At 43.4% G+C, this 576716-nt stretch overlaps 1 protein-coding gene across 4 annotated transcripts; it reads left to right on the top strand.

Moving 5' to 3' along the window:
* Nucleotides 1-168096: 168096 nt before the first annotated feature.
* CACNA1E (calcium voltage-gated channel subunit alpha1 E) lies at nt 168097-487582 on the top strand. Of its 4 annotated transcripts, XM_078078099.1 has the most exons (47): nt 168097-169742; nt 203754-203859; nt 204723-204862; nt 267645-267748; nt 268551-268703; nt 269887-270068; nt 341011-341114; nt 396042-396157; nt 400667-400720; nt 401346-401435; nt 402376-402585; nt 403327-403439; nt 405063-405175; nt 405527-405658; nt 406139-406211; nt 407508-407625; nt 409428-409495; nt 410232-410329; nt 414661-414717; nt 415843-416490; nt 416922-417232; nt 419419-419575; nt 420710-420839; nt 421548-421607; nt 422347-422453; nt 435440-435536; nt 437650-437810; nt 438358-438495; nt 439623-439824; nt 440632-440796; nt 441413-441523; nt 445286-445369; nt 446342-446467; nt 449458-449523; nt 453484-453575; nt 454160-454325; nt 458689-458816; nt 463920-464016; nt 466098-466203; nt 467062-467169; nt 467737-467837; nt 468102-468208; nt 471905-472013; nt 474934-475062; nt 476080-476260; nt 477470-477660; nt 479082-487582. In XM_078078099.1, exons 1-47 carry the CDS (start codon nt 169477-169479, stop codon nt 479625-479627), a joined length of 6921 nt encoding a protein of 2306 aa, XP_077934225.1. In that variant the 5' UTR covers nt 168097-169476; the 3' UTR covers nt 479628-487582. The 4 variants fall into 4 exon arrangements, with proteins under 4 accessions (XP_077934225.1, XP_077934222.1, XP_077934223.1 ...); XM_078078096.1 differs by lacking the exons at nt 168097-169742; nt 463920-464016 and adding an exon at nt 461918-462014 and having other exon boundaries at nt 203759-203859; XM_078078097.1 differs by lacking the exons at nt 168097-169742; nt 414661-414717 and having other exon boundaries at nt 203759-203859.
* The last annotated feature ends 89134 nt before the right edge of the window (nt 487583-576716 follow it).

The raw sequence follows: 576716 nt of genomic DNA, 5'->3' as shown, positions 1-576716 counted from the left end.
TTGCATTGCTGTTAGCCTGCCATTGAAGAATTGCAATTGAAAATTGAAGAATTTTAATTTTTGTTTTCACTGATCCTGAAACAATCTTCTATTTTTAGGGGTAGGAGGACCTTTGAGGGAGCTCTAGCAGATGTAATTATACTGCAGACCTCACCCCAAATCCTGTATATCAAAAAATGATTAAACCTCTAGTACAGTGATTCTTAAGCTTTGGGGTCATAGAATCCTTTGAAAATTTGATGAAGACTGTGGACTCAACCTGGTGAAATGCACATCCCAAATATTCATATAATATCAGGGGACCCCAGAAACTCATGAAGCACATCCTACTTGGAGCCTGGGTGGATCACCCCAGCATCATGAATCAGCCACAAGGGGACTGGGCAGAGCTCAGAGGACAGAGATGCCAGGTGGAGAGGCAGATCTGGGGCTTGCCCTCACTGCAGCTTCTGGTGTGCAGGACTCCTGCAGAGACGTTTCCTTCCTCAGCATGCAAACTTGCCCTCCCTGAGGATGTCTCCTGCACCTCACAGGGGCTCCCTTCTGCAACTGTGGACCCTGATGCTATCCAGAAGGCTGGCTGTGGATCAGCTTGGCCCATGGGAAGCGATCCATAGCGACACAGCAGAGGGAGGCCTAGAGGGTGGGTGATGTCATTTCTCAGCCCCCTCCAACATGAAGTCTGTAAAAAGTCTGTGGAAGGGGCTTCCCCCTGGGCCTCAGCCTTTGCTCCCATTACTTCCCTTCCTAAAATGCCCTGGTCTCTCCTCTCTGACCATCTTCCAGAGTCTCACCTCCTCTGGGAAGCATTTGGCGTCTCTCCCAGGTGCCTCCCTTCCATCACTGCTGTGGACCCCAGTATCATTATGGCCCTCCCATCCTCTGTGCCATGTGATCCCATACTCCTTGTGTTTTTTGGTTAACCTTTCAGCTGTAGGACTTGGCTGTGCAATGAGAGGGCAGATTCTCAAGGTCAGAGACTACACCTTCTGCCTGGCTACTTGGAGGCTCAGAGTGGGAAGTTTAAGAAGACACCAAATATGTTATTTAGGAGAGCAGCCAGGAGAAGCAATAGAGTTCCCGTGACCGCTGCAGGGGCTGTGAAGGGTGAGTCTGCTGGAGATGACTGTGTTTTTAAAACTCCTCTTTCCTCCCCTGGAAATGGCTCGATTTCTCTTCTCAAAGCAGTATGATTTCCCCAAAGAGTTGCTTGTACTTGTTGGGTCCAAACTCTCTCTCTTTATTTTCTCTTTTTCCTCTTCTCCTCCTCCTCCTTCTTCTTCTTTTTTTTTTTAATTGAGGTATGATTAGCATACAGTGTTATATTAGTTTCAAGTGTACAATATAGTGATTCAACAATTCCGTATAATACTCAGTGTTCATTACTGTAAGTGTATTCTCTTCTTTTGAAATTAGCTTTTTATTGTGGAAAATTTCAAACATATACTAAAGTAGAGAGAATAGTATAATGAACCCTCAAATACTCACCACCCAACTTCAATAATTATTGACTTCTGACCAGTTTTTTTTCACCTAAATCTCCCTACTTTGCCTCCCCACTGAGTTTTTTTGAAGCAAATATTTAGGTACCAGTCTCCAAAAGATAATGGACTAGAAAAATAACCATAATAGCATTATTACACTCCTTCAAAATAATAATAATTTCTTAGTATGTCCAGGTATCTAGTTGGTATTCGAATTTCCCCCATTGTATCTTATTATTTTTTATTTTTTAGCAGTTTGTTTGAATCAGAATTCAAATAAAGGCCACACATTATATTTGACTGAAATGTTTCTTGAGTCAGAATCTGTAGGTTTCTTCCCCTGCTTTGTTTTTGGCCTTAGGATTTGTTGGTTGATGAAACTTGGTTGTCTTTTTCTGTAGATTTTCCCATCCCCTGGATTTGGCTGGTTGCATCTCCATTGTGTTGTTGAATGTTTTTGTTCCCTGGATTTCCTATAAACTGGTACTTAGTTCCATCTGATTCAGATTTGATTTTCTATTGTTTTGTAAGTAGACTTCCTAGGAGTGGTGTGTACTTCCAACAGAGGCACCTAATGTCTGGTTGTTTCTCTTCTTATGACATTAGCAGCCACCGAGGATCGTTACCTAGATTAGGGTTGGCAAACTTTCTCTATGAAGGCCAGACAGTAAATCTTTTAGTTTGTGGGCCATGCGGTCTCTATCACGGGTTCTCAAAACTGCCACCATAGTGCAGTAGTACATGAATGGGCATGTATGAGTTCCAGTAAAACTTTATACACAGAAACAAGCAGGCCAGATACAGCCCAAGGTCCATGGTTTGCTGACCACTGTCTGGATTAGGGGCTTGCAAAATGTTGATATTCTGATCCTGTCATTCCTTGTTCATTTATTAGTTGGAGTAACTTATAAGGAAAGATTTTCTCTGCATTATTAGTCTCCCTCTGTTCTTTTTGACCCTTCTTTAATGAGGCTCCCTTTTGTCCCTACTCCACCAGAATTGTTCTAAGATCATCAGTGACCATCCTCTTGCTACAGCCAGTGGTTAATTTTCAGTTCTCATCTGGAGATACTTGACCTAACAGCAGTGTCTGACATAGCTGATTACTCTTTCTTTCTTGAAATGCTTCACTTGGCGTTCAGAATGTACATCTTCTCCCAGTGTTCTTTCCGTGTTACTGGTCATTCCTTTTCAGTGGCTTTGTTAATTTTTCCTCATCAGCCAACCTTGAGTGTTGGATACCCCTAGGCTCAGTCCTCAGATCTCTTCTTTATCTACAATCTCTTATCTAGGACACTGTCTGCAGATGGCTCTAAATATATAAACATATAGCTACATACATATGTATATTAAATATCATATTTAATAGGATATTAAATATATAGCTCTAGCCTGGCCTTCTCTCTGAACACTACATCCGGTTACCCATGAGACATTTCCACGTGGATGTCTAAAGAGGCATGCCAGACCTTACTTGTTCAACTATGAATTCTTGGCCTTCCTCATAAAACCCGTTCCTTCTTCAGTCTTCTCTGTCTCAATTAATGACTCCACCCTTCTAGTAGCTTCAGCCAAAAAATATGAGCATCTAGTCTGTCAGCAAATCCACTTGGCTCAATTGTCAAATATGTCCACTTCTCACCAAGCTATCAACCTGGTACAAGCTGTTGTTACCCCTCTCCAAGACTGTTGCAACATGCTACTACTAACTGAGGGTGGTCAGGTGCTCATGCTTCCCTACTTGGAGTAAATTCTCAACCTGGCAGCTCTAGGGACCTTTTGAAAACTATGTCAGAATATCTCATTCTTCTGCTCAAAACCTTCCAGTGGCTTCCCATCTCATTAAGAGTAGAAGCCCGAATCCTTAAAATGGTCTACAGAACGCAACAGGGTCTGAAAGCCACCACCACCTCTTAGCTCTTTGACCTGTACGTAACACTTCATATATATCTCTCTGCTCCAATCACATAAGCTCCTGATATGCTAGGCACACCCTTTGTCTCGGGCTCTGCATTTGCTGTTTCCTCTGCTTGGGATGCTCTTCTGCAGATATTAACGTGACCTTTTCCCCTTTCCTTAGAAACTAAGCTCTTAGAATCCTCTGGGTTGCTGGACTAGCTGTGGTTCCCAGAGCTTGGGGCTTATGTAGAGGTACCTCTTTGGATTCACAGCCAACCTTGGGGTGTTTTCTTCTAGGTCTTCACTCATGAATTCTGTTTCAATGTTTTATTCCAAGGCCTGGATCCTGGAGCTTACGCTAGCCCAGAAAAAGGCTGTGGCAGTCCCCTCTTAGGGACTTTCTGCCTTCTTTCTGTCTTCCGGGGATGATCGTGCCTTGGTTCCTCTCCATTCATCTATGCGAAAATCGTGTCTGTCATTTTGAATTTGAGTCCACACTGGACATATGGAGGCTTCTGGTCCCTGCTGGGGGGTATTTGGATGATGTCATGAAGCAGATATGTCTGCGAGGCTGATACCCTGGAGCCTTTCCCCAGCCAAGCTGCTCATAGCCCAGTCCTTGGCCCTCACCTTATAGCATCACAGACTCTGAACCAGATGGGCCATAGAGGTAACCTGGTTTTAACCCTCTGAATCTCTTCTGCAACATGTCTGATAAGTAGCTACCCAGACCACTCACTACTTTTAAAAATAGCCCATTCAATTTTCAGATAGGTCTAATCATTAGAAAACAATTTAGACCTTCAACCTAATTGAGTCTCCTGTTTACCTTCTTGAAGGATACTACCATAATGACTCTTTCAACACTTATTCCTAAAGCGAGGGCTTGAGTGAAGATAGAATCAGTTAAGATCCCATTTACTCAGTGGTGAGGCTCTTAAAGGCAGGAACCCATCCTATTGATCTCTGTATTCCCAGTACCTGGCATTGTGCCTGAATATAATAGGTACTCAATAAATATTTGTTAAAGATAATAGCGAGGAACCACTACTTATGGAGCACTTACAGTGTGGCAGGTACTATTCTAAGCCCTTTATGTTCCTCAGACCAACCCAACATAGTAGGTAGTGCAACTATTATCATTTTATGGTTGAGGAAATTGAGGTATATGAAGACTAAGTACCTTGACCAAGTATGTTAAGCTAAGGTGACAGAGCTGTGAACGGGAGGATTCAAACCCAGGAGAGCTGATGCTAGAATCCATGCTCTTTTTTGTATATTATCTAAGGTTTATTTCTTTATATTTTTACTGTGGTAAAATATATTATACCATAAGATTTATTGTGTTACCCATATTGAAATGTAAAGTTTAGTGGTATTCAGTACATTCACACTGTGGTGCAATCATAAAGTCTGCTAGAGCTTTTTCATCTTCCCAAACTGGAACCCCATTCCCATAAAACAATAACTCCCCCTTCTTCTCCCTCCCTAGCCCTGGCAACTGCCATTCTACTTTCTGTCTCTATCGATTTGACGACATGAGGTACCTCATACAGGTGAATTCATATAAGACTTGTTCTTTTGTGACTGGCTTATTTTACTTAGTATAATGTCTTCAAGGTTCATCCATATGGTAGCACGAGTCAGGATTTCCTTCCTTTTTAAGACTGAATAATATTGTATTGTATGTGTATTCCACATTTTGTTTATGCACTTATCCATTGTTGGACATTTGGATTGCTTCCCCCTTTCAGCTATCGTGAATGATACTGCTATGAATATGGATGTACAAATATCTGTTTGAGTCCCAGCTTCAGTTCTTTTGGGTATATACCCAGAAGTAGAATTGCTGAATTATATGGCAATTCTATGTTTAATTGTTTTGAGGAACTCTCATACTGTTTTCCACAGTGGCTGTGCCATTTTACATTCCCATTGCAATGTACAAGGGTTCCAAGTTCTCCACATCCTCACCTATTTATTTATTTGTTTGTTTGTTTATTGAGCATCCTATTGGGTATGAAATGGTATCTCATTATAGTTTTGATTTGCATTTCCCTAAGAGTGAATAGAGAATCTTCATGTGCTTATTGGTCATTTGCATATCTTCTTCGGATACCCAGCTTTTACATCAACATGGATGGGACTGGAGGAGATTATGCTAAGTGAAATAAGTCAAGCAGAGAAAGTCAATTATCATATGGTTTCACTTATTTGTGGAACATAAGGAATAGCATGGAGAAAATTAGGAGAAGGAAGGGAAAAATGAAGGGGGGGAAATCGGAGGGGGAAATGAACCATGAGAGACTATGGACTCCGAGAAACAAACTGAGGGTTTTATTTATTTATTTATTTATTTATTTATTTATTTTAAATTTTTTTTTTAAAGGTTTTATTTATTTATTTATTTATTTATTTTTAAAGATTTTATTTATTTATTTGAGAGAGAGAATGAGATAGAGAGAGCATGAGAGGGGGGAGGGTCAGAGGGAGAAGCAGACTCCCTGCTGAGCAGGGAGCCCGATGTGGGACTTGATCCCGGGACTCCAGGATCATGACCTGAGCCGAAGGCAGTCGCTTAACCAACTGAGCCACCCAGGCGCCCGGTTTTATTTATTTATTTGATAGAGAGAGTGAGAGAGCACAAGCAGGGGGAACAGTAGAGGGAGAGGGAGAAGCAGGCTCCCTGCCAAGCAGGGAGCCCGATGCGGGGCTCGATCCTAGGACCCTGGGATCATGACCTGAGCCGAAGGCAGATGCTTAACCATCTGAGCCACCCAGGCGCCCCCAAACTGAGGGTTTTAGAGGGGAGTGGGGTGGGGGGATGGGTTAGCCTGGTGATGGGTTTTAAGGAGGGCACGTACTGCATGGAGCACTGGGTGTTATACGCAAACAATGAATCATGGAACACTACATCAAAAACTAATGATGTATGGTGACTAACAACATAATAAAATAAAATAAAATAAAAATTTCCCCTAGTTACCTTGCTCCCCTCCTAGAAGATAAGCATTGTTACCATTTCTTGCGTATCCTTCCATTTCTAGATATATAAATAAAATTATAATATATAGAGTTTTCAAAACCAATAGTAACATACATAACTGTTCTGCACTTAGATATTTTTCTACTTAATAATTGATCTTGGATATCCTTCCAAATCAGGGCACTGAGATTTGCCTCAATCTTTTTAAAGGCTATATACATTCCATAATTTATTTAGCTGACCCCTGCTTAATGGACATATAATGTTTCTTTTTTTTGTAATATTTCACGATTTTTAAAAAATTTTTTTATTGTTATGTTACTCACCATACATTACATCATTCATTTTAGATGTAGTGTTCCATGATTCATTGTTTGTGCATAATACCCAGTGCTCCATGCAGAACGTGCCCTCTTTAATACCCATCACCAGGCTAACCCATCCTCCCACCCCCCTCCCCTCTAGAACCCTCAGTTTGTTTTTCAGAGTCCATCGTCTCTCATGGTTCGTCTCCTCCTCCGATTTCCCCCCCTTCATTCTTCCCCTCCTGCTATCTTCTTCCTCTTTTTTTTTTTCTTAACATATATTGCATTATTTGTTTCAGAGGTACAGATCTGAGATTCAACAGTCTTGCACAATTCACAGCGCTGTAATATTTCACTATTATATTAATGCTTCAATGAATAAACATATGAAGATGCCATTTGCACACATGCAAATATATGCAATAGAAAATTTCCTAAAAGTGGAATTGTGGAGCCAAAGAGTGAGTTTAAAATTTTGCAATATAGTTCCAATTACCTTCCATGGAAGTTGTACCAATTTATCAATATAGTGGTACAGTGCCCGTTTCCTCACATTTTTGCCAGCATAGTGTGGATTAAGCTTTTTGGTCATTGGTTATCTAAGAGATTAAAGTGGTATCTCCTAGTTTCAATTTCTCTTATTGTGAGATTCAACATTTCTTCAAATAAATTAAGAGTCATTGATATTTCCCTTTCTGTGAGTTAATTATTCATATCCTTTGTATATTTTTTCATTGATTTGTAGCAGTTCTTTATATATTAAGAAAATTAGTCCTGGGGTGCCTGGGTGGCTCAGTCGTTAAGTGTCTGCCTTTGGCTCGGGTCATGATCCCAGGGTCCTGGGATCGAGCCCCGCATCGGGCTCCCTGCTCGGCGGGAAGCCTGCTTCTCCCTCTCCCACTCCCCCTGCTTGTGTTCCCTCTCTCACTGTGTCTCTCTCTGTCAAATAAATAAATAAAATCTTAAAAAAAAAAAAAGAAAATTAGTCCTTTATCTCTAGTACAGATACGGAAAATATTTTCCTAATTTGTAATTTGCCTTTTGAAGTTATGTTTTTATGACAGTTTTTACATTTTTATGTAACTGAATGCATCAGTCTTTTTATTACTGTGTTTTGGTTTTGTATTTTGCTAACGAAACCCTTCACAACTACAAAAATTATACATTTTTTTACTTTTAGAATTTTTATGGTTTCATTTAGATCTTTGATTCATCAATAGTTCATTTTAGTATAAGAATTGAGGGAGGGATTCTATTTAATTTTTTTCCATATGTTTATAGAATTGTCTCAATGCTATTTATTCAATATTCAACTCTTCTAAAAATGATCTAAAATGCAATATTTCTCATAGGTTTTTGGGTCTCTTTCTGAATTTCTTATTCTTTTCTATTGATCCATTTGTCCAGTTATATGCTAGAATGCATGTTTTAATTAATGCAGTTTTATAATATGCCTTAATATGTTGTAGGGCTAGTTTTCTCTCATAACATTTCTTTTTCAGATTTTTTTAGGAAATTATTATTTATTTGTTGTCCCATATGAATTTTAGATTAAATTTATCTAGCTCTCCCCAAAATTTATTGGTAATTTTGTTGAGAATACATTCAGTTTATAAATCAACTTTAGGGAGAACTTACATCTTTGTGATGTTAAATTTTTTTTGATCCATGAACATGGTATGATTTTCCATTTGTCCAATTGTTCCATTTCTTGTGTCCTTAAAAAGTGTTTTAAATTAAACATTTCTTCATCATTTTGCATACTTATTATTAGATAATTCCTAGGGTTTTAATTTTGTTTTCCTTTGTTATCATAAGGGTCCGTATTCTTACCTACTCCAGGTCTCAGTGTGCTCTTAGGAACACAGTCACTAGAAGTTTCCCACCCTCCTGGCCTGGGGTGCTACAGTGTCTCTAAAGAAAATAATCCTCCCAAACATTGCTACTTATTCCAAACTTGGCCAATGAGTTATTATCTGTTTTACTTTCTGAGTAGTGGGTCTGTGTCAGGCTCATTATGATCATCTTCTGTTTTCCTCAAAAGCGTTTCATATATGTGATTTTATTTAATCCTCACAACAACCTTGAGATGTTAAGGTTTTTGAGGATATTTATTCATGTCCATTTTAAGGAGAAATTAATTTCTGCTTGGACAGAGTAAGAAGCCCACCTGAGACCTCAGAAGTAGAGATGGGCTGGGGCAGAACTCAGGCCAGGTTCTTATCATCACTGTCTTTTCCCCAGATCCCCACACTCTTATCCCATCTCCAGGAGGAGCCTTTCTGCCTCTTCTTCCAGGATTGCTCCCCATTCCAGTCCTTTTTCCCTGGAGTCCACAACTTGCTGCTCTGCATGTGTGCAGGGATGGGCCGAAGGCTGCTTGGAGCATAACCCACAGCCCAGCTGAGAGATACAGGGGTCTGGTGATGGCTTTTGCTGCTCTCTTGATGTTTATTGAGGCAGTAGTTGGGAAAGTTTGTCATTCCCAGAGGTTGCACTGGCAGGCTGGCAGCCTGAATTGTCTCATTCTGCTGCCTTAACTTCTCAGAATAATGAAACACTCCCACCTTCCTCTGTTCTTGTCTAGATGAGGATTAAAGGCAGCCTCACTTTTCCTCCTATTTCACAAGGGTTTGGCTTATGCTCTGAAGGAGGTTCAGTGTTCCCTTCCTCACAGAGAACCTTTCCCCAGGCTGTAGGATCAGCTAGACTGCAAGGTACTCTCCAGTACACCAGTGATCAGACCTGCAGGGGCAAGGGGGAAATCCTCAGCCTAGGGCACAGAGCAGAGTTTCAATCATTGTTAACCTCCTGCCTCCCTTCTTTTCTTTATTCTTCCCTCATTGTTCTCAAAAGTATTCATTGCTCTCTACTCTGCTTCCCTCCTCTAACTACCACTAGATTTGGTTATGCTGACATCTTTCCTGGAGCATTCATTCATTCATCGTTTATTCATTCATCCAAGAAGCTTTTATTGAACACTACTTTATGTCAGATACAGTTCTAGATGCAGAGGATACAACAGCCAATGAGACAGTATCCCCGAGCTCAGGGAGGTTGGAAGAGATAAACAATAAGCAACTAACCAGACATTTAGAGAAGATGGCTTTCCATAGCAAAGAGTACCATTAGGAAAATAAAACAAGGGGATGCGAGAGAAGAGAGCTTTGGGAGGTCTCTTCCAAATTAGATGGTTAAAGGAGTTGTCTGAAGAGTTGATATTTGACTCAAAACTTGAATGTCAAGAAGCCGGCTATTCCAAGATCTGCATTCAGGCAAAGGGAAGAGCAAGTGTAAAGGCCCTGAGGTAGAGGCGAGTGTAGTGTGTTCCAGCAATAGAAAGACTGATGAGGTGGGAGCACTGTGAGCAATGAGGAGAGAGATAGAAGAGGACATCAGAGAGGGAAGGCCTTATAAGCCATGATAAGGAATTTGGATTTTAAGTATGGCAGGAAGGTTTTGGAGATTTTTAAACAGAGGAGTGATGTGGTCTGATCCATGTTTTAAGACTATTCTGGCACCAAGAGACAGATATCAAACTGTTCATAGCAATATTATTCATATTAGCTGAAAAACTAGAAGCAATCCAATGGGTGAAGGGGAGTAGGAGGTACAGGCTTCCAGTTATGGAATGAATAAGCCACAGGAATAAAAGGTACAGCATAGGGAATATAGTCAGTGGTGTTGTAATAGCGTTGTATGGTGACAGATGGTAGTTACACTTGTGGGGAGCATGGAATAACACATAGAGTTGTTGAATCACTATGTTGTACACCTGAAACTAATATAACATTGTGTGTCAACTATACTTCAATTAAAAGAAAAACAGAAGCAGGGCACCCGGGTGGCTCAGTCAGTTGAGCATCCGACTCTTGGTTTTGGCTCAGGTCATGATCTCAGAGTTGTGAAATCAAGTCCCGAGGCAGGCTCCATGCTCACTGGGGAGTCTGCTTGAGTTTCTCTCCCTCTGCCCCGCCTCCCCCCCCCCACTCTCTCTCTCTCTCTCTCAAAATTAAGAAATAAATCTTAGGGCGCCCGGGTGGCTCAGTTGGTTAAGCGACTGCCTTCGGCTCAGGTCATGATCCTGGAGTCCTGGGATCAAGTCCCGCGTCGGGCTCCCTGCTCAGCGGGGGGTCTGCTTCTCCCTCTGACCCTCTTCCCTCTCGTGCTCTCTGTCTCTCATTCTCTCTCTCAAATAAATAAATAAAATCTTTAAAAAAAAAAAAAAGAAATAAATCTTAAAAAAACCTGAACCCCCAGCCCCCCCCAAAAAACCCCGGAAGAAATTCAAATGCCCATCAACAGTAGAATGGATAAATAATGGACTTCTGTAAAACAATAAAAATAAGCAAACTAGAGCTACCTATACAACGTGGATGAATCTCATAAATATAATGCTGAGTGAAAGAAGTCCCATACAAAATAATACATGTGGTATGATTCCATTTATATAGTGGTCAAACATTAGCCAAAATCCAAACTATAGCTTTTAGACATTCATTCTTAGGTAGTAAACTGTGAGGAAAGTCAAGGAAGTGATCACCTTAAAAGCCAGGATGGTGGTTGCCTTTGGCGGGGAAGGAGAAGCAGTGATAGGGAGAGAGGACAAGGAGGGCTTCAGGGGTAGAACCAGTAATGTTTTATTCCTTGACCTTGGGGATGATGACATGTATGTTTACTTTGTGATAAACCATTGAGTTATACATTTGTTTTTTGTACTGTTGTGCATGTGTGTTATATTTCACAATCAAAATGTGTAAAAACCTCCTTTGGCTGCCATGTGGCAAGTGGGTTGAGGGGAACAAAGGGTGGAGGGAGGACTGTCACCTAGGTGACTGCAGATGTCCAGGTGAGTGGTGAGGGGGCTGGGACTGTGCTGGTTTTCATTGATTGGGTTTGGGACGTGTTTTAGAGGTGAGGTCCACAGGGCTTGCCAATGGATTGGGTGCAGTTAGTGGTGGTGATGAGTGAAGCAGCAATCAGGATGCCTCCCGGGTGTTTGGCTTGAGTGTCTGCTATCATTTACTGAGAAAGAGAAGGCTTGGGAGGGGCAGGCTGGAAGCGGAGATAAAGAATTCTGCTTTGGTTCTATCAAGTTTGAGATGCTTATATGCATTTAAGTGGAGAAATCCAGTAGGCACCAGCTTCCTAACTGGCTAGTCAGCCTCCAGGTGTCTGGCCTCGTTGTATTCTTGACCCCATGGTTCAGGTGGTATATCCAAAAAGTAAATCTGGGATGACGCTTCTCCTTTCAAAATCCCCCCAGTGACTGTTGCTGAATGGGTAGAGAGGCCGAATTCCTCATTGTGGCCCCAAGCCTGTATCCGACTGGGTTCTGCCTCTCCAGCTTTGTCTCTCCCCGCTGCTCCTCTATCACCCCACTTGGGCCGTATAAAAGGATGGCATGCTTTTCCATGTGTTGTCCTCTTTATATCCAGCTTCATCTCACACCCTTCATCTGTCACCTAGGTGACTACGGACTTCCAGGTGAGCGATGAGGGGGCTGGGACTCATTCTTCAATATTTCTTTCTTTCTTTTTTTTTTTTTTTAAGATTTATTTATTTGACAGAGAGAGCGAGTGAGAGAGAGAGCACAAGCAGGGGGAGCGGCAGGCAGAGGGAGAGGGAGAAGCAGGCTCCCCGCTGAGCAAGGAGCCTGATGCGGGCGTCCATCCCAGGACCCTGAGATCATGACCTGAGCCGAAAGCAGACGCTTAACCAACTGAGCCACCCAGGTGCCCCTGGGGCTCATTCTTCAAGACTCACCCGGAATACCTGTTCCCCCCAGGAAGCCTTTCAGTGCTTGTTAGCCCCCAGGACTGAGTGAGATGCCCTCCTGTGTGCTCGCAACCCTCACTTCACCTAGCTCTTGTGTTAGCAGTCTTTCCACTACTCTGCAAGTATCCCTTCTTTTTCTTTTTTGTTCCACTACAAGCTGTTTGAGGGCAATGACTGGGTCCTGTTCACAATTGGGTCCCAAGCAGCTGCACCATACCTGCTAATACTAATAAATTAGTATTTAATGCATACCCTGCCCTGCATGCATTCCAGGCATGTGGTCTTTCTCTTCCACCAGTGAAACTTCCTTTTGGACTACCTCCACACCAAGGCACACTCCACGTTGCTACTTTCACAAGAGTTCCATCTGTGGCTAAGGACTGAGACTCCAAGGCAGACCTTTAGGGAAAGAACAGTGGGAGCTTGGTGCCATCCCCCAAAGTCTTCTGCGAGTGCAGATGCTTCCCTGCCTAAGGCTTTGGAAGGTCCCCAAGGAGGAGGCAAAAATGTTATTGGAGCAGCTGCAAAGAAGAGAGGGGAGAACAGAGCTCGTGCCCTCCCAGACAAAATGACTGAAACATTGCCTGGGGTCTAAGTGGTGGAAAATGCTGTTTGTCCTAGGGAGACATCTGGCAAGCCCAGTCGGATTACATTATGTGTATCTTCCCTGCTCAACACCCCCACTTCCATTTAGCTTGAATTCTACAGGAGCCATTAAGTAGAAGAGCCACACGAGAGTGTGTGGCCTTTTGTGGGCTGATGGTGGTCAGGTTTCTGGGCTTGCTGTTCAGGAACCTGAAGTCTTTTTTTTAAAGAACCTGCAGGTAGAGCCCTGGTTGCCTCTAGAGTTCACACTGGCCAGGTCAGCCTAGGGATTTAGCCGGGCGGTCATTCTTGCAGTTATACTACATCCCTCCTGTGCTACCTTCCATTGGTAGGTGGCCCAGGTACGATGAACTGAATTTTGTCCCTGTGAGAAAAAGGTAAGCCACCCCAGACCTAAGAGTGAAAGACAGTGGAGTGGGGCTGTCCCAGTGGCAGGGAGCCCCCTGCCTCAGCCTGGACCACACAGACGGCGGCACAGACTTCGGACTCAGCCGCTCAGGTCACCGTGCGCCGAGCCCTGGCGAAGCTGCCTTGCAGGGTGAGCGATCACCTGCCATGCTGATTGACGATGATTACCTTGCAGTGCTGCTGGCTCATTTTCTTGTAAAGCCTTTTCCCGAGAGCTCCACAGACTCTGGGATTGGAGTCTCACAGTCAGTGTGAGCCTTGGCAATGAAAATGCAGGCTGACATGAAATCGCTTCATTTCTCCTCATTGTTTGGCGTGGCCACACACTGAGGTGCTGGGTCCGGTGGCCGTGCCAGTGCAGTCATGGGCCTAAAATAAAAGCCCCACAGCCTGCTGGCTTCAGGGCCTCCCTTGGGCAAATGGCCACATGACTTAGGGCCACTGTTAGCATGTCGGCTCCTGGCCTGGGAGGAGACACAGATGAACACATTGGCAAGGAGGGGTTTATCAGCAGAGGGCCAGGCTCACCAAGGGCTGGAAGAGGCATTAGAGATGAGCTCTGTGATGTCCCCCTTTTACAATGAACAAACCGAGGCCAGGAAGGTCTGATGACTTGCGAGCTTAGATCTTCCTCCTAGCCAAGGGCCCTCTTGATACTTTCCAGGTCTGATGGAGGGAGGAGTGGGCTCCTGGGCCACTGAGTGGAGGAGGGGCTGCAGGCACCAAGGGCAAGCTTCACCTGCCCCACAGCTGTGTGAGGCTAGACTCCTCATCACCTCTTGCCCACACGGGACCAGGTGTTCCTGACATTTCACATGGGCAGTTGGACATGGAAAGCTAAGCCTGGGGCTTTGCCCTAACTAGGCAAGCTCTGGTAGGGTGTGTAATGGAGACCCCTGCATAGCTAAAGTGGGCAGCGGGACAGTAGGAGAGCTGGGAGGAGGGACACTGAAGGGCAGTGGGGCCATGAGCTCGCCCTCTCTGACCCCATCTGCTCCAGCCAGCAGCTGCCTCCTGTCCTCACCTCTCTTCCAGATCTGCTCTCTCAGAGCACCTGTGTAGCTCTTCCCTTTGGAATGCATTTACTCAGGTATCTCCGTAGTTCCGTCCTTCATTGCCTTTCAGATCTTTACTCAGAAGTAACTCTTTCTAGAAGAACTTCCTTGGTCATCTTTTCTAAAAATTTAGGCCAGTATATCTCCCTACTTTATTTTTCTTCCTTAACCCTTATCACCATCTAAAATGCCATTTGTTGTACTTCTAAAAAAGTCTTGGATATTGTCTGTATCCCCCTTAGAAGCCTCCCATTAGAAGCAGGTGATCGGAAGACAGGGATCTTGGTCTGATTTGTTGCTTACTGTCAGCGAAGATGCCGGGCAGCCCCCAGTGAGAGGGAGAGGGCCGCCATGGGGTCACCAACTGTGGCTGCTGTAGGGTGCTATTGTAGGTCCCCATTCTCCCTAATTAGTGCAAGTTACTCTAACCTTTCCTAAATCCCCGCTTACAGCTCTCTGGGCAGGGTTCCATTTTCCTCAAGATGCTTCCCCACAGGGAGTCGTCAGCCAGCCTGAGGTGTGGGTTAATACCTTTACCTTCTATTAGCTTTTAATAGAAGGCTCTTAGGACCACATTCCCTTTATGCAAAGGGAATTCCAGGCATCATGGCCAGGGACAGGGCCCACTTGACCCCAGGCCTCCAGGGGTTGCCTCTCATACTGGGAGGCAGTGCTTGTTGTCCCCACCTGCCACAGGACTGTTGTTTTCACCCTCATGGAAGACATTTTATGGAAGCAAACCCCAGGCAGTGCACTCTGAGGGCAGCCTTCCCTGTGCTTGGCATACAGAGTTCCTTATAGACTTGCTGAGAACAGAGCCAGGCACCCAAGAAATATTGGTTGACTGAATGTCCTGGGCTAATCAAGGAGGACCACAGCTCTTAATGGGAAAATCCCAGCATTGCTTTATTTGGAATAGGAAATTGCTTAGTTAGGAATAAGGAAATTTTTATTCTCCCAAATTCCTTTATTCAGATCCTTTCTCTTTGAGGAGTGGCCACCGCCTTCCTGCACATTCACCAGGGTCACAGAAATGAAGTCCCACAGACTTGTCTCAAAGGCTTATTTATTTAGACTCTAACCTGATTTCTCTTAGGACTGGTGTAATTACCTGTAAACCATGATTGTTCATGGAGCCAGAAAGTCCAAAGAATCTTCCCAAGCTGAAGAGACAGAAAGTGGGGAGTGAAACAATAAAATAAGAATGTATTTCACTCATACGAGGAAAAGGAAAATCCTAACAGATCTGTCCTAGTGATTTTACCTTGTTCTAGAACTCCTTTCAGGGTTGTGGTATCCTTAGGTTAGCAAACCTTTTTCTCCTTTTCCCCACCAACTGCCCAGTATTGCCCACTATTCATTAACCTGTTTCTTTGGTATGGAACCCTGGCAGTTCTGCCCCCTCCCTAGGATCTGCCCCTGCATTGTAACTTGCTTAACGGAGCACTACGTTCTAGGGTGTGGGCCAACTTCTTCTGTAAAGAGATGAACGTGATGCCAATAAAATGTATTTTTATTTTTTTTAAAGATTTTATTTATTTGTCTGAGAGAGAGAAAGAGAGAGAACGAGAGCACACAAGCAGGGGGAGGGAGAAGCAGGCTCCCTGCTGAGCAAGGAGCCCGATGTGGGACTCGATCCCAGGACCCTGGCATCATGACCTGAGCCGAAGTGATGCTAATAAAATGTAACAAGAATAAAGAAAAAAAATGTATTTGAAATTCTTCCCTTCCTTGTCTTTTCTTCATTCCTCCCTTCCCCGATAGTTGTTTGGTGTTTTGCCCATGAATCCACGTGTGGCTTGTTTTTGCATGGTAAGGCAGACAGGCTTCCTCTTCAAGAAGGCTCTCATCCACAAAGCTTCAGAGCCCTCCTTCCATCTCTGACCCCAAACTAAAGACTCATAGGTTCAGGGACAGTGGGTAAGAGGATCTGTACCTACTTCTGTACCTGTTTCTCCTCCATCCATGATTCTGGGTCTTCCAGCCTCAGGCCTTTATTCATTTTGCTTGTTTTAGTCTCTTGTGAGGCCAGTGGCAGTCTGAACTCAGTGACTGTGTCTGCTCTCCCTGGTGACAGAGTTGGTGACAGCACGTGGGCCTCAGCCTGTTGGGTGGGGCTGGGAGTGGTCCCTTCACCACAAAGGGCTTTCCCCCTTCCTGTGCTCTGTGGGGATTCTAGTCAGAAGTGCTTTGAGATGGTAAATATTTTGGCTTCTTATCAAGAAATAATACCCCTGCTGGACGCATAAAAGGCACTTTTCATAGTTTTAATTGTTGGCACTGCACAACAGCTTACCTCAGGGTGCCAGTCCAGCGGTAGCTGCTCCCCTTAACAGCCAGGAGCACAAAGGCAATCCTTGGGAGAGCCCATTAAGGGCTGGGCTGGGCCAGGATACAAGCGAGGCTCTGTGCCCTCACCTGCTCAAGTGATCTGCTCAAGGGCACGTGGGCACTGTTGAGATGGGCGGACTTTCTGCTGCAGCACTCCTTTGGATTGCCACCATCTGGTCACTGATACGGAAGTCCATGGAGGTCGGAGTATGGGAAGGAGATGGGCAGGGTCATCTTCTCCAGATGCGTCCTACCTGGTGACTTGTAGTTTCAAAGTGACCGGTTATAGCAATAGACTCAGTCCTGTGCCTTGAAGTCCTTTGTTTTGGGGGTGGGAGTATTAATGCCAGTTGTGTCCCAGCACTGAGCTGTCCTCTGAGGTATCCTCTGGGGTCTAGGCAGACAGGATGGCCTTTCAGTGGAGAGAAAGGGTCCTACTTGGGCACAGTTGGTCACCAGAGGAAAGAAAGGGTCATATATAATGTGGGGCTTCCAAGCCTGATGTCTGCCTGTTGTATGTGGGTTCCCCACATCTAGTTCACCCCTTCTCTCACAGTCAAAGGAAACATCTGTGATCCCAGGAACTGACTTAGAGGGCCAATATGGTTTGCTTAATGGCAGTTCTGCTTGTTATTGTCTTCCTGATGAGCCTTGATACAAGTCATGGGGCCGCAGATCTAATTAACCATTGCCACGCTCCTGGGAAGCTGCATGCGGTGGTGAGGGAATGTGTGTATGTGTCAGGTGGGCGTATGGTTGCCTCAGAGGTTTCCATGCCTTCTAGTGTTTACTGCACATTCTCTTTTGGGAAATGCAAGTCAGACTTCCAGGAAGAGGGCTGATTTTCCTCCTTCTCCTGTTACATGCCCCAGACTTTTAAGGCTACATGGTGCTTTCAGCGGCTCTGCTTGTCATTTGTGCACAGAGACATTGATGGCTACTTAAGACTTTACAAAGGACAGGGTAGTGAGCCCTTAGGGAGCAGTAGTGAACTATAACACCCTCATTTAACAGACAAGAGCCTGCAGTGAGTGAACAAGGCCATGTGGCACTGGTCCCAGAGCCAGGCAGGCAAGGGTGGGGAGCGGCTCAAAACCGGGACTCAGTCCAGAGGTCCCCATCCAGTGCTCTCCCCAGCAGTCATGCTGCTCCTCTTCATCTCCAGGGCAAGTCTAGAGAACTCAGAATATGGGCAGGGAGAGCAGGGCAGTTGTTGAACGAGCTGTCATGCAGTTCCTCAGACAGTGGTATCCTTGGGGTGCTTTGGGGGGACATGCAGGGAGAGCAGGGCTGTGGCAGGACTGGGCTGGCTATTGTTAGAAGGTACAGGGAGACATCACAATGTGGAATAAAGTTGGTCCTTGGTGGGGTACATGTCACTTGTTTGGGTGGAGGTGGAGGCACAGGTCTACTGTGGGGCTTGTCCAAGGCTGCAGAAGTCACCCAAACCTGGACTGGCCTTGAATCCCTGATTTCCAAGGAGCAGGCAGTGATGGTGCTCTCATTATGTGCTGGGCTGGGGTTGGGGAGGTGGGGTGGGGAGCTACTGAGAGGAATCTGCATGAAATTTGCAGTCTTGTTCAGAAGATGAGGGGAAAGAACCCTGCACCATGGAGACAGGATAAATTCAGGACTAAGCTTCAAGTGCTGGAGTTGTTCAGAGAAAGGAATGAAGGGTATTAAAAGGGAAGATGATGGAGAAGAGTGGTCTTGAACTAAGGCCTCAAGGGTGGATGAAATCAGAGAGGCAGTGAAGGTGTGAGGGTTGCTAGGTTGGGGAGCATCTCAAACAAAAGCATGTAGTTATGGAGTGACAATGAGTAGACAGGCTTGTGTAGAAAGGATTCATGTGTGTGTGCATGTACATGCTTGTGCATGCATGTCTGTGTATGCGCATGTGTATGGGGGTGTTCTGGATGAGGCTCCAAGAAGTGTGTGATGGAACACAGTTGGAAAAGGTATTATTCTGATATGAGGACATTTGAATTCTGGTCTCCACTCTTACTTACCAACAGCTGTGTGACCTCAAGCAAGTCACTTCCTTTTTTTTTAATTTAATTTTATTATGTTAGTCACCATACAATATGTCATTAGTTTTTGATGTAGTGATCCATGATTCATTGTTCCCTTTTTGTACCTCAGTTTCCTGGTGTATAGTTCTTTCCAGACCGTATCCAGCCCTAGCTTGTGAGAGAGACATTTTGAGTGTAGGCCCTCAACTTCCTGACTTTATCATCTCTGGATATTTCCCTGAGGTGACAGGTAGGGGACTGGGAGGAAGGGTGTCTTTTATGACTGTGCACCCTGGCCAGGAGCCTGCCTCGGAGGCACCAGTACTTACTGGGAGAAATTTAATGGACCTCTCAGGAGCCCATTGCTCTCAGACAAACCAGAGCCTGAATTAATGCTTTAATTATCCAGGCAGCCTTCCCGAAGGCCCTATTCTCCATTTTAATTTTGGAAAATTCATGTATGTGATATTCTTCTTCTCTTGATCTTTCATCAATCAGGCTGAAAACACTTCCTGGTTCCTGAGTGGAAGTGATCAACATTTCGTATCAGTGTCCAAAGGGGTATGATTATCTTGGTCTGACCTGGGTCCAAGAGCATCTGATGAGTGGGGGCATTGCAGCAAGAGTTTCTAGGTGGTAACCGTGCTTATCAAGTAGGGGTGAGTGTGTACACTGGCTCGGTGGTTGGACAGTTGTCTGGATTGGAGCAGGACAGAGGCTAACATGCAAATCAGGAAGTGGAGGCAGCCTTAAGAATTCTACAAATCCAGCAAGGGACGAGGGTAGGCTGCCAGTACAGAGAGCCTATGAGGTCAACCTTGGGCATGTAAATCCTTGGTCTTCCGATGGCCCCATTCTTTGGGGGATGAAGCTGCCGGGGTCTTTGCTGTTCCATCATAGTCCAGGCATGGCTGAAGTTATAGGAGACAAGTTGAAGGGGCAGGAGGAGTTGGGGGCTGATGGGCTTTGAAGGATGGTGGAGAGGGGGGAGGGGAAGTTGAGAAAGGCACAGTCAGAACAAACATGTAAACAAGTCATTGATCACATACACCTTTAGCCATTCAGACTGGGCTTCTGTCTTTACAGGGTCATGCCCCATGACTCAAACTTGCTAATGGTCGGATATGTCCTCCTTTGACTCATATATCCCCATTTTTTTTTTCCAGTTGAGGGAAAAACTAATTAATTTGACAAGTATTTATTAAGTGCCTACCATTTATTAGGCACAGTGTTGGTGCTGAGGATATAGGAGGGAACAAGACAAAGGCAATCCCTGAACTGTGGGAGGAAGGTAAACCCCAAATTAAAAAAATTAAAATAAAAAAAAAACCCCAAGTAATCAAGCAAATAAATAATGATAATTGATGGTAAATCCTGTGAAGAAAGCAAACAGGAAGCTGGCAGAGAAAACACAGGAGAACTCTTTTTGATGCTGTGTTAGGAAAGGATGCTCTAAGAGGTGACATTTAAGTTTAGATCTGAGGAAGGAGCCAGCCCCTTGAAGAGCAGGAGGAGCAGAATCCCAGCTAGAGTGAATGGCAGGGAGTATCGGAATAACTGAAGGAGGTATAGTGTGTCTGGATTCCTCACTCGTGAACAGTGATGAAATTAAGGCGGGGTGGGGGGTAGGTTGGTGGTTTATATAGGGGTGAGTGAAGCACGGAGTTTCAGCTTGGACAGCTCCCAGTGCTGAAGTCCCAAGGCCCACATGAAGGGCTCAGGGTCCATGGGTGTGTGTCAAGGAACATGGTGGGTACCCTGGACTCTTCAAGACTGAGGAATATGGATGCAAGTTCCTGGGATTTGCAGAAGTTTGGGGTTCTACTATGGAGAAAAAGTGATTTGGATGTTTTATCTGTTTTCTGTGGCAGCTGTAGCCAATTACCACACACTCGGTGGCTTAAAGCAACAGAAATTTAATCTCTTACGGTTTTGGAAGACATCGGAAATCAGTGTCACTGAGTCGAAATCAAGGTGTTGTCAGGGTTGAGCTCCCTCTGGAAGCTCTAGGGAAGAATCTATTCCTTACCTTTTCCAGCTTTGGTGGCTACTAATATTCCTTGGCTGGTGGCTGTAGTACCCCCATTTCTACTTTGGTGGTCACATTGCTTTCTTCTTCTGTGTCCAATATCCCCTTGTCTCTTTCTTATAAGGACACTTGTCATTGCAATGGGGCCTACCCAGATAATTCAGGATAATCTCCCCATCTCAAGATCCGTAATCACATCTGCAAAGTCCCTTTTGCCATATAAGGTAACGTCCACAGGTTCTGGGAATATTAGAGTTTGGACATATTTGGGGGTTGCTATTCAGCCTACCATAGATGTGCTTGTAAGAGAAGAGGGGAGAGAAGTGAGGCAGGATCCAAGCACCAGTGTCTGGATTAGATGATGCTTGGGGCTTGGTTGGAGCCCCAGTAAACACTGTTAAAAACACTTGAGTATATCTCTAGCTATGATATTTTAATTTTTCATTACATCTTAATCCTGTTATTCCCAGGAGAGGATTTGACCAGCAGGAAGGAGGGATGAGAAGTTTGGGCTGGCAGAAGCCCTGGGCCTTTCAGCTGCATCAACTCTTTGTGTTTTTAATAAAAAGCCTCCTGACACAGAGTAAAAGGGCACAGAGCAGTGGGAAATGATGGTGTCCAAGTGAGTGGGGTTAGAGGAGGGTGGCAGAGGGTGTAGGGACTTCCACTGACATTAACAGGGTCCTTTGCTGACTTCAGTTCTGAGTTACTTATGGTTGGATTTTAAGAATTTATGGACTTAAATAATTACATGAGGCAAGATTAAGTAAATAAGAGAATACTGTATTTCCTAGATCTGTCAAAGAAACATTAAGGTCTCCTACCTAGACAGTCTTTCCAGAAATATTGAATTTCTTTTTATTATTTCTGAAGTTAAACAAGAATAAATTTGAATAATTAATGCATTGGTCTCTCTTTTCACCACCTCCTCTGCCACTTGTTAGCATCTATATCATCTTAAGGTGCTGAGAGGAAAGAAATAGATCAAAGATGTGGCACGGCAATTTGCAGGCATCAGCTAAATCGCTTGCTTGGCTGTGGGAGGATGTGGTTGTTATGATTGGAGGGTGAGGGGTCCTTGGCTGTAAGCTCCTGGGGGACCACACTGACGTCTGCTCTCATTGATCTGTCTCAATATAGGTTGGTGAGCCCTTTAAAATAAGACTTTCTTTCTGATTGGGACGGGAAGTGGGGCTAAGTATGGGCTGTGGGAGATGAATCGATGGGTTGGTGCTATGCAGGATTGGTAGGCACTGCTCTGATCTGAGGGAGAGTGGGACAGGGTCTTGGATTGGCCCTCCATGCCCCTTTCAGAGTCGTCTCGGGGAGCTTCTGTCATGCTGTCTTGGCTTCAGGACAACTGCTGGTTATTAGTTGTGCCACTGCCTGCTCTGTCTAATGCAGGTGAGTGTCAGCTATACATGCTGGGAATTAATGAGATGGCCACTACTTGGCTTCTGATGAACTGATTACTTCCTCCACTAACCTAGAAGGGTGTGTGGGATAACATATCTCTGGGGTCCTGCAAGAGGCCCTCATATATATATCCCACAGGCATTTAATGGGAGTCTACTATGGGTCAGGCTCTGGGGATACCACATGGCATGGTATAGGCTTGGCCCTAAGTAGCTTTTGTCTAGTGGGAGAAACGGATAAGAACAGGCAATCATAGTAGAGTGGAATACAGGCTGCTGCAGGCCTGAGTGCAGGGTAATCTGAGAGCACAAAACCTGGTCTTGAGAATCAGGAGTGGCTTTCTGGAGGAAGTCATGCCTACTCTGAAGTCTGAAAGATAATTTGGCATTAGCCAAGTAAAAGGGAGAGGAGAACATTCCAGATAGACAGAACAACAACGAATAAGCTCTGGGGGGGGGGGGGGGAGAGAGAGAGAGAGAGAGAGAGAGATTGTGTTTAGGGAACTAGAAGAAGTTTGGCATGAATGTAATGGTGGGTGAGGGATGGAGGTCGGAAGAGATGGAGGTGAACCAAGCCTATGTTATTTGGATGGAACATCAGGGCAATGGGTCATGAATGGGTTTAAATGTGGGAGTGACATGATCAGATTTTCACTTACTATTATTTTAGAAAAGTCACTCTGGCTGTAATGTGGAGGATGATTTGGGGTGGGATTAGGATTCTTTAGTAGGGACTCCAGTTCAGGGGCTATCGTAGTCATCCAGACAACAAACATCAGTGGGATAGACTAAGGTCTAGGCAGTGGGGATGGAGAGAAGAGAAGATATTTGAAATATTAAAAGAGTAGAAGGAACAGGACTTGAAGGTTGTGGAGAGTGAGAGAAAAGGAGGAATAGAAGGTGACACCCAGGCTTCATTTTTGGGCAACAAAATGGTTTCCTTTGCTCAGATAGAAAACACAAGAGGTGCAGCAGACTTTCAGGAAAGATACTGAGATGCTTGTGGGATATTGCAGAGGAGAAGATGCTGGTCTCAACACATGAGACAGAGCAGGGCAGAAGATGCAAAATTGGATCCTCAGCACATAGATGGTAACTGAAACCAAGGGAAAGGTGAGAGCTTCCAGAAATAGCATTGAGTGAGGAGAGATGAGGTCCATCCATCATGCTCCAGTCACCTATTGTGGCATAACAAATGGCCTACAAACTTAGTAGCTTAAAACAACAAATGTTTTATTATATTTTACTGTTTTGTGGGTCATGAATTTGACTAGGGCTCAGCTGGGCACTTCTTCTGTTCTGTGTGGGGTTGACTCAGGTGACTGGTTGTATTTGGCTGGCAGATGGGCTGCTCTGGAGACTCCAAGAAGCTGTCACTCACACATCTGCCACCTTGGTGGAGATGGCTGGCAGTCCAGGCTCAGCTGAGACTCTGCAGCAAGACTGTCTCAGGGTGGCAGAACTTTCTCTGTGGGAGCTCAGGATTTCCAGATGGAGTATTCCAAGAGAGAGGAATTAGAAACTGTCAGTTTCTCAAGGCATAGGCTCAGAGACTGGCACTGTGTTTTTTCCAATGCATTCTATTGATCAAAAGCAGTCACAGAACCACCCACTGAGATTCAAGGGCTGGGGGTGGAGACTATGTCTTGATAGGCGGGGTGTCATATTTGTCGAATTTGTGACATCATACTGTGGAAGGAAGGCAATAGAAGGCTGTAAGAGGCAAGGCTATTCTTATTTATAGGCAAGAAATTAGAAGAGATTCTTTGACTATTAGTGGATATTTAATTGGTAGGTACCAATTCTGCTGTATTGGGTTGTCAAAAATGAAATATTACTGTATATATTTGATAAATAGCCACTTCCCTGACGTCCCGAGTGCTGTCTAACTGCCCCGGCTGACTTGGTTCTTCCCCTGCACATACAAATTGGAATTTTACTTTATTTTTTTATTATTTGCTTTTAATATTTATCTCCATATCAGACTAGATGAATAGGATGAATAAGGGCAGAGGACTTTTTTTTAAACCAGTGTCTATTGTAATAGTGCTTGTCGCATAGTAGGCACTCAGTCAATGCTTGCTCAATGAATAAATGAGTGAAACAAATATGTATCATCTACCATGTACCAGGCACATTCTGGGCATAGAGAGAAACAGATCATAAACAAAATAAATAGGGGAAATCTACAGTATATCAGATGTTGATGAGTGTGGAGAACACCCAGGTAGGAGTACAGGGAGCGCTAGGAAGGAGTTGCTATTTAAATTGGGCTCTCCCGGGAAGCCCTCAATGAGAAGGTAAATTCTGAGAGAAGATCTGAAGGAGTGAATGAACAAGCTTACACAGTGGGTTTGGGGCACTGGGAATCTACTCACCAAAATCCAGACCTTTCTCTCCAGCTTCCTGGGCCAGAAAGGTTACAAGTAGAGATCCCTCCCTGTGGTTTGGATTTTCTGTACGTCAGCCTGTTGTTTTAGAGGGCCACTGAGCTGCCCTTTATTGTTAGAGCTCACTGTGAAAGATGTGGCTGAAGCCACCCCAAGAGCAGGTTTTCATAGAGGGAGAAGGGAAGAGTTGGAAGGCGCTGGCTGCCTGCCGGGGTTCTGGGGAGGAGAGGCCAAATAGATAGGGTGAGGCCGGGGAGCTCAAGTTCCTTTGTGGAAAGAGGAAGAGGAAAGGGGGCGGGGAAGGAGGATTTGCTAATGAAGAAGAACCCAAAACAGAAAAACTGAAATGACCAACCTCAAGCCTGGTGAATGGTATTAACAAACAAGGTTCTGGATCTTACGAACTCTTGTGCGAGACTCCCAGGAAGTGTGTTCAGTTGTGTGAAGCAATAGAAGAGGACCAGGGTCTGACGGTGCCCTGCTCCATGAAGAGGGGGAAGAACCACAGGGGAAGAGATGCCCTTTACAAAGTTGAACATTCCCAGGGGAAAGAATCCAATGAGGTGGTTAAGCTGGACCGGGCCCTGACTGCCTGGGATCGAATCCTGACCCTGTCACACACCAGCTGGTGCCTAGGCAGGATTGTTCCCCTTTCCCTATCAGTTTCCTCATCTGAAAAATGTGGGAAAATAAATGAGGCCTACCTCACAGGGGGAAGGTGGGAGTTCCATGAAGCATGGTGTGGAGCGTTATTAGCCCTGGGCATCCCATGGATGAAGTGCTCATTTTACTGATGATTAGAAATAAGATCCAATTTAAAGGCCTCCTTTAAAGAGAGCTCTAGACCACAGTGCTTGTTTACAGATCGGTAACTGCTTGAGGGTTGCTGGAGGACAGAGGAGGTTACAGCTTAATTGACAGAAGGTGTTGCCGAGTATGGAAGCATCAGAGATGGGGGTGAAGCATCTCTGAGAGTCTGGGGCAAGCCCGCGGGGCATGGAGACCCACTTTATAAGACAATTTGCACACTCCTTTGTGATCCAAAATTTCATATAATGTATGCTGAGTTGTTTTAAGTGGCTTATTTTCCCCTTTTCCTTTTTTTGCAGTACCCCTCCTTTACCTTATGTTGGTACCAGCAGGGCATCTCCTCCCCATGGTCACAACTGGATGTACATCATTTTGTGCCCTTCCGTCTGTCATGCTGTCATCTAAAAATGTAGTGATGTACAGAGTGGTTATTGTCATTGTCTGATAAAAATGAGATCATTACATATACACTTGGTTGCATCCCGCTTTTCTGGTTTACTAATCCCTCCCACAATTATTGATGAGCTGAGGCACCTGTGCAGGCAGGTGGTCCTCAGCTACCTGGGCTGGGGGTGCCTATTACATAATCCCTACTGTGGTGAGAGCATACAGGCGTTTCTGGTGAGGTGTGGACTGATAAGCTGAGCTGACCCTACTGTGTTGTGGTTAAGATAATGCTTTTAGGACAGCCTGCCAGCCTGTGAGCCCCACAAAAACACATACCGGTAGGTGTGTTGAGAAGCTGGAGCTAGAGCTGGTATTAAATTAAGAATATGCAGATTATGACCTGCCACGTGAGAAGGCACAAGCCTCCCACCCAGGGTAGGCAGGTAACTCAGCATCCAAGGTCCCACCTGGGGGAAATGAAAACCCCCCACGGTTGTTTTGATTGAAGGTGCAGTTTCAGTACACCCACACAAAGGAAGTCATGTCACAAGATTTGTTACTTACAGATCCCAGAAACCAGGAGGTGGGGGGCTGCAATGAGCTGGGGACCAGGGCAGCCCTCCATCCGGGGTCAAGAGTGTGCAGAAGATAGAGAGCAGGTTAGCAAGCACCTGTTACTTATAAAGAGGTTGGGGTAGAAGTCACTAACTTTTCTCAGCTCTTAAGTGGTCATTTTAAAAGGTGCCCTGGGAAAAGCAAAGTGGGGACTTGGGGCAGGAATCCTAAGCTTGGGTCTTCGTCTAAATGCACGAACTCTGGGTGTGAGCAGGCTTGCCATGCTGTAAAATGCCAAGGCAGTGAGTCTTCTCACCTTTGCACCCCCAGGCCTGCACGCTGCCTGGTGCCAGTGGGAGCAGGCATATTAAAAATGCTTGGTTGGTCTTGGTTCATGGCCAACATGTAACATGTGACTTCCTTGACTCATGTGGGTGTGCTCCTGCGGACAGATATATTGGGAATGTCCTAGATGACTTGGAGGTGCTCTGGCAGTTACTTTCCTTAAACTGGAGGGAAGTGGAGCCTGAGGACACAGGGATGGAGAAGGGTAGTGGGACTCTCTCTATCCACCCTATTTGCTGGCTGCTGCTTTCCAATTGTGTGTGTATGTGTGTGTGTGTACATACAGGTGGGTTTCCAGGTTGATTGTGACATCATAGAAGGTGGCTCTTACATCATCTGTTTGCTTTCTTTCTAACCCATACCATCTCCTCTTCCCCCAGTTTAACACAGGACGTTGTGCCTAGTGCTTGGGACAAAAAGATGCATGAATAGACTTTTGGTCTGACTTGGTGCTTTAGTGGCTGGACCCACCCCAGCACTCTGCTCTCTGTAGAAGACATGCATGCCCTGACCTCTGCATTGTCGCCGCCGGGCCTTGCTGGGAGAAGAGACCTGTGATCTACAGGCCTCAGCCTTGGTTAGACCCCTCTGCCACCAGATTCAGAGCTAGAGCCACCTCCGAGGCTGTTCTTGGCTCCACTGCTGTGCTCTGTTCCTTCCCCGGGTGGGTTTCTGCTGCACCCTGGGGGGTTCCTCCTCCTGGGGCTTAAAGTGGGGGGAAGCTAGCTTCTCTACACCCTTGTCCCTTCCTCCTCCCCACTCCCAGGCCCTGGTAGGAGCCCTTATTCTTTGGCTCCAGGGACAAAATAACTGGTTGCCCAAATAGGTTCTAAATATAACCAGTGCAGCAAAGAAGCTCAGCTAGAGGGTATGGAAAAGTTGTACTTGGGTAACCGACTATTTATTTCTGATGATTTTACCAGCAATTGGACCTGCCCTCTCCCAGGCGTCCCCTTCGCCTCTGTTTTAGCAGCAAATGTAATTGTTTCTATTGAAGCTGTTCCCCTCCTCCCTTTCCACCTGCTGCTTCCTCGCCCACCCACTGTTTGAAAGTAGTCTTTACTCTTGTTCTTGTTCTTGGATGAACCCCAATAGCTCAGTGAGCAGAAAGATGGGCTGGGGCAAGTCTCTGGGAGCCCTGGCTGGTAGAGCTGGAGCCCACTCCTTTGTGGCTCACAGCCCCAAGGAACGGGCATGACTGCACAGTGTCATGCTCAGAAGTCCTCGGTCAGGCACTCTGGGGACTTTTAAACAACAAAACCACTATTTATTCCCATCTTTATATGAGAAAACTGAGCTACTACTAGCCTCTGTGGTGGGGACAAACTCCTGTTCTCCTTTCCCTATTTTTCTTTTTCTTGTTTTGAAAGAAAGGATGCTGCCAGGCACTGTGTGTGAGCTCAGTTAGAGTAGGCCAATGATGATAATTCATGGATAGGATTGCCTGGGCACTGTCCAAAGGAAATCTCCCCCTGCTCTACAGGGAAGTTCAGCCCTGCCTAACCCTGCCTAACCAATTTGAGGCAAATAGAAGAGTATCTGGTTTTTCCCTAGATTTCAAAGCTGTATGGATGAACCCCCAAACATCTGAATGACATTTGTTATCACGATGCTGTGGACGCCCAGCCCCTGAAGTAGCCTAGGGAGCCCACTGGGGAGCCCAGACCATCCCTGGAATCTTTGCCTCTTGGCCTTGTGAATGAGGGCAGCTGGGAGGTCACTTCTACTCCCTGAGGGGTATTTTTCTGCTGCTCATTCGTGGTGGGCAGAGGAAAGGAGGGTGGGCTACTGATGCTAGCCATGGAAGGGGGTGAGAGATACGCTGGTGGAGGGTTCTTTCTGTCACAAAGCAGGAAGTCTGGTCATCTGATGAGTGTAGGGCGTCGGAATAGAGAGGGCTAATGTGCCTTTCGAGAGAACAGGAGCGTGCTGGCTACAGAAACAGACTGGACTGTTGGAAGACTAGTTACGTGCAGCTTGCTGTCTGTGTGGAGGGTGCCATGTCTTCAGTGTGGTGTCCAGAGCAGTCTTACACTCCTCAGATTTTGAGGGGACCAGGTGGAATGGGTAAATTTTACCAACTACTTCTGTTCTGTGGTCAGGAGCTATTTCTGGAGACTTAGCTGACCAAACAAAACAACTCTGGTTTGTTTTGCCACAAGATGCAACAAGGGGTTTGTAATGATTTCTCTTCCTGTGTGTAAAGGGACTTTGTAAGAGTTTCTGGTGAAATCTTTTTTTTAAAGATTTTTTAAATTTATTTATTTGAGAGAGAGAATGAGAAAGAGAGAGAGAGCGCACATGAGAGGGGGGAGGGTCAGAGGGAGAAGCGGACTCCCTGCCGAGCAGGGAGCCTGATGCGGGACTCAAACCAGGGACTCAAACCAGGGACTCCAGGATCATGACCTAAGCCGAAGGCAGTCGCTTAACCAACTGAGCCAGCCAGGCGCCTTCTGGTGAAATCTTACTCAGTGTGTAATCTTACGAGAGTTTACAAGGTTGCAGGGGGATTTATTTTGGATAGTAGAAAGAGCTTTGTTATTGTAGGCTGGTGATCCAATGAACTAAGGAACATGAAGGCTTGTCCCTCCACCGAGATTTCTCAGAAAAGCCTGGACAGCTGCTCTTTTGCAATGGGTTGAATGTGAATATTCTGTTTTGCAGGAGGAGTGTTGGTGAGTGGGGAATCTGGCCATTGCAGAGCTGATTTATTCATCATGAACTATCATTTCACATCAATGTAAAGCAGACTTCTAGAAACTGTCCTCCCTCAGAAGTACACCCAGCACACTACGTAATGTCCTTGTAACATTTTCCCCCATATGTCTCTTCCTCAAATACCAGTCTAATGCATATGCCAGCAATGTTCCCCACTTGTAACATTCCTGATTTTATCATTTTATCAGAAACTCAGGAAAGCGGTTGTGGACCAACAGGAATTTGGGATGACTCTAGAGTATTTGTTTGGATGCAACTTCTGCCCATGCCCTGGAAAGCACCCTTTTAAAAGTCCTTTTTTTTTTTTTTTTTGCCTTTGTACAAAAATTTTTTCAAAATTAGTTCCACGGCCACTTGTATTAACCCAGCGTCCTGGGTTCAAGTAGAGGCTCAGCCACACGCTAACTGCCGGAATCCTTGATAAGTCCCTGACCTGTCTTGGCCTTGGTCCCTTATTTATATAGTAGAGGCTTGGCCTAATTAATTTACTCAGTAGGTATTTATGGAACACTGCCTATGGGTTGAAAAGCATGGGAGGCATAGTCAAATAAGATAAAGCTCTTTAGCTGGAGGGGCTCAGAGGGGCTTTGGACAGAAGACAGAGACAGTCATTGTAACAAATTACAATGCCAAGTGTGTAACATGCTAAGGGGCATAGATAAGAGATGGATTTATTTTGCCTGAGAGGGTCAGGAAACAACTCATTGAAAGAAGGGACATTTGTACTTGGCCTTGAAGAGGGAAGGCAGAAAGAACAGCATGAGCTAAGACACCAAGGTTCAAATGTGCACCAGGATGTGGGGAACAGCAAGCAGTCCAGGGTGGCTGAAGGGGAGGGGTCCTGGAGAGGAAGCTGGAAACCAGCTAAAATGGGTCCAATTGGCCATTCTAAGGAACACAGGCTTGCCCTCCCATGAAAGACCTTCTCATTCTGATATTCTGCAGATGTGTACATTTTTAAACCGTGAATATTATGTGATGTGAATTATAACTCTGTTTGGAAGATTGCAAAAAAAGAAAATCCCACTGTCTCTCTGGACGCACCACACAACTATTTCTTCTCTGAGGTCTTGCTGCCTCTCTAGGGCTCTACTGAGAAAGGGGGCAAGGACCCCCAGTGTTCGAGTTCCCCTAAACCTGTGAGGAGGGTGGTCCTAATGCCGTCTGGGGGTCGGGGGACAGGGTGCAGCATTCCCCTTTCTCAGAGGCTCACCACACCTCTCCACTCCTTGCTTCACCGCTGACGCTCCCCGCTCCCCAGTGGGACAGCCTCTGAGCTGTTTCTTCAGGTAGTCTCCTTGGTCTGTGGTCCAGGCACTGAATCCTCTCCACTCTTTCCTCCGGGCTGAGCTCTGAACACCACAAGCCGGGAACTGACTCTTTTCCTCCTCTGTGGTTCTTCTGGGCCATCCTCATGGAGGCTGTGCCCAAAGACTCTCGGCAGACCCAGAGCAGGAAGGGCAGAACCCTGGAGGGGGGTTTGGAAACTTGGGTTTGGGAATCTCAGAATATTATTCTATCACAGGCTGCCCAATCTTCTGCTTTGTGCAGGGAGCAGAGACGGTCTCGGCGGTGTCACGGGCCGGGAGGTTTGCCTGTGTGACTCCTTTTCCCAGGACCCCCTGGGAATATTGGAGGGCTGTCATTGGTTGTGAGGGGCTGAGCCCAGACAGAGGCAGCATGGAACCCTTTCCAGTACCCCTGAAAGCACCCTGCAGAGGTGGCTGTTTGCTGTCCTCCCCTGTTACCTGTACATGTGTCTTCCCCAGCTGCCCATCCCCTCCTGAAGGGGCAGAACGCGGTGCCCGCAGGTCAGCCTCTGACCAACCACTACTCCGTCATGTGTCTGAGGATGTCATGGGGAAGGGGACTCGGCTTGATCTCGAAACCCTCAGGATGGCTCTGCTACCCACAAACCGAGTGGCCTTGAGAAAATTGATGAGACTCCGTTTCCACATCTGTGAACTATTTATTTAATGCATTCAGCCTTCAGTCTGTGAATGAAGGATTATTAGAATTAATAAGTGCATGTATTTCCTCAGCACAGTGCCTGGCACAAGGCAAGAGCTCAGTAAATGGCTGGGACCATCCTGGATTTACATTACTAGATGTGTGATCTGGAGAGTGGCTTACCCTCTCTGAGCTTGTCTTCTCGTCTGTCAGGTGGGGCCACTGTGACTTCCTTCACAGGGTTTTTTGAAGACTGTTACATGCCAGCATCTGGCGTTCAGTACGTAGGTGTTAGATAAACCTTAATCTCCCTCTTTTCCATGTTTTCTCCAGCAGCTCTGGTCTTTCCTCATCAGAGACCACAAGGGGAAGTGCTTTGTCCCCATCATGACCTCACAACTCTGGTCCTGTTTGACTCTGACTCTCTTTTTTCCAGAGGCCCAGAGCCCCATGGATTTTCCCTTTGGGGGCAGAGATAGAAGAATGGGCTCATTTGTGGTCCTGTCTGCTGTGGCTGACAGCAAGACTACCTCATTCTGGGAACGAGCCTTGGCCTTTGTTGCTGTCCTGGATGTGGGTACACTCCTTATCTAGCCTTGGCTTTGTTGCTTAGCAGGTGTGTGGTCTAGGATGAGGCACGCCACCTCTCCAGATCTCAGTTTCCTTGTCTGTAGAATGGGGATAATGATCCTATTAGCCTTGCCCATCTTCCAGGATTGTTGTTACTGACACCTAATGGAATGATGAATGTGAAACGTATTTTGTAAAGTGCTGCACAGTTTTAAGGGATTATGATTCTGGACTCCCTGACTACCTAAAGTTCTACCAGCCCTCTTGAAACACAAATTATCTCCCAGAAGTGGTTCACCCAGAGGCCTTGTATTAATAGGAATGAGAGCAAAGCATGGGAATAAGATTTAGACATGCACATCAAGGAAGGGAAACTGGGGGGTGTGTTGGGGAGGAATGTGAAAGAGGAGACAGATGTTTTGTCTCTGGCTGACTGAGCTCCTCTGCTGGACCCCTTGCCCTGGGCCATCCTCAGGAATCCCAGTATGAGTTCACCGAAGAGGCTTGAGGGCAGACTGAAAGGGTATAAACAGCCCATCCTAGCTCTGACCTTGTGCCTCTTACAGGTCCCCACAGACCCCATGGGCACAGTCTCCTGGGGGACGCAGCTGCGTTTCCCAGACCAGGTATGTGGTGCAGGTGGTCGCCTGTCATTGCCTTCTCTGAGGCCCCTTGTTCCAGGTTGCTGGGCTACATACCTGAGACAAATGCGCGTGCATTTCAGGGTTCATTCGTAGGTCTTGAAGGGCATATTTTGTGCCTCGTCTGGCGTGGAAGGTTATAAAGAAGCCAAAAAGTCTGTCGCTGCTCTCAAGGTACTCACGATCTCATTAGGAAGATAAGAAGACATAGATACATGAAAACCATTAGCAAACCAAAACCCCAACCAACCCTTTGTGAATACTTGCCAAAATGCACCTGAGATGTCTATCGCTATGATTAATTCAGAGAGCGCAGCTGGAATGGCCAAGGGAGGAAGGAGAGAATCTGTGTTTGGCAATGATGGGAACTCAATTGTGACAGTGTCTTAGGTCACTTTCCTGGAAGCAGACCCTGAAAGAAAGACTGGTATGCAAGTGATTTGTTAAGACAGTGCTTCTAGGAGAAACCAGTAAGGGATCAGGGTGAGCAGGACAGGCAGGGCAGGGAAGACACCAAGCAAGGGTGACATTTCAGGTGATGTTCCAGCCTCAGCCTGCTTCCCTGGGGGAATTCTGGGTCTTGAATGACACGGCTGACTTTGTCCAACCTCTAGACAAGGCTTTTATAGTCCCACTTGTTGTCTGTAGCTGCTGCAGGGTGGGAGACACAGACCCCAGGTCCTTCTGGCTCTCTGCATAACAGTTGCAGGGCTCTCAATAAGGTCATGGGTGCCAGTGATCAGAAACAAGGCACACAGAATGGAGGCCGGTGCACAGAAGTGGTGAGAGAAATCCGGGACAGCTGCCAACAGTGCTCACTACAGATTGAGGGGTGGGGCCCAAGTACAGGGATCTTCCGTACCAGAGTCCTCTATTCACCTATAAGCCCTTCTCAATTCCTGACTAGGTGATTGGCACAAGGAAGGCAGAGATGAACCCCACGGTAGAGCTCAAGGGGATCGGAGGGGGCAGAGCCTAGAGGCTGGGCAGGCCAGGCATGCACTTTCCTTTGGGGCATTTGCACCGGCTTTTCCCCAGTGCCTGGAACATTCTCTCCCCATGGATGTGACTGGTGAACTCCCTCGCTTCCTTCAGGTTTTGTTCAGATTCCATCTCACTGAGGCCTGCCCTGCCCCTTCCCCTGAATCCTGCACCCCCACACTCCTAATCCCCTTTATCCTGCTCTGCATTTTCCTTTTGCTATAGCACATACCGGTTTCCAACATACTTTATAACCTACCTATTTATTACAACTTTTGTGAGTTGTCTCCTTAGGAAATGGGAGCTCCGTGTGGGCAGGGCTGACTGTTTTGCTCACCAATTCATCTTGAGTGGGCAAGTGGTGGCTGGCCCGAGGCCGGCATGCAGTACATGTTTGTAGAATGGATTACTTCGAGCCAGAGGTCAGCTGGAGGCTGCCAGGGAGGGAGCTAGATAGGATGGCACGGACCTCAAGGATATTTGGGGGATGAAGCAACAGGGATGAGTGGGGTCAACACAGGGGTTGAGAGGAAGGAGGGCACAGGAGGATGATGAAGATTTGGAAAAAGGGAAGCAGGATGATGTTGTGTCCCTACTGATGACAGAATTCTAGGTGGAGCAGCGTGTTGAAGACTACAACACGGTGAGGTTCCAGGGAGCAGATTTTCCCTGAGGGAGCAGTGGGGTATGGGAGGGGGAAGGATCTGTTCTCAGATCCATTTGGGCCTGAGTCTGAAGCCTGTGGTGGGGAAGGCCAGCAGGTGCCACAGTGGGAGCAGACGGAAGGCTTTTCCGGCTCTCCTGCCTGTGGCCTCCTTCCTGCCGACAAGGCTGCTAGGATATGACTGGTTCCCCAGGCCTTCCCTCTGCACAAAGACCTTGGCTTACGTCATCAGCCAAGCTTTGCCATTCCCACTGAGTGGCCCCGGGTGGGTTTCATTTGCTTCTGGCATGGTTGGGTAGCAGCACGGAGCTTGTACTTGGGTGAGGTAAAGCCATTTAATGGTGCTTGTGTGTGTGGAGGAAGGTGGGAACAGCCCTACTGTGATGGGGATCCCAGCCTGGAGAGCTACCTGGAGTTCAGAAGCACCCGGTAAATCTGAGCGGCTGGGGTAGGGCAGCTGCAGCCTGTTGGCCTAACCTGTTGTTGCGCTGAAGAGATGGTAAGGGAGGAGCAGGGTGGGGACAGGCACTTCTCCCTTCCTGTCCCAAACACTGGGCAGCACGGGGGAAGGGCATCTTGTAATTTGTAATGACTGGGGAGGCCTCCCAGAGCCTGCGAACTTGGAGTTCCTAATTTGTCCCTCCGCTTTCACATCCATAAGTTGGCAAGAGCTGCAGACAGGCTGTCAAAAGGAACCTGGGATGGGGGCCCTCAGAGGACAGGGCCCCCATTCCAGGGACCTCGTTGTCAGCTGACTATTCTCTCTGGGTGACTATTCCCATCTTACGCCGTCTGTTTCAGGGCCGGAGGAAAGGATTGACACACCTCACACACATGACATCCTCCCTTCCACACACACACACACACACACACACACACACACCCGTTTCTTACCACAAGGGTTCCCAGTGTAATCTAGTCATTTGCCTCTGCTTTCCCCATTTGTCCCTTTTTTCCTGGTCACCTGAGAGGTGAGCTGCCAGCCTGTCAAGACAAGTCCAAGCCTGCTGGGACGGCATGTGCAGGAGCTCCTGCAGGAGAGAGCATCCTGGCACGTGGGTGGGCTAAGTGGCAGACTGTAGATTCGAGGAGCAGCAATGTGAGCGCTGACCCTGCCACCCATTTGCTGTGTGATCCCAAACAATGTGCTTCCCTTCTCTGAACCTTAGACTTTTCTCCAAAAATGGAAGAGGAACCCTATGCCTTTATGGCAGTTAACTGAAGAGATGATAGACCATGATTAATAGTAGTAGCTACCATCCCTTGCAGTCCGTTTTGTACCAGGTGCTTACTTACATGATCTACAATCCTCACAACAGCCATCTGAGATACTTGTAGCTCAGTTTTATAAATGAAAGGACAATGTCTTGGAGGCTTGTATCCTTTAAAACTTGCTCCTCTTTCCATTATGTGATCCTGTGTCTGTATTGAAGGAGGTGTCCCCTTGCCTAACATTTCCTATTAGCTCCTTTTGGAGCTACCGCAGGGGTGGGCCCCAATTGGACCTTGGACACCCTGGCTTCCTGGGACAGCTCTGCATTTCCCGCTCCCCCATCCTGGGAGAGTTGCCATTCAAAAGAGTATTGTCCTAGCACCTTTTACATTTGGGGACCCTACTGCTCCTTAGGAGCAAGGCAGATTTTTAGCACAATTTAGAATTTGTCAAAGATCTTTGGCCTGGTACCTGACCCAAAGTGCTGCTTCAGAAGCTCTTTTTTGAATTGAATTGGCACCTTCTCATCTCTCCTTTAAAATTTTCTTTTTCCCATCTCGGGCATCAGGAATTACTTTCTTAGTTTGTCCCAGGGCCGCCTGGACATTCATTTTTATTGTGCACCACAATCTTGAAAAAAACAACAACAACAATCATTTAGGAACCTTGCCCCCACAAGGGGTATTGAATTCACAGTTGTGGAAAAAATTAATAAAAAAAAATAAAAACTTGAGGCTTTCTAGATGACCTTGATTTAGGTTAATAATTATGTTTATACTTTAGTTACAAGTGGAAATAACAGAGAGTAACTAGTAGACTACTTAAAAGATTATTTCATAAGGGATGAGTAAGATATGGTAAATTAGCTTCTATATTTTGATTATTTTCCAATGTAACATATATAATTTTGCTCCAGAACCATGAGAAATATGCCAGCTTATTTGTAATTTACTCTGCTTTCCTTGAAAATGATGCTTTATTTCTCATCCAGTGTTCAGAATAATCTTCCCAATCCTTTTGATAGATAGCCATGTGAAGTACTTGGCAAAGAGAAAATGCATCACAGATCTACCAGAATAACCGAAATGAAGATATTTATAACTAGGTGACAAATGAAAACTATCTCCACAGAGAACCTGTGGTACAAATTTTATTACTGAAAGGATCTCTAAAAAGTTATTAAAGACATCTGAATTAGAAATAATAAAAGCAGCTGAAAATCAAAATTAAGACTATCTGTGTGAATGAGGGAAAGGTGGTCTGTTATGTAGCAGAAACAACTCAGACATCCTTATGGAGCTTTAGTAAAGCTGCTTTTCAAAATTTACATCTGACATTTTCTCTCTTTTGTCTTGTGAGGACAGAGAAAAGCAGATGGGGGTGGAGGAGAGGACCAGTGAGGAGGATGGCAGCATTTTGCCCATACTCAGCATTAATACAAGTGGCATGGAACTAATTTTGAAAAAATTTTTGTAGAAAGAAAGCAAAAAAAAAAAAAGGGTTTTTAAAAATTTTCTATTTACACTGAATTCATTTCCAACTTTCCAAGGGGAGAAATGAAATATGTTAGAGGCAGTCAGTGTGAATGGGCACCGGTTTTGGAGTCAGATTGCTCAGTTCCACAGCCGTAGAATGGATCTCATAATACCCTCCTCGTGGATTCCTAAAGGAGCCAAGATCATGTGTGTAAGCACTCAGTGTACGGTAGGTTCATATTAAATTACCACCAGGATTTGTATTGATGCTGATTTATCACGATGATGACTCTGTGCTGAAAGAAACATAATCAAGGAGGGCCGAAGCACATGCTGCAGAAAAGGGTGGATTCCTTTGTCTAAATGACTCCGCTAGTTCAGGCTGGGACATTTCCTCACTTAATTATGCAGGACGACAATCGCAGCAGTGAATAGTTGCATGTCAACATTTCAGAGCTAGTTGACTCTAAGGTATTTCTAGCTTGGAAATTTCCACTAATTCAAGTCTTGCACAAAATGCAGTGTGGAGGTTGAAAACTGGAGAAATTACCTGGCTCGCTACCAAGTCTTTTTAATGGCAGACTTCTTGAGTCTCTGTTTCCTAGTCTTGACTGGGCCACGGGAGAAAGTGAATGCCTGTTGTGTCATAAACCTTGCTCTGACTATCAATCAAAGCCCCCCTCAGAGCAAAGGTAATTCTCCACACATTAACTGAGGTGTTCTGGGACACGCCACAATCACAGAACCTCCGCTCAAGTGAATTTCTCTGAAAGGCATCCTATAGTTCCAATACACAGGCCTCAAAGATGGGGACCTCATGCCTGGAGTCACTTTCTTAGCACTTGATGCTAGCATGAAACATGACACCCAAAAGAGCCAAGGAGTTTCAGGTCCCCAGGGCCAGGCTGGACCAGTCACAGTGCACTGGAACCCTGTGAAGACCCTGGTCCCTTCTGCAATGCCATCAAGAGGCCTGAGTGTCTCCTGAAACTCTTAACATCACTTGATTAGTAGAAACAGGCTTGGTAGGAAATTCAGCTCTGAATTGATTGCATTTTCTTAAAAAGATTTTATTTATTTATTTGAGACACACACACAAACAGAGCAAGAGAGTGAGAGCACAAGTTGGGAGGAGGGCAGAGGGAGAGGGAGAAGCTGACTCTCTGCTGAGCAGGGAGCCCGACACGAGGCTCGATCCCAGAACCCTGGGATCATGACCTGAGCCAAACGCAGACGCTTAACCAACTGAGCCACCCAGGTGGTCTTGAATTGATTCCATTTTTGCCCCTAAAAGCCTGAGGTAATCTAAAAGAAAGTTTTTTAGGTCAGTAGAGTCTAAAATAACTTTAAACAGCAAGCTTAAATTCCCCCTACTACCCAAGGAATTGGGGCTCAAAAATAAAAATGAATGTGGTTTTAAAAAAGAAAGGTATGTTTTTACATATCTGAGTTGTAAATATAATTTTTGTACCCTTAGGTATATCAAGTAATAAAGATAAAAAACATGAAAAGGTGACTAGAGTGAGGGGAAAATAATACAACGTAGTTAACACCAAACAAAAAGCCAGCACAGTGTGTACTATAAATGCCTTCACAGGTAAAAAGGGGACTTCAGATCTGGCTCCGAGGTCCTTTGCAGCCAGAATAAGAAGCACGGTTAGTCCCTGGTGTCACGTTTTCATAAGGTGAAAGAAAAATAGTTGCTCTGGAGAAGGTTTCCAGACGCCAAAGATGGAGAGACCGGAGGTGCTGAGTGATCGAATGGATGGATAACAATACAATGGGCATTGGTTATTTCATTCAACCAGTGTTTGTAGAATGTGCACGATATGCTTACCATGCCAGGTGCGGGGGATGAAACGATGAATGAAACTCAGGCCCTGCCCTCACAGAACTTACAGTCTGGTGGGGTTTCAGGTAGTTGTTTCCTGCAGGTTTGTCAGTGCAGACTGGGAGCATAGACCTGAAAAGCCATTCTGGCAAAAGAGGTTTTCTTAGGGGTCGTATTCATGTCAGTTGGTTTGTAGCTCATTTATAGTCTTGCCTGGTGTTTAAATTTTAGTAGGCATCTCTACAAAACTGAAAAGGAATTCACTCATTTGTCCCTTAAATATTTATTAGCCCTTAATTGTGCCAGCACCTAGGAGAGGCACTGAGAGCACAAAGATGAATATCAGATGTTAAGGCTTTGTAGAACCTCGGCTGACCATGAGAGTAACACACACAGGCAAGTAAATCAGAGTGCAACATGGTAGGTTTTATTATAGACGCATGAACTGAGATTTCCGGATATGTCTGAATCTTCCAGAGTCAAGGAAGGTCTACTGAGAGTAGAAACTTGAGCTGCTTCCTGAAGGACCAAGAACAACCACAAGAACAATAGCAAACACTTGGTACTTACTTTTTCAGGAACTGTTGTAAACACTTTCTGCATATGTGTTGAATTAACTCATTTTAATCCTCACAACAGCTCTGTGAAGTAGGTGCATTATGATCCCCATTTTAATTAATGAGGAAACTGAGGCACAAAGAAGCATCATGTCCTGGATCACCTTGCTGGTAAGTGATGTCAAACAATGGAGCCCCTCATCCTTCTTGCGTCCTCTGAGTGACCTCTCCTGAGACCCAGGTGAGGCTGGTTTTCCTGGTTGCATGCTCCAACAGCACTGTGTGATTTCTTTCTTAGAACTTTCCATGTTGTGTAATTACACACTTATCTGTGCAATTATTTGTTTAATGTCTACTTCTTCCCATAGACTGCAGTCTTCACTGGGGCAGAAACTGTGTGTGCATTTTCTTACTATTCAGTCACTAGGGCAAGAATTTGGCACACAGAGGGCACTCAGCAAATATTCTGGGCGCAGGTGGGAAAGGGCCTGAACTATAGGAAGAAAGTGTGGTAGAGACCTAGGTGGCAGAGAGGTGGGAGTGCGGTTTGGAGATGTTTGGTACAAACTTTCTACAAATCAGGTCATCTGTGTGGATACCTTTGTTGTTGTTATTGTTGCTATTTGCTTTAAAATAAACTTTGACTAGGATTGCCCACCCAGGTGGGTAAGCTGTTTACTTTTCAGAGGCAGAGACATGAAATAGGAAAGGAGGTTGGACAGTATCAAACTGCATTTTTTTTTTGGCAGCATTGGCCTACCAGATGCTTCCTGAGCCAGGTTAGGGGCACAGAACCTGCAAGGATGGGGTATTATATCCTAATTCTCTTTTCCTCCCTCAGTCTCTGGGAGACAGAGGTAGAGAAGACCTCATGGTGGGAGGTGGTTTGTGATGTGCCCTATTTGTTCCCTCCTTTCCCAACCTTTTGGGAAGGCCCATCAGAGCTTGGGGTGGACAAGGGTGGGGAGTGGCTCCCATCCCTGGTTTCTCTCTTGCTTGCTGCAGGGCTGGCAGGAATAGGCTGTTTCCCATCCTCTGACACCATGTCAATCTTCCTTTGCATCCTGAGCTTCCGCTGCCTCCCAGTTTCTATTTCCAGGGGAGCATGGCGGCTGAGTCTATATTTGGTGGGATGTTCTGCTTCTCTTTGGCACATTTGACTCAGTGAGGCTGTGTTAATTAGACAAGTTCAAGAGCCTGGAAACTGGCAACTGGCGTTCTGTAGCCTTTGCTACTTCTGTACCCCTGAGGCTGCCAGGATAATGTGGCTGTTTTGGGCTCAGTTCTTCCTGCCATTTGTATGATGAGGAGTTCATCTTCTCCCAGGAAGAACTGGCTAAGGAAAGAATTTACTGATGGTTCTTTGCCTTGAATATCCCCATTAGTCCTCTGACTCAAGTTAATTTGTTCATTGAGTAGATGTTTGTTGAGTGCCTACTAGGTGCATAGGTCTATGATTACAAGTACTAATAAAGAGGTAATAGGGGTCACATGAAAATCATGGACAGTTGTTAAGGGTGTTGAGAGGATATAGAGATTGAATATTTTGAAAGCGATCAGTATGGGCTTTATAAGAAGGTGGAGTTTGAGTTGGACTCTTAAGGGTGGGTAGGATTTTGATTGGGGGTGGACTTGGGTGGAGGGGGGCTATAAAATGGAATTCCAGGTGTAGATGATTATGTGAGCATAGGTGGGAAGAAAGATGTATTTGGTATCTGGCAAATGGATCCATATTATTGAAGGAAAGGCTTCATGTGGTAGTAGTGGTGGTAGGAAGATGAATTTAGAAATGAAGGTTGGGGCTTAACAGTGGGAGCACTTTGGGGTTACATGGGGAGTCACAGAAGGTTTTACAGCAGGGATGTAATAGATACAATTTGGATTTTAGGAGGCATCTTCCAAAAGAACTATCTCCTGGAGGATAACTTAAAGGGAGGAGAAACTGAAAACAAGGAGACCACTTCAGTTCAAGAAAAGGTTCCTCAAAAAGTTAAAAATAGAACTACGTTATAATCCAGCAATTGCACTACTAGGTATTTACTTAAAGGATAAAAAAAATACAGATTCGAAGGGGTACATACACCCTGATGTTTATAGCAGCATTAGCAACAATAACTAAATTATGGAAACAGCCAAATGTCCATCGACTGATGAATGGATAAAGAAGATGTGGTATATATACACAAGGGAATATTACTCAGCCATAAAAAATAATGAAATCTTACCATTTGCAATGACATGGATGGAGCTAGAGTGTATTGTGCTAAGTGAAATAAGTCAGTCAGAGAAAGACAAATACCATATGATTTCACTCGTGTGGAATTTAGGAAACAAAACAGATGAACATATGGGAAGGAAAAAAAAAAAAAGAGGGAAGCAAACCATAAGAGACTCTTGTCCCAGCTTACTGTCTTGAGAGTTTCAAGGCCACACTGCAGGGAAAGGGAAATCAAATAGATCCTGGAAGACCCCCTGAATTGAGACAAAGCTGAGAGTCTGGGAAACCAAGTCAGTTAAAGTTCTCAGGACAAAGTAACAGGAGAGAGCTGCACATAGAGAGAACTCCAGAGATTTGTAGAAGATCCTTTTTGAGTATTCAGCTGAGTACTTATGAGTGCGTGTGTGTGAGAAAACTACCCAAGGCTGGGTACAGAACCACCTGAAAGGATTAGAGGTAACAGCCCTTACACAGTCAGAAATAGTGCCTGTTCTCAATAGCCAGACTAGAAACCTCAAGGTTCAGGGGCATTAAGTGGAGTCCACAGCAGTGTTTTTTTTCAGGAACCGAGGGTTAATGAGCTCTAGATTAGATACTGTTCTGGTTCTGCCTAACAAATTTAAAGAACAGGACACAAAGGGATTAAACTAATTCCAAAGAACTGCATCCAGAACAAAGATGACAAATACTTGTGGGGAAAAAAATTTTAGCATCCAGTAAGGTAAAATTAACAGTGTCAGGTATTCAATCAAAAAATTATCAGCCATGCAAAGAAACAAAAAATATAACCTATAATGACATAGGCCAAGCAACTGAAATTGAGGCGGAATTGACCCAGATGTTAGAATTAGCATACAAAGGCCATTAAAAATAATTACAACTGTATTCCATATGTTCAAAAGTTAAGTAGAGACATGGGAGATATAAAAGTCTAGACCCAACTTTTAAAAATGAGAATTACAATGTGTGACTGGATGAGACTAATGGTAGGTAAGACTTTGCAGAAGGAAAGTTTGGTGAACTTAAAGTCATAGTAACAGAAAATATCCAAAAAGAAAAAAGAAAAGAAACACATGAATAAGGGAGAATTTTAAAAAAGAACAGAGTATTAGTAAGCTGTGAGGCAACTTCAAGTGGCTTAATATACATGTAATTGGAGTTTACAAAGGGAGGAGAGAGAGAAGAAAGGACAGAAAAAAATATTTGAAGAAATAATGGGTGAGATTTCTAAATTTGATGAAAACTATAAATTCGCAACTCCAAGAAGAGTCTTTCTCTGCTTCGCTTACCTGATGTTATCTCACATTTTTTTCAACTCTCACTTCTGTATTTCTTTGGGGGCATTTATCTCAGCTCAACATGTTATAATTATTTCAAACCTCGCCTGAGTTATTGTGTGTCTTTTACTTTTTTATACCGCATGCCCCTTACTGCATATAGCTTGTGCATATAGCACAGGCCTAGTGAAGGTTGTTGAATGGAACCCATTTAAGTTCAAAGATATGCTTCAGAAATAGTAGGTACACAGAAAAGTTAGAAGGGAGCCAAGATTCTCATGTGAATGTTCATTTTTTAAATCAAAGTTGGGATGGGTTAGTCCAGTGATGGGTATTAAGGAGGGCACGTACTGCATGGAGGACTGGGTGTTGTACGAAAACAATGAATCGTGGATCATTGCATTGAAAACTGGTGATGTATGGTGACTAACATAACATAATAAAATAAAATTTAAAAAAATAAATCAAAGTTTTCCTAACTGAGGGGCGCCTGGGTGGCTCAGTTGTTAAGCGTCTGCCTTCAGCTCAGGTCATGATCCCAGGGTCCTGGGATTGAGCCCCGCATCGGGCTCTCTGCTCAGCGGGAAGCCTGCTTCTCCCTCTCCCACTCCCCCTGCTTGTGTTCCCTCTCTCACTGTCTCTCTCTCTGTCAAATTAAATAAAATAAAAAAAAAAATGCACACATGCAGTTTTCCTAATTGAGATATAATTGATATAACATTGTATTAGTTTTAGATCTACAACATAATGATTTGATATATCTATTTAATACAAAATGATTACTACAGTAAGTATAGTTACCATCTATTACCACACAATTACAATTTTTTTTTTCTGGAGATGAGACTTTTTAAGATCTGTTCTTTTAACAACTTTCAAATAAACAATACACTATTGGTAACTGTAGTAACCATGCTATACATTATATTCCCAAGACTTATTTATCTTATAACTGGAAGTCTGTACTTTTACACCATCTTCATCCATTTCACACACTCCCCAACCCCCCTTCCCTGCAACCATGGATCTGTTCCCTGTATCTATGATTTCGTGTTTTTGTTTTTAGGGTCCACATATAAGTGAAATCATATAGTATTTGTCTTTCTCTGACTTATTTCACTTAGCTTAATGCCATCAAGTTCCATCTGTATTGTTGCAAATGGCAGGATATCTTTTTTTATTTTATTTTATTTATTTATTTATTTGACAGAGAGAGACAGAGTGAGAGAGGGAACACAAGCAAGGGGAGGGGAGAGGGAGAAGCAGGCTTCCCGCAGAGCGGGGAGCCCGATGCGGGGCTCGATCCCAGGACCCTAGGATCATGACCTGAGCCGAAGGCAGACGCTTAACGACTGAGCCACCCAGGTGCCCCCAGGATATCTTTTTTAATGGCTGAATAACATCCCATTATATATGTATCTGCATTTTCTTTTCTTTTTTACTGTAGTTGACAGACAATGTTAAATTAGTTTCAGGTGTACAACATAGTGATTTGACAAAATTATGCTATGCTCACCACAAATGTAGCTACCATCTATCACCATACAAAGCTATTATAATATTATTGACTATATTCCCTATGCTGTACCTTTTATCCCTGTGGACTTACTCATTCCATAACTGGAAGCCTGTACTTCCCACACCCCTTCACCCATTTTGCCCATCCCTTCACCCCCCTCCCCTCTGGTTACCATCAGTTTGTTCTCTGTATTTATGGGCCTATTTCTGCTTTTGTTTGTTTCTTTGTTTTGTTTTTTAGATTCTATATATAGGTGAAATCATATGATATTTGTCTTTCTTTGACTTATTTCACTTACCATAACTTCTCCAGGTCCATCCATTGTCACAAATGGCAAGATCTCTTTCTTCTTTATAGCTGAGTAATATTCCAATGTATATGTAGTATGTGTGTGTGTATACACACCACATCTTGATTCATTCATCTATTGATGGACATTGGGGTTGCTTCCAATCTTGGCTATTGTAAATAATGCTGCAATAAACATAGGGATGCATATATCTCTTCAAATTAGTGTTTTCATTTTCTCTGGGTAAATACCTAGTAGTGGAATTACTGGATCATATGGTATTCCTATTTCTAATTCTTGAGGAACCTCCATACTATTTCCCACAATGGCTGCACCAATTTGCATTCCTACCAATAGCACATGGAGGATTCCTTTTTCTCCACATTTTCACCAACACTTGTTATTTCTTGTCATTTGATGATAGCCATTCTAACTGGTGTGAGGTGATATCTCATTGTGGTTTTGATTTTCATTTCCCTGATGATTAGTGATGTTCAGCATCTTTTTGTGTGTTTGTTGGCCATTTGTATGTCTTTTTTGGAAAAACGTCTATTCAGATCCTCTGTCCATTTTTTAATCATATATATATATAAACCATCAATTTTTTTTATTGTTGATTTTTTTAAATTTTTTTATTGTTATGTTAATCCCCATACATTACATCATTAGTTTTAGATATAGTGTGCCATGATTCATTGTTTGTGCATAACACCCAGTGCTCCATGCAGAACGTGCCCTCCTCAATACCCATCCCCAGGCTAACCCATCCTCCCAACCCCCTCCGCTCTAGAACCCTCAGTTTGTTTTTCAGAGTCCATTGTGTCTCATGGTTCTTCTCACCCTCCGATTTCCCCCCCTTCATTCTTCCCCTCCTGTTACATTCTTCTTCTTTTTTCCTTCTTAACATATATTGCATTATTTGTTTCAGAGGTACAGATCTGAGATTCAACAGTCTTGCACTATTCACAGCGCTTACCAGAACACATACCCTCCCCAGTGTCCATCACCCAGTCACCCCATCCCTCCCACCCCACCCCCCACTCCAGCAACCCTCAGTTTGTTTCCTGAGATTAAGAATTCCTCATATCAGTGAGGTCATATGATACATGTGTTTCTCTGATTGACTTATTTCGCTCAGCATAATACCCTCCAGTTCCATCCACGTCGTTGCAAATGGCAAGATCTTATTCCTTTTGATGGCTGCATAATATTCCATTGTATATATATACCACATCTTCCTTATCCATTCATCTGTCGATGGACATCTTGGCTCTTTCCACAGTTTGGCTATTGTGGACATTGCTGCTATAAACATCGGGGTGCATGTAGCCTTTCGGGTCCCTACTTTTGTATCTTTGGGGTAAATACCCAGTAGTGCAATTGCTGGATCATATGGTAGCTCTATTTTCAACTTTTTGAGGAACCTCCATACTGTTTTCCAGAGTGGCTGCACCAGCTTGCATTCCCACCAACAGTGTAGGAGTAAACCATCAATTTTTTGATGGTTTTCCTCCCTGTGCAAAAGCTTTTTATTTTGGTGTATTTTTGCTTTTATTTCCCTTGCCTGAGAAGGCATATCTAGAAAAATGTTGCTAAGGCTAATGTCAACGAGATTACTGCCCATGTTTTTTTTCTAGGAGTTTTATGGTTTCATGTCTCACAATTAGGGCTTTAGTTCATTTTGAGTTTATTTTTGTGTATGGTGTGTAAAAATGGTCCAGTCTCATTCTTTTGCATGTAGCTCTTCAGTTTTTCCAGCACCATTTATTAAGGAGACTATCTTTTCCCCATTGTATATTCTTGCCTCTTTTGTCATAGATTGACCATATAAGCATGGATTTATTTCTGGGCTCTCTATTCTTTTTTTTTTTAAAGATTTTATTTATTCATTTGAGACACAGAGATACAGAGAGAGAGAGAGCATGAGCAGGGGGGGAGACAGAGGGAGAAGGAGAAGCAGGCTCCCTGCTGAGCCAGGAGCCCAACGTGGGGCTCGATCCCAGGACCCTGGAATCATGACCTGAGCCAAAGGCAGACGCTTAACCATCTGAGCCACCCAGGCGCCCTCTGGGCTCTCTATTCTGTCCCATTCATCTATGTGTTTATTTTTGCTAGTACCATACTTTTTTGATTACAAAAGCTTTGCAGTATATACTGAAATCTGGGATTGTGAAGCCTTAAGTTTTGTTCTTATTTCTCAAGATTGCTTTGACTATGGTCTTTTGTGGTTCCATAGAAATTTTAGGATTATTTTTTCTAGTTCTGTGAAAACTATTGTTTGTGTTTTGATAGGGAATGCATTGAATCTGTAGATTGCTTTGGATAGTATGGGCATTTTAACAATATTAATTACTCTGATCCATGGATATGGTATATATTTCCATTTGTTTATATCATCTTTAATGTCTTTCATCAGTATTTTATAGTTTTGAGAGTATGGGTCTTTCACCTCCTTGGTTAATCTTATTCCTGGGTATTTTATTCTTTTTGGTGCAATTTGAAGTGGAATTGCTTGCCTAATTTCTCTTTCTGCTACTTTGTTATTAGTATATGGAAAAGCAACAAATTTCTGTATCCTGCAACTTGGCTAAATTAATTTATTACTTCTAATAGCTTTTGTTTTTTGGTAGAGTCTTTAGGGTTTGTAGAATCATGCCATCTGTAAAATAGTGACAAATAGTGACAGTTTAACTTCTTCCTTTCCAATTTGGATTCCTTTTATTTCTTTTTCTTGTCAGATGGCTTCTATGTACTATGTATATAGGAGTTCTAGTACTATGTTGAATGAAAGTGGTGAGAATGGACATCCTTATCTTGTTCTTGCTCTTAGAGGAAAAGCTCTCAGTTTCTCACCACTGAGTTTGATGTTATCTGTGAATTTGTCATATATAGCCTTTATTATGTTGAAGTATGTTCCCTCCAAATCCACTTTGTTGAGAGTTCTTACCATGAACAGATGCTGAATTTTGTCAAATGCTTTTTCTGCATCTATTTATATGATCATAAGATTTTATCTTTCCTTTTATTAATGTGTATCATATTGATTGATTTGTGGGTATTGAATCATTCTTGCATCCCTGAAATAAATCCCACTTGATTGTGGTGAATGGTCCTTTTAAGTATTGTTAAATGTGCTTTGCTAATATTTTGTTGAAGATTTTTGCATCTATGTTCATCAGGGATATTGGCCTGTAGTTTTTCTTTTCTTTTTTTTATAGTGTTTTTGTCTGATTTTGAATTAGGGTAATGCTGGCCTCGTAGAATGATTTGGAAACTTTCCTTCCTCTTCTATTTCTTGGAATAGTTTGAAGAGAATAGATATTAACTCTTCTTTAAATGTTTGGTAGAATTTACCTATGAATCCCTCTGGTCCTAGACTATTGTTTGTTGGGAGTTTTTTGATTGCCAGTTCAATTTTATTACTAGTAATTTGTTTGTTCATATTTTCTATTTCTTTTGATTTGGTTTTGGAAAATTGTATATTTGTAGGATTTTATCCATTTCTTCTAGGTTGTCCAATTTGTTGGCATATACTTTTTCATAGTAGTTTCTTATAATCCTTTGTATTTCTGTAGTGTTGGTTATACCTCCTATTTCTGATTTTATTTATTTGGGTCCTGTCTCTTTTTTTCTTGATGAGTCTGGCTAAAGATTTATTAATTTTATCTTTTCAAAGAACCAGCTCTTGGTTTCATTGATCTTTTCTATTGTTTTTTTTAAATCTCCATTTCCTTTATTTCTGCTCTGATATTTATTATTTCTGTCCTTCAATTAACTTTGGGCTTTGTATGTTCTTTTTATACTTCCTTTAGGTGGAAGGTTAGATTGTTTATTTGAGATTTTTCTTGTTTCTTGAGGCAGTCCTGTATCATCACACATTTCTCTCTTAGAACTACTTTCACTGTGTCCCAAAGATTTTGGACTATGTTGTTTTCATTTTCATTTATTGTTATGTATTATTTGATTTCATTGACCCACTGGTTGCTTAGTAGCATGTTGTTTAGCTTTCACATGTTTGTGTTTTTTCCAGTTTTTTTCTTGCAATTAATTTCTTTTAAAAAAGATTTTATTTATTTATTTGACAGAGAGAGAGAGAGCGAGAGAGCGCTCACAAGCAGGGGTAGTAGGAGAGGGAGAAGCAGGCTTCCCGCTGAGCAGGGAGCCCGATGCGGGGTTTGATCCCAGGACCCGGGGATCATGACCTGAGATGAAGGCAGATGCTTAATCAACTGAGCTACCCAGATGCCCCACTTGTAATTAATTTCTAGTTTCATATCATTTAGTTGGAAAAACTGCATGATACGATTTCATTCTTCTTTAATTTACTGATACTTGTTTTGTGGCCTAACATATGATCTATCCTGGTGAATGTATCATGTGCACTTGAAAAAAATGTGCATTATGTTGTTTTGGGGTAGACTATTCTATATATGTTTTTGAAGTTCACCTTGTCTAATGTGATGTTCACAGAAACTGTTTTCTTATGGATTTTCTGCCTGAATGATGTGTGCATTGATATAAGTGAGTTAAAGTTTCCTACTATTACTGTAATACTGTCAATTTTTCTCTTTATGTCTGTTAATATTTGCTTTATGTGTTTAGGTGCTCCAGTGCTGGGTATATAGATATTTATAATTGTTATATCCCCTTGTTGTGTTGATCCCTTTATCATTATGTAGTGCTCTTCTTCATCTCTTGTTACAGTCTTTGTTTTAAAGTCTGTTTTGTCTAATATAAGTATTGCTACACCAGCATTTTTTCCATTTCCATTTGCATGAGCTATCTTTTTCCATCCCTTCATTTTCAGTCTGTATGTGTCTTCAGGTCTGAAGTGAGTCTCTGGTAGGCAGAATATAGATGGGTCCTGTTTTTTTTTTTTTTAAATCCATTCAGCCACCCTGTCTTTTGATTGGAGCATTTAGACCATTTATATTTAAAGTAATTATTGATATATATGCACTGATTGCCATTTTGTTAATTGTTTAATGATTTTTTTTTGTAGTTCTTCTCTTTTCCTTTCTTTTCCTCTCGCTCTCTTTCCTCATGATTGATGATTTTCCTTAATGTTATGCTTGATTTATTTCTTTTTATTTTTTGTGTATCTACTATAGGTATTTGGTTTGTGGTTACCATAAGGTTTATATATAACATCCTAAGTATATAGCATTCTGTATTAAGTTGATGATTTAAAGTTTGAACACATTATAAAAGAACTTATGTTCATATCTTCTGCCCATTTCTTGACTGGATTATTTGTTTTTTGGGTGTTGAGTTTGATAAGTTCTCTATAGATCTTGGTTACTAGCCCTTTATCTGATATGTCATTCGCAATATCTTCTCCCATTCCGTAGGTTGCCTTTTAGTTTGGTTGACTGTTTCCTTTGCTGTGCAGAAGCTTTTTATCTGAATGAACTGGAGGGTATTATGCTGAGTGAAATAAGTCAGTCAGAGAAAGACAATTATCATATGTTTTCACACATATGTGGAATATAAGAAACAAGACAGAGGACCATAGGGGAAGGGAGGGAAAACAGAATGGGAAGTCATCAGAGAGGGAGAAAAACCATGGGAGACTCTTAACTCTAGGAAACAAACTGAGGGTTGCTGGAGGGGAGGTGGGTGGGGGGATGGGGTAATTAGGTGTTGGGCATTAAGGAGGGCACGTGATGTGATGAGTACTGGGTGTTATACGCAACTGATAAATTATTGAACACTACATTTGAAACTAAAAAGTACTATAAGTTGGCTAATTGAATTTAAATTAAAAAAAAGAACTTACATTTTATGCCCCCATTATATATATATGTCATTGTATTTTATTTTATTTTATTTTTTCTTTTTAAGATTTTATTTACTTATTTGAGAGAGAGAATGAGAGAGAGAGAGCATGAGAGGGGGGAGGGTCAGAGGGAGAAGCAGACTCCCTGCCGAGCAGGGAGCCCGATGTGGGACTTGATCCTGGGACTCCAGGATCATGACCTGAGCTGAAGGCAGTCGCTTAACCAACTGAGCCACCCAGGCGCCCTGTCATTGTATTTTAAATCTTTTTATTTTGTGGGTCCCCTTAACTAATTTTTTGATATAACTGATTTTCATACTAGCTTTATAAGTAATTGCTCTATTACCTTAAGTGAATATTTGCTTTTACTCATGAAATTTTACCTTTCATAATTTTCTTCTAATTATAGCCTTTTCGTTACCACTTAAAGAAGTCTCCTTAACATTTCCTATAAGGCCAGTTTAGTGGTGATGAACTCCTTTAACTTTTGTTTGGGAAAAGCTTTATCTGTTCTTCAATTGACAATGACAACCTTGTCAGGAAGAGTATTCTTGGTTGTAGGTTTGTTCTTTTTAGCACTTTGAATATATCATGCTACTTTCTTCTGGCCTGCAAAGCTTCTGCTTAAAAAATCAGCTGATATGGGGACCTGGGTGGCTCAGTCGTTAAGCATCTGCCTTCGGCTCAGGTCATGATCTCAGGGTTCCGGGATCGAGCCCTGCATCAGGCTCCCTGCTCGGCGGGAAGCCTGCTTCTCCCTCTCCCACTCCCCCTGCTTGTGTTCCTGTTCTCCCCATCTCTCTCTGTCAAATAAATAAATAAAATATGTTAAAAAATCAGCTGATAGCCTTATGGGTTTTTTTTTTTGTAGTTTACTAGTTGCTTCTCTCTTGATGCTTTAAAAATTCTCTGTATCTTTAATCTTTGACATTTTAATTATTATGTGTTGTGGTGTGGACCTTCTTGGGTTCATATTGTTTGGATCTCTCTGTACTTCCTGAACCTGGATTTTTGTTTTTTTGCCCCTGGTTAGGGAGGTTTTCAGCTATTGTTTTTTCAGTTAATTTTTTTTTTTTTTTTTGCCACTTTCTCTTTTTCCTCTGGGAAACCTCTAATGCAAATGTTTGTTTGCTTGATGTTCAAGAGATCTATCCTCATTTTGTTTTATTCTTTTTTCTTTTTGCTGTTCAACTTGGATGCTTCTTATTACCCTGTCTTCCACATCACTGATCTGTTTCTGCATCCTCTAGTCTACTTGGAATCTCTTTAGTTTATTTTTCATTTCAGTTTTTGTATCCTTCAACTATGGTTATTTTTTTAATATATTTTTTATCTCTTTTTTGAAGTTCTCACTACATTCATCTACTCTTCTCACCAGTCCATTGAGCATCTTTATGACCATACTTTGAACTCTTTATCAGGTAGGTTGGTTATCTCCATTTCATTTAGTTTATTTTCTGAGGTTTTGCCTTCTTTCATTTGGAACATATTCTTCTGTCTTGTTTTTCTTGACTTTCTGTGTTTGTTTCTATTAATTAGACAGGACAGCTACTTCTCCCAAACTTAAAGAAATGGTCTTGTGTATGGTCAGCCCCTGTGTAGACTGTGTGTACCTGGTGACATTGGCTGACTGGCTCGAGTTGTGACTGGCATGGGTGGTGGGTCCTGGGGCACTCCATGCTGTGGTTGTCCTGGTAGGCTGGCTGGAGCTGAAGTGTGCTTGGGCCAGGGTGGTCCTGAGGCTCTCCTTGTACAGGGTGCCCTGACAGGGTAGCTGAAGCTGAAGTGGGTACAAGCTTAGTGTATTTTGTGTCACTCCATATGGGAGGTGCCCTGGTAAGGGCAGCTGGAGCTGAGATGGGGTGTGGTTTGAGGGGTCCTGGTACTCTGTACTGGGGGTGTCCTAGTTAGTTGTCTGGAGCTGAAGTGGTGTGGGCCTGGAGTGTTCTGGAATGCTTTGTGCTTCTGTCACTTTGGTGAGATGGCTGGAGCAGTAGGGAGCACTGACCAGGGGTTTCCTGCACTGGGGCTGCTGTGGTAGGGTAGCTTGGGTTGGTATGGGCTAGGGGCCTGGGGCTCACTGAGGTGGTAGGCTAGCTAGGGCACCTGGATCCTACTTCCATCCATGCTGTCATGGTAGAGGGGGAAAGTAAACCATGGCTCTTACCAGCTTCTCCAACTTGGAGAGAGTTCCAGCAGCTACCCCTACCACTAGGGCTCGTTCCTTTATATTCTAGTTGCCCTTTTATTTTACTTTTTGTATTTTTTCCAAATTTTTATGTATATTTCAGTTAACATACAGTGTAATATTAGTTTCAGGTATAGAATTTAGTGATTCATCACTTACATACAATACCCAGTGCTATCACAAGTACCCTCCTTAATACCTACCACCTATTTAACCCATCTCCCCACCCACCTCCCCTCGGTAATCCTCAGTTTGTTCTCTTAACTATAGTTAAGAGTCTGTTTCCTGATTTGCCTCTCTATTTTCTCCCCTCTATGTTCATCTGTTTTGTTTCTTAAATTCAAACCACAGCATTTTTTAAAATTTTATTATGTTATGTTAATCACCATACATTACATCATTAGTTTTTGATGTAGTGTTCCATGATTCATTGTTTGCATATAACACTCAGTGCTCCATTCAATATGTGCCCTCTTTAATACCCATCACCAGGCTAACCCATCCCCCCACCCCCCTCCTCTCTAGAACCCTCAGTTTGTTTCTCAGAGTCCATACTCTCTCATGGTTCGTCTCCCGCTCCGATTTTCCCCCCTTCATTTTACCCTTCCTACTATCTTCTTTTTTTTAACATATAATGTATTATTTGTTTCAGAGGTACAGGTCTGTGATTCAACAGTCTTACACAATTCACAGCGCTCACCATAGCACATACCCTCCCCAATGTCTATCACCCAGCCACCCCATCCCTCCCACCCCCTGCCACTCCAGCAACCCTCAGTTTGTTTCCTGAGATTAAGAATTCCTCCTATCAGTGAGATCATATGATACATGTCTTTCTCTGATTGAGTTATTTCGCTCAGCATAATACCCTCCAGTTCCATCCACGTCGTTGCAAATGGCAAGATCTCATTCCTTTTGATGGCTGCATAATATTCCATTGTATATATATACCACCTCTTCTTTATCCATTCATCTGTCAATGGACATCTTGGCTCTTTCCATAGTTTGGCTGTTGTGGACACTGCTGCTATAAACATTGAGATGCACGTACCCCTTCGGCTCCCTACATTTGTATCTTTGGGGTAAATACCCAGTAGTGCAGTTGCTGGGTCGTATGATATCTCTATTTTCAACTTTTTGAGAACCCTCCATACTGTTTTCCAGAGTGGCTGCATCAGCTTGCATTCCCACCAACAGTGTAGGAGGGCTCCCCTTTCTCCGCATCCCCACCAATATCTGTTGTTTCCTGACTTGTTAATTTTAGCCATTCTGACTGGTGTGAGGTGGTATAGCTCATTGAGGTTTTGATTTGGATTTCCCTGATGCTGAGTGATGTTGAGCACTTTTTCATGTGTCTGTTGGCCATTTGGATGTCTTCTTTGGAAAAACGTTCATGTCTTCTGCCCATTTCTTGATTGGATCATTTGTTCTTTGGGTGTTGAGTTTGATAAGTTCTTTATAGATTTTGGAACTAGCCCTTTATCTGATATATTTTTTGCAAATATCTTCTCCCATTCTGTCAGTTGTCTTTTGGTTTTGTTGACTGTTTCTTTTGCTGTGCAAAAGCTTTTTATCTTGATGAAGTCCCGATAGTTCATTTTTGCCCTTGCTTCCCTTGCCTTTGGTGATGTTTCTAGGAAGAAGTTGCTGTGGCTGAGGTTGAAGAGGTTGCTGCCTGTGTTCTCTTTTAGGATTTTGATGGACTCCTGTCTCACAGTTAGGTCTTTCAACCATTTTGAGTCTATTTTTGTGTGTGGTGTAAGGAAATGGTCCAGTTTCATTCTTCTGCATGTGGCTGTCCAATTTTCCCAACACCATTTGTTGAAGAGACTGTCTTTTTTCCACTGGACATTCTTTCCTGCTTTGTCGAAGATGAGTTGACCATAGAGTTGAGGGACCATTTCTGGGCTCTCTATTCTGTTCCATTGATCTATGTGTCTGTTTTTGTGCCAGTACCATAGTGTCTTGATGATTACAGCTTTGTAATAGGGCTTGAAGTCCGGAATTGTGATGCCACCAGATTTGCTTTTCTTTTTCAACATTCCTCTGGCTATTCAGGGTCTTTTCTGGTTTTATACAAATTTTAGGATTATTTGTTCCATTTCTTTGAAAAAAGTGGATGGTATTTTGATAGGGATTGCATTAAATGTGTAGATTGCTCTAGGTAGCATTGACATCTTCACAATATTTATTCTTCCAATCCATGAGCATGGAATGTTTTTCCATTTCTTTGTGTCTTCCTCAATTTCTTTCATGAGGATTTTACAGTTTTCTGAGTACAGATTCTTTGCCTCTTTGGTTAGATTTATTCCTAGGTATCTTATGGTTTTGGGTGCAATTGTAAATGGGATCGACTCCTTAATTTCTCTTTCTTCTGTCTTGTTGTTGCCGTATAAGAATGCCACTGATTTCTGTGCATTGATTTTATTTTACTGAATTCCTGTATGAGTTCTAGCAGTTTTGGGGTGGAGTCTTTTGGGTTTTCCACATAAAGTATCATATCATCTGCAAACAGTGAGAGTTTAACTTCTTCTTTGCTGATTCGGATGCCTTTTATTTCTTTTTGTTGTCTGATTGCTCTGGCTAGGACTTCTAGTACTATGTTGAATAGCAGTGGTGATAGTGGACATCCCTGCCGTGTTCCTGACCTTAGCGGGAAAGCTCTCAGTTTTTCCCCATTGAGAATGATATTCGCTGTGGGTTTTTCATAGATGGCTTTTATGATATTGAGGTATGTACCCTCTATCCCTATACTCTGAAGAGTTTTGATCAAGACAGGATGCTGTACTTTGTCAAATGCTTTTTCTGCATCTACTGAGAGGATCATATGGTTCTTGTTATTTCTTTTATTAATGTATTGTATCACATGGATTGATTTGTGGATGTTGAACCAACCTTGCAGCCCAGAAATAAATCCTACTTGATTGTGGTGAATAATCCTTTTAATGTACTGTTGGATCCTATTGGCTAGTATTTTGGTGAGAATTTTTGCATCCATGTTCATCAAGGATATTGGTCTGTAATTCTCCTTTTTGATGGGGTCTTTGTCTGGTTTTGGGATCAAGGTAATGGTGGCCTCATAAAATGAGTTTGGAAGTTTTCCTTCCATTTCTATTTTTTGGAACAGTTTCAGAAGAATAAGTATTAATTCTTCTTTAAATGTTTGGTAGAATTCCCCTGGGAAGCCATCTGGCCTTGGGCTCTTGTTTGTTGGGGATTTTTGATTACTGCTTCAATTTCTTTAGTGGTTATGGGTCTGTTCAGGTTTTCTATTTCTTCCTGGTTCACTTTTGATAGTTGATACATCTCTAGGTATGCATCCATTTCTTCCAGATTATCTAATTTGCTGGCATAGAGTTGCTCATAATATGTTCTTATAATTGTTTGTATTTCTTTGGTGTGGGTTGTGATCTCTCCTCTTTCATTCATGATTTTGTTGATTTGGGTCATTTCTCTTTTCTTTTTGATAAGTCTGGCCAGGGGTTTATCAATCTTACTAATTCTTTCAAAGAACCAGCTCCTAGTTTCGTTGATCTGTTCTACCATTCTTTTGGTTTCTATTTCATTGATTTCTGCTCTGATCTTTATTATTTCTCTTCTCCTGCTGGGTTTAGGCTTTATTTGCTGTTCTTTCTCCAGCTCCTTTAGGTGTAGGGTTAGCTTGTGTATTTGAGACCTTTCTTGTTTCTTGAGAAAGGCTTGTATTGCTCTATACTTTCCTCTTAGGACTGCCTTTGCTGCATCCCAAAGATTTTGAACAGTTGTGTTTTCATTTTCATTGGTTTCCATGAATTTTTAAAATTCTTCTTTAATTTCCTGGTTGACCCATTCATTCTTTAGTAGGATGCTCTTTAGCCTCCATGTATTTGAGTTCTTTCCGACTTTCCTCTTGTGATTGAGTTCTAGTTTCAAAGCATTGTGGTCTGAAAATATGCAGGGAATGATTCCAGTCTTTTGGTTCTGGTTGAGACCTGATTTGTGACCTAGGATGTGATCTATTCTGGAGAATGTTCCATGGGCACTTGAGAAGAATGTGTATTCTGTTGCTTTGGGATGGAATGTTCTGAATATGTCTGTGAAGTCCATTTGGTCCAGTGTGTCATTTAAAGTCTTTATTTCCTTGTTGATCTTTTGCTTAGATGATCTGTCCATTTCGGTGAGGGGGGTGTTAAAGTCCCCTACTATTATTGTATTGTTGTCATTGTGTTTCTTTGCTTTTGTTATCAATTGGCTTATATAATTGGCTGCTCCCATGTTAGGGGCATAGATATTTACAACTGTTAGATCTTCTTGTTGGATAGACCCTTTAAGTAGGATATAGTGTCCTTCCTCATCTCTTATTATAGTGTTTGGTTTAAAATCTAATTTGTCTGATATCAGGATTGCCACCCCAGCTTTCTTTTGGTGTCCATTAGCATGGTAAATGGTTTTCCACCCCCTCACTTTCAATCTGGGGGTGTCTTTGGGTCTAAAATGAGTCTCTTGCAGACAGCATATCAATGGGTCTTGTTTTTTTTATCCAATCTGATATCCTGTGTCTTTTGATTGGGGCATGTAGCCCATTTACATTCAGAGTAACTCCTGCGCCGCTCCTCCTGGGGGAGGAAGGGGAGTCTCCCCGGATCTGCTGCTTGTTGGGTCCCTGCTGGCAGAGCAGTGGCCCAACTGTGCCATGGATCACGGTCTATGGCAACCCCGAGCTGTGAGCCCGCTCCTCGGTTCCATCTCTGCAGCCGGCTTCCCTGCTCTGATATCTGGGAGCTCTGCTGCACTCAGGCACCCCCGGTCTTTCTGTGACCCTGAGGGTCCTGAGACCACAGTGTCCCAGAGAGGGTTCCAACCCCCACTTAGCCACTGGAGCGATGTCCCTCAGTGGAGCAGACTTCTAAAAGTTCAGATTTTGTGCTCCGCTGCTCTATCACTTGCCAGAAGCGGTTGATGGAGGCCCTCTCCCCCATGGTCTATCTTCCCGAATATTGCCACGGATTCACTTCTCTGCATGTCCTACCTTCCAGAAAGTGGTCGCTTTTCTGTTCAGAGAGTAACTGCTATTCTTTTCTTCGATCTCCTGTTGAGTTCGTAAGTGTTCAGAATGGTTTGATACCTATCTAGCTGAATTCCTGGGACCAGACGAAATTTAGGTCGCCTATTCCTCTGTCATCTTGCTCCTCCCCCACCAAACCACATCATTTTTTTCTGTGCCCCAGGCCAAGTGAATCTGCTCACAGTCTCTTAGTATTATCCCTCCCCACTGCCGTTTCCAGCTTTGAGGATGAAGGCTTCCTCTGTTTCCGTGTCTCTGTCTCTTTTGCCATTCTCTGTGTAGTCTATCCTTTGTTGTTCAGAAGCTCTTCAGTCAGCCCTCCATTCTTCTTCAAGAGAAACTATTCTATAAATATGTGTAGATTTGGCATGTCTATGGAATAGGTGAGTTCAGTGTTTACCTATGTCACCATCTTGGCTCAGAAGTCCATATTTTCTTTATTCATTCATCTGTTGATGGACACAGGTTATTTCCATGTCTTGGCTATTGTAAATAATCCTTCAGTGAACATGGAAGTGTAGATATCTTTTCAAGATAGTGATTTCATTTCTTTGAGATAAATACCCAGTGGAATTGCTGGGTCATATGGTAGTTCTATTTTTAATATTTTGAGGAACCTCCATACTGTTTTCCATGGTGCCTGTAGCAATTTACATTTCCACCAACATTGTACAAGGGTTCCCTTTTCTCCACATGCTTGCCAACACTTCTCATTTCTTGTCATCTTCCTAAGATAGCCATTTTAACAGGTGTGAGGTGATAGCTCATTGTGATTTTGATTTGCATTTCCCTAATGATTAGTGAGGTTGAGCACCTTTTCATGTACCTATTGGCCGTTTTGTGTATCTCCTTTGGAAAAATTCCTGTTTGGATCCTCTGCTCATTTTTTAATTAGTTTTTTTTTTTTTCCTTTTGAGTTGTAGGAGTTTTTTTGTATATTTTTGATATTGACCCCTCATCAGATATATGATTTACAAGTATTTTCTCCTATTCAGTAGGTTGCCTTTTCATTTTGTTGTTGGTTTTCTTTGCTGTGCAGAAGCTTTTTAGTGTGATGTAGTCCCACTTGTTTATTTTTGCCTTGTTGCCTCCCCTGTGAATGTTGATTATAGTATCTCTACACCAGGTATAAATGATGGAGTAGGGGTGGAGGTGGGGACAGAAAGGAAATAAGGGAATAAATGGAGCACCTGGGAGTGCTTAGAATTAGGAAAGTATGTCTGTGGCAAAGTGCCTTAGAGAACTACAACTCTGAGTATGAGCCTGACCACCATCTTAACTCTTCCTTGTTTAAAATTTAAAACAGCCTATGGGGAGATAGTCTCTTTTTAGGATCATCATTTTGATTTTATTACAGAGCTCTGTTGGGAAATTAATTTTTCATTTTAGGAACTTGCTAGAACATATCCATGGCAGAAACTGGTAAATACTCACTGGGCTCATTTCCTTTTCTTCCTGGGTGTATAGCTTGACTACATTTCTCTGTCTCCCTTCTCCTTTGCAGTTAGGTGTGGCTGTACAATAGAGCCCTGGCCAGTGGAATATTGGCAAAAGTGATGTCTGGCACCTCTAGACCTGGCCCATTAAACTTCCTATATCATCATCCAAGCTTTTTCTCTTCTTTGCCTGCTGCTGAATGCCTGAGATCCAGTCTAGAGGAGCACTATCCAATAGAACTTTAGTGATGATGAAATGTTCTAAACCTCTGCTGTCCAATATGGTAGCCATGTGCTCACTGAGCACTTCAAATATGGCTAGCAGGACTGGGGAACTGAATTTTTAATTTCATTTAATTTTAATTAATATAAATAACCACAAATGACCAGCAGCTACCATACTGGATAGCACAGCCTTCGGTAGAAGGAGTGTGGTCTCTGAGTGGCTGGATAGAGCAGAGTTCTTGGCCTACCTGTGCTGCATGGTAAAGTGCATGAGAAAGGGGTGCCTGGGTGGCTCAGCCGTTAAGCGTCTGCCTTCAGCTCGGGTCGTGATCCCAGGGTCCTGGGATCGAGCCTTGCATCGGGCTCCCTGCTCGGCGGGAAGCCTGCTTCTCCCTCTCCCACTCCCCCTGCTTGTGTTCCTTCTCTCACTGTGTCTCTGTCAAATAAATAAAATCTTAAAAAAAAAAAAAAGTGCATGAGAAATACATATTTACTGTGTTAAGACACTGAAATGTAATATCCGTTCCATAAAATGAGGGACACCTGCTGATTCACCTACACTAAAAAGTCATATGGCATGCATTTTCAGTTGGGCAACAATGTGGCTGGACAAACCCAATATTTAATATCAAACTCAATTATATAGTGTAATTCCTAAATAGACAATCTAATCTTCTTTTACCTCCCTTAAGCTCCCAGTTTTGCCCCCCACCCTATTTTCTTGGAGGGCAGTAGTGAACAAGAGGCCATGAGGCAAGTGCTACCCCCTTTTCCCACCTGGGGTAGAAGGACCTGCTTAGGGTTCTGGTTTCTTCTCTATCCTAGCTCACTGTGTAGGCTTGGGCAAGTCACATTGTTTCTCTTGTTATTGCCTTCATTACCTACACAATTGTGATTTCTGGATTTTTTTTTAATGCTTCTTTCATATATGTGCTCTATTCATGCATCCTCTGTTTCTTCTTCTTTGAAGGGCTGTCACTCCCAGTGCTTCTGGCCCAAGCCCCTCCCACTCCCTTCCAAGTTCTGTGCCTCTGACTTCATGCCTTCATGTCTTTCCTCTTTATCATTGATTATGCCCACACCTGTTAATACTGCTGCCTTATACCTCACTCACCTTCAGCCTCTCAAGGCTCATTTCCACCCCACCCTCTCTGCTGAGATGGCTTTTAGGAATATCACTATAAAACCCTTCTGTTCAGCTTCAAAAGGGTGGGGGCTCTGGGGACAGATGAGTATCCCCTGTCTGGGTGCTTAATCCTGTCACATGGCTTTTCTCTGCCCATTTATATATCCTAGACTTCTACCTCCTTCACTCCCAGGATGTCAGGAGAATTAAAAGTTTGTAAATTGCCTTGAATTCCTTGGGGATAACTAGCAAGTGTAAAGAATAAAAAATCATTTCATGTAAAGCTGTTGAAAAATAGGCAGTGAATTCATTCCTAGGCTCCCCCATTGGGCTATGATTATAAGTGCCTCAGATGAAATATCACATTTCAGTAGGACAGGTGATGGCTATGTTAGGCTGCTAATTGTAATAAAAAGCTTAATTTGCACTTCTATTTCTCATTCCAGTGGGTTGAGGAGAGGGGGTGGCAAAGATGGGGCTATTCAGAGAGTCTTTATAAGCTTGTCCTTGAGTTGGTGATGGGAAATGATTGTTCCAGCATTGTACAGTCAAAGCTTGACTGCTTGGTGCCATTAGTTTGCCAGCTATTCTGTTTCTCAATAACACCACCATTTCTCCTGTCTCCTAGGGCACACGCTTTGCATTCACTGTTTACTCACCTACTTCTTCCTTTTATTTTCCTTTTATCTCCATCTCCCTCCCTTCCTTTCTCCTTCTCTCCATCCCTCTCTCCTTTTCTCATACCCTCCCTTCCTCTTTTCTTCCCTTCCTTTCTTTTGCCATCATTCCTTAATAATTTTGATTGTCTATTATATTGAAGAGACTGGAGATAAGGTTGTAAGTGAGATAAATAAGTCCCCTGCCCTTGTGTAATTGCAAACTATGATGGTTGACAAACAGTGATACAAGGAATTCTAACAAAGATTTATTTATTTGTTCATTCAACAAATAATTAAAGAGAGCCTACAATGAGCCAGGCAGTATTCTACAGACCTGGGATACATCAGTGAACAATAAAGCACAGACTTCTCTGAGATTGCAAAGGAGGAGAGCTTGTCTTATTTAAAGGGTCCAGAGGGTCCCCAGAAAAGGGATGCTTTGATTGGCTCAGTAGGATGAGAAGAAATTAGGTCAGCCAAAAGGGTCAGGGGAAGTGGTTCAGCTACACTGCTGGAGGGAGCAGCTTGTGAGAAGGAAGGAACGAAGTTTACTCAGTGAAGCTGGTGCATATGGTGTGAAGGTCCATAGTAGCAAAAATGAGTCCTGAGAGCCAGACAGGAACCAATCCATAAGGGACATCTAAGGGCAGTGAGTTCAGAGTTCATTCAGGGCATTTAAAGACCACTGAAGGGGGGTAAGGACAATTTGGATCAGAACTGTCCAATAGAACTTTCTGTGATGGTGGAAATTCTGCTCTGGCCAATATGGTAGCAACTAGTCACAGTAACTATTGCACACTTGAAATGTGGACTATTGTGACTGAGGAACTGAGTTTTAAATTTTATTTTATTATTTTATTTAAGTTTAAATGGCTACATGTGGCTAGAAGCTACCTTATTGGACAGTGCATATCTGAATTGTCTCTTCAAATCATATCCAGAATTATAATCACATGTTTTCTGCACAGCACCCCAGTGTGGGCTTCTGCTCCTTTGAAGCCTTTCCCAACCATTGAGGCTTGTGGTACCAATTGAATCTCTGGCTAACTGGATAGCAACTTTCTACAAGTTTTTTTGCGTGTCCCCCTTCCTCCTCATTGACTCTTCACACTCTCAGAGTGAGGACTACGCTCAGATTTTGTTTTCATCCTATGGCAGGCCACGTAGCCTCTGTTCATTGAGTAATTTTTGTTTCAGGGTTGACTCCTGTTTTCCTTTGTGGGTTGATGATGGGTAGAAAGCTCAAGGATGCAGACACCAGCTTGGCCTGTGTGCTGCCGCAATAGGTCTGTGTGTTCAAACTTCTGAGGGCGTTTGGGGGGACATCTGCCCAAGAAGCCAACCTGCATGGCCTCTGGGAGCCCTGCCAGAATCTCTCATTTGTCTACCCCTTGAGCCCTTCAGTGCTGTGAATGAAGTGAGATAGAGGGATTCTCTGGTTCTTCATGGAAAGGGGAGATGTCACCTCATGGCACCTTGTTGTCACACAGAGGAACTCTTGGGTTGTTCCTCTGAAAGTCTTATGGTAACAGGAGCTTTCTTTCCATTTCTCTATTTTCCCTTGACAGTCAAGTCACTTTCCCACTGAGGTTTACAGCTTAAAACTGATTGGGAAAGGGTCTTATTTCCATGCTTATGTTTTCAGCTCAGCTTGAGGCATGACAGGAAATATTCTTATGCTCTCAATTAATTTGGGGATAATCAATGATCTGCCACTCTTCTCACTTCCCTCCATCATCAGAACCAAAATGTGTGAAGCTCCCATCTGAGTTCTTTCATGTGACTAGCCCAGGGCTGCCTCTCCTCTCTCTGGAAGTACAGATAGTGTTACCCCATTTTCAGAGTACACAGAAGACAAGAGACATGGTAATTTTAGTGATGAAATGGGGATTTTGCCCTGGTAGAGTCTTGGTTCTCACTGGGGGAATTTATTTTCATAAAATAACGATTGTCTCAAATATAATTTAGGCAGTGACCTTATATTTTCTTATACTTTCTCAGTGACCCCTTTGTTGTCACCTGCAGTGACAAGGGCCTCATTACCACATGAGACTGTCCTCCTGTCCTCAAGGCCCTTCTGACTATTGGAACATACTTTGCTGGGCTGAGCTAAAATCTGCCCATGGTAGCTTTCACTCCTGGATTCTAGCCTTTCCCAGCGGGCCTGATAAGCCCAGCCTCATCATCCCTCCTTCACATGAATACCCCTGGGTATTTGATGATAGGTCAGTCTTGCCCTTGTCCAGTAGATTCCCAGAGTTCCTTTATTGATTTCTTGGAGGATGTGGTATCAAGCCCCATTGTCATCTTGACTAAAGATCTTTAGTTTCTCCTCAGAGTGGAGCACCCAGAGAAAAGGAGATTACCTTTACCCAGAGATGTGGAGAATAAGTGTCCTGGGCAGAAATGGCGTGAAATCTTGTGCAAGTGTGTATCACAGGGAGGTCCAAAGTAGTGGTCCTGCCTGTATAGTGAGGAGGTCTTACTCTTTGTCCTGTGACCTTGGATAGACTCAGCTGTGGGAGGACATGCCTCTCATTTGCATCAACACTATCTGGCACAGTGTCTCATCCAGAGTGGGCACCTGGTGAATATTTGCTATTGGGCTGTGGGGGATGATATGAGTGCTGCTTCAGAGCAGAGGGCACCCAGGGAGAGAATGAAATGAGACGGGATGCATGTAGGACCTAAGAGGCACTTAAAGTGAGGACACAGAGCTTATGATTAATTCAAAAAATAAATGAAGAGGCATTGGAAGGACCTAAAGGAAGAGACTGAAGTGGCTGCAGCCACAAGAAAGATGATGTTAGAAGAGGCAGACTCTGTATTGGGATGGGAATGGTGAGAAGCAGAAGGCTTGTTTTCCATTTACCCAGGAGACTTTCCTTCTTGAGGCCTCCCCATCTACATAAATGATGGCTGTTCCTCACAATGGCTCCCCGAGACAGGGCTGGGCTGTCATGTTCATTGTTAAGATGAGCAAAGGGCCCAGGGGATTTCCTCACCTTCCCAAGGGAACAGGATCTGTGATGGACCCAGGGCACCTACTGTCACCTTGGGGAGTGGCTACAGTGAATTCAGTGATGGCGAGAAATGAGAAGTTAGGAAACTGGAGAAAGTTGAAAGAGCTTTTAAAAGAAAACATGCTGTTCATGGTGTTTGGCGATGTCACTTTGATTCAGTTCAGTAGATATTTGTTGAGTCTCTCTGTCTCCTTCCTCCTGAAAAGAATAGAGTCATGGGCTGGGCAGAGAAGGAGTATGGGCATGTAGGTCAGGGACAGCTGCCCATCAACAGGGAAGTGGGTTTAATTTATGAGGTAGGGAGGGACACCAAGGACTGTTAGCAAGGGCTCAAAGTGGGTACTGAAAGCCATACCCTTTTGTATAATAAGAGACTCGAACTTGGTGTCTGTGGCCTACAGGTGATTCTGTTATGCTACCAACTCAGTTCTGGACCCTGTGGCTCCATGTCTGAGAGCCCAAGTGCTGTGGAGGTCACAAAAAGGAACAAGAAATGGTGAGCCACATCAAATTAAAATCTAGCAGGGGGAGTAAGTCAGACGGACATATAGCTATATAATTATAAAATTATTCCACTATGCTATGATTACAAAGGAAGGATAAATTGTTTCCTACTGGAAGAGTTGCTGGAGGCTCCATGAAGCAGGAGACAATTTGACATGCTATTTGACCCCCAAACTGCCCCTGCCCTTACCTTCCCACCTCTATACTTGCCACCCAGTTGATCAAGCCAAAAAGCTAGAATAGTCATTACTGGTACTTCCCTTTTTCCTATCCCTAACATCCAATCTGTCACCAGTTTCCTTAGCATCTGTCTCCAGCATAGAGCTTGATTCTATTTCACTCTTTATTCATTGCCACCATTGAAGCTCTGGACACAACCACCTGTTGCTGGGACTATTGAAAGGACTTTCTACACATCTTTCTATCCTATCAACAGTTTTTGCAGCAGTCAGAGTAATCTTCCAAAAGGTAATTCAAGATCCTGCCACTCCTCTGCTCAAAAAACCTTTGTGGCTTCTTATATTAGTTAGTGAGACAACTCTAGGTATTTTTTCCCCCAGTTTGTGTTTTATTGACACCAGTGCTCCATCTTCAGGTCTCCCAGCTGTTTAAGTAGTGCCTCCCCCCACTCTTGCTGTGAAGGTCTTGAGCTTTTAATCTTGGCCATGGCTGCAAAAGCTGCTACCACCTGCTCCTTGGGAAAGAGGAACAACTTTAGGTATTTCAAACAAGTAGTATTAATACAAGATTTTGTTGCATAGATACAGAGGATGGGAGGCAACCAGAGCAGAAAACCACTTCTACCTCAAGGTTGGAGACACCCAATCCCCAGAACTCAGAAGCTGCTCAACCATGATGAGTCCACCTGGTGGGAGCTGTGACCTCAGAGGAAGGGGCTGCCTGGTGGGAAGCTGCAAAGACAAAGGAGATGCCACCATTGTCATAAAATGCCAACTAAAGCCAAGAAGGGAGAAATACTCTGGCCTCTCTCTTCTTCCTGTCTCCTAGTCTTCCATTGTCAAGGGAGCCTGGGAAATGCTGAAGTGTAGAAACAGATTGACAGCAAGTAGGCAAAGACTGGCATACTCCCAGCTCTCTGCTATTGCCTACGGGGCCTCACATGACCTGCTCCTGGCCACCTGTCCACTCTTGCTTTGTACTGACCTGCCTTCCTCCTAGCGGGCCTACTCTATCATTTCCCTTTCTGGTCCTCGAGTATTCCAGACTCTTCTTTCCCCACTTCTTTGGACAGTGCTCTCTCTCTGGAATAGGCATCCCTTGGCTACTTTCATGGCTGGCTCCTTCTTTGCATCCTTCAGTCTTAGCTCAAATGGCACCTTCCCAGGGGGCCTTCCCTGACCACCCCATCTAAAGTACCTCCCCTCACCTTACTGATGGCTACTCTATGATGTCACCTTGGCATTTCATTGTGGCACTTATCATAATCAAAACTTATTTATTGGTTGTTATTTATTATTTGTCTTTCCTCACTTCATTCAGGTCTCTGCTCAAATATCACCTCCCCAGAAAGGCCCTCTATGACCACCCAAGCTAAGGAATGCCCCTTTCCGATCATGTTCTATTTCATCACACAGCTTTGTTATTATTATTTTTATATAGGTAGTCATTACTTGGCAAACACACTACCCCACTCTCCCCCCACCCCACACACATACATTTTTCTTCCCCACTAGATTATAAACTCTATGAAAGCAGCTTGTTGACCTTGTTCATCTGAAAGGAAAGCTCCAAGAAGGCAGGGGCTTTATGTGTCCCATTCAGCTGAGTGAACTGTTGTGAACATCCCCAGCACTTAGAATGATGCCAGATATTGTACACACTTAGTGAATATCTGTGGCATGAATGAATAAATAGTGTTGAAGTTGGTAGAATCTCAAAAAGCAGTGATGGGAGAGAAGAAAGAAGATTCTCAAACAATGGAAAAACAGAAATGAAAGCAGAGATATTGGAAAGTGTGCATTCTGAGAAAGATGAGAACTTTGGTTTACTGAAATGTAAAGACCGTGATGGGTGTTAAGTAGGAGTTAAGTCAGGAGAGGCAGGTTGAGGCCAGATCATGGAAGACCTTAAAGGCCATGTTAATGAGTTTATTAAATTAGGTAATAGGGAGCTGTGGAAAGTTTTTGAGAAGGGTCGTGAAATATTCAGACTGTGCTTGAAAGATGCATTGAAAGTGTCTAAATATTTACTTTACTTTAACCCTGGTGACAATTTTGTGGCTATCCAAGAGTCATAGTTGATTTAGAAAGAGAGATGCCATTAGCAAAGACTAGTGAACTTAAAAGGAATTCTAGTTTGGTTAATTGGTTGAATCATTTATTCATCAAGGATTGGAGTACCTGGTAATAACCAGGTTCTGCTGTGTAAGGAAAGAGACATTTAAATGTAAAACAGGATATTAATGTAAAGTAAAAACAGGATCCCTTCCCTTGGGCTCACTGTCTAATAAGGGAGGTAAACCTGTAAACAGGTCATTACAAGGCAGTGTGATATGTGCTCACAGAACTCTGTGTACCAGGGACTGGGTCTTCCCGGGACTGTCAGGAAGGCTGCTTGCATCCCAGGCCAAGCTTGGAAGGTGAACGGCAATGGCAGGTGAACACACGGGTGAAGGGAAATGAAAACAGAGGGGCAGTATAGAGATCTGTTAGCTTCTTTTTAATCTCTCATGGCCTGGTGGAGGAACATTCATTCAGCCAAGGGATATTTTACAGAGAGAAGAGGAAAAGTCCAGGGTCTTCCCAGGAAAAAAAATTCTGCATTACATTACACTGAAGTTTTGAATTTTCCCACATGATTGAATGTTTTTGAAAACAAATTTTTAATGAATTCAGAATATTCAATCATATGAATTTACCATTTAAACTTTGTTGCACGGCTGGGATTCCAATTTTTCAATTATGAACAACAATGAGATTAAAATCTTTATTCATGAAACAAAACAAAACAGAGGGGCAATATAAAATGCAGAGGGTTACAAGAGCATGGCTGTCTGGAGAACAGGAAGCAGCAGCTCTATGGGCAGAGTTACTGGGTTTGGGAGGGTGGGCAGAGCACCATGGATTGGATGTGAGGAAATGTGAGAGGTCAGAAAGAGGGGAGGGGCCAGGTAATGAAGACCTTATTTCACCACTGTAAGGCAAGGAGTTTGAAGAAGAGGTCTGTTTCCTACCACTCCCTGACTTCTGCTTATAACAGAAATGCTGTCTTTGTGGCTCTGACACACCTAATTTACACTCATTAATGTTCATTTTTTTCTAAAAATATTTAATAAGTTTCTACTATATGCCATACACTGTTCTATGCATTGAAGATATATATGGTGGTGAATAAGGTAAACAGGCTGCCCTTTCGTAGTTTACAGTCTAGTGGGGAAGATACATACATCTATGTGTGTGTATGTACATACTGTGTAATATAGTATTTGTTGCCAAGTCATGATTAATTTTATGAAAACATTTATGTGTGTATATGTGTATACATTTTTCTTTGCCAAATTAATTATTAGTTCTAGGAAAAATAAAACTTGTCTAAGGACATAAAACACGATGAGAGGGAGTGTTTAGGTTATGGAAGGTCTTTCTGTTCTGTGGAAGTGACATATGAGAAAGATCTGAAGTGAGGAGCAAGCCATGTGAATATCATGGGGAAGAGTGTTTCAGGCAGGGAAACAGCACATGCAAAGGTCCTGAGGCGGGAGATGTTCCAGGAAGAGCAAGGAGGACAGTGCAGCTGGAGTACAATGAATAAAGGAAGAGGAATAGGAGTGCAGGAAGCAAGTAGGGACAAATCATGGTGGGCTTGCTGGTGACACACAAGGTTATAGATTTTATTCTAAATGTGATGAGAAGTCATTGGAAGCTTTTGAACAATGCATTGTAAAAAAATCATGCTAATTGTTTTTGAGTAATAGCCTCTAGTGGGGCAGGGGAGGAAGCCAAGAGATGAGTTAGGAGGCTGTTATGGTAGTGTAGGTAAGAAATGGTGGTGACTTGGTGCAGCTTAGTGGTGATGTTATTGGTGAAAAATGGTCAGATTCTAAATATATTTTGAAGATGGAGCCAGTAAGTTTGCTGATGGGTTGAAGGTGGGGTGTTAGGGAAAGAGAGAAGTCAAGGATCATTCCCAAGGTTTTTGACTTGAGTACCTGGGCAAATGAACAATGGTGCCATTTATTGAAACAAGAGACACTGATGGAAAAACAGATTTGTAAGAATGTACAGGGCAGGGAAGACAAAAGTTTTCATTTGGAGAAGCCTATGAGACACCCAGGTGGAGATGCTGTGTGGGCAGTTGGATGCACAAGTCAGGAGTTCAGGGACAAAGTCAAAGGTGGAGGTAGACATTTGGGAGTGTCCACATATAGGTGGCAGTTAAATGATGTCTCTGTTGTCCTGATCATCTTTCCAGGACCAGAGTCAGTGCTGCTCCTTCCATGAAGCCTTCCTGGACTGTTCCAGGCCTTTCCTTTGCCTTCCTGTTATTTCCTTTAAACTGAAGACTTTCGGGCACCTGCGTGGCTCAGTCGTTAAGCGTCTGCCTTCGGCTCAGGTCATGATCCCAGGGTCCTGGGATCGAGCCCCACATTGGGCTCCCTGCTTGGCGGGGAGCCTGCTTCTCCCTCTCCCACTCCCCCTGCTTCTGTTGCCTCTCTTGCTGTGTCTCTCTCTGTCAAATAAATAAATAAAATCTTAAAAAAAAAAAATAAACTGAAGACTTTCATTTGGGAAAACTGTGGCTTTGCCTCTGATTTAGATCTCTTGAGGCTTCACAGGGCCTTGACTGGGGTGCCTAGACTGAAATGTGCTCACCTTCTATGTCTACAGGCAGGTGGGCTGTGTTTCCCAAGGTTTTCTATGGTGAAGTTTGGGTCTATCAGGACCCTATTCTTGTCATTAGAGCCTAGACCTTCAAGGTCATCAACCCACATAAGGCTGATGTTTGGGTCTGTCAGACAGGACCCTGTTCTTGTCATTAGAGCCTAGACCCTCAGGGTCATCAACACATATCAAAATATCATCATGGAAACCAAAGGTAAAAGGACACATATTGTATGATTCTATTTATATGAAATATCCAAAATAGGCAAATCCATAGAGACAGAAAACAGATTAGTGGTTGCCAGGAGCTGGGTGAGGGGGATTGGCAAGAGACTGCTTAATGAGTAGAGTTTCCTTTGAAGTGATGAAAAAGTTCTGGAACTGGAGCGTGGTGATGGTTACACAGCATTGTGAATATGCTTAATGCTTTTGAATTGTGTACTTTAAAATGGTGAATTTTATGTATGTCTATTTTACCACAATGAAAAAAATACCAAAAATATGTCATTAGGGATGACAGTTTCCACAGACCTTCTCATTCTCTTCTCTTTGTGGCAGCTTCCTCACTTCCACTGGCTTCCTCTGCTTGGGGCAGGGATGGAGGCTCGGGGCTAGGCACTGGGGATAGGAGAGGTTGGATGTTTGTGGCTGGGGCCTGGTACTGACCTGCTTCAAAGGGCAATCTATTTGTAGGGAGAAGTGGAGGAAGGCAGGATAGGATTACAGAGCAGGGTCAAGTTATGCCTTCCAACCTGAGGTTTAGGATGCCTATGGGGGTGGGATAAGGGGTGGCCACAGGGAGGCTTGGCAAGCTGGCAGCTGTGATGGCAGTTCATTTGTAGACCACCAGTACACACCAGGGTAGCTACTGACACTCTTTCTTGCTGAGCCCTTGCTGCCAGAGACACCCAAGAAACTCTGGGGGACTTGTGTTGCTGGTTGTAAACTCTTTCCAGTCTGGAGAAGGAGCCCAGTAGGGGTTGGTTCAGAGAACTCTTTGAGAGAGGCTGGAAAAACCAAGACATTCCCAATGATCTGATTACCCATCCCCCTCTTGGGGTGACCACCCTTAGATTATCAGGTTTCTGTGGGCTGTGATTTGGGGTTTCCTAAGGACCCATTAGCTTGAAATTACCAGGTAAGATGTAAGATGTTTTTACTTTGGGGCATAGTGTTGCCTTTGGCAGACTCCTGAGCAGATGTGTTAACTTGAGAGGGGGAGCCTATTAGCTGCTGCACTAGCATGGATGAGTGAATTAGCCTATGGACAGTCATAGGGGGCACCAAGGAATTAAGATGAGGAGAGTGGTTATATTTTCAGAGATAGAGATGGAGGATGAAGATGGAAATCCAGAAAAGTCTGGGACATGTGGAGTCCTCAGTGAAAGTAAGCAAAAGGGAATTTGATGGCTTTTCATCTGGTCCTGGGCCACTTATTCCCAGCGTTATTATATTAGGACTCTGGGTATTTGCAGCCCCAGGTCTATAACGTGGGTGTGATTCTGGAAATAGGAGTTGTCTTAGTCTGCTTGGGCTGCCATGATAAAATGCCTTAGGCTGGGTGGCTTAAACAACATACATGTATTTCTCACAGTTCCGGAGACAGAAGCCTAAGGTGAAGGTGCTGGCAGAATTGGTGTCTGGTGAGAGCTCTCTTCCTGGCTTGCAAACAGCCACCTTCTTGCCATGGCCTCAAATGGCAGAGAGAGAGAGCTCTCTGGTGTCTCTTCTTAAAAGGGCACTAGTCCTATCAGACCAGCACTCCACTTTATGATCTCATCCTTTAAGATTACCTTAATCACCTCCTAATGGCCCTATCTCCAAATGTAGTCACATTGGGGGAATAGGGCTTCATCATATGAACTGGAAGGTGGTGAATAAAGCCTATGGCAGGAGTTATAACCACACAGCCCCAGGAATGTTCTCTGGCAGCATCCAGAGGTCTAGAGCTGAGACCCAGTGGCCTGGCTTCAGAAACCCACTCTATGGATTGTGAGTTGTATCCTGAGGTGTCCTTCGTGAGAACTAGCTAAGCTTAGGAATCACCATGTCGATGAAAACTGAGAAGACCCTGAACCTGGAGACCCGGCCTCTCAGGGGTTGAGTCACAGGTGAACCAAGCTCCCCTGGTATTCTGAAATACCTTGTAGGGGTTGGGACACATGTGGGGCTGGGGGCCAAGGCAGTTGGCCAGGGACCTGAGCTGTAACTGGAAAATAGAGTCTGATAAACTCTTGACTTATGGAGTATCTTCAGGGTCTGGTTGAATAGTATGTGCAAACTGGGTTTGACTCCTGAGTGGAACAGAAAGCTGCTGAAATTGTGTGTCAGAAAGTGCCATAGCCCAGGAATCTGGTCAATGATTCCAAGTGTGTGTTTGTGTGTGTGTGTGTGTGTGTGTGTGTGTGTAGTGGAGGGACAGATCTGGGCCAAGGGCTGGGTAAATTAAGGAGAGTCCCTTGTTGGCCTCTTGTTGACCCTGGGATGATATGCATAGAATATTATTTTTAAAAGAATTCTATTCAGGTCAGCACAGAGGGTGTTAAAGCACAGGCAGTTTGGTTCTTCCATAGTATAATCTCAGTGTCTTTTCATTTGGCATTAAAGACTTTTAGACTTTCCTCTGATCTTACTTCCCATGTTTCTCCACTGGAAATCTTTTTTCTGATACTTGACTAAACCTTACTAACTTCAACCTCCTTACCTTTGCATATAAGATTCCTTTTGGCCAAATCTTATTTTCCTATTCTTTCTATTCTTCAGGAACAGCTCAGTCCAGGTTGCCTGGGTGTCTCAGTTGGGCATCCAACTCAGGTCATCATGGTCTTGGGGTCATGAGATTGAACCTTGTGTATGTTGGCCATGGAGCCTGCTTGGGATTCTCTCTCTCTCTCCCCTCCCCACTCTCTTCTCTCTCTCAAAACAACAACAACAACAACACAACAAGTTGTGTTGCTCAGTCCTCACCTCCTCCATGAACCCCTCCTGGCTCCTCCAGCCCACAGGGATCTTTCTCTCTTTAGAAATCTTAAAAGGTTTAGAATTGCTTTCACTTCTTTGTTAAATCATAGCTTTTTCAAAGAGAGATATTTCAGAGATGTCACCACTATATGCAGGCACAGAGTGAATGACTGACCACATCTGGTGAATGGAAATTTATGCAATCCTAAAAATCAAGCAGTCAGTGTTTTAAAAAGAAGAAAAGGCTAGGCAGGTAGAAATGTGTGTCATCATGATTAGTGAGCCCCCCAAAGGGAATGCTTTAGGAATAAGAGCAATACAATCACTGGAAGCAAATATGAAATTGTGGCTCTTGGAGCAAAAGGAGGCTGCCCTTAATTAATGGGTAGCTGACAAAAAAAAAAAAAGACATTGGTGAGAGAGGCTGAGATGGGGAGCAGACTGAGAAAGCTTAGTGTGAAGATAATGTGTGATGGTGGCAATTGTGAAATGTCATGTTTAGCAATGGATAATAGATGACTGATGTCGTGGAAAGTGTAGGGCTGGTTCTTTAGAATGGTAAGGATGGGGTCTGTGAAATGATAAGGGAGTTAAATGTGGATAGCTATATTAGAAGATATGTCTGCTTCCCATCTAGATGTTGTCTCTGAGTATGAATGGATTTAGTCTGTGGAGTGCTAGAGCCTTCAACCACCACAGGTGGTGTTTACATGTTTCTCTTGCTTTCCTGCCGAAGTGTGGTGTATCTGTTAAATACAGGCTGTGGAGGTAGGCTGTTTTGGTTCAGATTCTGGCTCTACTGCTTACTAGATATGGTACCTTGGGAATGTCTTCATGCCTCAGTTTTTTTCATCTGTAACATGGGGTTAATAATAGTACCTTCCTTGTTGTTGTGAAGGTTAAATGAGGTGTAATGTATGGAAGCATTCAGGAATGTCTAGCATGTTGTAAGAGTCAATACAGTGTTAGTTATTATTACCATTGGTTGTCAGTGTCATCACTGATTTTATGCTGTCTTCAAGTCTTTAAGGATGGCACTGATGAAAGGCTAGTGCTCTTTTCTGGTGGAGGCAGTAAGAAATTATGGGCCACTATATACTCATCTGGACTCAAAGGCTTTGAAAGCCCTGATATTTCAAATATTTGGAAAAATGTTTGCAAGTCTCAAAAAGTGAATACCAAGAACCTCTTCCCATGTTTGTGGGCTTGAAGGACTGGAGCTGTTTGTGTGACTCCCAGTCACCATGTGTCACAGGTGGGACTGGTGCCTGCACCTGGGGATAGGATGAAAGGTAGAGATTAGCTGCTGGTCTTCGGATGGGACCCTTAAGGGATGCCATGAAGGTGTGAAGTGTTGGTTTCTCTGGGCCAAAGATAGTTGTTTCGGGTGACTTTTGATCTCTGACTAGTCCAAGGTGTGGGAGGTATTTGGTGAAAGAACGAGAAGAGTGGTAGGGGTATCCCCAGGGGCTTTAGTGCCAGCCAGACCTGGATTCACATCAGGGCTTGACTCCTCACCACTTGTGTGACTTTAGGAAGCTACTTAACTTCTTTGAGCCTTGGAACACAGGAGGAATACATAAGATAATGTATATAAAGTGTCTGGCACATAGTAAGATTGAGAAATGTTAATTCCCTTTCCCTCAGTTTCCTCATCTGTAAAATGTGGATAGTAAAAAAATTGTGGAACTTTCATAATAATAGTATAAATTCATTAATTCAACAATTTCTTTTAGTGTCATCTATATGTCAGGTACTGTCTTAAGGGCTTAGGGCTTATCAGTGAATAAAATAGACAAAGATACTTCCCTTTTGTAGTTTAAATTTTAGCAAGGGAAGATAGACAATACACTAACAAATGAATAAGGCTTCTAGTGTGTTTAAAGATGCTAAGTACTATGGAAAAAAGAGAAAATGAAAGTAGGATAAGGAGACTTGGGGTACCAGGGGTGGCAGCAGTGTGCAGTATTAAATAGGATGGCCAAGACATGCTTCATTGAGAAAGTGGTATTTGAGCAAAGACTTGGAAAATACAAGGAACTGAGTCATAATGATATTTAGGGGACGAGCATTCCATGCAGAAGAAAGAGCAGTACAAATGCCGTGGGAGTGTGCCTGGCATGTTCCAAGAACAGCATGGAGGTCAGTGTGGCTAAAACAGAATAAGGGGTGTAGAAGGAGACAAGGTCAGGGGAGTAAGAGGGGAGCCAGACCATGTAAGGCTTTGCTGGCCATTGGGAGGGCTTTGGCTTTTACTCTAAGTGAAATGAGGATATATCACAGGATGCCGAGTAGCGAAGAACAATGAGATCTGCCTATTTAAGGGAATCATATTGCACATTGGCTACTGTGTCCAAAACTGACTGCAGAAAGGCAAGGGTGGAAACAGGGAGACCAATTAGAAGGCTATTGCTGTGTCCAGTTGAGAGATGATGGTGGCTTGAACCAGGATGGTATCAGCGGTAGATGAGAAGCAACTGGATCTCATATTCTTGATGGTAGAGTCAGTAGGATTCCTTGATGATTGGATATGGGGTATAAGAGAAAGATAGGAATCAAGGATAATCTGAGCAACTAGGAGGATGCACCAATTGAGAAGAATATGGAACAGGTTTGGGTGGAGAAAATTAGGAGTTTACTTTTGATCATGTTGAATTGGAGCTGAATATTAAATATCCAAGTGTAAAAGTCATGTAGACAGTTGGTTACATGAGTCAGAAGCTTAGGAGAGGAGATCTGGACTGAGATATAAATTTGGTAATTGACAACATATAGTTGGTAATGATTAAAGCCATGAAACTGGATGAAGTCACCAAGGGAGTGAGTAGACATAGAAGAGCAGCAAGGGCCAGTTCTGGGCCTCAACTTAAAATAGTTGGGCAGAAGTATAAGAATCAACAAAGGAAGTTGAGGGGAAATGATCCATGAGGCAGAAGGAAAACCAAGAAAGAGTGGTTTAATGGAAGCTAAACTAAGAAAGTATTTCAAGGAGGAAGGAGTGATCAACTGTGTCAAATAATGTGACCGGTCAAGTATATTAGTAACATATTGTGTAACAAATCACTACAAAGCTTAATAGTTTAAAGTAACAAACACTATCTCACAAAATTTCTGAGGGTCAGGAATCTGCGAGTGGCTAAGGTGAGTGCCTCTGACTTAAGATCCCTTGCAATGTTGTGGTCAAACTGTCAGCTGGGGCTGCAGTCATCTCAAGTCTTGACTGGGACTGGAGAATCCTACTCCAAATTCTTGCAGTTTTTGGAAGTCCTCAGTTCCTCACTGGCTGTTGGTCAGATACCTCAATTCCTCACCATGTGGGCTTTTCCACAGGCTGTCTGTGTAGCCTCATGACATGGTAACAGCTTCTTCTCATGTGATCTGAGAGAAAGAGAGTGCAAGAGAGCACCTGAAAGGGTAGTCACAGTCTTCTATAACCTAATTTTGGAAGTGTTATACCATCAACTCTGGATATTCTTGGAAGGAGACTACAGGAGAGCATGAATACCAGGAGGTGGGGGGTAATCAACTTTTGGAAGTTGATTACCATGCCAAGTATAACAAGAAAAATTGATCATTGGATTTAGCAATATGGAGGTTATTGGTGACCTTAAGAAATGCTGTGAAGAGAAATATTTGATTAAAGTTGGTGTTAGAAATATTGGGATGAGGAGTACTGAGACAGTGAATATAGACGACTCTTTTGAAGAGTTTTCTGCAGATAGGAGCAAAGAAACGGGGTAATTGCTGGTGAGTGAAGTGTTTTTTTCTGAGATGAGGGAAATAACACTATGTTTATTTGTTGATGGAAATAGTCCAATAGAGAGTGAAAAATTGATGATATGTAAGAGAAAGAGAATTAGTGAAGCGCTATCCTTGAGTAGGAGAGATAAGAACTTGTGTTGAGAAGGAGGGGTTGACTTTAGATAGAGGCATGCTGGATTCATCTACAGTATTATTTGGGAAGATAAACTATGTGGTATGTGGGCAGATATGGTTATGGAAGTTTGTGGAATTATCTTCTGATTGCTCCATTTTTCTCAGTGAAGTGAGAATCAGTGCCATCAGTTGGGCTTGTTAGATGGTATATGTTTTTAAAAATCATGGCTTTGATACCTTTGGTAACTTCGATGAGGGTGAGTAACTATGGTCACAGTAAAGGCACCTCCCCCAAGATTCCTTTTGCTTTAAGTCAAAAGGTAGAACTTTTGTTCTCATAATTTGTCCAGATGGTGGGACATCTGCAGTTCATGGTACTCTTTGTAATATAACATGGAAACAACTATTACCCAAAATAAATAGTTTATTCCAAGACATTATAACCCCCCCCTACAAAACTACAGGTCAATATCCCTGATGAACATAGATGTAAAAATTCTCAACAAAATATTAACAAGCCAGATTCAACAATACATTAAAAGGATCATACACCATGATCAAGTGGGATTTATTCCAGGGCTGCAAGGATATCCATAAATCAATGTGATATACCACATTAACAAAATAAAGGATAAAAAGTCATATGATCCTATCAATATATGCAGAAAAAGCATTTGACAAAATTCAACAACCATTTATGATAAAAACTCTCAACAAGGTGGGTATAGAGGGAGTAAACCTCAACATGATGAAAGCCATATATGACAAATCCAGTTAGCATTATACTTAGTGGTGAAAAGCTGAAAACTTTTCTTCTAAAATTAGAAACAAGACAAGGATATCATCTCTTGCCACTTTTATGCAACATAGTATTAGAAGTCCTAGCCACAGCAATTAGGCAAGAAAAAGAAATAAAAGTCATTTAAATTGGAAAGGTAGAAGTAAAACTCAATATTTGCGGATGGCATGATACTATACATAAAAACCCCTAAAGCATGCACCCCAAACCTATGGGAACTAATAAATGAACTCAGTAAAGTTGCAGGATACAAAACCAATATACAGAAATCTGTTGCATACACTAATAGTGAACTATCAGAAAGATAAATTAAGAAAATAATCCTATTTATAACTGCATCAAAAAGAAAATACCTAGGAATAAATTTAACCAAGAAGGTGAAAAACCTGCACTCTGAACACTCTAAGACATTGATGAAAGAAACTGAAAGCAAAACAAATACATGGAAAGATATACTCTGCTCAGAGAGTGCAAGAATCAGTATTGTTAAAATGCCCATAATACCCCTCCCCAAATCTATAGATTCAGTGCATCTCTATGCAAATATCAATGACATTTTTCATAGAACTAGAACAAAGAATCCTAAGATGTGTCTGGAACTACAAAGACCCAGAATAGCCAAAGTAATCTTGAGAAAGAAGAACAGAGCTGGAGGTATCATGCTGTCAGACTTAAAACTCTACTACAAAACTATAGTAACCAAAGCAGTATGGTACTAGCACTAAAACAGATATAGATAAATGGGACAGAATAGAGAGCCCAGAATAAACCCACACTTATATGGCCAATTAGTCTACACGAAAGGAAGCAAAAATATACAACGGGAAAAAGACAGTGTCTTCAATAAATGGCTGGGAAACTGGACAGCTACATGCAAAAGAATGAAACTGGACCACTTTCTTACACCATATACAAAAATAAATTCAAAATAAATTAAAGATTTAATGGAAGACCCAAAACCATAAAATTCCTAGAAGAAAACATAGTAAGCTCTTTAACATTGGTCTTAGGGCTTTTTTTTTTTTTTTTGATCTGTCACCTCAAAAAGGACAAAAGCAAAAATAATTAAGTGGAACTACATCAAACCAAAAAAAAAACAAAACAAACAAACCCACAAAAACAAAAATAAAAACCCATTTGCACAGTGACAGAAACCATCAACAAAATGAGAAAACAGCCTACTGGATGGCAGAAGATACTTGCAAATGATATATCTGAGAGGGGTTAACATCCAAAATATATAAAGAACTCCTACAACTCAATATAAAAAAATCCAATAAAAAATGGGCAGAGCTGGGCTGCCTGGGTGGCTCAGTTGGTTAAGCGGCTGACTCTTGATTTTGGGTCAGGTCGTGATCTCAGGGTCCTGGGATTGAGCCCTGAGTCGGGCTCCATGCTCAGCTGGGTGTCTGCTTGAGGATTCTCTCTCTCTGCCCCTCCCCCTGCTCGCACTCTCTTTCAAATGAATAAATAAATTTTTATTAAAAAATGGGCAGAAGACCTGAAGAGACATTTTTCCAAAGAAGACAGAGATGGCCAACAGACACATGAAAAGATGTTCAACATAACTATTCATGAGGGAAATACAAATCAAAGCCACAATGAGCTATCACCTCAATCCTGTTACAATGGCTATTACCAAAAAGACAAGAAATAACAAGCACTGGAAAGGATGCAGAGAAAAGGGAACATTTGTGCACTGTTGGTAGGAACGTAAATTGGCACAGTCACTGTGGAAAACAATATGGAGGTTCCTTGAAAAATTAAAAGCAGCATTGCCATACAATCTAGTAAGTCCACTTCTAGGTATTTATATGAAGAAAACAGAAACACTAATTTGAAAAGACTTATGTACCCCTATGTTCATTGCAGCATTCTATTTACAACAGCCAAGATATGGTTGCAATTTAGGTGTCCATTAATAGATGAATGGCTAAAAATGATGCCACACACACACACACACACACACTCACACACAGGAATGTTACTCAGCCATAAAAAGCAAGAGTTCTTGTCATGTGTGGCAACATGGATGGACGGACATAGAAGGTAGTATACTAAGTAAAGTAAGTCAGACAGAGAAAGGCAAATACCATATGATTTCACTGACATATAGAATCTAAAAAAATAAAATAAATGAATGAACAAAACAAAAGAGAAATAGACTCATAGATAGAGCAAACTGATGGTTGCCAGAGGGGAGGGGAGTGGAGTAGAGTAATGGATGAACTAGGGAGAAAGGGGATCAAGAGGTACAATGTTCCAGTTATAAAATAAATAAGACATGGGGATGCAATATGTAGCAAAGGGAATATATTCAATAATACTGTAACAATTTTGTATGGTGACATATGATAACTAGACTTACTGTGTTAACCATTTCATAATGTATATAAATACCAAATATGTTGTATACCTGAAACTAATATAATATTGTATTTCAATTATTCTTCAATAAAAAACAATTTTTAAAAAGTTTGTGTTAAAACAAGTAAAATCACCTACCATATTCTCTTTTTTATTGTTATGTTAATCACAATACATTACATCATTAGTTTTTGATGTAGTGTTCCATGATTCATTGTTTGTGCATAACACACAGTGCTCCATGCAGAACGTGCCCTCTTTAATACCCATCACCAGGCTAACCCATCCTCCCACCCCCCCCCTCTAGAACCCTCAGTTTGTTTTTCAGAGTCCATCGTCTCTCATGGTTCGTCTCCCCCTCCGATTTCCCCCCCTTCATTTTACCCTTCCTACTATCTTCTTTTTTTTTTTTCTTAACATGTATTGCATTATTTGTTTCAGAGGTACAGATCTGTGATTCAACAGTCTTGCACAATTCACAGCACTCACCATAGCACATATCCTCCCCAATGTCTATCACCCAGTCACCCCATCCCTGCCACCACCCCCCCACTCCAGCAACCCTCAGTTTGTTTCCTGAGATTAAGAATTCCTCATATCAGTGAGGTCATATGATACACGTCTTTTTCTGATTGACTTATTTTGCTCAGCATAACACCCTTCAGTTCCATCCACGTCATTGCAAATGGCAAGATCTCATTCCTTTTGATGGCTGCATAATATTCCATTGTATATATATACCACATCTTCTTTATCCATTCACCTGTCAGTGGACATCTTGGCTCTTTCCACAGTTTGGCTATTGTGGACATTTCTGCTATAAACATCGGGGTGCATGTACCCCTTCAGATCCCTACATTTATATCTTTGGGGTAAATACCCAGTAGTGCAATTGCTGGATCGTATGGTAGCTCTATTTTCAACTTTTTGAGGAACCTCCATACTGTTTTCCAGAGTGGTTGTACCAGCTTGCATTCCCACCAACAGTTCACCTACCATATTCTTATACAGACAAGAGGTAACATCTCAAGAATTCAAGGAAAAAATTACAGGAGAGAAATCTTAATATTGAGAACAATATTTCCATTAATTTTTCTTCTGGGAATTGGGAGAAGACTGGGTGGTTTATTTCAGGAGTAGAACATACCTGCAAAAGGTGCCTGGTTTGAAAACCTCTGTAGTCAGCCTTGCAAATGAAAAGGCTGGGACTTTTAAGGTAGTTCAGAGCTCTGAAGATAGGCTTTCTGTCTCTGGATGAGGGAATCAAAGAGTTGACCAAACAGACTGCACAGGGAAAAGGACAGGGGTCTGTTGAGCTCTCAGAATGTTTCTGGAAGAGGTAGGAGCTTCAGCCCCACCTCAGTGCCTCCTATGCTTCCTTTCTACTCATTGGATCTCACTAGAATAAATAGCAGTTAAGACTCAGCCCTGGACCCCTAAGCTGCTCAGCCTCCTGCCTGGGCCAGGTGACCTAGTCTCCTCTTGAGCCCACTAGAAAGGCTCCAGAGAAGGAGGAGAGTGAGAGAAGCTTTTGAATGGCCCATATCAGTGATGCTTAGAATCCATTTTCAGGACCTGGCATCCCTTCCTCTGTCATCTTGTCCTTCCTACCTCCTGCCCAACTCCTCAGCCTGGGGACCTCCAGGTGCAGGCCTGACCATGGGGTCAGCCCTTGCCCCTCTTGTCCTGCAGGCAGTTCCCATGGGTACCATCCTGGTTCTCAAAAAGCCCTTTCCCCATTGGCTGAGACAAAGTCACCCTGGAGATCCTGGATATTCTCCTAGCAACCATGACAGAGCTGGTGGCCACCTCATTTTTGCAGAGACAGGTGCTCTGCTAACAAGAACAAATCAATTAGCCAGCCTGATGCTAGTGTGCTAATGTTGCCTTATAAATGGCACTTGGCTCGGGGGAGCTACCTCTTCCCCCTATGCCTCCTATCCCTGCTCTGGTGCTCAATTTTTCATTGTTGCTTCAACCCCAGGTTTCTGTGGGGCTGCACAGGCCACAGGGTTCCTGCAGAGGGCTGACTCTTGACCTCTCTTTATTCTGAAGTCAGTTGTAAAATGCTGCCATCTCAACACCTATGAAGACCACAGGCTCTGCCCAGATGCTTCAGCAGAGGGGAAGGGCAGCTTAATTCCCATTCCAGCTATTCTTTTCCTCCCTATTTCCTGAAAAACAGGAAAAAGACATGATGAAACTTTATTTTAGGTGATAATACTTTCCTCCTTAAAACGTGCTTTCTCACATTTACTTTATTTGATCCTCATAATAAATCTATTGGAGGCAAGGGCAGTTATCTCCATTTTACAGATGAAGGAACTGAGGCCCAGAGAGGGGGCTGGCTGGCTCACTGACATTAAGCTGGGAAACAACAAAGCTGGGGATGGCAGAAGGGGCAGAAGGGCCAGAGAGGACCATCTAAAGCAAAGGCGAACTGTGGAAGGAAGTCTTCTGGCGGCTGGAGCCGAGCAGTGTGGAGTGTGCTGTCCTTTGTTGGGCCTCCCTGAAGGAGACTGGGCTCCATGGAGCACTAACCCCTCTCTGCCTCCCCACACCCAACCTGGGTCACCTGTCACAGTCTCATTTTCAGGAAAGATGTTTGAGCAACATGGCTGGACCTACTCTTGTATTAGTTTCCAAGGACTTTTCGCGTTGTCAAGCAAAACCAAGCACCTCTTTGACCTCTGTAGCCCCATCGCTACAGATCAGCCTTTCAGCTTGATCAAAGGGCAAAAACAATGGAGAGACAACTAGAAACAGAACTCTATTCATTCCAGGTGGTCTTGCTGTGCAGAATGTCACCTCAGAAATTCTGTCTACACTGTGACGGCATGGATGTGAGGGAGCATCTCCTCTGCAGATTCTAGGTGAACCATGATCTTTCAGTGAGTCCCCTCAGGCCACCTCCCGAATCCCTTAAACATTCATCCTCATATCGTGCCCTTTCTGCCCTTCTTCTGAAGTTGTGGGAGTTGACTCTTCCCAAAATAACCCGAGTCAAAAAGTGCTGGCTTGCAGGAAAGTTACAATTAGCTTTTCACAGGGAAAAAAGCTCAAAGAGATTTTTTTTTTTTTTTTTTGAAGGAAGAGGTGGAGGAAGGAAAAGCCACTGGAAAAAGTCTGTGGTCTTCTGATTCAATTGAGAAAACACTGAATTATTTCAGTGCAGAGCTATTTTGGCAGGAGACACATTGATTTTTGTCTTCTCTTCATTGTTTTTATTGTTGATTACATCCTCTTTCTCAAGTGTCAGCAGTGGGCAGAGGCAAATGAATTACTTTTCCTCACAGTCCATTGATTTTTGTGTTGACACACATTGATTTCAGCTCAGAATAAGAACGCACATCCTAATAGGGTTATCTAAAGTTGGAATAGTTGCCTTGGGGGCTGTGGGATCCTTGTCAATGGAGGTGTTCAAACATAAGCTGAATGCCTGTGCACGGAATATTTAGAGCTGACTCAATCCATGACTGGGAGGAGAGCTTAGGTAATCTTAGGGTCCTCTATTTCATGTTCAACATTAAAACCTTGGATGACTTACTCGCTTTAGGTAGAGCCTGCACGTCACCCAGGGCAGTGTTTCCCACGTGGTGGTATGCTGGATGATTTTCATTGGTGAGAATTTACTATTAACAGGAAAAATGTAAAACAGTAAGATATCATTATAATGGTAAAAATCCAAAACATTGACTACACCAAATGCTGGCAAGAATTGGAGCAACAGGAACTTTCTTTCATTGCTGGTGGGAATGCAAAATGATAATAGCCACTTTGGAAGATAGTTTGGCAATTTCTTACAAAACTAAATATACTATTACGATGTGATCCAGCAATCAAGCTTGTTGTATTTACCCAAAGGAGCTGAAAACTTATGTCCATACAAAAGCCTGCACACAGAAGTTTCTAGCAGCTTTATTCATAAGTGCAAAAACTTGGAAGCAAGATGTTTTTCAGTAGGTGAATGGATAAACTGTGGTAATCAGACAATGGAATATTATTCAGTGCCAAAAAGAAATGAGCTATCAAGCCATGCAGAGACATGGAGGGATCTTAACTGCATATCACTAAGTGGAAGAAGTCAATCCAAAAAGGCTAAATACTGTATAATTCCAACTGTATGACACTCTGGAAAAGGCAAAACTCTGGGGACAGTAAAAAGATAAGTGGTTGCCAGGGGTTGTGGGGGTTAAGAAGGGATGGATGTATAGGCAGAATGCAGAGGATTTTTAAGGCAGTGAAAATACTCTGTATAGTACTGTGGTGGTTGATACATGTCATTATACATTTGTCCAAACCACAGAATGTAGGACACCGAGAGTGAACCCTTAAGTAAGCTCTAGACTGTAGGTGATGATGATGTGTCAATGCAGGTTCATCAGTTGTAACAAATGGACCACTCTGGTGGGGGATGGTGACAATGGGGGAAGGCTGTGTATGTGTGAGGACAGGAAGTATATGAGAACTCTGTGCCTTTTTTTTTTTTTAAAGATTTTATTATTTTTCAGAGAGTGAGTGTGCACAAGCAGGGAAACGGCAGGCAGAGGGAGAAGCAGGCCCCCCACTGAGCAGGGAGCCCAATGCGGGGCTCAATCCCAGGACCCTGGGATCATGCTCTGAGCCAAGGCAGATGCTTAACAGACTGAGCCACCCAGGCGTCCCTCTCTGTGCCTTTCTCTCAATTTTTCTTCGAATCTCAAACTGCTCTAAAAAATAAAGTCTTTTTAAAAAACTGAAAAAAATAGTAAAAATATAATTAGCATATCAGATCATGATTTTATATATATCATTGCCTAGGATGAAGCTAAGACAATCAATGCCATGGTAACCCACATTAAGACTGCACAGTTTACAGGTGGAGTCCTAAGACATGGCCTTGAATAGTTAAAATCTCCATTGCTGAATTTCAGCCCTAACTGTTCCAAAGAGTGAAGAGTTCAGATGATCCAGATAAATAATATGGAATCATATCTACCGTATTTCTATGCTATATCTCAGTGCTCTTTTTGGTGGTACATTATGAAGCAGATTTGAATTTGCACAGCCGCAAAACTCAGGTTATAAAAATGTAGCTATCCTTAGTTCCAGAAGCTTGTTTGATTTCTGAGTCCCTAGCTACATTAATGGAAAACAACTTGATTTTTACAAATTCATGTTTTTCCTTAGTTCTAGCCAGGGGTTTTCTAGTTAACTCATGATGTATCATTCTTTTTTAAAAAATTAAAAAAAAATTTAAGTAATCCACACCTAAGGTGGGGCTCAAACTCACAACCCCAAGATCAAGAGTTGCATGCTCTACCGACTGAGCCCACCAGGCACAGTTAACTAATATGTTGTCTCCTACCCCTTCTTTCTTGGAGCTTACATGGCCTGATATTGGGGCAGGGCATCAGGCTCAAATGTCACTTTCTCAATGAGGCCTCCCCTGACCATGCTGTTTAAATTACAACCCACGCCAACTCCCACCCTCTCTGCCAGGCCCATTCTTACATAATGTACATTCTTAGCTTAAATATCCTATCCTTCAAGCAACCTCCCCAACTCCCCAGGGCCCTTTGTAGACTCCCAAAGCACCTTATTCTTTATTCCCATTTGAGCACTTATCACAGTGGTCTGTCAGCATCTGTTTACTGATCTGTTTTTGGCCCTGATGCTAGTGCAATGCTTGGCATGTAATAGGTGCTCATCATAAGTGTGTTGAATAAATAAATGATTGGATGAATGAGTGAATGATTCAGTTCATTAAAAAAAATTAAAGACTGCTGAGAGGATTAGCTAGAAGGCTGGTAAAGCCTCCTGTATGGTGCTTGGTCCAAAAAGAGGTAATTTATAATTTATATGATAAGGAAGGTCTTCTTACCACAGAGCTTCCATATTGTCTAGAGTTCAAGTAGTCCCAGTGAAGAAGGCACTGATTTTATTTATTTATTTTTCCTTTTCCTTTTTTTTATTATGTTATGTTAATCACCATACATTACATCATTAGTTTTTGATGTAGTGTTCCATGATTCATTGTTTGCGTATAACACCCGGTGCTCTATTCAGTACGTGCCCTCTTTAATACCCATCACCAGGCTAACCCATCCCCCCACTCCCCTCTAGAACCCTCAGTTTTTGCTCAGAGTCCATAGTCTCTCATGGTTCATCTCCACCTCCGATATCCCCCCCTTCATTTTTCCTTTCCTACTATCTTCTTTTTTTTAACATATAATGTATTTGTTTCAGAGGTACAGATCTGTGATTCAACAGTCTTGCACAATTCACAGCGCTCACCATAGCACATACCCTCCCCAATGTCTATCACCCAGCCGCCCCATCCCTCCCACCCCCCACCACTCCAGCAACCCTCAGTTTGTTTCCTGAGATTAAGAATTCCTCCTATCAGTGAGATCATATGATACAGGTCTTTCTCTGATTGAGTTATTTCGCCCAGCATAATACCCTCCAGTTCCATCCATGTCGTTGAAAATGGCAATATTTCATTCCTTTTGATGGCTGCATAATATTCCACTGTATATATATACCACATCTTCTTTATCCATTCATCTGTCGATGGACATCTTCGCTCTTTCCACAGTTTGGCTATTGTGGACATTGCTGCCACAAACATCGGGGTGCATGTACCCCTTCGGATCCCTACATTTGTATCTTTGGGGTAAATACCCAGTAGGAAGGCACTGATTTTATATAGGAGAAGACTATATATGCATGGAGAAGGTAGCTGGATGGAAGGGGCGGTCCTATGTTTTCACGGTGTCAGGACTTTCTCGCACATGACTACAGAGGTCATCTTGCCTTGCCTCCTGTTATCACTGCCTGGCTGCCAAAGGACCCGCCCAGCTCCCTAGAGCACTGGCACCTTAGAACATGTTAATGTATTTAAGTGATTTTGATTTGATTTCTGAGAACCTGGTGCTAGGGGACCTCAGGGGTGGGGGGGCAAAAAGAGGTAGAAGAAAGGATGAACTACCTTGGAGCATGTGTGTGGTGACCACATGGTCCAGACTTTCTGGTGCTTCCCAATTTCATACAATTCTATTTTTTCCAACATAGGTCACTATATGAGACATTCCATGAATATAAAACTTTGCAAATCCAAAAAAAAAAAAAAAAGAAAAACAACCAACCTTTTTTCTGAGCGGTTTTAATTTTTGGATAAAATTTGCCATAATCGTGGGGAATTTTTTTGTAGGAGATCATGGTAAAGACAGGCAGGAATTTGGCCACAGCCAGAGGCAGTGTAAGGACTGCAGCAGCTGGATGGTGGAGGTGTAAGGCGGCAAGAGAGAGCCCAGGGACCAGGAAAGGTGGAAGGATCCCAAGACTCATTCTATTTCCTTCTTGTTTCATCTCAGAGCAGATCAGTTCCTTGATTCTTGTCAGGGGATGACATGATCTCAAGTGTCACTCTCTTTTTTCTGCACATCGGGGAAGTGCTGTGATCATCCCGTGTGGTGCTGCCTGGGGAGGCCTGGGACTATGTGCCAAGCCAGGATCATGCTCTGCCCCCACACAGTGCTGTGCTTGTGCAGAGAGTGCCACTGACCCAGGTTTTCATCTTCTACCCAGACCTGCATGAAGACACAAAGCCAAGCCTGTGAGGGGGGCTGGGTACAATCCATCACCAACATACAGGGCTTATTACTCCTTCAACATATATGTACATGCAGTCACTAAAACACGCAGATGCTCAAAAAAAAAAAAAAAATGAAAAGAAGAAACATGCAGATGGTCTTGTACCCAAGGAATAGGACCATTTGAGACCCCATCCACTTTCAAAATACTGCTTCCCAGAGAGGCATTGGTGAGGAATCAGATACTGAAGTCCAGAGTCAGTATTTACAAGCTAGGTGACTTTGGGTAACTTTCCGTTACTAAACAAGTGATAATATTTATCTTACAGGGTGGTTAATAAACATGAATTTCTGGTCCTGAATATGAGTTCAATAAGTGAAAATTATCCTTACCATTATTCTTGCCATAGTCCTAACCATTCTTAGAGCCCAGTGCGATGTGGTGGGTGACAGCATGGCATTTGGAGTTGGTCAGACATGGATCAGATGCACTACTACATAATGACAGTGTGACCTTGACATTGGGGATGTCTTGTAAGTCTCAGTTTTCTCATTTATAAAACTGAGTTAATAATAATAGTTGTTTCATAAGATTTTTTCAAGAATTATATGAATTCTTAAGATTTATTGCATGAAAGGCCCTTACTGCAAGTTCTAGCATAAAAAAATTCAATAAATATTAGCCATTATATTTAGTGATGATGTGATGGTGGTGGTAGTGCCTACTATGACCACTGAATCTTTTTATACTGTTATTTAATTGCAACAAGTCCTTTTCCATGTAATCCAATTGCAGTGTTTCCTTCTCTACCTAAAACTTACTGCTCACTCAATTGAATTTAGCTTTATTCCATTTGGGTTGAGTCATTTTCCCATTATACAAAGGATTCTTAGAATCCTGGTCTCAACAGTTTTATGCAAGACTGAAGTCCCAGTGTCCATGTATAAAAGATGAATTACAACCAAAAAACCTCTAGAGGAGTGTGAGGGGACTTTCCCCCTGCTGGGGCCAAAGCACATAAATGGTTTTGTGGGCTCTTGGAGTAGTATTGTGTGGAGGAGTGGGGGCTCCTGCAGTTAGTATGCTTTGGGGTGGAAGTAACAGAAAACATGACTTCAGCCATCAGGGGCTGTATTGCCTCATATTGCTAGTGGTGTAGAGGTGGGGAGGCTTCCAGGCTGGCTGAATCTGGTGGCTTTATCTCCACTGCCTGTGATTCTCTTGGTCCTGCTTTCCTTCATGTAGTGGCTTAGTCCTTAGGTTGGTGGTGAGGTGGTGCCAGAAGTTCCCCTATTTATATCTGTGCACGACAGCATCCAGAGGCAATTCCCGTAACCTTCCTTTAAAAGTTGGGAGAATTTTCTTAAAAGCCCCAGTAAGCTTTACCTCATTCTTTACTGGCCTTACATGGGTCATGTGCCCTCTTCTTAATTAACCACTGGCAGAAGGATGGGATTCTCCTGACTGGCTTAATCTAACTAGAATCCACCCAGGAGCAGGAGCCCATTGCCCAAACTGCCTAGATACTGCACAAGGATGGGGGATGGAAGGGGTAACCGTAATGCTTACTGTGAGTGTTCTTTTCAGCCTGTTGGAGGTATGCGGGCACTTTTGATTTGGTTGTAATTGTTGGTCTAATCTTACAAGTGCTCTGTGTCGTATTGCACAACTCCAGGGGGCGCCAGTCTGAGATGCACACCTGGGATCGCCAACATTGTACTCTGTGTGTATTTGTTGAGCAAAAAATCCTTCAGGTCATATTATCCCTGGAAATGCAAATTTTGTCCTCAATGAATTCTTTGGCTTGAATAAACAGGTTAATTATTATTAGCAATTATCTGGTGAAATACACAATAAATGACCAGAAAGAAAATGCATAAAAATGAACAGAGAGTACAGAGATGAGAGTGGGATGAAGGAAAGAGCCTAAAAGCTTTCAGAGACCAGATATGCTTTGGAGGCATCAGTGTGTCCTTCTTTCATTTCCAGTGGTGCCTGAGTGTCCAGCTCATAACCTCTCATCTTTCTACTTGGTGGCAGGCTACTTTGTAACTTCCATGTCTTTGATGACAGCTGAGAAAGTGGCTGGACAGAGGCTGGGCTCTGAGACAGATCTGACATCTGGACTTGACCCCCAGGAGGAGCCAGCACTGGCAGACAGATGGACGCCACCACTACAGAGGCTCATGGTTGGTTAAAATGCAAAGCCCTTAAGGGTTATAGGCTTGTCCTTCTTCCTGGGGACACATTGTGGAGGCCTTGAATGCCAGGCTCAGGGCTTTGCACTTGTTTCTCTATGTGGCACTTCAGACTAGCTCTCCCAGTGCGAACAGCGTTCCCTGCTTAGAGCTGCAGAGAGAGGGGCTGCTGAGCTGGTGCCTTTGAAAGCCTGCAGGGGTATTAGGACCCCGATCAGAGAGGAGATTCCATCTGGGTGCACCAACACTGCTGTCTCCCACCCATAACTTTACTGTGGCAGGAACTTACTTTTCTTTAAAACAGGGCTTCCAAGGAAAGCAATTCAAGTAATCTGGGTCTGCGTGGGTGGGAAGGATATTATCAGGCTCTAGTTGGAGATACCTGGTGTTCCTGGGATTGACACTTGAGAAGTGTTTTGATGGAAAAGAGGCTCTTGGAGAAGTTTTTGCAGCACTGTGGATTCTGTTGTCTGAGCCTGATGCTGCAGTGGTTTGGACCTTTTAGGGCATACCCGTGGTCTCCTAGATGTTTGCCCACCAGGCCTTCTTTGTCCCCAGTCAGGCAGCTGTGGCACCTTGACTCTGTTTCTGCAAGTCCAAGGGGTGGAGGCATTTGTTTTCTCTACAGTTGTAAATGTTACTGACTCCTGGAGGGTTTTCCTTCCAGAAACTCTCTGAGGAGTGGTACTCTGTTCTTCATTTTCTACTCCCTTTTGGGTCCTCAGAAAAAGTGCACCTTTCTTTTTATCTTTGTCTGTCTGTCTGTCTGTCTGTCTATGTCTAGGTACTTTAGGGAAGTAGAAGGAGGAACAGAAGTAACAAATTCCAGAAAAGTCACGAATGCTCAAGAAATCTCAAGATACTCTTGCAGAAGTAATTCTTGCTTTACATTAAAAAGTTACTGTGCTAAAATAACAACAACAACAACAACAAAAACTGACTCTTTCCATTACTAAACAAGTGATAATATTTATCTTACAGGGTGGTTAATAAACATGAATTTCTGGTCCTGAATATGAGTTCAATAAGTGAAAATTATCCTTACCATTATTCTTGCTTTACATTAAAAAGTTACTGTGCTAAAACAACAACAACAACAACAACAACAACAAAAACTGACTCTTTCCATTACTAAACAAGTGATAATATTTATCTTACAGGGTGGTTAATAAACACCTTGGACTCTTGTGATATCATCAAGAGTTTGCAGTGCCTTGTTGTGATATCATCAAGAGTTTGGACTCTTGTTGTGATATCATCAAGAGTTTGCTGTGCCTTTCTCAGTCCCCAACACATAGTAGGTGCTCAGTTAATGTTTGGTGAATGAATCTGTTGTCTTTTTCTGTGATGATTTCTGCACAGTCATGTATTAAGTCCTCTTCCCTTATTAAAGAGTTTTTCTTCCCTCCTTTAAGTCAGGCAGATTCTGTGGAGGTTTGAAGCAGCTTCTAAAGTGGAATAGTAAAGATGAATATTTAAGCAAATTGGAAAGTTACAAGTAAAGGCCCCTTAAAACCACTTCTATCCACTCAAGTGTAGTTGTAAGGATTTCTGCAGAAGGTAACTCTTAAAAGTACTAATTTACCACAGTAGCAAAATTATAGTATGGAAACTACAGAGCATCTTCTTTTCTCTCTGCATCCTGCCCCTGCCCTCTCTCTCCTCCTATGCATTCCTTCCTTTTATAAATATTTACTGAATGCCTATCAGGGCTGGGTGCTGGGGATATGGTGGTGAATAAAGCAAGTGTGGTTTCTGCCTTCATGTAGCTAAAAGGTTAGTGTGTGAGGACGTGTCATTAATCAGGGGACTGTAGAGACAGATATGTCTGTGATGTGAGTCTGCTCTGTAGTTGATCAGGACCCACCCCCATTTTACGTTTTTGAGGTCTTGCTTTCCAAATCATCAAGGTCCTTTGGTGAATTGATTGTTGTGTTTAGGGTTTCTCCTTTTTCTTTTACATAAATCTGTTTCTCTATCTCTGTATACCTTATGATGTGGCTAATTTTCAGCAATTCATTAATAGCCCATTAGATTGACCAATATTCAGTATATTTGATATATTTGTAAATATTTACCTTTGCATTTACTCTTGTGGTTATATCACAATACAAATAGTAATCGTGTAATGGAGATTGCTAGTGCTTATTAATATTGGTTTTCTCCTCTTCTTATTTGGCACACAGGTAGACTGTATTTTTGCTTTCCTTCAGTTAAACAGGGCCAGATCACAGAGTTCTGGCTAATGAAATATGGCATAAGTGGTACATAACACTTCTAGGTCTGGTCTCTAGACCTCTTGCAGGGTCCTCCAAGCTCCTTTTCTTTGTCTCCAGGCTGGAGACAAAAAGCCTAGTGGAGGACTCTGAGGCTCTGGGCTTAGGTGTTAGCTGCCTGTTTTTGTAAATAAAGTTTTATTGAAACACAGCCACACCCATTTGTTTATGTATTATCTACGGCGCTTTTACACTACAAAGACAGGGTTAAATAGTTGCCACTGAAACCTCATAGCCTGCAAAGCCTAAAATATTTACTATCTGGCCCTCAAGGGAAGAAATTTGCCATCCTAAGGGGCTGACAGAGTCACTGAATGAGACAACCCTGGGTCCCTGAGTGACTGTGTGGAGCAGAGCCTATCTTTCCCATCTTCCAGGCCAGTTTGTGTTATTAAATGGTGACATGAGAAAGAAATAAACCTTAACCATCTTAAGCCACAGGTATTTTGGGGTTGTTTACTAACATTACTTAGTTAAAAAAATGTAAGATATTTTACATAATAAAAATGGCAGCTAACATTTATTGGGCATTTTTATCAGGTACTGTCTTATATGCTTCTGTATTCACTTCTCACAACAGCCTTATGAAGTATCTACTCATAATGACCATTTTACAGATGAGGAGTGGAAGGGTATATAATTTGCCCATGGATTCAGTTGGTGAGAGGGAAGCTTGGATTCCTACCCAGGCAGCCTGGCTCTAGTGTGCAGACTTTAATCTCTACTCTTTTTTTCCATATTTATATGACTTAACAGTCTCCAGGTTCTTTCCCAGATGCTATCTTATTTGATTCCCACCACAGATTTCTATAGGACAGGTTGTATTATTATCCTCATTGTTCAGGTGAGGAAACTGACCTAGAGAAGAAAAGTATATTGCCAAAAATTACTTGACTAGCAAGTGGAAGAACTGTGCCCTGAACCCAGAGATTCTGACACCGGATCATGGGCTCTTTTGACTCCTCCTCAGGGACTCTGGCGGACTTAGTGATCACTCCATGTTTGAAGCAGAGTGTTTTCCTTGGGTCTTGGTTTACGTTCAAAATGCAGCAGCCTGTCAAGTTGCAGTTGGACATTAGCCCATCCTTGAACAGTCACCATAACAACATAGACATACGGAGAAGAATGTAGGACGGGCAAAAACTGATGTCAGTCTAGGGGAGGATAGAGTTTTGCAAAGAGTGGGGGTGGGTCAAGGAACTCCTCTGGGTATATAAATACAGACTGAAAATGGGTGAGAGGGACTCTGTCTTAGGGGCCTTTAATATCCTAATTCACCCAGGGCAATACCTCTTACCAACTTAGCACAACCTCTCATAACTCTATGGTGCTTTTAGGACAGTGTTTCTTAAGACATGATTGGGGAGGAGATGCCTATTAAAACTACAGATTCCTGAGTGCACTCAAGATCAATTGTATGAGAATCTCTGAAGGGAGGTCCCAGGAATCTGCATTTTGGAAAACCAGCAGTGTAGATGATTCTGATGTACACTTGTAAAGCTTTGAGAACCACAGCCTTCACAGGAAATGAAAATATTATCCAGCTTTTGTTCCTTCCTTGTGGTCGGGTAGCAAGCTGACTCAGAAAAGAAAGTCCTTGGATGAATATTTCTGCACCAGGAATGTCTCCTCTCTGAACAGGTGGGTGAGGACTCTGAGTAGGGTCGTTCTCTGCCTTCCCTTTTGCTGGACAGAAAACCCATGAACTCTATGAGTTCTCTTCTCTAGACTATCATTTTTAGAGAGGAACACAGTATGGCATCTCTGTTGTGTAGTATCATATTTTAAAAACTGTTTCCCTCTTATGATGTTTCATTTCCAACAGTTGGAGGATTGGGGCCCTTCTGCTCTCTTCTCGTGCAGGGCAGACAGAGGGAGCAGAGCCAGGAGAGTTTCAGGGCCACCACTCACATTTTAGTCCCATTTCTGCCCACCATCTCCCAGCCCATGCTACTTGGTGGTGTATGTAATGGAGACTCTCTCCTCCTTGCTGAACTCAGGACTTTCAGGGTATGAAGACAGTACACTCACAAGAGCATAAGCTTTGTTGGTATATCCATTGTTCAGAAGGTGACTGGAGGATGCCCATAATCTGGAGGAATGAGAAAGTGAGCAGTGAAGAAGTGGGAGTGGGATGGGCATGAGCCCAATGACAGAAGGATACATGTCCTTGGCACAATGGACTCCCCTGGTAGGCCTGGGAGGCACAGACAAGCCAATGGGATGCATGGGCCATTATTTCTGAAGCAATCAAAAATAGAAGAATAAAAGTTAAAACTCTTGATAGGATATAAAGGGAAGGATGGTGCAAATGACATAATATTCCTCCGTGGAGGAAGATCTCAGCTCCAACTCTAGAAGGGTAAGAGGAGTGAAGATTTCCTTACCGTGCTACTCCATGTGGACTGGGAAGCAAGGGAAGAGTTCTCAATGGGGCTGCTGGGTTTCAAATAAGTCATTTTTCCTCCTCAGGACCCCTGTAATTAAAAAATCCTATCCCCTGCCCGTTAGCCAAGCAGAGCAATAAAGAATAAGAAGAGAGGTGGATGGAAAGCAAGGGTTAGATGAATAAGTCAGATGCCCTTGGAGATTTCACTAGCTTATTCTTGGGCCAGTATCTCAGAGCTGCAAGGCCTGTTTTCCTTCAATTAGGGACTAGGAGTGGGGGCCACAGAACAACAACTTTGCCCTCAGGAAGCTTCTTTTTAATTTTATTATTTATTTATTATTTTTATTTTTTTTAAGGAAACTTCTCATTTGGCATGTCCACCCTCAATTCTGTTTTATGGGTCTCCATTTCCTCTTTTTGCCTGCTGCTGTGAACCTGCCCCCATGGACATAGACTGAGTAACAACGATGGAGTCCAAGAGATGTATTTGAAAGAGCAAAGTTCACAAAAGTTTATAAAGTTTTATCAGAACACAGTCACACACATTTGTTTGCATATTGTCTGATTGTTTTCATGCTATAACAACAGAATTTTAGTACTTGCAACAAAAATTACATGGCCTACAACATCTGAAATATTGATTATCGGGTCCTTTATAGAAGGATTTGCCAGCCCTTCTAGATCTAGAGCTCTCACACTGCATTTAAATGCTTAGCCTCGAAGGGACACACATCAGTCTACTCACAATGCATTGGCCAGAATGGTCACATGACCCCACTCAACCGCAGGAGGCCAGGAAGTGCATCCTACTATATGCCCAGAATGGGGATAACCACACTATTTGGCAAATAGTACTGATGACCACCACAACAACCTACTATGTGTTGACCTCAATACTGGGTGCTGGATATAGAAAGATAAGACAAAATCCCTGATCTCAAGGAATTCAAGGAATGCCAGAATTTGGGGGCTGGGCGGGAGGAAGGCTAACTATAGAGTAGATTCAAGTGTCCTTCCTTGGAACATGTAGACTCCATCTCATTTAAATTGCTTGAGATAGAAGATGTCCTCTCAGTTTGATGATAGCCAGACCTGGGAACTGGCCGGCTTGGCAGGCAGTGGGGGCGACAGATTCCCCTGATGAACATTTATATCAATAATAGAAGGGTTGTTTAACAGGAATTCTTAAAGGAAAGATGAGATAATTTCATGTTTTGATATTCGTAAAATTGATTCTGTTGAAGCAGAGCTCTGCAGTGCATATTATTGTGCTGTAATTTTGGCAAAGATGTGATTCAGATTGGCAAAGTGTCTGGGAAGGGGAAACCCAGTAAGGAGAGCGAGAGCGGGCTGGGCCAGGAAGCAGATGCCAGGAACCAGGTCCCGGTGGCCCGGTGAGAGCCGGGACGGTGGCCCAGGAGCCTTGGCCATGGAGGAACATGAGGGAGAGGAGGCTGCGGGTGGCAGAACCTGAGAGTGCTTGAGTTTCTGGTAGTGCTGAAGCCTGTGGGGGGAGTGGGAGCACCCCAAGGATGGGTGTGTGCATGTGTGTGGTGAGGGAGAGACATTTAAACGTCGTAGGAATGAAGGATAAATTTAAAATCCATCAAGCAGAGTTGAGACAGAATGACAACGTGAAGAGCATGAATCACTCTTTCTACGGACCCACCCAACTGTTTGCAGATTTTGAAATGTATTTTTCCCTTCATTTCTCCTCCCTACCAAGCTTATCCTGGACCCTTTACCTTCCTTCCCCTGCTCCTTGGACCCAAGCTTGGTGGCCAAGGGTCTAGACCAGGCCGGATGCTAGAAATAGGGGACGAATGAGGAGGATATTGAATAACCTACTCTCCAGGGAAGTCAGGCTCTCTTCATTGTTAACATCATCAGGCTTTATCACATATGCAGGAAGATCATCCTGGCTTTTTCTTGTCCACCTGTTATCTTAGTGTGATGCAGAGGGGGCTGGGAAGGGCGTCTATTTATTCTGCTTCATGTGGTAGAGACAGCGTGGTCAATATAGTGTGACAAACTGTGAGCTGGGATTTGAAACCCGAGCTGTGACTCTGAGTGGTAGTGTGACCCTGGGCAACTCTCTAGGTCTCTGCATCTCAGCTTCCTCACCTATAAAATGGTATGGCTATACCATGCAGATTCCTGCCCATTATAATATTATTTGTTTTTGTGACTTTCAGTTCAGACCAGGGGAGGCGGCAGTGGGGTCTGGAGGGTAGCATTCTGGGAAGATGCCTCCCTGGGGGTCTAGCACAGTCCCCTGTGCATAATGGGCACTCACTAAGCACTGGTTGAGTGATCTGGATGCCAGGGCTTCTCTGAGCATGTAGAGCATGTGGCACTGCTTAGTGCTGAGAGGGCGTGTGTGTGTGTGTGTGTGTGTGTGTGCATGAGTGCGCTCCACTTATGGTCACTAGGGGTGTGGTTTGGAATGTGGGTGGGGAGGAGGCCAGGGATTCAGGGGTTGGGCTCTTGGCTGGAAGGGAGACAGTAAGCAGATATCTCAAAAAGGTGGTATCTCAAAAAGGTAAGTTTGGGACTCCTGGGTGGCTCAGTCAGTTAAGCGTATGCCTTTGGCTCAGGTCATGATCCCAGGGTGCTGGGATTGAGTCCCACATTGGGCTTCTTGCTCGGCGGGGAGCCTGCTTCTCCCTTTGCCTGCCACTCCCCCTGCTTGTGCTCGCTCTCTCTCTCTCTGACAAATAAATAAAACCTTAAAAAAAAAAGTGGTAGGTTCAGGCCCTTTCATGTCAGAAGGTCTGTCCCCCAGACCTCAGACTTGCCATGGGAACTCTTCCGGATCCTTCAGTTCCCTAAATCCTCTCTGCACATGCTCTTTCTTTTGTCCATAATCCTCTCCCATTCCTCACATGGCAAGCTCTGTTTAAACCCAGCATAATGGTCATATCTTCCACAAAGCCCTTCCAGCCACCCCCAGATGGGCTCCGGTGCCCTACTATGAGCTCATACAGCAACTGGGCCTGCCTCAGTCATAGCACCTCATGTTGTGTGGTCAAAATGGATGTTTTTCCTGTTTTTCCCACGAGGAGGATGTGGACTAAATCCAGCTCACCTCAGTGTGCCCAGTGCCTGGCACAGTGCCTGGCACATGGTAAGCCCTCAGTCAGTGTTGACTGAATGAGTATGTCTTTCACATGCAAATCTGGACACATCCTCCTTGGCACAGAAAGGGAAAGTGAGGGTCAAGGATGCTAGCAGAGGCACCTGATTCCACACATGCTCCCCAGATCCTGAGCTGGATGCACGCATTAGGAAAGGAGGAAGGAACCTATATATGGGACCCAGTTCTCAAAGACAGGTCACCTGTGGCTGGTGCTGGGGAGAGAGTGTAAGGATCAGGGCAGCAGGTTGTGGGTGGGATTTCCCCAGAGGAGTTTGGACATTGGGGAATGGGTTAGAGAGATTCTTTCACCTTGAATGGAGAGAACAGGCAGCAAGCTATCTGAGGCTTGGGCCCAAAAAGACAGTCTATGGAGTTCTTCTCTTGGTGTAGCAGTACCCTGAGACATTTATCACATTGCATATAATTATTTCTTTAACCTCTGTCTTCTGCACTAGACTGTGAAGTTCATGGGGCAGAAATCAAGGCTACTTTGTTTAGCTCTGGATACTCAGCACTTGGCACCCAGCCTGGTCCACAGTGGATGCTCCTGAATTCAGCGATCATTTGCGGGGTCCCTACTGTGTGCCGGTTTTCTGGGCCAGGCCTGGGGGCGTAGCACTGGGTCAGCCGGAACCTTTGATGTCATTAACCTCTTTCTTTTCTCTATTTCCTTCATGTCCACCCCTCCCGCCTCCCGCCTTTCCCGTCTTACCCCTTTACCCCCCCCCCCGCCCCCCCGCAGAGCAATGTTCTGGGATGGTGCCCGAGATGCGTGGACCGAGCCCAGGCCGCAGGCTGCCCGAGCCTGCCCCCTGCCCCGCCGCGGGCGGGAGCCCTGAGCCCTGGGCCGCAGGCCGCCGCCGCCATGTCCTGGCCCTGCCTGAGGAGGAGGCATGGCGGCCCCAGCAGTGCTCCCTGCTCGAGGCCGATGCCTCGGACGAGGTGGGCATGCTGCAGGCCTCCCCGCGCGCAGCCGCCACCGGCTTCGACAACTTCTTCCCGGTGCAGGAGGGCGAGGGCCCGGGCTGGGAGGGCGGTGCGGCCCTGGAGGCTGGCTCCAGCCCCTTCCTCCCGGTGAGCCCCGAGGTGATGAAGCGGCGGCGCGGGGGCCTCATCGAGCAGCGCGACATCATCAAGGCCCACGAAGCGCACAAGATGCAGAGCACACCGCAGGCCCGTCGCAAGGAGTGGGAGTGAGTACGGGGAGGCGGGAGTGGGGACACGCGGGGGTGGGGGGAAGCCCAGTGCAGCAGCGGGGAGGATGGGGTGGGTGTGGGGAAGGGTCGGCCCCGGAAGTCGGGTGCGTTTTTCGCTGCTGCTGCTAAAGAGGGGTTTGACCCATCAAGTGAGGTCCCTGTGGTCAGCCGGCTGCGTGCAACCTCACTGAGGTCTACAACTGTCGGCTGGGGGCCATCAGACTTGCCCTCCAAAGCATGCCTAGTTTGCTAAGATCTGGAGAAAGAACTAGGGTCTGTTTCACACTCTGAGCTTCCCTGAAAAGAGGAGCTCTATAAAACGATGGAGAAGTCACCAAAACATGAATCATCAATCTCATCTTTTTTTCTGGAATTGTAGCTAAACTTACTCTTTCTAATGTCATCCTTGGGTGAATGATTACATTTTGAGGCAAGTGGTGGAAGAGATTGTGGCCCCCATGACTTTATCTCTGATCTTTTTGGGTAGAGCAAAAGGATTTATGTTCTGTCTTAGATTGCCTTTAACCCAATTCACGCCTCTTGAGAACTTGGGCTTTATTCCAAGGAGCCCTACATTAAAGGAAGTGTGTTTCATTTGATTCTCATTTGATACTCCAGGCTTATACCCCACCTAGGGGCTTTGTTTTGTCTTTTGGATGCCAATGTACATTCTGCAGGCTTACAGGTCTTGTGGTCTGTGTATCTTTAGCTCCTCTTCCTTAGATTGTTGAGTTGTTAGATGTTATTAAGTACAAAAAGACTAATAATAGATGATTTTTGATGGTGGTGGTCATGGTAGAATTTACTTATTTGGTTTCAGTGGACATTCTGGGTGGTGCAAAGAGGGGTAGATTAGCTGATATCTGGAGGTTTTTCCCTGTGGATGTCAGAATGTTTGCTGGTTCATCATTCATTCATTCAGTGGGCCCTGGGATTCAGAAAGGGGTCAGGTATCCAGCACTCAACCTCCTCCTATTGTTCACCTTCCAGTACTGTTAGTCTTTAAAACCCTGCATAGCTCTAAGAGCCAGGCAACATCCTAAGCACCCATATTAACTTATGTTAATCCTCACCATTATTGTACGGTAGGTACAGTTATTATCCATGGCACAGAGAAGTTAGGTGACTTTCCCAAAGTCACTCCAATAATAACTACGTTGTTACTGTGATTTGATGATTTGAACCCTGGCAATCTGGTTCTAGAATCCATGCTTTGAACCACAATGGCACAGTGACTTTCTTTCCAATTCCCACAGTACTTAACTTCTGCCTCAACCACCCATTGAGACACCATGACAAGAGCACTGGCTTGGAGGTTGAGAGATTTGGGTCTAATTCCCAGGGTGACCTAACTAGTGGTATGATGTTGAGTAAGTCACCCCATGGCTTCAAAAAATGAAGAGGAGAAAGTAGTTGGCTGTGTGAATATCATGCAGCTCTGATAGTTGATATTTCTTTGTATTTAGAAGTACTATATTTCTCTGCACCTCTGTCTTGTTTTCCTGAGAGGGTTCTGAACAACTTGAGGGCAGAGACTATCTTACACATTTTTCATGTCACTCAGTGCCTGTCCTATGGCCTAACTCAAGAATTCCTATAATACTCACTGAAAAACTAGCTTCACCATGGCTAGCAATGCAAGATAACTCTTATATCTTTCTCTAAGTTAAACTTTTGCTAGTTGGGGGATATAAAGGACTAGTAGCAGCCACCTATTTCGAGTCATGGTGGGGATGGTTGGGAGACTGTGCTTTCACCTGGGAAGGGCCATGAGGAGGTGAAACAGGGCAGACACATCAGTGGCTTGGGGGTGTGTCAACCTTCCCGAGTGGAGGAATTGAGAAGGAGGGGCCAGGGAAGTAGGAGGAAAGCCAGAGAGTGGGGTGTCTGGGTGACTCAGTTGGTTAAGTGTCTGCCTTCAGCTCAGGTCATGATCCCGGAGTCCTGGGATCGAGTCCTGTGTGGGGAGTCTGCTTCTCCCTCTGCCCCTGCCCCCACTCATGCTCTCTCTATCTCAAATAAATAAATAAAATCTTAAAAAAAAAAAAAGGAAAGCCGGAGAGTAAAGGGACAAAGAAGTGAAGAGAGGTGTCTGTTCAGAAGGAAGGAGTTATCTATGTAGGAGGTTGCTGAGAGGTAAATTAAAATGAGGCTGGAGACAGAATCACTGGTTTCAGCAATATGGAGGTGACCTTAATGGGAGCAGTTTCAGTAGGGTGATGGGGTCAGGGCCCAATTGAAATGGGTTGAAAAGAAAATGAGAGATGATAGAGACAGTGATGTTGCCCCACTCTCTGCCTCTTAACCCTCACAGCCTCATCACTGCAACCTGTATAAAGGTGTCCAGGGTTAATACCATCATGCCTTTTTTCTTTACCATCCCAAATCCATCCTCATATAGCTCTACGTGCCTTAATCTGACTTACTTCCTGCTCTTCACCAGCTCCCCAAACCCTAATATTGTACTGTCTGGAGCTCATGTTCCATCATGAGAAAAATTCTCTACATTCCCTCACCTTCTCTGGACATTCCCATCACTTCCTTGTTCTAACTGGTACCTGCCTCTCCCCCAAGAACATGGCTTGATTGGCAGCTGCCTCATGTGGTGGCTACCTTCCCTCCCACACATCCTCACAATCTTGAGCCTAGAGCCGGGGTAGCTGTCTACTTGCCCTCATTATTGCTTCCAGACCATGATTCCTCATGCCTGTTCTAAAATGCCAGCTTTGTAGCTCATGTCATCATGCAGTAGCACCTGCTACTCCTTGTTGTAGCCATCTACAGACTCCCAGGCCACTCCCCTTCATTCCAGAAAGATTCTAGCTCTTGGTTTATTGCCTGTCTCCCATGTCTCCTCTTGCCATCAGTCTTGGTGATTTCCATATCCACTTAAATGACCTTTCCTGGACCCTGGCCTCTTGGATCCTTAACCTCTTCTCCCTGATGATTTTGCCTCCATATTTGCTGCCAAGACCTCACTTCCATGGCCTTCCCAGACCTTGTAACTGAACTGCTCCATAATCTCAGTTCCAAACATCCTACCCTCTGACCACCAGCTCCTCTCTGTCCAGTTCACTCCCTCTAGTGCTCAATTCTTTAACCAAGATTCTTTAACCTCACTGACATCCACAAGACATCGATCGTATTACTTTCTTGCGGCTCCCCTCCTCAGTCATCTCTTCACTTCTCATCTTATCAAATTAAATTCCCTTGTGGGCACCAAAAGTACTTCCCAGAGCAAAATGGTGATGTCACTCTTGAGGTCTCCTCCTACTCTTTCAACCCTTTCTCCTGCCAGCTTTTCAGATAGAGCCAGTCATCAGCCAGGGGCAAGAATGTTGGATGCCTCCCAAGCTGGCTCTAGTCTACTTCATGCTCCATCATCCTTGTTTTCACCCTCACCTTCCTTGCCCCTCTGTTGCTCCATTATACTGGTCTAGCAGGACTCCAGCCCTGCTTAAATCCCACTTGCCACCTATTTGTCCCTTGCACTTGTGCAGCAGAACATTGCTGTGGAAAATCTCACAGCTAAGCTTACTGGTCTCACTGTAAATTCGTGACCCCCTCCCTCAAGTTGGCCCTCAGTCTTGCCCAGAAATCCTACGACTTTTCACGTTTCTATTCACCCTCATGCTCTTTTAGAGATTATTTCACATACTTTCCCCTTAATTCTCAAACCCCAACGTCTCCTGCCAGCCTATTCCTAGCTTATTGCCGCAATTGCCTTCCTACTTCACTGGGAAAAGAGCAGAAGTCAAAGAGGCTTGCAGGAGTTCCAACCACTGCATTAACCACCCACTGCACCTGGGCCCCTGTTCTAGGCTGTTCTTCCTGTTTCTGTGGACCGACTACTCATCATGCTCCATGTGGAGGTCTAGATGTAGAGCATGATGAGCCCTTTTGTCTACATTCTCTGTCTCCAGTTCCCTCTGGAACCCATTGAAATCAGGCCTTTGTGCCAGTCAAGCAGACGGCTCTGGCATGCTCACATCAGCCTCTATGCTGCTGAGTCCAGTGGGTGGTTCTCTGTGTCCATCTTCCCTGACCTGCTGGCAGCAGCCGTACCATTTGTCCACTATCACTCTCTCTTTCTTGGAACTCTTTTCTCACAAGGGCCTTTATGACTTTAGGTTTTCTTCCTACCTTGCCAGTCTTTCCTCCACCTCTTTTGCTTGTTTCCTCTTCCTTTTTCCAATCCCCAAATACTGGGGGGCCCAGGGATCCATCCTCTACTCTCTTGCCAACACTTACTTGCTGGTGACCTCACCCAGTCCCGGACCTTTAGTGACCATCACAGACTGGTGACTCTCAAATTTGTATCTCTGGCCAAGATCCCTTCCCTGGTTTTTAGATGTCACCCACTTAATCAGCACCTTTACTTGTACATCCATAGGTACCTCAAGCAAGATCTGTCCAACAGAAAAATACCAATTTTCCTCCAAATCTGCTTTTCCTGTGGTCTTCTCTTTCTCACTAAATGGAACCTATATTCATTCTTTCTTTTGCTGGGGCCAGAAGCATTGGAGTCATCCTGATTTCTCTCACACTGACACTCAATTCTTGCCAATCCCCGTCAGTTTTCCCTTTGAAATGTGTCAGATCATATTTGATCACTTCTGCCACTATCTCCCTAGTCTGAGTCACCTATGATTTTTATTTTTAATAGAGACTTAAGTGGTAGACACTTAATATGGTACTTACTAGTTACCCAGAACTCTTCTTTTTTTCCCTAAAGATTTATTTATTTATTTATTTGAGAGCGAGCTACAGAGAGAGTGTGTGTGCATGCAGGTGGGTGGGTGGGTAGGGACAGAGGGAGAAGGAGAGAGAATTTTAAGCTGACTCTGCACGGAGCGCGGAGCCTGACACGGGGCTCCACCTCATGACCCTCAGATCACGACCTGAGACAAAACCAAGAGTCAGATGCTTAACCAACTGTGCCATCCAGGCGCCCTTACCCAGCACTATTCTTAATACTTTAGCTCATTTAATCCTTGTAACAACTGAATAAGACCAGTACTATTATTATCCCCATATTTGCAGTTGAGGCACAGAGAGTTTGAGTAACTCGTCCAAGGGGATTACTGCAGCCACTCTTAACTAACTAGCCTCCCTGCTAGGGTCTTTTTCCCCCACCAAAGCTGATTCTTCTTTGCCTTTTTTTTCCCCTTAAGATCTACAAAGGCATTGGAGAGATAGTACATGGAGTTTCCATCAGAGAGTCTTCAGAAATTTATCACATCAGTCCTCTGCTCAAACCCTCTAGTGGCTCATGTCCCACAGAACAAAGTCCTTCACATGGTCTTTAAGGCCATACATGATCTCCTTCCTCCACCCCTTGGACCTCTCCCCCGGCCCCCCAGACATGCACAGGCATTTTTGGCTACATCCCTTAATCTCTTCCCCACTCATTCTGCTCCATCCACACTGGTCCCACGCTATTTCTTGAATATGCTCAGATTATTCCCACCTCAGGGAACTTTGCTTTTCTCTTCCCTCCACCTGGAATGCTCTTTCCCCACAGACTTGCATGACTCCCACTCACTTCATTTAGGTCTCTGCTCAGAGAGACCTTTCTCATCACCCTCTGTAGTATAGCATTCCCCTGTTGTCACTCTCTTTCTCTCTTTATTTTGCTTTTTTTTTTAATCACAGCCCTTCCTGTTATTATACACGCACTCAGGCACATAAAGAAAAACACGCACATACACACACACTATATATAGATATAGATAGCTATCTACATAGACATATAGATATCTGTCTCCCTCCACTGAAGTGTCAGCTTCTTGAATGGAGGGACTTTGTCTTATCTTGAGAGTATAGGACAATGCCTTGTATGTAGTTGGCTCACAATAAGTATTAGTTGAATGAATGATGAAGTAAATGCACTGAGGGGAATTGATACCCATTCTAGTCCACTAGCTTCCGGGGAAAGAGGTAGCTCAGTTCCCTGGGTTAGCTGTGTGGTTCTGCAGGTTGCTGACTGCCCAAGACCCTCCAGTTGAACAATCAGCAGAGGAAGTGGGGAGTCTGTTCTCTGCCCTCCTTCTGCTTAGGATCCTGTGTCTACTTAGTGCACCTTGGAGAGATGGAGCCTTCTCCTATCTCCAGCCTTCTAGCTTCTCCTGACTGACGTTCTATAGACAGGATCCTCCTGACACTAAGACAGGGGCAGCCTGGTCCTTTCTCAAGAATGGATTTGCTACAGTAGGAAGTCAGGTAGGGTTCTCTGCCTGGCAGCCCTGCCAGCTTCTTGCTCCTCCCTCAGCTGTAGCCCCTCCCAAGGCCCTGTCCACCGCCCACACAGCTGACAGCCTATGGCACACATACCAGATTTACAAATCCTGCCTTCTTGGCACTGACTCAGGGTTCTAGTGATGCACGGAGGCGGCTGGAAGCCAGCCTGGGAGGTTTCCAGAATTTTTTGCCTTTGGCTGCGTGAGCCAAATGTGGTAGGGGAAGGAGTTGAGAGGGTAGGAGGAGGCCTCAAGGAAAGGGTCTTTGTTTTCCTGTGGACAGAATATAGGGATTTGGATGAAACAGAATTTCTTGTGCAGAATTCCATTTTCCAAAGAACCTACTAAAAAAGGTTTCCACAGGCCATTGTGTAAGCGCTATGAGGACCTTTTGGGTAACACAAACTATTCCTCATGGACTGAGTTTTGTAGCTTTACAAAGGCATGAAACCATGTTTTACTCATATTTTAATAGAATTCCCTCTAGCTTACCAAATGTTTTCATGTATACTATCTCATCTGACCCTCACAAGGACCCTGTGGACTAGCTATTATTATTATTTTTTCTTAAGAGAGAGAATGAGAGAGTTGGGGGGTGGGGCAGAGGGAGAAGGAGAGAGAGAATCTTAAGCAGGCTTCACACCCACTGTGGAGTCTGGTAAGGAGTTTGATCTCACAACCCTGAGATCATGACCTGAACCAAAATCAAGAGTCAGACACTTTACTGACTGAGCCACCCAGGTGCTCCTGGACTAGCTGTTATTATTCCTAATTTACAGAGGAGAAAAATGAGCCCAAAAGTCAGAGGTGGTGCTAGGTCAAAAAACCCATGTTTTAATAATGACTGTTACCATTTATTGAGCACTGGCTATGTGCTAGGTGCTTTGCATGTATTATTTATTCTAATGAAAATCATAGGTACTATTATAAAGAGTAGAAACATTTCATATGTGACTATTATTGCATATGGATTTGGAAGAAAGGAAATTATGTATAACTTTAAAGTCTGCGTAGGTTGGTACAACATACTCTAAAAAGAGGGAGGCAGTATTTCCATAATCATAGTACTTATCACACTATATTCTAATTGCCTGTTTACATGTCCGTAGCCCCCACTAGACTGTATACAGAAGTCTGTCTGTTCCCCGTGGGTCTCCATCACTTGGCACAGTGTCCGGCACACAAGAGACACTTAATAGATATTTGCAAAATGAAAAAAAAAATTCATAATTTTATACCCCAGAAAGCTCAGGCTTGCCCAGTATCACATAGCTAGTGAGGATTCAACCCAGGCCCTCTGACTTCAATGCCTAGCTTGTTCCACCGAGGCCCTCTGCCCATATGAGCATCCACCTGCATTCATTACACAGTGGTAGACAAGTGACAGGAACCCAGTCATACTATTTAGGGTTGATTCTTGCCATGCTACTTGTAAACTATGGGACCTGGGGCAGGCTATAACTTCTCTGCATTTTTAGAGTGAATATGAATCACAATACCTTGCACGTCTGTTGTGAATTTGGACCATGTTTACTAGATCACATATGCTGGTGTGGGTCCTCAAAATGTTGATGAGCCTCGAGTTACTCCTGGATTCTACTCTGCCTACACGATCTCCCTGGGTAACCTCAACCAGGCCCACAGATCAGCAGATGATTCCCAAATTTGGTTCCTAAGAACCTTTGACTCTTGTAGCCAAATGGGAAGCTGGCATCTCCACATTGTGGTCTAACCAGCATCTAAAACTTAACATGGCTACAGCAAAACTCTTGATCCTCTCCTGACCCAACCCAGCCCCGCATCTCAGTAGGCAGCACCACATCGACCCTGTTGCTCAAGCCAAAGACTTCTATTGTCCTTTATTACTCCCTTTCCCATTTCTTCTGCTTCCAGTCAGTTGGCAAGCCCTGTCAACACATCTTCCAAACACGTTGCAAGTCTGAACACTTCTGCGTCCCTGGTGGTAACAATCTCTTCCAAGCCGTTGTCACTTGGCCTCCTAATTTCCATGGCCTCCTAATTGGCCTCTCTCCTTATGTCTTTGTTTTTCTGTATTCAGGAGTGTGGCTGTTCATATGACAGACAGGGGCGTTTAAAAAAGATGTAAACCAAATCATGCTTCTGTGATGTAACTTCCCTTTGCACTCAGAGTAAAATCTGAGCCCCTATCCCTGGTTTGTGAAGCCTTGAAGCACCTGGTCGTGGGTGGCTCATGACCTCATCCATACAACTGCTCCCTTGCTCCCTGCAGTCCTGCCCACTTTCAGGCCAGGCCGACGCCTGCTATGTTTCTGCCTGTCCCTCTGCCTAGAACGTTCTTTCTCCCAGATTTTTGAAAGGTTGGTCCATTATTGTCATTTAGACCTCAGCTTAAGTGATGCCTCCTCAGAGAGGTTAGTCGTCACCACATAGTCTAAAATAGACATCTGGTAAGTCTGACTCCCATCACCCTGGGCTGCTGACTGCCCCCACCCCCGCCCCCAAGAAGAGGAGAAGTGACACACTGCATGGTCCACTCCATAGCCTCAGTACCGGGAGCAATGCCTGACATCTAGGCTCTCAGTGACTGGTTGTCAGTGAATGAATGAATGAATGAATGCGCAAGGGATAGTTGGCGTGGCAATGATTCTGATCTGGATGGTTACTTAGCCTCTGACAACACCCGACATATTGTCGGGTCTAGTCAAGGGAGCTGGGGACACCAGGGGCTCTGGATCTAGACCAGGTCAGCCCCTGCGGTGGGAAGCCTCACAGGCTGAGAAAACCCAGGTTGGTTAGGTTGCAGTTTGTTGGGTCCTGTCTTCTCTCACACCTCTGATCACCCCTGAGTATTAAACCTCGTTTTCCTCCCTTGCTAAATTGTGGATGAGGACCGTCACCTTTCTGACATGCGATGAACACCTAGAACACTTAGCCCAGGGTTTGGTCGTTTTGCCCCCTCGTGTCTGATTCCTCACCTTCAGGAGCCCCCCGCTCGCTATCTACAGCAGGGCACGCAAGGCTCGCTGACGCCTGTTGGTGCAGAGGCTACAGCCAGGGCTGAGGTCAGCTGTGTCCATCAGCAGACCCCTCGGGCGATGAAATGAGGACCTGCACAGCGCCCAACATGGGGCCCAGAGTCGGCACAGCAGCCGCTCTTGCTGTGATTGGTATTATTCCTATTATGCCCACCACCATCACCGTCGTCTAGCCCAGTTGCGTCATTTACAGCTGAGGGGACGAGGGCCCCCAGGGCCGAGTGACTGCTGGTGCTGGCAATGAGCCATTCTGATGGCAGGGTCAGCGGGCTGCCGTGAGTGACCAGCTCCGGGGAACCGGCCCTGTGAGCCCCACCCGCTTCTTGCCTGTGTCCCACCCGCCCTGCTGACCAGGAGGGCCGGTACCACCACAGTCTCGGGTGTCCCACCAAAGTCTCACCAGCTTCCACGCCACACCCGAGGTCACAGACCAGTTCCTCCAGGAAACAAATGTCCCAACCTTGAAACTTTCCCCTTGGATTTTAAAAGCCGGTGGGCCAGTTTTTCTCTGAGCTCCTGAAAGGCAGCTAACCCCATGCAGATCTAGTTGCAGTGACTGGGACATCATTCCACATGCTGCCACTTGCTGGTAGAAGCAGGCAGCGCTTGGTTTACTGGGATGCTAGTGTCTATAGCAATGTCGTTGCCAGAAACGCGCACAGGCAGAGTTTGTTCAGTTAAATAGAAAGGCCGCGTTGACTGATCTGGTGTATTAATACAATTTAAATTTGTATGCTCTTAGGAGGCGCAGGAGTTCTTGAGGTCACCGCAGTCCCCACCGCTCCCCACTGCCTTAGGCGGGGCTAATTCACGTATCAGCCGTGGTCATCCTGGCCCCAAGGGCGCCTGAGTTCATAGCCCTGCCGAATCTCACCCCTGCGCTCAGAGATGAGGCATTTCAGGCTGGTCGGGTTGTAGTATAACAGACTTGCCGAACCAGAACATATGCCAATGGAATACAGAAATCACGAGATTTCAACACACTGTGCTTTCACTAGCCAACAACACGTTTGAAAACCACCAGCCAAGTAGGGACCTGTAGCATATGCCCTGCCTGTCTGGAATTCTGAGCAGAACAGGAAGCCACCGAGAAGCCAGAGAGCTGGGCTCCTCCTGGGAATTGACACAATTTGGGTGACTCCGTAGAGATTTAAGATGGGCCCTTTGGGGAAACGTCAACATATATCCTTGAATTTTTTTTTTTTTTTGGTCTGTCCTTCAGAGATTTGAAAATGAGTGTCTCTTTCTAGGTCCGGTCTCTAGTGACTTTCTTTTTCCTACATTTTTCCTCCTACAGTTCTCTCAACACTTCCTCTGGAGAACAGGCTATGGGGATATGCGGGGTGGTGAGCGGGAGTAGTGGGGTTCCTGTGCGGGTGGGCAGCCCCTCACTCAGTGCCTGGTGATGCCCACCTCTCAAACGGAACGAAAACATAGCTTTTCTGCTCCTTCACCAAAACCACTGGACGCCCTAAGAAAAAGCAGATCCTTTCACCTTCTCCAGAGTGTGGGGCCAGGAGCTCGGGCTTAGTGGGGGCAAATGTTCCTCCGCTGTTCTGGCTCCTCCCTTCCAGGCCAAGCCAGGAAGGAGGCGGCAAGGAAGAAGGGCTGTGACTCTGTAGCTCTCAGTCCCGATGGGCCCCAGGGGTCCATTTGATGCCTGTGTTTCTCTGTCCAGCCTCATCAGAGTCTTGTCCCTGTTTTTTGGGGGGGGGGGCAGGTGAGCCAGTCTCCCCTACGCTACCCCAAACTCGGCCACCTCCACTCTGCTGGCATGGGCCGTGCCTGAGTATCTTCAAAAGGAGACTCTTCAACCTCCTGCACTATCCAGATCTGAACACCTGAGTCACCCTTTGGAGGAAAATGGGAAAAACAATGCCCTCTAGTGCCAGCTGCACAATTTGTCACACTCCCTCGTTCTTGAGATACTTTTCCCTGTTTTATGATGCCCCCGAGTGGTCACTCCTGTGTACTGCAGCCACAGTCTCTTAATGGGAAGAGTCCCTGAACGCTGGGCCTGGCAGGGGCTGGAGCAGCCGGTGGGGGGGGGGGGGGGGGGGAAGGGGGGGTGGTCACCCATCACGTCGGAGGGAAGGACAAGGAAGCCTGAAGGCAGAAGGGCCTCGCAGAGCAGGGTGAGAACCCCAAGGACTCGGGTTTCAGTCCAGACCTACCCTCTCCCTCACCTTCCTGCACGGCCTTTCCATCCAAGCAGAGCTCACCTGGATGCATAGCCGCAGATGAGTCGAGGGTGTTTTTCTCTTGGATGTGATGGGATGGATGAAGACACTTGTAGAAAAGGAAATACTGAGGGCTGAAGAGTTGAAGTGTGATCATGCTCACATGCACGCGCACACGCACCCACACCCACACAATACTACAATATTCCAGGCACTGTGATAAGCAAGACGTTTAGAAACGTCATCTCACCTAATTTCACATTTATTTAATGTTCAGGTGAGAAAGCAGAGGCCCACAGAATGAAGTGCATCGCCCTGGGCCAAGTGCCGGTCTGTCTGACCTTTAGACACTGCTCTTTCCAGTGGCCACACCTGCTCTCCGTCTGAGGACTGCTGCATAGCCTGCTTCTACCCCACGGCCCCCTCTTCCTCCTCCCCTCTGCTCTTGGCCCCTCTCACCACCTCTCTCTTCCTCTTTCGCTCTCCAAAACCCAGAGTGAAGGAAGAATGGTAAACGCAGAGTCGGAGTCCTCTTGTGCTTCTCTTCCTTCCCTCCGCCTCTCACCTGGGAACCTCTGTGCAGACTCGCGCAGTGCACGCATCCCACCACCTCACCGCACTGCCCCTGTCAGAATGTAGCCCCGTTACCTCCTGATCTCAGGGATGGGACATTCACATCCCTTCCCAAATCTCTGAAGAAAACAGGGAGGAGTCAGGTAAATTCCCTCTCTGTTCTTGGAGTGGAGAAATAATACACAGAAAGGCTTCCTCGGGGACCATGCTCTTCAGGGCGGGGCAGTGCTGGCCTGACATCCCTGGTTTAGGGACACCAGCTTCTAGTCCATCTTCATCCCCCTCCCCCGGCATCTTAAACCGTCCCCAGCTGTCGTCCTCTCTCCTCATTCCTGTGCTTCAGCTGGGTAAAACTCGTCCCTCTCTTTCTGGGAAGAAAATGGAGTCAGAGTACACACGTAGGTCTGCATGTTGCATTTGTTATTTTGCTTTTTAAAAATTAACACTATATCATGGGCATCTTCCTTGGCAGTTTCTAGGAAGATGTCCATAAAGTCTCTGTAATGCTGCATAGTATTCCCTAGCACGGGAGTCTCTGGTCGCTTGGCAATTAGGAGCAGCGCTGCAGTGACCCTCTCTGTTGGTGCCTTTAGGATGTGCACTTTCCTTTCATCAGCAGAGAGGGCCAGAAGCTGGTCTGTGGAGGAGGTTTCCCACACTGCGCCCGTGCCCCTTGAGGACTGACGCTTCTCCCCAACACCCCTCCCCCTGTCTCAGCCTCAAATTGAAATGTGAACTTTTGCAGTCTGTGTTATCTCTCTGGCCCCACTGGAGAGGCCTCATGAATTAATAATAGGCCAGCAGGAAACAGAGAGATGGAGTCATTAATAGTCAGTGTGCCCAACCTCTCGTCGTTGCTAATTAGCACACCTACAGCTTTGGTTTTATCCAGAGCCAGAGCAATACTTTGGGGAGGCTTGTGGCTTGGCTTGTGGCATCCGGCGCAGAGGGGGCACCCTGGAACCTTCCTGGGTGGGGTGGGGGTGACCTTGCAAGAGGCTTGCTGAATTCAGAAGTTCCTTCAGGGAACCCTGTGTGCCTCCTGGTGGCGGGAGGGGACAGGCATGGGGGGTGGTTAGTGTCCAGGTGGTGCTGGCTGGTGGCTGCTGTTCTCGGGGCCCCTGTGGCAGGTTTGTGACTCTGGTTCTGCTAATGGTGAGTGACACTTGCTGAGCTGTGTTGGGTTTAGTTGTCTCACGGAGGAGCCCTGCCTCCAAACCATAGGCTCCTTCGAGGGAGAGGAAGCCCAGAAATATGCTTCGGCATAAATACTATTCTAAACCTCCAGCCCTGTCCTCTTTCACAGCACGTATACCCCCGGGTGGTCTAACCTTAAATCTGGCCCTGGCACAGTGCCAGGCTCTTACAGGGTTGCTTAGAGAATGTTTGTGTGAATGAAACTGCCACCAAGGAGCTGTGTGACCCTGGCCAAGGCCGTTCACCTCTCTGGCTGTTTGTAATGTGACTTAGGGGTAGCCCCCATTTGCTGTCTGAGGCAGTGTGGCCCCATGGTTCAGAGCACAAATTATAGGGCAGACTGCCTATTTTCAATCCTGGCTCTAGCACCTAGAAGCTGGGTGGCCTTGGGTAGGTCACTTCACCTCTCTGGGCTTCTGTCCCTTCATCCCTTTAAGGTAGAGCTAATTTCAGTTTGATACTGAGGTGAACTCCAATCTGATGAAAATAAGATTTGTTTGACAGATGGACTCCAGATGAAATGTTTTAGGCCACCTGGCCGGGACTTAGCCCTCTTCTTTCCCAATTCCCCCCAGTCCTCATCTTCCCAAGCAGGCCTCTGGCTGGGATGCAGGCCTGGTCTCTTCCTCTGCTTGGCCCTGCTTGCTGAGGGTCAGGCTCGGTCAGGCCCATCCTCTAGCTTTCCACTCCAGGACAGCTGCTCTCCCACTTCACTCTGGGACCTCTGCTTCCACGCTGCTGCTTGTTGTGGACTGGGTTCCAGGAGGTAGGCTCTGAGATGTGGATTAATGTGCAGGGGGCTTATGGGGGCAGCATCTTGGGATCCACACCTGGGAAAGGAAGGGAAGGATGCAGGACTAGGTGGAAAGAGAAGTCAGGCTGTGATGTGTCTCAACAAAGGCCTCAGGTGGCCTCATGGGGTGGGTGGGGGCTCTTACAGAGTTGCCCTGAGTTGGGGCAGAGAGGCCAGGCTTTTCTGTTCCCCCACTGAGCAGTTATTGGACGCAGACTGCCTCAGGAAGGTGCCATGACCTTGGTCCAGGTAGCCAGCTTTAGCTAAGGCAGTTCCTGAGGTGGGCCGACAGCCACGGGGGATTGGACCTGCAGTCCTACAGGGAGATGGGGGCATATCACAGCATCCACTGAGGTGCTTTAAGGGCTGCTGGCCTGGAAGCTTCTGCACCACATAGAGGAATGGCTTTGTGGCCCACCATGAGCAGAGGCACAGGGGCTGGCTGGAACCTTCCAGAACACCAGCCAGGCCCTGCTGTCCTGACAGCACTCTTCTGTTGTGAGCACATGCCTCTTTGCTCTGACCTCTCCTTACACCTGTGGGGATGGTTGGACTCTCTCAGTGGACTGTCCGACTCTTTTCTCGCTTTGCCAGCAATGCTCATCTGCCCCAGCATCCATGCTTGGCTGTGTGTCTCAGGCTCCTCTCAGATGTTTCTGGCAGCAGAGCTTTGTAGAAGCTGAAAGTCTCTGGAATTAGGTAGGCCTGGTGTGTTGCTCAATAGCCTCATGTGTCTCTTAATCTTTACGGGATTGAGGACAACAACATCTCAGGGTTGTTTTTGTCTGTGTATTTACCTTTACTGATGAGTCTCATATGTTTTTATTGTCTTGTGATGTGTTTAATATCATTTTCACTAGTGTTTATTAGGAGTCTTGGTCTTCGTTCATTTGGGCTGCTATAACAAAGTACCGCAAACTGGGTAGCTTACAAACAACAGAAATTTATTCCTCACAGTTCTGGAGGCTGGAAGTCTGAGATCAGGGTGCCGGCTTGGCTCTTCTGTTGCAGACGGCTGACTTCTTGCTGTGTCCTCCCAAGAGGGCAGATAGAGAGTGAGCTCTCTGGCCTCTTCTTATAAGGGCACCAAAACCATTCGTGGAGGCTCCACCCTCAAGACCTAATTACCTCCCAAAGGCTTCACCAAATACCGTCCTATTAGGATTAGGATTTCAACCTAGGAATTTCAGGGAAACACATTTAGTCTACTGCATTCTCTTTGTCCTGCTTCCCCCTCGCTGTGGCTGGGAAGCAGAACAGCTGTTTACACAGTGAGCTACCAGTGACCCCAGCTGCCTCCCTTCCCACTTGGCTTTAAAAAATATGGGGCTCTACATTCCAACTCTGAAAGATTCACATCAGGTCCTCCTGGTTGGAGTCTCAGCATTGATAGTTATATGTACATATGTATATGTTCTGATAAATAGACTTTTATAGTTCCTCAGGTGGTTCTAAGGTGCAGTCAGGGTTGAAAACCATTGATCGTTATCTGTGGCTACAGGGTGGGCAGGCACCTTTGCCCAGCCTTTGGCAGGAGTGAGTCCCACTGTTGTCTTTCCTGGGATACAGCGGATTGTCCGAGACTTACCTCCTGGTGACTTCCACAAATTCTTTCCTGGGACCAGGCTGTTCGTCTGGGTCTCTAGAAGGTAATTAGGACTTCTCTGAGAGGTTCTGGATTCTGTACCTATAAACCAAGGGGGCGGGGCTCACTAGATGATGACTTACATCCCTTAGACTGAGTCTTGGGCTTAATGGGGGTGCAGGAGTCTTACTGGATTTGAGTCCTGTTTGGATCCAGCAATTCTGAGTTAGTTGTCTGATCTTGGGTAAACTACTGAGCCTTCTTGAACTTCATTTTCCTCATCTGTAGGAAAATATGTGCCTTAGAGTAATAACATTACATTTCTAGAACACTGTGTAGTTGACAAAGCACGTTCACTCCTTCATGTGATTTGAGCGCATAATGACCTGGTGAGTTGTTATGGATAAAAGAAAAGGCTCAGGAAGATTAAATATCTTAGCCAAGATCACACAGCTAGAGGTAGGATTGAACCCACATTTTCATTTCCCTTACAACTATGCTGAGGATGGACCTTGCAATTCCATATGACTGTAAATAAGTAAAATCCAGATAGTTCAGGGACTAAGAGACTGTTACAAAGTCTACTTAACACTCTTCTTTCTGTAGGTTCAACAATTACTAGTTATCCCTGGAATTGTGGTGACCTCGTCAGGGTTATGGGCTCCTCCAGGTTCCCAGGAGATCTGTGGAACTCTCCTCACCCCGGAAACATACACTCGTAAATATACAAACATCACGAACAATTTTGCCCTTAATTCATTTTATTAATGTATTTTACATACATGAAATAGAAAAATGATACGCTAAAGAATGATGCTTCTCACTCAATTTTTTTACGTAGAAATAACATGCCCACTTGTTAAAAAAAATTAAATTGTGTAAGTAAAACAAAAGATATATTTAAGCTTTCAACAGAAGATTGTTGTCGTTTGCTTTGAATAAGGAGCAGAAATTGTGGAGTGATTTTGGATGTGACAGGGTATATATCATCTTTGCTCTCTAGCTGCTTTTGATGGTTTTGATGGTGAACAAATATTGACCCTGAAGCTCAGAGGTACGTAATCACATCATTTTGAAGACATCACGACTCTTAAAGTTTCCAAAAGGGGCTCCCCAAATAGGAATTCTTTTGAGAGGGCATTGACATGTTCCAAACCAGTGAGACACAGGGATTGACTGAGTGGCTAGAACTGAGAGTTTCAGATAGTTGTAAGTTGACGAAAACTGGCAGAGGTAATCCCTTTGTGACTTTCTTCCTGAATCTGACAGAAATAGCCTTGACCCTGGGTGCTTGATGTTACTTGACAGAAGCATCGCTTCCATTTTTTTTTCCCCTCTGCACCCAGCCACAAAGCAGCTCATTCGTTTCCAGGGCACGTGTCTTCAGGGGGGTGTCTGCGGCTGCATTTGTCCTCTCTTGTTTGGCAATCTGTAGGATTTCTCAGGACAAGGTTTTTGCCTTAGGGCACCTGAGATTTGGCAATGTTATGCTTTTTAAAGTAGAGTGTTCTCATAAAATCATTTCATAACCGTGTGATGGACATGTGTAAGATGTATTTGTGGCCTGCTGTTTTAGAAATTGAGTTTGACTTTTGAGTACAGTGACCTGAAGAACAAACTGGGGTCCTATTTTTCTCATTCCAGTATGTCTGCGGGAGGCGGGCTGGGGCTGGTGAGGCAGTTCTGTGATGTCATCAGGGTCTTTCCACCCAGCTGTCTTTAGTGTGGGCTTGTTGCCTCACGGTCCAAGCAGGAGATTTGTGTCCAGCACTGTGGGAAATATGAGAAGAAAGAAAAGGCAGGGCAAAAGGACACATGATATTGGAGTCAGCCCCTTCCTGAAGAACTTTCCCTGCAGCCTCTACCTAGTAACTTCTGATTATATCTCCTTGGTCTGATCTGTATCACATGACTTCCTTTAGGTGAAAAGGGGGATGGAAAGTGTAGTTTTATTAGTGGAGGACCTAGCTGTTCCTTATAGAATCAGGTTTCTTTTGGGAAGAAAGGAGTAAAAGGCTATTGGGTAGGCAATTCTCAGCTATAAGAACCTTGCGAAGCAAGAAACAGTGCACCATTGCCTCTTTATGTTTGGCAATAAAAGTAAAATCAAAACATATGTAAGCCTTGCCTTATTGTGATTTTCTAACTTAAGCTAGATCCGGTGTATACAAAGATTATGTCCGCAAACAAAATGGCAGGATCTAGTTTAATTTTTATCAGTGGAAAACTCTTCCAGACCTCATTCCATGGTGATGGTTTGGACTAGACTCTACATGATGGTCTATAGAACGTCCCACACCATGCTATATTTGCTTGGGTTGAAGCAATACATGAATGAAAGCATTTTGAGAATATTTTCACAGACAGTTTTCTAAGTAAAAGGAAGAACATTGGGGGAAAGAAAAGTCCTTAGCTGTTCCAAGTTTCCCAAACATCAGATGACAATAACCTCAGTTGTCTATAGAAATGAAGTACACCATTTCTATGTCCCCGGAATCAAACATGTGATATGTAGATTGGGTCAAAAGGCAAGAGGACTGGATTGGGTGGTAAGAACTGTGAGATTTGGTCTCACCTCTTTCACTAACTAGCTGTGTGGAGTTCATTAAATAGCTCTAGCCACTCACTCTCTGTAGCTTCAAGTTGGTCATCTTTATTTATTTATTTTTTATATCTTTTTTTTATTATGTTAATCACCATACATTACATGATTAGTTTTTGATGTAGTGTTCCATGATTCATTGTTTGCATATAACACGCAGTGCTCTATTCAGTACATGCCCTCTTTAATACCCATCACCAGGCTAACCCATCCCCCCATCCCCCTCCCCTCTAGAACCCTCAGTTTGTTTCTCACAGTCCATAGTCTCTCATGGTTCGTCTCCCCCTCCGATTTCCCTCTTCATTCTTCCCTTCCTGCTATCTTCTTCTTTTTTTTTTTTAACATATAATGTATTATATGTTTCAGAGGTACAGATCTGTGATTCAACAGTCTTGCACAATTCACAGCGCTCACCATAGCACATACCCTCCCCAGTAACTATCACCCAGCTACCCCATCCCTCCCACCCCCCACTGCTCCAGCAACCCTCAGTTTGTTTCCTGAGATTAAGAATTCCTCCTATCAGTGAGATCATATGGTACATGTCTTTCTCTGATTGACTTATTTCGCCCAGCATAATACCCTCCAGTTCCATCCGCATCATTGCAAATGGCAAGATTTCATTCCTTTTGATGGCTGCATAATATTCCATTGTATATATACACCACATCTTCTTTATCCATTCATCTGTTGATGGACATCTTGGCTCTTTCCACAGTTTGGCTATTGTGGACATTGCTGCTATAAACATCGGGGTGCACGTACCCCTTCGGATCCCTACATTTGTATCTTTGGGGTAAATACCCAGTAGTGCAATTGCTGGATCGTATGGTAGTTCTATTTTCAACTTTTTGAGGAACCTCCATACTGTTTTCCAGAGTGGTTGCACCAGCTTGCATTCCCACCAACAGTGTAGGAGGGTTCCCCTTTCTCCGCATCCCTGCCAACATCTGTCGTTTCCTGACTTGTTAATTTTAGCCATTCTGACTGGTGTGAGGTGGTATCTCATTGAGGTTTTGATTTGGATTTCCCTGATGCCGAGCGATGTTGAGCACTTTTTCATGTGTCTGTTGGCCATTTGGATGTCTTCTTTGGAAAAATGTCTGTTCATGTCTTCTGCCCATTTCTTGATTGGATCATTTGTTCTTTGGGCGTTGAGTTTGATAAGTTCTCTATAGATTTTGGATACTAGCCCTTTATCTGATATGTCATTTGCAAATATCTTCTCCCATTCTGTCGGTTGTCTTTTGGTTCTGTTGACTGTTTCTTTTGCACAGCGATTAGTTTTTTATCTTGATGAAGTCCCAATAGTTCATTTTTGCCCTTGCTTCCCTTGCCTTTGGCAGTGTTTCTAGGAAGAAGTTGCTGCAGCTGAGGTTGAAGAGGTTGCTGCCTGTGTTCTCCTTTAGGATTTTGATGGACTCCTGTCTCACATTGAGGTCTTTCAACCATTTGGAGTCTCTTTTTGTGTGTGGTGTAAGGAAATGGTCCAGTTTCATTCTTCTGCATGTGGCTGTCCCAATTTTCCCAACACCATTTGTTGAAGAGACTGTCTTTTTTCCATTGGACATTCTTTCCTGCTTTGTCGAAGATGAGTTGACCATAGAGTTGAGGGTCCATTTCTGGGCTCTCTATTCTGTTCCATTGATCTGTGTGTCTGTTTTTGTGCCAGTACCATAGTGTCTTGATGATGACAGCTTTGTAATAGAGCTTGAAGTCCGGAATTGTGATGCCGCCAGCTTTGCTTTTCTTTTTCAACATTCCTCTGGCTATTCGGGGTCTTTTCTGGTTCCATACAAATTTTAGGATTATTTTTCCATTTCTTTGAAAAAAGTGGATGGTATTTTGAAGGGGATTGCCTTGAATGTGTAGATTGCTCTAGGTAGCATTGACATCTTCACAATATTTGTTCTTCCAATCCATGAGCATGGAACGTTTTTCCATTTCTTTGTGTCTTCCTCAATTTCTTTCATGAGGATTTTATAGTTTTCTGACTACAGATCCTTTGCCTCTTTGGTTAGATTTATTCCTAGGTATCTTATGGTTTTGGGTGCATTTGTAAATGGGATCGACTCCTTAATTTCTCTTTCTTCTGTCTTGTTGTTGCCGTATAAGAATGCCACTGATTTCTGTGCATTGATTTTATTTTACTGAATTCCTGTATGAGTTCTAGCAGTTTTGGGGTGGAGTCTTTTGGGTTTTCCACATAAAGTTATCATATCATCTGCAAAGAGTGAGAGTTTGACTTCTTCTTTGCCGATTTGGATGCCTTTGATTTCTTTTTGTTGTCTGATTGCTGTGGCTAGGACTTCTAATACTATGTTGAATAGCAGTGGTGATAGTGGACATCCCTGCCACGTTCCTGACCTTAGGGGGAAAGCTCTCAGTTTTTCCCCATTAAGAATGATATTCGCTGTTGGCTTTTCATAGATGGCTTTTATGATATTGAGGTATGTACTCTCTATCCCTGTACTCTGAAGAGTTTTGATCAAGAAAGGATGCTGTACTTTGTCAAATGCTTTTTCTGCATCTACTGAGAGGATCATATGGTTCTTGCTCTTTCTTTTATTAATGTATTGTATCACATTGATTGATTTGCGGATGTTGAACCAACCTTGCAGCCCAGGGATAAATCCCACTTGATTGTGGTGAATAATCCCACTTGATTGTGGTGAATAATCCTTTTAATGTACTTGTTGTTCTTTTTTTTGAGGTGATTTTTTCTGTCTTCTCATTTTGTCCAGAGGAGAATAGATGAATGAGAGAACAAAATGCTAACAGAGTTATAACATCCCCAGAAAATATACACTAAACAAATCAGAAGAGATCTGAAACTGGGGGAAAAGAAAGGGAAAGAAAGAAAAAAGAAAAAAAAAAGATAAAAACAAACAAAAACAAAAACAAAAAAAGCAGAATGTGATCAAATATGAGCAGGCTGGTACATAGATCAATGCCACACACTAGATTTTGGGCATATTTTGGTCTGTTAGAAGAAACTGCCTCCCAAAATTTTAAAGAAAGAAAAACTTATATATGTACAAAAGTAAGGGTTAATACGATGAAGGGATGGAATATGAATGTAAAGATGAAAATTATAAAAGATTTTATAAAAGGAATTGATAAGAAGTTGGTTGAAAAAAAGAAAGAAGAGGATTTAAAAAAAGAGAGGGGAAAGAAGATGTGGTATATATATGCAATGGAATATTATGCAGCCATCAAAAGGAATAAGATCTTGCCATTTGCAACGACGTGGATGGAACTGGAGGGTATTATGCTGAGCGAAATAAGTCAAACAGAGAAAGACATGTATCATATGACCTCACTGATATGAGGAATTCTTAATCTCAGGAAACAAACTGAGGGTTGCTGGAGTGGGGGGTGGGGTGGGAGGGATGGGGTGACTGGGTGATGGACACTGGGGAGGGTATGTGTTCTGGTAAGCGCTGTGAATTGTGCAGGACTGTTGAATCTCAGATCTGTACCTCTGAAACAAATAATGCAATATATGTTAAGAAAGAAAAAAAGAAGAAGAATGTAGCAGGAGGGGAAGAATGAAGGGGGGGAAATCGGAGGGGGAGAAGAACCATGAGAGATGATGGACTCTGAAAAACAAACTGGGGGTTCTAGAGGGGAGGGGGTTGGGAGGATGGGTTAGCCTGGTGATGGGTATTGAGGAGGGCACGTTCTGCATGGAGCACTGGGTGTTATGCACAAACAATGAATCATGGAACACTATATCTAAAACTAATGATGTAATGTATGGGGATTAACATAACAATAAAAAAAATTAAAAAAATAAATAAAAAAATAAAAAAAGAGAGGGAGAGAATGTGAACAAGCAGGAGACTAGAACAAAGCCATGCACTAGAGATTTAGGGTATATTTTGGTCTGTTAGAAGAAACTATCCTAAAATTTTAAAGGGAGAACAACTTATATATATATACCAAAAATAAGGTTAACTACTATGAAGGGATAGAATATGACTCTAAAAATGAAGTATAAAAAAGATTTATTAAAAAAAGGGATTTGATAATATATTGGTTGAAAAAGGGAAAAAGAAAAATTAAAAGAAAAAGAAAAAGAAAAAAAAATTAAAAAAAATTAACTTTGAAAGACTAAAGAATCATGGGAAAAAAGCCATGAGTTCTTGTGCACTATTCCCCTAGCTCTGGAGTTCTGCCGTTCTCATTGATGGGTAAACTTGGTCTTGGGGGCCCCGCTCCTCAGTGAGCCCCCAAAGAAAAGCAGTCAGTCACTCCCGTCTCCCCGGTCTCTGGCTGCACTCCGTGCTCACCTGGCCTGTGACCGTGTGTTTCTATCTCTGGCACCCAAATCAGTGTGGAGTCTCCAAACTCAGCAGATCCCTGTGGTGCACTCCCGCGCCACTCCTCCCGGGGGAGGAAGGGGAGTCTCCCCGGATCTGCCACTTGTTGGGTCCCTGCTGGGGGAGCAGTGGCCCGACTGTGCCGCGGGTCTCAGTGTATGGCAACCCCGAGCTGAGAGCCCGCGCCTGGGCTCTGTCTCTGCAGCCGGCTTCCCCGCTCCGACACCTGGGAGCTCTGCCGCACTCAGGCACCCCCGGTCTTTCTGTGACCCCAAGGGTCCTGAGACCACACGTCCCAGCAAGGGTTCCACCCCCTGCTTAGCCACTGGAGCAATGTTCCCTCAGTGGAGCCGACTTCTAAAAGTTCTGATTTTGTGCTCCGCGGCTCTATCACTTGCCGGTATTGGCCGACAGAGGGCCCCTCCCCCGCCGTCTATCCTCCAGAATATCGCCTCAGATTCACTTCTCTGCAGGTCCTACCTTCCAGAAAGTGGTCGCTTTTCTGTTCAGAGAGTTGTTGCTATTCTTTTCTTCGATCTCCTGTTGAGTTCGTAGGTGTTCAGAATGGTTTGATCCCTATTTATCTGGATTCCTGGGACCAGAGGAAATTTAGGTCTCCTGCTCCTCCGCCATCTTGCTTCTCCCCCTCAAGTTGGTCATCTTTATTTTTTTATTTTTTTATAAGATTTTATTTATTTATTTGACAGAGAGAGAGAGAGACAGCTAGAGAGGGAACACAAGCAGGGGGAGTGGGAGAGGGAGAAGCAGGCTTCCTGCCGAGCAGGGAGCCCCATGCGGGGCTCGATCCCAGGACCCTGGGATCATGACCTGAGCCAAAGGCAGATGCTTAATGACTGAGCCACCCAGGCGCCCCAAGTTGGTCATCTTTAAATGAAAGGGCTCATCTAGATCATGTTCAGTTGAAATATTCTTTGAGCCACAAATGCAGGCCACCAGTGTAATTTTAAGATTTTTAGTAGCTATATTGAAAAAGTAAAAACAAACAGGTGAGGTTAATAATATATTTTATTAATCCAACCTTTCAAAAATATTGTCATTTCAGCATGTAGGCAATAAAAAATTGAGGTATTTTACATTTTTTTTCCTGCTAAGTTTTTGAAATTAGTGTATAGTCACCAATTGGTGGACTAGCCACATTTCAGATGCTCATAGTGCACGTGGCTGGTTACTGTTTTAGACTCGGCAGTGCTCTGAATGAGCACGTTTCTTTCAGTCTGACCCTTGGGGATTCCAAACTTGGGTACTCAAGTTTTGAGTATTCTTTCTATCCTAGAATATCCTTACTGTCCTTTCTGACTCAGTCTCTGAGTGTCACAGCTCTTTCTCCCAGATGGCCATCCTACCTATGATATTGTGATTTATACGAAAATATTCATTTGGTCATTTGGATGACCAAAATCTACTACTCATATATATTTGGTCTTTGTCTAGTTCCCAACTCACAGCTCCCAAAACCCTTGGAATTTCCTAAATGATGAGAGTGATAAAGGTGTCACATGTTATGTTAATGAAGTGACTTTTGGAAAGCACGGAAGGATGGGGGTTGTTTGGCAGGAGAACCAACCATATGATTAGAGGGTTGGAACTTTCAATCCCACCCCAACCTCCTCCTAGGAGAGGAGAGGGGCTGGAGATGAAATCAGTCATCAATGGCCAATGAGTTAATCAATTATGTCTATGTAATAGACACAAAAGGACAGTGTTGGGAAAGCTTCTGGTTTGGTGAACACTTGGAGATTGGGGAGACTTAGTGCTCCTGGAGAGGGCATAGAAACTTCCTGCCCTTTTCCCCATACCTTGCTCCATGCATCTCTTCCATCTGGCTGTTCCTGAATTATTTCCTTTTTATAATCATCCAGTAATCTAGTAGGTAATTTATTTCTCTGAGTCCTGTGAGGTGCTCTAGAAAATTCATTGAATCCAAGGAGGAGGTCCTGGGAACCTGTGATTTCTAACCAGGTTAGAAATACAGGTAACAACCTGGGTTTGCAGTTGGCAACTGAAGTGTGTCCCAGGGTGGCAGTCTTATAGGATTGAGCCCTTAGCCTATGGAATCTGACATATTCTCTGGGTTCATAATGTCAGAATTGAGTTGACACCCAGATACCAGCTTGGTATTGTTGGAATGGTGTCCAGGAACCTAGTAGACTACCCTGACATGAACTCACTTCCCTTCCCTTCCGGTGTTGCGGGGGAGGGGACCAACCCTTAAGTATAACGCATCTGTCATCTTTCTTCACCTTCACCTCTCTGTCCTGTGTTTGCCTCATTTATAACTACTTCCCTTGTTGCTTTTTCTCAGGTTAAATGTGCGTGGACTTTCCCAGCCCTGGAGAAACCCTTTTTGCAGCCTTCCAATCCTGCTTTATCTGGGCTGTTTAACATTCTCTGTATTTTGCTTTCTGTTGCCTTTGAAGTCTTCACCCACTTAAAAAAAATGCAATGATATAGATTTTTTTCTTTCTCATTACAAAAGACATGCTTATTGGAAACAATTGGAAAATAGGGAAAAGCATACAGAAGAATATAAAAATCGCTCAGAATCCAATCACCTCAGTCCAAACCCTGCTAACATTTGGTGTGTTTTCCCCTCCGGTCTTTTTGTAAGCATTATATATACATATACAAATGTGTTTTTAATTTCTTTGTTTTCTCAAAAATTGAGCTCTTACAGAACACGTAGTTTTCTATTCTGCTTCTTTTACTTTTTTATTATCTTGTGAACATTATAATGATATCATGAAATATTGTTTGAAAACCTGATTTGTAATGGCTAATGGTTGAAGTTCAGGGAGAGATTTGGGTGCTATTATGTTGCTCTTAAGCTAGGGACTTGGATAAATTTAGTTCCCACCCTGCTTTTTGCTCTTCCTCCCTGAAAAGCTCTTGACCAAGAGAACTACAAATATGAAGAGCAGGAGCCAACTGTGAAATAAGGAATGACTTTATTAATAGCTCAGTGAGCACCTGAAACCGGCACTTCCATGTTCCTGTGGTCATTGGTCTAAGTGAAGCTCAACCCCCATCCCTGGAATCTTAGATGATCTATCCAGTTGAGCCTGTGAAACTGACTTGGATTTGACTTCTGTGGCTCCATGTGGCTTTGGGCAGATTACTTAACCTCCCTGGGTATTTCCTCATCTGTAAAACAAGGATGACAAGAGTGCTCACTCCATAGAGTTTTGTACAGATGATGTGAGGTGAACATATCATGTGCTTCTCATGGTACCTGGTAGATGGTAAATGATCAACAAATGTTAGTTTTACCATTTCCCTATCATTGGACATTTATGTGGTTTAAACATTCTTCACTATTATAGACTAATCAATGTGTCAATATTCAACAAATAGGTATCAAGTACTTACTGTGTGCCAAGTATTTTTCTGAATTCTGGGAACTACATGGGATAGCCATGACAGGTGTCTGATCTTGTGGAGTTTAAATTTTAGTGGAGAGGCATGATAAATAAAGGAGGTAAGTTCAGGTAGTGACAGGGGCTGTACACGGTAATGGAGTGAACTAAGGGGTGGCAACTTCAGGTAGGATGGTCAGGGGGGCACCTTTCTGAGTAGGTGATCTGAATGACAAGGAGAGATTCTGGGAAAGGTCAAGTTGAAAAACTCTGAAGTGGGAGTGAACGTGGGGAATTCAAAGTTCAGGAATAGTTAATGAGCAAAGAGAGGGGATGGGAGGAGAGGTCAGGGGCCACCTTGTCATGGAGAGCTTTGGAGGACAGGGTAAGCAGGGTGGGCTTTATTGCAGTGTGAAGGACACCCACTGGAGCATTTCATGCACATTGAGTGGAGTGATGCACATTGAGTGCTGTGCTGGACCTGGCTCACGTGGGCTCCTGAGAGCCAGTTATGCCTATCTCTCCCCAACTAATTGTGTAGTGACATCACATGTTGATAATTCGAAATGGCCACAGTGAGAGTATTTACACCACAGAAATTTGTAGCAGATGCTGCAAGTCAGGGCTTTATCCTTCAGAGAGCCAGTTGTTTAACATTTACCAGCACACCACTGGAACAAGCTGATCTAGATTTTAAAAATACTTGAGCTGCTCTATGGAGAATGAATTACATGGAAGTGATACGGCAGTGAACATTCTGGAACATATTGTTTTGACTGCAGTTTTGGGTATTTCCTTAGGAGAAATTACTAGAAGTCAAATGACTGCATAAAATTATCTAATTGCTCCCTATTGGAAGTTTTCACCAATTTATATTTCCACCAGCCATGAGAGATAATTTTTCTGTAGCCTTATTAATACTGATCACTAGCAAGAAAAAAAAAGGGAAAAAAAAAGAAAAAACAAAATGTGTTAGATGAAAAATGGTATCCTGTTAGATTATTAATGATTAGATGTTTACTGATCGTTTGTATGTCTTCTTTATGGAATCATTTATCTATATCCTAAGCATCATTATAAAAAAATTGGTTATTTGTATTTTTCTTACTGATTTGTCAGAACTTTTTAAAAAAATTAATTTTAATTAATTAATTTAAAAATTTCAATTAGTCAACATATAGTACATCATTAGTTTTTGAATGTTCAATGACTGATTAGTTGGGTATAACACCCAGTGCTCATCACATCACGTGCCCTCCTTAATGCCCATCACTCTTTATGCATTAAAAGTAATAATTTTTGCCATTATGTTGCAAATATTTTCCTTAGTTTGCTATTTTAATTTTTTTAGTATCTAGAAGTTTTACATTTGTATGGACTAAGATCTATATTGTTTCTCCCAGTGCTTTCATATTTAAAAAATTTTCTCCATCTTGAGGTCAGAGGAATATTCATTTATGTTTTACTTATTTTTTTTTTTAATACATCTTTAATCCATCTGGAATTGATTTTGGTTTAAGATCTTAGGTAATAAATCAATTTCATTTTATTCTAAATGGTTTACCAAATTTTCCCAGCACTAGTTATTGAATACATATTTCTTTCTCCACTGATGTTTAATGTTACCTGTATCATCATCTACAATTTTGCATATAGTAAGGTCTGTTTTTGTCTATGCTTAGTTCTCTTGATCTATTTATTATTTCCTCATTATAATGCTGTTTTAATTTTTAGCTTTATATTAGAATATTTGATAAGGCAACATCCCCTTTAGTACACTTTAGAATCACTTTGCAACAATATAAAAGATTAGAATTTGGCTCAGAATTGCAACAGCCTTTTATTGGTTTAATTAAAAGGACATTTATAGAAAGGACATTTTGGAACTTGGCATTTATTGAAGGCTTCTCTTACCTTTTGCAGTCAAATGTTAGAATTTCCAATTTCCTCTCTTAAGCCAAATCCTGTTTCTACGCATCTTGTTAAGGGATTTTTTTTTTCCTAGATAAAGTTTTTATTGCTATTATGAGCAGGATACTTTTTTTCTGACATGTTATTGCTGGCACGTAGGCAAGTTATAATACTGTTTGTTTGTTTATGTATGTTGGACACTTACATTAGTGTCCCAGTGAAATCTAAACCGATAAACCACTGTCTGACTTGGCACCATCTATCCTCGAACTCCTGCTTCTTTGTTCTCTGTCCTCTGGGCTTTCTCTGACTTCCTCCAAGACCTTAAGCTCTTTGTTTTTACCACTTTGCATGGTCTGTTCCTCTTATCTCGGACTTCCCAGTCTCTTCTCTAGGCAGATAATTCCTTTTTATCCTTCAGGTCTGGGCTCCCATGTCCTCTCCTCCCAGAGGACTTTACTGATCACCCTGTCAGTCTGTCATTACTTATTTGCAAGAACCATGGCCATTTTATTTATTTATTTATTTATTCCAACTGCCCAGGACAGTATCTGTCAGCTGGTAGGCTCTCGTTATATGTTCTTGGAGTAAATAAATGCATCTGGCTACCTTTCTGAACTCTCAAATTAATGAATTCTCATAGAGTCAAAGGAGTTCTTTTACTTGGAATGTCCAAGATTGGCTTATTCCAGGTTCATGATATATCTGGAGTTGGGGTATGTGCAGTCCAAAGAGTGCTGTGATTGATGACAAAACATGATGCAATAAAACACAGCTAAACATCTGTTACCAGTGAACACACAAACAACTAAGAACTTGTGCTAACTGCACGATCAAGTGAGACTTCTCTGTATGCTCGCCAGTGGCATCTCTGACCAGCAGACCACCCCGTCCCCATGTGCCACGTGTGGCCTTGGCTCACCACGGCCTTCGCTTCTTGCGACGTGGCTGCTGGGTGTAGTCCCACTTCTGCCAGTTACATTTCTACATCCACTCTCAGTCTCAGCCCTTCATCTTCCTGTGCTCTCAGTGTCTCTCTCTCCACCAGATCACTTACACCTGTGTAAGGACATGCTATAGAATCTCACACAAAACAAAGCAACCCTCCCTTGACCTCATACCCTTCTTTATCCTTGGTCCTGTTTCTCTGCTCTTCTCTACAGCAGAACTTATTAAGAGTTGTCCATAGCTGTCCCCATTTTCTCATCTGCGGTTCCCTCCTCGAGCTACTCTGATAGGCTTGGGTTTGCTAAAAGTGCTCTTGGTAAGGTCCTGAGTGACATCCATGCTACTGCATTCTCATGTTCCTTCTCCCACTTTATTTTGTTATTTGGTACAGGTGACCACTCTCTCGTTCTTGAAACATTTGCTTCTCTGAGCTTTAGCGATAGCATGCTCTTCTATAGTTTCCCTCCTCTGTGGCTGTTCCTGGTAGTCTCTGTTGCTGGCTCTTCCTCTCTGCTATTACCCCTAACGTGGGTGTGCCCCAGGGCTGGGTTCTGGACTTCCCTTCTCTGCCCATACTCAGCCCTAGGAGCTCATTCATTCTTGTGGGTTTATGTAAATCTACCTGCGGATGACTTCCCCATTTGTAGATCCAGCCTTCTTCTCTCCTCTGAGCTCTAAAACCAACTGCCTTCTTGACACCTTAACTCAGGTGTCTAGTAGGCACCTTCACTTTAACATGTCCACATCAGAACTTTCGACTTATCCCGTCTTCCAATCTATTCTTCCCCTGTGTCTTTCCCGTTCCACAAATGATACCACCATCTATAGTATGGCTCCAGTCCCAGCTTGTGTTAAAGAGTTAAGGAAGGCGTTTGGTGGGAGTAACAGCTATGTTCCCCAGGGGTGCTGTTACCAGGACGTGTCCTTTTTCCGATCTGACTCTCCTCATTTTGTAGTAGATGTTTCAGAACGCAGTGTGTGCAGCCAGCTCTACCCACCCACCACTCCCACTTCCTTTCCCTTCTTAGGAGTTTTGGACTCATAATGGCTCTAGAAGCAGAGGCGTGAAGGCTGGAGTGGGCAACGGTATTCAGTCTACTCAAAAGTTATACCCATGCAAGAGAAGGTTGGCCTCCTGGTTTTCTGGGTAGTGCAACCCCTGGGTTCCTGTGGGTGATGGATGGGGCATTTATGGAGATTATTTCAGGCCAGTAGGTTTGTTCTGTTCCATTTCCATTCTCAGCTTTTTTTTTTAATGTTATTTGTTTTTGTCTTTTTTTTTTTTTCTTTATCATCATGTGTATTTTGGGGGGAATGGGGTAGTCTAAATCAAAGTCTGTCAGTCAGATGGTATTTTAAGCTAGAAATCCCCAGAGAAATGCAAATATAAACAATTATGAGAAACTTCTTTATACTCCTCAGAATGGCAAAATTCAGAAATTTGGATAATACCCATGTTGGCGCTGATGTGGGGAGATGGGAACTTTCATGTACTGCTGGTGAGGACCCAACTGCTACAATGATTCTGGAAAGTAATTTGGCAGAATCTAGTGAAATGAAACGTGGATGACCTACATTCTAGAAATTCCACTCAGGTATATATGTCCTAGAGAAATTCTTTGCATAGATCTGAAAGGAAGGCCACGCACAGAGATTTCATTATGGTATCACTTCTAATAGCAGGGAGTTAATGGCAACCTAAGCGCCCATTCCAAAGGGAATAGATAAGTAAAGCATGGTGGGAGCAGCTATGGGACATAGAGTGGCAAGAGTCTCCCTGCAGCAACATGGATAGGTTTTAAAGACATTGTTGAGTGAACAAAGACAGAAACCAAATGAAATTCATAACATAATATGACTTAGGAAAGTGAAAAACATCCCAACATCTTATGTTTTATAAAGATAAATGGATATTTAAGATTCTGTGTTACATGTGTCAGAGAGGGTGCCCATTGCTGGGGGAGGTGCTTGAAAGGGGTTATTAGGGATGAAGAGGCAAAAGCCCTGTTGCCCTCTGAGCCATTTCAGGAACAGGGCATAACCTGTCTAAAATCAAATATAGGAAGTTCAGATTTGAGATCTATGTCCCTCATGAATTTCAGAAAGGTAGATTTAGATATCCCAAATGTGGTATCTTTTCTTGAAGAACCATCTTTAAAACCCCAGGCCAGGACTAGTGTGAGTGGGCCATGCCTTTGCTAATGGCAGTGAGGGGTGCCCTTTTTCTCCTTTCTGCCCCCAAATTGCTCCAAGTTGCAGAAGGCATAAAACCACTCTGCGTACTGAGTTACCCTGTTGTCTAGAGATTGAGCACTTAAGGATAGAGACGGCACCCATTCACTTCGGTGTCGCAAACACCTGGCTACTCTTTGGCAGTGAATACGTTATCAGCACTGCTTACCACTTTTAAATGCATCCCTTCACTGGCAACTTTTCTAGTATATAGGCTTGCCTTGCAAGTGGCTTATCAAAGTATTTTTCCCACCCTCCACCCCATAAGGTAGGTCTCACACAAAGATACAGTGTGGTACTATCTGCCAAGGGCATAACATGTCATCTGGTCACAGGTTAAAAGCATAAAAATGGGCTTTCCTGAATGATGGCCAGGTCTATTCCCACAAGGAGACAACATCTTTTCCATGTAAGAAATACCTTTGTGGAATTCTGTTCAAGTTCCTTCAATCTCACAAATATATGTTGAATGCCTACTAAGTGCAAGGGAACAGAACTCGAGGGGGCCATTCCAGTGAGATGACCAGAACGCTCTAGACTGAGCAGTAAATAGATTGTGGTACATTGAGTACAATCCTTTATGCAATAGTACGAATAATAGGCAATAATAAGGCCTTACATTTATAGAATGTACCTTTCAAAAGTACTTGCATACCAATTATCTCAGCATGGTTTGGTGACCACAATCTCAGGCAGTACCTGTGACCAGGTAGATATTTTCTATGGAAAATGGTCTCCAGCATTGGGCATCCTACTTTTTTGGGTTGCGTGAGTGTGAGGGGGAGTCAATTGTTATGTGCTTCCATAGATGGAGATGAAGGAGCCAAGACTGAAAAACTAAAAAGTTTCCCATCCCTAGGAGTGAAACCTTACATCAGTGATTCCTAACCCTGCTTATTGATTCCTCAGGGGTGTCTTGAAATTTTTTAAAGGAAATTAATTGTAATTCACTTCAATTTTTAAAATACATATATATAACGCACAGCACAAAGGTTCCGGGCAGGGGTGGACCAAGGGAGGTGGACTTGAAGTTGTATGTATGCCAAAGAAACTGTCAATCAGCCAAAGAACAATAGGGAACTGAAACTCCCCCAAATTTGGGGGAGTGATTGGTCTGTGCTCACACCTGCAGGGTAGGCAGCAGCAAAAGGGGGTGGTGTTGGTGACTGAAAAAGTTGACATAACTTGGATGACTGCAGTGACTCCAAACTCCCAACAGAAGATGCCTTGCTCTTTCCAGAGTCTGGAAAAGCAGGCTTCCAGGCCCCAGGGAATATGTTAAATCCATGTTCTACAATGGGTGGGAGGGTCTCATTTTGCCATTATTATTTTTAATTGGCTAATTTAATGATTCAGTGCTTTTAACACTTGTTTGTCCATACCAAGAAAGTGCTGCTGGGTAGCTGCTTGGCTTAAGAACAAAGTGGCGTTGGTCATTCTCTTCCTTCCCTACCCAAGTTAGAAATGCGAGTTTGCTCTGTTGTGGCATCTGATTAATGCAGACATGTGGATCCCTGTGTGTGCTGGTGCGCAGAACTTAAAAGGCATCTTACTGGATGGGGAGGAACTCATAGACGACTGGGTCTTGAAAGAATGGATCAAGGGCTGCCCCTGCTTTTCTCCGTCTGTCTTGCTGGGTTCGCATGGGAAGTGGGATTTGTGGGCAGCCGCACGTGTTTGGGCTATATGTTCTTAGCTCAGTTCTGCACAGCCCTGTAGGAAAGGGGACAGAGAAGGAGGCTAGTGGTAGGGGAGCCACTGTTTTGGGAGCCTGAAACAGCCTGGGAGAGGATGAGGGAAGTAAGGCGGGGGAGAGTTAGGGAAGCCTTCATTCATTTCATCTGATAGCCCAGGAACAGAGGTTGCAATGTCTCCTCATCTGCAGGTAGTGCCATCAGCATATTCGCTGCATTTTGGAGCACACGTGGACCTTGGACTCTGGCATGTGCTGTAATTGGCTGTAAGAATAGCGGTGGTTCTCCCTGTTTCATATCCCTTGGCTTTCATATCCCTTGCCTCAGGAGATAGATCTAGAAAAATGATGCTGTAGCAATTACTGCTTGTGCTCTCTTCAAGGATTTTTATGGTTTCAGCTCTCACATTTAGGTCTGTCATCCATTTTGAGTTTATTTTTGTTATGGTGTAAGAAAGTGGTCCAGTTTCACTCTTTTGCATGTTGCTATCCAGTTTTCCCAATACCGTTTGTTGAAGAAACATTCTTTTTCCCATTGGATATGCTTTCCTGTTTTGTCGAAGATTAACTGACCATGTAATTGTGGGTTCACTTCTGGGTTTTCTATTCTGTTGCGTTGATCTATGTGTCTGTTTTTTGTGCCAGTATCATACTGTTTTGATTACTACAACTTTGTAATATAACTTGAAGTCTATAATTGTGATGCCTCCAGCTTTATTTTTTCTTTTTCAAGATTGCTTTGGCTATTCGGGGTCCTTTGTGGTTCTATACAAATTTTAGGATTGTTTGTTCTAGCTCTGTGAAAAATGCTGCTGGTATTTTGATAAGGATTGCATTAAATGTGTAGAGTGCTTTGGGTAGTAGAGACATTTTAGTGATATTTGTTTTTTCGGTCCATGAGCTTGAAATGTCTTTCCATTTCTTTGTGTCATCTTCAATTTCTTTCATCAGGGCTTTATAGTTTTCAGAGTACAGGCCTTTCACCTCCTTCCCATTGCCCCAGTCTTGACCTCACACTTCATGGCTGTCTCTTCCCTGGAATTCCACATTGACAGGAGAGAGATCAGAAAATTATGCAAAGTGAAATAAGTCAAGTAGCAAAAGACAATTATCATATGGTTTCACTTATATGTCGAACATAAGGAATAGCTTGGAGGACATTAGGAGAAGGAAGGGAAAAATGAAGGGTGGGAAATTGCAGGGGGAGATGAAGCATGAGATACTATGGACTCTGAGAAACAAACTGAGGGTTCCAGAGGGGAGGGGGGTGGGGGGATGGGTTAGCCCGGTGATGGGTATTAAGGAGGGCACATACTGCACGGAGCACTGGGTGTTATACGAAAACAATGAATTATGGAACACTACATCAAAAACTAATGATGTAATGTATGGTGACTAACATAACATAATAATAATAAAAAAAGAAAATGTGCTTTTCAAGCTATTGAAGTTGATTAAGAAAATGACTTAAACTATTTTGAGTCTTGGCACATTAAAACAAAGTCAGTTGCTGAGGCAAAGTACAAGGGGTGTTTGCTGCAGGTTTAAAAAGAGGCAGGTAGCCTTCGCAGCAGGCCCACCAGTCTTTTCAAGTCACTACACATTCATGAGGACAACAGGTGCTGAGACGGGTTGTCCCATGACAACTGTGTAAGGCCCGGATTCTTGTCCCTCTTTTGTTGATAAGAAACTGAGGCTTTGTGAGCAGCCAGAGCTCACTGCAGTGGTAAGTGGTGAAGATAGGATTTGACCCTAAGCCTGTCAAGCCCCAGAACCCGCCCTCTTTGCAGTGCTGCATAATGCTGACTGTGCACACGGTCTTGATATGACAGCTCTCCTCCTGCTCCTCCAAAATAGCTTGGAGCAGCCTTAGAACTCTGATGAATCTGCACAATCAGTCTGGCTTCAAAGCACACTGATGAGGAGTGGAGCTTTTTCTGAAGATTTTCTTGGCCAGATGAGGAAGACATTTTGCATTGTGCATGGTCTAGAAAAACTTTCCTGAATTTCTTGGATTCATTTTTAACATCTCTGTTCTCCCTAATGCTTTTCCCCCCGAGCTCCACTTTTAGGGTTGGGTCAACTGTTTTCTGTCCCTCTTTTCCTTTGACCCCTTGGTCCTCCCTCCATTGCTCCAAGCAGTTCATTGCCCACCCTGGCCGGGCATGCGCAGGCCAGCCAAGCAGAATGAATCTCTGCAGTCAGTTGCGCTGGCTTTGCTTTGATAGCAATCCAGTGAGCATCTGCAGTTATTTCAGCGAGTCCCCAAGAGGCTCATCAGAGTGTTCACCCCACAGAGCTGCCGTCCTCCGGTGGTAGGGACGACTATGCTGTTAAGAATATAGGATTTTCCTCCATGTTGTTTCACGTGGCGGAGCATGAAGGAGGAGAGGCAGCGCAAAGAGAAGGCTTACGTTCCAGGAAGGCCAGTAGGGAAAGAGAGGAGGACACTACTATGAGACATCGAAAGGTAGAATTCTAGGACTTGGCGATTATCTGGAAAGAGAGGGAAAGGGAAGAATTTTGACTACAGCAAAAGGGTAGAATGAGATGGAGAATTCTGGAAGAGAAACAGATTTGAGATGGGGTGGGAGGAAAATAGTTTAGGGAAAATACTCTATTTTGGAATGTAGGGCTTCCTTGCTATCAACTTGGGACACTGTCCTTGCTTTGTCCTTGTTTTGTCCTTGGATCATCAGCCCCAGTAGGGCGGGGTGGGTTAGGGGGGAGAGATGGGAATGGTTGGCTCAAGAACTCAGAAGTAATTCCATAGTTCCTGGCCATGAGTGCTCTGGGGACCATAGACTCTGCTTGGAGTCCCCTGGAACTGCTCCCACCTCTGGGGTTACCATCTTTTTTTTTTTTCTGGCTGTGGTTCCTCAGTCTTCTCTGTCAATTTGTACCCATTGGCTTTTGATCTTTTGGAAATTTCTTGCTGATAGCATTTTTGTTTTCCATTAATAGTTGTGGATGTATTCTTAAACAAAGCAAGATAATACAAACAAACTGCAGGGAAAGAAAAAGAGACACGTACTTGGACTATCCTCCAACTCTCCTACAGTTGTTTTCCTGGCTCAGTCCCTTCCTGACTTTGAATTCCTTGAGGGCAGGTAAAACAGCTTATTCATCCCTTTGTTCCCAAGCATGGACTGATTCTTTTTTTTACATGCACTGGGGCACTTAGTCTCTAAGGGATTCTATGTTTACTTCTTTTATAAACTTAAAAAAAAGAAGATAAAAATATAACACATCATCTCCAACTCAAGATTTGTTTTTTTCCCCCTGTATTTTCAATTCGACACTATTTCTGAGTGCCTCTTCTGTGTTTAGCACGAGTTTAATCCAATGTGAGGAGAATATGAATACTTCAGAAGACTTAAAGTCTTGAAGCAATTTCACCTGCTCTTGCCTCTAGATTTCAGGGCTGGAGAAGATGAAGGATGGGTGGTCAGGATGAAGGATGGCAGTGAGGATGAAGAGTGGCAGCAGATCTCTGGGTGGAGGAAGTTCTTTGTGGGACTGGGTGAGTTTTTCTCAGCCCACCCACGTGCCTGTTGCACACCTGCCCTGTGTACCCGAGGTGTGTGGTACAACAGTGGGTACACGAGACAGGGTCCCTGCCCTCCTGGAGCCAAAGGGATAGGCCTGACATACAGGTAGCCATGGAAAACATTGCAAACATTCCACATTAGAGAGTTAAAAATCATAGCATTTGACACATCTGGTCTCAGCCTCACCGTACTTGCTCAATTAGTTGTTTATGCAGCAAGGATCATTCAGGTTTCAAAAAGGGAGCCATCAGAGTAGGGAAGGCATCTCTGTATCTTTGCCTATGGCTCCTGAATTCCCACTGGCTCAAAGAGAACCCTCAGCCACCCCAAGTTTGTGAGGTGACTCCTGTCCCAGCCCACCACACTGAGCACCCCCTGGCATTCACGGAGGGAGAAGAATATAAGGAGGCATGCACCTTCTTTCTGTAAATAACTGTCACTGAGTCATCTCGGAGCCCACCTGGCAGTTTGTTCTCAAGGTAAAATAGTATCCTGTTTCCAGACTGACTTCTATGCTCACCAGCGGGGCTGACCTCAGAGTCTGGGACATGGGACAGTCTTAATTACCTTGCTAGACTGTGGTGTTCTTTGGGGGGGACTTCCAGGACTGGGAGAGACATGTAGCAAGGGCCAGTCTGGGGCCTTCCAGCCTCTGTGAGGTGACCACACAGGTGCCTCTGGCTTGGGAGCACAGCCTAGATCCTGCTTCTATCTGCAGTAGGGGAGGCAGTGAATCTTAGCCGAAGGGCCCAGGATTGCTTGATGCCAAGTATTGCATTCTGAGCACGTCAGAATACAGTGGGCCTCATGGATAAAGTTATTATAAATGATCTAATTAATACAGCAGACTGCTGTTTTATAACGGGGGCTGCAGGCTCCTGCCCGCGTGCGACGCTTAGAGTTACTGCCATCAGCTTCTTGTTCCTGGCGTTCGGGTGGCTCATGCACTATAGAGAGATGCAGGGGCATTTAATAAGATGATCAAATGCCGTGCTGAATTAATGTTTATAGCTTCTTGGCTTGGGCTCTCTAAATCTAGAGGTACTCAGGACTGAATAGGAAGAATTTATCTGGGTCCCCATGCTCTCTCTGCTCACCCTCGTTATTCTTTTGTAGCACATCCCTCGAAGACCTTGCATTCTGTCATTCAGTTGCAGAGCACATTCTAACACGGTGGGAGATACCATGACATTGTGCCATGTGTGTTACCAGGAAATATCTTCTGGTGGCTGGTGGGGCTGTGGCACCTACTGGATCATTCTTATTTCCAGGTACCTATGTGGCATCTAGTTTATTTCCTCTCTCCAAATCACACCATTCCTAAAGTGTTGTTCTTTGGAACTGCACCTGTTGGAGCCTTTCTTAATCCCAGAAGAATCTGGGCCATTGCATTTTAAGCTTGTGATGTTACCCTGCATTGAAGGGTGATTTGGGATGGCTCTTCTCCCAAGGCTGTCAAGTTCTTGCCAGATGTTGTGCTTTATTTCCTTAGTGGACACTGGGAGGAAGTGGCCTGTGTTAGAGCCTCAGGGCTCAAATAGCCAGAATATCCTGGCTTCCTAGGAGTGGTTAACTGAGTAAAAAACCAAACGAAACCAAACAAACCTGATTGTTACTTCATTTTGGGATTTTTTTTCTATCAAAATAGAACTCTATTAAAACGTTAAATCTAACTATACATAGTATAGTGTTTCAATTTTTCTATTGCTGTGATAACAAATTCCTGTGAGTTTAGTATCTTAAAAAACCCACAGATTTATTATCTTCCAGTTCTGTGCAGCAGAAGTCTGGTATGGGTCTCACTGGACTAAAATCAAGGTGTCAGCAGAATGTTCCCTTCTGGGAGCTCTAGGGGAGAATTTGTTCCCTGGTCTTTCTGGTTGTTGGCAGAATTCATTTCTTTGCAGCTATAGGGTTGTGGTTTCCATTCTCTTCCTGGCTGTAACCAGAGAGGCATCTCCTTCTAGAGGCTGCTGCATTCTCTGACTTGTGACGTCCTTCCTCCATCTTTGAAGCCGGCAAGAGCGGGGGGACCTTTTCTTTTTTTTTTTTAAAGATTTTTTTTTTTTTTTAAAGATTTTATTTATTTATTTGAGACAGAGAGAATGAGAGAGAGAGAGAGAGCACATGAGAGGGGTGAGGGTCATAGGGAGAAGCAGGCTCCCTGCCGAGCAGGGAGCCCGATGCGGGACTCGATCCAGGGACTCCAGGATCATGACCTGAGCCGAAGGCAGTCGCTTAACCAACTGAGCCACACAGGCGCCTGGGACCTTTTCTTATAGTATATTGTGGGCCCACTTTTTTGCCTTCCTCTTCTACTTTTAAAAGCACATATGATTAGATTAGAGATCATGTAAATAGGTAGATGAGACCATGATAATCCAGGATAATCTCTCCCTTTTAAGGTCAGCTGAGTAACAACTTTTATTCTACCTATAACCTCAATTCTCTTAATTTATAGGTCCTGGGGATTAAGATGTGGACATCTCTGGGAGGGGTATTATTCTGCCTACTACATATAGTTTCCTGACAAAATCCACAATGCATTTAATTTAAATTCTAGAGGTTACGATAGGGAGGAGGGAGATTGATGTTTATTGAGCACCTACTGTATGCCAAGCATCATGCTAGACTTGCACATGTGTTATGTACATTAGGTAAGTACTGTCCTCATCTTGCCGATGAGTTAACTGAGATTTGTAGAAATTAAGTAACTTGCCTAAGTTCCAAGAGTTAGTAAATGACAGAGCCAGGATTTGAGCCCAAGAGGATAAGACTCCAAGGTCTGAATCCTGCTCTTTCTACCCCATCATATCGTTTCTCTTGGGATTTTAGCCAAGAGCCTCAGAATTGATGGCTTGGTTAGGCATAAATGTTTTCTCTGGGTTAACTTTAGTATGTTTGAGGCCTGAGCTTCCGGCGGAGTGCAGATCACCAATTTCCCCCCCACTTCAGTCTCTCATACGTAGCAGGATCTATTTTATGTTACTCAGATCTGGGCAAGGAATGCAGTGGAGGAAGTGAGGAAACTGTCAGGGCCTGTGGCTGGGCCAAGCTCAGACTTACTTGAGCGGCATCTTGTCCCTGCATTGCCCGACCTTAGGTGTTGGAAAGCTGCTTGAAGTTCCTCCTCTGTTCTGCTCATCTCAGCTCACCTGGGGCCCTACAGGGGGCTGGCCTTGGGCAAGTGGCACCTGCTTTCTCAGTGGACCGGAACCGAGAGGCCTGGGGTGGCCTTGCCACAGCAGCTCTGCAGGGGAGAACCTTCCAGGAATTGCGGTGACAAAGGAGACAGGGTGGAGCAGAAGGGTGTGCCAGGTTTGGGGTGGCTGTTGGCAGGGTCACATCTAGAGGCCTCCAGTTCTGTATCATTCCTCCCCGCCCCCTCCCCGCCAACGATGTGATCGTTGATGTCCTGCAGCTGCACTTGGTTCGGATATGGATAGACTCTTGGTGCTGTGGCATTTTGGGAGTTCACGGTTCAAGTCAGAGTTCTTTGGTTTCTGCATCAATTAGAAAGATCCTCAGAGCTACGCGGTCCCACCCCTGAGATGCCCACCACAGTAACAGCTCGGGGCCAGAGCTATTTCCGTCTCCGGTACACACATATGTCCACTCATGTACACACTTTAAATAATGTGATCAGCTTATGTCCTGCCTCAGTATTCTTGTTTTTCTCTTCCAATTTTGTTACTGCTCTGACAGGCTGGCAGGGCACCATGATTTCTGTCTTTGCATGTTGATTAAAGCAACTCTGACAGATCAGGATTACAAGTTGCTAACTTGCTTTTGGGCCCTGGCTGCTGAGGAATTTATAATGTCTCCCCAGATCTCTTCTCCCTCTCAGCCACTGTACAGAGAGTCAGGAGTGTTGCATGAACTGGTGTCAGCGTCTTTTTATTTGCATCCAGGAAGGCAGGAGCCTGGGTGAGCAGACACTGGCGCCTCTTTCTGTTGATGACCAATTCCTACCCACAAATCACCTGAGTGTGAAGGTGCTGGGCTGCAGGGTCCTTTGTTTCATTTCAGCAAATACTGATTAAACCTCTACTTTGGATATTCAGAGATAAAAAAATGAAAAACCTCTCCCTCAATTAGAAAGGCAAATACAATAGAGGGTTATAAATGTGATGGAAGGCAGGAAGTATAGGGTATTATGGGGGCACATAGGAAGGTGCCCAACCCAGTCTTGGCAGTGGATGGGCAGGAAAGGCTTTCTTAAGGAATTGACGTACACACTAGACCTGAAGACTAATTGGAGACCTTCAGGCGAGGGAGGAGAGAGAGACAGAGAGAGTGTGTAGGGGGTTCAAGAAGAAGTGAGGAAGAGCTCTAAACAGAATGAATGCCATGAGCAAGAGCCCAGAGGCCAGAGAGAGGTAGGTGAGTGAGAGTATTGGAAGCCCAGATTACGGGTGGGACCCTAGCATGCAGTAGGACAATGGATGGGGGGTGGAGAGAGATTAGATTAGTAGGACTGAAACACTATGTAATGATACATAGGCCACATGAAGATATTTGTGCTTTAACCTCAGAGAAATGGAGTAATTATAGAAGAGTAGTTGCATGAACGAATTTGGCCTTAAAGAAGATTATTTTAGCCTGGATGTGGAGAGTGGCTTGGAGGAGGCAGCACCAGAGTCCGGGAGACTCACTGAAACAGTCTTAAGTGAAAAAAGCAGTGGCCAGATTTAAAGATTGGGCTGGAGAAAGTGGGTGTATTTGAGGACTATTTAGGAATTGCAAAGAATAGGACTTGCTGATTGATTCAGTGGGGTTCAGGGAGAGGAGGTGGCAGCAAGAATACCCAGATTTCTGCCTTAGGCAACTGGATGGATAGTAGAGCCATTTATCGCTTCAGGGACATAAAAGGCAGAGCAGGTTTGGGAGGCTGGGGTGGAAAAGATGAATGTAGCAGGGACATGTTGAACGTGAAGGGCTGTGGGATAGCCGGGATTGAGTTTGAGTTGGTCCTGATTCGTGTGACTGGGTTGGTTATTGAAATATCAAAATACCTCTGTACTGTTGATGAAGAACCACTGCCCCGAGAAGCCCCTCTTCCATGTTCCCCTTTCACTGTCTTGCTTGCCCTAACTTACCCAGTCACTAAGGCCTTTCCAAGATCTGGAAAGGTGGATAATGTGCGGCATAGCAGGACAACTCCTACTCTGACTGGTTAGTGCCCTTGCCATCCCAGTTCAATATTTTTAACATCTCCCTTTGGAGACAGCTGAGTGTCCTGCAGGCAGTTGGTTTTAAAAAGTCAGGAGCTCAGGAGAAAGAGAGGTCATGGCTACGAATACTCTATTTCAAGTCATCAGCCTGAAAGTTGAAGCCTTGGAGTGGCCGAGTGTCTTCAGGAAGAGTGTACAGAATAAGAAGAGAGGGCCTAGGACTAAGGAATTTGGACTTGACCCTACAGGAAGTGAGGAGCCAATAAAGTATTTTAAGCAGGGGCACGAAGCAACTGGTGGACCCCTTAGGATTGAGAAGAATGCCAAGGAAGTCTGACAAGGTTGTTGCCGTAGAGAAGTGCCTCTCCGATTGGGGTAGGCGAGGTCAATCCTGCCCCTTGGAAAGGAACCTGCTCACCCTGTGTGAGAACTGAGGATCAGGTGAGCAGCTCTGTCCCACAGTAAGTAGTTCTGTCCCACAAAGTGGCCCAGAGCCCCCAGTGGGGAAGAATCTTCTTTCATCTGATGATGGTTAAGGTTCTCTGAGGGTGTAGTCGATCAATTTGCCTTTGTTGGAATCCTTGATAGTAAGGTTGTTCCTTGGGACTAGGTGACTTCTGAGTTCCCTGCCAAAGCCTAGGTAACTGAATAAGCAGGAAGGGTTCTTCATAAAAGGAAATTCTTTTGTATGGTACTTTGGAGTTTACGAGACCCTTTGATGTATGTTACCTCATTTTATACCTTCAGCAAGTAAGTTATAGAGGATGTTGCAGAGATAAGGAGTTGAAACTTGGAGAAGTTTGGAGTTAACTCAGGGGTTATGGAACCAGCCTTCAAATCTGGGTCTTTAGATACAAAGGTTGGTACATTAATGCTTCTCCAGTGGTCTGTAAACCATATTCCTTGGCACACTTAAGGGACTGCTGCATTGGACTGCAAGTGTTGGGAAGCATCCAGAAAGCAGGGCTCAGCTCCTAGCCTACTTCAGCTAGATAGTTTTGTCCATTCCTGATCAGCCTTCTTAGGACGTTTTCTCCCGGGAAAGCATTTCCTAGTGGGGGAAACCTGTCCTATCTTCAAGACTTTTCTAGTTAGGCCTGACTAAACCATCCTCCAAAGTTGGTGTTGGTTCCTTTATTGATCACACACAAGACCTAGCAAGCCACGTCTTTTGTTTTAACCCTAACCCTTCAGGTCCAGCTCCAGCTCCAGCCTCTTCTGTCTGGACCATGCTCTCTGGTGCTGGTTCTTCTCAGCCGGATGGCTGCCTTCCACCCCCTCCTGTGGATTTCTGGCATTCCAGACACTGTAAGAGTGAATATAAAAATTTACCATTTGGATTCTTTCCTGGATGTGCATTGTTGCTGACCTTGTGACTACCCACCGACCAGTTTTAGTATCTTCAACTCTTGATGGACTTGTATTTGGACCCTTCGTGGCAGTGTTTTCCTGAAACCATTGCATCACAAGCGTCTCAATGTACCAATTCCTTTGTTCTCAGAAATTGTATCTTCATTAAAACAAGCCCTTTTCCATTAAAATGCTCTTTAAAAGGCTGCGGTTTGCCTTGATGCACCAGTAGTTATGAGTTAGAGGGTAAAGAGAAAGGGCCCAGAGGCAAAGAAAATCATTTTACTTCCTAATTATATAGCAAAATTAAGAGTTAGTATTTCTCTGGTTTCCCTTTCTGAGAACTGCCTAGAATTTAGTGGCAACTTTCTAGCTCACAATTTGTGAAATACAGTCCTAATAAGCCTTTCTCTTTTCTCAAATACTTATTGAGCACCTACAGTGTAAGTGCAAAACTTAGTTCTAGTCTCTATAGAGGATACAGCAATTTTAAGGAATGATTTCTGCCCTCCAAGGAGTTTTTGATCCCAGCATGCACTTAAATAATACAAGGAGAAGCAGGGAGGGGTGGATAGGGTAAGTGCTGAGGATGGCCTGAAAATGGGAGGAAACAGACTACCTCTAGGTTCCCAATTCAAATGTGGGTGATATGACAGGTGACCCTTTTATATCCTACTCCAGAAGTGCAGGGGTTGAAGGCAGAGTTCCACTGGAGACAGAGAGCAGGAAAGGTCCTGCAAAGGAGGGCTGACACTGGTAAATCAGTTTCAAATGCTGGTGAGGTTGATGGTGGGGGGATCTGGACTCAAGTGGAATTCTCACACTGGGGCAAATTCAAGATATTTCAGTTGTGTGTTTTTGAAGATCCACATGACCGCTAGTAGTTCTTGACTTCTTAACCCCTAACAGACTGAAACTATGGAGGGACCACACTCTGGGGCTGCTTACCCAGCAGATCTACTGCTGGGAGAACATAGGCTCTGGCATGTTTTCTGGCAGATTCAGGACTTGAATCCCTGCTGTCCTTTCCCACTCTGTTGGTTGCTTAACTTCTCTTGCCTCAGTTTTTTTCTTGTGCAAAAGGGACCTAAGACCTACCTTGCTGGGTTGTTGAGAGGATGGGAGATGGTGCAGGGAAAGTACTTGGCTTAGAGGAGGCACTCAGTAAATAGTGCCTCATTACTTTTACTGTGAATCCAACAGCTTCATAGTGGGAACAAGGCACACAAGGCCAAGGTGGCCTAGCTCAGATGTTAGCCTTTAAGTCTTACAAGTGGTCAGGATAGCCATGCTGTGTGGTGGATTGAGGGTCTAAAGATCAGGCTCCTCTCCCGAGCCTCTGGGGGGAACTTGGATAAGCCTGTTAACCTTCTCTGTATGTTATTCCTGTTCATATACTGATAAAATGGGAGTGAAAAAAAAATCACAGCATTCTGAGTTGGAAAGTATCTTCCAGTACAAATGTAAAATAAGGGCATTTAACAGGAGAGGCTGCTAAGGCTGAAAGAGATAAAATGACACCCTGAAGCAAAGCAAGAATGTAGCCCTGTCTTGACTTAAGCCTAATGCTCCTCCTCTACATGGTTGCCCCTAAGACTGGTGACAGCTCAGGGGTTTGGGAAGATTAGTTCATGCATCATGAACTAATGATCCCTTGGGCTAGACCACCTGAATTTGTCAGATTTATCAAGACAAATCTGTTTTCATCAGCATCATTCCAGGATTCAAAGCATAAATGTAGTAGAAGGTGGTAGTGGAAATGTGCTGTCCTCCCCATCTTTTTTTTTTTTTATTCCTTAGCTCCCTCCTTACCTTTGGTTCCTTAAGTATTTCCCTGCTCTGACCTGGCATTCACTTACTTGGTATTTATTCTACATACAATATGTACTATGAGGGATACAAAGAAATATAAGACAGACCTTGACCTGAAGGGTCTTACTGTCTAGTACGAAGGGAAGACATGTGCAGATGAAAAGTTGGGTAAACAATATGAGAGAAAAAAAAAAAGTGAACAAAACATGCAAGGCACTATATGATTAAGTGTCAAATGAGACATCTAGATCAATGGTTCCCGAATGCTAATTTATGGGTTGGTGCTTGTTGATGACAACATTTTCATCAGTTTGCTATGAAATGAGGAAAATAGGGCAAGTAGTGATTATCTCATAGGGCTAAATTTATTTGTTTTATAGGATTTTCTGAGATTATATCCTTCCAATGTTACAGTGCTAAAATGCCCTTTCTTTTTTTTAAATAATGGGGTATAAATAGTGGTGACTGTTTTTGAAAGCCCATACTTAGAAAATAAAAAGTTGGTCACATTATACTGGTTCCTTTTGAAATTTTGCTCATTCTTGAAAGCCAAAAGCAAGGGAACCACTGGTGTGCACAAATGTCTGGAGTCAAGGGGAGAAGCAAATATGGAGTACTGGAGTGTTCAGGGAAAGCTCCCAGGACAAGGATAAACACTGATAACAAGTTGGAAGGATGGAAGGCTTTGCTACAGTGGAGATGTATGGGGTGTCTTCCCCTTATGGAATAATGTGAGAAGAGCTTTGGGGACAAGATTGGAGGGTTTATTTAGGGCCATAGGGAGAAAAGTTTTGAAGCCTTATCCATTTATCTGCTGTGCCTATAAAAAAAATCACCCTGCTGTTATCACAATAAAAACAGATCTCTGACTCCCTTGAAATAACAAAAGTCAACGTCTTGAACCACTGCCTCCAGTCAATGAGTCAGTGACCCAGTCCACCTCGTGTTCCAGTTTTGGCCTGCTCTCTCGCATGCCCATTTTTGACCTTGCTTGAACATTCACATGCAGTGAGCAATATCTCATTTTCAGTTCCAACCTCTTGCTTCCATCCTAGACTACAGTGTGGACTCCTTCTTGGGTTAGATCAACCTTGCTCCTCCTGGCCTTGTCCTGAGGTATACAGCCTAGGCCATGCCCTTGAGGACAGCACCCAAAATGAGTTAGTCCCAGCTCCTGAGGAGGGCCCAGTGAGCAGTAGCATGTAGGATGCATTGCAGGGGAGACTGGAGAGAATGGGAGAAGGCTCAACAGGATGTGTATCTAGGTGGAAAAGGAGGAACCGGTGGCCTAAGCCTGGGGGTCTGAGGCAGGAATGGTTACCATTGACTACAACAGGAAGAGAGCCTGTTCAGGGGAGGGAAAATATTTGGTTTCAGAGTTGTTGATTCGAGGGATGGGAAGGGAGATAAAACGGCGGCTGGAGGAGAAAGACCAGGTCCATTTGGAGCCAAGAAGTATTCATGATCAAGAACTTTTATAGAGGGAATGGGGTGCTGCTGCAAGTGAACACAGAGGAGAAGGAAGCTGAAAGGAGTATAGCCTCACATGAAGACCAGAAATTCATGCAGGAGGGGCTGGGCAGACGGGCAGGAGGCTGGGGAGGCCATGGGGAGCAAGATAAGGGAAATCACTAATTTAGAGACCATAAGCTTGAATCTTGGCAAGGACCCGTACTTTCTGGACTGGAAGGCACATTTCACTATAGATGTGCAGCCAGAGGGTGAGGGAGAGGCATGCTTGTTTTACGAGCCTGGGTGTGATCTGAGGTGTTCCCTTGGCACAAACCTCCACCTCCTTTGTTTGGTGTCTTCACACATTTCCCTGCCTCCTACTCCTTCTCAAGGTGGAGAAGTCCTTGTTTCTAGGAACTGAGTGGCTGTAGGGCACAGAGAGGGTAGGAGCCATTGGGGCCATCCTTCTTCAGGCCTCCCTCATGGGTTGCTAAAAGCAGTGGATCTGTTTGAGCTTATTTATGTGCCTGGAGTTGAGAGCCCATGTTTTGCTTATTCAACCAGCTTCCCACGCTACCAGGAAGGTGCTAAGCAGCAGAAATTCATATTCACCCTCTCCCCTCTCCCTCTCTCTCACACTTTCTCTGGTATTCTTCAACTTCAACGGGAGCTAATATTTACCTGAAGTATTAGCTGTGGGGCCGTGGGATGTGACAGCGGGAGGTGGAGACTTTTTTCTCCCTTCTTCCTCCACCTGTCTTTCCCCAGAGGTTTGAAAATGGGAAAAACTGTAATTGTAATCTTCAAGACTGCCTGGCTGAGAATTCAGAGATGGCCGGGAAGAGTCAGGGGGTCTTGAGTTAGCTTGTCCACTGAAAGGCAAGGAAGGAAGATGACTTTGGTGGGCAAAGGGCTTTTGGGAGGGGACCTGAAGATTGGGTGAGCTACTAGGCAGCCCAGGGCGGGGAGTAGCTGCCAGCCAAGGGACACTGTTCCTCACCAGGTGAAGGACTCCAGAATTGGGGACTGGAGGGCACAGATGACAGAGTCACAGGTATTACCGTGACTGGTCTCACTAGCAGCATAGGCAACCTCTATAGGGGAGGCCTAGCAGGCTTCGCAGGGCTAGGCATATAACTGCTCCCTACCCCCGGGCAATGTGCACAAAGGGCAAGTTCCCCCCAAGCCCACAGCCTGGTGCTGACTCAGCCTGAGTATTCAACGGCTCACCTCTCAGGAATCAAGCGTACACAGTAAGTGGAACAAGTATCTGACGCCAGGAATGGGAGAAGGGCCTCAGCTCAGCATGCTTTGTAAATGACAGAAAGATGAGTAACTGGTGATACTGTAAGACTTGATAGGTTCCTGCAATGGGCAAAGAGGTTTCCCAGGGATGCTGAAGGAAGGGACATGCAGGGGAGATGGGGTAGGGATGAAAAAAGGGATCTCAAAGTTGGGAGTGGGTAAGGATGACACCCTATGTAGGTTCTGGACGTGGTGTGGGTCCATCTGTGTCTGTGAGCTGGCTCCCCACAAGGGGCCAGATGCCCTCCTCCACTCACTCCTCTAGCTGCCTTTCCAGCCATTTATCAGAAAGCCTGTTTCTGTTCTTTAAACTGCTCTTTTAAGCTGTGTGTCATAATTCTCACTTGCCTCAATTTGTCCTCTTGTTGCCATGGTAGCTGGCTAGGGGTCTCCAGCTAGCTGGGGGTGTCCTGCTGGCAAAGCATGGAGGCAGAAGACCCAGGTGATCCTGGGCTGGTGCTTCTGGAGCTCCTGGTGCTAAAGGGCCCTCCTTGTCCCTCCACCCTTGCTCCCAGCTCCCTAAAGTTCCCACAACCTGTGCCTACCAAAAGGCAAAAGCAGGGAAAGAAACAATAGTAACATTCGTTGTTGTTGTTCTGGCCATTTCAGAAATAGCCAGAACTGACTTATCCCATGCATGATTAGGAAGAGAAAAGGAGACAGCAGTGAGAGAGCCAGGATTTAGCCTGTGGAAAGCCACTTCTAAGAAACATGCATAATCTGAGGGGAGCAGTGGGCCCTTGACATCTGAGCTAACCAGCCCAGCTGGGACGCTCCAGCCCATGAGCATAGACATTTTCATATGGACTCTTGACTTCACTTCTGAAGATCCTGTGATTTCCGTGCCTTGCATGACCATATGTTAGCTTTTTTAGCTTTCACCCTGATTTTCTATTGAATTCATGGCAATTTTTCACAAGACAAGATATATTTTAAATAATTTATTTACACATCCATCCATCCATTTATCCATCTATAGCCATCCATCCATCCATTTATTCAAGAAATATTCAAGAAATAATTGAGCACCTACTACAATTTTGTACTGATTCAACTATGGGGAAACAGCAGTGAATGATATTGACAGACTCTGCTCTCACATAGTTTACATTCTTTTGAGACAGATCAACAATGAATAAACAAGAAAACACCAGATAGTAAAACACAGTGGAAGATAAGAAAGGGTGATGTCACAGACGGTGTCTGGGTGGGTGGTTCAGGAAGGCCTCCGACAAGGTGGCAAGTTAACTTGAGAGCAGAGCACTGGGAATTAGCCACAATGTGAAGATGTGGGAAGAACATTTCCAGCAGAGGAAATAACTAGGCAGAAGCTAGCTTGTGTGTTTGAGAAATATCAATGTCAGTATGAGTGGAATGAGTGAGTTAGAGGGAGGTGGAAGATATGGTCAGATCAGAAGGTCATTGGGTCATACATGGGCCACATCAGAAGCTCTTGGCCTCACCCATCTCTGGGACTTTGGGCCCTTTGTTTCAGCCCAGCCACCACTGCAGTGACTGACCAATTCCATGCTTGTAAAACCTGAGAGCCCCTCACTTCATGCTTTGCATCTCCCACCTTTTACTCTGGAGCTTCCTTCCCTGTTGACATTGACCCATGAGATACTCAGGACTCTCTTGGGCAGCTGCAAGTTGGAGAAGGAAATTAACTCCCTGAGTGATGAACTTTTGACCAATAGGAGATTCAACAGATAAATTTCTTCAGTTTCCTCTGATGGACTGTCCCAAGATGCAGTTACTTGGGCTTTTTGCATGGCCAGATTGGTAATACATACTTGTATTGGCTTCCCTTTCCCCCTGCCTTATTTCCCTTTCCCCCATTCCTGCTTTCCTGTGATTGCATGCAGTAATAAAGGCATCTAAACCCCTGCCTCAGGCTCTGCTTCCTGGGAAGCCGGGCTAAGACAAATAGGCAGGCATTAGGTGAAGTGGGTTTTGTAGGACATGGTAAGGCATTTTCATTTCATTCTGAGGATTAGGGGAGGTGGTTAGAGAGTATTAAACAGGGGATTGTTGATCTGACCTACTTTTTAAAAAGATGACTCTGGGAGAATAGTTTGAAGAGAGGCAGGAGTGGAAGCAGGATGAGCAGTGGGGAGGCTATTACTGTGGTTCAGGTTGAGAGATGAATGATATAGCCCAAGCGAGTGGGAACAGTGGAGGTCATGAGCACGTGCGTCAGTGACAAGTGTGATCATAAGGCAAGGTTGCACTGACACGGGTGCTGGGTAGTGGGCCAGTTGCTCTTAGTAATAAACTCACCTCTGTACAGCTGCCTTTATGCTTGGAACTCAAATACCTGGTTCAGCAAGATGACAGATTACAACCTGCCATGGACCTTCATCTATGTTGAAATAGAGAGGCTTCCCCTTGAGCACTGTCAGGGTGAACTGAAGACCTTTCCCATAATCTCAGGTCAGCATTATTCAAGCTGTTCCTTGCTCAGGGGAAAGGAGTTTGGGTTTCCCACCCTCAGCTGACTCAGAGTAACCTTCTGCCTTTATCTGTTTAATTAATTTACACTTACAGTAGTATTTCTTTTGCAGAAAAAGCTCCATGGCTAAAAATTTAAGGAAATACTGCTTCCATCAATGAAAAATAATTTAGCTTAATAAGACCAGACTGAATCTTGGATTCAGATAGCTCTGGGTTTCAATTTCAGACTGAGCAGTTCCTAGTTATATGGCTCTGTTTCTTATCTACAATGTGAAGATTAATAACACCCAACTGCTCACACGTGTGAGAATTAAATGATTTAGATGTATAAAGTGCTTGATACATGCTCTTTCTATTCCCTGACTACACCCGACACCCAGGATAAATAAACCCCGTGGAAGGTGAAATTCAGTGGGGTTGAATTGAGGTTGGTTCAGCCTTGGCCGTCATCTGGCAGACCTCCTTCCATGGTTGACCCTGGAGATCCTGGAGTTTGTGCCATCCTTACCAACTATTCTTCTGGAGACATTCAGGAGGCTGGAACCTAGCCCTTTCTTTTGAGAGGCTCAAAGCAGCATCCATCTACGAATTACTGTGATGGTACCCCCATGAGATAGTGTGAGACAAGTGTTGTTCAATCCCTTTTATGGACAGAAGAGTCTAATACTTCAGGCAGTTGTGCCTTTGCGATCAAATGCTAAGGCCTTTTCCCCTCTCTGTCTTTTTCACTTGCTCAACTAAAACTATGTCAGCTCTTGCAGAATAAATGATCAGTTGTTAACAGTGGCTGATGTGAACAACTCTTATGAACCTTGGATCCATCTTAGATATAATGTGTTTTTTTGAAAGTACAAAAGTATTTTATGTTTATTTTATAAAATGTGAAAAAGAACACAGAAGAAAATCTAATCTATAATGCCATCATGTCAAATTAATCACTAACATTGGATAACTATTTCTCCTGGGTTTCTCACCCCCTCCCACACGTGCATGTGTACAATTACATCTATATACCTACCTATAGTTTTATTGCATTAATTGGGGGTTATGGTCTGCACACATTGCCTTTGTAACCGGCTTTGCTAATTAATAATATGCTGTGGACAGTTTTGTCATTAAATAAATATTATATTAGCACATGATTTATTTTAGCATATGATTTTTAATAATTGTAAAATACTCCATTATATGACTACATTATGTTAACCAGTGCCTTATTATTGTTTATTTGGATTGTAGTTTTTAATATTTGAATTAACAGTCCAATGGGCAATTTTACAAATGCATCTTTGTGTGCAAATTCAGTGATCTCATAAGGACAAATTTTTAGAATTGGAATTATTGGGGCAAAGGCTATGCATATATTTATGACTCTTTAGAAGCATTGCTGGTCTCCCTCAGGAGAGTTTGTACTAATTACATCCCTTGCCAGTAGTGGATGAGATTGCCCACATCTTTGCCAACTCTGTGTGCTTTAATTAGTAAGAATATCTCCTGAATCTCTCTTAAACATTTATATGAGTTATGATGTATCAAACATTTAGTATAAAAAACAATTAAGAAACACTCATATACCACCATTAAGATTAAATATATCATAATATTTGTCTTTATTTGCTTCATCTAGCTCCCATTTTTAAAGGAATAAAATATTACAGATGCATTTATACACCCTCATCCCTTATCCCTCTCTCCACAAGTCACCACTCCTCTGAAATTAAAATTTCATTACCATGTGCGTTTTTGTAATTTTACTACATATGTAAGTATTAATAAAGTATGTATGTGATTTTTTGTGTTTTAAAATTTTATATAAATGATGCATGAAATGTGTCCTTTCGCAGCAAAGTGAACATTAATTTTTAAGATTAACCAGTGTTATTACATGCACACTTATTTCATTATTTCACTTTCTGCATAGAACTACATTGTATGAATAAATTGAAGGTTGTTCACTTACTCCCCTTCTGACGGGAGCCAGGCTGCCAGGCTGCTCCAATTCTTTTGCCTACTATAAGTAATGTTAAAATGATCATCCTTGCCCATGTCTCCTTGGGCAAGGATGTGAGATTTTTCTCTAGGGTAGATGCCTAAAAGTGGAATTGTCGAGTTTTGGAATGCACATTTCCAACTTTATTGGATATCACCACATTGCTTTCCAAAGTGACTCCCATCTACACATCTGCCATTTGCAGTCCCCATTTCTATATGTCTTCCACAACACTTTAGACGATCAGAATTATTAAAATTTGACAATCTGATGTATATGAAATGATATCTAGTTATTGCATTAATTGCATTTTCCTGATTACTAATGAAATTGAGCGTGTAACATATGTTTATTGGCATTTGGATTTTTTCTTATGTGAATTGTAGTTTCATATCCTTTTCTTGTATTTCTATTAGGTAGTTTGTTTTTTCATTTGATTTGTTAGGGTTCTTATAAGTATTCTAGATATGATTTATGGGTTGTAAATATCTTCTCCCTCAAATGGCTTGTCTTTTTCACTTTGTTTATGGTGCTGTTTGTCACACACAATTATTAGTTTTAGGGCAGTAAAATTTATCTGCTTTTTTTTTTATGATTTTAGCCAATTTTGTCTTGTTCAAAAATTCTTTCCACATACTGAGATAAAAAAAGAAGTTATTTGTATTAAACTTTTTTTTTCAGTTTTGCTTATCATATTTGGCTCTTTTAATCCATCCATAATTTATTTTTGCATGTAGTGTGAGGTAGGCCCCAATTTCATCTTTTATCCTCCCTAGGATTTGTCCTTTGCCATAACAACATTTACTAGATAGTCAATAGGTTTCCACTGTTTCTGGGCACCTTATTTTATTCTGGTGGTCTAATTGTATATTCCCTTTGGCTGTGTCTCAATAATTTAATTTTTATAGCTGTGTCGATTTGATGCATTAAGGTAAATTCTTCCCACACCTCTGCCAAATTATCTTGGATATTGGCCCTTTATTCATCCATATAACTTTTAGGATCAGCTTGTCACATTTCATTTAAAAAATGGGATTTTGATTGTAACTGAACTTACGGATTTATTTGGGAAAGGATTACTATCTTTAAGCTCTTTCATTTTTCCATCCCCCAACATGACATATTTCTTCCTATGCTTAGATCTTCCTTAAAATCCCTCAAGAGAGTTTAAAATTTTTCTCTACATATTTTATTGCATATCTTTTATTAAATTTTGTTTTTACACACCGTGTAGTTTTGATGCTATCACATGGTATCTTTTTATTCTTGTATTTTCTGATTCTTTGCTGTAGTTGTATGAGAAACTGTGTGTTTGTATATTGATTTCATATCCAGCATCCTTGTAGAACTCTTATTATTTTGAATTTTTTTTTTCTGTTTGCTCTCTTCTATTTGGTATGTAGACTGCATTAACAGTGAATAATGACAGCTTTGTTTTTTTCTTTTTCAGTCTGTGTGTCTTTTCTTTCTTTTTACTTTGTTGATTACATTGACTAGTACTTCATTTACAATATTGAATAGAAATAGTTTTAGTAGGTATCCTAGTCACATACCTTCCTTCACTTGCTTATCTGCAAGTCTGTCCTCCTTCTGCCCGATACCCTACCTCTGATCATCCTTCTCACCTTACATGGCCTGTTGTCTAGTGCTATAGCTCCATCTTGTGTGTGTGTATATTCAAAATTAAACAATCTACCTACCTATCTATCTACCCTTCTGTCTACCTATCTAATCATCTATCTAATCATCTATCTTTATTGCAGATTTGTCCTCATATTTACCATTACCTTTTGCTTATTGCGCCATTTTCTTGTAAGCCATTCTTTTCTTCCATCTAAATTTCCTGCTTGAGAAATACTGTATAGTACTTATTTCACCTGAGCCTGAGTAGTAAACTTTTCTTTATTTTTCTGAGAAAGCCTTTATTTTTACCTCGATTTTGAGAAGTTAAATTTAGCTGAGTATTTTTAATACTGTAAGATATTATTCCATTATCTTCTGGTCTCTGTGATTATAGCTGATAATCAAATTGTTGTTTCTTGTAGATAAACTTTTTTCTCAGGATGCTTTTAGGAATTTCTCTTCATAATTTTAGGTCTTCTGGTATTTCACTGGAATGCATATAGGTTGGGTTTATTTTTGTTCATCCTTCTTAGAATTCATTGAAGGATTTGTATCTTTCATCAATACTGGAAAATTTATCCTTTAGCTCTTAAAATACTGCCTCTCCACTTTCTCTCCTTTCTCTCTTTCTAGAACTTCCATGAGATATATTTTGGAATTTTCAGTCTGTTCTCCCTGTCTCTTAACTTTATATTTTTCATCTCTATCTCCCTGCCTATATACTGGGGAGCTTCCTCATATATGTCTACCTGTTCACTAATACTCCCCTTAGTTGTGTCTAACCTAATAGTTAATTCACCTGGTGCTTTTAATTTCAGTGATTCCATTTTTTGTTACAAGAAATTGTATTTGCCACTTCATATTTTTTTCATTGTATCCTATTTCTTTATATACATTTTCTATTATTTCAAGCTATAGTGCTCTAATTCTCCTGTTTATTGTATCAACTAACTTTTCCTTATAGTGAATTGTTTCCTTACATGATTAAAAAGTTCTGATTGTAAGCTCATGTCTAGTGATGCTTGTTTTTCCTATGGGAATGCCGTATAGTCAGGGATGTGAGAGTAGCCTCATAGAGCGTTTCTGTTGGTTCTCTTACTTGACCCAGGGAAGTTACTGGGACTAGTTTTCACATTGATTTTTTTGGCTTAAGGGTTTCTAAACCCTCCTGAACATGTAGTGTGAATTCAGCTTGTAAATCCATGTAACATGCAATCTTGGGTTTTGATTTCTCAGGGTTTTGCTTTTCATTCACCCAGATAGAAGTTTCCTCATTATCTCCTTTTGCTGCAGAGTTGATTTTTCTGCAGTTCATTGTTTAACTCAGGGTGTAGTCTTTCAAGTGTTCCAGCTTAATGCAGAGTTTTAGTTTCAACTTCTATTCACATATGCTCCGAAGTCCTTATCTCTTGCTCTTGAATGGGCATTAAAACCCATCCATTAAATCCTCTAGGTTGCCAGGACTAATCACTGTCCATGGGATAGCTGCAGTTTGGGTTCATATGCTTGGTTTTATGTTTTTCATTTCCTCCTGGGAGATTCCTTTCATATTTTGCAAGTTTAGGAATGTGTATATATATATATTTTAAGATTTTATTTATTTATTTGACAGAGAGAGAGACACAGCGAGAGAGGGAACACAAGCAGGGGGAGCAGGAGAGGGAGAAGCAGGCTTCCTGCAGAGCAGGGAGCCCGACGTGGGGCTCGATCCCAGGACCCTGGGATCATGACCTGAGCTGAAGGCAGACACTTAACGACTGAGCCACCCAGGCGCCCCAAGCAATGTATATTTTAAAATCCATTTGAAAATGCATTCCTGGGGCATCTGGGTGGCTCAGATGGTTAAGCATCTGCCTTCAGCTCAGGTCATGATCCCGGGGTCCTGGGATCGAGCCCCGAGTCAGGCTCCCTGCTCAGCGGGGAGTCTGATTCTCCCTCTCCCTCTGCTTCTCCCCCTGCTCACGCTCTCTCTCTGTATCTCTCTGTCTCAAATGAATACATAAGTTCTAAAAACAAAGAAAATGCGTTCCTGTATTTTAGTTTTCTAGAAATTTGTAGCAAGAGGTTTCTCTTGTTCTGCCATCTTGCTAGTACTAGATCCTTGAATGTCTTTTACTCTAAAATAGGAAAATGTAAGATATTTCCTGGGGGATACATAGAGTCCTCCAGGACTTATAAGTGTGATGTTCCTAATGGAGAGGTTAGTCAGAGTGCTGGACTAAGGAAGGTTTGAGGAAGGAAGTTGGGGAGAAAGAGCAGTGCATTAATGGACAGTCATTTTCTGCCCCCTCAGAGGGTACACGAATGCTTAGCTAAGCAGTTCACTTAGAAGAGTGATGATTGATTAGTCTTTACCGACAGCTCCTAAAAATAGCTTGCCTGAAATGATTGAGTCTTTTTAGGAAATGAAAGATCAGAATATGGAAGCAGGGAGATGGTTCTCAAGTTCTAGTGAAGACAAATTCTAGAAGCAAAGTGGGGGCCACAGCGGGTGTCGATGAAAGGAGACGTTTTACAATATTAGAAGAGGAAGCAAACAGAAGGAGAAGCAGGGGGTGAGGGTATAAAAGGATTGAGTTGAAAACATGAGTGTAGGAGTTTTCCCTGAAGACAAAGCTGATTTGAGGGGGAGAACCTATTCTCAGTGGGGCCTTGTGACCACATTTCTTAGTATCCAAAGTATCAGGAAAAATGCTACTTGTCTGAGATCCAGGTTACTAAGCCTTAAGCAGGTGATGTTGGGTTGGGATCACTCTTGTATTTTTGGCCTGAGTTTTTCTTTCAGCCTCTGCTAAGAATATGTCTGTTTTATATTGAGCTGTGGTACCCCATGTAGGACGATGAGGCATTAGAAAACCAGAGGTGCCACTCCGAGTTCACTCCAGCTCCCAAAGTCCGTGTCTTACCAGATGTGAGGGATTGAAGAAAGGTAGTGTGTGGTTTGGCCAGAGCATTCCACTGAGGGTTACTGTCTTCCTGGTTAGATTACTGATGAGTTGTATGATCTTGAGCAGCTCAGTTATTCTGCACCAGTGGTCTCAACCAGGGGCATTTTTGTTCCCCCAAAGGACATTTTGCAATCTGGACACATTTTTGATTGTCACAAGTAGGGGGTGCATCTGGCATCTAGTGGTGAGAGGCCAGGAATGCTGCTAATGTATAGGAGAGCCCACTCTTGCAAAGAATTATCTGACTCAAAAATTTCAATAGTGCTGAGGTTGAGAAACCCTGCTCACATGTCTTTTCTTATCTAGAAGATGGAAGGGTTAGAAGAGGAGGTTGGTATGTGTGTAGCTAGATTAGGTAAGCTCTATATTCAAATTACCCGTCTATCTAACACAGAACACTTCTTCTGCCCACATCACATCCATAGAAACATGAATCAAATGAAATGAGTTAAAAACAATCCCTCCCTTTTCTACCAAAGAACAAAGTCTTGTACTCAAAATGCTTTGAGCTTTGCAGGTTCACGGTGACCACTGTGTTTGCCTCCATGCCCTGGGTCATTCATCTTATCATGTTATGTTTGCAAATTGCACTTGTACTTGTGAGGTAAGGTTTGAGGACCGTCTTCCCTAAGCTGAACTTGTTGTCTCTAGAACAAGTTTATCACTTCTAGCTTTTCCCGCACAAACTTCCCAACATGGTGCAGGTTCCAAGACATCCATGCCCTGTTTGTATCCACTTGGCTTTGCATATAGTTACCATTCATTCATTCATTCCATAAACATGTATTTAGTACCCACCATGCACCCGACATTGGTTGCTGTGGGGAATGCAAGGATATATAAATATAAACCCCTTACACTGTAGTGGGGGAGATGAGATCCATACACCACAGTATCTGAGGCAGGGGGACATAAAGTGCCAGAGGTTCTCTGAGAGAGAGATCGTGTTTGTTGTATGATCACAAAATGCTTCATAGAGGAGATATTGTATGAACTAGGCTTTCAATACTATCTAATTGTTTTTTCTTTTCTTTCTTTTTTAGAGAGAGAGGGTATGTGCATGAGCTTGGGTGGGGAGGGGCAGAGGAAGAGGGAGAGAGAATCTTAAGCAGGCTCGAGGCCCAGCCTGGAGCCTGACTTGGGGCTCAAACTCACGATCCGGAGATCATGACCCAAGTTGAAATCAAGAGTTGGACGCTTAACTGACTGAGCCACCCAGGTGCCCCAAGTCTATCTAAACTAGATAGTTTTTTGACAGGTGGCTATGGAAGTAGGGGGAAGGAAGGGAGAAAGAATGAGAAATGAAATGCAGAAGGATTACTTCAAGGTGCATTTGTGGAATGGTGAGCAGTCCTTCTTCATTGGAGCAGACAGTGAGTACTGCACAGTGGTGACATATTGCTGGGAGCATAGACAGGGTGAGGGTGGAACATTTTGTTCAGTCCTGGTCCTTAAAATAAGGAGTTTGGTTGGATGACATTTAGGTTTGCTTTTAACCCTAAGATCATAAGATCTCATGATTCCCTGGTGGTATTTGATAGGCATTAGGAAACTCATTGATTTATTCAATAAGTACATTTGTTTAATGACCTTTTACCAGACACTGGACTAGACACAGGCGACACAACAGTGAATACACTCTTGAATTACATTCCACTGAAGGGTGGGACCAGGGTCAGAGCTGGGCGGTGCAATGAACTATTGAACCAGGTAGAACCTGGAAGCGAAAGAAGGTTTAAGAGGCTCTTCTCCTCTTCTGAGGAGAAGGTATGAAGTCCTGAACTTGAGAGGTGGTGGTGCAAACAGAAAAGAAAGGAAGATTATGAAAGTGGAATAAAGAAAAAAACAAAGTGACAGAGTGTGGGGGATGGTTGCTGTGGGAAGTAGGTAGGAGGAAGAATCAAAGATGCATGCACGGGGCACCTGGGTGGCTCAGTTGGTTAAGCGGCTGCCTTCGGCTCAGGTCCTGATCCGAGCCCCGCATCGGGCTCCCTGCTCAGCAGAGAGCCTGCTTCTCCCTTTCCCTCTGCCTGCCGCTCTGCCTACTTGTGCTATCTCTCGGTCAAAAAAAAAAAAAAAAAAAAAGATGCATGCAAAGTTTTGTTCCTGAGTTACGGGGAGTCTGTGATGCTGAGAACAGAATGAGACCTGGGAAGGCGCTGGTTTGGAGGAAAAGAGCATGTTTTTAAACCAGTTGACTGATTCATGGTGGCATCAGGTTGTCTAGGTGGGGGGAGCCCGTTTGAGCAGTTGTGAATGTGGTACCTGGCTTTAAAAAGAATAGGGCCAAAGATAAAGATCTGGGCATCTCTCAGATACTAGCTTTAGCTGCAGCCATCCAGACGGATGAGATCACCAAAAGAGAGTGTGTATAACAGAGAAAAGGTAGGAAACAGGCTCTGAGGAATGCATACATTTAGGAGGTGGAAGAAGAAAAGGTGAAGAAGAAGATGAAGGGGCAGTTAGGGAGGTGGGAATAGAAAAATAGATTGGAAATGCTCCTGAGGGGGAAGCAGGGAGGCAGAGAAGCCAATTCCTGCTGAGTCCCGGATGCGGCAGAATGTGTATACACCCTAATAGCCTCCAGGGAAACAGACTCTGGTTTTAAAAATCCCTTGGATGCATTTAGCTGTAAAAGTGTTGAGCCACCTGATCATTTTATCACTTCTTGGTGCCTCAGCCAGAGGGTGAGGAGGGAGAGGGAGAGGAGGAGGCTCTCCAGTGACTCATCCCTCATGTGTGTTAGGAGTTTTGGTTAAAAGGTTTGCTGCAAGAGAAAGCTGCTTGACTTATTTTATAATAGGTTCCTGGAGCACTGTGGCAACAATAGGACTATAGAAGCTATGGCCTTTGCCTCTGAGAGGTACGCCGCCAAAGGAAAGGCATTTGGGGGACTGTCCGGGATTGAGGTTATCTGTGCCATCCTGGATGGTCGAGTGGCTGCATTGAGGTTTGTAGCTCCCGCAAAGCCTGTGGTTTCCAGGTAAAGGGACTTTTCATCCTTTTACGTTTGGCTGTGGAGGAGACTCTGTGCCCAGGACTTGATCCTTACTGACTCTGGAGTGACTCTACGCTCTTCCACTCTGGGCCCTTGGCAGCCATTCCTGTCCCGCCTCAGGGGCCCAGCCTTACTGGCTCCTTCAGCATGTCTCTTGCTGTGAGGTGTAGTGGTGGGATGTAACCTCCCGCGTTAGGCACAGCCAGGTTCTGGGTCTAGCTCTGCATTTGTTCGCTGTGTGGTCTTGGTTTAGGGACTTTGTTTCTCTGATCTCAGTTGCCTCATCAGAAAGGTGGTTGAAGCTAAACATACCTACCTCATAGATTCTCATGCAGATCAAGTGAGGTAGCGTGTACCCACTTTGTTAGGCCTTCCACCATTGCTAGTTATTGTTGCTGCTTTGAAACTTCTATTTTTCTGTTGAATTGTTTTCAGAATTCCTTTCCCTTTCTCCCCGTGTTTCCCACTTTTTTTTTTTTTTGAAGTACTTAATTTGAAGAAAATCAATACCTGTTAGCCAGCTCCTGTCTGGATGCCTGTGAAAGGCCTTGAATGCTTTGATTGTTCTGGTATAATTCTCTTTTGGAAATAGGAAGCTGTCTTTTGACATCCCCTGTAATGCCTGGTGTCTGTCCCTGTAAATATAACAACGATACCACCCACAGTGGTGTGACAATCTAAGTTTACAAAGCACTTTCACACACACAGTCTTTACCATCTCAACATCATTTGGGAAGCTGGGTCTCTCAGCCCAGCAAGCTGCTGACTCTCATCAGGTTTCAGGTGCACGCGTGTGTGAGCACGCGTGTGTGCACACACGCAAGCTTGAAGGATTGCTTCTTTCTTTTAACACAAAGAGCTAAAGTTTCAAAGCAGGTGGGGTGTGGGTTAAACACTGTTCTAAATGGCAGGCCTGCTGTTCGTGGGGAGGGAAAGTGGCCTGAAAGTTTAAAAATAACCCGAACATTATAGACTCCTGTGAATTCTACAGCCCGGAGCTCTGTGAGTCTGTGGGTGTCTTACCTGCTGGGGCGCAGGCAGGAAAACAAGTTTGAGAGGCAGGAGGATTTAAATTTGCTGAATCCTTTAGTGGCACGCGTTGGCAGCAGAAGCTTTCATAAAAAAACGGAAACCATACCTAATAATCAGGATCGATATTCCTGAATGGTAGGCATAGTGCCACCCTTGGATTCACTGAACACAGAACCCTCGCTAATATTTGAGTCTGCAATAAAGCAGACCCTCCTCTTCTGCTGCTGAACACCACCTCTCTCTACCTTTCTTTCTTCCCTTACTGACCCCTCTGGCTTTTCCAGATAGCTGCCTGAGACGGACCCACCAGGGAGCTCAGGGGCTGGGTCATTTTGGGGTAGATTTGGCCATTCATTGAGAAACAAGCAAATGGTGTGTGTAAAACCATGTTCATCATGAGTAAATTGTGCACAGTAACATACCCTTTGGATTTTTAAGAAGTTTTGAAGAGTTTAAACAGTTTTTGAAGTAAGACTCAGTTCTCCTAGGCATGGCCCGTGTTGCATGGTCCGTGCTGCTTGGGGACGATGCAATGGGGGGACTGCAGCAGCAGGTCAGGCTAATAACCCCAGCACATATTAGAACACGATGCACTTGCGAATCTGTTGTCCCAATTGGTGTATCAACAGTCTCCTGAGATTTGGAGGGCAGGCATTTTTGCACACACAGTTATAAACCCAACCAGGACTGAGGTGCAAATCTTGTCTCATGCTCTTGTGACTCACTTATTCTGAGGCTCCCCCCACCCCGTACCTGCTGTAATGTCTGGACATTTTCTTGCATCTTGGAACTGTAGGGTGGTCAGCAAATAAAGTAACTAGCCCAAATCTCTATTAATCATATCAGCGAGAAGCTCTACACTGTGGTGGTTAAGATAATGGATTTTGGAGTCAAATAGACCAACGGTTGACTTTCTGCTATGTCATTTACCACCTCGGGAAATTATTTAGTTTTGTTCAGTTTTGCTTTTCTTATCTGTGAAATGTTGATTATAATAGTACTCACCACACAGGATTATTCTCAGAAATAAGGAAAGTAAAGGGTTTAGTGCAGTGCCTTATTATTAAATAATAAGTATTTAATACCCATTACAATTAATATTATTAACCAAATTGCCTATACTTTTTTTGGTAATTACTCTTTATTTGTTTGATGCATGTTCATTTTTCTCTTGGTTTTTTTATAGTCCTGGAAGTTGCAATATCAAACCATGACCTACTGGAGAATAGAGATTATTTTAACAAAGGAAAAATAGCATAATAGGAAGCTTTGGGTTATTATATTAATAATACTTGACTACTTTACATGTGGTAGAGGTTTTCTGAAGAATGTGACTGAGTGATCGAGGATTATGTAAAGAAAAAAAACCCCAGAACCCAGTCTCTAAGGGAAAGGACTGTATTATGTGTGCGTCTATGTGTGTGTGTGTCCAAGCAGTTGGCTTGTTGAGCGTCCTAGAGAGGAGTATTTCAGAAATTCTCTCTTTCGATTGAGAATTACATTTCCACCTTTCCCATTTTTAAATGGCACATTAGGAATATTTATAAATCTTCAAGAGAGCTTGTAATTCTTCCCACTTAAATATAATGTATTAGGCCTGTCTGAAACCTCCCAACAGCATAGGAAAATTACTTTAGATGTTTATACAGCTGGCTGGCAGGACTTGAGATCAGATCAGAATTGAGTGTGTGTCTTTGCACAAAGGCAAAAGTGTGTGTGTGTGTCTCTTCCACATGTAATTCTTTGTAAGGGAAAGGAGTCTGATGATGATGTTTGCCTTTCTGTAGAGAGAAGAGAGAGAACCAGTTTAAGACTATAGTTGATTTTTTTTTTTGAAGCAGAAGTTTATTCTTCTGTTTTATATTCTGTGAAAAGAGATCTGAAAATATTCTTTATGTGGGGGTCTAAATGTCTTTTTTTAATAGGTGATTCCCCAAATCTTATTTCAATTATATTTTTTAAATAGCAGAAGATATTCCTCATAAGAGAATGAACGCTATAATTTGATGGTTGATAAAATGAGGGTGAGGTTGTTATTGTGCTGGTAAAGTTCCTGAGTTAGAGTCACCTGATCCCCTACAGGAAAAGGAGGCATCCTTTCTTGCTATAAAGGGGAGGATGAACACTCAACCCAGAAAGAACAGCTGGAAACCCCTGAAAACAGAGAAGAGACTCAGAGTTAGAGCCAGAATATGTTAGGGGAAGGGCAGCCCCTCTGACAGGAACCAGTTAACCAGTTGATGCTGAAACTCTTTTTCACCAAAAAAAGTTGCGGGAGACTCAATGTTTCATTCATTGATGATGTATTTAGTAAAGGCCTGCTATAACATAATGCAGGCACTCTAGGTAATACAATGAAGGGGAAGATATGTCCTTTCCACTTGAGAAGCTTACACCATAGTGAAAAAGACAAGGCAGACATGATTGAAAAATTAAATAGGAATTTAGTGGTGAAGTCATACCCATGACAACAATGACAGTAAGTAAACAAGGTGCTATATGAATGACACGAAGTTCTGTGAGTTTATGGCAAGTAGAGATCACAGATAGAATTGGAGAGGTTATGGAAGGCTTCATGGAGGAGGCAGAATTGAACCGAACCACACCTTGAAGGATACCTAGGAGTTAGAGAAGCAGAAAAGAGGAAGGATGTTCTTGGGTCAGTCTGAATCAGGTGCTCTGAGCAAGAGTTTTGAGGCAGGAGTGGGTGTGACATGTTATAACTTTGTTGATACTATGGTACATGAGAAGATGATGTTGGAAAGGTAGGTTGAATTCAGATTGTCAGGCTAAGGAGTTTGGCTATTTTTTAGGCAGCAAGGAACCACTGAAGTTAAGTGATTGACAAGGGAGAATGATGTCACCTCAGTAGAAACTGGAATTTTTGAAGGGGAGATTGTTTCGAAGGAATTACAATGAATTCATTTTTAAGCACATTGAGTTTGAGATGGTGGACAGTCCTTAGTTGGGCATTTGGATCTGGTAAGGAGGTGGAAAAGTAAGGCTGAAACTAGATGTGGAAGCCAGGGGGATAGTTGAAAGTGTGGGTAAGGATATGACCCTGAAAGGAAAGATGTCAGAGAAGATGCAGGGGTTAAGAACAGCCCCATGGGGTACTCCCACAATAAAGAGGGGGATAAAAGGAGCAAGAGACAGTGAGAAACTGGGAGGTGGGATGCTAAGGGAGGGGAACTCTGAGAAGGAGGGGAGGTCAGTGGTGGCAGATGCTGCAGAGTAATCAAGGAAAAAAAGGGCGGGAGAACAAGGACCATTGGAGGTCAGTGGAGGTCTTAGTGCAGTTTTAGGGGAGCGGAAGGGGCAGAACCAGCACATGGCCTGCCCAGGTGCACATTTCAAAACTGGCCTTAAGTCCATATCATATGGGAATGCCTTATTCACTCTGATTATTTTATACCAGGTGGGTGTAACCAGCTGCTCAGTGTAGGAGCGAGTGGGAGAGAAAGGGTGTGGTGATGGACAGGTGGTGGCTTACTCTGCTGATGATTCCAACCCAAAGAGTCCTGTAAGAGACAAGACTGGTGGGTGTGGTGGGATTGAGTTCCTTTCTCTGAGCCTTTAGGGTTCCTCTAGGCTTTGTTTCAGCCGTGAGCTGCTTTTCCTGCTATTGGGACACCGTCTTCAAGAGTGAAGTGTGGGGAATGGATTAAGACCAGCAAGTTCAGGTTAAAGCTCAGGCACCTTCTCTTCCTGGGCACTGCCTCCTTTGCTCTAGCACCTGACATCATGCCTGACATGTGGAAGGTGCTCATTTTATGTTTGCTGAATGAATGAATCAGACTGAACCCACCCAGGCTGAGCAAGCTTTACAATGTGTGGGCTGTATTTTGTTTTCTGAGTCAAGAGGCCAAGGGGGCGGATGGATGGGCGTGCTTCCGTCGGTTGTTCTCACCCTTAGATACCGATGCATCCTCCGCTCACCCCCCACCAGTCAGAGCTGGGGCTCTGCAGAGTCGTCCTGCTGCACTTTGCCTTGACCAGAAGCAAGACTGGACCCAGAGGATGGGTGTTGAGGTGCAGTAATGAGGCAAGGATCCTTTGATGTCTGGAGCTAAACACTGAAGCTCCAAAAGGACTTTCCCAATAAGGGTTAATGTTTGTTAGATTGAATATATTTGACTTTGGTCCAGGCTGAAAAGTGGCCTTATCTAATGGGGAATGGGGAAAAAAAAGGACTGAAGTGGTAATACTAGAATTTTTATGATTCTAGATACACTGAAATGCAGTATAAACATGCTGTCTGGTTCATCAGTCCCATGCATCTGGTATTCCCTCCATAGCCCGGGCATTCGTGTTCCATGCTGCTCCTCCCCACTGCTTCTCCCTACCTCCGGTGCCCTCTGTTTCAAAGGATCTCCCCGATTCTTTCCTTTTCCTGGTTGCTTCCAGCCAGAAGGGATCTTCCCTTTCTCCATCCTCCCGCTTACTGTGCACACTGTCCTGGTGCACGCTACGTTCTGCATTGTACCAGAGCCCTTTATGGGTACGTTTTCCCCCTCTCTTCACGTGTAAGCTCTCAGAGGCCGTGGCCATGTCTCATTTATCCTTGAGCCTCAGAATCTTGAGAAAAACGCCTGGCACATTAAAAGGGTTTAATGAGCATGAAATGGGCTTATGAATGAAAGAATAAATAAACAAACACGGATCTGTCAGGTACCAAGGTCTTTGGGCTCTTTGGACTGTGGTCTCTAATGTTTTTCTTTCTTTTCTCTTTTCCCCCATTTGTCTTTCTGACCAAGTCTCAGACACTTGTATTTCTCTGCGCCTCTGTCCACCCCATACACACTGCAGTCATCCCTGGGCTGCACTTCTGCCGTCTGCCTTCTGAAACAGAAAGCTGCCAGATACGTGGTTTGCTACGTGGTACTGTGGTCACAGCTACCATTGCTGAAATGTGTTTAACAAACACGTACGTAGAGCTTGTTATATGCCAGGTACTGTTCTAAGACCCTTACACATATTAACTAACTTAATCTTCATAAAAGCCCAGAGACAGGTGGTGTGCTTTCTTAGAAATTTAACCCTTTGGGAGGCTTTCTGGCTCAGGGTCCTGCCTCACCTCTCCAAAGTCCAAGATTATGCCTGTGACTGGACTCTTAAGCAAGGAAAACATTATTTTGACATGCAGAATGCTAATAGTGGCCACAGATTGTCTAGAGTCCTGACCTTATTACCAGGAGATCCAGCTCTGCTATTTCCTACCTCGGTGCACTTGGACAAGTCCCTGACCCTTTGCATCTCATATAATAGAATGTGCCTCACAGTCCTGCAGCAAAGATGCAGTAAGATAACATCACAGTTGGCACCCAGGAAATATTGAGTTGTCATAAATGAATGGTTTTAAAAACACTTTTTAAGCAAGATTTGCACATCTATAGTTAGCTGGTAGAGTGTTAGAGCTGTAGGGTTTCTCAGGCATAGGTTTGAGAAATGCTGCTTCTAGGGATGGACATTACATAAGGATGTAAAGTTATGTTTTCACCCAAGTAAGGGCTGTAAGGTATTGTGGAAGCCACCAGATTCCCAAGATGTCTACATCACCATAATGCTCCTCTGCTCTGCAATGAATTTGCACATGGTCTCCTGCCAACTTTTTTCTTAAGAACCCACTCCCAAATCCTCTCTGCATTATGTTCCTTAGAGTACTGCTTTGCATAAGAGTCTATTTCTTGGAAAAGCTCAACAGGGGGAAAATAGAACAAAAGGGGCTCTGATAGCTTAACCATAAGCTATCTGAGTGTAACTGGCAGTGGGGGAGGGAGGAATGAGGAAGCTGGGCTGGTGGGAGGGGCACATGCTTTTTGGATGAGGCTAGATTTGCAGCCACTGCAGTGATGGGCTAAAATCTCACGCAGAGATGGCCCAAGGCCTGACAGATCTGGGAAGAGCTTTATGAATGAGGGGAATAGGATAAGTACTTCTCCACTCATGCTGCTCACGTCTATCCAGCTTAGTACAAACTCCCGTGGCCTTCCTGGTCTGGGGGAGTTCAGCCAATTGGTTTCATTCCTCTTCCAGAGGAGACTGGAGGTACCCTCTACCAGTCGCCTTCCATCCTGCTTGCAGTTTGGATGGTACCCTGGAGATGAGGGGCTACAGGGTGAAAGCTTTGAAGTTAAGCCATCTGGATGGGATTAATCTAGGAAAGTTTTCACTTGCTTCCTCAGATCCTTTTGGGTTTCTAGTTTGCAGGTCACTGCTTGCAGCAAAACATGCATGCAGAAAAACACTTGGTTGCACCATGTTGTGTGTGTATGTATGTGTGCGCACGTGCGTGCAGCGTGTTGACCTTGTGCCCAGTGTGTGGGGGTGTACTTTCTAAGTACTGGATGGTTGCATTGTGGTGAAATTTGGGGCTTGGACCTCAACAAAGTCCCACAGGGGAGTAGAGAGCTGGTGACAAGAAGTCACCTCTTTAGGCATGTCTAGGTTGTGAGGTGTGCTAGGGGTGCTGGGCGGCCAGGTACTGGGCTCACGGTGACATGCTCAAAAGTGACCAGTAGATGGCGCTCTGACAACAGGGAAATATGGCTACGGCCCCTCACGGGCTGGAAAGGGATTTTAGGAATCGGGTTTCCAATCAGAGTTATGACCAAATGCTGACTTTCTACATTTCCATATGTGGGTCTTTAAGAAGACATTGCAAGGAGGGACACTGTTAGGAGAATGCCCACCAAGTTCCTTATGAAGAGCATTATGGCAATGACCTGACCTCAGGTTTTTTCTAAGGATCCTCCTGGATCTTGAGGGCAGTACCTGTGTTCCTAGTTTAGTGTCTTCCCAGCATGGTCCCAGGACCATGTGGCTATTGACCAAATTCAATTTGAGGACGGTAAGCATAGGATTCCCATAGGTTTAGCGTGATTGTATAGTTTCTTCTCTTGACAATGAACAATTTGGAATTACACTATTACCATCCACCAGAGATTAGACTGGTTATTAGAAAGAGCCATAAAGTTGCAGTCCGAAGATCTGTTAGAAGCCCAGGGAAAATTACTTAAGGTTTCTGAAACTCTGCTAATTTGTCCATCAAATCAGGGTCATAATACCTGGGTTGCCAGGCTGATCTCAGAGATTTGTTGTGAGGTTTATGTAAACTGAAAACTATTGAAGACACATATAATATTTTTCAGTCATTAAAATTCTAGCCCTCTGGGGGCTGGGAGAATGGGGGCATTAGAGAGCATAAGAGATCATGAGTTCATAGATCTCCAAAGTCTGAAAAGCTGTGACTGTGGGGTGGGGGATGGTGTTCGTGGTGGTGGTGGTGGAATATGAGAGTATGCCTCCCTCCCACCATTACTGCCCTTAGATCAAGTCCATTCCCAAAGACTTTAATGCCATCATGTTTGCCTCTTTCCTCTTGGGCTTCTCCCCACACCCCACAAATTCCCCATTTATAACTTCCCTCCAAAGGTGCTCATACTCTCCAGCATGGTCTACATCATTCCCAACCCATGCATTTGTGATTCCTGTCTCCTCAGGGAGGCAAGCCCCAACTCCACTGGGTCTTCACATTTCCAAGTGTAATATTCTGTCTTGGGGAACCTAGGTCTCTAAAGAATTACAACAGCCACAGAGAACACAGGACATTGTAGAGAGAGGGAAGGGGATTAGTACTGCCTCTCTTCTGAGTGGGTGGCATTGAAGACCCAGATCTGGAGGTTCCAGATCTTCCAAGAGCCTCTTCCAGACGGTAAAGCTTAGAGAGCCCTGCTTCCTCTGAGCATGAAGAAACAGGCATACCACTCGGACGACTGCCAAGGCCAGGACCCAGGGAAAAGAGGTGAAGTTGTAGTGTGAGAATGAGGTCTATCAAGCATTCTGGCTGGTAAGGTTGTAGAATCTAATTTAATCCAAGAAGAGGACACTTTTTTTTTTTTTTGGTCATCTATTTTCTTCATTTGGCATCCTCAGTGCCAACAGTGCCTAGTGCTCAAAAATATTTATCAGATGATTGATGTGAATGAATTTTGTGCTATGGATTATGGTCCTGCCTGAAAGCATGGGTTTGATCACTTCTGCAAGCCCTTTCTAATCTGCACAGTTTACAGGGTTAGTGAGATAGCCACTTGTGACCATTGTGAATGACTAAACAGGCTGATGGGGCTTCGTGGTTCATAGCACCGCCTCCCCTTTCACTTCTGACCAGGTATCCAGACAGAAAAGGGTCTTCGAGTAAAGGGAGGTAGAATGACAGAATAAGGCAGTAATGTGAAATCAAAATACTAATTAGAATGGACACACCTTGCATAGTAAGCTGGACTGAAATGGGCTACCCTGAATCAAAAGGTCAATATGATGTCCCAAGGGCAGCACGGACACCATTCCTTTGGATTTCCAGTACCCAGAGGATTTCCCTTCACACATACACTCACATACATTCTCACCCAGATGTGTGTCAGTGCTCACGTGGCCTTGCCCACACATAGACACACACAGGAACACACGTGCCTCTCACTCAGATGTTATCACCCTTCCCATCAGTTATTCTCACACACAAAGACACTGCCTTTCACACATGTGAAGCCACACTCACCCATGGTTTCCAACCTCCAGGTTTTAGTCTCTTTGTTTCCTTCCTCAGCCGCTCCCTTCCCCTTCTCTAACATTGCTTAGGTGCGGAGGATTTGGATAGAGCTGTGTATTGAGCCTACACTGGAAAAAGGAGAGTAAAGTGTGCTCCAGCTAGTGTAGACATGGAAGGGGGCAGCCGGTCCTGTGCTCAGTTCAAACCACTGAGTCACCTGTGGAGAAGGGCTTGGTTGCTAAACCTAGGGACTCTTTCTCCGGGTCTTGGAGTCCACCTTTTCCACTTATGCAGCTCAGATACTAAGTGTTTTTTTCTTCATTAATGGGGTGGATTTGAGGAAGTCAGTGGAGCCGATTTATGGGTAAAAGATAGGGGTGGGAGGATTCCCCTGATGGTTAATAAGACTTTGAGAAAGGTAGTGTTAGCTCCAAACTCACCATCTACGGCCCCAATATCTGGACCAGTCTTCCAGAAATGGATGCGCAGGGCTCCGCGAGAGCTGAACCCAAGAGGCCGCCCCAGATCGCATTTGTCAGGGGGAGGGCAGAAGCTCCCACGCGGAGCTGGCACCAACACCCGAGTGCGGAGCCCCCAGAGGTCCTAGCGTGCCTCACGGGGCCTGCGGGTTGCTAAGTGGGGAGATGGGGAGAGGGTGCCGCCTTCTCCGCGGAAATCCCTGGGCAGCGTTCCTCGGACACTGGGAGCTGAGGAGGAGCAGCGACTGGGCCCCGGTGCGCGGCGCGCAGGGCGCAAAGGCTTCGACTACCCTTCAGGGCAGGCACTGCGCGGGGCACAGCACCTGCGGGCGCCTCGGCGGGGACGGAAGGCGCGAGTGCGTGCGCGCGTGCGCGTGCGCCCCCGCCGGGCCTGGGCTCGGCTCTCTTGCGGGGACGGTGCCGCGCCGCCCGCTGCGCCCGCCTCTCTCCTCTCGGCGTTACTTGGGGAGGGGGGACTCTCGCTGGACCTCTGCAGCGGTGGCCCCCTACCCTCTGGCTAAATAAATCCCGAAGCCAAACCAGCCTCGCTTTCCAGGCCCCTGAAGCCGCGGTCGGCCGGGGTCCTTCCGGCTCCATCCCCGCCCCTCCTGTCCTCGCCGGCCCCGCCCCCGCTTCTCCTGGCGCTCCAGCGCGCGCCTCGCTGCGCCTCTGCGCTCCGCTCGCTCTCCGCTCCTCGCCTTCCCCTTTCCTTCCCCACATTCTCCTCTGCTTCCCGGGAGTGGGGCTGTCCGAGTGGCAGAAGAAACCCAGCCGTTCAGGAGGAAGTTCGGTCCTTGGACAACTCCCGTGCCAGGCCACCGCTAGGCTCGCCTGCAACCTGTTCCTCCCTCGCCCAAGTGCTCGCCCGCCCGCCCGCTCCCGCTCCCGCCCTCGCCCCGGCGCAGCCGCGGATCGCTGTTGCATGCTGATCCGGGGAGGCGGCGGCGGTGGCGGCGGCGGCGAGCGCTCCGGCAGGATGCTGGCACTCGGGCTTCGCTGCTCTCTGGATGCTGCTCAACTTCTATCCCAAGCGCAGGAGCTTTGAAGTCGTTTGTTCCTCTCCGGTTGGATTGACTTCTTATTTTGATATTTTGGGCGTTGCGGTTTGCGCAGGAACCTCAATATCGCTCTCCCCCCTCCCTCTCTGTCAACCTTTGGATGCGTCTGTGCTGGCACATTTAAAGACCCAAGTCTTGGCTGTGGAATTTCTTAGTTGGACTTGCTGGGGCTGGCGTTATAAAGCATGTCACCATAACCCCGTCCTTATCTTTTTTTTTTTTAAGTTCTTTTGTTTTCATTTTTCCCTTCCTCCCCAACCCCCACCCCCAATAAATCACCAAACTGTTACCTAGCGGGCCGGTGCCTGCCTCTCTTCCAGAACTAGGTGGTGCGTCTGCCAGAAGAGGAGCTATGTTTGAAGAGCAGCCTACTCCACCCCTCTCCTCTTCAGTCCCTGAATGCCACCACACACTGGCATTTTGAAAAAAAAAAAAATTGCCTCCAGAAACTGAGCACCCCCACGCCCTCCCCCCGTGTTTTTTTTTTTTTTTTTTTTTTTTCCTCCTTGAGGAATGGAGCTTCGCAGAGGTTGTATTTAGATTCAACAGTTCGGAGCGGCGGGGCTGCTGCTGCCGCCTCTTCCAAGAGCTCGCGAGGCTCCCCGGAGGCGGTGGTCCCCGCGCTCGGCTGGATGCGGCTCTGAGTCTCCGTGTGTCTTTCTGCTTGTTGCTGTGTGCGGGTGTTCGGCCGCGATCACCTTTGTGTGTCTTCTGTCTGTTTAAACTTCAGGATGGCTCGCTTCGGGGAGGCGGTGGTCGGCAGGCCGGGGTCGGGCGATGGAGACTCGGACCAGAGCAGGAACCGGCAAGGAACCCCGGTGCCGGCCTCCGGGCCGGCGGCCGCCTACAAGCAGTCGAAAGCGCAGAGGGCGCGGACTATGGCTTTGTACAACCCCATTCCCGTCCGGCAGAACTGTTTCACCGTCAACAGATCCCTGTTCATCTTCGGAGAAGATAACATTGTCAGGAAATACGCCAAGAAGCTCATCGATTGGCCATATCCTTTCTTGCCCTCTCCCCCTTTGCATTTCTTTGGGTAAGGGGGGAAATCTAGCATGGAATTTATCCCGCATCCCCTTCCTGGTGCCAATTTGCCCCTTTGCTGAAGTGCACTCTTTACTTCGGTGTGCCTAAGGGGCAAGCTTGGTGCTGTAGAGGCCAGTGTGGGCACGGGTGCTTTTCAAGGTAAGACTTTTGGTTTTTTAATTTTTCCTATGTGGAAATCTGTAGCGTCCCTGGGTGCATGGTGTTGCTGTCTGCCCCTTTCTGGGCTGGGCTTTGTCTGATTCCCAGGCCCCCAAGGCCCTTCACATAGAATGGGTTGCCCCTAATCTCAAGGTTTTCTTTCATACTCACTCCCCCTTTTCCTCCCTCAAAGCACCCCCCTCTGTCCCCATCCCCACCAGCTGGGGAGACACCCGCACTATCTGCCCCTGGGGAAGTCAAGGCTCCCTGGGGGATTTATCAGTTCAGAAGCTTCAAGAGTCTGGGCCAAAACCCTGTAGACAAATAGAATGGATAAATAAAACAGCCATTTGGCTGGGGATCCAGCTAACTCTGGGGACTGAGTTTAAGTTCCACTGAGAGTGGAGTGAATGAATGTGTCAGCGGAGGTAATCTCTAATGATCCAGCCCAGACAGCTCAGAGTTGGAGTTCTCTTCTCAGCCAAAGAAGAACAGCTCATCAGAGCTCATCATTTTCTTAGTCCGGTTGGGTGCACCTGCCTCTGAATGCTTGACCCAGCTGAGTGCTCTCCTAGGGCCCAAGATTCAGGTTGATATGCTGGGCCTGAATTCTTTAGCTGAGGGCTGCATCAGCTGAGCCCAGAGGTGTGCAAGCAATCTGTCTCTCCCTACCTCCAAAGGAACTGCTCTCCACAGAGAGCTGGTGGCATCTCTCATGGTGGCGGTGTCGGGGTGAACAGGCATCAAAGGAGCTTCTTTGCAGGTTTAATCAAGTGCACCAAATGCAGGCTGCTGATTAGGCTTCTCGCTGCCTTGTTCTTCACTAAGAATTTGGGCATCTGGCAAGGTCTTTAGGAATTGCGGGTTGGTAGGGGTGGGGAGGGTGCTTGGTAAGAAGCAAGCCAGGGGGGTGGTGGTAAATATGGGGGTAGGCTTGGAGACATGGGACTTTGATGCTTGTGGAAAGACATTTCTTGGGAAGGATGCACCTGCAAAGGAGGCCCCTCCTCTTCTCCTCTATCCTCTTTCCCCACCCCCTCCCTCCAGGTGTGCATCATGAGGCAGCTGAGCTGCATTGGGTCTCTAGTATCAGTGAGGCACGTGGCTCGCTTCCCCTAGGGCTTGGGCATCTCCCTGCTACCCCCACCCCGGTCTCTGGCCTTCCCCTCCTTCCTCCCTAGTTCCCTGCCTCAGCAGCACTGCCATTGGCTGGCGCTTGGTGCTTCTAGGCAGCACCCCTCATTAGAAACGAAGGAGCTTCTCTAAGCAGATATTCTTCCTGCTGCTGCTCAAATCCTCCCACAACCACCCCTGGCTGGGCTTCCTCTCTCCTCCTCTCTGCACTCCCCTCCTCCTCCCACCCCCACAGAGTGATTCGGGGTCATTCCGTGCCCGAGTTGAACGTATCTAGGGTGGGGGTACTGGAGAGGAGGAAGGGTCGGGTCCCTGCAGTCCCGCCTGCCGGTGCACCGCACAAAGCGGACAGATCTCATTATGTTGCGTGCCGCGGCTGGGCTGCAAACACTCCTCTGGTCAGATCTCTACTGATTTCTCTAGCGGGGCCCCGCTCCCCCATCCGCCTTGTACAATTCTCTAAAATTCCCCACCCTCCAGGTGCTGCTTTACTGTGCTCCTCTCTTAGGGGCATGTTAACTCAGGCGCCCTTGGGCTTCCTTGCGGTAGACAAAGCGGCCCCGCCGCGCCGCGGGTGGCAAAGTGTGCCAGCAGCCATCGTTGGCACCTAGGACAGCGCCACCGAAACTCCCCAGGCGTCCGCGGCTCCGCGACCAGCCGGTTGGGTACCACGGGCACTTCCGGCTGGGCCCAGGCTCCGGGGCTGGGAAATGAAGCTCGGTTCCTAGACCACACGGTCGGCGCTTTTCACATTTTCGCTTCCGCTGCAAAGACACCGCCTTTCTACCAGGCGTTGCGAGCGCAAGGTGCGACAGTGGTTTTTACCCCGCCCTTTCCTTGTCTTTGGCCAGGATGAACCAGAGAGAGTCAAAGGAGAGAATAGGGAGTTGATTTCAGCGTCGTACTCAGTGCCTCGGCTGAGAGCTGGATCCCAGGGGTCTCTTCTGTCCCCGTCGTTGGAAGTTTCGCAGTGGTTCTGCAGCACTTAGGCTGTTGTAACAGTGTTAAGAGAACATCTGCTAAGGTGTGTAGAGGAGCCCTGTTGGAAAATTTAAAGTACACCATGTTGCTTTTTTCCTCTTCGCTGTGCAACGTGACTGACTGACAAGTATGTATTGCCTCTGGTGGTGACCATGTGGAAACACTGTGCTTCTGTGGGTTCTGCTTTTTCTCCAGTACTGCATCTCAGATCCTAGTCTCACTTTCCTTCCTACCTAGACATCCAGCTTCCGGAAATCTCTCCCTTTTTCTTCCTGGGAGTCACTGTGAGCAGTGGTTACCAGAAAACCTGGGAGCCGGGCTGTCTGCGTTCAAATCCCTGTTCCTTCACCAGCTCTGTGACCTTGAAAAGTTATTTCCTTACTTTGCGACTCAGTTTCCTTATCTGTAAAATGAGGGTGATAATCATGAGTTAGGGGGAGAATTAAATGACCTAACATATGTCGGGTTCCTAAAACATTCCTGATTACCCAGTAAACACTAGCTATTATTTTAATGGGGTCCATCAGAAATGTCAGCATACCTGAAGGGAGGGGTCTTAGTTCTAGGTGAACTAAATCTTCTAGGTTTTTGCCTCTCAAAGAGAGCACAGAGCAACATCCCTGTCACCTGGGGGCCTGTTAAAAATTCGGAACCCTGAGCCCCACTTCAGATTTTACTGAGTCAGAATCTGCATTTTAATAAGATCCCCAGGTGGTTAGTATGCACATTAAAGTCTGGGAAGTACTTCTCTACTGTTTATAAGGGCCAGATATTTGGAAAAAAAAAAGATTGTTCAGAACATGGGTTAAGACCGCCTGCTTTGAACTGACATATGAACATGTAACATGCTTGAGGACTTTGATTATCTGTGCACTATGTCTTTGAGGCTTATACATCTTTTATGGGCTGTAGAAAGTCACTGTGGAGCTAGGAGGAAATGAGCACTTCTGTGTGTTATGTTAGCTCCTCTTCACACTGCATATTACTGGTCTTTAACAAACTGGCCTGAAAAGATCAGTTAAGGGAAAGGAATTATTTAATTTATACTGGTAGGACCCTCTGGCTTGGGTGGGTGGGTGGGGTAAACTTCTCCAGTTATTTAATAGGGAAAGTCTAGTTCCTATGGAAAGAAATGCCCAAGATAACCCAGATTTGGCATGAAAGATGGTGGTAAGTTACAGCCCACTCTGAATGTGTTTCATTTTTCTTGGAAGCTACATCTGCATAGGGAGATAATTTTATTTTCTTATGGCACTCTTTTCTGCAGTGGATACCATAACCTTTTTGAAAATGCTAATCTGATTTAAAATGTGATGTTGCATTTTATATGATACCTCTATTTCTTTCTTGCTCATCTAATAGATGTAACAATAAAAGGATTCTCTTTTTCTCAGGGAATTGGCTGCTCTGAATGTCATCCCACGTTCACTGTGCCATATGCTTACCAGCTCTCACCTTTCCATGCCCAGGCTCAGTTACTCTGTGGACACACATAAGGTCTCCCTCATGGTTTGTGAGATGCCCCACACTTGTTTGCACTTTTTTTAGGTCAGAGGATGAGGGGAAGAAATGGGATGTCTGATTTGGGGCTCTGTGCCATTAATGGGCAGTGGGAGATTTTTTTTCCCCCACTGATGATGTGGGTCATCTCAGCAGGGATCACATGTTTCATGCAGAAATGTAAAGGGTCTAAAGTAGGAAGATCAAATGTGTTTGCAGCCACTGAGATGTTGAAAGCTCATTATAATGAACTTGTAGATATTCATCCATGATTTCCTGTTGCAGAGAATTTCACTGTGGCCTCAAAAGACTCCAGCTCTGGGTCAGAGGTTATGTGCTTTATTATGGTAAATTTCCCATTGTAAATTGCCTATTTATTTTGGAGGGTTTTGGTGAGGATTACTGAAGGCTTTAGTTCTCCCATCTCCCATTTTGGCATAAACTTTTCTCTTGGTCTGGTTGCCTATAAATATACAGCACCTTGCAGGATAGTAGACTGTAATCTTGGCAAGAATTTCAGGTTTGATGTAACGCTAATGGATCATGAGTCAGAGTGCCTTGATTAGGGCCGAGGGTGGCAGCTAACAAGGACAAAGTCTGTAATTATATCCTATGATCACATAACGCAGAAAGACTTCGCATCTTCTGTGTACCTGGGCACCGATGCAGATGGGGAAGCAGATAGTGAGTGTAACTGGCCCTGCGGCTGCTGGAGAAAGGTCTTCATTTTCTGAGCCTCCCAGGACAGTCTCCAAATTGTCCATTGGCTTTGTCTTTGAAATGAGGTGTGGGTAACATTTCCTCCGGAAACCAGGCTTTGACTTGTTGTGGGGACCAGTTGTAATTGGGTTGCAGCCTGGAAAGCAAGCTGGAGTGAAGGAGTTTGACAGAAATGAAATGACTGGAGAATGGAGATGAAAATATCTTGGACGTGATAGTGTTGTCTGTTGGTTTGCATGTCACCATTTCTCCACTTCCCTCCACTTGCTTTCCCTTGCAATAGGTGGAACGCACACTATGAATTAAAGGAGGAGGAAGGAAATAATGAGAACAGGTTTTTTTATCTTCTGAGAGATCCAGACTTTGGAATTATTAGCTCCATCCAGAATTGCTGATCTCTTTTTAGCTGCTGCTGTATAAAATGTAGGGTTTCTTTCCCCTCCAACTCTGCTGCTTTTCCCCCTCTTTATAGGAACATCTGGTTTCCTTCTATCTTCATGTTCTTAGTTAAAATAGAACAGAGCCAAGATTTGCTAAGCTGTCAGAAATCCTGCAAACCCTTGACTCCTTGGGTCCCACCAACAGCCCAGTAGCCTCCCTTTTGTTGTTTGCAGGGCTGCCTGGGATGGGAAGCTGCGGGTCTCCAATGCCCAGACATGGAAGGCAGCCATCAGAGGCCACTCTGCTGATCTTAGTTTGTTTCTCAGTGACCACACACACGTGCAAGAGGGAACCTGGACGTGACTGTGATGAATACCCTTTTATTCAAGGAGAGAGACTTTCTCTTTCTGCAGTCCTCTGTCCCTTTTCCGTCTCTCTGTATTTCTCCGTCTCTCATTTTTAGGTTCGGCCTTTGTGAATAATTCATTATATGTGTGGGTTTTCCCTAGGATTTTCAGAAAAGGAAGGTTATTTGTCTTCCTCTTGGATACAAGCAGGGTCTCTTGCTGAGGACCAGCTTCATAGATCGACTTTTCCCTCTGCATCTGCTGTTTGTTGCAGTGGGACTGGGACACAAGAGAAAGGTAGCAGGGGAGGGGAAAGCTCTCTTCTTACATGCTTTTTCCTGCTGCTTTTATAATGACTGCCTCCTACTCAGTCCTGTTACATCTGGGTGCCCCATAAATATGCAGCTACTCCCCTCCTCTGTTCAGAGAACATGGTTAACTAGAAGATATTTGTGTCCCCAGGTCCTTGTCGCTCTGAATGCTCTTGTCATTCCAGGTCTTCATGCTAATAAATGCTGAGCCACAGAGCTAAGGAGGCTTCTCTAATTGTTTCTTTTCAAACTTCAGTGGGAATTCACATAGGAATTTGAAGGGGTGAGCCACCGCTGAAATTAATGTGTACCACTCCCTGTCACCTCTGCCATCATCAACACGATATGGTTTTTAAAGCAGTCCCTTTCAAGGAGGGATAAAAACACCAGTGACCTGTGCTGGTACTTGCCCTCCCAAGCATTCTGAACCTGCACAGTAGGGGCTTGTGTGGAGGCTCCCCAGCACGTTTCCACCATCACTTGGATTTAAGGACAGAAAGTACAGCCCTGAGGTTTTAGGCTTCTCCAACCTAGTGGTCCGTCTCTTATGTGTCAGTCCTACGTTAGGGAGATGTCTGTGGTGTATTTTTGCTCACTGAATAGCCCAGGAACATTTACTTAATTTTCCATTCCCTGTATCCTTGGCCAGTCTTTGGCTATAAACTCTGATGAGCCACCCCCATGTCACCATTTCTGGAAAGCAAGGGGCAGCCAGGAGGTGTGTCCTTAAGAGGGAGAAATGGGCCAGACTAAGGAGAACGGCACTGAATGACTAAAAAGTGTCAGTTATCCAAGACACTGGCAGAGCAGTGGGTACTTCTTAGGAGTGTCTTTTTTTTAATTGTATTTTGGGTTCCAAATTTGTAGGACTAAGCAGTTCCACTCTTAGTCCTCTTGAATATTTAAAAAAAAAAAAAGGACCCATTTTTAAAGTGGTAGCTCATCCCCGAGGCAGGTGGGCAGGGCTTGGGAATGTGACTGACTCCAGGCTAGGCTCCAGCTACAGGATCCTGTGGTCCAGCCCGCGAAGGGCTTCCGGGAGAGGCCATGTGTGGCCCCTATGCCAGGTGTGGTCTTTTGCCTGTGGGTGGTTGATCTGAATTGCTGTTGCAACTCTGCATAATTTCGAGGCTGTATTTTTTGCTGGATTTGGTCATGCTGCATGTGTACTGCATCTGTTCCCTCCATCGCTAGAGAATTTGGAAAGCCTGTGTCAGATGTAAGCCTTAGCTTTCTGAAGCTTAAAGCCGGGAGTGGGGCATCTATAGAATCCCCTCCCCCCTTAGAGAAGGGATGAAGAGGATGTGGCTGAGTGGTGGGTCACAGATTAGAGGGGAAAGGAAGAATGCTCTGACTAGGGTCAAGACCTGAGGCTTGGGATACTCAGACTCTGGCATCATTTCTGTGGCTGAGATGCAAGACACCGTGTGTGCCTCATTGACCCAGAGGAGAGGCTCTGAAAACCAGGACAGGGAGGAGAATCAGCCCTCACAAGCTTTTCTTCACCTGCGGCGTGGCTGTATGTTTGAAGGGTTTCAAACTTTCGGTGCCTCTTTCTCAATTTCCACACCATTGTCTCATGGGGCTGGTCAGACTCAAAAAGCATGAAATGGATTTTCAACAGTCACTCACCAGCGTCCTGGCAATTTCCAGCTGTATGCTGTTGGGAACTGTTTTGCTACTATTTTGTCAATGACCGTTCCTTCCAGCAGGTGACTTCCATCAGCATCAAAGCTAATTCCTCAGTTTCTTTGTGCTGAAGTCATACATATGCACTGCCCATTTCATCTACATCACTGGTTCAGAAGCTTCAGGATTTACTGAAGGGCTTATTAAGATACAGATTTCTGGACCCTACTGCCAGAGTTGTGGATTCAGTGGGTCTGAAGTAGGGCTTGGGAATTTGCCTTTGTCACAGGTTCCCGGGTGATGCTAAAGCTGCAGGCCTCGGAACCGTACTCTGAGAACCACTGTTTGATGTGGTTTTGTCATCTGCCGGCAGGGCCTTCAGAGAGGGCCAGTTTTGCAAATTGCAGAGGAGAGTCCCCATCCCAAATTTCTCTCATCTCTCAGCCTGAAGCCTTGCTGTGACCTCTGGGTTCAGGTAGTGAGGCTTCAAGACTTCGCTGTCAAAATGCAGATGATCTTGGGAGCTGGGATATAGTAGCAGCTACATGGCATTAACACCGTATAACTGAAAGCAGGCTCTTCTGAGAACTGGCACAGGACACGCCCCTAATTAATTTCCACACCTAGTGCAACCCTGACTTGCACTGAGCATCTGGTACAGTTTTGTTAGATGATTTCATTAGGTGGTTACTATTGGCCAACAGAAAGCATTACTGAAGGATCTCTTGCCTAGTGTTGCACTGACCTGGACTTGTAGGATCAGGGGTGGCCCTAGCGTGGGGAGGGGAGGTTGCTAGGAGGTAGTGAGGGCACTGGATAGCTGGTGGGGTCATTACATGCGAATTTGGAGGTTGTAAAAGACAGGCTTCAGGATCTAGCTATGGATCACTCCAGTTTCTGTATTACCCAATATGAACTGTGAAAAAAGCACACAGTATTTGTTATCTGGCATTTTATTATACAGTACTCTTTATTAATTGGCACCCAGAGATCTATAGCATAATAACAATTGAGATTTGTTCTGATGGCCCCCAGGCACCACAAAATGCCATAGTGCTTTCTGAGTATTGCCAATGAAGCATTTATTACATCATGTTCAACATGGTTTGAATGGTGTGTGCGCTTTATTGTGTTCAGAGCTTTTGCAAATTACAATCCGTATTGATTATTTAAGGTAGCTCTTTATCACTTTTTTTTGTTAAATTAACCAAAGTGTTCTTCTCTAGCTACACCAGATAACAAAAGAATCCCTGCATTGTTCTAGAAATCAGTCCTTTCAGCTCTAGAAATACTCTAGGACTTAGAGATGAATTCTGGACAATTGTCATACTGTCAGGTGGTGATTAGAACAAAGTCATATTTTTTTAAATGGATTGATAGCTCAGCAAACTTTGGATTCACTGGGCAAGTTCTCCAGCTAGTAAGCTGGTATTACATCTGACTGGGTGTGCTTGTGTCTGTAGGCTGTCATTGAAAATGAGCCATCAAGATTTACAAGAGACAGAAAGGGTACGTGCACCCCGATGTTTATAGCAGCAATGTCCACAATAGCCAAACTGTGGAAAGAGCCAAGATGTCCATCGACAGATGAATGGATAAAGAAGATGTGGTATATATATACAATGGAATATCATGCAGCCATCAAAAGGAATGAGATCTTGCCATTTGCAATGATGTGGATGGAACTGGAGGGTATTATGCTGAGCGAAATAAGTCAAACAGAGAAAGACATGTATCATGTGACCTCACTGATATGAGGAATTCTTAATCTCAGGAAACAAACTGAGGGTTGCTGGAGTGGGGGGTGGGGTGGGAGGGATGGGGTGACTGGGTGATAGACACTGGGGAGGGTATGTGCTCTGGTAAGCGCTGTCAATTGTGCAAGACCGTTGAATCTCAGATCTGTGCCTCTGAAACAAATAATGCAATATATGTTAAGAAAGAAAAAAAGAAGAAGAAGAATGTAGCAGGAGGGGAAGAATGAAGGGGGGGAAATCGGAGGGGTAGATGAACCATGAGAGACAATGGACTCTGAAAAACAAACTGAGGGTTCTAGAGGGGAGGGGGGTGGGAGGATGGGTTAGCCTGGTGATGGGTATTGAGGAGGGCACGTTCTGCATGGAGCACTGGGTGTTATGCACAAACAATGAATCATGGAACACTACATCTAAAACTAATGATGTAATGTATGGGGATTAACATAATAAAAAAATTAAAAAAAAAAAAAGATTTACAAGAGAGTTTCCAGTGGGCATCTCAGGAAGAGGTTGACAGATTCTCTTCTTCTTTCCCCGACCTGACTGAATTATCCAACTTTAGTGCCTTGGGTTGTTTCCATGTACTTTTATACTTGTCCCATCTCTTTTCTTGTTTTTTTTTACTTTTTTATTGTTATGTTAATCACCATACATTACATCATTAGTTTTTGATGTAGTGTTCCATGATTCATTGTTTGTGCATAACACCCAGTGCTCCATGCAGAACATGTCCTCTTTAATACCCATCACCAGGCTAACCCATCCTCCCACCCCCCTCCCCTCTAGAACCCTCAGTTTGTTTTTCAGAGTCCATCATCTCTCATGGTTCATCTACCCCTCCGATTTCCCCCCCTTTATTCTTCCCCTCCTACTATCTTCTTTTTTTCTTTCTTAACATATATTACATTATTTGTTTCAGAGGTACAGATCAGTGATTCAACAGTCTGGCACAATTCACAGCACTCACCATAGCACATACCCTCCCCAGTGTCTATCACCCAGTCACCCCACCCCTCCCACCCCACCCCCACTCCAACAACCCTCAGTTTGTTTCCTGAGATTAAGAATTCCTCATATCAGTGAGGTCATATGATACATGTCTTTCTCTGATTGACTTATTTCGCTCAGCATAACACCCTCCAGTTCCATCCACGGGGTGTATGTACCCCTTTGGATCCCTACATTTGTATCTTTGGGGTAAATACCCAGTAGTGCAATTGCTGGATCATATGGTATCTCTATTTTCAACTTTTTGAGGAACCTCCATACTGTTTTCCAGAGTGGTTGCACCAGCTTGCATTCCCACCACCAGTGTAGGAGGGTTCCCCTTTTTCCGCAACCCCGCCAACATCTCTCCTTTCCTGACTTGTTAATTTTAGCCATTCTGACTGGTGTCAGGTGGTATCTCATTGAGGTTTTGATTTGGATTTCCCTGATGCCGAGTGATGTCGAGCACTTTTTCATGTGTCTGTTGGCCATTTGGATGTCTTCTTTGGGAAAATGTCTGTTCATGTCTTCTGCCCATTTCTTGATTGGATCATTTGTTCTTTGGGTGTTGAGTTTGATAAGTTCTTTATAGATTTTGGATACTAGCCCTTTATCTGATACATCATTTGCAAATATCTTCTCCCATTCTATCGGTTGTCTTTTGGTTTTGTTGACTGTTTCTTTTGCTGTGCAAAAGCTTTTTATCTTGATGAAGTCCCAATAGTTCATTTTTGCCCTTGCTTCCCTTGCCTTTGGCGATGTTTCTAGGAAGAAGTTGCTGCGGCTGAGGTTGAAGAGGTTGCTGCCTGTGTTCTCCTTTAGGATTTTGATGGACTCCTGTCTCACATTGAGGTCTTTCAACCATTTGGAGTCTCTTTTTGTGTGTGGTGTAAGGAAATAGTCCAGTTTCATTCTTCTGCATGTGGCTGTCCAATTTTCCCAACACCATTTGTTGAAGAGACTGTCTTTTTTCCATTGGACATTCCTTTGTGCTTTGTCGAAGATGAGTTGACCATAGAGTTGAGGGTCCATTTCTGGGCTCTCTGTTCTGTTCCATTGATCTGTGTGTCTGTTTTTGTGCCAGTACCATATTGTCTTGATGATGACAGCTTTGTAATAGAGCTGGAAGTCCGGAATTGTGATGCCGCCAGCTTTGCTTTTCTTTTTCAACATTCCTCTGGCTATTCGGGGTCTTTTCTGGTTTCATACAAATTTTAGGATTATTTGTTCCATTTCTTTGAAAAAAGTGGATGGTATTTTGATGGGGATTGCATTGAATGTGTAGATTGCTCTAGGTAGCATTGACATCTTCACAATATTTGTTCTTCCAATCCATGAGCATGGAACGTTTTTCCATTTCTTTGTGTCTTCCTCAATTTGTTTCATGAGTATCTTATAGTTTTCTGACTACAGATCCTTTGCCTCTTTGGTTAGATTTATTCCTAGGTATCTTATGGTTTTGGGTGCAATTGTAAATGGGATCGACTCCTTAATTTCTCTTTCTTCTGTCTTGTTGTTGGTGTATAGGAATGCCACTGATTTCTGTGCATTGATTTTATATCCTGCCACTTGACTGAATTCCTGTATGAGTTGTAGCAGTTTTGGGGTGGAATCTTTTGGGTTTTCCACATAAAGTATCATATCATCTGCAAAGAGTGAGAGTTTGACTTCTTCTTTGCTGATTTGGATGCCTTTGATTTCTTTTTGTTGTCTGATTGCTGTGGCTAGGACTTCTAATACTATGTTGAATAGCAGTGGTGATAGTGGACATCCCTGCCACGTTCCTGACCTTAGGGGGAAAGCTCAGTTTTTCCCCATTGAGAATGTTATTCGCTGTAGGTTTTTCATAGATGGCTTTTATGATATTGAGGTATGTACCCTCTATCCCTATACTCTGAAGAGTTTTGATCAAGAAAGGATGCTGTACTTTGTCAAATGCTTTTTCTGCATCTACTGAGAGGATCATATGATTCTTGTTCTTTCTTTTATTAATGTATCACATTGATTGATTTGCAGATGTTGAACCAACCTTGCAGCCCAGGGATAAATCCCAGTTGGTCATGGTGAATAATCCTTTTAATGTCCTGTTGGATCCTATTGGCTAGTATTTTGGTGAGAATTTTTGCATCCATGTTCATCAAGGATATTGGTCTATAATTCTCCTTTTTGATGGGGTCTTTGTCTGGTTTTGGGATCAAGGTAATGGTGGCCTCATAAAACGAGTTTGGAAGTTTTCCTTCCATTTCTATTTTTTGGAACAGTTTCAGAAGAATAAGTATTAATTCTTCTTTAAATGTTTGGTAGAATTCCCCTGGGAAGCCATCTGGCCCTGGGCTTTTGTTTGTTGGGAGATTTTTGATGACTGCTTCAATTTCCTTAGTGGTTATAGGTCTGTTCAGGTTTTCTATTTCTTCCTGGTTCAGTTTTGATAGTTGATACATCTCTAGGAATGCATCCATTTCTTCCAGGTTATCTAATTTGCTGGCATAGAGTTGCTCATAATATGTTCTTATAATTGTTTGTATTTCTTTGGTGTTGGTTGTGATCTCTCCTCTTTCATTTATGATTTTCATGATTTGGGTCATTTCTCTTTTCTTTTTGATAAGTCTGACCAGGGGTTTATCAATCTTGTTAATTCTTTCAAAGAAGCAGCTCCTAGTTTTGTTGATCTGTTCTACTGTTCTTTTGGTTTCTATTTCATTGATTTCTGCTCTGATCTTTATTATTTCTCTTCTCCTGCAGGGTTTAGGCTTTATTTGCTGTTCTTTCTCCAGCTCCTTTAGGTGTAGGGTTAGGTTGTGTATTTGAGACCTTTCTTGTTTCTTGAGAAAGGCTTGTATTGCTCTATACTTTCCTCTTAGGACTGCCTTTGCTGCATCCCAAAGATTTTGAACAGTTGTGTTTTCATTTTCATTTGTTTCCATGAATTTTTAAAATTCTTCTTTAATTTCCTGGTTGACCCATTCATTCTTTAGTAGGATGCTCTTTAGCCTCCATGTATTTGAGTTCTTTCCGACTTTCCTGTTGTGATTGAGTTCTAGTTTCAAAGCATTGTGGTCTGAAAATAGGCAGGGAATGATCCCAGTCTTTTGGTACTGGTTGAGACCTGATTTGTGACCTAGGATGTGATCTATTCTGGAGAATGTTCCATGGGCACTAGAGAAGAATGTGTATTCCGTTGCTTTGGGATGGAATGTTCTGAATATGTCTGTGAAGTCCATTTGGTCCAGTGTGTCATTTAAAGTCTTTATTTCCTTGTTGATCTTTTGCTTAGATGATCTGTCCATTTCAGTGAGGGGCGTTATTAAAGTCCCCTACTATTATTGTATTGTTGTCAATGTGTTTCTTTGCTTTTGTTATTAATTGCCTTATATAGTTGGCTGCTCCCATGTTGGGGCATAGATATTTACAATTGTTAGATCTTCTTGTTGGAGAGACCCTTTAAGTAGGATATAGTGTCCTTCCTCATCTCTTATTACAGTCTTTGGTTTAAAATCTAATTTGTCTGATATAAGGATTGCCACCCCAGCTTTCTTTTGGTGTCCATTAGCATGGTAAATGGTTTTCCACCCCCTCACTTTCAATCTGGGGGTGTCTTTGGGTCTAAAATGAGTCTCATGCAGACAGCATATCGATGGGTCTTGTTTTTTAATCCAATCTGATAGCCTGTGTCTTTTGATTGGGGCATTTAGCCCATTTACATTCAGGGTAACTATTGAAAGATAGGAATTTAGTGCCATTGTATTGCCTGTAAGGTGACTGTTACTGTATATTGTCTGTGTTCCTTTCTGGTCTATGTTGCTTTTAGGCTCTCTCTTTGCTTAGAGGACCTCTTTCAATATTTCTTGTAGGGCTGATTTCGTGTTTACAAATTCCTTTAGTTTTTGTTTGTCCTGGAAGCTTTTTATCTCTCCTTCTATTTTCAATGACAGCCTAGCTGGATATAGTGTTCTTGGCTGCATATTTTTCTCATTTAGTGCTCTGAATATATCCTACCAGTCCTTTCTGGCCTGCCAGGTCTCTGTGGATAGTTCTGTTGCCAATCTAATGTTTCTACCATTATAGGTTACAGATCTCTTCTCCCGAGCTGCTTTCAGGATTTTCTCTTTGTCTCTGAGACTCGTAAGTTTTACTATTAGATTTCGGGGTGTTGACCTATTTTTATTGATTTTGAGAGGGGTTCTCTGTGCCTCCTGGATTTTGATGCCTGTTTCCTTCCCCAAATTAGGGAAATTCTCTGCTATAATTTGCGCCAATATACCTTCTGCCCCTCTCTCTCTTTCTTCTTCTTCTGGGATCCCAATTATTCTAATGTTGTTTTGTCTTATGGTATCGCTTATCTCTCGAATTCTGCCCTCGTGATCCAGTAGTTGTTTATCTCTCTTTTTCTCAGCTTCTTCATTTTCCATCATTTGGTCTTCTATATTACTGATTCTCTCTTCTGCCTCATTTATCCTAGTAGTTAGAGTGTCTAATTTTGATTGCACCTCATTAATAGCCCTGTTGATTTTGACTTGGTTAGATTTTAGTTCTTTTATTTCTCCAGAAAGCGTTTCTCTAATAACTTCCATGCTTTTTTCAAGCCCAGCTGGTATCTTTAAAGTCATGATTCTGAACTCTAGATCCGACATTGTACTAATGTCTGTATTGAGTAGGTCTCTGGCAGTCGGTACTACCTCTTGTTCTTTTTGTTGAGGTGATTTTTTCCGTCTTGTCATTTTGTCCAGAGGAAAATAGATGAATGAGAGAACAAAATGCTAACAGGGTAATAACGTCCCCAGAAAATATACTCTAAACAAATCAGAAAAGACCTGAAGCCAGGGGAAAAGAAAAGGAAAGAAAGAAAAAAAAAAGAAAAAAAGAAAAAGATAAAAACAAACAAAAACAGAACAAAACCAAAAAAAAAAACAGAATGTGATCAAATATGATCAGGCTGGTGCATAGATTAGTGCCACACACTAGATTTTGTGTGTGTTTTGGTCTGTTAGAAGAAAGTGCCTCCCAAAATTTTAGAGAAAGAAAAACTTATATGTGTACAAAAATAAGGTTTGATATGATGAAGGGATGGAATATGATTGTAAAGATGAAAATTATAAAAAATTTTATAAAAGGAATTGATAAGTTGTTTGGAAAAAGAAAGAAGAGGATTTAAAAAAAAAAAAGAAAAAAAAAGGGAGAGAATGTGATCAGGCAGGAGAGTAGAACAAAGCCATGCACTAGAGATTTCGGGTATATTTTGATCTGTTAGAAGAAACTGTATCTCAAAATTTTAAAGAGAGAACAACTTATATATATATGCCAAAAATAAGGGTAACTATTATGAAGGGTTAGAATATGACTCTAAAAATGAAAAATAAAAATGTTTTTTTAAAAAAGGGATTGATAAGATGTTGGTTGAAAAAGGGAAAAAGAAAAATTAAAAAAAAAAAAGACAGTTAAAAAAATTAACTTTGGGGGCGCCTGGGTGGCTCAGTTGGTTAAGCGACTGCCTTCGGCTCAGGTCATGATCCTGGAGTCTCGGGATCGAGTCCCGCATCGGACTCCCTACTCAGCAGGGAGTCTGCTTCTCCCTCTGATCCTCCCCCCTCTCATGTTCTCTCTCTCTGTCTCATTCTCTCTCTCAAATAAATAAATAAAATCTTTAAAATAAATAAATAAATAAATAAAAAATTAACTTTGAAAGACTAAAGAATCATGGTAAAAAAGCCATGAATTTGAATTCTATGTGCAGTATTCCCCTAGCGCTGGAGTTCTGCCGTTCTCATTGATCGGTAAACTTGGTCTTGGCTGGCTGTTCTTGCTGATCTTCTGGGGGAGGGGCCTGTTGCTGTGGTTCCCAAATGTCTTTGCCAGAGGTGGAATTGCCCCATCCTTGCCCGGTCAGGGCTAAGTAATCTGCTCGGGTTTGCTCTCGGGAGCTTTTGTTCCCTGCAAGCTTTCCATACAGCTTTGGAGGACGAGAGTGAGATGGTGGCCTCCCAGTCTCCGCCCCGGAGGAGCCGAGAACTCGGGGCCCCACTCCTCAGTGCGCCCGCAGAGAAAAGCAGTCAATCACTCCCGTCTCCCAGGTCTCCGGCCGCACTCCGTGCTCACCTGGCCTGTGACTGAGCGTTTCTATCTCTGGCACCCGACTCGGTGTGGGGTCTCCAAACCCAGCATATCCCTGAGGTGCACTCCCGAGCCGCTCCTCCCGGGGGAGGAAGGGGAGTCTCCCCGGATCTGCCGCTTGTTGGGTCCCTGCTGGAGGAGCAGTGGCCCGACTGTGCCATGGGTCATGGTTTATGGCCACCCTGAGCTGAGAGCCCGCTCCTTGGCTCCGTCTCTGCAGCTGGCTTCCCTGCTCCGATACCTGGAAGCTCTGCCGCACTCAGGCACCCCTGGTCTTTCTGTGACCGGAGGGTCCTGAGACCACACTGTCCCAGCGAGGGTTCCACCCCCCGCTTAGCCACTGGAGCAACGTCCCTCAGTCGAGCCGACTTCTAAAATTTCCAATTTTGTGCTCCGCTGCTCTATCACTTGCCAGAAGCGGCCGACGGAGGCCCCCTCCCCCGCCGTCTGTCCTCCTGAATATCGCCTCGGATTCACTTCTCCGCACGTCCTGCCTTCTAGAAAGTGGTCGCTTTTCTGTTCAGAGAGTTGTTACTATTCCTTTCTTCGATCTCCTGTTGAGTTTGTAGGTGTTCAGAATGGTTTGATCCCCATCCAGCTGAATTCCTGAGACCAGATGAAATCCAGGTCTCCTACTCCTCTGCCATCTTGTCCACCCCCCATCTCTTTTCTTCTTGATCAAGGTCAGGGGATACTTGACTTGAAACTGTTCAATTGCAGGGTGATTGTCTTTAGATGCTCCCACTATGGAACCTTACAGTTGGGAATGACCCTAGTGGCCATCTTGATGACATCCAGATGACTCTTTTTGGAGGACTGGGACTGCCTGGTCCCTCCAGTACAATGTTTATTTGCTTTCTATATTGGGATTACAAATCTTACCGAAATCTGATTGGTGCAATGCACCCCCCTTTCCTGAAAGAAATACACATACAACTTGCATTCAGTTGCAGGGGGTCCATGGATTGCAATGCTGACTATGTTAGAACATTCCCACATTCTGGGATGTTGGGTTGCTGAACCACCAAGCATAGTGACTCGCAATTCAACATCATATCCCTTAGCTACAGGTGTCACAGGAACTCCATGTGAAGGAGCTACAGAGATATGTTTGCACAAGTGCATCAGCCAGACTGCCATGGTAAAATACAAACACCCTAACCAAAGAGCAGTAGGTCAATAGAGGAACTCTTTCTCCATCCCCCTGATGGGTGGCCATCAAGCTTCTAGGGACGGGGTGCTCTTGTCATTAAGGTGTAGGACGTTGAAATAGTCTTCCTTAGAGCTTCCACCTGCTTGTTTTTATTTTTCCTGTTTCTGTTCTATAAAGCAATATAAACTCAATCTACTTCTCATTCACTTAAGATCCTATGGCACTGAGTAGTGCTGTAGACCAGAACTTTCTGTGCTGATGGATCTATGTTTTTATCTGTGCTAATATAGTAGCCAGTAGCCACATGTGGCTCTTGAGCACTTGATAGGTGGCTGTTGTGACTCAGTACTAAATTATAAATTACATTTCCTTTTAATTAATTTAAATTAAATAGCTACATATGGCTGGTGGCTATGGTAAAGGACAGCAGGGTTATAGAGAATAGATAATGATTCAGGAAGCCTAAGTTCCTGTCTGGGTTCTGTTATTTGTTTGCTATGTAATTGGGCAAGGTTTTCCTACCTTGGTGTGCAGGGCTTCCTATGCTGTACTCTGCACATGGTGGCAACCGCGCAATCACCTTCTTTTCAGCTGTTCCACTGGGCTGCTAATGTCTGAAGGCACCAGCTTCTCCTAGGCCTCCATGCCTGTGGACTTACTGCTCCCGGTGCCTGGAATGTCTTTTCTCTCTCTCCCTGACTTCCTGGCTTTAAGACTATACTCAGTAGTCACTTCCTTCATGAAGACTTCCTTGATTTCTCTTGGCAGAGTAAGACCAACTCCCTCCTCTGGGCTCCCATAGGGCACCTGGTTTATTACTTTATTGTAACATTTACCACATAGTTTTAGTATTGGTTTAAAATCCCTGGAAGGGAATGGACAGTGTCTGTTAGTTTTTAAATTACTGGAACATAGATCAGTGCTTATTAACATTAGCACATTTGTTTAAATTAAAACAAATTTTTAAATTTTTTTTCTTTGTAAAGAAATGGCAGTGTACTTCTGACTTAACTTGAGGTCACTTGCAGTCAGCAATAAACCCTGGATCTTTTATATGAATTGATGACAGAATTAGTTTTCTCTCACTCTGTTCTCAATTTAATTTTTGAGTCTAAATTCAGGACTTCATGTTTATTTCAAGTACGTTTTATTTTCTTTTGGTGCAACAGTCCTTCTTACAGAGATCCTTTACAAGTGGGGACAGGGAACCAACATTCAGTGAGTATTCACCAAACTTCAGACTCTCTGCATTTATCTATCTATCTGTCTATCTGAGAGAGAGATTGTCCACGTGTGTGCAAGAGCGGGGGGTGGAGAAGGGAGAGGGACAGAGAAAATACCAAGCAGGTTGCACAATCAGTGCAGAGCCCGACACTGAGCTCAATCTCATGACCCTGAGATCATGACCTGAAACAAAATCAAGAGTTGGACACCCAACCGACTGAGCCACCCAGGTGCCTCAAGACTCTCTGCATTTAAACAAAACAACAATCCAGTGAGATAACTATTATCCACATTTTAAATATAGAGAAACTGAGACTATAGAAGATTAAATCACTTGCCCAAGGTCACCACTAGTGAACTTGAACCCCAGGGGTCAGACTCCAAAATTTAAGTGATTTCTACTACACATTGTCTTGAGACTCTGCTGTTTAATGAGTGAGCTCTCTACTCGGAGCTCTACATCATCTGCAGACTGGATAAGCATGTGCTTTATACTTTCATTTGAGTAACTAACAAAAATATGGTTAGAATTGGGGACCTCACTTCTGCTTATCATTAGTGCATTGGTCAGTGCTCATTGACTGTTCAGCTTTTCTCGAATTTTCTGCACTATTCTTTAGCTGACTTGTATTTCTTTATTCAGTAAGAATTTTGTGCAAGATATCCTTGTCACATGCTTTGCTGAATCAATACATGCTTTTATGACTATTTCATGTCTATTTTAGGCTAGGATATAGTGTTCTACTTTCTCCAAAGTCCACACTAAATATCATTTTCAGAGACTCACTTAGACACTATTTTATTTCTTTACTAGAAAATAAAAGTGTTGAAGCCTAGAATCTCGGCATTTGAAGGGATGTTAGACATCATCTAGTCCGGTGCCCAGCTGGTGAAATCTTCACCTTACTGTTAGGATGTACAGTCTGCTTGGAAGCATTAAAGTGTCAAGGTTAAGAACTGGCCTCTGGATTCAGATCTTGGTACCATTTCCACAACTTCCTAGCTGTGTGCCTTGGGGAAGCGACTTAACCTTGCTGTGCTTCAGATTCCTCAAACATAAAATGGAAATAGGAATTTTATCTATAGGGTGTATCATATAGGATTTTTGAGAAGATCAGGTGGGATAGCGCATGTGAAATGTTAGGACAGTGTTTGGCATGTAGTAAGCCGTGACTACAGCTTAGTTGTTAGCATCTGGTTAACTCTGGGTGAATCAACATTAAACCTCTGCAGTTAAGTTTCCTTATAATAATACCATCTCCTTTCTTCTGACTCTTGTCAAGTTTTAGCCTGAGCACTGTGAGTAACAGTTATGTGACCTCGAGTTGGTTTTGCAACCTCTGTGAGCCTCAGGGATTTCAGGTGTGAGGGGGAAATCACATCCTTTACTTGCCTATCTTGCAAGACTAATGTGTATGAAAGCCCTTTGTAAACATGGATATATGTTAGTACTAACATTAATGTGGATATATCTAATATTTATTGCGTATTTATGAGGTGCTGGATTACTGTGCTAAATTAATCCCACAGATTATTGCATTGATTCCTTGTGGCAGTTCTACCGAGACTCGCAGTGTTGTTTTCCACACCCTACAGTTGGGGGATTAAGGTGTGGAGAGGTTAATTCACTTGCCCACTTACACAGCAAGGGAGAGCTGGAAGCCTGGCTCGGAGCCCAGGCTCTCAACCACTGTAGCTAGATGGTCTTCCCAGGAGCCTTTTTTTTTCCATCTCAAAGTTACTGAGTTTACTTTTTTTTTAAGATAAGTTTTTAAAATATCTACCTCAAAACCTGTCTTTCTTTGCATGTTTCTAATACTGATTTTACATTGATATTATCCCCAAGGACACATCTGGATTTATAACCCAGAAAAGATATCTTCAGGAGCAATAAGATGTGGAATTTTCCCAGCAGGCTTTCAGATCAGATATTCGGAACCCTCAGGCTTAAACAAACGCAGTAGATTTTGTTTTTGTTTATACAAAAATGGTAGCCACAGGTTTCAGATGGCTTGATTGATGGCATGTGGAAGGATCTGTCCTAGAGTCCAAGCTTGGCCTCTGAGTAGATTTCCTTCTCAGGGGTTGTTGGCCTTGTGGTGAATTATTCCTTATCTGTTTGGGTTTCTAGGTATTCTGGGTCTCCATCTCTGTTCTGTCAGAGAAGGGAGTCGGGATTGGACTCCACCAACTGTGGAAGAAGCTTCTGAAAGGGTTAGAGGGATGGTGGGGGAAGGGGAGCCTCCATGGGTTAGAGCCCTTGCACGTTTGCCTAATGAGCTTGATGAAGGTCACCTGACCAGGATCCTGGAGGGCATTTTCCCTGAGGGCACTGGATACTGGTGTGGATGTGAATGGAGATCTAGGATGTACCACTTGGCTTCTGGAAACCGGGTGGAAGATTTAAGAGAAATTAAGGAGTGGACCTAAAAAATATTAAAGGAATTGCCTCTTCTTTCTGCTAACTTTGGATTATATTTGCATGGGAATTTGTGTTTATGAAATAACTGAGCCATATGGATGTACAAGGATGCATGTGTTCTCTTGATCTGTTGATATGAGGAGCAGTTGAAGGGCGTGGGCTTGTCTGGAGGTGGGATGGGTGGGTGGATGTGGTAACACAAGGTGGGGGCAGGTCCGGGGAATATGGGCCCATGTAAATTCGGAGGATCTGAGCCTTTTGGCAAAATAGCACTCCCTTCTCAGAGAGAGTTATGTATGTATATATTTATTTATTTTGGAGGTCACCATTACCCCCTACCCAAGATGAGGATGTTACATATTTCGTGGGTAACCTCTTTCCCTGGCGATGATTAGAGAGTAACAGATGCCCACCCCTGAATGCAAAGGCTCATAAAGCCTGAGCTCATTTCTGTTACAAATATGGAGTAGACAGGCGAAAAGAGCAAAGCAAAGGAATAGATGTGGAAATTGAGAACTGTCCCAACAGCTATCCACACTTCCACTGTGAAAGGTTCAGAACAATCCTGCACAGTCATAACGCTTATCATCTTTCCTTTTCTCTTACCTTCATATATTTTTGTCATGTAATTTTATCAACATTCCATGGGGACCATGATCCAGGCTTAGAGAGTCATCCATTCCTCAGTACACCTTTGATAAATGCCTGTTGTGTGACACTCTGTGTGTGTTTTAGAGACATCTATCATTTAGCTCCGTGTGAAGTGGACATTGTTTCCATATTACAGATGATTAGCCCAAGGTCACAGGTAGATGTGATCTCACCGATTTCATTGGCTGCTCTCTTTCCATTGTAGCACACTGACTCGGGTCAGACCAGAGACTGGCAGGCACTGTTCCCTAACAGAGCATCTTTTTAGGATGACTGTGAACTGCTTGCGTATATCTGTAGCACCCACTGGGTATGAAGCTAAACCCACGGAAGAGTAAAGGATCAGTAGATGGGAGAAGAGCAGAGATCTCTTACCCATCGTCATGGTCATCATGAAATGGATCTGAGACATCTTGCGCTATATCATTGGAATGAGAGCTTCTTTTGGAATTAGGACATTTTGCTGTTTTGTTTTTCCCTTCACCAAAAGCTCCACTGCTGTAGTTCTTCATCGCTCTGTAGAGGACCTGTGTTTTGGAAATGCCAGTTCTTCCTCTCCTTTCAATATTAGCATATAAAGTCCGTTTTCTTTTTTCGAGCCCTCAAAGAAGTCTAGTCTTTTCTGGGATGCCCAGAGTTGTAAGTTATCATGTGGAGGAGTCAACTTGAATGACTTTTTCTTAAACTTTCATCTTACCGAATGCTTCTGCCTTTGCAGATTTTTAAGGAAATGGGAGTTGGGGGGACAGGGAGGCTGTGGAAAAGACTCTTAGACTCTTATAGAGAGTGTAGGAGAAGCTCTCTCTTACAGAGAGTGTGGGTTTATAGAAAAGCAGCTTTATGTTCACCCCCAGGCCACCATTATGAGGATTCTTTTTATTAACCATCTTTTAGTGAAGTTTTTGGCCAACTCCGCTTGTCATGGAGCTCCTATTCTTGAAAATTTAGAAATATTTCCATTGGCTGTGGACACTTTCAAGGTATTCCTAGGTGTGCCAGGATTTCCATTTTGGATGTTATTGTTGGATGTCTTCATTAGTAGCTTCATCAAAAATAGCTTCTCTCAATTGTAGTAATAGATACTCCTCCTTTATCCTTTACTCTTTTCCCATCATATTGTCTATTAGCACCACAGAATAATAGTTTATTGGAGTAACAGTGACCTAAGAGAAACTCTTAGCAAGTGACAATGCGGGGGCTAGAATCCAGGGCTCCCGACCCTTAAGACTAGGGATCCTTTGATCACATTTCCTCTTTTCTTTCCTCAGTACCTTTTCTCTGCTCAGTCATCTTCCTTCTTGCTCCTTCATCCTTTTCTGGGGCCTTCTCATCCTTTTATTAGTAAGTATGTGTTTTAGAGTTTGTCTTAGGTTGGGGCATATGAGGATGGATATAGGGATTGTGATTAATAAGAAAGGACTTAATTAAGGAGTGAGAATGGATAAGAGAAGGTTAATTCAAGATAGGCCAATCAGCACTGATCCAACGAGAATGGGAAACAGTGATTCAGAACAATGGTTAATGTTTTTCTTTCCCAAAAATGTTGCTAGAGAGAATCCTTTATGAGTTGCTGGAGAACTTTATGAATTGATAGTACTGTACTCAGTAGGCAATGGGCTTCTCCCCAGTGTCAAACCATGTCTCAGCCCATGGGAGCTCTGGCAAGCACTCATTTCAGAATGTTTTCTGGACTCTTAAGTGGCCTCAGGAAAGGTAAACCATCCAGACTCTACCTTAAAAAATATGCTCTTGAGAACAATTGAGTAGTCTTCGGATGGAGGAAATAAACGCAAATAAAAAGATCCCTTTCTTTTAGAACCCTCAGTTCAAGTCAAGAAGCTGGGGAGTTTTACTTGATTGTTCTGATAATAGATTCCTAAGTTTTCAGGGTGTGGGGCTATGAATCCAGAGAGGTTTCTAGTCCTGGCTCTGGAAAAGTCTCCTTGCACCTCGGGTCTCAGTATCTACATCTGTAAAATTAATGTAATGGAACAGTTAATAGAACTCCAAGGCACCTTCCGGTTCTTACCTTTGGGCTCCTGGGAGTCTAGTTTCTCCTGTTGTTATCTCACCTGAGTTGAGGATACCATTAGGTTTCATGGTCTCCAGCATCTATAGCAGTGTTCTTTACCCTGGCTGCACATTAGAATCAGTGTAGGAGCTTCTAGAAATGCTGATGCCCAGATAGCACCTGAGACAAATCAGAATTTCTAAAGATAGGATACCCATATCCTTAATTTTTAAAAGGTTCCCAGGTCATTCCGTGTGTGGCCAAGGCTGAGATCTGCTGATCTTCTAGGAGAGGTGAGACTTTTACCTGATGTGTTTCTGTCTCTTGGGATTGTGCTTTCATCGTGTGTGTTGGCTGATTCCTCTCAGTTCTTTTGCAGGCTATGGTGAAATAGCAGGAGCCCCTGGGTATCCCAGACTCCAGCCTGAGAGAATGGGAATGATTAATTAATTATTATGATTCATGGCACTGGCAAACCATTCACCTGTGCTGCTTCTGGCCCACATCCAGCTGCACAGATGTCAGCCTTCTGTGATAAGGGTGATGCTCCAGACTTCATGAACGCAGGTCTAGCTAAGTAGGCAACTTGAGGCTGAGGACCAGAGTGAGTCATGCTGACCCAGGAGGCCCTTGAGCAAGTGACTGAAGACTCATTGACCTTGCTTCCTACCCATTTGTTAACCCCTGTTAGCAACAAGGGTTGATCCAGCTCAACTACTATCAAATACAGGAATCTCCACCTCAATACTCATTTTTTTTTTGTTTTGTTTTGACTTACAGTAAGCGGTGTGTGGGAACTGGCCAGTCCCAGCTCTTGAGTGCTCATTGTGTGTATCTTTGCAACTCCATGTGCATTGATGTCAAGTTGGGAGCTTGAAATTAGTTATGGAGAGAGTATTTACACTCCAGAAATTGGCAAATGCTATACACCAGGGCTTTTCATCCTTTAGAGAGACTGGTTGTTAAACATTTGTTAGTCCAACATTCAGTTTACTATTTAACGAAATCATCCATTCACTTAACGGAAGAGTGAAGCTTCTTCTCTATTCCCTCACATCTGCCTTTGGGTGGGTATTCTACCCTTTGGTCTTGGTCTTACCCTCCAAAATAACATAGACAATGTCTAAGCCCCCATTATAAGGTAGTCCTTCAGATATTTGAAAACAGCTATGACGTCTCTCTCCAATCTTCCCTTCCCAAGCTATATATCCTTAGTGCCCTTAACATTTTCTCGTGGTTTGGAGGCTCAATGGGTGTCTTTGAACACTGGGGTATAAGTGCTGGGTTTTCAGAGTAAAACAAAAATTCTCTCACAGATGATCTGTGGACTCTTTCATAAAAGGCTTTTCATTTTCTTTGTACATTCAGCTACTGTCTGTCACCCCACGAAGCAAGTGTGGATGTGAAGTTAGGGGATAGTTTTGGGTGTGGTTGCTGGTTGCAGCCCACATTCTTCTTCCGCTAGGGTGTATGCTGCTGCCAGAACTCTTGATGGGCTCAAATTTGTCAGAGTATCATCAAAACACAGATTCTGGTTTCTGAAACAGGTAATTTTCCCACTGCTGTTTTGTTTTCTTCCAGAGGCTTTTAATATTCCCCGTTCCTTTCTTCCCTTTTCTGTAGCGTTCAATCGTCTGTCCCCTGATCACCAAAACTGGGTGTTGAATGACAGCGTTTTGAGTCCAGGGTTTAGTCAGACACACACAAAGTGAATTTGTTAAGACGTATCCACCTGACTGAAACTGAGGCAAAAGAAGGAGGAAAGCCGGTGCTGTCTTAATTCCTCAGAACTGTCACTCCCCATTCTCTTGGAATTGGGGCCCAGATGAGTCTGGAGCTGAGCTCAGTATTAGTTAACCAAATTAGCAGTACTGTGAACTTCCTTTCAGTCATTTTTTTTTTGTAGTTTTTAATTTTATTATGTTATGTTAGTCACCATACAATACATCATTAGTTTTTGATGTAGTAATCCATGATCCATTGTTTTCGTATAACACCCAGTGCTCCATGCAGTACATGCCCTCCTTAATACCCATCACCGGGCTAACCAATCCCCCCTCCCCCTTCCCCTCTAAAACCCTGTTTGTTTCTCAGGTCCATAGTCTCTCATGGTTCATTTTTTTATAGAGTCAAGGATATGGGAGTCAGATGAGAGCTTTTGGTCGAAAAGCAATGGAGGGTTGAATGTGGCTTCTTTCACAGCCAACATTAAAAGGGTGATGCTAGGGATCTTTTTTGTTGAGTAACTGAGTCCATTGACCTCCCCAGGAGAGCAGTGGGACTGTGCCAGCAAGCGAGAGCCTTTTGGGGGAAGCGGGGGGGGGGGGTGGTCTGCCTCTTGTCTGTATTCTCAATATTGCTTTCTTTGTCTTTCATTCATTAGGATTTAAGTCTTTAGGAGTAGGTGTAGTGGCATTTCCATCTTCCTGACAGAGAGCGAGAGAGAATGGGAGAGGTGTGTATGTGTGTTCAGGACTGCCTGTCAGATGGTGAATTTGAACCGAAGCAGCTGTTGTCATGGTGATGGCAGGTCGCATCCCACCACCATGGAAACCAAAGTTAAAAAACTGATGTTAAGGCTGGAAGTCACATGATACATTTTTGTTTTGTTTTGTTTTAAAAAAAGAAAAGGGGTTTGGTTTTTCAATCTGATTTTTTTTTTTTTTTAAGACGAAGTTGGGTGGCAAGAAAAAATGCGATAAGGAAAGCGATGAGCTAGTGAAATGGGACATCGTGAAGTCTGCAGAGCCTTCTACTGCATTCTTCTGCTTGTTAACTGCATTTCTCCTGTCATGGGGGCAGAAAGGGAGGAGGAGATGCTGCGTGAATTTCCAGATTTGCACCCTTTGCACTGCTCACTGTCACATGGAGAAGCACAGGTTAGGAGCCCTCCTGTCCTTCGGTAGCTGTGTGTGGTCCACCCTCTATTGATCAGCCCAGGACGGAGGCTGGAACCCTAAAATTAAGGACTGAGACAAGAGAAGGAAATGGAATTGAGGGTGTGACTTGCTCCAGATAGGAGGGTGGTTCATGCATTGGTAAGTTTAGATGATTAACATTGTTTTTCAGGAAATGGAAAAATTCATCTGTAGTCCCTCAGAACCCCAAGGAATACAATCCTGTCTACCTCCCTTTTCTGGATTGGTCTTTGGGCTACACTGTCCTGCTGGGTCAGCCACAGGAGCAAGTGCAAAGAAGGCTGAAAGGAGCCCATCCAGGAGCACGTTAGCCTCTGAGCCAGGGTCCTTGGGCCTCAGCTTAGCTCTTAACCTGGCCTTTCAGCTGGGCGGGTTGGGGTGAGGCAGAGAAGGCTGGCCCACAGGCATTAGGGAGCCCTCTTGGATCTCCGTCTTTTTATCTCATACTCGCTGTCACTTCATACCATGATCTGGGCAAAAAGTGAGGCATCTTTCCAGGAAGGAGAGCTGGCCCCAGGCCTCATTTACCAGGCTGGGGTTTAATTTTCTTTTCAGTCTGAAGGGTTGAAGGCCTGCATGCATGGCCTGCGTGGCCAGGCCAGGGGACAGCTATTCCTGTGAGAATATCAGCCTCTAGAAAGGGTGAGGAAGGTGAGGAGGGGTGCAGACACACTCTGTGGTGGAAATCATAGTGGTGGCTCTGGCCACGTCTGGGTTTGAGGCACAAGGTCTGTCTCTTCAATGTTACTGGTCCCTCCAGGACAGATGTATTGTTCTCAGCAGCCCAGGCGAGGGGGATGTGATCTCACCAGCATGATCTCACTGCATTTCCATCAGGGTCTGTAGGAGCTGGAGCCGGACTTCTGTGATGGTTCAGTCCCTCCTGTTCTTAGCCCTGGCCTTGGGTGTGATTAATGCCCCTTCTAATCACTGGGAGAGATTGCATCAGAGCCATCAGCTTCATAAATCCTCCTCTGGGGACTGGTGTTTGGATGTGCTTTCCATATTCCCAGGAGGTTCTGGGCCAAATGTCTTTGCTCTCTTCCCGGAGGCCCATTACCATAATTTTTTTTTTTTTTTTTTCAAATCCTTTATTGCAGTGGGTCTTTTCAGTGTCAGCTCCTGGCTGCAGCCAGCCAGCCCATTTCCAGAGGCTATGACCACTAACTGTTGCTTATCCCAAAGCTTAGAGTCACAGCAGATGCTTAGAGAGTGATTTAGTAGGATAATAAAAATGACTGTGCATTTGTGTAGCACCTTACCGGTTTTCAAAGGACTTTATATTCATGGGTCATTTTAGACTTTGATCCTTCTGTATTTCATGTTTGGTTCTGCGGGAATAGATGGTGGTGCTTTTCCCTGTCTTGAGTGCCATGTTGGGGCAGATTTTGCAGTGGGAACCCTGACTCTGGTTTCCCATTACCAATCTACATTTCTCCATTGCAGTGCAGATTTCCAGGAAGATTCTGATTCTTCTCATAGAAAAAAAAAAAGTAGTGTGAAAGCCTTGGATAGCTGTATTTCATTATCATTCATTTTTAAAATGTCTCTCTGGTGTAGTGCTCGAGGGAATCACGGATTAGGCAGGGCCCCTTCCCTCGGACTGTCCTTAAGTTAACATCCCACTTGTTAGAATGGCCCAGGCCATCTTCTGAGGACTCTCTCATCTCTTAGAATTAGACCTCCAAAAATAGGCAGCTGGGATAGAAGGGAGGGAAGGGAGATAGATCTTGTGGGGAGAGTGTCCTGGGCTGGGGGTGAGGGGTGGAAATGGGTAAAGGAGGCTGAGCCAAGCCTTCCCTGAGACTGTGGGCTATTCCCGACTCCCCCAAGAGTTTTCTGGAAGTGCATGAGTGGCTGCAGGCTGCTCCCCACACAAGGGCATTCTCCATTAGGCCTGGAGTCAGGGAGAGAGCACAGCATTCTGTCCCTGGTGGCCTCTCAGCCTCTCTGAGTACATTCAGTCTCCTTAAGTGTGCTCTGATGTCCCAGATCTGAGAGCACACAGCTGAGAGCCAAGCGGATCTAGGATCAGCATCCTGGTGGTGGTGAAGATACAGCTTTCCCCTAGAGGACCCCAGGTGTGCTGCTCGAGGCCTAAGTCTCTCTCAGGCCTGTGCCTGCAGATCTACCCTGAGAGGTGTTGGCAGGTGAGGCTCTGCTGGTCCGGGCAGAAGGAGGGCTCCTCTCCCGGGCCGGGTCCCCAGGGCTCTGGTGACAAGCAGAGCCAGCACCACAACTTAGGCCTGCAGGGCAGCCCTCTTCCTTGCCCTGGCTTTCTGCGCCTCAGGAAGGAAATGAACAAATGGCAGGTGTGCAGGCCAAGTAGTGCTGCTCAAATTAGCTGTGTTGCTAAGGAAACAAGTCAACCGTTGGAAGGAAGGAGCATCGGGTAAAGGAGATAAATCAATAAGCGAACCTATTTTTGTCATTTCCCTAATGATTGTCTTGAAGCTGCTAGACGGGAAGGGGAGAGATGGAGCGACACAGGTCCTCGTTAATGGGCTCAGAGGGAGAGAGGAGTGAAGGGGTGTTTGGGGAGATTGCCAGGAAAGTGGGTGAAATGAGGCCCCTGGTGAACAGATAGTGAGACAGATATGGGAGAGGAGGCGTCTTGGCAGGTTCAAAGCACTTCCATGGCATTTTCTCCTTGGGTCCAGTCCCTTTGTTCTCCTGTATTAGATCCTCTCAGAAACCTTGTACTGATTTCCATTACCCTCAAGTTGGGAGGTTTTATTGTGTTGGTTTGTGTTTTTTCAAAATATATATAGCTTTAATTGATTTTATAAGTTAATATATACTCATTATAATACTCAAGACAATGCATAAAGGAGTAGAGAAGAAAGTGGAAATAACCCTACTACCCCAAGAAAACTCATTATCCTTCTAGCATGACAGATTTTTTTCCTTTGCTCCTTTTTCAAAAACCTTTTTTACATCAAAGGGATCTTCTATGCATGCTGGTTTCTATTTTTGAATAGCTAATGTGTATACACAGACTATAGTACAAAAAGTTCAAGTGGGTCCACAGTGTGGAGAAAGTAGGAGATACCTTTGCAAGGATACCTCTGATTCTGGCTTTTCTATGCAATTCACTTATCAATTGATTGATTCATTAATTAGTTAATTAATTAGAAGACAATTATTGCGTGCCTACCATGTGATGGACACAAGGGGCCCGGAGGTGAGTAAGACAGGCAGAGCTCCTGCCCTCAGGCTCCCACACCTCACTGCCCTGCTAGCTCCCATTTATTCAAGATCTCCAACACAGTCTGGACACCAGGGAGAGATACAGTTCTCCAAAATGTGTTTGGTATCAAGCATAGAACATAATGGGAGCCACTGAATTCCTGGGTGGAAGGAATCAGAGTTCTGGACAGTCTTCCATTACCATCTCATGAAGGGCCTTGTTCTTTGAGGTCTTGGCAACATGGAGCTTCTTTTGACCTTTCCAGGTCACATCTTTGTCTCGCTTGAGGTGCATTCCCTTGGCCTATGGGCCATTATTTGCAGTCCAGGCTCTTGCCTTGGGAGATGTAGCAGAGCCACAAGCCTTGAGCCAAGCTTATTTGGCTGGAAGTTATGAGGGTAGATGAGAAGAAATGGGAGTGGTGCCTCTGAGTCAGCTCCCAAGGGTGGGGGTGAGCAGGAGCCCAGGCCTGAGCCAGCGTGAGTGACTACCATGCAGTCTCTGTGACGGCTCCTTAATGGAGCTCCTGCTCTCGGGGGTGCCTCCTGCCTCCCATTCATTCATGCCTGCATTGAGCATTGAGTCAGCTCCTACTGTGTACCAGGGCCTCTGGTAAGCACTGCCATTGGAGAGATGAACAAGAACACGTCCTTGCTTTCAAACTGTAGTTTCTTGGGGGAGACAAATAGGAGAAATGATAAAATTGTACAATATGAAGAGCTATGGGGTACAGGGAGAAACCTTCACAGACGAGGTGGTATTTTAGAGTGCTCTGGACATAGGACCAGAAAAGAGGAGAAAGCTCCCCCATTGCAGGTGGAGGCCAAAGCGCCAAGATGTAGGTGCCCATTCTTCATGCTTTCTTCAGAAAGAGAAGGGGGCAAGAGGGGGACAGAAAGGGCTGAAAGGGAGAGTGGCTGGACCCCAGACGGAACTGGATGTTCTCTGCCAAGATTTCCCAGTCACTGTCCTTTCTGTTGCCTCATCCACAGATGCATGGGATTCGCATAGTCTCACCTCTGCTTCTCAGCAAAACCTCACCTCAGATTCTTAATTGCCCCAAACATGAATTCATCCTGAGGTTGAGATGAGCTGTAAGGTCTAAAGGGACATCCCTCCCAAGGATATGTGCATTTAAACAGTTTCCACATTTCAAGCCAAAGGATTGCTGCTCTGCATGGGTCCTTAGACATCAGACCATAGGCAGAGGATTTGGGTTGGGGAGGGCGTAGCAATGGGGTCTTTTCAGAACCTATGAATTACCAAACCCTCACTTTTTGATGGAAGCCTCCCGGGCTTTAGGCAGTGCTGTTCACTGAGACCTCATGAATTCTCGGCCATCCAGATATCTGGCCAGTCACAGGAAGTTTGGGTCATTAGCACCGGGGGCCAAGAGCCTTGCTCCTGTCCCGAGCATCCAGCAGTGGTGATGGTCATACCTTCCTGAAGCTAGCCAGCCCTGTGGTCACAGAGAAGCCTCATGTATCTGTACCTGGACATTCTCGAGTAGGTGACCTGACAGGTCCACGCAGGGAGTTGTATGCTTAGGTGATCCAGCTAGGGAATGCAGGTGTGGAGGTGGGAGCAGGGAGTGGGGACCACAGAGGGGCTGCCGCAGTCCCAGCAGGTGTTGTGGTGTAGAGAGGCTTGGGGGGCATACAGCCGCCACGACCCATCAGGCCTGCAAGTCAGCACCTAAGAGCTCATCAGCTTTGAAGTCTGTGGCTATCACTTGGAGGTTTTCAGGGGAAGAAGCTTGAACCCCAGAAAGCAATCCTAGCACCCAAGCAGACCCATGAGAGCTCAGGATGTCTGCCACTCCCCAGTCCTGCCTGCCAGGTCACCTGCCAGGCTCCGTGGAGCTGCTGAGCAGCTTCTCTGAACTTGCTCGGGGCACTGCCAGCCAGGGCCAAGGGCAGCTGAGCCCTGCGCCTTGGGAATGGTTTCGCTGGGAATAAGGATGCCACCAGTTTCCCTCCTGCTGAGCAGCAACCTTCCTCCTCACACCTGGGGACTGGCGGTGACATCTGCCCTTTGGACCAGAGCTTCCCAAATACGTTCCTCTGACACCATTCCCAGGAGAGGTGTTCTGATAAAAGGATGATGTGGTGAAGTGGGTTAGGGAATGCTGTGTACCATTCCCACCTGCTTTGGGGGAGGCGGTGGACACTGTTGACAGTAATACCAAAGGCTCCAAGAAGTCCTGCTGGAGGAGCCTGCTCACTCTCCTGAATTCCCGCTTTCCCTCATTGATTTGATTGCCAGTTCCTATAGCACTGGCATCCTGTGGCCTGCATTTTAGGAACACTGCCCTAGATGCCCTCCACTTCTCTTGACCTTTGTCAGTGGGTGGTCAGCATGTTGTCAAGAAAAGGCCTGCATGCCTGGGCCACCACTTCTGCCATGCTCCCATCTTCATGTTATCTTTTGGGTCTGGGGAGTTTGGGGTGTCTGAACCCAGCCCAGGACCAGCTAGCCTCTGGGACACCAGGTCCTGCTGTGGTCCCTGGTCCCGCTACACTTAGAGCTCTGGGTCAGAGCCCATGATGGGAGGGAGGAGCACGCCCCCCATGACCAGTGCCTACTGGTGGCCCTGGGGGCATTGTGGGCAGGGGCTTGTCCCAAGAAAGTGGGCGGCCCGCTGGGTGGGCGTCTGTGGAGCATGTCCACTGGCATGTTTAGCTCTCAGGGGCCTCATTCGGTACCGAGAGAGACTGCGGGAGGAGGAATGGCTGGGCGTGCGGTTAGATTCTCCTCTGCCTGGGAGGGTTTAAAGGAGCACAGTGGGGTGCGGAGGCAGGGGGCTGGCTCTGAAGTCCTCGGAGCCCATCCAGTCTGCAGATCCGGTGGGAGAGCCTCAGAGCATCAGAAGCCAGCAGGGCTGTCCCTAGAGCATGGGTCCTGGGGGAACACTGGGGCTGTGTGGGAAGAAGGGTGGCCAGCCGTGGGAGAGTGGGCGGTGACTCAGGTGCACGGTCGGGGCGGGGGGGCGGGGACGGAGACGGCACTGGGCATTGCCGCGTGCCCTTGAAGAGCTCTGGGGGCTCTGATGCAGCCTCCTGCCTCACCTGCTGCAGCCTCCCATTCCAGCACTGGGGCCTGAGCAGCGGAGGGGAGCTTGCATCTCCTTCCACACGTCCCCTCTGCTGGGAGGTGCCCTGCCCTTCCTCACAGATGCCCTGAATGCGCACTGCCCACTGATGGGCACTGGGGCGGGGAAGCATCAGGGGCCTGATTATGAACTGTACTCCCTAGGGAAAGCTTTAGGCCCTACGTGCTACACAGCAGGCCCGGATATGTGGAGGGACAAGGAGGATGGTCCCTTGCCTTCCCTCCACTTGGCCAGATCTACTCTTTTCTCCTGCCCGGATGCCAGAATCTGCCAGAGCATAGGTTGCTTGGCAAGACCTGTGGCGACAGCTCACTAGTGTTTGTCACAACAATAGTCACGGAATGAAATCCAGCACGCAGGATGACTTGACTCCAGAAACTGGTGATTCCCTCTCTCTCTGTGAACAGTCCCCCCCCTCCAACTCCTCCTGGGCTCGGGGCACACCCTTTCTGCAGGAGTCCGGATGCAGGCACTTGAGTCATAGTCCTCTTGTTCAGAAAGGCTCAGGGAGACCCCTCATCTGTCTGCAGAAAAATGCCACAGAAAAAAAGCCTGAATTCATTATCCATTCATTTGTAGTTTGGTTCTTAGATGCCCTAAGAACCAAACTGCCCTGGACTCAGACTCATGATGCATCTCTGTTTGCTGTCTGTGTAGAAGCCCAGGAGAAAATAAGGTGGGCCAAGGCAAGCTTCTCCTGCCCACATTAAATATTTTTCTGAATTGGATATTGAAATAGAAGAAAGCTCACATGGAGAGAATTTTTCTTTTTCCAAAGGCCCTTCTACTCAGTTGAGCAGAGGTTCTAGAGGAGGAGGCCCCAGATATGATTCCCAGAGACAGCAACAGACAGCCACGGCTGGATCCTTGCTGAAGCATCGTCGTCCAGCGCCGTGGTTGAAGCTGGGGAAGAGCAGGAGCCTGCGGCCACATCACTGTCTCTTCCTTCTTCCTGTTTCCGTTTTCAGCCCTGCTTAATCCCTGGCTATACCATTGAATTCCCTAAGTATCTGGAGTGTCAGCTAGATGTCGAACTATATTATTTATTGGCTACATTCCTCCTTCTCTTGGAGAAGGTGCTTTGGGTTTAGAGCCCAACCAGAAATGGTTATAGTTTCTCATGCTAAGGACCATCCAGTGCCCTGCCTGCCTGCTCATAGAGATCATGCAGACTGCACAGGCGTCATTTGGGTTTTAATGAAGTTTGTGTATTTATGTGTATAGCCATCATGGAGGCTGCATCCCTCTCTCTTTGGTGAATCTGTTCCTTAACTTCATCTTTCCTACGCCGTTTGAGTACATGATTTTGGCCACCATCATCGCCAACTGCATTGTCTTGGCCCTGGAACAGCATCTTCCTGAGGATGACAAGACCCCGATGTCCCGCAGACTGGTATGTGCCTCCATCCATCTCATCTTCCCCCCCAGTCCTTTCTCTTCCCCGGTTCCCTTCTCCTTTGCTTCATCACCTGGCCACTTCCCCTATGCCCTCCCCTACAGTTCAGTGAGGAGTGTTCTTTGCTGAGGGACAAGTTGGTGACAAACCCCACTGGGGTGCAGAAGGACGAGAGGACTGACCCTTTTTAACTCCTGCTCCCAGGAAGTTCTGAGGGCATCACAAACACTTGTGTATACACTGTGTGGCAGCCAGACAAGAAGAAAGGGCAGGCGCAAGGGCCATTAACTTCACTCCCCTTCCTAAGGGACTTTGGAAGTGAGAGGGAGAAGGATGCTTAAAGCCTATGTGTGTTCACAGTGATGACTTTGTAGATGTCATGTCCATATTCTCCTTAAAGCAATGAGTCACATGTCTAGTGTATTCCCCCTAGAGAGGGAAAATTAATTGCTTAAGATCCAAATGTGTGGATAAGCGGCTTCAGCCTGATTACCTGCAGATGAGAACCCTTAAGCTTCCAGGGTAAGTGACGGCCAGCAATGGAAAAGCCAACTTCACCAAGACAAAGCCAGAAACATCAACCATCCTCCTGGGAAGAAGTCTGGCTTGAGTGTGACCCCCTCACCCATCCATTTCTGCAGCTGGCGCCCCCTGAGGCTTCCCGTGCTCTTGTGCACTCCTGGAGTCCTTCAGTGCACTCACTTCCCACCTGTACCTGGGGCTGGCCCAGCGCGGATGTCAGGTGTTGTGTAGGAGAGAGGAGTGGTCAGAGTGGAGAGGGCGGCCGGGGTGTGACTTTGTCTGCATCTGACAAAGTATATTCCCCCCCCTTATCAGCACCTGTGCTCCTCGTCCTGCAGGAGAAGACAGAACCGTATTTCATTGGGATCTTTTGCTTTGAAGCTGGTATCAAAATTGTGGCCCTGGGGTTCATCTTCCATAAGGGCTCGTACCTCCGCAATGGCTGGAATGTCATGGACTTCATCGTGGTCCTCAGTGGGTGAGTCCTCTTCCTGTCTGTCCCTTTTGGTGTGAGGGGATGTGCCTGTGTGGTCATGAAGTGGCTGGTGCAAGGAACCCAGGGGTGGGAAGGCAGAAGTGCATGCAGTAGGGTCAGAAGAAAAAAGTTCAAGGACGGGATTCTCCACGGGGCCAGACCGTAGGTGACCCACCTGCAGGGGGCATGGGTACTCTGTGGAGATGCATGTGGCATTCCGTAGAGGTTACAGAACCAGGGTGTGGCTGCTTCTCCTTCTGCTTTTCCATTCTGGGTTTGCCTAGTGCTGGGTACACATACCCCAGTGAGTCTTTTCACCAAAGCAAGCAGCTTACCCTAGCCTGAGGGGCCCCCGCAAAGATGGGCCCCAAATGCCATTGGGGTGCAGTGTTTCTTCGAATGTTGAAGAAGACCCCCACGGATATTTTCTTAACTGATAATTGAGACTTGTGTCCTGACCACAGAATTTTTTATGACTTGCAGATTTATTCATATGAGGAGGTATAAAATTGAGTCACATTAAAATGTTTGATAAGTAATACTAAATTGTTGCCCACACAGTGTCATAGGCGGCATATGTTTATTGGCAGTAGATTTAAATATCTGATAAATCATGTTTTTGAGAATGAGTGTAGTATGGCCTCTATTGGGGCCTATCCAGTGCCGTTAGCAGCATATGCGATGGGCCTTGGGACTGGTGATAATGGGCATGCCTCTCTGGGCTTTTGTGGTTTCTCGTTGTTGTTTGTGTCAGGTAGCTTTTGGTGCCTGAATGGGAGGGTAGTGGCCCAGGCCTCATGGGGGAGCCCCTGTGGCTCAGGCCTGTGTGGGTATGGCTATGGCAGCAAGGGGTGTGACTTGGAAATTCCCATACCCAAGCTGCTTGCCAGACCTGTGTGGAAAAGAAGAGAATGCAGTAGAAAAGGGAGGAGGGGGATCTAGGAGCCACCATTACGATTGACCAAAAGGAGAGGGGAACAAAGAGGAGATTTTTTCCAGGGAACAGAGGAGTGGAGGTAGATAAAGTCTGAGAAAAATAAGAGCTTGACAGTGTTCATGTCTACTCATTGTCTTGTGGAATACACAAAATACTTATACTTTTAACCTTCACACCAATTGTGATTAAGTGAAAGAGAAAAAGTTGAAGGTGTAAAGGATTGGAATGTTCGAATGGAGCTCATAAGCAACCAACCCCTCAATATAGGGAACAGATAAATAGAGACGACGATGTTTAAAAACATCTGTTGCCTTACAAAAGGATTTTCTGAAGGTTACTCTTATAAAAGAAAATTCTACTGAATTTTAAACATGGTTTAGTCTATAAAGATAATTTGTACATAGTGTTTCAGAAGTGCATGGTCATAGTGCAGCACACCTGGGCAATGTTTTCTCATGTTTTATTTTTTTCAGCTTTATTGAGGTATGATTGACAGATAGAAATTGTATATATTTAAGGTATGCGATACAGTGTTTAGACATACATTGCAGAATACCACAATCAAGCTAATTAACATACCCATCATCTCACATAGTTACCTATTTTGTGTGTGTGGTGAGAACACTTGAGCTCCACTCTCAGCAAATACACCCATGTTCATTGTAGCATTATTCACAGTAGCCAAGATAGGAAAGCAACCTAAATGTCCATCAGTGGGTGAATGGATAAAGAGATACATACATACACACACACACACACACACACACACACACACACAGAGGAATGCTATTTAGCCTTAAAAAAAAAGAAGAAGAAGAAGAAGGAAATCCTGCCATTGGCAATGGTGTGGATGAATTTGGAGGGCATTATGCTAAGTGAAATAACCCAAGCACTGAAAAGAGACAAATACTGCAGGATCTTATTTATATGTAGAGTCTTTAAAAAAAAAATCAAACTCACAATAACAGAAATGAATGGTACTTCCTAGGTGTTGGGAGTGGGGGAGAAATTGGCCAAAGAGTACAAACTATCAGCTACAGAGGAATAAGTCCGGGAGACCAGCATGGTGACTATAGTTAATAACAATTATTTGACAGCTGGATTTCCTTCTGGTTTTGGCTATTATAGTTAATTATTAAAAGTGTTCCAATGTACATCTTTAGGATATCACATTTTAATAGGCATTGTGACAGGTTGAAGTGCTCCCAAAGACGACTCTGCCATTCTGGGGTGGGGTCTGGGAGCTAGGATGTGTGAGGAGAGGTAGAGGAACTGGAACCTTTGACAGGATGGGAGAAGACTGATGGGAGCGGTACCCACTGGCTTCCCAGAAGGGTTGCCATGTGGCTTGAGGAGCAGATTTGTAGGAGTCACCGGGGTCTTTCCATTAGCATGTCCAGTAAGGCCCTCCGTGTCCTCACCAGCATGTATCAAGGTGCATACGAGTGGGCACAAGTGGTGACCCCTAGGCCAAGTGCGTTGTCCTCTTCGTTCTCTGCCCACTCAGCCCTCCAACCTCCCATTCTTAGTGGCCTTCAGACTTTGCCGAATGGCCCCTGCTGTCCATCTGAACCAACAGGACCTTGTCCCTGTTCTTCCTGCACCTAATGATTTCTTCCTCTCTCCTTAATTCCCATGTGAATGTGCTCCAGGGAAAGGGCTTGGCACTCTCGAGATTTGTGCTGAGGGTGCTGAGGGCTGCGGTTCGATCCCCCAGGAACAGCTACTCAGATTTAGTCTTAGGTTCACACAGTGTGCTCACATACCAAATCACAGCGCTTCTCCAATGCGCATTTCTCAAGCTGAAGCATCATTGACATCAGCCTGTGTCTTACAATAATGACATGATACAGTGTAATTGACAGCATTTTTCTTTCTGTCTTTGCTAAGAATGAACTCCTGGGGCATCCTACAACTTTTGGGGTCTTAGAAGCAGTAAAATATAATACCAACCCAGGGAGGCAGGCAGATCAGGCTTTTGATGTGAATCATCTAGGACACAGGTTAAGTGCTCAGCCCAAGATCAACTGCTTCTGGACCGCAGATCCAGGAGTTGGCACTGTGCCCTTTGCCCCAGGGCTGGTGCTTTGCCTGGGACAGCCCCCTCTCCAGGCTTCCTGACATCCGCCTCTGCAGCAGTCCCTGCTGGCAGCTCCTACTCCCCACCTCAGCTCCAGGTGTCACTTCGCATTCTCCTTCTGTGTACAGAGGGAATGACAGGTGCTGGAGCGTGACACAGCGCCCCGGGCTGAGGCTGCACAACTCCTCAGCTCTCAGTGTATGACAGAGGGGAGGGAGCGAGGGAGGCGGTGTTGAGGTGTCAGACAGCTGGGTCGGTGAAAGACCTTCTATCAGCGACCTTTGCTAAGGAAGGGTAGCTGGGGACTGGGCCACTCCATTTTGCCTGTTCCTCTGACCTTCCAACCTCTGGTATTCTTAGGTCTGTAAGTTGATAGAGTTTATGGTTTAGAAAGTTAATATAGATGCTTTATTCATCTAATGCTCATAATCCCCCAAATGAGATCTTGTTATCCTCATTTGATAGATGAAGAAACAGGTTCAGAGAGGGTATGTGACTTACTAGGAGCTACCTGATCCAGGACTTGAGCTCACATCTCCACATCTTCTGGCACCAAGGTCCTTCTTCACACTCATTTCCCCACACTGTGAGCCACCTGCCAACCTCATGGGCTCCAGGTTTTTATATGCAATCTGTGTGATTGCATATTCCTTCAGTTCCCTTGATGCAACGTGGGATAGGCAGGGAGGGGCATAATTTGGCAAATGTCCCCGACCCGGAGCTATGGCTTCCTGTGTGACTTGAGGAGGACCAGAGTCCCATCTGTCCATCCTAAGACTTCTCTCTGTGGGCTTGGAATAAAACTCCCTGCTCTGTGGTTAAGAAGACATGTTACTTAGCTCTTGTGGGATTAATGTATAAAAACTGAATCACAAATTCGTTAATAGGCTTGTTCGTTCATTCAGTCATTTATCTATTCATTTTTTGAACAAACTTGTGGAATACTCAAGCAAATGCTGGGACTGGGAAACACCAAAGTTAATATATTCTCATTTCTCCTAAAAGATAGTGGAATTTGCCATTCCTTTAACAAACTATTACCTTACATAACTTGGGATCTCTTGTATTGGTAATAATTCAGGACATGCTGTTTCTAAACGTTTGTTAGGCCACCTGGAAAATTCTACATTATTTCAAGTCATTATTCTCTGTTAGTCTTTATAATAAATCATAGTACCTGGAATAGCTGGGTAAGTGATAGAGGAGGATGGAAACTCAAAGATGCTCCTAAGCCATGGCTAAGAACAGGGAAGTAAGGGCGAGGACCCTCTTTCAACCCTGTTCATCTCTGTAGCCTCAGGGCCTGGATTGTAGTAGGTACTTAGTAAATGTTAATTGAATTGAATCACTTGCTTCATTCCAGAATCGGTCTTGTCACCTATAGGATACAAAAGAGAGTGCTGAGAGAAGCCTGGGACTGGGAGTAGGGAAGGGTTGTCTATTCCCAATCCTTCCCCTTGGTCTACAACATCTCTCTCATGTAGCTATGACTCGTCCCAGCTCGCTCCCATTCTGATCACTCTGTTGGAGAAAAGAGAGCTGAGAATTCAGTCTCTAGGTTATCAAGAGTTAGGGGGTTCCAGTCACTTGGGCCTATTTACAGGGTTATCGGTGTTACCTTTTGGGGCTTGCTTCCTGGGTGATGGGGGTGGGGGCAGGGTCAGGGCTGAATATTGAAGACCCAGCCTTCTAGAGGTAGCTATAGGGGGTGGTAAGAAGAAAGCAACAGGATTGGATCACATGACATTTGCTATACAATGAAAGCTGCCATTTGTTAGTCTATATGCCAAAGACTGTAGTATGTATTCACACATGCACACATATGTATGTATGTGTGTATATATGTTACTGATCAGAACATGCTGTGCCAACAGTTTTGTCAGCCTTGCTGTGGGAGATGACCTGTTTTGACTATTCCCCTAACTGTGAGTACATGGGTGCAAGCTCTGGAGAATGGGCAGGTATATCTGAGCTTGGGGCTTTTCCTCTTTTTTCTACTAAGGCCCTCACTCCAGGGCCCACGTGATCACCTGTCCCCACCTTACTGTCTTCCTTCAAGACACATGGTTGAATACCCACAATGTGCCAGGCACTGTGCTCGGTGTGGGTGGGATGGGGCTGAGCGTCCCCCGCCGGGAACCACATGTCATGAAAACCCAGAAGAAGGGCACCCAACCTAGCTATGGGGGGTTGGGGCAAACTTTCCGAAGGAAGTAACATTTAAATTGGGATTGAAGATGGGCACGTGGGACTTAGACAAGGAAGGAGAAGAGGTTTTTCTGGGGAAGGAATGCTACGTCCATATCCTTGCAGGTACGAGAGTGAGAGCAAGCAGGACAGTTCTGGGGTGTTGGACAGTGGCCATACCCTCTCTGAGAGCTGAGCAGGGGCCCGTGCCGGCCTGGCTCAGGAGCTTGAGCTTTAGCCGGAGGGCAGTGGGGGACCCCTGAAGGCTTTGAGCAGGGCTGGGATGATTCGTTCTAACTCTGCTCTGGATGCTGCACAGGACTTCTTTATCCTGGATGCAATCCACTCTGAGGAATTGCCACGGAGAGGAGAAGGGAGCTATGGCCATGTCTTTGGCTGCAGTTTGGGAGGATGTGCATAACCAAGCAGAGAGAAGAAAGACAAAGGAAAAGGGAACAGGAAAGAAAAGCCTGAGGAAATGCTGGGGGCTCCCAGCGCAGGTCCCCAGTTTCTCAGCAGCGGTACATGCAGAATGGTTCAGCCTGAAGCCTGTTGGTAGGAGGACAGTATCGGGAGCTAAATATACATTGATAGGTATTTTTAGAGGGCTTCTGTAAGGAGGCTGCCCTAATACATGAGTTTCCTGAGCAGCTAAAGATCGAGGAAAGCAGTTTCCCCATTGGAGCACTGTCTCTTCAGTGCTGAGAATGTGGGGGAGGTGTTGCGAACGCAGTCCCGGGGCCCCCAGCCCAATTTAAACCTCTGTGGTAATAGTACGATAACACTTGGTATTTATATAGCATCTTCATGCCAGGGAGCCTGGCAGGATTTTACAGACCTGTCTTGTACTCATCCTCTCTGCTCTAAGTGGGCGAAGCAGGGAGGTGAGGAGCAAGGAAGGGCTGCGTAGAGGGAGGGGGCATTGGAGCTTGTCATTTGGGAGATGGGGAAACTGAGGCTGAGTGAGGAGATGTGAGAGGCTTGGCTCTAGAGGAGCTGAGTCCGGAGAAGGGGATGAAGTCTCTGGTGCCTGAATGCTGATGGCGGGGTGCTCCGCTAGCCCTCAAGCTGGACTGCTTCTCAGGTTCTCGCTCTCGGCAGAGTTAGTGGCTGCCCACCCGGAGACCTGCGCCTCCTCAGTGGCTCCTTTGCATTTCTAGCTCCACCGAGGCAGCACAGCCGCTACTTGCAGCATCTCCTTCCAGCAGAACGTTATTTTTTTTAAGTGTGTTTTCCTCCAGATGGGTGAATGATGGGAACGATGGAGTTAGAATAAGGAATTTTGGTTCAGGGGAGAGGGGGACCAAAGGCAAAATGTGGAGCTCAGAGGTCTCTCAGCTCTGTGCCCGTGAGAAACCCAGTTCCTTCAGGAGACTCTGAATGAGAGTCTCAGGTGGTAGCTGACAGGTGGGTGAGCTGGGATTACTCCTTGAGTGGAGGTAACTGTCCTCTCATATGTGAAGTCTGCCTTTTTTCTATGTTGAGAATCATCTTTGATTCACTCAAAAGATATTTATTGAGTAGCTACTATGTTCTGGTTTTGGCATGGTTTCTCTCTCCTGAAAGGCTGCTTCTTGCCTCCCCCACTCACTGACGGAAGCTGGAACTGGAGAGAACTGAGTGAGGCCTGAATTGGCCTTGTTGGAAATAGGAAGGAAGTGGGAGAGGGAGTGGGGGAGGCTTCAGAATCCATGGGGAGATCGGTTTGGGGCTGTTTTTCTGGCTTTACATCCATTCAGAGTAGCTTAGGGAAAACATGGTGGCAAGCTGCTTTGTAAGTCAGACCGTGTCCATCCTAGGGCACTTTAGTGCGTGCTGTCTCCCGTGTGTGAGCGTGTGTGGGAGAGCTTGGCAGTGGGAGAGTTCCAAGGCATGTCTGCGAAGCAGAGATGGATGTAGCATAAATGTTCATTCTGTAGATTTACCAGGTAGGCTTCAGAATGAAAGGGAGTGTTTACATTTGCATTCTGTGGATGATGCACGTCTCCTCACTCGGGCCGGGATGTGTGCACTGGAGTCTGTTGTGGGTAGAGTCCACAGTTAAGCACAGATACGTCCGTGTGAGATGTGCAATTCAGCAGCACTGCTCAGTGTATCCATCACCAAAGTCAGGAACGAGCAGAGGTGGTGAGTGCAGAGTGGTTGCCCACAGGAGGGGTGAGGGGGAGCAGTGCAGATGCTGAAAGGAAAAGAAGGTGTACAGGTCTTTAAAGAGAACATACAAAGGGAAGTGAAGTCCACGGTTACTAAAACTTACTGAATTTTAGATTTAGGAGGATGCTAGATTGCCCTGGCTTTCCCTTATTTATTGTTTGTCGCCGAAGACCGAACCGAGGCCCCAGTGGCCAAGCGACTTGTCAAGGGTCTCGTCGCGGAATGCGGTGAGCAGGGACCCGGGGCCTGGTGTGCGGTTGAGCTCTGCCATCCCTGGCAGTGAGAAGCTGCGGCTGCTTGATTGTGTTCAGGCCGTCACGCTGGGGTGGTAGGAAACAAATACAGGTTTTTATTAGTTAGCTGGAATATATATGCGGAATTTATATGGAAGCAGTTCAGTCTAGTGGGCTGAATGTTTCGGGGGGGTCCTGGGCTCTGGTCCTGACCCTACAGTGCATTCTCTCCGTGATGCCGGGTGACACATCAATGATCTCAGCCTCAGTTTCCTTTATGAAGTGAAGACAGCACCTTCCCTAGCTTCTTCACCATGTCTTGTGACAAGCAAATAAAATAATGACGAAGCTGATGTTGATGGTGATGGCTCCCGTTTCAGCAGAAGCTCACATGTCTTATTTTAAATGGGAAAGCCTTCATACACCATCTCAGTCCTGGCACAGATCATTTTATTTATTTTTATTTTTTATTTTTTTATTTTATTTTATTTTTAAAGATTTTATTTATTTGACAGACAGAGACAGCAAGAGCAGGAACACAAGCAGGGGGAATGGGAGAGGGAGAAGCAGGCTTCCTGTGGAGCAGGGAGCCCGATGCGGGGCTCGATCCCAGGACCCTGGGACCATGACCTCAGCTGAAGGCAGACGCTTAACGACTGAGCCACCCAGGCGCCCCTAGATCATTTTAAATGTAGAAACACAACAAGGCAGATAACTGTCTCCATTTCGCAGGTGAGGAAACCAACACTCAAAGAGGCTAATTCTATTACCAAGAATTCCAAAGCCCATGCTATATCCAATATACGCACAGTTGCCTCAGCAAAAGTGCTTTGAAAGATAATGAAGCAAAATAACAAATCAGTGAGCAGTGATACCTTCCCCCAGGACAGTGATATTATGAAGATAAATGTTAAAATACATATAAAGCACCTTGAGTACTTTGAAAAAAAGGTGTATAAACAATGAAGCATTCAAAATACTCTGGTTCGGTAGTGCTCATTCAGAATAGTCATTTATCTCCATAAAACTTGCAGCCACAGAGACACGTTTCACTACAATCTATTGCAAGTTCCAAAACAGTGGCTAATTTAAAAATTTCCATTACTTGTAATTTTGTTTCAAGACAGAAGTTTACTACTACTTGAACATAAAATAGCTCTCACTTCCATTTGGTAGTGTATCTAATCTCATCAGAACTAGTCAAATCCTTCTACAGTGATTATCAACAACAACAAAGTAAGTCCAAGAGTAACAGTTGAAACAAAGGCCTTCATTTTTAATCTTTGTCGATAATGAAAATACTATATTGCCCAGACTCCCCTGCCTTTATTTTATTTTATTTTAATTTATTTTTTGGCTTCGTCTTCTGGCCCGCCCTTCTCCTCCCTACTTCATACAGATATCACAGGTCAGAAGGGTCTGGTTGTTACAAAGGAAGGCTGAAGAGAATGCCCCTCTTCCCTCAGGAGGAATGTCCCATCAGAGAGCTCTAGTTATCGCTCTAGTTATCGCTCTGAGGAGAACTGACAGGGAAGGCCGAGCTCCAACATCCTCCAACCCTTGTCTTTCATTTCCTTCTGTTTCGGCTGCCACTCTTCTGTCAGGAGCCTGGGCCGTGGTGACACAGTGGTTAGGAGAGGAGCTCAAGGCCATGGCTTTTCTCCCTGACTTCTAAGTCTGGGACAGTGACTGGGAAGCTGAGTGACAGGTGTGGTGTGGCAGCTTCAAACATGAAATGGCATTTGCATTGAAGTCTCATGATTCACGTTACTGTGGGGGTCCATCGCATGCATCTTACCTCCTCCTCCCACCCCTGTGGAGCCAAGCTGGGCTTACGGAGTTGGTCCTTAGCTCAGGGCCACATAACTGGCCACGGGGGAGCTGAAATGAAATAGACTGCTCTGATGTGTCTTTTCTGTTGGGTCTGAATCAAAAGTTTGGGCAAAAAGGGATGACGAGGATGATGTGTCTCCCAGCCTGGCCCACTCAGGGCTGAGCATGTCTAGCACCCACATCTGAAACTCTGAATTACGGGGTGGGGAAGACACCGGAGGGGCCAGTCGAAGACAGGGAGGAAGGAAGGATGGAGGCAGCCAGTATTCGTTGAATACCTTCTGTGTTCCGAACACTGTGCTGACTCCGAGGGATATGGCCATGGACAGAGATGTCCTTTCTATTGTTTTAGAGCTTGCTAAGACAGAGAAGACAGATGTTAAATAAACTTAAATATGACCCAGCAATTGCACTCCTGGGTATTTACCCCAAAGACACAGATGTAGTGAAAAGAAGGGCCATATGCACCCCAATGTTCATAGCAGCAATGTCTGCAATAGCCAAACTGTGGAAAGAGCTGAGATGCCCTTCAACAGACGAATGGATAAAGAAGATGTAGTCCATATATACAATGGAATATTACTCAGCCATCAGAAAGGATGAATACCCAACTTTTACATCAACATGGATGGGTCTGGAGGAGATTATGCTAAGTGAAATAAGTCAAGCAGAGAAAGTCAATTATCATATGGTTTCACTTATTTGTGGAACATAAGGAATAACATGGAGGACATTAGGAGAAGGAAGGGAAAAATGAAGCGGGGGGACTCGGAGGGGGAGACAAACTATGAGAGACTATGGACTCTGAGAAACAAACAGGGTTTTAGAGGGGAGGGGGGTGGGGGGATGGGTTAGCCCGGTGATGGGTATTAAGGAGGGCACGTACTGCATGGAGCACTGGGTGTTATACGAAAGCAATGGATCGTGGATCACCACATCAAAAACTAATGATGCATTGTGTGGTGACTAACATAACATAATAAAATTAAAATAAATAAATAAATAAACTTAAATTTAATGGTATTTAAAGTGCTGCAAAGGAGACCTGTTAGGAGGTTGGGAGGGTTTTAAATTGGGAGCCTAACCTAATCTGAGGGAGGATGTTCAAGGAGTTGCTGTTGATGTGGAAGCCTGGAGACTGGATAGCATTTGGCTGGAAAAAGAAGACAAGAAGGAAGGGGGTGGGATGACGAGAGTATAGGCAGGGGTAGGGCAGGTGTGAAGGGCTAGAGGTGGGAGAGAGCCTGGCAGTCTGGGAAACAGACAGAAGACTAACACGGGCCTGTTGCGTTATGACTGAGGTGAGGGTAAGCTGAGGGAGGCTGGAGGGGACATGTCATTCAGGGCCGCATTGGCATCCTAAGGGATGTTCCACAGGATGCCACTGCATGGTTTGAAGTGGGAAAGTGGACATGTTTGCAGAAAATGAATGGGGATGGGACAATGCTTGCTGAGAAGATAGAACAAATTCCTGAGGGACTCTGTGTCTGCTCAAAATTAGGTACATAGAATTAGTGTCCTCCAAGAGTCCCTCTCTTCTGTCTTGCTTCCTCCTTCCAACACTGGCCCTCAACTATAATTTTGTTCAACCCTTTGGAGTTGTACCAAAACCCAGTCTGTAAACCTTATAATCTAGCCCATTATATGCTAAAGATCTGTTAATCTTGCCCAGAGTAGAGACATAGTCCTGCCTTCTGGGTTCACAGTCTGAGCATCTCCTACTGATTCAAATAATGGGTAAGAATTGATGAGTGTGTGGGCTTTTATTTTTGATATTCAGCGGAGAAATTATTTTAAAAATGCTTTTGCGAGAACATTGCTATATGATTATTATGATTTTTATTTTTCTGATAGAACAATAGTCAAAAGATCAAGCCAACCCACATGCTTGTTTATGGGATGTTTCTCTTTTTTCCTGCTTTCTAAGCCTGTGACACATCATGATGCTGGATCTGGATCCCAATTGAACTCTGTTTAATAACCACCATAAACACAACATTTTGTGATTTAGGGGCCCCGTCCGGCGAGAGCTCGCAGTGCCCTATAGTTCACCCTCTACTCACTCCTCATTTGGAAAAGGGAAATAGAGGTCTCCTCCTGGTTCCCTTTCTGGCTAAGTGTTGTATTCTGTGTTCTAGAGACAGGTCGCCCAGATGGATGCTTCACAGCTAGGCTCTGGTGCTGGAGATGGGGAGGTGCGCACTGCTTATCCCAGTCTTTCCTAATTACTACTTAAATTCCACATCCTCTTTTCAGATGAGTGCAGCCAGCTGCTTCATGTTCTGGCTTCCTCCTCTCTGTTCTTTCTCTGTCCTCTCCTGACTCTTCCTAGCCCTTCTCTGTTTTCATTTTTCACACTCATTCAAAATAAAAGATTGAGTAAGGTGGAGGCAGGTGCCATGGAGGGTGGTGTGTGTGTGTGTGTATGTGTGTAAGAGAGAGAGAGAGAGAGAGAGAAGATGACAATCCTGACTGACTTCTTCTTAAAGTTTTATTAGAGTGACTTTGAAATCAGCCTCTGTTCCCCAACAAACAAATCCAGGTTTGGGGTGGGTTCTCTCTAGTAGGAATATGATAACTGGCCAGGTACTACTGCAAATGAGGGAGAAGGGACTTCCCTGACTTCAGCTCCCCTGAGCTGTACCTGACCAGAAACAGACTGAAGCTACGCATCAAGAAATCACCCAGAAGTTCAAATTTTAGGACCACGGATAGAAAGTGAAGGCAGGAATGTACCTAAAGTGTCACCTAGCTGTTCCAGTCGTTTTTCAGTCTGTGGGCTCTGGGACTCTTGAGAGCCCTGGAATTACTGCGGTGGGCGTGCAGATCCACGGCCACACCCAGCATTGGCTGTTTTCTGAACAGCGTCTCCCACAAATATGTACCACGGTATCATTTTTCTAAAGTATGTGGGTGCCATTGTGATTTATAAAATATGAATGTATTTAAAAGCATTGTTGAATAAATAGTGGCTTTTTTTTTTTTTCGTTTAGCCGATAGTATACTGTTAACAGTTTGGGCTCTGTAGACAAGCAAAGCTGAATTCATAGTTCTGCTCTGCTGTTTAGTAGCTCAGTGGTTGTAGGCAAGTGACCCAGTTTCTGAAAGCCTCAGTGTCTAGAGGACATGTTATAGAGGCTCTCTATAAAAAAGGGGTGTGGTAGTAGTGGTGGAAAATGGCATCTATTTAACACAGTTGTTACAAGGTTATACTAATGAAATAACGCCTCCAGGGGGCAAAGTGGGTCTTATTTTGACATTATAAGGGAGCCTCATGCTTGAAAGGGTAAGAACCGATCCAGTGTTTGGGGCGCCTGGGTGGCTCAGTCGTTGAGCGTCTGCCTTCGGCTCAGATCATGATCCCAGGGTCCTGGGATCCAGCCCCACATCGGGCTCCCTGCTCCGTGGGAAGCCTGCTTCTCCCTCTCCCAGTCCCCATGCTTGTGCTCCCTCTCTCGCTGTGTCTCTCTCTGTCAAATAAATAAATCTTTAAAAAAAAAAAAAAACTGATCCAGTGTGACCCATTGTTACAGATGAAGGGGTTGAGGCCCAGAGAGGGGCCAGTGTATGCCTGGTACTCTTGTCTCTGACTGGAAATTATTTGCCTGAATCTAAAGCCTGGTTTTAGTCAAGCTGACAAGAGTTTTGGTATTCAGTCTGATGTAGGTGTGGTGGGGGGAGTAGAAGTTAGACAGAGTGCTCGCACTCATGAATGGAACTGTCTGGTTGGAGTAGAATATATGTATATATATATATATGTATATATTTATAGAGAGAGAGAGAGGGAGAGAGAGAGACATAGGGCAGCTAGGTAAAATGTGATCAAGACATAGTCTAGTTCTGGGTTGGATGGTCCAGTCTCTAACAGTGGCTAGACGGGAAGGATGTAAGTTGCTTCAGAGACACCCAGATCTCTGTCTAGGGTTAGGTATTCCAGGGTCAGCCTTTGGATCCTTTGTTTTTTTACCATTGACCACAAATGCCTTCTTGGTTAGTTAACTCTCTTTTAGCCGTTGCATGTCCATCTTTCCTTCACCCTGTGTGTATGTATATCTCGTCTTACTGTCCTAAAAGAAAAAATATATTTTTCCTCAAGATTTTTCAGCTTGAATATAGATCTTGATTTGATTACTGTTTGGTAGAGGAGAGCAATATTAGATCTTTAAAGATACATCTCTTTTTCCTGAAATTCAGGGGAAGAAGGTATAATAGATTCTACAAAGACTCTCAGCATCCGTGGCCCTTGCTGTAGGAGGATGTGGGATAGGGAATGAGGTGGTTGGCCCTTTTTCATCATATTTATCCTAGTGACAACTCCCCCCCCCCATCCATCTATTCTTCTATCCAACTCTCCATCCATCCATCCATCTAAAATCCATCATGTGTTAGTTAAGTGCATATGGGATTCCAGGCACTATATTGGATGGTATAATAGTAATGTAACTGTTAGAGTCCCTGCCCACATGAAGCTTGCCATCAATTCAGGTTTAGGGAGGAGTAAGAAAGCTTAGTCTGATATTGCCTGGACTGCACTTGGCAGTGGGGGAAGTAGTGATTTCATAGGTGTGTATCTATGCGTTACCAACATCAGATCACCCCAGTAGTACATAGTGGAAAGACTAAGGACTTTTGTGTTAGGCAAACCTGAGCTTGAACTTCAGCTTTGCCACTGAGATGTTGCTTTGGGTAAGTTGTTAAACCTAGCCGAACCTTGTTTTTTAAATCTAAACTACCCCGTTTGCAACATTTTATGTACTAGATTGAGTAGTGCTCCATGCTCTCAGAAACAACCCCCCAGATTGCCGTGGGTTAGGTTTATGTCTTTCCCCTTGAACAGGCCAGTGTGTTCTTGGCTTTCCTTCACTTTCTATCCCCTTCTATCTGGTGCCTCTGCTGTCTTCTAGGTTCCCATGGTTTACATCTCCTCAATGGGAGTAGAAAGAGAGTATGAAGAAGGCAAACTCATTTTTTACATTTTTTGGCATACAAGTGACACAGTAATTTCTACTAACATCCCATTGGCAAAGACCAACCTCATGACTCAACATAGGTGGGAAGGAGACTGGGAGATCTCATCTCTAATTGTGTGGCTGCTCCCCAGCAAAACCCCACACTGTGGAAAGGAGACCATCAATTTTAGAGGACAGGTAGTGACCTCTTCGTGGTCTATATGAGGGTTAAATAAGAAAATGAATGTGTATTGTCTGGTGTATAGCAGATATACCATAAATGTCTTCTTCTAATTCCTAGTAATACTTATTGATTCAGGGAATATTTACCAGGTAGGTACAGAACATTTTGCTAAGTATTGGGGCTAAAAAGATAAATAATAAGATATCTGCCCTCAAAGAGCTTTTGGTCTGATATAGAGATGCTGTATGTAAATAGATAATTTTAATTTGAACTCAATACCACTTGATCAGGAAGAAAGGCAGTGAAAATTATTTTGTTCTGTCCATTTAGTTTTCTATCTGTCCATCTGTCCACCTTTATTAAGTGCTTAACATGTACAAGACATAGTTGTGAGTAGTAAGGGGCATGGCAGTGGAGTTAACTGAGAAGGAGATGAGGGGTCAGTGGGAATTGGGTTTCATTTTGCTCTGTTGACACTTACACTAGAAGCAGCCCCTAACGCCTTTTGCCACCTCTTTTTTTTTTTTTTTTTTTTTTTTTTTTTTTTTTAATTTTTTTTTATTGTTATGTTAATCCCCATACATTACATCATTAGTTTTAGATATAGTGTTCCATGATTCATTGTTTGTGCATAACACCCAGTGCTCCATGCAGAACGTGCCCTCCTCAATACCCATCACCAGGCTAACCCATCCTCCCAACCCCCTCCCCTCTAGAACCCCCAGTTTGTTTTTCAGAGTCCATCGTCTCTCATGGTTCTTCTCCCCCTCCGATTTCCCCCCCTTCATTATTCCCCTCCTGCTACATTCTTCTTCTTCTTTTTTTCTTTCTTAACATATATTGCATTATTTGTTTCAGAGGTACAGATCTGAGATTCAACAGTCCTGCACAATTCACAGCGCTTACCAGAACACATACCCTCCCCAGTGTCCATCACCCAGTCACCCCATCCCTCCCACCCCACCCCCCACTCCAGCAACCCTCAGTTTGTTTCCTGAGATTAAGAATTCCTCATATCAGTGAGGTCATATGATACATGTCTTTCTCTGTTTGACTTATTTCGCTCAGCATAATACCCTCCAGTTCCATCCACGTCGTTGCAAATGGCAAGATCTTATTCCTTTTGATGGCTGCATAATATTCCATTGCATATATATACCACATCTTCTTTATCCATTCATCTGTTGATGGACATCTTGGCTCTTTCCAGAGTTTGGCTATTGTGGACATTGCTGCTATAAACATCGGGGTGCACGTAGCCTTTCGGGTCCCTACTTTTGTATCTTTGGGGTAAATACCCAGTAGTGCAATTGCTGGATCATATGGTAGCTCTATTTTCAACTTTTTGAGGAACCTCCATACTGTTTTCCAGAGTGGCTGCACCAGCTTGCATTCCCACCAACAGTGTAGGAGGGTTCCCCTTTCTCTGCATCCCCGCCAACATCTGTCATTTCCTGACTTGTTAATTTTAGCCATTCTGACTGGTGTGAGGTGGTATCTCACTGAGGTTTTGATTTGGATTTCCCTGATGCCGAGCGATATTGAACACTTTTTCATGTGTCTGTTTTGCCACCTCTTTTGATCAGACTTTGAAGATAAGATTGAGAAGCAAGCAGTTTATTTTATTTCACGTAATTTTTGCGTTGTTGCATTCCTCTTTAAGGTGGCAAAGCCCAGAGGTAGTCAGCCAGGTGAGCTGTTTGTAAAATACCCATGTTGGCTTGGCTATCGCTGCTGGCTAAAACTTCCGTCAAACTCCAAACCGGGTAGCCAGTAGGACAGAGGATCAGAAGCCAGCTTCAGAGGGAAAACCAGCTTTTCAGTTCACTGGTATCTTTTCTGTCTTTAGTTTGCACAAACAAGTTGAGAAGTCAGAGGTTTAGTTCATGTACATCTACAACAAGTAAACTGGGGAGTCGGTAATAAGTAAATGGTTATGGCGGGTCTTTGGAGAAGGATTTATTATTGTGGCGAGTAGTGGAATGGTCCCTGGGGATGTTAATTATGTTGCTCCTTGCTGCAGCGTGTAACACGCTTTCTGTAAGAGAGTTCTGTAACTGAGTCTAGGAGAGCTGTCTCTTTCGAAGGGAAGAGGCCAGTTTGATTCCAAGTTCATGATCTTAAGGAAAGGAGCTTCAGAAAGGAATTGCCCAGATGATTCAGTCTCCTTGATATTTCCTATTCCTAACTCTGGAAGAGGGCTTTTCCATTCACCAGTTGGCCCTTGCCATAGTGATGCCAGGTCAGAAGGCAGGGGGGAGAAGAACGGATAGAGAGCTGGGATTACCTAGTCACCCAGGACTGCTGACTTAGTTAATAGCTCATGGTCTGGGTCAAGCACTGCATTAAACATTTCAAAGCATTTTCTCATTTAATTCTTATAGCCACACTATGGGGTAGATATTATTATTATTGCTATTGGATTAAGGAAACCAGGACTTCACTGGGTTCCATAATTTTCCCCTTATCACGCTGCTCCTGGTTGGTGGAATCAGGATTTAAATGCGGTAGTCTGATTCCAGAGCCCGTATCATTAGCCATGATGCTGTACTGTCTTCCTAATATATATATTGTGGGGGCTGCCTGCTCTGGATTTTTTACTCTTGAGGCATCATAACTAACAAAGGTAAAGGGATGTATCTATTGGTAGGTCAAAACCCATCCAGGGGAATATGAAACTCACTACTTGGTTTTGGTTACTGGGAAAACGTCTTTTGTTAAAAAGGATTAAAAGAGCAACAGATTACTGGATTTTCGATATCATGTTGATCTTGAAATCATTTTAGACAGGGTTTTCATTTAGTTCTTTAAAATAGGTCACTGTTACAAAGCAGGACAGCCTGGCAGGATGGGAAGAACAAAGGCTATGGAATTACACAGTTCTGCATTTGAAGACTGAATCTGGCGCTGTGACTGAGCAGGTTATTGTTAGCCTCAGTTTCCTCATTGGAAAATTAAGGCTTCAGGGTATTTCTGAGTATTTTATGAGCATCCTGATATGATGTATGTCAAGCACTTGGCACAGTGCTTTGCACATAATAGGTTTTTAATAAATAGTATCTATTACTATTCCCTAGTTTATTGACAAAGAAAGGGAGGTACAAAAGGAGCAAATATATTCCTCGAGTTACTCTAAGCCCCACAGAAATGCTTGCTGTAGCTGAGATGAAGTTGATATCCCTGTATTTTCAGTCTGTTGTTATTTGCACTGGGTCATACTAGCTTCTACAATGTACTGAATCTTGGGTGGGCTTTAGGGTCCTAGAATCACTTTGTATTTGATCTGTATTCACAATGCTTAGTTTACCTAGGATGGGGGTTTCAAGTTATAAAAAATAACTGTACTCACCTAATGATAATAAAGCAGGTCTGTATCAAACAAGGCACACGGTCTGTTGGCTATGAACATAGCCATGCTGGGCTGATGCGTTTGATCTTTTTTTTTCCTTACCCTTTTCTTTCTTTCTTTCTTTCTTTCTTTCTTTTCTTTCTTTCTCTTTCTTTCTTTCTTTCTTTCTTTCTTTCTTTCTTTCTTTCTTTCTTTTTCTTTTTTTCTTTCTTTCTTCTTTCTTTTTTAAGATTTTATTTATTTATTTGAGAGAGAGAGAGCATGAGCAGTGGGGAGAGGCAGAGGGAGAGGGAGAAGCAGACTCCCCGCTGAGCAGGGAGCCTGATGTGGAGCTCTGTCCCAGGACCCCGAGATCATGACCTGAGCCAAAGGCAGATGCTTAACTGACTGAGCCACCCAGATGCCCCCTTACCCTTTTCAAAAAAATTCTCTTTTCTGGGGTACCTGGGTGGCTCAGTTGTTAAACGTCTGCCTTCAGTTCAGGTCATGATCCTAGGGTCCCGCATTGGGATCCTTGCTCCGTGGGAGTACTGCTTCTCCCTCTCCCTCTCCCCCTGCTGTGTTCCTTCTCTCGCTGTGTCTCTGTCAGATAAATAAATAAAAACTTGAAAAAAAATTCTCTTTCCAGTCCTGTTTTTAAATTTATTTACTCCAAGAAACCAGTCCATTTTATTTCTTCTCTAGTTCCTTGTTTGCTTCCCATCCCTTCATACTTAAATAATCAAAATCCCATGATAGTTGTTTTTTTGTGTTGCTTTCCAGTTATACACCTGTGTCTTCCTCTTTTGAGAGATGATGCACATTAGTATTTATTGTAATAGAGGATTTATTTGTTTTCATTTCTTTCATTTATATGCTTGCTGTTCATTAGAATTTTTTCCATTTTTCTTATAGTTCCTGCATTGCTTAGCATGTTATAGATCAGTTGCTTATAATTATCAGAATTATTACATTATTAAATTCTTATGATGGAGAAACTCCTTTTTATCTTTTTTGTTTTAGCTCCCATCCCCTTCCCCACTCCTTTGCAGGCTGTAAGCATGCATTACACATACAGCACTGAACTTAATCCTGAATTTGTAGTAGAGTTTTAATACTTGGTGCATAACTGACAGTTTGGTGGTCAGGCTCAGTCAATTCCAGTGAGATATTGTGTGTTGTAGTAGAATGCCCTTCGAGGTCAGAATTGATCAAGTACTGGTACTGGTCCTTATTGGTGATATGACTGTAGGCTAGTTGCTTCACCTTCCTGAGTCTTCATTTTCTGCTCTAAAAAAGAGACAGGAACACTAGTCTTCTGGAAGTGTTGAGATTAGATGGCATGGCATATCCGAGAGTGTCTGGTACCCGCCCTGCTGCTGGGACCTTTCTCTGCCTGCCTTCTCTCATGCCTTTCACCCATCAGTAGAAGGAGTCATGGAGGAACCTGATGTAGGTATCTGTATTCAGGCTGTGGTGCTGCAGAGAAGGGAGGCCATGGAAATTGGATGGTGCCCTGGGCAGCTGCCAGGCTGGAGGTGAGATAGAAGAGAAGAGAAAGAATAAGAAGGATGAATGAGAATAAGACATTCTGAGGTTCTTGAAGAAGATAGGCATAGGCTTGTAGTTTATGATCTGTCCATATGTGTGCTTGTTGATGGGTCGTATATATTCTTGCCTGAGGTTGCAACAAAGTACCTCTGCATCTAGACTTTCATCCTTATCCTCCACCCCATACATTATGGTAAGCAGAATTCTTAAATGCAAACAGCATGGCGGTGTGTTCCCTTAGCAGCTTGCTTTCTTTATTAGTGATTTTGTTAAAAGGATTTGAAAGCCTTTTCTTCCCTTGGAGAGACCATAGCTTGTTTCTATGAACTGATCTAGGGCTGGATTCCCCTGCCTTTCTGTGAACTGCTCCAAGGGATCTCTTTTCTTCTCCCTGCCTTAACATCCCCAGCCCCTGACCCTGACCAGAGTTTGGTTTTGTCTTTGCCAGGACCCAACCCTAAGAATTTACTGGGGATGAACTCTCCCAGGTCACCAGTTCTCAAATGCAAATCCTCGGCCTGGATGGACATTTGGAAAAGAATTTGCCACAGTAAGGACAGCCACGCAGCCCTAATTTTACTCATGATCCTGGCCTGCTGTTTGAAGGCAGACCCATTCCCAAGAGGGCACACTGAGATTGTCTTCCTTATACTTCTGTGAAGGGAGGGAGGACAGAAGACTTGCTCGATGGTTTTTGAAAGGCAAACCTCTTCCAAAATTAATTGTACATTAAAAACAAAAGCAAAAACAAAAAGTCAAGAGATTACAAAAGGGTCACTTTCTTTTTTTTTTGAGTAAGCACATAGAGACATTTCAGGAAGGGTAACTTCTCTCACTACAATTTTTTATTTCATTTTTTTCTATCTCCTTGATTTTTCTTTGAACAGAAGATCCTTTCCTACAAAATGACATGCTTTCTAACATCACTGCTTCAATCAGTGGTGTCACTGGTCTGTGTGGTCATGAGGAAGAGACCTTTAGTTGTGTCCGAAATGCTGGGATCTGTTCCAGGCACTGCCGGTCCCTTCTGAGGGGTGGCCCAGGCTGACGTTTACTCACCTGCAGCCTGGAAGCTTTGGATGGATGGACTTTAGGGAGTCTTGAACCATTAGAAATGCTATTAAAAGTTAGTAGATATGAGCATTTTCCCCTAGGGAAAGGGCCCATAGATTTTACCAAAGGAACCTGTGACTCACATTTCAGGACTATTCTGTTAAATGATCTCTAAGGAACCTACAAGCTTGAGAATTTATGTGGGTTTTATTACCTTCCTGTCATGTAGACTTTTCTGTTCGTTTGATGTCTTCATCAATCCAAGACCTTATTTTCCCTCTGGCTCTTTCCTTCTCCCCCCTCGTCGGCTTTGTTCTCAGTGGATCTGTTCCCTGCGAGAGCATCATAACTTGACTTCCAGCCTCAGGTTTGCCTCTGCCCTGGTCCGTCATCACGGGCGCACCTGAATCATTTCTTTCTTCATATCTCTGCCCTGATCAGGACCTGTGGGCAAGCATTTCTTTCTTCTCCGATGTAGCGTGGCATCCCAGATGCATGTCTGCCGAATCTCCTGCTCCCATCCTCATGTCCATTGTCTGACTTGTGTTGTCACTGCTGCAGGTGGTTTCTTCACCCCAGCAAGGCCAGACCCGGTGCCTGTCTCATCTCGAAACTTCTCCCCTTGTTCCCTCACTCGCTGTCACTGACCTTGTTTCTATCCCACCTGCCTTTTACCAATCCCTGCCATGATGATCTATCTGTGGGAACCAGCTCAAGACCCAACCCCTCAGGAAGGTAGCCTTCCTTCTCTGGACACCCTCAACACTTACATGTGTTTGCCCTTTAGTAGCAAGCACTGTGCCTCTTCTTTGGTTATTCTTTTCTCTACATTGAGATTGAGCATCATGTTTTCCTTTTCCTCTTCTCTAGGGTGACTTGGGTTTTTCTTAGACCTATAATAGATGCCCAACAAATGTGGGATGAATGAGGAGGTGAACGGCAAGGGTCAGTGCATACCCACCCATGGAGCTGAGGAGGGAGTGGGAATCATGGACCCAGCTTAAGCCTTGTACTCCAGTTGCACTTAGAGTCTGTCCAGGTGTGAGTCCACGTAGCTGGAATAAAAATGTGGGCCATGACCCAACCTCAGGCCTAGTAGCAGTGTGTGTGTGGTCATCGACCTCCCAGTCCAGCTGAGGGTGGTGAGGCTACAGGTAGAGAACGGGGTGCCATGGGGTGGAATGCTTTGATGAGGATTCTGGGGGAAGGCAGTGTGTTTCTTCCCTCCTACTTCAGAGGCAGCCCGTATCCCATATTAGTTATCCAATTAACTTAGAAGAGGCTATTTTCTTTCTTTGTGCTTTTTTGTTGTTGTTTGTTTAAAATAAATGGAGTATTAATACTGCCAGTTGTCAAATTGGCACGATGCCTTTTCCTTCCATCAACCTCTTTTTCCCCTTCACCCTTCCTTCCTGGACAATTAGCAAAATGTTTGGTCTTTGGTTGGGATGAATAATTGATTCCGAAGCTTTGTGAATGATTCATGGCCCATATGGTAGGACAACAGGATGTGGTGTGTGTGTGTGTGTGTGTGTGGCCAGCACCTCATACAAAAGGTCGGAGGCTTCTCCCTTGCTCAGTGGAAGGCTGGTGCAGACCACTCCCCAGGGCCAGAGAAGGTCGCACATGGTCTTCCTCTCTGTACGCTATCAAAGGTAAGAGGGTTGGAGCTTCTTCTAGGAAAGCGAGATTCTCCATGAGTGTATGCATTTCAGTTCTTCATCAGTGGTTCTGTTTTTGGTTCGATTAATCAATGAATGGATTAGAATTTATCTCCTTTAAACTAGCTTTTCACCCTCCCCAAGATGAACGGCTCATTTGATTTTCAGAGCAATTGAGGGAAGGGGATATATTGCCTTTTTTTCCTTGGCATTACCATATTTCAAACCTTCCTAGTTAGGGGACATTTTTTCCCCTAACCTAGAGCCTTACCCTAGACACTCCTTGCTACTACATTAATTTGGTTTCCTTGTATACCTCCTTCATTAGAGATGGAGAACATCTGGTTATCATTCATTTTATAACTTTTCTCATCCTTAAAAACTGTTATGAAATACTTGTGTGCATGGGAAAAATGGGACGATGCCTAGCTTATATTATAGAAGAGTGACATTCCCTATCGACAAACCTTTTCAGTTTTACTCATTTTGTAGGGAAAAATTGGGACTCCTGAATATGCCCTGGTCTTTGGAAGCCAGCTGAGAGAACATAATGTTGTTACCTGAACATAGTTCGTTGTCTCTTAGGCAGCCAGACTGCACATTTTATTATAGGAAGTTGAGACAGATGCAGTATAGGAGTAAAATGCAAGACTATGATGAAGATATGGTAGTGTGTTTATTGGTCATTCAGGTTTTTTTTTTTCAGGAAGGCTATAAAGATTATATTTTCTAGTACAATTTTAAAATTATGCTTTTCTTATTTAGGTCCTAATCCTTTTCAAATTTATTTTTGTGTGTTATGTGAGTTATGAATGAATATGCCTATATATTTTCCTTTAAGTTCCCAACTCCATTTAATGAATAGTACATCTTTTGTCCACTAACTTGTAATACTACTTCTGTTCATATACAAATTTCCATATGTGAGTGATTTGTTTTTAGGCTCTCTGTTCTATCCCACTGAGTATTATTTATCTATCCTATTAATGACTATATTTTTATAATGGTTTTATAATGGTTTTTATAATGGTTTTTGATAAGCGATAGTGCTAATCATCCCCTCTCCATTTGTCTTTAAAATTGGCTAACCTTGTGCATTATAGTGTTGTATGAATTTAGAATTAATTTGCCAAAGTTTTAAGATTTTCTTAGGAAATACCCTAATATTGAAGTCACAGAAAGAGAAATTAAGAAAACAACCCCATTTGCAATTGCACCAAAAATAATAAAAACCCAGGAATAAACTTAACCAATAAGATGAAAAACCTGTACTCTAAAACTTTAAAACACTGATGAAATAAATTGAAGATGACACAAATAAATGGAAAGATATTCCATGCTCACAGGTGGGAAGAACCAATATTGTTAAAATGCTCATACTACCCAAAGCAATCTACAGATTAAATGCAATCCCTATCGAAATACCAACAACATTTTTCACAGAACTAGAGAAAATAATCCTAAAATTTGTGTGGAACAATAAAAGACCTCCATAGCTAAAGCAATCTTGAGAAAGAATAAAGCTGGAAGTATCATAACCCCAGATTTCAAGATACTCTACAAAGCTGTAGTAATCAAAACTGTATGACACTGGCACAGAAATAGACACATAGATCAGTGGAACAGAATAAAGAATCCAGAAATAAACCCACACTTTTATGGTCAGTTAGTCTGCAACAAAGGAGGCAAGAATATATAATGGGAAAAAGAACCATGTCTTCAACAAATGGTGTCGGGAAACTGGACAGCTACATGCAAAAGAATGAAAGTGTACCACCTTCTTCCATAGTACACAGAAATAAACCCCGGATGGAAATGCAGTGTGTTTACTGACTAATTTGGGGAGAATTGACATTTTCATAATGCTAAGTCTTACCAATATCTCTTCATTTATTTAGAATATATTTTAGGTCTTATAAGAGTTTGGGAGATTTCTCCATTTAGGACTTGCACATCTTTCATTAGGGTTATTCTATGTACCTTTATTATTTTATTGCTCTTGCAAAGGAATTAGTATTTATTTGTACTTCCAACTAAACATTGCTAATGTGTAAGAATGTTACTGCTTTTGTTTTTGATGCTATATCCAGTAATCATGTCAAACCTTTTCATTAATTGAAATCATTTATTTGTAGATTTTTTTTTAGGTTGCCTATGTAGAAAATTACGTCACCTGAAAATAACTGTTATTATATTTCTTTCTTTCCAATTCACCCAGTATATATTTTTTTCTTATTGAACTAACTAGAATTTCTAAGACAGTGTTGAGCAATGGCAATAGTAGAAGGCTTTCATATCTTGTTTTTGATATTAAAGAAAATATTTTTAAATCTTTTGCATTAAGATAGCTGTTTGTTAAAATGATATGGTGGATATGTTTCTAAAGTAACTAAAGTGTAACAGTTAAATTAGTTTTATGAGTAGCTTAATATTTTTATTTGACTTATAAATTCAAAGTTTTTGGAAATTCATTCTGTAGAAGGTAAAACATTGAAATTATTGTGAATGCTATAGAAAATTCAGTTTAGAAGTTTAACATTAACAATAAACTAATTTATTTTTGGAGTGATAATATGATAATTTTGATGCAATATGGTATTATTGTATAAACAAGGTTTTTACTAAATTAAGAAAGCTATGGAATGGAAATTGATGGGGTAGTGATGGGGACACAATTCATAGCCAGCAAGGTCTGGTATTCTACACGTTGAGATAGAAGCTGTAGACAAGTGGAACCAGTAAAGAAAAGAAAGGTAACAAAATTCAAAAAGTAAAAAGCAAGAGAAGAGAATCAATAGGTGAGACAACTAGAAAATACGAATGTAGAAATAATTCCTTAGCAGTTGGAACAAATGTAAATAGATTAAACTTTTAAAAAAATAGAGACCCTGTGATTTATTTAATTTTAACTTTATATTGGCTAACTAAAAATGATACTAGAAAACTGAAAATAGAAGAGATGGTAAAAGATGCGCTAGACCCATGCCAACCAAAAGAAAGTGGAATTGACAGGTGCTAAAAACATTAAGGTGAAAGCATTAAAGGGGACAATGATGACATTTTACTCTGATAAAAAGAAAATAATTCTTTAAAAAAAGAAGATGATTCAAGAAGATGTAAAAGTTATGTGTTTGTGCGTTGTCAGCATAAATGTTTGTTAAATATTGAAGGCTAAGTATTAAAGAGGCTTCCAACTGGTTTTGAACAAAACGCAACCAAAATTTCTTCTTTATAGAAAGTTTCATACCATTTCAATACACACACACACACACACACGATTATGTTTACTACTTACTGTACTTACTGTCTTTTATCTTTTGCGGTTGATGGCAATTCTAATATGCACCTGATTATTTCTTTACAGAAAATTGACATTTCCCCCTTATTTTTGGAGTTGTAAAATTTCACTAATATGTCTTATATAATTTTTTTTTTTTAAAGTTTCATGCCACTTTGGGGGGCCCTTTCAATCCGAAGATTCATATCTTTATTCAGTTCAATTCTGGGAAGTGCTTTTTGAATTGTTTTTCCCTCCCTCAAATGGCTCCCTCCTTTCTTTTTTTAAATATTGCTTTCTCTCCCTTTTACCTATTCTTTATTTCTAGCATTCATTATATGTGATGCTGGGTCATTTCTATATATCCTCTGTCTTTTAACTCTGCTTTTTTCAGCTTTTTATTGCTCTTTGTTGATTTCTGGGAATATTGCTCAGTTTCATTTTCTGAGTCTCTAATTCAGCTTTCTCTTTGGCCATTCAATATATTTAGTCATTTAAAAAATTTTCAGTTATCCAGATTTTCATTTGCACTATCTATAGTTAATTTAAAAAAATGCTTGCAATATTCTCACACTTGCCCCTAAGCTAGTAATTATATGTATTCTTTCTTGATGATTATAAGTTCTTTGATGGTTCAGTTTGTTTCCTCTCTTTGTGGTATTGAATTTCCTCAAGCATTGGGTGATTCCTGATTGTAATGTCGTCTGTCATATCTGTTTGTGCAAACAGCTTAAAGGGACTGTAGGCTCCGAGCTTAGTAGTCTAGTGAGAGTATGGCGGGGTGGGACCTCACTGTGGCAGCTAGTCACCTGTTCCTCTTAGGCATGAGGGACAAAGGGTACTGCCCTACCTCTCACCCAACTTCCACGCCCATTGCCTTGGCTTATGGGCAGATACTCCAAAGAGGGTAAGGAGGAGAGAGTAGAGTGCTGGCTTGATCTTTCTGCTACTGTACCTAGACCGTCACCGCGTTGGTCATTGCTGGATCCCTCCAGATCCCAGTGTTTTACCATCTGCAAGTAGGAGCGCTCATGAAGCCAGCCCATATTTATGGCAGTTGCATCCTCGTCTGGGGACTGGGGACTGTGGTTTCCTTTCAAACATCAGATTGCATCTACTTTCTGTCCTAAGGGCCTTCATCACAATTGTTAGTCTAGCAAGGCTCTCTTTCCCTTCTTGCTTTTCAGTGTGGTTATTGTTTGTATTTGAAAAATGATTTCTAGGAATTTGGGGAATGACAAGGCCACATGTGTGCTCATGCTGCCTGTCTGAGTGAAGTTGGGGCAACTTCTAACCTCACTGAACCTCAGTTTCCCTGTGTTCAAAATGAAGTGTCGCTAGTGGTGGTGATGGTGGAGGTGCTGATACTTAGCTAACATTGAAAAGTATAATATGTGTCAGACATTATTCTAAGTTCCCACTTCACATGTACGAATTCATCTAATTCCTCAACAACCCTGTGTTATATATTATTACCATATTATAGATTAAGAAACTGAGGCATAGGAAGGTTAGGTAATTTACCCAAGGAAGTAGCTACCTACTTCATAGGGTTCCTTTGAGGATTATTGAATTAATACATATGAAGCACTTACCATGGTGCTTGAAACATATAACAACTATGAAGATGGCTGTTATTTTTCTCAGTGCCAACCTGAGCTGGCTGAAAATAGGCACTAATAAAATATATGGTAAATGAATGAAAAGACACCAAAAAGTGGTAGTCTACTTGGTCTGCCGAAGGTCATGTGGAAGTTGGACAGCAAACCCTGTCCAAGTGTTTTCTTAAGTAATAAAAATAAACTGAGTCCTGGACATTGGCCACTTGGTTCCCATTCTACCAGCTCAGGAGTTTAGATTTTTAGGTATTGAGTTCTTGGTTCTTGGAACCATTTTAACTTTTTCTGTTTTTGTCATGTGGTATGACTTAACTTAAAATTTAGTTAATAAGTTTTAAAAAATCAGTTGCTTTTCTTTCTTTCTTTCTTTCTTTCTTTCTATTTTTTAGCAATATTTTTAAATTTAAATTCAATTAATTAACATACAGTGTATTATTAGTTTCAGAGGTAGAATTTAGTGATTCATCAGTTGTATGTAACACCCAGTGCTCATTGCATCATATACGCTCCTTTATGCCCATCACCCAGTTACCCCACCCCCCCACCCCTCTCCCCTCCAGCAATCCTCAGTTTGTTTCCTATAGTTAAAAGTCTCTTATGGTTTGTCTCCCTCTCTGTTTTCATCTTATTTTATTTTCCCCTCCCTTCCCCTATGATCCTGTTTTGTTTCTTAAATTCCACATATGAGTGAAATCATATGATAATTGTCTTTCTATGATTGACTTATTTTGCTTAGCATAATACCCTCTAGATCCATCCACATCGTTGCAAATGGTAAGATTTCATTTTTTGATGGCTGAGTAGTATTCCGTTGTATATCTATACCACATCTTCTTTATCCATTCATCTGTCGATGGACGTCTGGGCTCTTTCCCTATGTTGGCTATTGTGGACATTGCTGCTATAGACATTGGGGTACAGCTACCCCTTTGGATCACTACATTTGTATCTTTTGGGTAAAAAGCTAGTAGTGCAATTGCTGGGTCATAGGGTAGCTCTAAAAAGTCAGTTGCTTTTCATTTCTCATATTCAGAGTACTGAAAAAAATGTTAACTTTTGCTTTAAGGGAACTTAACACTCCAATTTCCATATACATATATATTATATACACATTTATATATACCACACGAGAATAGTTTTTCTTTTAGTAGTATCATATTGAAAATCAGCGTCTAGCACAATGTCTGGAAGAGAGCAGGTGTTCAATAAAGTACTGCTGAGTAAATGAGCATGTATATGTAAATTAGAATGCAAGTCTCTGCCTTCATGGGATCCATAGTATAACAGAAGAGACTTGTAGAAAGTAATTAGAATGCATCACCATAGTAATGTTGTGTAGAATGTATCCTGGGAACTTGGAGGAAGAAGAAGGTGACTGTGTTTGAGGAAAAAAAATCACAGAGGAGTTGATGTTTGTTTTAGCTGCATTCTGAGGATGGGTAAGGTGTTGCCATGGAGAATGTGGTGAAGGGCATTCAATCAGGGCAAGGGGAGGATATCACCCAATATAATGCAAAGTGAATTGCAAAATCCTGAGAATCTACACAGTGAAATCTGTTCAATGATATCATGTTAATCAAAAAGGCTTCTGTTGAATTTTGAAAAAAAAATCATGCAAAAGATAACCATAGATTTTCAAAATGAAAATTAAATATGATTATGCAATTCTTTGCCTAAAGGCCTTCGGTGGTTCACTGTCGTCAGTGGCAAAGTACAGGAGCCATTCAGGATCCTTCCTGACCTGACCACATGCAGCCTGCTCTCTAGCAGCACTGGATTACTTGTAGTTCCTTGAATTTCATGCTATTTTATGCCTCTCTCTCTTTGAATATGCTCTTTTGCCTGCTGTTACACCATCCTTGCCATCCCTTTAGCTCATTCCTCATTTCCTTCCACCTTCTCTTCCTTTCTGGCCAGGTTCTCTCTGAACTTTACTCCTGTGGTTGACATTGGTGTCTCCACCACTAGATGGGTTGCTTGCTAGGGGCTGGAGGGAGGGTTTATAGCTTACTCTCATTTGAGTTCCTTGCATGCCTGGCTTTTAGTAATCTTTCAGCAAATAATACTGAAAAATAGATGACTGAACAAGCTAATGAATAAATTAGGGAATGGCAGCTATGAAAGGGAGAAGAATTCAAGAAGGCAGGCAAAATGTTTCAAGGACATTCTTAAGGCCAAAGAAATGCCAGGTTGATCCAATCTATGTCCAAGGATTACCTTCATGGCAGGAAGAACATGTCATTCCTAAAGTCTTCTACTCCTTCCCCCTTCTCTAATGGTCCTTTTTAACGTTACTAATGCTGCATATGAGCCCTTCAATCCCACATGTTCTACACTGTCTGAGTCCCAGTAAAGCCTTCCTTGAGCTGAGTAAAAGCAACTTGAAGAAACTGATAAGCTTTTTTAATAGAAACCTTCCTCAGAGCAATAACCTCTGAATATTAGCTACAAAGCCATTACATTATTTAATGGCTAAAACTTCTGTTAAAATTCACCTTTTCTCCATAGAAGACAGAGTCCAGGTTTTGCTCTCAGTCTCCACGTATATGAAGTGGTGTACAGTGAAGCTGTGTTATTTGACCAGGAGGTCTTAAGTTAAAACGGGACGTCGGTAAAATCAGACACCAGGATGTCTGATTTCAGGTCCCTAGTCTGATAACAAATGTTTTCTACAAAAGATGTTTCCTATTTGTCCTTCTTGGGTTTCTATCCTCCTCATTTCCAACATTAATAGATACTCAACGAACACCTCCTGTTTGTGTATGATATTCCGTTGGGTGCTGGGGAGGCAATGCACAGGCAGAGCCCGTTTATAATGAGGCAGATGGAAGATCGTCACAAAACCCACATTAACGTAACCATGTTTCCAACATACTTTGTGAAGTCAGTCTTAATTCTGTGCATTCATAAATGACAAACATCAGAGGTCTTTGATTCCTGTATCCTCATCTGATTTCTCTTAGGTTCACTACCATAGTCTCCATACTCTAAGGTAAATGGTGTATTATATGCAGTTATATATGGTAGTTTTTATTCCCTGTGTGCCTAGCACTTAGTAGTCATTCATCAATATTTGATGAATGTTGAATACGCTAATGAATGAATGGCAGATATGAGAAGGAGGAGAATTTACGAAGGCAGGCAAGGGTTTTAAGAGTGTTTTTAAGGTTCTAGTAGTCCCAGGGCACCTGCGTGGCTCAGTTGGTTGAGCATCTGACTCTTGATTTTGGCTCAGGTCATGATCTCAGGGTCCTGAGTTCCAGCCCCACATTGAACCCTGCATCAGGCTCTGTGCTTGGTGGGGAGTCTGAGATTCTCTCTCCTTCTGCCCCTCCCCCTTCTCTCTCTCTCTCTCAAATAAATAAATCTTAAAAAATAATAAAGTCCTAGCAGTCCTAGGATTTAACATGGTTTTAGGCAAAAAATGTTGTACTTTACATTTGGAAAGAAACTGAGGCTTTATATTCAACAGTCTACCACCATAATAATAGCAGTTAAAGATTAACCCAAAAAAGGATGGAGGTAATTTCTAAGGAATGGGATTTTAGGAGCTACTAATGCTGGGAGTTATGAGTTTCCCAATTAGATAGGTGGACAATGAAAGAAAAAAAAAGACAGGGGTGTGATTTATAGTTTAGCAGTAGCCGGATTGTTGAGAGCACAAACAGAAGTGAATTGATAGTCATCTCCCAGATTAGTTAAGAACAGCCTAATTAGCTAATGAACTGTTCCAGTCCTGTGTTCTGAAAAGCTTGGTTTCTGGGCAAGCTGCAGTGCTTAGCAGCAGCTGCAAAATGTGTGGACATGCTAACACCAAGCAGAGGAACACATGCTGAGTTCCGACCTGCAAAGGTTGGTCTTTTTGCATTACCCGTTCTTAAAGGAATATCAGAAAGCGTGGTGAGTAAGAATAACAGACACAGGACACGGTAGCCTGGACTCGAGCCAGACTGCCTGGGGTCAAGTCACAGCCCTGTCGCTTACTAGCAGAGCGATGTTTACCCCCTGATCCTCATGACCTTGCATCGTTCTCTCCCACATCATGTCAGGGCTCGTCTGTGTGACCAAGAGAACATGGCAGAAGTGAGGGTGTGACTTTTAAGGCTCGGTCATAAAAGACCTTGCCACGTCTGCCTTGCTCTCTTGGATCACTTGCTGTGGGGAAGCCAGCTGCCATGTCATGAGGACACTCAGTGAGTTCTACAGAAGGTCACATAGTGAGGAACTGGGCACTCCTGCCAATGCCATGTGAGGGAGCCATCTTGGAAATCCAGACTCAGGGTCAAACCTTCAGATAATGGCAGCCCGTAGTGATATCTTGACTGCCAGATCCTGAGACATCCCGAGCAAGAACCATGTAGCTAAGCCACTCTCAGATTCCTGTCCCACTGTGTGAGATCATAAATGCGTATTGCTCTTTTAAGCCACCACACACTACATTTTACTCTGCTGCAATAGACAACTGAAGCAAAAGACTTTGTAAAGGACTAGTTTAAAGGATGTTTGTTAACAATAGACTTGATTTGATAAATAGTAGCATACCCTTTTAATTTATTTTACAGAATATTTTTATGTTTCTGAAAGTAACTTCTATGGAACACTAGTCCCACAAGATGCTCCATGTAGAAGGGGTTTCATGCTTATATAACACTATGCTGTACATTAGATCTCCTTCTTGGAGATCCACATGCTCAAAAACATATTAAAGAATCTGAGAAGTCCTGAGTAAAGGATTTTTTGATTAGCCCAGGGTTTTTCAGACTTAGAGCACTAAGAAATTTCTTTATCAAATATCACCTGGTAAAATACCGTGGCGCACCCTGTAAGAAACATTATTCTATAGCACTGATTTTCAGACAAACCTACATCAGAATTACGTGGAGAGCTTTTAAACACACATTGCTGGGCCCCACTCCCAGGATTTCTGATTAAGGAGATTTGGGGTAGGGCCTGGGAATTTGCATTTCTAATAAGGACTCTGGTGATGCTGCTGGTGCAGGCACCTGTGTCAGGGGAGTGGACCCCACTTCGAGAATCACTGTTTAATAAAGTTCCAGGTTCTTTGGTAAAAAGCTTTAAGGAATGTGTATGCAAATGGCCAATAAGCCCAGGAAAGGATGCTCAACATTATTAGCCATTAAAGAAATGCAAATCAAAACCACAAGGGGATACCTCTTCACACCCACTAGAGTGATTATAATAAAAACAAAACACAAAAAACAAAACAGACAATAGCAAGTGTTGGGCAGGAATGTGGAGAAATTAGCACCTTAACCATTGCTGGTGGAAGTGTAAAATGGTGCAGCCACTTGGCTGAACAGTTTGTCAGTTTCTCAAACTGTTAACCATAGTTACCATATGCCCTAGCTATTTCACTTTTAGGTACATTCTTAAGAGAAATGAAAACATGTACCCATCCAAAAACTTGTACCTGAATGCCCTTCACCTCAGTATTCATAATAGAGAAAAGTTGCTAAGCACCCAGGTGTGCATTAGCTGATGAATGGATAAACAAACTATGATTTATTATATTATAATGGAATACTATTTGATGATGAAAAGGAAGGAAATACTGATTCATGCTACAAAATGAATGAACCTTGAAAACTGTGCTGAGTGGAAGAAGTCCTTCACAAAAGGCTACATACTTCATGATTCCATTTATATGAAAAGTTCAGGATAGGCAAATCTGTAGAAACAGAAAGTAGAGTAGTGGTTACCAAAGGCTGGGGGGAGGCTGGGTGAGGAGTGACTGATAACGGGTATGGGGTTTCTTTTAGGAGTGATGAAAAATGTCCTGAAATTATATGACAGTGATTGGATAATTGTTTGAATGTACTAAAAACCACTGGATGGGAGAAAACCACTTTGTTACTATTATTATTTTTTTTAGAGAGAGAGAAAATGAGTATGAGCAGGGGGGAGGGGCGGGGGAGAGGGACAGAGAGAATCTTAAGCAGGCTCCACACAGCGCGGATCCTGATGTGGGGCTCAATCCCATGACCCTGAGATCATGATCTGAGCTGAAATCAAGTCAAATGTTCAACCAACTTAGCCACCCAGGCGCCCCATGGGAGAAAACCACTTTAAGTGGGAGAATTTTGTGGTTGTAAACAGACTTAATAAAACTGCTATAAAAAAGAACACCTATAGCTTCTAAAGAGAGCAACAAAAATAACAAATATCCAATTACAACATCCATTGTTACTCTGTTACAGTCCACCAGGTGCCAGAGACGTGTGGCAGTAGTGGGCTGATGCGAACAGGACACTTAGATCTGGGGGTCCTTTTAGCTCTCTTCTCTCCCTGTGTCCCTCTCTGAAGATAATAAAGGTTTATTGTTTTATGGTGGCTCTAAGTGAGCTGTGGAAGTGATGGGGAAGCAGCAGGCTGACCCTGGACAGTTTGGTCATTGGACAGAGTACACAGCCTGCCTATGATCTGTCATTTACATGGAGCAGTAAGTGACAGCAATCTAAAGGGTAAACCTTCCCAGGGTTAGTTGGTTTGTTTTGGTCTTTGTTGTTGTTTGTTTTGCATTCTAAGAGAACTTAAAGTCCTGGGGCGCCTGGGGAGCTCAGTTAAGCATCAACTCTTGATTTCAGCTCAGGTCATGATCTCAGGGTCGTGAGATGGGGCCCCACTTCGGGCTCCATGCTGGGTGTGGAGCCTGCCTAAGAGTATTTCTCTCCCTCTCCCTCTGCACTCCCTTACCCCTGCCCCCATTTGCTTTCGAGCTCTCTCTCAAAAATAAAAGAGGCTTAAAGTCCTAAGCTAGAACAGTGGTTCTTGAAGCTTTAGTGTGCATTAAAAAACATTTGGAGTTCTTTTTTTTTTTTTTTTTTAAAAACATTTGGAGTTCTTATTTAAAAAGCAGAATTTTGGCCTTACTCCAAGAGGGTCAGGAATCTGCATGCGAAGCAAGCACCCAGATAACTCTGATGCACGTGGTTCATGGACTCCGTTGAAAACATTTGAGCTGGAAAACACCCAGCTATATTGGGAAAGTACATAAATCTGTATACAACCCATACAACCAATTCCAAGACAGTGATTACTTTGGGAAGGTGGGGGAGAAAATGGGTTGGGGTGGAGTCTTAGGTGTATCTGGCACGTCCATAGCTTTTAAAAAATGATTTGAAGCAAATATCAGAAAATGTTAAATCCCTGATAAATAGGGGATTGTGTATGACTGTGTACGTTGTGTCTTGTTTTATTTTCTGAATTTCTGAACTGTATCATAAGAAATACGGTATTTTATCATCTTTGGGGTTTTAGGTTTTAGGACCCTTGTAGGGACTCTCAGCTCGGGCTCTGTGTTTCCCATAGGGCTGTAGGTGATGGTAGCTCTCAGCTGGAAAGCCCTCTGGTGGGCCCGGCCCCGCCCTCTCCTCCCACCTCTGCCTTCTGCATGGAGGGCACCCTTGTGACTACTCCTGGCTCCACACAGGCTCCATCAGGGCAGGACGCAGGAACTCTAGAAGCCCGAGGATAGAATTTCTCCTGACAGAACAGGAGAGAGAGGAGGAACCAGAAAACTACAGCCTGCCTCCTTGGTCCCAGGAGCTGTCTGTTGCTGGAGTTCAGGAGGATTCCATATGCAGATCATCATGGTTGTCACACTTTCCTTCCTTTTCCCTCATGGGTTTCAAGACCCCTGCCTTTCCCCCCTACTTCTAGGAGAGAGGAATTTTTATTTCTTGGTCAAAGGCTATCAGAGGGAGCCCCCCCCCTCCCCCCCCCCGCCCAGTCCAATCTCTTTCTTTACAGTTTTCCTCAGGTATATTCTTTCCTTGGTCCCCTTTGACATGGCCGTGCCCTGATGTGCAGATGAGGTGACCAAATGCTACTCCAGGTGGCTGCCTTGTCGGGGGTGGGGCTCTGAACCCCGCACAGCCACCATGGGGCGCAGGGGGAGGGCTGGCCAAGGCTCCGGAGTGCTGGGCTCGCTGGAAGGCCGGTGCGGGCGGCTGCGGCGGTGGGCTGGCTTGGACGCTTTGGTAACTGGAGAGTTCACAGCCAGCAGACACAGAGCTTGGCTGGAAGGCAGAGGCACAGCGAGTCATCACGTTGTGAAGCAGGCTCAGGCCAGTCGGGAAGCCGGCCAGCGTGGGCCATCCCCGGGGAGGAGGGAGGCCTGGCCCAGAGCGCTCTGGGCCGAGTACTGAGACTCGGGTTCTTACCAGCTCCTTCTTTCCCTGAACCCCTGCCCTCCCGTCTGAAAGCAGGCAGGGCCCTCCGTCTGCCTGGAGGAGGTGAGGACACTACGGTCGGGCGTTTCTTAGCCTGCTGATTTATAACCCTATAGTTGCTGCAAGGCCTTGCTTCTGCCAACTCCCCCCGCCCCTTCCTGCTGCCTGCCCGTGGTCTCTCCACAGGAGCCCCTGCTGAGGCTGTGCCCTCTGTTTTCTATCTCAGATTGCCCCTTTCCCTTCCCCGACCTGCCCTCTTCTGTGTGTGATGCCCTGTAAAGTTTTCTGAAGTTACACGAGGGATTATTTAAGGTTCAGCGTGGGCGAGTTCTTAATGAGGACAGCTGCTGGCCATGGGTTGTGTGCCAACATGGGGCTGGCTGCCATCGGAGGCCCAATGTTAGATGGGCCCCCTTCTCTGGAGAGAAGAGTCTGTGGGGCCAGCTCACACTCATCAGTTGCTCTTCTGCCTCTTTATGTCAGCTGCCCACCTCACAGAGCATGAGACGCTGGCGTTGGGCTATTGCAGCCTCGGGATTTGGAGTCGGGTGTTAGCCTGGGCTTGGAGTGATGAGATAGGTACTGGTCTCATCACTTTTGTGCATTCTTCACACCTTTGTTTTCCAAGTCGTGTCTGTCCTGTTAGAATAAGCCCTTTGTGTGTCCCTTCAGCGTCCTCCTCCCAGCCACTGGCCTGCATCCGCATCATCTCAGTAATGTAGATGATTTAATGGCTCTGGCCTTCATTTCCTCCCCAGTTTCAGTCTGTTGACTGTCATATCTCCTTAATGCCCCTTCTGCAGCAAGGCATGACCCTGAGTGGGAACCTAGAATGGCCGTCTATTTCCTGCTGCCTCGGGTCTGACCTCTGCTGCATGACCTCTGAAGCCTTTCTCAGTTGGTGATGCTGTCTCCACCCTGCCCCTGATACTTTAGCCACCAGCTCGGCTCTGTTCTCTTAAACATGCCTCCATTCTGACTTTCACATCCCTGCTCAGGATCCGCCCACATCTGGAATCCCTCTGTCATCCCTCCTTCCTCCTCCTATCCATCCTTTATCCCCCTCTAAAACCTCGCACCATGAGGTCAGCTGGTTCTTTTGCATTCAGAACCACCTTTGAATTGGAAGGGATCTCAGAGATCCTTGTGTCCTGCTTCTCTCTAGAGGCCCCAACAGAGAAAGTAACCTGCCTGTGAGTCCATACCAGGTGATTCCTGGACCAGGCCCCTCAGCCCCAGTCCGGCGCTGCTTTCATTATATGAAGCTGAAGAGGAAGTGTTCTCGCCCACAGCTAGCTGGGATATTGCCATCAGCAGCAACGGAGATGCAGTGGAAGTAAATAACAATATTTGTGGAGGATTTCTTATTCATGGCCTTTGCTGTGCAATTAGCGCCTTATTATAGCCTGATGTCATTCTTATTGTCAGTTCCACGCATTGAGCCCTTTTATATCAGAATATAACACTGCCTTGTTCACTAATTACTTTATGCACAGAAGACAAAACTGTCTTAAATATCTTTTGTGGCCCAAAGGATCTCCCACAGTTGCAGGCAGGGAATAGAACTCACCATCTATTTGTTGATTCACTGGGTTTCAAGGACAATTCCAGGCAAGGCTCACATTTAAACGATTAGTTGTGATGGGGACCTGCCTACCCACACTGGTGTTGGCTCTGAGACTTCTCAGAACCACCTGGTGAGAGTTAGATACCTCCCCTCCTCTCTGTCCTCATAGCACTTTATTAGCACCTTGCTTGTTGCTCAGATCATGTGCGTAATTAGGACAAACCCATGCCTCTTTCTGGATTCTGAGTTTCCAGGGACAATAAGAAGTCTTTCTCTGCCTGGCCTATAGGTTTCTTGGGCCACACAGTTTCTTCCACATGGTTGCGCTCCATACACAGTTGTTAAATTGAATATTATGAGTAATGACATAGTCAACACCATCTTTTCCACATGTGGTCTATTTGCACAGCCCAGGGCCTCTTTCCACACTGTGGTCAAACCCCGGGCTGGGACAAAGGCCAGGCTGGGAGGGTTTGGGATGCTTTCCAGATGGACAGAGATAGTTGTATGTCTCTAACCACCTCTCAAAGTCAAATATATGATGAATTACTTTGGTTTTTATCCATTCTGTTTAGTTGGCTAGGTCTCTTCCTCCCTTTATCAGTCCAGATAATGAAGAGATGATATTTTTATTGTTTACTCCATGGCACAGAGAATAAAGCAAGTTCCCAGGTAACCTGACACAGGCAGCATTTTCCAAGCACCTCAACTGATGTGGTCTGGGAAGGAAAGGTATGTCTGGGGGACACAGAAAGGAAAAGCTAGACAGAAAGAGGAGTCATTCTTCGTTGATTCCAACTCTGAGAGATGGAAAGTGTGACCTCATTTTGTGAATAAAGAAATGGAGGTCCAAAGAAGGAAAGCCAGCCTAAAGTTACGGGTGGTGAAGGTGTGGGGTCAGGACTAGCAGGAGGAGGGACTTCTGAGCCACTGGCCTGGTTGTCTGGTTTTGGTTTCCTTAACCCCATAGCTCCATCAGGTGGTTAGGAGAAATGCCACATGACTGGATGGTCAGGCCATGCTTTGAGGGCGTTAAGAAAGGGACAGGAGCGAATGGATTGGATTAGGATAGGAGTGCAGGGGATGACTGAGGGACCAGAGAGAGATGTGGGGGAGAAGGGCTGAAAAGAGAGGGGCCAGCAGTATTTGCTATTAATTCAGAATGATTCCTTTCTCTGGAAAGAAGGATGAGTAAGAGAATAAGGGAAGGCCACGGTCATGCCACAAATCGTCAGGTGTAGGGAGGTGGAATACAACAGTTCACCTCCAGGCTGCTTCCAGATTCATTGATCTCTTTCCCTTAGAATGATATTACCTCAATTTTAGAACTTTTTGAAAACTTCTGGGGAGTGAATCTGTCCAAAGGAGGATGGAGGAGGGGAGTTGTCCTTGGGGTCCCAACATACTTGCTGAGGAGCTGTAGACAAGGGGGGCCCCGTGAGACTGGATATGTGTTTTCTGGTAGGGGGAGGGAGTGGATAATAATGATTAGATGTCCCCAGGCCCCTAATTAAGTAGATCCATAGTCCTAAATAAGGAATAAAATTAAAGGGGGAAATTATACAGTCCTGAATTAGGATTTTTATAAGTGAATAACTTAAGAACCAGATAGCAGAGTGATGGCTCCCCAGCAATTCACATAAGATTTGTGTTTTTATGGTTTAACTAATATTATCTTAATTTCTATTGGTTAGGAATATAGGGTCCAGATAAAAGATAGTGGTAATACATGTATTCTCTTGACTTCACTCCCATGGAAATGATGTGCTAATTCAAGAGTCATGCTGTGTAAGGGATGCTGACCATCTGGGATGCCCTCAGAGGAGGGTGGCGGGACCATGTGGGGCTCTGGAAACTGGAGCACCTTTTTGATGACTGTAAGTGCTTAGTAAGCTATAAACCCCTCCTACAGGATTCAGAGTATCTTGGGAAATTGGACTAGAATCTAGCCATTACAATAAGGGTGATAGGGCTGTAGGAGAGGAAAGTCCAGCGTGCTCAGGGAGCGTGAAGGAGGAAGCATCTAGGTCTGCTGGGAGGAGTCAGGGAAAGAAACCGTGCAGAGGAGCTGTTGCTTGAGTGGAGACTTCTTCAGAAGGGGCTCCTCAGCAGTGGGACCAGGGGAGAAAGCAACAGAGAGAGAATGCAAGCGGAGGCACAGAGGTGAGAGCAGACGTGCCACCCTGGAGAATGGCACGTGTACAGTGTGCAGGGCTTGGAGTGTCGGGCACATGAAGGAGGGTGGGTCCAGATGCAGCTGAGCATCGAGGCGGGAACGGTGGGGTCTTGTGTACCATGATAACATGTTTGGATTTTATTAGGAAGGCAATACAGGGTCATTACAGGGTTTAAAGCAAGAGAGTGGTAGAATCCCTGGATGGGTGGACCTCCTAGCCTTCTGAGCCTGGGATTCTTGTGGTGTATGTGTGCAATCATGATGATTAGGAGGGGGTCAGACTGGAGCCCCAAGGACCAGTTAGGAGGCTATCTCCTTTACATGCTCTACTGTCTAGAGGAAAAATGAAGGTATGAACCTGGATCATGTCAGTGAGACCAGACTGAAGAGGACATATAATATTGGGATCTTTAAATTTGTATGATGAGGCAGAGGGAAAAAAAATCAAAGATGAACCCAGGTGGGGTGGATGGAATTCCTTCCCTGAGAAATAACACACTGGATGAGGAGTAGTCTGGAGGGGTGGGGATGTTTCTGTCTTTGTTGGGTTGGATGTGCTTTCTGGACCACTGGGTGTGGAGCTCAGGATAGGGGTCTGTGTGGACATCTGCAGTTCATCAGTGTGTGGTTGGCAGTTGAGACCAAAGATATGGGCCAGATTGCCCCAGGGGAGGAGAGAGGCAGAGAGAGAGGAGGCCAAAGGTAGTAGACTCCAGGGGGAAATATGCGGGACCTGAGAGGGAGCCTGAGGTGCAGCAGGAAGGGACGAGGAGGCAGATTGATGAAGACCATTAGCAGAGAAATGAAGGAAGAGTTTCTAGAAGAAAGGAGTGGTTCACAGAGTCAAATGTGAGGAAAGAACCTACTGCTGGCTTTCGTTTGAGAAACTCCGACTTTTTTCTACTTCCTTGTTAGAAATGAGTTTTTTTGTTTTGTTTTGTTGTTTTGTTTTTTTATGGCGGGCAGGGATGTATGGGGACCCTGCCCCTATGGGGTGGAATTATTATTGCTTGGGGTCTTCGATTCTATACATAAAGTCTGTTCTTGTTCTAGGCTTTTGTCAAAGAGCAGAGAACTCTTGCAGTTTGCAGTGAGAGGCAGGGAGGCTGGGTGTGAAAGATGAGCTCCTCAATTTTAGCAAGACTGTCTGAGCTCCTTGGAAGGCAAGCTTTATTTCTACGTAAATAGAAAGTATTATTATTATTATATCCTCACACTGTATCAGAGCCAAACACTGGAGTCCTTAATACTGTATTTATTTCTCTGGGCTTCTGGAGGGGTGGGGAAGAATGGGACGTTTAGGTTGCTAAGTGATTTTGCTTCTAAAAATAATGAAATTCCCCAGCGGCTCTCCTCTTTTTTTTCTTTTTCTTTTCTTTTCTTCTTTTTTTTTTTTTTTGGTTAGAGTAAGAGAATGCGAAGGTCAAGCTATGGATTTATGGATGACAGGCTATGTCTTGAGGTGGCCTCAGGGCAGCCTGTTGGGGAAGGAGAGGAGGACTCTCCCTCTCCAGTCCTCCTACCTGCATCCCCTTAGGGCTCACTACTTTGGGAAATTGCAGGAAAAACTGGGCCTCCCTCTGCCTGAATTGAAATGCCTTGTGAGGTAGTCAGCCCCAGTGGTTGCTATGGTGATGGTGGGCGGTTGGGGGGAGCTGGTGATGCAGCATTTGGCCTGTATGGCTGAGGTCCCCAATGCAGGCTGCTTGTAGCCAAGGCTGCTGATGCTCTCACGACAATTCATTTGGGATTCCAGAGGGTCACTTGCTGCAGTGTTGAAATCTTCAGACAAGCCAGCCAGTTTGTCCAGCTGAATCCTTCACTGTTGAATATGCCTCTCACAGGCCAAATTTTGGCAGGTGTTCATGGGATTGGGAGCTCCACAGTGACCTTGATGGGGGAAGGGGGTATGTGGAAGAAAGTTCTGAGCAGGGCCGAGGGTGGGGATCATAGCCTCTGAGGATTGAAAATGACCTTTAAGATCATCTAGTTCATCAATCTCCTCAACAATATTCCTGACAACTGGCCACCATGCCCCTGCTTGGACTCTTCCTATGTTGGAGAGCTCACTACCGGGCAAGGCACACCATTCTGTTGTTGGATAGCTGTTAGGTTTTCTTCCTTCCTTCCCTCCCTCCCTGTCTGTCTTTTTGTCTTTCTTTACAAAATCTGGCCCCTTCTAATTTGATCTACTGGCTTAAGTTATGCCAAGAAGGAAAGCAGTGTCATTCCTCCAAATGACAACCACTTGCTGCCAAACAAAACAGTAGTATCTTTCTCAACTATTTCTCACCTGACATCACCTCAGGACCCACTGTGCTAACCCTATTCCTCAAATTTCTCACTATTGTTCTTAAAATATGACACCTAGAACTGAACATAGTGCTCCAATGGTCAGAGTTATGTAGAGTACTTTCAGATGATACCACACATCTGTGAACAGTCTGAGTGTATTGTTTATCTCCTTCATCACACCATTGGCTGATAGGAAACTTATGATTGTCAGTCTCACATCTTTTGTATAGAGTTGTCACTGCCCTCTAGTTCTCTACATTTTTGCTGTTTTTCATCTAAGATGTTGATAAAAATGTTGAAATGGACAGAAATGGTGATAAAACTCAGTAACATACCTCTAGGAACCTCCCTACAGGACACAATTACATTAACAGCTAACATTTTGATGTATCTGTCTAATCTGTCTAGTCACTGGCCTTTTGAGATGGTTGATATTATTATCATCATCATTATTATTATTTATGACGAGGAAGTGGAACCACAGAGAGGTTAGGTAAGTTGCTCAAGCTCTCACATGCTCTAGATAGCAAACTCGGTACTTGAATTCCATCTTTTATTCACTGGTCCGTATAATTTGAGCAAGACTTTTCAAATGTCAGCAACTCTGATCCAGTGGTACTCTCCACCATTCTGAAAACATAAGAGATTTTGTCAAGGGCTGCTGAAACATGGCAACACCAAATCTTCATCATTGGCCTGATCTGTTCTTCCAGTAACCCTATTAAAAAAAGAAACAAGGTTAGCTTGGATGGGTTTGTTCCAAGCAATCTCTTGCTAATTCCAGATAATAGGAAACAGTGATAATAGTGATAGTAACAGTCCTCACATTTACAGAGCCCTCTCCTGTGCCAGGCACTGAGCTAAGCTTTACCAGTCAGTGTTTGAACAACTTGCTTTCTCGAAATTCCTCACAAAGTAGCCATGTATTGCAGAATTCTTCTGGGATTGATAATGAGCTCACTGGTTATTATTCTAGATTTTTTTGAAATCAAGTATTTGTTTGGGTTTAGGTTACTTTGGGTTTCTAAGGCCGTTGATTTTATCCTCAGTTTCCAACAAGTTCTCTCTCAATTTGGGTGTTTTGTTTTGTTTTCAGTGCTGAGTCTAAAGGAGAAATGAACTTGGGGGCTCGAGACTGGGTTCAAGTCCAGTTCTACTATGGCTTTTTATCTATGGGACTAATAGCAAATCACTCAACCTTCCTGAGTTTTGGTCTTCTCATTTTTTAAATGGGCAATAATTCCAGCAAAGCATATTTCTAGGGATGTTGAGATGCTCTTGTGGGAGAATGTTTATGTAAAAGTGCTTCTCAAGTTTTGAAGTTTCAGACTTACTTGAACCATTGTTATTATTTAAAATGGTTAGGTCGCCCCTCTTATGTTATCTTCTATTTGTGTTTCACTTTTCTCTTAACAAACTTTGTCTTACCTTTTTAAAGTTATTTTATATATTTATAAGACACACAGAGGTATATGGCCGAATATTGGTCACCAGGCACAGAAAGATACCCACCAGCCCTCTCCACACTGATTTGTGGTTGAAGTGGAAGAAGTGGGGTTGCAGACTCAAGGAGGGAGAGGGTATCTTTTTAGAATTCTTTTGTCCAGAAAAAAGCATCCCTACCCACTATTAAACAGCAGAAGTCCTCAAAGAAGCAAGCCACATTGATCCTGGAAGAAGGGCGCCATATGCATTGGTGTTCATTTTCTTATTTTTCCTTACACCCTCCCCCAGTGTCCACAGGATAATCTGGTGCCCCCCACAAGTCTTCTGGTGTCACTGTTGTGGGGACAGCTGCATGCAGAAGCAACCAGCTTTTTACCCCGATGGCACCAGCAGCCTCATTTTCTCTTTGGGAAAGCTAAGGCACAAAAAAATGGTCAGGGACCTCCATGGTGTCATGAGACCAGCAGAACCAGGCACTGCTCTATTCCATCCTTGGTCTTGGTCCTCTGGATTGTAAACTCTGAGAGGGCAGGACCATGACCCCCTTGCCATTACATGCTAGCTCCTCACATGGTCTGGTACCACATACATGTGAAACGTTAGCATAGGGGCTTGTAAGAATGAAGGGATGAATACATGAGGGGAGAGTTCTTTTCTGTGGGAACTGTGGCTCCTGCCAGTCTGAGCAACATGCAGCCCTTCAGCTTTGTGAGGAGGAAGCCCAGAAAGTTCACCAGAAAATCTCTACCGATCTTTATTCCTGAGACCCTGTCAAAAAGTATGGAAATGTTCTGAGATTGTTAGAAACATGGGCCTAGACTAGCAAATGATTTTGGAGTGATGTAGGTATGTCCAGCTGCTGTCAGCAGTGAAGGACGCTGCAGAAGTAAGGATGGAGGATGGGTTTTCTGCTTTAAATACAGTTCTATACTAGAGCTGCACAGGCGTCTTCTTACTGGTCTTGCAGCAGGGCCCTCCTCTGGGACAGAAGGGGTGCCAGATACCTTCCTGCAGGTTTGCACTAAATACTGCGGATCCCACGAGAGTGAAATCTCATACATTTTCATTCCACAATACCCTTGAGAGATGCTCTTGTCTCTTCACGTCCCCATAGTACCCACCTCTAAAGCAAGAAGATAAATACGAAGCAAAAGTTCAGGCTCCCTTCCTGATCACAGAAGGTCTGAACTGCAAGAAGGGACAGAGAGGGGGCACATGTGGCTGGTGGAGGGGACAAGTTGGAGCAGGCTGGCTTATCACAGCTCAGCCCCAGAGAAGCCCCGTGGGCACTGGTCCTTTGAGTGCACCCCATCCCACCATAGTACCAGGTGCATGGCCTCAGGCCACATTTTGGGGTGGGTGGGAAGAATTTGAGGGGGGCAAGGAGGCACTGTGGTCCTATTGAAATAATGAAATGCTAAAGCTTCCCATTCCGAGGGGCTCAGGTTCTTAATTCCCTGAGTAGAGACCAGAGCGTGTGTGGCATCACCGCCACAGAGAGGTGGAAAACCGAAGTTCGGAGGGAGAAGCAGAGAATCTGTTAGTTCACGACTCTTCTCATGGTTCCCACAGAATTTTTAGTCCCCTGCCCATTTCTTTCAGATACGTCAGAACCGGTGAGATGAACAGGCACGCAGCCTCCTGCGGTGCAAGAACTGGGTGCTGGGTGTGCCCCTCCTTGGTTCTGGGAGAAGAGGAGTTGGTGAGGGCTGGCGGAGTGTTTGGGAATCTGCTCAGGGTGGGCTGGCTGTTCCCTCAGCTCTCGTCGCTGTGGCCCTGGTTACTGCCTCGTGGAAGGCCCGGCCTGTGGGCCCGCAGCACGACTTTTCCGTCAGCGCCGTCCAGGGTACCCCAGTTAGAGGCTCTGAGGGCAGCAAAGAGTAGATGTGGTGGGATCCATGGAGGGTGCCGCCTGGGAGGCCCCAGAGACTGCCCGAATATTCTGTCTAGCCTTCGTTTTCCCCTCCGGAAAATTACACCAGCAACTCTAACCTCACTGCAGTCACCCTTTGCGGTGTAGTGGCTGCCTCGATTGTTTTTGACAGCTTCAGACATTTTAATAGTCCTGCTGCTGACAACCCTGGGGAGCAGGCATTTCCTGTCGGCATGCTGAGTATTCTGAGAAGACAGGGATAATGGACTTCCTTTTCATCCTGGTTACTGCCCCAGGTTCAGAGCCTGGCAGCAGGGCTGTGGCATGGCAGAGCCTTCTCCCCAGCAGCTCTCTTTTTCTGGCCCCTCTGTTGGCCACCACTGGACAGCCTTCTAAAGCATTGTTCTCCTCACGTTGTCCTCCTGGTCCAGAACCATCCATGGCTCCCCACACTCAACAGAGGAGGAAGCAGAGCTGGCTTAGCAGCATTTTTGAGGAAAGGATTCACAGTACGTTAAGAAGACAGAATGGCTGCTGAAAGGGATGATGCTATCTGGACTCTGCTGTCAGCAGAGTTTAGGGTCCCCAAACAAGATTCACACTGGTCCCACTTTTAAACTCAGCCCTGGTTTTTGAAGTGGATGCTACCTTTGAAGATGCGAACAGGAGTGGTTCCAGATAAAACTGTCCAGAATAACTAGGGTTTGGCTTAAAGAAACGTTTACAGGGAAATGGGAGAAGAAATAAGGATGTGAGCCTGGGGAGGAGGATAATTCCAGGACCATATAATGCTTATCTTTGAACATGTGAAAGGCAGGCTTAGAGCTACGTTAAGAGGGGGTTACTTTGTATAACTCCAAGGTCAGGGATGGGCTGCCTTGGAAGAATGTGAGCTGCCCATCCCTGTAAGGGACAAAACAGAGGCTGGAATGACCCAGGAGCACTATATAGAGGTGTGGAGCTTGGGCTGTGTTTTCTAAGATCATTTCCACTTTGAGGTTGATCTAGTCACTCTGTCCTGCAACATCCATTTATTGAGTACTTACTCTGTGCCAAGTACTTTGTCATAGATAGGTTGTCATGGTTCATGTCCACCACCGCCACCCCCCCGCCCCGCCCCCGGAACTCATATGTTGAACCTAATCCCCAGTGTGAGGAAGTTTAGAGGTGAGCCTTGGGAGGTCATTATTAGTTCATGGGATTAATGCCCTTATAAGAAGAGGCCCCAGAGAGTTCCCTCACCCTTTTGTCCATGTGCAGACACAGCAGGAAGATGGCTGTCTATGAACCAGAAATCAGGTTCTCACCAGACACCAATCTGTTGGCACCTTGATCTTGGACTTCCCAGCCTCCAGCACTGCAGAAAATAAATTTCTGTTGTGTTAGCCACCCAGTCTGTGGCATTTTGTTATAGGACATGCCTTCTTCTATATTGTACTGGAAATATGGCACAGGCCTTGCCCTCAGAGAATTCATCCTAGTAGGGGAGACAGATAAGAAAAATGAATTATAAAATAGAACATTGGGGGAAGGCTGTTTGGAAAGGCTTCCTAAAGGAACTCACACTGACAAGAGCTTTGAGGGGAGTCTTTTGAAGGAGCAGGCTATACCTAAACAAGGTAAAGTACGTACAGAAGCACTGATGTGATATGTGAGATCCTGGCACCTGTAGGAAACTCTAACTAGGTGATTGGAGGGCTGTCTGGGGGCAGTGTGGTGAGAGGCTAGGCTAGATCCTGGCATGATTCTGAAGTTCACATGGAGGTATGAGAGGATTTGACCCAGGATGCTACATATCAGCCCTGAATTTTAGAAAGATCATTCTAGTAATGGTCTGGAGATAAGATTGTGGAAGAAGGGAACAGGAAGTCAGAGAAACCAGTAGGTAGTCACGTGAAACATGAGGATATTGGTAGTGGAGATAGAGGGACAGAGATATTAACAGAGATGAAGCTACAGGAGTTGCTATAAGAATCTCTGGAGAAAGAAGAGGTGACGTTTGAGTTGAAACCTGAGTGATGAGAAGAAAGGACCAGCAAAGCCCTGGAAACAGAAGTAAATCTAGAATGTTCAAGAAACAGAGAGGAGACTGGTATGGCTGGATGACAGAGAGCAAAGATCACTGAGGGAGATGAGGTGAGAGGGGGAGGCAGGGCCCAGATCATGCAGGACTTTATTTGTGGGAAAGGTTTGGGATGTTGTTGTAAGTGTGATGAGAAGCTGGAGCATTTTAAGCAAGTTGATCTGATTTACACTTTTGAGAGTTCATTCTGCTCTGTGAAGAATACACGGTAAAGGGTGCATTCAGGCCAGAAGCCCTGTGGGAGGCACTTGGACCACAGAGTGGAAGTGCTCAACAGGGTACTGGATATGCAAGGAGAGAGGTCCGCCCTGGAGATAAAAGCTGGGGAGTCATTTGCATTCAAGTGATAGTTGGAAGCTTGGTTTCAGGGAGGCCACTTAGGGAGAATGTGTGGATTGGAAAAGAGGGGGAGGTGGGGGAAGGGTGCAAGTATGAAACTGTAGGAAACCTTGTTTTTAAATAAGGGTGGAGGAAGAGGAGCAGCCAGAGGAAGAATAGCAACTCAGAATGAAAGGGAGGAATTTCACAACAAGGGCACCGAACACAGAATTATAAAATACTACAGCATGAATACCATCAAGTTCATATTGGATTTGGGGGCCTGGAGGTCATCGATGACCTTTAGTGGAAGTCATTTCTGTAGAGTGGCGAGGGCTGAAGCCAGATGGCAGTGGGCTGAGGAGGTGGAGTTAGTTGCAAGTGCATAGGAGCTTCAGCAGCAGGACACCAGCTTCAGCAGCTGGACAGCAACATGAAGATGATGAAGAGGGGCACCTCTCCAGGAAAACGCTGTGTTAACAGGTAGAGAGTAGGGAGTTGAGGAAACAAGAGAGAGGGGCTCAGAGCACAGCATCCCTGAGGGCGTGGGATGCAGGGAGGGCATCAGATGAAGGTTGGTCTGCAACATGAGAAACCTCAGCTCTGCTCAGTCCACATTTATATTAGAAGGTTTTGCTTGTTTTAAGTAAGGATCTAATAATTATTGGAAAATTTTTTCTACATTTGTTGAATTTTAGTCATATTTGAAGTTCAGCATTCAAAACATGTCTTTGGTTATGTATGTAAATTAATTATATTTATATATATAAGTATATATAAATTAATATATTTATATATATTAACTAATTAATATTAATATGAATGTACGAATCACCATCCAGTTCAGTGGCCCTTCTGCACAGGGCCATGAAGAATGGTTTTGTGAAAAGCATAGGATTGCTCTCTGTGGCGCTGACTTCAGGTTAGGGAGATATTTCAATCAACCTTCTCTCTCTCTCTTTTATAGTTGTGTTTTCCTGCTTATAGAAGGAATTCATTCTCATGAAAGAAAATTTGAAAAGTACAGAGGAATATAAAGGAAATACAGATAACCTGTAATTCCACCTCCTAAAGATGATCACTGTTACCCTTTGGGTATTTTTCCTTCCAGCCTTTTTTCTTCTTTTACATATTTCATATTGTTGAATTTAGTTGTACATGAAATAATTTCCCTTTAAAATTATGTTTTTCTCCTTAAAACTATATAACTTTTCCCATGTTATTAAAAGTAATGTAGGAATAGCATTTTAAAGGCTGCATAATATTTCACTGAGTGCACCATACTCAACCCATTCCCCTCTTGTTAAAACACTAAGACTCTCTGTGGAAAATGGTATGGCAATTTCTCAAAAACTTAAACATAGAATAAACATACTATTCAGCAATTCCACTTCTGCATATATACCCAAAAGAACTGAAAGCAGGAACTTGGACAGATATTTGTACACCAGTGTTTATAGCAGCATTATTCACAGTAGCCAAAATGTAGAAGAACTCCAAGTGTCCACTGATGGAAGAATGGATAAACAAAACATAGTATATACGTACAATGGAATATTATTCATCCCTAAAAAGGGAGGAAAGCCTAACACATGCTGCATGTGTGATCCTTGAAGACATTATACTGAATGAAATAAGCCAGTCACAAAAGGGCAAATACTGTGATTCCATTTATGTAAGTTACCTAGAGTAGTTAAATTCACAGAGACAGAAAGTAGATTGGCGCTTACCAGGGGCTGGGGGATGGAGGGAATGGGGAGTTAGTATTTAATGGGTAGAGTTTCACTTTTACAAGATGAAAAGAGTTACAGGGATGGATGGCGGTGGTGGTTGCACAACAATGGGAATGTACTTAATACCACTGAACTGGACACCTGAAAATGGTTCTGGTGGTAAATTTTATGTATGTTTTACCACAGTGAGAAAAGAAAAACCCACTGAGGACCCTGACAAATGTATACCCATAGCTAACCACCTCCACAATCAAGACAAGAATATTTCTTTCACTCTCAAAGTTCCCTCAGGCCCTTTCCTAGCCAGTTTCCTGTCCCAATCCCCTGGCTTTCGTAGGGTGCTGATCTGTTTTGTCCTTACCATTTTGTCTTTGCAGAATATCATATACATGGAATCAGATAGGATGTAGCCTTTTGATTCTGGCTTCTTGCATATAACATAATACCTTTGAGAGCCACCTATGCTGTTGCATGGATCAATAGTTCATTTCTTTTTGTTGCTGCCTAGCAGTTGGATGGGTGTATCACAGATTGTTTATTCACCATTTGAGGGACACATCTCGGATTGTTCCCAGTTTGGGGCAATTATGAATCTATCTGTGATAAATAACCATGGTTGGGTCATATAGCAAGTGTATGTATAGCTCTAAGCAGCTGCTGCAAAACTGTTCTCCAAAATGGTTGTACTGTTTTGTATTCCCACTAGCAATACATGAGCGTTCCAGTTGCTCCACATTCTTACCAGCATATGATCTTATCAGGCTTTTTATTGTTTAGTTTCATTTCTGTTTTAGCTTTCTGGTAGGTACGTAGGTAGTGGTAACTATTGTGATTTTAATTTGCATTTCCTTAGTAATTAATAATGGTTCTTATTTGTCATCCACATCTCTCTTTGGTGAAGTGTCTGTTTACTTCTTTTGCTCATGTTTTTAATTGGGTTGTTTGTTTTCTTATTATTCAGTTGTGGGTAATTTAAAAATTTTTTGCTATCATAAATGTTGAACAACATTGTATTTGCCCTAATTTTGGAATATGGATTCACAATAATTTCCTAAACCTACTGGATCAAAGAGAGTGAACATCTTCAATGACCTGATATACAAAATGTCCAATAGCTTTGCAAAGTATCAATATGCTTTCTTTATAGTGGTGGCAACTTAACAGCGGAACAGGCTGTTGTGTTGTTTTAATTTGAATTTCTTTGACTATAATGCTATGGAACTTTTTCATATAATCCCTAAATAGTCTATGTTTCTTCTTTTGTGAATTGTTTATAGCTTGTCTTTTTTGATGCTAGATTGGCACAGAAATTTGCCATGGCAATATCTATCCAGGGTAGTTAATAGAGTATGTGAAGATCATTGCCAGGATCAGTGGTTTAGAGGATTTTCATTTTTTCATAAAATATTAACCTGGTCTCAGCCTGGTTTCTTTCATGCTCCGAGGCCATGAGCTAATTTGCATAGCTGGCAAGGTAAAAATAACTTCAGAGCTGAAAAGAAAGATCATTGCCATTGAGTTAAACTTGGACCCTGGGGGCCAGCACTTCTACATGGGGCAGCAGTCCCTTGGTCTAGACTCCATTATTAATAAACACACTCCATTGTTCCTTATAAATAGAAAAAAGGTGCTCTTTTAAACTCCTTTCTGAGAAAATGGCCATGCCTCTTAGCTCTTCAGCTGGGAGAGGAGTAACCTCTTGATTCTTCCAACAATTCAGCATTTTATTTATTCACAGTGAAAGTACAATTAAAACCACTTACTTTGTGCTTACATATTTCTATCAAATAGATTTGGGTAACAATTAAAGAGTTCCTGTATATAGGTGCAATTCTTTTTAATTATTAAAATTGCTTGTATTTTATTGTATTCCAAATAGGCGGTATGGGATGTGATATGACTCAGAAGTACTAGAAGGAATTTTGGTTTAATGACTCTAAAAAATATAAAGCACTTTGTTTTCTCTGACAAATAGCTCTAGTTCGTTTGGGGGCTCTACAGACAGTTGATATTTTATAACAGCTTTATGGCTGCCTCTTCATCATGCACTGTAATTGTAGGTTTGTCTGCTCTGCAAGTATGGGAAATTATCTGGGTATTTTTTTTTAATACTTGTCATCCTAGAAGACAGATGGCATATGCCTGTCATGCAAATCAATCTCTTAGGCATTGTAGGCTGAACTAGGAAAGTGGAAGAATGGACAAATATGTTTTCTCTAAAATTTATGTATCCATGATTTTTCTGAAAGAGTCGTTGATTTGAAAGGTTTTATAAACTCAGATTCTTTTAGCTAGGTATTCCTCAGACATCCAAAAAAAAAAGAAAGAAAAAAAATCTCCTACCCCAATACACTATGAGACGGTAGAGTTTTATTACTTAGGTTTTTCTTTTCCTCCTACTTTGAGTATCCCTTCAGTCAACCCACCATCTAGTATTAACCTGCACTCATCCACATTTGACGTCTTGACAAAGAGGACTCTGGCTCTCCCCAGGGTCTTGAATATGTATAATTTTTTAGTCTTTCCAAAGCTGAAGAGGAAGCAATGTTTCAGTATCTTAAGATTTAAGCCACTTGCTAAGGTGACATCAAGAAAAAAAAAGCTTTCACATTCTCTAATTGGTGTATTGGCTCCATGCCAGGGGCATGGTTCTGAGTTTTTCCTTGTTTTTCATGTAATCTTACTTAGCTCTTGTCTGGCCAGGCCAGCTATGTCAACTTTCACTTTGGTTTCTTATCCAGATGATATTATCTGGACAGAATAGCTGAGTGGGTCATTGTGAGAGACAGACACCAAACTTGGAGTCATTTAAGCAAGGAGGGCTTTTCAAGGAAGACATGTCTCATGGAACCACCAATTTGCAGAAATGTCAGGAAGTAGTTGGGCCTCAGGAACTGCAGGATCAGGGTGCTAGCTCCAGAGGAATTCTTTCCTTTTTTCATTCCTCTTACCTCCAGGGTCAGCTTTATTCTTCTCTCTTACTACAGCCAGCTTTGTTCTCTGAGAACAATGACAGCTCCTGAAGCCTATCATTTTAGGGCTTTAGCTGCTTCAGGAGAGATCAGCCAAACTCTGGTCCTCTGTCCAAACATCCCCAGGGAGAAAATTAACTGGCCAGCAATGGCATATAAGAGCATTGAGGTTTTTGAAAAGAATAGTAGGGGGAGAGTGTTGTTCTTGGAGGAAGAGGAGATCGTAGCAGTACAAACAATAGGAGGCCACTGTGTGTGGGCAGTGGGGGATTATACCGCTGGTCTCTGTAATGTGATACGGAGATCACTAGTGAAGCCTTCTCATGAGGCCAGCACTAGGGGCTTGGCCCCTATGTAGATAATTAGCTGCATTCTGTTGCTCAGCTGGCTTCTGCTCTATCTCAGGCTAGCCATCTCACAAGTGCTTGTCCCTGGACCTCAGGGAGACCTGGTGAGAGAAAGTGTGTGGGTGGTAGATCAACAGAAATCCCTCACCACTACTAGAAAAACAACTGAAACAACATGTATTTATATTAGTGAGTTCTTATAATGTGGGATTTCCCTCTCCAGCAATTCTCTGTCTTTGCCAGCTCTCTGAAGTACAGTTTTGGTAACATTCATATGATCCTGCAATCACAGGACACCATAAGGCTCTGCCGAGAGGCAACTCTGTGGTTGTCCTAGAGAAGACATTTGTTGAACGTATGTGCCTTTGGGATATATTTCTAGCTATTAGCCATTATCTTTTGTAGCTACCAAAAGCACTCCAAATTTGGAATCTAAATTTCTGGGTTTGGGTCTCACTTTGACCATTTACTATCTCCGTGATCTTGGGCTAGGCAGTTTCTGTCTCTGAACCTTAATTCTCAAACTGACGAAATGGAGAGTAATGTATCTTTATGGGACAAGGTTATGTAAACTGGGAAGCAACAAGGCATTTTTTTCATCATCATCATCATCATCATCATCATCATCATGTTTATCATCACCTGGACCTGAATGACATTCATAGAGTTTCTACCCATTGCTTGGCATTTCTCCTTGCTGTGTCTGAGTGAATCATCAGGGACTTTCTTGTAAAACAAGGAAGAAACCCCGGACCATTGGTAGGAACCTGACCTTTGTCTCCATTACACTGAGGTTAAGTAAATAAAACCCTCCTTTGTACGTTACTGTGTTTTTTACCTTCCATGATTTGGGGAAACTTTTGGATTAAAGCTTCCTTTGTAGACACACTGGGGTTAAGCTTCATGTAGCCACTAGGAGATGTTTAAAGAAGAAGACAGAGGACATTTTTATCAATGCTGGCATCAATGCATTTTCATCAAAATTATGACTTGTAGCTGGGGGTCACCCTGGCAACATCTTCATGTCTGCCTGAGAGGGGCCGTGTGTGCTTCTCCCAGAGTGGATGAGGACTAGTTGTGAAACACATGCATTGCCTTTAATCAGGCTACTGCTCAGTTCGAAGGAATCACTATCTGAGAGATTCTCTGTCAGTAGTGGTCCCCAACCCGTGATGTGCGCCCCCCCCCCCAGGCCACATCACAATGTCTAGAGACATTTTTGGTTGTCACAACCAGAGGGGAGGGGGGTTGGAAGAGGGGTTGCTACTGGCACCTAGTGGGTAGAAGTGGGGGATGCTGTTAAACATCCTACAATAGAATAGCACAGAATAGCTCCCTACAACAAAGAATTACCTGGTCTCAAATGTTAATACAAACTCCTCTCCTTGGCATGACATTGTTTGATTGTTGAACTTTCTTTTAGTGGGAAAGGAAAGAGAGGATTTTTAGGCCATGATTTTTCTGTTCATCAAAAAGCATATTTGGGGACCACTTCATAGCCTCAGAGAGTCTTGGGAAATTTAATTAGGAGCCCCATTTTAAATTCCAGAAAGGGTAGCCTTACCTTTGTTAAATACAGAACCACTTGTCCTTTCTGGAAATGGCACAGACCTTCTCTTTTGGAAAGGGACAGTTTGACCTTACTGTCCTCATTCTCCCAAGAAATATTATGACTTCTTCCTAGGCCGAATCTTAGAAGAAAGTTCATGCTCCATTTTGGTCGTAAATCAACTTGGACCCAAGCCTAAATAAATAAATAACAGCCCAACCAACTAACCAACCAAACCCCAGGAATAGCTGCCTCGTGACAGTTTTGGAGGTGGTGGTCTTTCTATAAGACTACCCATTCCGGAAGGCAGCAAGATGCTGTTACTATTTCTGGTAACAGAGGAGGGAACAGGGTCTCTCCTAGACTGCTGTGTCTGCAGTTCTTGGAAAAACACAGTAAAACTTTTCAGGGCAAACTGTTTCACCATTCTGGGAAAACACCAAGAAACCACATGGTGCTATTAAAGCAGCAGTTCATGTTGGTCTATCTTGTCCTCTTTAGAACAGTCTCCTTAGAGTGAGCGTGTGTATTAGCTAGTCTTTACATCTGGGTTTTTCAAACTGTAGGTCAACCCCATTAGAGAGTCATGACATCAACTTAATTGGTTGCGACCAGCACGAAACAAAAGATAGCAAGGAAGAATTGAAGAGAAAATCTATCACACATAGAATATTATTTTATGAGGCACTATGTAATTTTACACACACACACACACATGCATGCATACACATACATACATACATACATACATACATACATACATACATATATTCATCCTGGCTTGTGATGTGAAATATATTTTGTACTGCAGGTATGTTCAAAAAAGGTTTGAAAATCACTGCTTTATATGCTTTTACTTTTGTTTTGAACATGGGTGAATTGAAGCAACACAGCATATTTTCCCTTAAACTCAAAGGCCTGAGTTCTATGAGCTGTTCATTCCTAAACCAGTCACTATTCAGAATAGGACAATGGATGATTTGCTTAGGATAATCTAGATTCAGTCTCTGGGCTGGAGAGAGACCCAGCATGACTATAGGATATCTCTGTTATCAGGAAAGATTACTGTGGAGGAGGCAGGTGGGAGCAGCTGTCCCAGGAGGGGCCTAGGGGAATAGAAGTCAGGACTAATTCAGGTACAGTGACCAAGGTAGACACATATTTATAGCAGCTCGGGCTGGGCTTGGGGAGAAGCTAAGAGACCAATGGTTCAATCAGGGAACTTCTTTGGAGCTCACAGTAGCAGTGTGGGTAACCTGATGTTTCATTACCAAGTGTAAGCCTAGATTTTGAGCACTGCCAGGCTTGGTCCAATCTCTAACATGTCTGTGAAGTTTTCTTTATTTGATATTTTCCACACTCTCCAGCCTCTCTGCTTTCCATACTTCCTGGATTTCCCTGAGTTCCAGACAACACCAGCCCTTGTTTGAATTCTTCAAGTATACCAATTTCCTTTCTGCCTCTGTCCCTTCTATGCATGTCTGTTCCTGCATCTGGGATGCTCTTCCCACGTTGTTTCCTATAGCCTACTCATACTTCACCTTTGAGCTCATATGCCATATCCATAGGAAAGTCTTCCTTTCCTGACCTTCTGCTTACTATAATTGTGATCTGTGTAATGTCTTTTTCATTAAGTTTCATGAGGACAGCCACCATCTCATCCTATTCTCCATTGTAATGCCAGTGCCTACTTCAGTAATTATTAGCACACTGTAGATGGGTTCTGGGTTCTGGATTCTGGGATTGAGCTAAGCCTGAATGGTATCAAAGGGCCCTAACATAGGGTCTGGGGAGGAAAAGGGGGCAGCTTGCAGAGACTGGGTACTGGGCCAGTACCCCAACACCTATTTTCCGTCTCTCAGCCTCATCCTTTTCCCTCAGGTGTATTTTGGTCAAATTGAATTTTGAGGGGAGGTTGTCTCCATTGAACAATTTAATACACAGGAACTATTTTTTTGTTTTTGATAAAATGAAGTAAAATCTTTAGAAACTGATTCCCAAATCAAATTATACTTTCAGTAATTTATTTAAAAGAAATGGAGAGCCAAACATTAGGTGTAATTTAGTAGATTTTTGATAGATCATCATTATTTGCACATGTGGTTAAATCTCCTTCAGTTTGGGATATCTAATTATATAGGTGCCAGTGGGCTCATTTGCAGCTCTATGGACAAGTTCATCCAATCTGCCCCAGTGGGGATCTATTAACACCCCTTTATCCCTGAGTCAAGGGTATTTCTTGGGCATTACTGTTGCATATTGTTAGGGAAGGGACCATAGACAGAAATGTGAAAGGCACTTTCTGCCATTGAGGAGCTGGCTTTGAACTGAGTTACAAGGTTCCAGCTAATTATCATTAACAGTCAGATTTTAGTTCTAAGACATAAGAACTGTACGCAGTCAGATGTTAAATGTCGTGCACTTTTCAAGATATTCAGAGAAAGGGGAAATGGCATGAGCTGGACAAGTGTAGCATCATCGGACAGGTTTTGGCTTGGAGTCTTAGAGCCAGGGGGGATCTGAGAAGTCCGTCTATCTGATCCTTTTATTTTAGAGACTAAAAAAACAAACAAAAACCCAGATATGTTCTTTCTCATCTTCCTCCATGACACCTATTTCCTAAGTACATTCTAGGAGTCAGGCTTAGTAGACATTGTTGTGTTTTTAGCTATTCCATGTCCAACTTCCCCAGTGGCCTCCAATCTCCCTTTTGGGAGAATCTTTTATTGTGTGTGCGCTTGGTGGGGGTCTTGCCCACTTGGGAAATGCTAGAGGACTGTCCCAGTGCAGCCAGATGAAGTGTAAGGGAACGTGTGACTTAAGCTCCACCACATGCTTTTTCCACCATGACTTTTAAGCTATCAATGCTATGATATTAGCACAGTTGGCGATGATACGTCTAGCAATAGCCACAGTGGCCTAAGAATCAGATTTCCTGGAATCTCTGACCTTTGCCAGCTGTATTATTCCTGCTGTAACAAATTGCTGCAAACTTGGTGGCTTAAAGCAAATTCCTTCTCTTACAAGGATGCCTGGGTGACTCAGTTGTTAAGCATCTGCCTTCGGCTCAGGTCGTGATCCCAGGATTCTGGGATCGAGCCCCCGCATCGGGCTCCCTGCTCGGCGGGAAGCCTGCTTCTCCCTCTCCCACTCCCCCTGCTTGTGTTCCCTCTCTCGCTGTCTCTGTCAAATAAATAAAATAAAATCTTTAAAAAAAAAAAAATTCCTTCTCTTACAGTTCTAGAGTCAAAACTCCAAAATTAGTTTCCCTGGGCTGCACCGGTTATCAGCAGGTCTGTGCTCTCACCTGAGGCTTTAGGACAGGGAAGGCATTTCTTTGCCTTTCCTTGCTTCTAGAGCTGTATTCCTTGCATCCTTCCTCCATCTTCAAAGCCAGCAGCATAGCACCTTGCTTCAGTCATCACATTGCCTTCTTTCTAGCCAAATCTTCCTGTGCCTCCCTCTTAGGAGGCACTCGTGATTGCATTCAGGGCCCACGCAGATAATCCAGAAAAATCTCCCCATCTCAAAATCCTTAATCACATCTGCAAAGTCAATTTTGCCATATCAGGTAACATTCACAGGTTCCCAGGATTAGGAGCTGGATCTCTTTGAATCTGTTATTCAGCCTACCACACCAAGATTTCTACTTTCCTGTTTTTCCAGCCTGGTCTTCCAATATCCCTTTAATTCTGTGAGCTCTTGATATCTTTTCAAAGTCAGCACTATGTGAAGAAGTTTATAAGCATCTTATCTTTTAAAATCCTCACATGACCCTCTAAGGAAGGTATTGTCCCCATTTTACAGATAAGAACACTATAGCTCGGGGAGGCAATTGCGTAAGGCCAGACAGCTAGTGTGAGTGAGGGAACTGACATTTGAAACCAGCCAGTATGACGGGAGAGTATGTGCTTTACCACTTCCTTATCATCTTAGTTCAAGTTTCTTTTGACTGTAGATCTTTTCCACGGAGGAGGTAGGATGCCATCTGGCTCTGAAGTCTGGATCATATTATTTAGGCAGGGAGAGAAGGCAAGGGGGTGGGCATTCCAAGGCAAGAAGGAAGCTGGAGAATAAGAGGTGAATCCAAGAGATGTGTTGAAGGAAGGATATGTTAGACTTTGGTGCCTCATTGGAGGTAAAATAATAGAAGAGAAGAAGGAACCAACCACCTTTGAAACACTTATAAGTGGACACAACAACTCATTTTGGATTATCCATGGAAATGATATCCTGGCTCAAATCTGTGTAGGGAATCCAACTTGAATTAGGTCCCTCCCTGTCTCCTCTTGGTCTCCTGTAATATGGGCTGGTTAAACACCTAACACCCTTTGCTCCTGTTAATCAGCCCTTTTGCACAGATGCTAATGAATAACTTGCCTTTTGAATGCTAATGAGCTTCTCCCTTGGGATTTATATGGGCAGAAGCAAAGAGATACTTTTTGGAGCTCAGGAGGGACTCCTGGGCCTAAGGGCAGGGGATCCTGGTTTGTGTCTCTTCTTCAAAAGAGAATTTACACGTTTGTTTAGGGCTAGGGCAACAACTAGAAGGGAAACTATTTACCTGGTTATCCCTTGAATAGAGTTGCCAGATTTAGCAAATAAAAATACAAAATGCCCAGTTAAATCTGAATTGCAGATAAGCAACAGATAATATTTTGGTGTAATATTTGCATAATGCTTCAGGGAATTTTTAGCCATGGAAGTGTGAAAAGAGACTGTTAGACTTGGGTTGATGAAGAGGCTAAGACAGAACCCCAAGGTCAAAAGGAATTCTTTGAGTGGGAGAATCCTTTGGGTGATTGACTTGGGGAGAGACCATTTGGTTGTGATGGCTCAGAGCATCCCTTCCATCTCCTGCCACTGCAGTGACGGTCCCACCACACCCTCAGGATCATATCAGCCTCTAGGCTCTTCTTACCTGCTGACAGCTCAGGGCAGAAGTATTAGAGGTAGGGATGAGCCATGACATCCGTGAAGAAACAGGTTTTGAACATATACAGTGCACCAAACCCTCCGTTTCTGCTGGTGGTGCTCAGAAGTTCATGTCTGTCCTCCGCTTTGGGGGTAAAGTAGTAATTAAGCACCCTCTGTGTACAGAGCTCCCCACCTTGGGGACAAAAGAACTGGAAAACACAGCCTCTGTTTCTGAAGAGTATATGCAAATGGGGCACAGGATGATGCAGAACTCAGGCTTTTATTACTCAGAATTGGAATTTTGCACAGTGGCCTCACTCTGATCCTGTGGCATGCGTGTCTCTCCGTGTGTGTGTGTGTGTGTGTGTGTGCGCGTGTAGATATTACATCAGCTGTGACCTCAGGTGTAAGGAGCCTCCAACCTGCTGGTCTGGAGAGCTGTCAGTGGCAAGTCTGTGGGACTTAGTGATTTGTGGCTTGAGGATCAAGGGAACCAAGCTCACTGGCTTGTTGGGAGACTAAACACTGTGACCTTGGTATTTTTAGCAGCACACTGGGCTGAGGACCAGTGGAGCTGTGCCGTGCTAGAAAAGACTGCACGGCGTGCTGGCAGACTGGGGAAAGGCTGGACTTCGATACCAGAAGAGGAAGGACTTTAATACCTGCTCTGGACGTGTATTAGCAGTTTAATTGTTTCTAAGTCCCGATTTCCTCTCCTATGAAATGGAAACAGTCGTAATATCAAGATATATTTGAGGATTTAATGAAATAACTTAGGTGAAAATGCTAGCAGATAGTAAGCCCTGTAGGTGATCCTGCAGTGTGTCCCATTCTTGGAGCACTTTGTAAGCATCCCTCTTAAGACATTCTTCATTGTGAATTATAATTATTTCATTTCTCTCTCTGTCTGCTTTTGCTAGAGTGAGGGCCTGGGCCTTTTCCTACTGTGCACTTGGCCTTGAGCCTCCCGCATCAGGCCTGCTCTGTGTGAGGCCCAGAGTTTTGCTGAGCTCTACAGACTTCAGTACTGAGGCTTTGCTAAAGGGCAAGTCTTCACATTTGGAGGCTTCTTCCTTCCCTTCCTCCCTCTTAACTCTCCTGCTGAAGACGGAGCAGATCCTGTCCTATGGGATCTGCTTGAGAGCAGGAGTCCTATACGATATTAGAAGCTCATTAGACTCTAAAATGTTTGAGGACAGATTTCTAGTACGCTCCTGTGTGCTCAAACAGGTGTGTGTTTGAATAGTATCCGGCGGTGCCACCTGCCCTTTCCATTGGTAAATTCTAGGGTTTCTGTGATATTTCTGTCCATTTGATTCCTGCTTCAACACATTGACTACTTTCCTCAGTGCAGTTCGATCCACCAAGCATTTACCGAGCACCTTTTACTTGCCAGAGCCTGGGCTAGGTGTGGGGGATGTAGAGATGGGGAGGACGGCGTCTCTGCTTGAGGTGTTCCGGAGCTTGTGGGAGAGACAGAGGAGAAACCAGAGAAAACAGAATTCCTCTAAGATGTGGGCAGGGCAGGGATGGCAGTGGGCACAGAATTTTATGGGGGCACACAGCAGGGCCCGTTCCCTCAATTATCCTTCCCCCCCGAAGAATACACTGTCCCTGCTTCTAGCAAGTGGATGGGACCTCCTGCCCTCAAACATGATGTGAACACTAGGGATATACATGGGATATTCTGCATGGGATGAAGGAAAAGAAAGTTCTGAGGGCTAGGGGAGCATGGGGCCCCAGGTGGCGTGGTCCTGGCTGAAGTTTGAGGCAGCTTGGATAACTTGGGGGACAGGTTGGTGAAAAGAGCATGGACGTGTCTTGTGGCCCCGGCCACAAGTGCCATATTTTTGCTTCTCTCCTTCAAATTGGCTTCACTTTTGTTCTCTTTCCCACATGAGAATTCTTATTTCTGTCACATTTGCTTCTCCACCAGCTCTTATTTCTTATTTCTTTCCTGTTTTCATCTCCGTGTTTCCTTTCACCATTTGCTTCCCTGTCCTCTCATTCTTTTTCCCCTCAACCATTTTTCTTTCTCTGTACACTTGTGCCTTCTTTCCTTTCAATTTTGTCTTTTAGACCCTACCTCCATGTTCTGAAATATCCCTCCTTCAACTCAGGGTTGGGAAGGATTTTCCTTTTCAATAGCTCTTTCTTAGGACTTGAAAGAGCATCTCATGTGTATCTGGGTATCCTAGGAAACAGAACTCTGATTTCTGAACAGGGCAGAGTCTCCCCAGCGTGTGTGTGTGTAAGACAGCACGAACTGGAGGGAAAGGCATCTCCCATGGGCACTGTGCCTCAGAAGACTGAGAATACAGTGCTTCTTTCCCTGTTAGGAGATTCAGCAGAACAGTGACCCCATTTTCCTGGGGTTCTAGTTCTCTATCACTACACTATCCTTGAGCTTTCTCTTTCTCTGCTTTCCTTTGTTTCTTTGTCTGTTTTATTTTTCAGTCCTATTTTCCACGTTTCTCCTTGCTCTCTTTTCTCTTCAGGTTTTCCCTACTTATTAGAAATGATATCGTTCCCCTCCCTAATTTCTCTCTTTGGTTTTGGCAGATAGAGTCAAAAGTAGCATCAGAGACCCTGCTTGTCGACATCCCCCATTTTCAGAGACAGTGTGGAAGTTTGGATCAGGAGAGATAGAGGGAGACCTGAGAACCAGCTTGCCTGGGTCCTGAGACCTTTTATGAGAGTAGGGTTTCTTTCTGGTTCTTATTTTGAGGTTGGGTTAACATAGAATTATAGAGTCTTAAAGTTGGAGAGATCTCTACTGGTTATTTAGATAACCTTCAACCCATGTTGGAACACTTTTAACTTCCTAATAGATAGTTCTACAGCCTGTGGCTGAGTATGTTTAATGTTGCAAAGTGGACCTACCCCATGAAACAGTCCACCTTGTTCTTGGCCAGCCCTGCTCATGATTCTCATGTCCTGGATCTGTGCAATTTGTACCTATTGATCCTATATCTGCTTTCTAGAGGTATACAGCACAGACCTTTCATTCAAGTTCGATTTCAAGTATTGAAGGAAATGTTTCCTCCAAAATAATTAAATGACATAAACTATTCCCACCACCCTTTGACTATATAGAAAACTTGGTTTTCTGAATGACTCACTCACCAGTGGCTCCAGATAGCTGAAATTCTCATGGAGAGGTTATGAGGGAGTTCAAGTACTGTTCCACAGAAGGAAGACTAAGATTAGACAAAGTTGCAAAAACTGTACTATTAATATTTGTGTTGGATGTATTATCTAGTTTGCACATTATAACTTCTAGAATACTCCTAATATTCAGTACCATGTCATTTTATTTTTATAGCGAGGTCCTGGTACTCCCCCCATTTTGTAGCTGAGGGTAGTGAGACTGCTGGAGTGTGTAACTTGCCTCAAATCACTCAGTTCTCTCAAGTGCTTGAGTCACAACTAAAACCCAGCTCTGCTGGCTCTTGGTCATCTGCTGTGTTTTTCATTAATCCTTAAGTATCATTGACTATCCGCAGTACCTGCAGTGTCATGGGATTCTATGAAATAAATTGTCTCCTGAAGACAAGGTACTTGGTGTACACAATCTAATAGGATTGTTACGGATTTTGGGGGGTTTGTGTGTGTGTGTGTATGTGTGTGTGTGTCTGTGTGTCTGTGGAAGTGGAAAAATGGAAGCAAAGAAACAAAATCCAAGTTATACAGTGATTTGGAGCAATTATAAAAATGCTGTATGTGGACCAGTGAAGTTATTCCCTAATTTATATGCATCAGTGTGATTGATTTGTTTGGTAAAAACTCTTAAGTGCCAAGGTGGGGAAGAATGAGTTACTCCTTTACTGCACCTGATCCAGAGAAATTCCCTAAAGGAGTTAGGAGACAGGGGAATCTAAGAAAATTCTGAAATACAAAATCCAGGGGCCTTGGTAGGTTGGAAAGAGGGAAAGGAGGTTGGTGAGAAATAGCGAGGAGAGTAGGGACCAAGGTTTGGAGGCAGGAATGGGACCGATGCTAGGGAGCTGGTATTCTACTCATGGTTTGGAACTAGGATTCTGGTGTGATGTTAAGTTTTCCTTCTTTGCAAAGTGAAACCCAGATATGGCTAAATTTAATTCCAATCAGAACCACCGATGATTCACTGATGATGCAGGTGCTCCCACATGCAACTGGCATCAGCTCTGTGTGCTTTCCAGGCTGAGCCTTCTTCAACCCAGCTTCCCCCGTGGTACAGGAGGAGAAAGCCAGAGTGTGGTAACCTTGACCTTCTGTGTCTCCATCTGCAGCATCCTGGCCACAGCAGGAACCCACTTCAACACACATGTGGACCTGAGGACTCTCCGGGCTGTGCGTGTCCTGAGACCCCTGAAGCTCGTGTCAGGGATACCTAGTGAGCACCTGCCTTTCTTCTTTCTCCTCTGCTGTAGCTTTACTGATGTGTCCCCGCAGGATCTGGGGCCAAAGGAATTTGGGATAAACAAGAAACAATTTCTCCAGTGGTAATAAAGAGTGGGGATGCAGCAATCTGGCATAACATTTTACTTTAAAATCTAGCAACTTTTTTTTCAGATTTTAAAGATAATGAAAGATCTTTGTAGAATCTTTGCAAAGTAAAAAAAAAAATGTTATAAAATGAAAAGGAAAAACACTCATTAGCCTATATTTTTGTGCATTTTTTCCTGTGTGTTTTAATATAATTTGATCATACTTGGTATATACTTTTGGATCCTGTCACGGAAGCATTTGATTTTCCTGACATTAAAAATTCTTCAAAAATACGATTCTGATGTAGTAGTGGGGGAGGTAAACTCTGTCCTTGCTCTCATAGGACTTAGAGCCTAGCAGGGCCAGGCTTAGTTTCCTTTAGGAAAGAAGCACGTTCACATAAGTTTGTAAAAGATAAGCAGAAGGCAACATGGGTGAAACAAAAAAAGGAAGGAGTAATAGCCATGTGAATGATCAGAGAATAGTGAGAAGGAGCATGAGATTGATTCTAGGGGTAGTAGTGATGGCAGTCTTTGGCTTGACTTGTTCTGGTTGTCCCTTTGCAAATTTTCTTCATCATCTCAGGACCAATGGTTCTTTTCCCTCAAAGACTTGTCCTTCTCCTCTTAGGAGAAGGTAAAGGGAGCCTGCTGTATCAAATGGTGCCCAGGGAGGCTCCATTTGTCATTCTCTTGCTTTCCTTCTAGGCCTGCAGATTGTGCTGAAGTCCATCATGAAGGCCATGGTGCCTCTTCTGCAAATTGGTCTTCTGCTCTTCTTTGCCATCCTGATGTTTGCTATCATTGGCTTGGAGTTCTACAGTGGGAAGTTACACCGTGCATGTTTCACGAACAATTCAGGTAGGGTCATTGTTTCTTGCCTTCTACTTCTTCCCTTCCTCTCCCCTCTGGTCATTGGAGTAATTTCAGGTCATTGGGAGACTGGTTGGAAGAGAATATTCTGTCCCAAAGTTTGCTTTTTGAGGCACAAGCAGCCTAGAATAAAGGTCCCCATTGGACACTGATATTGCAAAGCAAATGACTTCTTACGTTTGCAGTCAGAGGATTTCAAACAGGAGGTCCCAGCTCCCCCGTCCCATGGTAGAAGATTGTCAGAATGCATGTCAAAAACCACCTGTCTGAAGAACTACTCTTTGTGCAGTGTCTTCTTTGGCCCACAGGCCAAGGAGATCCAGGAGTCCAGAGTCAGATTTGGGTCTCTCTAGATCTGTGGAGACATTTTCCCTCATGATCCATCTTGTGACCTTCCTCCTTCTCTGCTTTGATAGATTATTAAGAAAGCAAGATGGATATGTGCCCCACAGACAGTGTAGAAGGGCTGAGGGAGCTCTGAGCTTGGCTTGCCAGGGTGCTTGGGAGATTTGTGGTGTTCACAGACCCCAGATTCTTATCTCTTTGTATCTTATTTGTTCAAGTTGAGTAGAACACCCTAGCAGGAAAGGGGGTCAGGGAGAGGTTGAAGAAGTCCAATTTAGTATAAGGTTTATGTTGTTTTAAAGCATCTTCGAAGGACACCTTCCACCTTGGAGTTTTATTTTATTGATTGGTTGATTGTCTTATTCAAGACCAGGAATTTAGGCCAGAAGAACAAGGAGCTGAGACCTACTGTGAAGGGACTGTAGTTTATAATTGTCCCCAAGAAACTCAGGAAAATCTCAGAGTCTATACTACAGTCTGAAGTTAGAAACTCAGTAAGATTCTGCCTTCACCTCAGACTGTTCTGTGTGATCCAGTCTGTCATTTCCTGTGGGACTCAGGCGAGGGTAGAGAATGTGGCCTGCAGAAAGTGAGGGCCATGTGGAGGAGAGGCTCCATGTTCAGAGGAGGTTGGGAAGCACTGGGATGAGCTTGTGGTATGTGAGCTGTGAGGTGGAGAGAGGCCAGAGGCGGGAGGGAGCTTGAGAGAAAGAAGGACACAGTTTTCTGGGGGAAATAGAATTGAGTGTTTGTGGCTTCCTGGAGTCCTTCCAGATCATGCTAAACACCATGTGGTTTATCTCCTGCCCTCCAAATGTGTCTGCAGGTATTCTGGAAGGATTTGACCCCCCTCACCCATGTGGTGTGCAGGGCTGCCCAGCTGGTTATGAGTGCCGGGACTGGATTGGCCCCAATGATGGGATCACCCAGTTTGATAACATCCTTTTTGCTGTGCTGACTGTCTTCCAATGCATCACCATGGAAGGGTGGACCACCGTGCTGTACAATGTGAGTAGAGCTGGCAGGGGGCTGGAGCAAGAGGGAAGAACCCTGGAATGAGGCTTCTGGCATTGTTTGGGCTGGTTATTCTGGGGTAGGGGAGGGCTGTGTGTGTATGTGTGTGTGTGTGTGTGCGCGCGCGCGTATGCGTGCACAGACTCAACTGTGAGAAGTCGTAACACTTCATATTCTCCTATCGTCTGGCCTCTTGCTGAGTGGAAGCACGCAGCTTCTTAGCAGAGTTAGGAAATTGCATCCCATTGGATGGGTGAGCAAAGCTAGTTAAATGAGATCAACTTAGTAGTGATAAAGTGTGTTTTATGGCACGTACAACACGATGGTGGGGTTGGGTAAGGGGTACTAAGAGGTATAGATTCCTTGGTTGCTGGATTCAAAGAGCTTACCATCGGGTTGGGAAGATATTACGGTCGTTCTCAACCCTGGCTGCAGATTAGAATCAGCTAGTAGCTTTAAACATTTACACCTCCTGGGCTCTACTCCAGACAAATTAAATAGGAATAGCTAGGGGTAAAGCCCTGTCATTGATTTTTTTTTAAAGCTTCCTAGCTGATTCTCAGATGCAGCTACTGTCAAGAACCACTGCATTACATGCACATAAGAAACATGCTTAATTGTAGGACTCACTAGGGATGCTTGTTACAATTTGGGTTCACAGGCCCCTTCTGTGCAGGTTTTGATTTTGTGTAGCTTTGAATAGTTCGTGGGCTATATACTTTTTACAAGTGCTACTGGTGGTTCATACGATCAGGCACGTTTGGAAGGTTCTGAGTTGGTGCACAAGACAAGGCTGTCTGACTGTCAGTCAGGGATGTTAGGGGATTCCGGCGTGGCTACACAGGTCAGACAGGGTGACCACTGAGGGATCTTCTGCCTCCCAGAGTCCAATTTTAAGAAGCTGTGGAAGGCATGGGCAGAATCCAAATTCTAAAATGACAGGCGTTGGGGAGGTGTGTGCTTTGATGCCCACCCTGAAGCAGATACTTTGGAATGATTGTGCCTCTTATTTTTACTTTCACAGGCTGCCTTTACCCTGAGGTCTCCTCTGTTTCCTTTAAACCTGGTTCTATCTGTAGAAAACTTAATGGTTGGGGCATGGGATAGCTTACACAAAGCAGTCTTTAGAAGGAGCTCTGGATATAATCTACACTGGAGGGAAAGGAAATGCTGTATCTCAGGAGAGACTCAACCAGACTGTAATGCCCGATGAGCCAGGATTTGTGTAAGGCCTACACAAGTAGGTGTTTTGTAAATGTTCATTACTAACCTGGATCCATTTCCATACGGGTGAGCAAGTCAGGCCTGAGCTTTGTGGAAAAGAGCCACAGGCTATTACGCTTAATCTCTAAAGGGCAGTGAAGAAGTCCCAAGGACCAGTTTATGTGCTGCAAGCCCAAGGGTTACTTGTGACCTAGATACACCTTGAGGACATTCTGAGATTCTCACCAGTTGTGGGGGGTAGCAGGGGGGCGGGGAGGGAGGCAAGATTGATGAGGGTAGCTGCTCCGTATTTGAAATGTCTTGAGGCCATGTCACTCAGATTAGCCAGGCGTCTCTGGAAATTACAGCACTGGCCCCACGGTGGCTGATGTCATTCGTGGGGCTTTGCAAGTGATGTATTTCAATTATATGTGTAGACTCACCTAAGTGGTGTGATAAATGCGTTGAAAGCCTGAAAGGAGAAGTGTTGCATTTGAACGTATGATCTGTTGGTCCTCCTGAGTCGGAGCTCTGATGGTGCTAAGACAAGTAGAAGCGCAGCTGAAAAATCACCCAGCATTTACATTAGTTCCTTTGTTCATTCAGTCATTCAACAAATATTAAGTGAGCATCTACTGTATGCCAAGCACTTCGCTAGATACTCGGGAAATATGGAAGGAAAAAGGTGCTTGCTCTCATGGTGCTCTTTTTAAATTCCCATTTCTCTCCAGTTCTCTCTCTGACATAGGTATAGAGGTCACACCGACTCAGGGATTTTGCCCTGTTCTCTATTTTTGCTCCAGTGAGGAAGCAGGGAAGAGACAAGGTCAAGCTGCTGATCCTCTGAAACCTTTCATTGCATGGGCTTCCGAGGCCACAGACTCATACTCTCTCTGACTTCCAGTCTGTTGCTATTGAACTTCAGTTTACTGAAGGCCTCCTGCTACCCTCGTGGCTGAATGCAGCATTGAGGGAATTAGTTGAGCTGTAGGGCTGGTTTCTAAAACGTAGCTGGCTGCTCATGGGAAAGAATGAACTTCTGTCCACTTTGAAATGATGTCACTTTCTACAACATTGGATCTAGGGGCAGGGAGCCAGGAATCCATAGGTAGAGGTGATAGTTAGAGGTGGATAACTACACCTTGATTCAGAAGTTGGATGAAAAAGACACTCATTTTTCAGCCAGTGGAACAAGGACAAAGTGTGGCTCCCTAGGAAGAAAGAGCCAGCCAAGGCTGGGCTCCAGGTAAGGAGGGAACTGGGGCATGAAGCATGACCCAGGCAGACTCTGTTACGGAGGCTGGATGCACATCCTGGAGTTAGGGTTGTCTGCTTCTGGAAGAGCAGGTTCAGAGAAGCCGATTCTTCATACTGTTGGGGATAGGGCTTGCATTATATGGTGGAGTTACATCGTAAATGCTTTAAATTACCCAAATTAAACCATTCAGCTTGGAGAGGAAGAGGGGGCCAGGGAGAGAGGAAAATAATTTAAATAGTACAGGCTAATTCATTTATCATTCCTTTCCCTGTTCCTATACCCATTGAAAGTGTGAGATGAGAGATGCCTAAGAAAGGTGATGGCTGAAAAATTGAGGATTTGCATAGCCAATTCAACAATTCCTGAGTATTTTTCTTCTTTTTCTTTTAACTCAGGACTTGGTAATGACAAAATTTTACATATATATTAGAACTGGTTGCACACCATGCAATTAACCATGAACAACTAGTAAATTCAGTGTTATAAATTCAGATATGCATATATGGATGTTTCTGCATAGAGAAAATCTCTCACTCTGCCATTATCACCACCATCCCAATAAGATGCAAATAACAACTGTTGGTTTCCCTTCCTACCACATATCCTGGGAAGGCTCAATTCACCCAGCTGCTGTATTTCCTCACCCAGGCCACAAGGGCCGGGGGAGCTCCCATTTCCCAGCCCAGCGCCTCTTCTAGTCAATGGTGGCGACAAGGATGTATGATATCCTGGTGACAGTTGTGCTCGAACCAGGAGGAGAACCTTCAGGTTTACACAGTACACAGAAGCTCTCTCAAGCATGTGGACTTGGTGTTAACCTTTCTCTACACAATTTAAATGCTTCCCTCCTGTTTGCATCCCTTTTCTGCTACACAGATTCTCCCTCAGTGCCTCTTGTGACTTTGTTTGCTCTCCTATGGGTTACTTTTTCTCTTAATTTAAATTCAATTAGCCGACATATAGTACATCATTAGTTTGAGGTGTAGAGTTCAACAATTCATCAGCTGCGTGTAACATGCTCTGGGTTACTTTTAACTTCATTTGCATTTGGCTTTTCTCATTAGAATGCATTATTGTAAGGGGCAGGGAGGGTTCTCCTTGTGGGGGTGACCTGCAGTCCGGCTTGCTCAATGTAGGCTCTACCCAAATTTCAATTCTGCTTGGTCAAACTCCAGCATATTCTTGGCTTCCCTCCCTCTTGTGGTAGAAAGCATGCAAAGCAGTCTACAGTTCTGCAGGCTGCTTCTTCCTGTTTTGACTATCTCTCTGAAGGTCTCCTCAACTTGCAAATCCTCCCCTATTCTTGCTAGTTTAATTCATGTTATTTCTCCGACCCTGGATAGGTGTTCCTTCTTCAGTACAGTACATTTTGCCTGTGATCAGTGCGGTTCACTCCACAGATGTTACCGTGGCTCTCATATTAACTTTCAACCCTGGTCCCCTGGACTGCATCTGGTTCTGAGAACTGGCTCTCTCCTGCTTCTGGTCTGTCTCATTTCCCTGGTGTTATTCTGGTTTGGTGTTATCTGCTGTTTGTGTTATCAGGTCTCTCATGCAGATTGCAGAGGTTCCCAGTCTCTGTCTGCGGTTCCTCAAACCTCTTCTCTTAAAGTCCATCATTTTTCATCTGTGTTTCTGAGGCTTGAGCCATTTCTCTTCTCACTTGGTATTGATAAAGTCATGCCGGTGTGCAGATCTCTGAGGGGTGCCCTTTCTCCTGGTATGCCAGCTGGCTCTGTTATGACCGACAAGGGTGTTTTGTGCTGCTGTGGAGGAAGAGATGTTTACAGACGTTATGGCTTTTTGTATGAGGCAACTTGTAGTCTGGATGCTTTCTCAGTCTTCCTCACTTCTCGGTTCTTTGGTCTATAGCAGTGCCTGTGGCTCTGTTTTAAGGTGCCTTCTCTCAGATGCATATAGTCAATATTTGTTAAGTAGTCGACAGTTACTCACTTTTTGCTTTAAGATTTTGCTCAAGTGTGTTATGCCCAATGTTAAAAAATAAAATTCAACTGAGTAAATTTGAAGATCAAGTGGCTTTTTCAGTGATTCATGAATTGGGCAGTATCCCATCTAGCAAAAGAAAGGAGCTCCCAGGAGCTGTACAAAATGGAAGACTTTTATAGGCAGACAGGAGTGGAAAAAGGAAGTTTCTAACAAACAGTGGATTGTTTCAGGCAAGGTCACCTTCCTTTGGGGGAAAGGCAGGGCTCTTTCAGGCAGATTATCTCACTAGTGCTGATCAGGTAACTCCAGATGTACTAGTTAAAGGTTACCTTCCTGGGAGAGGCTGAAACTACAGTTAGATGTTAAGTCTTGTTTCCTGATGTGGGGTCAGCACCAGTGACTCTATCTGAGGCCTGTTGTTTGTTTGTTTGTTTGTTTCTTTCTTTCTTTCCTTTCTTTCTTCTCCTTCTTCTCCTCCTCCTCCTCCTTCTTTTTAACAGTTCCCCCCTTTTGATCAGAATCTCAGCTTTTCTTTCTTTTTCTTTTTCTTTTTCTTTCTTTCTTTCTTTCTTTCTTTCTTTCTTTCTTTCTTTCTTTCTTTCTTTCTTTCTTTCTCTTTTCTTTTCTTTTTTCTTTCTTTTTCCCCTCCTCCTCCACCTCCTCCTCCTTCTTTTTAACAGTTCCCCCCTTTTGATCAGAATCCCAGCTTAACTGAAAGATGTGATCAAAATTTAAGGCATTACTGCCTCTTGTACCGACTGCTCTGAAGTTCTCATAGCTTTTACTGATCCTCTATGTGATACTCACAGGTCGTGATAGGGTGTTTTTGTTTGTTTGTTTATTTGTTTCTGAATCTCTGTGGTATTCACAGGTCAAAACTTCAAGCCCACAGTTTTTTAGTCAGTCAATTTCTTCATTCCTTTTATGGCATTCCAGTCTTAGGGAGGTTATTAGCTTGGTGATTAATGGCTGTGAGCATGCATTTAAAGCTTTTGAGAGAATACAGTGTGCCAGGGAGACTACTACTATTATTATTATAAGTATCTAGAAGTGTACTTCAGAGCCATGGTTCCCAAGACCCAAATCAATCAAAATCCAATAAATCAAAGACCCTGTTGAAGGAGTCACTTTCTTAAGCCAATCCAGTGACCTTGTGGAGCTGTTCCAACTTTCCTAGTGTTAATCCAGGTACAGCAGGTGGTGCCGGCCACAGCACAGACAGCTCCTTGCTCAGCTAACACAGTCGAGGGCTGTCCTATTATCAAGAAGGACTTTGGCCAGGGGCGCCTGGGTGGCCCAGTCGTTAAGCGTCTGCCTTCGGCTCAGGTCATGATCCCAGGGTCCTGGGATGGAGCCCCGCATCGGGCTCCCTGCTCTGCGGGAAGCCTGCTTCTCCCTCTCCCACTCCCCCTGCTTGTGTTCCCTCTCTCGCTGTCTCTCTCTCTCTGTCGAATAAATGAATAAAATCTTTAACCAAAAAAAAAAAAAAAAAAAAAAGAATAATAATAAGAAGAGGAACTTTGGCCAGAGAGTCTAAGGACCTCTTTTGGACAGCTGTTGTTTTACCAACAGATTTCTGTAATGCTTTCAAGAGTTAAGGAGAGTTTCTGGATCAGAGCCTCATTTGTATTCACTCCCAACCAGGGAAGTAGAAACCTGACAAAGGAAGCAAATCCTGAATCATGAAACACTTTCTGATAGGTCTTTTCTAACTCAATGTTGTATATTCAGGGGAATTGACCAATGAAGTAGCACAATCTATTTGTGAAAAGGTAGGGATGCAGTTAGCCTAAGAGGCATTCCTCAGTTATATGCCGGCCATTTAGGGATTTATAGGCCCAAGAGTGATAATCACTACAGACAAAGATAAATTCCTTTGGGGCACAAACCACCCCCATTAAGGAGGCACTGTTAGTGGACAAATCAGTTTTTTAAGACAAATCTAGTAGTCTGAAAGGTCTTAGCAATGGCCTAGGAGATACAGATGATGGCATTATCTTTCCAGACCAATGCCAGAGCAAAGGAAAGAAAGACGAGGGTTTTTTTTATTGTTACGTTAATCACCATACATTACATCATTAGTTTTTTTTTTTTTTTTAAAGATTTTATTTATTTATTTATTGGAGAGCGAGCGAGAGAGAAACAGCATGAGAGAGGAGAGGGTCAGAGGGAGAAGCAGGCTCCCCGCTGAGCCGAGAGCCCAATGTGGGACTCGATCCCAGGACCCTGGGATCATGACCTGAGCCGAAGGCAGTCGCTTAACCAACTGAGCCACCCAGGCGCCCTACATCATTAGTTTTTGATGTAGTGTTCCATGATTCATTGTTTGTGCATAACACCCAGTGCTCCATGCAGAACGTGCCCTCCTCAATACCCGTCACCAGGCTAACCCATCCTCCCACCCCCCTCCCCTCTAGAACCCTCAGTTTGTTTTTCAGAGTCCATCATCTCTCATGGTTCGTCTCCCCCTCCAATTTCCCCCCCTTCATTCTTCCCCTCCTGCTATCTTCTTCTTCTTTTTTTTTTTTTCTTAACATATATTGCATTATTTGTTTCAGAGGTGCAGGTCTGTGATGCAGCAGTCTTGCACAATTCACAGTGCTCATCATAGCACGTACCCTCCCCAGTGTCTATCACCCAGCCACCCCATCCCTCCCACCCCACCCCACCCCCCACTCCAGCAAGAAAGAAGAGTTTTATGTTTAAAGTATGAATTCTTGATCCAGCATCTTGGGTGGAAGCAGTCTACTTTGATATCAGCTACTTGTCTTTCTCATCAATCTGATTTTGAGGTCTCCAGCTGATGTACAGGACCATGTGTTGGGTGGAGCCTTCTTTAGGTGTGAGATATATATCCAAGTTTCAAATCTCTGAAGTTTGGCTGGGTGGTGAGGAGGATCTGGTATAATGCCTTCCAAGGATATTCAAGGGCAGTCTCTGTTCTTAGTGATTCTGAACCAGAAAGGAACTAATTGGAAACATTAGTTTGGAGAGTTGTAGCCAGATATTTGAGGAAACTAGAACAATTCAGAATCCAGTCCAGTTTATAGGTATAGAACAAAACCTCAAAGACAATTAACAGGACTAGAATCTAATACCTACAAAGGTGCAAACATAATTTTTCTCTCTACAATCACTCCCATTCTTTTAACCAAAGATAATCATAGTAATACTCATTTATTTGCATTAAACATGGCCTGATTATTTACATAAATGCAGCAAAAATAGTGATTGACTATATAAGTCAATCCTGCTTTGCTGGAACTTTTCTTAGGGAATCTCAGACTGAACTCTAAAAAATTCTTTGAGAGGGCGCCTGGGTGGCTCAGTCGTTGGGCATCTGCCTTCGGCTCTGATCATGATCCCAGGGTCCTGGGATCGAGCCCCGCATCGGGCTCCCTGCTCAGCGGGAGGCCTGCTTCTCCCTCTCCCACTCCCCCTGCTTGTGTTCCCTCTCTTGCTGTGTCTCTCTCTGTCAAATAAATAAACAAAATCTTAAAAATAAAATAAAATAAAAAATTCTTTGAGGACAGGAAGCTAAGGCAAGGGCTTGCCATAGATTTTGCCTATAATACCTATATTTTGGCTGAATTCCTCTCTTCTCAAGGTCCCTCAAAATATCTTCATGTTTCTGGGTCTACTAGGCAGTGACCTTCCTTCCTTACTTGGTAAGGCTGCCAGAAACCTTATAAGCAAGGTATCAGATGATCTTTCCAAGTAGTTACTTAAGCTGTCTGGTCATATCTGAGTCTATACACATCTTTGTCAAATATGATATTCCAGTCAAACCTTTGGTAATACTGCCAATGATCTCATTGTGTTCTATTACAGGGAGAATGGATTCTTGTTGAACTTAGGCACATAACTAATTATATTGCCATGGAAAGAATACTAAAGAGTTTCTGATTTCTGGAGGAATTGGGTAGGGAGAAAAAGTAAATGTTTCATCTTTGTTTGCAAAGATGGACTTTACCAAGCTGCTATAAGTCATGGATAGCTTAAGAAAAGGTTTTTTATATCTAGAAAAACAAAACATTAAAGAACTAGCAATGTTGCAAACAAAAAGTCATAAAAAATTATAATTACCCCCCTTAGTTTATTCAGTTCCATGTAGTTAATACTTGTTCTGCTTGAATCCAGTTCTTTCATTAGTCCTGGAAAGTCTTACCCAGTTCAGTTTTATTATCTTAAAGTTATCAGAACCTGTGCTTGCCAAAGTCCTTCCTATGACTCTCCCTGAAGATGAAACACTTTGTGGAACATCTTTGCAAAAGCATCTGAGTAAAACAATAACTGCCTATAAATGACAAAAGACAAGCAGTGCTCATTGTTAAAGATCTGATAAGAGTCTGTCATAATGGAATTGACAAAGAAATTTGGTTATTTCTGTGACACACAGCATTTTAAAATTATGGCTGATAGCATTATATAGCAGGACATATCAGATTTCTAGGAATTTCATACAATTTCTAGAACACTAATAAGATTTTCCTATACAAATACGACGTAAAGACTTAGTATTACTTCCTTTTTTTTTTTTTAAAGATTTTATTTATTTATTTGACAGAGAGAGAGAGCACAAGCAGGGGGAGTGGGAGAGGGATAAGTAGGCTCCCTGCCAAGCAGGGAGCCCGATGCGGGGCTCTATCCCAGGACCCTGGGATCACGACCTGAGTTGAAGGCAGATGCTTAACCAACTGAGCCACCTAGATGCCCCTTAGTATTACTTCTTATTTGACAATGCTTCCTAGGAATTTAACATATCAAATAAGCCTAATTAGCTTAACATCTCACTTTTAATAAGGAAAGAAATCGATCTTTTGAGATGTTCCAGGGACCCTCGGAAAAATCCCACAGATAGTTCTAAGGCAAAAAGGCTTTATTTAGGATTTAATTTTGGGAAGTTTGTCAAAAATATCAAAGGTTTTAAAACACTTAGTCAAGTTGGATTATAAGTCATTGTGAAACAATACTTATTTATATATTTAACAATAGTGACAATTAGAGATTTTGTAGGCAAATATAAAAAGTTAAGTAGTTGGAAAAAAAAAACTTGGCTTTTTAAATAGAGAAGACTCGGTTTTCTTTAAGTAATCAATGACCTGACATGTTATAAAGATAAATGAAGCATGGCAAATTATTTTGGTAAGACACAAAATCTTTGCTGTTCAGGCAGATTACTTAAAAATAAACTTTTCAGTGTCTTATCAAGAGCAGACCAATAGTCCAATAAAACTTTGTTCTTTTAACAGAGAGAAAACCAAATTCTAATTTCGCACCAGCTTACTTTTGATATTAAAACACATTCACTTAATTAAATTCATTCCAATCTTAGCAAGGCCTGACCATGCATAAAATTCCTTTCCAAAGATTTCTGTCCTTAGTGACTTTAATTATATATGTTAGAATTTTTAACTCTCAAAAATCTTACCTTTTAGTAAGAATAAACAGTTATGAGCTGTCTTTTACACTAGCATTCTGTGGATTGGCAGACTTTTTGTAATTTCTAGAAACACATGCTTTCTCATAGTAAATTTTTCAGCATAGCACAAAACTAACAGACCCAAATAGCTTTAGTTCTCTGTAAAAGGAAGCCAAAAGTGGATAAACTTACATTCAGTAATTAATGTTTCCAGTATTTTATCTTATTTGGAAATGATCCAGATATATAAAGATTATCCATCATTTAATTTAACTTGGCAAAACTTTAAGGTTTCAGGTTACCGAAAAGATTTGGGGAAACTATTAAAAACATCTTAAGACTTTTTATCCCACTTACATCTATTTAATTCACTTGTTCTCAACAATTATGTTTAGAACACTTAGAAAATTTCATCGTATGAAGTTATTTTTTTCTTGTTGACAAATTTTGTAACAGAGATAATATGAATTTGTTTGACTAGTAAACCCAGGTAGAATAAAAGTTGTATGTTGGCATTATTTTTAATTTTGATAACTTTAAAGATAATGTTTATTTTAATTAAACTAATAAACTTAAACTAGTGTTTAATTACTAAAGATTATCTGAGATCATGGGAACCTGAAAGGCATTTGGGTTAGTTTTCATTATAATTCTAAGAATTTTATGAATGCGTGATTCATATAAGCACTTAATTATCTTTGGGCCAACTAAATAGAGCTCTTTTACAAATTGATTTTGGTAATACCAAATCAAATACCAATATCCAGAGATAGAAAATTATCATACATGTACAACACATATATGTAGGTACACATAAATAGACAGACACAAAAAAACCTTCTGCCTTCCATTTAAAAATTTTAGCCATGAATCAAGTAGTTATAAAAGAGGTTGGATCCAAAATACCTTTCTGGCAGGTGGAATAATTTAAGATTACTAAGTCAGATGGCTAATGCTTTTTGTTAATATTTGTGGAGAAGACACTTAAGATTTTTATTTGCCTAAGTTTTAAAATAAACTTTCCCCTTTCTGTTTTTTTTTTTTTGGTAATTACCTCCCTGAAGTTTGCATTTCAAAGAGATGGCCTAGATAAAAGTTCTTGAAGAAGACCAGGTAGGAAGGACACTTGTACCTCAAAGGTATAGGGAAAGAATTCACAAAGGACTTTTGTTTCCTAAGGCCAAAATTTTTATAACACTTATAAGCCTTTTGAGATGAATATGAAAGGACTGACGCACCTACCCACCTATGTTGGAATGTTTTTCTTTCCCTCTACAAACATTTACTTTAGGGGAGAGGGCCTAAAAAATATTGCTGTTAGGCCCTGAGTATCAGCTTCCAATTTGGCCCAATTTCTGATCATAGGGTTATTAATTCCTTTTAAATATCTTATCAGGTTTCAGCAAACAGTAAATACGTCTGGCAGTATTAAACAATGTCATAGACCCAAGAGGTGTCCTCAAAGAGGATGCAAAAGATATTATCTTCACAAGATTTAGAGCAACTTCCAAAGATAGCCAAAGGAAGGAACTGATAACCTGCATGTCCCTGGCAGGCAGAAAGCCAAGCCAAGTTCTTAGGAGGTAGAACAAGACAAGAAGGCAGTCATCCTTAAGGATCAATAACCAATAAGTCTGGATTTGGAAAGGAAGAGACAGTGAAATTTTATCCTCCTTTTCAGCTAGGCCCTACAGACAGAGGTCTGAGAGAGCTGACTCTGGTAAGAATTTTTACGCTGTTCTGCAAGTTTTTTGCCAGTTTTCCTAGGATTTCCTCTGTCAGCTCCAATACCTTGCAGAATTTGACAAGATTTTTCATTAATTTTAATTTAGGTTCTCTTAGCTATTTAAGAGAATAACATAGCAGTTTACCAGAAAATTCCTCAGAGTCCCGTCAACCTTGGGAGGGACCCATGGGGGGCCCTCCTTCAAGAGTACATGAGGATATCTATAAGACCACTAACTTGGCAGACTTGTGTTTATGGTCTTGTAGCCTCTTCAGAGTGGAAAGGCAATTCAGATGGAGGATTATTAGACTGCGAATACTCAGGTAAAAGGAGGATAGAGGGGGGCAGGTCTTATTTTAGTTACCTCTTGTGTCTTTAATTTTTCATTAGCCTTTGCAATGAATTTTTTAATGAAGCAATTTTAGAATCTTGAAGCCTTTGGAATCTTTTGCATAGCAATTAAAATAGGTCTACAGTCTGTTTAATTCAGGAACCCTTACTTTCAAGTGCACTTCTTAAATGAACGATCTTGCCTAATTGGAATGTTCCCCATAATGGCCATTGTAATTCTAGGTGGTCTTTAGTAAGATTTTGCCATTTTTGTAGCTATTTATATTCTGGAACCATAGTTCTTAGATATAAAATAAACAAGTGTGCTGGAAAGTGGCATATTCAACTCTTTGGAATTTAATGATACCATTTTTATTATTTATTTATTCGTTTATTTTTAAGCTAAGCCTTTGGGCCTCTTGGAGCCAAACTAATTCCTAAAAGGATATACTACTGGGTTGGGGATTGTGTTGTGTTTCACAGTGTACCTCATTGCACAGAGATTTTCTAGAGGTTGGCAGATTACCTTGTGTCTATCTAACGTGTCCCATGATGAGCTTACCTAAATAAGAGTTGTTGGGTTATGTGCTAAGTACTCCCAACAGCTTTTAAATGCTTCACCTATCACCACCAATTCTGCAGCTGCTTCTAAGATTCCCATTAGCAATAGACTTTGTCTACACAAAGTAAGACAAATAAACATGTGTGCTCTAATATCCTGGCAGTAACTAAGAGATGTTTCTGCATCATGGCCAAGAGAAGGCCTGTGCACACTACCACCAATTCCCACCATGAAAGGATTGGGGAAGGGACTGAACTAGAAGACCTCAACAAGTGGGGACTGCAGACTGGGAGATCCACATAAATGGGGAGCTGTGAACGGCCACTGTCAGTTCTCATGCAGATCATGGTATAAAATCAAGGGCTGGGAGTTTCCACCAATTAAATGAGAATTGCAGTCTGAACTATCAGTAGTTCCCAACACGGAAATGACTCAAAAGCTAATTAGATCTGGAGCTTGATGCAAAGCTATCAGCACTCCGAACCAGGGGGTGCACTTACCCACAGCCCTCAGAAATGGTGAGAAAGAGAACTCAAAAGGGTTTGCAGGCACCATGCCTGTGTTTCTTGTTGTCCCTGAAACCCTCAGAAGTTCATTGCCTTATCACTGCTACCAAATCTGTTAACAAAATTCAGCTAAGTAAATTTGAAGATCAAATTGGCTTTATTCAATGAATCATGAATCAAGCAGTATCCTGTCTAGTAAACAGAAAGAAGCCCCAAGTTGCTGTACAAAATAGAAGACTTTTATAGGCAGAAGGGAGCAGAAAAAAAGTTTCTAACAAAGAGTGGATTGTTTCAGGCAAGGTCACCTTCCTTTTGGGAAGGGCAGGGCTCTGTCAAGCAGATTACCTCATTAGTGTTGATCAGGTAATTTCAAATGTTCTGGTTAAAGGTTACATGAAACTACAACGAGAACAGATGTTAAGCTTTGTTTGCTGCTGTGGGTCTCAGCACAAGTGACTCCACGTGGGGCATGTTGCTTCTTTCTTTCTTTCCTTCTTTTTTTAAACACCAAGCACATTGAAAGAATATCACCATATCCAAGGGTTGATGAAAAACTGCCATTCTCCAGCTTCCTAAAGTTTCTCTGATTTTATGGGATCTACAGAGAATGTTTTGGTTCGAGGGTCCATGAGACTAGGAAAATGCATCTAACTCATATTTGCTTTGGTCTTCCCCCACCACCTGCCCTACATACCCTGGGAACAGAACCTACTCAAAACTCATTTGACAACACGTGGGCAGGAGCCTGCCATCATCTGGGGATGCTAGAGTGAGAAGGTTCACCAGCTGACCTAGGATCAGGTGTATAGTTGATAAAAGTTGCAGATGCCTGTATCCAGGATCAGTCATGTTCTGGAATAGGTTGTCTGTTTTTTCCACTATGTCCCTGTCTGCACTGTCCTGTTCCCACGTTCTTGTAGAAGTCTGGGACCTTGTAATACAGATGACACTTGGAATCTGATACTCGTGTCGTTCACCTGTGACTTGTCTTATCCATAGAGAGGTTGATAAATGGATGCTAGAAGTTAGTCTGTCTCCTTTTTTGCTAAGGCTAGAAGCAGGGTGTGTGTGCTTAAAAGGAACTATAAATCCTTATTCCTTCTAATTCTGCCCAGGCACTTTGGCTGGGCACATTGCTTACCAGGCTCTTCAAGGACGGGAGAGAGCAGAGGGAGCAGAAAACTATTTCCTGAACTCAAAGCAAAGTCTTCTAAACCTCCACCTTTTCTCTATTTGCATTTTCTCTGTTTACATTCATAGATTCATTCATTAACCCATTTATGCAAAAATATGCTAGAACTGTTCTGGATGTTGGGGATACAGCAGAGAATAAAACATGAAAAAGTCCCTGCCCTCATGGAGCTTACATTCTATTGGGAAATACGTGCAGAATAAATAACTAAAACATACGGTGTATCTGATAGTGATAGGTGCTGTGGAGAAAAATAAAGTGGGGAAGGAGGAAGTTGATTGTAATTTTAAATGGAGATGTCAGGGAGGACCATGTTGAGGAGTTGGCATTTGCGCAAGGACCTGGAGCAGGTGACGGAGTGAGCTTGGGAAAAGTGTCGCAGGGAGATGGGATAGATAGCAGCTACAGAGATGCTGACATGGGCAGGTTCTGGGTATATCTGAAGAACAGCAAAGAGGCCAGTGGGTTGGAGCGTAGTGAGTGAGGGGTAAAGTACAAGATCATCGGGTCAGGAGGAGACACAATAGCCAGCCAGATGGTGTGGAGCCTTGTAGGCCATTGTAAATACTCTGGTTGGTACTCTGAGCAAGAGGGAAATGATAGGAGGATTTGGGGGAGAAGAAGGATATGACCTGAGTTTTGTTTTAAAAGGATTGTTCCAGCTGCTTTGCTGAGAACAGACTATAAAGGAGCAAGGCCAGAAGCAGGGACATAAGTTAAGAGGGACTGCAGTGATCTAAGACAAGGATGATGGAGGCTTGGGCCAGGGAGGTAGCAGTGGAGGAGGTGAAAGTAGTTGGATTTAGGCCGTGGTATTCTCTAGTGGACTGGATGTATGAGGAAAGACAATCATAAAAGTGGAGTTGACGTTCACTAACTTCGGGGAAGACTGTAGGTGAAGTAGGTTGGGAGGAAAGTTAAGAATTGAGTTTGCACATGAAGTGAGACTTTGTGATGCTTATTTGACATGCGAGTATAAGAGGGGTTTGGATAAATGAATTCAGGGCTGGAGGTATAAAGTTGGGAGTTTTTAGTGTATAGATGGTATCTGGATCACAAGACTGGATAAGCCTCTCTGACTATAGGCTACAGAGAAGAGGTTCCAGAACTGAGTTCCCATGTTAAGATGCTGATGAGTTGAGGAGGTAACAGCAAAAAGACTAAGAAGGAGCAGAGGGGAGGAAAGATGGAAATCAGGCCAGTTGAGAGAATGTTTTGGGCAAGAGGAAGGGAAGGAGACCAGTTGAACCAAATACTGCTCATGGATCAAGATGAGGGCTGGGGCAGTTTGAGTGGAGTGGGAAGTGTGAAAGCGTGATTGGAGAAGGCTGAAGAGAAGATTGGAAACAGTGAGTAGAGACCCTTGTGTGGAGTTTTGTTTGGAAGGGAAGCAGAGACGATAGGACAGGTGGAAGAAATCCCATTTATTTGCTGGTGAGAACGATCCAGTCATGATAAAAATCATTGCTGGTGTGGGAGAGGGAGGACTGTTGGTGGAATGTCCTACCACAGGGGAGAGAATGGGCTCAGGGCACAGGTGGGGCGGTTCTACTGGGCTCATGCTCCGATGGTTCATCCACAGCCCTAGAAGGGAAGACTCAAGGCTTCCATGTGGGTAGATGAGGTGACAGAAGCTTGTGGAAATTCTCCTATTGCTTTTGTTTTCTTAATGAAATAAGAAGTCAGGTCATCAGCAGAGGGTGGGAGGAGGAAAGCGTTGGAGGAGAAGGTGAGACAGTCTTCTAGGAAAGTCAGGGGAGTGAATAGAGTGGGGATCTGATGATGGGCAGCATCCAGGACCCACTTGGGGTTAGTGGTGATGAGGTTAAAATGAGACAAATGAACCTGTGTATTTTCCTCCGGCCCCATTCAGTCACTGAGGTTCAGGCAGGAAGTGATAGAGAGCTGGCTTTTACCTGGGTACTTTTGCCAGGTGAGTAAAATAAAATGAGAAGGTCAAGAGAGTGATCTTAGCATGGTCATGGAATTTGAGCTAGGTAGGGAGGAAAGAGGTGGGGGAGAGACTGAAAGGGGACCAGAATAATGGATTATAGAATAATGGGATATATATAAAATATAAATTCAGATGTGATTTAAAATGTTACTCTTCAATCTGCTGGACATATTCAGTCAGTTGCGAAACCTGTCTCATTGCATAGAGGAAGTAGGAAGTGAGTTTTGAAACCAAATGTTCTGATTTCTAATTTGGTGCTCTGCCCCCAGTAGAGAGAGAATGAGTGTGTGTGTGCTTGTGTGAGTGAGGTGTATGTGTGCCTGTGTGCAGGGCAAGCTGTGACTAGAAGTTTCCGCACATCTCCGGTGCCCTCTGACTTGACTCCTGGGTCCTGCTTCTGCCCAATTCAGAACATTGACTTGGGGGGAGTTTTGAGGGCCCCAAACCACAGGACCTCCCACCTTCCTCACTAGCATTGTATTCTGAAATCTTGTTTTCCTCCTCAGAGTGTGTGTATCTAACTCTTTTTTAAAACATTATGTTTGCTGCTGCTGCTGATGCCTTTGGCAGCCTGTTCACCACGCTAATTGCTCGTGCTCCCTCTAAACCCTGCAGTGCCTTCCTCCTGCACCCTGCCCGCTGGGCTGGAGGCTGGGGTCTGCAGTGCTCCACTCTCTGGCTCCCTCCATGGGAAGAAGCTGTGATTTTCTTTCTCCCTCATGGTTGCATTTTCCCATCCATTGTTGCCTCCATCCTGAAATTGTCCCTATTCTTTCATATCCATCTTGCTTTCTCAATAATCTATCAAACCAGAGATGCCAGTGTTTGGGGTTTATTCCAAATACTCCAAGTTTGCCTCCTGATTGAGTGCCTAAATTTCACACCATGCACCAGGCCAGCTTCCAGATCTTTTGTTTGTACAGAGCCATTAGGCTGGCTCATGGTTTCTTTCCTTTCTTTTAGCCCGCTCTAATATACAGCTTAATTTCTGATCCAAGGCCAGAGGCCTCAGATGCCTGGTGGGTCATGCAGCCTTAGGCTATGATCTCTCCTTTCCGAGGCAACACTAAGCCTTCGCACTAAGGGGCAGAAATTAACTCAGGGTGGTGCGTTGTTGGCTCAGTGGCTGTTTCAGGGGCTTTCCACTGGATCATTCTGGAGCCCAAATCCTTATGAAATCTCAGCCAAACAAGGATGGCACAAGGGCCAGTCTCTGGTACACTGGATAAACCAAGAGGTAGCTATTATTTTTTTCCTTATCATTCACTGGAAAAGTATTTTTGGGAGGGTAGAATGGGGTGCAAAGTAGGAGATACTGAATGAAAAGCCTTCAGCCTGTCTCCCTCACTAGATGGATTTCCAGAAGGTCATGCTTTATTCAGTATTTGTCCCACATAACGTGATTGGCACACAGCGGGCTCTCAGGAAAACAATTAATTTATTGCTCTGAGTCTAAAAGACGTGATCAGTGATGTGCATGGAAACACACACATTCTTGTAACAACAGGGCCAGTGGAATTTAGTGAATGGTTGGGACCTACCTAAGCAAAGGTGTGGGGGAGGCTTGAGGAGGGCGTGGCTCACTTACCGGGAGCTTCAGGGAGCCTGTGTAGACTGAGCCTATTGTCAGCGAGGGCCAGTGAACTCAAGGGGAGCCAGTGATACTGAACTGCAGCCGTTGGACAGGCTGCTGGATGAAGAAATCAGAGCTACTCAAAGTAGATCAGGGGCATCACTTGCCTACTGGGCACTTAGAAGCTAGTTTACATTTTTGCTTTCTTTCAGGGATAGCACTCAGAAACTGACTTTTAAATTGCGGGGTGCCGAGGGAGAACTAACTTTCTCTTAAGGACCCTTTCCTTGGCCCTTCCTCACTTCATGTCTGTTAAAAACGATACACTGAGGTGTACATACCTTTGCCTTCTTCGAGTCCTATTTTGCAGATCTCTACTTTACTTTTTCTCAGTGTTGCAGCTGATGCTTTTCCTGTTGACCTATACTCCTGCCCTCAAGTACACCTCGGTTCCCTCCCAAAGAGAGGGAAGGCCCGAACAAAAGCCTCTTTCCTTCAAGGTGCTAGGCATCATGAGGCCCCATTTTACACTTTGGGGGACTCTTTTTTTTTTCTTTAAAGTAGGGTCCATGCCCAGTGTGGAGCCCAACATAGGGCTTGAACTCACCACCTTGAGATCAAGACCTGAGCTGAGATCAAGAGTCGGACGCTTAACCAACTGAGCCACCCAGGTACCCCTGAGGAACTCTTTTTAAAGGGACTCCTCTTTCTACTCCCTTCCTCCCCCTACCATTGGCTCCCATTATCTGTCTACCAGAGAAAACAAAGGATTCCCTGTACTCATGGAGAAGGAAGAGTAGTAGAATTAGTCATAAGAAATACGTTTTATATTTGACTAGTTAGTTTTGGTTTATCATCTGCATATGAATATGTCTGATCTTCTGGGAAATTACAACACTTGCAATAAAATGAAGAAGCCACAGTGATGAGAGCAGCCTTAGCGGACCTGGGATGATCTTTTGATTTTTATCCCTACCAGCTTCTCTTAATTTCCTTCCTCTTGAGAAGCAGCAGGCTAAGGCTGAGGCCTTCACCTTAGGAGCAGGCCAGTCACAGTAGCCGGTGATGGTTAGAGAAGATGAGGGCTGTTGGCATTTCTATCCTCCTGAGGGCACTTTGCCAGGTGCCTCTTTGCCCTGCCCTTTGCCCTCTGGACTAGGGACTTATCAGCTGAGATCTGTAGACAGACTTTGGTGGCTTCTACAAAATGGTTTCAATTTTTTTTTTAAGACTTTATTTATTTGACAGAGACAGCATGAGCAGTGGGGGGAAAGGCAGAGGGAGAAGCAGACTCCCCGCTGAGCAGGGGTGGAACCATGACCTGAGCCAAAGGCAGATGCTTAACCAACTGAGCCACCCAGGCACCCCTCAAATTTTGTTTTTAAAGTACATTTTTTAACTACTACATTTCCTTGAATCGAAGATGCATACCATTGGTTATAAGAGCTACTAAAAACTTAATAACAGCTTTTCATGCTGGAGGAGGAGGAGGACATTCTGTATGTTACATCTTCATATATTTTGAGTTCCAAAACCTTCAACTGTGAAGAAAGGTGTATTAGAGTTGAGGAGGTAGGAAATAATGAAAAGAAAAAAAAAACTAATTTAAAAAGTCACACATCATCAGTGCATTCTAGACCAAATTTTCATACTTGGAGACCACCCGTGGTCATCCTGGTGTAATTCCGTTTTGTGCAGACCTTGGAATAAAGCTTTCTGTGCCATCTTCTGCATTCGTTTGAACTTTGTGTAAATGTGCTGTTGATTAGAAAGCTTGTATTCTGTGTTAGCCTTTTTAAAAAATTCAGGCCTGAGCTTGTTTGCTTATATAAAATGATATAAGTGAGCACCCTTCTTACTTTTCTGTGTGATTCAGGATTTTCTCCATACTGTGAAGCTAAAACAAAATACAGAAATACACTGGATGCCAGTGCTGATTCAAGACTGCACCTGTCATCTGTGGCCCTGACTTCGAATTTGTATCTTGCTAAACACCATCTCATTTCTTTGAGTGATTGATTCCTTATTGAATACATGGTTTGTATCATACATAGATTAAATAGATAAAATGCTTTTATGTCAAAAGGTGTCCTTTTTGGATAAGTTTTCCACGCTGATGTTCTGATGAAGATCTTGTTTGGGAAAAAAAAAGATTTCTGATGCTGGAGGTGGTATAACAGTGGTTAGGAAGCTTGGTCCCACCTTTATGCTGCCTGTGTCTTTGGGCAACTTTACTTAATCTCTGTGCCTTAGTTTCCTTCTCTGCTAAGTGAGGGTAATTACGGTACCCACCTCATGGATTTGGGAGAATTGAGATCAGGTGGAGAAAGCCCTTGGCACTTGCCTGGCCCCTAGGAAGCACTCTGGTGATACACTGTTACTCAGAACATCTTGTGACAGCCACTGACACGGAGTAGACAGGCAGATCATCTTCTCTTGCTTCCTGTTGTGCAGCTCCGCTCCTTCCTGTCCCTCAGCCTAGCAACTTTGTACCTTCCATGAGCCTCTTGGCCCATCTTCCACCCATGTTTTTCCTCCAAGATGTTGGTGCCATCTCCTCCAGAGAGCCTTCTCTGACTATCCCTGAGACATTCAGAGGAGAGGGGCTCTTTCCTCTGAGCTGTCTCCCCCAGACCTAAATATGAGTAGCATTTAATTGGCGCTTTTTCCAGATTCCCCTATTTTGACTTGTCTTTTACGTGTCTCTGTCCCTTTTCCCTATCGGAATATCCTTCTGTCTTCTGGCATCAATCACAGGTCCCCAAACATGGTTAAATATTCAGTAAGTGTCCACTGGTGGACTGATTTCACAGAGCCCGTGTGAACCCACCGAAGGTGCCGCGGCTGCCAGACTGCCTGGGCTTTCCGCGCATGCGGTCCGGGTTCTGTGCTCGGTTAGGTGAGTGAGCACCGTCGGGAGGGCAGGGCTAACGCTCCGCAGTGGGCTGGCACCACTCCTACTGTCTGCTCTTCCTGCCTCCCTCCAGCTCAGCTCCTTGCTCCCTTCCCCAGTGGCAGGTAGAGGAAAAAAAGTAGAGAAAAGTAGGGGGACGGTAATTTGAGTGTTTACAGAGGGTTTGCATGTAATTAGCAGTTTATTTCCATGACACAGTTGGCATCCTGGCTTGGAACCTGGCTCTGAAATGCTCTTAAAGAGACCCATACCTCGGCAGTCTGAGAGATGCGTAGGTTTTGGAACATAACAAAGAAAAAGGATGCCCTGCCTTTTGTGATGAAATGTGACCAAGAACAGCCCCTACATTGAAGACACCTTGCACACACACACACACACACACACACTTTTGTTTCTTGAATTAGTTTCCATTACTGAATCCATCTTTGACCTGAACCTTTTACAAGCTCCATTTTTTTACTTCCGTGAAAATCAGCTTGGGATTTGATAGGTAACTGAGAGTAGGGACACGGCCCCTGGGTCCCCTCCTGCCAGGAGCCCTGTGATTGCAGGCAAAACACTTACCTCTCTTTTTAAGTGTTGAGTAGATGAATAAATAAATGTCTCATTAGTCTTCTCTTTAGTAATATGGGGGTATGGGCGCCTGGGTGGCTCAGTCAGTTAAGTGTCTGCCTTCGGCTCACATCATGATCCCGGAGTCCAGGAATGAGCCCTGCATTGGGCTCCCTGCTCAGTGGGGAGTCTGCTTCTCCCTCTGCCCCTCACCCCACTCCTGTTCTCTCTCTCTCACGTGCGTGTGCTATCTCCTTCAAATAACTAAATAAAATCTTAAAAAAGTTAAAAAGGGGGTAATACCACCTGATGTTCCTACCTCAAAAGAGTCCTGTAGCAATGACATGAGATAAAATATAGAAAAGTACTTTGAAAAATACTTTGCCAGAGGAGTGCTCTTCTCATGACTTTTTGCTTGTATGAGCTGTGCACTTATAAACTCAGTTATGCTAAGTGAGACAATTGTATTTTATTTTATTTTTTTGCTTATTTAAAGGGAGTGTCTGGTTGTTTCAAGGCCATGTAAAGTGCATTTTCCCATCATGTTTTCTCTTCCTTTGCATCTGGTTGCTGGTTAAGTCTCTGCTCTGTGTACTGGGTGCTCTCCTGTCCTGCATTTTGGCTTAGAAATATGGTGTGTATTGAAAACCATACCTGCATTTGGTGAAAAATGGTTTCTGAATACATTTAAAGCATTCATGTTGGTTCTTGCTAACTTGTATAACCTCTGAATAATGGGGAAATGCTGATGTGGCGCGGCTACCAAATTCTAATGTGCTTCAGGATTTTTGACACTTTGTAAGTATAGGGCAGGCCTGAACTTGACCCACAGCGGTGTTTCTGAATGGTCCAGGGCTGAGCCCTTGGTAAAGTTCTCACCAGTCTGGCAAAATGAGATGATAATGGCAGTATAGTTTTTCATGAAACTTGTTCAACTTGAATTTGAATTTAAAAATTTTAAATGTTAATGGATTTTCTTGGCAAAATAAAACATTGACCCTATTGCAAGCCCATATTCTTTTGTTTTTGTTTTGTGAAAATTCTCTGAACTGTGAAAGGTAGAAAAACAATGGCAATATATATTTTATCTATATCATCGATTAATCTATTAATATAATTATATTGATATAAATAATTTACTGTGAATGCACAGTATTGCTATTATAGCAGCTTGGTACTTAAGTTTTCTTTTCTATTCTAGTGACACTGAGCTTTTTACTTTAATTTTAACAGAACTTAGTAGTTCTTTTAGCGATCTGACATCGCTAAAGAATGAATATCTTAGAAAACCAGTTAGGCTGGTATGTCGAATGCCATAAGGAATAAGGTAGTATTAGACATTGGACTGTGCTCAGGAGGCCTGGGTCCAATTCCAGGTTTTGTTTCTTATCAACTCCCTGCTCCCCTCAGTCATGATTTAGGAAAGTCACATGACCTCAAGGAGACTCATTTTACTCTTCTGTTTAATCGTAATACCAATTCAGTCCTTAGTTCATATTATGGATGTAAGAATTAAGTAAGAATGTGTGTGTGAAAGTACTTTGTGCACCAAGATTTGCTTTATAAATTTAAGGTATTGTTAAAATACTTTAAGGTTATGAAGAGTTATGTTAGAAGGATTTCCACTATTGGGCTTTACAATGCAGATTTTTCACATATCATCTTTAAATGTGTTTTGACAGATATGGTCAATGGGATTCCTTGGAATAAAGGTAGAATATATATTCAAAATATTGTTAGCATCTTTCTCTTTCCTATGTGCACACTACATCATAATACCATGACCTTTTTCAGCTGTTTCCTTGATGATGTAAAACAAAGCTGCCACTCCCTAAGTAATTTGTATAAAAACAGCAAATTTCTAGATGAAACAAAAAAGAAAGGGAGCATGAGAACATGTGACTCCATCTTTATCCGAGTGATTGTGGTGCACCCCCCCGCCTTCCTTTATGGGCGCTGCTAGCTGCAGCTGGCTTGTTGAACCAGAGAGCCTGCCCTTAATGATTTGGCAGGACGAGGCAGGACCCAAAGGGCAACAGGCACATGCCCACCCAGGTGATCACGCCTCCTTCACCACCAGTCATGGGGACTTTCCAGTTCTTGGTAGCCCCTGCCCCCTAAACACAGGTGGGGCTAGGGTCGTCAATGAGGCTGGCACATTGTTGTCACATGCTTCCCTTTCTCCTGGGGTTTTCATTCAGGGCTCTCTCTCTCAGCTTCCTCACCATCCTCAGATCTGCCACTCTCCTGCCTCTGTGACGGGTTCCTCTTCCTTAGCAGGTTGCACGGGAGGAGCATGATGCACCCTCAGGGAGCATGCCACCTGAGCAAGTAGGGAAGGAAGAGCAGAGAGGCACCCACCCAGGGCTGCCTGAGTCATTGGGATCATGCTCCCCAAAGAGGTGGGCACCCATAGCTCCTGTCCTCCTGGGATTAGAAACTCCATCGCCTCCTTGAGCCAGAGGTTTTGGTCTGCCCTCTAGGACCTGAGTCTCCCTGGGCACACGAACCTTGCCTGCCACCCTGCGCTGCTAGAAGCAGCTGTGACTCTCGGCGCGCCGGGCCTGGCAAGGGTTACCGCGGAGAGTAATTGCCCGCGTTTAGTCTGTGTGTGCATGTGTGTGACAGAGTGACAGGGAGGGCGCGGGCCTCTCCTTTGTGCCCAAGTTATTTATTGCATTTGTCTTACGACTTCCATTTAAAGCTAAATAAACTGCGAAGTAGGTTATTTAAACTGGATCTCGGGTGCCTTTAGCAAGTGGGGAAGTGGGCGGTGAGGAGGGAGAGAGACAGGAGGTTGGGCAGAGGAGATTCAGAGGGGCCGGAGAAACGTAATGTGGCTTTTTCCCTGCCTCGGGGGGGGGGGGGGCGGTGAGGCAGGGGTGCCGCAGCTCCTGCCATACAGAGCCCCTCTGCCGGAGGGTCCTGAAGAGCATTCTGTCTCAGGCACTTGGGAAGGCGCTTCCGGTGGACTTGACCTGATTTATGACTTATAAATAAAACTAAGGCCCTGCCTAGCACTGCAGACGGCACAAAGTCTGCAGTGAGCTTCCCCACCTGGGAAGGTAGGTTTCCACCTGACATGATCGTACCTGGATCCCCTGCGCGCCCTGGCTTTGTGCAGCCTGCCACAGGGCAGATGCGTGAGGCAGAAAGAATGTCCTCAGAGTATATTATAGTTGCTGGATCCAAAGGATTTGGGGGTCTCGTCTCCACTGAGTAGCACGTTTCCCTCCCCACTCCCCTGCATGTGCCTGTGTGTGTGCGCATATTCAGGCTCACACTCCCTGCAGGCCTGGGTAGCTCTTTGTCATTTCAAGAGACTCTTGGTCCATCAAAATCACTCATGAATTCTCTTTTGTAGAGATCTGATAAAGGGTCTTTCTTGAGTACCAGAAGTACTGTACATAATTCATAACATGAAGCAAGATGAAGTAGAAAGAGCAAGAAAAGATAATAACTGGGGAATGAAAAGTTTTAAGCTTTGTTACAAGCTGGAAGAATGAGTCAGCAGCACATATGTCTTGAGGGAGAGCTTTGCACAAGGCTGGTTTTGGGGTGGGGGCATAGGTGTCCGAAAAAAGAGGAAGAAGGATGCCAAGGAGGAGTTGGAAGTAGGGGGTGGGAGGAGATGGGTTGAGGGGCAGAGGGAGGCGAGGGGCAGATTGTGAGGGGGGTGACCTCTCGCTCTGCCTTGCCTCCTCCCCTCCCCTCAAAGGAAGGAAATATCCTGGGGCCTTCATCATCTCCCCGTCTCTCATTTCTCTCCTGGTTTAATTAAATTCCTGTTCTAATTTGGAAGAGCCTGCAGATCCCTTTCTGCTGTGGCAACCAATCTCTTTTATGAGACCCACCCTGGCACTCAGAAGAGCCATGACCTCCATGCGGTCTTGGATCCTCTGTGGCTTTTGAAGTCATGGTCAATTCAGTAAGCAGAAGCTGGCGTGAGGGGAGAAATGGAGTATCTTGCTCTTGTCCATCATCTTGCTTCCCATTGGCTTCGGTCTGCCACTTCCCCTTCTATCACCTGGAGTCAAGCCTCTCCTCCCATCCGTACACCTTTGTGTCTTTCTCCTTGTGTTACCTCGCCTGTCTCAGGACAAAACACACTTTGTTGGGATCTCTTCGAGCATGAGATGAATCTGAAAAGAGAGATGAAAGACGGGAAACGTGGATAATCGTATTAGCTACCATTTATTTACATCTCCTGTGTGCCAGGCACCGTGCCGGGCACTTTACATGTATGACCTCTAATTCTTACAGTGGCCTTGAAATTGACTCCTGTCATTCCTTGTTTTACAAGTGAGGCAGTTGAGGCACAGAAAGGGTAAGTGATCTGCCCAAGGTCGTACAGCTATGAAGTGGAAAGCCTGGGTTGGAACCTAATTTTGCCTAACTAGAGAAGCCCAGATTCTTGCCATTTGTTAGAGCAGAATAGGAGAGAAGAGGGTGGCCGATAAGGGAATTCAGTTCAACTTAATTTACACAACAAACATTAGAGGACCTACTCATTGCCAGGACCTGTGCTAGGTGTTGGAGGGTAAAAGAGATTATGTTTCTGCCCTCAGGGAAGGAAGACAGACTGTTCAACCGATGCCATGATGAAGTGTTTAGTCATTTTAGCACTAGGGACCCAGTGCTTTGGGGTCATAAAGACGATGGCCATATTCTATCTGAAGTGATCAAGAATGGCTTCGTAGAGAAACCTCACAGTATCTTGCATGGCAAAGTGGTTGCTTGGTAGGTTCAAAGAACAGCAAGAAAGCCAGAGCACTCCAAGGTGAGCAGAGAGAGAGCTGGGGCCAGATCCAATTTGGCCTGGTTGGATTTTGTTTCTCATTTAATGGGAAGTGGCAGTATTTTGAGCAGATATGGTATGATCTGATACATGTTGAAAGATCACCCTGACTGCTGTGTGGAGAACTGGCCATAGTGGGGCAAGAGTGGAGGTGGTAAGAAGGCAATGGTGGTGAAGTCTGGGGTGGTCGTGCTGGTGGTGATGAGCAGTGGTCAGATTAGCGTGTGTCTTGAAAGTACAGCTGATAGGACTTGCTGATGGACTTATTGTAGGGTGTGAGAGAAAGGCAGGGGCCAGTGATGGCTCCTCAGCAACAGTAATGAGTCAACAGTGGTGCCATTTACCAAGATAGGGAGACCTAGAGAAGAAGTAGGTTGGTTGGGGAGGGTCAAGAGTTCAGTCAGGGGCATGTTAAATTGGGGATGCCTATTTGATGCCTATTGGTTATCCAAGTAGGAGATGTCATGATGAGTGAGTGGTTGAATAGATGAGTCTGGAGTTCAGAGGAGAGGTCAAGACAGGACATACGCATTTAATTTTTTTTTAAGATTTTATTTATTTATTTGTCAGAGAGAGAGAAAGAGAGTGAGAGAGAGAGAGAGAAACAAGCAGGAGGAGCGGCACAGGGAGAGGGAGAAGCAGGTTCCCTGCCGAGTAGGGAGCCCAATGTGGGACTCGATCCCAGTGCCCTGGGATCATGATCTGAGCCGAAGGCAGACACTTAACCCACTGAGCCACCCAGGTGTCCCAGGACATACACATTTAAGATGCATCAATTTATTAATCATTTTAGAGTCATGGGACTGACTGGCTGATATCCCATAGGGGGAAGGTATCCCTAAAGAAGAAGGCCAGGGGCTGTGCTGTGAGGAACTACAGCTTCTGTGTATTCGGACAGCAGTAGATCTGTTATTAAGCTCCTGAGAACTTGGGGTTTTTCTCTTGGAGCTATTTCTTCTGGAATTTAGCCCACATTTAGCATTATTACAACTCTTAGGAAGTTATCAGGATAATAACATGCTCTAGGGCCAGTTTCTTGATTATGACAGGAACTGCTTTGCCCTAGGGAATGAGAATAGGAGTTCCCATTACCAGCCAATGAGCTAGCTGCGGGTTTAGGGCAGAGAGAATTTCAGGTGTGGAGGGAGTTCTTCAGTTTCTGTTCTGGTCTGGTTCATTTTCCTTTTGTCTTTGCCTCTTCTCCTGTAAAAATTATATTTTCCCTCAAGATGATGTTGTTTGTAAAGCTTGGTTTTTATTTAACTGCACTTCTTTTCACTCAACAAACTTTCATTGAGGGCCTACTGCATGCTGGACACTGCTCCCTCTTCAAACACACAGTTCTTCTCACCATTTCCGTATTGCCCCTCAGTGTCCTCGGCTGTTCCCCAGCTCTTCTCGACTTGTTTACGTTTGTTGCCTCATTCACATACCTGTTATATCGTTCATCCATGGACACTGGAGCTACCCATACTTGAAACCGTTCCTGACTTCTCTTTTCTTCTACCCCACATTTAATTCATTGATAATTCCTGTTGGCTCCAAATCCCGTATTATCCAGAACCTGACCGCCAGTTCCAACCCCCAGTACCACAGCTGGCTCCAAGCCTGAGTTACTGCAGTGCGTCCTGATTGCATCGTCGCCCCACGTCTCTCTGTCCCTATGACCCTGGTAAGTTTAAGTTAGAGCTTGTCGCTCCTACAGGGAGCCCTCTGGTGGCTCTTCCTCCCATGCTGGGTGACAGCCAGAGCTCTTACAAGGTCCAAGGACTCCATGCGCTCTGCTCCCCAGGCCCACCTGCCCCTCTCCTACTCTCCCCGTCATGTCTCTGCTCCAGCCACAGTGGTTGTCTTGTGCAGACATGTCAGGCATGCTCCTGCCTTGAAACCTTCCTGTTCTGCTAGATTGCTGGAGTTATTGTAGTGGGCTCACTCTTTTCCCTCCTTAGTGAGCCTTTTCATAACCATCCTATCTAAAATTCAACACCCCCCTTCTCGTGTTCTTTCTTTTCAGTGAATTTACCACAGTGTATATCTTACCCATTTATTCTGTCTATAGGCTTAGTCATCACACTAGGGTATAAGCCCCATGAGGGCAGGAATTTTGTCTCACTCACATTGGTGTAAGGTAAGTTCTTAGTAGGTCTTTGCTGAATGAATAAATGACAGAATGTGAGTTCATGGCAGGTGGGCTGGTCAGTGAACTCTCTGTTACTTCCTGGCTACTGCACCTGGCCCTCTGGTGATCTTTGGAGTGCCTTTGTGAGTTGGCTGGCTGCCATAAGGGACCTGAGAACAGCATTCCCATTGGAGAAGTCAGCTGGCCTCCACAGCATTGAGCCATTCACCTAGATGTACTTAGTATTATTAGCAAACTGCCCATCCCACGTTTGAGCTTAGATGAATCCACAAAGGGACTTATTGAGGTCATATTAACCAAAGAAACAGTGATTTATTTAAGGGTCCCCAAGATGCATATTTGTGCATGAAGATAACTGTGGGGTCTCTGGGGGAATGGGGAGGAGATCAGAATTCCCAAGAGAGTCCTCGGGAAGCCTTCATCCAGGCTCACAGCTGGTGCCACAGTGAGTTTCCAACACCACTGGCTAGAGTTTGAATCTGGGAATGAATTGGAGATATTTGAACCTTAAAACCAGGAAGGGAAACCTATGGGCCTTAAGCATTGGAAGACCTCTTATTTACGTCCTTGGGGATATTTAGTGTTGGGAAAGGTCCAGGGTGAGGAATCATGGCACAGTCTCCTACAGCACGTATTGTATGCCAGGAGATGTTCTAAGCATACTATAAGTATAAATTCACTCAATTTTCCTTAGCAACCCTTTCCGATAGGACTGTCATATCCCCATTTCCCAGCTGAGAAAACCAAGGCTGTCTGTGCCCAGAATTTGTGCTCTTAACCATTATGCTGCAACTATTTCAAAATAAGTACTGCCGAAGGGCCATTTAGGGGAGTAGACAACTTGTTTAATATGCTTACATGTTATATTTTTATTTTGATATTGTTGTAGGGAGTAGCTGTGTGTGAAAACTGATTTTTTAATGAGGCATGCATGTGTGAACACTGTAATTAGTATTTCCAAGAGAGAACAGGTTTTTTTCCCCCACTGCGCCTAGCTGGAGACTTTGCTCATGACACATCTTTTTTTTTTTTTTTCTTTTCTTTTCTTTCCTTTCTTTCTTTCTTTCTTTTTTTTTTTAATACCTTCATAAGAGAGAATGTTAAAGTAGGGCTGTCCTTTTGATGGAAGTCCTAGAGCGTTTGGGACACTTGAAGACTGGTCAGATGCTAGTAAGCATTTTTCACCTTTGATTCCTTAGTCTGTACTAAGGAATTCTTGATTACCAGGAAGGATCCTATAGAAATTAGAGAAGCCTATTTCTTATCCTCTCCTGTTTTTGCCTCTGCCTGCCTGCCTTTCCATCTCCGGTGATGTGAGCTGGCTCACTGTCAGGTGTCCAGGGCAAGGAGGCAATCAGGTTTGCAGCCGTCCACCTTAGGGACCTCTGAAGGCAGCCCAGGTAGTGAGTGATGGTCAAAGATGTGCAACACTTAGCTGACCTGAAGCTTGAAAATGGCCCTCTGACCCATGCCCCGTCACACTTTGCCCTCCCCTTTGGGGGACAGAGCTGGGAAGCTAGTCTCATCTTGGAAGCACTGATTTTAAGAGAAGAGCCAGGCTTAAATTTGCTGGCCTCATCCTGATTTGAGGGGCAGGGTCTTGTTGATTCCCATAAACAGTGCCCACATGTCCAGACTTGAAGTGCCATTGTCCTTTGAGGTGAGTAGTAGGTGAGTAGTTCCATCCTGACCCTTCTCAGACTGAGGTCCCATCTTGTGCCAGAGTGTGGCCATTGGGGGGACTTGCCTCGCCTTGGTTGGCCTTCCTTTTGGGGGGAGTAATCAGAACCCTCAGACCCTACTGCCGTTTTCACAACACATAGAGTTTTCCACCTTTCTTCCAGGCAGGCTTGACATAATTTTTTTCACGGAGAGGGGCTGCCGTGGAGTTGTCTGGGGACAGGAGCAGCCGTTGGCTCCCCTTCCCTCAACTAAGACTGGGAAGTGGGAAGAGATGGAGTGGTTGGGCTTGGCCCTTGGAGGCGGTGTTTGCATCGGGGCCGGTAGGTGGTCTCTGCACAGTGCCACGCCTCACGCTCATGTAATTAGACTCCTAATGCCACTTTCTACTGACAAGGGTGAGGCTGCTGCCAAGTCACTTGAGATGAAATTAGGTCGCCTGTCACAGTTCCTGTGGGACTGAGGTAGAACGGTGCTTACTATACACCTTGCCCTACTTTCACCTCCAACTGGATCTGGTCCCACATCCCAGCTGGAGGGAGGAGAGGAGGCCTCTCTGGGCCACTCTGATCTCCTCGGGGTGGGGACTTGCCCAGGAATGCCTCCCTTAACCTAACACGGAGTTGTTTAATGCAGGTCAAAGTGAATCTTTTATCCCTTTGTAACTCCAATTTGTAGAACGAGAGGGAGACAGTGACCCTAAAACCCTCTGAGTGTGGGAGAGATGAGAAAGGCCCCATTTGTCATTCTGAATGTGGAGGAAGGAATGGACAGTTATTTGTCTTCTCTCAGAAAGCCATGATCTCTGGTTGCCAACTCTTCTCTGAGAATGGAAATCAGGAGAGCTGTCCAGAGACTGAGGGAGCGAGGGAGGAGAGGGAGAGAGAAGAAAGTCAATCGTGAGTGTGTGCGTGAGTGCCCATACATTCATGTGTTTAACTTAGGATGCAATTGAGGAGGAAACAGAAAGAGAGAAATGAGAGCGAGCAGGAAAGACGACTGAAGTGGAGGTGAGGGAGGCAGAACATGGACAAAAGGCTGCCTGAAGAGGCAGTGAAAAACTCCATAAGGGGGCAGAGAGAGAGAGAAGCCTGGGAGGGAGGGAGGAACAGGGGCAGCAGGCCTATGGGGGCTGGGGAGCGGGGTCTGCACGAACTGTTTCCCAGATGCTGGGACACCACCCATCCCGTGAACCAGCCCCCAGCAGCACTTAAACCTCCAGCCAAAACACAGGCAAGAAAAGAATTCTTTTTCTTGTGTTTTCTTGATGTTTTAGGAACAGGAATAACAACCAAAAAGAAACACGGGGGAAAAAAGAGACAGGGAAAAAAAGTCTGTCATGGAAGGATGAAAATTTAATCAACACCCAGCGTTCCTAGCAGTTTGGGAGCAAGCTCGTTCTTATTATCTATGCGGCTATTTCTGTCACCTGGGGGGGCCCTCAGAGCGGCACCTGCCACTGCATGGGCTCCGGGAGACTGCGTCTGGGACCCCCTGGCCTGGTAGGGCAGGGGTAGGGGAAGACAGGCTGACCTTGGGAAGCTTTCAGCATAGGGCACTTTCAGGCGTTACCTGATCGGGATTGATGCAGGTGAGGATTTTAACATAGACTATTATCCTGATGGGCTGGATATAAACTTGTAATATGAGCATTTAAACCTCAACCATGTTGCCTTCAGTGTATGGGTATGGATCAGTCTACCCTACTTGACCTCTCAGCGACATTCAACACTGTCGCTCTGTCCCTGCTTCTTGAAGCTCCTGGCTTCAGGGCCATGACACTGTCCTGTTTCCTTCCAGTTTTCTAGTTGCTGCTTCTCTTTTGAGCCCTCATTTCTTCTCACGTGCTCTTTCCCTTGGGATACTGTTGAAAGTCCCTTGACTATACACTGATGACTCGATTTTATATTTCTAGTCCAGAGCTCTCTTCTGAGCTCCAGGCATAGAGAGCTAATTACCTACTGCTGGCACCATTGCTAAATACCTCAGATTAACAAGCCTTAAACAGAAGTCTTGATCTTCCTGCTATCCTGTTTTCCAGTCTCCCCCAGCCCGGTACGGGAGCCCCACATCCTGTTTAGTTGTGTGAGCCAAAAGCCTCCTTGTCATCCTTGTTTCCCCCCACTCCTTCACCTTGTCTCCCCGTCAGACAGCAAGTCTTATGGATGCTGCCTGCAGAATAGGTCCCAGTCCCTCGGTCTCTGTCTTCACTACAGAGACTCTGGTCCAGTGACCGTCTTCTTTCCCAGATTATGGCAGGCACCTCTTGACTGCCATCCCAGTTTTCTCTCTTGTGTGTCTGTCTCCTCTGCAGCCAGAATGATTTTTAGACAATGCACATCTCCTGGGTCACTTCCCTTTTCAAATGCTTTATTGGGTTCCTGTTGCACTTGAAGTAGAGACAAAACTCTAATGGCACGTGATCTGCAAGACTCACACACCTCCCAGCTTCACCAATCTCTGAAAGTTTGGATATGCTGTTCTGCACATATGGGAATTTCTTGCCTCGGTAGCCTCCCATCTTTCTGGTTAAACTCCTACTCATCTTTTAGGTCCTAATTTAAAGGACATACCCTGAGGAAAATGTTTTCTGAGCACGGGCCCTAAACAAAGTCAACTCTCCCCGGGAATCATACTCATGACTCTGTTTTCCTTTGGAGCACTTACCTTGGTTGTACTATTCCAGTTATTTGTGTAATGTTTTAGGTACTACCATTCCTCCTACTAATCATAAAGCTCCATGAGAGCAGGGCCATGTCTGTCCTATTCACTCTGGTGTCTGTGGGATATGGCAGTCCATTGTAGAGGCTGAACAAGTGAATGCATTGTCTTGAACACCTCTGTTCAAGGTGGGGGGGTGCGGGACATTCAGAAAAGTATAACAAAGAGTCCTTGGCCCTAAGGCCCCTTCCTATCTGGCCCTTTTCTGTTTTGTGTTATATTATCAGCTTGTGTGCATATGCATTTTTTTCTCCCAAATAGAGCTTATGTATTTCTTGAGGACTGTGTCTTCCACTTTGTGGTCACACATGTAGTGGGTTTTATCTTCTTGGATCTTGACTGTAGATAGATGCCTCTCCCCCCTCCCCCCCCCAGCCCCCATCCGGCCAGATGCATCTTCCTCTCCTTCCACACTGGCCTGTATCTGTGGGAATACAGTTCATCCTGCAGCCCAAACTGCCTGCATTATGACAACCTAATCGCTGTGTCTCCTCTGCCATGGCTCTTATTCTCTAGAAGCTTCAGCTCTCTGCAAAATGCGAATGAGATCATTAATGGTAATAATACCTTGTCTATCTTTCAGGGTTGTTGTGAGGAAAAGAGGAGTTCATTTATGTCAAATACTTTGAAAACCATAAAGCTCCATAAGAGTGCTGGAATTAAGTAGGAATGTTGGGGAGTGACGAGAGATGAGCAATCACTCTTAACTACAGCGGAAAATAAAGTTTCTTGGAGGAGGTGGGATTTGGAATGAGGCTGGAAAGATGGTGTTTCAGGCAGATCCTGATGGGGAACAGAAAGCAGCTTCAGGTGGCATATGAAGAGGATTTAATGAAGGGAGTATTTAAGAGATGTGGACAGGACCAACGAGGGGTGTTTAGATCCCAGGGACCAGCTACAGTGGGATATAATTTCCACTCCTGGGTCTGAAGGAGCAAGGGGAGGAAAAGGAGTTATCAGAACCCAGTGAGAGCTGGGAGCAGGAGGAGGGACCCTCGAGTTGTGATCACTGTGATCACAGAGGGACCTAGCCCAGCCGGAATGTGCCCTGAAGCGGAGGGAGCGGGGAAAAACATCTATCCGACCCTCTCCTGCTGCAGGTGCCTCTGGTGAGAAGCGAAAGGGCTAAGGAGCCAGGTGAGGAAGTTTGAACGGGCCACCCTCTCAGACCACAGAAAAGGGCAGAGAATTGGTGGGGGAGGGGCAGCACAGATGGGTGTAGTTGGGGAAGACAGGAGCAAGGAACAGTGAGGATGTCCAGGTGAAGACAATGGTGCGAGGAAAGCAGAAAGGCTGGAAGATATTTAGGGGGCAGCTAAAGAAACCAATGGGAAATAGGATTTAAGAAGTAGGTAGCTTCCACCAAACCATGAAAGCTATTGTCAACCTTGGAAGGTTGGGTTTGATAGATCCTGCTGACAACGGAAGTTATGGAAGATGTTTCAACAGAGAAGATCCATTATTAACACTGTGTTTGAAGAAATGGTTTTGGCAGAGGTATGTTGGTCAGGTTGAGCGAAGCAAGAAGTGGCTGGAAGGCTGTGGTAATAGGAGCTGTTGTGAGGAGACAGGGCCCCCAGACTGAATGATGGCCAAGTGAGGATGCAAAGTGCCGGACAAACACGAGGGACCGCTGGGAAAGGGTGAGACTTGGATGTGGAGGATGTCAGTCAGCAAGTGTGTCCACAGGACACCCAGGGGCACAGAGAGCCCCCCCCCATTGTGGCATTTGTGGGCAGGATCCCTTCGCTTGCCCCTCTCCCTCCTTCCTCTCTCTTCTAGTCCCATACCAGGGGTCTTTGTGACCAGTGCTTTTCTCTTCTTTTCCTCGGGGCATCACTGGTGCAGCTGCCTGCCTCCTTGTTTCTGGGGGCTCCTTCCACACCCCTGATCACACGTTATTACTGTAATACTCAGAATGATGGACTGAGGCTTTTGTGCCTGCAGGGCTGGTGGGTGGTGTCTCCTGACAGTATTCCAACCCTTGGGCAGGAGCCTGGACCAGGCCTGCCGTGCAAGACGTTGTGGAGACAGTCACACCCACATGGGGGCCCTCAGGGTGCGGGAAGCAGGAAGAGGAAATGGAGAGGGAATATTTGTCTGGCTTTTTCCTTAGCACCTGAAAGGATGCTCTCCCCGGGAGGGCCACCTCTGCGCATCTATCTGGCGCCATTTCTTTATTGTAATGCTGGTTCCTAGTTCACATCTGCCAAGCACAAAAGGTACATCATGGCCACATGGAAACAAAGTGAAATACTGGAGGTGCTCCTTGGATTTAGGCCTGAAATAGGACACACAAGAACGTAAAACATAACCCCAGGAGATGAGGGCCGGGGAGAAAGAATGGCAGTGGGGTTGGCTGGCTTGCTTGCTTTCAGGCTCTCTGGCCCCTTCCACTCTCCTTTTTCCTTAAGACCTCTTATTTGAGAGATGTTTGTGTTTTGTTTTTGTCAATGGTAACTGAATGGAGGCAAATGTTTGGAAAGGTTGGATTTGGAGAGGGGTTGTTAAACAGAAAACAGTTCAGCAGGTATGATGGGGAAGCGTTAGGAATAATAGCCCCAAATGTGGCAGACAAGAAAGAGAGAAAATGAGTGGGCAAATGAACACCAGATGCAGTGTGGAGGTGGAACGGGCTCTGGGACAAGGTAAGGAGTCGGTGAGGGCTTTGCCTGAGAACGTGTATGCAGGTTGTGAGAAAATTGCTAATGAGCCCAAATAAATTCTAATTGTGCGTTCATTATGTCATTAAGCACTGTGGTTTAGCTCCTTTATGCATTATCTTAATTCTCACAACAGTTCTGCGAGATAGAACTACAATTAGCTTGAGTTATAGATTACAAAACTGAGCCCGAAAGGGAGTATCTTGCCTCAGGTCACACAGCTGGTAAGTAGCACAGGTGGAGCTCAGACTCGGTATTGTCAAGGGATTGTTCCACCTGTCTGTCGTTGCTTAGCGAGAACTCCTAACTGGTCTCAGATGGAGTTAAAGAGGAGTTAGTAGGACAGAACACATCTCTACCCTTACCACATCCACATGCTCAGAGCTGGTCCAGAGATGCCAACACAGGGGTTCATTAGATGGATGGTCAAGAAAGGCTGGGAAAAGTCCCATCAGTTTGGTGTGTAGAAAGCATCTTCCTGACCTGGACTAGATCTTCTTACCCTAAAATCCCTGACAGTTTGTTCCCCATGTTGTGTAAGAAAAGGGGAGCAAGCCTTTTGCTCCAGGACCACCTAGAGGGTCTGTGGCTAGGGCCTACGTCCTGAGGACCAGTCCTTTCACAGTCCCTGCACATCATTTTTCCAGCCATTCCTTTCACCCCTATCCCCAATTGTAGACCAGGAACCTAAGCAGGTAAGGTTGAGAAGTCTCCTTCCACATGTCTTTGAGTAATTGGGGGGGTCTACAGAATGTATATGAGGATTTGTTGGGAGGTACCAAGAACATTTCTTTTTCTATAGTACCTTCTACCTTGCCTAGTCTACTAAAAGACAGCCAGTCTCAGAGTACAATATTGTGTACCTTTGGTTTTTTTTCCCTTGACATGCCAAATATTCTTAATCATCTTTGGAAGAGAGCAAAATGTTCTGGTGCAAACAATGTCTCTCACACTGAAATCACTGAGAGTTGAAAGCAGGCCTTGTGAACTTGGTCATGTAAAGTCTTATTTGCAAAGACTCATACTCAGGTAACTCTGTCAGCACTGTGTTAACGCTCAAGAAAGCCGTTTGGTGCTGAGCTCCCCAGACTCAGTGGGGCATCTTGACTCATTCCAGTGAGGCCCTTTGAGGCCAGCTCAACCCCATGCATACCAGCATGCAACTTTGCTCTGGTGTAAATAAAAACTATGGAAAATGGCTCTTCTTCATTGAACTTTTACTATACAATAGGCACTATGTTGAGGTCTTTAAATCCATTATTTCCAACTCTTACAACAACTGCAATGCAACATCATTACCTTTTTTTTAGAGGAGGGAGCTGAAATTTAGAGAAGTCAGTAGCTTACCAAGGGCATGCAGTAAGTCTGTCTGAGGATTCCTCAGTCCATGCTCTTAACCTCTACCCAGGTATGAAAGACCTGCCTCCTGTATAGGGAGTATAAGGAATAGTTCATATGCTAATCCATTTCCATGGTCATGAACATCAGAGTCAGATCTTGGAAAAATGGTAAAGTGTGTCTTCTAGCTGCCAGCCTTCCTTTCCTTTCCCATATACACCTTGTGTAAAACTCTCCACTCCTATCACCACAGTCAACACAATTTGGTCGCTCAGTGCCTCCCCTATCAAATTCTCTTCCTCGTTCATTCGTTTGTTCATCCATTCCATCAGCTGATACTAATAAGTAGTATCATACTCACTGTACTGGGTACCATCGTGGGCACTGCTCTAAGGAAAGGTACTAATTTTAGTTGCTTACACTTTTACTTGATTTTAAGTCTGTATTTTCTCTTGGAAAACAATTCGTACTAAACACTTCGAACCGGAGAATGGAAGACCTTGTCTGTTACCAGCAGGCACCTGGTGAAGTGTTTTGGGTAGGTGTATCACTCCTGTCAAGCCAGACAGCAGCCTGCTTTCCTCAAGGATAAGATAGATTTGAGGTACACAGAGGTGAGTTAAAGCATGATTTCGATCTACCTCCAGAGGCTCTATATCACTTGGTAATTTGTAGATTCAATCAGCCCTCAGCCCCTGGCCCTATCCCAGTATTGGTAGCTGGGAAGAACCAGTGGGGTCATGTTTACTGCCATAATTATTCTAGTCTATTAAAAGTCACAACATTGTGGTTGTGCAACTGTGTGGTTAGCAGATTTTTCATTGGGCAGTTGGCTTATGTTACAATTTTTTTTTTTTAAAGATTTTATTTATTTGAGAGAGAGAGAGAGAGAGAGACCACAAGCAGGGGGAGGGGCAGAGGGAGAAGCAGGCTCCCTGCTGAGCAAGGAGCCCAATATGGGACTCGACCCCAGGACCTTGGGATCATGACCCGAGCTGAAGGCAGATGCTTAACCGACTGAGCCACCCGGGCATCCCTTATGTTACAATTCTTAATTGAGGACCACTGGTATCTGGTCATTCTAGAATGTAACCAACTCTCCCTGATTACCCTTGGTAAAAATTTTAGCTGTGACAAACTATCTCCTTATTGCCTACAGGAGGTAAAATGAGGTATATTCTAAAAACACAAAAGTAAGAGAAATAAGATCTCCTTCTGAATATCAGTGTACAAAGCTAAGAGTAGGGATTGCTAAATCATGTTCTAGTCTCCCTCCCAGGACAAATCAAAATACTATTAGTAGATTAACATACCTGAACAAAATGTGGCCCTCAGAGAAGATGCTGACCACCTGCAGAAGCAAGGGAAAGAAGAAGCCTGGAGAAAAGCATAGGTTCTACCTAACCATCCCAGCTTCTGTAAGGCAGAAGATTCTCTGCCTAAGGAATAGACTTCCAGGTCTATCTGGGGCTTCTACCCTCATGTAGGGCAGTGGCTAATGCCACTGACCTTTCCAATCATGTGACTCAACTTGCTCTGAGAAATATTTCAGTTACAGGTAGCCAGTGGGTTGGTGATGGGGTAACCTGAGCACATGTGGCCCATGATTATTATATAGTTCTGTCATTGGAAAGGTTGCTGATGGTGACCCTGACCTGAGAAACAAATCAGTTCTTGGGGTCAATGAATCGTATTTGTGAGCAACCCATGCTCAGGGCCAGACTGGGGAGTGTATGGAGTTTACTCAGGGAAGTTTATCACTGGGGGCCTCTTAGAAGTCCATCTGACCCCCAAGCAGTAGCCCTTGGCACTGTCCCTTTTCTGGTTTGATGCCACCAGCCTCTGGGCCTTCTTCAGTATCAGCCATTTGGGACAGTCCCATGGAGAGTAGACATGCTCACATGAGCGCGCGCGTGCACACACACACAGAGTTTACATTTAAAATGCTCTTTCCTGCATAGCTACTATGATCTACAGTGCCAGGCAAGATAACTCCGCCATTCACTTTTTGAGTATACACAAAACTATCAGGTTAACTGAGGAACTTTTCCCACCTCAGGGTCATGAAGATATTCTCCTGCATTATTTCCTAGAAGTTTTACTGGTTTACGTTTCACATTTAGTTTTCAGTGCACCCAGAATTGATCTTTCATGTATGTTGTGCATGGGAGTTAATCTTAATTTTTTTTCCAAATGGACATCCAATTGACCTAGCACTATTTATTGTAAAGGTTATTTATCATTATTACTTTTATAATAAATCAAGTGACCATATTTGTATGAGTCTGTTTCAGGGCACTCTGTTCTATTGTGTCTCTTTGCTTGGACCCAATGCCACCATTTCTTAATAATTATAGCTTTATAATAAATTTTGATATGTGGTAATGTAATTCCTCCAAATCTGTTCTCCCTTTTCAGGTTTGTCTTGTTACTTTTTTCTCCTAGCATTTCCATATATATTTTAGAATTAACTTGTCAATTTCCATCACAAAAATTCCTGCTTTGAATCTGTAGATTTTGGGGGAAAATTAACATCTTTACAATAAATAGCCATACCATTTATGCACATAGTATATCCCTCCATTTATTGTTATCTACTTTAATTTTTCTCAGTAATGTTTTATAGTATGCTGTGTAGAGATGTATCTTTTCTTAATGTTTTTGATATCATAATTGGTGTTTTTAAAGTTTGTTTTCTAATATTTTGTTAATAGTATATCAACATACAAATGAGTTTTGTTTATTGAATTTCTATCTGGCAATCTTGCTAAATTCATTTATGCATTTTAATAGTGTATCTGAAAATCCTTTTGGATTTTCTACATACATAATTATGCCAGCTACAAATAATGATAGTTTCATTTCTTCCTTTCCAATCCTTACACCATTATTTCTCTTTCTTGTCTTATTGCACTGGCTAGGACCCCTAGTACAGATTAAATTTAAGTGGTAAAAATGGATGTTCTTATTTACAGTCTCAGTGAAAAAGCTTTCAATACTTCCTCATTAAATATGTTTGCTGTAGGTTTTTAATATATATCCTTTTTTAGGCTAAGAAAGTTTTCTTCTATTCCTAAATTGATAAAGTTGTTTTCTTAAAATCAAGAACAGAGGCTGAACTTCCTTAAATTCATCTTCTCTATTTATTGTATTGATGACATGATTTTTGCCTATATTTCAATATAGTGAATTATACTTTTTCTTTTTCTTTTTTTAAAGATGAGCAGAGGGAGGGGCGGGAGGGGCAGAGGGAGAAGCAGGCTCCCTGCCGAGCAGGAAGCCTAATGAAGGGCTCCATCCCAGGACCCTGAGATCATGACTTGAGCCAAAGGCAGATGCTGAACTGATTGAGCCACCCAGGCACCCCTATACTTATTTTTCTAGTGTTAAACTTTCAGTGCTAGACTAACACAAACTTTGTTGTGCTATGCTTTTTCTGTATCACTGGATTTAATTTATTCTGGTTTAGAATTTTATTCTCTATGTTTATAATAGAGATTGGCCTGTAATTTTCTTGAAATATCCTAGTTAGGTTTTGGTATCAAGGTTAGGTTTCCCTCATGAAATAAGATATGTTCCCTCTTTATACTTTGGAATAATTTGTAAGACTTAAGGATTAGGGTTACTTCTTCCATTAGTATCCATGCATGAAGTCATTTGGGCTTGGTGGGGTTTTTTTGTTTGTTTTTTAGCTTTATATTGGCGTTATCCAACTTGCAAATTGTTTGTTTAACAGTATAAAATTAACTAATGTAATTCACTGTATTGAAAGGATGAAGGAGAAAAATTGTGATCAATGCAAACATGATCAATATAGAAAAAGAATTTAGTAAAGTTCGTTTTGTTTTTGTGATTTTTTTAAGTACAGATTTAATTTCTTTGCTAGACATCAAACTTTTCAGCTTTCCTGCTTGTGTTGGTTATTTTAAGTTGTATTTTAAAAATTATTGATGCATTGCATCTTAATTTTAAAATTTAGTTGCATAAAATTGTTAATTATTATCTTATTTGATGTTTATAGGATCTGTAGTAATGTCCTCTTTTTTTCATTCCCAATATTAGTAATCTCTGCCTTCTCTTTTATTTTTGATCAGTCTTGATAGTTTTATGAAACTTTTTTAAAGATTTATTTATTTATTTTTAAAGATTTATTTATTTATTTGACAGAGAGAGAGACAGCGAGAGAGGAAACACAAGCAGGAGGAGTAGGAGAGGGAGAAGCAGGCTTCCTGCTGAGCAGGGAGCCCGATGCGGGACTCGATCCCAGGACCCTGAGATGATGACCTGAGCTGAAGGCAGATGCTTAACAACTGAGCCACCCAGGTGTCCCGATTTATTTATTTTAGAGAGAAAGCATGTGCGAGCAGGGGGGTAAGGGGGGTAGGGGGAGGGATAGAGAGAGAGTGATAGAGAATCTCAAGCAGATTCCCACTGAGTGTGGAGCCCAACATGGGGTTCAATCCCACGACCCTGAGATCATGACCTGAGCCAAAATCAAGAGTCTGATGCTTAAACGACTGAGTCATCCAGGCGCCCCGGTTTATCAAATTTATTCGCCTTCTCAAAGAACTAATTCTTTTTCCATATATACAATGGAATATTATTCAGCCATCAGAAAGGATGAATACCCACCATTTGCATTGACATGGATGGAACTGGAGGGGATTATGCTAAGTGAAGTAAGTCAAGCAGAGAAAGACAATTATCATATGGTTTCACTTCTATGTGGAACATAAGCAATAGCACGGAGGACCACAGGGGAAGGGAGGGAAATCTGAAGGGGGAGAAGTCAGAGAGGGAGACGAACCATGAGAGACTGTAGACCCCGGGAAACAAACTGAGGGTTTCAGAGGGGAGGGGTAACAGGGTGATGGGTTTTAAGGAGGGCACGTGTGGTGATAAGCACTCGGTGTTATATGTAACTGATGAATCGTTGAACACTACATCAGAAACTAATGATGTACTCTACAGTGGCTAGCTGAACATAATTAAAAAAGAACCAATTCTTGATTTTGTTGATTTTCTGTATTTCAGACTTATTTTAATTTCTGTTGTTATTTTGTTCTCATTTTGGAAAGTTTTAATATGCTATTCTGTTGTAACCTTTTATGTATCTTTATATCTAAGATGTGTTTATTCTTAAGTAATTTTTGTCTTTTAATTGGCATCTTTAGTGTTTTGTTCATTATGATAAGCTGTACCTGGAATAGTACCTGGCATATCCTAAGTGTTTCACCAGAAAATACTGAATGAATGAGTGAATGGGCACCGAGGTCTTTGTGAAGAGCAGGAGATTGGGACAGAGATAGTCAGGGATCTGAGTTTGTCCAGCCACAAGTGAAAGGTGCAATTCCTTTGGGCCTCTTTGTTCTGTGTTTAGTTGCCTCTCTGACTCTCTGACTGTGATTTAGCCAGCTTTCATGCTTATCTTTTTTATACCAATCCCCCCATCAAGGACTCCTGCTTCCCTGTCCCCCACCCCCCTCACTCACAATTATAACAGTGAGAGGTGCTGCCGGCTTAAGTATATAACATGTTCTTTGCCAACATTCATATCGGCCCCTCCTTGTCAGTGTTCTCCCAAGGAAAGATTGCCTCCCACACCTCTCTCCATTACAAAAGAGCCCAAATGCCTCTGGGTATTTTAAGGGGCACAACGTTGTGACAGTGACAGAGTGATGTGGTATTAGCACAATTACTCTGTTGGAAGTGCCATTAGGACTTTTCATGTCATCTGGGTGACTGCTGCTTTGTCCACATTTAGCTGGGTGAGCCCCAGAGCTGAGGGAATTTATTTTCAGTGTAGGAAGAAAAGCTTCTTGGATCTGCATGGCAGCTTCTTTTTTTTTTTTTTTTTTTTTGACTCAATATGGCTTTTCCTCCCTGCCTTGCTCCTGAGGCCCAAAGTTGCAGACAGTGAGTCCCTGCATGACATTTAATTTGCCTACAGTGGTGTTTTGAATGTTAAAGATCAACCAAGTATGAATTGGCTGCATGTCTCTGTTTATGTGGGTATGTGAGACAGGGGGACTCGGTAAACCAGAGAGAAAGGTTCTTAGGAAAAGTAGGAAGATGTTGGAGAGGGGATAATAAGTGGGCTTGGCAGATGAGCTTCACAGTGGTAGAAGGGACATCAGACCATCATCTGTTTATTCATATTTCGTAGACAACACAACTGATCTTGAGAGACATTCCATTACTTGGTAAAGAAGTGAAAATCAGATTCTGCTAGATCGTAAATTTCAGGGGTCAAAGGCTCTATTTGCTGTGATTGATAGTGTATCTTTAGCACCTAGCTCAGTAAGTAGTACATAATAGGTGCTCAATAAATGGTGGTTGAATGGACACCAAATACATAATGACTGCTAGTAAAAATTCCCTCAAGGTTACTCTTTAACATGTTCTTCAGAGTATTGGCTTAATCTGGTCCTGAAGTCCTTATTTCAAGATTATCAAGTTTTTTGATTCAATAGATAAACAGTAACACATAAAATAAGTGACTTTCAGTTTATTAAGTTAGGGTTTATAATTACAACAAATTTTTATTAAGCATCTGTTCTGTACCAGGTACATAATAATGATCTAGGTAATGATCTAGGTAATGGGGATACAGCGGGGGAGGAAAACAATAGAAATACCTGCTTTCATGGAACTTACATTCTAAATAATGTAAAAAGCAAAATAAATAAATGCTAAGCATAGTATGATAGAAGGGGATATAACCCTTGGGGGCATGGGCAGGTTTGGTAGGAGGGTCCAGTAACGTGGTTTTTCTATAGGATAGTTGGGAAAGCCTCAAAGAGAAGTTGACTTTCAGGTAAGACCAGAAGAAAGCTAGGAGTTGAGACCTATGCATATCTAGGGCACAAGCATTCTGAGAAGGAACAGCACAGGCAAAAGCTCTGAGGTAAGAGTAGATCTAGAGAGGTAAGGAAGAGCTAAGAGGACAGTGTGCATGGAGCTTATCAACCGGAGGGCAGTAGTAGGAGATGAGGTCAGATATGGGGAGTCAGATCATGGGGGATCCTGTAGACCACGATGAGGCTTTGAGGGGTGAGGTAGGAATCTTTGGGAGAGCTTCGAAGAGGGCAGTGATGTGATTCAGCTTGCACTTTAACAGAATCAGTCTGGCTGCTGTGTTGAGAGTAGACTGGAAGAGGGCAAAGGCAAAAGCAGGAAGACCAGCTAGGAAACTATTGCAATAGTCCAAGCAAGAGGTGACGGGACCTTGGACCAGGGTGGCAGCAGTACAGGTGGGGAGGAGTGAAATCCTGAAGGTTCTGAAGGAAAGGCTGATCAATTTATTGATGAACCAGAAATGGATGTGAGAGACAGAGCGGAGTCAAGAGTGATCTGAAGGTTTTGGTCTGAAAAACGAGTAGAATTGCATTGTAAGGGCAGTATCAGGAACTCAGATTTAGATGTGTTAAATTTGAGATGGCTGTTGGCCATCCCCGGAAGAACTTGAATAGGCAGCTGGATATATGACTCTGAAGTTCAGAGAAGAGGTTTGTGGTGAGCATAAATATTTTAGGGTTATTATGGCATATAAATGGTTTTATTTTTTATTTTGTTTTATTTATACATATTGTCACTATATTATTGTTATAGCAAAGAGATGGCCATGAAAATTAGATGGGAACAAAGCTGTCATGAGTTCCATTTGGATATAGCCCAGATAGGTTTTCCTGTTGGGGGGCGGTGGGCACTGAATTGTTTCAGGTCCTCCAGCCAAGCTAGCTGTATAGTATGGTACAAGTACGTAGTTAGCCCTACAGGTGAGCCTCGTGAGAGCAGGGGAATGGATCAGCATAAGCCAGCCTCGCTACTGGAAAAGCAGCCTCATGTGGTGAGTCAGCTGTCCTCACCATTCTTGCTGTGAAGGGGAGCTTATCCTGATTGCTGTGACAGATATGCAGATACCACTCACCTGGATAATGTCATTTCAGCATGCTGACACCCCCTCATCCACATGTTGAGACATGGCTGACATGTGCAATTGAATTCATTTCTTGTTTTTCTTTTAGGGTTCATTCATCTCAAGGTGAGACTTTGAGATAGAGTTGACAGATGGGCCAGAGTGAATGCAGATCAAAGCATAGTAGGACTGGTCTGCACTGCCCATGACACTGGGAGGATAGCTTCTCCCAACTTGTCAGAAGGTGTTTCCTTGGGAGGAGTCCCAAGTGGGTTGCATTGCATTCATAGCAATGTGGTGGGTACTGGGGGTGCAAAGAGGTAAAAGACTCAGACTTCTCTTAAGGGACTTATTATCTGGTGGACTTATATGGAAGTTCAAATAATAAATGCATGATGGAGGGAGCTAGAAGGCAAAGGCAACGTGTGTCATGAAGAACACAGAGAAGAGAGAGACTCCTGAGTGTCATGGAGTCATAAAAGCCTTGTTTCCACAGGATATGAGGCTTGAGCTGGCCTTTGAGGAGTGGAGGCACTTAAATAAGTACAAGGAGGAGAAAGGCTCCCCTATGTGGCTGTATAGGCAGTACATAACTCTACACAGCACCATATAATACACTGATCGTGTGCAAGGTCAGTGACCCCACAACAGAGAGAGACACTCCAGGAGGGAAGAAGTATGAACAAAAACCAAAAGGCAGAATTGGGTATGATATGGTCATTTGTTTAATGCTTATCTAACATCCATCCACTTGTTCAGGAAATACTTATTGTCTGGCATCAATAAGCAGGCTACATTGACCATAGTGGAAGATAGTAGCAAAGAATGTGGGCCTGCTGTGCTATGTGATGTGAGGCCTTGAATGTCTAGCTCAGGAGTTAGAACTTTGTCCTATGGGCAGTTAGTAGCTGACAAAATTTTCTTTATTTTGAGTAAGAGATTGAATGTTTTAAAAATAATGTTCTAGGAAGCTATCTTGGTAGCACTGTGCAATCTGGCTTGGGTTATGAGGTGACTGGTGGTGGGGAAGTGAAGGAAGGCCATCAGCTAGGAGAAGAGTTGAGAGTGTTAAAATAATGCAGTTAGGGTTTATGGAAAGACGTGGCACCATGGGGCCGAGTGTATATTAGCCAAATAGGTGCTTGTTAAGTGCTTGCACTGCTTGAGCCCACAGTTTTCTAACACATATAAAGGGGAGACAGGAAAAAAATTGAACATATGGCTCTCTCCCTCGATTGTTCAAAGTCTAACTGAATATAAAATGCATGTCCACATTGCAAGTCAATCTGCCAATAAGAGAGGACAGAACTTGGATAAGCAGAAGGAGATGTAGTAAGTAAATTTAATAATTGCCAGGATAACTAGCATTTATGGAGTGCCTCAGTGGCTTCAAACATGTCCATAAATGACCACACTTGATTCTCACTACAGCCCTGTGAGATTGGCATCATCATCTCCATCTTACAGTAAGAAACCAAGATGCTGAGAGGGTGAAGCACCAGTGTTGTCACCCAGCTTGTACGTGGCAAGCCACATCTCAAGCTCTTAACTGATTTCTCTAGAAATAATGCTTTTCTACTCCCAATTTGTCTTGTGCTGCATTTTGTGTCTGTCTTCTGAGGCCATGGGAGACCCTGCAGAAAGTATTGGTAGTATGAGGAGGAAGGGAAGGGGATGTTTTCCAGTACCAGCTCTTTCTCACGGGGTGGGCCCTGACCCTTTCAGAACCCTTGCCTGTAGCAAGCTGTCTTTCTACAATGCACAGGTGAAGGAACATCTACTCACAGAGCCAGCTTTGTCCACGGTGGTGAGGGTCATGCCTCGGCCCACCATGAGTGTATGCCCTCCTCAAGGGGCATACAAGACTCTGCTGATCTAAGACCTTCAGTACAGGCCCAGAATGCCCCAAGTCTAATTATAGTGTCCTTGAGTCACAGAGTCCCTACTCCCTTCTCCTGGATGTATCGGTTGAGAAGGGCTCCACCAACTCTCCTTGGCACTGATCCATCAGAGCTGCCTCATGCCTGTTTCCATTCTCAAGTTATGCTTGGCATATCCAAAGTAAGATCCTCCGTTTCCTACCCCCTCCTCCAAGAGTCTTCCCCAGGGTCTTGGAAAGCCAGCTCTTGGCTCAGTAGAGGGCTGTTCCTTTCAAAGAGTCAAGGCTCTTTCATTATTGAACTGTCCTTGATTATGAGGTAGTGTTAGAGTAGCTGATAGGTGTATTGGTGTGCTAGAGAAGCCAAAAATTACCACAGGCTGTGTGGCTTAAATAACAGAAATTTATTTTCTCACTGTTCTGGAGGCTAGAAGTCCAAGATGAAGGTGTGGGCAGATTTGGTTTCTCCTGAGGCTTCTTGGCTTGCAGACGCCCATCGTCTTGCTGTGTCCTCATATGGTCTTTCCTTTCTGTGTGTTCATTCCTGATATCCCTTCATGTGTCTATATAGTAAGATTGAATTAGGGCCTACCCTAATGGCCTCTTTTTAATGTAATCACCTCTCTAATATACCCTGTGTTCAAATACAGGCACATGTGGTCATACTGGGAGTTAGGACTGTAACAAATGAATTTTGGAGGGACACAGTGTAGCCCATAATAGTGGGGAAGCTCTTCCCTACTCCACACTTCATCCTTCTCTTAATTCCATTTACCCCAGCACCTTTTCTGGGAGTCCATTTGGGCTAGATCCAGAGGATGAAAGGGTGGGATCTAAAGCGGTTGCTTAAAAACTATACAGTAAGTTCCTTAAGGACAAGGACTACACCTTGAATTATTTTTTCTGCCAGAGTTTAGCAGAGAGTGGACACAGAATAGGTTCTCAGATGTTTGCTGAATGATTAAATGATTAGGGGACTTGTCTGAAACAGGGATATTTTTTTGGTTTTATAAATTAAAAACTTCTGCTTAATCAAATATAGTACTTAAGACTGTTGAATAGATTTTGTAGAGTATAAATTTTACAAAAATCAAGCTGCAGTAGAATGCATTTTAAATTCAAATAATATAAAACTAATCTCATCTTAGGTGTATGATATAAAGCAAATGACATTAAAGCAAAGCTAGAGAGTTCTGCTTCCTGCTCTGCTCCTCATGGGCGTTTGGATCTTGGGAAGTTAGTTTTTCTCAGGACCTTTTACCATACAAAAATGAGGGGATGGACTCTCAGCTGACAAGTACGCTTCACAATCCATGCAGTTTTTAGTCGATGGACATAGTTGCCTGGAGGAGGATTCTGAGATCATGTTCAAATTCATCTTTGAAGAGTAGCTTGCATGATTAGCCATGTCTATCAAATGCACGGAAGAAGGGAGAGGTGACATAAATGGAGATGTTCTCTAAGGTCACTCTGAGAAGTAAAGTTCTATGAATTTATGATTCAGAGGAGGCACTTCAGAAACTTGCTGGGCCCAAAGTCATCACCAAGAACATCTGCTTGCATTGTACTGTTGATATGTAGGAGTGCTCACTGGCAGAGATTTCTGGTCAACCAAATGCTGGGTGAGTACAGAGTATGTGACTTGATCTAAATTCAGGAAAACATGCACAGGGCGTAGGACTTCCATATGTAAATTTATTTAATTGCATTGATGTAAAATGTGCAATTAAGAGGGTAATGAGCATAGTTATCTCTAGGTGATGATTGTGGGTAATTTTTATTTTTCTGTTTACGCTTTTCTTTTCAAATGTTCATGCATTGCTTTTATGACCAGAAGAACAAAATCTTATAAAAATAATTAACATTCTAGCAGGGTGAAAGAACAATGAAAAATTTCAAAATTCGGATCAGTTCTTTGCAACAAACATTATCCATCTCATTCAGTAAACATTTATTTAGCATTTACAGTGTTACAAGTACTGTGAGGGTTACAAATAATTATGACTCAAGATGGATAGCCATTCACAGGATGTTTTACAGAAGAGAAAGCTTACTGAACTAGGTCTTGTGGGAAGAGGTAGCAATGGATAGAATATATAAGGTGGACGTCTCAATTGGAGGAAATAGCACCTGTATCTAGAAAATGTAGTATGTTATCAAAGGAGTGCAAGAGGTCAGGTTTAGATATATGGCAGGGATCCTATCAGGGAGTGGGGAGAGAGAAGGCTCAACATGCACATTGGGCCCAGATGGTTGTGCTCACAGCCACCAGTTGGTGAGCAGAGTGTAGCCACTGCAGAACTCTGAGCAGAGGAAGGCCATACAGAGCCGTGGATTGATGAAATGGGCTGTGGTCACAGGGTGGGTTGGAGGGGACCCATCAGTCCAGCACAGTAGTTCAAGTATATGGGAATGCTATCTAGGCATTCCAGGGTTTAGAAAAAGGCCTTTCACGGTGGTAGATACTTCTGGGAGCATCAAGTTTCTCCACAGTGTTGCTAATTATTACAAATTAGGGAGAGTAAGGTTTAAGCTCTGTCATTAACATGCTTCTCCAGTGGGCGAGGCTAAAGGTTGCTAAACTTTTTGGAATCGTGATACAATAATTTCATTGTTTTAGTGTCGTGTCTTGTCAACCCACCTCTGCTTTCTCTGTCTAGCCTTCTTCTACCCCATTATTGACATTTAGTTCATATTCATTTTAGTACTAAAACGAACTAAATTATTTCTGTATTATGAAATTCACATTTGAGATCATTTAGACATATTCTGTGATGCTGGAAGCCGGAATCATAAGACCGATTAAGTCCTATTCTTTAAAAAAGAAGAAAAAAAATCACCAAGTAGCTAGATGAAGTGATGAAGTGCTGAGATGGCTGGTCTGTGTCCCTCAGATGACTGGCCAATGTCAGTAACCTTTGAACCTTGTCCTAGGTGAAAAGTTCAGCTGTCCTACTGTAAAGCTCTGATCATTGGGGGTGCTCCAGGAAGCTTTCCTTTTCTTAGATTCTTCAACAACCCTCAGGAATGGGAACACTTTCAGGGAAAACAGGAGACTAAGGAAGTAAATGTCCACAGCAGTTACAGAGAGGAAGCAGGGGCTCTATTTCTAAAGAAGGACTCTGTGCAACCAAGTAATTTTCTTCTATTAAAAATTGGAAATCCTTTCTCCTAGGAGCTCATTGCCAGACATCTCTGTAGTCTTATAGTCAATTTAAAAATATGTCGCTTCTCGAAGATATGAGCTTGAAGTGAATGCTATCACATGAATCTTTTTTTTTTTTTTAATCATAGAAAAGTCTTTTAGGTGGGGTGTTGATGTCAAGATTAACTCAGAGAAAATTGACTGCAGTCAATTAGGGCTAAATGATAGTGATCATTCCAAAACTCATTAAGAGTCTGAAAAATGAATATTTAGACTTTTTTTTTTTTTAAAGATTTTATTTATTTATTTGACAGAGAGAGAGACAGCAAGAGAGGGAACACAAGCAGGGGGAGTGGGAGAGGGAGAAGCAGGCTTCCCACGGAGCAGGGAGCCTGATGCGGGGCTCAATCCCAGGACCCTGGGATCATGACCTGAGCTGAAGGCAGACGCTTAACCGACTGAGCCACCCAGGCGCCCCGAATATTTAGACTTTATTCTTGACCAAAAACCATTTGTCCCAGAGTGAAACATGGTAGCTGGAGAATGGTAGTTCAGCAACCCTGAAGTGTAGGCGGGCCTTTCTTTATGAACCAGGCATGTTCTTGACATTTACTGTGTCAATCAGCTTTTTGTAAATGGAATCTTTTTTTTTTTTTCTTCATTAACTTACCCTGTAATTTCAGCAGTGTTTAACATTCTTTCCTGATTGATCTTGAGTTGACAGTGAACTGTGAACGTTCGGCTTTGGAGTTCAGTGCTTCTCTCTTGATTTCTTGCTCTTTTGCTTTGCTCTCTCTCTTTCAACAGCTCCTTAAGGAGCAAATAGTGTGTCAGGTACAGTCCTAGGTGTTGGGAATATAAATACACATGGCAGGTAAATAATTACCAAATGATAGGTAATGTAATGCTGGGGAATGCAGGGAGGCCCATGATAGCAGAAAGTCCCTCTGTCTAGGGAGGTGAAGGAATGGTAGGTGTTTGAGCTGAGTGTTGAAGGAGATGAAGATAGGAGGAGGAGCTTGCATGGGTGATGCACACCCAAAGATGACCCAGATCAAAGGCCTGGTTGGGATCAACTGGCTAGAAGGACTTTGATGTTGAATAGTTTCAGCCCTGAGACAAGCACTCAGCAGTGGATGGTTTTTGCTTAGCCTTCTACATGGAGTAAATATCAGTGAAAATTTGTTCCCAACCTTTGTTTCTCTAATGGTTGGGAAGAGATATTTTACTATTATTTTCTCCTAACTTTTCTGTCAAATACACTTGTGAGTTTCTGTAATATGCATGGTCTTACTTCAATCTTCAGTTCAACCTATAATATCAAAATCTTAATATTCATGAAGCAGAGCACCCCCAAATAAAATTGAGAGGGAAAAGAATGTGAATCTTTTAATTTCCAGTAGGAATGCTAATTTTGATTCAGCAACTTTAAGAAATGATTATGTAGAAATTATAATTTTTTCAGTGGCAGAGGACATCCACCATAAGTAATGTCAAGACATTTGATAGACTAAGAAAAATGACACAAAAAACAAGCTTCTTTTTTTTAAAGATTTATTTTAGAGAGAGAGTGTGTGTGTGCGTGCAGGAGTGGGGGGAGGGGCAGAGGGAGAGAATCCTCAAGCGGACTCCCCCATTGAGCGTGGAGCCTGACCCAGGGGTCGATCCGAGATCATGACCTAAGCCGAAACCAAGAGTTGGATGATCAACCGATTGAGCCACTCAGGTGTCCCAAACACGCTTCTAATATAACTGATATACAAAGAGCCTCAACAAATTCATAAGAAAAGGACGACTACCTAGGAAAAACAGCAAAGTATATGAACAAGCAATTCAAAGGAAAGGAAATTTGTATGGTAATAAATACCTGAAGTGATGCTAATTTCAGAAAAATGCAAATTAAATAGGACCTATTTTTTTTGTCCAATTGGCTGACATTTAAGTGTCATAACATCCAGTACCTGTGAGCATGTGGAGTAAAAGGCATTCATGAATTTCTGGTGGATTTGGTGGCTTCTGGTATTACTACAACCTTTGGGGGAATTAATACCGAAAACAAGTATTCCCTTTGACTCGGTCAGCCCATTGTTGAGACATCCACCTATTGAAATAAAAAGGCTGGTTGATAAGGATATAATATGTAAGGGAGAGTATTTCAGTCTTTTACAGTACCAAACCAAAAGCAAACAAACATCAATAGTGAGATCAGTAGAAGAACATTGCATTGCTTTGGTTCTGTGTATGTGCATGCCTGTGTGGTGTGTGTGTATGTGTATATTTCAATGAATTTGATCTATGTGTTTGTCCTGGAGGGACATTCCTAATGTGTTTTAAATAAGAAAAGCAAGCTACAGAGTAATGTGTATAGTATGGTTCCATTTAAAAAAAATAGCGAAACACTATATGTAAGTTTGAATGTGCATGGATGGAGGTAGGTGGGGGAAGTATCCACATCAGACTGTAAACACTTGTGTAAACACAGCAGGATGAGAATGGAGGTGAGGGGAAACTAAACTTTTTCTTTACACATTTTTGTAGTGTTTGACTATCAGTTATTCCTCATACACATTGCTTTTGCAGTTTAAAATGTCACAGGTAATAAAACTGAAATAAGTACATAAAAATTGAGACCTGATTAGGACACCTTTGTTGCTACTCTTGTCCAAACCAGCTAGAAAACAGATGCCAAGGAAGGTGAACTCCCTGCCTCACCATCATAGAACAAAGCAGTGCAATTGACCCCACCCACCACACCTGTTTTAGCTTCTCTGCTTGTAGGTCCGAACATGTATTCATTCATACATTCATCAATTTCTTACTTTAGTTATTTATTTTATTTTTTTAAAAGATTTTTTTGGGGGGGCAGGGGCAGATTATTTTTTTAAAATATTTATTTATTTATTAGAGAAAGAGTGGGGGAGAGGGGCAGAAGGAGAGAGAGTCTTAAGCAGACTCCCCGCTGAGTGCGGAGCCATTTTAGTTATAATTTTAATAAATACGTAAACGAATATGTGTGTATATATAGATTTATCTCTCTATGTTGATCGGTAGGTAGGAAGATTGCCTACTATGTGCTTGGCTTTCCACATGTACTGGCTTTGAGCCATGCACACCTCCCCGGGGGCAGTGCTCTTTGTTTCTAACTCTGACCTAATCCTTCCCAGGCCCGAGGCCAGCACCTGCTGGAATTGCCCTCGGGTAGCTGGAAGGCCTGACTGGAAGGAGCTTGGTTTTTGTCACCCTCAGCTGGGGGTTGCTCCTTGGAGGCCTACTCTCCAAGAACAAACCAACTGAGCCTAACACTGCACAATAGGGGCATTTTCACAGGCTCTGTGCCCATGGTGGTGGGGTGCCCCCCCCGGGTGCGTGGTCCTCAGTTAATTAGGTAGTGATGGCAGTCCTACAGCCTGGCTGTGCGCTAATGAGTCTAGGCTGACATGGGAGGCCTCGGGCTGCGGATGGACTTCTCTGCAAGGAGCTTGAATATTTCAGGTTTCAGGATGACTTTTCTTTTAGGAAAGTTTTATAGGACCGCTCAGGCCCTCAGAACCTATCTTCCCATCTCTGAATGTCTTTTTGGGGTATATCCTTTCTCATGCCTTCAATCATTGCGCTTTTCATTCTCCCTGTGGATGGTAGGCTGCCCGAGGTCAAGAATTTTCTCTAGACATTTGCTCCCTCCAGTACAGTGCTTTGGGCATAGTTGGTGCTCCGTAAGCCGACACATGCCTGAAGTGTTGGAGGATTCTGGGGCATGCCTGGGGCCATATTCCCAGAGGCAGGGGCCTGATGGAGTAGGCTAGATGAGGATGGTGGGGATGGACCTTTCAGCCCAGGAACTCCTGCCAGGCCGCCAGCTGGGTGATGCTCCTCAGAGGGAAGTGAACCCTGGAGCAGGTGATAAGAGGGAGAAGCTGGATCCTCAGCTTCAAGAGACCATGCCAAAAATTCGCCTATTAAAACACCCACTTTATTCCCGCTCCTTGCAAGCTGAAAGGAGAGAATTGAGGAACCTTCCATTTGCCCACTTTTTCTGATTCATGGTGGTCCTGGCTGGGCCCCCAGGGGAAACACCTGACCCATACAGCCTTTCCCAGACCACCCCCTGTCTGTCTGACTCCACAAGCCCACAGAGATTGTGTGTGTGTGTGTATGTGTACCCACACATACACAGCTCAGGTTTCATGTGTTGATAGGAATACAGTTCAGTGGATCTCAAGGCCCCACTAAAACTCAGTATCTCAGGGGGATCTCAGAGTCCGTGCATGAAGCAGGAGATGGATATAAGTAATAGCAAGTCTGCCTGGGAGTCCTGAGGGAGAGTTCACCCTAGTGTGGCCCCAAGGACTTCAGACTGAACCAGAGTCACCTTGTACTGAATGAGCTGATGCAGTGTCAGCATGTTTCCAGAGGACCTGCTATCTTCAGGGTGCTTGGAGGAAAGGTGAAGACCTTCAAGACACAATCCTTCTTCCTCAATGAACATACCATCCAGCCAGAATTTTATAAAGCTGCCAGGAGTTGCATATACAGTGTCATAGTCCTTTGAGTTTGAAGACTGTCATGATTACTGTTATCAAAGACTCTTTATTGAGTGCTCTCTAAGATCTAGATATTATCTTAGATTGAGGTCCCTGGAAGTCAGTTCTGTGCTGGAGGATTGCAGGCATAGTGTTGATTGAATGTACTTTGGGGACGCCAGGAGGCCGAAGCTGGACAGAGGAGGGACTGACCCACACCAGCAGAGCTTGCTCGGTGTGTGGTACAAGGACAGTTCCCAGTGCGGGACACAGCTGTGAGCGGTCAGAGGCAAATGTTACCAGCAGTAGGGGGACCAGAGCGTGTCCCCTCTGGGGAAGAAAACTGACTAGAACACCTAGTATCCACCTGCAGAATGCTCTCTGCCTGCCTGACCTTGAGCAAGAAGTTTTAGCTACATGATTTCCAATCCATACAGATAAAGGTAGGCCAATGATGGGCAGAAAAGTAACTTACCTAAGATTGCACAGCTAGTATCATGATGGATTGTTAACCATCCCACTGCACTGTTCCACGATAGGGGTTATCATCCCCATTATACAAACTGAGAAATTGAGGCACTGAGAGTTTAAATGATTTGCCCATTGTCACACAACTAAAAAGAGATGAGGGCCAGTGTTTTCTCCTTGTCCTATGGTGTCTCACAGAGGTAAGCTGCCCAGTGAAGGACAGCCAGTTCTGGCTGGTATAGACCTCACAGCCCTTGGGTAATGTATGGACCACCAGTTCTCTCCCCTCTCCTTTATTGTAGACAGAATCATGTCCCTTACTGTGGACAAGTGAGCACGGCTTTTGAAGTCAGGCAGACATGGATTTGAATCCGGACTCCTTGTTTTACTACTTGTCATGAGTTCAGTTTTGTCATTCATAAAATGGGGGTAATAATGACCACTTCATTGGGCCATGATGAGGATTAAAAGAAATCAGATATAAGAAATCTCTCAGCACATTCTTCTCCATCCTCCCTGCCCCTGAAAAGGGGTTCAAGGCTGCACAAGGATTTTTCTGAGGGCAGTCTTTGAACATAACAGTGGCTTATTGGTTTATCTTTTCCACATTTGCTTTCTTCTCTCAGAGAGAAAGTGATACCAAGTCTTCCATGCAGTTTGCTCAGAATTCTAACACTAGCCTGTTAGTCTAATCATAACAGAGTTCTTGGAAACAAACATAGCAACAGCAATTATATCTTACTTTTAATGTCTAATTGGCTGTAAACTCCCTTTTACTAAGTTATTTCCATCAAATGTGTGGAGCATTGTGCATTTGGCTTATCTCAATGTCCTCTTTGTGCAGCCCCCATCTTGCCTTTATTAGGGAAGACGGTTTGATGTATGTTTGTCTTGTGGGTGCCCTGGAAGCTCCAGCCATTCCAAGCAAAGGACTGGGACGATCTTGTGAGCCTTCTATTCCTCATTATCCCTCTGTTCTCCCACCAGAGTCTCTGGCCTGGAATCTTCCTGTGAGTTCTGCTGGTATGCCCCTTCCCCATTTGGTCTCCTCTCCTGGCTTCTGGACTAATCCTTCCCTAGTATCTTAGCCCTGCTTCATTGCCCTCCTCTGCTTCCAGCCCTGCAGCTAGGTGGGCTCCCTTCCTCTCCTCTTAAGTCTCTCTTCTTTTCTCAGTGTCCCGCAGAGCAGCTGAGCCATCTACCCAAGCCAGGCTCTGTTAGGGTGTGAGCCTAGAGCAAACCCAAGTGCCTCTCCCTTGCTGTGTCTTCTGCCCTTACAAAGAAGTAGTTTTTGCAGGAGCCCAGCTGGGGACCAGAGCCGATATGTGGTGCTTTTTCCCTAAGCTTTCCCCTCACTAGGTCTTTCCAACTCAAGCTTGGATCCTTCTGCAGGGCTCCAGCCTCAGCGTAGGTGTGTCTAATGCCTGGCCATCCTGGGGGTGGGGGGTGTAGGGGGAGAGACACTGTACCTGTTGCTATGGTAGCACCCAGCTGAGATCATGAACCCATTTCATTCCCAGGAGATTTCAAGGTGAATCAGTCTCTCCTTCTCACCCACTGCCTTTCTCCTCCCTCTCCATCTCTCCCCACATTCTTCTGTCATCTTTCTTCCTCCCCACTCAACCTCAGGCTTCTTCCTCAGACTTCTCTTCTTTTTGCTCCTGGATACATCCGCATAGCCACTGAGGCTACACATAGCAGACTTTTTTTTTTTTTTAAATTTCCCTAGACCAGTTTTTCTCAAACTTTAGCAGGCATCCCCTGAAGAACGTGTTAGAACACATTTGCTGAATGTTAAGCTTCATCCCCAGAGTTCTGATCTGAAGGTCCTCGTTGGGACCCAAGAATGTGCATTTCCAAAAGGCCCCCCAAAATGCTGATGCTGTGGAGCCCTTTGAGAACCACTGTTCGAGACTATGTTTGCCTATGTTGAACTAGTTATGGTTGGAATATTCCATTGTGTTTTGATTCTAGATGATTTGATTAGCTCATTCATCCATTCATACAACATGTTTATTGAGCACCTACCTACTCAGGGAACTGTGGCAGTTACTCTCCATACAAAGAAACACAAAACCTTGTCCTCCAAGAGTTCACAGATTTGTACAGGGGACGGACAAGTAAATAATTATTATATGGTGTGAAAAATATTATAATAACCTGCAAATAATGAAAAACGTTTAGAAGTAGGCACTAATCTTGCACAGGGAAGTAAAATATTTAGGTGAGATGAATACAAATTGATTCATTCATATAAAGTGATTCATTCTTTTTTTCTTTTGCTCTTTTCCAAGGGTTAAGGGGAGCTAAGATTAACCTATTTAAATAGAATCTAATGTTTGTGGAGTATTTACTCTCTTTCAGTTACTGTACCAAGTACAGAATGTATTGATGAAAACTTCTGGGGTCAGACTGCTAGCTGTAGCCTGGTCACTTACTCTGTGCAACCTCCGACAGGTTACTCAACCACTCTGTGCTTCAGTTTTCTCCCCAGAGAAAAAAGCTATCGTACTAGTATCTGCTTTGAAAGATTGAGAAGATTTAAGGTGCCAATGTGGGCAAAATGAACATAGTAAGTTCTCCAATAAAATGTTGCCTCTTATTATCCATATTTTTTAACCTCATGCTGAACATCAGACAATCTGCCTAGAGAAATTTGTACCCTCCAAACTAAATAAATCACCAGGATTTAGCCAAGAGAATGATTTGTGGGTAGGTCTGAATGTGGGGATTGCAAGATCTCTGAGCAAGCCTGGGAAGCCCCTGGGGCACCAGCCAGGGTCAGCAGCCCTAGCTGAACAGTCAGGGAATCTCTTCACCCAGATGGGGCATAAGAAAGGCCTTGAAGGATGGCCAGGATTTTGACCAAAGTGCCTCCCGTCCTCCCGTCCTCCCGTCCTCCCGTCCTCCCTTCCTCCCTTCCTCCCTTCCTGAGATGATGAGGGGGAATTGTCAGGAATGAGGCTTAAAAGCATTCCCAGCAGAGAGAACATCTCTACCCCACAAAGTTTAAGAGGAAAGAGCTCTCAGGCCGGAATCTAGAGTTTCAAACTTAGCTTTGCCATTGAGAGGGCCAGGTTCACCTTCCCTGAGAGATGCTTTATTGATACCCCATCATCTTCAGGCCCAAATGCCATGTGGCTGGTGCTGACCGCATTAACTGGGTGTTTCCCTCCAAAGAGGCAGTGTTTTCTATTGCTTCCCCTGAGGCACAGTCCTCTCCCCTCTTAGATACCTTCCCCAGCCCTGAGGGATGTGGTTCTCTGTACTTAGTCCAAGATCAGGGAGTGTTCCCCTAATCTTTGTGGCCCTCCAGGGAGGGACTGTAGTCCACATATATGCTGAGTGTCCAGTCTGAATTTTCTACCTCCCTCAGACCTAAGTTTACAGCTGAAACTGTAGCTGGATGGGGAAGGCAGAATCTTAGCAGTTTTGTTTTAATCCTTTCCTGAGCTCATCAAAAATTAGAGTGGTACAGCCTTTCTTCTTCCAGAGAGGATTAGAGGATGAAGTCTTTCCTGGGAGATATACCTGGGAAGGGCTTATTAAGTGATAATCCCTGATAACCCCCCTCAAATTATCTACTAACTCTGCCCTCTTAGTAATGAAAAAGACTTCTAGGCATTTCATTAACTCTTTGAGAATTTTTTTTTTCTCCTCACCTTTTCTTGTCTCCCTTCTGCTTGCCTTAGATTTAATCAGAGCATTCAGTTTATTAACTTATTCCTTTATTTATTCACTCAACAAACACTTGCTGAGCACCTGCTGAGAGCTATTTTGTGTTCTGGGACAGATACCTAGACAAATAAGACCTGTTCCTTGTTCTTAAGGGGTGTCAAGCCTTGCAGAGGAGAATGACATATAAGCAAGCACTGATTACCACACAAAGTTAGGTGGTATGACAGCATTAAGTGCAGGGAGTGATGAGCGTGAATGACTGGGAAGGTTTCCCTGGCATGGGTAGCACTTAACCAGAGTATGTGCAGAGGCCTTCCAGGTAGAAAAAGTGGAGAGGGTTTTCTAAGCACTGGAGAGAACATGAGCAAAAGCATAGAGATATGAAAGAACATGAAATATGAGGGAATTGCAAGAAGCAGGGTCTGGTCATGTGACTTGGTCTAGGGAGGGGCAGCAGCTTTGAGGTGAGCTGGAGAGGTTAGGCTGGAATCAGTCTTGGGAGGGGATTTGGCAAGGGTGGCCATCGGAGGTTTTTAAGTAGAGGAGAGACAGTGAGATAGGTAGGTAGGAAAGAACACCTTTCCCCTGCTCTGAAGACTGAGGCCAACTGTGTGGCTGGGGGTCACTTGTCCCACTTTACGAGGTCACCCTGGCCACAGAGTAGCTGTCACCCTACTAGCCAGGGAACTAGCTGGAAGATAAGGTCTTCCAACCTTATCAAATGTCCATGGCCCCAAAGAAACCCCTAAGTTAAGGTGAACACATCAAAGGAGTTGAAACAATGTAACATTTGGGTGGGATTAAGATATGCAATTGGTTAGAAACGATTTCCTCTGCGGGCATTGCTGTTGTAAATACCTGCCTTCATAACTCTGTTCTCAGGTATGTTCCAGGTTACAACAACATTGTTATTTCTATCCCCCAACCCCAATGCAAGAAGCAACACAATGTAATATTTTAAGAAGAGGCCAAACAAGGGTTTAGATGTTGGTTCTACAATATACTGACTGTGGGAGCTTCCGCAAGTCCCCTTAGCCTTTCTAAGTTTGGATTTTGTTGCTGTTGTACTTACATAAACCTAAAATTTTGTTGCTGTTGTACTTATATAAACTTAAAATTACACCTGTCTTGCACATGGTTGTGAAGATTAGAGTTAATGTATTTTATGTACCTGGCTCAGTATCCAGCATAGAGTAGGAAGTGGAATAAAAAGTGGAAGCTATGATTCTTTTTCCTTCTCAGTTACACTGGAGTCTTAGGATGTAAGTCACAGGAAAATATTTAGGTAAAGATGTTTTAATCAGGTCCTCTTCATATTTCCAGAAATAGGTCTCACTGGGTCCATGTTGGAGCTGCCATTCAATAGCTTATATACATTCTTACATTAGTCACCTATCCTCATTAATCATAGTACATTCATAGTACAAAGAAAGTTCTGCAAAGAATGGTAAAAGCAAAAACGATTCTTTTCAGTGACTCCTAGATTGGGGAAGCAATAAACATTATTGTTTTATTGTCTGTGTTCTGTTTCAACCTTGTTATACCCCCAAACCAATGGGAATGCTCAATTGCAATGAACTTTGGGCATCTTAGGGGAAAGGGGAAGAACAAGAAGAATTTCTAGCAGCAGAATGAACCAGACAGTAGAAAATCAAGAGATGAGAAAAGAGAAAGGTTTGGGGGAGTGGTAGACTTGGAACTCGAAAATGAGAGTCCATGAGAGAGAGGAGAAACAAAGTGAAGAATATGGTCTGAGTGGGAAGGGCTCTCACATCTGTTGTCTGATGTAGGCACCTACTCAAGTGAGGAATTCCCTCCTCAGTGTCCCTAACAGATGGTAATCTTGCACAGTTATTCCCTTTTTTTTTTTTCACATCATGGCACACATAGAAAATAATATTTGTATAACACTGGGGTAAATGGATGAAGCTGCTTACAAGTGGAGGTGACCAACCTGGGGCCTCTGACAGGTGAATAGAGTAATACCTTGAGTACATCTGTAACCCAGTGTGCTTTGAGAAACTCTAATCCAGTAGGACCAGAGTGGAGACCCTCAGGCATGCACTCTCAGGACAGGACCTCAGGTGATAAATAGGCACATAGGACTGGGTATTTCATTATCACCACCAATGAAAATTTATTGAGTGTGTTTTCCAGAGATATGTCTTGGATTCTCAAGATGCAAAGACTTGCAAGGCATGGTTTCTTGCTTTCACGCTGTTGTTACTAGGGAGTAAGAGTGTTTCCTGTGGCCACAAAATAAATGGAACTGGCCCGAGGCTTCTTCAGGGAACCAACTGGGCTTACCAGCCTTGCCTAGTGTGTGATGCACAATCATTAATTAACGTAGGGATGTTCAGTGATAAATTAATTCATCTGCTCAGAAACCATTGTGGAGGGAAGACTGAAAGCCAAGAAAAATGATTATTTGAAGCTTTTTTCTCGAGTGTCTCCTCTTATGTGCTGTGCTAAATATTTGTTAGCGAGGTACACTTGCTGTATGTCAACAGAGATGCCATTTTACAGGGGATGTATTTATTTCCAGAGAAGGAAACTCCTATAGGCCTGTGAAGCAGAAGGCTAGTGGTGGTATAGTCTCCCATTAGCCAATGGCATTATTAAGAATCTCTTGTTTGAAGAAGAATAATCTAGGCTTTAGCAGAGTGAACAGAGAAATTAAAGATGCAGCTCTGTTTTTGAGAAACATTTAACCCTAATGGGAAAGTAGGACCAATATGTGAAAGAAACAGAATATATATATAAAAAAATCTGTAAATAAGTACAAATAAAAACTCAAGTGCAGCACTTAATGTTCTCTTTTCTATAGTAGGTATTTCTACTCATGACTTAGCCTCTGTTAAGATACCAAGGCTCTTGACTGTTTTCCGTTCTTACGCATCTTGTGCAGAGTACACATTCAAAGGTGTTGAATGAACATGCTACTCTGGGTTGCCTAAGTGCTGGGGGATTTCTGGAGTGAAGTAGAGTGATGTGCTTAGGGGAAGCCTTATAGAGGCTGAGCAGTGTTTTCAAGTATGAGAAACTCATGGTTTGGCAGAGGGAGGGGACAGGAGAGGGAAGAAAGAAGAGCTTGTAGGCAGTGAGCAAATCCAAATAAACACTGAGGCCACCACTCAGGGTCCTCCATGACCTGCTCTTCCTTGTCTTGCCTTCCTAACTACTGCCAAGAACAACTCTTTGTGGTCTCCTCATTTCCGCCCATTTCTTTCTCCTTGGACTCTCTTCCTCCATTGATTGGCCAATCTAAATCCTCCTCCTACTTTGAGTCCAGGTGAAGGTACAGCCCCAGGTAGCCTTCCATGATATTTCTGATCTCAGTCCTTTCTTCATTAAATCCAGTAAGAGTATTCACAGGTCTGAGCTCCATGCTCTTAAGGTTCAGAGGGAGTGAGAGACAGCATCAAAAGAGTCTTCAACCTGATGTAGCTTCCAAATGAGATTGTGAGGCTAGACTAATTACAAACGAAATAACTAGAGGGAACCGGCCATGGATACATAGTTTTAGTATGGAACTGAGCAGTACAGAAGTGCTGTGCAGAGTGAACTGGGGCTCCTAAGTCCTGCATCCCAGTTCTGCTTCTATAGCGAACTAGTGGAGTATCTTTCAGCAGTCGCCTGGCTTTTGATCCTCAGTTCTTCACCTGTGAAATGAGGGTTTGTGCAAGATGCTATGATTCCTTCTATCTAATCTGCAAGATGATAAAGGCTTGAGGACTTACACTGAATGGAAAGTAGTGATTGGTTAGCTGGAGGGGACAGGGGACCAATGGAAAAGTAATAAATGATAACTAGAAGGATTGATCCCTGAGGACCATAGGATAGAGAGAACCAGCTAGGGACTGGTGGAAGACCTGTTTTCCTGGTATTATCAGCACAGTCTTTCTGGAATACAATGGACCCTCCACAAAGCTCCCCCAGTGTACAGGGTCTATCAAGCCTCATGTACCCTTTGTCCCTAGCCTTAAAGGAACAGTCTTCTAAGACTCTCTCTCTCTCTCTCTTTTTTAATATTTTATTTATTAGAGACAGAGAGTATGAGTGGAGAGAGAGTCAGAGGGAGAGGGAGAAGCAGGCTCCCTGCTGAGTAAGGAGCCCAATGTGGGGCTCGATCCCAGGACCCTGGGATCTTGACCTGAGCTGAAGGCAGATGCTTGACTGACTGAGCCACCCAGGCGCACTGAGACTCTCTCCTCTTTTGTTCTCTGATTCCTGAATTTCTTGAAAAAGTACATCAAGTCTCTCATCAGCAAGCCCTGTAGAACGGGTGAAGGGGTGATGGGTTTTAGCTAATCATCATAGGATGCATCCTCTTTAATTTCCTCTTTCAGTCACCTACTTTGGCCAGCCTGCACACGGTGCTGTCAGAACAACACACTCACCTTTTCCCAGAGCAAAGCAATATCCCAGCCTGGATGGCTTAGTAGAGGGTCAACTGCCTCTGTCCTGGCTTTTCAGAGGCTCTGAAAATGTCTGCTGCCTAGCACCTTGGGTTGCAGGGCAGGAGGACCTCTCTGTCTCTCCCTCTCCCTCCCTCTTTTTTTCCCCAATAGTCTTTGTTTTCTCTCATTGTTAAAAACAAACAAAAGTCACTGCAGGAGAAGTTTCAAAGTACAGAAAAGTATAAAAAGATTGTTTAAAAATGTCTAATTTCTACCCCTCCCATTACCATCACTGTTAACATTTTTCACTATTTTGAGAAAAATAGGATTTTCTGTTAAAATGTGTTCATGACCCTGAACTATTTAAATAAACTGCTCAATTTTATTTGGGGAAAACTTAAAACCTTTTATTATAGAAATTTTCAAGTGTATGCAAAACTAGAGAGGAGAGAATATTGAGCCCCCATGTAATCCAGCCCCAGCTTTGGCAGATGCAAGAAGACCTTCTTTAAATGACCTGTTCTCTCCATGGTGGGCTCCTGGGCCAGAGCTCAGAGAGGGAGGGGACAGGATAAACATCACATAACAGGGATGTTGGAATTATTAGGATTTAACCAGAGAGATTGTAAGGATCGCAGGGCCCTGAGCCATGTGGGTTGTAAGGCCCTGGCTTATATGGACACACAGTCATGTCTGCCTTCCCGGTCTGTCGTGGCACCACTTACCCTCTCTCCGTTTGATGGTATTTACGTGAGTCCTCTTCCGAGGTGCGCGGATGGATGTTTACTGACCCATCAATGCCTGTCTGCCCAGTGCTGGTGGGGATCAGCACCCACGGCCAGGATGGGGCAGTACTTGGCCCGTGATGCTGAACAGAGCTCCTGACATGCAGCTCCTGACCCCGGTCTCATGGGCATCCTTCTGCTGCCTCGGGACTAGGCTGGGGGTGCTGTTCCTTCCTGGCTTGCTTTGCCGAACTGGTTCTGCTGTTTTCCCACTGGCAAGAGAAGGGGAGGAATAGGTGGTGAAATGTCCAATAAGCAGTTACTCCTTGAGGTGCTTCTGCATCTGGACTCAGGCACTGCTGCATCCTCGGTGGCCGTCCCTGAGAAAGTGGCTGCTGGCCATGCAGTCCGGGGGCTTGGAACAACCAGAATGTGTGCCGAGTCTTGACTGTTTATCACGGGCCCCTTGCTATGCCAGATGCTGCCCTTGGAGCTTGTTTGTGTGGGGAGACTTGCAGTGTTGGCTAAATATGCTCAGGGAGCAGAGACATAATAAAATGCTTTGCCTTCAGGACTGACAGGCTCAGTCTTCTTGCCGGGGGGCCGCAGGTGGTTGTGTTTTACTGGGAGCTCTCTGGTCTCGCTCTTTCCACCTGCTCCGCCATCCTTCTTTCTTGCCTGGGCAGGGCGGGGAAGACCACTCTTCTTTTCTGGCTGCCAGGTCCTAGTGTCAGCTTTCCCATTTATTTTTGTTCTCCCCCGGAAGGTGGTAATGGTATGGATAGGATTGCTTTTAAAAGACCTGGCGGTAAATGAGATCTGGAGAGTCTAGCATTCTGAAGCAGGTGACCATTTATGGTTCTACATTGTGACTCCAGGTCACTTTGCTGATTTGGGCCTCAGCTTCCTCTTCTACCAAAGGAAGGGTTGGATTGCACGTTCTCAAATTCTTCCAAGACCAGGGATGGAATTCCTGGTATGCAGGGAACCAGGTTGGATAATCCATATGCTTTGGTTGCTCAGGGGTTGTAGGGGAGGCTGTACCTTGTGTCCTTTTCCTAAAATGTGAGCATGGTCAGAGGGGTGTACATGGCTCTGCCCTTAGAAATAGCCAACTCTGTGACTCGGGGCTGGGATGTTGCCACTTTGTAAGGTTGGTCAAAACCCTGATGAGAAAGGGATATAATGCCTTAAGTCAGATTCCCTGTAAACAGACGTTGGGACAGATTCTTGTGGCAGTGATTTATTATTGAGGGACTGCTTTCCAGAGAAAACTGTAAGGATATAAGGGAAGCAGGATAGGTTAGGGGGAAAAATATTAAAAGATGTGGTTTCAACAGTTTTAACCTCAGCCTGATCCCACAGGCAGCTCCAGAACGTGAATTGCCACCCAGCGGTGGTCCCACCCAGAGGAAAAGGGGCCGGGCCATGGATAACCTTCCATCAGTTAATTATTGCCTATTGGTCACCCCCACTCCAAGGGCAGGCATAAACTCCCAGGTGAGGCAGGTCTCTCGGCCGGGGCCAGACTTCTGAGAAGGGCCCAGGTGTGAGCCCTTAGCAGCCAACACAACATGGCTGCTGGGGCATGGATGCACCTGCACCTAGAGGCTACTTGACGGGGCGGGGGGGGGGGGCAACACAGGATTTGCCCCATCCAGGCAGGTGAGAGCCAGTTGGGGGGGGGGCAACACAGGATTTGCCCCATCCAGGCAGGTGAGAGCCAGTTAAGCGGGGGGGCAACACAGGATTTACCCCATCCAGACAGGTGAGAGCCAGCTGGGGACGGGGGGCAACACAGGATTTGCCCCATCCAGGCAGGTGAGAGCCAGCTGGGGATGGGGGGCAACACAGGATTTGCCCCATCCAGGCAGGTGAGAGCCAGCTGGGGATGGGGGGCAACACAGGATTTGCCCCATCCAGGCAGGTGAGAGCCAGTTAAGGGTGGGGGCAACACAGGATTTGCCCCATCCAGGCAGGTGAGAGCCAGTTAGGGAGCAGGGGAGGAGGCCAGGTGGGAGAGGACTATTCTGAATGTAAATCCTGAGCACATCTCGGTCCTGAGCAAAGAGGGAGTGTGGATGGCTCAGCATTTGCAGGGAAATGCTCAAATGTGACTTTCCAATTAGGCCGACATAACTGCTGCTGATAGAAGTCAGGATAATGGTAGATTTGAGGAGAGGGAGATGGTGCCTAGGATAGGGTAGGAGGGAAGCCCTGGGGTTATCTGGGTGCTGGTCGCACAATTATGTACACTTGGCAGAAAACCCATCAAGGGGTGCCCTCACAATTCATAGATGTTTCAGGATAATGCCCGCATGGGAGTGCGGGGGCTGCTTTCACAGGGTGGTGGGAGTTCATTCCGAGAGGGCCTCCCCACCCTCATTTCTCTTCTCCTGTGTCCCCCACTTCATGGCACTCCTTCATCTTCACTTTTCTCTCCTTTTTGTTTCCCCTTCATAATGAACCTTTTCCCTGCTTTTCTGGCCTCTGCTGTCTCAGCCATGGTCATGTGACTCTTTTCTCCGAAAGCTTCAGCGCATCCTTTCCTGACCCCCCGGACCAGATCAGACGCCCCTTCGCATCCCTGCCCAGCATGGCCCCTTCATAGCCCACAGGTCAAGGGCACATGTGTGTGTGCTGATCTATTTAACGCGGGTTAAATATGCTGGGATTCACAAGGGCCAGGGCCTGTGGCTGTTTTGCTCATTGTTTATCCCCAACACCTAGGAGACTGTCACAAAGTACGTGCTCCACAAATGTGTGGAACAAAATATGGCCTTTCAGCTCTGCAGCATGAGCTCCAAGTCACTTGGGGTGGAAGAGGAGCTGTCGGCCCCGGAGCTGGGATGAAGCAGAGGCAAAGGGAGGCCGTCAGCCGGGGAATGTCTGGTGTGCTGCCCTTAGGGAAGGTGGTACTTGGTGGAGTCGGTCTTTGGCTTCTGTCCCTTTCCTTCCCCATGCTTGCCCTCCCTGAACTTCTTTTTCCTGGGGTGGTCAGCTGAGGCCTTGGACAGATGCTTTTACTGAGATGAATGGCCTGGTCTTTTTGGCAGCCTCAGGTGGTGTTTCCAACCATGTCTTGACCTGAGATCAGTTGGTGATTTCAAAAAACTCTGGGGACAGAGCCTCTCAGCCTGTGGTTCTCAACTGGAAACTGTTTTTACCCCTGAGGACATTTGGCAATTCCAGAAACACCTTTGGTTGTTACAGCTGGGGGAGTGCCACTGGCATCTAGTGGGTAGAACCTAGGGATCCTGCAAATGTACCCCACAGGATAGCATTATCCAGAGTTAGCCCACAATGAAGAATTATCCAGCCCAAGATGCTAGCAGTGTCCAGGCTGAGAAACCTCGCTGTAGGCCAGCCCAGGCTTGCCAGCAGATGCTGTCTCCAGCCTGGAAAGCAGGTGTGTCCCACAGACACTCTTTTTTCCTGAAAGGACCCTAGAATCCATATCCTCCTTATTCCCAGCCCCAGCTCATTCAGCCTCCTTGGTCAGATTTGCTCTGTGAAAGGCATGTACATAGAAGAGGCCCCTCAGTATTTTTTCCAGAGCCCTGTGGAACCTTGATAGAGACCTGCTTCCAAGAGTGAGGGCCTAGCTCTGCTTCTGCAGCTTTAGTTCCAGGAGAACCACGGGAACCCCACCCCCCTCATCTTGCTGTCTCCATCCTCATGTTTCTCTTTAATCCTGTTCCTCCCACCCCACCTTCTACCATTTCCCCCAGTCCTCCAGAGATTAATGTGATAATTGCCATGCGTGCCTGTTTACGCAGGGAGTGGGTGCACTTACCACCCCCAATTAGGCAGGTTCCCAAAGGAACACATTTCACGGTGTCAGGACTGGTACCGCTGAGCACTCCCTGTGCAGGTGGGCTGCCACCCCCGACTGCTTTCTCTGTCTGTCATTACCCCCGTCACGTGCACATGTACGTGTGTGTGTGTGTGTGTGTGTGTGTGTGTCACTTGGGGAGTCAGCAGGTGAGAAAGACAGAGAGCGGCCAGCCTGCTGGTCGAGGGGCTTGGCTGGGTTGGGTGGGTGGAGAATCTGTGCCTTCACTAAGAGGACATTGCCACAAAGAAAAACACTCTTCTGTAATGGCTGACAAAGAGTAAGTGTTCCATGAATGGTGGGGAATGAAGACACTGCTCGGGCATCCTTCTCTGAAGAGAGAAGCCTGGTTTATCCTTAGCTGCTCCACCACAGCAGGCTGGGCAGGGGAGGTTCCACTGTGAGACTCTTGGGCCAGAATCCAGTGGAACACGTTCAGAAAGCTGTGGGTCTCCTTCCCCAGCATCTTGCTCAGAATACTTAGCATGGCTGCCTCCAATTCCTGAAGGAAGATGCGCGAGGGAAGGTAGAATGTGATGATGCCACAGGCAAGTGGCTTGTTGGAGTTGCAGAAGCAGAAGGGTTTGGAGACAGGAGCAGAGAACAACTGCTTCTCACCTTGGCAGCCCTAGTCCTTGTCCCCTCCCACTGTGACACAGACACATGGACTCTCGAGAGAAAACACAGTCACAACTCTGAGGTCGCACTGGCTACTTTGTCCTTGGCCTTCTGACTCCCACCTCACGTGGCTTCAGGGCACTTGCTCACTGGAGAGTTGTTGATTACTTTCTTCTTTTTTAATAATGATGAATCAGAAGGAGATTGAAGTTCTAATTAGCATCCGAAAGAAACTTGCCATTTTGGAGGAGGGAAATTTGAAGTCCTTTGCCCCCTTCCTGCTGAGTTATGTCCCCTTGTCCTACTGGATTTGTCATTGATCCATTGACAGGCATGTGAGGTGAGGGTGTGGCCTCCTAGTGGGGCAAGATGGGAGGGGAGTAACCAGGAGGAAACCTGAGGGAGAGGAGAGAAGTGTAGAAAGGGTGCGGCAAGTCTATTAAAAGGTTTGTGAATAATCTCTGGGAGCTGTCAAGCTGCCTTCTCCAGAAGAATCTTTATACCGTCAGTCATCTGTAATGACCCCCAGGGTATAATGCCGCTGGCCCTGGTGTCCTCCTAGCCTTTCTTTTTCTCCTTCTCTTCCCCTTCCTCCTCTTTTTCTCATCAAACAGGGCCTGATGTCATAGTGGATGACAATTTTTCTTAAACAATTCAGACAAAGCCTGAGGGGAATATCAGAATGAACAATTTTGGGGGTTACGTTTTAAGCACGAGAATCCTCTTATTCAAATTGTGGTTGTGTATTGGTTAGTTGACAAATACTTCATGTGCCAACCACTTCACTAGGTACCAGGTATAGAAATGAACAGTTAAGTTTCTTGCCTTAAGGTGGGTTAAACCAAAGCCAAAGCATTCTCACAACACATGGATAAAGAGACACTGTCTGTCCTTGTTTTTTTCTGGAAGAATTGAAGAGTGTGTTCCAGACTTTCGGTCCATGAGGAGAGTCCTTTCATCCCTGCATTTCACAGGCTGTATTTCCTCATATGTTAAAAGATTTCCTTCAAAAAAGGGGGTTTCATAATCCAGGCAGTATATGAAATGATATTGAAGTTAGTAATATTTCTTTCATGAGTTTTCTCACAGGCTAAGGGGAAAATATAATCTGTTGTGTTTCCTAAGTTCCTTTGGTTACAGAAGCTCATTTTCCACAGAACACATTAACGTCTTACAGATGCCTAGCAAGGAGAAGAACACTATTTGGGAAATGTTCTTCACTCTACAGCCTCCCTGGCAAATCATCCCCCAACTGAAATTGCTCTAGCCATCCTCAAACCGTAGCTCAGTCCCTCCTGGGACCAAAGACACCTTAACAGCATGTTTCATCTTTGCCATTGCTGGTATCAGCCCAGGTGTATTGGCAGCTGAACCCTGATCTGGGTGTTGGGAGCAGACTCGGTCCTTGCTGCCAAGGAATGCTGGGGGCGGGGGGCACTGGCTAAGCCACATAGTAGATGAAACTTGTTGGTCAGGTGCACCACTGGTGAGTCTTTACAGTCTTTACAAAATGTAGCATTTGTAATCATGAATAAAGATAGAGCTATTTATACAAGGGTCATGTAATCCATCCTTCAGCTTACAGGAAGGACCATGTCTTAACTGTCTCTGAAAAAACAGCTTCCTATGTTCATTAAAATCCCTTGTGGCTGGCCCTCAGTGTCTAGTTCTTCTACATCTTCTTTCTGATAATCAGGAGCAGTTTTCTCTGAGGTCTGGTCCACATCTTCCCTGCTTGCACTTAACTGACCAGACCTGGTTGAACTAAAGAGTTAGATCTTACGCACACTGAAATCGGCAGATCCCCACCTTTGTCCCATCCAGTTCAGCAGGTGTTTGTTTTTAATTTATATTCTGCTTCATTTGCAGTCATCTGTCTCTGAACAGTGTGGGGACAAGACGAAGACACAAGTTTGGTGAAAGAGGTTGCCTTAAAAGCTATTTTTAATGGAAAAATCTATACGGTGATAGCTTCCACGATCAGTGGGAAGCTATATTCTGTGTACTGACATATTTGAATGGGAGGCAGAAAGAAAATTAGGTAATTTTGAGAGAAAAGATAGAATGCCCTAGAAGTCCACGGAAAGCATGAGAACAATGAGTCAAAATATGTTTGCAAAGTTGAGTAGCGAGAGGGAGAAAAAGGTAAATCACAGGGACAAAGAAGCACTTTGCCATAGATATTCTGAGTTCAGATCTTAATTTTACTAATTTAGCCTGTGAATTTTAGGCATGGCATTTGACTTTGGCCTTGTTTCTCCAGTGAACTGAGAATAAAATATCTTTTAACTGTTTCAAATGGGTATTAAAGTTTGCGTGTGAGGGGCCGGTGTGGGAATGGGAGGATTTCAAAGCCCTGCATACGTAAAATGCGATTCAAGGAGACTATCTAGAAAGATCTGGAGTTGATACTATGGGGAGAGAGAGTCAAAGTGAAGTTTAGTTGAGAGGCTCAAGTGTTAGAGAAGAGTTTTCAAAATGTTCCCAAACTGTTTCTAGGTCCTAATAAGACACCGTTCCAAGAGTTGCTGCCTTTGGCTAAGCCATGTGGTATAATCCTCCCTCAACCCCCCACCATTCAAGGGCCTTGCATCTCACTTATAGTATAAAAATCCAGAATATGAATTGCCAAGCACTTTTCACTTCACTGTGTGTTAGCATTAGAGAGAGAGGAAGAGATCGCTCTTCAGACTGATTCCTTGTTCTGTCCAGAGCCTTGCTGGGGTCAAGCCTGAGCCTGCTCTGTACTATTGGACTATGATAGAAGAAAGCAAGCCAGAGCTGAGGATCAAGGGCTGAGCAGGATGTGGATGACACTAATGTCTCCCAAGCAGCCCTGTCAAGGCTCTCGCCAGCATCCATGGAATAGACTGATAGACCTAGCTTGCCTCTGACTTTTTGAGAATTTGTCCAATTTAGACTGCAAAAGCTTGGAACTGACATCACTGAACACTATAAAACCTGTAATTGTTTGCATGATCTTGGAAAAGTACTTGACCTCTCTGGATTCAGTTATCTCAGCTGTTAAGTGAGGGTGTTGGACAATTCCTACTCAGGATATCGTGTGAGGCTCATGCAGTGTCCTTTCCTCTTTACATGGTGGAATATGAGTTAACCCACAGTAACACCAAATTGGGAATGAAGCAGGCAGTGTTAATTGTATTACCCTGTGTTTGTTGTATCACCATATATGTGAAGCTTCGGGAAGGGAGACCTCCTTCTGGCAGGTGGTTTCGGTAAAACATTAAGGAACAATTTTTCTTTCTTTCAGACCAATGATGCCTTAGGAGCCACCTGGAACTGGCTGTACTTCATCCCCCTCATCATCATTGGATCCTTCTTTGTTCTCAACCTAGTTCTGGGAGTGCTCTCCGGGTAAGCCAGACGTTCCTCTCTCCTCCTAACTTCTTTCCAACTGTAAACCAATGCTCCTGACTACCGACCAATTCATTCATCTAACGTTCGTTTAGAAGACATCTACTGAGCAGCCCCAATGTGCCAAGTGCTATTCTAGCAGCTGCGGATACAGTAGTGAACATTGTTCTAATCATGTTTATTTTTCTTAGGAGTTAAAAAGTATTTAAACCACGTGCAACATTGAACATGATATCTAGTGAGAGTTCATGTATCCATCTTTTCATTCAGTCATTCAACAGTCATAGACCTTCTTTGTCAAACACTGTGCTGGTTGCGAGGGATATAAAGTTGAATAAGATATAATCTTTACCTTCAAAGGTTATTATTCTGTCATGTATTGAACATCAAATCCCATATTTGTAGCTTGGATTAGTGTACCTCAGTCAGCAAGTACTCAGTGTCCAGTGCCATGGTAAGCATTGCAAAGAGCACACGAAGTCTCTTAAGAAAATTGTACTTTGTGGGGCACCTGGGTGGCTCAGTTGGTTAAGTGTCCCACTCGTGATTTCAGCTGGGGTCATGATCTTAGGGTAATGGGATTGAGCCCTGCATCAGGCTCTGTGCTCAGCATGGAGTCTGTGTGGGATTCTCTCTCTCACTCTCTCAATAAATAAATAAAATCTTAAAAAAAAAAAAAGAAAATCATATTTTGTAGACAGGACAACACACTTGAAACAGGGAATGGAAATTCTTTTACTTACTAATATAAGCTATAGATCATTTGGTGGAAGGAACAAATCTATTTAGTCTGAAGTTATCAGGAATGGCTTCATAAAGGACTGGGCTTTTGCTTGGATGTACAAGATGTAATAGGATAAAATAGAATATATGTGAGTGAACATTCCAGGAAGGAGAGCACTATACCATAAGCAAAACTGAAGAAATGGGACTCAGATTATAGTGGGAAAAGAATGTTATGCAACCTGACTTATCTAGAGCTGATACTTTACTTTGGGAAATGAAAAATATAAAATTAGGGCTATTACAGGGGTCGATTTTAGAGGGTCTTAGATTTTTCTAAGCAAAACTGGACTTAATTTCTTCTCTGAGTAGCATAAGTTCTTGAGGTGGAAATTAGATGGTGGTGCTTCTGTTTCAGCATAGCAGATTGAACCAAGTTTGTTATGTCTTGTAACTCTACTAACACAGGAAATAAATTTTAAGAAGGGCATAGTGATAGAACAAGAGAGGAAATGACAAAGATGAGAGATGTCAATAAAAGTTTTGAAGGCAGAGAGTAAATGGTAACTGATCTAGTGGTGGGAAAGCTGAGGTTTAATTGCCTTTGGTGAGGAAGGCCAATAAAAAGGCAAAATGATTGTCCTTCAGAAGCTTGCACAGTCCCGGAGAGGCTCGGGAATTCAGGGTACCATGTATGTCTGAGAGATGAAGTATGGGTGGCACTAAAAACAAGAGGATTGGTCAAAAGTCCTCATAAGGAACACTTAGATGCCCTCTTGCCCAACATCCTAGATCTCTACCCCCAAACACTTCTGACAGGTATCTGCCCCGCCCAACCCCCCACCCCAGCCAAAGTCAGAAGACGTCCTGTCTTTGTAGAGGCTGAATCAGAAATTTGCAATGGTAAATCAGGTACTTCTGAGGGTAAGGGTGATGTGTTGTAGTGAAGTCCACAAACTGAACATTATGCTCCCAGCCCACATCTACTGTTGACTCACAAAAGTGGATCAATCTGGTAAGGGTTAGTAGGATTCCTCTGTGGGGAAACTGTCCATCTTAAGAGAAGAATCTTATGTATGTTGATATCTGAGGATGGACAGAGAAATGGCTCCCACCCATCACCCTCAGTGAGGCTCCTATTAGTTTCCTTTGGCTGCTGCAACAAATTAACACAACTAGGTGGCTTCACACTATGAAAGAAATTAATTCTCTCACAGTTCTGGAGGCTAGAGGTCCAAAATCTGGCAGGGCATTACTCCCTGTGAGGGCTCGAGGGGAGAATTTATTTCCTTCCTCTTCCAGTCCCTGGTGACTCTGCAAGTATTCCTTGGCTAGTGGCTGCATTACCCTGGTCTCTTCCTCTGTGGTCACATTGCCTCCTTCTCTTTTGTCTAAAATCTCCCTGGGCCTCTTTCTTATGAGGATACTTGTCACTGGATTTAGGGTCACTTGTATATTCCAGGGTGACCTCTTCATCTCAAGACCCTTAACTTAATTGCATCTGCAAGGACTCTTTTTCCAAATAAGGTAACATTCATAGGATCCAGGAATTAGGATGTGGACATATTTTTTTTTGGCAGGGGCATTCAACCCACTACACTCATCATTCTAGAAGCTCCAGCTATACACACGAGTTTCCAATAAGACTTTTGAGACTTGCTCTTAAATATTAATGCACAGCTAGGGATCATCAGCATTTGAAGAAAATGTCCAAAACAAAAGACAAAAATAAAATAATACATAGAAAAAAGGATTTAGAGGGAATATGAATGATGCAGGGAGCAAAAGATTTAAAAAGCATGATTGATATCAGCAGAGATAGAAATAATTTTATCCACAAAATAACATTGCTATTTAAAAAGGAAAATTCAGCCATTAAGAAGAGCCCTTGCGGATTAATGTAAAATAAATAATGTAAAATTTACATTAATGTAACATGAATTAATGTAAAAATGTAAACATGTAATGAAAATAATGAGGTAGTAAATGGTTGGAATATGAAATTAATGATATCACCTAGAAAGTAGAACAAAAATAAGAAAATCAAAGTGTTCATCCATCATTCAACTATTAAGAGTTCCATAAAGAGAACAGGGAAGTGGAGAGGGAGAAATTTACAAAGAAAAATACTAAAAATATTTCCAGAATCAGTAAACACACCTTGCCAGAGTAAAAGGTCTGTGGAAACATGTGCAAGGATATTCTTTCCAGCAGTGGTTTTTGGTGATGGGGAGTTGGAGAACCTGGACATCCATAATTGGGAGGGTAGATAGGTAAGCTGTTGGATGCATACCATGACATACTAGTCCAGTTAGGAACAACAAATACCATATACACATGGCAACATAGAGTAATTTAAAAGCATAGTTTAGTGAAAACAAGAAATAGCATGGTATAATACCACCCACATAAATAAAAAATACATGCACACACAATACATAGTTTGTAAGAATGCATTCAAATAAAAAGTATACATTGAATACAAGTTTCTCTTGCTATCTGAAAGTAAAACATTCTTTGTTTTTTATTGAAATATAATTAAAATACAATGTTAAATTAGTTTCAAATGTACAACCTATTGATTTGACAATTCTGTACATTACCTGGTGCTTACCATGTAGTCACCATCTGTCACCATACATTATTACAGTATTATTGATTACATTCCCTAAACTGTACTGTTTGGCTTCATGGTTTATTTTATAACTAGAAGTTTGTAACTCAGTACTTTTATCATTTTGCCCATGCCCCCACTCACTTCCCCTCTCTGGCAACCACCAGTTCTCTGTATTTAAGAATCTGGTTTTTGTTTGTTCATTTATTTTTTATACTCCACATATAAGTGAAATCATATTGTATTTGTCTTTCTCTGTCTGGCTTATTTCACTTAGCATAATACCCTCTAGGTCCATCTGTGTTGTCACAAATGACAAGACCTCATTCTTTTGAATGAAAAAGTAATATTCCATTTTCTACATATACCACATCTTCTTTATCCATTCCTCTATGGATGGACACTTGTGTTGCTTCCATATCTTTGCTATTGCAAATAGTGCTACTGTAAGCATAGGGGTGCTTATATCTTTTTAAATTAGTGTTTTTGTTTTCCTTGGATAAATACCTAGTAGTGCAATAATGGATCATATGGTATTTCTATTTTTAAATTTTTGAGGAACCTCCATACTGTTTTCCACAGTAGTTGCTCCAACTTATAGTCCTACCAACAGTATATGAGGGTTCCCTTTTTTCCATGTTCTCACCAACACATATTTCTTATCCTTTTGCTACTATCCATTCTGATATATGTGTGATGTGATATCTCATTGTGTTTTTGATTTTCATTTCTTTGATTAGTGATGTTGAGCATCTTTTCATGGGTCTGTTGGCCATCTGTGCATTGTCTTTAGACAAATGTCTATTCAGGTCCTCTGTCCATTTTTTAGTATGATTTTTTGTTTTTTTTTTTTTTGGTGTTGAATTGAAAGTAGAGTATTCTTATGAAACCTTTCATAAACCAATATGACATGAAGCAAAAAAGCAATTACCATTTCATAAAGGCAAAAATGCTCTTTGAATTTTTTTCAGTTATCGAAAATAGGTACTAATGTGGGTTTTTCATGAAAGTGAAGTGGTGTAAAATGAAATTTCAGATACTCGGGGAAACCAGTATATTGTAATGGTAATTTGTATGGCAGAGAGATGGGAGGCAGGTATAGAGAGAGAGAAAAGGAAACAAACGAATTTAATTAATTAATAAAAAACTGCCCACTGAGCACTTGACATAACTAATGAAAAGAGACCACAACAAGATAAAGTCATCACAAAATTTCAGAGCATCTGAATAAAGATAATATTCTAAAAGCTTCTGGTTATTGGGAAGGCGATATATTTTGCCAATGCAAAATCAGGAATTAGGGCGGCTTTGGGTTTCTCATTGATACTGAAAGTTAGAAATGAACAGAGAAGTTCCTAAAACTTTTTGAAGGAAAAAAATTTCCAAGGTGGAATTCTATACCCAGCCAAAATAGCAGTAATTTGTGAGAATGGAATAGCAGTATTTTGGGACACTCTTTCTGAAGAAGTTACTGCAGAATGTGAGTCACTAATTCCTAAAAATAAGGAATTAATTGAAGAATGAGAAGGATATGATATTCATGCAAACAAGGGATTCAATAGAGGAGAGAGGCAAAGGGGATTCCAAGATGATGATGAGGGGAAGTCGAAAGAGCAGCAAGTTCAGATTTGAATAGGGTGATAGAGAGCTCTAAGAGTAGTATCTTTATGGAAAAAATGAAACAAGTATATTCCCTGACATATACTATATTCAGAAAAGTTTAATGGTTTTGTGAAGATTATATATAATCATATTTATAAAATATATACAAATATGTTTGCATTATATATAAACATTATATATTCATATATGTATTTGTATGCACATACCTCCATCTAAGCAATTCCACAAAATACAAAAGGGTTACCACTAAAGGAATATAAGCATAGTAAGTTTTCTCTGCAGCTGTCAACCAGATTTTCATTGTTAACACTGGATTGTGAGATGGCCCCTTATGGTGCTATAATTGACTTGAGAGAGAGGGGGAAGGTAAATATGGGGAGGGGGAGGGAACGTCAAAGACTAAAATCTTAGTTTTCACAGTAAGAGTCTTTAAGCAGTATCTAAAATGGAAAGATAAAGAAATAGCAGTTGTGTAAGTATAATACTCGGAAAATTGGAAATGAATACCAGAAAAAAATACAGGTAAAAATTACAAGTGATGGTTTCTGGGGAACGAGAATTAGGGGTGGGGAGGGGTGAGGCAGTGGATGGCTATCTCTTCATGATAAGTCTTTTTAAAATATTTGACTTTAAAACTCAATGTGCATCACTTTAAGAAAAATAGAAATACAATTTTAAAGTAAAAATGCTGCACTTACATAAAGTGTAGGATGAAAGGAGTATATAAGACCATTCATCTAGCATCAGTGGGGGAAGAATTGGCATGGAGAGAGACCAGATTCACTAGGATTAAGGAGGAAACAACCATACTAGTCCAAGTATGTGGTACTGAGAGCCTGTGGTGACTTGTTAAAAGGTTATGAAGTAAAAGCAGGGGACATTGTGAAGGCGTTCGTAATACCGTGTATCTTGAGTGGAAAGTTCTAAGACACAATGGGACTTCTTATATATGTACTCATTCAGTGAGCATTCATTGGCATCCTTTATGTGCAAGCACTGCTATAGGTAATTCGCTTCATATAGCCTGTACCTACAACTCAGATGCTCTCTCTCAGTGACTACTTACGCAAGGGGCCTGACCACCGACTTCATTCTTCATGTATTTCTACAGAGGGAATATCTCTTATTTATGTAATCTTACTTGATCTTTATCCTTACTTGTTTCCAAAGTGTGTCCGTGTGTTAATTTAGAAAATTCAAGTCCTGTTCTTACTATTTGAAGAGGGAGAAAGGTAGATGCCATGCTAACAAATCATTGGTGTTCCAGAAAAGGCTTCGATATGGGTTCAAGATATATTTTAACAGAGCTGGACATAGGACAGAGCACTGCCCTCCAGGACAATTCTTACATCTAACTGTATCCACTCTGATGGACCAGCTCTTGTTTGGAGTCATACTTTTTAGTTCTCCTGCATCCTTCTCCAGATGGGAAAGAGTGGCACGTTAGGGGAAGCATGGTCTTTGGCATGTGACAGTCATGAGTGAGACCCTTATCTTGCCACTTACCAGCATTGTACATCTGGACTGGTTACTCTGAGCCCACTTCCTCCTCTGTAAAATGGGATAGCATTGTCTCTCATAGGCAGAGGCCTAGCCTGGGGTCTGGGATGGAGCAGCCATTAGCTCTTATACCCTTTGATAATATTGACGTTCATTTTCTCCACCTGTTAGGTCTAGGTGACTGTCACCTGAGTAGCAGCCTGTGATGTTTGGCTTGAATTGGCTTTGAGGCCATCAGCTCCTCTCTAATGGGGAGACAGCCTCCTCAGGTTGGGAGATGAAACAGACCTAGAATGGCATATGTCTCCTTAGCGCTTCTGGAGAAGCCTAGGAAGTGACAACAGCAGCTGGGAACAGCTGGTGTGAATAAATTCTGACATTTCAAGGAGTGTTAACAATAGGGGCCTTACAGGCTAGGACTGAAATATTTCTGTCCCGGTTTCTTTTTCACATTCTGATGCTCAACACATAAGGGGTTTTACCGGTGTCTGCAGAGGGTTCAGCAGCAGCTAGTTCTGTGTATAAAGGGGCCAAGGAAGCTCCGTTCTGCTTGGTCTGGTTCTCACATGCCTCTGGATGAGGGGATGTTGGCTTTCTCTTTGGAGGAAGTGTTTGGTTGGGAGTTGCACTTGAGAGCCAGAGAAAAGCTCTGATGTTTTATTTCCAGGGGACATGTTCCCTGTGCCCTGTAGGCAGTTCGAATGTTATGTGCCCAAGGCTTTTCTAAAGCAGAGAAAGAAGGCAGTGGAAGGAGGAGCCCCTGTGTTGGCAAGTGACAAGATGAGTCTGGGCAAGAGGGGGCAGGTAGCCTACACCAGTGCTCGTGGCCCACAGGACACTCAGTGTGGAAATGGCTGAGGCACCCATCTCAGGGGCAGGGGACTCAGGAGGGGAGGGCTGTCAGCTTCGGTGTATTTAAAGAGGAAGTATGGATAGAAGCATTGCAGCATTTTTACTAGTCTCAGAGGAAATGGGATTTGATGAAAACCATTAGCTTAGGCTTGAAGAGAAGCAGAGCTTCCTGTCTCCATGGAAACAAACCAGGGCTGCATAAGCACAGGGCTGCAGGGCAGAAGGCTCACACAAACAGAAAATGACCCTGAGCTAGCCCGTTGCCTCCATCCACTGCTCCCAGGGCTTCTGGAAAGAGGGGAAGGTAGGCTTGGGGGAGTAGTTGTGTTGTCTCCAAACTGGGACGGGGGCAGGCAGGCCAGAGACTGCTTACAAATGCACATGGGGAGCAATTGGAAACCTCATGTATGTAAAGCATGTCATAGTTTTCAAAGCTTCTTTGCTTCCATGTATTTTTTTAATATACCAGGTGGCCTCCATTCAGGGATACTAGCACTCAACGTGGCACAACTAGAGAAAGGCTGCCAATGGTTAGCCTAGAATATTGCCCTGTCCATACAGAGTTTGGTGCAAGTTTTAATCTGTACATGCATGGACACACACACTTACTCACACACACTGGTCTTCATGTAAACAACGTGACCTGGTTCATACAAGGTAGAAAATGCCAAGACCCACTGTCCAGGTCCTGTTGCCCTAAGGACTAATGGGGAATGGTGAGCTTTCCATATTAGAGGAGGAATTCTTCTGGTTGCATCTCTTATGTGAATGGAGTGGCTCCCATTTCAAGCAAGGGGACAGTTGTCTGTCTGTCTTGACACCAAACTCATTTGCTGAGTGGGTTTGACAATTTAGTGCAATTCCATAAATATTTATTGAATATTTGCTATGCACTAGACACTTTGCTAGACTGAGATTACAAAGATAAATAAAATAAGGAGATTGTAGATATATTAAGGAAATAATTCAAAATACATGTAATGGAATCTAAGTTCAAGGAGATCCAGAATTTTAGCCCTATCAAAAGCTATTTTTATAATCATATATGTCATATGTATTTTTTAAGATTTATATCACATATTTTGAGTGCCTACTATCTTGCAAGGCATTGTTAAGGATACAAAAGTGAATAAGACCTAGGTCCTGTCCACAAGGAGGACACCAACAGATGTACCTTCAGTATTAAACTTTGCATCTCCTGAATCACCTGCCCTTGCTTCTCTTTGGATATTAGAAGATAGCACCTGAGTATTTCTCAGACCTGACTTGTGTATAGGTGAACTGCACAGTAATTTTCCTGCCAGGATTCTGACCCTGGAATCAACCATAGAAATTCATTTATTCATGCATCCAGTGTTACTGAGTTCTCGATGTATGTCACCTGCTACCAGGAATCAAGGATATCAGACAAGAACAGAGAGCTGTTACCCTCAAGGAGCTTGTAGTTGAGGTGGAGAGACAGCACAGGTCGAGCATTTAAATTAGAAGGGGCAAGGATCAGTCAAGGCCAAGTGAAGAAGTTGCCATTGATGTATACTTTGAAAGAATGAGTAATCGTTGGCTAGAAGAAAAAGGGAGGATATCCCAACAGGTTGGTAGTTAAGAAGGTGCAGAAGGCCATTCTGACTTGAGTGAATTACGTCAGGGAAAGTAGAGGAGATGAAACTAGAGGCAAAGGCAGAGGCTTGTCACAAAGGGCTCATCAGATGGGCTAAGCTGATGAGTTTAAACCTGATTCCAGAAGCTTGTGGGAGGTTCTCAAGTTTTAAGCAGGGAAGATGACCAGTTTGCAATTGAAGATGATCATCCTGCAGAAAATATATAGAGAAACAAGCCTGGAGGCAGGGAGGTACTTTAGGAGAAAAGCAGAGAAGCAGCGAGGCCCACCCGAAGGGGTACAGCGGCATGACAGTGGACAGGATGGGCCAGACCCAACAGGTGCTGGTTACACAGGATGCGCACGACTTGGTGACTGTGTGGGTGTGTCTGAGTGTGGGCTGGGGGCGGAAATAAGAGGGAAATCTCTTGGACTGCTTCTGGATTTCTGAATTGAGCCACCACGTGGCTGGTGGAGAACGCAGGACAAAGAGATTTTGAGGGAAAGAGTGTAGGTTCTGGATCTGTTGAATTTGAGAAAACATAACGCACTTTACACCTGTTGGCTAGTTTATAGCAATAGTGTAGGGTTTGTTTCAGGTTTTTTTTTTTTTTAGGCTGTAATTTATTGAGATTGTGCTATGCGTTGAAGATTGTGTCAGTGCCATGAGATATGTTGTTTCATTTAATCCTCACAATGACCCTATGAGGTATTACTATCTTCTTTTATGAATAGGGCAACTGACAGGGAGGTTTGGTAATTTGCCTAAGTTCACAAAGCTGTTAAGCAGCAGGTTCAGAATTTGGGATGAGGTCTGCCAGGCTCAAACACCAATTCTGTTAAACACATTCTGCATACAGTAAATGTCCTTTTTGGAAGGAAATTATCCAGCATTCAGCACAAATCTTGATGGAAATGAAGGGACCCTTGGTAGCTGGCAAGACATGTAGAACTTTCCAGTCCTTCAGACAGAGATTTCATGTTCAACACCAGTAATGACCAGAGTAGTAGTTGTAGTCCCTCCATGACTAGGATGACACTCTCCTGGATGAGTTGTGTGACCATGGAAGTCACATACAAAGTTATGAGAGCTTGTGGGAAGCATCCACATTTCCCCCAAGACCCTGTTCTGTATATCAGTTGTCAGAGCTGTGTCTTAGAGTGTGACAAAAATTATTTGAGGTAGAAGGGACTGTAAGCGAAGCTTATGCCTGGCTTCTGTGTTACCGTTGAAGAAACCAGAATAGAAAGTGAAGCAACTTGCCCAAGTGATAGATAGCTATTTAGTGGCAGATCTTGACTGGCACTGAGGTTCTCTGGTTCCCTGTCCAGAGTGCTTTTGTTGTTCTGCACAATAGGTAAAGCTTGGTAGTAAAATACAGACTGCTACACAGTATATCTGGGTTTGAATCCCTTTTCTATCACTTGTCATCTTTATGACCTTAGGCAAGTCACTTCCCATTTCTATACCCTTGATTACCCAATGGCAAACAAGGATACTATTGTCCACCATGTAGGATTGTTGGGAAAACTAAATCAGATCACGAATGTTAAGTGCTTAGTACCTGGGAGAAATTTAATACTTAATCAGTGTTAGCTATTAGTAAGCAGATTTCTTCTCTCCAGAACGTGGTCTACACCTCAGGAGGTGGGCCTGGGAAAGAGTCCTTCTTCTTACCTACCAAGTAACCCCACTGAGTCAATTAGCATGAACTAAGATGTTTTTGGATACCACTGGTAGGGCTGACCCACTATGGTGCTCTGCATGGAATAGTCATAATAGACCAGTGGACCACATTCTTGTGCCACCCATATGGCCATCACCTTAGACTCTCCTCCTGTTACAGTTTCTTGGAAATGCCCTGGACTTTCTGTGCTCTGCTCCTATGGTCTAGAGTAGGCCCCTGACCCCTTCATTTTCCTTGGTGAATTCTTGCCTTCACAACCTGTTTCAACTTTGACCTCTTTCATGAGATCTTTCCAGGTCCATACCCCTCCTCCTGTTCTTCAGTTAGGATTAAAATCTTTCTCTCATATACTCTCATAACACTGTGTACCTATCCATTATAGAACCAATTACTCATAATAACATGCAATTTTGTTACAGAACTTAATAATACTGGAGACAAGAGCTAACATTTGTTGAAAGCTCATCATCTGCCTGATAGTATGCCAAATACTTTATATACATTATTTCAATTAATTTTTATAACAGCCTCATGAGTAAGATACCATTGCTAACCCCAGTTTATAAATGATGAAATGGAAGCTGAGAGACTTGGAGTCTTGCCTAAGGCTGCATAGTTAGTGAGGGGAGTGTTTTAGAGCTACGAATGTCCCTGTCCCCCGTTAGGTTTTGTTTCTTATGCTAGAGATGGCTTTCTGCATAATTGGCTCTCTCCTAACATATTAGTGCCTTGTTCTTGGGTTCAGTAAATAATTGCTGAATTGAGAGGAAATCTAGTAACACCAGGCCCCTCTTAGAGGATGCCATACTCCCTGTGACCTCCTGGAGAAAAATACTGCAGAGACTAAGGAAGACTCTGGTATTTTTAATTAATTAATTAATTAATTAATTTGGGTGCAGAATGGTGGTTTATTAAAGCACAGGGACAGGACCCGTGGGCAGAAGGAGCTGCTGCCCTGGGGTTGTGAGGGGTGGCTGATTATATACTATGGGGTGGGGGGAGGTAAGGAAAAGGGAGTTTTCAAAAAAACTTTCATATGTTGAAGACAGGATACCAGAGGCCTTGCCATTTTCAAGTTAAAGACTCTGATATCTTAAAAGTAAGGAGCAAATCACAGCCCCGGAGAGGCTGTTTTTTCTGCAGAGCGATGGCCCTTGCCTGTGTCTTCCAGACAAGTCATCGGCTCACACTGAACGTTTTTTTCACATGGCTATTGGCTACTCATATTTTTTTAGTTATTGATTATGTCCTTTTCCCACTTTCCTATTGGCATGTTTATCTTTTTTCATATGAACATAAAAGATCTATTCGTATGGCAAAGATATTAACCTTTTTTAAAATCATATGTAGCATTATTTAGGGAATAATTGCTTTTAAAGGACAAAGTTGTCATCATATTGGGAATTGTGGGCAACTCAGTCTGTTGGAAGCAGAAAAAGACTAAAATGGTTATTCTTTTTAAATGTAGGACACTTCATTTAGAAAGCATTCCATTTGTGTTCATTTGTTTGATTCTCACAATGGTGCTAGGCACCGTATTATCATTATTTTACAAATAAGGAGAGTAAAGCTCAAAGCGAATAAGTATTATGCCCTAAGTCATAAATCCGGAAGTGTGGTGTTCTGGGGTGATAGAAGCTAACAATCACATCCAGAAAGAACAACATCGAGGGGCAGTGTTGAAGTGTTAACGGAGACGAAATAGAGAAATCAGTAAGTAGGACTCTCAAGATAAATAATCAAGACAAGGTACTGTTTGACATGGACTCACCCTTTTTATAGAGATATTTGAACAAATATGTTACGACATCATTAGGCGCCTTTTTGGTGATGTTGAGACAAGGGGCAAATATAAAAATGCCCCCCTTTTGAAGAACTTTTTGCACATGGAATTTTTTAAATTTAAATTTTACTTAGTTAACATACGGTGCAATATTGGTTTCTGGAGTAGAATTCAGTGATTCATCACTGAATATACAACACCCCATGCTCATCACAAGTGCCCTCTTTAATACCCATCTCACATCTAGCCCATACCCCCCCCCTCCCTCCAGCAACCCTCAGTTTGTTCGCTATTGTTAAGAATCTCTTATGGCTTGTTCCACTCTCTCCTTTTTTTCTTTTCTCCCTTCCCTTATGTTCATCTGTTTTCTGTCTTAAATTCCACATATGATAAGACAAAATCAGAGAGGGAGACAAACCATAAGAGACTCTTAACTATAGGAAACTGAGGGTTGCTGGAGGGGAGGTGGGTGGGGGGATGGGGTAACTGGGTGATGGGCATTAAGGAGGGCACTTGATGTAATGAGCACTGGGTGTTATATACAACTGATGAATCACTAAACTCTACCTCTGAAACTAATAATACACTGTGTTAGTTAACTGAATTTAAATAAAAGTTTTAAAAAGTTCATATATGAGTGAGATCATATGGTATTTGTCTTTCTCTGACTGACTTATTTCACTTAGCATAATATACTCTAAACAGTTGATGGACATTAGGGCTCTCTCCATGGTTTGACTATTGTTGCTAATGCTGCTATAAACATTGGGGTGCATGTGCCCCTTCAAATCTGTATTTTTGTACCCTTTGGGTAAATACCTAGTAGTACAATTGCTGGGTCATAGGGTAGTTCTGTTTTTAACTTTTTGAGGAACCTCCAAACTGTTCAGAGTGGCTGCACCAGTTTGCATTTCCACCAACCCTGCAAGAGGGTTCCCCTTTCTCCACATCCTCCCCAACACCTGTTGTTAATTTTAGCCATTCTGACAGGTGTGAGGTGGTATCTCATCGGGGTTTTAATTTGTATTTCCCTGATCCTGAGTGATGTTGAGCAATTTTTCATGTGTCTTTAAGCCATTTGGATGTCTTTGGAAAAGTGCCTGTTCATTTCTTCTGTCCATTTCTTAACTGAATTATTTGTTTTTGGGGGTATTGAGTTTGATAAGTTCTTTATAGATTTTAGATACTGGCCCTTTATCAGATATGTCATATGCAAATATCTTCTCCCATTCCGTAGGCTGCCTTTTTTTCTGTTGATTGTTTCCTTTGCTGTGCAGAAGCTTTTTACATTTTTTAAAAGATTTTATTTATTTGATAGAAAGAGAACACACAAGCAGGGGGAGCTGTAGTCAGAGAGAGAGGGAGAAGCAGACTCCCCACTGAGCAGGGAGCCCAGGGTCTGGAATCGTGACCTGAGCCGAAGGCAGATGCTTAACCAACTGAACCACCCAGGAGCCCCAGAAGCATTTAACTTGATAAAGTCCCAATAGTTCATTTTTGCTTTTGTTTCCCTTGCCTCCGGCAGCATGTCTAGTAAGAAGTTGCTGCAGCTGAGGTCAAAGAGGTTTCTGCCTGTGTTCTCCTCTAGGATTTTGATGGTTATTTTTGGTTGGCCAAGTTCTCAGGTTTCTGAAACAATCCTGTTATCTCCTCTGCCATACCCTAACTAACTTAGTGTAGATTCACCCTCTAATACTCTGATACCTTTATTTCTATATGTGTGTGTGTACATGCACACACACATCTCTACACACCATATATACACACACACATTTCTATACATACATTTTTACGTATTTTCACACATGTACATGATACTTTGTATTCATGTTCCAACTCTAATGCATGCATGTACCATTGTTCAGTCTTCCTCCTCCCATGAAGTACTTGATGACCCAGTAGATAACTGTACCATTCTGAATCCACCGTGCACAGCATACACTATATTGCATACTTGTACACTATATTTAAACCTATTTCAAGAATGTTTCTATCTAAAAATCCCATTTTACTTCTCTGTTTTTCAGAGGACAAGTTAATGTTTACTTAATAGAATAATATAATGTGAAATAATGTTTAAGGACATGGCTTTGTTAACAGACAGACCTGGATTTAATTTACCTGTCTGCCACTGAGCTCCAAAGGGTACCCCTTTGCTTAGGTATCCCTTAGGCATCTCAAATTCAGGATGCTCTAAACTGAATTAATTCTCTCATTCTCCTACCCTCCACTCACTATCCCCTCATAATCTCCATCTGTTACCTTTTACCACATTCATTATCCAAGACAGTAACCTCAGTTAATACTTTTTCGCTTATTCTCTGCATCTAATCGCTCATCAAGACCTACTGGTTCCACCCTTGAAAGGGTTCATGAACTATATCTTGGACGGTAGCAACTGTCTCTTTAAATGCTCTCCTTACTCTAATCCAGCCTGCTGTCTATCAGCAAAGCAGTCTTTCTAAGCTAGACATTTAATTACGTGATTTGTATATCTTAACTATTTATAATGGTTTTCTGTGGCCTAAATAATGGAATCATTCATGTTTTCACTTGTTCAGTTTTTCAACAAATAGGTATTGAGCTTCTGTTATGTGCTAGCCAGTGTTCTAGATGCTGCCTACGTAGCAGAGAACAAAACAAACAACAAGTTCTGCACTTGTGAAGCTTGAGTTCCAATATGAGCATATTCTAATTGTTGTGTATTTTCATTTGGGTAATTGAAAGGCAAACCCTGTTCTTGAAAAGGAATACCTCAAATTACAAAGATCTTTCTTTCCCCTGCTTTAGTCTTTAACTTTAATGTAATATTAGTAAACACAAATAAGATTTTCACTTTACTAAATTGAAATTTATTTGAACACTTATGTATGTAAGAATAGCCAGGACATTTCTTAGAACGATGAAGTAGTGTGGCTTTTCCCACAAGTAGTAAATTATATTCTAAAACTATAGTAATTGAAACAGTGTGGTGTGATGTAAGAATAGGAGGACCAAGGGAAGACTCAAATATATATATATATATATATATATATATATATATATATATATATATATATATATGAATTTACAATAGTATATATATATGTCATTTCAAATTAGTAAAAATGAATTATTCAATAAATGGCACTAATAAGTGGCCAGCACCTGAAAAGAGAAAAATTGAGTTAGATCCCCAGTTCTTATATCTTACACCATAATAAATTGTAGGTGGAGCTAGTATAAAAAAAGTGTATATTTTTTAATTAAACCATAAAAGTATTCAAAGAGATTATGCACAATTTAAAATTCTTCAAGGGGGAAGGTTTTTTAAGTGTGATGCAAATTAATAAGCCATTAAGGAAACACTTGATACATTTGAATTTATAAAAATAAGAAATATACTGCCATAGTTCATTAATAAAAATCAAAAGACAAAAGTTGAGTTAGTTTTGAATTTTAGATAGAGCCTGTAGAGGATTAGGGAAGATGGTTTTTTAAAAAGGTGATTGACTAGTAATAAGACCATAAAAAAGATCTGGTTGTGAACAGAAAATGAGGATATCATGCACTGGTGACTGAAAAGTAAAGAGAAAACAGGTGAAGATTTTAGGTAGTGAAGTTGTCAGGATATGGTAAGTGATTGGCTGGAATGGGTGAGGGAAGATGGTAGAGGATATCCCTGGATTCACTTGTGAATGTCTTGGAGAACTTTAGTCCCATTTATTGAGATGAATAATAGAGGGGGGGAAAAAAGCTCATGTTCTGGGAGGGAGATGCGTTAGATATCAAACAGAATTTGAGGTCCATGAGGGCCAAGCGAGTAGATAGGATTAGCCAGTATCTGTGTTTTAAGAACAGAGAGAGAAAAGATGTGAGGGCTATCAGGACATGATAGAGAAAATGGTAAAAATAGATAAGGTTATCTATAGAAGGCATATAGGAAAGAAAAAAAGAGCCAGAGATAGAGATTTATCAAAACATTAAGCATTAAAGAGTTAGAATATCAAGATGGGTCAAAAGGAGATCATGAAAGCACCATGTCATAGAAGACAAAGAAGTATATGGTTTCAGAAAGGAATGAGAAAACCCCAAATGCTCTCCCTTTATAACCACACCACAGTCCCTTACCCACTCCCTACAACCCCTGGTGACCACTAATCTGTTCTCCATCTCTCCAATTTTGTCATTTTAAGAATGTTATATAAATAGACTTATACAGTGTGTAACTTCTTGAAATGGATAGTTTTTTCACTCAGCATAATTTCCTTGAAATCTACCCGGATTGTTCCATGTAACAGTAGTTCATTCCTTTTTAATCCTGAATAGTGTTCCATGGCACGATGTACCACAGTTTGTTCAACCATGCACCCCTTGGAGAGCATCTGGGTTATTTTCAGTTTTGAGCTATTACTGATAAAGTTACCACAAAGATTTCTGCGTAGATTTTTGTGTGAATAAGTTTTCTTTTCTCTGGGATAAATGCTCAAGAGTACTATTGCTGGGTCATATGGTAAGTGTGTGTTTAGTCTCATAAGAAACTGTCATTCTGTCTTCTAGAGTGGCTGTATACCATTTTATATTCCTGCTAGCAATATATGAGAGTTCTATTTTTTCTGTGTCCTCACTGGCTGACTTAAAAATAAATAATATTCAATGAACATTAATCAGTATCACAACTTTATGTTGAAATTTTAAGACAATATAAGTAATGTTGGCCAATGATTATTAAATAGATGACTTTTTAAAAAAGATTTTATTTTTTATTTATTTGAGAAAGAGAGAGAATGAGCATGAGCTAGGAGAAGGGGTAGACTAAGAGAGAGAAGCAGGCTCCCCACTGAGCAGGGAGCCCGATGTGGGGCTCGATCCCAGGACCCCAAGATCATGACCTGAGCCGAAGGCAGACACTTAACCAACTGAGCCACCCAGGTGCCCCCAAATAGGTGACATTTTAAAATATTATGGACCAGTAAATTCTTAGAAGAAGAATAAACTAAAACAGTAAACCAACATTGAGTGTGTAGAACAGATGAATAACTTTTAACAGTTGAAGGCTTTAAAGTGAACAGAGTAATCACAGACACAGCTTCAACTGCTAGCTTCTCTCATCATCAGTTTATTAAAGAGTCCAAATTAATGTTCCTTATCTTGCATGACGTCTCAAAGCTTAGTGCAACAACCTACTTTTCCATCCTTGATCCTACCTTTCTCTCCTTTAGCCTTGCCACACATATGCTGCTCCTGGGTTTCCCAGGTACACATCCCTCCGTTTCTTTGTTCGTTTTGCCTCGAAATAACCAACCTCTACAATCCTCCTCCGCTCTCCTGCTTTATTTGACTGGGTACTCATCTTGTAAGGTCACATTTCCCTTACATTTCCTCATCTGTGTTTCCACTGCACTGTGTATGATCCTCTATTAGAGCACTTGTCTTATAATTATTTGTGGATGTCTTTGTCCCTTTTGTAAAATTATGAAGGCAGGTAGCATGGTGAGTTCATCTTCCTTTCCCCAGCCCTTAGCAAGGATAATTAGTAGGCACACAGTAGGCTCCCAGTAGATGCCCTCCAGCGAACAAATCATAGCCCATCTTCCTTTTTGTAGGATGTCTGTATTGGTCAGAAATTTTCCTGAGATCTTGGGCATTGTTTTCAGTGGGTATAATTCCCCTGAAACTCAAATTTAATATTAGTTGAAGGGCTGAGCACAGATTAGTGTAATAGAACTCCATTATTTTGCTAGTATCAAGGGACAACTCTGAGAACTGTGTAGACCTTCTCCATTACTGGGAGAAAGAGGGAACATTTGTCAGTATCAGTATGGTGGACATGACCCAGTGTAATCAAATCGTTGCTATTTGAGAGGCTTTTAAATGGCTTTCTTTGCTGTCATAATTTATTCCACATGCTCATTTCACTGTAGCTTTTGTGCCAAAATCTTATGCTTTTCAAGATTAGAAAAGAATTTATGCTTGAACCTATGTCTCTTTTTCTGGTCTGTGGAATCTCCTAGTAATTGCTTTTACCACATGGAAATTTGTAATAGTGTTAGAACCTCACTTCATTCTGAGCTTATAGCCCATAGTCAAGCCCCTATAATTAGACATGTTTTCTGTGCACTTGCAGACATGTGCACGCTGAGGTGGCTGAAATAATACCTCCCAATTTCCCCAGTTGATAATCACAGTCTTTACAACTTGGTTATAAACTGGGTGCTTGGCATTTCTAGCTTTTAAGTTTCAGATTCTGTTAGAGTTGCAGTTGAATTAAAAGTTCTTTATTTTCCCCTTGGTGTCAAGTGCATCACTACATTCTCAACACTTAATTATCATTGCATCCTAAAATATTCCTCATTTAGCAAAAATATGAAATTACTTTTTCCTGTTGAAGAAGCAAACTCTGATATGCGGGGAAAACACTGAGATGCTGTGTTCTACAGAGAACCCAGGAAATGAACAGCAACTTAGGGCATTTGGAAGAATAAGAGGGACCCCAAAACCAGTTAAAGGGTCCACGTTACCATTACCCATATTAAACTAAACTTGATAACTGATCTGTTTAACCAGATGACATATCCATAAGCTGAAGCTCACCAGACCAGAGGAAGCCCCCTAACCCTCACCAGAGTTGACTGAAGTGGCAGTAAAATGGGATGTGATCTTCCTCCCCTCTTCCCACGGCCTTCTGTGCTGTACACAGGGCAGCTTCTCCTCACTCACCCTCCCACTACATTTTCATATTCGACTCTTCCCTTAGATCAAGGTGTACCCACTGATCAAATATAACACGAGGGAGGGATGACATTATTTGCAGACATTAGTACCTCAGCCAGCAGGTATCTGAGAACAAGAACTGAGGGAAGAAGACACAAGATAATTTAAGTAGAGGTAGATTAAGGAGACAAAACATTTATTTGCGGGGCGCCTGGGTGGCTCAGTCATTAAGCGTCTGCCTTCGGCTCAGGTCATGATCTCAGGGTCCTGGGATCGAGCCCCGCATCGGGCTCCCTGCTCTGCGGGAAGCCTGCTTCTCCCTCTCCCCCTCCCCCTGCTTGTGTTCCCTCTCTCGCTGTGTCTCTCTCTGTCAAATAAATAAATAAAATCTTTAAAAAAAAAAACAAAAAACATTTATTTGCTTATTTATTAAAATACTTTTCCAGCAACCATTCATGAAGCACCTGTGTGTTGGGCACTCTGGGTTTGATAGTGAACAAGATGAAGTCCATCACCCCCATGGACATCATATTCTAACGGCGAAGGGAGAAAACAAGTAAACGTACGAATAATGTGTGATAGTAATGGTAAATGTCATGAAGAAAATGAACAGGCTTTGAATAGCAGCTCTGACTCCTTCTTAGAATGGAAAAGAAAATCAGACTTGAGAGAATAGCTACCATTCCCCGACAGTCTGCATGAGTCTGACCTCTATGTCAAATCCGTGGATACGCTTTTTTCAAACTGACCCAACGGCTTCCTCGCTGTTCTCCATAGGAGAAATTCTGCATGTGTTTCTCAAGGGGACAGTGTCAGTTATTCTGAAAATGTCCTTTCCCAACCATCGGGGCTACAAAAATAACCAAGCAACAGTATCTTGAATGCACTAATTAACCCATGTGGAGCACCTCCTGTCCTTTGCTCAGTAGTGGTCAAAAGGATGCCTCTGGTTAAAAGATGCCCCCGCGGATAAAGCAACTTAATATTCTTTCCAGAGTCCTGGAATCCAGGACTATGCTGTTATTGACATCCCCACCCTCTACATTCCCTGTGCATACACCCATGAATAGAAAAAAAAAATTCTAAAACGGTCCAAGGGAACCTCAAGGCCAAGTTGTGTCCCAGATCAGGTACCCCCCAGAGAGGAGGTGTGTTATTCATTCAGTCACTCATTTCTGGCCCCTCTCCTCAGTACTATCCTCGGAAGCAGAAGCAAATAGCAGTCTCTAGGTTGGGCTGTGCTGGTCATTTCCACAGATAAATTAAGCTCAGGTTATCTCTTCTTTCTAGGAATTTCTTGTCCATCTAGCCTTTCAACCCTGGTCAAGATTTGCTCTTGGCTAAATTTGAGAAGTGGGTAGCATTTGTATTTGAGATCATGCACCCTTTCTCTCCCCCAGTTTAATGTCACCCCTTCCTTTTCCTCATCCTTTTGTCAGGAAGGAAAATGATTTGATGGACTCACTAGTTCACAGATAGTGTTTTGGTCTGGGTTTCCCTGAAAGAAGACCCTAAGAAAAGAATTCGGTATAGGTGATTTATTTGGGAGGTGATCCCTAACTGCAAAAGGGAGAAAGTAGGGAAATTTAAACAGAGAAGGGGGAAAAGCCAAAGAATATATGTTAATTGAGAGGGTTACTAGTATGGACTGATGAGGCTTCATCTACTGGGAACTTTTTAAGGAACCATAGACCTCAGAATTGCTCTACCAAGGCTTGAGAAATAGGGATATATATAATCTCTATTAATTCCTGTCCCTCCTTGAGAGATGACACTTTGGGGTTGCCCTGTTTGCGAGCTGAGCAAGCTCCCAGGGCACTGGAAAAATCCCTTAGGCAGAGAATCAGAAAGATGTGGGCACTTGAGGTGGGAGCTGTCACATCTGTCGAAGTGCACAGGATCTGTCCATGGCAGCTTTAGGACAACACAGAGGTGATCTGAGAGGATATGAAGTGGGGCATCCAGAGCATACACTGCTTGCTGTCCATTCAAGGAGGATTTCATTTGTTCAACATTTGTTGAGCACCTACTGTGTGTCAGGAATAGTTTTCCCGAGATGAGTGCCCAGGTAAATTAAAAGAAGCAGGGTGAGGGGCGCCTGGGTGCCTCAGTTGGTTAAGAATCTGACTCTTGATCTCAGCTCAGGTCTCAGTCTCAGGGTTGTGAGTTCAGGCCCTGCGTTGGGCTCCACACTGGGCATGGAGCCTTCTTAAAAGTAAAAATAAAAATAAATAAAAGAAGCAGGATGAGAAAAGATCTGAGGGGTGGAGCCGCCTGGGAGAGCAGGTGTTCCACTGCTCAGAAGGATGACATCCCTCAAAGGGCTGGGGAGATAGGTGCTCTGGGAATAGGTATGCTGCTTAGAAGCCATGGGCTGGCTAGAACACACCTGTCACATCCTGCAAGGCCAATCAGAGACCTGAAAGTTTAGGTTAACATGACCCTTCCCCTCTCCTGCAGCCTGGTGCCTCCTCCCAAGTCCATTTGGCCATCCAGAACCCTGATACCTGCCATGCCAGCTTGAAGTCATTCCCCTTTCCTCTTCTGCCTTCTCTCCCCAGCACACCCACCATTCCATTTTATCCCAGTGTGCCCTTGCCCTGCTCAGCCTTCCTGCCCTTTTCACCCTCCTCCTCACCATGAAGTACAGTATTCCCATTATCATTGCCTAGTTCCCCATCTACACAGCTAATCCTGTTAAGGACCAATTTAAGCAATGCTGGAGTCTGGAGCTTTTATGACTTAAGCAGTTGAGGATCTCCTTATGTTACCAATGATGAATGATACAATAAATAAGTAGAGTCTCAATTAAAATACTCATCCATCATGTTTGATGTCACAGAAGTCTAATCTCAGACATAATAGGTCTGTAAATTAAAAATACTGGGTCTTAGTAGCCAGAAGGTCATTCTGTCTTAGAGCCTCTGGGCACTGTCCCCTAATCTGCGTCCGGCCCCGTGTGTCAGTTTTACACACCCCCCTTCCCCAGCCTGTGTGCTGTAGCCCAATCCATTCCCTTTCCCTGGGGATGAGAGAGCAGAAGTGGGCTGTCAGGAGGAAGGAGGGACTCTGCCACAGTCCCCAGGACTGTGCTGGTCCCAGCCACCTGTCTGGGGTCACCTGGACCCCAGTCCAGAGAGCCACAGCAGAGGTCCTCAGGATACCAACCCTTTGGCAGCTGTACAAACCAAACAACCATTTCCGCTGTAGATACGCCCTGGGCCTCCCTGAGCATGAGGACTCCCTCCCTGTGGGCAAATGAAGCAGATGGGAGCCCGTGCTGGCCTTTCTCAGCTGGCTTGTGCACAGAGGGGAAGTTCGGGCTCCCTCTGCCCTGTTTTGGTTCCATTTGCCTCTCTGGCTCCATCCTGTTTTTTTGATAGCAAAGGTTAACATTATAATTAAACAATCAATTTAGCAAATCTTCTTTGGGGATTTCCTTTCCTCTCCTTTTGGCAACTGTAGCTTCTCTTATCTCCAGAGATCCCCTGTGAAGTCTATCTGAGGTGTTTTCACTTTCTTCATCTACAGTTGTTTTTTTTAATGCTGTTTTCTCATACTACCGAATGATAAATAAGATGCAGCATGTTCATGGTTTATGTAAGCAGGAAGGAATATATTTGCTTCTCTCTGCAGGAGAAGAGAAGGAGGCAAGCTGATGGCTGTTACCCAAGGCCTTGTTCCCAAATATCATGGGGATTTGGGAGTCTAAGAATATTAATTGGATATAGCGAGAACAGTGGCAATTTTAAGTACCCAGGAGGGACATGCTGTGCTGCAATAGAGTGTGAGAGAAATTTACCTGGCGGTGATTTGGTCTTCATTTCTTCCACGTTTTGTTTCCTGTGCAAAACATATATGTGGCAAGAGATGGGAATAGGGAAAGGGAGTTCATGGAGGGGAGAAGAGAAGAAATAAACTTTGAAAATTCTAGTTGCCATGACAACATAATGAGCTCCAAAAGTGGTATCTCTGAACTAGTTTTGCATGGAAAGGCAGGGGAGCCCAGAAGGAAAGAATTAAAATAATACAAATAATAAAACAGTGATCATGAAGCAAAAGACACCACGGAAGAGCCACTTCTCCACTGCTTGGGGACTGGGACTGCGGAAGCTGCCTGCTCCCGGCTAACCACAGCAGTGACAGTGGGATTACTGTTGGTGGGGGTGAGGTGGGGGTAGAATGCTCTTCACAACCTCCTGGGCTCTGGGTGATGCACAGCTAAGAGATTCTGACAAAAGAAACTGTGCATTGTGTGTGAAGCAGAGCGTGCTGAGGGCCCTCGAAAAGCCAGGCTCTCCTCCTGCCCTGGTCTCCTCCCTTTCTTTCCTCCCACCTGAGCTCCCTTACAGCCTAGCTTCGTCCTTCCAGTGGGTTTCACGGTGGCCCTAGCCACCATGTGTGCTGTCTCACTTTTACCACAGCAGTTGGGAGCAGGGTCCCCATGGCCCGGCATCTGTTGTAACTGTAAGGCTCTCCTCCCCCAGCCAAGGGCCCCAGAGCTGTATGGGGTTTAGAAAAGAGCAGGCAGCATATAGAAGCATAAACTAGGAAGGCTGAGAAGGAGCTGTAGGTAATGGTTTGTCGACTACACTCAAATTGGAAACGCACCTAAGGCATCTTAGAAATGTTTACTCTTAAAAAAAAGGGGGGGTATTTTAATAAAGAAATCCCTCAATACTTCCTTATTCTTATTCAAATGTTGTTCATTTTTTCCTCGTTAGGATAACTATGGACATTGCAATACATATTCTTTTCTCATATCATCAGCATTTATTTTACAGCATTTTGAATGAATCTGTGAGTTAATGCGCTTTGTTCTTAGGACTGGGTGAATTTGGGGATCCTGCTGCCACCTTGTGCTTGCTTGATACTGCTCCTCACTAGTCTTGTACATTGTTCTGTCTCTACCCCCAAACACAGTGGCTGCCACACAATCGTTACTTAATATTATGTTTGTTAAATAAATAGAATGAGTGCTTGATTCCACTTGAAGTATCAAGCTCTCTCTATTATATGTGCTCTGGCTCAACTCCAACAAATGGCTGTTTGGCAATAACCCACATCAAGGTCAACAGATGACTTACAGGTGTATATGTACATGAGCTACTACCCCTGAGCAGGGCAGCACCTCCATGGAGAGAAGAAAATCATTGAGATTAGCAAAGACGAATCAACTAATTTTCTAGCCCCTTTCAGATATTATCGTTAAAATATTAATAATACTAAAGCATAATACTTCCTGCTTTAGAACCATTTATTAGTGAGGGGAATCTTCTTTTCCCTGGCTCCAACATGTTTTCATATGGAGGTACTTCCTCTAGAAAACTCTAGGCTTCTCTCTCCGCCCTTCATTCAATTACAAGTCAGAGTTGTAATTGATGAGCTTAGAAGACCTGGGTATGCTTCTCTCTGCCTCTCTTTTTTAGAGCTGACCTGCCCTCCAGGTGTATAAACCCTCTCCTCTGCTTTGTTCTTAGCTCACAGGGACAGCACTCTAGAATAGGGCAGGTCTGGGATTGTGTGGTTGTGCCTATGATGAGGTGGCTTTTCAAAATGTTGGGGTAAATATTAGTGATAGAATTAAAGCCACGTTCTCCAGTGGGTTTTATCAGAAATACTGATATTTTTGTCTTCATTTATCTGACTCCTCTATATCCTGTTTCTCTCAGTTGGTTCCATAATCCAAAGGAGAATAAATATATTGATCCCCATAGGACTGTTACGCTTGATTACAAAGCCTTTTTTTCCCTTTAAATGTGCAATTTTCAGTGATACAATACAGTCTCCAATGTGATTTTCTTCCCATCCAAGGAATCTAGAAATTCCAGTGCACATACCTTAGATATTTATTTTGAAGGTCAGTTGGGAAAGAGTAGTCCGAGAACAGAAATTATCTTTATAGCACACTTGATTAGTATATGACCTTCTGATCATCAAAAATAGGAGAATGCAAAAGAAGTATAAGAACTGGTTCATCCTTTTGGGGGCTCACCTCCTCCCCCAGAAGCTTAAACCCGCCATTTTTTCATATCAGGCATCATTGCAGCAGGTATTCTGTGGCTTCTACCATAACAGCAGCTTTGCAGAAGAGGTGGAATTTGAGCTGGGCTTTGAGGGGTGCCTAAAATTTACATAAGCCTGGGATGCTGTGGATTTCAGGGAGGGAGCATTAGGTGGGCACCAGCTTTGAGGCAGGCCCTAATCTATTTGCGGAATAGAGAGGACATTGCATTTGAGAGTTGGGCAAACAAGGTTGGATCAGTTGGGTCTGGCCAGATTTTGGAGAGTCTCACAAAAGAGGGGATTAGGCTTGAGCCTGCAGACAGGTGAGTTATTGTGGGTACCAGATGGAGGATACGGGATGACCATGTGGGACTTAGTATTTTAGTAAGATTAACTTGCAGACCTGTCCTGTGTAAAGACATCTGCTTATCTAGTTCCTTTGCTACCTCCCCAACTCTTTAATCTTCCTCTGAGCTGTTCCTGCGTGAGGACCATGGCTGGGTCTCTCTGTCAGCCGCTCTGAACCATGGTTAGACGTGCCTGGCACAGAAGTTAGGTAGGCTGCTTCTAAAAAGACTGAGAGCATTCAATCCACCCAGACCATGGCTTTTAGATTTGAGACTGGATATCAGGATGTGCATTTTTCATAAGAAAGGTGTTTGTTTGTTTTGGTAAATGAAAAAGGAGAATAGTCCCCTTTCACCTGTAAACACACCACTATCTGGGAACCATGGCAAAGAGCTATATGTAATAACAATAATATTAATAATAATAGCTACTGTCTATAAAGTGTTTGCTGCATGGTAGAACTTATTGTCTTTACTGCATCTCTAACATGTAGGTTTCTGATAAGGGCATACAGAACAGGCATTAGGGTTTTAACATGCTGGGAATAAATACAAAAAAAAAAAAAGGCAGCCCCTGATGGAAAGATGTTGGATGGGCCCCTTACCAAAAGTGGGAGGCAGTCCAGCATGGTGGTGGTTTTGGAATTAGAGGGCTCCTGCTTGACTCCTAACTTCATTTTACCAGTTGTATGGCTATGGGCCGATTTCCCAACCTCTATAATATAGTTTCAGTTACCCAGTCTGTAAAATGGGGCTCATAATACTTCAAACTTGTTGTCGTTGTTGTTGTTGAAAGTGAGGTAATTAACGTAATAAACTTCCTAGCACAGTGCCTGGCCCGTAATGGATGTTCAGTAATGTGTAGCTATTATTATTAAGGGCCTCCTTAACCAGCCTCCCATTTTTTTTTCTGCCATCCATTGTATCTTTGACTTGAGGCTTTGGAAGAGCCTCCAAATAACTAAAAATATGATAGATCATCAAAGTTACACATTTTCTCTTTCACAGTGCCTGGCCCGTAATGGATGTTCAGTAATGTGTAGCTATTATTAAGGGCCTCCTTAACCAGCCTCCCATAATTTTTCTGCCATCCATTGTATCTTTGACTTGAGGCTTTGGAAGAGCCTCCAAATAACTAAAAATATGATAGATCATCAAAGTTACACATTTTCTCCCTCATGTTCCCTGAATATCTTTGTGCAATTCATTTATTAGCACTCTAAAATGATGGAGCCTTGGGAGAGAGGTACAGGCAGGACAGAATCATCTTGATAGCTAGGGGATGGAATTGTAAAAGCTGAAGAAATCTGAAGGAAAAAAAAAAAGGCAAGTTAACAAAATGTATTGAATAACCACAATATGGTAGGAAAAATTTCATGTATTGTTTATTTAATCCTCACAACAACTCAGTAAAGTGGCTATGTTCTCCTCACATACAGATGGGAAAATATGGACCATCAGAGATAAAATAATTTGCCCAAGGATCCCCAGATAGTAAGTGGGGGGACTGGGATTTGAACTTAGATTTCTTTTCATCTAAAGCCTGTGCGTTTTGTCCTGCATTCTGCTGGCCCTTGAGGAATGCACAGAACAGCAGTGCCTATTGGAAGAAGCCAAGCATCTTGGGGAGACCAGGGGGAGGCTAAGGACATGGTGTCAGAGAGCCCAATGTAAGCATGTGAAAGAGGTAGACATTTTCCGATAACAGGGAAATGGGGGTAAGGTGGAAGAAAGGTATACTTTCACAATTTCTACTTCTTCTTTTTTTTTTTTAAGATTTTTAAAATTTATTTGACAGAGAAAGACACAGTGAGAGAGGGAACACAAGTAGGGGGAGTGGGAGAGGGAGAAGCAGGCTCCCTGCCAGGGAGCCCAATGTGGGACTGGATCCCAGGACCCTGGGATCATGACCTGAGCCGAAGGCAGATGCTTAACGACTGAGCCACCCAGGCGCTCTCACAATTTCTACTTCTAGTATCCCTTAGGGCTCATTTGGTCTGTGGGAGACAGAGAGACTGAGCCTCTGACCACGCTCCCAAGGCTCACTACCCAACAGGACAATGCTGCAGGGACCGGGGTTCTGAGAGGGGCTGCTCAGCATCTTTCCCCTGTCAGCGACTGGGCATGAGCAGGCCTGACTAGGCAGAGGCCTGGGGAGTGTAGGATAGGCAGGCCACTTGTTACCTGCCATAGCAATGTGCAGAATTGACAAATCCATGTCTAGCAGGGGACCAAAGTCATAGTGAAGGCTGATGTTCTAAAGCCGGGTCCCCAATCTAGAGAGCTAGACAGAAAACAGGAGTCAGGATGCAGGCTGGAGGAACCAGTGGGTAGGAAGGGGGCAGCGAGGGAAGAGAATCAACATGGGCATTGGGAGATGGCCCAGGAGGTATTCTGCGGGCAGGGAGTGGGCTTTTAGTATGGTTCCTATCTTGGGGAGATAGGCTGGACACTTTTCAAGGAGCCAGTTCTGATGTGCTGTGATGTATGAACCTCCAACCTTTGGGGTGAGGGATGTGATTTGGGGTGAGAGCACAAGCCAAGGATGTGACAACCAAATGTGCTTGAGGGAAAACTGCCACAGGGAGAAATGTGTAGGTTGCCGACCAACAGGGCCAAGGAGAGTCAAGGAACTGCGTGTTCTCTAATTCACATGCAGACCAGCACCAGCCCAGTCGACCCTACTTTTCAGACTCTCTGCCTCCAGAAATGAAGAGCCAAAAAAGAAAACCTCAAGAAAATGATTTCTACACTTCCAGACATAGGTCCACTCAACAGCAAAGTTGACCACACTCCTGTACCTGCCCTCAGTTATCCCCAGTGAACCCAGGTTGCCAAATCATGTCTCTTTCCGCCATGAAGCCCTGTTACTGCCTTGAAGTGTTTAAATAAGTTGAGGATTTCACTGAGACCTTTCTCTTAAGTTTCTCTTTTTCACTTCCTACATTTCTGACCACTTGCTCTCAGTATTAGTCAGTATAGATTAGGCTATGTTGCCGAAACAAACAACCCCCAAATCTCAGTAGCTTAAAACAATGGAGGTTTATATTTTGCTCAGGCTTCAAGGTCAGTGTTGCATATCATAGATGCCTCTTAGAGACTCAGGCTGACAGTTAAATGCTTTGGCACGGAAGTGTCTCCCAGCAATGCTGCTCACATTTCACTGGTCAGAACTAGTCACATGGCCTTGCTAACATTAAGCGGGGAGAAGAGCACTCTTCCATGTGTCTGGAAGTTGAGGAGAACTGGGTATGAGCAAATATCAGTAATGTCTACCTTACTCTCTTTGCTGATTTCTTTTTCTCTATGTCCTGTGAAACGTTGGTTTCCCACAAGGTGCCATTCTGAGCCACATCATCCTTCTCTTCCTTGAAGGTCTCATTTACTTCCATAGCTATAAGCCATCCATGTCCTTATGACCCTTGGATCACAACTTTTGCCTCTCTCCTGTGCTACAAAGCCGTATTTTCAACTGTATGATAGATCTGAATGAATTACTTCAAGCTCATCATGCTGCAAACCAAATTAACTTTCTATACCAAAATCCCCACCTCCTCTCTCTACTAACACACCCACTTAGCCATCGTGGGGGCCTTTGGAATTTCTGGCTCTTCTAATCTGGTCTACAAATTCCTTTTTTATTCTGTGATGTCTGTTGACCTGTCCATTCTCCTTTCCATTTTCAATGCCCTTGATCATGTGAGGCCCAGGTTCCTGTCATAGCCTATCAAATAGTGCCCCCCCATCTTTAGTCTTTGGCACAAATATAGCTATTTTCCTAAAAATAGATTTAATCACGTTGCTCCCTTGTGAAAAAACCTTTGAGAATTTCTTGCGACCCACAGAATAAATTAAATTACATCAAGTCGTTGGGGGAACAGGGTTGTATTTGAACAGAGCCAGACAAGGATTTGAATCCTGGTCTACCACCTACTAGCTGTGAGTAAGTTATTTAATCTCATTGACTCTCAGTTTTTCAGTCTATAAAAAGAAGACAATAATACGTACCTCTCAAGGTTATTTTATTTCTTGCTCATGTTACGTGTCCGTCATCCATTTGGCTGGGGCTCCATGCCAAGTTGTTATTGTATTCCCTCTAGAACCTGGACTGATGGAGTACTCATTCTCTGACCTCATCACCTCCTGCTCTGTCCTGGCCCACTGCACTTCAGCCATACTTTCTCACACCGGGGTAAGGAAAAAGACAGCTCTGAAGGTTCTTACTCTGGCAGGAAGTATTTGGCCTCAAACTTATTTGTCAGAATTGGTCATATGTCTGTATCCAACCTTAGGCACTAAGAAGGCAAGAGCCAAAAATATTATGTGAGCAGCATTAATGACTACCCTGTAATCCCACAGAGGTTACCTCAGATCCTTGCCCTGTGGCTGGCTTCTTGGCCTGATCAAGCTCTGACACAGAGACTCTGTGTGACCATTAGCTAGTCAAACTTGTCAGGTTTTTCTTAGCCTCCTTCAAAAGAGGATGGGACACTTCAAGTGTGTCAGGGACTTGAGGATTAAAAACTGACCCACAAAGATGCTCTAACTAAAGGGGATGGAAACCATCTTTTAGTCAGTTCTACTCATCACAGATGAGGAAACTCAAGGACCAAGAAGAGTAAGACATCCCGCCTAGTGCTCTCTGGCATCTTAGACTCTTCATGTCTGTCTCTGAACCCTCATTATCCCTTCCAACAAGCCCCACCAGCCAACCTATATTTTCTCTGTGGCTGGTGTCATCATCTATTGTCTGTTTATCCTTTGGAACACAATGTCCTCTTTCCTAGACACCTTCCCTAGTTCCTCCCATGGAATCAGAGCCTTTCCTCTTTATGTCATCTGTGTCCCATTTATAGCATATGCCATTTTGTATTGATTTCTTTGTCTGTCTCCTGGGAATATTGGATTTACTTGAATAAGGAATGGTATCTTATACATCTCTATATTTTCCAATCTAGCAAGTGGTACTTTATCCGGTGGCACTGGATAAAGACTCTGTGTCTGAATAACTGGAAAAAAAAAATTCCCATAGCCACACAGGCAGTAGCAGAGTTGGTACCAAAACCCTAACACTCCTGATTTTTGTTCCCATTAATTTTCTACTGAATTTTATTCAGCTTATAATTTTTCAGTCTCTTACAGAATTGTGTCCTGTACTCTTCTGCTGGGGTTTAAGAGACTATTGCTTACCAGATTTTTTCCCTCTATTCTTCATTGGATTTGCTAACTTGAATTTTTTTTTTTTTTTTTTTTTTTGGTTTTGGTTTCTTGTTTGGTGATAATACCACATTCCCATTCAAGATGGATATTCTCCATAAACAAAGGGTGTTTTGTTTTTATTTTTGTTTTGCCTTTCAAGTATCATGCTACAAGAAATAAGTTAATTCTAATTTGCAATCTCACAAACTTTGAAAGGGGTCTATATGGCTTTGGGGGCTTAATGTATTGCAAATACTGAGTTACTCTCGAGATACTCTGTATGAAAGTTTTTTACAAACTATAAGGTGGCATAGTGTTATAAGTATTATATTTAACATTATAGCATTAAATTATACTTAACATCCAGCATCATGTCTGGTGCTGGTAGATGCTTAATGAGAATTTGGTGAACAAATGAAGACTTTCCCCCCACAGATTATTTCATGTTGTCCTCATGAGAAGTTGTTCTGTAGCCATGGACTGTACCCCTCGAGTCAGTCAGTGCTGTGTCCTGAATACCTTTTACAGGTCTCCAGGGGAATTGAGCTGGACACTGTAGATAACTAACCCAGTGCAGTCTATTTTCTACCAACAGCAGGTTCATTGCCCCACCTTCCTTCTTGGAGGGCAGTCTCCCTACCCCCACTGACTCACTCTTTTGGGGTGTCTCTTTTACTTCTGGAAGGGTCTCCGGTCTTTCTGATAATATTCCAAATTGTCATGTTTTGAGCAGGTGTTTCCAGTTGTAAAAACCATATCAGCAAACCTCTCTTTAGCAGATGTTCTCAGTCCTGGTCTTTTATTCAGTAAACATATATAGTTCTTACTCTGAGGCAGATGCTATGTTCTGTAGGAAAAGCATGACTTACTTTTGGGAGACCCTCTCAAACTTTGTCCAGAAGACCTTTTAGAATAATTAATCTATATCCCATTGTTTTATTACCCCCTGGCTTCCCAAATCTTCCTCATTTTATACACTGACTGTTTGCATTTTATATAACATGGACTTTTCCTTCATATTCTTCATCCCCTGCATCCTTCATGCCCTGCATCTTTGTTCTCTAAATTTTATTCCCTGGGGACCAATCTGATGTGACTTACATTGCACTTCATTTGAGTTATAACCATAGAGTACTCAAGCTAACAAGGCCCTTAGAGAACATTTCAGGGCTGAAGTAAAGCCCCCCCACCCCCATCCCATCCCCACAACCAAATTGTCTTGACAGAGACCCAGAGGTGGTGAGTGGTGGAGTAGGGCTAGAATCCAGACCCCCTGGCCCTTATTCAAATAGTGTTCTTTGCCTACTTCTATTCAGTGCTCTTTGTCCTTATCAGATGAACCTTTTGATATTTGACTTTCATCCTTGTTATCCCTTTCTCTTGTTGGTGTTAAGACCATGGTTTCCATCCCTCATTAGATTGATTACAGAGCTGTAGGGACCAATAAGAACCCAGGTTTCAGAGGGATGGCTTCATGTCTCTGTGTGTCAGCCTTTGAGGATGACGTACTATGGTTATGGTTGGTAGCAAGATGATGAGCCTTTTTTTAATCCTTATTTCTATCTAGATAATGCAGCTTGGATTGCCACTGGTAGTCATGATAAGGCCCTTCTAATCTAGTGAGGAAATGATCAGAGGACAGGCCAATGTGGGGATGCTAGCAGGACTTTCCTGTGAAGAATTCCCATGTATGGAGTTGTTTGGGGAAGCAGGTTTGTGGGTGAGGGACAAAGAGAATTCTAAAAAGACTCTACATCATATTTCCTTTAGCTCACTCAAAGACAGGTGGAGATCCTGGATGACACGTGATGTTAATTTTTATTGTTATGCATACTGGTACGATAGGTGTGTCTTTTGTTGTCTCTTTGGCAAGAGTGATGTGAATGGCTTTTTTGGGAACATGAGATAGAGGCTCACCACTGTACTTGGTGAGGGTAAAAATTAAGATGAGTTCTGACTGCTTTTATATATTTTTGAAAGACAGGGCATTGGGGCAACTGTAAAGATACAGCTGACAGACAATTTCTTGAATTGGGAGAAAAACTTATTTCCTCTTTGTGTTTTTAGGGTTTCTGTATTCATCTATGAGAACATATGGTTTATTAAAATTTCCAGAGCACCTTTGTATATATTTTATTCTTTTATTCCTACCATAACTTCAAAAAAAGTTATCATCCATTTTGTAAGAAACTGAGGCCATTTAGTGACTTACCCAGAATTTCATAACTAGAGTATGTCAAAGTTGGGACCAAAAAACAGCTCTTCTTCCAGTCTGGTCCTTTTTTTTTTTGTTATTATTCAGGGTAACTCAATGTCCTCATCACTATGACACAGTATGTTTTCATGACTCCTGGTTCATTGACTTACAAAAAAAACCTTCTGTCTGAAATATTTCATATATACCCCCCAATATGTGTTTGTGTGTGTGTGTGTGTATATATACACATACCTATAGATGTGTGTGTATATCTGTGTATATGTGTGTGTATATAAAATTTTTTATATAGTTTACTATATATGTGATATAAACGTAAATAAAATATCTGGGTACTCACAGTGAAGCTTAAGAGAGGGAGTATTAGTGAAACCCAGTGGCCTTTCCCCAACTGTATCTCTTCATCTCCCCCTTAAGGGTAGTGCTTATTATTCCTTTGCTTTCCATTAGTTTTACTACCTATATATATTTCCCTACACAATAAATCATTGAATGCTATATGAACTGTAGCATCCTGTGTATATTTTTATACCTGTTGGTTCACTCACTGTTATTGCAGTATAGAATTGCACTCTATACATGTACTGCAAGTTATGTGTTCTCCACTTGGATACTTCTAGTTTTTTGTTAATGCAAATACGCTGCCAGAAGATTCTGGAAGTGAATTTTTGGGGCTATAGGGCATCTGCATGTTCAACTCCACAAGATAATGCCCAATCGCATTTTTTTTTTTAATTGACTCCAAGGTTTTTTTTTTAAGATTTTATTTATTCATTTGAGACACAGAGATACAGAGAGAGAGAGCATGAGCAGGGAGAGAGGCAGAGGGAGAGGGAGAAGCAGGCTCCCCGCTGAGCCAGGAGCCCGATGCAGGGCTCGATCCCAGGACCCTGGGATGATGACCTGAGCCGAAGGCAGACGCTTAACCATCTGAGCCACCCAGGTGCCCCATGCCCAATCGCATTTTAAAAAATCACTTTTTAAAGGGACTGTACCAATTTACATTTTCACCAGTAGCATATCAGAGATCTTGTTCCTCATTCTTCTTAATACTTAAACTCTTTGACTTCTGAATTTGTGTCAGTTTGATGTGTGTAAACAGCATATTGTGGTTTTAACATGCATTTTCTTGTTTACTAGTGAGGTTGAGCATATTTTCAAATGTTTATTGCCCATTTGTATTTGCTTTTTACTTTTGTGAGGCCTTAACTGCTTAGACTTTTTTTGTGTGAATGATTTAGGATAGTGACCCGTTTCTATTTATTTTCCGTGTAGATAATGAATGCTATATGAATGCTCAACACCACTTATAGGAAAATATCTGGCTCTTCTTGGCTTTTCTTTTCCATGTGAATTTTAAAATCCTTATCAGATTCCAAGTAAGCCTCTGTTAGATTTTCATTAGAATGCTTTTTATCCTATAGTATGATTTAGTGATATTTATAATAAGTCTATCCATTAACATACAGATGTCTTCATTTATTTGTGCCTTCTTTAATGTCTTTCAACATAGTTTTATAACTCCAGAAAGGTCTTGCACATCTTTGCTTATATTTATTCCTGGATACTTCATGGCATTTTTTGCTAGTTTATTATTTTATTATTAATTGTACTCGTGTCTAGAGTTTCAGTTGATTTCTGGATGTTGATATTTTTATTCATTGATGTTGTTACACTCTGTTAATTCTATTAAATTATATGTACGTTTTTTGAGGCTTCCAACACATAGACTTATCATTAGAGAATCGTGGCTTTTGTATATTTTTTCACTTATTCTACTTATACCATCTATCAAATTTGAAGTTATTAGCATTTATCTGTTCTTTCAATGGCTGAATTTTAATTTTTCTCAGGCATTTCTTCAATTAATGAAATTTTTATAAACTTAATACCTTCTACCACAAAATATAAAATCTCAGTAAGTCATATTACCCTGTCCTGGGATTATTAGACCAATATGAAGTTGTAATTTATATTTTTAACTGAACGATTTAGGCATAATCTTTTAAACATATTTTGTTAGATTTACTCACAGTTTCCTACATATTTTTTTACTGTTCTTTCTTCCATCTTAGACTTTTCTTTTTAGACTGTTTTCTTTATTTCTGAAGTACATTCTTCAGAGATTCCTTTGACAGTGCAAATTCCCTCAGTTTTTAGCTGTCTAAAAATATCTTTATTTTGATCACATCCTTAGTGTTTGTCAGGATTCATAATTCAAAGGTGACAATTATTTTGTCTCAGCATTCTAAAGAAATAATCCCTGTATCTTGGCTTCCATCATGGCTGATGAGAGCTAATTGTGATTCCTTAGTAAGTGATCAATTATTTTCTTATTTCTTAGGCTCCTTTAAAGACTTTGTCTCTGGTGTTGTGTAGTTTTACTTTAATGGTTTTAGTTATGGATTTCTAAATTTATCCTACTTTTATATATATTGTACTTACTATACTTATATATTTGAGTATTTCCACAATTCTGAGAAATTCAGGTATTATCTTTTCAAATATTTCCTCTCTTCACTCTGTCTTTTCTCTTATTATGGAATTCTGACTTGACTTAAAGACCTTCATCATATCTAACATTCCTATTAATCTCCCTTTCATTTTTCTCATCTCTTTATTTTATTGTGCTGTGTTTAAAAACAAACAACCCCCCCCCAAAAAAAATAAAACCTCACAGTTCACTGACCTTTTATTAAATGCTATTTGCTCTGCTGTGCAATTTACCTTTGAATTTTAAATTTCAAAGAAAGAAAGAAAACACAAATTTTCGACATGAGGAATAAAAACGGGGTTATCACTACAGGTCCTACAGACATTGGAAAATATGAACATTTTCTGCCAGTAAATTCAACAACTTAAATAAAATAGCAAGTTCCTTGAAAACAAAAATTGCCAAAACTTACACAAGAAACTAAAAAGTTAAATAAACCCATATCTATTAAAGAAATTAAATTGATCTAAAACCTTCCTACCAAAAAGCAAAACAAAACACCAGGTCACATGTCATTTTTACCAAACATAATACCAATCCTCATGAGCTCCTTTAGAATATAGAGGAGTATAGAACACTTCCCAACTCATTTGATGTGGCAGGCATAACCCCAATATGTAAATCTGACAAATATAAGAAGATTACAGAACAATATCCATCATGAACATAGATGCAAAATTCCTGAATAAAATATTATCAATCAAATCTGGCAGAATAGAAGGATAATACATTATCACCAAGTAATATTTAATCCATGAATACAAGGTTGGTTTAGCATTTGAAAATCAATCAACGTAATATGCCATAGTAACAGTATAAAAGGGAAAAAGCATATGACATCTCGATAGAGGCACAAAAAGAATTTAACAAAATCCAACTTTTTATAATAAAAACTCACAGTAAACTAATGAAAGGAGAGAACTTTCTCAATCTCATAAAAGAATGTCTAAAAAACCTACAAGCTAGCACCATACCTATAGATAAAATATTAATCCCTTCCCCTCTGATTTGGAAATAGGCAAGGAATTTATACTTTCAGCACTTATTAACACTGTTCTGTAGATCTGAGCCATTTTAATAAGGCAAGAAAAAGAAATGGCAAGAATATTGGAAAGGAAGAAGTAAAGTTGTAATTCTTTCAAGAACAATATCATATATTTTGAAACTAACAATAAAATGTATAAACTACTGGAGCTAATAATAAGCAAATTTAGCAAGATTATAGGATATAATGTCAATATACAAAAAATCAGGTTCTATATACTTGCAATGATCAATTTCAATTTGAATGAAAAATGAATTAAAAAATTTTTAAAAGTAGCATAAAATCAAATATCTAAGCATAAATCTAACAAAAGATGTGTAAAACCTTTATACTGAGAAGTACAGAACATTTCTGAAATAAGTCCTTTAAAAATGGAGAGACATACCATCTTTATAGATTGAAAGACAGGGGCGCCTGGGTGGCTCAGTTGGTTAAGTGTCTGCCTTTGGCTCAGGTCATGATCCCGGGGTCCTGGGATGGAGCCCCATGTTGGGCCCTGCTCAAGGGGGGAGTCTGCTTCGCCCTCTATCCCTTCTGCTCATGCTCTCTCTCTCTCTCAAATAAAATAAACTAAATCCTTAAAAAAAGACAATATCATTAAGATATCCATTACCCCTAAATCAATATATAGATTCAGTATATTCCCCACCAAAATTTCAGCAGGCTAATTTGAAGAAATAGGCAAGATGATTAAAAAATTAACATGTAAATGCAAAAGCTTTAGAGAAGCCAGACAATTCTGTAAAAGGAGAACAAAGTTGTAGGACTTGCACCATTTGATTTTAAGATTTACTATAATGCTACTCTATCAAGACAATATGGTATTGGTGCAAGGATAGAGAAATAGATCAGCGGAACAGAATAGAGAGCCCCTCATATATGTGGTTGGTTGATTTTTGACAAAAGTGCAAAGTCAATTTAATGAGGAAAGGACAGTTTTTTAAAATAAATCATGTTGGATCTACTGGATATTGGTATGGAGAAGAAAAAATGAATCTAGACCCCTGTCTCTCTCTGTAGATAAATATTAATTTGAGAATGTCTGAGAATTTAGGGCAGGCAAATATTTCTTGCACAGAATACAAAAAACACAATAAAACAAAAAAATTGGTAAGTTGGGCTTTGTCAAAATTAAAAAAAAAAAATCTGTTCATCCAAAAGGCAGCATTAAGAAAATGAATGTAGACAAACCACAGACTGGGTGAAAATATTTATATAGCATATGTCTGTTTTTGTTTTTTTGACTATGGAGATTTCTGTTACTTTAAGCTTAGCAATGTATTAATTGCTATGCTTATTGCAATTTACCCAGCATCTGGGAATTTTGTATAAAAGGTATTTCAGAACACTAGTGGATCATTCTGCCAGAAGCAGAAGCTAGTTTTTTTGACTTTTCAGATTCTTTATAAAATGCAATCATTTCCTGAGTAGCACTGGGGAGAAATACAGTGATAGCAACCTAGTGACTACCGTATTTCGCATTTGTGCAGAATTATTTAGCTAATCCTATCTAGTTACCCGCCCCCCCCCCCCCACCTTAGAAATAAAGCCTATACTTACTAGCTTCCCAGGTAGGGGGCATATCTACAAAGGAGTAGGTAAACCTCTGAAGAAACGTTGGCACGATAGATCTTTTCAGGTGTGAGTGGGCTTCCTGTAAGTGGGTTCTGGCCATCAGTGTGTGTCTGTGTGTATCCACATGTGTGCATGTACTTCTTCATTACTGTGTATCCACATGTGTGCATGTACTTCTTCATTACTGTGGCGCCGTATGTGTTCACGGATAATGTTTTCAAATAAGATGTATTTTCAGGTAAGAATTGAAGATTTGGAAAGAAGTCATATTTTAACTTAGAATTCATTGTAATATTTGGATATAGGATAGCTAAAAAATGATCAGTGTTTATTAGCAGAACATGTTTCCTCGCAAAAGGATATGGCTATTTATGCTATTGCAAATTGGCACTTTTAATGAGAATCCATTTCTCTTAACTACTGTTTGATAATAAAAGGGTAATATACATTTCCTACTTCCTGCACACGATAGAATGTGAATTTAATGCCTTTGTATGATTTCATCCCCTCAACTGCACAGAGCAGGGTAGGGCAGAAATATCCTGTAGTGAAGTTCAGGGCCCTACCTAAGAAAGGGGGGGAAAAAAAGGATGTACTTTCCTCTTGGTATTCCTTTCTGATGTTGACTTATTTGTATTATCCTTGATCCAAATGTCTATTTTGAGTTCATATCCCAAGGCAATAAAATAACAACAGTAATCCACCACAGTGCTTTGGACTTTAAGAGTACCAGCTGCTTTGGGCTTCAGATTCAGCTCACATATATTTAAGACATGCCATGCTAGGTGCTCTTGTGAGCCCATTGACAACAGCTCAGTAAGGTCGGTATTTTTATCAATGCCGTGTATTAGGAAATCGAGCCTCAAAGAGGTTAAATGACTTGCCTGTGGACTCTCTCTCTTTTTTTTTTTTTCACTATACTACATGTGTACGTATCTTTTATGACATCTTGTTACTTTAGTTGTATATTTATTGTTACGGAGTCCTCATGGGAATGTGCATAGCCTCCAGTAGTCTTAAGCGGTAATGTCCACCACCTGCTAGCCTTTCCAAAGGAGAACATCTTTGCTTGTACATCACCTGCTTTTGTAGCATTTGTTTCTAATAGGCATTGAAATTTTCAATGAGGTAATAATTAATTGCATTTTGTCAAAGAACTTAGGTTAACTGTAAGATAAGCTAAAGAAGTTGGTGATTTATTAAGTATCTTCAGTTTAAGAAAGACCGCTAAATAAAAGAGAATAGCCATCAACGTAAGTGAGTCTGCAGAGGGATGAGCTGTCAATGGCAGCAGAAAAAATTTAAGCCGAATATACTAAAGAATTCCCTGAAGTGACGATACTTTGCAGCTTTGGCGTAGCTTTGAAAGTTCATGTAAAGTGTCAGAGAAGAGGTGGATAGCTTGTTTTCAGAGTGGCTTCATTGAGAATTAATTCCGGAGTAGAGGGATTGATCCTACAACCACTAGATGGGATGTGCAGTGGTCATGACTCATAAAGGTAACTTACCTCCAAAGAAAAGAACGCATAATTTTGAATGCTCTGTTACCTTTATTCATTCATTCAATAAGTATTTGTTGAGTTCCTTCTAAGTATCTGGGCACTGAGGACACAATGTTGAACATTATAGAAGAGACTCTTTCCTCATATAGGTTATATTCTTGTGAAAAGACAAAAAAAAAAAAAGGTGAAAAAAATCATCTTTTAGTGACAAAGGTTACTAATGAAATGAAACAGCCTGGTATAGTAGAGCATGACAACTAGTGGGATTATTAACTTTGGTTCTGTGGTCAGGAAAGGCCCCCTGAAACCAGGGAGATAGACAAGGATCTGACCCATGTAGGGTCTTGTAGACTATAGTAAAGAGTTTGGATTTTAGTAGTGAGATGCCGGCGGGGAATGGGGAACGGGGTCGTAGGCTGGGGATAACATGACTATTTTGTATTTCAAAATCACCCCCCCAGTTTTCCTTCCATGAGGGAAATAGGGGTATCGGGAGAAGGGTGGAAATAAGAAGTCACTTAGTGAGATTATTGTGGGCTACTGAGGGTAGGAAGCATCTAGGCAAGAGACGAGTAGCCTGGGTTCAGGTAGTAGCAGTGAGTTGGAACGAAGGCGGTAGATGGAATGGCTGGGAATTGCTTATAGATTGGATGGGCCTTGCAGTGAGGAAAAGAGAGTAATCGAAAATGACTATGAGCCTGGGTGGTATTATTTATTTACTGAGATGGGAGAGACTAGAGGAGGAGGAGTTTAGGGGAGAAATCAAAAGTTCTGCTTTGGCCATCTTAAGTTTGAGGGGCCAGCTTCACATCCACATTGCTGATATCAAGTAGACAGTTGCACAAATGGCTTTGGAGTTCATTGGTGAGTTGCGGCTAGAGATATAAATGTGGTCTTTAGCATAGGATGGTGTTGACTCCATGGGGCTCTCTGAGATCACGGAGAGGGAGGATGCTCAAGGAGAAGACCCAGGTCTGGATCCTGGGACACGCCAATGTTTGGAGGAGAATCAAAGGAGATTGAGAAGAAGCCTCTCCTGGAAAAATAAGTGGGAGTCACGGAGTCACAGATTCTCATGCACCGCCCTGTGCTGCCACCCTCTTCCCCCACCCCCCCATTGACTCTACACACTCTGGAACGACACATCTTTAGGACTGAGGCCCAGGGCATATGCCACTAGATCCACTCTCTCCTCTTGTTCCAAAATCCAGAACTGCTCTTTGCCCAGTGGTTGCCTGTGGGGTGGGGTACAGTTCATTCACTTAGCAAACGTTTCCTGAGCAGCCAGTCGGTGCTGGGACTATGAATGTGATATTGAACAAAAGCTATTTGACACAGCCCCTGCCCTCACAGAATTGACAGCATAATAGGGCCACCAACAAGTAAGTGGACAGTTTATAAGGAACAGAAATGTTTGAGGTATGGCTGTTTCTATTACAGACTGTGTGATTTGGGCAAGTTTAGTTGTACTGAGCCTTGATTTTTCTGTCTGAAAAATGGAGCTGAGTTTGAGGGGCTCTTTAATATACCCTGAAGATACAAATGAATACATGTGAGTGAAAACTCCTGCATAGCCCATCATGGAGATGTTTACCAGGATAGTGAGTAGAAAAGCCTGGTCAGCCTTTCCGTGTGGTAAGCTCACACTTGGTGCATTAGCCAACACCAAGTCTGCAAACTTTGTTCACCTCCCTCAGGACTCTCTCCCCATCTTGTTTGCTCCAGCCCATTTTTTTCCTTCAGATTTCTGCTCCACTCCTCATCATCCGCCACTCCCGTTCTGTCAGCCCTGGGCCATCTTGGTTCCACTTGTCCATTCCAAAGCAGAAGAAAGGGCTTGTTTTAACAGGGAAGAATCTTCTGATGCTGAACCAGAAGGATTTTACCTCCCTGAGAGGAATCTTTAATGTTTAAGTTATCTGGGGCTATTGAACAATGGATTCTGGGAAATTTAAAGCTTTCTACAAGTAAAAAAAAAAAAAAGCCCACACAGTATTAAAGTGTATAATGACTCAACTTGGTAATAAATTCTCAGTCATTCCCTTGAACGCAGCCACACCCGTTCCTCAGAAGCCTCCAGACCCTTGGTGGGGGGGCGGGGGCGCGCAGGATTGACTGCTCCAGCTTCTCAGAGGAGTGCCAAAAGTGTCTCTTAAAAGAACACAGCCATTTGTTCCCTGTCAAGAAGCCTCTTTCCTGCTGTGGAGTGCTGCGGGGGGCGGAGCGGGGGGATGGAAATGAAGGAGAAAGAATATGAAATCCCCTGGCTCATTCTTCCTTACCACAGGGCTTTGAACCCACTGAAATATTGTGGCTGAAACATATCCCATTATGTGCAGAGAGAGAGACAGAAGGTGACATGTGTGCCCCTGAGTTCACGCCTCGATAGTGTCTGTGTGCTACAATGGGGTGGTGCGGACTGGTAGGTAATTATACAGAGTTGGGAGATCTGAATTCCTCTTCGTAACTCTATGTCTTTCCATAAGTCACACTGATCCTCTAGGCCTTTGATTTTTCTGATCTGTAGAATAGGGAGAGAAGTATGGTTTCCTAGTTCCCATCGTAAAAGCTTGTAAGGTCAAGCACGTGAGAACAAGTAACTTTTCTGTGTCCATAGTACATGCTATCCCTTGATCATCCCCGCTGATGGGAGGAACTGTGAAGTAGTTGGAATACAATAATGCATCACTCAAGAATATTTGTGGGGTTTGGTTTTGTTTTGAATCTTATTTGCGGCAACAGCAACAATAATTTCTGGATTATATTTTGCTGAAAAATCAGTCACCATCTTTCTAGCATATGACAGCAGGGGAGAAGAACGGAGGGGTGGTAGGGAGACCGTGTAGAATACTCCTTTAGCAACTAGCACATACCACACGGATAACAGAATTAGTGCTTTGGGCCTAATGATTTTTAATGTGAATGTGTCTGGATATCCAGCTGACTTACATACACAGCTGAACTTTTGATCCCCACCCCACCCTCCAAAAAAACCCCTACTCCTCACAGTGTCTTTTCCGTCTCAGTTCATTTAACTCCATCCTTCTCAGTTCATTTAACTCCATCCTTCTTGTTGCTCAAGCGAAACAACTTTTTGTCGGGGGTGGGGGGAGTCATCTTTGATCCAGATCTCTCTTATGCTCCACATTCAAAGTGTCATCACGTCTTCTTAGCCCTACCTCACGACATATCCAGAGCCCTGGTATTTCTCAGTATCTGTACACCTGCCACTCTGGACAAGGCAGCCATGATCTGGATATAACCTGTAGGGTCTCCCTGCTCCCACCCTTAGCCCTCATCTGCCGGTTGTCAACAGGGTGACCAGAGACATTCTATGAAAGCTTAGATCATTGACTCCTCTGCTCCAATTCCACCAATGGCTCCCAGATCACACCAAGTAAAAGTCAAATAGAGGGCCTCTGAAGCCCTACACACGGTCTAGCTCTCCACCTCCATGCAGCCTGTGACCCACTCTGACCTCATCTTATTTGTTTTCTGTTTATTCAGTCCACTTCAAAGCCATATTGGCTCCTTTCTACTCTTGGAAGGCTCCTCTGGGGAGTTCCTGCCCCACAGCTTTGCTCTGGCTGTCGCCTCTCCTAGAATGCTCTCCCTCAGATACCCTGTATGGCTCACTGCCTCCCACCTCTCAAGTCATTTCTCACGCCAGGCCTTCCCTGGCCACCCTACCCCAAATCCCAGACCTCTTCCCCATACTTACTGTTCCTCTTCTATGCCTTAGTTTCCCCTTAGAACTTACAAGTACATATTTTATATTGCCCTTTTTTATCTTGTGTATTGTCTGTCTCCTCCACTAGAATGTAAGTTACATGAAGACAAGGATTTCTGCTTTTTATTGTATCCCCATATTCTAAAATAATGCCAACCACCCAGCAGGCACTCAATTAATTTTATTTTGGATATGTAGAGATGGATAGATGGATGGATAAAGGCCTTGGTAATATGTTAAATGTATTATGATACATTTTCAGGAGTGTCAGTGATACTTAAAATAGGCACTTGGAACACCTACTCTCCTAGATACTATACTTGGCATTTTCCATCTAATATTTAATTTAATCCTCACAACGCTTTGAGACAGGTATGGTGTTTATTCCTATTTTACAAAGGAGGAAACCGAGAGTCACATGTTAGCTTGCCCCAGATCATACCCTGATGTAGACGGGATTCAAATCCAGTTTGGTTTGGTTTCAGAGATTTTAGTTATGCTCTAACAGTCTGGATTACACCAACTTCAAGGTTAAAAAGCAAAAAGCAAAACAGGAAACATATTCCAGCTCCTTCATTATCCCCTTTGTGTTAATTGCCAGGCCTTCCCCTGCATCTACTCCAACAAATAAATGAATTCTCAATGTCAAGACTAACAAGACAAAAAATAAAAAGACCGTGCCTTCCCCAAGATCCTAAAAGAACCTGCTTCTTTGACTTCTCATGCCTGAAATGTCATGAAGATATGAAATGCACTGGCTTTGGGATCCAGAGATCCAAGTTAGGCTCCGGGCAGCCATCACATGCTACCGGCCTTGGACCAGCAAGCCATCTGACCTGTCTGTGCCTTGGTTTCCTTGCATATGAAAGGAGAGGCTTGGAGAGGTGATTTGTTAGCCCCCTACTCCCCCCCCACCCACCTGATATTCTGGTCTGTGAGACCCATGGCCTTTGTTCTGTTGCTGTGGGTATAGAGTGGAGGAGTCGGGGTGGGGTACAAGACTCTGTGTAGGGTCATTGATTTGCCATAACTGCCTTAGAAAAGGACAACTTCTCATTGGAGGAGCCCTCCCAAAGCCCCTGATCTCTGAGGAGGTGTGACATGGTGTGATACAGGGCCTGAGTTAAGCATCCCTCACCCTCCCGGACTCCCATCCATCCTGCTTATTAGAGTCAACACTGGATGGCATTTAGAGAATTGGGTGCTCTTCTGGCCTTTATTTATTAGCAACCTAAGGCTCCTTAAATCCTTTCTGGAACAAGTCAAGGGATAAGACATAAATAACTATAATACAGCTGAACTGTGTGACCTTCAGCAAGGTGTTTACCTTCTCTGGGCTGTGTTTGCTCCTCTGAAAAATGGGAGAAAAGCTTCCCCAGACTCATAAGAACAACCAAAAAGCTGTTTTACCCTCCATCCCCCAGCCCATGTTCCAATGAGACTGAAATGAAATCCCAGCCAACACACAATTGCCTATCTGACTTACCCCAATTTCTCTTAATTTCAGAATATTTAGGGTTGATGAGGTTTTTTCTTGATGTCTAACCCCAACTCCCCTTTCCTGGAGCAAACATGTTACGGGAAGACTGGCAAAGTTCCCCCCGGGAGCAGTGAAGCATTTTGGAAATATGGGCTCCAAAGAGTAATAGGAATATGACCATGTGGCCATTTGTGTGCTTTGCAAAGTCTGTCTGCATAGGCTTCTACGTGCCAGTGTGAGCATGTGTGTATTTGTGCCAGTGTGTGTGTGATGAAGCATACAAGTGTGTACAGGAGTGTGGGTAAACAGATCTTTGAGTCACACAGGCCAGCCCATCCTGGCCGGCTTTGTCTTCTTTTTGTTGCCATGACAGCCGCAAAGGCCTCTGCATGAGTAAACAAAGCTCCCTGTGTGTACTGAATCAGGAGGAGGGGTCTGGAGCTAGAGGCTAAAACAGGAGCCAGAGTCCTCCAACAGAGCATTTCTTGTCACAGCAGACCTACCAGAATGTCTTCCTCGCTACCTAGATAAATGTAGAGATACCTGTCCAGGTGCCCTGTGACTCTAAGTTCACATAACATAACATGGGCAGGAATTTCAGGCGGGAGCAAGGCTTCATTGAATCTCCCAAGAGTTAGTCCCAGTGACTTAGTCACCTCATGATAAATTCTAGCAATGTGAATGACCAAGTGCCCTCACATCAGCCCATGGACAAAAACCAGTCACTTTAATGTATTAATTTACAGATGAGCCCTTCGTGGATTATCTGTGGCAGTGGCTCCTTTATAGGTCTGTAAGTTCAGGAAATATAAACCCATTTTAATGTTTACCTAAATATGACTTGGAAGAGAACTTTGCCTTCTCCCTGTACACCTCCCACCAGTCACACATGACAATGTTTTGGGTGTTACACCTTGTGTGAGATTATATAATTCTTCCACTTCATCTAATTGTGAATAATTTGTAATTGGCTGTGTAGGAATAGTTGATTTTTCACAAATTATGCCTCTCATGTAAACTGCTGGAAAACAAAAGCAGTCAAACAAATGTAAATTCACTAGCTAGGCTGAAAGAAGAAGATTGTACTTAACCAAGCAGAACATGGAGATCAGCTTTCTTCTTAGTTCCCATAACTGAAATTTAGAAACCCAAACCTTGCACACCTAAGTGACAACTAGAATAGAGACTCATCCGTGCTTAGCTTCAGCTTACTTTCTTTCCATCTATGTGAGAGCTCTGTCATGGGAGGGAACAGCAAATTATCCTCCTGGACGAAAAAAAGGTGGGGGGGCAGTGCAGCTAAAAACAATGGATGACAGAATTGGGTAAGAAGTATCTCCAGTGAAACAGAATTTGGATTTTTACCATTATACAGTCTTTTACAGGAACCCAGTCTGGACTTCCAGAGTAACCCAATTTATTCCTGTCCTGGGCTAAGAGAGAGGGATTTTTGTGTCCTTCTAATGATTGGCAGGGAAATTGAGTCAGAGAGGTTACTGCCAGTTTCTTAGCACAGAGGTTACCTGGATGCCTAGCTCTGAGAATAGACCTGGTAGTATTTTTGCTACCTCACATGGGGTTTATTTTCGTTCCCCCTGTTTGGGATTCTGGAGTCTAGATGCGTTCCATCTTGAGTTCTGTTATATCTGTGGGTATTTCTACACCGGATGGAGCAAATAAAAAAGGAGTTATTTAGCCATCTCATACCTTAAGCCACAGGCCAATGCAGAAAGGCTGAGGGGTTGTGAACACTTTCTACTATAAGCCAGAGTTCCTCCTTTTAAACTTCCTTGCTTGATCCAAGGGAATTGGATAAGTTGAGATACTTGGAGGGCCGCTCTTTGAGGTACCTTTCAATAGGAAGTCTGGCAGTAGTCATCTGGATGACTGAGTAATGTAGCAGCTGTATGCTTTATCTTTGCCAAAACACCATCATCTGAATAATCCCAGGATCCTCTGTGAAAAGGAGAGAGTACTCAGGTCTTCAGGGAAGAGGGGATCAGTGGCGGGACATGTTTCCCTTTCCTCGGGGCTACGCACGAATATACTCCCAAGAATGGTGGACATAATAGATCTAACATTAGAATAGACACTTATTTTTGGTAGGTATTGGAACTGAATCCTGTCTGTCCCTGTTCTCTCTAGAATGTAATATACACATGAATAAATGGTGGCTATGCTACAGACAAAAAAATCAAGGAGTATATTACTAGTTTGACTAATGCCCTGAATTTTATACTGGGTCTTTATTAACCGAACACAGAGCAGTGGATTTTTGTGCTGTTTGCTCAATTAAAAAGCTAGTCCTTTTAGAAAAAGCACAAAACTCTGTTTTTAGGTCTTTATTTTCCTTGACCTTGAGCTGAAACTAAACCCCTTCTGATTTTAAATGTTGACATCTAGATAGCATGTAAGACAGCTGAGGAATTGTGGAAATGGCACTTAACCTCACTTTGGAAAATATTACCTTGAATTCTGGCTCTGTCTTCTGCTGATGAGGTGATCTTGGGCAAGAGCCTTTCTGAATCTTCCAGGATCTTTACAAATATAAATGAAATCATTTACATGAAAGTGATTCATAGATTAAAAATGTCACAGGGGCGCCTGGGAGGCTCAGATGGTTAGGCGTCTGCCTTTGGCTCAGTCATGATCCCAGGGTCCTGGGATCAAGTGCTGCACTGGGCTTCCTGCTCAGGGGGGAGTCTGCTTCTCCCTCTGCCTCTGCTTCTTGTGCTCTGTCTCTCTCTCAAATGAATAAATTAAAAAATATATTTAAAATTTAAAAATGTCACAAATACGTTAGGTGAATATTAGCTGTTCTTTATATGTTATTTCCATAATCTGTGGAATCTACTGTAATACCAGGCCTTGGTATTCAACTTCATAGGGCCTCGTTGGAATGTGATACAATCAATGTAGGCTCTTCTTGGCCTCATGGAGCCTGTAGACTAGTCAGGGAGATAAGCCATGGGCACAGTTATGACGACAAGGGAGGGATGACAGGTGTGAAAGACACTGGTACCAGACTTTGTGCCCTAGGCCCCCAATGGAAAAACAAAACCTAAAAGTCCCCTTGATAGACATAATACAGAACCTTCCCCCTACCCAGCCCTTCTTCCTGAACTGACACAGGGGCTGCTCAGGAAGTATCCCCACTGGTGCTTATTCTTTGCTTCTTCTTAGCCAAGAGGCTTCTTTAAAAGACCAGGCCAGTTTTGTTAGGCCCTGGGCCCTTGAGCCCTGCCAGGAGGCCAGGTGGAAGGGTGAGAGTACACGGTGGTCTGTAGCGGGAGTAGAGGAGAGCAGGGAAGCCAGCTGATGAGACCCAGAGCCAGAAAACTTCCAAATACGCAGGGAGGCTAGACTGGGGTTTGTTGGCCTCTCTCTCCCACCGGAAATCAAGCTACGTGGTCCTTCTGGGGGCCAGGTAGAAGTGACACACTGCATACTTCATAGACTGATTCTACAGAGATTTTAGTGGAGCCAAACCAAGAGAAACAGTGGTGGCAGTGTCCAGGACTTACCTGGCAACTGCTGCTGTCTGGCTAGTTCACCTACCTCCCTTTGGATCAGTGCAGAGTTGGAGGGTTCCTTCATTTAAGCCTTTGAGAACCAGGGTAGAGCTATCAGTTTACTCTCCAAGTCAGCCTGGATATTTTTAATTAAAAAGAAATCTATTGGGCCTATTACCATGTGTCAGGCCTAGTCTGTTTAGTCTGGGAGGATACAGAGTTGAGCAAGACATGGAGTATTTTCACAAAAGGCTCACATAGAGGGAGAGACAGACACATGCACAGCTCACCACAGTAAAGCATGGCTGGGAGATGAGCTGTAAAGGCACAGAGGAAAGAAAGGATGGAGACTGGAGGCTGGGGAAGGAGGAAGGAGAGGAGGGGAAAGCTGAACAGAAGAAGTGACATTTCAACCTGGCCTTGGAGAAGGATTCTGACAGACTCGGGCAATTAAGAAGGGATTCCCGGCAGAGAACCAGTGGACCAAACCTTGAGAACTGTGCTGCATTCTCCAGAACAGGGAGAAGGGTGCAGCTGCTGGCGTCAGCCACGCTGGCTGCAGGCAAGTGGGTGGGTGCGAATGATGGGAAGCGAGGCTTAGAGGAAAGGTTAGTATCAGGCTGTGAAAGACTGTGAAGGTCATGTTAGGTGTTTGTATTTCATTTAGCAGAAGATGGAGGAGGCTGTGGAGGAGCAGAGGAAAAATAGAAAGAATATGGAATGTAGAAGATCTGAAGGTCTTGGTTCCTCTTAGTGGCTCTGTGTCCTTGGACACTTGCTCTCTCAAAGGGCCACTTAACTCCCCTTAGATTCAGTGTTCTGAGCTAGAAAATGATGATGTTGGTAATGATGCTCACCCTAGATGCTAAAGGATTATTGTGTTCTTGTGCTCATAGCCTGCTTAAATTCTGCTTTTTTCAAGGTCATCCTTAAAATATTACCTCCTCTTCAAACCTTTCTGGATCCCCAGAGTGTAGTTGAAAAATCAAGACACACATATATATGAAACAATAAAGAAATCAGCATATAAATATGCCATTGGGCTAGGCAGACATGTGGGGCATGAAGAGCCTGAGCTCTTAGAGCAGACAGGACTGGGGTCCAATCCTGGCTTTGTTTCTTACTTAAATTTGAACAAGTTGTTTAACTTTTAAATTGAGGATGAAAATACCTGTTCTACCTTCTTAAAAATATGAGCAAAATGTGTGAAGGTGTTTGGAAACTAGGTGTTCCACAAATGTTACCCACTGTGGTTATTATTTTAGGTTTGGAAGTGATCAGATCTAGTGTGTGTTTTAGAAAGTGTTTGTGAGGGACGCCTGGGTGGCTCAGTCATTAAGCGTCTGCCTTCGGCTCAGGTCATGATCCCAGGGTCCTGGGATCGAGCCCCGCATCGGGCTCCCCACTCGGCGGGAAGCCTGCTTCTCTCTCTCCTGCTCCCCCTGCTTGTGTTCCCTCTCTTGCTGTGTCTCTCTCTGTCAAATACATAAATAAAATCTTAAACAAAAAATTAAAAAAAAAAAGTATGTGTGAGATGGATAAAATGAAGGGAAGAGAGACAGGTGGTTGAGAGACCATGGGAGTGCTTTTGTAATAGTCCAGGCAGAAAAGGATGAGGGCCTGGACAAGGGAGGGTAGATCCAAGTGCTGTTTTGGGGATAGAACCAATAGAACATGGCACTAATTGGACAGGAGGGATAGAAAGAAGACAAAGAGCCAAAGGTAAAAACTTTGATAGATGGTAATGCCATGAACCAAGCCAGCCCCTTGTTTCTTTCTAACTGTAGCAATCCAGAGAAGAAGGAAAGGAAAGGAGGTGCCCCAGGACTTGCATTCTCTTATTCTGACTCTCACTGGCCCTGGCACTCTTCATTTGACTGTTTCCCTCTCTATTCCCCCACAACACTGTTGGTAGAACCTGCTGAACCTGAAGATGAGCCCAGAATTTCTCCTTTAATGTGCCCTATTCTCAAACCCTCAGCCTATGGCCATGATAAGGTGTCTGTGCCAAAGAATCCATATATTATGGCAGGAGAGGCTGAATGAGGTTCCTCCTCTTCCCCTGCCCTGGGGCTGTGGCATGTCCCTCAACCCCTGGCTTGTTCCTTCCTTCCTGGATATGAGGGCTGTTTTATTTTGGGAGGCAAAATATGCTCAGAGGCTGAGTTTGTCTTTGCCAGCAATTTATTTAACATAGGTTTACTGCAGGAATCTTACAAGCCAATAGTGTACAGGATAATTTCTCTTAATAAGCCAATAAAGAAATAACATACTCCAAATCAATGACTGATTAATCACACTATTGTTCCAGGTAAGGGGAGAGGAAAGGAGTAAAATACAAACTTTTTTTTTTTAAGATTTTATTTATTTATTTGAGAGAGAGAATGAGATAGAGAGAGCATGAGAGGGGGGAGGGTCAGAGGGAGAAGCAGACTCCCTGCTGACAGCAGGGAGCCCAATGCGGGACTTGATCCTGGGACTCCAGGATCATGACCTGAGCCGAAGGCAGTCGCCTAACCAACTGAGCCACCCAGGCGCCCCATAAAATACAAATTTAGTTGACGTGTACCTTTATACAAGTTGGTACTGGGAAGAGACAGCTTAGCCAACTGAGAGCTGATGTCCAGCTACCAGTGCAAAAGTACAAGTCTCATGTTGCTAGAACATACTGCTAGGGAACAGGGGAGCTGGTGTTGATGGGCAAGATGTTCTTTATGGGGCTGCTATATGACTTTCACTGTTGCCTATTAGTATTACCTTTACGGATGTCCATGATGACCATTTTTATTCAACAAATACTGGAAGTCCTAGCCACAGCAATCAGACAAGAAAAAGAAATAAAAGTCATCCAAATTAGTAAGGAAGAAGTAAAACATTCACTATTTGCAGATGACATAATACTATATATAGAAAACCCTCAAGACTCCATCAAAAAACTACAAGAACTGACAAATTAATTCAGTAAAGTCACAGGATACAAAATCAATATACAGAAATCCATTGCATTTCTATACATGAATAATGAAGTAGCAGAAAGAGAAATTAAGAAAACAATTCCATTTACAGTTGCACCAAAAATAACAGTATACCTAGGAATAAACTTAACCAACTTAACCTGGCCTCTGAAAACCATAAAACATTGATGAAAGAAATTGAAAACAACAGAAAGAAATGGAAGACATTCCAGGGGTGCCTGGGTGGCTCAGTCGTTAAGCGTCTGCCTTTGGCTCAGGTCATGATCCCAGGGTCCTGGGATCGAGCCCCACGTCAGGCTCCCTGCTCGGCGGGAAGCCTGCTTCTCCCTCTCCCACTCCCCCTGCTTGTGTTCCCTCTCTCGCTTTGTCTCTGTCAAATAAATGAATAAAATCTTTAAAAAAAAAAAAAAAGGAAATGGAAAGACATTCCATGCTTGTGGATTGGGAGAGTAAATACTGTTAAAATGTCTATAAAGAAATCTACAGATTTAATGAAATCCCTATAAAATACCAACAGATTTTTCACAGAACTAGAACAAACAATTCTAAAATTTGTATGGAAATGCAAAAGACCCCCAAATAGCCAAAGCAGTCTTGGAAAGGAAGAACAAAACTGGAGGTATCACAGTCCCAGATTTCAAGATATACTACAAAGCTATAGTAATCAAAGTACTATGGTACTGGTACAAAAGATCAATGGAACACAATAGAAAGCCCAGAAATAAACCCATGATTATATAGCCAATCTTCAACAAAGGAGGCCAAGAATATGCAATGGGAGAAACAGTCTCTTAAAAAATGGCATTGGGAAAACTGGACAGCTACATGCAAAGGAATGAACCTGGACCACTTCTTACACCATACACAAAAATAGACTCAAAATGGATTAAAGACCTAAATGTGAGACCTGAAACCATAAAAATCCTAGAAAAGAGCACAGGCAATAATTTCTCTGACATTGGTCATAACATCTTTCTAGATATGTTTTCTGAGGCAAGGGAAGCAACAGCAAAAATATTGGGATCACATCAAAGTAAAAAACATCTGCATAGCAAAAGAAACAATAAAACTAAAAGCCTACAGAAGGGGAGAAGATATTTGCAAACAACATACCTGATAAAGGGTTAGTATCCAAAATACATAAAGAACTTCTACAACTCTACACCCAAAAAACAAATAATCCAATTTAAAATGGGCAGAAGACATGAACAGACATTTTTCCAGAGAAGACATCCAGATGGCCAACACATCCAGACACATGAAAGCATACTCACATCACTCATTGTCAGGGAAACCACAGTGAGATACCACCTCACACCTGTCAGAATGGCTGAAATCAAAAACACAAGAAACAAGTGTTGGGGAGGATGTGGAGAAAAAGGAACCCTCATGTACTATTGGAAAACAGTATGGAGGTTCCTCAAAAAATTAAAAATAGAATGACCAGTAATTCCACTACTGGGTATTTACCCAAAGAATACAAAAACACTAATTCGAAAAGATATATTCGCCCCTATGTTTATTGCAGCATTATTTGCAATAGTCAAATTATGGAAGCAGTACAAATGTCCATTTATAAATGAGTAGATAAGGAAGATGTGGTATAATATACACAATGGAATATTATTCAGTCATAAGAATGAAATCTTGCCATTTGCAACAACGTGAATGGATCTAGAGAGTATAATGCTAAGTGAAATAGAGAAAGACAAATACTCATATGGGAATTTAAGAAACAAAACAAATGAAAAAAGAAAAAAGAGACCAAAAAAACTACAAAATAGACTCTTAACTCTAGAGAACAGATGGTTATCAGAGGGGAGGGGATGGGGGATGGGTGAAATAGGTGAAGGGGATTAAGAGCACACTTACCTTGATGAGCAATGAGTAAGGTATGGAATTGTTGAATCACTATATTGTACACCTAAAACTAATATAACATTGTGTGTTAACTAACTGGAATTAAAAAAATAAACTGCAAAAAAAAAACAAAAACCAAAAACGTCTGCTTTGCGAAGGCGGGAGCTGATTGCCCCAAGGTCTTCAGGGAGCTATCTTTGATCAGCAGAGTGTAGCCTTGCTCAGACCAGATGCTCTTAGATGGTCCTCACAGACTCTATGTTCACAGTTTAATGTTCCCTTGCTATAGTTGTTTCTTCATACGCTTTCATGTTCAGTCCCCAGTGGAGCCCCTCAGCAGCTGAGCAACTGAGTTCTGATGGGCAAGAACAGATGAGATGGTGCCATCCTGACACAACTTACTTCATTCTTCTATCAAAACTTTACTTCTGGGGCGCCTGGGTGGCTCAGTCAGTTGAGCATCTGCCTTCGGCTCAGGTCATGATCTCAGGGTCCTGGGATCGAGCCCCGCATCGGGCTCCCTGCTCAGCGGGGAGTCAGCTTTTCCCTCTCCCTCTGCCCCCACCACTTGTGCTCTCTCTATATCGTTTACTCTTTCTCTCTCGAATAAATAAAATCTTTAAAAAAAAAAAAAGTCTACATCTTTTTTTTTCTCTTTGTCATATACAAGTAGATTAAAACAGCTTCACCTAAGTCATAAGCAAGTGGGTTTGAAGTCCTGTCAAACAAATACACAACAAGGGAGTAGCTGAGAGGACCCACAGTGGGTTGCTGGGCTCCCTCATCTTCAGGCTGCGCCTCTTTAGTCACGGGGACCCCCTTGAATACGTGCAGCGCTCCCGGGGCAGGAGGAGCATGCCTGAGCCCTGGCGAGCATGACACTGCTGAGCGGCATGGTAGCCTGGACGGGTGTCTGGTGACGAGAAGGGCGTTGGTAGAGATGGTTGCCGGAGAGGCCTCTCAGCAAATGTGCATTTCTTTATCCCTGTGTGCTCAACCTTTGAATTTGTTTGTCTTCCTCTCTGCCAGGGAGCCCTCGGGTCTCTTCTCCCTTCTTTCTTCCCATGGGGCTTTAGGCTTTTGACCGTCTTGTGGCACAGACTCCCCTGCCCCTGTCAGTGGACTGTGTCTTCTCCCTGATCTTTGATCTTGGCTTGCCCTCTGTTCCATTATCTCCCTTCCTACCCCTCCCACCTTCCCATTGTCTTTCTGTTGGAGCCAGGGGCCCTTTCCGTGGCCTTCCCTTCCCTATTTAACCTCCGCCAGCCATCTTCACACAGAATCGGCCCTTCGAGGCCTTGGTACTCTTGATCTTACTGAGTGCCGCGGGATGCGGGACGCCAGAGGAAGCATAGCACTGTGGTTTGACTTCAGATCCCAGCAAGTTATTTCCCTTCTCTGATCCTTGGTGTTTCCCCATCTGTTAAATAGGAATTTTAATAGTGCTTATTCCTTCATAGGGTGACTGTAAGGGATTAAATGAGTCCATGGGTCTGAAGCACCTCACACAGGGCCGGCACATAATTGGTCAATATACATTAATCACGGTTGTTACTAAAAGCGCAAAGGCAAGGTGTGCCCCCCAGGGGGCTGAGGGCTGGTGTTGTAGCTGGGGAAACAGAACATAGCATTTTGAACCCTAGTTTGTCGCACTTTCCAGATAGAGCACGCAGAGGGTGTTAGGGCTGACTGGGACGAAACCGATCTGGAAAAGCTTCCTGCACAAGGCTGAAGGAGGTAGGTTTCTGTGAGGCATTTTAAGATCGTAGTTGCCGTCTGGAAGGAGAGGGGACGCGATGGGTAGAGAAGCACCTGCTCCAACACTCCCTCGCTTCTACAGGCTTCACCCTTCCTCTTTGTCCTGGTGCTCCCCATACATTACATACTCCTGCATCTCATCCTTCTCATCCACAGGGAATTCGCCAAAGAGAGAGAGAGAGTGGAGAACCGGAGAGCATTCATGAAACTGCGGAGGCAGCAGCAGATTGAGCGTGAGCTGAATGGGTACCGCGCCTGGATAGACAAAGCAGGTGAGGCGTGCGGGCTCACAGATGTCCCTGCAGACAGCCCCTTGCCCCGCCCCCTCCGCTTCCATCCACAGGGGCAGCCCTGGCCAGAGCACAGAGAAGCTCTGGATGGCTCACCAGCTTTGTGCGTTCCCTGCTGGTCCCTCTTCCTTCCTCTGGGGTCTAACCGTCCCTGTTCTTCTACCAAACACCTTTGTGAGGCCCGGAAGGTGAAGTGAGTGAAAGGTAACAGAGCCAGTCCAGGAACAGAGGTTGGGTGGGTGACATTTTACACTACTGCTAATAATAATAATAATAACAACAACAACAGCAGCAGCAGCAACAACAATCCATTCATTCCACAAATATTTATTGAGTGTTTACTTTGTGCCAACACCTGTTCTAGGAACCTGAGACACAGCAGGGAGCCTTTCTTGCAGAGCTCAGTCCCCTCTAGCTGGGGAAGGCAGAGATAAAATGATGAGTAAGTAACTTGTAAGAAGGTGATAAGTACACTAGAAAACAGATCAAGGTAGGGTTATGGGGTGTAGGGTAGGTTGTGATTTTATTTAAATTTTTAAAGATTTATTTATTTATTTGGCAGAGACACAGCGAGAGAGGGAACACAAGCAGGGGGAGTGGGAGAGGGAGAAGCAGGTTTCCCGCGGAGCAGGGAGCCCCATGCAGGGCTCGATCCCAGGACCCTGAGACCATGACCAGAGCTGAAGGCAGACGCTTAACGTCTAGGCGCCCCTAGACTGTGATTTTAAATAGGGAGGTCAGGGAGACCCATTTTGGGGAAAGACTTGAAGGAGCTGAGGCATAAGTCATGGGAATGGAATGTCTGAGGGGGGTATCTCAGTGCCAAGGCTCTAGCGTAGAAGTGGGCCAGGAATATTCCCAGAGCAGGAGGAGGAATGAGTAAGGGGAGGGGAGCAGGAAGACAGGGTGGGGGCTGTAATGGGAGGAAGGGCAGACTTTATCGGCCATTGTAAGGGTTTGGGGCTTTCCTGTAAGTGAGGCAGGAACCATTGGACTGTTTGGGTCAGAGGTGGGAGATGGTCTGTTTGAAGATTTGAAGGGAGCACTTGGTTGCTGCATTAGAAGGAGGGCAAGGTCAGAAGTAGGGAGGTTGACCGTGAGGCCAGTGCAGTAAGTGGGTAATAGCTGATGGTGAGAACTGCTTGTTGCTATTCCCTGAGTTGTCCCCAGTTCCTCACTACAAGGCTCAGCATCAGGAACAATTCTTGCCCAGCCTTGAGAATAGGTCCAAACCTATCACGGTTTTATTAACCCACAGAGCCACCAGATTCAAGTTTGACTGTGGCTCAGCTGCTTATGAGGGGTATCGATCACCCCATATCTGTCAGTAAAATGGATGCATTTGCTGTCCTTATTATTTTAAAGATTGCATTGCATTGCTGTTATATATCTTTATTTTCATCCTGAGCAAAGAGTAATTTATTTTAATAAAAAAATACACATGACAGCATTTTTTTTCTCTATTCCTGGTAGAAAGCATAGCTCAAATGTGAGGTCTCGCAGGAAAAATTTGGAATATGATTTGACGTTTAGCTGCCTGAGCCTTATTCTTCTACAGCAGCTTTGGAATGACACCATGGCCCTCCTGTTCTAACCACCAGCACACAAAAGCTCACTCTCGGCTCTGGAGTCAACCTTTGATCACCTGTCAGGTGTGAGTGTGTGTGCAATGAAAAGTGCCATTTCAGTGCCCGATAGATTAAAAACCACCTCCCATTTAGGACTATCTGCATCTCTTTGCTGCCTCTGGAGGCCTGCGCTGTGCCTACTGATGGCGCTTCCCAAGTTGCCCTTTCTTCTCCGAGGCTCTCGTGTGGGGGTGAATGTGAACCTCTCCGCCTTCTTTCCAGAATGGTAACTCAGCCTTACCGAGCAGACTTGCCTCCAGGTCTGGCAGGCAGCTTGAAGTTCCCCACTGTCCTTGGCTTCCTGGGTGGAGGAGCCATCTGACAGCCCGCCCCTGTGGGCAGGCTGGCAGCAGAACTGGAAGAGAACCTTCCCCGCCCCGTCTGTGACCCCACTTGTGGTCAGGCAGCATTGGACGCTGTTCTTTGGGGCTCTGCTCTTCCGATACGCTCAGAATTCCAAGGCTCCACTTTCTTCCAGTTGGCAAAGCCAGCTCTCTCCTTCTAAGAAAAAAGACGTACTGCGACGTCAAATTGTGCTTCCTGGCCCTTCCCTTTGCAAATGGGGTGTGAGTGAATCAGAGACATATGGGTTACATTTCCCTGGAAAGACACTTTCAAGTTCGAAAGAGAACTTGGCAAAAGGCAGTGGGGGAGGGGGGGCAGCTTCGGCACATCCAGAGCCCTCAGAGCACTTCTCAGAGCTATTCAGCGGCACCACACACCCTCCGTCTGCCTTGCGGGTCCTCCGATCTGCCCACCCCAGCACCCAGGCACTGTACACAGCAGATGTGACTCCCAGGCTGACGTCATTCACGTTGCCATGGGGGGTATTTTAATGAGTACCTGATTTTTAAATGATGCCCTCTGAACAACAGTGGGCTGTAAATGACTTTAAAACCCTCTATGTCTGCATAAAGGAGCATCCCACCAGTAACACTTAACCTGTTAACTTAGAGTTTTGCCAGAGGCTGTACTTAAAAAAGAAAGCTAAACATTTATGACTTGGTATAATGGCCATCCTGCGTGGTCCCCTCCGAGCCTCAAAGTGTTCCCCTCCCTGGGAAATACATTACATACTCTCTGTTTTATTATGCAGGTGGAATTATGGTAATGACTTTGCCCTCTTCTGCTTGTCCTTTTACTTGTTAAAATTGCTTAAATTAAACCATTGTTTAATAGGGCCTGCTGCAAGCTTTTCCCCAGCAGCTGGGATCCTAAGGAATGATTGCTCAAGGCCCCCGACATCCTCCCTGTGGCTGAGGTGGGGCGGGGATCAAAACTCATCCACATCACTCCCAAAGGGGACTCAGAATCCTGCCAGACATGGGACAGAAGGGCTAGTTTGTAAGTTTGGAGGGATGCTAGTGAGGTTTATTTTAAACAAGTCTCACTAGAATTCCTGGAATGCAGGACTGTTCCTGGGGAGGTCATGAGGAAAATCCAAGGGACTATTGGTTCTTTTCCAAATACCAACAACCAGACACATCATTCCAACACTGGCCAGTCCTTCAGTTCTCCAGCTGGGTGTCCAACAATTCAATTCAGTTCTGACACTAAACACCACCAGAAATTAGTGCAGATCTCATAGGTTAGGGACTCAATCCCACAAGCCTGCCCTCACTTCACACAGCAGCCCCAAGTGGAGTCCCCAGGTGACCTGCATTTTTGCCTTCTGGACTGCAAATTTAGAGGGCTCCAGGTTTGATAATTCCTCGAATGACTTCCAGAACTCAGGAAAATTATTCTTACCACCACCAGTTTATTACAAAGGATTCAACTCAGGAACAACCAAATGGAAGAGATACGTGGGGGTGGAAGGGGGGCAAAGAGCCTCCATGCCCCCTTCAGGCATATCACCCTCCCAGCATCTTAATGTGTTCACTAACTCTGAAGCTTCCTGAGCCCCATTATGTAGGGTTTTTTTTTTTTTTTTTTGAAGGTTCCATTAGATAGACCTGCTTGAGTAAATCATTGGCCATTGGTGATTAAACATTCTCAAGCCCCTCACCCGTTCCAGGAGTTAGGAGGGGGAACGGAGCTAAAAGTTATAGCCAAATATGTGGTTGGTTTTTCTGGTGACCCGTCCAGATCCTCAGGTAGTGTAGGCCTCCCCCACAATGAGTTATCTTGTTAGCATACGGAAGACAGTAAATTCCAAGGGTTTGGGAACTCTGTGCCAGGAAGGTGGACAAAAAACAAATATTTGTTTGTTCTATCAGAGGGACAAATTCACGATGGGCCTAAGCCTCTTTCCCTCAAGCAAGGCAGACTGTGGTATGGGGGTAAGAGGAAGCAAGCCCAAAAGTCCTGCTCCTCTGGGCCATTAGCATCTTCTTCTGCTCCTCCTCCAAGAAGTAGACAGGCTGGAGCTGAAAACATGGTCTTACCTCCTGAACGAGGCGGTAGATGTGCCCTGGTATGCCTGGTATGTGCTGCGGACGAGGAGCACCAAGGAAGCTCCTCTTGCTAGGAAAAGTTTACAGAACCTGGGTAAAATAAAAAAAAACAGAAATGGAAATTTTTCACTCCTACCAATTTAGGAGATTTCAGTTAAAAAAGATCAGGTCTTGCTCGCAGCAAGTGTTATCAGACGCAGAGCTGAATTTTACCCATCAACCTCCACGTGGCCCCTCGGTACAGAACTTCCTTTCTGTTCTGATTTGCACTCAGGAGCTCCCTCTGTGGCCCTTGCTGTCTTTCTGATGCTGGTGCCTGCGTGGAGCTGTGAACTCTTTGCCCTCTCTCTCTCTCTCTCTCCCTTTTTCTGTTGCCCTGGAGCCACAGCAGTCCCTGGGGGATTTTTCATTTTGCAAAATAATTTGACATTTACAGATAATTTACTCAACCATTTGTTTCCATATAGAGGAAGTCATGCTCGCTGAAGAAAATAAAAATGCCGGGACGTCAGCCTTAGAAGGTAAGGACGTGCTCCCGCACTTGCCTGCTTTTGCGCCCTCTTAGGCTGTGGCCATCTCTTGATCAAAAGAGGAAAAAAAAAAAAAAAACCAAGAGGAGTGCCCTGGGATTTGAAATGAAAGTCTCTCTGTCATAAAATCTCTCATGCTTTAAAATGAAGGGAATTGACTCATGGATTTAAATGCTTTTTAAAGTGATGGAAATGAAATCCAAGAGCTGCTTTGTTCTAGGGTATATGATTGATAACCGTACCATGAAAAGACCATCACACAACCAGCGGCACGTAAAGGGATCTTCGGTGAAAATTTGTGGGGATCATCTTGGGACCATTTCATTAGCAGGAGGTGGCGTTGTTTATGAAGAGAACAAACAGATAGGGAGCGCCTGTTTACCTACTGCATGTAGATAAGGTCTAGCAAGGGTTCTGGAGCCCGTGTGTTTCGAGGTGCTGCCGAGCACGGGAGTCCTGTCTCTGTAGACACTGGCGACTTCTAGAACCATGGCTCAGGTGCTTCAAGGCGGCTGCCTGTGTCACAGAGGCTTCTGGCACACAGTCCTGAGCTTTGACCAGAACGATCTGGTTGTTCTTGTGTTCTTTCACTGGCCTCCCCCCTTCCCTGGTGTAGTGCTTCGAAGGGCAACCATCAAACGGAGCCGGACGGAGGCCATGACTCGAGACTCCAGTGATGAGCACTGTGTTGACATCTCCTCTGTGGGTGAGTGGAACCAGTTAGATCTTTGACTTGTCTGAGCTCCTGTAAGAAGAAAGATCCTGTCTTTTGAGAAGCACCACGAAGAGAAATAGAATCAAGAGAATCCAGGATTTAGGGAAGTAATTAGGGAAGGACTTGGAAATCTAATCTAGAGAAAAATGGACCATGGGGTGTAGGGCTAAGAATCCCACCCAGATTCTTCAAGTGTGACAGATGTATTCCATTTGCATATAAATACTGTCTGTCCTGGAGGTGATAATGAGAACCCACTTTGAGATATTGTTCCAAGGATCCCGAGGACCTGTTGCTTCTAGTGACCCCCATTTGAGGACCTGCAATCATTTGCTTAACCTTAGTGACACCCACCTACTTCCATGTGATATTTCAACAAATTCCTACTGACAACTCTTAAATGATTGCTCTTCAGTCCCAGGTTCTCTTAGATATGCTGGCTGATGGCAGATTTAACCTTCCCAGAAAAAGGGATGGCAGATTTTTACCTCTTCCCTCACTTCATCCTTAAAAGCAGAAGAGGTATACAGAACTCAGTGCTGCTCTAGGCTGCCCATGGTAGAAATCATCACAAATGTAGCAAAACGATTCCAGTGCCTGAAACATACTTGAAAGGCCAGAGAGAAGCCCAATCCCCATAAGCCCATAAACGCCATCCTATTAGGATTCAGGACACTGGGTATATGTCTGGTGTTGTGCCCAGGGAGTCTTTCAGTTTCCTAGAACTGAGAGTGTCCAGAGAGGAAAAGCAGGGATCTCTGCTATGGAAACTACTTCATTCATACCATAGGGATTTCCCTGGGCCTGCAATGTGGGGGTCACCTAACCCCCAGGACTGAAGCTGTCCACCTCCCCCTTTGACTGCCCCCCTTGCCGTGGAGGGTGATCTGTCGTGCAGCCTCATTCTTCCTCCTTACTTCTCTCCCCTTAGGCACACCTCTTGCCCGAGCCAGCATCAAAAGTGCAAAGGTGGATGGGGCCTCCTATTTCCGGCACAAAGAAAGGCTTCTGCGCATCTCTATCCGCCACATGGTTAAATCCCAGGTGTTTTACTGGATTGTGTTGAGCCTTGTGGCTCTCAACACTGCCTGCGTGGCCATCGTCCATCACAACCAGCCCCAGTGGCTCACCCATCTCCTCTGTAAGTGGCCAGTGACTGCCGGCCGGCACAGTGCGGCTAGATTCGGGTGTGAACATAAGAGGATGGGTGTCCTGCTGGGCCTGGCAGTGCTCTGAGGGGGAGGCCAGAGTTGGCCTCTAGGGGTTGGGATAGCACACCACAGGTCCCCTTGTCATTCATTATTGAATCAGATGAATCTTTGCTGATAAGACAACAAAATGGTGTTAGCCTTGGGTACTTTAAGGCCTTCACTTAGTATCTAAGGAGACTCAATGGTGTAGAGAGTTTTGGTCACCTAAGTCCTGGGGAGAAAGTTCTAAGGGCAGTGGTTACTTCCAATAGACCAAGACAGGAACTTATAGGTCAGCTCTGGGTAGGGCCTCCATTGGGGGTAAATGGGGATCCAGGATGCTGTCACACAGCTGGGTGTGTGTAAGGCGAATCTGGCTCTTTCATCAGCGCCATGATAAAGCCCTTTCTTTCTCTCCTGAGAGCCATACACCATTTAAAGGCCAGTGACAAACCCATCCATTGAAAGAGAGCAAAGCAGACATGTGGAGTGTGCCTGGGCCCCCCAGGTCAGAGTGTATTCAGATATCATTAGGTTTTGCCTGCCATTGACCTGACGTGGTCACTGAATGTCTTTGCCTTGGGGGTCCTGCTGGTGTTGAGGGCTCCTCCGTAAGGTGAGGGGGTTGGGCTGGGGGGTGTGGGAGCCCATGGCATCTATGGAATAAACACTTCTGCTCTTGACGCTTTCAGACTATGCAGAATTTTTGTTTCTGGGACTGTTCCTCTTGGAGATGTCCCTGAAGATGTATGGCATGGGGCCTCGACTTTATTTTCACTCTTCATTCAACTGTTTTGATTTTGGGGTAAGTGCTCTGGAGCCCGCCTGTCCTCCTGCTTCATGTTGATATGCCTCAGTTTGAGATAAGCAGCTCGCTCCACTGCTCAGCATGAAGCACTGAAATCAGAATTTATAAAAGGGGACTAAGTAAGTGAGCTAAAGGGAGGTCAGGAATGAGGAAATCCTTCCCATACCAGGATTTGTTTGTTTGCTTGTTTAAAGTTCTTTTATTTTTTAATGTTTTTATTGAAGTATAACATGCATACCGTTGTGTACACTTAAGTGTGTAGCAGAATGAATTTGACGGAGCTGCCCATAGCAAGTTTTTAACCACTTACTATCTTAGGGGGAAGCCTGAGAGAGAACAAAGGAACTGATTCCAGAAGGTGACTCAGTAAAAATGAGAAGCTTATATACTTGTTTTTTTTTTTTTTTAGTTCAGTTTAAAATTGGCAAAATTATCTAGATATACCCTCATGCAAAGATGCACACGTGTGCACGCACACACACATATCCAGTCTTAGCAGGTTCCCACATAGTCTATTTCATCCAGTGTTCACTTCCTAAATTGTGTTGATATGTAAATGTATGCATATCTAACAGTCTTCAAGGTGCTCTGACATACATTTTTGCCCTCCACTGCTTTCAGGACTCCTAGCCACTCTATTACATATCAGGAGTTACCTTTCCCATTTGCAGATGAGTAAACAGAGAACATCGTGTGCAAGTTCACATCGCCAGTTAGCAACAGAACAAGGTTGCAAAACTTTGGGTTCCTGAACCACTTCTCTTTCTGCCAAACCCGTTCTGTTCCTGCCAAATCTTCAGTTAGGTACTAAGGATTTTGAGCACTTGCCAATCTGCGTTTTCACTTGGACCATATGCTTCTGGGTATATGGGCAATTTTCAGGCACAACAGCAAGTGAAAGACCATTCCCTATATACGTACTTTTCAGCGCTGCAGCGAGGATTAATTTTTGTCACTCTTCCTAGTGTGTTGTGTAGAACATAGTAGACATTCAGTGCACATGTAATTAAAACAAAAACCAAATTGTTAATTTGACATTGCTACTTCCTACAGCAATCAGTATCTATATGCCGCCAAGTAGTACTGTCCCACTGGGGTGTGTGGGACCTGAGTGACTGAAAGATATTTCACATACGGGTGACTGAACCATTCTTGGTAGCACTAAATTCTAGGACAGTGAGAGAATGTGGACCTCCTCTGAGGTTTTTACATTGGAATGCAACCTGTATTAAATTAAATTCGTTTCCTTGCTTTGAGTACCGCTCTTTCGTGTGTTTGTTCAAGGTGTTATTATGTAAGAACAGCTGTGGCTCTCAGATTTGTGCAGAAGCAGTGACTGGCTCTTGTAGTTTCCACCAAGGACAGAGCAGCAGTGAACCAGTCTCCAGCATGAAGGAGTGACGTCAGGAAGGGGAGTGGAGAGCAGTGGGGAGGGAGGCAGTAGAGTCTCATTTTCCCTTGGCAGCCTTCACAAATAGGTAGTCTTGTTGGAGCTGCGCTGGGTGGGGAGGGGAGAGTTTTAATTTCACCATAGCCCAGTGACAGGTGTTGACTGCTGAATGCCAGAAGGCTCCTCTCTTCTCCTCCTCCTCCTCACTGTGGCTGGGTTTGGCTCTTTAGGTCACAGTGGGCAGTATCTTTGAAGTGGTCTGGGCAATCTTCAGACCTGGTACATCTTTTGGAATCAGTGTCTTGCGAGCTCTCCGGCTTCTAAGAATATTTAAAATAACCAAGTAAGTGATCAGAATCTGGACTCTTCCCAACCACCTGTGAGAGTGGAAGCTTCTCTCTGCCTTAATATATTTCCTTCCATCCCCTGTTCTCCTTTGCCACAGTCCCCTTTCCCTACCACATCCCCTACTCCATTCTTCAGCTCCTCCTTCTCCAAAAATCAAACCAGAAAAATACCTATGATGCCAGATCCCATGCCACATTCCCCAGGGGAGCCTCATTGTTGCTCACATCTCTCCTTCACACAAGTACACAAATACAGCCTATTTCATAGACTACCAGGCAGATGCCCAGCTAGATTTGGGGATAATTTTACATTCAGTGTTCACTGCTGTAATGTTTGGGTTTTGTAGGTATTGGGCATCTCTGCGAAATTTGGTGGTCTCCTTGATGAGTTCTATGAAGTCTATCATCAGTTTGCTCTTCCTCCTCTTCCTCTTCATCGTTGTCTTTGCTCTCCTAGGAATGCAGCTGTTTGGAGGCAGGTAAGCACCAATGAACTTTCCATCCAAAGAGCCTCAAAACCCACTCTTTAGCCTGTGAGCGCCAGGATTTCTAATTTGGTCACTGTGCTATCATCCTGTTTGCTTTGGCCCACATCAACCCCTCTGTGTGTGTGTGTGTGTGTGTGTGTGTGTAAAACTTATGTCTCTGCTTTTAATCTTTTCACACTGTACAGGGTTCTGGGTCTGGAGACCTCTCTTTGAAGCTGTCCCCAAAATGTACAGCGTGGGGCCTTATAACTCAAGATCAGCCCAAACCCCATCTCATTATCCACACCCTTCAAAGTGCACAGTCCATCAGTAGTAGTCACTAATAATATGATCTTTATAAGTTACATGGAATGGGGAGAAATTAGGGAAGAGGAGGATATGCAGAAAGGGTAAAAGAAGTGATGAAGAAGGAAGGGAAAACTTGGTATGTGGGATTTTCATTTTGTTCTTCTCTCTGAACTTCCTTTTCAGGTTTAACTTTAATGATGGGACTCCTTCGGCAAACTTTGACACCTTCCCTGCAGCCATCATGACTGTATTCCAGGTATGAGGCCAACTGGCAGTTAAAAATGTTATGTAGGATCTTTTGGATCCTACACATAGCAAAATGATATGTTAGGAGAAACCTACTTTTCTGCCCCAGGCTCGTCCCAGGCAACTGGGACTCTGGTTGAGTATTATAATCACAATAATTCCTAGAATTTCTGTAGCTACATTCTTACCAATAATGGAAGAGCTCTATCATAATTACAGTATTGGCCTTTTTCCTATACTTGTGAGTTCACAAGAGATATTAAGGCAAAGACATTCAGTAACTTACAGTATTTATGACTACCATCAAGTGGGCTTTATTCCAGGAATGCACGGATGGTTCAGTATCCACAAATCAATCAATGTGATCTACCACATTACCAAAATAAAGGTTAAAAATCATATGATTATTTCAATAGATGCAGAAAAAGCATTTAACAAAATTTAACACTCATTCATGATAAAACTCTCAATGAAGTGGGTATGGAAGGAACCTACCTCAACATAATTAAGGCCATGTATGACAAACCCACAGCTAAATCATACTCAGTGGTGAAAAGCTGAAGGCTTTTTCTCTAAGACTAGGAACAAGACAAGGATGTCTACTTGCACCACTTTTATTCTGCGTAGTGCTGGAAGTCCTAGCCACAGCAATCAGACAAGAAAAAGAAATAAAAATGACCCAGATTGGTAAGGAAGAAGAAAAACAATCATACCACATTTATGGTTTTCTGAAATTGGAAGCATCTTCTGACCCATATGTCCATTTAATGAATTATTTTTCCACCCACCCCACCTCTCCCATCCCACAAAAAATATGTTTTTAAATCGTGGAGGGAAACTCAAAAATCAATAATGCTGAGAGCTAAAGAAAACACTATTTAGCTAGAATCTGAGGCCAAACCAGAACCCAGTTTTCTGGAACTGGAACCCATGAGGCTCTTTCTAGTAGTGCTGCCATCCCACGAATTGTATCTTAGCTCCCCTGGGATGGACTGGTAGTGACCAGACCACCTGATCTGTGTGATTCCCATAGGCCTGGCAAAGCTGGAAGTAGAGGGAGTCTGTAGTCAGACTCAGAAAAGAATCTTTCCTTGTGATGCTCTCTTTCCATTTTCAATGCCTAAAATTATCATCCTTATCAAAAGGAAGTTTAGAATTATTCATGGAAGTGACTTTTTCTCCTTGGCAGAATAACCAAGCAAGGGGGTAGATGGAAAAGACGGAGGCCAGAATTTTCCTTTTTACATTGGCCCCATTTTCTCAATCAACCCAAGTCTCTGACTTGCCTGTTGTTTGCTTTGCGTAGATCCTAACAGGGGAGGACTGGAATGAGGTGATGTACAATGGGATCCGTTCCCAGGGTGGGGTCAGCTCAGGCATGTGGTCAGCTATCTATTTCATTGTGCTCACCTTGTTTGGAAACTGTATCCTTTTTAAGATACTCCTCTTCATGCTGCCTGCCTGCCTGGACCAGCATTTAAGGAGGGTGGTGGTGGTGATGGTGGTGGTAGAGGTGGGTGAGTTTTTTTGGCCGGTGGCGGGGGGGGGGCGGTCAGGGTAGTAGTGGGGTGGATATTGCTTGGTATACTAAGAGAAACAAGGATTCTGATCTTAAGGAACTTGTGTACTAGTTGGGTAAAGAAGACAATTATAAACAAGGAGATAAAGTATTATCCAAATCTTCAGCATACAAAATAATAACATGTGAGGCTCTTATACTGAATAGTTGGAAATACTATCAACTGGGGAAAATAAGAGATGACAAAGATTACTGCAGGCTGAAATAGTGGTCACATTGTAATATTAATAAATTAATTACATGTTAATATAGAACAGGACCTGTACATAATAAGATCTCAGAAATATCAGTATTATGATTAATGCTAATACTATTTAGCATAGCTAACATTTATTGTATTTGTGCTATTCGTGAGACCCTGTACTAAATGTTTTACAGGCACTATTTCATCTGATCCTTACCTTCTAAGACTTAGAAGAAATAACTTTCAAAGTCAATCAATTATTAAATTGTAAGGGGAGACTGGAAATCAAGTCCATTTAATTCCCAAACCCTTACCTGGTCATAAGATCTAGACTAGGAAGATTTAGGTTTTAATACCAGCAATTCTGCTTACCAGTTGTGTAGCCTTGGGAAAGTCCCTTAATCTGTCTGAGCTTTTAGTTTTCACATCTGTAAGGAGGATAACAACATTGATCCCTTTGTTAGTTGTGAATAGTAAATGAGGTCATTTATTTGGATGCACCTTATGAACTGCAGACTTCTACACAATCACTAGATGTTTGGGGGGGATGGGACTTGCCTTGAAATGGCATTGATGGAGTAAGAAGGGAGAGCTGTGTGATGTAGCTGTACTTTTGCTTTTCCCATAGTCTCACGGAGACAAGATACTCCTTTAACCTTCTTTGCCCTGAAAATTTCTAGGGGCCAGAGCAGACTATGAAACAAACATGAGACACCCATAAGAAGAAAGTTATGCAGTGCGTTACAGAAATGGAAGACCAGTTTGTCACAATGGCACCTTGATTTTCCTGTTGCTCTGAGGGTAGTCAGACCTGGACTTTGATGCTAAAACCAGTTCTATATTCCACAACACCTGGATCTCAAAGAGAGTTGGAAAATTGGGACTTCAGAGGTTAGAGTTTAGAATGGAAATGGTTCCATAATGATCGTGTGTGCTCTGTGACATTTTTGTTAAATGAAATATGGAAGCCTTTTAGGATAAGAAGAATGAGAGAAGTTAGCATTCCATTATTGAGAGCCGCTCAGTGATGGGTCTGTGGGATCCCATTTCTTTTCACCTTTAAGAACAGAGTAGGATCTTGATCTGGGTGGGCTTCAATTCTAGCTTCCCAGAAAGGAGAAGTAAGCTCCTGCATTGAGCTCCCTACTGTCATGTTGTTCCATGATTCTCTATTCAATATTGCTCTGAGTGGGGACCATACATGTCTAAAGGCCCCCTTACTCCAACTTGGCCCCTGAGTGATTGGATTCAGCTATCTCTGTGTCCTAGGCAAAGAGAAGCCATGTGGAAGGAAGAAGAGATATTCTTCTTCAGACAGGGCTGCATAACCTCTGCTTAATTGATGCTGTGGGGTAGCTTCTGTTCCTGCTGGATCCCAGGCAGCAAAGACTTCGAGAAACCCTCTCAGTCTTGCTGAAGCCTTTTGGTTTTCTTACTTGCCCATCCTTAACTCATCACCCCAGACACACTGCTGAATGTGTTCTTGGCCATTGCTGTGGACAATCTGGCCAATGCCCAAGAGCTGACCAAGGTAAGCATTCTCTGCAGATCTGATGATTCTCTTGTGCCATTGGGCACTTCATCTAGAGCATGGGAATGATGTATCTGCTTTGCATACCTCACAGGATTATTGTTAGGATCAAGTAAAATAATGTATGTGAAGATCAGAGCAGGCTGAGAAGATGTGTGTTCTTAGTAGCTCTAGTCATTTCACCTGAACTGGCTTTTCCCAGTGTCATCACAAAGAAGGGACACTTACACCAGGAATGTAGGTTAGGGGATGAGGTCCCTGCCTGATCACCTGGGGTAAGGCCACTTCGCTGGGCAGGGGAAAGGGTATAAGTAGAGGCACAGTCTTAGCATTTTACTTTAGGGCGGGTCTGCCTGGAAGGACCCTGCTCCATCACTTGCAGATACTGCAGAACATCTGAAAGATGTCAGCTCCAGCTTCTGACCTCCACAGCCATGGGCTCCACCGAGGGCTAGAGCCTGGGGTAGAATTCCGTGGCTTTCCTGAGGAATGGTGGGGAAGCCTGTGGGACAGGGTAGAGACCAGAATTACTGGCAATGCCAGAGCTGTGGAGGCTTCTGTCTCCTAAGGTGCCTGGCACCTGGCCACCTGAGGCCACCCACCCTCCTACTGCCTTGTTTAACCCCTTTTCCTGCCTTCCTCATTTCATCTGGTCTCCAGAACTTGTGGGGAGAGCCAAGGGAGCTATTCTCCTTCATGGGGATACCAGGCAAGGCCATCTCTGCTTTGTGTCTAGGATGAGCAAGAAGAAGAGGAGGCTTTCAACCAGAAACATGCATTGCAGAAGGCCAAGGAGGTCAGCCCGATGTCTGCACCCAACATGCCCTCTATCGAGTGAGTTGGCTGTCCCCACTTCACTGACCCCTGGGCTCCTGTGCTAACAGCCGATTCATCAACTCAAAATGGTATATTATTAGAGGATGCCTCCTCCATGCTGGGAAATGTCCTAAGAATACAGCAGCGAGCAAGACAGAGTCTCTGTTCTCATGGAGCTTTTATTTCAGTGAGAGAGATAGATAATTAACACACATAAATAATTTTAGGTGGTGATCACTGCTCTAAGGTAAATAGAACAGGGTAATAATGCAGAAGAATAAGAATTGGGTGCAGTACTTACAGGCAGCCTGGGAGGGATTCTTTGAAGAGGTGGAATTCAAGCAGAGATCTATATGTGGAGAAGGCGGTCATGTAAAATTACAAAGGAGGAGCATTCTCCAGCGAGGTGCAGTGTGGCTGGTGGGCAGGGAGCAAGGAGGAATAGAAGGAGACATGGCCAGGGAGATCCTGGAGGCCCAGGTGAAGCGTTTTAGCTTTTATTCTAATTGCAACCATGGAGGCTCTAAGGCAGAAGGATGGATACTACATGATCTACACTTTTTAAAAAATATATTTTATTTATTTATTTGAAAGAAAGAGAGCGTGAGCAGGGGGAGGGGCAGAGGGAGAGGGAGAAGCAGACTCCCCGCTGAGCAGGGAGCCCGACGCGGGGCCTGTTCCTAGGACCCCGAGATCATGACCTGAGCTGAAGGCCGACACTTAACCGGCGCCCCCCCCCCCCCGCCATGATAAATATTTTAAAAGTTCGCTCTGCTCTATGAAGAATGGATTGTAGGGGCCAAAGGTGGAGGCAGGGAGACAGGGTTGACTATAAGAATAAAGTAGGTGACGGATAATGGTCGTTGAGACCATGGTAGCAATGGAGGAAATGAGAAGTAATCCCATTCAGTCTGTGCTTTGGAGGGAGAACCAATAGGACGAGGTGATGGACTAAATGTGTTGGAGGTGGGGATAAGAAAGAAAAAGAAATATTTCTCCCATGTTTTAAGGTTTGATGCCTAAGCAACTAGGTAGATGGTGGTGGTACTTACTGATAGTTTGGAGAACGGTGGAAATCCAAGGTTCATTTTGGCCACATTAAATTTGAGATGCTTAGAGGACATCCAAGTGAAGATGTTGAATAGGCCGTTGGTCACATGAGTCTGAAGCTTGGAAGAGAAGTCCAGGTTAGAAATAAAGATTTGGGGGGAGCCATTTGTATTTGGATGGCATTAAACTATTAGCACGGGTGAACTGGCACAGAGTTGGTGAGACAGAGTTGCTCAGGATGGAGGCCAGAGCACTCCTGTGCCTTGATGTCTGGCAGAGGAGAAACCCGCAGAGGAGATAGACGGGGAGCAATTAGGAGTAGGAAGAAAGAACAGGGAAGTGTCCTATCCTGGAGACCTAGAGAAGAAAACTCTTCAGGAAGGAGTGAGTGGACAGTGCAGCTAAATACTCTCAAAAGATCACATAAGCTGAGGACAGAAAAGGGACCATTGGGTTTGGCAAAACGAACGTTGTTAGTGACCTTCAGTTTCAGCGGCCCGGTGGGAACAGAATCCAGTTGGAGTGGATTAGGGAGAGAATGGCAGGTGAGAGAGGAGAGCAGCGAGTGTAGACTTTAAGGATCTAGCCTGGACCTGTGGTTGCTGGTAGAACTAGCAAGGCGTGGGCCCCGTGTGGACCTGGAAGAAAGTGTTGGAGGAGGAGCTGAGAATCCCTTTTGTGGCTTCTGAGCCTCGGTGAGGTCTGCGTGGGCGGCCCTGGGGATCGATGGGGAGGCTTTGAGACCCCCGGGAGGTGCGAATCTATCCAGGCACCAGACCCTGTCATCCACCGCTTGAAACTGGTCAGGAGGAGCCTTTCTTTGCCAAGTGCTCATGGGAAGGGCTCTGAATGTCCTCTGTCTTGCCCTTTAGAGTCATTCCAGAGTTCTGTGTGGGGCCCTTCTTCCGCTGGACGGTCATCATCTTGCCCTCACCTTTCAAAACGGAAGGCCTGGCCTCTGAGCCCCTTCTCTGTGAGTGAGAAAAAACTGGCCCTCAAACTTTGTTAAAGATTGATGGAGAGAGGTAGAGCAACTCCTTTCTCTCTGGAATACTCTCTGGGCCTTGAGTCGTTCCTTCCCCACCTTCCCTGCACTCATGCGCTTGGGTTAAAAATACACACACACAGGTATGCAAACATGCCGATGGGGAGGGCTGGCTGTCACTTAGGAGTGGGTGGTTCTATTTACTGAGATGAGGAAGCCCGGGGAAGAGTGGGTTTGGAGACGTGAGTTGGGAAGATGCTTGGCCCAGAGTAGAAACTCACTATTTGTGGAATGGAAGAATGAATGAAATGCGGGTAGGCATAGAGCTGTAGGCAGTGAGCTGTGTGCGTGTCTGGGCACGGTGAGGTGGAAAAAGGTGCTACAACCATCCAAGATGAGCAGAGATCCAGCTCTGGTTGCTGGGTGGGTGCTGCTGACGGGAGCGATGTCAGGGTGGGGTGTGTTTCTCCGGAGTGCAGGCAAGACCGCTGATTCCTGGGCTACCGGACAGCCGAGGAGGTGTCTGTCCCTAGAGAAACCTGAAAAGAGCATTGTTACAAATCAGAAGGTCTGAGGGCTGGTTCTGTCACTCCTATGCTCAGTGTCCTTGGAGAGAGAACCACTTAGGATCCTAGAACCTCTGTTGCCCCATCTTTGAAATGGGAAGAATGCTGCTGCCCTTCCTGATCCACAGGGTTAATGTCAGGTGTATGTGAGGTCACACATGCATGAGTTGGAGAGATGTCGATGCCTCTCTGTGTGATTTTAGGAATGACGGTGTATTGCTGATGGGCTGTGAATTTGGATATGTGTATGTGTGAGTGGAGAAGTGTAGTTTGAAGCGTGTATCTGATTTGTATGGGAATTAAAAGTTGGGTCTGTCTTTGCCTGGCGTGTGTGTGTGTGTATGTGTGTGTGTGTGTGTGCGTTCATGAGAAAGAGAATTCTTCCATGTACTTAAACTCTTACACATGTGCTTCTGGAGAGCTGATATTTGAGTATTTGAGAATTTGCAAGTAGATGGTAGCGTCTGCTTTCCCTAGTGGGTGTGCTCGCTGCCTGGCTAGAGTGTGTCCTTCTATTTCTATGTGTTACCCATGCTGCTTGGCAGCGGCACCCCACGTGGGCCTCATTGCATTGCAGCTGCCCCTGCTGAGGGGTGCACACATTCGGGGAGCTTACAGGCATCTCCGCAGCGATGTCTGCCCCCACTCTGTGGATGCTTGTACACACTGTGCCTCTTCCAGATACCAAGTGAGGCTCCCACCAGCTGCCGCTCCTCCCCCAGCCCACCCATGTATCAGGCTTCTCTGCGGATGTGGGACATAACAGTTGAGCAGTGCTACGAGGCCTAGCATGTTCTCCGTCGGTCAGGGAGGGAACAACGGTCGCTAAGCATCCCCCAGGTCTAGGCAGGGCCCAGTGGGCCAGACTACGTCTGTCAGCCCAGGACTAGGGGCAAGCCTGCTCCACAGTAGTCCCATGTGTGTTGTCCTTGACCTGAGCATTGACATTGCCCTGAGAGCTTCATTTTTAGGAGTCCCATTTGCCTTTGTGGGTGATGCCCACACCCTACCAGTCTGACCTTCTCTGGACCTTGTAAGCAAAAGGGCACAGCATGTGTGTGTCTGGAGAAAGATTTTTTTTTCCCCCTGCGCATGGCTGAGAAGGCTGGGACTGCGCTTTACCTGGCTGAACAGACGGAGCCTGGAAGGCCTCTGGCCAGGGTCACTGGGTCGCAGAGCCGCAGGGGCGCCGCACATGTCCTGAAGTACATGGACAGCAGCCTACGGCGGGGTGGCCCTGCCCCCGGCCGTGGGCTGCTCTGTGGTTCTGATGGTGTGCATGGCGGAGCAGTTTTCCCGCATGTGTTACGTGGCTGGAGTGATGAGCTTGGGGGCGGGGGGGTCACACCCATGTGAATGTCCTAGACGTGACTGGGGGGAATACAACTCTCATCCGAGTTTGTAGGGTTTCCAGAATAGATCCCCGAAGGGCACTTAGGGGCAGGCGTGAGTGCCGGGGGGGCATGATGACCGAGCACCCGAAGCTGTGTCCTCTATGAAATGAGACCTCCTTTGCGCCTGCATGTGTGCTTCCAGCACCGGATCCATGTGTCTGCACCTCGTAAGGAATCCAAGGTCACTCCCTGGGCAAGGTGAAGGTTGGGAGCCTCCAGAGGGCAGCGGGCATGTGGAGAGCGTGTGGGCACCTAGAGGACTCCACGCCTCTCCCTGGACACTGGCTGGTGGCTGTGGGGCTTGTGGTTCTGAGAGGCCAGGGTGAACTGAACCTGTTCGTTTTTCTTTCCCAGAAGAGACAGAAGGAGAAGACACCACATGTCGATGTGGGAGCCACGCAGCAGCCACCTGTATGTGTGTACCGGTCTGCGTGTTTGTGAGCGGTCATGTGTGTGCGTGGGGACACCGTGTCTTCGTCCTCACCGCGGACACAGTGGCGCCGGGTGTGCATGTCAGTGTGTGCCGTGGTGTGTGCGTGTGTCCCGTGGACACTATCCTCTGCACCTCTCCACTTGTGCTCAGTTCAGTGTGTGTCTACGGTACGTGACCCCGTGTGTCGTGCACGCCTCTGTGCGGCCTGCGAGCGGGCACGCGTTGGTGTGGGCACTTCGTGTCGGCGTGTGGGCCTCGCCCGAGGGCCGGCGCGTGGGCCTCCGCGAGGGTGCGTGTGGGCACATGTGCGTGAAAGCAGGGACTGCCCTCCCGCCCGCGGGAGCCCACTCCTGGGTGCGTCACGTTGCGTGCGCCTGCCGCCACGTGAGGGCTCGTCTCAGCCCCTGGGCTGGAGCGTTCGGCAGCGGTTTTGAGAAGCAGGGGCCGGCACTCTTGGCACACACAGTGCCGTGGTCTGCGTCAGCTGTCGTGGAAGAGAGCCACGGCACTCTCGTTTTTGGAGGGCGATGCCAACAAGGGTCTGCTAGTCACCGTCGCCAGGCTTCCTCTCGTCGGACCCGGCCGCTGTACTTCTCAGCCTGTGCCCCCCCCCACCATCTGAGGGGCAGGGGGAGCTGAGGGAGCGGGGGGGGAGCAAAGGTCTCTGACCTGGAATTAAGGGCCAGTGCTGAGCACAGGGTGGGTATAGGTGGATGTCCTGAGAGCGAAGGAGAACAGGGGAGTGCAGACTGGGTGAGCCTTGGTACCGCAGTCCTGCAGGCCCCGGGGTCTCCGTCCCAGGCTGATACCCATCCCCCGCCCCCCTGCCCCCCCAACGACTGCAGAGCAGGGACGAGAGTGGGAAGCCCCACATGCTCGGAGGCGCTGGTCCCACCACCTACTCGTGTGTGGCCCACTCCGCTCCTTGCATCTTTCTGTGCTTCCTGTCTGCAGGTCCTGGGCTCTCCCATTTGCTGCCCACCCCCCATGTGTCCCGCCCCTTTGCCACGGCCGCTGAGGGCTGGTCTGCACCCCGGTGGCTCCCTCCCTGGCCTTCAGCTGTCAGGCTCTGACCGTGGTCCTCGCCCTTTCCCCTTTGGCAGGAGGGAGCGGAGGCGCCGGCACCACATGTCGGTGTGGGAGCAGCGCACCAGCCAGCTGAGAAGGCACATGCAGATGTCCAGCCAGGAGGCCCTCAATAAAGAGGAGGCCCCACCAATGAACCCCCTCAACCCCCTCAACCCGCTGAGTCCCCTCAACCCACTCAATGCCCACCCCAGCCTCTACCGGAGACCCAGGCCCATCGAGGGCCTGGGCCTGGGCCTGGAGAAGTGTGAGGAGGAGCGCATCAGCCGTGGGGGGTCCCTCAAGGGGGATGGAGGGGACCTGTCGAGCGCCCTGGACAACCAGAGGAGCCCCTTGTCCCTGGGCAAACGGGAGCCACCGTGGCTGGCCAGGCCCTGTCATGGCAACTGTGACCCGACCCAGCCGGAGGCTGGGGGAGGGGAGACCGTGGTGACCTTCGAGGACCGCACCAGACACAGGCAGAGCCAGCGGCGCAGCCGGCACCGTCGGGTCAGGACAGAAGGCAGGGAGCTCTCCTCCACCTCCCGGAGCAGGTCTGCCAGCCAGGAGCGGAGTCTGGATGAGGCGGTGCCCCCCAAGGGGGAGAAGGACTGCGAGCCCAGGGGCAGCCATGCGGCCAAGGAACCCACAATCCAAGAAGAAGAGCGAGGCCAAAACTTAAGGAGGTGAGTTAGTCACAGGCGTGCCCCAGAGACATCTAGCCGTGTGGGGGTAAAGGACTCTTCAGTACGATCCTATCTGACCCTCCGTTTTCCCTTTTACAAAATGGAGAAGATGCTAACGCACCCTTCATGAGATATGCGTGACTATGATAGGTGATGGACTCTGTCCCCTTGAAAACCGGGGTCTTTTCTTCTAGGGCATCTCCTGTTGGGAGCGGGTCCCGGGCCAATTGACAGGAACAAGGCCTGAACACTGGCTGGGGGTCTTAGCTGCCCCCCGCCTGGGTGGGTCGGGGTGGGAGGCAGCGGATGCCACGCTCTCCAGCAAGGCTCCTTGGGCTTCCCTCACCTTTCCCTCTTGCCTGGCTCACCCGCCACTTGAGAACAGCTTCTTCCGATCTGAGCACCAGCCATCTCCTCCTTTGTCCCTCCAGGACCAACAGTCTGATGGTGCCCAGAGGCTCCGGGCTGGCAGGAGCCCTCGACGAGGACAACATACCCCTGGTCCTGCCCCAGCTGGAGCTGGAAGTGGGGAAGGACATGGCGCTGACCGAGCAGGAGGCGGAGGGCAGCAGTGAGCGGGCCCTGCTGGGCGACGTGCAGTTGGACATGGGCAGGGCCATCAGCCAGAGTGAGCCTGACCTCTCCTGCGCCACCAACATAGACAAGGCCACCACCGCGAGCACCAGCGTCACTGTTGCCATCCCCGACGTGGGCCCCTTGGTGGACTCAACTGTGGTTCACAGTGAGAATGCAGTCCCTGTCCCCCTTCACCCTCACCACCCATCCCCCCCGGGGCTGGGGACCATTGTGGCTCTGGAGTCACCCAGTAAAGCTTCGTGAAAAACCCCACCAGCAGGACGAAGTCATTCTTCAGCAAGTAAATGATAGCAGTAGTTTTAGCTCAGTTTGCAGGAAAAATAAGTTAGAATGTTCTCCGTCTTAAGTTTTGCCCATAAAATTTCCTTCAGCCTTGGCCCCTGTGACCACCATAGAGACTTCAAGGAGATCACACGTGGTTTGGTACCCAGATGTATATTCAGCTATTTGACTTATCGTGTGAATATTTGGTGGTGTTCTCCAGGACCTGCAAGGTGCCCTGTCACTTGGATAGGTTAGGGAACCTCTGATGGTGCAGGAGATGGCCCAGATCTGTTCAGTGTGGCTTGAACAAACCTCGGTTTCTCCCAAGGCTTCAGGTTGTCAACCCTAAAGTGAAAGCATTGAATTGGGTGATCTCTGAGGTCTTTCTCAGCACTAACATTTTATGAATCTGTTACTCTTATCTACTCTTTCCTCCGAGGAGATTTAACTCAGTTTTTATCCTAGATCCCTCAGGCAATGGATGTTAATCTCCAGACCTCAAAAGGAAGAGACAAAAATTACTGGGCCTACCCCTGCATCCCCACCCTTAACCCCACCCAGCCTCACTCCTATCCTTGTTTCAACCCCATCCCTTTTCCTCCCCTAACCCCATCCCTCTCCCAGCCCTAACCCTAAACTCCACCTCTATCTCTGCCCTAACCCCATCCCCGCCCTAAGCCCACCCCTATCCCTGTACTAACCCCACCCCATCCCTACTTCCCCCCCAACCCCATCCCCTACCTAGCCCTCACCACACCCCCATTCCTGCATTAATCCCACCTGCTGCCCATGGCCACTGAATTGCGACCAGAGATTCCACCCTTGCTTTTTTTGCCTCTCTTTTTCCTTATTTTTCTTTTCATAGAACAGTCTTCTCGTCTCCCTGTTTTTCTTTCTTCCACTGCTCCATCTCCATTCCATCACCTTCTCAGCACTCAAAATGCCCATACTATTTTAGAAAATGAAATCCCCCATGTCTAGTGCTCCTGGGGTTGACTTGGGCATGTCTCAGGATTTCAGACAACCTCTTTTGGTGTCTGTTTCATTTTATGCTCTAATAAGTGCTTTGGACCCTCTCTGATGAGAAATGTTAAGAAGTTTGACCTTTCTCTGTTCCTGTTCTGGGGCTGGTCGATGGCCTTGGTCATAGGTAAGAGCATATTATCAGAGGGCTTTTGGATGAGTTACCTCTTGGAAGGACCCAGAAGGGGCCAGAAGCTCAAAGGTTTGCTGCTTGCACAAGGCTCCAGGATAGAGTCATTAGCTGAGGGAGGGGCTGACTGCATCCCTTGCCCTGCTCAGAGAGCTTCCGCCTCTCTGCCACTTACCCCACCCTGTGACTTACATGTGGAAACTGAGGGTGGCCCAAGAGCTTCACTCAGTCTCTGGCTCCTTCATTCTCCCAGTCCTGGAATGCAGTCATGGTCCCATAGAGGTATGAATATTGCATTGCCATTTCAACATTAATCATGACTGGAACAAGCAGAGCCAGCAAGTCAGCCGCAAACAGAGTAACGGCTTCTTAAAATCTTCCACTGCAGTGGGAGATCATCGAAAGGCTACAGGATTTGGAGTTGGGAACTAGCTGTATGAACCTAGGATAGGTACTTGAATTCCCTGAACCTCAGTTTTCCCGTCTGTATAATGGGCAGAGTACATTATATATGAGTACAGTTTTCCCATCTGTATAATGGGCAGAGTACGGCAGCTCAGGGTGTAGTGATGTGAAAATTCAAGAAGTGAACATAGGCAAAGAATCTAGATTTTAGATATGTCAGCTTTGTAAACTTTACAGCAGAAACAAGCCTTCTGTGACCCTGGGAAACGTGATTATTATTTATATGGCAAAAGTCATACCATGTAAAATTAGGGTGATGGCCAGGCGAGAACGAGAGCAAGGGCTTGACTCAGTGTAATAGTGAACACCCCCAGTGTTTGCAGGGTACCTGGCTAGACACATTCCTCTAACCCCTTCCCCTCCTCTTGATCCTACACCCATGGAAAACAAAGGGCACCATTCTCATAGGCGGCAAGATTTCTGATGATTTCAACACGTTCCTTTGGCAGTTAGCAACAAGACTGATGGAGAAGCCAGTCCCCTGAAGGAGGCAGAGATCAAAGAGGAGGAGGAGGAGGTGGAGAAGAAGCAGAAGAAGGAGAAGCGTGAGACGGGCAAAGCCATGGTGCCCCACAGCTCCATGTTCATCTTCAGCACCACCAACCCGTAAGGCGCCCTCCCGTCGCTCCCCCTTCAGTGCCAGGGTTAGAGCCAGGGCAGGGTGATGAGGAGAAGGAGAGATGAGGGACCACTTAGTGGACTGTGGCCAGACATCTGAAACATGCGGGGTGCTCACTGGTGGAAGTGGTTCATGGGATTGAACAGCCTCTGAGCTCTGTGCTGAGCCTACAAAGTAATTTAAGACAGGGAAGCATGAGAGATGTCATGAGAAAAGGACCCTGTAACTCTTATTCCTCTTATTTGGTCAGTAGGTTGTGTAGGGGTGGGGTGGGAGGAAGGAAATCTACTTGGGATGTGTCATCAAATATTCCAGTGGTGGACAGAACTGAGAATATGGAACCTAGAATAAATAGATCATCCACTGGAGTTTAAGAATATTGGTCCCACTGTCCCATATGTGAATTTTGAAATGGGCATGTTCCTCAAAGCAGAGGTAGGGGCATAAGATGGAGGTGGCAGAGAAGATTCTGGAAGGTTAGACTGAGCTGCCTTTTGCCCTGGAAATGAGCAAGATGTACACATAGACCTGCTTCTGAGGCTAGGAAGACAAAAAGGTTTTCAGTGACCACATGGGCAGTATTTCAGGCAAGGCTCTGGGAAGGAAGGAACTTGGGCTAAGGTATGTCAGGTCACACAAGTCCAGAATACAGTCTATAGAACAATTACTTTAATCAGAATATGTGGGGCTCATGAAAACCTGTTGCTGCTCTTGTTAGGAATCTTAGAATCAAGGTCTATTGTTAGGTTTCTTGGTTCTTCTGATTTCCTTGCTATGTCCCAGTTTCTGTATGGTGGGGGAGTAGACATTGAGATACGGTGGAGGGTACCATGTGGCCGTGGGGAGTGCATGTCGTCTGATGCTGGCTGCTCCCTTGACTCAGACGTGCCTACAGATAATGTATCTTGGCTTGCGCACTGCAGCCTCTAACCAATCTGATTACCTTCTCCCACTGGAGCTTTAAATCACGGGTGGTGCCTGCGAAATTAAATTGCTCTCCCCACGGCTTCCTCTGGCCAGGGCCTGGCTGTCTGGAGGAGGCTGATGTGCATGAAGGTGGGGAGTAAGGGATGGGAGGGGAGGGAAGCCGACGCAGCTCTGTTGGCTCCTCCGCCCCACAGGATCCGCAGGGCCTGCCACTACATCGTGAGCCTGCGCTACTTTGAGATGTGCATTCTCCTGGTGATCGCGGCCAGCAGCATCGCCCTGGCAGCCGAGGACCCCGTCCTGACCAACTCGGAGCGCAACAAAGTGGGTGCACGGGAGCCCTTTGCCCTGGGACCTGCCTGTCTCAGCCCCTCCCCATCCCAGTATTAAAGGTGAACTAAGGAAGGTTCCTGGGAAATGAGGAAGGCTTAAGAAATGGCCCATTCCTGTTCCTCAGGGCAAAGTATGGACCATTTCCAGATCAGCCCCTTCTCCCCAGTCCCCACCGTGTGCCCTGAGGCTTCAGCAGTGGGCCTTACATCCAGAGCCAGCCAGTCTTTGCAGCCGCCCAGGGGCTTCTATAGTGTGTGGGGGGGGTCTGATGTCAGGTCGTGAGGGATGTGCATGAATTTGGGGAGCTGAGGTTCTACCCCAGGGAGCTGAGATGTCTCCTGGAGGTCCCAAGGGTGTATGTTGGGAGGTATGACGGGGGGTGGGTGGGGAGGATTGCAACCGACAAGGATTCCAGGTCCTGAGGGAGAGATTTGTGGGGCAATTGGGACCCAAGAAGTTAAGTTCTGGCCAAGGGGCGGGAGGCGCCAAGGACTGACCACCGGGTCCTGCGGCTCTAGCAGAATGCATGGCTCCTCTCCTGCGTGTGTCCAGCTAGCACTTACAAGCCCACGCTTCTGTTCTGAGGTAGAAGTGAGCTGGGGTGCGGGGGCAGCACTGCATGTGTGTGGGTAGGCAGGAGTGTGTACGGCCTGGTGGCCACACATGGTCCTCTTGCCCTTCGCTGTACGTGTCTTACAGGTCCTGAGGTATTTTGACTATGTTTTCACTGGCGTGTTCACCTTTGAGATGGTCATAAAGGTAAAAGCCTCCAGAGAAAAGCTGGGCTCCAGGGTTTGGATGGGTCATGGGTCTGCTCTTCCCCAGTGCTGCCACCTACCAGCCAATGACAGACCGCAGGCCTCTGGCGACTTCTCTTCTGGCCTCAGAAGTCTGATGAAGTCTGTCATGACCAAACTTCATGGCACAGCATGGCTGTGTGGATCTGTTTAGACTGGGGCAGACCTGTGGGAGTGGTCCAGGGAGGAGCCAGTCCACTCTCAGGCAGGCAGGAGTGCAGACAGGCCTGGGCACTGTACTTGCCTCCCCAGTGTGCCCCCTGGTTTGAGCCAAGGCAAAGGGCCAAGGAGGGATGAGTCCTCCTGGACTCCATGTGGTCCCAGCTGCACTCGCTGCTTACCAGTCTGGTCCCCACCACCCTAACACCCCACATTTCTATCTTGTTCCTAGTCTCTCCCATCTGGGGTTTTCCCCATCTGTGCATATGTGGTGACGCCTGGTGTTCTGAGCCACTAAAGGAAGGAGGAATGTGAGAGCCAAGGAGTCTAGCTGAGCCCTGGTGGCTACGACATGGGGCCTCGGGCTTCACAGTTAGGTGGAGAGAGCCTCTGGGACCTGTCCTCTTGCTCCTCAGGTCCTTGTGTAGGGTTGATTGTGGAGACAGTCGTAGCAGGGGCGTTGCCCTGAGGAGCCCTGAGCTCCGGGTGCATTGCCGGCTCCTGTGGGCTCATCCACGGCTGTTCACATCCTTCTCCTTCAGATGATAGACCAGGGCTTGATCCTGCAGGACGGGTCCTACTTCCGAGACCTGTGGAACATCCTGGACTTCGTGGTGGTGGTTGGTGCGTTGGTGGCCTTTGCTTTGGCGTAAGTGTAACTTTCCTCTTGCTCAGTTTCCTTTTGTCCCTTCTTCCTGAGAATCGGACTGATATGAGGCCTTCTCCTAGGCCAGCGTGAGAGGCAGTCCACTCAGAGTGGTGCCAAAGAAAGCTGCCCTGGAAATCTGGTTCCCACTTGCCCTCTGTGGAACTCCGGCGAGCCTTATAGCTTCAGCTCCCTGCCCCAAATGGCAGCACTGGTGAAGGAGGAGCTGGGGGAGTCCCAAGGAAGAAGTCAGGGGCCCTGGAGTTCCTTTCTTGGAGATGAGCAAGCATAGGCAGGTGCTCACCCCTGTGGGCAGTTCCTCCATGGGCTCAGGGAGGGACCCAGGGACAGCTCATGTACCCTTTCCTTCCTTGGATATGTCAAACAAAGAGTCAGCTTGGAAGAAGAATGCACAGTTGGGGATCACAGACTCTTGAGTATGAGGAGATTCTCTGCTCATGAGCAGGGGGAATCCAGAGTTATTTCACAGACATAAGAACCATGTTAATATGTTTAGCTCCAGAACATAAGACTTTCACAACTTCCTTGATAACGCACTGAGGAAAACATTCAGGTGACTAACCATGCTCATTACATTTGGAGAATTTTTTTTTTTCCCAAACATTGATTCAGCTGTAGCAGGTTTTCAACTACATGCTGACATTTCCCGTGGCATCCGTCAAGGAAGGGGCTCTCTTGGCCCTCCAGGGTCTAGCTAGGAAGCACACATGGTCAGGGCCTTTTCCCTAAGCTGGTGTGTAGAGTGCCCAGGAGATGAATGACAGCCTCTGGGCCCCATCGGCACCTTGTTGTACTGCCAGAGAGCTCCCGCCTTTTCCAGGTGGCCCAGAAGACTTCCCTCCCGCCTTTCCAAGTGCAAGACAGAGCCGGATCTTTAAGCCAGTCTGGCTACACTGTGATGAGGCAGAAGGAAAGCATTTGGGAGCTGCTGTCAGTGATACCACTGCAAAAGGGAAGGGGCAGAGCACCTGCAGAGGTTGGGCCTTCCCAGGTCCAAGTGGTCAAAAGGGGCTAATCCATCCCCCTCTTCTCCCCAAACACCATCAGCTTCCATTTCTGTCCATCCTGGAGGAGAAAGAGGTGGGGTGACTTCGTGGTGGTCCACGGGGGATCCTCCAAAGGAGAGCCAGGTTGAATGTGGCTGGTAGCCCTGAGCTGGGCTGGCAGGACAATTTCAGTGTCCCCCATGTACACCAGTGTATTAACCGCCCCCGCCCACCATTGGAGTCACATGGAATCACCTGTGTCTCTCACAACTGGAAAGCCTCCTATTAGATGTGACTGAGCTATTTCTAAGGAAATTGCCCCAAAGCAGGGTATTTTCCCCCATCATCTGGACCTTGTATAAATTCTCACCCCAAGGTAAAAATCAAGGCAACTCTGGCTCTACCAAGGGGACTCCCAGCTCCTCTTCCTCCTTCTTAGAAAAAATCATTAAAGTCTGTCTTTTTCCTAAGGAGGCCTACTTACTTTGTTAGGGATAAATAGCACCCTTGAGTTTTTAAAACGTCAAGTTCCCTTCTCACTTTATCAATTCATTTGCATATATTATTCACCATATTGTTCTTCTTTCTTATTTTGATCTCAGTAAAGTAGTTAGTCTCTCTATGAAGAAACAAAACACAAGGAAGGAGAAGTATATGGGAAAGAATCCTCCCCATCTTTAGGAAGAACAGAGCTCCTTGGGGTGACAGGGCAGAGTGGGAGGAAGGTGTGGGCTATGGACTCAGGCAGGCCCTGCTTTGAATCCCAGCCCCTCTACTTACCTGCATCATGTCCTAAAGCAACAGAGCAAGATAGTAGCCCTCCTAACCTCAGTTTCTCATCCCTGGAATGCAGTCAAAATAATGCGTGTGGCGTGCTTAGCACATAGGGCGTGGCACAATGTGAATGATCATAAATTTTTTTAATTTAAGTTCAATTAGCCAACAAATAGTAAATCATTAGTTTTGATATAATGTTCAATAATTCATTAGATGTTAATTCCCTTCCTTATCCTTCCAGTCTCTCATCACATCCTGAAGTCCAGATACTGGAGCCAAGTATGTGTTGATATGTAGTGTGTGCAAATGGTTGAAGATGAACACAGGCTGGTTTCCACGACTTGGTTGTCTTAGACCCACACATGCACGCACACACACGCACACGCACACACACACACGCACGCACACACACGCACACAGACACACACCCTGGTAACCAGGCAGGTGTGTAGGTGCTTGTGGGGAGGAGGTCTGTTGTAGAGGAAACCTCTGCATGCCTGCCCCATGTCCACAGTCCAGTTGTCTCTCCTCAGATCCAGAGTGATGACAATGGGCTGGAGGGTTGTCATCTATCTTGTTCTTTTTTTGTGCCCTTTGAAAACATGGCGGTGGTGGCTTTGGTGCTGGTGGCAGGGGAAGCCTTAACAGCCCCGGAACCGAAGCCTCTCTGTGGGTCCTCAGACCAGGTACAGTGCAGGGAACCCCAAGAATCCCCTGGTTCTGGGGTCCACACTTATGTGATGGATTGAGAGTTATGATCCATCACTTGCTTTTAGTGATGTCACTTCCTGAACTTTTTCTTAATTTCCCTGGAAATGTAAATGGTACTTGCTCACCCTTCTCCATCCACTCTCTTCTTTTACCATCCTTCCAAGCTGGCCATGCACATTTCCTCTCCCCTTTCTCCTGCTCGTGGAACAGGCTCACACCCCTCTCCTCTGGCCTTCGTCACATTGCTGAGGTCCAGGTAATGCTTTCTCTTACTCATGCGCCACACTTCCTAACTCTTTTCTCTCCCCTTCCTCATTAAGGGCACCAGAGAATTCAGCTCTCCCATCACTTTGGTAGGGTTGGCCGGGGTCCCACCTGCCAGCAGAGTGAGGGCCTGGCCCGGGGCACACCGCAGAAGGAAGCCAATGTCGCACTGCCAGGCCATGCTAGGAGGCTCAAGCCAACAGGAAGCCAAATGTGGGGTTTTCTGCAGGCTTTTCAAGGGCCTCCCTCCTTGCAGTTACAGCTTTCATCATTATAACTCATATATTTGCCCCTGGGGAATGTCTACCACTCAAATGACCTTAACCCTGCCCTGTCTCACTCTCCTCCTCCTGAGGAGAGGCTCCTGCAGAGGCTTCTGCTCAGGCTGTTAGTCTGAGCAGAGCTGATGATTGCCGTGGTAACACCTTCACGTGATGCCTCAGAAGTCCGAGGCGACTTGGCATCCCTTTCACCGCGACCAGCCAGGATCTTCTCAGAACCCAACTCAAGTCCCAAGAGCACTATCCCTAACCAAGGGGAGGGAATGGCCGGAGGCTGAATTCTCAAAGAAAGCTGCGTGGTCCCCTGAGCCCTTCTGCAGAGGTCTGCACCTGCCTTCATGTATGTTTTCTATAAGCATATATGTCATTTACATAGTGGCTGAAGAGAACTCTCTCTTCTCTATAGCTGCGTACCTCAAGTGAAGGGATTCTTTATAATGTAAACCTGACAAATTCTGTTTGGGAACTTTTATTACTGACTTTTGAGGAGGAAGGGAAGGGGATTTCTTTTCTAAGCAGGGGGCATACTGGGAGATGAGAAAACCAATGAAAAGATACCCCAATCGCACCTTTCCTGTTCCTCCCGGCACACTTTTACATTATAAAGCATTTATAAGAACACTCAGGTCTCCTGTCTCAGCCAGCCACCCGTGTAGGGAGATGGGCAGAGTTTTGGCAGAAGTTGGGTATGTTTCTCCCTCATTCCGCTGCCCTCACAACACGCCACTTTCTGGGCCATATGGAGACACGGAGTGTTTGCCAACTATAAATGTCCTGACTGTGCCTTTTCCTCCTTGAGGTTTCAAGAAAAGTCTGGTGAGTGACTGGATCTATGAAACCTTTCTCTTTTATCTTTTTCTATCTGAAAAAGAGGGATTCTTCGGTTTGATCATTATTTTACACTGACGGGCCAGCAACTGCTTTTCCCAGTTTCCTCACACCCTGTTGCCATCGTGTCTGCCTCCCAGCCTCCTGGGTGGGACAACAAAGATGGTTCCAGCCTTGGCATTTCTGGGTTTCTGCACATCAGGCACATTCCCTCACTTTGGGGCCTCCTGTCGGAGTCAGCTGCCTTGTAGGGAAGTCATGTGACCCCATGGCAGGTTGAGTTCATGAGCCTTTTTTTTTTTTTTTTTAAAGATTTTATTTATTTATTTTGAGAGAGAGAATGAGAGACAGAGAGCATGAGAGGGAGGAGGGTCAGAGGGAGAAGCAGACTCCCTGCCGAGCAGGGAGCCCGATGCGGGACTCGATCCCGGGACTCCAGGATCATGACCTGAGCCGAAGGCAGTCGCTTAACCAACTGAGCCACCCAGGCGCCCCGAGTTCATGAGCCTTATGGGATCGTGCGCAGTGATGGTGATGCCATCTGGCCCTCAGGTTTTGCATCTGAAATGTCTCATGAAGGGATTTGGACAGGCAGCTGGGCAGGGACAGCATCTCAGGAGGAAAGGTAGGAGAGCACAGGGACGTATGTGTGTATGAGATCCTGCACTCCAACCCAAGCCCCTCATCCTCTTCATTCCCATTGTTCTACAACGTGTTACTTGACTAGCGCACATCAAGTCACCAGGTTTGCCATCCTGGATTGGATTCTAAGTAGTAAACTCACAGCTTATAATGACTTGTCCACACAAACGATTTCAAAGAAAAATAACCAGCAGTTCTCCTCCTACCTCCTCCCCCAACTGGGGCCTGTGCCTCAATCAGAGTCACACAGGCTCTCTGGCAGCTAAGGCCAAAGCTTTCCCTTGCTGTTTGCCATCTTAGCGGGGCATGAGGTAAGGTCAGGACTCCCTGGCACGCGGGGGATCTGGATCACAGCCGCACTTGGCCTTTAATTATTCAGTGCTTAGCCAGAAAGGAAAAACATGAGTCAATCTGCCTCTTGATGCCAGAAGGAACCAGAATTCCCACATTAGCTTTTATTACCTTCTTCTCATTGAAGTGTGTTGCTTTTCTGACACTTGACACTCTGCCCTGGTCTTTAAGATGGATAAGGTCTTTCAGAATGCATTTCAGAACCAGCCGCAGTGGCCGAGCTGGTTCTGAATTCATTCAGTGAAATACACGGATAGACACAATCTTAGATTTGGAAGGCCCCTGAGGAGCCACAGAATATGGTGCCCCGGTTCTGGTTTTGTATTTGTAAAAGTGTGAATGTGTGCTCTGAGAAAGGAGTGGCTTCCAGAACTGAAATGCTAGGATGTACTTAGCAGAGCACAGAACAATAGAACAGACATTTCGCCCTATACCTGGCTCCTTCTTATTCTTCACTGCCTGCCTGTGTCTGAGGCAGTCCCCCTCAAATCTTACGCTTTGCTGTGCGACTTCTTTCTTGACAACCGCTATTCTTCTAAAACCGAAAGGGGCGTCTCCCAAAGGAAGTTGTGACTACACATTAATCTTGGAGGGGGAAAAAAAAGAGTGGACAAAGTCCTGCTTCATGCAAAGAAAACCCATTTACCACTGAACCAGACAGGTCATCCAGTTCCACTGTTCTGTGCAAGTGAATGAAGGATTAAAATTAAATTTAGCCTTCAGGTAGCCAATTAACTGTGGATTTAGGATGCTGGCTGAGCTGGAATTAGAAATTTCCAGCAGTGAGCAGATAGAAAGATGTTGTTTCTCGAGACTCCAGCTTTCAGAGTCACCTCAAGAGTGACTTTCCCTGACTTTGTGCCCAGGCAGGAACACTAAAGATGATTAATGGCCAGGGACTCTTGGGGTGCCTACTGCTGTATTGTACCCAAGCTGCCTTGAAAATGGGTTTTGGGATGAATTAGGAGGTACAGAGTGGGAGCCACATGGAGGGGGTGCCTGAAAGAAAGAGATAAGTTCTCAGTCTACCTGCTCTTGGCATTAAGCTCCAGCATGCATGTTTTTTGATGAATGCTGGAAAATGCATCGTCTGTGATCTGTGCCACGGGAATGTGCATTTGGAGACCTTTATTGTATGGAGGCAGTGGGTGTGAATGCCCTAGCATTGCTCTTTATTGACAAGCACAGATTTGGAGAAGGTTGATTATAAATGGGATCTCAGCCTCTGGCCACATAAACAAGCAAAGTGAAATGGTCCAATCAGGGAACACGGCCCCATTCACACGGTAGCCAACAATTTGGCTAACCAGCCTCAGATGCAAGACGCACCCTGCACATGAGGCAAGCCTTCACAGACGTAGGAAGAGCTCAGTCCTGCAGGATTAGTAGAAATCCATCACCATGCACTCCAGATTTAAAAAGTAAGTTTTAGAGTAACTCAGGCCAGATTTCGTGATGGGCCTAGGGAAGGATCAGCTCAGATCATGTGACCTGCAAGCCATCTGTCTAAGCCACGCTCACAGAGCCACAACCTAGCATTATGAATTAGTCTCCTGCTGGGGGAGCGTATTGGCTGGACTTTAGCCAGTGCCAAGGCCTTCTGGGAAAGATCAGCAGATAAGGGATCTTGGGTATGTTTAGAATATGAAGACTAGGAAGCAAGACAGATCGAGTCACTGTTCCCCAGCCTGAATAACAAAGCTGCTAGGAGACAGTGAAGTGCTTTGCTGCTCAGTGCTCCGACCTTCCAGTTAGAGTACAGTGCTGGGTTTTCGAAGGCAATGATGACTGTGTATTGGGAGCTCACTGAGGTGCATTTGCAGGAAGGAAAGGATTATGCACTAACCACTTATTATGGAATTAGTGCCCTGGTCACAGAGCAAAGGAAGTTGGCAGAGTTGCAAAGGATTTGGGGCTCATGGGAGAACCCACGCGATGCTGAGGTAGGGGCGAGGAAGAAAAATACACAAATAGATGAACTAGCCTGACCAACAGGTCCTAGACTTCCTCTGGAGACAAGCACTGCCAATGCAGAGAACTTCTCATTTCCACCGGTCTTTAGAACTTTTAAAGTTCTTTCACACTATTTATTTCATGCATCACTCAACAGTCCTGTTTTATAGTTGAGAAGTGGATTGCTTGAGACTTTAACTGTTTTGACTCATTTGACTAGTAGTCTAGTAGTTCTTTTTTTTTTTTAAGATTTTATTTATTAATTTGACAGAGAGAGAATGAGAACAAGCAGGGGGAGTAGCAGAGGGAGGGGGAGAAGCAGACTCCCTGTAGAGCAGGGAGCCCGATATGGGCTCGATCCCAGGACCCTGGGATCATGACCTGAGCCGAAGGCAGATGCTTAACCGACTAAGCCACCCAGGCACCCCGCAAAACCAGTTCTTAAGCAGCTGGTATTTTTTACTTCAAGGTTAGGGGTTTTCTCTATTACATTAAACTCCCTTCTACCTCTGTTGTTGTAGTTAGTTCCAAGCCATTAACCCCTGTAAACTCGGTGGCTTGGTATGGATCTCTCCTCAGCCTTCCGATCCATCTTTCCCTGCTTGGAGACAGAGAGGACCTATGGACCAGGTGGACAAGGGCCTCCCTGTCCTTGTCCATCTGTTCCATCTGTACCTTTTTCTTTCCGTGAATACTCACAGACCCTAGACTGATTACGGCTAAGAGGATAAATAGCTCAATATTTGAGCTCAGGAACTGCTCGTTTCTTTTGCTGTTCCTTCTTTGGTTAAAACCCTCCTGTGATTCCCATCCGAAAAGGCACTGTAACATCACAAATAAGGACGTAGATTTCAGAGCCTGACTCAGGTCTGAATCCCAGCATTATGAATTATTAGTTGTCTTAATTCTCTGAACTTCTATTTCCTCATCTATAAGTGGAAATTAAAAATAACTATATTTTGGTTTTGCGAGAATGAATAATATATTCAGTGTCCGGTATAGTGCCAACCCCTTAGCAAGTGCGTATTAAAGTTATGATTGCCTCCCAAATAATAGCCCAGACATTTTAGCAAGGCTCAAGGCTCCTCACAGCATGACCTCCTGTCCCCACTTTACACTCCAGTAAGCCCGTCCATCCTTCTAATGCAAGAGATTCCTTCAGATCCCTGTGCTATTCTCTCCGGGGCTCATGGGGGAAGGCAGAAGGCCATTCCACTTAGAGGAGGGAGAGCTCTTCAGAACCTGATGTCCCTGCTCTGCCTGCCATGGAAAGAGTTGGTTCCTTGCAGAAATCAATGTGAGAGCATGTCCTTTGAGAAAGGGGGGACCTGGAAGCTGAGGAGCGAGATTACAGTGAATGATGAGTGATTATATATGAAAGATCTGGAGGGCAACTTGACAATTGAGCTGGAAAATTCTCATCTTTTACTGATGAGACATAAGAGAAATGTGGCTTTTTTTTTTTTTTTTTTCTGTAGAGCAGCCGGGACCTTACCAAGTAACAAATAAGTAGGAAATAAATGGGAAAATGAGTGGCCCAGTTGAGTCCAATTAAAGGCGGACCAGTACATCCTAGCATTCGAAATTATCCTCAAATTTTAACATTAGAGTCAATTTTTAAACCCGATAAATTTCACTAATTAGTTAGGCAGTGTAAAAAAAATTCTGACTCTACATAGAGTAGCAAAGACTAACAAAGTGTTATCAAGTGATTATATTTAAATGATTTGTAAAACACATGAATTATTTCAAAAATAATATGCCTCCATTAAAGTGAAGAGTTTGTCCTCTTTGTTTGATAAAACATTTCCCTTGTAATTGTGTAGACTTTGATAATGTCTTAAATAGCTCCCCTATGCATGGATTTGGGAAAGGTAGTTTGGCCTAGCATATGTGTAAGTTGTGATATATTTTAATTAATATTAAAATTAATATTGGGGCGAAGTTGTCAAGACTTTTCTGGACACCGTGGCTTTGTTATCTGGTGTTCCTTTCATTTCAAACGGCAATTTTCAAATCCGTGTTGAACATATGTTAACAAACCCGAGAAGCAAGTGTGCTTTTCTGCAACCACTCAAAATCATAGCTTTTCAGTGGTTCCTCTGCTATGAGAGACTTGTTTGAAAAATGTGCAGAGCAATGACTAATCTTTATTTTGCTTTGGGCCTCTGTCTTATTACTATCCCTGGCTCAACTTTGTGGGAGTCAGCAGGGGACAAATGTCCCCCCCACCTCTGCTGTACTTTGGCAGCCACAATCAGCTGTTGAGATCAGAGTGTGCTATTAAGGAACCCCATTTTCCAAAACAAGGGACACACAAAGTATACAAGCAATGAGGTCAGATGCTCTTTGTTCCATAGCAGAATATTTTAGTAGGATCCTGGGGCAAAATTAATTATAGAGAACAAATTCTGTCCTTTATCCAGGTGTGTGGGAAGAGCAAGAAATTTGGGGCCTTCCTTCATAAAATGGGCATCTGTGAGTATGAACCTCTGAGAACCCGTTCAGATGCTCCTGGACATAAAGGTCTCAGAGTTGAGGACCTGGGCTAAGCAACAGGTAAAAGCCTGGAGTGTGTCACCCTAAATCACCTGCCCATCCATTGATCCTACTCTGTTCTCTCATTTTAGGGATATGGAATATTCTCCCTAAGCTTTCCCTCAAGATGAATGTAGCCTGGGGAAAGGAAGGTGACCTATGTAGTTGTTTTGGGGAAATTTTCAATCAAATGATTGCATTTTTCCCATGGCACGTAGCTTGCGATCATACTTTCATTTGTTTGCTTGTTTACTTGAGGTCTTTCCTCCCTACTAGACTTGGTAAGTTTCAAGAAGTGAGGGATGCCATTTGTTTTACTCACGGTGGTATATTCACACCCAGAAGAGTGCCTGGCGTATATTAAAGACTCCATCAGTGCTGTGATATGAGTGGATAAAGGTGCGTTTGGCCTACTCACCATGTGCCCAGTCTCATGCATGAGAAGGCACTGTTATAACTCAGGGAAAGATACTATCTTTGCCTTCTGAACACTCAGAGGGTGTCACACGAGGGATTTAAGATTTATAAAGCCTTGGGTTTGATCCCAAATCACCATTAATTTGGCAATTACTGTGAAAATGAATGTAATTTTGAATATGAGATCATTTACTGAGTAATTGTGAGAAGTCTTTGCTTGTGACATAGAGTGGTGTAACGTAGGTTTGTGTTACATTAAAAAGATTAAGGATGGAGAAAAAGTACCCTTTCCAGCAACCAGCAACTGGGAACCACAGCCTGAATTCTAGACAGTTCTACATGGCTGAAGGTGGATTCATCAATGGTTCCACCATGGCTCACTCACTGAGGGATCTCATGCAAGGCACATCTTCCTGGGGATGCAGTTAAGTGGATTTCAGGGATCTTTTCCAGCTCTAGAATTTGGTTTGACAGAGCCTGGAACCAAAACCTGCTGCTGCCAAGGCTTAGCGGTACAGAGCAAGAGCTCCGACCATCATACGGTCTTAGCTTCAAGGCCCAGCTCGCCCTGCTAATGCTAGGTACTCCTTAGCCTCTCTGAATCATGTCTGTGAAATGGGGATAGTCATAGCTATGTGTCCTAAGGTTATTAGAAGGTCCAAAGAAAGAGTTGCACTAAAAGTGCTTAGCATAGAGTCTAGCCAAGAGGAAATATGCAGAAAGTTAGCTCTCATTATTCCTAATCTCAAATATTTCATATTTATGCTCTCACCCTTTTTATTATTGGTAAGCCTCCAAATAGAGCTGGGATGATTTTTCTCTGAGCTGCACAGTAAATAGCTCATGATGGACAGTTGGTCATTTAACTTATCAAAGGGCATCCCTTTATGTGCCATCAGGACCTTGATATACAATGCCTTCCCCCATATTTTGAGGTGGTTTTATGGTGTTGCTCATCAATGCTTTTAAGAGGTGTCCTACTATCCCTGTCAGAGGGGTCATGTGCCCCATTGCAGATGAAATCCTTCGGAAGCGTAGGTACGCCACTGTGACGTGAAATGCCTTGCCCAACAGAATTTCTGGCCCAGAGCAGACCTAATTCCTCTCTCCTGGTTTCTTATAAATTCACTGGAAGTAGAGTTTGTCTGAAGACCACTAAGGAAATGGAAGTAAAATACTCTATTTAGGAAACGTCACTAGACTGGGCTCCATGAAATCAAGCACAATATGGGAAATGCCATCCGGTTAGATGCAGTTTCACTGGTGCTTGCAAAGGGCCTTTGCCTTTGCAGGTTGGAGAGGTGGGTGTGGAGCAAATGGTGTGCTGGCCCTTCCTTTCACAAAGCGTGTGGACTCGACAAGTGCCAAGGCTGTAAGCGGGATCTCCTGGGCCTGTGCTTGTCCAATTCCCTGTTGCTGTACAGTTTCCTGTCCTCCCTGAAGTTTTCTGACTGTTGCCTTCTCTCCACCCCCCTTCCTCTTTTTTTTTTTTTTTTTTTTTAACTGCTTTCTGCTTGGATCCTCCATAGGAACGCTTTGGGGTAAATATTGTTCTCACTTTTCTTTGAAGTAAAGAATCCGGGAAGTGGGTTGGAGGAGGGTGCAAGTACAGTTGGGAGGGAAGGAGCCTGCCCACTGAAAAAGGACTGGTGAGTGTATATGAATGGTAAGTTCTCACTGACATCCAAGAGAACAAAAATTAGGAGTCGCCAAGCCTTCTTGGGAAGTGATCATTTGCATTGGTTTGGGTATGTATTTGGCTTGGAAGTTGCCTTTTTTAGGTAGGTAGATATATGAATGTAATACGGTAAAAGAGTTTATAAAATATACAGAACCCCTGGATGCAAATGACCTTCTAATGCAGTACTCTTGGATTATCTATATCCGGAGCTCGAATGGAGTAAGAGTGGCTTATAGGCCATGGCCTACAGCCATTAAGAGGGTCTTTAAATTCACATTCTGGGCAAAGCCAGCATTCTCTGAATGATATTAAATGTCTTCCTACCTTGCCTTCTGTGGAAGCATAGATCTTTTATCTCCCTGCCAGAGGGTGGGTGGTGGGTATGGCAGGAAGGACGAGGTAAAAAGTAGGCAGAAGCCCTTGTAGTTCCCATCTGATGTTCTGGATCCTGTTTCCCCGGGCTGTTGGTGTCATGGTACTCTGAACCAACAGGAGGAAAGAACCAGAACCAGAGCCTGAGCTCACTCTTCAGAGTCTCATTTCCTACCATCTGTGTGTGTCTTTTACAAATTGCAATTGTTTGAATTGAATGCAAAGATCTCAGGGGATAAGCAGGGTGGAGAGAGAAATGCAGGTTGATTGATTCATTTCATTCCTGAAAATAAAAAGAGAAGTGTATTTTATCTATTAGGAGCAAACATTTCCAAGTGGCTGAATAGGGATGCTCATGAGCTGAAGGGCAAGGATAAAGGTGGGCAGGGCCTGCAGTTTGGGCCTTCTCCAACTCTCTGGCTCTCCACAGCCTGTGCTAGGTATAGAGTGTCTCAGATGGGAAGGGACTGCAGAAAGAGCCAGCCACGCACAGATAACTGGGGTGTGAGCCAAGGTCCTGGCAAGAAGCCCGCGTGACATGCTTTCTCTGGAAGCGGCAGCCAACACAGCAGGAGTGTTATGTCCCCAGTGCCCTTCCTCACCCTGCTCTCCCCTGAACTAATGAACTCTGCAGGGGTGACAAACCTAGAGCCAAAGAAAGGACTAGGTCAAGTCCCCTGATGAGACTTGCTTTCGACCGGGGTTTCCTAGTCCATTCAACAAATATCATTTGAGAGCCTGCTACTGAAGAAGCACCAGAGCAGGCACAGTGGGAATCCAGAGTGGACTGCCAGTCATGTTCCCTAGTCCATTGGTCTTCCATTTGCATTCTGCTGGTGTGGTAATGAGCCGCATTACTCCAGCCGTTGGGGAGAGGAAGCGTTCATTACCGTACATGCGTGGATGCCTCTGGGTGCATGCCCGTGTGTTCCTCTGTGTGAGGACACATGGGTGTGCATGCATAGGAGTGTGTGCACACTGGGGAGTGAATTGAAAATTTTCCCAGAGCATGTTTTGTGGGGTTATCCTGAAGGGTGTCTACTCTGACCCAATCTCTGGTCTCTTGCCTAAGCGTCTCCCCTTTTACCCTGTTGTTAATGCAGTCGTATGAATGCCACTTTCATTTCTCCCCCTGTCCTCTGACCTCTGGGGGCCTCCCCGCTGCAGAACAAACAAGGGGCGAGACATCAAGACCATCAAATCTCTGAGGGTCCTCCGAGTTCTTAGGCCACTGAAGACCATCAAGCGCTTGCCCAAGCTCAAGGTAACATTTCCCGAGGCCCCTTTTCCCATCTTGTCTTTAGCTGTGATCAGCCTGCTTTTGGAGGATCATTTCTGGGAATATTCCTTTTGCTCACACAGAGACTGGGGTTCTTTCAAATGCCTGAGTTAAAGGCCTTCATTTCAAAGAAAAATAACCAATGGGCCAAGAAATCTATAAGGGGGCTTTGGCCTCTTGAGTCCAGCCCCAGGTGGTATTTTGTATATACTCTGCCTGTGGCATGTCATCCAGAAAGAACCCTGTGTCATTTAGGTGCACTCAGAACAACAAAATGGAAGTGGCAGGAGTCCTCTATGTTGTGGGCTACACGTTAGATCATGCTGAGTAACCTGGGATGCTTTCTTCCCTCATAATTCTTGAGAAGGAAAGGATTTTCTAGCCCTGACCCTTCATATTTTTAAGGCATAGATTGGTCGGTAACTTGCCCAAGAACACAGTCATTTTTGGCAGAAGCAGAGAATGGGGAAGCAAGCTAACGTGAATTGAGTTTTACCTGTTGCCAGGACCTGCACTTTCATAGCTATATTATCTTGGTTCTCCTCTTTTCTGGCCCATGCCCTCCCTGCTCCATCCTCCTGGGGCTCCTTCCTGCCCTCAAGGTGTGCTTTACCATTCAAGCCCAGTTTGCTAACATGTTGAGCCCTCCTTTCCCCCGCCCCCTCCCCCCACACATAAATTGCGATTAAGGGAAGCTGAAACTTCATGGGGGAAAAGTTCTTCCTCTGAATTCCTGAGCAACAGCCCGCCACCATGAGGGAGGGACCAGGACTCCCGGTTCACAGCCCAGAGGTCCGCTCACTGCTGCCCCAGGCCACATGGCCAGCCGACTGAGCCACAGCGCAGGGCCTGAGCCCAGTCTCCAGGTTCCTTACAACCCTCTACCATCGTAGTGCCAGGCCTTGTCCATGCCCATAAATACTCCTTTCTGCCAGGGGGCCTGGGGCCCTAACCACTATTGTTAGCTGCAGCCCAGGCCCCAGGGGTCTCCTTTCTTCTAAGCTATGTTGGGGTCCTAAGGAGACTGCAGACAGCATGATGAGATTAGTTAACAGGCTGGAGAATGCAACCGCACCCTTGGTTAATTCCATTTAATTAGGAAGTGCTGGCTTCTGGCTTCTCACGCTCTCTGCAGCTCCATAACCTGAGGCAAGTATAGGTGGCTCTGATGAATCTGTAAGGCTGCGGGCTGCTCACCTTCCCTGCAGTGTTGAACTAATTAAACCAGCGCTGTTCATCCAGCGCTGTGAAGAAGCAACTGCACAAACATGGCAAGGGCACAAATACAGTGCCACCATGGGGCACCACTTTCCAGTGAGCTAAACCTAAAAACCTAGAAAATAACCTAAAAATGGCTTGGAATGTGGTGAGTTCCTGTGTAACCCCTCAGGATTCTGCAGAGGGACACCCATGGCCTGTAACTGGAGAGCAAGTCTCTGATTCTGCCCACCCCGTCCCCCTACCCTATGAGAAGGCAGCTCCCCATCCCCACCCACACCACCTATTGAATCTTCATCCCCAGTACAGCCCGCCTTAAGCTAAAAACACTTCACTTACATGAAGTGTTGAACATACTTGGAGCGAATGTAGGAATTTATTCCAAATATCATTAAATACTAAGTAATAATTTACTCTCTGATCCATTTAAAACGGTAAAGAGAAAAACAATACATATTCAGTATATAAACCGAATCTAAGAATGTCACCAAATAGATGTCAGGTTAGGGACAAGCCATTTAATGGCCAGAAAGGGCTGAATGTTCTCAGAGATCCCTTTCTGCAATAGATTTCTGTGCCTCCCGCTAATTGGAGTACACCTGTTGGGCGCCCACAAAGGACTCCCTGCATTGCCTGCTGCCATTTGGTTTCTACTGCTTTGGGTTTGCTTTCAGATTCAGAGCACGTGTGCCCTTCCAGGTGGTAGATTCTTGCAGTCATGACCAGCTTGGAAGCCAGCTCTGAATCCCATGCGTGTCACTTCTTAGTAAGGGGCACCTTCTGTGTGGGGCTGGCTGGTGGTGATGTGGCCCTCACTCAGCTCTAGGCAAAGGCACAGGCCATTCCGGGGACCCACAGGGCTTTTGACTTCTCTTTGCAGGCTGTCTTCGACTGTGTGGTGACCTCCTTGAAGAACGTCTTCAACATCCTCATTGTCTACAAGCTCTTCATGTTCATCTTTGCTGTCATTGCAGTCCAGCTCTTCAAGGGAAAATTCTTTTATTGCACAGACAGTTCCAAAGACACAGAGAAGGAGTGCATGTAAGTGCGACCAGCACACGCTGCTCACCTTCTCTGATGCGTATTCCGGTGATGCCCGCTCAGCCCTCCACACATAGCTCTTCTCTTTCTCTCTTACCTCTCTCACATTTCTTCTTTTAGGAAAAAGGCAAGATAGGAAATTGTTAAACTTTTATTGAGCACCTCTTTTGTGTCAGACATGGTACATAGCATTTTACACCCAGTTTTTCACTTTAAGTCTTTGCAGTGACCTTTTGAGATAGGTTTCATTTACATATTCTAGATGTGGAAGCTGAGGCTCAGAAAGTTTAAATTGCTCAAGGTTACACATGGTGACGGTTACACAAGGTGACTAGTAAAAGGATTAGGATTTAATCTTCCATGTCTACTAGGCACCGAATACAACTTTTATCCCGCAATCATAGACTGCCTTTGATAAGGCTCTGCTTTCTTCCTCACATCTGTATGCCGATTATTACTCAGCCACATTATTGAAGTTTGTAGAATCTCCTTCCTCTCCCACGAGCTATAGTGAAGAGGCCCTATTTCATCTGTACTCTGGTTTTAGAGGCAACTATGTAGATCATGAAAAAAACAAGATGGAGGTGAAAGGCCGGGAATGGAAGCGCCATGAATTCCACTATGACAACATTATCTGGGCCCTGCTGACCCTCTTCACCGTCTCCACAGGGGAAGGATGGCCTCAGTGAGTGATGGGTTTGAGTTGGCATGCTTGTCTGTGAGCTGGGATAGGACACCGTGGTTGCCTTGAGAAGCTTATTCAAGATAAACGAGGCTGACCCTTTGTTATTCTCCCAGGGAAAATAAGTGGTTATGAGTGGGCGAGACAGGCAGAAGAGAGGAGGAATGAAAAGCCTTAAGGCAAAAATCAAGAGGGAGATAACAAAGTCAGAAATATTTGCAACTCTTATTGTTTCAGTCTCTGGGGATGGTTTTAGACATATTTATCCTCCAAGTTGGCCCTTCACCTGAGGATTGAGGGTTAAGAATGAGCTGGAAGAGGGGCACCTCAGTGGTTCAGTTGGTTAAGCATCTGACTCTTAATCTCAGCTCAGTTCTTGATCTGAGGGTCATGAGTTCAAGCCCCACATTGGGCACCATGGTAGGTATAGAGCCTACTTAAAAAAAAAGAGAAAGAGAATGAGCTGGAAGAACTCAGAGACCCTTTCTGTGATCATACCTGTCATGAAGAAGACAACAGAATGCAGTTTCTTTTTTCTTTTCTTTCTTTTTTTTTTTTTTTTTTTAGAGAGAGTGTGAGTGGGGTGGGAGAGGGGCAGAGGCGGAGAGGGGGAGAGAGAATCTTAAGCAGGCTCCACGCCTAGCATAGAGCCCAATGAGGGGCTCGATCTCATGACCTGAGCCGAAATGAAGAATCTGGTGCTTAACCGACTGAGCCACCCAGGTGCCCCTAGAATGCAGTTTCTTAGGCTGCCGATGGCTGATTTTTCAGAGACTTGTCAATTACTAAGACCCCACTTGCTGGTGGCGGCATACTCTAGTTGGTAAAATGCCAAATAGACATCCAGCATCTCTTGGTATTGAATATGACAACCTAAGATATAAAATAATGTCACTCTTTCTTAGCAGTTGGATGCATGATGGGACAGGGCTTAGAAAGGGCAATGGACTGGGGATCACTGGATCTTCACCAGCTTGGTTATGGACCCTAAAAATTACGGTGGATCTTCAAAGTCAGGGAAGCCACATAAGAAAATACAATAGATGGCACATCTCCTAACGAAGCCTTAAGTCAGGGCCACTGCCAAGATTGCCGTCCACCATCCATGCCCCCTCATTCTGTCCCTACAGAGTCTTACAGCATTCTGTTGATGTGACAGAGGAAGACCGAGGACCAAGCCGCAGCAACCGCATGGAGATGTCCATCTTTTACGTGGTTTACTTTGTGGTCTTCCCTTTCTTCTTTGTCAATATCTTTGTGGCTCTCATCATCATCACCTTCCAGGAGCAAGGGGACAAGATGATGGAGGAGTGCAGCCTGGAGAAGAACGAGGTAAAAACAAGTGGTCTAGAGCATGGGAGTGCAGGGGTTCCAGAAAGGATGCTTGGAACTGCAGTGGTAGGAAGGAAGACTGAATTGTCTTAACTTTATTAAAAATGACAGAAGATGGGAAAAATTAATTATTGTCATTAAATATTTTTTGAACATATGCTCTTTTAAGACCTAGGCATGAGGCACAGAGAACTGGAAGGTTTATGATGTAGTCCCTACCTTTAAGCAGTGAATAGTCTAGAAGTGGCAGTAAAAGATGTGTACCAAAATTACAACATTAAGACATTTGCTTACCTGGCTGTGTCCTTCTGTGGTATGTATTTGCTGTAAGGATAAGGGATATGGCTTGCTTATTGTGGCTTTTCTAGTAACAAGCATAGTTTTGGCACATTGTAGGGTTCATTATTTTTGTAATGGAATGGAACAGAAACTGTTTGAGACTATGAGAGAAATTCAAATACAGTGCTATGGGAACGCACAGGGAGATAGATTTTTACATCTGACCGAGGGCATCGGGTAAGGCTTCCTGCCTGCTCATGTTGGCTGCAGCCTGTGTAAGGGACATCACTAATCACCATGAAGTCCACATCCCATGTGCTAGCCCAGTTCTGTGTACTCATTTAAAGGGACCAAGCACCTGTAGTTTTGTCCCCATAATCCCTGTTGCCCTTTTTACCTTTTGCTTGTCCAGCCCGACCCTGTGTTTTCCTGCACTGTCCTGTTCTTCTAACCACCTAACAGAGAGCCCACCAGTGGGCGAGGTTGAGGGAACTTGAGCTTGGGCTAATAGCTCTAACTTTCCTTCAGAGGGCGTGCATCGATTTCGCCATCAGCGCCAAACCTCTCACCCGCTACATGCCGCAGAACAGACACACTTTCCAGTACCGTGTGTGGCACTTCGTGGTGTCCCCGTCCTTCGAGTACACCATCATGGCCATGATCGCCTTGAACACTGTCGTGCTGATGATGAAGGTGAGGGCGTGGTGGCTGGGAGGCACTCAGCAGACGGGGCCTTTGGGGCTCGGTACCTCCCAGGGCTTGAGACACCGGGCAGACGCTTGCCTCCTTCCCTTCTTCTCTCCTGCGGAATCTCTTTTTGATCTTGTCCCATTCAGCAGCCCAGCCTCTGGGCCTTCTGGGCAAAATGCAGTAAGACCTATAGTAGCAGGCCAGTAGTGCCCAGGGCCCCGGGTGCTGGTGGCCATCAGATTCAGACGAGAGTGGGAATGTCAGGAGATCTACATGATCGTGGGGTTCTAAAGGAGTGTTAGAAGAGGTGTGATCTTATTTAATAATAAATGGTAAGAAAATGTTTCTGTCCCTCCCACCTTCCTCTTTAGGAAGACTGGCTGTTTTTGCTAATAAGTAGCCACCGTAGGGCATGGTCTGTGGTTTCCTCTGTGTTGTCTTGTTCTGCTATGTGGGATGCGTGGTCCTCCTCGCTGGCACGTCCGTTGCGCCTCCTACACCACATGCCAGAGTGTCCCCCAAGGGCAGGGATGAGAGATGGCCAGCCTCGATGACAACGGAATATCCCCCCTCACCTTAAGGGTTTGATTCTTTTTCTCCTCTTTTCTCTTCTTGGCAGTACTACTCTGCTCCCTGTACCTATGAACTGGCCCTGAAGTACCTGAATATTGCCTTCACCATGGTGTTCTCCCTGGAATGTGTCCTAAAGATCATCGCGTTCGGCTTCCTGGTACGGCATGCCATGTACCCCACCATCGCGCTTGTCTTTCCTGCCTTCTGGAGGCCTTCCCGGCCTTTGCTAGAAGGGGAGTGGCTCCCACTCTTCCAGAAATGGTTCACACACCTGACCTAACTGTGGGCCTGTTTCAGCTGCTCAGTAAACTGCCCGAGAAACAAGAGGATGCATGAGGGTATTAGGAGAAAGGGCAAAGGAAACCAGATCCCCAGCTCCATACTCATCCAGCCATCAGCTCTGGTCCTGTCAGGTTCTATCAGTGGTCGAGGGGTGACAGAATTCTTAATAGAACTGCAATTTATTTGTCAATAGGGAGCAAAACAAAATTTGGACTAATAAGCCTTGAATGTTTATTTACTGGTAAAAGGTATAAGATTTTATAATTCAAGTGGGAAAATGTCTGTCCCTCTTACCCTCAAACATAGCAGATACTAGATTTTACCTAATTGTCCTCCTCCCGTTAGTTACATGAAGCACAATTTCTGCTAACAAAAATAAATGTTTATTACTTAAGCTTACAAAGGCTTGTGACCATTAAAGGGTGTGAGAGAGAGAGAGAGAGAGAGAGAAAGGGAGAGAAAGGTAAATTGGTAGATAGGTATGCTGGAATTAGGTTTGAAGAGTGTTGGGCTGAGTTTTTCTTGTATGAGTCTTTTATTTCTCTTCAACTATTAATTACAATTGCTTGGCACATTCATGCATCTCCTTTCAATGGTGTTAAGCAAACCTAGCCCTTGGTTTCAGTGTCCTATAAACAAAATAGTTCTCTCTGCTACCACCCTCCTTGTTCCAGCGTTTACAGTGAGATCAGTAAAATGCAGATAACCCCACTTGATGGCTGTTTCACCCTTACTTAGTGTCTGAGCTACCATTTTAAGTTATGTGTGTATGTGGCTTTCCCTGCAAAAAAAGAAACTTTGCTAATTATCCGAATAGGGGTTTGTCTGGTAGCAGCTTTAGCAGGGACTCTGGGCTGGGCTTGATAAGTGTGAGTGTTGATTGTGGGGGTTGCTTTTGGTCTCCTAATGGTTCTTTGAAAAGTCATTAACTTGATGGTTTGGGGAGGGGAGTTGAAGAGAGCCCATTGCAGGTGGCTGCATTGTTGCTCACTTGACTCCCCTTTGAGTATTTTGAGACTTGGGGAAATAAAAAAGTAAAAAGAAACTACCACCAACAAAGATGCCTTTATAATACAGTCTAGCCCTGAGCAGGGTGAGCAGAGTGAGGGACAAGCTGGTGCCACAACAGGGAAAGTTTTTCTATGCATCTTGATTACTTGCATATGCTATTGACATTGTCTGTGACTTAAGTCCCCAACTGTGCACTAATTACGGTGAACGCTGAATACATACTTATAAGCTTAACTAGACTCAGCTCCAAAGCCTGCCTCCTTCCCACCCTCACCTCCATATTTTCATTCAAGGTCTAGAGGCATTTTCACACGATAAAAGACACCACTACTCCCAAATAAGTCTTTACATTGATATAGTACTCTAGGTTTTCAGAATATCCTAACGTATACTATTTTGTTAGATCTTCTCAATGATTCTGAAATACACATGGCAGATGCCATCATTATCATTGTTGCTGTTGATTTAAATAAGGAACTTGAAGTTCAGAAAAATTGTATAGCTTTTTAAAGATGACAGAATAAAAGGCAGTAGAAGTGGAAAGTGGGATGGGAATAAAAAAGGAAGAAGGAAAAGAGAGAATGAACATTGGTTGCCATATTAAGTACCAAACTCTTTATATGTTACTCATTTTAGCTTCATAACAGCTCTACTTAGATAGGCGTTATCAGTTTCTTTTATGGATGGGCTAGGGCTCAAGAAGATTCAGTGCTTTGCCCAAGGTTACTAAAAGGCAGAGCCAGCATTCAGATCCTGATCTAATCTGGCTTGAACGCACAGTCTGTCCACGGTAATCTACTAGTCTACACTACACTGTGCTATTCTAAACCATATTGTATCGTAAAGCCCCTTCAGCTGGAATCCAGAGCTCCTGTCCTCTGAGACCTAGATTCATGTTCTCTCTACTATATGGGGGCCTATCCAAGAATTAAGAAGCTTAGCCAAGGTTGGAAATAGGAGAGCCCTGAGAGCTGAGGAACTCTGAGACTCGACTTGGTTCCACTCCTGAGTAAGTAGGTATTCCTCATGGAAAAGTGAATTTGTGAGGCTGTGTGCCCTGTTTCTCTGCATGCCCAGCAAGTGCTGGTGGCTTTGGAATCAGACAAGCCTCTCTAAGCCTTAGCTTTGTCATTCAAAATGAGGATCACTATAGTTGCCTTATAGCCTTAGATACTTTGTTGTGTGTACCTAACTAAGCAGTGTACCCAAGGCATCAAGGCTCTAGTCCCAAGTAGGTGCTCCTTAAAGATCACTAGTGGGGCGCCTGGGTGGCTCAGCTGGTTAAGCGTCTGACTCTTGATTTCGGCTCAGGTCATGATCTCAGGGTCATGGGATCAAGCCCCGTGTGGTGCTCCGCGCTCAGCAGGGAGTCTGCTTGAGATTCTCTCTCTCCATCTCCCTCTGCCCCTACCCGCCCCCCCCACTCACGTTCTAAGAAAGAAAGAAAGAAAGGAAAGGAAAGAAGGAAGGAAGGAAGAAGAAAGAAAGAAGAAAAAGAAAGAAAGGAAAAGAAAGAAAGAAAGAAAAAGAAAAGAAAAGAAAGCTTTGCTCTCACCATACTCCTTTCCTCTCACTATTTGTGTGTCTCTGCCCACTCTTCTTGCCAACCCTGCTACTGAGTATTTTATGAACATAGGGTATTGAAGGTATTGATCATGACCTACCCATAGGATCCATGGGAGAAACGAATGGAAAGAACACAAGGGCCTAGCCATTATCTGGCACATACTGTAAAAGTCACTAATGCTCATTGTGAAGGTGGGGGGGTTGACTTCAGCAGTGCTCTGAGAGTCTGTTATGGGAGCTGCTGCCCAAGGACAAGCCAGTGATTTTGGAAACCCAAGTGTCCTGTTTCTTTTAAGGAATATAGTCCAAGGTCTGTGTTCACCTGAGTGGTGGAGATGGCAGCAGAACCTACCTACTGTCTCTGTTAAGCAGGCTGTTACATGGCTGGTGCATTTGCCAGGTCCTTTATTTCTCCTCCATCTCCTTCAACCCACTCATTTTATAACTCAAGAGGTATAACAGCTGAGAAAGAGGGGAAGGATGAAGTCTATTCATCCTATCGCCCTGTGGAGTTAGGAGAAGATTTTTGGTACATCTTTTGGACCTTAATGACTTAAGACATCACTGTGAATTTTATTTTGGCCTTTAAAGACTTAAGACATCACTGTGAATAGTTGAACATCAGAACTGTATAATTATAGGGTCACATGATATAGACAATTTAAAAGTTGTAGAAAACCTTAGAGTAATATGGTAAATAATTTTATTGCCTTGTAGGTGACAATGATGATCTTTCCTTTTTTTGACTTCATAATATTCTTGGCCACAGATCTCTTTCTTACATATTTTTTTATGTAGCTTTTTAGTGACAGCTACAAAAACAAGGTCTTCAAGTAGTGAGAAGACTGCTTTCCCAAATGAGAAATTCCCAAGTCAGTAAAGAAATACCATTTCCTGTTAGAAATGGGAAAACAAAAGCCAAAGTTAGAATTGCTCTTGGACGTGAATTGACAAGTTTTAATTCCAAGTGACAAACTTATGTAATTAAAGATACCTGTTCTCCATTTCTTTTTCTTTTCCTCCTTTTTCTGGTGCTCCCGTGACTGAATTCACATGGCAGAACTATTTTCGAGACACCTGGAATATCTTTGACTTCATCACAGTGATTGGCAGTATCACAGAAATCATTCTGACAGACAGCAAGGTGAGTGGCTCATACATCCTTGTCTTTAAGCTTGGCTCTGAAGTAGCATTAAAAAAATCCTTTGTGCATGCAGTCCATTTTTTTTAAAAGGTTTATTTATTTATTTATTTGAGAGAGAGTGAGTGAGCACGAGCAGGGGGAGGGCCAGAGGGAGAGGGAGAAGCAGGCTTCCCGCTGAACAGGGAGCCCGACACGGGGCTCGATCCCAGGACCCTGGGATCATGACCTGAGCCAAAGGCCGATATTCAACCAGCTGAGCCACCCAGGCACCTCCCCCATATAGTCCATTTTTAGCTCATTGAACCAAATGTGTAGCCCTCTAAGTGCTGGGAGCTTATTTCCTCACTCCTGAGCTGCAAACACTGGAGTGGCACTGGGTCTCGTGGAAGGTTTTGTTCATTTGCATGACTCAACAGCAGCCACCTAATGGGGTCAGTGCAATAGGCAGTACTGGAAGAAGCCTCGCGTGCACAGTGTTCTGCTAGATTCTTTGGGAGAGACAAAAGAAGCACAGTATCATTGCCCTCAAAGTTGTTAGACCTGAATCGTTTCCCTAAAATTGTTTATCCTAAAGAAGACTTGGAGACCTCATTGTAATTCTCATCAAATGTGGGCATGACCATCATATGTGCTAGAGGGATTATTCGGTCACCTCTTTAGGGCTTCTAAGTGCAGTTAGGACCACGAGGGCCCCTTGGAAGACTAGAGAGGCTGGTTTTCTCTGACACATGTTGGGCATTCTTCTGGGGGTACTACCCATACCCTTCTACCTGGGAATAGAGGGCAGGCCTGGGAAGGCTTGGAGAGATGGTCCTCACTGGCCCATCAGTTGGAGATGGGGTTGAAAACACAAGACAGAATCTGTGTCCAATTTTATGATCTGAATGAGGGAGAAATATGCAAATACTAGTGTGTAGTGTTTTCTAAATGACCGTAATGTCACTAACTATGAGCTTCCTTTTGGTCCACCAGCTGGTGAACACCAGTGGCTTCAACATGAGCTTTCTGAAGCTCTTCCGAGCCGCCCGCCTCATCAAGCTTCTACGGCAGGGCTACACCATCCGTATTTTACTTTGGACCTTTGTGCAGTCCTTTAAGGTAAGCGGCATCAACTCCTCCTCTCTGTCTTATCAGATGGAACACTGCCGGGCCACAGCGTGTCATTACACAGGTCCCTTGACCTCCAGGAATGAGTGTTTGTCAGATGCATCCAATAAATACAGCAGTTCTCAGTTACAGTGCAGCTTAGCTGGGCCACAGTCAGCTCATGCCTAACTGGATAGACTGTCATTCTAGAAAAACACCTCCACTTTGTAACTCGCTTATCTTCTCTGTTGACTGAGGCCAGGGCTTGTCTGAGAAGATAGTCCAAAAAGCTCCAAGCAATCCCATCTGTGTCTGGAGCCAGCTTCTGCATTTTCAGGGACTTACCAGTGGCTTAATTTCACATGACCAGTTTTTCAAAGGACTCCTTGAGTTGTGTTTGATTGCAGGATGAATCATACGGTCCCATTCTTGTCTTTGTTAGTGTGTTTCCTCAACCACTGAGTGTATGACATGTTCATGGTCACCTCTGTGTCCTACAGTCTAATAGGATGTTTGGGCCAGGCTGATGTAGTGAGCTGCTTCAAATGGTCTCATGGGGCCATACAGAGGTGTATGTATAAGAAATAGAAGTTTAAAAGTGACCTGAAATCCACTCTAATTGCAGAGACTTCCTGCAAAAGAAGTTTTACAAACAGATTTCAATGTTTTCAGGCTGTAGCAGATATCATAGTTTGTTTTTGAAGTTTGGGGGGGGGGGTTTAAGTGCTGTTCAAATGCCTACTATTTTTTCTCTTATTAAAAAAAGCTTTTCAATGAATGTGTTTTGAAAATAAATTTGATGACATTGATTCAAAGCTGAGAAATCATGAATTTACCAATTGTCTCCTTTATTTAATTTAATTATTTATGTATTTTAATTGAACTAGAGAAGGTCAGCCAGTGAATTCAATAGTTTCTCATCATTTGGAAAAGTGTTCACCCCACACCATCATTACTGACTTATTCTCCATCGAGGTCCTGCGGGTTTGATATGTGAGACCAGTTGTAAGGATGTTCAGGCTCCTACAAGCAACCTTGACATTTTTATCATATCCAGAGTAATTGTTTGGTGTCATGACTCCCACAGAGGCCTCACCTCAATGAAAAGAATTTTGCCAAAGCTACATGACAGAGGAGAAATCTAAAACCTTAGTAAGAATTTACCGAGTCTCAGGTGAATTTGGATTTGGGATCTGATACACGAGATACTCCTAAAACCTTTTTGCTAGAGACCTTCCAAACAAGTTACAGTTAGTCTCTCAAGAAATACGTGTCAGCCTGTCACGTTATCATGCTCACCAGCTCTCTGTAAAAATGCATACTGTTGAGGGCAGTGAAAAGCATGTCAAAACTTGATGGCCAAGTGGTTGGCTTATTGCAGTGAATATAGAACAGTGAAGACAAGGTGAATCTGCCTCCAGGTGACACCAGGATGGATAGGTGTTTCCCTTTTGGAACAGTCCCAGTACACAGTATAGAAATTATTTTCTTAAAGTCAGCTTCACAAAGGTTGCCTCTGCAGATACACAGCAGGGAGCCACACAGTATAAGCTGCACCCCCGTGGCCTACCCAAGCCACACCCCTGCACCCCACCAGCCATGAGCATAGCCCCCAGTTCTCCATCACTGACCCCTACTTCATTCTTCCCTGTTTTTCCTTGTTTTGAGTTAGAATTTATAGCATGATAAGAAAGGCGATCAGAATGTATCTTTGATCTTTTTCCGAAACCTGGGGGTAGGGAGAGATGAGCTAGGGACTGAAGACATTGGAGTGTAGAAGGTGGAATGAGGGCAGGAAGTAAGCAGAAGGTGGGAGAAGGTAGCAGCACCTCGAGCAGTAAGAAACCTATCTCCCTTCCTTCTTCTATCAGCAGACAGAGTCTTCACATGGCCCCTTGAAATGCAGCCATTTTTCTTCACAGACCTTGGGAGTCAGCACTTTATCGGGGAGGGGATTCTCTTGGCAACTTTCAGTTGCATTTTAATTTTATCCTTTTTTCAAGTTGTAAAAGTCTCCCAAGGCTCTTCATTTAGTTGGCTCTGTTGATAAGCCCTACCCTTGCAGTCTGAAAGCCTTCAATTGATCTCCTGGGATTCGCGCTGCACACAGTCAAGATAGAGTGGAGACTCATAGTTGCATTGTCTTCTATGGAGCTTACTGGGTGGTAAAGGAGGGAGGTTTCCATGTCAGCACTGGGATCACCCCAGAATTATGGAACCCACTCTGGCCCTAAAACCAAATTGCCCTATATCCTCCCCCAGCCAGGCGCCAGTTCCCTATCTTACATTTCCTTCACTTGCCCCTTGCCCCCCTTATTGAAATGTTATCATCCCAGGGTGGCGGTTACCTTGCACAATATGGAATTTTGTGCCGCATGGCTTCATGGCAGGGTTTTGCAGTGGCTAACACTTGAAAGGCTTTTTGGAGTTTTGCATGACACATAATGAAGTGTCAGGAGGCTTAAACACTGGAAAGTGATGTTTCCTCAGAAGATGAAGGTGCCTTCTACGAAATGATGAACAACTGAGACTCTCAGCCCATTCACTTTGCTCCCAGATTCTCCATCAGGGGCTTGGCATTGAGTGAGGGAGTGGGAAGGGGAATTTGGGAGCCAAAGCTAGGTGCTTACTATGTAATTTGATCACAATTGCCCACATTGTTAATATTCTGCAATGCAAAGTGGAATGCATCCCAAGCCCAGGAAGTTTCCCCAGCTCTCCTTGGAGATCTGGGCCATACTTCTGGGTGAGTGAATATTCTTGACAGAAGGTAAATGACAAGCCTCTCCACGGACAGCAGCTTACCTGTCTGTCAGAGGACATGAACATCTGCAAAAGTATGGCACTCTAGAACAGCACAGCCCCAGGGAATAGAGAGTCCCAGTGTCCCCATTTAAATCAGCCTCAGGGCAAGAGTTCCAGTATTGCTGGTGACTGTGGGGTGTGGAGCCTGGGAGCTATCTGCCTCTGAACTCATGGTCCTGTCTCTGCTTTCCTTCCAGGCCCTCCCTTATGTCTGCCTTTTGATTGCCATGCTTTTCTTCATCTATGCCATCATTGGGATGCAGGTGAGCTCATGTATCAGGGGCCTGGTGGGGGACAGTTGTTGCCCAGATTGTCACTGGCTTACCAGCCCAAGCACACAAGATTGAGGGTGAGGCTCACGATGATCCGTTTCTCAGGATCTCCCATATTTGAGCTAGACCTAAAAGAAAGTCAGATGGTTGTTCTCTTGTATACAGCAACACAAAATGTGTCTAAGTCTTGAATGCCTGAGATTTATGCCCTAAGACCTACCACTGGGAACAACTCCCAGGGTTCCTAGTAGCCTGCCTAATCCTAAGGGTACCCAAGGGCCATGGTCCTGCTGATTCCTCTCAAAGGGCCAGGCAGCTCCTAGACAGTTCTCTTGGGTTACCACATCCTTTCCAGTTTCGGAGTTGAGAAGTGAATCAGGTTCCCATCCTGGATATTTATGCGGGTAGCCAGAGGCCCACCGAGCAGAAGAGGCCATAAGATCTTTCTAAAACGACTTCATCTGTGACAGATGGACTCCTGTAAACAGCCAGCAGCTCATCCCATGAACCTATCCAGTTGGATACACTGGATTGTCTGCCTGTCTCAGGGAGGCGAACTTTCTGACTTGGAGATGTGGAGACTAAACCCCAGCATGGAAATTTAGCCAAGTGGCAGTCTCCTGCACTCAGCCAGTCTGGCCACCTTTGGACTGCCAGCCATCTTGTCAATAGTACCTGTCATCTGGGGCCACTGTGCACATCTCCCAGGCTTGCTGTGTTAGCAGCCTTTTTCCAGAGCGTCTCTGAAATGTCTCTTCTTTTTGCTCCTCTCTCATGTGAGCACTTCTTAATTTTATTCATCTTCTAACCACATTCCTGGAGAGTTTTTTGTTCTCCAAAAAGACAGCCGAATGTCAAATGTGAAAAGGTGTGAGATTTGGTTGAGAAGTAGTGAGTTCTCCTTCAATGAGGATATTTCAGTAGAGATGTCATGATGGTGTCAGGGCTGTGTTGTAAGTGGAATCCCTACTGAAATTTCTGATCAGCGTGATGATGTCTACTAAGGCCCTTCTAACTCTGAAATATTTGATTCTAGAATTTAAATGTTCTTGAATAGCCAAATAGAAACTTAATCAATTATTGCCCATGCTTAAAATAGCTCTTACCTCCTTTTCATCATCAACCAAAATAAACCAGAATAATACCATCTCCAGTACTCAGCTGTTCTTGATATTACTGATAATGATGATAAGGCTGTTTATCATCACTTGATTTCCTGGATGTTCCAGACATGTGTGCTCTTACCCCATGTGTGCTCTTACCTCCATCCTTCCTCCCTATCAGCAGGCACACACACAGTCCATGACTAACATATTCAGGAGTGATGTGAAAATGTTTATGGGTGGATTTCATTGACTCCATTGATGCTTAGCATAGTTAAGTAACTTATAACATGCTCAAGGGCTCAGTAAGTGGGAGAGCTGAGATTTAAATTTAGCTTTGTCTGCTACACAGTGCATATTCTTACTGTACTGCATGTTCTCTCCTCCCACCAACAAGCAAATACAAGTATTTCTTTGACCCTTTAGTGGGACGTGAGAGTTGTTCAGTCATGAAATTGTGATCTTTACAATAACTGCAATGTCTAATATTTTATTGCCCCGAGACTTCTTTCCAAAAAAATAAGAGCACTATTTCCATTACACAGGGACGCAAATGGCTTTGCCACTGTGATTTGCCTTTAGATGGCCATCTTCCTCCTGGTCCCTGATAGAGACCCCGCACCAAGCACATTGCTGACACCTAGCTTGTGACTAGAGAAATTGTATCTAGTATAGTCATAACAAAGCAGAGGGATCCATTTAAACAGAAAGACATAAAGGCAGAAGACCAACATTGGAAAGATATAAATAGGAATAGGTTGAATCTATGAGAAGAACCATTATTCTGAACTTCCACAGGCATCTTGGAAGAAGAGAGAGCTTTGCAGAGGAATCTGAAGGTGGAAGGAAGGAGTAACTTGCTGGGTATGGGAAAGAGTCCTGGGGCACAGATCATTAGAAGGTGAGGCTTTCAGCCTCAGCTCCTGCACTGACCACCTGTATAAACTTGGTCAAGTCACTGAGCCCCTCTGGGCCTTAAGACCCTCACCAATACAGTAGAGGAGTTGGATAGATGTCTTCACAGGTCCTTTTATGTGCAGAGTTCTGTGATTCCAAGTGAAAGTATATTTAAGCTTGTACTTCCATTAAGTTTTCTGGTGGGTCTCGGTATCCCTTCTTTCTTTTTCATGCCCTTTTGGTGTAAGAAATTTGGTTTGGGATAAGAGCTAAGTGAAAGCTAAAAAAAAAAAAAAATTAAGGACTGACTTCACAATAAATATACATTTTTACATTTTTGGCTTGAAAACTAGAGTAGATTCAAAACAGCTTCAGTTTCTTTGACTGTTAAGACACATGCCTCATGCAAAACCCCAGCATGCCCTCCAACCAGCTGATGACTGGTAAGGTATCGGAGAAAATCATAACGAGGACAATTAATGATGGCTGATGACTGTCATATGTAGAAAGAAAAAAAAAAAACACTGTAAGTTGTGTGGATGTGATGAATGAGGGATAAATCGTGGATGCTGGACCAAGAGGGTGAAAAGGAGCGACAGTGATGTGAACATAGGCAAGGATGTTGGACAGTTCCTCCTGGGTGCCTGGAACTAAATGTAAGGGGGACTTTTTAATTGCTACTATTTCTGTTTGTGGGCCCTCCACCTGCTTATCTTTCTCCTTCCTTTCTTCACTGGTGCTGGCTCGCTTGCCACTTCCATTCTCCCTGAGAGACAAGTAGTATTTGGGTTTTGAAAAACAATGTTGAGAACAAATTCCCAAAGCAGGTGTCAGTAGGAGTTATTTGAGCAAAATAGCTGGGGGCAGAGATTGTTCCTCAATTGCACATTCTCAAAACTGTTCGGGGGGAAAATGTGTTCCATTTAGCATATATTAGGTAAACTGAAGCATGTCATGTACAGACTGGAAATTGTCTCAGATGTCTGGGAAAGTGACCTGTAGGCCTTCGGTAGTACCGATATTGACTTGTGAGACTAGATCCTCACACCTGAAACGTGGTGGGGGGGAGGGCAGGGAGTGCATGTGGAAGGGCGCCCTTCTCATCTGAAGAGACTTAGGGTCTCAGAGTTCAACATTATTCACTGTCTGTGGACAAATATCTCTGAGTTTTCCCTCTTTTTTCACATTAATTTGCATGGTGACCACATTCCAAGCTCAACAACCAACAGCAGACTAGTAAACTCATTCTATAGCCAGATCTACCCAAATTCATTTTCTTTCTCCTTTTCTAAGTATCCGGTTGTCCTGACTTTCTTCATCCTCTTTGCCGGGACTTGGCTTTGTGTGCCTTCGTTCTCGTGGATTCTAGATTATAGATGTACTGACATTCTCAGTTTGACTCTCTGGATAAGAACATATCCAAGGAAGATCAAGGTGCCCCTCTCTGACCCACACTGCTTGCAAATTCCAGGATAGTATCTGCCCAAGCCGTAAATCACATCTTCTGCAAATACACATGCCCCCCTCATTACTACCTGAGACAGGAAGAGAGGGGTAGTTCCTTCCCTGCACTTCTGTGATGGGGTACATCTTTGACAGACTGCTTGAGTACCATGGTGACAGGTACCATGGAAATAAAAAGACCAAATTAGGTGTGGGAGGAACTACCTACAGGCAGAGTGACTTCAAAAAGATCTTGCCTTCTATGGTCCTGGGTCCCCTTTGCTGCACTGGAGAACGTAATTACTTCTTCACAGCAGGCCGGGAGCGTGGGATCCACCAACCTGTCTTGGTTTGAGTTGTCTGCGTCAGGATTAGGCCACTGGGAAGGGCCATGCGTATGGATTTGCCAACCCTAGTAGATGCAGGTGCATCTAATATTCATGTGCAGGACAAGACACATCACACAGCCAGTAATGCTCTTTGGTTTTTGTTGTTTTTTCTTTTCAAGGTATTTGGAAACATAAAATTAGATGAGGAGAGTCACATCAACCGGCACAACAACTTCCGGAGTTTCTTTGGGTCCCTCATGTTACTCTTCAGGTATCTGGATGCATAACTGTTTTAGCTGGAGCTCTCTTGTCGAGGGAGATGGAGTTAGTCTGCCTTTTCCTCCTATTTGTCTCTTTATTCTGCTTGCTCTGCTCCTATTAAGATACACAGTGGAGTAGAGGCAGGGGATGGGGAGGGGCAGTGGCTCTGAAAAATGGCTCCATTGACGATGGGAAGTTTCCTCAACATCTTTGACTCAGCAGGTAATTTGTAAACTGCAAGTTTAGAATATGTGCACCAGGACTGAGTAGGGAAGGCGAGGACAGATTCCTCCAGATCAAATTCCATTTAAGGGCTGAAACCCTGGATGGCCAGGTTTATGTGGGGTCTTAGATAGTCCCACCACTGTCTCTACCACTGTCAGCAGACACTCCCGAAAAGACAGAGAAGCAGTGGGTGAAGTGGCAGAGCCCAAGAGAGACCTCCTTGGCATGCTCCCATCTCTGGATGGAAAGCACTAGAGGGAGGAAACCTGCAGAGGAGAGAAAGGGATTAGGTGAGTTGGGAAGGAGGGCCAAAGAGAGGATGAGACACGCAGACCTGCTACAACTAACCAAAATGTCTTTGGGGCTCAGGAGTGCCACAGGTGAGGCCTGGCAGGAGATAATGCTGTCGTGCCTCGGGGAGAAAGGCTGCGAGCCCGACACCACAGCACCTTCGGGGCAGAACGAGAATGAGCGCTGTGGCACAGATCTGGCCTACGTTTACTTTGTCTCCTTCATCTTCTTCTGCTCCTTCTTGGTGAGCAAACCCTGCATTCTTGGCTCGAGATGCGGCCTGCCCTGCCCTACCCTACCCTACCCTACCCTACCCTACCCATCCCATCCTTCAAGGAACTCTTGAAGGCCAGGATGCTTAGTGGACTCCCGGGTAAGTGGCTTCCCATGGCTGCCACCAAACAGATTTTGTTGCCTCTAGGGAAGGTTTGCTGTGAGAAGGAATGATGAGTAGAGTGGAGTTTAGGGAATAGATTATTGAGTTTCATGTTGAATCTGTTGTGACCCAGAGGACATCTCTCTTCTCCGTACCTCAGGGATTTTATCTTACAGGTAGGGCTAAGAATATCTTACCTCTCTTTTGGAGCCTTTCAAACTGTTGAGAAGAGGTACCTCAGAAATACAAAGTGATAGGATTAATAAGAGTAGAGTGGTGACAAGATACAGTGTCACAGATGCGGTCTTTTGACTCATGTCACTATATTTGACGACAGTTGGCCAACTTGACAGACATGAAAGGAAGTGATCACTTTGGGCATTAGTAAATATTGAGTGACATATGTGGAGCACGGCTACTTATAAAATGGTGAGAAGCCCTAGGTGCCTTCTTAATCCGTTCTTTGGGAGAAAGCATGAATCAGCACCCCGGCCTCTAAAAATCTCTACCCTGCACAATCCTAGACAAGGTGCTACCAGATCTATTAAATTGTCAGTCTGGTGTTTCTGGCCACCCTGACATCCCTTAGCATGGCTTCACTGCTCATGTCACTGACTGTACAAAAATCTAAAACTAGGGGCACCTGGGTGGCTCAGTTGGTTGAGCATCTGCCTATGGCTTGGGTCCTGGTCCTGGGGTCTGGGATCGAGCCCCACGTGGGGCTCCCTGCTCAGCGGGGAGCCTGCTTCTCCCTCTGTCTGCCTCTCTACCTACTTGTGCTCTCTCTCTGTCAAATAAATAAATAAAAATCGAAAAAAAAAATCTAAAACTAAAGCGGTGCCACTGAGAAGTGGTTAACTTTGCAGCCATGCATCAGCAAATGAATTAGGTCGTGTCCAAGCATTTCTGCCTCTCTAAAGTGATCACGAGGGATTTGCCATGTGTCCAGCTCGCTGGTGTGGAGAAGCTCTCTGGTGTGGCTTGCAGGCAGACTTTTGAGGGTGGCCATCAGGTTAACCTAGCAGGGAGTGAGCCACCTGGAGACTCAGGTAGCCCTACGTTGTGGTCTTGGCTTTGCTGCTGTCCTAGCATGGTCACACACTTTCCCTTTTATAGCTTCTGTAAATGGGAGGAAAAATGACTTGATAATAAGGGTACTATTTGCATGGTGAGCGGGTACATGTGTTTTTAATACACTCCCTTCTTGTGGGTGTGAAAGGTTTTTCAATAAAAAAAGGAACACAAAACAGCATCTTAGAAGCACGGGGGTGAGGCTGTGAGTGGGTTACAGCCTCTCTGTCAACCAGAGGTAAAGGGAGGAAGGCCCATGGGTGCCGGTGCTTATTGGTGGGGCTGTTGTAGGGTGACATGGAGGAGCATATAGAAGGGCATGTGGACAGCTTGGTTTTATCCTCCATGGTGTAAGTGTTTAATAATGAATATTTAAAAAGAAACCAAAGATATAACTGGAAAATTCATTAGAGACTAAAAAGGTACTTTTAGAATTATGAGATAGAGGGTGCTGCATAATTCACATTCATGTTATTTTTAAAGAGGATATGATTCAGTATGAGCTGATGTGCTTTTGAATCTCAACCCTCTGGGAGATTGACTTTGTGACCTTGGGCGAGTCACACAGCTTCTTCGCTCAAACCAACCACTCCAGAAAGATTTACTGATATGCTGCAATGTGCCAGGCCTCATGCTTGGAGCTGAGAATACAAAAGTGTGTAGGAAGCACTTGTGTCCTCGAAGGGCTGATGGCAATTAAGTCTGCCTCCCGAGGTTAGAGCAGACACCACACTATGAAAGACTATACAAATGTAAAGCAATGATTTTGTTAACATTAGTAATAAGTACCTTGAAAGGCGTGTAAAACACATGTGTGGATACGTGGAAACCCCTTTAGAACCCAGGCAGTGATTGAATATATTCACTGGGGCTCCAATGTCAGGGACAGAAAGAAAGGCCCGGCACATGCTGGGATGAGGTTCAGCGGCATGAAACAGAACTCCCCAAATAACAGCGGCTTAACCAACAGGGAGGTTTATTTCCCTCACACACCAGTGAGGTCTGGAGGAAGGCAGTCCAGGCTTGTTATGGTGGCTCTACAGAGTGCTTAGTGCCCCAGACACCACCTCCAGGGGCCAGACCTCCAGGCACCCACGCATGTCCTAGGTGGCAGGACGGAGGAAGGCAGGCAGGCAGGAATGAGACGGGTTGTTAGGATGCAGGCAGCAGGTTCTCTCAGAGAAGACTCCAACCACGTCCTGTCTCCAGACTTTCTCCTTATCTTTATTTTTTAAGAGATTTTTATTTGAGAGTGAGAGAGAGCATGAGAGTGGGGTGAGGGGCAGAGGGAGAAGCAGACCCCGCGCGGAGCAGGGAGCTCAATACAGGACTTGATCCCAGGATTCTGGGATCATGACCTGAGCCGAAGGCAGACGCTTAACCAACAGAGCCACCTAGACGCCTGACTTTCTCCTGATCTTCTGTGCCATCCGCACATCTGGCACCTCCATCCACCTGGGAACCCACAGCCTCCTCTCACCCTGGCAGCCGGTTGTGTCTCTCAGGCAGGACTCTTACTCTGGAGTGACGGAAGGCCCAGCTCCATCTGGCCTAAGCAGAAAGGGATTTTATAGGCACATATAAATGAAAAGTCCTGGGGCAGGAAAGGCATAAGCAGGTTTCTCTCTCTGCGTATGATCTCTTCCTCCAGGCTCCTCCATGAGAGCTCTTTCCTCAAACACCCCAACCTGTGGCACCAAGATGGTGGTAGCAGCAGTTCCAGACCCCAATCCTCACACATTCAAGACTGACAGGGAAGAACAAGTCTATTGCCCAGAAGGTCCAATACCATTTTATAGGCCGTGATTGGATCACCAATCACTATGGCCCAGGTAAATGGGATTCAGTGACTGGCTGAGGCCCGGATCACAGGTGGTGCCCCATTGAACCATGTTAACTGGGAATAGGGTGGGGTCCCCAAGAGACCAGATGTACAGTAAATGAGCGCTAGGCAGCCAAGAAGCAACAACAGTGTGTGTTCACAGTGCTCAAGTCCTGTCAATTCCATGTCCTTTGATTCTCGACTATCGCCACTGTTGGTCCAAGAGCACCGCAAAACTCTCCCCACAGGTCTCCTGGGCATCCTCGGCCGCACTGCTCCCAAGGGTTCTTTCTGGATGAAACATACCTCAGTCTATCTCCTAGTATAAACCCTTTTGGTGGCTTCTGTTGCTTCCTCATAATTTAGGCCAGAAATGGGCAAACTGTAGCCCAAGGGCCAAATCTGGTTTGCCACCTCTTTTTTTTTTTTTTTTAAAGATTTTTATTTATTTGACAGAGAGACACACAGCGAGAGAGGGAACACAAGCAGGGGGAGCGGGAGAGGGAGAAGCAGGCTTTCTGCGGAGCAGGGAGCCCGATGTGGGGCTCAATCCCAGGCCCCTGGGATCATGACCTGTGCCGAAGGCAGACACTTCACGACTGAGCCACCCAGGCGCCCCTGCCACCTCTTTTTGTATGGCCCCTGAGCTACCAATGGGTTTTACATTCCTAAATCGTTATGGAAAAAGTCAAAAGATGGAAGAATATTCAAGTAACAGTATCTAGTGAAGGCTTGCTGTGTTTTAAGCAAGGTGCAAGGCATAGGAACGTATCTCTGGACAGCAGCTTTCTTATTTCCCCTCCTTAGCGTCTGGATCTCTACAATACAGTGGGTGCACAAGAAATGTTGAGCAAATAAGTGAGAGAACAGGGTTTTGGAAGCCACTGGGGGGCATGGACAGCTTCCAAGTGATCATATAGTAAGCCATGCAGTGAGCTCTAAGACACCTCACCAGGTCTCTTGATGGCTCCTTTGGTGGAACAAGGGGCAGGGATGGGGGAAGCTAGAAGGGAAGGTTGGTGTCAGGCCTTGACTTTGAGAATGTTGTCACTGTTGCTGCTCCCTCTGCTGCACATCAATTAAATTAATTGAACAGATAAGAAAGTGACTTTTTGTGGAGTTCTTTGCAAATATAAAGTGGCACTGACGAGTGAAGTAATAAAGCTCACACAATGAAATGTGTGGAAATTGTGACGAAAACATGTTGCATTCAGTAAGATCAGCAGCGCTTTAGCTAGGATCTTTCGCCTCACGAACTTCTGAATTCTTGATTTGCCTTGAAGCCTGTTTTCCTGCGTTAGGTTTCCCCTAACTGCACTTCTCCCCTTTGCCCTCCAGATGCTCAACCTGTTCGTGGCCGTCATCATGGACAACTTTGAGTACCTGACTCGGGACTCCTCCATCTTAGGGCCTCACCACTTGGACGAGTTTGTCCGCGTCTGGGCAGAATATGACAGAGCTGCATGGTGCGTAGGCCTCCCGGCCATCCCAGTGGGGCCAGTAACCAGGGCCTCTGGAGTTCTCAAGGAAGGGGTTGGAACCGGATGTCTGCCTGTTACAGAAGGAGAGGAGATTCCTCTCAGTCGTGGCCTGTGCGAGAGCCCAGGCCCTCAGATTGGCTCTGATATCAGGCCAGTCATCACAAACATAGCTTCTTTATCCTCGTTTCCCCTCTCATTCCTTCTGTGACAGGCTTTCCTTTTCTTTGCCAGTCTCATCACAGTCTGTACCCAGAATGGTTGGTTTCAGTTGCCAGAGGGGCTTCCCATGATCTTCTTCTTTTTTACCCCTGCCAATGTTTAGTGGACTCCTTTGAGTCACCGGAGCGGGGAGGGGGCGTGGGTTGACAAGGGTTTTCTGGGTCAGTCGAACATCTGGCCATCGTGGTCAGTGACAACAGCGTTTTGTCTCTCTCATCCCTCTCAAAAGATACCGTTTGAGATAACTCTGAAATTATGTTAAAAACCGAGCAAGTAACACTTGAGGATTTTTACTGCATAGAATTGAATTACATGGCAGGAATTAGCGTGAATAACCTCCCCAGATTTCTTTCACTGTTCCATATTTCTCAAGTGATGTGCCTTCTGGGCTTTCGAGCAGGGGTTGGCAAACTACAGCCTCAGGGCCAAACATGGTCCGCTGGCTGTTTTTGTAAATAAAGCTTTATTAGAACACAGCCAGACCCACTCATTCATGCATCGTCTATGGCAGCTTTCACACTATAAGGCAGAGCTGTGTAGTTGTGACAAAGACAGTGTGACCCTCAAAATCAAAAATATTACCTGACCCTTTACAGAAAAAAAAATTTGTTGATCCCTGCTTGAGAGCGCAAAGGCAGCAATTTGGCCCCTCATGGTTGAGGACAGGGTGACCATTCTGGGAGCACTCACTCCACAGGAACTTTTCTGTCCCATGTCATTTTAACTTTAGGATCTTATCTCACCAATCTACCCATTCTGGTCCCCTTCTAAAAATACTACAAAAAAATGCCATCCTTCCCAGGAATGGCCCACGTTGCTTCCACCTGGAGCCCCTTCATAATCCTAGACTCTTCCTAAAATCTACCCTCCTCTGAGGCTGTTGAACTTGGGTCAAGCGTTGGAAGAGTGAATCAGAATTCCTCTTCCCCTCAGTAATTACTAGTGACTTAGGGCACAGAGTTCTCAATCCATTCCTGTTAAAAATGGGTGAGCAATGGCATTTACTTTCTGGGTCTACTTTCTGGTAGATAGGCTGCTTAGAGGGAATGTAGGCAGGGCCTGCATCGAACTGGCCCTATGGCCTTGGACAAGTCACCTAACCACACTAAGCCTCCTCATCTGTAAAATGGTGCTAATGATGCCCTGCCTACCTTGAAGGGTGGCTGTGTGGCTTATATTAGATCATGTATGTAACTGTTGTTACAACTGATAATAACCATATGGGAAAGCAACCAGAAATGATGGAACATTGGTTTGAAAAGCATGGATGGCCATGAGATGGGGAGCCTGAGAAGGGATGTCTTCACTCCCCTGAGAGAGAACTGCTTGTAGAAGAGTCCATTGCTCACCTAGCCTCACTTAGGTGTCTTTGGCTTTCATGTTATCTTGGGACCCGAAAACCTTGTGCATTAAACATGCTCCTCCCCACTCATTCCAGCTGCTGGGAAGAAAGAATTCCATGAGAACTAAAAAAAAAAAAAAAAAAAAAAAAATCATGAGACTTAGATCGAAGAGCTATGAGAGAGCAAAAATAGAAAGGAGAACCCCTTCTGCTTCGAAATTCACAGCATAACAGGCTGGTTAGAGTTTCATTGGCCTTCTCTTTGAGATGCGGGGGGAAGCGCTATCAGGGATAATGTGAGCCAATGTCTTGGCCAACTGATACAGGATGCAGAGAATACCAGCTTATAGGCAGTACGAACCCACCCACATTCCAATCTCAAGAAACAAAGAGCAAATGGTTAACTGAACTTCCTCTCAAGAATCAGGAGACTTGAATACTGATGAGCTGCTATTTAGAAAAAGAGGAGGAATTAACACCAACATCAAGAAAAGACTAGAAAGAGTAAAGCTGGGACAAAGCCTCACGTGGCTGCTGACAAGGACCGGATGCTCAGAGGCGGACATGTGGGTTCATAATTTCAGGTAGAAACCATGGTCCATCCCGGGACCAGGAGGTTGCTTCCTTGTTCTGGTCTCTGACAGAGCAGATGCTTTAGCCCCTGAAAATGAATCCATTGTTGATTCTGTCCTTTCCGCAGAAAGCCAGGACTCCCTAGCAGGCCCTTGATAGAAGGGTGGTAAGATAGGTCACATTGTTCCTGGAATTCTGGCTGGATCTGACCAGGCTGCCTGCCTGTGGGCTGGCTGGTGGGAGCAGAGCTGGAGGGAGAATGTCCACGGCTCCCTACCAGGCCCCTGAGCACAGATCCAGGCAGTCTCCCCACTGAGGAGAGCAGAGCTTGCCCAAGCTGAACTCTGGAACAATCTGCCGCCTCAAGAAGCAAAGCCCTTTGCCAATTCCCTTGTGCTAACTGTGCTCCTTGCTAATTAGCCTAACGGGAAATTCGTCTCTCTCCATCTGCAGAGAAATGCTGACTTCCCACTGCCCCTGACAGGCGGGTCTGAGTGACTGGCTGTAATCGCTCTCTGTGAAAAGCATACCATTGGGCAGCCCACTTCACGGCAGCCTGGCATCTGCTCTGACAGCTGTCAGAGGCCTTCCTGAACTCTCAAACTCTGTTCTTCGAGGCCTGGCTCGAGCCAGCGTCCATTTTCTGCATCTGGCCGAGAATGGGCCAGACAGGTGTCTTGGGGGTGCTCTGGGCCATTTGGCAGTCCCTCGGGTGCTGGATGGGCTCTGATTTCCTTCGACAACCCGGGGCAGTGCAGTTCAGCAAGGTGGTGGTTCTCTGAGGCTTACTGGTCTCAGTCTGTCCTGGTCTGGCTTTGCCGGGTCCCAGGGGGGGGAGAAAAAAGAAAAGCTGCTCTTCTTCTTCCGGCCATCAGCTTCATGGCTAAACTGTCATGTCTTTCCCACCCTTTTCTGAGTGTCCTCTATTAACCCGCCTGTGCTTCCTTTGCAGCGGCAGGATCCCGTATAAGGATATGTACAAATTAGTGCGGGTGATCTCACCGCCTCTGGGCCTGGGAAAGAACTGCCCCTACAGGGTGGCTTGCAAGGTTGGCCTCCCAGTCCCCAGCCGTGCCCGGCCGTGGGGTGCAACCTCCAACCCTCCTGTCCGTTCTGCTACACCACCACTGCGCCACATGAGGGAACCTTCATGTTGCTTTCCTTTGAGTTTAAAGAGGTCCAAACCCTCCCAGAACCAGCAGCTATTACATAAGGAAGAAGGGCACATGGGGGGGGGGCGGGGAGGCGGAAAAAAAGGACTTCATACAGAAGGCCGATGTGACCTGTCTCACTGTTCAGCACATGCACACAGTCACGTGTGTATGCACACACAACCACACGCACACTCTCACACACTCGGTCTCTCTCCCCACTCCACCTTAACCTGTAGCTTTCACCAGAGGGACCTCTCCGTTCTCCAGAGAATGTGGACATCTTTGCTGGTTTCCCTTCACTGGAGAACAGAGGGCCTCTTTTTGGTAAAAGTAGCATCATCCTCCCATGTGTAAAGTAGCAAAGTGTGATCCTAGTCAGCCCTACCTCTGCGCATCCTCCAGCTCCTGGGTAGTCTGGCCAGAAGGGATCGTAACAGCTCAAGGATAGAAAGGAGGTGAGAAACCATGAAGAATCAGAGCTAAAGGGGAGAGTGGTAAGAGAGGGTAGCCTCCGTGGCGTGTGGAAGAATGCAGTAGCTCAGGGGGTCTGGGAAGGTCTTTGTAGGTGACGGAGGGCTCCTGAGCAGATTCCTTGCCTTAGGGTCCTCTGGATATTGCTGAGGGGACCAAGGGGCCTGTCATAACTGCCGCATCACTGCTTGTTTGTGAGACCAAGGACGTTGTTCGGGGGCACATGGGACCCCCTGTGCAACTCTGCCAGACCCTGGGAACTCGAGCAGGAGTGGCTCTGCCAAGCCGCCGTCCAAGGCCAAGCCCAATAGATAAGGAAGCCCCTCCTGGCGCTGCAGGAGGGAAGGGTGGGCTCTCTGGGCATAGCACGGTCCAGCAGCTGGCAGAAGACGTAGGCCCAGGAAGATGCCAGCGTGGGCAACGGGAAGGAGCTGGCTTGGGGGTGGTGACACAGTGACTCCCGTACCCCAGGGGCCAAGCAGCTGCCTCTGCTGAGACTCTTTAAACTGCACCCCCGTGAAACCTGCAGCCGCATGTGGGGAGAGCCGGGAGGGCAGCATGGCATGCGAGATGCTCTTCCTTCTCCTGGTTTGGTTTCTTCTGTCCCCAGCATGCCATCGCCCAGGGGCATGCCGGGAGTAAAGAGCACTCTTCCCCGCAGAGCCAGGTGGAAGCAACGGGGCCGGCCGACGCGGAAAAGCAGCCCACCACTTTGAGTGCAAGTTGCCGCCTCCTGATGCACACACACCACAGAGGGGGATACACGACGTTCCGCCTGTGGGTTGAGAGGAGGAGAAAGGCCCGACTTCCAGGTCGGGGGCCCCATCCCCGCGGGGGCCAGAAATCCTAACCCGTGGCTGGAGCACCGTCTATCCGTTTTATACCGCTCGCACACAGCCCTGGGAATTGCAAACAGGCTTGCGGTGAATGGGGGATGGATAGAGTGAACAGCCAAGTAGGGTCCTGATCATCCAGGAGGAGAAAACTGAGTCCCCACGACTGCGCTCTAGAGTCAGAGGGACCAAAATGTTGCCACCAATGTTCCCGGGTCTGTGTGGGGCGTGATATAAATCCGCACCAGGATGGAGTCACACGTACGATTTGCCTTGATTAACAGGTTTCCTATTCTTTTTCTGTTTGTCCATTTTGTTTTGTTTCTCTTCTTCTGTTTTCTGTATTATTTTGTTTGTTTTGTTTTGGCTCTCTGGGAATGCCTGTTCTCCTCTCCTCCCGGTTTGCATCCTTTTCCCCACTTCCTGTTCCTTTCCCTGCCACCCTCCCTGCCCCACCAACCCACCCCACCCCCACTTACCACCCCTCCATGAGCAGTGGCCGCATCCATTACACTGAGATGTATGAAATGCTGACTCTCATGTCACCACCGCTAGGCCTCGGCAAGAGATGTCCCTCCAAAGTGGCATATAAGGTAGACCACCCCTTCCTTTGTTCTGGGCTAGAGACCAACAGGAAACGGGACCCAGCTGTGGGGAGGCCAGAACATGGGGAGGAAGCTGGGCTGGGGAGGTGGAGGAGGGAACCAAGGGGGAAAGAAACAATGAGATTGAAGGGCAAGGAAGGTTCCTGGAAGTATGGAGTCCTAGAACAATACAAAGCATGCTTGGCAAGACTCTTCACCATGAGATGTTTTATGTGTGATTCTGTGTTTCTACAAGCATGTGGCTTCTCATGAATTACCAGATTACCAGAAAGGAAGTGTTAAGTAACGTGTTTCCTCAGAGGAGGCGGAGTGGTGGCCAGCAGGATAGCGTATATGGGCAAGAAGGAAGCCTACAGCGAAACCGCTATCAGAGCCTATAAAAAAAAAACAAACAACTTTCAATTAGATAAGCTAAGGAAATAAATGCAGAAATTTGTCTAAACACGGTTCAAGAAATTTTTAGGAGAGGGGAAAATCCTTAACAAATTTCTTCTTCTTTGACAGAGGAAGGAACTGTGGCATGGTTCCTTCTAGGTATCAGAAAAAAAAGAACAACATGATCTCTATGATACATGAGGAAGGATCCAGCCCCCTCCCCCCATCAGCCCAGCTGCTGGGCTCTCTTGTCAGTACAAGGGAAAAGGTGACAACGGGCACAAGTTGCCCTCAGCATTAGATTTGCTTTCTTGGCATGACTGATGATGGGGGCTAGCCCTGGAGTCACGGCTGGATTCCCCATGGCTTGCTCAGAGCAGTGTTGTATATTGGAAGTCACCTGCTGTCAGGGTACTCAGAGCTTTGGGGTCTGATTTTCTTCTCCACCCATTAGTAATAGTTACTGTGGGGTGTTTAGACTGACCCAGCACTCCGGAGCTCTTTCATCTAGGAAGGCACCCCAGCAATGTTACCACTTGTCTAGAAGCTTAAGGAAGTGGGAGAGAGATGGCACTCAGATACAAACAAGAAACTGACTTTACACTCTAAGACACCACGTCTGTGGAATCACATTAGGTGAGATGTTCCAACGGAGCATTATAGATCCTGCCTTGGGAAGAGACACATCCCTCCCTGCTAGGCTGGTGGTTCTGCCAGAGGACCTTCTAGCTGCTTCTACCTCCAAGTTGTACGGCTCCAGAGAGCATCTCCTTGGAACAGGGCCATTTCGGGTCCAGGACATGGCTCTTCATGCACAGCTTATGGGCTGGCGTCCTTTTTGCTCATGATGGCCACATCCAAAAGGACCAGGTGGTGGGACATGGCATTGAGTTCTTTGAATTTCTGGGATGAAGCTTGGTGGGAGAGGGGGTGTGGGGCCTGGAGGAAAAGTTAAAGGATTCCAAAAGCAAGATACTCTCTGGAAAGTGGATTTGGCCATTTCAGTTTGATCCCTTCCTTCGGGTGAGGGGAACAAGGCCTGCCCACTCTGCTCCTGCCTTGGTCACCCTTCTCTCATTCTCTCCTCTGCGCTCTGCAGCCTTCTTCCCCTAGACCCTGTTTGCACTCTCTTTTCCATCCTGCTCCACCTCATCCTTTGGATAAGTTGGACTTATGCATGTTTAATCATGTGCTGGCAAATTTCACCTTTTAAAGACTCAAAAAGGGGGCATCAGGATGCATCTTTCAAGTCAGATAAGCAAAGCGAAATCTCCCCCATCACTCTCTTTCCATGTGAGTTTTGGGGGTATCCATGGGACAAGGAGAAACAGAGAGCAGCCTTGAATCAGGGAATGGAGTCACCTCCCAGAGCTGACTCTTTTCTCTGAGCCACTTCTTTTAAAAATCACTTTCCATCCCTATGAAAGACATTCTTAGGACCATGGAGGAGTCCTGCAGAATGCTAGTCCCCCTTCTTTTGGAATTCGGTGACATTCCCTAGGAAAAAACTAACTACATAGCAGCGAGTGAGCCTTAAGTGAGAAGCAGAGAGAGGAGGTGGGACCGGGGACAGGGAATCCTTGCCCTTCTTTTTTGTCTCTGCATTTGACCCCTGTACTTCTCTTCTCTTCTCACCAAGGTTTCTTTCGATATTTTTTTTTCCTCCTGCTGTTTCTTTTCTCTCTTTCGCACAGAGGTTGGTCCTGATGAATATGCCAGTAGCTGAGGACATGACAGTCCACTTCACCTCCACACTTATGGCTCTGATCCGGACAGCTCTGGACATCAAAATCGCCAAAGGTGAGCCGGGGAGGGAAAACGGGATTCTGGAACAACTCACCCGAGGTGGCACAGGATGGAGATGTTCGAACTTGCATCCATCTGACAGCGCCGTGATGTGGAAATCAGCTCTGTAGGGTCCTAGTTTCACCTCTGACTCGGTAACTGTAATGTTTGCCATTTCTTCCTGGAAAAATGAATGGTTTGATAATCTCTAAGGCTCCTTCCAGCTCTACCAGCCTGCGATCTTCATTGTCTGGCACATAGTAGGCCTACAGAAGTCTTTGCTTATTGAACGAATGACTTTTGATTCTGTCCTTTCTTTCTTATGTGGTATCATCTCTAATGCCCTGGAAGGTTCGTGGCAGGGGCTATCGGGGCAGTACTTTGCTCCTCTCCATTTCTGATTCAGTGATTTAGGAGAGGAAAAGTTTACTATTTCCAGATGCACCTCCAGCCTTCCTGCTCTTGCCTGATCCAAATCCTTTTTAAAATCAGGTCACTCAGACTATGGAGTCAGAGTTGCTGGAAGAATTGATGTACGTCTCATGAGGCAGGGGAGGCTCCTTATGGCTCTTTTCATTTTTCCCTCTGATATATTAAGCACCTGGGAGGTGTTTCTAATGAATGAGGAAGCTGCTCTTGGTCTCGGGGCCTCAGATCTGTGGCAGGTTATCCCTGAGTCACTGAAAATGGGAGCAAAATTGTGTTCTGCTTCTTCAGCAGAAAGACCTGGTATTACCAGATCCACTGTCACTAAGTGCCAAGAATTCCTCTGAGAATATGAGGTGCCATGCTGATTCAGCTCCCACCCCCCACCCACTCCCTCAGTCCTTGGTATTTGTGTGTCTGTTCTATTTATGAAAATTTATCTTCTAGGTGGTGCAGACAGGCAGCAGTTAGACTCGGAGCTGCAAAAGGAGACCCTGGCCATCTGGCCTCACCTGTCCCAGAAGATGCTAGATCTGCTTGTGCCCATGCCCAAAGGTGTGGGGTCTCCTCCTGGGTAGCGTTGTCACTGTGGGCTCAGCATGCCACGGTCACGTCTTTTGGGAGAATAGGAAGTGATCAAGGAGATAAAGGTTGCTCTTTTATCCTTAGGAAACCCAAATCCCCCACTTCTTAATCCCTTTGCGTTCACTGAAAACGTTTTTTCAAGATAGGTCACTGTAGTTGTGGGTGAAACTTCTTGGGCGCATAGCTCTCTCCCTGCCTGTAGTAGTGTTCAGCAAACCCTCACGCATTGGGAATAAGGGTGCTGTGACTTGGACATGGGAATCTAGACCAGTGGAGGTGATGCTTACTCATATGTGGTTTCTCATCAGTATCCTTACCCTCGCTGGGTGGCAGTGGAAGCTCCCTGAGGGCAGATCTGGGACCTCATCACTTTGTATCCCCAGGGTCCAGCACACATGGAGCTCTCCATAAATGTTGGCTAGATGGGTGGCTGAGGGAGCAAACCTGCTTCAGAGAGTGGGGAGGCTTGTGAGGTGTCCTCACTCTCTGCCACCTGTCTTCTTCCTGTTCCCTCCCATGCCACCTTTGTGGTTCTAGCCTCTGACCTGACTGTGGGCAAAATCTATGCAGCAATGATGATCATGGACTACTATAAACAGAGTAAGGTGAAGAAGCAGAGGCAGCAGCTAGAGGAACAGGTGAGGGTCACTGACAGCAGGGGAAGTGGGTGGGCCATGAGGAGTCATAGGAGGGCCCCTCTAGGGCAAGGCCTGCGCCTCCCTGGGGCTCAGAAGCAGAGGCTGGGGTGCAGGGTCCAGGAACGTTCTAGTGTTGGGGATTAGAAACCCAGGGGATCAGAGGATCAGGCATGATCCTATCTTACCCAAGTGAATGGTATCCCCCACTCCCCTGCTGGTAGACCCCATCATCACATGAATTCCTCCTTCCTGCTTTTAACACAGAAAAATGCACCCATGTTCCAGCGCATGGAGCCCTCATCTCTGCCTCAGGAGATCATTGCCAATGCCAAAGCCCTGCCCTATCTCCAGCAGGACCCTGTTTCAGGCCTGTGAGTATAACCAAGGACTCCACAGCCGTCCTGCTTGCATCCGATCACCAGCGCCATTATGCAGGCCCAGAAATGGCCAGGAAGTGATAGTCTGAGCCAAGTGATCCTTTCTCTGAGTTTGAGAAGACAACAGTTTTTATTTTAAAATGGTTATTCAGCGGGGCTAATAGCATGTTCAGTCCTGGGGCCAGCTCAAGAGAGAGTGAATGGACAAAGGAAGAAGGGCATACGTTCATGTCTTCGCTCTACAAATAAGAAACTGGGGACTAAATAAGTTACCCAAAGGCATATGGCTAGTAGGAAGCTGAACTGGAAGTTTGTTATTCCTAACTACAGAGTATTCCCACTACACTGTTACCTGTAATGAACAAAAGGAACCTTAGATCAGGAAAAAATATATATATATTGGAAGCGGAAACAAAGCCTCAGTTAAGGAATTTGCCAACTCTTCTGAGTTGTAAGCCCTAGCCCCCTACTTGGTCGTTAGTCATACATGATTTACTATAGCAGACATACCTCATTATAACCTGAACTTCTTTACATCAGCAAGCATGTCCAAGTTCCCAAAGGGCAGGAATCTCTCTACCCAAGGTGAGTGAGTTTTTGCAGTTGGGTTTAACCCAGTCTTCGTTCTCATGGAGCTGATAATCATTAAATACCACAACCTCAGTAATTATCAGGGGAATGAAATCAAGGCTTGGGAATGAGACCTCTGTCAGAATGCCATTTGGAGTTTCTCACACCACCAATTCCTTTCAGCCTGTGATGCTGGACACCTGTTTTTGAAAAGCATTGATTTCAGAGGTCTTAATCCAACACATTTGCAAGAGAAGCAAAGGACCAACATCATGACCAAGGCTATTCATTTTTACAGATATTTGATGTGATAAAGTAGCAAGGTATGGATTCTCCTGTCTACAGAAAACCAGGAGAAGTCTGTCTTTGGTCTGTGCAGGAAGGGGGTATGACTGGAGCAGTGGAAACTTCCCAGGGGAAATACAGGGTCTTTCAAGGGCTTTGGCTTAGAAAGAGAGGACACCCCTCCACCTAGATCTCTCTCACCCCAACAATTTGCCATATTTAACTCCTACTACAACATCAGTCCAACTCCTCCCTGTGTTTATTGATACTTCTCCTCCTTGATTTGACCAATATTTATTAAAACCCCCTATGAGAGAAGAGCTGGCTCAGGCACTGGGGAGTTATCAGTCAACATGATCACGGCCCCCATGGAGATAAATATTGAAAAAGAAATTACAAAAGTGAGGAAGGTTAAAATGCAGAAGGGTAGCCTCATGTGATACCACAGAAGAGAAGCAACACAGCGGTTCCAGGGTGTGGGGAGGCCTCCCTGTGGAAATAACATTTAACGAGACTCAAAGGCATGGTCTTCAAGGGGGGGGGAAGGGGGAGAAGCCTCAGGAACCTGAAAACTGTCAGGATGGCTGGAGCTGAGGTGATGAGCTCCATCGGGGCCAGCACGGGGAAGCATTATAAACAGGATACAGGAGTGAGGGTTTATCTAAGGATCATGGGGTTTTACTCATCAGTGTGACATGATCAGACTTGGGCTTTTCAGAGATGATTCTTGAAACCATTGTGGACTTGGATCAGAATGGAACAGTTTGAACGACAGAACTGCTTTTAGTATGTGATGGCAATTGTGTGAATTATTAATGACTGTGGCTTGGACTAATAGGATGGAGATGGGGAGAGATGCTCAGACTTGAAATATTATCAGGAGGGAGACTGGATGGGATGTGGTGATTGATTTGCCTCAGGGAGTGAAGGAGGGGAAAAAAAAAATCAAAGATGACCCACAAGTTTCCAGCATAAGGCTTTGGGTGGATGTTGGCACACTTCCTGAAAGGGGTTCAGAGGTAGAGGTCCTCAGGACCTTCTGCCCTCCCTGAGCTTATACCTGGTGGAAAGCCAGTCATGAAACAGAATTATCGGAAAGCAGAAAAGTTGTCATTTTCAGTGATTTGTACTAGGAGGAAAACAGTGTGGCATAATCTGAGTCCACCTCCGTTCTGGCGGTGGGGAGAGATCAGAGAGCATTTACTGAACAGAATGAATTTTGAAGGATGAATTAAAAATAATATGAAAAAAGTTTGCCGAGGGCAGGGGAGTTGGAGAGAAGCACTCTGCTCTCTGGGAACAGCCTGTATTAACGTCTTGAGACAGAGAGAAGCCGGGCGGGCCCATTCAGTGAACTAAGAGAGTCCAGTGTGTCTTAAATTCAGGAGCAGGAGATAAAGGGCATGAGAAAGCAGGCAGGGTAGGAACCAGATCAGGAGAGGCCGTGTTCCAGACTTTATCCTAACAGTGAGAATCCAGACACGGTTTTTAAAGGAGGAAGTCACTCTCACTTCAAGTTATTCAACTCTAGGAGGTTGTTCAGTGATCCCAAGTGTCCTTTCTCTCTATTGGGGATTCTGTGGTGACTCAGAGAGCAGTGTCCATCTTGCTCCCAGTGGTTCTCAGAAGGCACACTGAGGACCTGTAAGCAGGTCATTTAAATATCAGATCGCTCTGTATCAGTTGTGAAAATTCAGCAAACATCCTCCTGGCAGCAAGGGGACAGGTGGGATGACTCTCCGCTCTTCAGATCTCTCCCTGTGATCCCAGTCAAGGTAAGATTGTGCCTATGGATTATTTTTAAGTAAATTTGTTCATGCCTCAGATTTTCCAGTGGATCCATTCATGAGTGCAGTACCCTCCACTATGAAATGGCTGTCCCTGGAGTACAGGACGATGCCCCCTCTCTCCCTTCCAGCTGCAGCCCCATCCCTGACCACTGTCCCTCTTCCCACCATCAGGAGGCTCACTCCGCATTCTTGAGTAGGTCAGAGGGCACCTGTTACAGTGCTAGTCGCAGTGAATGGCAGCAACAGACACCTTCTCCGGAGAGGCTGGCTACCTCTTTCTCTCCTAACCAGCCCTGTGGGTCCCATTGGCTAAGAGTGTCTGCAGGTTCCCAACAGTGGTTTAAACCGGGACGGCTCCCCATAGCTTTCATTCAGAGGCCTCTTACCTCATCACCATTTAAGAATCCTCCTCCATAACCATCAACCCAGAAGTTACCACCTTGGAGATCATTCCACCCAGTTCATAAACCAACAGACATAGTGTCTGGCACAGAATTGTCCATCAGTGAATATTCATGGCATTGAATTGTTTAGTTTGGCCAAGGATGTTGGCACAATAAGACCATATTTCTGCTGAGACTGGGGGAAATTTTTTAAAAGACCATGACTGCTTAATATTTAAACAAACTGTTCACTGTTTAAACTACAGTATTTTTTTTTTCTCTGCTGAAGGGAGAAACCGAGCAGAAACAGGTTTGTAATCGAGCATGGGTCTTCCATATGGCTGAGTGTGACAAATAATGTCGTTTGTCACGGATAGACTAGTCACCAGCAGAATTCTGATGAATGGTTCCAAATGCAGGTTGAAAACAGTGGCTTCTCCTTTCCAATGCTTTTTTCTTTTTTTTTTTTTTTTAACTTTTTTTATTCTAGGGTCCAGCCCCCTGTCAGTTGCCAGCCTTACACCCAGCCAGTGCTGACGGGTGTTGCCCTTGCCAGAAAGGAAGTCCCCCATCTGGGGTGGGGAGCTAGTAGCGGTGGCTATGACAGGACTTCCCCTTTCTCTCGTGTACACGTGACGTCTGACTTTGCCATTGCTTTTCAGGAGTGGCCGTAGCGGGTACCCTTCGATGAGTCCGCTCTCCCCCCAGGAAATATTCCAGTTGGCTTGTATGGACCCAGCCGATGGACAATTCCAGGAACAGCAGTCTCTGGTGAATGAATGAGTTACATGACCTCAAAAATAGTTCCTTGGTTTCCCGATCCCTCCCACTCTCATTTCCGAATCTTATTTCATAGCTATGGTTTATCAGGAAAACCCTTTCCGATAGTCCTGCCAGTTAGTTACCATGCTTTCTCTCCTTTTGTGGCTGAATTTCTCATGTTCTCTGACAAATGCTCCCTCTGCAGGTTTTAACAATCCCAGAGACCCCTTACCTGCTTCAGGAACCTAGATCGCTTCAGGCCAAACCTTCTTAATTTATGCCTGTAAGCAGCAAATGTAGACGCAAGAGTCACTAAATCTTGCCTTTGATATGGAGCCTTAGGATGAACCATCAGAATGAGTGGCACCAAATGGACAGCTTAGTGTAGCCAGGTACTGCTTCTGGAAACACAGGAATGCCCTATGCTGGCCCTCTGGAGATGCCCACCTTGTGGATAACTCAGGGGAGCATGTGTGACCATAACGAGCTGTCAGCCAAGAGTTACAGAAAAATCTCTTACCTCTTTTCTTTGTGTCCCTTTTGGTCACAATTCTATGAATCAAGTACATACTAAGAGGTCCCTAAAATCCCTCCCCTGAGCCTAAAGTTTTTCATTAGCCTAAATGGTAAAATTCCTGAGAAACCTATTGAATCAAGTTTAAGCTGGGGGGCGGTGCACATTGACCTTTAGATTTTGCTAATACAAAGCTAAAATAGCTTTGTGTTTTGATTCCCAATGATAATAGACTTTACCGTTATCCTTAGTTCAGGAGCCTGAGATCAACGTCCGTCCTGAACTTAGAATCAAAGCCCAAGTGTTCATGGGCCTGGAAAGAAAAAGACAAAACTCAACATTTGCAAAAGTCCATATAGACAGCTTATCCTGAGTTCTGTGTCACTTTGATTATAATTCATCTGTGTGTTTTTTTCTCTCCCCTTCTCTCCTGACCCCCTCCACTGCTACTGTGCACCCCAGAGCCATCCTGGATGGATGATGTGGGTGGAATGTGGGACTGGCCTGTTTATGGAGTGCATGTCTGATGGCATGGGAACCCTTAGAGGGGGCAAAACCCTCCGGTAGCTCAAACAAATGGGTGATTCCGTCTCCTGTGACTGCTGAGACAGGGAGTTCTGTGTAGATGTTTGGGAGACCGCTAGACCAAACCCTCTCAGGGTGTGAGTACCTTGGGTGTTCTTGGTAAGGTAGGCAGGAATCCTTGGACTATTTCCTGCCTTCCTTTATGAGGAACTTAGCACCATGGACTAATTGGTACAGATAGTTTGATTCTTAAAAGAAGTGCCTCTTAGCATTTTACAGCTTCTCTGCCTGATGATGTGTCTGGCTGGGAAAATCTCAATAATGTGTCCTTTCTTTCACAGGGAGGCTTTCTTTATTACATCATTATTTCTGTGGGTTCCCCAGGGCTGAGCCATAGTGCCAGGACTTTTTGGATCTGTGTTCATCTCATTGTCAGTACTGGTGTCTGTAATTCAGTTCAGGTGTCAGCCCGTGCCACACGCTCACCACTGTGTACTCCTGCCCATCCCTTGGGGCCCCCTGTTCCACGTCCAGAGGCGTGGCCATGATTTGTGCATGTGTCTTATCCCACCTCTCACACCCCACAAACTGCAGTGTTGTTACCACATCTGTTTTAAGTCGGACCTGTGTGCTTTATAAAGCATGTACTGCAAACACTAAAATTTCCTCAAGCACACATATCACATGTTCTAGGAGGGCAGTCCTCCCATTCACACCAGAAACCACCCGGCCAAATGGCCTTGGAGGCGAGCTGGGTCTCGGGCACCCTTTCCTTCAGCAGTGCCCTATTTAAACAACTAGGTTTTTAGGGTGTCATTCTCTAAATATAAAATAGCTTTTTTTTTCCTGGTAAAATCTCCAGATGTCCAGGATATTTCTAGGTCTCTTTGGTGGCCCATGTAAACATTTCTAAGGCAACTCTTCCCCTTAGGCAGTGACAGTAGCTATCTGTATGGATCACGTACGTTTGCCAAACTAACAAACATTCTTTACCCAGGAAAATCACCTAAAAGAGCTGGCCCCTTAGAGAGTTCCAATCTAATCTTCTAGAGTGGCACAGGCCAGTATAATAGCCACTGCCCACATGTGGCCATTGAGCACTTGGATTGAGATGTGCTGTAAGTAGAAAATACATGCCCGTGTCAAAGACGTGGTGCCAAAAAGAAGGTGAAATATCCCAAGTTTTAGATTGATTACATGTTGACATGAGAATATTTGGATATATTGGGCTAAATATATTAAACTTGATGGTTTTTAAAAATTTTTTTAAATGTAGTTCCTAGGAAATTTAAAATTACAGAGGCACTTTGCATACTATTTTTATTGGACAGCACTAGTGGAGAGCATCCCTGACAAATGGCTATCTATCACATTTTTCGAATGGTTTCAATCAGAAAGAAAGTTCTCAGCTAATAAAATCATGTGTCTTAAGGTTTGAGATGATATATTTGACACCAGAAATTGGTGACTTTCCTTAGAATAGTGATTTCTGTTTGTTTGACAAATAGCTTCTTCCAATTAATAAGCCTAACAAACACTACCAACTTTCAGAAAGTAAACTTCACAAATCTAAGAAGTGCTATGACTGATAATGTTTTACAGAGTTATAAAATCGGGAGCACTGCTTAGAGGTAAATAAGAGGATACTTGACTAGAAAAGGTAGTCTTTACCTTTCAGTCCCTGGTAGAGTTTTCTGTTTGGGACATCTGGTATACCACAAGTGCACATATAGATGCACACATATATACACATACAACTGAGACCTTAAAGATGCAAGTCTCTCTTCTAAAAACCATTCTTGTTATGGAGGAGGCAGAATCATCCACCGGAGGTGAGAAGCAATGAGATGGAACCAAGTCCCACAAGCTTGGCTGTGTGTTTATTTCCAGGAGCCAGAGGTTAGTGAATTAAAAAGCGTGCAGTCCTCTAACCATGGCATCTACCTTCCTTCGGACACCCAGGAGCATACGGGATCGGGGAGGGCATCCTCTATGCCACGCCTGACTATGGATCCCCAGGTAAAAAGCTATCACCACCTACCATGTGTAGTGGCATCCTGGACTGTATTGAATTGGTGGGTTATGAAAAAATCATCTGATATTTTCAGGTGAGCCCTCGACTTGCCCCCATCCCTTCCGTATAAGCAAAATCTGGCTCATGGGCCTTCTCTTTAGAGTCTGCTTGCTCCTCCACAGTGTGTTTTTAGTGAAGCCCTAAGCATAAAAGTCTAACTCCTTCTGGATGGGCTCAACATCTTCAAGACTCAACCAGCCATGCAAGAAGTATTTTCCAGGATTTTCCCTGTGGTTCTTTTTTTTCCTTTCCACCTTTCCTGGCTTCCCCAGCACATATGCAGTTACTTACACACACACAGCTCTGTGTCAGGACCGTCTGTCCTAACCAGTGCAGGCCACGCCTCATTTCTTTGTCTGTTTTTCTGGCTTCTTTTTTTCTGTCTGTCTGTCTTACATCAAGTTTTGACAGAGAGAAGAAGTTTTTGTGGATCTGTTTTAACATCTGTGGCAAATCAAAATGCAAGAGTTTAAGGTGGGGCCGGGGGTGGGGGGATGGATGATAGAGAGCAATGCATTCTTAGATGCTGCCCAGCTACGAGCTGTCCTAAGCTCCTGTGCTATAGGGAAGGGCCTTCCCTGGTGAGAGCAACAAATAAAAGGCAAAGTTATGCTTCTTTCATGGTGCAGACTTTTTGATAATTGCCCTTACATATTTCAGAGTGGCTCAAGGTTCACTGCAGGTCCTGGGTGGGCCCCTATGGTAGAGGGCTCTATGGGAAGCTTGCACTGTACACTTACTGCTTGCTTTCCTGAGCATGAAGACAAGACCCTGGATAAGTCTCAGTGTCTATGTTAACATAGCATAGGACACTTGCTGCCAGCTAAGATCTGAGCAAGAGGGATTCAAGGAAGGTTACAGTTTGCAATCTTCAACAATCTTTAGCTCACTTCTCCCTTACTTTTAGACCTTTTCCATAATTAATCCAGATTCTGTGTTCCTCTGGGGGCTCCTATTTCCAGATGGTGACAGATCCCAGCTCCATGAGACGTTCATTTTCCACGATTCGGGATAAGCGTTCAAATTCCTCATGGTTAGAGGAATTCTCCATGGAGAGAAGCAGTGAAAACACCTACAAGTCACGTCGTCGGAGTTACCACTCCTCACTGAGACTGTCAGCTCATCGCCTGAATTCTGACTCAGGTAAGGGGGTCTTCCCTGTTCACCTCTTTTCAGGCTCCTGCGCTGGTGACCAGTTCTGACAAGAACTGAAAATCACTGGCACAGGATTCAGATAAGGATACAGGTTGAGGAGAGCAAGGGAAGAAAGAACACTTGTCACCAGGAAAGAGTTCCCTATCTGATTTATCCTGAAACAAAGTCTTCTATATTCATCATAAAGGCTGAAATTTCTTTCTTTCAGAGTAGGGCTATAGAAGTCATTAAAATGTATAGAACTGTTGAATCAATTACGTTTTACACCTGAAACTAATATAATCTTCTATTTTAATTATACTTCAATAATTAAAAAAATTGAGATTTTCAAATAACCTTCTGCAAAACCGAGGTTCCTTAGGGGGTTTCTTTTTTTTTTTTATTAAAGATTTTTATTTATTTATTTGATGACAGCACAAGTAGGCAGAGCAGGAGGGAGAAGCAGGCTCTCTGCTGAGCAGGGAGCCCAATGTGGGGCTCGATCCCAGGACCCCAGGATCATGACCTGAGCTGAAGGCAGCCGCTTAACCCACTGAGCCACCCAGGTGCCCTGCCTTAGGGGGTCTCTCTAACACATTCCTGGCAGGGGCTGGGCTCTTACCGCCAACTCCACTTCAACCCCAGTAGTGCTACCTGGAATTTTTTTAGGTTTTTGAGTTTTGTTTGTCTTTTTTAAGGAAAGGGGTCATACTGATAGAGTTTGAAGCATTCTCATGATTTTCTAATGGTTTCTATTTTACTAGATGAGGAAACAGATCAAAAAGCAGTGACATGCCTATAGCATAGGGCCAGTAAGTGGCAGAAATGGGACTAGAAGTCCTCAATGGACTGAAACCCTTTGACCTCCATCCCTTTACTGATGCCACACCCATGTTTAGGACATAGAGAATTCCTGGGCCATATTGTTGGCAAAGATTCTATCTTAATTGTGTTTTAGCATAAACAGAAGCAGAAGAGAATCAAGTGCATCCTTTGACATGTGTGTCTTTCAAATGGCAACTTGCACACTTTGGTCTTCACAAAAGGGTAATTTTCTAACCTTTCCCTCCTGCCTCCCTTTCAGATCACCTGTTGACATGCCTGGAGAAGCTAGTATTCCTCAGGGGCCCAGTCCCTCCCAGGCTGTATGACATCTCTTTATGTTCAGAGGCCAGTATGTGTAGAGTTGTGATCAGGTGCTTTTGTCATCTCTCCCAGGCCACAAGTCTGACACCCACCGCTCAGGGGGCAGAGAGCGGGGACGGTCGAAAGAGCGAAAGCATCTTCTCTCTCCCGATGTCTCCCGCTGCAACTCAGAGGAGCGAGGGACCCAGGCCGACTGGGAGTCCCCAGAGCGCCAGCAGTCCAGGTCTCCCAGTGAGGGCCGGTCACAGACCCCCAACAGACAGGTGAGCCTGGAGAGGAAGTGGAGCCCCTGTAGAAAGAAACAGAGGGGTGGTCTGCTAACATTAGGTGCAAAATGTGGGCATGCGGTATGTGACAAAATGTGACACCTTGGTGTCACAGCAAACTATACCCATTGTGCGTGGAAATTGGCTACTTCATGCTTGTGTACTCAGAAAACCAGATAGTTCCCCCAAGAAAGACAACGGTATCTAGAAGTCATTCCATCTCAGTCCTCAGAACCCAGAGGTACAAAGTCACAAGTAAGTTCACAGAAGTCTCAGCCAGGAGGAAAGGATCCTAGGAGGAAAGGATCACCTCTAGCCAGAAAAGTTTCTTTGACCAGTTGCATGATCCTTAGTTACAGTGATGATTCATCTCTCAGCACAGGATTTATCATTTGGATCAGTTCAACCTCATTTACCTAGCTTCCAGCCATCCCAAAAGGAAGACCCCGTTCTCCTTCCAGCCCCTGCCTAAGAAATCACTACCCGAGCTGTGTGAAAACATTCTCTTGACTCCTGCTTTCCTCCTCACTCCCAGCCTGAACTCTGTTTAAGGCTGTGGGAGCCCAGATGGGAGACCCCTCACCAGCAGTGAGCAGAGGGGAAGGGGACGGTCTGCTACAGTAGACTTTAGAGGCAGTTAAGTTTCTTCTAGAGCAGTGGCTTTCAAATTTTAGTGAACAGAATCACGAAAGCTTGTTAGAACTGCATATTCCAGGGACCTAGAGGGCTCTGCTTGCTTCAGTAGTGAGACCAGCTAGAAAGGGAAAAGCAGAAAGTTGAAAGGACCCCTACTTCCCCAGGAACTTCTGAGCAGGTGGTTCGTTACCAGTGCTGGGCTCAGGAACCCTTGGGTCTAGGTGAGCAGATCAAGTAAGGCCTGAAGCAGCAGCTGAGCATGTGGGTATAGAAGCTGAGTTAACCTCAACCAGCCACTGAAGACATGAAGACAAAGAGTGAAGATGAGGGAAGGAAGTTGCCATTCTCTCAGATCCACTTCCCAGGAAAGGTTTCCCAGACAGCGACCCCTTAGCATCCATTCACCTTGCATGTAGCTGTCTTCCTTCGAAGTTGCAAGGCTTTCTTTCCGTGTGCCCCCTGTTACATTTTTTGAGCTTCCAGATCCTTGCTCCTCTAAGTGTATGCTCCATGATCCAGCCGCACCTGGGAGCGTGATAGAAATGCAGAGTCTCGGACCCCACCCCAGACCTGCTGAGCCTGCTTGCCCTGGTCTCCACGGTGGAGACTCCTCCGTCTCCTTCAGTCCCTCCCTTCCTAAGTGGAGGGGACCCCCCCAGCTCAGACCTCCCTCCCCCAGGCTCCAAGGACTCTCTGGAGGGAGGGTTGGGGACCTTACCCAGGCCCCACGTAGGGATCAGGCCAGGCGCGGTCTAATCTGCCTTGTCTGTCCCGCTGCACAGGGTACAGGTTCCCTGAGTGAAAGCTCCATCCCCTCCATCTCTGACACCAGCACCCCAAGACGAAGTCGCCGGCAGCTCCCACCTGTTCCCCCAAAGCCGCGGCCCCTCCTTTCCTACAGCTCCCTGCTGCACCACACCGGGAGCATCTCCCCGCCACCGGCTGACGGAAGCGAGGGCGGCTCCCCGCTCACCTCCCAGGCGCTGGAGAGCACGGAGGCCAGCCTGGTGGAGGCTCCTGGCTCCCGGCTCGGCCAGCAGGGCCAGCACTGCTCCCCCCAGCGCTACATCTCCGAGCCCTACCTGGCCCTGCACGAAGACTCCCACGCCTCGGACTGTGGTGAGGAGGAGACGCTCACCTTCGAAGCCGCCGTGGCCACCAGCCTGGGCCGCTCCAACACCATTGGCTCGGCGCCGCCGCTGAGGCATGGCTGGCAGATGCCCAACGGGCACTATCGGCGGCGGCGGCGCGGGGGGCCTGGGCCCGGCGTCATGTGTGGGGCTGTCGGCGACCTCCTGAGTGACACGGAAGAAGACGACAAGTGCTAGAGGCTGCTCCCCCCTCCGATGCATGCTCTTCTCTCCACCGAGTTGGGAAGCCAGTGCTGCCCGGGGGGGAGGAAGATGGGAGGACACCGTGCATCATCAGATGAGAGGAACCAAGGGACACCAGGAAAACCAGGGGCACCCGCCCCATTGCTTTACTTCCCTTTGCAAGATGGGCCCTGCCCACGTGCTGCCTCTTTGCTGGGGACAGGAAATTTGAGAAGGTGCAGGGGGCTTCCCGTGGCAGGAGGGACGTGAGGATGGCTTTGCTTCCCCTTGCCCCTTCCCCCTTTGCTGTCAGCTCAGCCGCGGAGGGATGGAGCTGGCCTGTGTCTACACCCCTTGCCCTGAAAAGCCTGGAAGACTTTCTGGCTCTTCGCTATGGAGTTGTGGAGACCCCAGCAGAGGGGTTCCCCTCCCTCAGCAGCTCTTGCTCCCCGGCCAGCACCCCTGCCAGGGAGGGCAACCACCAGAGCATCTCCTGCACACTCCCCTCCGGCTCGCTTCCCCCAGAGAAGTGCAGGCTAAGTGCGGGAGTGTTGGATGCCAGGGGTCGGAGGCCAAAAGGGGAAAAGCTGAAGTGGCAGAAGGGGTCAGGGTGCTATGGCAGCAGCAGCGAGGGCTGGTCTGGGTGAGCAAAGCCATAGTCAGGCAGCCCGCACCCCGGGGGAGAGGCTTAAAGAGATGGAGGGAATGGAGGGTGCGGGGAGGGACAGTGCCGTCTCTTTGAAGCCTGTCACCTCCTCAGTAGGTGCTGGGTTAGGATAGGCCAGGGACGGCCCTCAGGCTCCACCGAGGCTCCGGGAAGGGTATATTTGGAAAGCATTTAACAACCCCTGTGGCCAGAGCACAGGGTGTGAGCAGAAGTCCAGCCAGGACTCCGCCAGACCTTAGTCCTGCAAATGCTGGTCCTAAGGGATCCCTGGTGGTGGGGGGCACTTAAGGCAGAGTCTGTTTTCCATCCAGTAGAGAAGAATCTGGAACCAGCACATAGGACCGAATGTCAAGGTAGACTCTGGGCCAGGAGGCAGTGGGCCTTTCTGCCAAGCAGCGAGGCCCTGAGCCAGAGGCCCAGGCTTCCCTGCCACTCCCTGAGATGGTAGTGCACACATACCCAAGGTGGGCCCTCCATCACTGAGTAGAGACTTCTAGAGCGAGAGGAAAGGCGGCCAGACCGAAATGTGAAACTTCCATGAGAGAGTCAGGCTGAGTTCACTGAGGACCTCCTGGGAGGAGGGCCCCTTCCGCAGCTAGTTGGTGAAGTGAGGGTCAGTTTGTCCTGACACTTTGAAGGTGATGATTAGTAAATATACCTCAGCTGAGACCTGGGCTGCTCCTCCTAGCCACGGAGACTCTGATGCGACCTCATCACAGTGTCATGAGACGGGGGTTCCCCATGGCCCTGCGTACTCCCTGGGGCCGGGACGAGGCTTTTTCTCTCCCCAGGGTAAGAGCTGGGCAGAAGACGGCCTCAGGCCACTGTGTCATTCTTAACCACCACCCCCCCAAACTCAGAAGCATGGAGAAAGAGAGAGACTTCCTTGACTAATCAGTCCTCGCCTTGTATCGATTGTCCACTCGGGGAAGCACATCACTCCCTCTATCTGGTGGAAATGTCCCATCCCCTCAACTTCCTCCCTTCTCTCCTCCCAGGGGCTGGAAGGGCCTGCTGGGGAAGGGTGCCAGGCAGGCCTTGCCTTCACAGCCACGAGCAGGCCGAGCTGGCCTCACAGGCCCCTCCCCTGGCCCGAGATCCCCGTGGCTGAACACTTTCTCCATCCTCCTCCAGCCAAGCCAGCCTCCACCTCTTGGGGAGGAGAAGCGAGGGGCTGTTATTTTTCTTAGAAGGAGCCTCTTTTGACTTCTGGTTGTTTGTCTGTTTTGGTTGAAATAGAACTAAGGCATAGTTGCATCTACCCTGAAAAGCCAAATACAACTGTGGGGCTGCAGAATCATTGCTCACGGCCCTGCCTTCTCTTTTAGATACTGATGGAGCTTCATGACCCCCAGGCAGCCACCACATCAAAGTAGGCCCAGGGCAGGAGACCACGGAGGCAGAACAGAAGCCGCCTCCTCCCCGACCTAATGTCCATTTTCACTGCGCTCTCCTGCTCACCCCTTGTGTGCTCGGGAGTAGCTGCCCGTGTGAACGTGACTACGTCACACCCTGATCCGAACAGGCGTGCCCCCCTTTACGGAAGACTCAGACGCTGGGCCTTGTAATGTTTGAAAGGTTTCCTCTGCCCAGTGTCATTTCATGCCAAAGTGCTGCAGTGGGCTGTTTTCTGTGCACAAATTTGCTTTCTTCCCCCTCAGAAATGCAGCTTTCCCTAGGGACAGGCCTACTCCAGGACAGCCGCTCTGAGTCAGCAAGCCTCTTGCACTGTGGTGTGAGAACAAGAATTGATCTCTTCTGCCATCTCAACAGGAGGAGGAATTTAGCCTGGCAGAGCAATTACCAGAAATGGGATTTGCCTGTAAACCACATTATGAACACTAAATTTACTGTGCCAGGAACCCTCCCTGGACACCTGAACTCCTTAAACTCACATACATACACAAGCACCGGAGTCTCGAATGCAGTGGTATCGAGCCTTGCAGAGGCAGTCCCCCGACCAACCACTGGGGTTTTTCTAGAACCAATGAACTTAGGAACGCTCTTATTCAATTTCCCCTGACCAAGAAATTGGGTTTCTTATCCCTGAGCCTGCATTTACCGTTCTAGTAAGACCAGAAAATAAAAGACAGTTTTCTGTTAAGTCACGGAACTCATAATCTTCTGTTTCCTTCCACCTTTTAATAAATGTGACTTTCCCCCTTCCCTCTAATAGCTGACCAGGATATTCCTTCCCACGTGTCAGATTCTGTCTCTTCTCTCTCCCTTGAAAAGAGGGTCCTTGAGATCTCAAAACCTGTGCTGCTCTTTGGATGAAAAAGTATGGCAGCATCTCGAGAAATGCCGAGCAAACTGGAAACCGTTGGAGATACACCGAATGATCAAATGGAGTACTGCAGGTCCCCTCAGAAGAACATTTATCTCTATGTCCAGTTTCCCTTGCTATTGTTAGTCTTCAGCATCCCCTCAAAACAAAGAGGGAGGGATGGGGGAAAAGAGTAGAGGAGGAAAAGAAACCAAGGTAGAGAGTCGTTCTAACTAGGTCTGTGTTTAGATGCTCCTCTCTTCACTTCCAGACTTCTGGTGGGGAATTCACGTGTCTCCCTCTCAATCCCCATGAGGGCAGAATGCCAGCAGGCTTTCAGACACAGGGGTAGAGCTCTAGGCCAAGATACTCTGTGAGCCAGGGTCTGGATAGAATTACCTACACTATGAAGAGATGGTACCTTCGAGCATCTCCCCCACCCCACCGCCAGGGTTGACATAAGCCATGAACACGACCGCCCAATGTGGGTCTGTCCACTCTTCTAGCTGAAGAATCTATTTCTATTCTGGGCTTCACTTCTCCCCACTCAATGTCCCTATGGGGTACTGAAATCACAGATAACGTTTCTCTGAAACCGAAATTCAGATGTTCTGGATTAGACCACTTTTTGACTCTGGGACCACAAAAAAGACAACCCCATATTCCACCACTCAGCCAACGTCTTCTTTCTATACACACGTCCATCTCTCCTCTGGCCTTTGTGATGAGCCTCAGTATCTCCTGCCTTCTGTTCTCCCATCCCAGCTCTTGTTTTGCTGCATGTTATCACTGACTTAACTCCTGAAATGTTTTAAATCCACCCAGTCCAAGCTTATTTGCTGACCTGTTTCTGCTGTTGGGGAATGCATCAGTCTCATAAAAATAGTTGGGAACTTACCAGGTAATATTCACAAGGTGATCTGAACCAGTATAAGGTGCAGTACTATTGGGGTGAGTGGGGGATGTGAAATGTCTGCACATTCAATGAAAGTCCACTTGAGGGAAATTAGGTCTCTCTTGGCATAATGGAACAAAATTTAATAATTTTGGTTTTTTAAAGAAAGTTCTCAATTTTCCATTACATCCTATTTCTAAAGCCTGCTCTGGATGTTCCATTTTTGGACAGAGTATTTGTTTAGTGGGTTGAGCCAGGGATAAGCTGAGATTCTTTAATTTCTCAGCCTAGCTGTAATAAATATGAGGTCATAATAAGAAAAGGCATATGTATAGCAGGCGGGAAGCAGATGGTCATCTGCTTTGCTGGGATTTTGTGAGACTTGAAGGTTAAGGAATTTTCACCCTATTTTTATCAGTTTCATGTTTGTTATGTCTTGAGACCCTCAAAGACCTGGTGCCAGTGTGCACAAAGAATCTTGGTGAGGAGAGGCATTCCCATGCCTTGAGGTAGCCTCTTCCTCACCAGATTCTTCCATCCTGTCCATCCTTCCTTCCTGCATTCCCAGGCACTGAACACTGTCCAAGAGGTGCAGGTGAGGAGTAAGGCAAAAAAAAAAAAAAAAAAGAGAAATGGGCCTCCTGCACGTGGCTAGAGCATGATGGTTTAATTCCAGGCAAGAGCCCCCTGAGGAACCAGGTCTAGGTTTGGATAAAGAGATCTCCACACTGAGACTCTTATTTTAACAAAAGCCACACAGAGGTAGCTCAGGACTTAGGACCTAACTTGGCATGATACGATCAGAAGAGATGCCACGTTAACGAGCGCTGCCTTTAGCTGTAGCTCTGTCTTTCTGACTTTTGTTTTTTCTTTGGTGAACTGAACTACCCTGTATACTGTAGCCGTTTACTCTGACAGAGCCCCAGCTGATGGCTTTGCTGGTTGCAGCCCCAGACTTAGCTGAAGACTGCTGGGGTGATCTGCCAGTCATCATGTGCTGTCACTCAGAAGAACACAGATGTACCATTTTGGGCAGGGGGAGACTAGGAACAGAAAAAATTGTCTTTGGTTTCTGATGGCTGTCTTTTTCTTCCCTTAAATCCTTTCTGCTTTGACCCTCTGAGGCTCAGGCATCCCAGAGAAATCATGCCAAGCCAAAGATAACAGATTCATAGATTGTCCTAACCTACCCAAAGGGCCTAGAAAGCTTCTCTTAACAAAACTCAAGTCAATTGGTTGAAAAATTTGAATGAGACTCACAGCAGAGGCAAATGGATGGCTGGGGTACCTCCGAACTTCCCTTCTGTTTTTGTAGTCTTCCTTTTGATCCCTTCTATCGTGCTAAAAATGGGGTGGGGGCGGCCGTAGCATCCTGACCTTCTAAATGCAGAAAGATTTTATAATAAGCCATGCTACTATGTAAATACATGACTGAAGTTTGAATTCTTATTTCTGGGGGTACAAAAGAGTTGAGCAGATCTGATAAAAAAAATGGTGAGGGGATCTACATTTATTTTTATTTGCGATCTTTTTGTTTGGATTTTTTGTATCAGACCCGCTCTAAAATAGCAATGAAGGATAAATGTGTGCTCTGCAGTGTTTCTGAATCACCTTCTAATTAATTTCCATCAAACTTAATATATTTGAGCCAAAAATCTGAGGTATACAGTACCAGTTCCATCTTCTCTCTTTGGTGGATTTTTGTTTTTTTGGGTTTGTTTGGTTTTTTTGTTTGTTTGTTTGTCTTCTCCTTCTAAGTCAGCCTCTGTCTCTTGTTTCTAGGGACTTAAAATATAACCTAGATTAACGTAAAACAGCCTGAAAACTTCAGTGAAAGCCAAGGAAATAATAGAACGGATATAGATTTTTTTTTTCAAGACATCTTTAACCAATAAATACAAAGTTTATGTCTTGAGAAGATAAAATTTTAAGAGTGTAGTAATCTGGTAACTGGAAATTATTGGGAGTCAAAAATAATTCTATCCCAGCCTTCTGTACTCGTGCCTTCAGCAAGGTATTGCATCTGCGTGCTTTATTTCCCTCATTAGGAAAGCTGAAATACTAATGCTTGGCTAATTCATGGGGTGTGTTTGTAAGTCAATTAATATCACATCATTTAACATACTTAGTCTCCACAAATCAACTTAGAAAAATCTTCTCTTCTTATATCCCACTAAGGACCTATGAAATTCTTGGCATCACTATACACGTTCCATTTTTTGGAAGAAACTTCATGTTTAATGGAACCCGAATCCCAGATTTGCTTTAATTTCACCAGCTATTGTTCCTGTTTTCCCTTCCTCTTCTTTTTCACTAATTTAAAAAAAAAAAAAAAATCAAGACTTTTTTTTTTTCTTTCTTAAATGCAGGGAAGAAGTGGAGTTTTCATGATCAGAGCTTACTAGGTTCTTCTTTTTGTGGACACTTAAGCCAGTGTTAGATCAAATAACCATTCTCTAATGCTTAGGATCCTCACGAAGACCTCTTTTCTAATGCAGCATTGATACAGGAGTCTTTTCTGTCTCTCTTTGTTCTGCCAGTTTGTCAGAAGGGATGGATTACTCGCTCTATTCTGGAACCAGATCTGTAGGATCTGTACCAGGTACTACCATGTCCTCCTCAGTTCACCCAGAGGTGGGCCCCAAAACTGAAAGAATATTAATCACAGCTGCCAAATCCAAATTTGACCTTATCTGGTGACTCAATTTTCTTTCCAGTAATCTGATTTCTTACAGTGATGGCCTGTACCACACAGGAACCCACTGCCCAAAGGAAGTCTATTAGAAATCCGTATAAGGGGTGAGCAAGAAAAAAACACACCAAAATTTAAGTGCCATTAAACCAATTTAAAAAAAAAAATAAGGGAATATGAAATGAGGGCTAAACAGTGTAATCTAACTGCCAATTAAAGTATACAGTAGTTCTGGTCTTAGCTACATTTGATATGGAATTATATCACATTAAGCAGATCCCAGCAGATTTAGTAAAAACATAGGCATTCAATTTTAACGGCTACCAGTGGGGATATATACTTAGCCTGCAGGCCAAACTTCAATCAGTGTTTTTCTATCCTGGTGTTTTGTGAACTAGCCAAAATTTATACAAAGCCATCCTAAATGCTGCAATTGCAGAGGAACCTCCCTCTTGGTGATATGAGAGAACAGTCCAACTCCACTCAAATTGAGTCTAAAATTTGGAACTCGTCCAGAAAAACAAATGGAGGAGAAAAATCTAATGCACCAAGTTGATTTGACATACTTGTAGCTGGGGCAATGTGAGCAGAGGCTAGGAAGACAAACTATAGAACAAAGACAAGGTTGAGGTGGAAAATATCAGCTAGTCCCAGGAAAAGAAGGTGTATGACTTGAGATCGTCTCTTATACTAGATCATTGGTATACGTGTTAGCACGATACAGGATTCAGAGCAGTTCTTCCTGCTAAGCTCACCAAAGGTGGTGGATTTGAAGGCTTCAGAGGATTACTAGAGCCCTGAACAAATTTTTCAGACCTGGGAGATGGAGAGAAAGGAGGTTCATGCTTTAAAGCAGCCCGAAGACAATCTCTGTGACTTTATCTACTCTTCAGTTAGTAGTGCCAATAGTGGGGAGATTTCCCTGATCTTCCTGGTGGTGCAAGTGCCAACAGGAGGGGAGGGGAGAGGGGTGGTGAGTGGGACAGAGGATGAGCTTTATCAGGAAGAGATTTCAAACTAGGAAGGGTGCACCGGTACTAGCCTCAAAGGATATCATTGCAAAAAAGTAGACCAACGGGTGTCCAGGCCATACCCTCTGTCCTTTGGGACCTAAGGCCAGGCCATTCCCACCTTGATTTGCTCTTAGAGGAGGAGTTTGTAAGATGGGATCAAGAGGGAAAATGGGTGCTCTGCCTTAGGCTGTTAAAAACGCTGCCATCTGCATTACAAACCACATGTGAGTCAAGACGCTTGAGACACTTCCTTATGGGCAGCATCCACTGTGGTGTGCCAGACTGACGCCCCTTCAGGAATGGTGTTTAAATGGCAGCCAGTGCTGGCCCGCCCAGAGTATCGGTGCATCTTTCCTAAAGCCAGAATTCAGCACTGCATGTTGACCAGGTGGATATCCTGTAATATAAATGCTCGTTTGGATCCAAAAGGAAAATTATTAAAAATAAAAGAAAGATGAACAACTTTAATGGTTTTTTGGGGGGGGTGGTCAAAGAAAAGAATAAATAAAGCCTTGTTGTAAAGAATTAATTGGCCTGATTCCCCTCACTCTGTTTCTTTGGTCCCTAAAAAGGGAGGTCTCAGGAGTGAATCCTTGCCAGAACTCTCGGGGTAAGTGGGCAGCGGGTCCTGCAGTGCAGTTGGATGACATCTGCTCAGCCCAGCTAGATAGGAGGAATTCCAGAGTTTCTCAAAGTTTCAAGGACACCCTGTCCCTAAAAGATTTTCTTTTCTTAAAAGTATTATCTTGGAGGAAACAACAACACAAAAATAGGCTCCAGATAAACAGCTTCCCTGAACAAGTTATTTCCTTTTCTATTTATTTTTTAAAGATTTTATTTATTTGAGAACGAGAGAGACAGAATGAGTGGAGGGAGGGGCAAGAAGCAGACTCCCCGCTGAGCAGGGAGAGATAGCAACAGCAGGGCTGGATCCCAGGACCCTGAGATCATGACCTGAGCTGAAGGCAGACACGTAACCAACTGAGCCACCCAGGTGCCCCCGAACAAGTTATGTTCTGACCAGAAAAGTTCTATCTCTAAGTAAGGAGTTTAAAAGTAGACTGGGAATCTATGGAACACAGGGCTTCATGACTAGAACTATAACCAGCCTCCTCTCTGAAAGAGCAGGGAAGAGAGGACATCCCAAGACTTTGAGGAGATACTGTCTATTCTTTCCCACTGCCTGTATTACTCCTCATTTAATCATAATAGCTTCCTTAATAAAGGGGAAGCAGCAGCCCTCAGATCCAGTGGTCCCTTATGAGTCTCCCTCTAATCCTAGTTGGGTCTATTGTTTTAATATGAATTATTCTTCTATTAATTAATTTAATGGAAACCAGCTTCTAGAATGGATCCTCTATTTCTGCAGTTCTATAAAAAATGGCTTCTCAAGCCCTACATGATTTTTTTAAGTAAGGGTTCTTTAGGATTAAAACCATCCAAAAATATGGTAGGTGGCCAATAGAGCCCTTCGAGACTGGATTGCAAATCTCTACTATCTTGTCCAACTCTCAGAGTTTATTTTCCAGTCATAATTTTTTCCCATGGCTTCCATCACCACTGAAGTTGGAAAGACAGAATGTGAAGAATAATTTTTACCTAATTACACACTTCTATGGGATGACTAGTTTGTTTGGGCAAAGATTGGTTTGTAAGAAATTTTTAACATTGAGGAGTCTTTTGGTTTCTTTCTAATCTGGACCTTAGGTCCATAGTATTTCCCAGGCGAATGGTACTAGGAAACACATATAAAGAAAAATAGACACTACTCTGAACTTCTCTCCAGTGTTTCTGTGTTATGCTTCTGAGCATCTATTGGTTACCCTAACACAACATGTCCCTTTACCTAAATTTTGCCTCTGGGATATTACAAAACTTGTCTTTCCTAGTATGCCCTCTTCTTTTGTTAATAAGCTAGAAAATTTTCAAACCAGAGACTAAGATTTTAGTTCCTTAGACACTTAAACACAAAATATTGGGACTAGTCAGAGGTGCATATAGCTCTAGAACACCATAAACTTAAGAGGCAACAAAGAGCAGGAAGAGAATCAAGGCTATAAATGCAAGTTCTGGAGTCAGATCCAACTAAATTCAAATCTGTGAACCACCACTCTTGAACTGTGTGTCCTTGAGCAAGTCACTTAACCTTAAAGTCACTTTCTTAATCTTTGCAATGGGAAAATTGTAGCAATGACATCATGGGGTTACTGTACAGAGTGAATGAGTTTTTGCACATAAAGAGAAGAGCCACTGTCTGCCCCATAAGAGGCATTTGATAAAAGTCAGATACCACCATCGTAGCTATCAATGTTGTCACTTAAAAGTACATTCCCCAAGCCTGAAGAACTGAGCCCTACAGAGAGGCAATCTAACCAGAAGAGTGTGGCAGGTGAGTGTGTTCCCCTTATGCTAGTGGAACACGGAGGACAATTTGATCCTCAGGCAGATTTCTAAGGAAAAGGGAATAAAGCTTTCAAAAGCAAGCAAATCATTATTATATATATCTATTTTTAAATAATGCCTCCACTGTTGTCTCAGAAACAAACACTAATTTGCTTACTCTTCACTTCTGATTTCCATATTAATAGTGAAATGGGGGAAACATTAGTGGGAGATACTAATTGTAATAGTAGCAATAAAGTTAATGGCAACATTAAAATGCTGTACGCATATAAACAGCAATATTCAAGACAATTTGAAATATCAAGCAACTCACAAATTAACAGCACACGTAAGGGAATCGTATATTCAGCGTCAATGGCCTGATTATGACTCTATTAAAAGGAAAAAAATAGCAGCTCCTGGCTGGCTCAGTTGGTGGAGCATACAACTCTTGATCTCAGGGTCATGAGTTCAAGCCCCATATTGGGCATAGAGATTACTTAAAAAAAGAAAACAAAAACAGAACTTTTTATTTTATTTATTTGAGAGAGAGAAAGAGAGAGAGCATGCGCACAAGCAGGGGGAATAGCAGAGGGAGAGGGAGAAGCAGGCTCACCACTGAACAGGGAGCCCAATACAGTACTTGATCCCAGGACCCTGGGATCATGACCTGAGCTGAAGGCAGACATTTAACCGACTGAGCCACCCAGGCACCCCCCAAAAAGCCAAAACTCTTAAATTGTAATCTATAACGAGTAGTATATTTCTGTGAAGGCCACATTACTTGGAAAACAAAAAATCCTCAACTCTATAAAATAAACAACATAAGCATCCTGAGGTTACTTCTATAGTAAAGCAAAATTAAAAAAAAAAAAAGGAAAAAAATAAGATCCATCCTTTTAAAAAACATTCCTAGGTGATCAGTAAAGAACCATCATTTCATAAGGCATCAGCTCTGGATGTAAATAAATTATGCAATGCCGTGCAGGTGATTCCTGGGGGAATAGTCAGGATACCACAAAGGCAGAACAGCATAAGAAAACCAACCACTACAAGTCTGTCCACAATGGGAACCCCCGTGCCTCAGAGCATTGCTTCTAGCTCTCTCACCTCTGCTTCCGCATGCAAGACCACATGTGCTCATAAAAATAATAACTATAATCTCCAGCTGCTGACATTTAAATGACAGGAACCGGGGTGCCTGGGTGGCTCAGATGGTTAAGCGTCTGCCTTCAGCTCAGGTCATGATCCCAGGGTCCTGGGATCGAGCCCCACATCAGGCTCCTGGCTCAGCGAGGAGCCTGCTTCTCCCTCTCCCCCTGCCTCTCTCCCTGCTCATGCTTTCTCTCTCTCTCTCTCTATCTCTGTGTCTCAAATGAATAAATAAAATCTTTAAGAAAAAAAAAAATGACAGGAACCATAGAACCCAGAATGTTAGAGCAGGAAAGGGCCTCGGGATCAATTCTGTCCTAGTCTATTTCATATGTGAGGGATTTAAGACTCAGAAAAACTCTAATGTGTGCTTTCCAGAGGTCAAGGAGGTCTCCTGTGAATCTGGCCAGCCACAGAAGGCTCTTGAGGTGGCCGCAGCAACCCTTAAACAACCACCTTCTAAAAAATAAGAGAAGAAAATAACAAGAGAAACACCCGAGGAGGCCCTTTGCTCTTGTGTCTAGAATTAATGGACACTGTGCACCCTCTCCCTTGCAAAGGGTATAAAGAAACCCGACTCTTCACATTCCCCCAGCCCTACCCCAGAGTCTTTCTATAAGCCCTGAAACAGTCCCAGGAAATATTAGGGAGCGACCAGGCACAGGCAAAGCTACTCGCACCAAAGAAATGCAGACGAAGAGCTGCAACAGACCAAATTATCCAGGCCTGAAAATACAGAGTGGAATCTGGGCCAGTCCCCAGCATGTTAGAAACACTGCTTTCCTCTGCCTCCAGATCAGAGGGCTTGACTTGGATGGGAATATAGTATGGATGGCTGGGAGAGGGGGTGAGAGCCTGGTAAATACGCTGACATAAAGTATTAGGCAGACCGGGGTCCAAATTCCAGCTGTGCCCTGAATAGTGTGACCCCAGCCTTGACCGTGTCACTTAGCTTCTAACCCTTGGTTTTTTCAAATGTAGAATTAGGATAACGACCAACTGTGTGCAGTTGTATTTATGATTAGAGATCTCACACACACACACACACACACACACACACACACACACACACACACAGAGTACCTATCATGTAGCAGACATTCAATGAACCTATTGCTATCATTATGATATCCATTCACTCATTCATTAAATGTATTTATTAATCACATATTCTGGTTCCAAGCACTAGGGTTTCAATAATGAACAAGCCAGGTGAAGTAGTAGTCTTGAGTTGTCCACAGCCTAATAGAAATTCCATCAACAAAGACACCATTGCACCATAGTATGATTCTTGTTAGAGTGGGGAACTTTCAGAGTACTCTGTCAGCCCCTAGGAATGACTTAGGGAGTCACAAATGGCTTCCTGAGAGGACTGGTATTTGAGCTGAGGCCTAAAGAATGATGGGTCAGCTAGGCCACCAGGAAGGGGAAGGGAGTGTCAGGTAGAGGTGTGGGAGAAAAGAGCTTGCTGCACCTCTAGGGTGGAGCTTTGAGAGGATGTATTAAGGGACAAGCCTGGAGCCTAATGGGGGAGCTCATATACCGTGTCCAGAGTTTAACCTTCACGCATCCACCGTGCTGGCAAATGGCAATGGCAAGTATCACATCACGAGAAAACTACATACAGATGCCACATAGGTAAGCCAGACGAGGTTTGCTCACCTAAAGGCTAAAGAAGAAAGTCAGCGTAGTCAGTAATACAACACAGAGAAATAATATTCTTTGAGACATCCTGCAATACAAGCTTCCTCCCCTCTCCACCCCCCACAGCAATGTGGGTACACAGCTGAAGATGATAATGTGAGTGAGGAAGGGGTACATCAGACCCTATGGAGGCTTAACTGTCTCCTCCAGGTTCCACTCACGAACATGACACCAAAGCTGTTCTCAGTGTAGGTTAATCTGAGGAAATGCCAGGGTGCATCTCAGCTGGCTTGCCTCATCAATCTTGGAGTCACACCATGGTGACGGGGCTTGTGCAGAGCAGACCCCTCAGGCTGGAGAACAAGTCTCATTTATCACGCTCAACCTCAGCCCCTCCCCAGCCTCAGTAAATCCCTGAGTTCAGTGCTGCAGAACCCAGCAGGGCCCACACTCCCAGCTGCCTCTGAGCAGCAGAGCAGGTTGGAGCCCTCTGACCTATGACTCTGTTTGTACCCCAGGCTTTATCTTGAGGGCAGTGAGCAGCCACCAAGGTAAAGGAAGCACAAGAATGACATGGTCTGATTTGTAAAAAATAAAAACCCTCTAGCGGAAATGGGGAGAATGGGATTTAAAGGAGAAAAAAAAAAAAAAACCCATTATAGTAGAGCTGGTGAGAGGGGCCTGGGATAGGGTAGTGACAGCAGAGAGAGATACAAAGAACTGGACACAACCAAGAAGTCCATTTAGGGGAGGAATAGATAGGATTTGATGATTGGTGTGTCCCCTGACATATAAATCTGTGGTTTCCAGTAAATGAGGGAGGCAGTTAGTTGAGATGGTACATTGAGTTTCCTTTTGCTACTGCAACAAATTATAAAACAAAACAAAACAACAAAAAACAAGTGGCTTAATACAAATTTATTCTCTTATAGTTCTGGAGGTCAGAAGTCCAGAGTCAATGTCAGCTAAGGTCAAGGTGTTAGCAGGGCTGGTTCCTTCTGGAGTCTCTGAGGGAGATTTCCTTTTCCTGCCTTTTTCAGCTTCTAGTGGTCATCTGTATCCCTTGGCCTGTGGCCCCTTCTTCCATCTTCAAAATGTGTCACTCCAACCTCTGCTTCCAGAATCACATTGCCTTCTCCTCTGAGGGGCTCCTCACATAAGAAATACTGTGATTACATCAGTCCACTCAGATAATCCAGGATAATTTCTCCATCTCAAGAGTACTTAATCACATCTGTGAGGTTTCTTTTGCCTTGTAAGGTGACATTGACAAGTTCCAGGGGTTAGGATGACTTTGGCAGGGGTGGGGGGCATTTTTCAGCCACAGAGGGTTATCCTTCATTTATTTGAGCAACAGCAGCTCCACATATCTGTACCTCCTCATGGAAGGCAGAGGCCGTTACCAGCCCCATGGAGCCTTCTGGTCCTCCCTGTCCAGTTGTCTGCTGCTCAAAGAGACCCAATGGACTCTCAGTAGGATAATTTCCATGTTTCCCTTAGTAGCACATACAGCTCTGTCACTCATATATTCAGCTTTTTTAGAATATTTCTCATGGGGCAAGATAAGGACCAAAAGAAATCATACCAGCATCTCATTTTCTAATTGGAAAATCTTCTGTCAGAATCACAACCAGCAGTTGAGATAAATTAAGCTTGCTTTAGGTCATCAAACCATTCTTTGCTTCATTAAAGCCCAACAGTGGTCCCTTTATGTGTTTAAAAATATGACTTTTATAATAAATTGATTCATAAACAACTTTCAGGAGTACATCTTAAGCAAAAACTGAAATACATCTCAAATGCTTGTCTCTGGAGAAGCAAACTCATTGCAGAGGTCCCCACTTTGTTTTCACTTGAAGTCCTCACTTGAGAGTAATAAGTCCTTCTGTCAGGGACTCTATTTCCCGGTTATATTTCTGCCCCAGACTTATCAGCTCGCCTTTCTTATTTTCCAGGTATTTAGAATCTGTCTTTTCTTTCTCAATCACTTTTATTTTATGTGTAGCCCCTTTCCTTTGATTTGTAACTGTGGGTTTGTTAGTAAAAATGGAAGAGAGGGTCTTCATAAATAGATTGTACTGGGAACAGTCTCGGTGAAGTTTTAAATAACTCCTTACTTCTTAGATTCAATTCAAAATAAGTCACCTTGCAGGAGCAAAAGTGCTTCTTGGGCGGGATTAGTAAACCCTTCCCAGATAGGTACTAAAGAGAGATGAATGAACTAACGAGGGTCCCAGGCACTGGGTGGACCACTTGGCTCCCCACTGAGACAGGATGTGGTATAACCTCTGCATCCTGAGCTGGACTCCATGAGACACAGGAGCTGCTGCTCGGATCTGAGCTGAGAGGTAGTGGCTTTAACCTTGGGCAGTAATCAGAGTTCCAAATGGCAGGGGCTCTGCCAGATAGAGGGATGAAGAGAGGGTTTTCAGGCACCATGACTGGTCACCAGCAGCAGAAATTTCTTAGAAAGGAGAGACGGCTAGGAGAGGGAGAAGAAGAAATATTAACACAATCAAAGTGTAACTTTATCATTACCAAGCAACACAATTTAATCACCAAACATGGCAGAAAGGTTCTTTTGTAATTAGAAAAATCAGCAGGTTAGTCACACACTAATCGAGACCTATTTTTGCTTGAATTAGGTCAGTCTTCGTTAAATGCCTCTCTAGAAATAGGCAGAGGTCGGACTCCCCATGGGTGGTTTGCACTGATGAAGCAGAGATGACTCATGTTTGCTCATCTTACCAGCTCTACAGATGGCTGATGGCATTCTTCCTGCCAACTCCCCAGAGAACGAAGAACCCTCCCCACCCCACCCCCAGCTTCACTGGAAGCCCTGCAAATGCACCTCAGAGTAGGTAAAGTGGTTTCTGAACTGATTCTCATACCAGCGGGGCACAAAGTTTCCTCGACCCCTTGCTAACAGAGTGCCGGGAAATTATAATATCAGCTAGCTGTGTGGTTGTGGTTGGACAGAGGCGTTCCTGGTGTCTCTGTGGACCTGTGGGTCACTGAAGTAAAACAAATAACCACTATAGCTGAGTCTTCGTGGACTGACCAACTTGTTTCAATTTGCCTGAAAGGCCTGCATCCTGGGAATCACCCGGGTCCTGGGCAAACCAACCACTGGTCACCACAGGCATCTTGACAAAGGTTAAGATCCAAGACCAAATCTTTACCTGACAGATACTCTAGGTTCTTCACAGTGGATAAAAATCACTGCATGAGAAAATGTTCAAGATGAAAAGGATATTAGGAACTATTTGATCCAAGAGAATCAGAATCCACTGGGCTATTTGTTGAAAATGCAGATTCCTGAGTTTTACCTCCAGAAATACTAAATCAGTAGGTCTGAAGTGGAGTTCCATGTTTTACAATTTTATATGCACTCTGGATGATTCAGATTACAAGTGGTCCAAGAAACCATGTTTGAGAAATAGGGATTTAATTCCAGTGCCTCATTTTATTGATAAATCCACGCTGTGTGAGACCACACAATATGCCACTTACAGCCTGATCTAAAATAAACCTCAAAAACACACTCTCTTCCTAGTCCAAAGTTATTTTCATTTACAGCATTTGGGGGCTATGTAGTTCTTTTTTTCTTGCAAAAGTCTGTTTACATTATCCTTCTAGAATATATCATCTGAGAAAATATTTGACAAAAAGGAAAACTGAGACTCATTAGATATAGCTATATTTATAGGGTTTAGCATTTCTTCTCTGTGAGTAGCTGATGTCAGCTTCAAAGAAAAGAGGTGTAATGTTTTGTTTTCCTTATTGAGGAGTTTCTTAGAAGCATTAGCTACCTTGAACTAGTCTTTTTTTTTTTTTACCTTTTTTATTGTTATGTTAATCACCATACATTACATCATTAGTTTTTGATGTAGTGTTCCATGATTCATTGTTTGTCCATAACACCCAGTGCTCCATGCAGAACATGCCCTCTTTAATACCCATCACCAGGCTAACCCATTCCCCCCACCCCCTCCCCTCTAGAACCCTCAGTTTGTTTCTCAGAGTCCATAGTCTCTCATGGTTCGTATCCCCCTCCGATTTCCCCCCCTTCATTCTTCTCCTCCTGCTATCTACTTCTTTTTTTTAACATATATTGCATTATTTGTTTCAGAGGTACAGATCTGTGATTCAACAGTCTTGCACAATTCACAACGCTCACCATGGCACATACCCTCCCCAGTGTCTATCACCCAGTCACCCCATCCCTCCCACCCCACCCCCCACTCCAGCAACCCTCAGTTTGTTTCCTGAGATTAAGAATTCCTCATATCAGTGAGGTAATATGATACATGTCTTTCTCTGATTGACTTATTTCGCTCAGCATAACACCCTCTGAACTAGTCTGCTCTTATACACGAGGTTCTGAGACCTCACACTGACTCAGCTGGGATAAAGGATGTTAATTATAAAGATACCTGGGATTAGACACACATACAAAAATATCTTAATTCAGGCTCCCAAATTTGCACCCTGTGAAATTGGACCCCAGATATTTTGTGTGAGTGTGCCTCATCTCTGGTTTGCCCATACCATGTAGAACCAGTCTTTAAATATAAAAGTGTAAGCTTTTGAAAGCAATATTTTAAGGTAGTTCTGGCTAAAAAGGTGGCAATTTGGGATAGGCCCCGTTTTGTGCAGTTTCATTCCCTCTGTGTGTAACTTTCATCTGTTGCAATAGAACTGTCCTTTGGGGCTACCTATAATCTAATTTCTCTTCCAAAAGACAGTTCTTTAAATATTTGAAGATAATAATCAAGACTTATTCAGGCTAAATATCTCTAATATTTAGGTGTCCCTTTTCCAAGCTCTTTGTTCTCCTCCAGGTTTGATCTAGAACACTGCGGTCTTCTTAAAGTATATCATGCAGAACTGAACCCAGTTCTTCAGTCCCATACTCTTCCCTCACACCAACATCCATTATTAGAACTAGGTGGAGGGGCGCCTGGGTGGCTCAGTTGGTTGGGCAACTGCCTTCAGCTCAGGTCATGATCCTGGACTCCCAGGATCGAGTCCCTCGTTGGGCTCCCTGCTCAGTGGGGAGTCTGCTTCTCCCTCTGACCCTCCTCCCTCTCATGCTCTCTATCATTCTCTCTCTCTCTCTCAATTAAAAAAAAAAAAAATCTAAAAAAAAAAAAAACTAGGTGGAAAAGGTGAAGGGAGAGGACACATCTCACTTGGAGGCTTGAAGATTTCCAAGACTAAAGAGAGTTTGTGAAAATAGACTCATCAAGGAACTGAGGGAGAAAGCATTCATGCCTCCCACCTGCCAGGTATGGACTGGGAATTGCTTTAGCAGTGGTGATAATAAATTGAATTCAGAGGAGCAAGATGGCAGAGGAGTAGGAGACCTAAATTTCGTCTGCTCCCAGGAATTCAACTAGATAGGGATCAAACCATTCTGAACACCTACGAACTCAACAGGAGATCGAAGAAAATAGCGACAACTCTCTGAACAGAAAACCGACCACTTTCTGGAAGGTAGGACGTGCGGAGAAGTGAATCTGAGGCGATATTTAGGAGGATAGATGGCGGGGGAGGGGGCCTCCGATGGCTGCTTCTGGCAAGTGATAGAGCCGCGGAGCACAAAATCTGAACTTTTAGAAGTCGGCTCCGCTGAGGGATGTCGCTCCAGTGGCTAAGTGGGGGGTGGAACCCTCATGGGACAGTGTGGTCTCAGGACCCTCAGGGTCACAGAAAGACCGGGGGTGCCTGAGTGTGGCAGAGCTCCCAGGTACCGGAGCAGGGAAGCCGGCTGCAGAGACGGAGCCCAGGCGCGGGCTCTCAGCTCGGGGTTGCCATAAACCGTGATCCGCGGCACAGTCAGGCCACTGCTCCTCCAGCAGGGACCCAACAAGCAGCAGATCCGGGGAGACTCCCCTTCCTCCCCCAGGAGGAGCGGCGCGGGAGCGCACCGCAGGGATCTGCTGGGTTTGGAGACTCCACACCGAGTCGGGTGCCAGAGATAGAAATGCGCGGTCACAGGCCGGGTGAGCACGGAGTGCGGCCGGAGACTGAGGAGATGGGAGTGATTGACTGCTTTTCTCTGGGGGCTCACTGGGGAGTGGGGTCCCGAGTTCTCGGCTCCTCCGGGGCACAGATTGGGAGGCCACCATCTCACTCTTGTCCTCCAAAGCTGTACGGAAAGCTTGCAGGGAATAAAAGCTCCCGAGAGCAAACCCGAGCAGATTACTTAGCCCGGACCAGGCAAGGGCAGGGCAATTCTGCCTCCAGCAAAGACATTTGGGAACCACGGCAACAGGCCCCTCCCCCAGAAGATCAGCAAGAACAGCCAGCCAAGACCAAGTTTACTGATCAATGAGAACGGCAGAACTCCAGCACTAGGGGAATAATGCACATAGAATCCATGCTTTTTTCCCATGATTCTTTAGTCTTTCAAATTTTTAAAATTTTCTGTTTTTTTCCCTTTTCCAATTTTTGAATTTTTCTTTTCCCCTTTTTCAACCAACATCTTATCAATCCCTTTTTTAAAAATCTTTTTTATTTTTCATCTTTAGAGTCATATTCTATCCCTTCATTGTAGTCAACTTATTTTTTGTGTATATATATAAGTTGTTCTCTCTTTAAAATTTTGTGATACAGTTTTTTCTAACAGACCAAAATATACCCTAAATCGCTAGTGTATGGCTTTGTTCTAGTCTCCTGCCTGATCACATTATCTCACCCACCCTTTTTTTTCTTCTTTTTAAATTTCTCTTTTTTTCAACCAACTTATCAATTCCTTTTATAAAATCTTTTATAATTTTCATCTTTACAATCATATTCCATCCCTTCATCCTATTTACCCTTATTTTTGTACATATATAAGTTTTTCTTTCTTTAAAATTCTGGGAGGCAGTTTCTTCTAACAGACCAAAATATGCCCCAAACCTAGTGTGTGGCACTGATCTATTCACCAGCCTGATCATATTTGATCATATTCTTTTTTTATTTTTTTTTCTTTCTTTCCCTTTCTTCCCCCCGGCACCCCCACCCCTAGTTTCAGGTCTCTTCTGATTTGTCTAGTGTATATTTTTCTGGGGTCATTGTTATCCTGTTAGCATTTGTTCTCTCACTCATCTATTCTCCTCTGGACAAAATGACAAGATGGAAAAACTCACCTGAAAAAAAAAAAAAAAAAAGGAATAAGAGGCAGTAACCACTGCCAGGAACCTAATCAATATGGACATTAGTAAGATGTTGGCACTAGAGTTCAGAATGATGATTATAAAGATACTACCTGGGCTTGAAAAAAACATGGAAGATATTCGAGAATTCCTTTCTGGAGAAATCAAAGAACTAAAATCTAACCAAGTCGAAATCAAAAAGGTTATTAATGAGGTGCAATAAAAAATGGAGGTTCTAACTGCTAGGATAAATGAGGCAGAAGAGAGAACTAGTGATATAGAAAACCAAATGAAGGAGATAAAGAAGCTGAGAAAAACAGAGATAAACAACTACTGGATCACGAGGGCAGAATTCAAGAGATAAGCAATACCATAAGATGAAACAATATTAGAATAATGGGGATTCCAGAAGAAGAAGAAAGAGAGAGAGGGGCAGAAGGTATATTGGAGCAAATTAGAGCAGAGAACTTCCCTAATTTGGGGAAGGAAACAGGCATCAAAATCTAGGAGGCACAGAGAACCCCCCTCAAAATCAATAAAAATAGGTCAACACCCCAACATCTAATAGTAAAACTTACGAGTCTCAGAGAGAAAGAGAAAATCCTAAAAGCAGCTTGGGACAAGAGATCTGTAACCTACAATGGTAGAAACACAGATTGGCAGCAGACCTATCCACAGAGACCTGGCAGGCCAGAAAGGACTGGCAGGATATATTCAGAGCACTAAATGAGAAAAATATGCAGCCATGAATACTATATCCAGCTAGGCTGTCATTGAAAATAGAAGGAGAGATAAAAAGCTTCCAGGACAAACAAAAACTAAAGGAATTTTCAAACACAAAACCAGCCCTACAAGAAATATTGAAAGGGGTCCTCTAAGCAAAGAGAGAGCCTAAAAGCAACATAGACCAGAAAGGAACACAGACAATATACAGTAACAGTCACCTTACAGGCAATACAATGGCACTAAATTCCTATCTTTCAATAGTTACCCTGAATGTAAATGGGCTCAATGCCCCAATCAAAAGACACAGGGTATCAGACTGGATAAAAAAACAAGATCCATCAATATGCTGCCTGCAAGAGACTCATTTTAGACCCAAAGACACCGCCAAATTGAAAGTGAGGGGGTAGAATATGATTTACCATACTAATGGACATCAAAAGAAAGCTGGGGTGGCAATCCTTATATCAGACAAATTAGATTTTATTTTTTATTTCTTTTAAGAGATATTATTTATTTGACAGAGACAGACACAGCAAGAGAGGGAACACAAGCAGGGGGAGTGGGAGAGGGAGAAGCAGGCTTCCTGCCGAGCAGGGAGCCCAATGCAGGGCTCAATCCCAGGACCCTGGGATCATGACCTGAGCTGAAAGCAGAGGCTTAATGACTGAACCACCCAGGCACCCCGACAATTTAGATTTTAAACCAAAGACCATAATAAGAGATGAGGAAGGACACTATATCATACTTAAAGGGTCTATCCAACAAGAAGATATAACAGTTGTAAATAGCTATGCCCCTAACATGGGAGCAGCCAATCATATAAGCCAATTAATAACAAAATCAAAGAAACACATTGATAACAATACAATAATAGTAGGGGACTTTAACACCACCCCCCCCTCACTGAAATGGACAGATCATCTAAGCAAAAGATCAAAAGGAAATAAAGGCTTTAAATGACACACTAGACCAGATGGACTTCACAGACATATTCAGAACATTCCATCCCAAAGCAACAGAATACACATTCTTCTCTAGTGCCCATGGAACATTCTCCAGAGTAGATCACATCCTAGGCCACAAATCAGGTCTCAACCAGTACCAAAAGATTGGGATCATTCCCTGCCTATTTTCGGACCAGAATGCTTTGAAACTAGAACTCAATCACAAGAGGAAAGTCGGAAAGAACTCAAATACATGGAAGCTAAAGAGCATCCTACTAAAGAATGAATGGGTCAACCAGGAAATTAAAGAAGAATTAAAAAAATTCATGGAAACAAATGAAAATGAAAACACAACTGTTCAAAATCTTTGGGATGCATCAAAGGCAGTCCTAAGAGGAAAGTATATAGCAATACAAGCCTTTCTCAAGAAACAAGAAAGGTCTCAAATACACAACCTAACCCTACACCTAAAGGAGCTGGAGAAAGAACAGCAAATAAAGCCTAAACCCAGCAGGAGAAGACAAATAATAAAGATCAGAGCAGAAATCAATGAAATAGAAACCAAAAGAACAGTAGAACAGATCAACAAAACTAGGAGCTGGTTCTTTGAAAGAATTAACAAGATTGATAAACCCCTGGCCAGACTTATCAAAAAGAAAAGAGAAATGACCCAATCATCAAAATCATGAATGAAAGAGGAGAGATCACAACCAACACCAAAGAAATACAAACAATTATAAGAACATATTATGAGCAACTCTATGCCAGCAAATTAGATAATCTGGAAGAAATGGATGCATTCCTAGAGATGTATCAACTCCCAAAACTGAACCAGGAAGAAATAGAAAACCTGAACAGACCTATAACCACTAAGGAAATTGAAACAGTCATCAAAAATCTCCCAACAAACAAGAGCCCATGGCCAGATGGCTTCCCAGGGGAATTCTACCAAACATTTAAAGAAGAATTGATACCTATTCTTCTGAAACTGTTCCAAAAAATAGAAATGGAAGGAAAACTTCCAAACTCGTTTTATGAGGCCACCATTACCTTGATCCCAAAATCAGACAAAGATGCCATCAAAAATGAGAATTACAGACCAATATCCCTGATGAACATAGATGCAAAAATTCTCACCAAAATACTAGCCAATAGGATCCAACAGTACATTAAAAGGATTATTCACCACGACCAAGTGGGATTTATTCCTGGGCTGCAAGGTTGGTTTAACATCCGCAAATCAATCGATGTGATACAATACATTAATAAAAGAAAGAACAAAAACCATATGATCCTCTCAGTAGATGCAGGAAAAAGCATTTGACAAAGTACAGCATCCTTTCTTGATCAAAACTCTTCAGAGTGTAGGGATAGAGGGTACATACCTCAATAACATAAAAGCCATCTATGAAAAACACATAGCGAATATCATTCTCAATGGGGAAAAACTGAGAGCTTTTCCCCTAAGGTCAGGAACACGGCAGGGATGTCCACTATCACCACTGCTATTCAACATAGTACTAGAAGTCCTAGCCACAGCAATCAGACAACAGAAAGAAATAAAAGGCATCCAAATCAGCAAAGAAGAAGTCAAAGTCTCACTCTTTGCAGATGATACTTTATGTGGAAAACCCAAAAGACTCCACCCCAAAACTGCTAGAACTCATACAGGAATTCAGTAAAGTGGCAGCATATAAAATCAATGTACAAAAATCAGTTGCATTTCTATATACCAACAAGACAGAAGAAAGAGAAATTAAGGAGTCAATCCCATTTACAATTGCACCCAAAACCTTAAGACACCTAGGAATAAATCTAACCAAAGAGGCAAAGAATCCGTACTCAGAAAACTATAGAATACTCATGAAAGAAATTGAGGAAGACACAAAGAAATGGAAAAACATTCCATGTTCATGGATTGGAAGAACAAATATTGTGAAGATGTCAATGTTACCTAGAGCAATCTACATATGTAATGCAATCCCTATCAAAATACCATCAACTTTTTTCACAGAGTTGGAACAAATAATCCTAAAATTTGTATGGAGCCAGAAAAGACCCCGAATAGCCAGAGGAATGTTGAAAGAGAAAAGCAAAGCTGGTGGCATCACAATTCCGGACTTCAAGCTCTATTACAAAGCTGTCATCATCAAGACGGTATGGTACTGGCACAAAAACAGACACATAGATCAACGGAACAGAAGAGAGAGCCCAGAAATGGACCTTCAACTCTATGGTCAACTGATCTTCGACAAAACAGGAAAGAACGTCCAATGGAAAAAAGACAGTCTCTTCAATAAATGGTTTTGGGAAAATTGGACAGCCACATGCAGAAGAATGAAACTGAACCATTTCCTTACACCACACACAAAAATAGACTCAAAATGGATGAAAGACCTCAGCGTGAGACAGGAATCCATCAAAATCCTAAAGGAGAACACAGGCAGTAACCTCTTTGACCTCAGTGGCAGCAACTTCTTCCTAGAAACATCTCCAAAGGCAAGGGAAGCAGGGGCAAAAATGAACTATTGGAACTTCGAGATAAAAAGCTTTTGCACAGCAAAAGAAACAGTCAACAAAACCAAAAGACAACCGACAGAATGGGAAAAGATATTTGCAAATGACATATCAGATAAAGGGCTAGTATCCAAAATCTATAAAGAACTTATCAAACTCAACACCCAAAGAACAAACGATCCAATCAAGAAATGGGCAGAAGACATGAACAGACATTTCTGCAAAGAAGACATCCAAATGGCCAACAGACACATGAAAAAGTACTCAACATCCCTCAGCATCAGGGCAATCCAAATCAAAACCTCAATGAGATACCACCTCACACCAGTCAGAATGGCTAAAATTAACAAGTCAGGAAACTGACAGATGTTGGCGAGGATGCGGAGAAAGGGGAACCCACCTACACTGTTGGTGGGAATGCAAGTTGGTGCAGCCACTCTGGAAAACAGTATGGAGATTCCTCAAAAAGTTAAAAATAGAGCTACCCTCCGACCCAGCAATTGCGCTACTGGGTATTTACCCCAAAGATACAAATGTAGTGATCCGAAGGGGCACGTGCACTCCAATGTTTATAGCAGCAATGTCCACAATAGCCAAACTATGGAAAGAGCCTAGATGTCCATCAACAGTGAATGGATAACGAAGAGGTGGTATACACACACACACACACACACACACACACACACAAACACACACACACACTGGAATATTATGCAGCCATCAAAAAAAAGAAATGTTGCCATTTGCAACGATGTGGATGGAACTAGAGGGTATTATGCTAAGTGAAATAAGTCAATTGGAGAAAGACAAGTATCATATGATCTCACTGATATGAGGAATTTGAGAAACAAGACAGAGTATCATAGGGGAAGGGAGGGAAAAATGAAACATAGATGAAACCGGGAGAGGGAGACAAACCATTAGAGACTCTTAATCTCAGGAAACCACCTGAGGGTTGCTGGAGTGGAGGGGGGTGGGAGGGATGGTGTGGCTGGGTGATAGACACTGCGGAGGGTATGTGCTATGGTGAGCGCTGTGAATTGTGTAAGACTGTTGAATCACAGACCTGTACCCCTGAAACAAATAATACATTATATGTTAATAAAATAAAAGAAAAAATTAAGTCAAATAAATGCCACTTTTGGTGAATGTTTAAAAAAAAAAAGAAAGAAAAAGAAAAGAAAAGCTGGAAGCATCACAATTTCAGATTTCAAGTTATATTTCAAAGCTGTAGTAATCAAAACAGTATGGTGCTGGCACAGAAACAGACACATAGATCAATGGAACAAATAGAAAACCCAGAAATAAACCCACAATTATATGGCCAATTAATCTTCAACAAAGGAGGCAAGAATATGCAGTGGGAAAATATCTTCAACAAATGGTGCTGGGAAAACTGGACAGCAATATGCAAAAGAATGAAACTGGACCACTTAAACTATACACAAAAATAAATTCCAAATGGATTAAAGATCTAGATGTGAGACATGAAACCATAAAAATTCTAGAAGAGAACACAGGCAGTAACTTCTCTGACATTGACCATAGCAATGTTTTTCTAGGTATGTTTCCTGAGGCAAGGGAAATAAAAGAAAAAATAAACTATTGGAACTACATCAAAATAAAAAGCTTCTGCATAGTGAAGGAAACAGTTAACAAAGCTAAAAAGCAACCTACAGAATGGGAGAAGATATTTGCAAATGACATATCTGATAAAGGGTGTATCAAAAATATATAAAGAATTTATACAATCCAATACAAAAAAAAAACCCCAATCTAATTAAAAATGGACAGAAGACATGAACAGAGATTTTTCTAAAGAAGACATACAGATGGCCAACAGACACATGAAAGGATGCTCAACATAACTCATCATCAAGGAAATACACATTGAAACTACAATGAGATATCTCTTCACACCTGTCAGGAAATGGCTAGAATCAACAACTCAAGAAACAACAGGTGTTGGTGAGGATATGAAGAAAAAGGAATCCTCTTGCACGGTTGGTGGGAATGGAAACCAGTCCAGCCACTGTAGAAAACAATATGGAGTTTCCTCAAAAAGTTAAAAAGAGAACTACCCTATGATCTAGCAATCACACTATTGATATTTACCCAAAGAATACAAAAACACTAAATCAAAGGGATACATGCACCCCTATGTTTATAGCAGCATTATAACAGTAAAGATATGGAAGCAGCTCAAGTGTCCATTGATTGATGAATGGATAAAGAAGTGGTATATGTGTGTGTACACACACACACGAATATTACTCAGCCATAAAAAAGAAAGAAATCATGCCACTTGCTAGATAGTATAATGCTAAGCAAAATAAGTCAATCAAAGAAAGACAAAAACCATATATTTCACTCCTGTGGAATTTAAGAAACAAAACAAATAAGTAAAGGGGGAAAAAGAGAGGGATAAATCAAGAAACAGGCTCTTAATTATAGAGAACAAACTGATGGTTACCAGAGGGTAGGTAGGTGGAGAACAGATGGGTGAAATAGGTGATGGGGATTAAGAAGTGAACTTGTTGTGATAAGCACTGGGTGATGTATGGAATTGTTAAATCACTGTACTGTACATCTTAAACTAATATAGCACTGTATGTTAACTAATGAATTAAAGTAAAAACTTAAATAAAGTATTTTGTGAAAGCCTATAGTTGAGTTTTGCTGTTTTTTCTTTTTCTTTTAAAATCAAATTTGACAATCTCCATATTTCAGTTGAGGTACTAGCACCATTTATACTCAATGTAGTTACTTATGGGGTTGGAAATCTACTATCTTCCTATTTGTCTCATCTATTCTTTGTCCCTTTTTACCTATTTTCTCTCTTTTGGGATTAAGTATCTTAATTTAATTTAATCTATCCTGTTTAATTTCCATTCTTGGTATATTAGCTACAGTTTTTTAAAAAAGTTTTTAGTGGTTGCTCTAACATTGACAAAATAAATCTTCAACCTTTCACAATCCATCATCTAATTTTATTCTGCTATGTCATATGTAGTATGAAGTCTATTCAATAGTATAAACCTATTTTCCTCTCCGATTCGTATGCTATTTTTATCACATATTTCACTTCTACATATAAGCTCCACAAAATATAATTTTTTAAGAAGTCAATTATGTTTTTAAGAATGTTGAATATGAGAAAAAAGTATTTCATATTTACCCCATGTTTCTTTATGGGCCCTTTGTTCTTTTGCATCAATTTGTGCTTCCATTATTTTCCTTCTGCTTCCTACAGCAATTCCTGTAGTGCATATCTGCTACTGATAAGGTCTCCCAGCCTTGATTTATCTAAAAATTTTTGAATTTTACCTTCATTTTAAAAAGATGCTTTCACTGGTATAAAATTATAGGTTAATTGTTTTATTTTTCTTTCTTAACCTTGAAACTGTTATTTTATTTTCTTCTGGATTGCACATTTCTCAGCAAGAAGACTAGAAATCCTTCTCTGTCTCCTTCTACATAATGTACCTTTTTTTCTCTTTGGCTCTTGTTAAGCCTCACTTGGTATCAGTTTTCATAAACTTTGCTTAGGATATGCGTTGGTGTGGTGTGTGTACATACCTGTGTGTATGGGTGAGTATGTGTATTTATCTTACTTGGAGTTAATTTTTTTTAATCTGTGAGTTTTTACTTTTCATCAAATTTCAATGTTCATTTACTATTTCTTCAGATTTTTTCTACCCTCCTTCCACTCTTACTCCTCTTCCACTTATACATATGTTAGACTACTTACTAATATCTATAAGTCATTGAGCCTCTGTTCTTACACTTTTTAGTACTTTTCCTTCTCCATGCTTCATGAATAGATTATCTTGCTATATCTTTGGGTTTATTGATCTTTTCTTCTGCTGTGTCTAACCTGTTGTTAATCCTATCCAGTGAGATTTTAACTTCAAATATTTTATTTTTCATACCTGAAGCTCCATTTGATTATTTTTATATCACCATTGATTTTCTCATTATGTTCATTTACTTTAAATATTTGAACATAGTTACAGTAACTATTTTAACATCCTTGTTTCTAATTCTATCATTTCTGTCATTTCTGCATCTGTTCTTATTGACTGATTTTTGCACTAATTATGAGTCACATTTTCCCATTTCTTGGAAAGCCTAATAATTTTTATTGAATATTGGACTTTGTGAATATTATATTGTTGAGTGTCTGGTTTGCACTGTCTTTCTTTAAAGAGTGCTGGTCAGGCAGTTAAATAATTTGCAGATGTTTGTCCTTTTGAGATGTGTTTGAACTTTTCTAGAGGAAGTCTAGAGTAGTCTTCACCCTATGATAGTACAGCTCTACTGCTGAGCTGTGACATCTCCACTGGATGTCCTGGTGTGATCACCAATGGCTCTCCAATCTGACTGGTCATAGTTTGAATACCTCCCCACAGCTTAAACATCACACTAACCTGTGTGAGCTTCTAGGGATTATTCTAATTACAATTCTCTGGATATTCTCTGCCTGGTATTGTAAATTTTCCTCTATGAATGTGCAGCCTAATACTAAACAAAGACTCATGAGGATCCTTCTTCAGGTTTCTGGAGTTTTTTTCCAGCTCACATCACGTTTCTAAAATTCTAAACTGCAACACCCAACAGCCTTAACTTCCTTGAGCTTTAATTTTCTAGGTTAGAAATCTCTATCTGAAATTAGATTATTTCTAGATTAGAAATTTCTATCTCCTGACTTCATTAAGGTTACTGGGCTTTGCTTGGGTTGACCCCACCTCCACTATGCCCACTGTCCAGAAATTGCCTCCAGGCAGAAATACAAGGTCATTAGGGGGTTCACCTTACTTTTTTCTCTCCATTAGCAAATAAGGGTCACAAAATTGTGTTGCTTGTTGTACAATGTCTGAAAATAGTTGTTTCAATTGCTATAGAGTGTGTTCCACCCCCCAATTCATATGTTGAAATCAAATGCATAGTGTGATAGTATTTGGAGGTGAAGACTTTGGGAGGTGATTAGGTCGTAAGAGTTGACCTTCATAAACAGAAATAATGCTCTAATAAAAGAGCTCCTTGGCCCCTTCTCCTATGTGAGGACACAGTGAAAAGATGGCCATCAATGAACCAGGAAGTGGGCTCTCAACAGGCACCGAGTCTGCAGGTGACTTGATCTTGGACTGGCTAGCCTCCAGAACAGTAAGAAATAAATTCTTATTGCTTATTATCCACCCAGTCTATGGCAAATTGTTACAACAACCCAAATGTGCTAAGACACATATATTTTGTCTAATTTTCTGGTTTACGATGGGAAGTCTCCCCTAGTCCTTATTTCATCATGGCTTTAAGCAGAAGTCCAGTCAGAGACCTTTTATTTAATCATTTTTTTTTATATATAAGCTAAAGATTTCATCTTGACTCATTCATGTAAAGGAAAAGTTCATATACAATGTAAATAGAGAAAGGATAGGCAAAGAGGAGGTGAAAGAGTGAGTTTGCAAAGTGTGAGTTTAGGTCCCTCATCTTTTAACCCAAATCTGACTTTGATCATCTTTAGTATTGTTTTGAAAGTATAAAAAGAAAATATTGAGTTTCCTTTCATTGGCTTCTAGATAAATAGTGCAAATTCTAAAAGTAATTAGGCTGAACTAGTAAGCAAAAGGGGTTTCATGCCTTGAGGGAAGTTTTGATACAAGCCTGTAACTCCATAGATTTAAGGTTAGTTACAAGTGATAAGCCTATTCTGGTGTTAACCAGAGTCCTTTCATCCCGAAGACTGATCAGCCTTCCCTGTAAGCCTGAAAGATTGGGAGAACAAAGACCCATGGATACAGCCCTGAATGTTCACAGAAGAGTGTATAAAGACGGAACCCAAAAGTTAATTCCCAGCCCTGGTAAAATTTATAAAATAACAAAATAGATACATCAATAATGCCTAAATAAAGCTGAAAAATAACCTTTGCTGAAAATTTTCCTTTAAAAGCTCTCATTTGTTATCATTTAGTCTGAGCTGAAAGCTAGTGGGAGGAACAGGTACTATCTGTATATTTCTGGACCATCCTTTCTGTTTCTCAGCCCGAAGCTGTAGTGCATCCACAGGAAGGATTATGTCCAGTAGATGTAAATTATTAGCATCATCACTCCCAGCATAGTCTCCTATATTATAAATATTCATATTCAAAAGAAATAAAACACTTTTCCTTCTAAATTCAATAACCAGGGTCTCTTGGGAAGCTCTTCCCTTGCTTTGATCAAATTGCAGAGCAGCAACTGTTACTGCTGTGAAAGGATGAGTTTTAGAAAGAACTATATTGTCTCTGCAAAATTGTTTTCTTTGTGAAAGCTGCAAGGTGGTAAGGAACACACAGGGTATATGTCTACATATTCAAAAACATGAATGCATGTGTGTATTTAAAAGTTTGTTCCAAATGGAAAACTTTTATTGAGACTTTTCTAGACTCTAAAACTGTGTTAAGTACTAGGAGGGATATGCAGATGTTAAATAAGGCAAGGACTTTAAATGAAATAAGCTCACAAATCAGATGAGAGATTGACATTAAGTACATAATTCTAAGACACAGCAAAGAGTAACAGGGTGTAAAATGCTCAAGAGAGACACATATATACAAACCCAAGAGAGTGGAAGTGCCAACTAGTGTCTGGCACATAGTAGATTCTCAATAAATATTTATTTAGTGGATGAATTGATGATGAGTACATTTCTCTCCCCTTCCCTTCAACATAAAACAATTCTACTCTCAAAAATGGAATAATAGGGACGATATTTAACCTCCATCTGAAACAATAAAAAAAATTCAAATATATGGAACAATGGTTTGAAGACACTGAATATAAGGCAATAAAGGAGAGTGATTGTAGGAGTGCTGACAACACTAAATCCACCTTTGGCCCTCCATCTTGTTCTCCCCTCTGGCACAGAGATGGCACCATTTTAGATAACTACCTTGTGGCCTCACCACCATGCCCCTCATCCCATAAAAGTGGGGGATTAAGGTCTGGATAGGGGCAGAGAATACCTGCATAGTGCCCTGGATAGTCCCTGTCCACCCATCTACCTTGTCAATAAGTTACTCTAAATGAAACTCTGTATAAATAATATTCAGTGGCTTGTTTTTTGTTTTGTTTTGTTTGTTTTTATATTAAAGTGGCTTCTCATTCTGGAGGATACATTACTGACCCCCTCCACCTTCTAACAGTGATCCTTGAGAGGTAGGAAACACAGTGATTCCTATGAGAGATGAAACACTGCAACTGTCCCAGTTTACTGCTTTGAGAAAATTTCCAGGCCGTAGTGCAGGGCTGATGGGAGGAGGACCATGTGGAGCCCAGTGAACTTCCAGAGCTGAGGAGAAGAGTGGAGAATTTATAGGAGACTATAGGGCTCAAGTTGGTAGAATAGAATACCAGAAAGCAAAGAGCTACACAGAAAGAGAACTCTGGAGATATGCAAAGACTACCCTTGAGTATTAAGCTGAATACTGATCAACACATGTATATGCGGAAACTGCCCAAGTCTGGGGAAGAACTATTTAAAATAATTAGAAGTAACAATTCCTAGAGGTAACAATTCCTGGTGATTAGACGGGACTTGGAATACTATGTGTTCCCCCCAACAGACTGAAAACCCAGATTAGGGAGGCATTGGGTAGAGTACAAACAGACTTTTATCTCAGTATTGGGGAATAATAAGCCAGAGATTGATAAGTATTCCAGTCCTGCCTTATATATCTTAACAACAAAACATGAAAGGATCAAACTGTTCTTAGATAATACAACTACCAACCAGAACAAAGCTCAAGTATGTGGGAATACAAAAATATCCAGCACCCCACAGGGTAAAATTCAAAATGTTTGACATCCAATCAAAAATTACCAGCATGCAAAGAAGCAGAAAAATACAACCCATTGTGAGGAAATTAATTAATTGAAACTGACTTAGAACCGACACAGATATTAGAATTAGCAGACAAGAACATTAAAACAATTATTATAGCTGTGTTCCATATGTTCCAAACCTTAAGAGATATGGTATATATAAAAATTACTAAAATTGCACTTCTAGAGTGGGCGCCTGGGTGGCTCAGTTGGTTAAGCGACTGCCTTCGGCTCAGGTCATGATCCTGGAGTCCCGGGATCGAGTCCCACATCGGGCTCCTTGCTCGGCGGGGAGTCTGCTTCTCCCTCTGCCCTTCCCCCATCTCATGCTCTCTCTCTAATAAATAAATAAATAAATCTTAAAAAAAAAAAAATTGCACTTCTAGAGATGAAAATCACAAAGTGCAAGATGAAAAATAAACTGAAAAGATTAATAGCAGATTAAAGAGAAGAAAAGGTAAGTTTCAAGACATAATAGAAAACACACACACAGAAAAAAGAATTTAAAAATGTTAACAGAACATCAGTGATCTGAGACAACCTCAGGTAGCCCAATAAACATGTAATTTGAATCTTTGAAAATCCTACAGAAAAATGATTTGAAAAATAATGGTTGAAAAATTTCCAAAATTGATTAAAAACTATAAACTCATAGATCCAAAAACTAGATGAATCACAAAAGAAACAGGAATAAAAATATTCTAAGGCATATCAAAATCAAATTGCTCAAAACCAGTGCTATAAGAAAATCTTAAAAGCATCCAGAAAAGAAATACATGATATATGCAGAGTGTGGAATGTTGAACAATGGCCTCCCAAAGATGTCCATGTTCTAATCCTTGGAACCTATAAATACATTAGGTCACATGGCAAAAGGAATTAATTTAAAAGATGGAATACAATTTACTGATCAGGCAACCTTAAGACAGGAGAATTATCCTGGATTATCTAAATGTGCTCAATGTAATCACAAAGGTCCTCAAAAGAGGAAGAGGGAGACAGAAGAGAGAACCAGAAAGATGACAGTGTGAGGAGGACTTGGTTGCTGATTTTAAAAGTGGGGGAGGGAAATCATAAGCCAAGGAATGCTAGAGGTCTCTAGAAGCTGGAAAAGGCAAGAAAATGCATTATATCCTGTAGCCTTCAGAAAGGAATGCAGCCTTGTCAATTTTTGATTTTAGCCCAGTGAGACCCATTTCAGACTTGAATATTTTTCCAGAACTATAAGATAATTCTACAACTATAAGATAATAAATTTGTACTGTTTTAAGTCACTAAGGTTATCATAATTTGTTACAGCAGCAGATAAAAAAGCAATACACAGAAGAACAACAACAAAAGGATGAAATCTAGTTTTTTATCAAGAAGCAATGTAAAAAAGAAGATACTTGAATAATATTTGTGAAGTACTAAATTTAAAAATTCAACCTAGAATTCTATACCCAGGGAAAGTATCTCTTAAAAATAAAGGTGAAATAAAGTTTCTTTTAGATATACAAAAGCTGAAGAGACCCACAAAAAGAAATGTTAAATGAGGACCTTCAGGCAGAAAGAAAATGACATCAGATGGAAATATGAATCTACACAAAGAAATAAAGAGCCATGGAAATAACTACATGAGTAAATATAAAATATTTCTATTACTTAAATATTTTAAAATATAATGTTTAAATAAAATAATGTATTTGGTGGTTTACAACATCTGTGTAAGTAAGATATATGACAACAATAGGGCACATGTCAGGAGGGGTGAAATAAAAGTATACTATTGAAAGTCTCTTGTATTTTGTGAGGAGTGGTATAATATCACTTGAAAATAGACAACTGATAAGTCATAAGTTAAATATGTATACTATAAACTCTCAGGTAATCCCCAAAATTATAAAATGAAGAGTTATGTTGAATAAGACAAAAAATGAGATGAAATGGAATTATAAAAAAATCCTCAATGAATTCAAAAGCCAAGAAAAAAGGAGAAGGGAATGAAAGCCACAATGGACAAACAAAAAACAATAGCAAGATGATAAATGGTCTAAATATCCCAACTAAAGGGAAAAATTGTCAGATTGACCTAAAAAAAGCAAGATTCAAATCTATGCTAACTACAAGAAACACAATTCAAATATAAAGACAGAAATAGATTAAAAGTAAAAGTATGAAAAAAATACACAATGCTAACAATAGTAGAAAATAAAAAGCTGAAGTGGCTGTACTAATATTAAACAAAATAAATTGCAGAGCAAACATTACTACTATATATAAAGACAATTATTTCATAATAACAAAGGATATTATAAATAACCATCATAGAAATTTAGGCACCATATAACAGAACTTCAAAACAGATCAAGCAAAAACTGACAACTACAAGCATAAACAAACATATTCACAATTATTTTTGGACATTTCAATACCCTTCTCAGAATAATTGATAAAACAAGTAAATCCATAATGATATAGTATACTTAAATAAGATTCTCATTTAATTTGATCTAGTTAAGAGTGTAAAAAATTCTACACAATTGTAGAATATACATTTTTTTCAAATGCACAAACAATATTTACCAAGATAGACCATATTGTAGACCGCAAAACATATCTCAGGAAACTTAAAATTATTCAAGTCATACAAAGTATGTTGTCTGATAAATTTGAATTAAAAACCATTGTAATTGAATTAAAAACCATTAGCAGAAATATCTCTGGAAAATACCAAAATATCTGGAAACTAACACACTTCTAAATTACATAATGAAAATGAAAACAGTACATATAAAAATTTGTGGGATGTCACAATTTTATAGAATTAATGCCAATATTAGAAGAGAAGAAAGTCCTCATATGAATGACCTTAGCTTCCACTTTGGGCAACTAGAGGAAGAAGAGCCAATGAAACTCAAAGAAGTAGAATAAAGGGAATAATAAATGTCAGAGCATAAATCAATGAAATAGAAAACAGGAAAATAGAGAAAATCAAAACAACCAAAAGCTGATTCTTTGAGATCAAGTGATAAATATCTAGCTAGACTGGAGATTAATATGGATTATGGATATTAAAAGGCTAATAAGTAAATATTATACATAAATTTATGCCGATACATTTGACAGCTTAGATAAAATTTGTAGTCAAAAACCTTCAGAGTACTCCCCAAGTAATTCTGTGCGTCCATCATTAAACTGATAACAAAACAGGCTAGAAGCATTACAAGAAGTGAGTTACCAATTAATAGCCCTCATAAACATAGTTGCAAAAGTCCTATACAAAATTTTAACATCAAATTTGATAATATATAAAAACAATAATATCAAATGACCAAATGAGGGTTTTCCAGGAATGCAAGGTTGGTTTAACATGCAAAAATCAATCAATGTAGGAGGATTCTGGGAAGATGGCAGAGTAGGAAGCACCAGAAATATATCTTCTCAATTATACAACAATTACACTGGCAGAATCTGTGTGATATAACCACTTTGGAACTCTGCACTATAGACTGAAGCCTTGTAACTTCCAGGGAAAGACTCCAGCAGTAAATTGCAGTTAATTTCAGTCAACTTCAGCTCTTAGCACAGTAGCAGTTATGAATTCCCACCCTCTCAGCCCCATTATGATAAGTAGCTATTCATGTTTTCCTGGAGCAGCTTGCAGGAGCCAGAGTGGGCAAAAAGAACCCCGTCCTTCAAATATTAGGGATCTGTGCTCTGACTGCTGATTCTAACCACAGAGGTACAAAGGGGTAGCAGCTAATGTTGTATCTCCCCCAATCTTTGTAAGCCCATCCCCTTCTGGTTAAAGTGACTTCTACAGCATTTAAAGAGCCAGCATAATTTTGTTAAGAGCCAGAATAATTTTATTTCATTATTTACCTTTTGAGAGCTCGAAATTGAAGAGTAGGACATTCAAAAGCAGCCATATAGATGGCAGGAATTAGAAAGTCAGTATGCATGCCCAAAGAAAGGTACAGATTCAGAAAAGACCTAAGAAGAACTTAAATTTACAACTAAGGTGATCCTTGGCACAGAGATAGCCAACAACAAAAAACTAAAAACAAATGAACCAGCAAAGACCAGGAAACCCTGGAGAAGGGAGAAAATCAGATTTTCAGTTACCACATTATTTGATTCAAGTGTCCAGTTTCCAACTAAAAATCCAGGCATACAAAAAAACAGGAAAACATGGTTCATTTATTTTTTAATTTTTTAAAATATTTTTTTAAATTAAGATAAATATTAATTTCAGATGGTGTTTGTCATACCATAAGACTTATTATGTAGTTACTTGTTTGTGCATTTATTTCCCCCTCCCCAACCCCTACAAGAATGAAATATCCATGTATGGAAGGACTTTATCTAGCTATTGACTACAGTATCCCCAGTACCTCAGATAGTGCTGGTTCCATGGTAAATCTCATGGGTATTTGTTGACTCAGTCAATGAATCAGTGAATTAAAATATACGAGTCCAAGCATGAAAGATGGAAGACTTCCTCTGTGCTCACTTTCCTTCCCGCTGTTTTGGAGCAGACAAGGGCAGAGGTTCTTAGCCCTTGAGAGCTTGTAGACAGAATTCAGAAGACTCATGAACTTGGATGGGAACAAATTTTATCTTTTAGCTAGCCCCTAACAGAAAGTTAGCATTTCTTTCACTTACGATGGCAATTAAATAACACCACTAGTACTAGTAATATTTGTGATTTGGTTGCCAGTCAAAATCACAGATATTTTATATCACATTTCTACTGCTATAGATATCTTGGAATATTATTCACCCTTATCACTACTTCAAAAGTATTGTAGTTATTAGAACTATGGTGCTAGGTCTAGTTTATGTTAATTAAAAGCACATGTATTTACTGTGTAATAAATTCATTTTAAACACATTTTAATAAATTATGTCAGTATAATTGCTTGCCTTTATAATCCCATATCTTTTATGTATTTAAAAATGTTATACTTAGGCTTTATCAGAGTGAAAGATGGGTCCATGGTGCACACACAAAAAATGAAAGACCCTGCATCTGAATTGGCAGAGTAACAAGATGTAAGGAGTGTGGGTCCATGAATTACCACAAGAGGAGAGCTGCCAGTTAAAAAGTAGCCCCTTCTTTCAACTATTAAGGGTATGAGAAAAAAAAAACTTCTATTGTTTTTGATCCTTTATTTACGTTGAGGAATATTTCTTTTTTTTTATTTGTTTCTTAAAGATTTTATTTACTTATTTCAGAGAGAGAGAGAGTGAGCGAGCACAAGCTGGGGGGACAGGCAGAGGGAGAAGCAGACTCCCCTCCAAGCAGGGAGCCTGATGTGGGGCTCGATCCCAGGACTCTGAGATCATGACCTGAGCTGAAGGCAGAGGCTTAACTGACTGAGCCACCTAGGCACCCCAACATGGCTCATTTAAAGAAAAAAGTAAACCAACAAAAAGTGTCCCTGAAAAAGAACTGATCTACTAGACAGGGACTTTAAAATTGCTGTCTTAATGAAGACAAGGAGAAAATGAAGAAAATGATGAACAAATTGGAAATAAAGAAAAAGATAGAAAACAAAACAAAAACCTAAGAAGATGTTTTGGAACTGAGAAGTACAGCAACTGAAATGGAAAATTTACTAGAGGAATTCAAAAGCAGATCTGAGTAGGCCAGAGAAAGGATCAGCATATTTGATAATTGAATAATGAAATTATTGAGTCTGAGGAAAAGAAAACAGATTTTAAAAAAAAAAAGTATTCAGAGCCTAAGGGACCTGTAAGATACCAAGTGGACCAATATACATATTGTGGGAATCCTAGAAAAACAAAAATGGGCAGAGAGAATATTTGAAAAAGTTGTGTTTGGAAAGTACCCAAATTAAATGAAGGACATGAATATAAACATTATGAAGCTCAACAAACTCCAAGTACGATGAACCCAGACTCATACTGAGACATATTATAATCTAACTGTCAAAAGTCAAAGACAGAATTTTGAAAGCAGCAAGAGAGGAGCAACTTGTCACATATAAGGGATCATCAATAAGATTATTAGCATAGTTCCCATCTGAAACTTTGGAGGCCAGAAGACAGTGGGCCGATACAAAGTGCTAAAAGAAAAAAAAAAAAACGCCAACCAAGAATCCTATATCTGGCAAAACTGCCCTTCAAAAACATGGGAAAATTTAAGTTATTCTCAGATAACCAAAAACTGAAGGAGTTTATTACCACTATATCCCTTCCTGCAAAAAAACAAACAAACAAACAAAAAAAACCTAAAGGGGCTCCTATAGGTTGAAATGAACACACATTAAGAATATACACAAAAGGAAATGAGAAAGGAATTTGAATGTTTCACTACAAAAAAGTCAACTAAGCACAAAAAATTATAATAATGCCAGAAAAAAAGACCAAAAAGCTATAGGTATATAGAAAACCAATATCAAAATGACTGAAGTCAATCCTCCCTTAGAAGTAACTACTTTAAATGTAAATGGACTAAACTGTCATATCAAAAGACAGATTGGCAGAATGGATAAAAAAACATGACTCAAGCATGTGTTGTCTCAAAGAGACTTGCTTTAGATCCAAAGATACAAATAGATTGAAAGTGAAAGGCTAAAAAAGATATTCCACATTAATAGTAACCAAAAGAGAGAAGGAGTGGCTCTATTAATATCACATAAAATAGACTCTAAATAAAAAAAAACTGTATGAGACAAAGAAGAACATTATATATTAAAAAAAAATTCAAGACAGCAAAAAGATATGATTATAAACACTTACTTACCCAATAACAGATTATCAAACTATATAATGAAAACATTGGCAGTATTAAAGGGAAATATAGTTCTACAATAATATTTGACAAGTTCAATACCCTGCTCTCAATAATGTATAGAACAATCAGATAGAAGATAAGTAAGGAAATAGAGGACTTGACAACATAATAAACTAACTAGATCTAAGTGACATACACAAAAACACTCTACCCAACAACAGAACACACATTCTTCTCAAATACATTTTAAAAGATAGGTATCATACATAATATCTTCTCTGACTACAACAGGATGAAGTTAGAAGTCAATAACAGAAGAAAAACTAGAAAATTCACATATTTGTGGAAATTAAAAAACATTCTTAAACAACCTATGAGTGAAAGAAGAAATCACAAGAGAAATTAGAAAGTACTTAGGAATGAATGAAAAAAGCAGAGCATATCCAAATTTACAGAATGCAGTGAAAGCAGTGTTAAAGGGGAAATTTATAGCTATAAAACTTATATTAGAAAACAAGAAAGATTTCAACAATCTAATTTTACAGCCTAAGGAACTTAAAAAAGAAAAAAAAAACAAAACAACCAAACCTAGGGTGCCTGGCTGGCTCAGTTGGTGGAGCGTGTGACTCTCAATCTCAGGGTTGTGAGGTCAAGCCCCAGGTTGGGTGTGGAGCCTACTTAAACAATTTTAGAGAAAACAAAAACAAAAACTAAAGCCACAGCTAGCAGAAGGAAGACATAATAAAAATTAGAAAGGTGATAAACTAAGTCAAGAATAGAAAAATAATAGAGAAAAATTAGCGCAACCAAAAGTTGGCTCTTCAAAAGGATCAACAAAATTAATAAATAAGAAAAAAAGACTCAAATTACTAAAAGTTAAAGTGGGGACATTACCACAATTCTGTAGAAATAAAAAGAATTATAAGCAATTATATGCCAACAAATTGGACAACTACATGAAATGGAAAACTTCCTAGAAACACAAAACCTACCAAGAGTAAACCATGAAGAAATAGAAAATATAAATAGACCTATAACTACTAAGGGGATTGACTCGGTAATAAAAATCTCCCAACAACAAGAAAAGAATTCTGGACCTGATGGATTCATTGGTGAATTCTACCAAATATTTAAAGAAAAATTAACACCAACCTTTTTCAAGCTTTTCCAAAAAAGAAAAAAAAAAACAAACAAAACATTGAAGAGGCTGGAACACTAACTCATTCTCTGAGGCCAGGATTAACCTGACACCAAAACCAGACAAAGACATTACAAGAAAACCACAGACCAACATTTATTATGAAAATTGATGCAAAATACTCAATAAAATATTAAGCAAACAAAATTCAGCAGCACATTAAAACTATTATACACCATGACCAAGTGGGACTTATTCCTAAAATGCAAGGATGGTTCAAACATAAGAAAATTTATCAGTATAATACACCACATTAACATATTGAAGGTGGAAAAAATCCTACATGATCATTCTAATTGATGCAGGAAAAGCATTGGGCAAAATTCAATACTCTTTCGTGATAAAAAAACAAACAAACAAACAAAAAAACACAACACACTAGGAACAGAAGAAAACTATTGCAATATAATAAAAACCATATATTAAAAACCCACAGCAAATACCAGATTTGATGATAAAAACTTGAAAGGTTTTCTCTAAGATCAGGAATGAGGCAAGGATGCCCACTTTCACCACTTCCATTCAACATTGTACTGGAATTTCTAGCCAGAATAATTAGATGAGAAAAGGAAATAAAATGCAACTAAATTGGAAAGAAGTAAAATTATCTGTTTGCATATGATAAGATCTTATATAGAGAAAACTAAAAATTCTACCCCCCCCAAAAAAAACTGTTAGAACTAATAAATTCAACAAAGTAGCAGGACACAAAATCAACAACAACAAAAAATCAGTTGCATTTCTAAACACCAACAATGAATAATCTGAAACAGCAATTAGGAAAACAATTCCATTTACAATAGCTTCCAAAAATACACTTGGAGTTAACTGAGGAGGGAATGAAAATAACAAAACATTTCTGAAAGAAATTAAAGACAACATAAATAAATGTATAGATATTCCGTGTTCATAGATTGGAAAACTTAATATTGTTAATATGCCAGTACTACCCAAAATAATCTACAGATTTCATTCAATCCCTATCAAACCCCCAGAGGCCCCTCTTTTTTTTTTCAGAAATAGAAAAATCTATCCTAAAACTTATATGGAAACTTAAGTGATCCCAAATAACCAAAACAAGCCTGAAAAATACCAAAGATAGAGACGCACATTTCCTGACTTCAAAACTTACTATAAGGTTACAGTAATCTAAACTGTGGTACTTGTATAAATTCAGACATGTAGACCAATGGAATAAAGAGTTCAGAAATACATCCTTGCACATACAGTGAAGTGATTTTCAACAAGGGTGCCAAGACCATTCAATGGGGAAAAGAGTCTTTTCAACAAATGGTTCTAGAAGAAGTGGATATCCACAATCAAAAGACTGGAGTTGAATCCTGAACTAATACTATATATAAAAGTTAAATTAAAGTAGATTCATGACCAAAATGTAGACCCTAAATTATCAAACTCTTAGAATAAAATGTAGGGCAAAAGATTCATGACATTAGATTTAGGAATGATTCTTATATATGGCAACAAAGGTACAGGGAACAAAAGAAAAAAAACCAGACAAATTAAACTTCATAAAAATTTTTAAGATTTGTGCATCAGTGGAATATTACTCAACCATCAGAAAGGATGAATACCCACCATTTGTATCGACATGGATGGAACTGGAGGGGATTATGCTAAGTGAAATAAGCAGAGAGAGAGAATTATCATATGGTTTCACTCATATGTGGAACATAAAGCATAGCATGGAGGACCACAGGGGAAAGAAGGGAAAACTGAATGGGAAGAAATCACAGAGGGAGATAAACCATGAGAGAGTCTGGACACCAGGAAACAAATGGAGGGTTACAGAAGGGGTGGGGGGATGGGGTAAGGAGGTGATGGGTATTAAGGAGGGCACGTGTTGTGACAAGCACAGGGTGTAGTATGAAACAAATGAATCATTGAATATTACATCAAAAACTAATGATGTACTATATGCTGGCTAACTGAACATAAAAAAAAAAAATTGTGCATCAAAAGATACTATCAACAGAGTAAGCAGGCAAACCACAGAATGGGAAAATATTTGCAAATTATATATCTGATAAGAGATTAATATCCAGAATGTATAGATAATTCCTAAAACTTAAGAACAAAAATCAACCCAATTCAAAAATAAGCAAAGGACTTGAATATTTATCTAAAGAAGATATATAAAAAGCCAATAAGCACAATTAAAGATGCTAAACATCACTAATCATTAGGGAAATGCAAATAAAAACTACACTGAAGTATCATACCTACTGGGATGGCTAATGTATAATAGAAAAAAACAAAACAAAACAAAACAGAGGAGCTAAGATGTTGGAGTAGTAGGAGGACCCTAGGCTTGCTTTGACCCACAAACATAGCTAGATAAATATCAAGTCATTCTGAACATGTAAGAAATCAATCTGAGAACAGAACAAACTGCACAACTAGAGGGAGAGAAGAGGCCACATCATGGAAGATAGGAGGTGTGGAGAGACATGGTTTGGGGGAGAAAAGGACTGTGAAGCATGCAGAGGGGAGAGAGCCCTGATCGAGGAGAGAGAGAGAAGTACAGAGGGGATCACACAAGGAAAATACTTCCACAAAGCCACTGACTGGGAAAATGAGAGGAACTGATTATCATGAGTTTTCACAACCAGCATAGCTCAAAGACTGGAGTTTTAGAGGTCCATGCCATGGCCAGTGTAGAGCCTGATGGGCATTGGGGTGTTCCTGTGGGGGGCAGGTAGCCGGGTAGCAGTCTATTCAATCTGAGGATTCCCTGGGACATGCTTGGAGAGACAGTTCCCCGTTCTTGGAACACATCTGGGTGAGGCGGCATTACCTCTCTAAGGACAAAGGAGCGGTGTGCTCATTCTCCTCCCCTGCCCCTCAGCACAGGCACAGAGACACCTGCTGAGGGCAGCTAACCTGGACACTGGTTTTTTGCTGTGCTTTATTCCAAAGCCCAAGCACCTGCACTTTGGTGAAACTGCCCTTCTTGGACAAACTTGCACCAGCCCCAGCACAGTGACACTCCCCCAGAGGACCAGCTCACCACAACAGGTCCATAAAGTTTGGAGCTTTAAAACTCAGCCAGCCTGCCTGGAATAAAACACAGGTGTACTGCACTGCCAGTTGGGCAGATGGCCCGGACACAAACAGGGTGAAGGCAGAGATCTGAGGGATGCCTGGGACAGATGAGGGGAGGGGAGATTGTTCTCTCTTCTGTGAGGGCTACCCAGACAGTGGTGAGCACAAACTCCCCTCTCCGGGGTCAAGGGAGAGTGTTGGCACCATTTCTCTCCCCAGCCACTCAGCATAAACTAACTTCAGTAAGCAACACAGCACCAATAGTAGTGGTGTCCTACACTGCTTACACCAAGCCCTGCCCCCCTTGCACTCGGCAGGTGCTGTTTTACTCTCAGGACAAGTGTGCCTGAGAACCAGGGCAGTGGTCCCTTCCCCAGAAGACAAGCACACCCCCCCGCCAACACACACACCAAGTCTACTGACCATAGAGTTCTGCAAAGCTTCAGCTCTAGTGGAAATAGCATTAGGTCTCTTTTACAAACAGACCAGAGCACACCTACTTAAAACTTGCCACACTCTGGCCAAGGTCCAAACACTCCCCACTGCAGGCAAGGAGAAACTCTGAACTGAGGACTGTCCTGAGGGAAAGAGCAGCCCAAATACAGCAGCAGAGGGCTGTTGACAATGACTTAACAGGTAATACAAAGGCACTAAATCCCTATGCAGCATACACTAGAATCACTTCCTAAAGTGCCAGGCCGTGGGCAGTATATGACCTCTTCTTAATAAAGCCATTAGTCTCAGGAGCAGGAAACATAACAGACTCTCCTAACACAGAAGAAGACAGAGTCTAGACAAAATGCCAAGATGGAGGAATTCATCCCAAAAGAAAGAATGAGAAAAGCTCATGGTCAGGGATCTAATTGAAACAGATATAAGTAATATGCCTGATACAGAATTTAAAATAAAAATCATAAGGATAATAGCTGGGCTCAAGGAAAGCATAGAAGACACCAGGGAGTCCCTTACTGCAGAGATAAAAGACCCAAAAATTAGTCAGGCTGAATTAAAAAAAACGCTATAACTGAGATGTGAAACTGAGTGGATGTAATGACCACAAGGATGGAAGAAGCAGAAGAACAAATAAGTGATATAGAAGATAAAATTATGGAAAATAATGAAGCTGAAAAGAAGAGGGAAAGAAAAACATTGGGTCTCAAGTACCGATTTAGGAAACTCAACAGCTCCATAAGGTATATTAACATTCATATCATAGGAGTCCCAGAAGAAAAAGAGAGGGAAAAGGGGGCATAAGGTATATTTGAGGAAATTATAGCTGAAAACTTTCCTAATCTGGGAAAGGAAACAGACACCCAAATCCAGGAGGCACAGAGAACTTCCATCAAAATCAACAAAAGCAGGCCAACGCCAAGACATATCATAGTTAAATTTGCAAAATATAGAGATAAGGAAAAAATCCTGAAAGCAACAAGAGAAAAGAAGTCCCTAACTTACAAGGGAAGACAAATAAGGTTAGCAGATCTCTCCACAGAAACTTGACAGGCCAGACAAAAGTGGCACAATATATTCAACATGCTGAATGGGAAAAATATGCAGCCAAAAAATACTCTATCTAGCAAGGCTGTCATTGAGAACAGAAGAAGTAGTAAACAGTTTCCCAGACAAACAAAAACTAAAGGAGTTCATGACCACTAAACGAGACCTGCAAGAAATATTAAAGGGGACTCTTTGAATGGGAAAGAAAGATCAAAAGCAACAAAGACTAGAAAGGACAGAGAAAATCTCTGGAAACAATGACTTAACAGGTAATACAAAGGCACTAAATCCCTATCTATCAATAATCACTCTGAATGTAAATGGACTAAATGCTCCAGTCAAAAGATATAGTGTGTAGGGGCGCCTGGGTGGCTCAGTCATTAAGTGTCTGCCTTTGGCTCAGGTCATGATCCCGGGGTCCTGGGATTGAGCCCCGCATCGGGCTCCCTGCTCGGCGGGAAGCCTGCTTCTCCCTCTCCCACTCCCCCTGCCTATGTTCCCTCTCTTGCTGTGTCTCTGTCAAATAAATAAATAAAATCTTAAAAAAAAAAGATATAGTGTGTAAAAATAGATTAAAAAATAAGACTCATGTATATGCTGCCTACAAGAGATTCATTTATACCCAAAGACACCTCCAGATTGAAAGTGAGGGGGTGGAGAACCATCCAATGGCTGTCAAAAGAAAGCCAGAGTAGCCATACTTGTATGAGACAAACTAGATTTTAAACCAAAGACTACAACAAGAGATGAAAAAGGGCACTATGTCATAATAAAGGGGTCTATCCAACAAGAAGATCTAATGATTGTAACTATTTATGCCCCCAACTTGGGAGCACCCAAATAAATAAAACAATTAATAACAAACATAAGGAAACACATTGATAATAATAAAATAGTAGGCAACTTTAACACCCCACTTACCACAATGGACAGATCATCTAAGCAGAAAATCAACAAGGAAATAATGGCTTTGAATGACTTGCTGGACCAGATGGACTTAACAGATATATTCAGAACATTTCATCCTCAAGCAGTACAATATACATTATTTTCGAATGCACATAAGACATTCTCCAAAATAGATCACATACAGGTCACAAATCATGTCTTGACAAGTACAAAAAGACTGAGATCTTACCATGCCTATTTTCTGACCACAATGCTATGAAACTTGAAGTCAACAACAAGAAAAAATTTGGAAGACCACAAATACATGGAGGTTAAAGAACATCTTACTAAAGAATGAATGGGTCAGGATGCCTGGGTGGCTCAGTTGGTTGGGGGGCTGCCTTTGGCTCAGGTCATGATCCCAGAGTCCTGGAATGGAGTCCCTCATTGGGGTCCTTGCTCAGAGGGGATCCTGCTTCTCCCTCTGTCTGCCACTCCCCCTGCTTGTGCTCTTTCTCTCTCTCTCTGACAAATAAATAAATAAAAATTTAAAAAAAGAATGAATGGATCAACCAGGAAATTAAGGAAGAAATTAAAGATACATGGGAACAAATGAGAATGAAAACACAATAGTCCAAAACCTTTGGGATGCAGCAAAAGAGGGAAAGTATACACTTCCCTTCATAAGAGGGAATTATATAGCAAAACAATTGAACCTCAAAAAGCAAGAAAAATCTCAAGTACACAGCTAACCTTACACCAAAGAGAGCTAGAAAAAGAAATAATGAAGCCTAAAGCCAGCAGAAGGGAAATAATAAAGATTAGAGTAGAAATAAATTATATAGAAATAACAACAAAAAACCCCATGACAGATCAATGAAATCAGGAGCTGGTTCTTTGAAAGAATTAATAAAACTGATAAACCCTCAGCCAGGCTTATCAAAAAGAAAAAAAATGTACCCAAGCAAATAAAATCATGAATGAGAGAGATTACAACCAACACCAGAAATACAATTATAAGAGAATATTATGAAAAATTATATGCCAACAAATTGGGCAATCTGGGAGAAATTGATAAATTCCTAGAAACATATAAACTACCAAAACTGAAATAGGAAGAAATAGAAAACTTGAACAGACTGATAACCAGCAAAGAAATTGAATCAGTAATCAAAAATCTCCCAACAAACAAGAGCCTGGGCCAGACGGCTTCCCAGGGGAATTCTACCAAACATTTAGAGAAGAGTTAATATGGATTCTTCTCAGATTGTTCCAAAAATAGAAAAGGAAAGAAAACTTCCAAACTCATTCTCCGAGGCCAGCATTACCTTGATTCCCAAACCAGAAAAAGACCCCAGTAAAAAGGAGAATTACAGGCCAATATCCCTGATAAACATGGATGCAAAATTCTCAATAAAATACTAGCAAATTAAGTCCAACAGTACATTAAAAGAATCATTCACCACGATCAAGGGGGACTTATTCCTGGGCTGCAAGGGTGTTTCAATGTTTGCAAATCAATGTGATACACCACATTAATAAAAGAAAGGATAAGAACCATATGATTCTCTCAATAGATGCAGAAAAAGCATTTGACAAAGTACAGCATCCGTTCTTGATAAAAGCCTTTAACAAAGTAGGGATAGATGGAACATACCTCAACATCATAAAGGCCATATACAAAAGACCCACAGCTAATATCATCATTGATGAGGAAAAACTAAGAGTTTTTCCTCTGTGGTCAGGAATAAGACACGGATATCCACTCTCACCATTGTTATTTAACATAGTACTGGATGTCTTTGCCTCAGCAATCAGACAACAAAAAGATAAAAAAAGGCATCCAAATCAGCAAGGAAGTAGTCAAACCTTCACTATTTGAAGATGACAGGATACTGTATGTATCCTGAAAGTCTCCGCCAAAAAATTGCTAGAATTGATACACAAATTCAGTATAAAGTTGCAGGATACAAAATTAACATACAGCAATCTATTGCATTTCTATACACCAATAATGAAGCAACAGAAAGAGAAATCAAGGAATTGATCCCATTTATAATTGCACCAAAAACCATAAGATACCAGGAATAAACCTAACCAAAGAGGTAAAAGATCTCTATTCTGAAAACTATAGAACACTTATGAAAGAAATTGGAGAGGACACAAAGAAAAGGAAAAACATTCCAAGCTCACAGATTAGAAGAACAAATATTGTTAAAATGTCTATACTACCCAAAGCAATCTGCACACTTAATACAATCCCTATCAAAATACCACCAACGTTTTTCACAGAGCAAAAATAAGCAATCCTAAAATTCATATGGAACTACAAAAGACCCCAAATAGCCAAAGCAATCTTGAAAAAGAAAAGCGTTAAAGAGGGCATGTGATATGATGAACACTGGGTGTTATACTGAACTAATGAAACATTGAACATTATATCAAAAACCAATGATGTACTAATACTTTGGCTAATTGAATTTAAATAAAAAATTAAAATTAATATTAATAAAAAAACAAAGCTGGAGACATCATAATTCTGGAGCTATATTGCAAAGCTGTAGTTACCAAGACAGTATGGTATTGACACAAAAACAGACACATAGATCAATGGAACAGAATAGAAAACCCAGAAATGGACCCACAACTATATGGTCAACTAATCTTCAACAAAGCAGGAAAGAATATCCAATGGGGGAAACAAAAACAAAAACAAAAACAGTTTCTTCAACAAATGGTGGTGGGAAAACTGGACAGCCACATGCAGAAGAATGAAACTGAACCACTTTTTTAAATTTTATTTTATTATGTTATGTTGATCACCATACATTACATCATTAGTTTTTGATGTAGTGTTCCATGATTCACTGTTTGCATATAACACCCAGTGCTCGATTCAATACATGCCCTCTTTAATACCCATCACCAGGCTAACCCATCCCCCCAAACCCCTCCCCTCTAGAATCCTCAGTTTGTTTCTCAGAGTCCATAGTCTCTCATGGTTCGTCTCCCCCTCTCATCCCCCCCCACCTTCATTTTTCCCTTCCTACTATCTTCTCTCTCTTTTTTTTAACATATAATGTATTATTTGTTTCAGAGGTACAGGTCTGTGATTCAACAGTCTTACACAATTCACAGCGCTCACCATAGCACATACCCTCCCCAATGTCTATCACCCAGCCATCCCATCCAACCCAACCCCCACCACTCCAGCAACCCTCAGTTTGTTTCCTGAGATTAAGAATTCCTCATATCAGTGAGATTATATGATACATGTCTTTCTCTGATTGACTTATTTCACTTAGCATAATACCCTCTAGTTCCATCCATGTCATTGCAAATGGCAAGATTTCGGGGTGTTTTTTTTTGATGGCTGCATAATATTCCATTGTACATATATACCACAACTTTATCCATTCATCTGTTAATGGACATCTTGGCTCTCTCCACAGTTTGGCTATTATGGACATTGCTGCTATAAACATTGGGATGCACGTACCCCTTCAGGAAACTGAACCACTTTCTTACACCACACACACAAAATAAATTCAAAATGGCTGAAAGACCTAAATGTGAGACAGGAAACCATCAAAATCCTAGAGGAGAACGCAGGCATCAACCTCTTTGACATTGACCACAGCAACTTTTTTTTGTTTTTAAAGATTTTACTTATCTATTTGACAGAGAGAGAGAGTGAGAGAGAGAGAGAGAGCATGTGTACAAGCAGGGGGAGCAGCAGGGAGAGGGAGATGCAGGCTTCCCACGGAGCAGGGAGGCCAAATTGGGGCTGGATCCCAGGACCCCGGGATCATGACCCGAGCCGAAGGCAGAGGCTTAACTAACTGAGTCACCAAAGGCACCCCATTGACCATAGTAACTTCTTACTAGACATGTCTCTGGAGGCAAGGGAAACAAAAGCAAACATGAACTATTAGGACTTCATCAAGATAAAAGGCTTCTGCACAACAAAGGAAACAAGCAACAAAACTAAAAGGAAACATTTGGAATGGGAGAAGATATTTGCAAATGCTGTATCTGATAAAGGGTTAGTATACAAAATCTATAAAGAACTTATCAAACAACACCCAAAAACCAAACAATCCAATTAAAAATGGGCAGAAGAAGATGATAAGATACTTTATGTAAAAACCCAAAAGACTCCACCCCAAAACTGCTAGAAGTCATACAGGAATTGAGTAAAGTGGCAGGATATAAAATCAATGCACAGAAATCAGTTGTATTTCTATATACCAACAACAAGATAGAAGAAAATTAAGGACTCTATCCCATTTACAATTGTACACAAAACCATAAGATACCTAGGAATAAATCTAACCAAAAAGGCAAAGAATCTGTACTCAGAAAACTATAGAAATACTCAAGAAAGACATTGAGAATGACACAAAGAAATGGAAAAATGTTCCATGCTCATGGATTGGAAGAACAAATATTGTGAAGATGTCTATGCTACCTAGAGCAATCTACACATTTAAAGCAATCCCTATCAAATACCATCAACTTTTTTTCACAGAGTTGGCACAAATAATCCTAAAATTTGTATGGAGCCAGAAAAGACCCTGAATAGCCAGAGGAATGTTGAAAAAGAAATGCAAAGCTGGTGGCATCACAATTCCGGACTTCAAGCTCTATTACAAAGCTGTCATCATCAAGACGGTATGGTACTGGCACAAAACAGACACATAGATCAATGGAACAGAAGAGAGAGCCTAGAAATGGAACCTCAACTCTATGGTCAACTAATTTTTGAGAAAGCTGGAATGAATGTCCAGTGGAAAAAAGACGGTCTCTTCAACAAATGGTGTTGGGAAAATTGGGACAGCCACATGCAGAAGAATGAAACTGGACCATTTCCTTACACCACACACAAAAATAGACTCAAAATGGATGAAAGACCTAAATGTGAGACAGGAATCCATCAAAATCCTTGAAGAGAACACAGGCAGCAACCTCTTTGACCTCAGCCGCAGCAACTTCTTCCTAGAAACATCGCCAAAGGCAAGGGAAGCAAGGGCAAAAATGAACTATTGGGACTTCATCAAGATAAAAAGCTTTTGCAAAGCAAACAGTCAACAAAACCAAAAGACAACCGACAGAATGGGAGAAGATATTTGCAAATGACCTATCAGGTAAAGGGCTAGTATCCAAAATCTATAAAGAACTTATCAAACTCAACACCCAAAAAACAAACAGTCCAATCAAGAAATGGGCAGAAGACATGAACAGACATTTCTGCAAAGAAGACATCCAAATGGCCAACAGACACATGAAAAAGTACTCAACATCCCTCAGCATCAGGGCAATCCAAATCAAAACCTCAATGAGATACCACCTCACACCAGTCAGAATGGTTAAAATTAACAAGTCAGGAAACGACAGATGTTGACGAGGATGTGGAGAAAGGGGAATCCTCCTACACTGTTGGGAATACAAGCTGGTGCAGCCACTCAGGAAAACAGTATGGAGGTTCCTCAAAAAGTTAAAAATAGAGTCACCCTCCAACCCAGCAATTGCACTACTGGGTATTTACACCAAAGATACAAATGTAGTGATCCAAAGGGGCACGTGCACCCCAATGTGTATAGCAGCAATGTCCACAATAGCCAAGCTATGGAGAGAGCCCAGATGTCCATTGACAGATGAATGGATAAAGAAGATGTGGTATATTTATACAATGGAATATTATGCATACATCAAAAAAAGAAATGTTGCCATTTGCAACGATGTGGATGGAACTAGAGGGTATTATGCTAAGTGAAATAAGTCAATCAGAGAAAGACAACTATCATATTATCTCACTGATATGAGGGGAATTTGAGAAACAAGACAGAGTGATGGGTACAAAGGAGGGCAGTGTTGTGATGAGCACTGGGTGTTATATGTAAGTGATGAACCAGTGAATTCTACTCCTGAAACTAACATTACACTATATGTTAACCAACTGGAATTTAAACAAAAACCTAAAACAAAATGTGGGAAAAAATCAGAAAAAAAAGCAAATGATGGCAAGGATGTTGAAAAATTGGAACCCTAAATGCATTGTTCATTGAAATGGAAAATGGTACAGTCACTGTGTAAAACATTATAGTGGATCCTCAAAAAGTTAAAAATAGAATTACCATATAATCCAGCAATTCTAATTTTGGGTATATACTCAGAAGAATTAAAAGGAGGGTCTCAAAGAGATATTTGCATAGTATCTTCACAGCAGTATTCATAATAGCTAAAAAGTGGAAGCAACCCAAGTGTCCACTGATGGATGAATGGATAAGCAAAATGTGGCATATATGTATATACAACAGAATGCTATTCATATTTAAAAAGGAAAGAAATTCTGACATATGCTACTACATGAATGAACCTTGAGTACATTTCCTCAGTGAAATCAGCCAGTCACAAAAAAATAAATACTGTATGATTCCATTTACATAAGGTACTTACAGTCATCATAATCGGAGACAGAAAGTAGAATGAATGTGGTTGCAGAGGCTGGAGGAAGAGGTAATCAGAAGTTATTGTTTAATGCACATAGAGTTTCAGTTTTGCAGGGTAAAAAGAGTTCTGGATTGATGGTGTTGATGTTTGCACAACAGTGAAAATGTACTTAATCCCACTAACTATACACTTAAAAACTGGTTAACACAGTAAATTTTATGTTATATGTATTTTACCACCAAACCGTGAAAGATTTTCTTCTATTTTTCTCCTCAACTTCATTGAAATTGGAAACTCATAGGATAGTATCAACAGCAGACTGGACAGAGGAGAAGACAGATTTGGTTAAGTAAAGATATATCAGAAGAAAATACTCAAAAATTGAAGCCGAATAAAAAAGATTTAAAAAACAGAGAAGAGGATAATACATGTGTGGAATAGAGTTTAAAACTAAAGGTACGTAGGGCTGCCTGGGTGGCTCAGTTGGTTGAGCATCTGACTCTTGGTTTAGGCTCAGGTCATGATCTCAGGGTCCTGAGATCAAGGCCCAGGTCAGCTCTGCGCTCAGTGGGGAGTCTGCTTAGGATTCTCTCTCCCTCTGCCCCTCTCCCCACAGTCTCGCTCTCTTAAATAAATAAATAAATAAATAAATAAATAAATAAATAAATATTTAAAGAAAATAAAAATAAAGGTATAGCATGTTTATAGTCCCAGGAGGAGGTGAGGGATAGATTGGGTCAGAAATAGTAACTGGAGAAATAAGGGTTAAGAATCCAACTCCAAACAGGATAAATACAAAGACAGCCAACCAAAGCACACAGTTAACCTGCTGAAAACCAAAGACTAATTTCAGTTTTACCCAGTGTCCAGCCTCTGCCTGGGCCCAACCTGATACCCAGTCCTTTTCCTGATTTGTAAAACACCCTCAGGAAATAAAATGATGTCATTATCAGCTCACACAGGAAGAGGTCTTCTTTTTATCTAGTTTGTCTGGTCCTATTGCTTCCACATTTCTCTGAGATCGTAAAAAATAATTTTTGAAATTTTTCCCTCATTTCTTAATTGTTGCAGATACAGTTTCTGATTCTGTAATGAAAACTGGAATGCCAATCTTCTGCTAACAATCAACTGTAATGAATTTTGGTGTGGAACCTCATGTTATATTTTATTTAAAGAAAAAAATTAACAGCATCATTTCAGAAATTTGAGAAGCCTACACATCCACTAACCTTAATGACATTTTATTTGAATGTCTGTGAAAAATAAAAAAGTTTCATAAATTATTTAATTGGTGTTAAGTTTATAAAATCTTAAACATTAAAAATTTTTAAAAAACAGATGTCATAGGAATATAGGAAGAGGATATATATTGTATCTAGACTTTGCTTATATTCACAATTATTATACACTTATAATGCAACAGACTTAATTAAAAAGCTCTTTTCAGTTTTCTGTATACAGAAATATACAGGTGACTAGATCTCTATCCTCAGCATCCTTTGACCTCATTGAGCTAACACAATGCCATGTCCATAACTTTGGACAATGGTTTGCTGCTAAATGTCTAGCAACTAGCTCTTCAAGAAAAAAAAAATTAATTTGTATCATTTGCCAATTTCCATAGTATATATACTCCCACTATGTCCAATTTCAAGCTACCAACATGAATTTACTGAATGTGGGGCTTGGGAAGAGATATGAACAATTGGTTTGCCATTTGTGACAACATGGATGGACCGAGAGGGTAAATGAAATGAGTCAGACTGAGAAAGACAAATATCATATTATTTTACTCATATGTGGAATCTAAAAAACAAAACAAATGAATAAACAAAAAGCAGAATTGGACTTATAAAGAGAAAAAAACTGATGGTTACCAGAGGAAAGGGGGTGAGGGAGGTGCACAATGGGCGAAGGGGAGTGGGAGATACACGTTTCCAGTTATGGAATGGGGTAAGTCATGGAAATAAAAAGTACAGCATAGGGAAAGTAGTCAGTGATATTATATGTATAGTGACAGATGGTAGCTACACTTGTGAGCATAGCACAACATCTAGAGATGCTAAATCACTACCTTGTACACCTGCAACTAACATAACATTGTGTGTCAACTACACTCAAAAACAAATAAAGAAGCAAACAACTGGCTTGCATGAGCCAATGCCAACCAGCTTCTGTGTACCTCTGAGTTTCTAGGATTGACTAAGTTGAGGGCAGTGAGAGGGAATTCTTTAACAAAACCCCTTCAGGCTCCCATGAGGCCTTACCACTGGCCATTCCTATGTGGTCTGAGTGAACAGTAGATGGCCTTGAGTGATCCCCTCCTTGTCCCCTGGCCCATTATCCTTTTTAGACAGGCAACTCAGAAACATAGCATGTCCTACAGAAACACTAAGGGAATAATAACAATAAAATGCAAAAAAAAAAAAAAAAAAAGTTCCTAAAATCCAGGGTGCTGTTTCACCTGGGACATTTATTAAGATGATATACACAGATTTCAAATGAGAGCCAGTTCTCATTGGGAAGGGAATTTCAGTGGAAGGTGGGGAGAGTCGGTGACAAAAAGAAAACCTGGGGCAGCTATAGCTGCAGACATACAGTTATTCCAAGAAAAAGTGGCTAAGAGCCTAAGAAGAGCCATGAAGCTGAAAGAACATCAGGGTTGGAAGAGAGCTTAAGGATCATGTAATCTTACCTTCCACCTAGGACAGTGGTCTCCCCCACAGAGCAATCTCAACATCCCCTGGAATTCAGAGATTTCTTTCTCACTCTTTAACTCAGTTTCGCTATCCTCTAAGTAATTCCAATCAAGGAAAATTAGGACTCTGATATTCCTAAATATGTTGAGAATTTATGTCTTTATGAACTACAACAAACTTAAAGGGATAGGAATGTTTCATGGCAGTTGCAAAGTTCAGATGACTAGCTCAGCCATGATCCATGACTGACACCTGCCTTGGACACAGGAGAGGCCACTACGCTAACACCACAAATCTGTCATCCTTCCCTTAAAAGAATCTGCTTCTCTTTGGTCTTCCTAGGTCCGATAATTGATTAAAACATTAAGGGATAAGAAATAAGGAGAAACTTCAAAGCAGAGTGAAGTTGTTTACTTCTTTCATGCCATAACTTATCTTTTATAATTTACAGGGGATACTTAGAGGCAAAAATAAGACACCATGCAGAATTTGGGCAGGTGGTAAATTTGCCTAATAGAATTATGACTCAGTACATAATACGTTACAGGAGAGATGCAAAGTCATCTTAAAAAAACAGCAAAATGTGGGGCGCCTGGGTGGCTCAGTCATTGGGCATCTGCCTTTGGCTCAGGTCATGATCCCAGGATCCTGGGATCGAGCCCCGCATTGGGCTCCCTGCTCAGCGGGAAGCCTGCTTCTCCCTCTCCCACTCCCCCTGCTTGTGTTCCCTCTCTCGTGTTCTCTCTCTCTAATAAATAAAATCTTAAAAAAAAAAAAAAAAACAACAGCAAAGTTTGACTGTAAACCAAATGGATATATGAGTACAACCCAAGAAAGCACACAACAGTCAGGATGGGGTTGATTAGCAAAGGAAACTTAGAAAAAGATAATTCAGAGGGATGACTTAAACTACATAAAAGTATACAGTAGAAAGTATATAGCAAGAGGCCAATGTTGGCAGAACTTTTGAGCCCTTATTGGTAAGGTCCTTTCTATAGTGCCCTAAAGGATTTCAAGTCTTCTTTTCTGGGGAGCAGAACCTCATCTAAATAAATGTCTTTTTCTGTTTGCCTGTTCCTGGAGCATTTAGCTTTCCAGAGAGTTCTGCTTCTTTGTGGTGGATGTGGTCCAAGAGGATAAAGAGCATGGGAGATAGAGCGATTGTCTGAGAATCAACTAGTGTACTTCCCACGAGGTGTGGGAATACCATGATGGGGAAGGCAAGTAGTCATTTTTAAGTCGAAATGCTCTCCAGGTGATCCCTGATATCCCACTCCATCACCCATCCTTGAGTATCACCAGACTTTTTAAAGAGTACATCACACCCACATGAAATTCTAGCACATGTGACAACTATATTTATTTTCATAAGTTAGTAAATTATCAAAGTGATGGATACAGCAATTTCTGTGAGTTTAGTTAATGTAAAGTTACCTTGAGTAACGAACTCACTCTCAGTAAACCAAAATCACTTTCTGGTGCTCAAAACTGATGACCAAAACCTTGACTGAGATGAATTCACCTGGGTAAATGGCAGCCAGTCAGCTCACCTTCCTTGATGCTACTTTATGATGAGGACTCAATTTGAGGCAACACGATGTGGTGTGACTAGGAGTGTAAGTTCTTTCCAGTCTCTACCTATAAAATGGGGATAATGATACCTTCCACATAGGACTGCTGTGAGGAGTGAATGAGATAACAATGATAAAGAGCCTGGGACATCCTTAGTGTGGCAGAGGTAGGCTAGATGCTCATCAATCCAATTTCTTGTGCACGGAGAAATGCTACATTTCCCAGCCTCCTTTGAAGTCATATCGAGGCCACCACATTCTGGCTAATGGAACGTGGGGTAGAAGTGACACACATCACTTCTAGTCTTGGCCATAAAATTCTCTGCACAATTACCCCCTCTCTCTCTTCCCTTTTAATAGCGCTCTTGGAAGCCACATGTTTAAATGACAGTTTCACGGGTTACAAAAAAAGTGAACCTTGAGGTCACTGCCAAACAGAGAGCCCTCAAGGAGAGCCTCTAATCTGCACTGGATAGGGTGTAAGCCAGAAATAAACCTTTGTGGTGCTAAGCTCCTGAGCCTTGAGAGTGGTGGTTAAAGCAGCTAGCATAAATTCCTCTAGCACAGAAATTGGTATCTTTGAATTGGGATGCTGCTGAAAGTCTAGAATTTGTGCCAGTGCCTAAAAAGCAGCACTGAGTGGCAAGCAAACCAATGTTGGAGGCTAAAAAAAGATCAAGATACATATTAAACAGTTCCATACATTTGATGAAACACTAGAATTTGAAATACAATGCTGTAACCTGGATGTCAGATCACATGCCTAAGGACTTCAGAGCTTCAGGGAAAGAATGCAGAAAGCAGGATGCTACTGGCATGTGTTGCTGACTATTGGTTGCATTTGATAAGGTATTACAGGAAAGAGATGAATTCAGAAAAGAATCAGCTTGCTTGTAAGCAGAAATGAAATGAATAGAGAATCCAGAAATTCAGGGCTTTGCAGGATTGTAAAATCGGACTGCTTCTAACTCTAATGTGTTAGAAGAAAGTGGGTGTGGTTACTGGCATATGAAATACACTGAAAATAGATTAGAAACCCACTACATTTTTGAGGGGATTATATTGCCTAAGAAACCATGAATCTGGACTAAAAAAAGGCTTTGACCGTTCAAAACTTAAAATAATCCTTAAAATTTCCTTGAGCAAGGCAGGCTTCAAAAGCTGCACAATTTCCCCAAAAAGCACTTCATATGCGGTTAAGAAAAATTACACATGGTGGGGTGGGGGGTAGGGAGACTCCTGGAGGAACCAGAAGCCACAGAGAACAATAAACAAGAGAACTGTTTCCAGAAGCAGGGTAAAATCAAGGAATCACCCCACCTCAAGGATGGGTACATCTAAAACACTTGCCTAAACAAGATTCCAAAATTGCTCCAGACGAGTGTCTGTACAGTGTCTCCACTCTTTCCAATTCTGAAGGGGGTATTCATCATGATTATCCCAGCCCTGTTCCATCAGTGTATATTGGTGGGGGTGAGGGGAGGCAGACAAGAAGCAGCACATAAATTTCTTTTTATTTCATCAATTGCCAAACTAAGAAAAGCTATATTTGGACTTGATGGAAAAGACTGCATAACACCAGGGTTCCTGAACTTTAAGTAAGATGCAGGGACTGGGTGGAGGCTTGAGTGATGAGTATGTGTTATATGTGAAACAAGAGTGAAAAAGGCCTTTATGATCAGATGGACAGTCTATGTCACAGTCTTGCTAGAGGCTTACCAATTCTGTTTTCCTCTTCTTGAGCCCATGGAAGACTACATTTCCCAATATAGTTTGCAGTTAGGTTGGAACAATAAGAATTGGTTCTGGCCAGCCAGTTGTAGATAGAAGTGATCATACATAGCCCCTGTGCTGTCTGATATGGCCACCAAATTTAAATTTTAAAAAATTCAGTTTCTCAGTCACACTATATTTCAAGTGCTCAATAGATATAGATCTAGTGGCTATCATAGTGAAAGGTGCACATATAAAACATTTCCTTCATCAGAGAAGATTCCATTCAACAGCGCTGGCCTAGCCCTTCTGCAGTGAACTTAGCAGTCCATTCCCTAAATGAGATGAAGACTCAGGAGGCCCAAATAGTGGGGAGAATGGTGCTTCTAAGGATTAGGGCAAATTTTATAGGTTTAAGTGTCAATTAGAAAAAAATGCCTGGAGTTAAACAATTAAGTGGCCAATGGGTAAAACAGTCCTACTTGTGTCTATAGCAGAAAGTTGGGGACAAGAGGAATCTTTGCTACTTTAATAACAATGCCATCTTCCTCAACACTGAAAAATAATTGTATCATTTATCTGTTTATGGTGCTATGAAAATAAGTCAACAGTTTATCCTGACTTCTAGACCGATATCCCCCCAGAAATCTTTTTTTTTTTTTTTAAGATTTTATTTGACAGAGAGAGACACAGCGAGAGAGGGAACACAAGCAGGGGGAAGTGGGAGAGGGAGAAGCAGGCTTCCCGCTGAGCATGGAGCCCGATGCAGGGCTCGATCCCAGGACCCTGGGATCATGACCTGAGCTGAAGGCAGACATTTAACAACTGAGCCACCCAGGCACCCCCACCTCAGAAATCTTATCAGCACTCTTGAATTATGCTCTCTATGAAGGGAGAGTTTGTAAATCATAGGTAAACCTCAGGGCTTGTTGAAACAAATTCCTAATAAATGTAGCCCTGGGATGCCTGTAAAAATGCTTTTGGAAATATTGAATATTATCTAAATTATGATTAGGGCCAGTGACTTCTAGTATGGCTGAAAGATTCCCTGTGGGAGTCATAAAAATGCTCCACACCTCCAGCCTAGCAGAATCAAGTTAATCAGAGCATTTTGTGAAAATTTTCAGAAGGAAATGAAGTGGATCTTTTTTCCTAAGGAAAACAGAATCCACCATAATCTCTACCCTGAACATATTCTCTTTCCCAGTTTTGTTACTTCTCCAAAAGAATCTAATGGGTAACAAAGCATCATTTATGACACTAGCTTTTTCTCTGATGATTCTGACAGGGTCAAATAGCCCACATTATTCTAGATCCACAGATGTTTTCTATTTATTTTTCATATATGAGTATGTGTCTATATGTATCTAAATGTTATACTCCCTTTTTAAGATTTTGCCCTTCTTCACATTCCTACACACACAAACACATCACACTGGTAGCATTTTGAGGCGAAAGACAGCATGATTCGACCACAATCTATGTGACCATATGCAAAGTTACTTAATTATTTAGGACCTTGCTTCACTGTACTTTAAAATGCATTCCTTAAAAAATGAATGCATGAACAAAATAATCTCTAAGGTATATTTTTTATTAATTTACATCATTTATGACTTCCATATAATTGAAACCCAATAGAAAAATATATTAATAAATAAGCTACTTAAAATTCCATTGTCCAGTTTAACCATTTATTAGTGTTAGGCAAGAATATTTGACTTATTTATTATGCCCATAGATAAATTAAGCTTTGTTTGAATTTCCCTAAGTATTCTTGAATTCACAAGAACCCCTGGCTATAAGAGCAAACTATCATACCATTAAATACCAGAGTTGATAAGCTGAACCTGCTGGCTAGATAAACCAGGGTGACATTTGCCATAGTACAGATTTTGACCAAACCAAATGTTTATTTTTGTCCTATAAATTGAAAAATTGTCCTGCTGACATTGTTATCACATATAAGGCTCCATCCATCTAACTTTAAGTCACTCTAATCTTTCAGAGACCCTTCTTTCATCAGGTACTTTTAAAATACCACAAGTAATCATATGGATACTCAGAGAAAATACTTGATCTTTGTCAATATCCCCTAACACCTTCATAGGAAAATAATGTTCAGTCACGAGGCAAGACTATAGTGTGAAATAATGTCACACTGGGAGCCAGAAAAACTAAATTTGAGCCATGATTTCCATTTAATCTAATAAATATGTATTGAGCACACTATGTCCAAAATGTTGGGCTAGCATCTGGAGATAATAGTGGGAAATAAGACAAAAATAACTTACTAATTTATTGGGGGAAATTAAGCATTAAACATGTAACTACAAGTGTGATAAGCATTTCCAAGTGTGATATAAAGGGGGCTATGGGAACATAGAAGACTTTTACTCAGTCTGAGGGATAAGCTCAGAAAGAAAATTAAGTGAGAGTTCTTCAGAGAAAGATAATGGAGAATTAACCCAAACAGTGGGAAAAGCATGTGCAAAGGCTTAGGAAGCAAAAGAGTATCACACCTGTGAGGAATTAAAGGAAGTTCAAACCAGCTAGAGTACAGAGAACAGTGGAAATAGTCTGAGATGAAGATGAGGCACACAGGTACCACAAGGTAGAAGACTCCAAAATAACATTAACCAGCTGTGGTCTTGGGAAGACCTCTAACCTCTCTAGGTCATTGTAGTATGGGAGGTTAGGTACGTGAATTTTTTTTTTAAGTATTTATTTATTTATTTGACAGAGAGAGACACAGCAAGAAAGGGAACACAAGCAGAGGGAGTGGGAGAGGAAGAAGCAGGAGGAACCTTCTAGCTCTGAGGTTGAAAGGGTCTATGACATCTAATTAGTCTCTGTTGCAGAAGTCCACTAGCTTAAATTCAAGGCTTGAGGGAAAAGCCAATATTTAGGGTAAACCTTAGCCTTACATCTCAAGCAATTTTTCACTATTCCATGAATTTTATGGATGTCTCTCTATGTTGTTAGGGCCAAAAAGCATGAAAATGCCAAATTTTTATGCTGTGTGGTCTAGTCATTGGGTGGAGATTCTGAGAGTGTTGGGTCCTTGGTCTTACTTTGGGCCTTTGCTGACTCACCCCCCACCCCCGTCTCTACCTTGTCACTTCTCTTTGTCCCTCTGAAATTATCATGGGGGTGCTAAAAAACACTTCTCCTAGGACAGTCATGATGATTACACGGTAAAAAATGTTCTAAGTGTCTGGGATGAAAGGTGTGGGCAATATAATTGGTTCAGTTCAGCCTGGCCAAATACGTTGCCTGAATTTCAGAGAGATGACATTCTTGATAGTCTTATGCGCTAGGTAAGGCAATTTGGCTTGGAACAAAGTTCCAGTAAGCAGAGTCACAAGTGGCAAGTAACAACTGCCAAGACTGTGTGCCTTGTAAAATCAGGAAAATGTCTTTTGTGTTCTGCTGTATTTGGAACACCCAGATGGTGTCAGAGCCAAAACTCAATAAATATTTACAGAATATGCAAATTAATCAAAGTATCTATTGGTATGGCTTGGGTTGACTCAATTTACCTTGAATATGCAAGCAAGAACTCATCAAAATCATCAAGGATACTAATCCACATTTTCAAAACTGGCCCAGTTCCTCTCCTGTTTACCCATTCTGATTAGCTTTGTGTAAATCTTGACTTCCTTGGTTTTCCAACCTTAGTTTGGCTCTAATCCCTCCATGTTAAATTTCCTCTAATGCACTCCCAGCTTTGACAATCCATTTTGGATTCACTACTCCAGCTTAACTTGGTATCTCACTTTGTACCAAATGCTAATATTTGACCTTTGGAATAATATACACTATGACAGGAGCCTTTAGTTTAACCTACTAGTGATACAGAATAAGCCATTTGTGAAACCAAGGTCCATGTGTCACTAGGAAACCCTTTGTTGCATTGTGGCAAAAGTTGCTTCCTTTAAATTCAAGTCATTTAACCTAATTCTTTGCCTTGGAGAAACACAGAATAAGTCCACCCCTCTTTCACACAACAGTCATTCAAATATGTGAAAATTAGTGATTATACTCTACCTCAGGCTCTTTACTGGAAACTCAACAATCTCATAGGACATAGATTTGAAATCATCTATCTTTCTGATAAATTTGAGTACAAAAAACAAAAATTGTATGGCAAGAGCCACCGTAACCTAAGTTATGGAAACTGGTAAACGAGGAGAAAATATTTTCAAGATATATCACAGACAAAAGCTAATAACCCTAATGTTCATAAAATTCATAAAAATTAAGAACAGAGGCACTAAAATCTGATAAAAATATAGGCAAAATAAAATTAGACAATTCACAAAAATATATTTGAAATGGTCCTCAAACATATGAAAAGATATTCAATCTCAATTAGATTTTATAAAAATTAAGTTAATGAAAATTAAATTATACTGAGATACCTCCTATCCAGTAGAAAGGTGAAAACTAAAAAACAAACAAAAACAACAACATCAAAAAACCCTCACATTTTGTTAGTGACACTATGTGGAAACATACATACATTGTTGGTGGGAGTATAAACTAGTACAATTCTTTTAGAGAAGAATTTAAGATTACATAATAAAAATATATATGCACTTACCTATTGACCCAGCAAAAGAATCAAAACAATTCTTAGAAGTCGTTTGAGGAGTCTATCTCAAAGATACACCCTCAGCAATGTAAAAATACATATACGAAAGATTATTCATTGCAGAATTGTTTACAATTGCACACTATTGGGAACAATTTAAATATAGCAAAGTGGCTGAGTAGACCTTGGTACATCCACACAATGCAATACTATGTAGCTGTAAAAAGAATGAGGAAGTTATTTATGAACTAATATAGAGTAATTTTTAGGGTATAATGTTAGGACAATGGAAGCAACTTTCGTAAGAGTGTCTACAGTACATTACTTTGAGTGTAAGGAGGGAAAAATAAGAAAATGTGCTCATTTATGAATAAAGAAAACAGAAAGGATAAACCAGAAACTACTAAGATTTGTTACCCACAGATAGTTGGTGGAAACAGGGTGAAAATGGAAATGTAGTAGAAGGGATTAGGAGAGTGACACTTCCTGAATTTAAAAAAAAATTTTATATATATTATATATATTTATATATATATTTATATATGTAATATGGTTTATTTATTTATTTTTAAAGATTTTATTTATTTATTTGAAAGAGAGCGACAGCATGAGCAGGGGAAGAGGGAGAAGCAGGCTCCCTACCGAGCAGGGAGCCCGATGCGGGGCTCGATCCCAGGACCCTGGGATCATGACCTGAGCCAAAGGCAGATGCTTAACTGACTGAGCCACCCAGGCACCCTATTTTTTTTATTTAAATTCAATTTGCCACCATACAGCACATCATTAGATTTTGATGTAGTGTTCAATGATTCATTAGTTGTGTATATATGGTTTTGACTTAGAATGATGTTAATATCCCACATACTCAAAGAATAGATATATGATTAAAATGAATGATGGCAAAGATGACCCCAAATGTGAAGTAAACAGAAACGGATGAATCAAACTCTATTATCAATAACATAACCACACTGAAGAGGTAGTGGTGGTGAATAACCAAATTAACTTTGGAAAATTTCGACTGCATACTCTAAGACTGAATGGGAAAAAAAGAAAAACTGTATACAAATACTGAACTTTAATTAGTAGATTTACTTTCCACAGGTTATGGGTTAGTTATTATGAAATTACTTTATGTGTATTCGATGAGCCAGCAAATATATTGTGGATAATAAGAAATAGGTTGCTCTTTGTTCAGAGAAAGGGTTGTCAATTAGGAAAGGAAGAAAGCTGGAATAAGTCTTGTGGACTTGGACTGAAACTGGAGCCATATTGGAGTATAAGCTCAAGCATTTAAAAATGTATATGGATAGATAGATATACAAATACCTATAGGTGTTTGTGTGTATTCATACATATAGTTCATAGCTCTGTCTGCCAAGAAAGCTGAAAAAGCAATTATACTCCTACATCAATGGGCACACCTAGTGCCCATTCTCTCTAGTAAAAGTAACTGTTTTAATAAAATACCACTCTCATACAAATCAAAACCACAATGAGATACCACTTCATACCAGTCAGAATGGCTAAAATTAACAAGTCATGAAACAACAGATGTTGGCAAGGATGCAGAGAAAGGGGACCCTCCTACACTGTTGGTGTAGCCACTCTGGAAAACGGTATGGAGTTTCCTCAAAAAGTTAAAAATAGAGCTACCCTATGACCCAGCAATTGCACTACTAGGTATTTACCCAAAAGATACAAATATAGTGATCTAAAGGGGCACCTGTACCCCAATGTTTACAGCAGCAATGTCCATAATAGCCAAACTATGGAAAGAGCCCAGATTGTCCATCAACAGATGAATGGATAAAGATGTGGTGTATACACACACACACACACACAATGGAATATTACTCAGCCATTAAAAAAAGAAATTTGCCATTTGCAATGAGATGGATGGAACTAGAGGGTATTTTGCTAAGCAAAATAAATCAATCAGAGAAAGACAACTATCATATGATTCTACTCATATGTGGAATTTAAGAAACAAAACAGAGGCTCATAGGGAAAGGGAGGAAAAATAAAATAAGATGAAATCAGAGAGAGAGAGCAAGGCATAAGAACTTAACTATAGGAAACAAACTGAGGGTTGCTGGAGGGGAGGGGGTTGGAGGGATGAGGTAACTGGGTGATGGGCATTAAGGAGGGCACGTGATGTAATGAGCAGTGGGTGTTACATACAACTGATGAATCACTGAACTCTACCTCTGAAATTAATAATACACTATGTTAATTAATTGAATTTAAATTAAATTAAATTAAAAAATAAAATATCACTCTCAAAAAAAGGAACCAGGGCTCCTCAAAGAAAGGGCACCTTTCAAAGCTTGGATAGGAAAAGTATAGGATGAGCTTGAAACATCTTGTGAGGTCAGGGATTACGTAATGCTCAAAGAATGAAAGAAGAAAAATGCTCATATCAAAAAGACACTGGAGGGGCGCCTGGGTTTCTCAGTCATTAAGTGTCTGCCTTCGGCTTAGGTCATGGTCCCAGGGTCCTGGGATCGAGCCCTGCATCGGGTTCCCTGCTCAGTGGGAGGCCTGCTTCTCCCTCTCCCACTCCCCCTGCTTGTGTTCCTGCTCTCGCTTTCTCTCTGTCAAATAAATAAATAAAATCTTAAAAAAAAAAAAAAAAAAAGACACTGGAACCAATGAAATGAGTTCCCAATGACCAAATCCAGAACAATTTGAGCATGAAAATAAATAATTATAATGTTGGCTTATAACTCACAGAATAAAATAAAATCCATGAGTCCCCACAGATATAAATAATTGAACAGACACACAGAGGGTGGGGAAAGGAAATCTCTTCTTTGAATTAGAATAAATGTAAAAGAGACATTGGAAATAGGAAATTGCCATTTAACAAACACCAAGGTAATAGTTATCAGGCAAGAATCATCAATGGAAGCTAAAACTAGTAGATGAAAATATGAGAAAAAAGATACATTATCTCAAAGTATCTCCCCATAAGATACTTATTTACTACAAAGGAAAAAATACAGTGGAGGAGCCTGGCAGATAGCACTTTTACCAAATAGTCAAAGATAACATCACCAGCACATGTACTGCATGGAGCACTGGGTGTTATACGAAAACAATGAATCGTGGATCACTACATCAAAAACTAATGATGTATTGTATGGTGACTAATATAACATAATAAAATAAAATTAAAGAAAAAGATAACATCACCAGCAATGGGACAAATCAACACTGTATGCCTCTTGATATGATGCACTGAGAGGGACACATCATCACTTCTGTGACTTTCTTAAAAAATATTCATAACCTGAATTTAATCACAGGGAAACATCCTACAGATTAAGGGACTTTGTCTAAAATAACCGAACAGTCCTCTTCAAAATGTTAAGATCATGAAAGAAAAATTGAGGAAATATCCCAGACTAAAAGAGACTGAAGAGACAAGACAACTAAATGTGAACAAGCTCTGTAGAATACCTAATGGTATTAATATTAATTTCCTGATTTCGATAACTACCATGGGTGTTATGAGCTGAATTGTGTGCCCCGCCCCAATTCATGTTTTGAAATCCTACTACCCCAGTACCTCAGAATGTGACTATCTGGAGATAGGGCCTTTAAAGAGGTGATTAAGGTAAAATGAGGTCATAAGGGTAGACCCTAATCCCATATAACTGATCTTATGAAAAGAGATTAGCACAATGACAACACAGACTGAGGGATGACTATGTGAGGGCACAGTGAGAAGGTGGCCATCTGCAAGTCAAGGAGATGGGCCTCAAGAAGAATCCAAACCTGTTGACACCCTGATCTTGGACTTCTAACTTCCAAGCAGTGAGAAAATAAATTTCTGTTGTTCAAGCCCCCTGTCACTACTATTGTATTATGGCAGCCCTAGAAAACTAATACAACATACAACAGAGTATTATTTAGCCTTAAAAAGGAAGGAGATTCTGACACATGCTATAATATGGATAAGCTTTAAAGACATTATAGCAAGTAAAATAAGCCAGCCACAAAAGGTCTGTATGATTCCACCTACATGAGATACCTAGAGTGGTCAAATTCATACAGACAGAAAGTAGAATGATGGCTGCCAGGGGCTGAGGAAGGAGGGAACGGGGAGTTACTGTTTAATGGGTACTTTCAGTGATACAAGATGGAAAGAGTTCTAGAGATCAGTGTGGTGATAGCTGGGCAACAATCTGAATGCACTTAATGCCACTGAACTGTAATGCTTAAAAATGGTTAAAATGATAAATTTTATGTTTTCTATAACTTACCAGAATTAAAAATAAAAATAGAGAGGAGGGAAATTTGGATATATAGGGGGAAGACCCACAGGGAGCAAAATGTAATAATAGAGGGAGAGGTGGGAGTGATGCAGTCCACAAGTCAAGGAGCACCAAAGATTTTGGGGACGCCCTAAAAGCCAGGAAAAGGCAATGAAGGATTCTCCCCTACAGTCCTCAGAGGGAACATGGCCCTGCTGATGCACCCTGATTCCAGATGTCTAGACTTCAGAACTGTGAGAGAATTAATTTTTGTTGTTTTAAGTGAAGGAAAGAAGAAAGGGAGGAAAAGAATGAGAGAAATAGGGAAAGAAAAGAAAAAGGGGAGGGGGGAAAGGAAAGCATGAGCCTGAGAACCCATCTGAAGTTCTGTGGTACATAACACAGTGCTATATATCTAGCCAGCTTGGAATGGGTTCAAGAGAGTGAACTATCATTATTTCATGTGGATTAAATGCTTGAAAAGTGCAGGTCTGAAATGTCTATAAGTGCATCTGCCCAAAAAACAGCCAAGGATCATTCTTTTCCCTGGGGGAATACACTTGTCTTTGTAAATCATTGCCTAAACACAGAATTACCAAGAAGAAAGGGTAAAGTAGATAAACTTTGTCTCCTGTGACCCCCCTTCAATTTCCCCCATGCTTGCTTTTCACCAGAGCAATAATGGTGGTGGGCAAATTGTAAAACAGGAAACTTGCTTCTATTTGTTTTGTGTTCACTTAATTCTTTTATTTGTTCATATTCAACAAACAGCTATTAAGTAACTTATATGTTCTAAGGAACAATTCATTTAGTTGACAAATATTTATTGAGTAGCTGCCATATGCTAGACATTGGTCTAGGTGTCAGAGATACGGTAGTGAACAAAACAATATCCCTGTGGCCACCATGAAAATGCACATCTCAGAGCTCCTACTGAGAGAATGTCATTAACTGCCAGCACCAGCTGCTGTGCTCTGAAATCCATCACCATATTCATGCCGAAGCTATAATTCCCATGGGCTGTTCCCAGTTAATGACTGAACTTGGCAGAGGCACTAAAGCAAACCAGGTCCTGGAAGACAGGAGTCTCCTCTGATGGATGATTCTTACTGGGCTTTGTGAAACTTTCTTAAAATTGTACTGCAAGCTATGGTCTTCCTTCTTTCCTTTCTTCCTCCTTTCCATCTCTCCTTCACAAGAGTCAGAACGGCATCATTGTCTAACTTCCCTTCCAGCTTTCTCTGGTTCCTTTCCCGTACTCCTTTACTGGTGTTTCCCTCAATAAACCTCTTGCATGTGTAATCCCATCTTGGTATCTGCTTTTTGGAGGACCCTGACTAACACAGTCCCCAACACTCTGCAGGAGGGACCATCGGGAGCAGTTAAGAGCACAGATTCTGGAAGCAGAATGCCTGGGTTTGAAGCCCTGCCCTGCCACTTACTAACAACTTATTTCACCTCTCCCCCACCTCAATTTCATTGCAGACTTTGATTCAGTTTCATCACCTGTATAATGAAGGTAGTAACAGTAAACCAAACTTGCAGGGTCATTGTTAGAACTAAACACATTATATGTAGGGTGCCTACAATGGTGGAAGGGTGCATGGTCTATGTACATGCTGGTCATTAAAAGGGGTTGCATTTTAGTGAAGGAGATAGACAAAAATAGACAAATACCAGGTAATGATAATACTAAGGTGAAAATAAGGAGGGTGATATGATAGGATGACTAATTAGTCATTTTAGATTAGGAAGTCAGGAAAGGTCAATAAGAAAGAGTCCACCATGCTGAGATCTGGAGAAGGGCTGATTAGGAAAAGGGAACAGCTTGTGTGAAGACCTTAAGGCAAGAGGGGTGCCTGGATGGCTCAGTTGGCTGAGCATCCGACTCTTGATTTCAGCTCAGGTCATGATCCCAGGGTCATGAGATAGAGCCCCAAGTCAGGCTCTGTGCTCAACAGGGAGTCTGCTTGAGATTCTTTCCCTCTGCCCCCCACCCCTCTAAAATAAGTAAATAAAATCCTTTAAAAAAAAGACCTTAAGGCAAGAATGTGCAGTCATGCTTTAGAAAGAACAAGAGGGTCAGGGAAACTAGAGGATAGTGAACAACAAGGAGGATGATAAGTGAGAAGACAAGGAGACAGGTGGAGGGCCAGATCATGGAGGGCAAAGTAGGCTGGAAGGAGTTTCATTTCTTCTTTCCTTTATTTATTTAATGTATTATTTGTCAGCCACCCAACTCAGTACTAAGAACCCTGATAATTCTGGTTCTACATTTTTTTTTTAAAGATTTTATTTATTTATTTGACAGAGAGAGACACAGTGAGAGAGGGAACACAAGCAGGGGGAGTGGGAGAGGGAGAAGCAGGCTTCTGCCGAGCAGGGAGCCCGATGCAGGGCTTGATCCCAGGACCCTGGGATCATGACCTGAGCCGAAGGCAGACGCTTAACGACTGAGCCACCCAGGCGCCCCTCTGGTTCTACATTTTTTAATTACATGATTAGAGGCAAGGTGAGGTAGTAGTTAGGTCCAGGAAGTAGTTGTATAGTTATACAGGAGACAAAACCATCTTCTAAAAACACTGTGAGGAGTGTTTTTGTATAGCTTGATTCAAATTTTCTGCCCTTGGCACTTTTTTCTACTTATAGACAATTTTAATATATATATATTAATATACATATATATTACACACACACATTTATATAATTACATATATATTACTTATTTACATAGTTATATATAACAACTAGATTCATTTTAGCTATCAAAGATCTGATGGTTTGAAAACAACAACACTCATCCAGCAATTCTGTGGTTGGCTGTTATTCTAAGCATTGCTGAGTTCTGTTTGCCTAAATGACTGTACTGCAAGTACTCTGGCCACTCTGTGAGTACCTTTCAATAGGGGCAACATTTGAGAACCACTTTAGCAGTTACACTATAGTCCTGAAATGCCCAGTAAAGGGTGTGTTTGTTTTACCTTGTTTTGTAGTCTATTGTAAAACCAGAGATGAAAGTTTTGGGTCTTCAAGGTCCTGAGCACTCACTTAGTTTTCCTTAACATTGAGCTATCTCTGCATAGGTCCAGAGTCATATAATTCACCAGGGTCTTCATTTCCTTGTTTATAAAGTGTGGATAATGTACACTTTCTACTTGCCTTTGAGCCTGAGTGAGTGAAGTTTTCTCTAGTGGATTCTCCTGAATCTGGAGCCATGAGGCAATGAAGGGATTTCAAAGTTATTTTTATTTAGCCCGTTTCCCCACAAGTTCAGTGAAGCTGAAAAAAAAATCTTTAGCTGGAATTCTAGGTGGGAAAGTGATAACTAGAGTGTCGAGATAGTTAGACAAGCTGTTGTGTTTTCATCCCAAATTAGAGTCCCAAGGACAAGAATAGCATTTGCAGTAGCACTCGCCTGGGCAAAATTACAAGGGACTTCAGTGTTCAGGTCTCAGGCTGCAGGTTGGCAGTTTTGGGTCCTCCCCCCAGGGGTTCTTGCCTTTCCTTCTCTGTTAAAATCTATGGACTCCCCCAGAGAACCCAAAGATTTCCTCATTGGATCTACCTGTGGGTCGGAGATGCCCTATGCCTTTCACTGGCCCTTGGGCTTCAACTTTTCAGTCTGCAAAATAGAACACATAATACAATCAACATATCTTCCTCAAAGGTTATTGGTGAGGCTTACACCAGTAACTGTGTGTGAGGTGGAGGAGGGGAAATTTAGAGTTAGAGACAGAGCAGACAGTTATAGGAAGCACTTCCTGGAATCCTAAACTTGAAGGAGAATATAAGATTGGCTATTCCTTAGCCTAGATAAAGGACCATAACATCAGGAAGGAAATATCCTCTAATTTTGGATTATGGAAGAAAGAAAACAAGACTTCTCTACATTGTATTGCTTGTTTGACTACAGAGAGTAAAGATGTCATTTTTCCTGAGGTTATTCTTTAGCCTAGAACAGTGGCTCTCAAGCTTGATTGCTTCTCAGTCATTTGTTGAGCCCAATCCAATACTTTCTGAGAGAGAATCACTGGGACTTCTACTTCTGGCTAATATGGAATAATAGAGACTATATTTATTCTCCCATTGGAAACAGCCAAAAAATGGGCAAAATATATAAAACAATGGTTTGTAAGACACTGGATATAAGAAAACAAAGGAAAGTGATATGAGTCACAGGAAAGAAACAAGGTAAGTCTTCTGATTACCCCAGCTTGCAGCCATGCGAAAGTTGCTAGGTTTGTATAGGGCAGAGCCCAGTAGACTACTTGAGCTGGGAGGAGGAAGGTGAGATTGTGGCAAAATCAAAATGGTAGAATTCTCAGGATAGAGTACTAGAGAGAAAAAAAAGCTACACAGAGAGAGAGAGAACATGTTAGATATCTGCAGATTCTCAGTATTCATCTGAGTATTGACCAATGTATGTATAAGAAAATTAAGACTGGGGTGGGGGGAACCATCTGAAAGGACTGAAGATAACAATGTCCAGCACTCACACAGGGTCAAGAACAGTTTCTATTCTCAACACCTTGAATGGAAAACCCCAAGACTCAAGGGTCAATGTGTAGATTAAACAGGGTTTTTCCTTCAGTGGTGGGGAATAAGTAGCTCTAAACTGATAACTGCTTCACGCCTGCCTAACAAATCTTAAAAGGAAACAGGAAAGAATTAGTGTTTCCAAATAATTGAACTCTGTTCCAGAACTAAGCTCAAGAGTATTTATAAGAGTATAAAAATATCCAGCCCTCAAAAACTCAACAGGTAAGATTCACAAAATTTGATATTTAGTAAAAAAAAAAAAAAAAAGTATATATATTTATAATATATATTATATATAATATAATGTTATATTATATATAATTTTATTATGTAAAATATATATTTATACTATATATATTATAAATAAAATCTTTGGCCACAAAAAAAGAAAATGCAACCCATAATAAGAAGACAAATAAAATCACTGAAAATAACTCAGAACTAATAGAGTCAATGATATTATAATAGCATTGTATGAGAGATGGTAGGTACATTTGGGATGAGCATAGCATAATATATAGAGATGTTGAATCACTGTGTTGTACACCTGAAACTAATGTAACATTTTGTGTCAACTATAGTCAAATTTAAAAGAAAATAAAAAGAAAAAAGTAAAAAGCAATTGCTTCTATTAATAAATACTATGAACTTGATCTGGAAAAAGAAAAGAACCCAGAACTGATACTAATACTAGGATTACCAGACAAAGACACTGAAATAGTTATATGCTGTATTCTATATAATTTAAAATAAATAGAGACATGGAAGATCTAAAAAAGACCTAAGGCAAACATAGAAATAAAAACTACAATGTGTGAGATAAAAATTCACTGGTTGGGAATAATAGCAGATTAGACATGGCAAACTAAAAGATTAGCAGACTATGAAGACAAAGCAATATAAACTATTCAAAATGAAACAGAAAAGAGATAATTATTTTAAATGAACAAAACACTGGTAAACTGTGGGATACCTTCAAGTAACTTAATATATGTATAATTAAAGAACCCAAAGTACAGAAGAGTGTAAAAATAAGTATTTGAAGAAATAATGACTGAAATATTCCCAAATTTGATGGATATAATAAAAACAGAGATCTAACAGTTTCAACAAACCTGAGCACAAGAAGCATTAATAAAAAATTACCCCAAGGCACATCATAATAAAATTTCAAAACCAGTGATAGAAAATCTTAAAAGCAGCAAAATGAATAAAAGACACATTATCTGCAGTAGAGATCTTGCAGGCCAGGATGGAATGAGATAATATATTTAAAGTACTGGAAGGAAAATAACTCCCAGTCAAGAATATTATATCCCGCAAAATTATCCTTCAAAAATGAAGAGGTAAAGTCTTTCCCAAACAAAAACTGGGGGAGTGTCTTACCTACTAAACCCGTCTTACAAAAGCTGCTTAAGAAAATTCTTCAGACTGAAACAAAAACTAAAAAGCAACACAGAAACATATGAAAGCATAAATCTCATTGGTAAAGGTAAATATATAAACAAATACAGGATAATAAAACATTATAATGGTGATATATAAATTACTTTTAACCTGGGGAACTTAGGAAAGATGTAGAGTAGGAGGACTCTGAGTTCACCTTATCCCACATACAAACTAAGGTAACAGTTGTATCTATGCAGCTAACTCTGAAAATGACCCAAAGACTGGCAGAACAGACCTTCTACAGTTAATCACTGACAGAAGACCACATACAAGGGGATAGGAGGACTGGAGATGTGTTTGGGAACCAGCATGACTAACCACAAATGGGAGAGACATGACAAACATGGAGAAGTGAGAGGATCAGACCCTGCAGAGGGCACCCCTCGCATTGGGGATCCATACTAGAAAGATGAGTCCCCATAAGATCTGGCTTTGAAAACCAGCAGGGCTTAACACTGGAAGCTTTAAAAATTAGCAGGTTTGGCTCCATTAGAGCTGGAGGACAATAGGAAACTGAGTCCTGGCCTTCACGGAGCCAGAATATTAAATAACTCAGTGGAGACACAGCAGGGGAGCAGCACTTTGAAAAGTAACTGGGGTGTATGTGAAGATTTATTGACTCACCTTAGAACTAATCAAAGGGGCAGGAATCTATAGGAGATTTCTCCAGGAACAAAAGTGCTGGTGGATGCCATTTCTCTTTCCCTCCCCCAACCTAGATAGTCAAACACTTGTGGGAGCCAGTGCTAATACTTTCCATCTACCTTGCAAGCACTGCATACCCTATCCTGTCATTCCCCTGCAGACCTGCCCCATCCAAACAGCTCACCTCAGCAGGTGTCCCTCCAAAGTGACTTCTGCTTTACCACACCCAGCAGGTAGCCCTACCTGGGAACAATGCCACTCCAAAATGACTCCTGTCCTGGGGAAGGGGGAAATAACCCCACATGTCGTCTCACCTGCAGATCCTACAGCTAGGCCTTGTGGCTGGTTGTGCAGGGAACAAACCCTGCCATTTGGTGTGCCAGCAGCTGTAGCAAAGAGGGTGACTGCAGACAGCTAAGCTGACAGCCCACCCACCAAAAAGCTCATGGTGGCCACAGACAGGCTTCTCAACAGTATAGCGGCAAACCCTGCCCAGTGCAACCACAGCAGGCAAAGTGGGTCATTGCAGCTAGCTAGGATGAAGACAATTTCAGTTTAGCCACAACAGGAGGGTGCACACAGCCCACAGAGGGGACACCCCGTAACACCTGGTTCTGGTGACCAGAGGGGATTGCACTATAGGTCACCACAGGACTTTTTCTACACCATTTTCAAGACCAGGATACATAGCTGGTTTACCCAATACATAAAAACAAACACATAGATATAGACAAAGAGAAGAAACAGAGGGATATGTCCCACCCAAGTTAATTAAAAACAAAACAAAACAAAACAAGACAAAATCATAGTAAAAGAGCTAAATTAAGTGGAGATAAGCAATATGCCTGATAAAAAATTCAAAGTAATGGTCATAAAGATACTAGTGGACATGAGGAAAGAGTGGATGAACTCAGCGAGAACTTCAACAAAGAGATAAAAAATATAAAGAACCAGTCAGAGCTGAAGAATTCATTAACTGAAATAAAATATATGCTAGAGGAAATCAACAGCAGAGTAGAGGGCACAGAAGAACAGATGAGCAATCTGGAAGACAGGATAGTGAAAAGCAATCAAACTGAAGAGCAAAAAGAAAAAAGAATAATAGGGCACCTGGGTGGCTCAGTTGGTTAAGCGACTGCCTTCAGCTCAGGTCATGATCCTGGAGTCCCTGGATCGAGTCCTGCATCAGGCTCCCTGCTCAGCAGGGAGTCTGCTTCTCCCTCTGACCCTAACCCCTCTCATGTGCTCTCTCTCATTCTCCCTCTCTCAAATAAATAAATAAAATCTTTAAAAAAAAGGAAAAGAAAAAAGAATAATAAAAAATGACAAGAGATTAAGAGAACTATGCAACATCACCAAGAATAATAAAATTCATATTATAGGGATTCCAAAATATGAAGAGACAGAGAAGTGGGAGAAAAGTTATTTGAATAAATAATAGCTGAAATCGTCTCTAATCTGGGGAAAGGAAACAGACATCCAGGTCCAGGAAACAGAGTCCCTAACAACATGAATACAAGGAGCCCTACACCAAGATATGTAGTAAATAAAATGGCAAATAAAGACAGAATTTTAGAAGCACCAAGACAAGTTTCATATAAGGAAAACCCCATAGACTATCAACTAATTTTTCAGCACGCCAGAAGGAAGTGACATGGGATGTTCAAAGTGATGAAAGGAAAAAACCTACAACCAAGAATACTCTACCTGGCACGGTTATCAGTCAGCCACTAAACCAGCCTTTTAAGAAATGTTAAAGGGAATTCTCTTGGTGGGAAAAAAAAAAAAGTCCATAACTAGAAGAAAGTTATAAAAGGAAAAAATTTCACAGGCAAAAGTAAACATATAGTAAATACAGTAGATTAATCAGTTATAAAGCCAGTATGGAAGTCAAAACACAAATGTTGTAAAATCAATTATATCTACAAAAATTAGTTAAGGTATACACAAAATCAAAAGATGTAAAATACAACATCATATACATAAAACATGAAAAGGGGAGTAAAAATTTAGTGCTTTCAGAATATGTTCAAACTTAAGTGATCATCAATATAATGTAGATTGCTACACAAATAAGATGCTATATATAAACCATGAATCAAAAATCTATGATGGACACCAAAAAATAAAATAAAGAGAAAGGAATCCAAGCATGACACTTAAGAAAGCCATCAAACCACAAGGGTAGAGAGCAAATGAAGGAGAAAGGAACAGAGGAGAACTACAAAAACAACCAGAAAACAATTAACAAAATGGCAGTAAGAACATATCAATTTTTACTTTAAATGTAAATGGTCTACATGCTCCAATCAAAACACATAGGGTGGCTGAATGGATTTTAAAAAGACCCATCTATATATTGCATACAACAGATTCACTTTAGACCTAAAGACATACACGGTGTAAAAGTGAAGGGATGGAAAACATACCATGCAAATGCAAGCAAAAAAAAAAAAGTAAAAAGAAAATCTGGGAGAGTAATGAATAATACTTATATCAGACAAAATAGACTTTAAAGACTGTAAGACTGTAGCAAGAGACAAAGAAGGGCCCTACATAATAATCAAAGGATCAATACAACAAGCGGTTATAACAACTGTAAATATCTAAGCATCCAACATAGGAGTACCTAAAAGATAAAGTAAATATTAGCATACATAAAGGGAGAAATTGAAGGTAATACAATAATAATAGGAGACTTTAATACCCTGCTTACATCAATGGATAGAACATCTATCAGATATCCTTCAACAAGGAAACAGTGGCTTTGAATGACTCATTAGACCCAACAGACTTAATAGATATCGACAGAACATCCCATCCAAAACCAGCAGAATACACTTTCTTTTTAAGTGCATATGGAACATTGTCCAGGACAGATCACATGTTAGGCCACAAAACAAGTCTCAATAAATTTAAGAAAATTGAAATTATATTAAGCATCTTTTCCAACCACAACAGTTTGAAACTAGAAATCAATTACAAGAAAAAAAGAAACTTAGTAAAAACAACAACAAAAACCCACAAAGACATGAAGGCTACAACACATGCTATTAAACAACCTATGTCATCAAATAAATCAAAGAGGAAATAAAAAAATACATGGAGACAAATTAAATTGAAAACACAATGAGTCAAAATCTTTGGGATGTGGCAAAAGCAGTTCTAGGAAGGAAGTTAGTATGCTACAGTCCTACCTCAAGAAGTAATGAGAATCTCATACAAACAACCGAACCTTACTTCTAAAGGAGCTAGAAAAAGAAAAAAAAAGTCCAAATTTAGAAGAAAGGAAATAAAAACTAGAGTGAAAATAAATTAGAGACCAAAAAAGTCAACGAAATCCAATAGCTGTTTTTTTAAAAAGATAAAACTGATAAGCCTTTAGCTAGGCTCATTAAGAAAATAAAAAGATTTCATGAAATCAGATATGAAAGAGAAATAATAACTGATACCACAGAAATACAAAGAATTATAGGGGAATATTATGAAAATTATATGCCAATAAATTGGTATATAAATAGAAGAAATAGATAAAATCCCAGAAATATGCAGTCCTCCAAAACTGAATCCGGAAGAAACAGGAAATTTAAACAGACAAATTAGTGATGAAATTGAATCAGTAATCAAAAAACTCCCAACAAACAAAAGTATGTCTTCACAGGTGAATTTTACCAAACATTTAAAGAAGACTTAATACTTACTCTTCTCAAACTATTCCAAATAAATAAATAGAAAACTTCCAAATTTGTTCTACAAGGCCAACATTACCATGATACCCAAACCAGACAAAGACACTAAAAAAAAAACCAAAAACAACCCCCCCCCCCAAAAAACTACAGCCAATATCTCTGATGAACATTAATGCAAAAATCCTCAACAAAATATTAGCAAACCAAATTCTACAATACATTAGAACAATCATTCACCATGACCAAGTGGGATTCATCCCAGGGATACAAGGATGTTTCAGTATTTACAAATCAATCAGTGTGGTACATCACATTAACAAGAGGAAGGATAAAAACCACATGATCATCTCAATAGAGAAAATCATTTGGCAAAATTCAACAACTATTCATAATAAAAACTTTCAACAGAGGGGGTTTAGAGGGAATATGACTTAACATAATAAAGTCCATATATAAAAAACCCACAGCTAACATCACACTCAATGGCAAAAAGCTAAAAGCTTTTCCACTAAGATCAGGAACAAGACAAGAATGTCCACTCTCACCACTTTTACTCAGCATAGTACTGGAAGTCCTAGTGACAGCCATCAGACAAGAAATAAAGATCATCCAAATTGGCAAGGAAGAAGTAAAACTGTCCTATTTGCAGATGACAGGATACTCTATATAGAAAACCCTAAATACTCCACCAAAAAAACTATTAGAAATAATAAGTGAATTTAGTAATGTTATAGGATACAAAATACACAGAAGTCTATTGTGCTCCTATACACTAATAATGAAGTAACAGAAAGATAAATTAAGAAAACAATCTATAACTGCACCAAAAACATGAATAAAACACCTAGGAATAAATTAAATGAAGGAAGTGAAAGATCTATATTCTGAAAACTACACAAACAAATGAAAAGATATACCATGCTCATGGATTGGAAGAATTAACATTGTTAACATGTCCATACTACCCAAAGCAATCTACAGATTCAATGCAATACCTATCAAAATACCAACAGTATTTTTCACAAAACTAGAATAATCCTCAAATTTGTATGGAACCACAAAAGACTCCAAATAGCCAAAACACCAATGAGAAAGAGGAACAAAGCTGGAGGTATCACAACCCTAAATTTCAAGATATATCACAAAGCTATAGTAATCAAGACAGTATTGTATTGGCTCAAAAATAGACACATAAGGGGGCACCTGGGTGGCTCAGTCATTAAGCATCTGCCTTCGGCTCAGGTCATGATCCCAGGGTCCTGGGATCGAGCCCCGCATCGGGATCCCTGCTCTGCCGGGAGCCTGCTTCTCCCTCTCCCACTCCCCCTGCTTATGTTCCCTCTCTCACTGTGTCTCTGTCAAATAAATAAAGAAAATCTTTAAAAAAAAAAAATAGACACATAAGTCAACAGAATAGGATAGAAAGACCAGAAATAAACCCACACCTATGTGATTAATAAAGACACAACTATATGATCAATTAACCTATGACAAAGGAGGCAAGAATATATGAGGAAAAGACAGTCTCTTCAATAAATGGTCTGGAAAAAGTGGACAGCTACATGTAAATGAATGAAACTGGACCATTTTCTTACATCAGACATAAAATTTAAAACTAAAAGATGTATTAAAGACCTCAAAAGGGGCACCTGGGTGGCTCAGTCTGTTAAGCGGCTGCCTTCAGCTCAGGTCATGATCCTGGGGTCCTGGGATCAAGCCCCACGTCCGGCTCCCTGCTCAGCGGAGAGCCTGCTTCTCCTCTCCCTCTGCCTACCACTCTGCCTACTTGTGCTCTCTATCTCTCTGTCAAATAAATAAATAAAATCTTTAAAAAAAAAAAAGAAAGAAAAAAGACGACAAAGTGTGGCCTGAAACCACAAAACTCCTAAAAGAAAACATAAGCAGTAATCTCTTGGATAACAGCCTTAGCAATATATTTATGGATATGTCTCCACAGGAAAGGGAAAGGAAAGCAAAAACAAACTACTGGGACTACACCAAAATAAAAAGCTTTTTCACAGCGATGGAAACCATCATCAAAACAAAAAGGCAACCTAGCAAATGGGAGAAGATATTTGTAAATGATATATCTGATAAGGGGTTAAAATACAAAATATATAAAGAATTTATACAACACCAAAAAACCACAAACAATCCAATTTAAAAAATGGACAGAAGAACTCAATACAGGAAAAATGGACAAAGGAATTTCATTTTTCCAAAGATATATAGATGGCAGAAAGACACATAAAAAGATGCTCAATATCACTAATCATGAGGGAAATGCAAATGAATACAGTGAGATATCTCCCCACACCTATCAGAATGGCTAGTATCAAAAAGATAATAAAGATCGGGCGCCTGGGTGGCTCAGTTGGTTGAGCGACTGCCTTCGGCTCAGGTCATGATCCTGGAGTCCCTGGATCGAGTCCCGCATCGGGCTCCCTGCTCGGCGGGGAGTCTGCTTCTCCCTCTGACCCTCCCCCCTCTCATGTGCTCGCTCTCTCTCATTCTCTCTCTCTCAAATAAATAAATAAAATCTTTAAAAAAAAAAAAAACCTTATAAAAAAAAGATAATAAAGATCAAGTGTTGGTGAGGATGTGGATTAAAGATACCCTTGTGCACTGTTGGTAAGAATTCAAACTGGTGCAAGCACTGTGGAAAACATTATGGGAGGTTCCCTCAAACAGTTAAAAATAGAAATACAATATTATCCAGTAATTCCAATATTGGATATTTGCCCAAAGAAAATGCAAATGTGAATTCAAAAAGATATATTCATGGCTATGTTCACTGCAGCACCATTCACAATAGTCAAGATATGGAAGCAACCCAAGTGTCCATCTATAAATGAATGGATTCAGAATATGTGGTATTTATATTACTATAGCTTTGTGATATATCTTGAAATTTAGGGTTGTGATACCTCCAGCTTTGTTCCTCTTTCTCAGTGGTGCTTTGGCACACATACAGACATACATACACACACAATGTAGTATTCCTTAGCCATAAAAAAAAAAAGAGATCTTGCCATTTACAGCAACATGGATGGACCTAGAGGGTATTATGCCAAGTGAAATGAGTCAAAGACAAATATCATAGGATTTCACTTAGATGTGGAATCTAAAACACAAAACAAAAAAAACAAGCAGACTCTTAAATATGAAGAACTGGTACTTGCCAGAGGGGAGGTGGGTGGGTGGGTCTGGGTAAAATAGTAAAGAAGATTAAGGGGTACAAATTTCCAGTTACAAAATAAATGAATCATAAAGATTAAAATTACAGCATAGGGAATGTATTCAGTATTATAATAACATTGTATGGAGATAGATGGTGACTACACTTATCATGGTATGCGTAAGTAATGTATAGAATTGTTGAATCAATATGTTGTATACCTGAAGATAATATAAAGTTGTTTGTTGGTTATACTTCAATAATAAAAAAATTATTTTTAACTCTAATATGAAGGTTAAGAGATAAAACTTTGTTAATGGATACCTGCTATTAAAAAAACAAAAAACAAAAATCTCTGATTAATAGAACACAAAATATAGAGAAAGGAATGAAAATTGTAGAATTTTTATTGTGATTGAAGTCAAGTTGTTATCGACCTAAAATAGGTTATAACTACAAGATATCTTATGTAAAACTTGAGTTAACCACAAAGAAAAGAAAGATATAATAAACATGAAAAATGATAAAAAGAATCAAATCATTACACAACTTTATCAAATAACAGCAAGAGAGGAAGAGAGGGATAAAACACATGCAAAACAAAAAAACAATAAAATGACAATAGTAAGTCCTCACCTATCAATGATTACTTTAAATGTAAATGCATTAAACTTACCAATTGAAAGGCAGAGCAGACAAATGGATAATATAAAACAAGATCCAGCAATACGCTCCCTACATAAGACACAATTTAGATTAGAGACACACATAGACTGAAAGTAAAGGGATAAAAAAAGACATTTCATCCAAGTGGTAACCAAAAGAAAAGCAGGGATGTCTATTATATTAGGCAAAATATACTTTAAGTCTAAAACTGTCTCTAGAGACAAAGAAAGTCTTTGTCTATGGTAAGAGGACCAGTTCAACAGGAAGATATAACAATTTTAAGTATATAAGCACACAACATCAGAGAAAGCCACATAACTATATAAAGCAACCAAATATATAAAGCAGATATTGACAGGTCTGAGGGGAGACATGGATAGTAATACAATAATAATAGGGGACTTTAATATCCCACTTACAATAATGGATAGAATAACTCAGACAAAAAATTCTATAAAGAAACAACTGACCTGAACAACACTATAGACTAAATTGATCTAACAGACATACACAGAACTTTCCATCCAACAATAAAAGATACACATTCTTCCCAAGCATACATGGAATATTTTCCAGGATAGTTCACATGCTGGTCATAAAACAAGTCTTAACAAACTTTTAAAAAGATCGTTTGTTCATTCCTGGAACAAACAATCCTAAAATTTGTATGGAATCAGAAAAGACCCTGAATCGCCAAGGAAATGTTGAAAAAGAAAATCAAAGCTGGGGCATCACATTGCCCGATTTCAAGCTATATTACAAAGCAGTGATCACCAAAACAGCATGGTACTGGCACAAAAACAGACATATAGACCAATGGAACAGAACAGAGAGCCCAGAAATGGACCCTCAACTCTATGGTCAAATAATCTTCAACAAAGCAGGAAAAAACATGCAATGGAAAAAAGACAGTCTCTTCAATAAATCGTGCTGGGAAAATTGGACAGCCAAATGCAGAAGAATGAAACTCGACCATTCTCTAACACCACTCACAAAGATAAACTCAAATGGATGAAAGACCTCAATATGAGAGAGGAATCCATCAAAATCCTAGAGGAGAACATAGGCAGTAACCTCTTTGACATTGGCCACAGCAACTTCTTTCAAGATCCATCTTAAAAGGCTAGTGAAACAAAAGCAAAAATGAACTTTTGGGACTTCATCAAGATAAAAAGCTTCTGCACTGCAAAGGAAACAGTCAACAAAACAAAGAGGCAACCCACAGAATGGGAGAAGATTTTGCAAATGACACTACAGATAAAGGGCTGGTATCCAAGATCTATAAAGAACTTCTCAAACTCAACACCCAAAAACAAGTCAAAAAATGGGCAGAAGACATGAACAGACACTTCTCCAAAGAAGATATACAAATGGCTAACAGACACATGAAAAAATGTTCATCATCATTAGCCATCAAGGGAAATTCAAATCAAAACCACATCGAGATACCACCTTACACCAGTTAGAATGGCAAAAATTGACAAGGCAAGAAACAACAACTGTTGGAGAGGTTGTGGAGAAAGGGGAACCCTCTTACACTGTTGGTGGGAATGCAAGTTGGTATAGCCACTTTGGAAAACAGTGTGGAAGTTCCTCAAATAATTAAAAACAGAGCTACCCTATGACCCAGCAATTGCATTACTGGGTATTTACCCCAAAGACACAGATGTAGTGAAAAGAAGAGCCATATGCACTCCAATGTTCACAGCAGCAATGTCTGCAATAGCCAAACTGTGAAAGAGCTGAGATGCCCTTCAACAGATGAATGGATAAAGAAGATGTGGTCCATATATACAATGGAATATTACTCATCCATCAGAAAGGATGAATACCCAACTTTTACATCAACATGGATGGGACTGGAGTAGATGATGCTAAGTGAAATAAGTCAAGCAGAGAAAGTCAATTATCATATGGTTTCACTTATTTGTGGAACATAAGGAATAGCATGGAGGACATTATGAGAAGGAAGGGAAAAATGAAGGGGGAGAAATCAGAGGGGGAGACGAACCATGAGAGACTATGGACTCTGAGAAACAAGCTGAGGGTTTTACAGGGGAGCGGTGTAGGGGGATGGGTTAGCCTGGTGATGGGTATTAAGGAAGGCACATACTGCATGGAGCACTGGGTGTTATACGAAGAAAACAATCATGGATCACCACATCAAAAACTAATGATGTAATGTATGGTGACTAACATAACATAATAAAATTAAATTAAATTAAAATAAATAAATAAAAAGATTGAAATCATTCTAAGTATCTTTTCCAACCACAATGAAAAGAGAACAGAAATCAAAAACAATAAGAAAATTGGAAAATTCATATATAAATGAAAATTAAACAACACACTCTGCAACAACCATTGGGTCAAAGAGGAAATCAAAAGGGAATTTTAAAGTATCTCAAAACAAAAGAAAATTAAAATGAAAACATAGCACACTAAAACTTATAGGATGCAGCAAAAGCAGTACTAAGAGGGAAGTTTACAGTGATAAATGCCTAAATTAAAAAGAGATCTCAAATAAACAACCTACCTATATGCTTCAAGAAAAAAGAAAAACAAAGTAAGCCCAAAATTTAAAAAAGAAAAAAATAAAGAATAGTGTAGAAATAAGTTAAATTGAGGAAAAATACAACTAAGAGTTAATTTTTTGAAAAAAACAAAATTGACAAACTCTTAGACAAAAAAAATAGAAGATTCAAATAAGTATAATCAGAAATGAGAGAGGAGACATCACAATGGGTGTCTCAAAAGTAAAAAGAATCACAAATGACTATTATGAACAATTATACACCAACAAATTGGATAACCTAGAAGAAATGGATAGATTCCTAGAAATTCACAACCTACCAAAACTAAATCAAGAAGAAATAGAAAGCCTTAGCAGATCAATATCAAATAAAAAGATTGAATCAATAATCAAAAACTTCCCAACAAAGAAAAGTCCAGTACCACATGGCTTCACAGGTGAATTCTACCAAGCATTCAAAGAAAGACTAATACCAATTCTTCTTTAATTCTTCCAAAAACTAGAAAGAGAAAGCACTCTAAACTCATGTTATGAGGCCAGCATCACCCTAATACTAAAACCAGACAGATACTACAAGAAAAGAAACAGACCAATATCCCCAATGAACACAGATGTAAAAGTCCTCAATAAAATACCAGAAAACTTAATTCAACAATACATTGAGAGGATCATACACCCTGACCAAGAGGGATTAATCACTGGGATGTCAGAATGGTTCAACACATGCAAATCAATCAATGTGATACACCACATTAACAAAATGAAAAGAAAAAAATGCCACATGACCATCTCAGTATCATTTGACACAGTTCAACATCCATTCATGATTAAAATTCTCAACAAATATGTATAGAAGGAATTTATCTCAACACAATAAAAGCCATATCTGATGAGCCCACATTTAACATCATAAAGGAAGAAAAGACTGAATGCTTTCCCTTGAAGATTGAGTACAAGGCAAGGACACTCAAAAATCAATCACATTTCTATACACAAACAATGAATTCTCCCAAAAGTAAATTAAGAAAATAACTCCATTCACAATAGCAATAAAAAGAATAAAATACTTTGGGATAAACTTAACCAAAAGGTGAAAGACATGTAACTTAAAAATTATAAAACATTAATGAAGGAAATTAAAGATGACAAATGGTACATGATAAATGGAAAGGCACTCTGTGTTTATGAAGGATTAATATTGTATAGATGTCTGTACTACCCGAAGTGATCTATAGACTCAATGCAATCCCTATAAAAATACCCACAGCTTTCTTCACAGATAAATAGACAAAGCTATTGCGAGCAAGAACAAAGCTGAAGGCACAACACTTCAGATTTTGTAATATATTGCAAAGTTACAGTAATCAGAACAGTATGGTACTGGCATAAAAACAGAAATGTAGACCAATGGAACAGAGTAAGAGTCCAGAAATAAATTCATGCATCTATTTGACACTTTGACAAGAGTGCCAAAATGCACAATGGGGAAAGGATAGTTTCTTCAATTAATGGTACTGAGAAAACTAGATATCCACATGGAGAATGAATCTGGACACTCATTTTACACCATATGCAAAAATAACTTAAAATGATGTAAAGATTTACATAAGACCTTAAAGCATAAAACTACTAGGAGAAAACATAAGGGAAAAATTTCTTGATATTGGGATAAGCAATTATTGTGTTTTTTTTAATATATATATATAACACCAAAAAAAACAAAAAACAAAAACAGGCAATGAAAGCAAAAGTAGATAAATGGTACTGGGACTTTGTTAAACTAAGAAGCTTCTGTATAGCGAACAGAACAGAGTGAAAAGGCAACACACAGAATGATAGAAAATATTCATAAACCATGTAGTTGATAAGGGGCTAATATCCAATGTAAGAAACTCATACAACTCAATAGCTAAAACCAAATAATCCAATTAAAAATGGGCAAAGAACATGAGTAGACCTCACAAAAGAAGATATACAAATGGCCAACAGGAATATAAAAAGGTGTTAAACTTCACCAATCATCAGGGAAATGCAAATTGGAACCACAATGAGGTATCACTTCACACCTGTTAGAATGTCTATTATATAACAACTGTTGGTGGAGATATAAAGAAGAGGGAACCCTTATATACTGTTTGTAGGATTGTAAATTGGTATAGCCACTATGGAAAACAGGATAGAAATTTCTCAAAAAATTAAAAATAGAACTATCTTATGATCCATTAATCCCACTACTTCTTAGTACGTGTCCAAAAGAAAGGAAATCAGAATCTTGAAGTGATATCTGTACTCCCACGTTGATTTCAGCATTATTCACAATAGCCAAGATATGGAAACAACCTAAATGACAATCAATGGATAAATGGATAAAGAAAATGTAGTTATCTATCTATCTAGCTAGCTAGCTAGCTAGCTAGCTATCATCTATCTACCTACCTACCATCTAACATGCACACACATACCACATGCAATATTCATCCATTAAAAAAAATCATGCCCTTTGCTCTGGATTGGCAAAGAAGAAGTCAAACTCTCACTCTTCCCAGATGACATAATACTCTATGTGGAGAACCCAAAAGACTCTACCCCACAATTGCTAGAACTCATGAAAGAATTCAGCAACATGGCAGGATATAAAATCAGTGCACAGAAGTCAGTTGCATTTCTATACACTAACAATGAGATAGAAAAATAGAAATTAAGGAGTCAATCCCATTTACAATTGCACCAAAAACCATAAGATACCTAGGAATAAACCTAACCAAGGAGGCAAAGGATCTGTACTCAGAAAATTATAGAACACTCATGAAAGAAATTGAGGAAGACACAAAGAAATGGAAGAATGTTCCATGCTTATGGATTGGAAGAACAAATATTGTGAAAATGTCTATGCTACCTAGAACAATCTATACATTCAATGCAATCCCTATCAAAATACCATCAACTTTTTTCACAGAGCTGGAACAAATAAACCTAAAACTTGTATGGAACCAGAAAAGACCCCAAATAGCCAAAGGAATGTTGGAAAACAAACAAACAAACAAAGCTGGTAGCATCACAATTCCAGACTTCAAGCTCTATTACAAAGCTATAATCATCAAGACAGTATGGTACTGGCGCAAAAACAAACACATAGATCAATGGAACAGAATACAGAACCCAGAAATGGACCCTCAACTCTATGGTCAACTAATCTTCAACAAAGCAGGAAAGAATGTCCAATGGAAAAAAGAGTCTCTTCAACAAATGGTGTTGGGAAAATTGGACAGCTACACGCAGAAGAATGAAACTGGACCATTTCCTTATAGCACACACAAAAATAGACTCAAAATGGATGGAAGACCTAAATGTGAGACAGGAATCCATCAAAATCCTAGAGAACACAGGCAGCAACCTCTGACCTCGGCCACAGCAACTTCTTGCTAGACACATCTCCAGAGCCAAGGGAATCAAAGGCAAAAATGAACTATTGGGACTTCACCAAGATAAAAAAGCTTTTGCGCAACAAAGGGAGCAGATGACAAAACCAAAAGACAACCGACAGAATAGGAGATGATATTTGCAAATGACATATCAGATAAAGGGCTAGTATCCAAAATCTATAAAGAACTTATCAAACTCAACACCCAGAGAACAAATAATCTAATCAAGAAACGGGCAGAAGACATGAACAGACATTTCTGCAAAGAAGACATCCGAATGGCCAACAGACACATGAAAAAGTGCTCAACATCACTCAGCATCAGGAAAATACAAATCAAAACCTCAGTGAGATACCACCTCACACCAGCCAGAATGGCTAAAATTAAAAAGTCGGGGGGGGGGGTCGCCTGGGTGGCTCAGTCGATTAAGCATCTGCCTTCAGCTCAGGTCCCACATTGGGCTCCCTGCTCATCAGGTAGTCTGCCTCTCCCCTTCCCCCCCCACCCCCCACTCGTGCTTTCTTTCTCGCTATCCCTCTCTCTCAAATAAATAAATAAAATCTTTAAAAAAAAATTAAAAAGTCAGGAAACAAAAGATGTTGGTGATGTGGAGAATGGGAAACCCTCTTACACTGCTGGTGGGAATGCAAGCTGATGCAGCCACTCTGGAAAACAGTATGGAGGTTCCTCAAAAAGTTGAAAATAGAGCTACCCTATGACCTAGGAATTGCACTACTAGGGATTTACCCCAAAGATACAAATGTAGTGATCCGAAGGGGCACCTGCACCCCAATGTTTATAGCAGCAATGTCCACAACAGCCTAACTATGGAAAGACCTGAGATGTCCAGTGACAGATGAATGGATAAAGAAGATGTGGTATACACACACACCACACACACAATGGAATACTACTCAGCCATAAAAAAAAAAAAATGTTGCAACAACGTGGATGGAACTAGAGGGTATTATGCTAAGCGGAATAAGTCAATCAGAGAAAGACAATTATCATATGATCTCACTGATATGTGGAATTTAAGAAATAAACCAGAGGACCATAGGGGGAGAGAGGAAAAAATAAAACAAGATGAAATCAGAGAGCGAGACAAATCTCTTAATCATATGAAACAAACTGAGGGTTGCTGGAGGGTGGGGGGTTGGGGGACGGGGTAGCTTGTGATGGACATCAAGGAGGGCACATGATGTAATGAGCACTGGGTATTATGTAGGACTGATGAATCACTGACCTCTATCTCTGTAACTAATAATACATTATATGTTAATTAATGGAATATAAATTTAAAAATTTTTTTGTTTTCAAATTCTTTTTTTTTTTGTAGTTTTTAATTTTATTATATTATGTTAGTCACCATACAATACATCATTAGTTTTTGATGTAGTGATCCACGATCCATTGTTTTCATATAACACCCAGTGCTCCATGCAGTATGTGCCCTCCTTAATCACTGGGCTAACCCACCTCCCCTCCCCCCTCTCCTCTAGAACCCTGTTTGTTTCTCAGGTCCATAGTCTCTCATGGTTCATCTCTCCCTCCAATTCCCCCCCCCATTTTTCCCTTCCTTCTCCTAATGTCCTCCATGTTATTCCTTATGTTCCACAAATAAGTGAAACCATATGATAATTGACTTTCTCTGCTTGACTTATTTCGCTTAGCATAATCTCCTCCAGTCCCATCCATGTTGATGTAAAAGTTGGGTATTCATCCTTTCTGATGGCTGAGTAATATTCCATTGTATATATGGACCACATCTTCTTTATCCATTCATCTGTTGAAGGGCATCTCGGCTCTTTCCACAGTTTGGCTATTGCAGACATTGCTGCTATGAACATTGGGGTGCATATGGCCCTTCTTTTCACTACATCTGTGTCTTTGGGGTAAATATCCAGGAGTGCAATTGCTGGGTCATAGGGTAGCTCTATTTTTAAATTTTTGAGGAACCTCCACACTGTTTTCCAAAGTGGCTGTACCAACTTGCATTCCCACCAACAGTGTAAGAGGGTTCCCTTTTCTCCACAACCTCTCCAACATTTGTTGTTTCTTTCCCTGTCCATTTTGGCCATTCTAACTGGTGTAAGGTGGTATCTCAGTGTGGTTTTGATTTGGATTTCCCTTGATGGCTAATGATGATGAACATTTTTTCATGTGTCTGTTAGCCATTTGTATGTCTTCTTCAGAGAAGTGTCTGTTCATCTCTCTGCCCACTTTTTGACTTGATTATTTGTTTTTTGGGTGTTGAGTTTGAGAAGTTCTTTATAGATTTTGGATATCAGCCCTTTATCTGTAGTGTCATTTGCAAATATCTTCTCCCATTCTGTGGGTTGCCTCTTTGTTTTGTTGACTGTTTCCTTTGCAGTGCAGAAGCTTTTTATCTTGATGAAGTCCCAAAAGTTCATTTTTGCTTTTGTTTCACTAGCTTTTGGAGATGTATCTTGAAAGAAGTTGCTGTGGGCGATGTCAAAGACGTTACTGCCTATGTTCTCCTCTAGGATTTGGATGGATTCCTGTCTCACATTGAGGTCTTTCATCCACTTTGAGTTTATCTTTGTGAGTGGTGTTAGAGAATGGTCGAGTTTCATTCTTCTGCATATGGCCGTCCAATTTTCCCAGCACCATTTATTGAAGAGACTGTCTTTTTTCCATTGCATGTTTTTTCCTGCTTTGTCAAAGATTATTTGACCATAGAGTTGAGGGTCCATATCTGGGTTCTCTATTCTGTTCCATTGGTCTGTATGTCTGTTTTTGTGCCAGTACCATGCTGTCTTGGTGATCACTGATTTGTAATATAGCTTGAAATCGGGCAACGTGATGCCCCCAGCTTTGTTTTTCTTTTTCAACATCTCCTTGGCGATTCAGGGTCTTTTCTGATTCCATACAAATTTTAGGATTGTTTGTTCCAGCACTTTGAAAAATGTCATTGGAATTTTGATCGGGATGGCATTGAAGGCATAGATTGCTCTGGGTAGCATAGACATTTTAACAATGTTTATTCTTCCGATCCATGAGCATGGAATATTTTTCCATCTTTTTGTGTCTTCTTCAATTTCTTTCATGAGTGTTTTGTAGTTCCTAGAGTATAGATCCTTTACCTCTTTGGTTAGGTTTATTCCGAGGTATCTTATGGTTTTTGGTGCTATTGTAAATGGAATCGTTTAATTTCTCTTTCTACAGTTGCGTTGTTAGTGTATAAGAAAGCAACTGATTTCTGTGCATTGATTTTGTATCCTGCCACATTACTGAATTGCTGGATGAGTTCTAGTAATTTGGGGGTGGAGTCTTTTGGGTTTTCCACATAAAGTATCATGTCGTCTGCGAAAAGAGAGAGTTTGACTTCTTCTTTGCCAATTTGAATACCTTTTATTTCTTTTTGTTGTCTGATTGCTGTTGCTAGGACTTCTAGTACAATGTTGAACAACAGTGGTGAGAGTGGGCACCCTTGACGTGTTCCTGATCTTAAGGGAAAGGCTCTCAGCTTTTTCCCATTGAGGATGATATTCGCTGTGGGTTTTTCATAGATGGATTTTATGAGCTTGAGGAATGTTCCCTCTATCCCTATACTCTGGAGAGTTTTAATCAGGAAAGGATGTTGTATTTTGTCAAATGCTTTTTCTGCATCATTTGAGAGGACCATATGGTTCTTCTCCCTCCTCTTATTAAGGTGTTCTATCACATTGATTGATTTGCGAATGTTGAACCACCCTTGCATCCCGGGGATAAATCCCACTTGGTCGTGGTGGATGATCCTTTTAATGTATTGTTGGATCCTATTAGCTAGGATTTTGTTAAGGATTTTGGAATCCATATTCATCAGGGATATCAGTCTGAAATTCTCCTTTTTGATGGGGTCTTTGCCTGGTTTGGGGATTAAGGTAATGTTGGCCTCATAGAATGAGTTTGGAAGTTTTCCTTCTGTTTCTATTTTTTGAAACAGCTTTGGTAGAATAGGTATTATTTCTTCTTTGAATGTTTGGTAGAATTCCCCAGGGAATCCATCAGGCCCTGGACTCTTGTTTTTTGGGAGGTTTTTGATCACTGCTTCAATCGCGTTACTGGTTATTGGCCTATTCAAGTTGTCAATTTCTTCCTGTTTCAGTCTTGGCAGCTTATAGGCTTCCAGGAAGGCCTCCATTTCATCCAGATGGCTCAGTTTATTGGCATATAGTTGTTGATAATAATTTCTAATAATTGTTTCTATTTCCTTGGTGTTAGGCGTGATCTCTCCCCTTTCATTCATAATTTTATTAATTTGGGTCCTTTCTCTTTTCTTTTGGATAAGTCTGGCCAGTGGTTTATCAATCTTATTAATTCTTTCAAAGAACCAACTTCTAGTTTCGTTGATCTGATCTACTGTGTTTCTGGTTTCTAATTCATTGATTTCTGCTCTAATTTTAATTATTTCTCTTCTAATGCGTGGCTTAGGCGTCGTTTGTTGCTTTTTTTCTAGTTCTTTAAGGTGTAGAGTTAGTTGGTGAATTCGGGATTTTTCTATTTTTTTGAGTGAGGCTTGGATGGCTATGTATTTCCCCCTTAGGACCGCCTTTGCAGTATCCCATAGGTTTTGGACCAATGTGTTTTTGTTGTCATTGATTTCCATGAATTAAGTTCTTCTTTGATTTCTTGGTTGACCCAAACGTTCTTGAGCAGAGTGGTCTTTAGCTTCCAAGTGTTTGAATTTCTGTCACATTTTTTCTTGTGGTTGAGTTCCAGTTTTAGAGCATTGTGGTCTGAGAATATGCAGGGAATAATCTCAATCTTTTGGTATCGGTTGAGACCTGATTTGTGACCCAGTATATGGTCTATTCTGGAGAAAGTTCCATGTGCGCTCGAGAAGAATGAGTATTCTCTTGTTTTAGGGTGGAATGTTCTGTAAATATCTATGAGGTCCATCTGGTCCAATGTATCATTCAAAGCTCTTGTTTCCTTGTTGATTTTCTGCTTAGATGATCTGTCCATTGCTGAGAGTGGAGTATTGAGGTCTCCTACAATTAACGTATTGTTATCAATATGACTCTTTATTTTGGTTAACAGTTGACTTATGTAGATGGCTGCTCCCATGTTGGGGGCATAGATATTTACAATTGTTAGATCTTCTTGTTGGATAGACCCTTTAAGAATGATACAGTGTCCTTCTGTGTCTCTTATTACAGACTTTAGTTTAAAATCTAATATGTCTGATATAAGAATTGCTACCCCAGCTTTCTTTTGAGGTCCGCTGGCATGGAAGATGGATCTCCAGCCCTTCACTTTCAGGCTGGATGTATCTTTAGGTTCAAAATGAGTCTCTTGTAGACAGCATATGGATGGGTCCTGTCTTTTTATCCAATCTGCAACCCTGTGCCGTTTTATGGGAGTGTTTAGGCCATTCACGTTGAGACTGATTATTGAAAGATATGAATTAATTGTCATCATGTTGCCTGTGAAGACGTTGTTTTTATAGATTGTCCCTGTAAATTTCTGTTGTAGATCACTCTTGGGGTCTTTCTCCTTTTATAGAACCCCCCCTTAATATTTCTTGCAGGGCCGGCTTAGTGGTCACATATTCTTTCAACTCCTGCCGGTCGTGGAAGCTCTGCATCTCTCCATGCATTCTAAATGAAAGCCTTGTTGGATAAAGTATTCTTGGCTGCATGTTCTTCTCATTTAGTACCCTGAATATGTCTTGCCAGGCCTTTCGGGCTTGCCAGGTCTCTGTGGATAGGTCTGACGTTATTCTGATGTTCCTCCCTCTGTACGTAAAGAATCTCTTCCCCCTAACTGCCCTTAAGATGGTTTCCTTGGTTCTAAGATTTGCAAATTTTACTATTACATGCCGGGGTGTTGGCCTGTTTTCCTTGATCTTAGGAGGGGTCCTCTCTGCCTCTAGGACTCGAATGTTTGTTTCATTCCCCAGATTAGGGAAGTTCTCAGCTACGATTTGCTCAAATACATCTTCTAGCCCTCTCTCTCTCTCCACTCCCTCCGGGATTCCAATGATTCTGACATTGGAACGCCTCATGGTGTCACTTATTTCTCTGATTCTATTTTCATGGATTCTGAGTTGTTTTTCCCTGGCCTCCTCTTTTCCCTTTTTATCTATTATACTGTCTTCCAGATCGCTTATTCTCTCTTCTGTCTCAGTTACCCTAGCTGTTAGATTATCTAGATTGGATTGGATCTCATTGATAGCATTTTTAAGTTCTGCCAATTCACCTTTTATTTCTGCCCTTAGAGACTCTATGTTGCCATTAATTGATTTCTCCATTCTAGCCATTGTCTTCACAATTGCTAGCCTGAATTCCATCTCCGACATCTTGGTTATGTCTGCATCCATTTGTAAATCTGCAGCATAAGTCATAATCTCTGAGTCTTTTCTGTTTTGCGGGCTCCTCCTCCTAGTCATTCTGTTGATGGGTGTTTGAGGGAATGTATAGAGTTGAAATTATTGACCAGAACCCAAGCAAGATGCACCTGTTTTCTTGGGACCTTAGGGTTGCTGGCCTCTTGTTTTCCCAGCCTGTCTTCTGCGGGAGGGGCAGCCTGTCTTCTGCTATAAACTGCAGCGTCCTGGGTTGTGCACCCCTCCGCAGTGCTCCCAGTCCTGCCTCCAGGTCGGGGCACGTCTCTGCCCTTTGTGCTTCTAAAACCGCCAGCCGGTCCCAATTCGCGCGCACGTGACTCCGCCGCTTGGGGTTTCCACCCCCGGGGGTTGCAGTTCACCAGCACGACCCCGGAGCACCGGGTTTCCATCTCGGAGGCTGCAGTTCGTGTGCGCGCGACCGTCGCTCCGGTTTCTGTCGGGGGGGTGGGCTGCAGTTCGTGTGCGCGCGACTGTCGATCCGGTTTCTGTCCAGGGGGGCTGCAGTTCACGTGCGCGCCACCCCGCCGGTCTGGTTTTCCACCCCGGGGGCTGCCCTAAAGTTCTTTCCCAACACTACCAGTCTGCGAGTCTGTGCCCCGTCCGCAGTGTGCGAGGCTGTCACTCACCGGCGGTGTAGGATCCCCACGGCCAGGCACCCTCCCACCTCCGTTTATCCTCTGATATCTGCCTGCAGAATCACGGCTCTCCGCTTCGTACCTCAAAACCAACCGCCTGGGATATTCTGTTTGTAGAGATCCAGATCTTCTTACATCTCAGGCTGGTTTCGTGGGTGCTCACAGTGGTCTGGTAGTTATCCAGCTCAATTCCAGGGACCAGTTGAAATAGGGTCCCCTACTCCTCTGCCATCTTTCCCCTCCTAAATTTAAAAATTTTCAAAAAAATCATGCCATTTATGACATGATAACCCTGGAGGACATTATGCTAAGTGAAATAAGCCAGAAATAGAATAAATATTTCATTATCTTTCTTATATATGGAATACAAAATAGTTGAACTCATAGAAGTAGAAAGTAGAATGGTGGTTTCCAGGAGCTAGGAGGAGGTGGAAATGGGGAGATGTTGATCAAAGGGTACAAAGTTTCATTTATGCAAGATGAATTGTGCTGAAGATCTAATGTATACAATGTAACTAAAGTTAACAATACTGTATTGCATACTTAAGATCTACCCTCTCAGAAAATCTCAAGTTTTCTTACCACAAGGAAAAAAGCAAACTATGTGAGGTTAATGAAATTAACATGAAATTAATTTGATTGTGATTATTATTTCACTATGTATATGTATATCAGATCATCAAGTTATATACCTTAAATATATATAATTTTTATTTGTCAATTATACCTCAGTAAAGCTGTTGGGAGGAAAGCTCTAGGTACAAATGGCTTCACATATGAGTTGTATTAAACATATAAGGAAGAAATAATACTAATGATACTCTTTCAGAAAAATGAAGAGAGGGAGTATTTCCCAATTCATTCTACAAGACCATCAATATCTTGATTAAAACCAGATAAAGACAATGAGAAAACTAAAGATCAATATCCCTTGCAAACATAAATGTAAAATTTCTAAACAAAATTTTAGCAAATCAAATCCTACAAAATGCAAAATGATAATACCTCATAATCAGTTGGGGTTTCCCAGGAATACAAGGTTGTTTTAACATTTCAAAATCAGTTGGTATATTTCACTGTCCATCATATTAAAGGACTAAAAAGAAAACCTGTATGATTTTTTCAATAAATGCAGAAAAAAACATTGATAAAATCCACTACCCATTCTTTATAAAAACAATCAGCAAACAAGGAAGAGAACTCTTTCTCAAATCAATAAAGGGCATGTTCAAAAAAATCTACACCTGATGGTGAAAGAATGAATGTTTACTCCCCAAGACAATGATGTCTACTATCATTGACTCTATTCAATATTGTATTGGAGGTTCAAACTAGTGTAGGAAGGTAAGAAAAACAAATGGAAGATATTCAGATTGGAAAAGAAGAGTAAAACTCTTCTTATTCAGAGACAACATGATCATCAATGTAAAAAGACCCATGAAATTTATCAAAATATTACCAGAATAAGCAAATTTAGCAATGTTGCAGGACAGAAATCAATATGTAAAAATCAACTTTATTTCTATATACAATTACCCAACTATTGAAAATTGAAATTAAAAAATATAAATTGTACAAAAGTATGCTTAGAGAAAACTTTTACAAAAGATGTGCAAGATTAAAAAAATACAAAACATTGCTGACAAAAATTAGAGACCTAAATAAATAGAGATTTACCATGTTCATATGTGGGAACACTCAATTTTATTTCAAAATTATAGAAAGATAGGACTTTTTTCATCTCAGTCCTCTTGAACATTTTATTCTGCCTTGTCTACAGTCTTTGTTTTATTACTTACTATAGCTGTGGGACTCTATAAGCATATCTTGCATATATAGGGGCTCCATAAATATTTGTTTGAATGAATGAATGAATATAGTGACATACTTGAAGTTTGGGTAACAATGATAATGAAAGAAATTCAGTGACATTTTATACAATTGATCATTCTTTTTTTTTTAAATGGGTCTGATTCTGCTTTTTGTTTATTGTTATTTTTAGATTTCACTTATAAGTGGTATCATAGGATATTTGACTTGCTCAGTCTGACTTATTTCACTTAGCATAATACCCTCTAAGTACATCCATATAGTCTCAAATAGTCTCATCTTTTTTTTTATGGCTGTGTAATATTACATTATATATATATATATATATATATACACACACACACACGTTATATATGTAACATATTTTTTATATATTACTTTATATATGTGTATGTACACACATATATACATTTTCTTATATATATTACATTATATATTATATATAATATATATTATGTGTGTGTGTGTGTACACACACATATATACATTTTTTTTATCCATTCACCAATTGATGGACACTTGGACTTGGGTTACTTCCATATCTTAGCTACTGTAATACTGCAATAAATCTAGTGGTGCATAGATCCTTTTGAATTAGTTTCATTTTCTTTGGGTAAATACCCAATATTGGAATCACTGGATCATATGGTATTTCCATTTTTAATTTTTTAAGGAACCTCCATACTGTTTTCCACAGTGGCTGTACCAATTTATATTCCCACAAACAGTGTATGAGTGTTCCGACATTTCTCTCCTCTTTGAGACTTTCTTGCTGGTTTCCCATCTGTAACTCTGGGCATTCCCTTTCTTCTTCCTTGGTGGAGTTATCTTCCTCTTGCAAAATATAAATCATAGGGTTCCTTACATCCTCTTTTCTTACCCCTGAACCTCTCACTGCCCCATCCTCTGCCTTGTAGTCACTTCCCATCACTACATTGATGATTCCCAAATCTCTTGTCCAGCTTGATTCTGCCATTCCAATTGGCATTCACATATTCAACTGCATATTTGACATCTCCACTATCAACCCAAGCTCATCAGGTGTAAAACAGAACTGATTATATACCGTGTTCCCAAGTAAACAAACAATAAAAAACAAAAAGCACCTGCTCTTCTACCTAGATTCTCTCTCTCAGTGAATATGACAGGTGTTCATCCAGGTATCAAGCCAAAGTCCCAGGTATTATTCTTACCACCTCCTTCATATACCCCCTACGGCTAATCTTCCAATAGTTCTGTCATTTCTACCTCTAAATAACTCCTGCATTTATCAACTTCTTTTTTTTTTTTTTTTAAGATTTTTTTATTTATTTGACAGAGAGAGACACAGCGAGAGAGGGAACACAAGCAAGGGGAGTGGGAGAGGGAGAAGCAGGCTCCCAGCCGAGCAGAGAGTCCGATGTGGGGCTCGATCCCAGGACCCTGGGATCATGACCTGAGCCGAAGGCAGACACTTAACGACTGAGCCACCCAGGCGCCCCTCAACTTCTTTATATACACTGCTGCTATCCTGGTTCAGACCACTACCATCACTCACCTGGAATACTGCAACAGCCTAACTGTTCTCCCTG

This window comes from Halichoerus grypus, chromosome 7, assembly GCF_964656455.1.
Source record: "Halichoerus grypus chromosome 7, mHalGry1.hap1.1, whole genome shotgun sequence".
Lineage (NCBI taxonomy): Eukaryota > Metazoa > Chordata > Mammalia > Carnivora > Phocidae > Halichoerus > Halichoerus grypus.
This window is presented reverse-complemented; position numbering and strand designations above follow the sequence as displayed.

Bases quoted from the DNA above. Each gene is read 5' to 3' on its own strand.
- CACNA1E (XM_078078099.1), top strand. From the start codon at position 169,477: ATGGCTCGCTTCGGGGAGGCGGTGGTCGGCAGGCCGGGGTCGGGCGAT. The intron at 405,659-406,138 runs GTAAGCACCAAT...CTTCCTTTTCAG, and splicing joins ATGCAGCTGTTTGGAGGCAG to GTTTAACTTTAATGATGGGA. The intron at 446,468-449,457 runs GTAAGCGGCATC...CTTTCCTTCCAG, and splicing joins CCTTTGTGCAGTCCTTTAAG to GCCCTCCCTTATGTCTGCCT.